Genomic DNA, 514,977 nt, shown 5'->3' on the forward strand with positions numbered 1-514,977 from the left:
CAAGAAATTGGATTGATACTGTTACTCGGATCGGATTAAGACCCCGAGATAACTTGGTTGAAAGTCAAATTAAACTTGCTTTTAGACGCTGAAGCACGTGGTGAATTAGACTTTGCGTTCTGCGCATGCTCGAGATTTTTTTCCCGGGGTTGGGAACCGTAAGTCGCCATCGGTTCCCTGTTGTAGTTGCCATCGGAAAGAAAAACACTGCGATTGCGAATGCGCCGTTGTGCATCGCATTTGTGCAATAAGCAGCTCATCACAAATTAAATATACGAAATATAGAGGGACGTAGCTTCATCTTGCTCTTCATTCACCATTTTCTCGAATTCCTGAGTTTGGTGTTGAAGGGGTCAACCGGAAGTGGCTCTATCGATTTTGGAAGTAAAACACTATATTGAACAATTATATAAAGTAACTGCTGAATACCTTACATTTACAGAGATTGCCTTGTGTTTTTCTTTCAAATTAAATTGTTAAACAGTTTTTGTTCAGTTTACTAAAATGATTGTTTAATACCATAAATTTACAGATATTATCTTTAAATACACATAATGTATTTTGATGTACAGTGTTTAAGTTTCCATTGTCCAATTCACTGAAATAACTAATACTGTAAATGTGCAGAAATTCCTATTTGATTAAAGATGCATATTTAGTTTATACATGTGTCATTGTTGTTTTACTTGGGGAAACCACATTTATGCAGCAAATCAGTGTAGATGGACAAGACGGTTTCATGAAATGACTACTAAATACCCTTAATTTACAGGGATTGGCCTTAAATACAGCTATCTTTGATGTATTTTTAATGTACTCTGCTTTTTTACCCACTGTCCAATGAACATTTTTAAATCTTGTAATTCTTTAAAGTTACAGAATAATACTGTAAATGGGCAAACGTTTATCGTTGGTTTAATGCATTTATAGCATTTTTATACATTATTTCTCAGTCATTGTACATGAAAGAACAATATTTAAACAGGAAATTACTCTAGATAGATGAGGCCATTCCATGAAAAAAATACTAAAATACCCTTAATTTACAGGGACTGACCTTAAATGTAGCTATTTTTTATGTATTTGTAATGTATTTAGCTTGTTTTTCCACTGCCTAATGGTTGTTTTTTAATATACTAATTCTCTAAAATGACAGATTAATACTGTAAATGGGCAGACATTTACCTTTAGTTTTATGAACCTAGTTCGTTTTTATATGTTAAAACTTTGTTATTGTACATGGAAAACATAGTATTTCAACATGAAATTACTGTAGATGGACTGGGCTGTTTCCTAAAATAAATGATGTATACCGCAAAATTACAGAGATTAATCTGAAAGTTATCTTATTTTAATGTTTTTTGACATAAAATGTATGTTATTTTACAGTATGATGGCATTCATCAACTATAATATACTGTATTTTAAGTCATTTTGACTAAAATTTATTCTGTATTTTTACAGTTATTGTCTGTAATTCTGTGATCCAGTTATTTACTGTAAATTTACGGTATCCGTTTGGAATCTTTGCTGCCAGTGCTTTTACCGTTTTTTTTACCGTTTTTTTTTTTACAGTGTACAGCTTTAAGAAAAGTAATAACAGCCCGACAATATTTGGTATAAAATAGATCTTTACCTTCAAACTGAAGAAGAAGAATTAAAATAAACTCCAGCAGAGCCATTCTGTGTCCTTCTGTGAATGTTTGGGGCTGTTCTCTGCTACTGATCTGTAGGAGTTGGTTCTTTTTTAACTCTGCGGTTTGCTTTCTGGATAAAAATGACTCAACAGAAGCAGCTACCACTCATCCTGTCATGTAGATGTCATCACACTCGGGTCTGTTCTTCTAAACAGACGGCGATCAATAACCAAACTCTAACCAACTTCAGTGGTGTCAAACTGAACATGACACTCACATTTCCTCTTATTACTTTTCTTTATTTGACTTTAATCAACTAAAAAGGGTTTTAAGTTTGCCTGAATGATCCATTTGGTGTCGTACAAAAACAAGTGTTGCAATTTCCTTTCTGTCGGTGATCTGATGAAAAAGGAAGTTTGGTGTTCACTAATGTTCTATAATCAGTCAACTGCAGCTCTGGCAGCTCTGAGGGATTCTCCACAGTGCTTCAAGTTAAACTTCTAATGAGTTAAGAGATTAAGATCAGATTTATTGGTCATGCATGCACACGAAATATGTCCTCCGCTTTTAACCCATCCAGGTTGGACACCTGTTGAACATGCACATGCACATGCACAGGGTCACACACTCATGGAGACAGATGCACACCTGGAGCGGTCAGCAGCTATTCACAGCTGCCCGGGAGCTTGGGGGTACGGTGCCTTGCTCAAGGGCACCTCAGCCGTGACAAGGAGGTGGACTGACACCCTCACCAATCTTTTTTAGTAGTCAGAGTGGGAATCGAACCGCCAACCTTCCAGTTATTAGACGACCGACTCTAATCACTGAGCCACAGCTGAAAAAACTTCTGCTTCCATAGAGGTGCTCACACCTACTGATGATCAATTAATCAGAGCATTGATCAGCAGCTCCTGGCTGCTACTTCCCCTTTAAATTCCTGTGGAAGCAGTAAGGGTTCACTTAGTTTTTCACACACTGTTTTATGTGTTTTGTCTTAGCTTTAGTTCCATAAATAATGACACAGTGTTGAATGTAATGCGCTGCTTTTCAACAGCCAATCATGATCAGATGACCTTTTTAAATGTTTCGATCCAGAAAATATTTGATATCTTCCAGGCGACTGTTTCTTCTGTTTCAGACTTTGCAAAGAGAGGTTCACAGGGACATCACAGGGTGCTTTTAGATGATGCACCAAGAAATGAACATGTGTGCAGACATGTCGTCAGATTAATGTGAGCATTTTTCTGGCTTTGAGGAGGACGGTGTTCTGGCTGCAGAACAGATCTGCAGGAAACCTCTCGAGCTGAAGGCCGACAGGTCAGCGTGGCGTTGTTGGGATGTAATCTAACTTCTTGTTTGAACGGCCAAGTCTTCAGCTGCTTTTTAAACACATCAAGAGGAGCAGGAGCGCCTGCCACAATCTGGGTGCCACTGTTTGAAAGAAGCAGTCCCCTCCTGTCTTAAAACAGGTGTGGGGAGCCACCTGCGACCTCTGACCTGATGACCTCAGACTTTCTGACTAAATTCTGAATGCTAGTCTGCACAAAAGGGCCTAAAGCACCAATATATTGCTTCATCTGAGGAGTAACGTGTTCAGGGGCAGTGGTCAGTACTTCTGTCTGGTCTGTGTTGAGCTGCAGATAGTTTTTGCTGTACACATAGATATCGCCAGCATAAAGATGATGGGAGATGTTATTAAACTGCTTCACTATCTGTCCTGGAGGAGGAATGTTTAAAAGGAACAGGAAAGGTCCCAGGACAGAACCCTGAGGTACACAACGGTACCCAGGCTCCGCCCTCGCAGTGATGCAACACCTTCGGCTCTGCTACACTTACTCAGGCAAACTGCTCATTCAGGTGGATTCGAGTTCCCGAAAAAATGGGAACTCCACCCACTTTGTCGGGAAGCAATCAACTTTGAGCAGCGCCAACGGCCCAGGGTAGAGGCGTGTTCAAGGTAGTGACGTGGTTGAACTGCCACTCAACCCATGGATTGTACACGGAAGCGCTTCATTCAATATCAACATGGAGCAGCGTCAAGCTTTTGACACTGCTGTAGATGCTGTAATGAAAGTGTTCGACGGGAGATTCTCGTTAAAAATCGAGCAAAGAACAGCTCTTGAATCATTTCTTGACAGGAAAGACGTTTTCGCCTTGCTCCCTACTGGCTTTGGTAAGAGTTTAATCTACCAGTTAGCCCCGCTGGTAGCTAAATCATACGTCAGAGGAAAGAGTGGTGTGATTGGCTTAAGCTTAGGCACAGCCTTTTCTGGCCACAACCAGTAGCAACCCGAGGGAGGCGGGTTGACCAGGCCATTTCGAATCGTATTCGTTATGGTCTTGGTCAGACCAGAATCTCGAAGAGATTTGAAAGTCTATGTTAATCAGGCTAACACAACGGGACAACCCGACAGTTTCAGGCAGGACCTGGTTCACAAATACACAGAAATGTCTTCCAGAAAGGTAAGAGGAGATCCATTCAGCACTGATACAGACAAGCCAATTTTACTTTATTATGACGTATTTATTTGTTTAATGTTTGTTTTTTTGTTTTTTTCACACAGATAGCGTTTCCGGCTGGTGTTAAATTATATTGCACTGAGCTCTTAAATTGCTCCGACTACTGGTGTGCATTCCTTCTCATACAGTAGATGAGTACAGCAGTTGAAATATTTAACTAGATATTGAGCAAGATTTTTCGGCGTTTTTACTGTAGGTTGTGGTGGTTTCTGAAGGCTTTTTAGGCTGGAAATCTCTGACTTTATCGGGCAACACTGCTGTAGCACAGCTCTGCAGTCTGATGTTATTCTCTGTTTCTCTTACAGTTACAGTTTTTCTCAGTCGCTTTTGGACAATTCTCAGATCAGAGTTGCAATTCTCAAAACTACGTGTTCAATTGTCACATCATTGTGTCACTTGTGCACATCAAACAAGCAGTTTCTCATTTCTTTCAGCAAGTTGCCAATGCTTTGGCACATCCATGCACATGATTATGTACAATTCTCTGCTGTTTCCCACATTATCAATTGCTTTTGTCATGTCGATCAAAATGTATTGTACAGGTCTCTGTTGAATAGTCTCACCCCCCACAACATTAAGGCATTAGTTCATCGTATAGGTCTTTACATGCAAAATGGTTGAACAAGTTGTCATAATATGTCAAGCATATTTCTATACATTTCCATTAGACTTTTGTTCAAAATCTGTCCTGAATTGGTAAATTGCTCCCAGGTGAATGTTGACTTTCTCTAACGACCAATCAACTGACAAATATATATATAGCTGGAGCACAACACAATGTTTCAATGTCTGACAATGGAAGGAATTAGACGGGGCCAACAACCACAGAGAAGAGGAAGAGGAAGAGGAAGAGGAAGAGGAGTGAGGTTGCGTGGCGGAGGAGTTGGGAGGCAGAACAGAGGAAGAGGCAGAAGAGGCCGAGGACATATGCGCGTTCCAGATGAGATCAGAGTCGCCCTTGTGGACCATGTTCTCAATCATGGGCTTACAATGGCAGAGGCTGGTCGAAGGGTGCAGCCAAATGTTGGCAGAACAACTGTGTCCTCAATCGTTCAGACTTTTCGTCGGAGAACAGGTATGTAATCCAACAATAGGCACTGTTCTGTAATGCTTCATACAATGTAACAGTATTCCACAGTACAATATAAGTAAGTATACTTCATACAGTGACATTTTATCTTACTCAATTTTGTGTTTTGCATTGCTATATTGTTTCCACATAGGACTGCAAGACAACTTCACAGGGGTGGCAGAGGGCCCCTTTTCACACCTGAACAGGAGGAGGCCATTTGCACCATGGTTATAGAGAACAATGCCATAAGACTTAGGGAGATCCAGAGTGCCATTATAGAGGACAACAACATCTTTGCAAACATCCAAACAGTCAGCATCTTAACAATTGACAGGGTACTGAAAAGACACCAAATGCATATGAAACAGCTGTACACTGTTCCCTTTGAAAGAAATGAAGAAAGAGTGAAGGAGCTGTGCTACCATTATGTACAGGTAAAACATGTATGAGCATACAGTAGCCGTACTTCACAGTAAACAGTACAACATTGCATAGTGATATACAGTACAGTAAGTGTGACCTTTACACATTTGCTATGGCTGTAGAAAAGAAGATGCAATATGTGCTGTATACATTTGATGTAACCTTATCAAAATGAAAATGCATGTAACTCATAAAACTAATTTTGTGTATTCTGGATATAGCGTATAATGGAACTGGAAGCAAGCGAGCCACCGCACAGCTTCATCTACATGGATGAGGCTGGCTTCAACCTCACAAAACGCAGAAGGCGTGGGCGAAATATCATCGGGCACAGAGCGACAGTTGATGTGCCAGGCCAACGGGGCGGGAACATAACAATGGGTGCTGCCATCTCAGAAAATGGTGTGCTAACGCATATTCCCCTTATTGGTCCATATAACACAGAGCGTCTAGTCACCTTTTTAGACGCTCTTTACAGGGATCTCATGCCTGAACATGAGAGGTCAGATTGGCGATGACTTGCCAAAGCATGTGGTAATTTGTGACAGTCAGCTTCCATCGCTCAAACATCGTCAGGCAATGGTTTGCAGCTCACAATAGGATGCTGATGGAGTTCCTCCCACCCTACTCCCCATTCCTTAACCCCATTGAAGAGTTTTTCTCTGCGCGGCGTTGGAAAGTGTATGATCGCCAGCCACATACACAAATTACCCTTCTGGCTGCCATGGATGCGGCGTGTGAGGACATCACAGCAGATGCCTGCAGAGGCTGGATAAGACACTCAAGATTCTTTCCACGCTGCATCGCAAGAGATAATATTCAATGTGACGTGGATGAGAATATGTGGCCCAACAGACAGGAACGTCAACAGGTCTAGGAAGACTGTCTGCACTGTAATTCCTACAGCACTGTATGTACAGTTTTCCCTTACTAGATTGTAGGTTCACATTTCTACTTTTTCTTTGTGCTATGCAGTGCTGTCTTTTCTTTTTGTACAAATTACAAACAGTAAAAGGGTAATTGTGAATCTTGTCTGTAATCAATCTCACACATACACTAAGGTGTAAATTACAATAATTGTCATCAAAACTTAGCCATAGTTTACATCAGAACATCCCTCCAGAGTACACTGTTATATTGACAACATGACTAAGCAATTTGACTGTCTTACCCGTACACAATGACACAAGGACTTGACATTCTGATGGCACTGACATGTTCATTGACACAGATATTTAGTTTTGAGAGATGAACTAAGGATTTTGAGCAAGAGAGTGGCTTTTGCAGGTCATCCATGGTGTTTTGCTATTTGTCCAAATAGTTTTGAGAAATGGCGTACTGTTTTGCAAATGGCGAGGATGATTTGAGAATTGTACCAAAGCGACTGAGAAAAACTGTAATAAATCATTTTAAAAGACCAAACCAGAAGCATTTCCTGTAACTTCCTTCCTCTGATATACTGCTTAAAGTTCACTGGTTCCGCATTAAGATCCGAATCTTTCAAATGTAGAACGATTATTATTTTCAAAAAGCCACAACAACATCACAAGACAGGTCCGAGTTTTAGTTTTTAGCAAAAGTTAGTGTAAGTTAACTAAAATGTAAGCTATATGAAACAGACAGTGAAGGTTTTAACTGTTGCAGTTCAGAGGAGGAACTGCTCTTCCCGGTGATGCATTCTTAACTCCACTGCCTTAAATGCAGAAACAACTCTCTATAGTTGTTTGATTACAAATGCTTTCTCATAAAAACAGAACCATTTAAATAAGAATATAAAATCAGAGTAATTACCTTTGATCTGAAGCATGAAAATCAGGATTATTATCAGTGGAGTCATTCTCTGTCTGAACTCTTTAAACCCACATATCTCTGGCAGCATAAAGAAAAGCGGAGGTCATTACATTTCCTCTTTGTGGTTGTGAGAGGCGTCACATTACATCAATTCTGTGAAAATATCCACACAGCACATGTGACATGCAATCTTTAAACACACCCCTGTCTTCAACAGCTATCCGATCGATGCTTTCAGGATATTTAAAAGATTACCAGCTACCTTCAAGGAAACATTTCCATGAATCCATCCATGCATCTATCATCTGCCACTAGGTCACTAATTTTCATAAAACACTTCCCCTTTGGTTCAAAATAGAGAAGACTTCATAGTTAAAGTGAGACACTGACTGGTAAAGTGAGACTGGTCTCAGACCACCTACAGATTTTATCTTTGTTGTTTCCCAGCAGCTCAAGTATTCTGTTGCTTCATTAACCGCTGAGTTTGGGTTGCTGCAAGAAACATCTGACAACACAATGTAGATTTCCTCAAATTACAGAGAATTTTGTCCCGGGCCCAGCCAAACCTGTCAGCGGCCCTGGGTGCGTCTCAATGGCGAATCCAAACAGCCAAATTCCAGGACCTTTCCGCCCGGTTCGAGCGATCTGCTTTCTCCCAGATTTATTCCATTTCTCTTCTGAGTCCAGGAACCTCAGCCAGCATGCGAACCTGTGTAAGGGTCGCATCCAGCTTCCGATTCTGCTCACGGAACATCTCAGTCTGAGTGTTGATTGCTCTGCCGACCCCCTCAAACGCTGCCCACGTTTTCTTAATTTCTTGATATGCCAGGTATCCTCCAACTCCAAACAGCAGGAAACCAGTAATCATAAATGCAAATGTGTATAAATGTTCAACACCCTCGACTGACAACATCGACAAACACACAATCCTCCACTTCCCACAGGAGTCCATTGAGTATCCAGCGAAGAATGTACCGCCAGGGCATGAGGGTTCTCCTTCTCCCAGTTTTGCATTAGAGAAAATTTGATCAATTGCATTGAGAGACCAGCTGACTAGATCCATAGTTCTTGAATTCGTACGATATGTAAAGAGAGGCTCCAAAAGATAAAACTCAGACACGCTGAAGCAGGGCAAAAAAAGGGAGGGTGGGGAGACCGAGAGAAATGTGTCCTCCTTCACCGAGAGCAAGAACATTAGCAATATTGTTTATGACCATTTTCTTACAAAATGGTTCTCCAGGAAAAAGTCAGACCTCACAATCGCTTGGTGCTATTTTCTCTCCCTTCATATCACTGTGTGCGATTGTGAGGTCTGACTTTTTCCTGGAGAACGATTTTGTGATGCAAATGTATTACTCTTTTGAACGCATATTGTTTTGAGAAGCAAAACGCTTTATTTTTTAAACCCCAGCCAACTAGCCGGACTACCTTCATCAACACCAAAACGAGGCTGGAACTCTGCTCACAGGACGCAGCAGGGGGTAAGAAGATGTTCAGAAATGATGTTGCTGATATGGGATGTTACACAGCTTCATGTCAAAAGAGGCGAACTATCCCTTTAAATGGCTTGATAGGCTGATTAAACAACAAAAACAATATAAGAAAATGTTATGGTAACCAATGCAGGATGAAATATAAGAAGTAATGAAATAATGAATAAGATAAAGAACAAAAGGACCTCTTTCAACACGAAAGGAGTAAGGATGAGGAGCATGCAGTACCGTGAAGATGAGAAAAAGAACGAAGTTTGTGGTTTATGTGCAGAGTAAACTTGCCTCAGAATGTGTCCTTTTCTCCGCTGCAGGCATCAGTGGAAGAAGAGACTTTCTCTACAAAAGATAGTTAACCCTAACCATCAGAGTGACAACAGAAGATTCACCTGCCAGTTTTGGGAGGGAAACAGTGTGAAGATAGATGCTCACTACACACCTGTCTTCCCAGGTAGGATGCCATGTAATCAGTCATTAAAGATGGAAAGATTGATCAAAGCTATTATTTTCAGATAAATCTCTCTTAATCAGGTGTTGTGTTGAAAATGTTTTGAAGCGAGAGTACTGAATATTATGTGATCGATGTGTTATTATATGTGTCTTACAGACGATAAGCCCTCTAACACCATCATCATCATCGGAGCAGCGGTCGGGGGGGTGGTGGTTCTGCTCTTCATCATCACTGCTGTTCTCGTTAAACACAGGAGGAGAGTCGGAGTGACAGAGGATCCGAAAATCACAACAAGTACAGAATGTGTTTCACTGTTAAAAACAACTTTATTTTTGAGAAAATGTTCGAATTTAAAAGGGAATTCAGTAAGAAAATAAACTCGACTTCATATAAAAACACCTTAAGATGATCTTTACATTTAAGCTTGGAATGAGGGTTAAAAGAAAATGCATTGCTGTACAAAAATAAATTATATCTGGATGACAGTCAACAAGCTGTCATGTAGAATTTAATGTTGTGGATGAAGTATTTTCAGATCATTCTGGAAAAAAGCAGCAGTTTTAAACTTTTTTAACCAGAGGTGTGTTATAACTAATAACATATAGAAGTATAATGTCTATAATGTTTAATATTCTTTACTAACTCGTGATATTTTATCTTTTTTTAAAGATGTTCTGAATCCAACAGACCACAATGTAAGTATTTTCAAATATATGTCCAATATTTTCTGATATCATGAATATATTATGTGTTTGTAACGTGTGAATGTGTTCATACAACATTTAGTGAACATCTGTAACAACATTTGATGCTGATCTATTGGAAAATGAGAATAAATGGGCTTCAACAGATTTTTGGGGGTTAAAATATATTCATATATTTAGAGTTTGGTTGCTCTGTTGCTTTAAAACTGATGCTGATGTGTTTCATGTTCCCAAAACTTTTGGTGAACACTTCCAGAAGAATTCAACTGAACCCAATTTATTACAGCACATTACGGTTCATGGAGCTCATAGCTGCCTCTGGTGGCCAAAGGCTGAACAGCAACAGTTTCAGTGCTCAGTTTGTCCATTTGTCTCCCCTGTCAGAGCATAAAGTTGTGCTTTAAAACACATGTGAAAACAGGTTCTGTGCACTTTCTTTTTGCTTCAGGATGAGCCGGAGAACAATGTGACCTATGCAGCCGTTGATCATTTTTACCCAGCGGGCTCTCCTAAAATAAAGGTGAGTGGCTCAGATGTGGTTTTAAACTTTAAACTGTTCTGATTTGAACCAGTTACTCTAGAACACTTTGGTATCCACAGGAGTTCATGGGGGACTCAATGGCTGCGAGGTGCCCAGGTCCTGTGGCTGCAGAACCAGCCCAGATCATCAGCCCTCCACCACCGTGCTTGACAGCTGGTGTGAGGTGTTTGTGCTGATGTGCTGTGTTTGGTTTCCTCCAAACGTGCTGCTGTGCATTATGAGCAAACATCTCCACTTTGGTCTGGTCTGTCCAAAGCACATTGTTCCAGAAGTCTTGTGGTTTGTTCAGATGCAGCTTTGCAAACCTAAGCTGTGCTGCCATGTTCTTTTTAGAGAGAAGAGGCTTTCTCCTGCAGCCCTTCCAAACAACAGTGTTCCATGCCCTTAAATCAGAAAGCTGAGAAGTGAATCCAAGTGCACTTCTACTTGTTTGTACTATGACTGTATACACAGCATATATAACATGTTTGACATACATTTATCAACCATTTCCTGTCATAATCATGTTAAAACTCTAATTTGTGTCATGCAGCTCACGCAGGAGGAAGATATGGTGACCTACTCCACCCTTAAGACCCAATCAAAGACGGAAGTGGACAACGATCCCAGCAGCTTCTACAGCTGTGTTAACCTCCCTAAATAAGTCGGAGGAAACGAGGCGTCTCACGGCATCAGTGTCTTCACTGAACTGTCACTCAGCTGGGCTTCAGCTCCAGTGTTATCGGATGCAGCTGTTCATCAGAAACAGCTGTTCCATTCATCTTAAAGAATACAACTTTTACCCGGATCGAAGCAGAGAGGCGCACACGTCACCGGTTCTCAGCCAGTTTCTAATGTTTTTAAGTAATTGAATCTATTATCAAAGGATTATTAAAGACTTATGAAGACTCATAAAGTAAGTCTCTGCTGATTATTTCACGTTAGAGCTCAGTTTTTCTGGGTATTTCTGAGAATATTCTCACTGAGACATCAAACATTCTTGCTGTAATAAGAAGCTTTGTTTTCTATTTCTTTTAAATTGATATGAATACATTTTGTTCTCAGTTTGGGATTTAGCTGCGTGCGGTTATCAAGTCGACTGTGTTTCTGTTGCTTTTGTTCATGTACAAATACTTTTATTGTTATACTTTTGTGTAATGTTGAACTCTCACTGCAAATGTGTGTAGATGCTGTTTCTCATTATGTGTGTTCTTAGCTCATCAAAGACGAAATAAAAGAGTAATTTTTTCACAGAGTGCTTTGTCTATGTTCTGATTTTCCTTCTCATTCATGTCTCCTCATTTCCTGTTTTATTTTGGATTCCATGGTAACAAACTCCCCCCTCGCGATCGCCAGCTTGGCTGTGTCAAAATTTCTAAATTTGATGTAGTTTTGCCACTTACTCATTCATTGTACTATAGTAGTATGCAGTGTGTACTATAGTAGTATGTAGTGTGTACTATAGTAGTATGTAGTGTGTACTATAGTAGTATGTTGCAATGAAATTGAGAAAACGTGATCTTTAACTTTATTGAAGGACAACGTCTCCACTGTCATGATGTCTGTGACATTAAAGCTGCAGCACATCTCCAAACTCACTGAGTCTTTATACAGTCACAGTTTTCTCTAAACATGTCATTTCACATAGAAAAATTCATACCAGCATAACGGTGACCCTGCAGTTGTACATTTTACTACTCAGCCACTCAGCTTTTAAGCAGTTTCCTTTCATTCATTTGGCTCAGACCTCTTATTGGGTCAAACCTGATCAGACTGCTGATGTTAAATGTTACAGAAAAGCACCCGGGTGCTCATTCAAACATGCTAAAGACGTGTTCAGCTGCCAGGAGTCTTTAGCATAATGATTATTAATGATCTTCATCTAACCTGTGGAGAACTCAGAGGAACCAAAGCTGGTCTGCTTCTTTAGTTTTTGTTGACACACAAATCAGCTGCGGAGGAAACTGATGTAAATCATCTCCGGGTTACTTTGAAAAAAAAATAAACTGGTGTTCGAAACAACAAGAAAAGACAGGAAGTGCACTTACCAGCTTTATTAACATTCATCGATCCAAATTCATAAAGAAGAAGTTTAAACAGAAATGATTGCTTATATTCACTTAAAGTCGTGTTGCTGAGCATAAACAGGTAGATCAGTCACAAAAGCATTCTTCTTCTTCTGGAATAAATCTAAAAACATCATGATAACTCATCACTACACACTCTTTTCCTATTAGATACAAAAATACACGATGAAACTGCTCAATAGAAAAGGTAACTTCTTTGATTGATGCTCGTTTCTTCCTTATTTGCAGGAATAGAACAAATCAGTCATATGAAATGGGTGTGGTTGAGTTGTATTTGTCTGGAATATCAAAAATTAAACCTTATTTTTCAATGAATAAAACATTTAAAGAGAGTTTTAAGAGCTTAAAAGGTTCAAATGAGAGAATTTAACATATTTAACATACAAAGAAAAGCAAGGTAAAGTTATTCGGTAGCATTTTTTACATGGATGCAGTTGATGTCTCTGAGTTCAGAGCTGTGAGGTAGCAGCAGAGCGGTCTCCATCATTTTCGTAGTTTACTGATTCATCATCACCAACGTTATGAAGCTGTAAGATACAACACAACAGAACAAACTGCAGGTCAAAGAGCCTCTCTGCTGCACAGATAAAGGTCAATAGACACAGTTTTATGATCATTCAACAGCCATCACACTGATGGAGATAACAGGGAGAAAATCTGTAAGACATCAGCTCTGAGTTTGTTCAGGACTGTTTTGGCCACACTTTGGCGGTGGGCAGCCAGTCTCCGCTTCACATCCACCTTAATGTCGGACCACTTCTTTTTCACTTCTGCTTGTGTGCGCTTTTCTGACCCCACAACATTGATAGCCTCACACACACTCTCCCACCACTCCTCTTGCGTTTGTTGCTTATGCCAGAGGACAGCGAGCCAAAGAGCGCATTTTTGCACGCCTCCACTTCAGAGAGTGGCTGAGATGCGGATAATTCCGTCCCACACACGGCTGGCATGGCTCGGCTCAGGGTCGACTGGCACAGTCCCATTCCGGTGGCCAGCTCCCTCTGGAATGCCCCGGTTGCTATCGACCCCAGTGTGGTCATCACCTGTGGGAACAGGCAGCGCATGGCTCTGCGCTGATCAGATGATCCAGATGTCATCATGTGCCCGCAAATCCTCTCTGTCTCTGAACACGCGCTCTCTTAAAATTGCATCATTAGCAAAGTCTTCTAATGCCGCTAAAGCTGCCATTGTTTTTAATTGTTTTTATCCATTAATGTAATTGCAGACACATAGGTGTGTTGATTGTTCATGTGTCTCAGATGTGCACATCACTCAGTCTGAGGACAAATTGTGTTCACATTTATTTATTATGACAGTTTCCCAACATCACCTCTAAGTGTCGCCAAAAACCCAACAGCTGAAGAAAAGTGCGTACGCCAGCAGCCATGAGGTTGGCGTGAGGCACCGCACATTTCCACGGTCATTTCACTCTTAAACATCTGAACTTTGCCGTGAAAAAGAGCGTACTTTTTTGGGCGTGCTTTGTACATGAGGCCCCAGGAACCAAAAGGACAGAAACGGTCCAACTGAATACCAACTAAGAACAGAAAACAGAGTGAATCAAAGACCTGAAAAATAACTGGACCACAGAAAAGACTAGAAATCAAAACACAAAAACCAGTGAAAAACCATATTCCTCATCCCTCAGGTTCCAACTTTCTTATAAAGACCAGCTTTGCAAAATACTGTGACTAGTTTTCTTTCTACAAAGTAAAACAGATGAACAAACATCCTTCAGGAGTGGTGATTCCATCATTTATACCAGAAGTTGGAGATCAGTTGTAGACAAACATATTTCCAGGAGACAGACTGGGATGAAGAGGTTTAAAAAACTCCACTATGATCAAATAAAGATTCTGGATGAAGCAAACTGACGACTGAAAATGTGAATAAATACGGCATCAACACCAAAATCATTGAGAGTTTATGTAGAAAAGGGCCATTTTAAAGTTCTTTTTTACTCACATCTGTGTCTTTAAGATGCTTTTTTCCTCCTGGAAGCAGAGAGAGACTAAAATGAATACATTTGAAATGTATGATGTATGATCTCTGGTTTGATTAGGATCTGAACAGCTTCACCTCTGCTTCTGATGAGGACAACAGTGATTCCAATCATCAGGATCAGTGCTGTGATGCGCAGAGTCAACATGATGTACCTCAGAGAAGACCGGTCTGTGGAACCTGCTGAGTCATCTGTGGATGATACGGTTCAGAAGATTTTATCTTTCTAACTTTTAGGTCAAAGTTCTGAAACTCCACCTCAGAAAGTGCAAGAAGAAAACAAATCCTTATTTATAGCAGTGGGACGGCTTGTATTAAGCTGGTTTCTAACAGAAATTAGATTTCTATTTCCTACCTGGGAAGACAGGTGGGTAGTGAGCATCTATCTTCAGACTGTTTCCCTCCCAAAACTGGCAGGTGCATCTTCTGTTGTCACTCTGATGGTTCACAGTCAGATTGGAAACACAGTTTTTCTGTCCTCTGAACTCGTAGCCGACACCTTTACCAAGCAGCTCAGTTCCGTTTTCATTCACCCAGCGAACGCTGTTCTGCTTACAAGGAACAAAGTCACTGTATCTCAACAGAGAGCACGTTAATGTGACTTCTCCATCCTTCTTCATATCAGCATCTGGTGGAGATGGAGAGACTAAGAGAAAACAAGTGATTCATGTTGTTTCAGCCTAAAAACTGTGGAATATTACACTTTAAAATAAGGAGATTTGACATGAGAACTCGTGTTTAGATATTATCTTAGTTTAACTTTCTGTGGAAACGTTACAGTTTTACGTTGACAGTAATAATGAAGGTGAAGAAAACTGAGATCAGGAAATCTGAAAGTTTGCCAGATTAATAACGATAAAAGCTTATCTTATTGAGAACTTGCAAATCAAATGTTCAGTTTGAACTTGAGGATTGAGCTTGACTATAGAAAGTAAAAAATACTCACTTGTCAAAGTACTTAGATACACAATTCCATCATATTTATCGTTCTGCACAAGTCGACAGATGTACAGACCGACATCCTCATCAGTGAAGTTGTTGATGACCAGAGAGCAGTCAGTGTTCACACTCAGCCTGTCAGCTGCAGCTGAGTCTGTAACAACTTTTCCCTGAAGAACCTTTATTTTAGTATTACTACGTACATCTCTGTTGTAAAGCCAGTCAACAATCTGACATGTGAAACTTGATGCATCACTGTTACAAGGCAGAACGACCTCATCTCCAGATCTTTTGTAGAGAAAGTCTCTTCTTCCACTGATGCCTGCAGCGGAGAAAAGGACACATTCTGAGGAAAGTTTCACTCTGCACATCAACCACAAACAAAACCATGAATATAGATTTAAATTAACAGTCAGAGACCACAGAACCGGAGTTTTTTAATCACTTATTTCCGCTTTATCTGATTAACTACAGTAAAATAGTCGGTTCCCTAAAATTCGGTTCGCAAAATTCTTTATTTTCTACTAAATCTTCTCTGTTCTTGTGCCAAGAGTATCAAGACTGGAAAACCCAAACACAGGAAACACAGACAGAGATGAGTTTACTATAAAACACAAGAAGACTCAAAGGAAAAAACGGTCAAAATGATGAAACATCACACACATCGTTCAACAATAACTCGAATAACTCTTCTTCATTAACCCTCGTCAATATGGCATCCATTAACAAGATGGTGACGCATCATTTATGGCTGGAACCAAGTAGTTTCGTTGCCCGAACACAACCAGGAAATCCATCCATCCATCCATCCATCCATCCATCCATCCATCCATCCATCCATCCATTATCTTCCGCTGGTCCGGGGATCGGGTCGCGGGGCAGCAGCCTAAGCAGAGAAACCCAGACGTCCCTGTCCCCGGCCACTTCCTCCAGCTCTTCTTGGGGGGACCCCGAGGCGTTCCCAGGCCAGCTGAGAGACATAGTCTCTCCAACGTGTCCTGGGTCTTCCCCGGGGCCTCCTCCCAGTGGGACGGGCCCGGAACCCCTCACCGGGGAGGCGTCCAGGAGGAATCCTAACCAGATGCCCGAGCCACCTCATCTGACTCCTCTCGATGCGGAGGAGCAGCGGTTCTACTCCGAGCCCCTCCCGGATGACCGAGCTTCAATCAATCAATCAATCAATTTTATCTATAAAGCACATTTTAAATAAACGCAAAGGTTACCAAAGTGCTGTACATTAAAATAAACACAATGAAAACATCATAAAACAAAACTGTGCACATAAAATAAACAACCTAGACAGTGGTAAAAGCCAAAGAAAAGAGGTGTGTTTTAAGACGACTTTTAAAACAGGACAAGGAAGGGGCCTGCCTAATGTGCAGCTGCAGCTCATTCCAGAGCCTAGGGGCAGCAACAGAAAATGCTCGGTCCCCCCTGAACTTCCGCCTTGTTTTAGGAACCCTCAGGAGAAGCTGATCAGCTTGACCTGAGGGATCGACTGGGTGCGTAGGGCTGCAGAAGCTCAGAGAGGTACACTGGTGCAAGGCCATTCATGGCTTTAAAAGCAAATAAAAGAATTTTAAAATTAATTCTAAAATGGACGGGAAGCCAATGGAGAGATGCTAAAATCGGCGTACTGTGCTCAAATTTCCTAGTGCCAGTTAAAAGTCGTGCAGCTGCGTTTTGTACCAGTTGAAGGCGTGCGAAGGAGGACCCACTAACCCCCATAAAAAGTGTATTGCAGTAATCAAGCCTAGTCGTTACAAAGGCGTGGATTACTGTTTCTAAGTGCTGTCTTGGAAGAAAGGGTTTTATTTTTGCCAACTGTCTCAACTGGAAGAAGCTCGTTTTAACCACACCTTTAATCTGGCTGTCAAACTTGAGGTACGCGTCCACTTTTACCCCCAGATCACTAACAGGTTTGGCGTACTGCGCCAAGGAACCGAGATCGATTGAGGGGGACTCGGAGGTGCCACCAAAGACCATCACTTCGGTCTTCTTCTAATTAAAATTTAAAAAGTTTAGAGCCATCCAAGCCTTGACTTCATCTAAACAATTTACCAGTGGCTTAAGGGAGAAGGAGTCAGCTTTTTTAAGGGGGACATAAATCTGAGTGTCATCAGCGTAACAGTGGAATGAAATACCATGTTTCCTGAGAATGGAACCCAGCGGGAGAAGATATAATGAAAACAAAAGAGGGCCGAGCACTGAACCCTGAGGGACCCCGTAAGAGAGAGGAGCAGTAGAGGACACAGAGTCACCAAGGCTGACACAGAACGTCCGCTGAGACAGGTAAAACCTGAGCCATGCCAGCGCCGGGCCCCTGATGCCCACCCAGTGCTCCAGGCGAGAGATCAGAATGTCGTGATCTACTGTGTCAAATGCTGCAGTTAAATCCAGCAGTACAAGAATAACACAGTGACCAGAGTCAGTGGCTAAAAAGATATCGTTAAAAACTCTTAAAAGCGCTGATTCAGTGCTGTGCAATGTTTTAAAACCAGATTGGAAAATTTCAAGCACATTGTGTTCATTTAGAAAGTCCATGAGCTGACAGTAAACAATCTTTTCTAAAACTTTAGAAAGGAAGGACAATTTGGAAATAGGCCTAAAATTGGCCATGACAGCAGGATCCAGACCAGGTTTTTTAATCAGTGGCTGTACCACTGCATGTTTAAAAAGTACAGGAACCACTCCCGAGGACAGGCTGCTATTGATGATGCTGTGTAGATAAGGCCCAACAGTGGTGAAAACCTCCCTAAAAAGTCGAGGGGGGACAGGATCATTGGGAGAGCCTGATGGTTTTAAGTCCTCCACAGTCTCCTGCACAAGAACCAGGGATACAGGCTCAAAGGAGTCAAACACAGCAGTACAGGGAACAGACACTGACGGGTCATAAGCAGGAGGTGAAATAAGTGCTCTGGTGGAAGTGACCTTAGCAGTGAAGAAATGCAAGAAGTTTTCACACACAGAAGGGCAGGGCTCAATTCCCACAGTCTGTGGTGCATTCAGAGCAGAGTTTAACACTTTAAACAACACACGAGGTTTGTGGGAATTTGAAGCAATAAGAGCAGAGAAGTATTTTCTTTTGGCCTCTTTCACAGAGGACTGATATCGACGCCAACAGTCACCCAATATTTGCAGAGACACTTCCAGTTTATCCTTATTCCACTTTCGCTCAGCTCTGCGACACACCTGTCTCGCAGTGCGAGTTGTTTCATTCAACCAGGGCTCTGGTTTAACTTTATGCTGCCTGCTTTTTAATGGAGCAGCAGAGTCGATGGCAATTTGACAGGTGTTAAAAAATTTCGAGATAAGATCCTCTATGTCATCGCACACAGGCTCCGGAGTGACACAGCGAGCGGCAGTGGAGGGGTTAATAACCCGGCATCTGCGAGCAGCCGCGGGAGGTTTAACTGAGTTAATACACACAGCAGCTTCAAAAAGTACGGGCATATGATCAAAGAAAAATGCTTCCCGGACCTCCATGTTACAAACAGGGAAACCATAAGATAGAACAAGATCAAGTGTGTGACCCTTTACATGTGTCGGGCCCACTACAGACTGAGCAAGATTAAATGAGTCGATAATATTTAGGAAATCCCTCGCCAGGGGTTTTTCTGGACAACACACATGAATATTAAAGTCACCGACGATCAGGGACCGCGAGGCAGGAACAAATCATCCAACCCGGCCACCGGCACCAGGCAAACGGCGACAGGATCCAGCCAACATTGGGAAACACAAAGGCGAGGCACCGCTCGACGTCCACCCCGATCAGGATCAGGATGCTCCAACGCAGCCTCCAGCTTCACCAGACGGCCGCCACGCTTACCCCGGTGACGTTTTCGCCGAGGGAGTGGCGCTGACGTGCGGCACAGGTACGCCGGGATATCCGAAAGGAAAGGAGGCAGATTTTGATGGCCATCGCTATCTGAATTGCTCCGATCTTTGGCGGAAATTCTCACTTCAAGCAACGTTTGGCGACTATACACCGTCAGGCAGTCAACATGATGTGCAACACATAGTACAAACAGTATAAAAACACACAAAAGTCGGAAAGGCTGACGGAGCGCCTCACACACTGGCGCCATGGGAGCTTCTTACCCTATCTCTAAGGGAGAGCCCAGAAACCCTGCGGAGGAAACTCATTTCAGCCGCTTGTATTCGCGATCTCGTTCTTTCGTTCACTACCCACAGCTCGTGACCATAGATGAGGGTAGGAACATAGATTGACCGGTAAATCGAGAGCTTCGCCCTCTGGCTCAGCTCCTTCTTCACCACGACGGGCCGGTGCAGAGCCTGCATCACTGCAGACGCCGCACCGATCCGTCTGTCAATCTCCTGCTCCATTCGTCCCTCACTCGTGAACAAGACCCCGAGATACTTGAACTCCTCCACTTGGGGAAGGATCTCATTCCCGACCCGGAGAGGGCATTCCACCCTTTTCCGGCCGAAGACCATGGTCTCAGATTTGGAGGTGCTGATTCTCATCCCAGCCGCTTCACACTCGGCTGCGAACCGCTCCAGTGAGAGCTGAAGGTCACGGCCTGACGACACCAACAGAACCACATCGTCCGCAAAAAGCAGAGACCCGATTCTGAGGTCGCCAAACCGGACCCCCTCAACGCCCTGGCTGCGCCTAGAAATTCTGTCCATAAAAATTATGAACAGAATCGGTGACAAAGGGCAGCCCTGACGGAGTCCAACCCTCACAGGAAACATGTCCGACTTACTGCCGGCAATGCGGACCAAACTCTGACACCGGTCATACAGAGACCGAACAGCCCATATCAAGGAGTCCGGCACTCCATACTCCCGGAGCACCCCCCACAAGAGTCCCCGAGGGACACGGTCGAACTCCTTCTCCAAGTCCACAAAACACATGTAGACCGGTTGGGCAAACTCCCATGCACCCTCCAGGATCCTGCCGAGGGTGTAGAGCTGGTCCACTGTTCCACGGCCAGGACGAAAACCACACTGCACCTCCTAAATCCAAGATTCGACTAGCCCCAAATATGGGAGGCCCCACGTCCGAGCTCCCCAACTGTGCTTCCTCATCGGAAGGCATGTCGGTAGGATTGAGGAGGCCCTCGAAGTATTCCCCCCACCGACTCACGACGTCCCTAGTTGAAGTCAGCAGAGCCCCGCCCTCACCATACACGGTGTTGACGGTGTACCGCTTTCCCCCCCTGAGCCGCCGGATGGTGGACCAGAATCTCCTCGAGGCCGTCCGGAAATCGTTCTCCATGGCCTCCCCGAACTCCTCCCAAGCCTGAGTTTTTGCCTCAGCAACCGCCGAGGCTGCGTTCCGCTTGGCCTGTCGGTACCCATCAGCTGCTTCCAGAGTCCCACTGGCCAAAAAGGCCCGATAGGACTCCTTCTTCAGCTTGACGGCTTCCCCCACCACTGGGGTCCACCAGCGGGTTCAGGGATTGCCGCCACGACAGGCACCGACCACCTTACGGCCACAGCTCCGGTCGGCCGCCTCAACAATGGAGGCACGGAACATGGCCCATTCGGGCTCAATGTGCCCCACCTCTCCCGGGACATGGTTGAAGCTCTGCAGGAGGTGGGAGTTGAAACTCCTCCTTACATGGTATGCCGCCAGCCGTTCCCAACAGACCCTCACAATACGTTTGGGCCTGCCAGGTCTGACCGGCTTCCTCCCCCACCAGCGGAGCCAACTCACCACCAGGTGGTGATCAGTTGACAGCTCCGCCCCTCTCTTCACCCGAGTGTCCAGGACATACGGCCGCAAGTCCGACGATACGACCACAAAGTCGATCATCAAACTGCGGTCTAGGGTGTCCTGGTGCCAAGTGATCATATGAACACCCTTATGCCTGAACATGGTGTTCGTTATGGACAGTCCGTGACGAGCACAGAAGTCCAACAACAAAACACCACTCTGATTCAGATCGGGGGGGGGCTGTTCCTCCCAATCACGCCACTCCAGGTCTCACTGTCATTGCCCACGTGAGCAGCAGGACGAGGGAGTCTCCCGGAGGAGCACTCTCCAGTGCCTCCTCCAGGGACTCCAAAAAGGGTGGGTACTCTGAACTGCCGTTTGGTGCATTAGCACAAACAACAGTCAGGACCCGTCCCCCCACCCTAAGGCGGAGGGAGGCTACCCTCTCGTCCACCAGGGTAAACCCCAATGTACAGGCGCACAGCCGGGGATCAATAAGTATGCCCACACCTGCTCTACGCCTCTCACCGCGGGCAACTCCAGAGTGGAAGAGAGTCCAACCCCTCTCGAGGAGGCTGGTTCCGGAGCCCAAGCCATGCGTCGAGGTGAGTCCGACTATATCTAGCCGGAACCGCTCAGCCTCGCGCACCAGCTCAGGCCCCTTCCCCAGCAGAGAGGTGACGTTCCACGTCCCAAGAGCCAGCTTCAGTAGCTGAGGATCAGACCGCCAAGGTCCTTGCCTTCGGCTGCCGCCCAGCTCACACTGCACCCGACCCCCATGGCCCCTCCCACGGGTGGTGAGCCCGTCAGAAGGGGGACCCGTGTAATTTCTTCGGGCTGTGCCCGACCGAGCCCCACGGGCACAGACCAGGCCACCAGGCGCTCGCGGCGGGCCCCACCCCTGGGCCTGGCTCCAGGGGGAGGCCCCCGGTGACCCGCGTCCGGGCAAGGCAACATGGTGTCCATTTTTCTTCATCATCAGGAAATGACGTAGTAAATGGCTTATTTTGGCATGATAAAACTGTGTCCGTGAGGATTTTAGTGATAGTTTTCACTGGATTTACTGTTGTGCAAATATCACACCTGTGGCTTAGAGTGTTATTATTCCCATTATCAAATATTTGAGTTCGGCAAAAACCTGTAGGTTCCTGTTAAAGATTTAACTCTTTATACTCTTTATGTAACAAAAAAAAAAAAAAGGATTCACAGCATGAGAAAACAGCCACATTTTGTAGTTTGAAGCAAATGTAAGCTGTGAGGTCGTCGATATTCAGTATAACAGAGTGGAGAGGGTTGTAGTTTTCCAGCTCAGAGCAGCGAGTTTCTCCTGTTGCTAATGATGAGCTCTATTTCAACAAGCAGAATTCAAATAGTTAAGCATGAGAACCCCAAAATCCTCAAGCACCAATCCTGATGAAGTGTTTTCATTTAACAAAACCATTTAACATCTAAATGAGGAAAGAAAAGTAGAGTAATTACCTTCAGCATGAAGAATACAAATGAAGATTATTACCAGTGAAGACATTCTCTGCCTGGACTGTTTGAACACTTGTTACCTCAAGCGCAAAAATATCTAAGTGGTTAAACTTCCTCTTTACGGCGAAGTATCTGAGCTATATGTGAAACAGCATCATTCACTTCCTTCTACAGAAAATGAAACAGAATATGTGGTGAAGTGTCTGTGTGCGCACATCCTACAGACAACGCCTCGTTTTCCCATCAAAGCAGCGGAATCGACCGAAAATGTTGAAGGACGGCCTCCTGCATCTGGAGGTGTGAATGTCCGTGGCGGTGGAGAGGCCTATTACCCAGAGTCCTTTGCGCCACCCGTGCCACACGGTGATGCAGGAGCAGAGGACGCTCTCCCCCGCACATCTGCAGAGCATCCTCTTGTAACAAAGAATGAGACAATAGGCTCATTCCCACTGTAGGAACCTTCGGCAGTTCCTAGAACCTTTTCAGGAACGGGGCCGTTTTTTCCCTCATTCGCACATACAGGAACTCGGGACCACGGCCCTCAGTTCCTGGAACCATTTCCGCTCCTTCTCCTCAGCTGGGTCTGTTCTGGTTTCCATAGGAACACATCTGACGGAGGTGTTTGGTGGTTGGTAGCTCCGCCCCCCGTCATGTTGTCACGGCTGCAATGTTTCCTCATACGACACGGACTCAATCGGCGCGTAATTAAAGGGATAGTTCGCCTCTTTTGACAACGCATATTGTTTTGAGAAGCAAGACGCTTTATTTTTTAAGCCCCAGCCAACTAGCCGGACTACTTTCGTCAACGCCAAAACGAGGCTGGAACTCTGTTCTCAGGACGCAGCAGGGGGTAAGAAGATGTTCATAAATGATGTTGCTAACATGGGATGTCATACAGCTTCATGTCAAAAGAGGCGAACTATCCCTTTAATAAGTTAAACCGACACGTGGTCTCCTTAGTCTGCGGCGCTCTGCTCTCCTTCCTTCATGAAACCAAGAAGTATGGCTTGCGCTCCATCCTTCGTCTCCTGACTCTCTCTGTGAGCTCTTCCAGCCTCCATGTTAGACGCCCGATGTGATCGTCCATGATTAATATCACCATCATGCAGACCATGAACACGGTGGCCTCCCCGCTCTCCATGTTGGCTTCTTTGTGGTGTTTTTTTCTTCTCTCCTTACTTTTACCGGGTTTTGTTTTGTTTTGTTTTGTTGTTGAATGTGGCGCTAAAGTAACACGTCGTTGTCGCAGACGGTTGCGTCGCATCAGTCTCCATCAGTCTCCATCAAGGTCCCGACTCATGTGGGAATGCAGACTGAAAAAAGTTCCCCTGGAGAAGGGCAGTTATCAGAACGGAATTCAAGAAGGACCGTTCTTAGAACTTCTCTGTCCGAATGTGGCTATTGATGCATTTTTCAGCTTTTTGTCAGTAACATTACATTACATTACATTACGGTCATTTTGCAGACGCTTTCAACCAAAGCGACTTACAATAATTACAAATTCTGTAAGTCACTGCAGATGATGCAGGTCAGTGGATTTAATCTTGAATGAAGACGAATCTAATATTCCCAGACCCTTTTTTTTCTTTATTTCAAACCAGATTTCCACTTGGTCTGCTCAGTGTTGGGCTGCTTTGATATGATGGGGCTGTAAAGAAGAGTTATTTTCAGCCACAACGCTCAGGAAGAGCAGTTTTGAGCTATTTATTTTGCACGTTTCTTTGCTCTGATTGGTTGTAGTCTATCCAGTTATATCTGGGGGGATTTTTCTCTGTGTCTGTGGACAATGACCTTTGGAAACAAAAGAAGTTAACTCATTTTAGCAGCAGAAAAATGCTCAAGCAGCTTCTGTCGGGCCTTTATTATTGTGATTATTATTATTATTGTCAGTGCAGTTTCGGGAAGATGTTGCTGAGGGACTGGATAGAATAGATAAATCAGAACTTCCAGGAAAGTTGAAGCTGTGGTGTCTGCAGTTTGGATTGTTTCCTAGGTTGATGTGGCCACTGTCTGTGTATGAGATTCCATTATCTGTTGTAGAAAAAATGGAAAGATTAGTTAGCTTTTATATTAGGAAGTGGCTAGGTGTTCCTAGATGCTTAAGTACTGTGGCACTGTATGGGAAAGGCATACTCCAGCTCCCAGTATCTAGTCTAGTAGAGGAGTTTAAATGTACTAAAGTTAGGACAGAGCTCCTGTTAGCTGGGAGTAAAGATGTGGTAGTCAGTAAGGTGGTTCCAAACCCAACCAAGGGGAGGAAGTGGAAACCAAGATTGGCAGCTCAGGAGGCAGAAGGAACTCTTAGACATACAGAGATTGTGGGTAATGTGCAAATAGGCCGGGGAGGCTTGGGGCTTGGCCCAGGCAAACCAGTTAGGGAGTAGAGCAGGTCCCAAGGAGAAGAGAAAGCTAGTTGTTGAGCAGGTTCGTAGACAGGAGGAAATGTTAAGGGGTGCAAAGGCAGTGGCTCAGGCTAAGCAGGGACGGTGGGTGAATTGGGAAGGTGTAGAAAAGAAAAAGCTTAGTTGGAAAGAACTGTGGAGTATGGAGGAAAGGAGTATTAGATTTTTGATAGGGGCAACATATGATGTATTGCCAACTCCCCAGAACCTAAAACTCTGGGTAAATGGAGACCCGTTATGTTCATTATGTTCAGGTACTGCAACTCTAAGGCATATTTTGTCAGGTTGTAAGGTTAGACTGTCACAAGGCCGGTATACATGGCGACATGACCAAGTATTGAGAAGCTTAGCTGCAGGTATTGAAGATAAACGAAGGCAGGTAAACTTAGGAGGGTCCAAGGTGAAGAGAGTTGCAATTCAGTTTGTTCAAGAGGGGGAGAAAGTTAAAAAGACGATAAGGAGGCACGGCAGCTTGGAGGATGCTTGTGATTGGGAGATGCAGGTAGATTTAGGAAATAAGCTTGTTGTTCCCCAAGAGATAGCCTCTACAAACCTAAGGCCTGATATAGTCTTGTGGTCTAGGAGTAGAATGAGAGTCTATTTCATAGAGCTGACTGTTCCTTGGGAGGAATTAGTAGCAGAAGCATATGAAAGGAAAAAGCTTAGATATGTGGAGTTGGGGGCAGAAGCAGAGCAGCGAGGATGGAAGGTTAGAATCTGTCCAGTGGAAGTAGGATGTAGAGGATTTGTTGCAAAGTCTGTTGTCTCATTGTTGAGGGAGCTGGGTGTAAGTGGACAGAGTGTGAGGAAAATAGTGCAGGAGGTTTCAGATAAAGCAGTATTTTGGAATTTGGAATAGAAGATGCAATAGCAGCTGGGGGCCCAGCAGGGGGGGCACTTAGGGTAAACAGACTTTTGAAAAAGCAAAGAAGAAGTTCAAGCTATTTAAGTGGAGGGTTTGGCACATGTGATCCTTTTGAAACCAGGCGGCCATTTTGGGTGAGTTGGTTTGGAGTGAGTTGTATGGATTTGTTTTTGCTGGCATTGTTAGTGATTATAGGATTGTTTAGGTGAGTTTGTCTACTGAATCTGCTAGTGTGTCTTGTCCTTCCTCCACCTCTGGCACCCTCTATATTTTCATTACCCCTACCCGAACCAGGGTTTACATCCCCACCCCGCTGTAACTGGTGTGCAGTTGGTGAGAGGCTGAGGTAGATTGTGGTTGTTGTGGTGTGAGGGGCAGTGTTGGCTGGCATTAGGGGGGTGACTCTGGGACGCCAGTGGTCATTGTCTAGCCTCCTGGAGGTGTCGTGGGCCCAACTAGACGAAACACTGATGAAAGGAGGTTCCCACCTGATGACCCCAATGATATGTTGGTCAGCACTGCTCACTGATCTATATAATACGGAGTGTAGGGAATTATTCACTGAGTCTGGTCCTTTATTTTATTTTATTTTATTTTATTTTTATTTTCTTTAGCACAAGTTTCTTGTGTTTATATTGAATTTGCTTTTTCTCGCTGTTTTTCATCATCAGGTGAAAAAACAGGCAGCAAGCGGGCAGGCGACGACATGAAAAAAACTTTTATTCACCAAATCAAAACTAAACCCGATGCCAGAGCAGAACACAATCAGACTCTGAGACTGGATTGGTGTGAAGTAAGCAGCAACAAGGATCTGGCAATGAAAGATAAAAAACCAACAAGTAAGAATAATGGGAGGGTGTTTAGTGGAGAAGATGCCGGTGAGAGATAAGTAGCAAGCAACAAGTGATGAAGAGACGAGATGAAGGTAACATGGACGAGAGTCAAGAAAGACAAACTAAACAAAGGAATAAAATTCATACAAACTGAAAGGGGACACAAGAACGAACCACTTAAAGCAGTAAGACGGACAGCAAAACTCAGAAAAATCTAGAACCAGATGAAAAATTGCTCCAAAACAGAACAAAATAACCAAAACCTTTGAACTAATATCGAACAGTAACAGTCGGATCAGTCCATAAAGACTGTGATCCATTTCCAGAATCATAGAGCTGAGTAAGGTACGGAAGCCCAGAGCGGACATGGTAAGTATAAACTTTTTTCTGATGGTTTTCTCGAGATAACGAGTTAATTTACAGATGGTTCTCGAGGCCGCTTTTTCTCCCCAGTCCACCCCTGTTTATATGTGTTTATGTATTTCTGGCAAAGGTTTTTACCCATTTTTACCCCCCTTTCATTGAAAACTGAATAAAGTAGTCTATGTGGAGCGTTTGTGTAACAATTCTGTTTGTGAAAATGCACAAAGCAAATCCCGCTGGTGTGACAAGCATTTTGTTTTCTCGAGATAACGAGTTATTTATCTCGAGGAAAAGTGGCCTCGAAAACCATCGGTAAATTAACTCGTTATTTTATTATCTCGTTATCACGAGAAAATGGAGGAAAATGATGTCGTTATCATGAGAAAACGGAGGAAAATTATGTCGTTAATGTTAATGAGTTGCAGTTCTACCCCCTACCACCTGATGGCTGCCGATATGATATAACCCCGGATGTGTGTCTGGGTGGGGGAAGTCATCAGTAGAAGAATAATAGACATATCACGTTGTAAATGTATCCTCCTGACTCGCTAGTTAATAAATAAGTTTAATAACGAACCCAAGTTTCTTCAATAATAGTAGAAACATTACATGGTACCAGGAGTGGTCCAACAGATGTCATGGAAAGTGTAAAGCCGCCTGAACCTCTGAATTGGACTGGAAATGTGGATTGTGAATGGCGAACGTTCAAGCAACGATTCAACTTGTACCTGCAAGCACTGGGACTGGACTCAAAGCCAGACGCGCGGAAAATAGCACTGCTTCTCACCGTCGCGGGACCTCAGGCTGAGGAGGTATTTAATACGTTCGTATTTGCTGAAAGGGATCACCAAGGAGAGTTCGACAAAGTCGTGGAAAAGTTTGATGCACACTGTTCACCAAAGAAGAACGAGACCTTCGAACGGTATGTGTTTCGATCTCGCATGCAATTGCAAACGGAAAGTTTTGATGCTTTTGTGACGGACTTGAAATTGAAAGCAAGAACATGTAATTTCGGAGAACTGAAAGACTCCCTGATTCGTGACCAAATAGTGTTCGGAGTGCACGACAAAAGGGTCAGAGAGTATGGAGAGAGATTAGTCTCAAAACTACTGACAAATGTGTAAATGACAATCCACCAGTTCCACATACATCACAAATACGTTTCATTATTTACAAATAAATATATTTAATTTTGTGTCTCACAGTCTGCGTTTTATACAAATACTGTTAAATTCATTAATACTCATTTTGGTTTTTATATATACATCATGATTTGGATGTGAAAGTGAACGCATTTGTTTCAAATTTTGTTGCATATATTTGTAAAATCAAAGTTACAACATTAGAATGTATTTATAAATTGGTGCATCTGCATTTGTGGATTAAGTCACAAGCCTGTTTTCTGTGCTGTATTTCTGTTCATTTTCTCTTGTTTTTTTTTGGATTTTGAGACTTTCCTTTCGCCTTTCTGCACCTGATCCACACACAAATGCAGCAGCCCATTCACAAATGTGCCAAGCAAGCGAACGAGCTGCCGCTAGGGGCCGCTGTTGCTAAGTTTCACTGTGGTTGTGGATGGCGGTGCTCCTAGCTTCCAGATAACAGCCCTGCTGCCAGCAACAACCAGGCATCGCTCCAGGAGAGCGGCATGGTGGGTCAACCGGCGTCATCTTCTAATGGAAATTCGTCTACAGTGAGTAAAAATATAAGAATCTGTGGTCATTAAAGTTGTGCCATAAACCACAGATTTGACCGTGAAAATTGTATAATATTTCAGTGAGTCTAATTGTTAGCTAACCCCATCGTTTAGCTAGCTAGTCATCACAGTGAAGACTACGACGCTGAAGTTGGCATCCGATTCACCAGCCTCCGATTCGCGGGGTGGGCATAAAGGGCCATTTCACTGCATTTTTTGCATTTTGATCGACCAAAACAAGGTCATGTATGGAAACTACAGTAGTTACACTGCTCAAATCTGGATGGAATTATTCTAAAGAGGCTGTAGATTCATTAAAACCTTGTTTACACAGAATTTTCATTAGAAGATGACGCCGGTTGACCCACCATGCCGCTCTCCTGGAGCGATGCCTGGTTGTTGCTGGCAGCAGGGCTGTTATCTGGAAGCTAGGAGCACCGCCATCCACAACCACAGTGAAACTTAGCAACAGCGGCCCCTAGCGGCAGCTCGTTCGCTTGCTTTGCACATTTGTGAATGGGCTGCTGCATTTGTGTGTGGATCAGGTGCAGAAAGGCGAAAGGAAAGTCTCAAAATCCAAAAAAAAACGAGAGAAAATGAACAGAAATACGGCACAGAAAACAGGCTTGTGACTTAATCCACAAATGCAGATGCACCAATTTATAAATACATTCTAATGTTGTAACTTTGATTTTACAAATATATGCAACAAAATTTGAAACAAATGCGTTCACTTTCACATCCAAATCATGACGTATATATAAAAACCAAAATGAGTATTAATGAATTTAACAGTATTTGTATAAAACGCAGACTGTGAGACACAAAATTAAATATATTTATTTGTAAATAATGAAACGTATTTGTGATGTATGTGGAACTGGTGGATTGTCATTTGTCAGTAGTTTTGAGACTAATCTCTCTCCATAAGAGAGAGGTTACTACGTGAGCCTGAACTCAAGTTGGATGAGGCTATTAGGACTGGCAACGCGAGTGAACTGTCTAAGCTGCATGCAAAAACATTCAGTGGGCAGAAGGATCAGGAGAGTGCAACGGTGCTCGTAGCTGCAGTAAATAAGCAAATGCAGAAACCGAAAAAACTGAGTGTTGAGTTGTAAATACATGTTATGTTAGTTATCCCATATATACTCTGTTTTTGTATTGATTAACACATTGACTCCCAAGTCACATAAAACTACGTTTTTACTGCCCATGCGTTGGCTCCCAAATGGTAAAAATACGTTTTTACGTTTTTTTTTTATGGATTCTGAATCTATACATTCTAATGCACATTCTGTGTGATTTTTGTAATTATGTGATGAACAGAACTGACATAGATGGCAGTCAAAAACTGGTGTCATCATCTGGACATTTTGATCATTACGTCCTATGATTGATGTCCCTAACCCTCATGGGGCTGCAGATGGGCAGCCTCATGAGCCGATAGTGCTGGTGTGTAGAACTTGCATTTTGGAGCAGGGACATAATAGAGGCAGAAGAGGTCGCAGAGGAAAAGGAGGGGGTCACAGGGGCAGGGGGGCAAGACAGGGGTTCTATAGGAATTCCTTCACTGGTTGTTGGAGATGTGGAAAAGGAGGGCATTTAGCCAGAGACTGTCCAAAGAAAGAGCTGAAATAGATTACTAGATGGCCCTGATTTTCAGTTGAATTACCAAGATTTGTTTCTGAATGGAGACATAAAACCAGAAATTCAGCTGATAGATGATAGAGATTATGATGGACAGATTGTTGTGAAAAGGACAAAGGAAATCAAGGCAGGAGATTTCTTTGTTCTTAAAGAAGCAGGATTACATTTATTATTACACATTAGATCTGCTGGACAAAGATCCAGCTAATAAAATAACAGCCACAGCCCTATTAACTGAAGGGAAGAATGCAGTTTCCAGATTACAAGATTATATGTTAGTAGAAGCCTTGCATGTTACTTTTTGGTATAAAAATGATGAACATTAGGAAAAACAATTAAAAAGAGTAACTCCAGACAAAATAAATAAATTAAAAAGAGAGTGGAGATCATTGCATGTCTCAATAAGCAAAGCAAAAAATCAGAAATGGGAGGATCTGGGTACAGGGAGAAATAGCTACAGACTAAAAAAAAAAAAAAAAAAAAAAAAAACATCAGTTAACTCGTGGTACAGAGCTGAGACAGGACTCCCTAGAAAAGCTTTGTTCTGGACTGTTCAGGTCCATCCAGGAGTCCATTTGGACTCACAATCCACATTACTTTAGTGACTCAGACAAAGCATTCCTGAGCAGACTCCCTCATAAATGATCTACTGATGTTGGACAGATAACAGAAAACTCTGCCTGTTCAGATGAGTGCTAAAACAGATATTAGACAGAATCCATTAAAACAGGATGCTCAAGATGGAATAAAACCAGTAATTGAAGATTTAATAAAAGCAGGTGTTATAGTTTTGTGTAATGATCCATCGGATGGAGGATGGTGCAAGATTTACAAGCTGTAAATCATGCTGAGAATACAAAGAGCTCCCTGTGTTTCCAGATCCTCACGCTTTGCTGAATGCACTCAGAGGGGAAGTTATGAGTGCAAGTAATGGCAAAGTTTGTTCCTCCAAAAGGCAGCCAAGTCCTGATAGATATAAGTAGATGCCATTTTACTGGTTTCACCAGATGAGGAAACATGCAAAATAGACACCCTAGCTCTGTTGAAACATTTAGCTGAAGAAGGTCACAAGGTGAGTAAAAATAAACTACAGCTGTGTAAAAGGGAAGTGAAGTATTTGGGACATAATTTGAGTGCAAAAGGGAGAACCATAGTAGAAAGCAGTGGCGGCTCCTGACATTTTTTTTAGGTAGTGCAATTTCCAGTCTGTGAAAGCTGCATCAGAGTGTGCTGTGCGAAGCTGAACCGATTGTACTGATGCAAACCTGTTATGTTCCCACGCAGGAAATAAAATGTCCAATCGTCCAGAAACTCCTTGTCTTCCTTAAATAAACACAACGCAGAGTCGAGGGGTTATTTGGTCTGCCAAATAACCCCTCTGCAATTTCCCCCGTTATGTCCATAAGTACCATAAAAGTCCATAGGACTGAGGTATATTTGTTTAGGTAGCATAATTTTTTGTAATCATTTTTAATCATTTTTTGTTATTTTTTGCATAATTTGCCAATCAGTTAATATTACACCTTAACCATTATTTATTTATTTTCCTCATATTGTTCCAGGATTCTATGAAATAAGTAAACACATAAGCTCTTAATGATAAGATTCATTCAATTTTCATTCTAAAGAATGTAATTAAAATGACAGCATATAAATCCAAGTCAAGTGTTTATTGAAGTTTTGGAAAATATGACTTAGAAAAGTATATTGGTGTTGGTGGAGCCCTGGGTTTCATCTTTGCCTCGCAAGGCGAGCCCGAAAATCCCGCAAAATTCTTCCAAACTTCCTTCTCCGCATTAGTACGACGACCAAAGGATACTTCTTTCAGAGACATTATTGCACTCGCCATCTCACCATCTTCTTCGTAGAATGTTTTTTTTTTTTTCTTTATTGAAAACCACAATGTTACAACAACAACGTAGAAAGTTCATGGTCCCGCGCAACAGACATATGACGAAAGCACGTTGTGCGTCGTTTGTGCGAGCACATAAACCCTCATAGAAAATGCATTGGGAGCAGGATTTTTTTTAAAAACTGACGTACCATTCATGTCAATGGGAGCTTCCTGGTGCAAATTCGACCCTGACAGAAATCGCCCCAAATGGGCGTGGCAACACCAGGCGCGACCTTAATCTGATTGGACAATGACATATACAACCAGTTTGCCTGCAGTAGATCAGTCCCGCCTTAGCAACTAGATTAAAAAAAAAAAAAAAACTCTGTATTTGGTAGTGCGGTCAGTGTACTCATCTCTTATATATATATTTTTTTTTACTTCTGCCTCGGGCTGACTTGGGGGCAGGGGCGTGGCTACGGGGGGGCTGGGTGGTGATTTTAAAAAAGCATATATCTGCAAAGTTTATAGCTTTATTTATTTTTGTTATCCTGTTTCCCCCCCTCCGTAACCTTAACCCCTTGCTACTGAAAAAAAAGGCGATTTTAACATTTTCTGATGTTTTTGTTGTATATAATGATCTGAAATGTAGACTTAATGAAGGTCATAAAAAGCTGGAGTTGGCTGGATGTCTTGCCCCAAGTATCTACTTGAATTTAAACATTCAATGGAGAATGTGGAGCATGTTAAACAAAAGCTATTGCATCCTAAAGTCCTGGTCTAAAAACCTCTCCAAAATAGGACATATTTGCATCATGGCGAAGGGGTTAAGGGGCAGAACAATCGTCAAAACTGCTTTCCAGTTGGTTCGTTTGAATGGGGGCGTGTCTGTCAGTCCTCCTCCATTCAAATAGCACAACGCTGTGCGGGACTTTACTTTAAGCCCATACAGTGCATGTGTGGGCAGCTTGAGCTTTCTCATCCAAATTTAAATACCTGACAACTTTGATTCCTGTTCCTATTTCGTTCTTCTCTGTCATCTTTTCACAAAGTAGTGGAAGTAGTTTTTGTTGAGTTGAGCTTGTTCGTTTCATTTACTTGTTGATTTGTGTCAGTGATTTTTAACCATAGGGCCGCGGCCCAAACTTGGGCCGCCAGCGCCACCTAGAGGGCCGCAAAAAACTTTCAGTTTTGCACCTGTGGGCCGCAAGGTCAGTGATACTCACTATTTTTTTCACAAGAGCCACATTGGCAGAGCAAAATCAAGGGAAGAGCCTCGACTTTCTTCATGTTGTATTTGTAGTTTGTTGTTGTAATCATAGTGAGACATTCAGGGTGAGCATGGTTTTTGTGCTGGTTTTTGCCCTTTTTTGATTAGAAACCGATCCATTGTGCCTGCATCTCGCGCTGGCTAAAGGAGCTAGCGTGCACTGCGGTCAAGTGTGAGGTGGTTTAAGCGGGCTGCGTTGCCAGGTTTAACAGAGCCCCCTTTAGGAGACACCATTAAGCCTTAATTAATACTTAATGAAAATACTTAATACTACAAAAACGCAAACTTAATAAAAATACCTAATACTGTGCAGTATTCGCTGTACTTTATTTGAAAAAAATTATTGTCCTTGTTACCATGTTGTTATAAGCTACTATGCGAGTGTGAGCCGCCAATTAAAGCTTGAGGAGCCGCGCTGTGAGTATCTCTGGCGTAGGTTATCAACTGAAGAAGAAGACTGCCATCGTCTCTACGCTAGCTGTCAGAGACGTTAAAATTATGGAGAAGTTTTTAAAACGGAAAAGTGACGAACATCGTGCCGACCCCCCACAAAAGACTAAATTTTTGCGTCGGTACAATCCTGATTACATGAAATACGGCTTTGTAAACGGAGGTACCGAGGCAGTGCCGAGAGCCCAGTGTGTGGAGTGTGGGCTATCGCTGTGAAATGAGGCACTAAAGCCCTCAAAACTAAAGCGGCATCTAAAGACCAAAAAAAACTTCATAAAAAAAATTCCACTGAGCCACAAACAAGATCTGACATAGGCCTACTCTGAATAGTTTATGAACAATTTAAAAGTATTCCAGATGGATGTGACTGTCTTGAAATTGCCTAGATGGAGTGGTAGTTGGGTTTCATCCTCTCTTACCTTAACCATGCCTCTGAGTGTTGAACACTTTGTCCTTCTGCTGGACAATGGATGTAGATTTTAGTTCTGGTATACAACAGGACTGCAGGGTAATAGTATTCTGGTACTCTCAGCTTTATTTCTTCTCTTTAGCAGTTACTTGGTGAACACATTTCTTGTGACCCTGATGGCGTTGTAATGGTGCGTTTGCATGCATCATACAAGTTCTACATTTCTTTATAAAAAAACAAAACAAAACAAAAAGAAATAACTTAATGAAGAAATTGCACACTGTTAACAAAATTGACGGTCATGATTTATGCTAGTGTGACCATATTTTCATTACCGAATTGAATTATTACTATTAATTACTATTATTATTATTATTATTATGCTTGGGGGGGGGGCCCTGGGTACCATGGAGGTGAACGGCTGCTCTGCCCATAATAGACATGTAGAAACAATGCTCCAGAAGTCCCTGACCCGACTGGGATGGGATAGTTTTCCTCATCTTATTGCCGTTTCTGTATTTGCACATTTTCAAAATCCTGTTTGTTCTCAAGCTGGTGACGATGTTTGATTGATTTGCTGATGTTCTCTTCATTTGCACATTAGAACAAGTTTCTGTGCTCACAGAGGCCCTGATGTGGGGTCCTAACCCAGAGAATAACCTTTGTAAAACAGCATCAGGAGGGCGTGCGGCTCCACCTCCGTAAGATCTTTGCATTTGTCACTTTAATGCAGGCGCTGCCTCTCTGTTAGAGTGAAATGACTGCAGTCACACTGAGTCTAAAAATGATCTTTATTTTCACTCTTTAATATGATCAGAGGTCATAGAGACAAACTTTAACTCTTAGATGAAGCACACATTTATTAGACATCATTTACAAACATTAAAAAGGTTTGGCTGAAGATCTTAACTCGTGCTGTAAAGAAAACGTGTTTTCCACAGGATTTAGATGCTGCTCTGCCACAGAAACACTTTAGAATAAACTCCACAGATATGTGCTAATTACAGAAGAACAAACGCATTATGATCTGAAATTAAACTCTTTGCTTCTCTAACAACTGTGAGTAGACAATGATCACAGCTAAGAACTGACCTGGAGACACAATATCAGAAGATTAATCATCATCTTTAATTCGATTCGACTCCGCTTTCTTCACGAGTGGAGCTGGATAAAATCTGAGGCTGATTTACTCCCAATTTCTTCAACATGAGTTACACTTAAGTACTCTGAAGTAAAATGAAGCCTCAGACTGAGTAGTTACTCAGTAGTTCCTCATTAAATCACGACTGATTCACCATTATCGCTCTTTTTTTACCGTATTTGTACTGAACTGTAAAGGGAAATATCGTACTGATGAATGACTCAGAAGTTCTGTTTTACTTCAGGAAATACCTCACAATTCATTACTGTGTCTGAATAAGGAAAAGTGTCTCAGGAGCAGTGGTTTAGAGCTAAGTATACAGGGGTGTACAGAGCATTCGCACTAAATGTTCAGTCAGCAGTGAGCTTACGGACCTCTAAGTTCCCTCTGATGTGCATCATCAGAAGAGCATCAGGGTCAGTGAACCAGCCCGGTGTTTGGATCTGTTCTTCACAGCTTAATTCATACATTCTCTTTTTCCATCGAAAAGCAAATTCAAGCATTTTGAACGTTTAAAGCGAAGCTAACCAGGCAAACCAAAGTGGAAGAAACAGATAACAGGTGAGCCTTTCCCCCTGATGACACACGTTTGCTTTTCTGTCCTCTTTGTGAAATGTTGCCCCGACAAACACATCAGCAACAAAACTCAATCACAGTGAGTCACAGCGAGCTATCTGATGCTAAAAGAGAGACAAAGAAGCTGGAATCACATCAAATATCCGTCCGTTAATACGAAAGTAAAAACTTATTCAACAATGAGGAGGAAAAGGTTAAAAGAAGAAAACATGTCTGGCCCGGTTGGAGAAGTGAGAGTTAAGATCCAGCTGCTGCGTTCTGAACAGACCGTGGGTCATTTTCATAGCTCCCCACTTCACCTTCATCATCATCGTCATCATCATTGCATCCCTGTGAAAACACAAAAACTCATCAGAACTGAGCTCTTTGTCTCTCATATCCCCCTTTCCATCTAAATGGAACGTATTCCAGCTTTTGTGTCTGATTGTGAGTGTTTCTTCATCATTCTTTCACAAAACATCACAACATTTTACCAATGAGTTCAAATTCCACAAACATTTGATGATTCGGTGGTGAAACTCACAGTTTGGCCGCAGTGTGCTTTGTAGCCTGAAAAGACAGAAGAGAAATTCAGCTTTAGTCTTCAGAACTTCTTGTTTCTGCCAGTTTTGAGCGTAAATGTCACCTTTTGGCCTCGTGCACACGCTGACGGACACAACTATGACTGAGAGTGCTGCTAAACCCACAGGAACATAGATGATCCTCCACCGACAACCTTTAAAGAGAGCAAAGCAGTCCGGCACACTGTGTTCAGAGTCATGAGGCTGAACGTGACTGAAACATGGCGTTGGTTCAGTGAAGCCTTTAAAAGTGTGGAGAGGCGGTCTTATGCACAGCTGTGCGATCTGAGAACATTCTAACTCGTTACGTATGGCTGCTGGTCTGCTGATTACATGCTGCAAATAACAGCTGCTGACTGCAATGACTAATATCTTCTTCTCCTGCACCGATGATGCCAAAACAGAGAGGTCAGTTTAGATGTAGTTTCACTGAAAACCTGAAACCAAAACATGGAAGTAAACATGCAAAATGCTCACTGACACTGAGTCACTGCTGCTCATTAATTCTGCTGTTTGGTGGAAGCTGCTGCTTCCACATGACAAACCTGTATCTGTAGCTGCTGTTAGGGGGGTTGTTGTTGCTGTTGCTGTTGCTGTTGCTGTTGCTGTTGTTGTTGCTGTTGCTGTTGCTGTTGCTGTTGCTGTTGCTGTTGCTGTTGGTGTTGTTGGTGTTGTTGTGTTCACTCCTGAAACATAACAGGAAACCACAGAGAAATGTGTCATATTTACTGAAATCAGCACATAAATAACAAACAGAGATGCCACCTTACATCTTTAAAACTCCAAACACTCCAGTTTTACATTTCACAGGAAGATGGGATCAACGCTCCCCGATGAGCTCAGTTCAAATGTTTCTCATGTTGTTTTCACACGATTCAAGCACTGAATCTATGTCTGTTTATATCTCAATGACTGAGATAGGATGAAACAAATATTTCATTGTTTCATTTTTTCATTGTTTTTATTTTTATTGTTCAAATCCATATTTCAGCCACCTCAGGATATGTTTACAGCCTCCATGTGTCCTCACAGAGCAACATGATGTGTCCACATCAGTGTCTTTACATGGAGCTTCTTCACTGGGATGTTTCAGAGTGTTATAATGAGAGAATTCAGGGTGAAAACAACATGATGTAAATACTCACTGTTAGAAACAGACAGTGTAACAGCAGAGCCTGTAACCTGTTGTCCTGATATGAACTGTCTGCAGGTGTAACCACCAGCATCCTCCCCTGTGACCTTCTTTATAACCAGAGAGCAGCTCGCTGTAACACTCAGTCTGTCTGATTTAGTTTGGGCATCTTTGTGAACCTTCCCATCTTCAAACAGTGTCACTGCTGCTGCTGCGCCTGGGGCAGTGAAGAGCCAGGTAATACTGTTACATTCATCATGAAACTCTTTAAAACCTTCACAAGGCAAAGTGACATCATCTCCAACAGTCACATTCTTGTTGGAGATTTGTTGAGTTAAAGCTGAAAATGAGAGAAAAAGAGAAAACAAACTTAGAGAAAGCTGCAGCTGTTATGTTCATACTTCATGTTTTATTTCAGAACAAACTAAACTCATCATGTTAGAACAGCCTGGTCTCATAAAACAGTTTATTAATAACACTCCACAGTAACGCAGTTTGCCATCACTTCATCAGGGTTCCCACTCTTTTCTTAGAATTATTTTCCAGGACTTTTTCAGGTTAATTCAACACTCATTAACCCCCCCTTCCTGCTTCTATATTTATTCCTCTTCTGTCCCCCCGACGTCTGATTGAGAAGATGTGCAGTTTAAGGCTATAACTTACTAATTATGCAGGATTTATCACAGAATAAGACAAACACACCTGCAGATTACAGGGTTGCACTTCAACAGTGTTTTCTCTTCTATTTTCTCTCCTGTACTTTATCCAAAAGTATTATTTATATATTCCATAAATCACCAAAAAACTATTTCCTTTCTTTTATATCAGGTTGCTGTACAACTCAGTCTGCTCTGCACATCTGGAACCTGCATTTCTCAAACAAAATATAAATCACTGCAAAAATAAACTGTCCAAAGCAACTAAAAGTTTAACCTGCAGTGCAAAAAGGTTCATATCAAACAAACTAATTGTTAGTTGCAGTTTTTTAGGAGCTTTTTCTGCAGCTTCCAGCTTTTCCTTTTTCTCTGTCACACTTTGACGCTTTGCATTTGATGAAGTCCTGTTTTTTCTGCTTTCACTGCCAGTTCGTCTGTTTCTTTCTGCATCATCTCGCTGCTTTTCATCGTTCTTCTTCTTTGCTTTAACATTTTCTCTTTCTTTTCTTCTCATTTGCAGTTTGCTCTTCGTTCTTTTTCTCATCTTCACGGTACTGCATGCTCCTCATCCTTACTCCTTTAGTGTTGAATCAGGTCCTTTTTGTTCTTTATCTTATTATTCATTATTTCATTACTTCTCATATTTCATCCTGCATTGGTTACCATAACATTTTATTTAGTTTAATCAGCCTGTCAAGCCTTTTAAAGGGATAGTTCGCCTCTTTTGACATGAAGCTGTATGACATCACATATCAGCAACATCATTTATGAACATCTTCTTACCCCCTGCTGCGTCCTGTGAGCAGAGTTCTAGCCTCGTTTTGGCGTTGCGTGCTGTGTAGAACAAAGTGCAGACCGAGCAGCAAACACCGTAACAGGCGCGGCTGTCGGCAGGCGGCAGCAGGCAGTGATACGAAGGGAGACAAAATAGGGCCAAGAGATTATGAGGTCTGACTTTTTCCTGGAGAACGATTTTGTGATGCAAATGTATTACTCTTTTGAACGCATATTGTTTTAAGTAGCAAAACGCTTTATTTTTTAAACCCCAGCCAACTAGCCGGACTACCTTCATCAACACCAAAACGAGGCTGGAACTCTGCTCACAGGACGCAGCAGGGGGTAAGAAAATGTTCAGAAATGATGTTGCTGATATGGGATGTCATACAGCTTCATGTCAAAAGAGGCGAACTATCCCTTTAAATTGCATTTAATTTGTTTAATTGAAAGAAAATAAAGTCAAATTGACAGCTAACTGTCGTAGTCTCCTTCGTCTCCATGACGTAGTTGCGTTGTACTGCCGTTACGCACCAGGAGCCCAGTACATCCGACTTGTAGTTTTCACTGCGTACTTCTCTCATCTCAGGCCCCTCTTCCTGTGGTCTGTGGGCTTCTCTTTTGATAACTACTTTAACTGAAAAGTAGTTCGTTTCAGACGATGTGAAAAGAATGTCTCTTAATTTATCTTACAGGACGTGTGGGAACCCTGCTCACATTTTGTGTTTCTTTATGCATGATTGCACATCAGGTGTTATAAAAAAGAATGACTCCCTGAACTGTTAATTTACTGTAAATTTAACTGTCAACATGTTAAAGTGAAGCTTTGTGTCATGGAAAGCTTAAATCGTGTGTAAAAGATACAGAAAATGAGCCGACGTGTGAAAACAACCCGGAAACTTCTTCCTCTTTTATGAATGTTAACGTTTAAACTCTCAATATTATAATCAATTAAGACTATTTGTCTCTTTTTGAACAGATTATATGTTTTCTTACCTGTAAATGGAAGCATCCATGTCAGGAACAGAGATAATGTAAATGGTTTGGATTCAATCATTCTGCTGTTTTCTCTGACTTGTTCTCTCGCTGTCGGCTCTCAGAGTGTCTGAAACTGAGCCTCTAACAGCCAGATGTGGCGTCTACTTCCTCTGATTAAAGTCTCCTCCTCACTCTGACCACAGAGGCTGTTTTATGTCAGCAGCTCAGACAAACTGCTCCGTTCATGCAAATATGTGAAGAAATATTTCAGTGTTTTATGAAAATTTGAGGAAATCTACATTGTGTTGTCAGATGTTTCTTGCAGCAACCCAAACTCAGCGGTTAATGAAGCAACAGAATACTTCAGCTGCTGGGAAACAACAAAGATAAAATCTGTAGGTGGTCTGACATCAGTCGGTGTCTCACTTTATCTCTGAAGTCTTCTCTATTTTGAACCAAAGGGGAAGTGTTTTTGTAAGAATGTGGGTGAAACAGCAGCATCATAGAAAAATGCGGTCAGCATACTTCTGATCATTTTAGTTGGCTTACGTTTGAAAATATGATTATTATTATTATTTTTACTATTAAGACCATTTTTTCCCTTTAAAGTGAAATGAAAATGCAGCTTTTGTTGTCCACTGCAGAAGAACGATTAAAGGCTCCACCTGGGCTGTGACTGACAGGTTTCTCAGAACATTTACACACTGAGGACGATAATTAAGAATGAACAAAGTGTTATTTTCTCGTTCAGTTAGATTTCACAACAGATGGTTGTGTCGGTATGATTCGAAGCTGCCATGTTTGGAACCCACCGGTTTCTCAACAACAGAGAGGGAAGTGCTCGGTGAGCTGCAGCTCTCCGTGTGAAACGCTGATCAGGTTGAGTCAACACAACAGATCCATCTTAGTTCTCTCAAACTCTACTTTATCCCTCCACTGTGACTGAAGTGCAAACCGGCCTTTTGCACATTAGATGCTTACTTTGCCTCTTTGGTAATAATATTGTGTGTTTCTTGTGAATCTAACAGATAAACACGTCTCATGTGTAATCGGTATTGACTGTGCATGCAAATAAAACTCCAATAAACGCTAAGAAGGGGTTGATAAGAGGATAAATCATTACTTTGATATCATGCCGTCCTCACTGAGTGAAGCTTAGAGGCGTGTGAGACAGAAAGTTGGGCGGTGACGGCTGCACTTTCTCATTTCTTCCTGTTTCAGGTCAAATACTGCCCCCAGTGGTGATAGTGCACAGATACCTCAGAGGGAACGACTTCTATGTTAAACACTGATGTTTCCACAGTGGTGGACAACGGACACAGCAAACACAGCAGCAGTGGCGGCTCCTCCATAGGGGCGATTTGTGCGATTTTAATTTTTTTATCTAGTTGCTAAGGCGGGACTGATCTACTGCAGGCAAACTGGTTGTATATGTCATTGTCCAATCAGATTAAGGTCGCGCCTGGTGTTGCCGCACCCATTTGGGGCAATTTCTGTCAGGGTCGAATTTGCACCAGGAAGCTCCTATTGACATGAATGGTACGTCAGTTTTTTTTTTTTTTCAAAAATCCTGCTCCCAATGCATTTTCTATGAGGGTTTATGTGCTCGCACAAAAGACGCACAACGTGCTTTCGTCATATGTCTGTTGCGCGGGACCATGAACATTCTACGTTGTTGTTGTAACATTGTGGTTTTCAATAAATAAATAAAAAAAAAAAAACATTCTACGAAGAAGATGGCGAGTGTCGAGTGCAACAACACGGTAGTGTTTCTGAAAGAAGTGCCCTTTAGTCGTCATACTAATGCGGAGAAGGAAGTTTGGAAGAATTTTGCAGGATTTTGGGGCTCGCCTTGCGAGGCAAAGATGAAACCCAGGGCTCCACCAACCCTGCTATTTTTCCAGGTAGTATTTGATGTAGCTAAATAACTTACCCTTTTGTGCTCAGTCATTGACTTGTAATGATTTAAATCTTTTATATAATGTTGACAATGATAGCAGAATGTATAATGACACATTCATTGTTAATGGTGCAGTATTATATTTAAAAAAGAGAGAAATCTCACATAAGTAAGCTGCACTTAACCATGTTTGACAACTGGTTATGCTTTTCTAAGTCATATTTTCCAAAACTTCAATAAACACTTGACTTGGATTTATATGCTGTCATTTTAATTACATTCTTTAGAATGAAAATTGAATGAATCTTATCATTAAGAGCTTATGTGTTTACTTATCTCATAGAATCCTGGAACAATATGAGGAAAATAAATAAATAATGGTTAAGGTGTAATATTAACTGATTGGCAAATTATGCAAAAAATAACAAAAAAAATTATTAAAAATTATTACAATAAATTATGCTACCTAAACAAATATACCTCAGTCCTATGGACTTTTATGGTACTTAAGGACATAACGGGGGGAAATTGCAGAGTCGAGGGGTTATTTGGCAGACCAAATAACCCCTCGACTCTGCGTTGTGTTTATTTAAGGAAGACAAGGAGTTTCTGGACGATTGGACATTTTATTTCCTGTGTGGGAACATAACAGGTTTGCATCAGTGCAATCGGTTCAGCTTCGCACAGCTCACTCTGATGCAGCTTTCACAGACTGGAAATTGCACTACCTAAAAAAAATGTCAGGAGCCGCCACTGGTGGAAACATCAGTAGCCCCTTTCACACTGCGACCCGCTACCTTAGCGGGTCCAAATTGCACCTTCGACCCGCGTCGAGCAATGTGAACGCTTGGCGTGTTGGTGACCCGCGTCGCCTGATGCCGAGTTCAGGGGGAGTTGCCTAGTGGCAGAGCGTCACACGAAACACATAAAATGCTGGGCGTGTACAATGACGTAGGCACAAGCCATGCGTCGGAGGTAGGGTGAAATACACCTGTCTGCATCAAATTTTTCAAACAAACGATGGCGGGACACCTTGAGAACTCATTTTTGCAATGCAGTTCATGGAGATGTTACTTTACGGTGCGTCTTGCTGCGTGGGAAACCGCGCTCTCCCATCTTTCTCGCCAGCCCTTCCAGCAGAGGTCCATCTTTCACCGTCCCCGAAATGTGGTGGTAAATAATGTCCTCTGCTCGGGGGCTGAGGAGCTCGCGGACCTCCTTGTCTCACCAGTTGGCCATATTAAAAAATGTCTCCAACTTGATGTAGGCTAAAACAGAGTAAAACTTGTCCTCACCTGTCGCTGTTGTTCTGAATCAGCTGTCCATTCTGTCTTTTAAACTCCTCACGTCACGCCCACGTCCGACCCGCGTCGATTGTGTTCACATCAAACTCGGCTCGGCAAAAAGACTAGGGTCCGACGCGGGTCGAAAGGCGAGTCGAGTTGACGCGGCAGCCCGGGTCGGCAGTGTGAACACAACAGCGGACACGCTAAATTCGCGAATTAAACGCGGGTTATTCGGCAGTGTGAAAGGGGCTACTGTTTAACATAAAAGTCGTTCCCTCTGAGGTATCTGTGCACTATTACCACTGGGGGCAGTATTTGACCTGAAACAGGAAGAAATGAGAAAGTGCAGCCGTCACCGCCCAACTTTCTGTCTCTAAGCTTCACTCAGTGAGGACGGCATGATATCAAAGTAATGATTTATCCTCTTATCAACCCCTTCTTAGCGTTTATTGGAGTTTTATTTGCATGCACAGTCAATACCGATTACACATGAGACGTGTTTATCTGTTAGATTCACAAGAAACACACAATATTATTACCAAAGAGGCAAAGTAAGCATCTAATGTGCAAAAGGCTGGTTTGCACTTCAGTCACAGTGGAGGGATAAAAGTAGAGTTTGAGAGAACTAAGATGGATCTATTGTGTTGACTCAACCTGATCAGCGTTTCACACGGAGAGCTGCAGCTCACCGAGCACTTCCCTCTCTGTTGTTGAGAAACCGCTGGGTTCCAAACATGGCAGCTTCGAATCATACCGACACAACCATCTGTTGTGAAATCTAACTGAACGAGAAAATAACACTTTGTTCATTCTTAATTATCGTCCTCAGTGTGTAAATGTTCTGAGAAACCTGTCAGTCACAGCCCAGGTGGAGCCTTTAATCGTTCTTCTGCAGTGGACAACAAAAGCTACATTTTCATTTCACTTTAAAGGGAAAAAATTGTCTTAAAAGTAGAAATAAGAATAATAATCATATTTTCAATCGTGAGCCAACTAAAATGATCAGAAGTATGTTGACCGCATTTTTCTATGATGCTGCTGTTTCACTCACATTCTCACAGAAACACTTCCCCTTTGGTTAAAAATAGAGAAGACTTCAGAGTTAAAGTGAGACACCGACTGGTCTCACACCACCTACAGATTTTATCTTTGTTGTTTCCCAGCAGCTGAAGTATTCTGTTGCTTCATTAACCGCTGAGTTTGGGCTGCTGCAAGAAACATCTGATAACACAATGTAGATTTCCTCAAATTTTCATAAAACACTGAAATATTTCTTCACACATTTGCATGAACGGAGCAGTTTGTCTGAGCTGCTGACATAAAAACAGCCTCTGTGGTCAGAGTGAGGAGGAGACTTTAATCAGAGGAAGTAGACGTCTCATCTGGCTGTTAGAGGCTCAGTTTCAGACACTCTGAGAGCCGACAGCGAGAGAACAAGTCAGAGAAAACAGCAGAATGATTGAATCCAAACCATTTAAATTTTCTCTGTTCCTGACATGGATGCTTCCATTTACAGGTAAGAAAACTTATAATCTGTTCAAAAAGAGACAAATACTCTTAATTGATTATAATACTGAGAGTTTAAACGGTAACATTCATAAAAGAGGAAGAAGTTTACAGGTTGTTTTCACACGTCGGCTCATTTTTTTGTATCTTTTACACACGATTTAAGCTTTCCATGACACAAAGCTTCACTTTAACATGTTGACAGTTAAATTTACAGTAAAATAACAGTTCAGGGGGTCATTCTTTTTTATAACACCTGATGTGCAATCATGCATAAAGAAACACAAAATGTGAGCAGGGTTCCCACACGTCCTGTAAGATAAATTAAGAGACATTCTTTTCACATCGTCTGAAACGAACTACTTTCCAGCTAAAGTAGTTATCAAAAGAGAAGCCCACAGACCACAGGAAGAGGGGCCTGAGATGAGAGAAGTACGCAGTGAAAACTACATGTTACATGTTCATTTGAGGAGCTGGTTCTTATTTCTAATGTCGGTAGCATAAATGAAAGGAATATAACATGGATGAATGAGCTTTCAGCTATCAGTCGGTGAATTTGGCTGCACGGTGGTGTGGTGGTTAGCAGCGTCGCTTCACTGCCAGGTTCAGTTCCCGGCTGGGGCCTCTCTGTGTGGAGCTTGCATGTTCTCCCCGTGTATGCGTGGGTTCTCTGCGGGCCAAAAGCATGCATGTTAGGAAGGAAAACCTCGGAGACACAAACCAGGGTAGGGGATGCTCTGCAGCCTTGGCTGGCAAGTCGCTTTCGAGAGGGAAAACTCGGACAAGAAAACACACGCTGAAGCCGGATGTACTGGGCTCCTGGTGCGTAACGGCAGTAAAACGCAACTACGTCATGGAGAAGAAGGAGACAATGACAGTTAGCTGTCAATTTGACTTTATTTTCTTACTAACAAATTAAATGCAATTTAAAGGGATAGTTTGCCTCTTTTGACATGAAGCTGTATGACATCCAATATTAGCAATATCGTTTATGAACATTTTCTTACAAACTCGTTCTGCAGGAAAAAGTCAAACCTCACAATCGCTTGGCCCTATTTTCTCTCTCTTCATATCACTGCCTGCTGCCACCCGCCGACAGCTGCACCTGTTACGGTGTTTGCTGCTCGGTCTGCACAGCAGGCAGTGATACGAAGGGAGAGAAAATAGGGCCAAGCGATTGTGAGGTCTGACTTTTTCCTGGAGAACCATTTTGTGATGCAAATGTATTACTCTGTTGAACGCATTTTGTTTTGAGAAGCAAAACGCTTTATTTTTTAAACCCCAGCAAACTAGCCGGACTACCTTCATCAACACCAAAACGAGGCTGGAACTCTGCTCACAGGACGCAGCAGGGGGTAAGAAGATGTTCAGAAATGATATTGCTAGTATGGGATGTTACACAGCTTCATGTCAAAAGAGGCGAACTATCCCTTTAAAAGGCTTGACAGGCTGATTAAACTAAATAAAATGTTATGGTAACCAATGCAGGATGAAATATGAGAAGTAATGAAATAATGAATAATAAGATAAAGAACAAAAGGACCTGATTCAACACTAAAGGAGTAAGGATGAGGAGCATGCAGTACCGTGAAGATGAGAAAAAGAACGAAGAGCAAACTGCAAATGAGAAGAAAAGAAAGAGAAAATGTTAAAGCAAAGAAGAAGAACGATGAAAAGCAGCGAGATGATGCAGAAAGAAACAGACGAACTGGCAGTGAAAGCAGAAAAAACAGGACTTCATCAAATGCAAAGCGTCAAAGTGTGACAGAGAAAAAGGAAAAGCTGGAAGCTGCAGAAAAAGCTCCTAAAAAACTGCAACTAACAATTACTTTGTTTGATATGAACCTTTTTGCACTGCAGGTTAAACTTTTAGTTGCTTTGGACAGTTTATTTTTGCAGTGATTTATATTTTGTTTGAGAAATGCAGGTTCCAGATGTGCAGAGCAGACTGAGTTGTACAGCAACCTGATATAAAAGAAAGGAAATAGTTTTTTTGGTGATTTATCGAATATATAAATAATACTTTTGAATAAAGTACAGGAGAGAAAATAGAAGAGAAAACACTGTTGAAGTGCCACCCTGTAATCTGTGGGTGTGTTTGTCTTATTCTGTGATAAATCCTGCATAATTAGTAAGTTATAGCCTTAAACTGCACATCTTCTCAATCAGACGTCGGGGGGACTGAAGAGGAATAAATATAGAAGCGGGAAGGGGGGGTTAATGAGTGTTGAATTAACCTGAAAATGTCCTGGAAAATAATTCTAAGAAAAGAGTGGGAACCCTGATGAAGTGATGCCAAACTGCGTTACTGTGGAGTGTTATTAATAAACTGTTTGATGAGACCAGGCTGTTCTAACACGATGAGTTTAGTTTGTTCTGAAATAAAACATGAAGTATGAACATAACAGCTGCAGCTTTCTTTAAGTTTGTTTTCTCTTTTTCTCTCATTTTCAGCATTAACTCAACAATTCCCCAACAAGGATGTGACTGTTGGAGATGATGTCACTTTGCCTTGTGAAGGTTTTAAAGAGTTTCATGATGAATGTAACAGTATTACCTGGATCTTCACTGCCCAAAGAGCAGCAGCAGCAGTGCCACTGTTTGAAGATGGGAAGTTTCACAGAGATGCCCAAACTAAATCAGACAGACTGAGTGTTACAGCGAGCTGCTCTCTGGTTATAAAGAAGGTCACAGGGGAGGATGCTGGTCGTTACGACTGCAGACAGTATGATGAATCAGGAAAAAAGTTTACAGACTCTGCTGTTAAACTGTCTGTTTCTAACAGTGAGTATTTACATCATGTTGTTTTCACCCTTAACTCTCTCATTATAACACTCTGAAACATCCCAGTGAAGAAGCTCCATGTAAAGACACTGATGTGGACACATCATGTTGCTCTGTGAGGACACATGGAGGCTGTAAACATATCCTGAGGTGGCTGAAATATGGATTTTAACTAGGGCTGGGCGAATTAACTCGTTATTATTTAACGCCGATAAATATTTTATCACGCATTAGCGCAGGTTTTATTATCTATTTTATTTTGTAAAAGTCTGTCGCTCACAGGCTTTTATTTTGTAAAAGTCTGTTGCTGTCTGCTGTGGAACAGGAAAAGAAAGTAATCGGCGGATCCACCAAACATGGAGAAGGGTACGGAACTTTTACTCGGCCATTTTCATGTTAAAGTTCTTCCAGACGGCGGAGTCGACAGAACCAAAGTCATCTGTAAACACTGCCAAGTTGAATTGTCTTCTCAGCGTAGTAGTTCCAGTCTAAAATATCACTTAAAGGCAAAACACACAACTGATAGCAGCAAGTCATTCAAGGAAACAGACAGTGGAGCGAGGCTTCTACATAAAAACTACAGAAAGATGCTGATGTTAAAAGTGTGTTTGCACAACAAATGTTATGGCACTTTCATTCATATGGCAGCACATTTAGAATAAAACTAAATGCTAAAAGCAAAAAAAATTTTTGGAATTTGCGTACAAATGTGATTAATCGTGATTAATCAGCAAAATCATGTCATTAATTAGATTAAACATTTTAATCGTTGCCCAGCCCTACTTTTAACAATTATAAAAGTCTGATGACAATATTTGTTTCATCCTATTTCAGTCATTGAGATATAAACAAACGTAGATTCAGTCATGGAATCGTGTGAAAACAACACGAGAAACATTTGAACTGAGCTCAGCGGGGAGCGTTGATCCCATCTTCCTGTGAAATGTAAAACCGGTGTGTTTGGAGTTTGAAAGATGTAAGGTGGCATCTCTGTTTGTTATTTATGTGCTGATTTCAGTAAATATGACACATTTCTCTGTGGTTTCCTGTTATGTTTCAGGAGTGGACACAACAACAACAGCAACAACAACAACAATAACCCCACTAACATCAGCTACAGCAGCACCTGCAGTTATAGATACAGATACAGGTTTGTCATGTAGAAGCAGCAGCTTCCACCAAACAGCAGAATTAATGACAACATTAAACATTTTATTCTTCCTCACTCTCGCTCCGTGCTTTGAATACAGACATAATCCTTTACAGCAGTGTGGCCGTCGGTGTGGCAGCACTCTTAGTAACTGTTTTGCTGATCATCAGATGGAAGAGAAATAAATGTGAGAACAAACACAGGATAAACTTTCAGAAACTTTCAGAGAGTTTTTTTAAACTTGGACATTCAATGTTGAGCCTAAATTTGACTTTTTTTCTTCTTTTCAGGCGACAGAACACAGATGGGTGACAAAGCTGTGAGTCCAATGTTCAGTTTCAGTTGTCGTGGCCGTAGGTACGCATCCATCGCTGTAAACAGAAAACTCTAACTGTACTTGTTTGTTCAGGAGCTCAGCTTACACCCTGTGATGGCTCAGTCTGATCCAGAAACCGGTCAGGACACGGTGAGGTCACACATGTGGAAACGTGTACTAATCATACATTTCACGTGTCTTTGTGTGAAGGTTTCCAGTGCTCAGTCTCACCTTTCAGTCTAATTTTCTTGTTTAAGGCGAGACGCTACAGGTGAATAGGGTAATAATAGATATCACCATGAAACTTCCTCAGTTGATTACTTATACAAGTATGAAAAAAAAATGTATTACAAGTTTGGGAAATTTGCATGTTTAATTGTGCAAATTTGGCATTATCTCATTAAATTTGCGCAAATTTGCAAATATTTCCAGAAGATAGATCTCAACATATGATAAAGCCAGGAGAAAAATTCCTTTTTTATTTTGTTTACGCACAAAATGAAAAGAAAATTACAGAGGGATTTCAGGATATCTGCTTCCATTTCCTAGGAAATCAAAATATTATACCCATAGCCTAAAAAACATCAATTTTTGCCATATTTTTTTTATTATAATGTCACATAAATCAGGCCAGGAATGATTTATCAACAAATCCTTCTGTAAATATCTTCAGAATACTGCTAAGTGTATAACTGGAAGGTTTGGTGTTAGTAGGTGCTCCATAGGCTGAGATATTGATACTGGAAAAATACAAAAAACTGATTTTGAGAAAACGGCACATTTAGAGATTTAAATAGGGGAATTTATTTTGGTAAATTTGGGCGAAACGCACTGCCGCGAGAAAACAAAATGTGATGAAATAAACATTTTAATTTATGTTTTCAACGTTTTCTTTATAGCAGGTTGAAAGAACACATATTGAAGGAGTAAACTGGCCCAAAATCTAAAAAATGACCCCTGCATGAAAAATCCCTGTTTTTGCCTGCCGTGTCTTGCCTTAAAACAGACAAAGGGCAAAGCTGATGTAGCTTCTGAAGAGCAGAACGGACTCGAGGAGTTTTTAATCAGATAAAAGACGTGCAAAGACGCTATTTAAAGACAACGCAGCTAGCACACAGAAGTGGTAAAAAAAAAACTGTGGATGTTCGAAAGTTAAAAAGAGGAAACAACAGGAAACCATGAAATGTGAAAAAGAAAGCAGAAGCTCTGCGTGGTCAGTCATTTTCTGTGTGATGATATCAGTCTTTCACGGCATTGTGGAGGAATTTTAGCCCACTCTTCTTTCCCAACCTCAGAACTTCTCAAACCTAAGCTGTGCTGCCATGTTCTCTTTAGAGAGAAGAGGCTTTCTCCTGCAGCCCTTCCACACAAGCCATACCTGTTCAGTCTGTTTCTAACTGTGCTGTCATGACCTTTAACCTTTAACATGCTGACTGAGGCCGGCAGAGTCTGAGATGTAGCTCTTGGGTTTCTGACCTTGGGGTGACCTTTAACCTTTAACATGCTGACTGAGGCCTGCAGAGTCTGAGATGTAGCTCTTGGGTTTCTGACCTTGGGGTGACCTTGCTGGGACGTCCACTCCTGGGAAGATTGACAGCTGTCCTGAATGTTTTCCACTTGTGAATAATCTTTCTCTCTGTAGAACGATGGACTCCAGATAGTTTGGAAACGGCCTTATAACCCCTCCCAGATCGGTGGGCAGCATCAGCTGCTGATGTCTTTCCTCCTTGGCATCGTGTTAACAAACACCTGAATGCTGACAAAGCTTCTGCTTCCCCTCTTAATTCCCGTAGAGGCAGGGAGGGTTGAGAGTCTTAGTTAAAGTTTTAGTTCAACAAATAATTTCTGAGGCTGTATCTACCTCATTTTAAGACTTGGTAAGTGTTCTAAAACCTCTGATTTAAATATACGGAGTGTTTTCTTTTTACCATGACTCAAAGAGGAACTAGAATCAAGAAACAGGAACGCCAAAAATACAAAGTGTCGCAAGAAACTTTGACTTGAAAGAGTTTTTAAAGACGCAGTAAAACTGGTCACCTACAGGTAAACGGACCAACTATATTCAAGCATTTAACACTGTATGAGGAGTGCAGGAAACCCTGTTTCAGGTTTTACTTTTCGGTTTCTGGCAGTTTTTGTCCTCATCTAAAGAAAAGAAAAAATGAGTTTGTCCGTACATGGTTTGATATTCCACCTGTGGCTGTCTTCTCTGTGCAGACTGAAGCTGCAGATGCTGTTGCGTACGCCTCCATCAACTACAACAACATCCCCAAAGCTGGGGGCAGGGTGAGCGGTCTCATCAGTTATTAGTGTTCACGTTTAATCTTGTATATGTGATAATGATGAAGTGTTTGTAACCAACACAAACTTATATGACGGGCCGTTAGGGACATTATTCAGAATTTGCTCTCACATACACTACTGAAACACTGAAATAATTTGGAGAAATTTCAGTAGTGTGTGAGAGTGTTTCAGTAGTGTGTGTGAGAGTGTTTCAGTAGAGTGTGTGAGAGTGTTTCAGTAGAGTGTGAGAGTGTTTCAGTAGAGTGTGAGAGTGTTTCAGTAGTGTGTGTGAGAGTATTTCAGTAGAGTGTGTGAGAGTGTTTCAGTAGAGTGTGTGAGAGTGTTTCAGTAGTGTGTGAGAGTGTTTCAGTAGTGTGTGAGAGTATTTCAGTAGTGTGTATGAGAGTGTTTCAGTAGTGTGAGAGTGTTTCAGTAGTGTGTGAGAGAGTGTTTCAGTAGAGTGTGTGAGAGTATTTCAGTAGTGTGTGTGAGAGTGTTTCAGTTGTGTGTGTGAGAGTGTTTCAGTAGTGTGTGTGAGAGTGTTTCAGTTGGTATGTGAGAGTGTTTCAGTAGTGTGTGAGAGAATGTTTCAGTAGTGTGTGTGAGAGTGTTTCAGTAGTGTGTGTGAGAGTGTTTCAGTAGAGTGAGAGTGTTTCAGCAGTGTGAGTGTTTCAGTAGTGTGTGTGAGAGTGTTTCAGTAGTGTTTCAGTAGAGTGTGAGAGAATGTTTCAGTAGTGTGTGAGAGTGTTTCAGTAGTGTGTGTGAGAGTGTTTCAGTAGTGTGTGTGAGAGAATGTTTCAGTAGGTGTGTGAGAGTGTTTCAGTAGTGTGTGTGAGAGAATGTTTCAGTAGTGTGTGTGAGAGAATGTTTCAGTAGGTGTGTGAGAGTGTTTCAGTAGTGTGTGTGAGAGTGTTTCAGTAGTGTGTGTGAGAGAATGTTTCAGTAGGTGTGTGAGAGTGTTTCAGTAGTGTTTCAGTAGAGTGTGAGAGAATGTTTCAGTAGTGTGTGTGAGAGTGTTTCAGTAGTGTGTGTGAGAGAATGTTTCAGTAGTGTGTGTGAGAGAATGTTTCAGTAGGTGTGTGAGAGTGTTTCAGTAGTGTTTCAGTAGAGTGTGAGAGAATGTTTCAGTAGTGTGTGTGAGAGTGTTTCAGTAGTGTGTGTGAGAGTGTTTCAGTAGTGTGTGTGAGAGTGTTTCAGTAATGTGTGTGAGAGTGTTTCAGTAGGTGTGTGAGAGTGTTTCAGTAATGTGTGTGAGAGTGTTTCAGTAGAGTGTGAGAGAATGTTTCAGTAGTGTGTGTGAGAGTGTTTCAGTAGAGTGTGTGAGAGAATGTTTCAGTAGTGTGTGTGAGAGTGTTTCAGTAGAGTGTGAGAGAATGTTTCAGTAGTGTGTGTGAGAGAATGTTTCAGTAGTGTGTGTGAGAGTGTTTCAGTAGAGTGTGTGAGAGTGTTTCAGTAGTGTGTGTGAGAGTTTTTCAGCAGTGTGTGAGAGAGTGTTTCAGTAGTGTGTGTGAGAGTGTTTCAGTAGTGTGTGAGAGTGTTTCAGTAGAGTTTGTGAGAGTGTTTCAGTAGTGTGTGTGTGAGTGTTTCAGTAGTGTGTGTGTGAGAGTGTTTCAGTAGAGTGTGTGAGAGTGTTTCAGTAGTGTGTGAGAGAGTGTTTCAGTAGTGTGTGAGAGAGTGTTTCAGTAGTGTGTGTGAGAGTGTTTCAGTAGTGTGTGAGAGAGTGTTTCAGTAGAGTGTGAGAGAGTGTTTCAGTAGTGTGTGAGAGAGTGTTTCAGTAGTGTGTGAGAGAGTGTTTCAGTAGTGTGTGTGAGAGTTTTTCAGCAGTGTGTGAGAGTGTTTCAGTAGAGTGTGTGAGAGTGTTTCAGTAGTGTGTGAGAGAGTGTTTCAGTAGTGTGTGTGAGTGTTTCAGTAGAGTGTGAGAGAGTGTTTCAGTAGTGTGTGAGAGAGTGTTTCAGTAGTGTGTGTGAGTGTTTCAGTAGTGTGTGTGAGAGTTTTTCAGCAGTGTGTGAGAGTGTTTCAGTAGTGTGTGAGAGTGTTTCAGTAGAGTTTGTGAGAGTGTTTCAGTAGAGTGTGTGAGAGTGTTTCAGTAGTGTGTGTGAGAGTGTTTCAGTAGTGTGTGTGTGAGAGAGTGTTTCAGTAGTGTGTGTGTGAGATCAAATTCAGAATAATGTTCCTAACGGCCCTTCGTAAACTTACCTGCAGATGTTTGTAGAAGAACTATAATGTTTTGTTTGTGGATTGTTTCTTTTCTTCGTCTTACAGGCTCAACATGAAGAAGACATGGTGACATACAGCACTGTTAAAGCTGCTTCTGCTGGAGCCTCCGATGATCCCAGCAACCTCTACGCTTCTACGGTCATATATTCTGTCACAAAACCTCCAAGCTATTTATAGTGGCCCTTTGTCCATAAAAAACAAACAGAACTTTAAACTATTCATAATCAGAAGGCCTCTGATGCACCATGGGGGATGCGGTTTAAAGCAGGCAAAAGAAGATGAATGTCCAAACTGAATTCTTGACTTTTTGTGACGATTTATTTCAAAATAATAAAACAAACAAAAGAACAAAGAAAACCATGGCTGCTGCTCTCTCCTTTTCCCTGGTAAAAAAAAAAAAAAAAAAAAAAACATCGGCCCACCCAGGTGCATGCTGGTACTCCAGGTGCCCAGTGTGACCCAATTACCAAAATATCCTAAACAAATAACTAACAAACAATATTAGCAAAAAATCTAATTTAAATAAAGCACTGAAATTAATCAAATAAAGTTACTCATAATTAGCTAATTAAATTTACAACTAGAACCAAAAAACTAACTTTACAAATAGCTCCTACACTATTTAAGGTATTTAAACCTATTAAAGTTCCTATGGCATGGAAATAAATGGAGGCTTTTATGTATTTTTATAGGCTTTAGTGGTCCCCTAATACTGTATCTGAGTTTTTTTCCCCAAAATTCTGCCTTGGTGCAGAAGTACAGCCAGTCACAAAAATGAGCTCTCCTTATGATCCCCAGAATGAGCTGTTTAGTGGGGGTGTGGCCTTACTTACGCCCGTTGTACCTTGCGCAAATGTTTTGTGAATCGCTATGGCACGTCGATGGCACGGCAGCCCTATGCCGTAAAACTAGCGAAACCTGTTGATATGAGCTTACTTTGACAATATGACAAACTAGTTACTGAACAACTCTCCTAACACAGTCAAACATCAAGCAAGTGCTACACAAGACACAGCAAAAAAGGGGTGCGTGAGGGGGAAAGCAGGAGTGAGGATTTTGACATTCTCAGCTGATTGCTCTGGTTTGCAAAGATGCACATAGCGAGAGTCATTTCAATCAGGGGAAAGGCAGACATCGTGCGCGCCATAACACCAACAGCAGGACGGCTATCAAAACAACAAATAAGTACACAACACTCTCGTTACAGTAAATGAGGTGTCCACTTGCATACCTCATGCTATTTACTGTTACATTAGCGACAGTGACCGAGCTATTAGCTGCAGAGCTAACGACACAGACAGACTGACCGTTTTGACTGGATGAAATGCACTGAATTTGCGGATTCATTCTTGTTCAGGAAGCTTGAAGTAGGGGGTTTTGGTCTAAAATGAGTGAACTAACCATCTCATGGGCATGCAAACACCTCCAACAGCCCAGTTGACAGAGATAAGAGCTTGCAGATGCTATTAGCTGCATAGCTAACCGTTAGCTAACGTTAGCTGCTAACGATACAAACCCTTTCCTGTGGTAACAAGCTATGTAACTATACTGTACATACAGGAAAGCAACACAATAATAGAGCGTTAAATTACTTACTCGGAATGAGATCCTTCCCCAAGTAAGGGGGCGAATGGAGCAGGAGATTGACAGGCGGATCAGTGCGGTGTCTGCAGTGGTCTCTGCATCGGCCCGTCCTGGTGAAAAATGAGCTGAGCCATAAGGCGAAGCTCTCGATTTACTGTCAATCTATGTTCCAACCCTCACCTATGGTCACGAGCTGTGGGTAGTGACCGAGAGAATGAGATCGCGAATACAAGCGGCTGAAATGAGTTTCCTCCGCAGGGTGTCTGGGCTCTCCCTTGGGCTCGGTATTAGCCCAAGTTCTGGAAACATTCGTCTGTGAAATATTTGGCACACACATACACAAATCTCTTCGGTTCTGTCGTCACTTTCCCAGGAAAAAACAACATCTGTCCACTGGCTCTTTAGAGGTTCTGATGCAGGAGCTCTAAACAGAATTTTTACATCCACGTACAGAGCAATGAGCTGGCCAAAGAGCTGTGGGCGGGCCGGGGAAAGGCAGTTTATTGGCTCTGGGTGGAAACAACCTCCACGTCATAAGAGGCGCCACGTCATAAGAGGCAGCTTTCCTGATCAGGCCATCTGCATGGTCACATTTCCAAAGGCGGAGAATAATTTCCAGTGCATGGTTTAGGTCCATTGTCATTTTTAGCCACTGGGGGACCGCAGGCAGGCTAGAGGAACTCATATTAATGTTAAACAACCTTAAAAAGTGAAAATTTCATGCCATGGGACCTTTAAACTAAGATTATTATCAGACCATTTAAAACCGGAAAACTGGAGACATTTGTCTTCTTTAGTTCTACAAATGATGATTTGACAGGTTGACAAAGGGCTTTAGAAATATCAATAAAACACAGAAAAACATATGCGTTCTACCTCCGTAGTTATTTACAGTTTCTTTAAAGTGATACTCCGGAGTAGATTCAACCTAGGGTCATTTGAACCGTGATATCCAGCCAAGTAGCCCACCCGCAGTTTTTTCGATATTGGCTGAACATCAGCTGAGTTACTGAGTTATCCTGAATAGCTTCGTACAATTGTTAATGGATCCTGGCAGTATCTCCGAAAATTACCACACTAAAATCACATGCCATGACACCAAACTTCTACAGTAGTACAAATATGGTCTGTACTCACAAAACGATGCATTTGGAAGTTTGAAAATAGTCCAGGAGTTTATTATTATCAACACAAGCCTGATAGCTTTTCTGCTGCTAAAGCTGCGTCGACGTCACTTCTGGGAGCTTCAAAGTAAGATGAGGGTTGATCTACTACTGTAGACAACAAAGCAAGGCTGCTCAATTTCTACATTGATAAAATAATTTCACAACTCACACAACATAAAAATTAATAAAAAAAAACATGTAGAATATAGCATATACTTTGTTGTCTACAGTAGTAGATCAACCCTCATCTTACTTTGAAGCTCCCAGCTCCCAGTGACGTCGACGCAGCTTTAGCTGCAGAGAAGCTATCAGGCTTGTGTTGATAATAATAAACTCCTGGACTATTTTCAAACTTCCAAATGCATCGTTTTGTGAGTACAGACCATATTTGTTTATTTATATATGTATAGTCTCTTCTTTTGTAAATATGGCTCTGTCGCTCATTCACTATGACCGACAAGCACTTTTGGCGATCCATTCACTACTGGATACGGACTTTTTAAACACTCCACAGTGCGCGAGCTGGGATCCCTTTGTCCTGCCGTTCCTACCTGGACGCCGGAGAAGAAGAAAGAAAAGAGGAAAACGGGCCGGTATCCTCTGCAGATCCCGATCGCACCGCAACAACCCGCCACTCCCGAGCATTTTGCTGGCCAATGTTCAATCCCTGGACAATAAATTGGATGAACTACACGCGAGGATCTCCTTTCAGCGTGATATTTCCAGCTGCTGTGTGCTGGCGTTCACAGAAACATGGCTGGATTCTTCGGTGCCGGATTGCGCCGTCTCCCCGACTGGATTTACTACCTTTCGTCAGGACAGGACGTCGGAATCAGGCAAAAGCAGAGGTGGGGGTGTGGGTATTATGGTTAATTCACGCTGGAGTACGGATGTAGCAGTTTTAACAACACACAGCTCACCAGATCTGGAGCTATTGTCTGTAAAAGCGCGCCCTTTCTACCTCCCACGAGAATTCAGCTGCGCCATCATAACAGCTGTTTACATACCCCCCCTGGCGGACAAAGGCAGCGCGCTTGAGGACCTGCATAGGATTATAACTGGACTTGAGAATGCTCATCCTGAGGCAGCTTTTATTGTGGTAGGCGACTACAATAGAGCTATGATGAGGAAAGTTTTGCCTAAATATCACCAGCACATTAACTTTCCAACTCGCGGTGACCAGACTCTCGACCATTGTTACTCCCTACTGCGGGGCAGCTACAAACCCCTCCCCCGCCCTGCCTTTGGAAAGTCAGACCACATTTCCATACTGCTTCTCCCCGCCTATAGAAAACGCCTCAAACAAGAGAAACCGGTTACTCGAGTAGTTCAACGCTGGAGTGAAGAATCGACCTCCATCCTCCAGGACTGCTTTGAGACTACAGACTGGCAGATGTTCTGTGATGCAGCCGATGGAGACATCGACGAATATACAGACTCTGTCTCTGCCTACATCTCCAAGTGCATTGATGATGTCGTTCCGAAGGTCACCGTCAGGTGTTTCCCCAACCAGAAACCCTGGGTAAACGGCAAAGTACGTGCCAAACTTCTGGCACGGTCGTCTGCCTACAGCTCAGGAGACCTGGAGGCCTTGAGGAGATCCAGATACGACCTCCAGAAGACCATCAGAGATGCCAAAAGAGCCTACAGGGACAAGCTGGAGTCTGTCTACCACAACCCTGACCCCAGACGCATGTGGAATGGACTACGCACCATCACAGGCTACAGAGGAAGGAATAGCAGTGATGCCCCGCCCGCCGCCTCTCTCCCAGACGAGCTCAACACCTTCTACGCTCGGTTTGAGGCGAGCAACGACACCCCTGCAGTGAGGCTAGCTGAGGACCAGGACGACCGCACTCTGACCCTGTCCACGACCGACGTGAGGAGAGCCTTCAAAAGAGTTAACCCACAGAAGGCAGCAGGGCCGGATGGCATCCCAGGCCGAGTCCTCAGAGCGTGCGCCGACCAGCTAGGGGGGGTATTCACCTCCATCTTCAACCTCTCCCTGAGTCTGTCTGTGGTTCCCACCAGCTTCAAACAGACCACCATTGTTCCTGTCCCCAAGCAACCCTCCATCTCCTGCCTGAATGACTACCGTCCTGTAGCACTGACCTCTACCATCATGAAGTGCTTCGAGCGGCTAGTCAGGACACACATCTGCTCCTCCCTCCCCGACACCCTGGACCCTCTTCAATTCGCCTACAGGCGAAACAGATCAACTGATGACGCCATCGCACTGACGGTGCACACCGCCCTCTCCCACTTGGATAAAGTGGGCACATACGTGAGGATGCTGTTTGTGGATTATAGCTCTGCATTCAACACGATTGTGCCTGCCAAGCTCGTCCCCAAGCTCAAGATCCTGGGTATTAACAACTCCATCTGCAACTGGATCCTGAACTTCCTGACGGGCAGGCCCCAAGTGGTGAGAATGGGGAACCTCACCTCCTCCGAACTTACCCTGAGCACTGGAGCCCCCCAAGGCTGTGTGCTCAGCCCCCTCCTCTACACCCTGTTCACACATGACTGTGTGGCCACTTTAAGCTCCAACGTCATCATCAAATTTGCTGATGACACCACCGTCCTGGGTCTCATCTCCAACAACGACGAGACTGCCTACAGGGAGGAGGTCAGTACCTTAGCTACCTGGTGCCAAGAGAACAACCTCTCTCTCAACGTCAGCAAGACGAAGGAGATGATTGTGGACTACAGGAAACAGCAGGAGGGGCACGCCCCAATTCACATCAACGGGGCTGAGGTGGAGAGGGTTTCCCACTTCAAATTCCTCGGTGTGCACATCAGCGATGACCTAACCTGGAGTAGACATACTGACATGACAGTGAAAACTGCCCAGAAGCGCCTTTATTTCCTGAGGAGACTCAAGAAGTTTGGCATGTCTACAAAAACCCTCACTGACTTTTATAGATGCACCATCGAGAGCATCCTCTCTGGCTGCATCACTGCATGGTTCGGCAGCTGCTCTGCTGAAAACCGTAAGGCCCTCCAGAGGGTGGTGAAGACAGCTGAGCGCATCACCAGCTCCTCCCTCCCCCCGTGCAAGGCATCTACCACACAAGATGCCTGAGAAAAGCACGGAAAATCACCAAGGACCATAGCCACCCCTCATATGGACTGTTCAACCTTCTGCCATCTGGTAGACGCTACCGGAGCATCCGGGCTCGGACTAGCAGACTAAAGAACAGTTTCTTCCCCCAGGCCATCAGGCTACTCAACCAGTAACTCATTGGCACTCAGCCACTTTAGTTATGTACATATTCTCACATGTGTATATATATATATAGTTGCACATTTCACTTTTTTTTTTTATGCACAGTTATACTTGTTTTGTCTTTTTTATGCACAATTTTTCTACTTATCTTTATTTAATGCTGTTGGCGACGCCTTGTCACCAAGAATTTCAATGCACAGCATGACCCAGTGTCTCTCTGTACAAATGACAATAAATCTTGAATCTTGAATCTTGAATCTTATTTGTACTACTGTAGAAGTTTGGTGTCATGGCATGTGATTTAGTGTGGTAATTTTGGAGATACTGCCAGGTTCCATTAGCGCTTGTACTAAGCTATTCGGGATAACTCAGTAACTCAGCTGATGTTCAGCCAATATCGGCAAAACTTCGGGTGGGCTACTTGGCTGGATATCACGGTTCAAATGACCCTAGGGTGAATCTACTCCGAACCATCACTTTAACTAGTGGATAACTAGACTAAGTAGTGGATAAAGGAAGTGATTCGTGACAGCTGCCTGCATTGAGCCTAGTGGGCAGCGAAGTGAACGCACAACCGGAAGTAGTCTTTTTTTTGTCCCCTGACAAAGGCTACGCTTTTATGAAATTTTATAAAATATATAGAGAACGAAAAACCGTTATTAACCGGTTTTGTGGATTTCAGAATAACGTTTCTGTTCCGGAACAGTTGAAGACCATTTCGTTTTCGGTTTTCGTTCCTTGAACCGGTTCGGAGCCCTGCTATACAAGTATAATGAGATTAAAAGCATCTCCTTTCTCAATGCAGACATGAGCATATAAAAAATATAAAAAATATAAAATATAACAATTTTAGACATAAAACAATAAAATATAGTACAAAAGGGGTAGTGGAGGGTAGGTGCACTGAGATATTACTATATATATAAATAAATATGCATTCAAGTGTGGGTTATTGCACATAACAGAATATTGCACATAACAGAATATGGGGGGGGGGGGGGTCACTATGTAGAGTCAGTGCATGTTTGAGTTCAGAGTTTTTATGGCATTTGGGAAAAAACTGTTATTGAGTCTGTTTCACACGGAGAGCTGCAGCTCACCGAGCACTTCCCTCTCTGTTGTTGAGAAACCGCTGGGTTCCAAACATGGCAGCTTCGAATCATACTGACACAAACTAAATAATGGTTAAGGTGTAATATTAACTGATTGGCAAATTATGCAAAAAAAAACCCAAAAATTATTAAAAATTATTACAATAAATTATGCTACCTAAACAAATATACCTCAGTCCTATAGACTTTTATGGTACTTATGGACATAACGGGGGAAATTGCAGTCACTTTGGTTATTTGGCAGACCAAATAACCCCTCGACTCTGCGTTGTGTTTATTTAAGGAAGACAAGGAGTTTCTGGACGATTGGACATTTTATTTCCTGTGTGGGAACATAACAGGTTTGCATCAGTGCAATCGGTTCAGCTTCGCACAGCTCACTCTGATGCAGCTTTCACAGACTGGAAATTGCACTACCTAAAAAAAATGTCAGGAGCCACCACTGGTGGAAACATCAGTGTTTAACATAGAAGTCGTTCCCTCTGAGGTATCTGTGCACTATCACCACTGGGGGCAGTATTTGACCTGAAACAGGAAGAAATGAGAAAGTGCAGCCGTCACCGCCCAACTTTCTGTCTCACACGCCTCTAAGCTTCACTCAGTGAGGACGGCATGATATCAAAGTAATGATTTATCCTCTTATCAACCCCTTCTTAGCATTTATTGGAGTTTTATTTGCATGCACAGTCAATACCGATTACACACATGAGACGTGTTTATCTGTTAGATTCACAAGAAACACACAATATTATTACCAAAGAGGCAAAGTAAGCATCTAATGTGCAAAAGGCCGGTTTGCACTTCAGTCACAGTGGAGGGATAAAAGTAGAGTTTGAGAGAACTAAGATGGATCTGTTGTGTTGACTCAACCTGATCAGCGTTTCACACGGAGAGCTGCAGCTCACCGAGCACTTCCCTCTCTGTTGTTGAGAAACCGCTGGGTTCCAAACATGGCAGCTTCGAATCATACCGACACAAAGATCTGTTGTGAAATCTAACTAAACGAGAAAATAACACTTAGTTCATTCTTAATTATCGTCCTCAGTGTGTAAATGTTCTGAGAAACCTGTCAGTCACAGCCCAGGTGGAGCCTTTAATCGTTCTTCTGCAGTGGACAACAAAAGCTGCATTTTCATTTCACTTTAAAGGGAAAAAATGGTCTTAATAGTAAAAATAATAATAATAATCATATTTTCAAACGTGAGCCAACTAATCACCCACATTCTCACAGAAACACTTCCCCTTTGGTTAAAAATAGAGAAGACAACCTACAGATTTTATCTTTGTTGTTTCCAAGCAGCTGAAGTATTCTGTTGCTTCATTAACCGCTGAGTTTGGGCTGCTGCAAGAAACATCTGATAACACAATGTAGATTTCCTCAAATTTTCATAAAACAGTGAAATATTTCTTCACACATTTGCATGAACGGAGCAGTTTGTCTGAGCTGCTGACATAAAAAAGCCTCTGTGGTCAGAGTGAGGAGGAGACTTTAATCAGAGGAAGTAGACGCCATATCTGGCTGTTAGAGGCTCAGTTTCAGACACTCTGAGAGCTGACAGCGAGAGAACAAGTCAGAGAAAACAGCAGAATGATTGAATCCAAATCATTTAAATTATCTCTGTTCCTGACATGGATGCTTCAACTTACAGGTAAGAAAACACATCATCTGTTCAAAAAGAGACAAATAGTCTTAATTGATAATAATATTGAGAGTTTAAACGGTAACATTCATAAAAGAGGAAGAAGTTTCCGGGTTGTTTTCACACGTCGGCTCATTTTCTGTATCTTTTACACACGATTTAAGCTTTCCATGACACAAAGCTTCACTTTAACATGTTGACAGTTAAATTAACAGTAAAATAACAGTTCAGGGGGTCATTCTTTTTTATAACACCTGATGTGCAATCATGCATAAAGAAACACCAAATGTGAGCAGGGTTCCCACACGTCCTGTAAGATAAATTAAGAGACATTCTTTTCACATCGTCGGAAACTAACTACTTTCCAGTTAAAGTAGTTATCAAAAGAGAAGCCCACCGACCACAGGAAGAGGGGCCTGAGATGAGAGAAGTACGCAGTGAAAACTACATGTTACATGTTCATTTGAGGAGCTGGTTCTTATTTCTAATGTCGGTAGCATAAATGAAAGGAATATAACATGGATGAATGAGCTTTCAGCTATCAGTCAGTGAATTTGGCTGCACGGTGGTGTGGTGGTTAGCAGCGTCGCTTCACAGCCAGGTTCAGTTCCCGGCTGGGGCCTCTCTGTGTGGAGCTTGCATGTTCTCCCCGTGTATGCGTGGGTTCTCTGCGGGTACTCCGGCTTCCTGCCACCGGCCAAAAGCATGCATGTTAGGAAGGAAAACCTCGGAGACACAAACCAGGGTAGGGGATGCTCTGCAGCCTTGGCTGGCAAGTCGCTTTCGAGAGGGAAAACTCGGACAAGAAAACACACGCTGAAGACGGATGTACTGGGCTCCTGGTGCGGAACGGCAGTACAACGCAACTACGTCATGGAGACGAAGGAGACAACGACAGTTAGCTGTCAATTTGACTTTATTTTCTTACTAACAAATTAAATGCAATTTAAAGGGATAGTTCGCCTCTTTTGACATGAAGCTGTATGACATCCAATATTAGCAATATCGTTTATGAACATTTTCTTACAAAATCGTTCTGCAGGAAAAAGTCAGACCTCACAATTGCTTGGCCCTATTTTCTCTCCCTTCGTATCACTGCGTTCAGCCACCTGCCGACAGCTGCACCTGTTACGGTGTTTGCTGCTCGGTCTGCACAGCAGGCAGTGATACGAAGGGAGAGAAAATAGGGCCAAGCGATTGTGAGGTCTGACTTTTTCCTGGAGAACGATTTTGTGATGCAAATGTATTTCTCTTTTGAACGCATATTGTTTTGAGAAGCAAAACGCTTTATTTTTTAAACCCCAGCCAACTAGCCGGACTACTTTCATCAACACCAAAACGAGGCTGGAACTCTGCTCACAGGACGCAGCAGGGGGTAAGAAGATGTTCAGAAATGATGTTGCTGATATGGGATGTTACACAGCTTCATGTAAAAAGAGGCGAACTATCCCTTTAAAAGGCTTGACAGGCTGATTAAACTAAATAAAATGTTATGGTAACCAATGCAGGATGAAATATGAGAAGTAATGAAATAATGAATAATAAGATAAAGAACAAAAGGACCTGATTCAACACTAAAGGAGTAAGGATGAGGAGCATGCAGTACCGTGAAGATGAGAAAAAGAACGAAGAGCAAACTGCAAATGAGAAGAAAAGAAAGAGAAAATGTTAAAGCAAAGAAGAAGAACGATGAAAAGCAGCGAGATGATGCAGAAAGAAACAGACGAACTGGCAGTGAAAGCAGAAAAAACAGGACTTCATCAAATGCAAAGCGTCAAAGTGTGACAGAGAAAAAGGAAAAGCTGGAAGCTGCAGAAAAAGCTCCTAAAAAACCTGCAACTAACTAACAATTACTTTGTTTGATATGAACCTTTTTGCACTGCAGGTTAAACTATTAGTTGCTTTGGACAGTTTATTTTTGCAGTGATTTATATTTTGTTTGAGAAATGCAGGTTCCAGATGTGCAGAGCAGACTGAGTTGTACAGCAACCTGATATAAAAGAAAGGAAATAGTTTTTTGGTGATTTATGGAATATATAAATAATACTTTTGGATAAAGTACAGGAGAGAAAATAGAAGAGAAAACACTGTTGAAGTGCCACCCTGTAATCTGTGGGTGTGTTTGTCTTATTCTGTGATAAATCCTGCATAATTAGTAAGTTATAGCCTTAAACTGCACATCTTCTCAATCAGACGTCGGGGGGACAGAAGAGGAATAAATATAGAAGCAGGAAGGGGGGGTTAATGAGTGTTGAATTAACCTGAAAATGTCCTGGAAAAGTCCTGGAAAATAGTTCCAAGAAAAGAGTGGGAACCCTGATGAAGTGATGCCAAACTGCGTTACTGTGGAGTGTTATTAATAAACTGTTTGATGAGACCAGGCTGTTCTAACACGATGAGTTTAGTTTGTTCTGAAATAAAACATGAAGTATGAACATAACAGCTGCAGCTTTCTTTAAGTTTGTTTTCTCTTTTTCTCTCATTTTCAGCTTTAACTCAACAATTTCCCAACAAGGATGTAACTGTTGGAGATGATGTCACTTTGCCTTGTGAAGGTTTTAAAGAGTTTCATGATGAATGTAACAGTACTACCTGGCTCTTCACTGTCCCAGGCGCAGCAGCAGCAGTGCAACTGTTTGAACATGGGAAGGTTCACAGTGCTGCCCAAACTAAAGCAGACAGACTGAATGTTACAGCGAGCTGCTCTCTGGTTATAAAGAAGGTCACAGGGGAGGATGCTGGTCATTACACCTGCAGACAGTTCAAATCAGGACAACAGGTTACAGACTCTACTGTTAAACTGTCTGTTTCTAACAGTGAGTATTTACATCATGTTGTTTTCACCCTGAACTCTCTCATTATAACACTCTGAAACATCCCAGTGAAGAAGCTCCATGTAAAGACACTGATGTGGACACATCATGTTGCTCTGTGAGGACACATGGAGGCTGTAAACATATCCTGAGGTGGCTGAAATATTTTAACTAGGGCTGGGCGAGTTAACTTGTTAATTATTTAACGCCGACAAATATTTTATCACGCATTAGCGCAGGTTTTATTATCTATTTTATTATTGTAAAAGTCTGTTGCTCACAGGCTTTTATTTTGTAAAAGTCTTTTGCTCACAGGCTTTTATTTTGTAAAAGTCTGTTGCTGTCTGCTGCGGAACCGGAAAAGAAAGTAATCGGCGGATCCACCAAACATGGAGAAGGGTACGGAACTTTTACTCGGCCATTTTCATGTTAAAGTTCTTCCAGACGGCAGAGTCGACAGAACCAAAGTCATCTGTAAACACTACCAAGTTGAATTGTCTTCTCAGCGTAGTAGTTCCAGTCTAAAATATCACTTAAAGGCAAAACACACAACTGATAGCAGCAAGTCATTCAAGGAAACAGACAGTGGAGCGAGGCTTCTACATAAAAACTACAGAAAGATGCTGATGTTAAAAGTGTGTTTGCACAACAAATGTTATGGCACTTTCATTCATATGGCAGCACATTTAAAATAAAAATAAATGCTAAAAGCTATACACTACTTTTGGATTCATTTTTGGAATTTGCGTACAAATGCGATTAATCGTGATTAATCAGGGAAATCATGTGATTAATTAGATTAAACATTTTAATCGTTGCCCAGCCCTACTTTTAACAATTATAAAAGTCTGATGACAATATTTGTTTCATCCTATTTCAGTCATTGAGATATAAACAGACGTAGATTCAGTACTGGAATCCTGTGAAAACAACATGAGAAACATTTGAACTGAGCTCATCGGGGAGCGTTGATCCCATCTTCCTGTGAAATGTAAAACTGGAGTGTTTGGAGTTTTAAAGATGTAAGGTGGCATCTCTGTTTGTTATTTATGTGCTGATTTCAGTAAATATGACACATTTCTCTGTGGTTTCCTGTTATGTTTCAGGAGTGGACACAACAACAACAGCAACAACAACAACAACAACAACAACAACATCAGTTCCAGATATAGGTTTGTCATGTAGAAGCAGCAGCTTCAACCAAAGAGCAGAATTAATGACAACATTAAACATTTTATTCTTCCTCACTCTCGCTCCGTGCTTTGATTACAGACGTAATCATTTACAGCAGTGTGGCCGTCGGTGTGGCAGCACTCTTAGTAACTGTCGTGCTGATCATCAGATGGAAGAGAAATAAATGTGAGAACAAACACAGGATAAACTTTCAGAAACTTTCGGAGAGTTTTTTTAAACTTGGACATTCAATGTTGAGCCTAAATTTGACTTTTTTTCTTCTTTTCAGGCGACAGAACACAGATGGGTGACAAAGCTGTGAGTCCAATGTTCAGTTTCAGTTGTCGTGGCCGTACGTACGCATCCATCGCTGTAAACAGAAAACTCTAACTGTACTTGTTTGTTCAGGAGCTCAGCTTACACCCTGTGATGGCTCAGTCTGATCCAGAAACCGGTCAGGACACGGTGAGGTCACACATGTGGAAACGTGTACTAATCATTTCACGTGTCTTTGTGTGAAGGTTTCCAATGCTCAGTCTCACCTTTCAGTCTAATTTTCTTGTTTAAGGCGAGACACTACAGGTGAATAGGGTAATATTTTAAAATAATAGACTTCCTCAGCTGATTACTTATACAAGTATGAAAAAAATATGTATTAGAAGTTTGGGAAATTTGCATGTTTAATTGTGCAAATTAGGCTTTATCTCATTAAATATGCGCACATTTGCATTTATTTCCGGAAGATAGATCTGAACATATGATAAAGCCAGGTGCAAAATTCTTTTTTCATTTTGTTTACACACAAAATGAAAAGAAAATTACAGAGGGATTTCAGGATATCTGCTTCCATTTCCTAGGAAATCAAAATAGTATGCCCATAGCCTAAAAAACAGCAATTTTTGCCATATTTGTTTTATTATAATGTCACATAAATCAGGCCAGGAATGATTTATCAACAAAAACTTCTGTAAATATCTTCAGAATACTGCTAAGTGTATAACTGGAAAGTTTGGGGTTAGTAGGTGCTCCGTAGGCTGAGATATTGATACTGGGAAAATACAAAAAACTGATTTTGAGAAAACGGTATTTAGAGATTTAAATTGGGGAATTCATTTTGGTAAATTTGGGCGAAACGTACTGCCGCGAGAAAACAAAATGTGATGAAATTAACATTTTAATTTATGTTTTTAACGATTTCTTTATAGCAGGCTGAAAGAACACATATTGAAGGAGTAGACTGGCCCAAAATCTAAAAAATTCCCACTCCATGAAAAATCCCTGTTTTTGCCTGCCGTGTCTGGCCTTAAAACAGACAAAGGGCAAAGCTGATGTAGCTTCTGCAGAGCAGAACGGACTCGAGGAGTTTTTAATCACATAAAAGACGTGCAAAGATGCTATTTAAAGACAGCGCAGCAGGCACACAGAAGTGGTAAAAAAAAACTGTGGATGTTCGAAAGTTAAAAAGAGGAAACAACAGGATACCATGAAATGTGAAAAAGAAAGCAGAAGCTCTGTGTGGTCAGTCATTTTCTGTGTGATGATATCAGTCTTTCATGGCATTGTGGAGGAACTTTAGCCCACTCTTCTTTCCGAACCTCAGAACTTCTCAAACCTAAGCTGTGCTGCCATGTTCTCTTTAGAGAGAAGAGGCTTTCTCCTGCAGCCCTTCCACACAAGCCATACCTGTTCAGTCTGTTTCTAACTGTGCTGTCATGACCTTTAACCTTTAACATGCTGACTGAGGCCCGCAGAGTCTGAGATGTAGCTCTTGGGTTTCTGACCTTGGGGTGACCTTGCTGGGACGTCCACTCCTGGGAAGATTGACAGCTGTCCTGAATGTTTTCCACTTGTGAATAATCTTTCTCTCTGTAGAACGATGGACTCCAGATAGTTTGGAAACGGCCTTATAACCCTTCCCAGATCGATGGGCAGCAACAGCTGCTTCTCTGAGATCGTTGCTGATGTCTTTCCTCCTTGGCATCGTGTTAACACACACCTGAATGCTGCAGAGCAACAAAGCTTCTGCTTCCCCTCTTAATTCCCGTGGAGGCAGTGAGGGTTGAGAGTCTTAGTTAAAGTTTTAGTTAAACAAATACTTTCTGAGGCTGTATCTACCTCATTTTAAGACTTGGTAAGTGTTCTAAAACCTCTGATTTAAATATACATGGTGTTTTCTTTTTACCATGACTCAAAGAGGAACTAGAATCAAGAAACAGGAACGCCAAAAATACAAAGTGTTGCAAGAAACTTTGACTTGAAAGAGTTTTTAAAGACGCAGTAAAACTGGTCACCTACAGGTAAACGGACCAACTATATTCAAGCATTTAACACTTTATGAGGAGTGCAGGAAACCCTGTTTCAGGTTTTACTTTTCGGTTTCTGGCAGTTTTTGTCCTCAACTAAAGAAAATAAAAAATGAGTTTGTCCGTACATGGTTTGATATTCCACCTCTGGCTGTCTTCTCTGTGCAGACTGAAGCTGCAGATGCTGTTGCGTACGCCTCCATCAACTACAACAACATCCCCAAAGCTGGGGGCAGGGTGAGCGGTCTCATCAGTTATTAGTGTTCACCTTTAATCTTGTGTATGTGATAATGATGAAGTGTTTGTAACCAACACAAACTTATCTGTTTGCAGAAGAACTATAATGTTTTGTTTGTGGATTTGTTGTTCCTTTTCGTCGTCTTACAGGCTCAACATGAAGAAGACATGGTGACATACAGCACTGTTAAAGCTGCTTCTGCTGGAGCCTCCGATGATCCCAGCAGCCTCTACGCTTCCATCCTAAAGAACAGATGAGAGGCCACAGCCTCGTTCCATCTAAAGCTGCTGTATCTATTTCACATGAATAACTAGCTTTTAGCTTTCTTTTTGTACAGAGCTTATAGAGAGTTTTATATTTTATTTATCTTACAGTTCCAGTGTGGAAGGTTGAGGGCGATCTATTGGAAAAAAAACATCTCCAAATATGTTTTCTTAGAAAGAATAACTTTATTGTCATTACCTTGGAGCCCAGAAAAGTGTGTGTGTGGGCCTTTCGGTACATGGGAAAACGAGACCTCCAGCGTACAGTTAGGTGGTTTGAAGCTGGGATGAAAATTAACAGCTACAATTCTGAGGCTGATGGATGAATGAATGAACAGAAATCTTCTGAGTGTTTTGAATTGGTGCTATATAAATAATGTGAATATATATACATTTAAATCTACAGGTGGAGCAGGATTTTCTTCCTGTAATCCGTCATGTTACACCACCAGGTTCAGAGTATGCACTTATTTACAATGTGAATGCACACGTGAGAGAAAGGGAAGCTTGAAACACGAAGAGAGGCATCTAAACCATCTTCTCTTACATTGCTGGAACATTTCATAGAACTATTTATATTTATCACAGCTTAAACATGGCCACTCTTCTTCCCATTCGTGTTAGTGGCTTTTCATGTCAAGGCATCTGTTAATGCCACTTATTAAGAGCAAAGCCAGTAAAGAGGGTAGTTTAGATAACTCCAGGCCCATTGCTCAGCCAGCATCCTGTCAAAAGTTTGGTTTTAAAGCACAGCATGGTGCTGATTTGTACATATATGCCCTTAAAGAAACTGTAAATAACTACGGAGGTAGAACGCATATGTTTTTCTGTGTTTTATTGATATTTCTAAAGCCAATGATCAATGTCTCACCCTAGTGTCTGACAAGGGGGATTTATCCCTGGTTCTTTGTCAACCTTTCAAATCATCATTTGTAGAACCAAAGAAGACAAATGTCTCCAGTTTTCCGGTTTTAAATTGTCTGATAATAATCTTAGTTTAATAGGTTTAAATACCTTAAATAGTGTAGGAGCTATTTGTAAAGTTAGTTTTTTGGTTCTAGTTGTAAATTCAATTAGCTAATTATGAGTAACTTTATTTGATTAATTTCAGTGCTTTATTTAGATTAGATTTTTTGCTAATATTCTTTGTTAGTTATTCGTTTAGAATATTTTGGTAATTGGGTCACACTGGGCACCTGGAGTACCAGCATGCACCTGGGTGGGCCAATGTTTGTTTTTTTTACCAGGGAAAAGGAGAGAGCAGCAGCCATGGTTTTCTTTGTTCTTTTGTTTGTTTTATTATTTTGAAATAAATCGTCACAAAAAGTCAAGAATTCAGTTTGGACATCCATCTTCTTTTTCCTGCGTTAAACCACATCCCCCATGGTGCATCAGTGGCCTTTTGATTATGTTTAGTTTAAAGTTTAGTTTGTTTTTTATGGACAAATGGCCACTATAAATAGCTTGGAGGTTTTATTACAGAATATATGACATTTACAGGCAATACTGAATGAGATCAATAGTCCATCCATCCATCATCTACCCCTTTGGATCAATAGTATCATACTGTAAAAAGCAGAAGTAACATTTTCTGTAGGCTATTTGCTGAATGTAAGTGATAAATGTGTTAGAATTCATAATGTTTAATTTTCTGTTTTGCTTCCTGACAGTAGTTCCTGTTAAAGCATCATTTTATCATTTGACATGTAATTAGTTGTTGATAATGTTCACAAGTGTTTTTTTTCCACAAGAAATTATTACTTATTTGAAAAATAAGCCATTTTTTAAAGTTTAATCTACCACAAACCAAAAGTGTTAAAGGGATAGTTCGCCTCTTTTGACATGAAGCTGTATGACATCCCATATTAGCAACATTATTTATGAACATGTTCTTACCCCCTGCTGCGTCCTGTGAGCCGAGTTCCGGCCTCGTTTTGGCGTTGATGAAGGTAGTCCGGCTAGTTGGCTGGGGTTTAAAAAATAAAGCGTTTTTCTTCTCAAAACAATATGCGTTCAAAAGAGTAATACATTTGCATCACAAAATCGTTCTCCAGGAAAAAGTCAGACCTCACAATCTCTTGGCCCTATTTTCTCTCCCTTCGTATCACTGCCTGCTGCCGACAGCCGCGCCTGTTACGGTGTTTACTGCTCGGTCTGCACTTCGGTCTGCACAGCAGGCAGTGATACGAAGGGAGAGAAAATAGGGCCAAGCGATTGTGAGGTCTGACTTTTTCCTGGAGAACGATTTTGTGATGCAAATGTATTACTCTTTTGAACGCATATTGTTTTGAGAAGAAAAACGCTTTATTTTTTCCGTGCAAAACACCGAATGTGTTTGTATCCAGTCAGCTCAACAGCAGCAGTCATATTAGATGCGTTGTCAGTGACAACCACTGGATCTTTCCCTGTAAGCTTCCACTCCACCGTAGCCTTCCGTGTGACTTCTGCTATGTTAGCACCGGTGTGAGACTCTGACATCACTCGAGTCTGGAGAACGTAGGACTGCAGTTCCCATTCATGAATAAAATGAGCAGTGATTGTCACAAAAGACTCTGTGGCCCTGGAAGTCCACGCATCGCACGCAAGTGCAACTCTCTCAGCAAGTGTGAGGGATGGGATGGGAATTGATAAGATTTTTACGATTCCAATTCCATTTTCGATTCTGCTTAACGATTCGGTTCTTTATCGATTCTCATGATTTCATCTAAATGTAATGCCTGAGAAGGCATTCATTTAACCTTAACCGTTACTAACAGCAGGTTTTACAATGAGGCAAATGGCGCTAACATGATAGGCAGTGTTTGTTAGTTAGTTAGTGACCTGCAGTGTTAGCCGAGGACATGCTAACGTTGCTGGGTTCAGATTCACCGACGTTAATCATTCATTCATAGTTATTGCATGTTGGTAGTAGGCTATTTCCTCCCTTTGGTGAAATATTCACTTTACAAGTTGCCCTGTTGTCGTCTATTTTAGGGATGTGTAATTAAACTTTCGAGCGTTTGTACCGCTTGGGCGCCATGTTTACTGTTGACTGCTGGCTGCACTGGACTCGCCACGCAACGTTGCGTGGTGACGTCACTGGAATCGATAAGGGAATCGTTTGCAAAATTGCCAAACGATTCCAAGGAATTGAAACACTGGGAACCGGTTCTCAACAAGAATCGGTTTTCGATTCCCATCCCTCGTGAAGTGCATTTTCCACTTTTGCTTTCGTCTCTGCATACAACGCAGGAATAGCTTTTTCAGTGAAGTATTTTCCACAGGGTATGTCATATCTTGGTTCCAGTGTATGTAGCAATCGTATGAAGCCTTCATTTTCGACTACACTATATGGTCGAAGATCTTTACAAATAAAGCAAGCAATGGACTTAGTAATACTCGCAGCCCTGGCCCCTAGCATTAGCGTTGTTAGCCGTCCAAGGACCAGGTGGCTATGCATGTTCATTGTGTTGCCCGTGTACTTGACCTTCGCGAGACAGTTCTTGCAGATTGCGAAGTCTTTATCAAGTGTTGTTCCATTCTCAGTACTGTAAAAGCCGAAGTGGGTCCAGACTTTCGATTTAAAATTTGACGGTTCATCTCACGTGTTTTCTCTCGTGTTTGCTAACCCTCCTTGCGCCACTCTGTAATTTTCTTTTTCCATTTTCTCCTTCTTCTTTTCTACCTCAGTCAACTTCACCCACTCTCATTCACGCTAAGCGCCATCATGTGGAGGCTTGAAGTAGTGATAATGTAAATCAAAATTGTGACAGGGTTTTGTGAGAGAATCTATTTAGAGCGGCAGTATGTTTTTTGTTTAAATATCGATATTTGGCGCCAGTGTATCGATAACGTCCCGCAAGACGAAATATCGCGATATATCTTAGTATCGATATGAGATGACGTGTTGAATTGGAGCTCTGTAAATAATCTGAAAGAAAAAGAATTAAGCTTTCCGTCTCCACTTATTTTCCTCTACCGGTATCTCAGAACTGATGCACACATTAGTCGCTGCAGATAAGCTCTCCAGCTTGGTCACAAAAGTAGAAATAGTGAGAGGATATTTTTTCTCTTTACCAATATGATCCATTTACATTAAAAAAAAAACTCTGAGGTCACAAAGAAACATTTTAACAGGACTTATATGATGAAAATATCTTCAACAGGCTCTACTTCAGACACTTTGAGAGCTGACAGAAGAGGAAGCAAAGCTTTCAGCAGTGGATTGGTCAGGTTTCAGAATGGCCTTTAGGGCCCCCTGTTGGTAAATGAGGGTACTGCACAGTGGTGTTTATTCTGACTTTATTGCTTCTGCTGGTGTCTGTGGTGCAAAATCATTGATTCTTTAAGGACACTTCCAAAGAAATGTATTTTAGTGGTTTCTGTCTGTACATTTGTGTGCATCACAGATGGAATGGGTCATCTGTTATGCCAGAAATATATTCTAGTTTTTAAACCTAACTAAACCCAGATATATGAAATATATTCACATTTTCAATAATGTATTGCTAACGTAACTAAGAAAAAAAGTGGAGTATACAGAAATATATGAGAAGTATGTTTTCATAACAACACTTTTGTAATGATCGACAGGTTTTTGTGGTTTTTCTATGAGCTGGTTTTGTTGGACTTTGGTTCGCTCGTGTTCTTTACTTACATACTTAGTTTAACATTCTTTTAGCTTTAGCTTTTAGGCCTTGTTCTGATCGGTTTCTCAGCTTACTCACCACAGATGTCCTCAGGTGTATCTCATCTCACAATTGATGTTAAGGCTGCAATAATAAATACGGTTCGTAGATATTTTGACTTTTGACACGAAAAAGAGATGGAACCTCAGAAATCATCATGAGACGTAGTAGTGGGGAATTTGTACGTTTATTGTAGAGATATTGATCAAATGCAGTCAGGATTATCTTTTTATTTTTGTATGACAGGCAAAGAAAATGACTTCCAACTCTGATTCTCCTACACAAGCACATGAAAAAAAGAGCATGTTTATTATTGGCCGGGTAAAAAATGGCCGAGTAAAAGTTCCGTACCCTTCTCCGTATTTGGTGGTTCTGCAGCAGAAAGCAACAGACTTTTACAATAATAAAACCTGCGTTAATGCGATAAAATATTTATCGGCGTTAAATAATTAACAAGTTAAAGCGATAATAACGAGTTAACTCGCCCAGCCCTAATAAATAAGCTTATTTTATTCCTGGTGTATATTCACTGTTGATGTGAAGTCGTTCCATTTGTTAAAATCAGGGGATGAAGAGAGACACACACACTTATTTTGTTGTTTAGTTTTGGCTTAATTTCTCCCTCTATCCAAATATAAACTGCATCACTTCCTTTCTGTTTGACCGTGGATGCTTTGAAACCAGAACATTCAGGTCAGACTGATGAGAGACATCAAAATAATTGGATTTATATGAAGTTTCCTAATAAACAGCCTTGTTCATCTTTGGCCTTAATGTCTATGTTGTGTTGGGAGATAACCTATTACACCCCCTTCTGGTTAGAGAGGATCTTACAATAAATAGCTTTGACTGAATTGCTGCAAAAAAACAAGAAAGTTGTAGGAAAAAGCTGGGTGTGATAAAGATAACATAGATGAATAAGTGCGCTTGGAAGATTTATCTTGCAGAATAATATCTAAAATATAGATTACACACACACAAGCAAGATATGCCGTGTTTTACACATTTTAGAAGAGAAAATATTGTGGATTTTTTACATCGCCTAGCTTTTGTCTCAGATAGTTACATGGCCTGCGGGTCATATTTTCCATAGCATGCACTCAAACTGCCATAGAAATCTTCTTTCTAACACTCATCTGCTTCCCGTGAAAATCCTTCATCCCAGCCTGAACCCTCTGAGACGAGCTTTCTGTCCTTTCTTTAAGGAGTCTTCAGGAATAGTTCTCCAGGCTTCTTGAAGGACATCCCAAAGCTCTTCTTTGGATGTGGGCTGCCTTTTGTTGCGTTCTCTGCCAACATGATCCCACACTGCTTCAGTAATGTTGAGCTCCGGGCTCTGGGGAGGATTCATCCCTCCATCAGACCTGCTGCCACTGATTTTCAGCCCACTTCTTGTGTCCTTTGGCACAGCTCAGCCTTTTCTCCCTGTTTCCCTTCCTTAAGAACGGCTTCCTGACAGCCACCCTTCCATGGAGCCCATTTCTGATGAGGCTTGGGCCAACAGCAGATGGATCAGCTGAAGGTCCAGATGCATCTCTCAGCTCCTGTGTCAGGTCTTTGCTGGATGTTTTCCTCTTTCTTAAGGACATCACTTTCAGATCCTGTTCATCTGCTGTAGATAGTTCTTTAGGCCTGACACTTCTTCTTCTGTCCTCCACTTGTCCAGTTTCCTCAAATGTTTTAAGGACACACTGCACACCATGCTGAGATATGCCAAGTTTTCAGCTAACAGCTCTTTGGGAATCACCTTGTTGCTGCAGAAATCCTGTTTTCTGTCTGTCAGACTGTGTTATCTTTGCTGTTTTGCACAGATGAAACTAAAGAAATGGGAACAGATGATGCATCTCTGTGACAGGCTGCTGGGAACAAAGTGCCTAAAGATCCAATTTAAAATGGCTTCTTTGCTAAGTTGTCTGTTATGTGTGGACACAACACTGATTCATCCCTTTAGTGAGAAGAATAAATAGGTCAGTGTTGAGTGGCAAACAAAAACATTCCTCTGAGAATACTCGGGTACAAGGACTGGATTAAAAACAATTGAAAAAGTAAAACTGTCCTCCCCCTAAGATGTTACATTTGTTTATGTAGTAAGATACTATGAATAACTGCATTCAATACTGCACAATTATTAGTTTTTAACTCTCACATCTAATTGAGTTATTTCCTAAACCAAATGAGGAGGTGGCGAAAGTGTAAAATGTGTTATCAGCAGAACAAATGTTGGTCTTTATCTCTGAGGCTCACATTCACCTGTATCCCAGTTAATAAAAAGTCTGCTCATGTTTTTTCCTCAGATGTTTTATTACAGGTGAATAAATGTGTTGCTGTAGCTGTGAATATTTAACCTCCTGTTTACTGACGTTGTGGGGAGGGGTTACTCTAGCGTGGCCCTTGCCTTACTGAACTGTAAAGGCATTGCGTCACTTGAGCTGTCGTATAACAGTGGAAGAGTTTATCTTCTCTTCCATTGTTGATGAGAAAAAAAATTAAATGTTGTTTGAAACATATAATTAATTCCCAGTAAACTTTATACTTCCACACGGCGGTCAGAGCACAGGCTCTTCTAAAAGGCAACACAATCATTAACTTAGGGTTTCAAACAGATAAAAATCCAAAATGTCTTCTTCACAGAAGACATTTTGGATACAATATCTAAATCTTTTATCCATTTCTTTTTTTTATCAGCATCATAAACCTTCATCCTGGTGCTAAAATTGTGCAGAGTTTCGTGAATTGTTGATCGTGAACATGGAGTTTAGTAGAACAGCAAGTATGCAATTAGGTCATTCTTTAAAAAAATGTTGTCAAAAAGTTAGAGAAATGAACAGTGAATGCTTTGAGATTAAGTGAAATTTCCAAATATTCCTTTTCATTTAAATGAAGCCGCACATCAACTCTGACACAGATCAAAGTGTCAGCTGTTAAAGCAATGATTTACTATCTTTTACAGATGAACTTTCCCACTGTTTGACCAAAGCTTGGCTGAGCTATATATATTCCACTAAAGGATAATAAACACACATATGCTCAAAGCACTTGCTCGCTGGGACACTTAGAAGACAGAAGCCATGGCGATTCTCGATGTTTTGCTCCAATCCTTCAGTGTGGCTTCTCTGCTGGGGGCTCTGGCAGTCCTTCTGCTCATCTATTTGATGTTCTCCAACTTCACTTCCCAAAGGGAGCCACCAGGACCCACGCCGCTTCCCCTGATTGGGAATTTATTGCAGATTGACCTGAAGAGACCGTACAAGACATTTCTGGAGGTGAGATATGTACTGAAGATGTTTCTTTAAGAGGTCATTTTATGCCACTTCACCTCACGCTCACAGCTGACATCATGGATTTTATCTTAAAAGAACTGTGTAAACATGTGTCAGGTTCATCAGAGCATGCAGTGTCCAAAAGCTTAACCCTATCACCCTATTCTTAGAATGTAAATGTAAATGTACTTTATTTATACAGCCCTTTACAGACAATCCTTACGGTGCACCAAAGTGCTTTACAGCAGGTAATAAATAAAGAGAAGAATAAGTAAAAACAAATAAAAACAATAAAAGAACAGTGAAAGCAATAAAATACAACAAAATCGAATAAGATAAAATAAGATAAAAGTGTCATCATACTACCGGGTATTAAAAGCCATCCTAAATAAGTAGGTTTTTAGCCTACATCTGAAGAGGCCCAGGTCAGAAATAAGACGCAGCTGGACGGGGGGCTTATTCCAGAGCCTGGGGGCAGCTTTGGGAAAAGGCTCGCTCACCCCAGGGTTTGTATTCTGACCTGGGCACTTCCAGCAGAAACGGATCTGTTGACCTCAGAGCTCTACCAGGACAGTTAAAAGCTCAGATAAATACGATGGGGCGAGGCTGTTAAGAGCTTTAAAAACAAGCATTAAAAGTTTAAAATCAGTTCTATAAAGGACAGGAAGCCGATGGAGGGGGTTAAGAACAGGAGTGATGGGCACACGTCTGTTGGTGTTGGTTAAAGACGGGCAGCAGCGTTCTGCAAAAGCTGAAGGCGACTGAGAGAAGACTGGGAGACGCCCACATAAAGAGCATTAAAATAGTCTGACCTTGAACTTATTAGGGCATGGATGGCTTTCTCAAGGCAGAGGTGTCAAGTAACGAAGTACAAATACTTCGTTACTGTACTTAAGTACACTTTTTAGGTATCTGTACTTTACTCCATTACTTATTTTTCTGCCTACTTCTGACTTCTACTCGTTACATTTTCACACAAGTATCTGTACTTTCTATTCCTTACATTTTCAAAACAAACAGCCTCGTTACTCTTGGCTTTAGTTTTTTTTTTTTTTAACTCTTGGCTTCAGTTTAATGTTTATGTATTTCACGTCATGTGCGCCATCCAATACAGATCAGTGGCGCCATCCACACCTAGTGAGAACGAGTGTAATTGGATGAATCGTATAACGCAAACACTCATCGGTTAGGCTATTCGTCAAATTTGTGCTGACACACAAGGAAATCGTCATTCGTCAGAAACAAGCAGGTGTTCTACAAACTGCAAACGCGAAGCTGCGCGAAGTGTGTGCCACGTCACAATGTCGGATTCAGAAAAAGATGGCGAAATGTCTGAAAGGTCGGACACAGGCGAGAGCGTATCGGGAGATGGAGACGGAGACCAACAAGACCTTCCTCATCCTTGGCCCTATCTCAAAGAATTTTTCGAAATAGTCGGGTGCAAAAATGACTCGTGGAAAATGCAATGCAAACTCTGCACACCCAAGACCCACGTGTAGAACTAATCAGTTTTCAAATTAAGCTTGCAATTCATATAGTGGCATCTACCTTTTTGTGTGTTTTTTTTATTTATTTATTTTTTTTTTTTATTTAAAGGTTACTTTATACTTTTATACTTTAAGTAGGTTTTGGAGCACATACTTTTTCACTTTTACTTGAGTAAAGAGGTCAAGTTGATACTTCAACTTTTACCACAGTGTTTTTAAACTGCAGTATCTATATTTCTACTTAAGTAACAAATGTGTGTACTTTTGACACCACTGTCTAAAGGTCATGACGACTTAAAAACATTTTAACTTTGGTCAGGAGACGCAACTGGAAAAAACTAGTCCTGACGACATTGTTAATTTGTTTGTCCAACATCAGATGACTGTCAAAGGTCACTCCCAGATATCTGACGGTTGAAATAAGCTTTGAAGACGAGGTGCCAAAACCAGCCGTCACAGTATCCCCAAACTCAATGCATTCAGTTTTGTCATCATTTAAATGAAGAAAATTTTGGGCCAACCACTGCTTAATATCAGCAATACAATTAAACAAAGAACATTGTGCACTGTTACTATTTGGCTTCAATGGTAGGTAAATTTGTAAATCGTCTGCATAACAGTGAAAAGAAAGGTTGTGCCTGGCTATAATTGACCCAAGTGGTAGCATGTACAATGGGAGGAGGATAGGGCCAAGAATAGATCCTTGAGGGACTCCACAGGAGAGAGGAGCACTGGAAGAGGAAAGCTCACCAACCATAAAAGGTTGGTTTCCAGTAGAAACGGTTATACTGGGCAAGTAAAGCCTCGTTTCCATTATGCAGTCCGGTACGGGTCGGTACGGGTCGGTACGGCTCGGGTCCGTACGGGAGTCGGTACGGGTCGGGTCGGGTCGCTTTGGGGTCAGCTTACGGCCCCACTGTACAAAGGGGACCCTCAGGGGTGGGCGGAGTGTGTGCCGAAGTGTAAATAGCAAATAACAGGAAATAACATCCATAATTTGGAACCACCTCCAAGCTTCTTCAGCTTAATGCCACACCGGCTCGCGGTCCGGTTGAAACCACTCTCTGCCATTTTTTGCGCCAATCAGCTGGAAAACTTTTTGGTTTGGCACAGCGCCATCGAGCTCCCGCTGCACAGCCTCCTCACCAACAACGGAGAGCAGAGCCTGGAACCGGTCCTGTGTGCTCGGTACCCCAAGCAGAAGGGTTACAGACATGGTAACGGGTTCCATGGGACCGGTACGCTTTGGTGGTCGTGGAGACACTGAAATAAGCGAACCGTTCTGAACCGACCCGTACCGGACTGCAGAGTGGAAACGAGGCTTTAGACACGAACCACTTCAATGCAGTGCCGTGGATGCCAACATAATTATGCTTGATCATAATTAATTATGATTATCATAATTAATTATGATCAAGCAGCACTAAGACAACAGGGCACTAGGCATCCACAGACAGAGCGATATCGTTGAGCACCTTTAACAGTGCCGACTCAGTGCTGTGACGAGACCTGAACCCAGATTGGAATTTCTCAAAAGCAGAGTTATCCTCAAGAAAGGACTGTAATTGTATAAAAACAACTTTTTCTAAAACCTTAGAAAGAAAGGGCAGATTGGAAACAGGTGTAAAATTTGAAAAACACTGAGGGGTCAAGATTAGGCTTTTTAAGAAGGGGCCTGATCACAGCATGTTTAAAGGCAGCTGGGACAGTTCCCAATCTCAGACAGGAGTTAATAAAAACCAGGAGACTGGGCCCCACAGTATTAAAAACCACTTTGAAAACTTTGGCAGGGACAATATCCAATGGGCAGTTTGTAGGTTTCAGAGATTTCACTACGTCTACTATCAAACGCAGCAGAATGAGGTGGGGCAACAGGTAGATCCTTATTTCTACTCATAATAACATTACTGGTATCTTTTCTGACAGAATTCACTTTGTCGACAAAATAATGGAAAAAAATTCTCACAAGTGGCTATTGATATAATAAATTAAAATAAATTATAAATAAATCCATGATGTGAGCTGGGAGTAAACTGGCATGGATCAGTCTTTTTATTGATCGTCTCCTCAGACAGTTCGTCACTTTGTCTAAGTTCTCTGATGTGTGTTCATCGAGAAAATACAGAATAATGATCGTCTTCTCTCCTCAGTATTCCAAGAAATATGGATCAGTTTTCAAAGTCCACTTTGGACCCAAAAAAGTAGTGATCCTGGCCGGATACAAGACAGTGAAGGAGGCACTTGTTAACCACGATGACGTGTTTGGAGGCAGAGATACACTGAAACTGTTAAATGATGTAAACAAAGGACACGGTATGTTAAGAAAAATGGAATTTCTCTAAATAACACTGCAAGTTCAGCAAATCTTCACATCAATCTGTCATAATCATTTCTCAGGGGTTTTATGGGCCAATGGCGACTCATGGAGAGAAATGCGTCGCTTTGCTTTGACAAACCTGAGAGACTTCGGGATGGGCAAGAAGGCATGCGAGAACAAGATCGTTGAGGAATGTCAGCAGCTGGCTGACACTTTCAAAGCATTCAAAGGTAAAATGAATTGGAATTGAATCAACCAGAAAATAAACCCAGTTTGCTTTTTACACCTCTGAGTTGTCCTGCCAACCCAACCAACCTAACAGAATTGAATCGGCCAGATTCATTATCTACTCTTCACATTTTGTGTGTCTCTCTCGTCACAGGAGAAGCTTTTGATGCAAACCTCATTGTGAACCGCGCAGTCTCTAATATTATCTGCTCCATGGTCTATGGCAACAGATTTGAATATGATGATCCAGTGTTTACAGCTTTGGTGGCTCAAACAAATAAAGCCATTCAACTCACTGGCTCTCCCTCCATCCTGGTATGATGGCTCACTGCAGTGAAGCTGATACACACAGCAACATTAAAGAAGTTCCATAAAACATTTACTGTGTTTACTGAACTTTTACTGGATTTGTTTTCTAACTTCTTAAACCTCTAAACATTTTTTTTTAAAGCTTTCCAACCTGATTCCATGGGTGTCCATGTTTACTTGGAAAAAAAAGGAGTTATTTGACATGATCTCTGACAGCAGGAAACACAACTTAGACCTCTTGAAAAATGTGAAAGAGACCCTGAACCCACAGATGTGCAGAGGCTTTGTTGATGCTTTTCTGCTTCGCAAGCAACAACAAGAGGTTGGAATTTAAATGATCTATAGAAATTACATTACAGTTTATCTTAGTGTGTATCTGTACATGTTTACCCTTGAAGTCAGTTGGTGAAAAAGAAGCAATGAAAAGGCTGAAAACCTCAAAGCTGTGTCAATTATTCCTTTTCAGAAAGATTTAAAGGGGAAGTTGTTGTTTTTTTTTTAAACCTGGACCTTATTTCTGGCATAAAATACGTTCATCTACTCACCGATAACAGTTTGGTGAAAGTCGGCGTCCTTTGGAAGATATTTAGATCACTCGAGATCGCCGTATATCCATATAACGGGAGAGAACAGGGCAGAGACAATACAGCCTCTAAATAAGGCATTATCTGTCTTTATTTCACCAATGAATGAACGTGTATTATTGCACTGTTAGCTCAGAGCTGCCGTGTTGTTGTTATCCGGGGCTATCGGGGATGACGTCATCAACGCACGCCGCTGCAGCACAGCTCATTCACTCCGGTGAGGACGTCCATCGTACTCAAAGTCGTCGTCCACGTCGCCAAAATCTGATAAATATCCCTCCATGTTGCACAAAACTAGCAGCAGCAAACTCCGTGTGAAGTTAGCCGACCGTCACAGAGCACGGAGTGAATGAGCTGTGCTGCAGCGTCAAATGAATTACTCACATCCACAGTAAGTCTTGCCAATGCCATTTTCTTTTTTCTTTTCCGCCATCCTCTGCAAAGGAAAAGGATGTTATTCGTTGTTATTCAATGATTATAGATCAGAAAAAAAACTTAAATTCACCTTCAGTGAGTGCTGTTTGAGGACTGAAAGCCTCCATCAGATATTTACATTGTTCCATGTCTCTGTGCAGGAATCTGGGGTTACCGACAGTCACTTCCATGAAGAAAACCTTTACGTGACAGTCGCAAATCTGTTTAATGCTGGAACTGAGACAACATCAACCACACTGAGATGGGGATTCTTGTTTATGGCCAAGTATCCAAAGATACAGGGTAAGAAGCCTGACTCATCCAAGCCTTCAGGGTCAGAAGAAAACAAATAAACAGAAAGCTATGACCCTGAATGTGGTTGAGAATGAAAATTATGTTAAATACTTATGTATTTAAATCACGATGACATAATGAGTAGCTTTCCTGTAATCCTGTATTGTTTCATCATGCAGACCAGGTCCAGGAGGAGATCAGAAGTGTCATAGGAGATCGTCAGGTGCAGGTCGCTGACAGGACAAACCTGCCCTTCACCAACGCTGTCATCCATGAGACCCAGAGACTGGGCAACATTGTCCCAAATTCAGTTCCTCACAGGACCAACAAAGACATCACTTTTCATGGCTACTTCATTAAGAAGGTTAGACTAAGGAAAACACACAAGAAACAGTGACACCGAATGTTTTGGATAATCTGGAATTACATTTTAGGAAAGCACAAAAACCAAGACAGTTGGACAAGCCCCGCCTTTTTGTTAGAAAAACAGTCTGAAACCAGCAGAAAAGAGACTTAAATATCTTCAATATTTACAGAGATGAAAGTAAATCCAGAAGAAGAACAGATGCTGTGCTTTCCTCCTCAATGTTTGATTCCAGTTAGAATAGCTACTTCTTCTACTGAATCAGAACCGCACCATCCACAGGCAACACTTTGCACTCTTGTTCGATTTTTAAACCCCGTTTTTTAAACATGTCTGATTTGCATTTCTTTTTGTGTGAGTTTTCAGCAGATTACTTCAGATTTGCTTTGCTAGTAGATGAAAACCCTACTGATGTTGTGTTCTGAGGTCAACTAGCTTCCTGCAAACAAACCACAGGCCTTCTCCTGTCAGCCTGTTAGCCACCACTCTGCTACCCAATCAGCTAGCCTCACATCTGCTGTCCTAAAGCTAAATCACCATCGGGCTAGCCCCAACAACCAGCCTGCTTCCTTTATTTTAGGACTTGCCTCTTTGATTTCAGAGAGTACATCTGTGCTAAAGCATAAAGAGTAAAGAGAACTCGAATAAAGACAAAGTGAGGGCAGGAGCAGTTTTGAAGTGGATCCAAGCAGATATCATGGTGAGACAAGTAAACATTATCAAGTTATCAGGGAAACCGTCTGAGGACAAGGAAAACACACCTAGCAATGTGTTAAAGAGTGAAACGGGTATGTTTACAGGGGAGTTGTACGTGTCATAGGTAGGTGACTGAAAGACTGAGGACCTCTGGTGCATGGAGAGGGGAATATATGGGAAACCTAATGGATCTTTCACTATTTGAATGGAATGATTGAGCCTTCAAAGTGCTTGATTTTGACACCTTAAACCATGGTCATGACTTCTGTATGTGGCTATTGGATCCTAAGAATTAGAACTAATTATAAGAATTAAGTCAGGGGCTTCTGTATTAATCTGTATTATGTGATAAGAACTTAGCTGCCATCTTTTTCAAAGATTTGTAATGAAAGTGATAAACTGATATGACCGTTCAACATAAAAACCCATTGAGTTTCCATCCTGTTGTTTGCAGGGAACCACAGTGTATCCTTTCTTGATGTCTGCCCTGCATGACCCCACTGAGTGGGAGAAGCCACACTCCTTTTATCCAGCTCACTTCCTGGACAAAGATGGAAATTTTATCAAACGAGATGCCTTCATACCGTTTTCAGCAGGTTTGTGAGAGTTCAGCCATCCCTGCTGAGGCAACATTTACAAACAGGATGTCTAAAGAGTTCCTGTTGTCTTCTCTTGCAGGTAGCAGGGCTTGTCTTGGAGAGAGTCTGGCCAAGATGGAGCTCTTCATCTTCTTCACCACCCTCCTGCAGCATTTCCGTTTCACTCCTCCACCTGGGGTTTCAGAGGAGGACTTAGATCTGACTCCATGTGGAGGCATTACTCTCGGCCCTATGCCTCAAAAGCTGTGCGCTGTTCCCTGTTTGTGAGAAAGAGGCAAATGTGTAATGAATGTGTAATGAATGAAGCTCTGTTGAATACTTTTCTCCCATGATTAAACTCATTTTGAAGAGCTAAATCTTTATGAACTACTTTGACTGAATTATCACGTATTAATATTGGTTTTGTAAATAAAATAATCATTAAACATATATATCTATCTATAGATAGATGGATAAAAAATGGACCAATATCTTTTCAATAAACTTTAAAATGTTGCACCGGTGTATCTCTGTTTCTGTCCCTTTTCATTTCTGCAAAAAGAGGAGGCTTCTGCTCAGATTAACAAGATTCATACCCTACAGCTAGAAACACTTTGGGTTGATAGTTTAATGTTCATCTATGGCTGCCTGTCAATAATCAACTTTTTCATCACCAGGGCCAATTTTAGCCTCTTCTTATGTAAACATCTGGGAGCTGAGGAGACTATCTGTTGGGCCTTTGGGAGAAGAACGTTGTCCCATTCTTGTTTGATACTCTTGTTGGATTCTAGTTACTCAACAGTCCCGAGTCTTCCGTGTCTTATTTTGTGTTTCAAACGTACAAATTCATGGGAAATCAAAGTTTAGCATGAGTGTGAATCAGTTTGGTCTTTGCTGCAGGGTGAAGTTAAAATACTCGTGTATTACCAGCTTGTGAAGTGATTAAATCACGTTATATCGTGATGAAACAACAGTGTGAGGTGTGTCAGGCAGAAATAAAAAGCAACTGGACCCATGCAGTCCACTCATGACTCTGGTCCTGCTGTGCAAGGCTGGATGGCGGCTGAAAAGACTACGCCAGGGGTTTAAAGGGCTATTCTTCAACTCTGCACTGTAGAACATGCTAGATGGACTCATATAGGAGATAGATGAGTTAAGATGGATGAAAAGGTTATGACATGCATTTTGAATGATCATAAAAATTAGATAAATGATTGTGGGAGATCTTAAAAAAGAACCTGTGTGTGAAACAAACAAATATTTATATATATAGATGTCTGTGTGTGTGCGTGTAAATATTAAATTAAGAATTAGGGCTGGACAACGATTAAAATTAATTAAAATTAATTAATCACATGATTTTCCTGATTAATCACGATTAATCCAATCCAAAAGTAGTGTATAGCTTTTAGCATTTAGCTTTATTGTAAATGTGCTGCCATATGAATGAAAGTGCCATAACATTTGTTGTGCAAACACACTTTTAACATCAGCATCTTTCTGTAGTTTTTATGTAGAAGCCTCGCTCCACTGTCTGTTTCCTTGAATGACTTGCTGCTATCAGTTGTGTGTTTTGCCTTTAAGTGATATTTTAGACTGGAACTACTACGCTGAGAAGACAATTCAACTTGGCAGTGTTTACAGATGACTTTGGTTCTGTCGACTCCGCCGTCTGGAAGAACTTTAAAATGAAAATGGCCGAGTAAAAGTTCCGTACCCTTCTCCGTGTTTGGTGAATCCGCCAATTACTTTCTTTTCCGGTTCCACAGCAGACAGCAGCAGACTTTTACAAAATAAAAGCCTGTGAGCAACAGACTTTTACAAAATAAAAGCCTGTGAGCAACAGACTTTTACAATAATAAAATAAATAATAAAACAGGGGTGGTCTGTGGCGTAGTGGGTACAGCAGGCGCCCCATGTACAGAGGCTATAGTCCTCGTTGCAGCTGGCCCCAGTTAGAGTGCCGCACGGTGGTGTGGTGGTTAGCACTGTTGCCTCACAGCAAGAAGGTTCCAGGTTCAACACCCAGCTGGGGCCTTTCTGTGTGGAGTTTGCATGTTCTCCCCGTGTATGCGTGGGTTCTCTCCGGGTACTCCGGCTTCCTCCCACTGTCCAAAAAAAAAATCATGCATGTTAGGTTGACCACCTGCTGGTGGTGGTCGGAGGGGCCGATGGTGCATGGCAGCCTCACCTCCGTCAGTGTGCCCCAGGGCAGCTGTGGCTACAATTCAGTAGTCTGCCACCATCAGCATAGCACTTTGAGATTCCGTATGAAATGAAAAGTGCTTTACAAATGTAATTGATTATTATTATCAGATGGCCCTGTGCTGCGTGTCGTTCCCCCTCTCTCTGCTTCCTGTCTCTCTGAACTTTCCTATCCATTAAAGGCACAAAAACCCTCAAAATTTTTTTTTTTTTTAAATTAAAATAAATAACAATAAAACATAGATAGAATATTTATCGGTGTTAAATAATTGACGCGATAATAACGAGTTAACTCACCCAGCCCTATTTAGAAAATATACAGTATTGCAGGTAGCAGAGACAGTTTATGCTTTCAAGTTATACTTTCAGAAAGGAAACTTATTCTTTGAATAACTATTAATTTGTAAACATTTGCTGGGTGAGAAGTAGTCTGAAGAATGTGGGTCAGCATTGCAAAACAATTTGAGCTTTTGGGGCATTATTGTTGTGGTTGTGGTAACGAAAAGGGAGAGAAACAGAGATACACCGGTGCAACATTTTAAAGTTTATTGAAAAGATATTGGTCCATTTTTTTATCCATCTATCTATAGATAGATATATATGTTTAATGATTATTTTATTTACAAAACCAATATTAATACGTGATAATTCAGTCAAATTAGCTCATAAAGATTTAGCTCTTCAAAATGAGTTTAATCATGGGAGAAAAGTATTCAACAGAGCTTCATTCATTACACATTCATTAGACATTTGCCTCTTTCTCACAAACAGGGAACAGCGCACAGCTTTTGAGGCATAGGGCCGAGAGTAATGCCTCCACATGGAGTCAGATCTAAGTCCTCCTCTGAAACCCCAGGTGGAGGAGTGAAACGGAAATGCTGCAGGAGGGTGGTGAAGAAGATGAAGAGCTCCATCTTGGCCAGACTCTCTCCAAGACAAGCCCTGCTACCTGCAAGAGAAGACAACAGGAACTCTTTAGACATCCTGTTTGTAAATGTTGCCTCAGCAGGGATGGCTGAACTCTCACAAACCTGTTGAAAACGGTATGAAGGCATCTCGTTTGATAAAATTTCCATCTTTGTCCAGGAAGTGAGCTGGATAAAAGGAGTGTGGCTTCTCCCACTCAGTGGGGTCATGCAGGGCAGACATCAAGAAAGGATACACTGTGGTTCCCTGCAAACAACAGGATGGAAACTCAATGGGTTTTTATGTTGAACGGTCATATTAGTTTATCACTTTCATTACAAATCTTTGAAAAAGATGCCAGCTGAGTTCTTATCACATAGTACAGATTAATACAGAAGCCCCTGACTTAATTCTTATAATTAGTTCTAATTCTTAGGATCCAATAGCCACATACAGAAGTCATGACCGTGTTTTAAGGTGTCAAAATCAAGCACTTTGAAGGCTCAATCATTCCATTGAAATAGTGAAAGATCCATTAGGTTTCCCATATATTCCCCTCTCCATGCACCAGAGGTCCTCAGTCTTTCAGTCACCTACCTAAGACATGTACAACTCCCCTGTAAACATACCCATTTCACTCTTTAACACATTGCTAGGTGTGTTTTCCTTGTCCTCAGACGGTTTCCCTGATAACATGAAAATGTTTATTTGTCTGACCATGATATCTGCTTTGATCCACTTCAAAACTGCTAATGCCCTCACTTTGTCTTTATTCGAGTTCTCTTTACTCTTTATGTTTTAGCACAGACATACTCTCTGAAATCAAAGAGGCAAGTCCTAAAAGGAAGAAAGCGGCTGTTTGTTGGGGCTAGCCCGATGGTGATTTAGCTTTTAGGACTGCATGCGAGAGGCTAGCTGATTGGGTAGCAGAGTGGTGGCTAACAGGCTGACAGGGGAAGGCCTGCGATTTGTTTGCAGGAAACTAGTTTACCTCAGAACACAACATCAGTAGGGTTTTCATCTACTAGCAAAGCAAATCTGAAGCAATCTGCTGAAAACTCGCAAAAAAGAAATGCAAATCAGACATGTTTAAAAAACGGGGTTTAAAAATCGAACAAGAGTGCAAAGTGTTGCCTGGGGATGGTGGTATGGTGCGGTTCTGATTCAGTAGAAGAAGTAGCAATCTTAACTGGAAGCAAACATTGAAGGGCAAAGCACAGCATCTGTTCTTCTTTTGGATTTACTTTCATCTCTGTAAATATTTAAGATATTTAAGTCTCTTTTCTGCTGGTTTCAGACAGTTTTTCAAACAAAAAGGCGGGGCTTGTCCAACTGTCTTGGTTTTTGTGTTTTCCTAAAATGTAATTCCAGATTATCCAAAACATTCGGTGTCACTGTTTCTTGTGTGATTTCCTCAGTCTAACCTTCTTAATGAAGTAGCCATGAAAAGTGATGTCTTTGTTGGTCTTGTGAGGAACTGAATTTGGGACAATGTTGCCCAGTCTCTGGGTCTCATGGATGACAGCGTTGGTGAAGGGCAGGTTTGTCCTGTCAGCGACCTGCACCTGACGATCTCCTATGACACTCCTGATCTCCTCCTGGACCTGGTCTGCATGATGAAACAATACAGGATTACAGGAAAGCTACTCATTATGTCATTGTGCTTTAATTACATAACTATTTAACATAATTTTCATTCTTAACCACATTCAGGGTCATAGCTTTCTGTTTATTTGTTTTCTTCTGACCCGAAGGCTTGGATGAGTCAGGCTTCTTACCCTGTATCTTTGGATACTTGGCCATAAACAAGAATCCCCATCTCAGTGTGGTTGATGTTGTCTCAGTTCCAGCATTAAACAGATTTGCGACTGTCACGTAAAGGTTTTCTTCATGGAAGTGACTGTCGGTAACCGCAGATTCCTGCACAGAGACATGGAACAATGTAAATATCTGATGGAGGCTTTCAGTCCTCAAACAGCACTCACTGAAGGTGAATTTAAGTTTTTTTTTCTGATCTATAATCATTGAATTACAATAACGAATAACATCCTCTTCCTTTGCAGAGGATGGCGGAAAAGAAAAAAGAAAATGGCGTTGGCAAGACTTAATGTGGATGTGAGTAATTCATTTGACGCTGCAGCACAGCTCATTCACTTCGTGCTCTGTGACGGTCGGCTAACTTCACATGGAGTTTGCTGCTGCTAGTTTTGTGCAACATGGCAGGATATTTATCAGATTTTGGCGACGTGGACGACGACTTTGAGTACGATGGACGTCCTCACAGGAGTGAATAAGCTGTGCTGCAGCGGCGCGCGTTGATGACGTCATCCCCACTAGACGAGTCTGTAGAAAACCCCCGATAGCCCCGGATAACAACAACATGGCAGCTCTGCGCTAACAGTGCAATAATACACGTTCATTCATTCATTGGTCTTAAAGTATTGGAGAAATAAAGACAGATAATGCCTTATTTAGAGGCTGTTTTGTCTCTGCCCTGTTCTCTCCTGTTATACAGATATATGCCGATCTCGAGTGATCTAAATATCTTCCGAAGGACGCTGACTTTCACCAAACTGTTATCGGTGAGTATTTTATGCCAGAAATAAGGTCCAGGTTCCCCTTTAAATCTAGCTGAAAAGGAATAATTGACACAGCTTTGAGGTTTTCAGCCATTTCATTGCTTCTTTTTCACCAACTGACTTCAATGGTAAACATGTACAGATACACACTAAGATAAACTGCAATATCATTTCTATAGATCATTTAAATTCCAACCTCTTGTTGTTGCTTGCGAAGCAGAAAAGCATCAACAAAGCCTCTGCACATCTGTGGGTTCAGGGTCTCTTTCAGATTTTTCAAGAGGTCTAAGTTGTGTTTCCTGCTGTCAGAGATCAGATCCAAGAACTCCTTTCTTTTTCCAGTAAACATGGACACCCATGGAATCAGGTTCGAAAGCTTTAAAAAAAATGTTTAGAGGTTTAAGAAGTTAGAAAACAAATCCAGTAAAAGTTCAGTAAACACAGTAAATGTTTTATGGAACTTCTTTAATGTTGCTGTGTGTATCAGCTTCACTACAGTGAGCCATCATACCAGGATGGAGGGAGAGCCAGTGAGTTGAATGGATTTATTTGTTTGAGCCACCAAAGCTGTAAACACTGGATCATCATATTCAAATCTGTTGCCATAGACCATGGAGCAGATAATATTAGAGACTGCGCGGTTCACAATGAGGTTTGCATCAAAAGCTTCTCCTGTGACGAGAGAGACACACAAAATGTGAAGAGTAGATAATGAATCTGGCCGATTCAATTCTGTTAGGTTGGTTGGGTTGGCAGGACAACTCAGAGGTGTAAAAAGCAAACTGGGTTTATTTTCTGGTTGATTCAATTCCAATTCATTTTACCTTTGAATGCTTTGAAAGTGTCAGCCAGCTGCTGACATTCCTCAACGATCTTGTTCTCGCATGCCTTCTTGCCCATCCCGAAGTCTCTCAGGTTTGTCAAAGCAAAGCGACGCATTTCTCTCCATGAGTCGCCATTGGCCCATAAAACCCCTGAGAAATGATTATGACAGATTGATGTAAAGATTTGCTGAACTTGCAGTGTTATTTAGAGGAATTCCATTTTTCTTAACATACCGTGTCCTTTGTTAACTTCATCTAACAGTTTCAGTGTATCTCTGCCTCCAAACACGTCATCGTGGTTAACGAGTGCCTCCTTCACTGTCTTGTATCCGGCCAGGATCACTATTTTTTTGGGTCCGAAGTGGACTTTGAAAACTGATCCATATTTCTTGGAATACTGAGGAGAGAAGATGATCCTTATTCTGTATTTTCTCGATGAACACACATCAGAGAACTTAGACAAAGTGACGAACTGTCTGAGGAGACGATCAATAAAAAGACTGATCCATGCCAGTTTACTCCCAGCTCACATCATGGATTTATTTATAATTTATTTTTATTTATTCAGAGAGCCGTATGTGAAGAAAAATCTCAGTATCTCTCTAATATTATTTCTAGCGGCAGTCATTGTCCCAAGGTGTTATTTGATACAATTAACGCTGTGGTTAACCCATGCACTTCTTCTGACTGATGTAACATTAGCCACTTGTGAGAATTTTTTTCATTATTTTGTCAACAAAGTGGATTCTGTCAGAAAAGATACCAGTAATGTTATTATGAGTAGAAATAAGGATCTACCTGTTGCCCCACCTCATTCTGCTGCGTTTGATAGTAGACGTAGTGAAATCTCTGAAACCTACAAACTGCCCATTGGATATTGTCCCTGCCAAAGTTTTCAAAGTGGTTTTTAATACTGTGGGGCCCAGTCTCCTGGTTTTTATTAACTCCTGTCTGAGATTAGGAATTGTCACAGCTGCCTTTAAACATGCTGTGATCAGGCCCCTTCTTAAAAAGGCTAATCTTGACCCCTCAGTGTTGTCAAATTTTAGACCTGTTTCCAATCTGCCCTTTCTTTCTAAGGTTTTAGAAAAAGTTGTTTTCATACAATTACAGTCCTTTCTTGAGGATAACTCTGCTTTTGAGAAATTCCAATCTGGGTTCAGGTCTCGTCACAGCACTGAGTCGGCACTGTTAAAGGTGCTCAACGATATTGCTCTGTCTGTGGATGCCAAGTGCCGTGTTGTCTTAGTGCAGCTTGATCTCACAGCAGAAGTAATTATGTTGGCATCCACAGCACTGCATTGAAGTGGTTCGTGTCTAAAGCCTCGTTTCCACTCTGCAGTCCGGTACGGGTCGGTTCAGAACGGTTCGCTTATTTCAGTGTTTCCACGACCACCAAAGCGTATCGGTCCCATGGAACCCGTTACCATGTCTGTAACCCTTCTGCTTGGGGTACCGAGCACACAGGACCGGTTCCAGGCTCTGCTCTCTGTTGTTGGTGAGGAGGCTGTGCAGCGGGAGCTCGATGGCGCTGTGCCAAACCAAAAAGTTTTCCATCTGATTGGGGCAAAAAATGGCAGAGTGGTTTCAACCGGACCGCGAGCCGGTGTGGCATTAAGCTGAAGAAGCTTGGAGGTGGTTCCAAATTATGGATGTTATTTCCTGTTATTTGCTATTTACACTTCGGCACGCACTCCGCCCACCCCTGAGGGTCCCCTTTGTACAGTTGGAACGCAAGCTGACCCCAAAGCGACCCGACCCGACCCGTACCGTTCCGAACCGACCCGTACCGACCCGTACCGACCCGTACCGACCCGTACCGACCCTTACCGACCCGTACTGGACTGCATAGTGGAAACGAGGCTTTACTTGTCCAGTAGAACCTTTTCTACTGGAAACCAACCTTTTATGGTTGGTGAGCTTTCCTCTTCCAGTGCTCCTCTCTCCTGTGGAGTCCCTCAAGGATCTATTCTTGGCCCTATCCTCCTCCCATTGTACATGCTACCACTTGGGTCAATTATAGCCAGGCACAACCTTTCTTTCCACTGTTATGCAGACGATTTACAAATTTATCTACTATTGAAGCCAAATAGTAACAGTGCACAATGTTCTTTGTTTAATTGTATTGCTGATATAAAGCAGTGGTTGGCCCAAAATTTTCTTCATTGAAATGATGACAAAACTGAATGCGTTGTGTTTGGGGATACTGTGACGGCTGGCTTTGGCACCTTGTCTTCAAAGCTTATTTCAACCGTCAGATATCTGGGAGTGACCTTTGACAGTCATCTGATGTTGGACAAACAAATTAACAATGTCGTCAGGACTAGTTTTTTCCAGTTACGTCTCCTGACCAAAGTTAAAATGTTTTTAAGTCATCATGACCTTGAGAAAGCCATCCATGCCCTAATAAGTTCAAGGTCAGACTATTTTAATGCGCTTTATGTCGGCGTCTCCCAGTCTTCTCTCAGCCGCCTTCAGCTGGTGCAGAACGCTGCTGCCCGTCTTTTAACCAACACCAACAGACGTGTGCACATCACTCATGTTCTTAACTCCCTCCATCGGCTTCCTGTCCTTTATAGAACTGATTTTAAACTTTTAATGTTTGTTTTTAAAGCTCTCAACAGCCTCGCCCCATCGTATTTATCTGAGCTTTTAACAGTCCTGGTAGAGCTCTGAGGTCAACAGATCAGTTTCTGCTGGAAGTGCCCAGGTCAGAATACAAACCCTGGGGTGAGCGAGCCTTTTCCCAAAGCTGCCCCCAGGCTCTGGAATAAGCCCCCCGTCCAGCTGCGTCTTATTTCTGACCTGGGCCTCTTCAGATCTAGGCTAAAAACCTACTTATTTAGGATTGCTTTTAATACCCAGTAGTATGATGACACTTTTATCTTATTTTATCTTAATTGATTTTGTTATGTTTTATTGCTTTCACTGTTCTTTTATTGTTTTTATTTGTTTTTACTTATTCCTCTCTTAATTTATTACCTGCTGTAAAGCACTTTGGTACACCGTAAGGATTGTCTGTAAAGGGCTGTATAAATAAAGTACATTTACATTCTAAGAATAGGGTGATAGGGTTAAGCTTTTGGACACTGCATGCTCTGATGAACCTGACACATGTTTACACAGTTCTTTTAAGAAAAAATCCATGATGTCAGCTGTGAGAGTGAGGTGAAGTGGCATAAAATGACCTCTTAAAGAAACATCTTCAGTACATATCTCACCTCCAGAAATGTCTTGTACGGTCTCTTCAGGTCAATCTGCAATAAATTCCCAATCAGGGGAAGCGGCGTGGGTCCTGGTGGCTCCCTTTGGGAAGTGAAGTTGGAGAACATCAAATAGATGAGCAGAAGGACTGCCAGAGCCCCCAGCAGAGAAGCCACACTGAAGGATTGGAGCAAAACATCAAGAATTGGCATGGCTTCTGTCTTCTAAGTGTCACAGCGAGCAAGTGCTTTGAGCATATGTGTGTTTATTATCCTTCAGTAGAATTTATAGCTCAGCCAAGCTTTGGTCAAACAGTGGGAAAGTTCATCTGTAAAAGATAGTAAATCATTGCTTTAACAGCTGACACTTTGCTCTGTGTCAGAGTTGATGTGCGGCTTCATTTAAATGAAAAGGAATATTTGGAAATTTCACTTAATCTCAAAGCATTCACTGTTCATTTCTCGAACTTTTTGACAACATTTTTTAAAGAATGACCTAATTGCATACTTGCTGTTCTACTAAACTCTGGTTCACGCTCAACAATTCATGAAACATTTGCACAATTTTAGCACCAGGATGAAGGTTTATGATACTGATAAAAAAAAAAAAAATAGATAGATAAAATATTTAGATATTGTATAAAATATCTGTGAAGAAGACATTTTGGATTTTTATCTGTTTGAAACCCTAAGTTAATGATTGTGTTGCCTTTTAGAAGAGCCTGTGCTCTGACCGCCGTGTGGAAGTATAAAGTTTGCTGGGAATTAATTATATGTTTCAGACAACATTTAATTTTTTTCTCATCATTAAAGGAAGAGAAGATAAACTCTTCCACTGTTATTCGACAGCTCAAGTGACGCAATGCCTTTACAGTTCAGTAAGGCAAGGGCCACGCTACAGTAAACCCCCCCACAACGTCAGTAAACAGGAGGTTAAATATTCACAGCTACAGTAACACGTTTATTCACCTGTAATAAAACATCTGAGGAAAAAAGATGAGCAGACTTTATTAACTGGGATACAGGTTAATGTGAGCCTCAGAGATAAAGACCGGCATTTGTTCTGCTGATAACACATTTTACACTTTCGTCACCTCCTCATTTGGTTTAGGAAATAACTCAATTAGATGTGAGTTAAAAACTAATAATTGTGCAGTATTGAATGCAGTTATTCATAGTATCTTACTACATAAACAAATGTAACATCTTAGGGGGAGGACAGTTTTACTTTTTCAATTGTTTTTAATCCAGTCCTTGTACCCGTATTCTCAGAGGAATGTTTTTGTTTGCCACTCAACACAGACCTATTTATTCTTCTTACTAAAGGGATGAACCAGTGTTGTGTCCACACATAACAGACAACTTAGCAAAGAAGCCATTTTAAATTGGATCTTTAGGCACTTTGTTCCCAGCAGCTTGTCACAGAGACACATCATTAGTTTCCATTTCTTTAGCTGCATGTGTGAAAAACAGCAAAGATAACACAGTCTGACAGACAGAAAACAGGATTTCTGCAGCAACAAGGTGATTCCCAAAGAGCTGTTAGCTGAAAACTTGGCATATCTCAGCATGGTGTGCAGTGTGTCCTTAAAACATTTGAGGAAACTGGACAAGTGGAGGACAGAAGAAGAAGTGTCAGGCCTAAAGAACTATCTACAGCAGATGAACAGGATCTGAAAGTGATGTCCTTAAGAAAGAGGAAAAACTCCAGCAAAGACCTGACACAGGAGCTGAGAGATGCATCTGGACCTTCAGCTGATCCATCTGCTGTTGGCCCAAGCCTCATCAGAAATGGGCTCCATGGAAGGGTGGCTGTCAGGAAGCCGTTCTTAAGGAAGGGAAACAGGGAGAAAAGGCTGAGCTGTGCCAAAGGACACAAGAAGTGGGCTGAAAATCAGTGGCAGCAGGTCTGATGGAGGGATGAATCCTCCCCAGAGCCCGGAGCTCAACATTACTGAAGCAGTGTGGGATCATGTTGGCAGAGAACGGAACAAAAGGCAGCCCACATCCAAAGAAGAGCTTTGGGATGTCCTTCAAGAAGCCTGGAGAACTATTCCTGAAGACTCCTTAAAGAAAGGACAGAAAGCTCGTCTGAGAGGGTTCAGGCTGTGTTGGAGAATTTTCACAGGAAGCAGATGAGTGTTAGAAAGAAGATTTCTATGGCAGTTTGAGCGCATGCTATGGAACATTTTGTGGAGTTTTACAACACGACCTGCAGGCCATGTAACTATCTGAGACAAAAGCATGGTGATGTAAAAAATCCACAATATTTTCTCTTCTAAAATGTGTAAAACACGGCATATCTTGCTTGTGTGTGTGTGTAATCAGAGATTATTCTGCAAGATAAATCTTCCAAGCGCACTTATTCATCCATGTTTGCTTTATCACACCCAGCTTTTTCCTACAACTTTCTTGTTTTTTTGCAGCAATTCAGTCAAAGCTATTTATTGTAAGATCCTCCCTAACCAGAAGGGGGTGTAATAGGTTAACTCCCAACACAACATAGACATTAAGGCCAAAGATGAACAAGGCTGTTTATTAGGAAACTTCATACAAATCCAATTATTTTGATGTCTCTCATCAGTCTGACCTGAATGTTCTGGTTTCAAAGTATCCACAGTCAAACAGAAAGGAAGTGATGCAGTTTATATTTGGATAGAGGGAGAAATTAAGCCAAAAAGCCAAAAATAAACAACAAAGTAAATGTGTGTGTCTCTTCATCCCCTTCTTTTAACAAATGGAACGACTTCACATCAACAGTGAATATACACCAGGAGTAAAATAAGCTTATTCATTGTTGCTGTGAAATGAAAAAAAGAGGAAAATCTTCACTATGAGGAACTTAGTCATCTAAGGAAGTTACACTGCTGTCACTCGGACAATTGCAACAGCTTCAGGCACAACCGAGAGAACAACAAAAGAAACACAATGATTGAATTCAGATGGATTTCTCTGATTCTGATGCTTCAGTTTGCAGGTAGAGGTGTGTTTTTCATTGCTCTACTCTTGTGTTTTTATGGCGTTTTTTTACTGCTTTCCTAAAGCTTAAAATATGTTGAATCTTGTGAAATTCTCTCACACTTCCTGCTATGTGAACACAGCTTCTTTTCTTTTGCTTCTTTGTCTTTTTTTCCACCCAGCCGTAACCGAACAACATCTCACCTCAGTTACTGTGAGAGAAGGAGATGAAGCCACTCTGTCCTGTGCAAACGAGGCCGATCAGGTTAAATGTAACCGCACCAGCTGGGCCTTCCATCATTCTTCTACGAGAGCAGCAGCAGATCTGGTTAAGCTCGGGCAGATTGTTAAAAATCAGATTTCCGGAGCTGAATTAGACGGAGTTAGTGTCTCAGTGAACTGTTCTCTGATGATTCAGAGCGTCACAGCTGACAATGTTGGGCGGTATTTCTGCATGCTGTTGAATTACTCAGGACAGGAACCAGTTCAAAACACACTGGATTTGTCACTTGTTAAGAGTGAGTTTGTATTCTCAAACTTTTTCAGACATAAATGGACAGATTTCAGTATAAATAAACTCACTGATAAACTCTTGTCTTTCTTTTCTTCCTCTAAGTTACTGAACAGAAGATGTCTGATCGGGTGGTGTTAAAATGTTCTGTTTCGACACACCAGACGTGCAGCCACAACGTGAAATGGCTTTTACAAGGCCAGGATATCGATGAGCATAACACAGATCTGGTGTTGAGAAAGTTACGTTGTTCCACCAGCATTACCTTTCTGAGGTCTCATTTTATTTACCAGTCAAAGAATTATCAGTCCCTGAAGTGTGAAGTGACCGATAACGACAGCAGAGCGCAGCAGTTTAACGTCAGATCTCGTGCCTCAGGTGAGATCACTTGTTGGAATCACTTGACATCTCTTCATATGAATGACATCAATGATAAGTTGCATGTGTTAAAGTAAAGTATTTTGTTTAATGTAGGAAAAGGAAAAGGAACATCAGGAAGCGATGACGCAGCCTCACAACCATCGTCTGGTACGTCTCTTAAAAGTCAAAAGTTGGAACTTCTAAGTGAATATATGACATACAACACTGTGCAAAAGGGGCAATGATTTATTAAAAGAAGTAAACACGTGAAGTCTATAATGTAAAACGTCTGAAACGTAAAACTTCTCCCCTAAGTTGTGGAGTGCTGCAAGGTTCTGTTTTAGGCCCCCTCCTCTTCTCATTATATATGTTTCCCTTGGGATCCATTTTTAGAAAGTACAACATCTCCTTTCATTGCTTTGCCGATGATGTACAAATCTATTTACCCCTAAAGACAAATGAGCGAGCCTCTGTTCAGGCTCTACTAGATTGCCTTAAAGATATCCAGACCTGGATGGAAGTAAACTTTCTGTCTTTGAACAAAGGCAAAACTGAAATAATTTTATTTGGTCAACAAAATCAGGAAGTGATGATGCAGCCTCACAACCATCGTCTGGTACGTCTCTTAAAAGTCAAAAGTTGGAACTTATAAGTGGATATATGACATACAACACTGTGCAAAAGATGTAGGGGCAATGATTTATTAAAAGAAGTAAACACATGAAGTCTATGATGTAAAACGTCTGAGCCCTTCCTGTCCTTTGTTTGGTCTTTTTGAATGATGGCCATGACATTTTTTTGGCTGTTTGTTTTGATCTTTGACTCTCAAAATCTTTTTTTTTTTATTATTTCTGTCACTCTAGTCCAGGTACTTCAGAAGCTGGCAGTAATGTACCTCTAAGCTAGTATGCCAGTCTATCTATTTTCCCTTAAGGTTGGCTGCCAACAGATAACCTTCCACTGAGACAAAAAGCACTCGCAGGGCAGTGTGGAAAATTTGGAACACTCAACAAGTAAAAACACTGAATTCAAAGACCAAAACTGGCCAAAGACAGGATAATCTGTTGCTTCCTGCTTGTAGATTTCACTCAGCTGTCCTATTTCATCTGCACTCTTCACTTTTAAATTAATTAATTAATGATTATTTTTAATGGGTTTTTTATTTCTTATTTCTTTTTAATGATTTTATTGCCTTCGTGTGATTTTATGTATCTGTAAAGCACTTTGAATTACCTTGTGTACGAATTGTGCTCTATAAATAAAATTGCCTTGCCTATTTTTAAGCTTTTGTTTAAGAGAGATTACAGATATTAAAGGACACAAAAATTGGCCAAAATAAATGATTAAGAAAAACATTTATTTTTTTATGGTTGGGGAAAATTACTCTGAGACACAGTTTTGGAGAATACCTGATGCAACCAAGCATGTACAGTGCTGTGCAAAAGTCGTGAGCTCCCCCTAATTCCCTCATACAGTATATTGTCATGAAAATGGGAATTACAGGAGATGCAGTGATTGATAATAAAATGTGCAGACCTAAATAAAAATACAGTATATAAGGCAAAAATAGAATTTGACCAATTCTAACATGCTTGAAAGTCAATATTTGTTAAGAGCACCTTCATATTCCAACTCAGCCTGAACCCTCTCAGACGAGCTTTCTGTCCTTTCTTTAAGGAGTCTTCAGGAATAGTTCTCCAGGCTTCTTGAAGGACATCCCAAAGCTCTTCTTTGGATGTGGGCTGCCTTTTGTTCCGTTCTCTGCCAACATGATCCCACACTGCTTCAGTAATGTTGAGCTCCGGGCTCTGGGGAGGATTCATCCCTCCATCAGACCTGCTGCCACTGATTTTCAGCCCACTTCTTGTGTCCTTTGGCACAGCTCAGCCTTTTCTCCCTGTTTCCCTTCCTTAAGAACGGCTTGTGTCCACGGAGACACACCTTCAAGGTTAATCTCTTGAGTTAGATTAGCGTTTTATGCTTAATTGAAAATGGTCAGCTACAAAAACTGGACTGAAAACGAGTGAAAATTGTATCAATGTTGAAAGAAACACTTTGACAGAGCTTCAGAAAGCCTGGAAAACTATTAATCAAGACCACTATAAAAGATTACAAGAAAGCCCGGCTGCTTGGAAGTAGAAAATAAGAAGGAAACTAATAGTTTTATTCTTTTTTATAGTAGGAGAAATTAGACTGTGAAAGAATGAAATCTGCTTATTTGGCTTTTCTTCTTTTCGTGTTGCTGAACAGAAAGCTGAAGCCGAACATCTTCTCGTCCTTTTTTAGGTTTGTGGTGGTTGTACATCATTGTGGCTGCGGGTTTGGCAGCTCTGTTAGCAGCTGTTGTGCTGCTCATAAGATGGAGGAAAAATAAGGGTGAGAACATTCCGCTGAAACTTTAAAACGTGCTGACCGAACAGAATTTTCTCAGTGGAAACTAGAGCAAACTTTCACTCTCTTTCGTCTTTCAGGAAAGAAAACGCGGACGGATGAAAAACTGGTGAGTTTGGAGAAAAATAACAAGCAAATTTGATAGTTTGTACCAATTATTATGAGAGTAATTCATCTTCAGGGGTTCACGCTACTATAGATGAAATCTTTCAAATAGTAGCCTCCTAATGAAATGTAACTTAATGGAGTTTCGAAAGACACTGAGCCATAAATTGACTATCAAGAGCTGTTAACATGCTTATACAGTATATCTAAAGTAATCCACATATTATTGAGCAGTCATTAAATCTATTTGACTGTGTAGACTGATCCTGACGATGGCGTTTCATACTCCACCATCATCCATACCAAGAGGACCAGTGATGAAGCTGAAGTATGTTCTCTTTGACTACAGATTCAGTGGTGAACACTAAATCATGATGTTGTTGTAATCATTTTGTGTTCTACTGTGTAATCTGTTTGCTGCGTAGGTTCGCCCCTGTGATCAAGCAGTGACCTACAGCACCGTCAGGGCTGGAGCGTGCACGGATCCCAGCAGCCTCTATGCTACCATTAATTAACCACACAAAAGGGAGACCATGACAAGAATGACACATTTATTGAAATGAATGGTTATTGAGTTTAAGAAGAAATAAGAATGTAAGGAGAAAACACCAATTTAACTTTGCTTTGGTTGTTTAACTTTGTGCGGTCTTAACATTGTGTTTACTCCCCTCAAAAATGAGCCGCCCTACCAAAGCCCCAAAATAAAGCAACTTAATTGAATTTTAAATCCAAAATCTATTTTGTTTGATGATGAAACCGCCTGTTATTTATCTATTCAACTCAATTCAATACATTTTTTATCATGTATTTTTTGTTACACAATACAAAAAGACAATCACCAGTTTTCAGGATTACACTTTTTTTTTTTAACCACAAACCAACAGTTTTCTTGTTTTCTCAGTTTTCTTTTACATAATAAAGGTTTATTATTGCTATTATATAAATGTGAAGTAATTACTTCTGAATTAATTATATTGAAAGGGAAAAAAAAACAGTGAACTTTTTTCTGGTGTTTAAATGTTTTTATAATTCACAGGTCCAAAATGACCCATAAGACAATCTTTGTACCCTAGTGGTGTACAGCCCACATGGAAACATAAACAAAAACTATGTATGACTTTTTCTAATGATGGGGTCCCTTTAGGAAAAGTCATAAAATTTTCTGTGCACTGTTGTACGGACATGTTTGCCCAGAAGGGGGAGTTATAAGTTAGGTTATGAACGTGTATGTGTATGTGCTGATTGCCACAAAAAACATGACTCATTTAGCATATTGAATTTACTGCCATACAGATTATTTTGCAAATACATGCAATGTTAAGTGGCGACTCAATTAAGAACGTTTTAACTTTGTGCTTTCTTATTCAAACTGTGTAGTCATTATTTTTGCATTTTACATTCTATAAAAATGTTGTGTAATGTGTTTGTAAGTAGAGAATTCCTATTGAATATTTGTTCTCATGTGTTCTAATGGTCACTAAACCTCTCAGGCACCTTTATAATGTGCCAAATCAACAGTTGTATCGTAAAAGGAAAAAATTATCCCATTTGTTGCAAATATATCACTTGTTGGCAGCCTCGAGCATGAGTATCAACCAATCAGGAAACGCCATCGTTCCGAATTTGGTAAAGAATACTTTAAGCCCCGCCCCTCTTTGTTAGATTGACCAATAAGAATCAGTTGAGCGTTGGCGACTGCTGTGATACGACGAGCAGGAGAGGGATACAGGAGAGCACCAGGTATCCGCTCCTGGAGCCGCATTATTCCCTATGTTTTAACCATGTGATGGATTCAAAAAGAATTTTCATCGTGATGGAGTTGGATTTTCTGAAAATGTAGCCGATACCGAGGCGCTTTGCAGACTGGTTGACTGAGAGGAATGCAGAGAGGAGGTAACATCTCCGGACTGGGTAGTGGGAGGCAACGGCCCCCGCAGTGCTCCGAGAACGAAGACAGAGCAACTGTGTCAGCTAACTAGCAAAGAAGTGCAACTTCCGGGTAAGACTTTCAAAACAAGACGGCTTTACAAGAGCTGGGTTCACTTAAGTGTAGATTGCACGAGTAAATTAGAGGGGTGCGCTCTTAAAGTCATTACAAGTCAAGTTTAGACAGAGTTATGAGTATTGTGTAACGTTGTTTCGGGGTTTCACCTTCGAATTCAGCGACACAGAAAAATACAACTTTTATTTTGAAGAGGACGACACCGGAAGTTTAGCCAATGACAATTAGCACTAGCTAACTTGATACATACGAGAAGGGGTGAAGTTACAAAGCCTCGAACCAAAACAAGACTTTATAGCCAGTAGTGGACAACGTAACATTCTTATGAATGGAACCTGCCTCGTCTCACTGAGTGTGTTTCGAGTCAAATGCCTTTTAAACCGGAGGGCCCGTCATTTATGTGAAACCGGAGTCCCCGTTGGAAGGAAAAAAAAAACGGTACGGTTGGATTAATAACGGTTGGAATATTTCAGTGGATGCACCCAAACCAAAAAGTCTTTTTTTTTTTTTTTTAAATGAACTTGCTGTGCTTTGTTACCTTTTACCTTACATATTAGCATTTTATGCCACTTTGATAGGAAATAGTACGTTCTTGTTCTCAATTTTATGGAGACTCAATTTCTCTGAGAGCTTTTTTTGTCGATTTTTTTATATGATGGTATTTTTAGGCTGTCGAGGCGACTGGTTTAAGGTGAAATTATTAGTGATTTTAGGCCTATTATTTCAATATAGAGTGCTTTGATTACAGATGCATCTCTAAAACAGGGTTTAGTCGTTGACTGTTGCTGTTTCGGAGAACATTTTCTCCCCTCTTGGCGTTTGGTACCGTCAGAGATTCCCAGTCTGCAGCAGCACTGCCATTCCTCTACCTAATTAGGAAGGGCACAGAGATACCTGGGAAGTATCTAAAAATCCCTGCTGTATCTCAGTGTCTAGATGTGGTCCTTCAGCACAGAAACAACAGAAATGATGTTTTTAGGGTTTGTATTTGGTTCTCCTGAGGTTGATCCGTTTATTTTTCTACCCTTGCCAGGTCTGCCTATGCATATCAACATGTACTGCCCAAGGCTAACTAACAAAAGGAAGTTTTTGTAGCTGGAGGAGGATTGCCTATCCGAACTCTTCCTCCTCCTCCTGGCCCTCTTGGGATCAATGACTGGACCCAACTCCCCGAGCCGGACCGGCACCTCCCCGACCAAGCTAAGCAGGCATGGCCGGTCCAAGAGCACCAGCTCGCACTGCCTCCTCCGCTACAGCACCCAGGAGGAGTCCTCTGCGTCCCACCCCAACAACAGTTCCCAGTCTCCGGAGGAGGAAGAGGAGAAGGATGGGGGGATTCTTTTCTATGTTAATCGGAACGGTTTTCCCATCGAAAGTGTCACCTGGGAGAGGATGTGGTCCCATGTGGCTGCTGTGCACCCCGAGGGCCAGGAGATGGTGGATAGGATACAAAACGCAGCATACCTTCCCAAAGTAAGTCATTTGGGATTATTTCTCATTCTCTCAAAGATTATCATTTGTATATTGGTACAAAGATAAATGATTGGTTCAGGAAAGTTGTTTTATTCTCCTCTGAATACATCAGATATTTCTGTTAAACCTTTGCTGGACTTTTGCGGTTTGTTGTCAAAGTTTTCTCTTTACAGGCAGACCAGTGAAAAGCCTTTTTTCCTGATTTCTAAACTCTCTCAGAGAGAATTTTGCAGCATTTTAACAAGGACTTTCTGCCTTTGGGAGTTCTGGTAGATGTCTTTTGGTATTACATGTGACCACAGAAAGATGACCTTTAAAGATTAGTTGCATTCAGAGTAACAGACTGATAGTTGATGTCCTGCTTTACGCTCTCATCGTCCTCTTTCTCTAACGCATCATACGGTACTTTTCCATTTCTACATTTTGAAGCCAAAGGTGTATTTTCTTTTTCTAAAATAACTTCACCGACTGAGTCGCCAGAGTTTGAAGCCTTAAAAGCCATAAAATCAGTTAATATGGCTGAGTGAAAGACTTAAAAAGCCAACACAATTTTGCATAGTGTGTGTTCACATGACAGCAGCAAGTTGTGGGGCATTCATGGAAGAATGTTCACTGTAAATGGACTCTTTATGGGGTTGGGGCTTTTTCTGTGGAGCCTTCTGGGGCTTTCTGTGGCTGCTTTTACTACCATGGAATTCAAATTCTGACACTCTTTTAAAAACACTGAGATCAATGCCGTTGTGCTCTTATAACAAGATGGGATGGATTATTATGCATATATAGTTGGCACTTGCTAAAAGATGGGACCTTTTTTCTCGTGTTGTTGACATGGGTGTGGAGTAGAAATGTTGTCACCCTTTGTTCTCCCTAAATTTAAGTGTTTTATCAGCTTTTTTGTCATCAGTTTGTCTTGGATTATTTTGCAGTATAAAACAAAAATGTGCCATTTGAATTTCCCATAATCCAGGGTAAGTTAATTTCAATACAAAATATTCTGTTTTACAAAGATATCAAAGTTAGAAAAGGACCAAATGTCCATAGTTTTTTTTTTTTTAAATCTATAAATCTTATAATCTTTAATCTTACATTTAATTATCACACAATACAATTACGTACTGATAGCTGAGTTTAGCTACAGTTAGAATCTGATTTTATTATGTCATTGCACCATCCTTGGCTGAATATAAATATGTGAGAGGAATCAAGTTATTGATGGAAGTATGTTCAGTGCTGCGATGCCATGAGATCATCGTACACCCCAGAACAGCTGATTTAACTGCTCAGACGTTGTCTTTGATTACGTTAACGGTGGTCTGTCAGATGAGGCTGCAGTTGGAAATTCTTTAAGGCAGGGGTCTCAGACTGATGCTTGAAAGGGCCGGTGTGGCTGCAGGTTTTTACTCCAACCCGGCAGCAGCACAGCTGACTTGTTTCATTCAATCAACTGAACTGGTTAAGACCTTCAGTGAAGACACCACTGCTTTGAAGGGATAGTTTGCCTCTTCTGACATGAAGCTGTATGACATCCCATATCAGCAACATCATTTCTGAACATCTTCTTACCCCCTGCTGCGTCCTGTGAGCAGAGTTCCAGCCGAGTTTTGGTGTTGATGAAGGTAGTCCGGCTAGTTGGCTGGGGTTTAAAAAATGGACAATATGCGTTCAAAAGAGTAATACATTTGCATCACAAAATCGTTCTCCAGGAAAAAGTCAGACCTCACAATCGCTTGGCGCTATTTTCTCTCCCTTCATATTACTGCGTGATATTTTTTAAACCCCAGCCAACTAGCTGGACTACCTTCGTCAACACCAAAACGAGGCTGGAACTCGGCTCAGAGGACGCAGCAGGGGGTAAGTCAAATTTGATAAATGATATTGCTAATATGGGATGTCATACAGCTTCATGTCAAAAAAGGCGAACTATCCCTTTAAGCGATTGCGAGTGGAGGCGAAGTCTTAAAGCCGTTTTTCAGTTGCAGTTTCTGACACTTTTAGCCGTCCGACTTTATTGGGAATTCAGTTGCCTTAATATGCACTTAACACTTTACTGTTTTTACAGAAAGATGGGATTCTTCTTATTGTTTTTGTTTACTGTCATGTAAACATGCTTATGTTGAAGGAATAGCTGTTTCTGAAAGTTTTATGCCGACACTCTTTTTTTTCTTTTTTCATGAAAACAGATAATGTGGTTGCAGTTTATCATCTTTAATCTACTGAGTGTCTGCAGTGTTCGACGCGCTACTGTAGCCATGAATAATATGATTATTTTAAGAGGTATTTGGATCCGCAGACCAACTGCTCCACAGCTGGTATTTTGCCCTGTTGTGAATACGTATTTATGATCGTATTATGACTCGATGCGTCACATGTGTCTCCTGTTCAGGGGCTTGAATGATTGCGGGGAAGCGTGTGCTTGTGCTCTCAGCTTAGGTGTCAATGTCAACCTGTTCTCATACTCTTTGCTCCACCAATGCACACTCTCAGGTGTGTACACACTCACAAATGCATCGCATTACCATGACAACAAGTGTGCTAAATTGGGGTGGCAGCCCTGTCAGGTGCAGTTGCATCAGGTTTTTGGATTTGTCAGTGTGCGTGAGGTGTCCCACCTGATTACAGCAGATACAGACTTCTTGTAATCTGAATCACAGTTAGAAAATGCTGCATGCGTGCCTCGTAAAGAACATTTAAAAGAATAAAAATGGCTTGAAGATTTTCTGACTGAAACGCAGTGACATTAAAACCGAAGCTGCTCACCGGGGATGTGCTTTCCAGCTGATCCTGACCTCTTCCTGCCTCAACACAAGATCAGAGAATTCACAACCCTTCAACCAACCAGTCACCTTTGATTAAAGGAAGGTTTACATTACATTTATTTCATTTTTTTCTCAAGGAACATTTTGAAATGACAACAAAGGTCAACAGCTCTGTCATACTTGATTATTTCACCGTTAAATCCTTAAAGCCAAGTCATGTCACTCATATGCTTATTCTGAAAGATTCAGTAGCAACAGTAATATTGCTTCGAATGTCTTTTTATTTGGTAATTTTCTTCTGTTTTTGAGTGTTGCAGAAGCCAGTGAAACTCACGGGGCTGCGATTCTGTCCCTTCAGCCTAAAAGTAACTCCACACTCATGATATTGATCTCTTTCTGTTTTGCCTGAAGCCCCACCGTCCACATCTTCCTCGTAGTTTTCCGTCGTGATTTACAAGAATGCTTGTTGTTTTTCAGGGAGAGGAGGAGGGAATCTGGTTGTTTGGCTCTGCTGATTGGCCATGTGGTCATTAGTGACCCGGTTGGCTGGCGGTGCCAAACTCCCACACTGTGTTTTGGACAGAGCGAAAGGAGAAATATGCACAGAAAGCACTGAAAACACCCCACACATTCCATGTTTATGTGACGTTTACAGAGGTGTATTATGCTTTTGGATATCACCAAAAAGTTAGAGCCCGCTGTACCTCTGGAGCCACCTGGATTCATTTCTAACTTAAAGGGACAGTTCGCCTCTTTTGACATGAAGCTGTATGACATCTCATACTTACAACATCATTTCTGAACATCTTCTTACCCCCTGCTGCGTCCTGTGAGCAGAGTTCCAGCCTCGTTTTGGTGTTGATGAAGGTAGTCCGGCTAGTTGGCTGGGGTTTAAAAAATAAAGCGTTTTGCTTCTCAAAACAACATGCGTTCAACAGAGTAATACATTTGCATCACAAAATCGTTCTCCAGGAAAAAGTCAGATCTCACAATCGCTTGGCCCTATTTTCTCTCCCTTCGTATCACTGCGTGCTGTGTAGACCGTGCAGACCGAGCAGTCCCATATGCATATTGTTTTGAGAAACAAGACGTATTATTTTTTAAACCCCAGCCAACTAGCCGGACTACCTTCGTCAACGCCAAAACGAGGCTGGAACTCTGCTCACAGGACGCAGCAGGGGGTAAGAAGATGTTCATAAATGATGTTGCTGATATGAGATGTCATACAGATTTATGTCAAAAGAGGCGAACTATCCCTTTAAGGGGTCAGCTGCTTCTGTATTTTTTTTTTTTTTTTGAATAGTTGGAGTTCACGCAGCATATACAATGGAAGTGGAGTTATGTTCACTAAATCGAGCTTGGCCGTTACTCTTTTGCAAACCCTGAACACAATTAAGGCGTTAGAGACGGGCCTGTGTGTACAGTTTATAGTTTCCCTAACAACTAAAGCGTCAGTTGGTGTGTTTTGACGTTTTGTTAATATGCAACCCGACTCTGCTTTTTTGTGTGCGTGTGTTTACCAAGTGTAAAGCAGGTGGTTGCCACGGATACAGATGCTGATACCCTGACCCACATGGGTTAACTCTGCCTTTTAAGCAGGAAAGAAAAGGGAGGGCGGATGAAGACAAAGACGCACAGTGTGACATGAGCATGAATACACAAGTGTTCAAATAGCTGGTATATAATTAGAATTTTGTAAGGTATGTTGGTCTGAGACAAAATAAGACCATTTGTGAGCTGAATATTATGAGCCATGAGTTCTGTTTTGTGAGGCAAAGGTGATGAATGACTTTGGGATACAAATAGGAATGCACCAAATGTCCCACAGGCTGCTTAAAAAAATGGGACATGTGGTCCATTCTGCAGGGGCCTGTCATTGTCAGCAACCCTGCTTTTATTCTCATGCCCTCATTCACTGAACAGAGGTCTTGGAACAGCAGCCAAATAATCCCTCTAATACACCCTGGGTAGTGGATAATCTCTGGATAGCAACTGGACGACATAAAGGGCATTTAATGGGAAACAAAACTCACTGGAACCCCAGAGATCATTGGAGAGTTCAACTTTTGCTCTCACCCCACACAGCTGCAGTTTATCTTTTAAAGCTGGGTTTTCTTTACCTTTTTGATTTGCATTTGGAAGATGTGAAAATAACACAAGTTTAAACACTAACACGAGGTGGTTTTTGCCTGTTTTTAACATTGGGGAATGTAGAAGCTTCTAATACATTTCTAACTGATAATCGTATCTGACCTGGCAAAGATTAAAATATACACAACCCACCAGCTGTTTCTGCTCTGAGCTCTAAACTAAAATCACATGGCTGACCAGTGTCTTCCCAGATAATTCCCAGAGATAAAGGTGATTCCTGAAGAAGAGCTCTCTGTATTTTTCTCAGGTGGATGTCCATCGCGGTTGTTGTTTCTGGTTCATACAGCTACTTACAACACTAACATCCACCCCTTAGTGACACCACTCAGCCGAGATTATTTGCTTCAAAGCAGTTTATAGAAACGCGTCTGATTCTTTTCTACAGATCACTTCAGATTTGCTTTGATGCGAGCAGAAGGGTTTGCATCCCTGGAAGTGGAAACGAGGGATGTTTCAAAAGCAAAGCACAATGGGTTTCAGTTGCTGCACCATGACTCTGTTGCATGTGGTTGTGTTTTGGCACTATTGGAAAGACATTTTTGGCGTTTTTCACAGTAGAAGAAGCTTAGCAACGTACAGTAGCACAAAATGCTGATTAATAAATACCACAACTTGACCCAAATGATCAAAATCGTTGACATTTTAATGAATGCAACCAGACACAACTCAGATTCCAGATTAAACCTCAGATTACAAGCATTGCATTCCAAGGGTCGATTCCAAACAATGCTTGCTTTTGGCTGGATGCGGAAACGAGGTGGGAACCTGCCAAGGCGGATTAGTGCAGGCAGATGTCCTCTGAGGCGGACAGTCAGACGGCAACGATCCTTAAGAAAGTGGTTTTAACGTGATTACTGAAGCCCTGCAGCAGACACAAGTCACATTTAAGTACTGCTAGCTGCACTGAAATGATTCAATTCCTCAGAAAAAGGAGCCTCATCACTTTTCATTTAACCAGCGGCCGTCTGAACACACACGCTTAGACCCAGAAACACACACACGGAGAGCGGCGTTCCCGGGGATGTCCCGCTCTAAAGATATCCCGACAACAGGAAATATGATCTTTCTCTCTTACTCATTCCATCCTGCTTGGTCATTAATCTTTAATGGCCACAGAGCAGACGTTCTGTACAGGTTATGGAGGACAACGATCTGTCGTGTGTTGTTACCTCAGTGGTACTCACACTAGGTACAAGGTAAAGATGAAAGATGGAAACGTTTTGGCTGAGCTGTTAGACAGTAATCCTAGGCTGTGTTCGAAACCGCCCACTACATACTGCATACTTCCATACTACATACTCATCGATCAGACGGTATGCAGAGCGTTTACCCACAATGCATTTCACTCCTGCCTGAGCCGAAATCAGCCGGCCTGAAGCTGATTTCCCTTAAGCTCTAAACTCTGTAAACTTTAGCAACATTTGAAACATTTTCAGGTGAGAAAGTAGTCGTTTAGATCCCCAACGTGTTGAAAACCTGACAAAATACCGGCTATTTACAATTTTGTTCCCACGAATTCGGCGCTACTAAAGCTAGCCGCAGTGAGCAACGCACTTCCGGTTATTTTCACAAAATAAAATACCCGTTGCCTTTTATCATAGGGAAAGCCATTACCATACAATTGGTGCTTTTGTTTTGAAAACAGGAAGTGAACCTACCCTCGTTGTAGCTAGCTTGAAACTGCCGTTTTGACAGGAAATGACGATCGGCGACGTCACGTTACGTTGCATCTTGGGTAGTTTGAGTATGAGTAGTAACCTCATGACGCATTCCCAACATTTCGGAGAATCTAGTATGCATTCGGGAAAAAAGTCAGTATGAGTAGCAGGAGTAGTAGGAGAAGTATGCGGTTTCGAACACGGCCCTGGAGTTAATGGTTAGATAGTGAACATATTTACACTTTTTCAGATCTTGTGCATCCAATCAAAAGCGGACCGCACTGATAACATGTTTGAACAGACTCAGGACTCACATTCAGAGGTAATTCAGGACCCTTCTGTCCACATCCATCTGATAATCTGAATGCAGTCTGTCCCGTGGACCTCCTGACCTGGCAGTACTGCACGCAAACATGGGAATTATCTGGAAAATTACATGAAAAAAGCAGCTTCAGAAGTCACAGGATGTATTATTGAGAGAAAATCTTTCTGCAGAGACAGCGACTGTAGCTCACAGTAACTGAGCCCACTGCTCCGTCACGTCACAGGTGCAAATGTGACTCAGGAGGATCTGAAGCGTGAATGTCTGCATAGTGACGACGTTACTTTACTGAATGTTTAATTGATTTTACAGCAGTTTGTTGCTCTGTTGACAGCTGATTGCCTGTTTGATGGAGGTTTAGCAGTCATTGCCAAACAGAGCTGGTAACTGACATCTGATAACAAATGGCCACGTATGTACGGACACATTTCGGTGCGAAGCTGTCCCCTTACGATCGGATCTCTCAGGACGCATTTAAGCAACAAATCTGAAGCTCTGAATCCCTCCAGCTTCAGAAATAACAGTCTAGAGGAAAGGACTTCCTCTGTGTTTAAGATGAACCTCTTTTTCAAATTTTCTTCCATTTATTTTACTTTTTTTTTTTTACTCTGAATAAGTCATTTGCTCTTTTTCCATCCAGCCTCTCCTGCCCATCCCCCCCTCCCTATTTCCTTTAAACAATGCATAATTCAAAACCCAGGAAGGTCATAACTTCCACCCTAACAAACATATGTCATCTGTGTGTGTCTCTGGTTTCAGTCCCTTTGTCTTTAGTGGCGGCTGCTGGGTGAGACGGCTTAATCCCGGAGGAGCAGAAGTTGTGCTGATATGAAACATTTTAGACTACCTTGTATGGTACAGCTTCACTCAAATATACTCATTGAGGTTTAAGCTATTTTTTCCCTACTTAGTTTTCTACTATGGAGTGCTTTAAATCAGGTAGCAGTTGCTGATTCTTATAGCTGTTCTGCAGAGGTCTGCAGGCTTTTCTCATCGAGTATGAGCTCAACTCCGGTACCAGGCTCTATGTTCAATGGAAAGCCAAAAAAAGAGCCAATAGAGTTGCATTGAGTCGCACTGTAAATGCAGTGGGACAGGATTTAGATGCAGTGGGTGTTTATGCACCGCACATCACACAGGAAAGGGTGGTGGAAAGGGGAGAGGGGATAAGAGGAGGGCAAAGCCTGGAAAGACGAGGAGAAAACTGTTTGAGGGGAGGTTTGAGATAATTATGATAATAATAAAGACGCAAATAGAAAGGGAGGAAAGGGAACAGAAGGACAGGAGAAGATTACAGAGCAGAGAAGAAAACAGGAAAGGAAGAAGAGACAGATTAATTACCCGTCCAAACGGGGGCTATAAGGTGATACTCCCCCAGCAGAACTCTGAATGCACAAAGAGAAGAGGCAGGCTGTTCCAGGCACAGAATTAATGAATTATTATTATTGGAAACTCTTAAGCCTGGTTTATAGTCGGTAACGCAAGACGCAAGCCGCAACGCAAGCCCTTGCGCGGTTGCAAGCCCCCCCTTGCGTGCTTGCGTGTGTCACCTCAATTTTCTAAACTTCACGCAAGACGCAAGCGCAAGCCACTGGCTGTGGTCGAAAACACAGTGCACTTCACTCCTGCCCGAGCCGAAATCAGCCGGCCTGAAAAGCTGATTTCCCTTAAGCTATAGGCTAAACTCTGTAAATATATAACTTTAGCAACATTTGAAACATTTTCAGGCGAGAAAGTAGTCGTTTAGACCCCCAAGGTGTTGAAAATCTGACAAAATACCCGCTATTTACAAGAAGAAGAAGAAGAAGCATGAATCTATGGAAGAGAGACTTGCCAAAGAGCTCCTGGCGGTGAATTTCCTTTCATCATAGTAGGCTTGTCATTGAAAAAACCCGCTACTCCACCTACTGTCCTGGCGGTGAATCGCCACGCAGCACACGCAACCACCGACAAAGCAAAATGAAGTATAAACGTCTCGAGCCATTAACATACGCGCAAGACCCAAGCGCAAGGGCAGTTAAAAGAAGTATAACTCAGCCTTAAGTTTCTACATGAAGTTGTTCATCCACTTTAGGCGTGTTTGTGTTGGCTCTGAAGCTGATGGAGGCAGCAGGGAAGTGACCTAAAAACAAGCTGCTGAAGTGACCGTTTAGCCTGTTCCAACTGTGGCTGCTGTTGATATTTTAATGGAAAATGAAACCGACCCATCAACACCAGTAAAGCTGACAGAATCTGTCACTTCATTGTACAACATGCAGTTCATGTCGGCTCTCCACCTGAAGTGATGTGGTTCTAACTGCAGCAATGACAACGATCAGGGGGGAAGGACTTCTCATTTTCTTCTCTGACCCAGCAGAGAGCAGCTGTAGAGTGAGTGTGTGAGTAGATGCAGCCAACGTATCACTCTGTTGTGAGGATTTCACTTGGATTATGTGGCTGCAAACACTGCTGTTTACTGGTCTTGGCTGGCAGACTGGTTTATGGCCTGGATGACTTGACTGGCCTGACACCCTGAAGAGAGGCCAGCTGGCAGATTGTTTCTCATCCTTTCAGCTCCTGACTGTCAGATTGGCTTGTTATTCTTATGTCTAATCTACTTACCTAAATTAAACGAGCGGTTAAGTGTCTGTTTGTGTTTTCACTGTTTATTTATGTAGTTGGGGCGTTGGTTATCTTACACAAACCTGTTCGGTTGCTCTCTGGGAGCCATTAGCATGCTACGAGAGAGCACATGTGTGGTCTGCTTCCTGTTCAGGGTCTGCAACTAATGTGGGTGACACACAGTCGGCTTCGGTTATTTCATGGAAGAATCTAGATGTGAAACCTAATAATAAGCCGATGCAGCTTGTTGAATCTGCATCAGGTCTGTCAGTGAGAGATTTCTCGTCTTCCACAATCAACAGGCCAAGTTTTTCTGCAGCAAACTAACCACATCCTCAAGCTACACCACAACTTGTATGGAGAGAACAACAAACTCTGCTTTAGTTTCAGTTTTTCATCTACGCAGTCTTCAGTTGAATATCGTAAACGGACCCAAACCCCGTCAGATTTCCCTTCATTCACCCAGAGCCTGCGACGCGTGGAGACCTTCTTATTGGTTCTGAACGTCACTTTGCAGAATCAAATCAAATTTATTTGTAGCACATTGCAAGTACGAAACCATTCAAAGTGCTTCACATAAAATAAAAGCATTGGATTGAGTGTAAGAATAATATAAAGAGAAACCAATAAAACAATTTAAATTAATTTAAAAACAAGCAACAGAAGAAGAGCCTTAGATGTGAATTTGAAAAGCGACTAAAGGAACAACTGAAATATCTTTCATGTAGGAAAATAACAACAGTGCACCTTTATGATTAGTTAAAGCACATGTACTCTGATCATGAGTTGGCAGCAGTCTCCAGTTTGAGCAGTTTTTAGCTTTATGTCCTCCAACATGAAACTTGATTCTTCAGAGGGGCTCCATGAGAGGAAAATGTAATATCTGTTCAGCCAAACGCTGCATCAGTTACTACATCTGTCACAGTAATCACAATTATTTTAGACGATCAGAATTGTCTCTTTTCACTTGGTGGAAAACAGATGTTTGAAGACGACAAAAATATTAAATTTCCACTTTGTTTTTCACTACTTAATTTAATAATGAATTTAACTAAGTCAACGGCCTTTTTTATGACATCATCTCTCTGCACGCCTGCTCTCTGCTGTGCACGTCATCAGGACTAGTTTTATTCAGGTTGTTGTATTCTTTTCCAGATGTGCCTTTCATTCTTTGGTTAATTGCACAAAAAAATTAAAAGATAATTATCTACTAAACTTCTATTTTTGAAGAATATATAAGGCAAGTTTATCTGTACAGCACAATTCAACAACAAGGTGATTCAAAGTGCTTTACAGAGACATTAAAACAGTAGCAATAAAAAGCATGATTTAAAATTTTAAACAAAAAAGAAAGAAATAAGAACAATAGATAAAATCAGTAGTTAAAATTTCAGATTTGCAGTTTTTATTCAAATGCAGCTGAAAATAGGTGTGTCTTCAACCTGGACTTAAACACATTGAGTGTTTCAGCTGATGTGCAACAGATAAATTCAGTTGTCTGTGTTTCTTGATAAATCTTATTTCCAAAGAGAGAAAAAGAGCTGTGCCACCGTGTTTGTCTGTAGCCTTTTGTCCTCCCTTCTCCTTCGATGCTGTAAATAGACTGCAGCAAAGATCCAGAGGAAATGATAGCTCTGGCGTCCTGCCCCCCCCCCCCCCCCCCCCCCCTCCTCCTCCACATGTACACAAATCCGCAGTTCATGAGCAGCCTTGTGTCAGAGGAAGTGTTGGTTTGGGTTTCACTCTGACTCATTGTCTGCTGGTGTGGTTTGGGGTTTTTGTTGTGCGTACTCACATGTGTGACCACTGACTTAATGGTTCCTGTTGAGGTGAAACATCTGCAAAACCAGCAGTGGGTTTTTCACCTTCACGGCAAACCACTTTTACCAATGTGGCTGAAATGGGGCACGCCACATGACTCTGTTCTGGGTTAGAGACATGCTTATGTGTTGGATCTTTATTGTTTCATTATCTGAGGGAATATACTGAGTTTACTTCCTTTTTTTGTTGCTTTAGTACTTCTGCTAAGTATTTGTGGTAGAGATGATAGCATTAGCAATAAACTTCCAGGCAGGTTCAATATTTTTTGGCGGTTTGGAAAGAGTGCATCGCTGACTTCTGTCACAGTCAGACGTGTTCGCATTAATTCAGGTCTGCAGAATCCGTGTTCTTTACTGTGAAATGTTAACATGAATAGTTGGCTGCCAGCGGTGGAGGAACATCAATGAGCACCAGCAGTGTGAGCTGGAATGAGTCATTAGGACATCAGGAAAGTTTAAAGATGGTTTCAGGACTGCTGGAAACGATGTGTAACAATCTGAAATTCTCTCTCTGTGTCTCAGCATCCAGTTCCCTCAATTCCAACCTTCAAACCATCCATGTCCGTCGCTGACTGGCTGGTGGCCGTCCAGAACTACATGAAGAATCTGCAGTATCCTTAAACACATGTTACCATTCATAAGGGCAGCTGTTATAATGTTATAATGTATCCGAAAGGTACGTAAAAATGCTGTGGTCCCTGACATTTCTATCAGATACAACCACACCGGAACCCAGTTCTTTGAAATCAAGAAGAGCCGTCCACTGTGTGGGTAAGTGGAGCTCAGCTTTGGAAAGTAAATATTTGATTTTACACTCTTTGTTTCAACACCTCGGGTCTGTTATTAAAGCAGAGTCTCATTGAATTGTAGTTTTTTTTAAACCATTAGACGTTTAGTCAAATATAAAGTGATACGTCCAGAGGAGCTCTGAGAATTCATCAACAGCAAATAAAGTACATTTTAGTAACTAAAGAGGCAGAAAACACTATGTTGTGGCTTCATCTGGTTACAATCTGGCACAGATGCACGAACACGCGGGTGAAAATAAAATGGTGACCCGAGGTATTCTGTTTTCGACTTGTTCATAAGTCTGAATGCACATCGCAGATCCATCGCTGGTTCATGACGTCTGGTTTTAAATGACATTTCAGTGGCTGCATCCATATTTATATCTTTTATCCTGAAACATAAATCCACACATAAAACTGCAGTTGCCTGAATGATCAGCAGGGGCCCAACTTTAAAGAACATTTACACTTTAGGTCAGTGACATCAGCATGAGTGGGGCTTTTTAATGTTAATCCTCAGATTGAATTGTATTAGTGCTTAAACTTGCCCAGTCAGTTGGCTGAATGTCCTTGTATTCAGTCACATTTATCTCTTGCATGTCACTTCTGGCCCCACAAAACCCAAAATGTGGATGGCCAAAGGTAAAACTTTAGGCCTCAAAAGTCCATGAACTCGACTTTTCTGTGCTAATTATTACAAACTGTCATGCAAAGGTCTGATCGGGTCAAGTTATGTTTAGTTTCCAGAGGGAAACTTTCTTCCTGCTCCACTTTCTTCACTTATTCCTCCACATCTTACCTTGCCTCCCCCTCTCCAGGTTAATGGAGACAGCGAGAGAGATGATCAGGGAGTCTTTGCCAATCAAATGCCTCGAAGCCGTCATCTTGGGAATGTATCCTTTCCTGCACACGCCATGCAAAGGGCGACAAGGTTATTTTGTTATCTGTGAGTAAAATCGATGAGACGCACTGCTCCAGTGTCCTTATGCCCCCCCACCCCACCCTTCCCAGCTCTTACTGTGTTGCTTGGCAACAGGCCCACATCAAAGTTTATCCCCCACCATCCACTCTCACAAGCTTAGTATCATCCAAAAGAGCTTAAATTTGAAAAATCAAGTGGTTTTTTTTATGCAACAGTTTCACCATTTAAACTAGAGAGAATCTTTTTTCCTCATGAGTTCTGTAATTAAATATTTAGTTGTTTAGTCAGTCACATGTTTAATTACCACTTCCCTCTGGCAGTTGGCTTCTAATAATAAGTGATGCAAACTGTGGATATGGGTGAGTCTCCACCTCTCCTCTGTTCAGGCTACGTGTATGTTGACTCGGAGTTGCATCCATTACCCGTTTGCATGAATTATAGGCTGATCACAGACATCTGCAGAGCACTTCACATGAGCACTTAGGCAAATGACAAAATTTATGGGAAAGTATATGGTTTAAAAAGGCTAATATAGGGTGTTTGGTGCAGTTTTTGGGGGAAACTTCTGCCTGTCAACACTAGAGATTTGTCAGTCTCAGAATGGCTGGTCCAGTTTTGCATGTGCTAGTTTCACAGTGGCTTTTCTCCAGGCTGCCAGGGTGGCAGCTGACAGTGACTCTAATTGAGACTGGCTTTAGACTCTAGATGAAAGGGGGCAAAGGCAAGTGGGGGATGGAGAGAGTGGCAATAGTTTTAAAGAGAAACGAAACGAGGATAAAGGATAAAAAAAAGGGGGGGGGGGGAAGTCAGAGGGAATGAGAGAGGGTGTGTGCCCTAGTATGAACCTGGTGGAAAAATTAGGCCCCAGTGAGAATTGAACTCACGACCCCTGGTTTACAAGACCAGTGCTCTAACCACTGAGCTATGAGGCCTCACCTGAACAGACAGGTAGGCGATTAAATATTTGAACCTGCTGTGGACACACCCAGGACCGGTCCTACCAGCTGGCACTGTCCTTGACCTTGTGTTTCCGTCCTGCTCTGAACTCATTTTTCAGTCAACAGCTACAGATGAAGAAGTCCAGTTGCTTTAGGAAAGTAGAGCTGCTCCCTTCAAAGACTTTTCATTTTAAATTCAGCACATTCGTATGTTAAAATGGCCGTCAGGAGATAACAAAGCCAGAGGAAAGCGCTGAAAAACATCTCGTGGCAGTTGGAGCTGTCTGTCTGTGGTATGTTCTCCAACGCTGCCTCCTTTTCCTCCATGATGACAGCGGTCTGAGTCCTCTCCAGGATATTCAGGGTTTATCTCGGGTCAAACCAGATGTCTGTGTGTGTGTTTACAGTCTGAGTGTGTGTGTGTGTTTTGTATTTGCCATCGCAGACTAGAATTTAGTTTCAGCTTCAGACTGAATGATTATTATAAAACTCATTTCTGAGAACTTTTGATAAAAAATTAACAGAATGCAACTGTTTGAGTTGGATAATCTGTCAATGCTGCAAGAAGCATTTATTTTCAGTTGCTTTTAAATTGTGAAAAGGCTCTTTGTAATCTGTTTCCACAAAGCTGGAAGTACCCTCTTTATTGGCCATGTTTCAGGATCATTTCCTAAACTGCTTCTGAGTCTCAGAGCCAGGAGTTTGCTCATGATGACGATTAAGGGAAGCACATGACTCTTGGTTTCTCTTTTTTAAAAGACAAACACGAAGAGGATTTTGTACCTTTTTCCTGTAGTTTCCTCACTTTAATCTTGCCTTGTTGAAATTTCGAGGAAAACAGAATGCAGAGAGAAAGGAATAACCATGAATAGAGTTTCTGGAAATGCTTTGGATTAGCTCGGATTCATATTCGGATGGGGCTTATTCTGAAAAAGAAAAAAAAACAGAATTGTAGTGTCTGAGTCATTTGATGTGGCACTGAAACTTGTCTTGGAGGCAGAACATGAAATCCTCTGAGGACGTGACCTTAACTTTCACATAACGGTTCAGTGTGATTTTGCATTTTGAATGAACTATGGATGAATGGAAGAGATGGTGATGAGTGTGCTCTGACTGAGCTCTGAACATCACCCGTCACCTAAGTATGCATGTGTTGTAAACCTTTCCTCAGCCAGGAACAGGGTTTGCTGTGTGTCTGCAGGCCCAGTTTTCATGTTTACGTTCACTCTGATGGATTAATAGTTTCAAAATGTGCTCCTTGGAGTCGAATGTAGGAGGATGAGAGGAGTCTTAGGTTCCTCTTAAACATAAACATTTGGTATCCAGACATCATCTTCTGTCTGCTGTGCTGCTCACAACTCATTTACTTCTTCCTTCTAGTTTGTCCTCTTTGTGAACTGTGTATCAGGATAGATTAAATAATAGAAATATCAGATATTTAAATAAATAAATACACTATGATGAATGTACATGCTGTAAATTGGCTCTTCTTGTTATTGTGTTACTGTAGTTTCAGTGTATGTCTTTACAAAATGTGTTTTAGTCAGCCTAGATGAGCAGAAAAGAGTCCACTAAACTCAGTTTATTATATTTTAACAGCAAGTGCAGATGTGACGGGTGTTATTGAGTGTAAAGCTTGTTGGGCCACTGGTCAAACAGCAGATCAGCCTCCGCTTCTCATTGTGTGTGCTGCTTTAAAGGAACAGTGTGCAGCAATTACTGACATCTGTTGGTCAAGTTGGAGACTACAGAGTCGGAAGAGACGATATTACTGTTGTAGTCCAGAAAAATACTAAATATAATGAAATGCAGCATTTGGACAGTATAACAGTTAATAAACTTCCAGATTCCTCCTTAACTGGTGCCGACCAGCTACCTGACCAACGGGCTGACGTCACTCGAGCGTTTCCCCATCAGCTTTAAGACCCAGTTTTCGGGTCACTGTTTTCACCATGTGGTTCTGGGCGTCTACTGCAATGGCCGCTACGGATCGCTTGGCATGAGCCGGCGCCAGGACCTGATGGACAAACCCCTGACTCACCGCACGCTGGGAGAACTGGTGGCCGAATTTGAGAGTTCTTACAAGAGATACCAGCACACTTTAAAGAAGGTCAGAGAGGACACGATGGCTGGAGAGAAAGAGAAAGTAAGAAGGGATGTTTTCACAGATTCTCTTCTTCCCTCAGGTAAAGATTGGCCTGTATGTACCTCATGACCCCCACGTCTTCCAACCAATTGAGTGGAAGCATTTAGTGCTGAATGCGGCCCGACTGGGAGCTCAAGAAATGAAGAAAGAGCTGGAGAAACACGGCCGGGACATGAGGATGAAGGTACTTTTTGCATATACGCATAGTGAATTTAAATGTGTATTTAAAATAATAATATTTAAAAGTAGGGCTGGGCGAGTTAACTCGTTATTATCGCGTTAACTCGCTAATTATTTAACGCAGATAAATATTTTATTGCGCATTAACGTAGTTTTTAATTAATTCATTCATTTTTAATTTTTTTATTTTATTATTGAAAAAGTCTGTCGCTCACAGGCTTTTATTTTGTAAAAGTCTGTTGCTGTCTGCTGTGGAACCGGAAAAGAAAGTAATCGGCGGATCCACCAAACATGGAGAAGGGTACGGAACTTTTACTCGGCCATTTTCATTTTAAAGTTCTTCCAGACAGCGGAGTCGACAGAACCAAAGTCATCTGTAAACACTGCCAAGTTGAATTGTCTTCTCAGCGTAGTAGTTCCAGTCTAAAATATCACTTAAAGGCAAAACACACAACTGATAGCAGCAAGTCATTCAAGGAAACAGACAGTGGAGCGAGGCTTCTACATAAAAACTACGGAAAGATGCTGATGTTAAAAGTGTGTTTGCACAACAAATGTTATGGCACTTTCATTCATATGGCAGCACATTTAAAATAAAACTAAATGCTAAAGGCTATACACTACTTTTGGATTCATTTTTGGATTTTGCGTACAAATGCGATTAATCGTGATTAATCAGGGAAATCATGTGATTAATTAGATTAAACATTTTAATCGTTGCCCAGCCCTATATTTAAAAGTAAAAAAAGGATAATTTTTTTCAAGAGAGCGAGCCCACATACTGCGGTAATAACACCTCAGAAGGGAATCAGATCAACTGAAAATCAGGAGGAAAGTTTAATGTTTCACTGTTTACATAAGTTGGATTTCTCTTCAGGGTTGTTAGTCTTTGTGTCCCTGGGGCCCGACTTTAATCTCAACAGACTTCAGGCTGAAGAACCAGCAGCAGGTTGTCTGTAGGACTGCAGCAGTTAAAGGCAGCGTCAGAAATAATAAAACCGAACCAGGAAACACCATAACTGTATTTTCTCCATGAGGATGTGGTTTCCTTTGGGATGAACATGGGATGGGATGGAAGCTTTGGAGAATTATTTAGGGCATGATGAGGAAGGAAGGAATGTGTGACTGTTGTTTGTGTGTGTGTGTGTGTGTGTGTGTGTGTGTGTGTGTGTTTGTGTGTGTGTGTGTGTGTGTGTGTGTCAGGGGAAGGTAGACGCAGTGCTGGGTTGTATGAGGTCTACGTTTTATGAGCTCCTTTCGGTTTTTATTTGTCTTTCTTTGGTTGATTTCTTGTTTTTTTCTTTGCACTTTTATGCAGAATTTGAAATCGCACGAAGGTGACGTGTGTGTGTGTGTGTGTGTGTGTGTGTGTGTGTGTGTGAGACGCTGGTGTTGTACCGTCATACCGTGTATGGGCAGCTCTGCATGTCAGCAGGATATGTAGGTCAGCGAGTCTGCAGCTGTCACACACACTAACACACATGCACATGAAGATGCAGCCACGGTTTGGTCAGCTGTGCTGTGGTTTGTGAGACTTATCTCTGCTAATATGAACGCATTAAAGGCAGCCTCAGTGTGTGTGTGTGTGTGTGTGTGTGTGTGTGTGTCATTTTATATTTAACCTGTGGATGTGTTTGGAACTTGAGGTCATTTAGTCTGAATTACTGGATTTTATGCCCTAAGTTTAGCACATGTGAGGGTTTAAATGAGATGCCATTTACCAAACAGTCAAAAAGACGCTGTGCAGCAGAAGTAGGATCATAGAAGCTGCTGCAACAATAAAAAGCTTTTATGAAAGAAAACAGTTAAAATAGATTAAATAATGAATGCACACACTGATCCATCCAGCAAACAGAGCCTCGTGACGAATGTGACCCGCTGTGGAATATGAGCCACAAACTGAACTTTTCATCCACGTTCACCCTGTTGTTTTCCTCTCCCGCTGAGATCTTAATGACGGCATCAAGTTGCTGTTTGATAAACTCATTAATAGACTCATTTGTAGCCTTGGACTGTATTGCCTTCACGATTCATCTGTCACTGCGACGTTTTCAGATTGAGAAAGATGAGAAGAAGTAGTGAGGGAATAGACAGAAAACACATGGCCACAGATTATTTTCGCCATGTCCCGTTCATCCAAACTGCTCCTTGGTTTGATGCTCCCACAGCTTCTGTGCGGTTCAGCACGGAGCAGGATGCAGCTCCTCCTCTGCTTTATTATACGTACAGAGGAGGAGAGCACCTGCTCAACATGTCCTACATCCACACTCCTCTTTACCGGTTAGTGTGAGCCAGAAGTTGTGTCTGCTGTGTGCTGCTGGTTCAGCAGAACCTGCTGCTGCATTAAAACCGCTCAACACCAAACTGAAAAACTAAAGCAATGAGCTGAAATAGGCCGAACATACACATTATGTGTATTTTATTTCAGTTTTCACATTATTAACCGAAACGGTGACACGGATCTGATCCATATGCATGTCCATACGAGACAAAATGCCGTTAATAGCAGTGATCTCGACTGTTTTATTGTATATGTGTGTTTTTATGTAGATCCTGAAATCATCGAGTGCCCAATCACCGATCAAGGAGCGCAGCCGAGGGAAGTCCTTATCACCACGGCGACGGCAGAGCAGCCCTCAGCGGCGGTTTGCACACCGCAGAGACAAATCGTAAGTGTTTGAGCCTCGGGCGAGGAAACTGGAAGCAGGCGGCGCGCGTGTTGTGTAATTCCTCCTCGGACCATTTCCCTGTTTCAGCAGCTAATGACATTCTTAAACCAGAGAAGGTTCAAGGTTCAAACTCAGCCGCCAGCACGGCCGGCTGCTGACGTTTAATCAGCCTCTGAGTGCTGCTTCATTCCTCCGATCAGGTCGAGGAGAGTCCACGCTTTGCTGCATGTGTGGCGCTCTAAGATCTGTCTCTACAGAGTTTATTGTACTGACAACTTTAGTTTAAACAATGGATGGTGTGTGTGTGCTCAGCATAATGTGGGAACAGCACCACGGACGCTAATCTGAAGCTAGGTGACACCCTGTCACTGACAGCTCAGCAGACGAGTGCTCGTTCTGTGGAGCCGACGCTGGGCGTCTTCCTGTCCAAGATGCAGGACTTACAGTAAGCTGCTGGAACATGAAGCTAAACTCCATGTCGAAAAGCTGAAATTCAGATTTGCTTCGCTCAGTGGGAACTGCACACATGTCGAAGTAAATATAGTCGTGTGTGTGTGTAGGAAGCATAAACAGATTCTAAAAAAAGAAAGTACACCCTGTGTCAATTCTACAGTTCAACAGGACATAATAAAATCCTAAAATGATGTAAATACAGCCTCAGACGAACAACAACATGTTACACTGAGTCATTATTTAATGAACAAAAACAGAGACAAAACACAGAAGCAGTGAGTGAGAAACTAAGTGAACCCCTGATCCAGCAGCTTGTAGCAGCAGTGAGGTGTAGTAATGGTTTCCTGTGGGACGTTCTCAGTCTCTCTCATGGTTGATGAGGAATCTCGACCCACTCTTTGGTATCCAGAGGAGTTCATGGTGGACTCAGTGGCTGCGAGGTGCCCAGGTCCTGTGGCTGCAGAACCAGCCCAGATCATCAGCCCTCCACCACCGTGCTTGACAGCTGGTGTGAGGTGTTTGTGCTGATATGCTGTGTTTGGTTTCCTCCAAACGTGCTGCTGTGCATTATGAGCAAACATCTCCACTTTGGTCTGGTCTGTCCAAAGGACATTGTTCCAGAAGTCTTGTGGTTTGTTCAGATGCAGCTTTGCAAACCTAAGCTGTGCTGCCATGTTCTTTTTAGAGAGAAGAGGCTTTCTCCTGCAGCCCTTCCACACAAGCCATACCTGTTCAGTCCGTTTCTAACTGTGCTGTCATGACCTTTAACCTTTAACATGCTGACTGAGGCCTGCAGAGTCTGAGATGTAGCTGACCTTGGGGTGACCTTGCTGGGATGATGAGCAGCTCCTGGCTGCTACTTACCAGGTCTGGACTTAGTTTTAAACAGACTGCATGTGTTTTGTCTCAATAAATAATGACAGTGTAGTCTGTCATGTGCTGAGCTCTTATTCATCTCATCTAAAAACCTTGCAAAGACCAGATGTTTTTATTCTTCTCTGAATTATGTCCTGATATGTAAAACCTTTAACTCAACAGAGGGTCTGTGCAGCTGATAAGAAAGTGTTCAAGGTTAGAATCCTCTTTCAAAACAGGCTGACTTCAAGGCGCTGGCAGGGAAACTGACTCGTGCACGCTCACATGCACACAGAGCACCCTGAGTGTGTTGGTGTTGTAGCGTGCTGTCAGCTGTGTGAGAGATGTAACCATATCTGACTCGAACAACAGCTGCAGCCCGACTCGCTGCAGAGTCACGCACACACACACGGACGCACACGCACACACGGACACACACACGCACACACGGACGCACACACACACGCACACACGGACGCACACACACACGCACACACACACGCACACACGGCACCAGAATTAGCGACTGCCCTGGAGGTGACATTTGACTTGGTGTGTGGGGAGCTTTAAAACACGAAGCTCAAACACGCGAGGGTCTGAAGTGTGTGTTTCATCCTCAGTTTAATTTATAAAGCACTTTACAACAACCTACAAGAATAAAAATACAAGAATAAATTAAAAGACATACAACAGCTATATAATTTAAAACAATAATAATACTAAAATAAATTAAAAAAATAATAATAATTATACATTCAACATCTCACATCGTGTCAAAAGCCAAGTTTAAAGTCGAATCATCTCTATAAAATGAATGGAACCAAACAGTCACCATATTACTTGATGGATAATTGTGGTTTACCTATAAAACTCAAACTTTAATACTCTCACAGACATTTACTTTCTTAACATTTCTGCAGATCTTGCATTAAAATGGGATGAACAGCTGTTTTACATTGGAGTACACCTGCATTTTCTGCTTTTAATTAGCTCTAATTGTTTCCTTAGAGCACTTTTACCTCCGTAGTTTCTTCTAACAGTGACATAAAGACTGTATTTTCATCATTATTTCTCAGATTCGAACTATTAGAATAGTTTTGGGAGACAGGATGGATTGAACTGCCCTTAAGGGACACTTAAAGTTAATTCCTTTGACTGTTAAAGGTTAAAGATAAAGACAGCAGCTATAAACTGTGCGTAATCTCCTGTGTGACGCAGAGCAGAGGTGCATATTTTTATGATGTTTAGTTGAACTTTATCCCAGTTCAGGAGCTGCAGATGCACAGAATCCAGATCTAAAGTAATAATGTGAAACTGTGTGAATCTACTTAGTTTTTCTCCTTCAGGGTTCCATTAAACTCAGTAGTTTAATCAGTCCTGCTGCAGCCAACAGAACAGGACATTACACCACTTCAATGTGATATTTAAACAGCTATTAGGGTTATCAACAGAGCTCTTAACAATATGTTTCCACTTCAGACCGATGACTTGGGCAGAGATGGTGTGATAATCTGCTGAGAGCGCTTCAGAGCAGATGCTTCGCTTCTCTGAGGCAAACTCCGAGAGCTGAAATAGATTCATAAAGTGCATTTCTGTAAGAAAGAATGTCCGATAAAAGATGATAAAGAAAATGTATAGAATAAGGTAAAGAGATGATAAAAAGGGAGAGGTGGAGAGACGCAGATAGGAAGAAGAGGCCTGGCACGAGCAGAAGGAAGGAGCAGAAAAAAGAGGTGAAGGAATAAAAAGGCTGTCAGCTCTCCAGATAAGATGAGAAGTAACACTTCTCCTCGATGTGGCAGACAGCTGGAGAGCTTCTTTCTGAGAAGAACTGATAAAGAAGGGAGACAGAAAGGAGGACATGACATTAGAAGAGCTCCTTCTGTGATGTGACCTTTTATTTTGTGTCCTTTAATATCTTCCCATCATGTCTTTCCTTTATAAGGTTTGCTGGGAAAATCTGGAGTAAATAAACGGCTCTGATGACCTCATAACATTCATACTTTATCTAGGAAACAACAATTTGACATGTAAAATGACCAAAAAACTAAGTAATATCTGTTTTAGATGTCAATATTTCCTGTAATATTAGCTTGTATGCCTATATGTGAGTCTGGAGGACTTCCAGTCATTAATTATATTGCATTAATTCACAATTATTGGATGTTTTCTGATCTGTGAGTTGGACAACGTACCTGGGACTGCAGCCCTCCTGGAGCTGAGCAGCATCAGAGGCCGGCTGCAGTTTGCAGACAGTTTGTTGTTGTTTAGCTGCACTGCCCAACATACGTGTGTCAGAGTGAAAGAAGCTTCAGTATGCATCAGCATCAGAGCTCAGCGTGATAATCTGCTCTCTTTCAGGCCCGCCTCAGTGGAGAGGAAACCTCCAGAGCTCAGCACGCTCAGCGACGGTTACCAGATCCGCATCTGATTCCCTCCACCCGCCCGGATCCAGCAGCCTCTCCCTGCCACCAGCGTGGGTGTGAGAGGGGACGCCACAGCTGCAGCTGCACGGTGGGGTTATCCTTACAGATGGGGGGATGTGTCCCAGAAACTTTACAGTAGCTGACAGTGTTGACAATGAGCTCATCATCAAACATGACCGGAGATGGTTTCCCTTTCCTTCATTTTTTTTTTGTTGTAGCTGAAACTCTTCTTCCGTCAGAAAGCAGGCGTAGAAGTGAATCAGCTTCACCGAGAAGTGACCGAGAGTTATTACAGCGCCTGCGAAGGGCCGAAGAAAAGAGAAAGGTGAAAACCCAAGAAAGAGACAAGTCGCCATGTTGGAAAAGCCACAGCAAGATCACAAACATATAGAAAGCCATGGACATCTGACCATGTGACGCGTCGTCATAGCAGCACAACTGTCCCATTAAGACTTTAGGAGGAGTGATTAGTCTGGGGCTAACTTCACACTTCTGTGTCCAGGAGTTACAGAGAGAATAATGTTCACCCATGCACAAGAAATTCTAATTATTGCTCGTAATGCTCTGCAAATAATCAAAGTGATTCATCACTCACCGCTGTGCAAACCCACCCAAAACACAACGGCCTTTTAAACATGGCGACTCGGCAGACTTTCACCTGCAGATCGCATCGATCGCTGCGGACGAGTTCGGAATAAAAAGAGCCCGTTCGATGGAGTGCGCGGGGAAAAATGAACGATGCAGTCAACGGAGAGAAGCGGGGGAGTGATGCAAAGAGAAAGAGGAATCACTGCAGAAGACAGAAGGATGAGGACAGCTCTGCAGCAGCATCCCTCCTCCTCCTCCTCCTCCTCCTCCTCCTCCTCAGCAGCTCTGCTTCCCTCAAAGCACCCTGAACATCAGAAACAAACACATCATGGAGAAAAAAGGGTCTCTTCTGGCTTTTTAGCTGAACCGTCGAGTAGTTTAAAGAAAAAATGAGACTTTTATTCCATCATCATCTGTTCGTCATCCTGCAGATTTTTCCAAAATGTTTCGTTCCACCAGTGAAATAGGAAATATTAGATGTGATAGAATCAACCTTCAGTCACAGAGAATTTAGCTGTTTATAGTTTGATGTGCAAACACTCAAAAACAAGATGCATCCTGCTCTGATCCTCCATGATGTTAGCAGTTAGCAGGATGTTAGCAGTTAGCAGGATGCTAACACGGTGAAGCAGCTTAGTTTTGGCTGCTTCTGTCACAGCTGGAAGTTTGTCCGAAGCAACAGAAGCCAAACAAAAAGGGACGTAGCAGTCCGTCAGCCGAGCCGTGAGGCTGGGTCGGGACATCTCCACATATTTAGTCACTAAATTAGAGTAACTACACGGTAAAAGTTGAGGTTTGCAATGTTAATGTGAAGATAAGTGCCTTTTTATGGTTTGATACCCTTCATTTATTGATCTGAAGGACAGCAGAAGGGAGGGAGGGAGTTCTCCGAGCACCTTGCTGAGGTGCGTTTTCAGTCCTTCACACTCGTATGTGTGAGACATGGTCCAGCGTGTCCACTTAGGTTTAACCCCACTGGGTTTTTGGCCTTTGATGAATCGCAGCCAAGGAGCCTGAAATCTGTCCTCGCGCATATGAAGTATTATTTCTGTTGTTGGGATACAGATGCCTGAAACCAATAAATAACGTGCAAATGGTAGAATATCCCACATGGGAGCCGCAGATTAAACTGTACTCGGCTCATTTACATCCACACTGTGTACTGTACACGTCTACGTCGTAAAAGTGAGACAGTTAGCCTCTGACCCCAGACCCATACTTTACAATCAGGCTGTCACCATTTTGTGTTTTTACCAATAAACAAATGCAGAACCAACAAGGACCTGCCTGATAATTAACCTCTCCTAAAATCCCTCCCTCCAGATTCAGATGCTAGATAAGGATTACTGGCTGGGACTCTTAGTGACTCTATAGGTAATGAGTTCTGGGCTTTTTTTTCCTGATTAATTCTGATCCAATCGGGAGAAGCCCACATAAAGGGCTCACATCAACACGCAGGAAATGGTTTACACGAGTTTATGCATCGCCTCAAATATGTGAACGTGAGCAGCTTTTTGGGGAATTTAGCTGGTTTGACACAAAGATGGAGCTTTGCATGGATGAATTACAGAGACTCCCGGCTCTCAGTCCGGCTCTCAGTCCGGCTCTCAGAGCTTCGATTTGATTGATTCTGGTCAGACTAAAATGTCTGAACGCATCTGAACATCAGTTTTGTGTGTGACCTCTTCAGTTCTGTGTTACTTAAGGTCTGGATTGGAAGTTATTGGTTGAGCAAGGCACCGACGAACAGGCGGCTCCTCGTTCAGTCTTCAGTTGTTTTTTAAATTCGACCTTCAGGATGTTTGAGAACAGGTCAGCTGATTTCTGTAGTTTTCATCTGGAACTAAAAATGATTAACTGAGGAAGATCACCTCATATTTAAGCTGAAGAGTTGACACCAAAGGAAGTTCCTCTGAGGCAGCTCCAGCGTTGTTGTTCTTTACCTCGTGACATCATCATGAAACACACATGCAACATGCTTGCTTGGTGGTGAGTTCAGCATATGCAGCTGCCTTTGCTAAATGGATGTTTTCAGACAGATGGGGACAAAAGAGAGGATATTAAAGATGCTTTAAATTGTTTGTGACTCCAGGAGGCGACGAGGAATAAATCAGAGGAAGCAGAATCCCACATTTAAAACAATTAGTTAAATTGAACTTGCATTTAAAGAAGCAAAGCAGATTTTAAATACCTTTAAAACTTCACGTCACGTCAGTCATCTGGTTGTTTTCTCACTTTTCTTTGAGTGTTTCGTGCGTTTCGTTGCCAACTGAAAACATTTCACCGTAGCTTTTTGCTTCAACAATCAGCTATGCACACGCTGTGTTACCAAACAGAGCAAATCCAAGTCTTCCTCACTCTAAATGTTGGAGGAACAAGGTGTTTGTGGCTCAACCTAAACCCAAACTCCACAGCTCTCTGTGTGTGTGTTGACCCGGCCGAGCCACGACCACAGATTCAAGGTGCTGCCCACAACCAGCAGAGCCCGACACACCTGGAACCAACCAGCTGCACGCGCTCATATTTCTGTTGATACTTTCTAACGGCTTCAAGTGTGTTAGCATACAGAAGAAGCACAAAGCTGGCTTTTAGAGCAAAGCAACGATGCATTTTCTCACTGAAGAAACGACATATCTCAGAGTGCATGTTGCAAACCGACCGAAGGAAGGAAGGAGGGCTGGGATTCTTCTTGGTGCCCATGCAGGCCCGTGTGGAGCCACAAATGCTGCAAATCAACCTGAAACGGTGACCCGTAGCAACCGGGATGAGCTTACGCTGAATGTTTTCCTTTGTTTTTCTAAGAGTTTGACTTAAATCTGTGTTCTCAAACATTTGGGCTTGGTTTATTGATTGTAATCTTTGATTTTGAATGAGGCGTGTTTGTTAAGAAGTGAACAAAACAAAACGGCAAACTTTTGAGCTTATTCAACAGAGCATCTGTCCAAATCCACTGTGGTGGCTGTAAAATGTGCTGTAGTATGTTACCCAGCTCAGCTTTTCATGAGGCAACTTTTAGGACACACATGTAACAGTTTAAGGTTACAGAAACGTATCATAGGAGTTCTGTTTGGAGGCCGACAGATAACCAAACGAGAGGGTGAAGCGTGTAAAAACAAAGACAAGATGAATACATGTGGGTTCATTCAACAGAAAAAGCCAAATTTAGAGGAGCGTAACATTAGAATAATCTCCAGTGCCTCAGTGTCGAACCATTCGAATATCTTTTACGTGTCTTTGCTGTGTGTTCGAGTGTTTGTTTCCCTTTTCCTCGCTGCTGAGAACAAAGTGAGAGCCGGCCTTCCATAAACATGAGAATAACGAGCAAAGCCACAGCCGCTGTTACGCTGTTCAGTTTGGTTCTGAATGCGGCCGGGCCGACCGGAGCCCGATGAACACGGCCTCGGTCCGTGCACGCTTCCCTCGTCTGTGCACACACTCGATATGGTTTTGTATTCTTAAAGATCAATAGGATTAAATGTGATCCCCGTAATAATTATTATTATTGTTACTCTCCAGCTGTCTGACAGCAGCTGTTTTTATCAACAACTGTAGCAGCATGTGTTCTTTTATTAAATAATCTATGTTTTTAAGCCCGTGTTCTGTCATTTGTCCCACTGGGAGAAGAACATCCAGGTTTCTCTTTGTCCTTCTTACAATAAACAGAAAATAAAGTGAGCAAAACAACTTGTAAGCTTTGAAAATCGAAAAGCTTTTTTGTAAATCTGAACCTGAAAAATGTAGCATCTGAGACTTTCTGTAATCTAAAGGGGTCTTTGAATAGTTCTCAAGGTCCTTGTACCATTTTCAGAGAAATGTTTCAATCATTCAGGCAGGAAAAAGGCTCCTAACTCAAGGGATGAACCAGTGTTGTGTCCACACAGAACAGACAACTTAACAAAGAAGCCGTTTTAAACTGGATCTTTAGGCACTTTGTTCCCAGCAGCCTGTCACAGAGACACATCATTTGTTCCCGTTTCTTTAGCTGCATCTGTGAAAAAAGGCTGTCTGAGAGGCTTCAGGCTGTGTTGGAGGAGAAAGGAGCTCAGAGCAGATACTCATGTGTTTCTGTGTCCCTCTCAAAGAGATATTCATGTTTAATTTTCTACTTTTTGTAACATAAAATTGTGCTTTGAAGGTTTGTTTAATCCGGCACCATTTCCAGAAATACTTTTTCTTGCATTAAAAGTTATTTTTTCCTGGCATATGCTCGAGGTAAAAGCTGAACAGTAGACTGGTTAACCAGCCGACTCGGTAAGAAGATGAATGAGTTTGAATAATGAAGGAACGGGAAGTATTAAACAGCACCTCAGTGTCAGCAGCCAAAGCACTGAGAGTGCAGCAACACTCAGCCTGAAGAAGAGAGTGAACCCCCCACAGTTCATGTGAGGCTGAATGTGAGGAAGCTGCAGGGAAAGGACGAGCCGCCGTTCCTCTTTAGGTGACAGTCCTGTGCTCACTCTGCACCACAGCCTGGCTTCTGATTATATAATCTGCTTATGCTCCACTGCCCGTGTTTCAGGCTGCAGATTTATGGAAATAATCCTCCACTTCTCATCTGTGCTGCAGCCTGATTGGACGATGTTCACCTCGCTGTGTGTCCGTAGATTAACAGGATATGTGTGTGTGTGTGTGTGTGTGAGACAGATTCAGTCTCTTTGCTGCTTCCTGATTCTTGTGCATTACAGCATGTTGCACAGGGCTGGGGAGGGACTCACATTATATCCCCTGCTGGGCTGTCTGGAGTCAGAACTCAATGATGAGCGATGAGTTTTAAATGGATCATAAGTCTCCCTCACATTTACACAACTCCTTCCACACCCAAAATTACATTTACATGTACTAAATTGGTTCAAAACATAGTTGGAGAACAGGAAGTACTTTGTGTCAATAGGTAACTTACACTTACGTACATCTGAGCAGACAAGAATCACATGGGGAGTTCCCCAAGGTTCCATCCTGGGACCTCTTCTGTTTAACATCTACATTATCCCACTGGCACAGATTATTAAAAAAAAATAATAATAAACTACCATAGCTATGCAGATGACACGCAGATATACATTACAATGTCACCAGGAGACCGAGGCCCTGTACACAACTTTCTACAGCTAAACAAAAACAAAACTGAGGTAATTGTCTTTGGAGCCAAAGAGAAACGATGTACATGTAGGTGGATGTTGGAGTTCTGGAGAGACGGATGCTGCCAACGAGGTGGCGTCTTTTCCCAGGAGCTCTGTGGTTATTTCAGCAGGAAGACGCCAGACCTCATCCTGCACGACTTGTGACTGAAACAGAACAACTTCTGCTCACTGATCCTCGCTGAGGCCAAAACAGAGTGGCAGAATTCAGTAAAAAGTAAAATGGTTCAATTAAGCTTCTCATATAAGTTTCTCAAGCTTAGATCCCATCAACTATCAACACTCTTTATTCTGAGTAAAGTGCACTTAAAGCTTCTCAAGGTCACAATTTCCTCTCTAAGAGGCTGAAATATATTGACTTTCTGCATAAACAACTGAGCAATACATTCTGATAGTGTTCGGCTTCCCCTGCTGTGGCGTCATCACGCCTGGACGGCCCCGAAAATCAGTTCCTGTGCCTCTGTCACTTCAATTTAATGACAGAGAGGAATCATTTGGCCATTTTAAACTACGTTTATGAGCAGAGTTGAGACAAATGATACAAAACTCTGTCATGAGCATTGTGCTTGTGTAGGGATGTTTTATGCTTTTGGGGGGTTAAAATCTTCAGGAAATCCTCACGCAGCACAAACAATGGTTTAAAGCTGCAGTCTGCAACTCTTTTTCAAGCATAATGCCTGGAACTGTCCGGGGATTCTGAAAGTAGTACATTAAATACCCCAATACAAAAAAAATGAGTTCTCTAGGTCCCCTATATGTCCCGCTAGGTCCCTCCAAAGCCAGCAGGTTTGTTTACAAAATTGCAGACCGGACCGGTAAAAGGTAACCAATCAGGTTACGAGCTGGGCTCTGCTGCCTGTCAATCACCGATTGTGCACGCGCGATACAAGGTAGGCTCGTCCCCACGCTTATTTATCTGGACTATTGAACTTCATTACGGGCTAGTCTACTTACTGTGTCTTCCATGATCGCAAATGACAGGTGAGTTGATGAATGAGGAGTCGTGTACGCGCATCTGGCGTGCACGTAGACGTGCAGGAGTTCTCGTGTGTTTTGATGGGGCGGGACAGGAAGTTGAATAACTTTTTATTTTTCGGTTAAAAAATAAGCATTTCTTGCATTTTGCGACTACGGAGGTCACCAACTTCAAGCGTTCTGATAGATCATGTAAACTCTTAAAATGCCAAAAAGTAGGACTTTACGTATGACAACAACAAATCCTGCAGACTGCAGCTTTAAGTGCTCCACCACCGGTCCACTGCTGCCATCTAGTGGCTGTAAATCACACCTGAGACGCTGGTTCCTCTGAGGATGACGCAGAGAAATCTGGAGAACACAAGTTTCAGGTGCAGCAATCAGCCGTCAGCTTTGAGCCATCTGATGCCAGACTGAGGATGAGGAGCTTTAATGAAGGTCTTCACTGAGAAAACTCGAGTAAATTTTGTGTTTTTAGTCTCTGAGCGGGAGAGAGTTAGAGTTATTTTAAATCCACACAGCGGGTAAAACAGCCTGGATTAATGGAGCTCTTCCTCTGTCCCATCAGTGTGATCATCATGGACATCATTTCAAATTCAAAACCTATTCCCGGAAGCAAGATGTCCAGAAACTGCCTGGTCGACCTTCCTCGCCGCCTCCGGACCTGAGTGGAAGCTTTCCGGCCAGCGTTACCCTCTGCAGTGTTCAGAGGACGCCCGGTTAGATCCACTCCAGCGCTCTGCTGCAGTGCAGAGTGACGCAGGGAATACCAAGAGGCCTGAAACCTGAGCATGCAGTGTTCATGAGCAGAGCCGAGGCAGATTATGCTGCCGCCTGTCATCATCACACGAACACTGGAGAGGCAGAAGAACAGAGACTCACCCTGTGCTTAATCCTCTTTATATCTTCCTTCATTTACAGCCAAATGGACGAACCAGCAGGGGTGCATCACGCATGAACATCAGAATCAAAACATCTCTTCTTCATCAGCCTGAGGAACACAAGCTGCAGCAGAATCCCTGAAGAACAAATACACACAGAACAGCTGCGTCCTTGTCAGAAGTGAAATTCTTTCAGGGCAATTAAAAGGAAAAAAAGCAAACTTTTTGTTGCATATGAGCAAGAAAATCAACAATCTGTCAAACAACAGTGAGGAAAGTGCAGGCTCTCTCAGTTCTAAAGTTTTATGACATAATAAACATTTGGTCCTGATGAGATTTAAAGTTAAATAGAAGCTCAGAGGCAGAGCAACACGTGACAGATTACACGTTTGTTTAAGAAAACCCAAACCAGAAAACAGAAGCAGTGTGAAAGTCCATCCTCACTGCTTAAAGGGGAATTACCTTCACTATCTGATCATCAGTCAGTGTGAGCAGTTCTATAAAAGCTGAAGTTTTCAGGTGTGTGTTAACACGATGCCAAGGAGGAAAGACATCAGCAACGAGCTCAGAGAAGCAGCTGTTGCTGCCCATCGACCTGGGAAGGGTTATAAGGCCGTTTCCAAACTATTTGGAGTCCATCGTTCTACAGAGAGAAAGATTATTCACAAGTGGAAAACATTCAGGACAGCTGACAATCTTCCCAGGAGTGGACGTCCCAGCAAGGTCACCCCAAGGTCAGAAACCCAAGAGCTACATCTCAGACTCTGCAGGCCTCAGTTAGAACATGGTAGCACAGCTTAGGTTTGCAAAGCTGCATCTGAACAAACCACAAGACTTCTGGAACAATGTCCTTTGGACAGAGCAGAGCAAAGTGGAGATGTTTGCTCATGATGCACAGCAGCACGTTTGGAGGAAACCAAACACAGCATATCAGCACAAACACCTCACACCAGCTGTCAAGCACGGTGGTGGAGGGCTGATGATCTGGGCTGGTTCTGCAGCCACAGGACCTGGGCACCTCGCAGCCATTGAGTCCAGACTGATAACGTCCCACAGGAAACCATTACTTCACCTTCCTGCTGCTACAAGCTGCTGGATCAGGGGTTCACTTAGTTTTTCACTCACTGCTTCTGTGTTTTTCTTCAGTAAATAATGACTCAGTGTAACATGTTGTGTTGTTGTCCATCTGAGGTTTTTACTTCATTTTGGGACAGAAACGAAGAACCAGATGTTTCACGCAGTGAAACTGGAGGTGAGAAACAAACCAAAGCTTCCATCAAGCTGCAGACGGCTGACAGTTTAAAAGAAGGTCATTCCTCTTTCAAAAAGCAGAAATCTCAGGCGACATCCTCATTAAACAAACCGCAGCCACGTCTGAAAATAAAGATAATTTATTTACAAACCATAAACATCCAGGCTTTTTTCTTTTTGTGACCATGAACAAGATTCCTCACTGATGAAGGTGAATCATGAATCGTTTAATACAGTTTTAATCAAAACAAGCAGCTGTGAGCGGGACCGAGGTGTGCGTACGTTGGATGTGCGTACGTTGGAGCATGCGCTGGAAACCGTAGTTGCACAGCTCTGCCCACACGCACGATACCCTCTGCGTACGTACGAGCACACAATAACCCCAATGCGGAGGGGTTTTTGAAAATTTCTAGGGGGCGCCACTGAGCCATTTTGATCCGTCCACAGACGATACCCTTTACATACGTACGAGGTCGTCAGGGTGGACGTGTGTGCCAAGTTTCATGACTTTGTGATGATGATAAGGCTTTCAAATCGGAAACGCCATCACACGATTGTCACCGCCTGGCCACGCCCACACCATTCAGAGATTTGAAAAGTTTCTCAAGACTTTTCTTCCCCCATGTCTTAAGAGTAACCTGGCCCAGTTTGGAGCGGTTACCATTAAATCTGTAGGAGTTTGATAAAATGCGAGTTGTAAAAAAAAAAAAAAGACGTTTCCAACCACCAGCAGGTGGCGCTGTAGGTGGATGTCACTATGTTATATGTGCGTGTTCAGGATCCAGCATTCACCGTATGAAGTTTGGGACAGATTGGATAATGTATGTGGGAGTTATAAGCGACTTCATTTTTTATGGCGAGTCATAAATTTGAGGCGTCGCCACGGCCACACCCTTTAAGTTTTGAAAAAGTTTCTCCATGATTTTTTCCCTCCATGTCTTAAGAGTAACTTGGCCAAGTTTGAAGTGTGTAGCATCAAATCTGTAGGACGAGTTCGATCTTATGCAAGGCGTGGAATCAGCTAAAAACTGACTTTCCATCCAAAATGGCCGCCTTCCTGTGTACGTGGGACCATGGCGACCCCAGACTTTTTTGTGCGTCTGGGCATGATGAAGGAGTGTACCGAATTTCGTCATCCCACGCGAAACTATTTATTGAGGGGACCGTTTTTAAGCATCGTAGGGGGCGCTACAGAGTCAATGAGCAACTCCCAAATATATAAAGTTTAGATTCTTTCATGTCGTCGACTGGCAGGTGGCGCTCGCAAAATTTCCTGAGTTTTCGCATACCTTTTGCAAAGAATAAGAATACGGAAGAATAATAATAATCCTTACAGATACAATAGGGTCCTTGCAGTTTCACTGCTGGGTCCCTAATAAAATCTTTCTCCAGTGCATATACAGCCTGTTTGGGAAATGTAAGGAATTATAAATCATCTTTTTAATGATAAAACTAACTCAGATGTGATGAGAATCAAACACTGTACAGAACTTATGGGGATTTAGGGAGTGTTGGCACCACAAAGTGTATTTTTAGGGCAAAACTAACTGTATTTTCCCCACTTTATCAGAGCAAAGTCACCGTTTTACAGCAGCGTCAAAGCTCAGGTTAAAAACAAGACTGATATAAAAATTCATCCCTTAAAAGATTCAAACCCTGCAACAATAAATTAAATGTTCACCCCCGAATCTTAAAGATTCTACATGTTTATGATGCTTATTCATCAAAAAATATCCTCTGAAGAGTGTCTGCCTCCTTCAGAACCATCTTTGGATCCACAAACCCTTTAATTACTTCTGTATTTATCAGGTGAGCACCATTTCTGCCCATTTTCTGAGGAAACTGAAAAGAGCAGATCATTGAGTCCCAAGTCTGAGCAGAGCACCACATGACGGGTCGTACCATCGCCTGCAGCAGACTGAAAAGAAGCTGAGTCATCCTTTCAAGTAGCAGGAGGAGAAGAAGAGCCGACTGTGATCCTGGAAGCAGAAAGTTTCCCGTTGTGTTTCTAAAGCAGTTCACTGGCTGCATCTCTTCCAACACCTCCATCTGTTCCCACTCAAGCTGCCACAGGAGCTCTTCTGATTGGCTGCCCCACGCCAACAGGCCGAGCCCGGGTCAGCGGCGGAGGCGGAAGCCCGCCAGGAGAGGAAGATGGTCCGACGAGTGGCGCCGATTGGGCAGGCCGTTGACTTCCTCCAGCTCCGATTGGCCGACTAATGACAGCCTGCCCAGCAGCTGGAGGCCCCGCCCACCAGGAGGCGGCGTGGAATCTTTGGAGAGAAGAGAAGGAAACAGAAGCTGTGACTGATGAAGGATAAGGGGGGAGCAGCAGGAGATCAGAGGGGTGTCTTCACTGGAATACGTTTCACATCTCATCATGATCAAAATATTCAACTGTGAGGGAAATCCAGAGGGAACGATGTGGCCTAAAAGGACCTAAAAAGGAACGATATGGCCTAAAAGGGAAACGATATGGCCTAAAAGGGAAACGATATGGCCTAAAAGGGCCTAAAAGGGAAACGATATGGCCTAAAAGGACCTAAAAGGAAACGATATGGCCTAAAAGGACCTAAAAGGAAACGATATGGCCTAAAAGGGAACGATATGGCCTAAAAGGGAAACAATATGGCCTAAAAGGGAACGATATGGCCTAAAAGGGAAACGATATGGCCTAAAAGGGCCTAAAAGGGAAACGATATGGCCTAAAAGGACCTAAAAGGAAACGATATGGCCTAAAAGGGAAACGATATGGCCTAAAAGGACCTAAAAGGGAAGCGATATGGCCTAAAAGGAAACGATATGGCCTAAAAGGGAAACGATATGGCCTAAAAGGACCTAAAAGGGAAGCGATATGGCCTAAAAGGAAACGATATGGCCTAAAAGGGAAACGATATGGCCTAAAAGGGAAACGATATGGCCTAAAAGGGAACGATATGGCCTAAAAGGGAAACGATATGGCCTAAAAGGACCTAAAAGGGAAACGATATGGCCTAAAAGGGAAACGATATGGCCTAAAAGGACCTAAAAGGGAAACGATATGGCCTAAAAGGACCTAAAAGGGAAACGATATGGCCTAAAAGGGAAACGATATGGCCTAAAAGGAAACGATATGGCCTAAAAGGAAACGATATGGCCTAAAAGGGAAACGATATGGCCTAAAAGGGAAACGATATGGCCTAAAAGGAAACGATATGGCCTAAAAGGGAAACGATATGGCCTAAAAGGAAACGATATGGCCTAAAAGGGAAACGATATGGCCTGAAAGGAAACGATATGGCCTAAAAGGGAAACGATATGGCCTAAAAGGGAAACGATATGGCCTAAAAGGGAACGATATGGCCTAAAAGGGAAACGATATGGCCTAAAAGGAAACGATATGGCCTAAAAGGGAAACGATATGGCCTAAAAGGAAACGATATGGCCTAAAAGGGAAACGATATGGCCTGAAAGGAAACGATATGGCCTAAAAGGGAACGATATGGCCTAAAAGGGAAACGATATGGCCTAAAAGGGAAACGATATGGCCTAAAAGGGAAACGATATGGCCTAAAAGGGAACGATATGGCCTAAAAGGACCTAAAAGGGAAACGATATGGCCTAAAAGGACCTAAAAGGGAAACGATATGACCTAAAAGGGAAACGATATGGCCTAAAAGGACCTAAAAGGGAAACGATATGGCCTAAAAGGACCTAAAAGGGAAGCGATATGGCCTAAAAGGAAACGATATGGCCTAAAAGGAAACGATATGGCCTAAAAGGGAAACGATATGGCCTAAAAGGAAACGATATGGCCTAAAAGGAAACGATATGGCCTAAAAGGACCTAAAAGGGAAACGATATGGCCTAAAAGGGAACGATATGGCCTAAAAGGGAAACGATACGGCCTAAAAGGGAAACGATATGGCCTAAAAGGAAACGATATGGCCTAAAAGGAAACGATATGGCCTAAAAGGGAAACGATATGGCCTGAAAGGAAACGATATGGCCTAAAAGGGAAACGATATGGCCTGAAAGGAAACGATATGGCCTAAAAGGGAAACGATATGGCCTAAAAGGAAACGATATGGCCTAAAAGGGAAACGATATGGCCTAAAAGGGAAACGATATGGCCTAAAAGGGAAACGATATGGCCTAAAAGGAAACGATATGGCCTAAAAGGGAAACGATACGGCCTAAAAGGGAAACGATAGGGCCTAAAAGGGAAACGATATGGCCTAAAAGGAAACGATATGGCCTAAAAGGGAAACGATACGGCCTAAAAGGGAAACGATATGGCCTAAAAGGGAAACGATATGGCCTAAAAGGGAACGATATGGCCTAAAAGGGAAACGATATGGCCTAAAAGGGAACGATATGGCCTAAAAGGGAAACGATATGGCCTAAAAGGGAACGATATGGCCTAAAAGGGAAACGATATGGCCTAAAAGGGAAACGATATGGCCTAAAAGGACCTAAAAGGGAAACGATATGGCCTAAAAGGACCTAAAAGGGAAGCGATATGGCCTAAAAGGGAACCGATATGGCCTAAAAGGACCTAAAAGGGAAGCGATATGGTCTAAAAGGGAACCGATATGGCCTAAAAGGACCTAAAAGGGAAGCGATATGGTCTAAAAGGGAACCGATATGGCCTAAAAGGACCTAAAAGGGAAGCGATATGGCCTAAAAGGACCTAAAAGGGAAACGATATGGTCTAAAAGGGAACAATATGGTCTAAAAGGACCTAAAAGGGAAACGATATGGCCTAAAAGGGAAACCATATGGACTAAAATGGCCTCAAACGATTCATGACTGAATCCTATTTAGTTTGCAGATCTTTGCAGCAGATAAGAGGAAGCCTACACTTAATCAGACGATGTAACCTGGACCCAGATAAGCAGCAGAAAGAGTATCACTACTTCTGGTTTATGCAGGAGGTGTAACAGGTAAGTGCTCTGAAGAAGCTGCAGTCACTGAGCAGGGGAGAAGGAAAAAGAAATGAGGAGTTTTTCATTTGTTTTCCTGGAAACGCCTGATGTTGGACAGATATAGAACAGCTGCTGCCGTCCCGTTTAGATTAGAGGAAACGTTGGCTGCAGCAGTAAATAAGATGAGGCTGTTCAGCACCAACATGGTCCCTGCGTCCTGTTCTTCTGTATGTACTGTGGTACTTTGACCAAATCATGTCAAACATTTCAGCAAAACCTCAGAAAACTGTGTCAACCTGTACGAAACCAGAAAGGTGATCCTTCAACCTTATAAATCCCACCTTTAACTGTCTGTGATCATATATTATTGAGTTTTCTGAAGGTAGATTTTACCCGGACGAGTCAAACGGAGGGCAAATGTAACACCGCTGCAGACAGGTTGAAACCTTTTAACGTCTTTTAAATAAACTTTTAAATAAAGACAGAAAAAGGGAGAAAGATGGTTACAGAAAAGAGGAAACCGAGGAACACTTTTTTATAGTTTCATTTACTGAAAACAGGCATTTAACTCTCACTATGGACGTCTGAGAAGGAGGTGCGTGCTGCACAGATGAGATATAATATAGATTTAATAAATAAGAATGAGCTTATTTAATAAAAGAAGCTGAGAAACGTGTGTGTGTGTGGGTACCGGGGCTGTACAGGATGTAATCCACCGTCAGGGCCGTGCGTGAGTGACACGTGGTGATCTCAGGCCTGCCGTCAGCCACCAGGTGGTGCTGATAGGACGACTGCAGCTTCAGGCGGTGCTCGATCTTCGTGCTGCGCAGACACACAAAAACACAAACACACACGGTCAGAGACTGATCTGAGGGATTTATTCCACATGATGTTCAGCTCTGTACTTAAAGCTCTGATGCCCACTAACGCCGCACCGCCGGCAGCTTTATCAGCTGATTCAGAGCCTGACTGAGTTACAATTTAACTGAACCTCTCATCGGGGAAGAGCCGTTTCTGTGCTTTTAGAAAGGAAAAGCGCCGTTCCAGGTAATAAAAACAGGAACACAACAATGTCTTTTTAGATCACGGTCGGGTTCAATCACCTGAAACTTAGAGGCAAGCTTCTCTTTCATTTCCCACATTCCTAGCTGAGTCTGTAGTTTCCAGCTACAGGGTTTACAAACTGCTCCTCCTGCCCAGTAAACAACGCTTAGCCTTAAATGTGTCTTTTACACTTTTCTGACCTCACTAAAGGAATAACTGTTCCTGGTGGAGCCGGTTAGGCTGAAGATCAGCAGATTTCCATAAGCGAAGACATTAATTTCACCTTTTTTAACCTGAACATGTGACTCAGTGATCGTTTTCAAAGCATCTCGTGGAGAAAGAGAGCGGGAGGTCACCTGTGAACGTCAGCGGCGGCTCTGGTGGCGAGATCCTCCACAGTCAGATTAGAGATGGCTCCTTCAACAGCTGACAGACACACGGTGGTTAGTTCACTGATCGATAACACAAACAGAAGGACGGAACAACTGATCTGTCGTAACAAAACTGAATTATCTCCTTCGGTTCTGCTCTGAGTAAATCTTCAGCTGGCAGTAACGCTCACCTGTGGGGCTGGTGGGGGGGGGCTGCCTCTCATACTGACACTGAAGATTGATTCCCAGTCTGTGAGACCAGAGCGGCGGTGTGAGACAGCGCTGACCTCTGGGACTGCTTTCCTGACCCGACACCTGCGCAGATGCACGGAAAAAACATAATCAGCCTTTGAGTTTCAAAGCACCGAAACAGAACAGATGTTAAAGGGATAGTTCGCCTCTTTTGACATGAAGCTGTACACTGGAAAAAATGCCCCTCCAAAAATAAGTAAAAAAAACAACAAATAAAAGACGTTTTTGCTTGAAATAAGCAAAAAAATCTGCCAATGGAACTAGTGAAAATCAGCTTGTCCAGATTTCTTGAAATAAGATGTGATATTTGGGACTTTTGAGTTAAAAGTGATCTTGAAATTAGATTAAAAACCTCTTCAACTGAAAAAAAGCTTGTTTCATGTGAAATATGACTCAAAACAATTTGTTTTCAAGACTTTTTCATTTAACAAGATATTCCAGATGTATTGTATGAAAACAAGTCCCTATATCTGGCTGAAATGGTACTTGTTAGGCAGTTGTGTCTTATATTAAGTGTAATGAGATACTCAATGAGACAATTATACTTGGTAAGATTTAGATTTTTTCCAGTGTATGACATCCCATATGAGCAACATCATTTATGAACATCTTCTTACCCCCTGCTGCGTCCTGTGAGCCGAGTTCGCTTGGCGATATTTTCTCAGTGTGCGGCTGTCGGCAGCAGGCAGTGATATGAAGGGAGAGAAAATAGGGCCAAGCGATTGTGAGGTCTGACTTTTTCCTGGAGAACGATTTTGTGATGCAAATGTATTACTCTGTTGAACGCATATTGTTTTGAGAAGCAAAACGCTTTATTTTTTAAACCCCAGAGAACTAGCCGGACTACCTTCATCAACACCAAAACAAGGCTGGAACTCTGCTCACAGGACGCAGCAGGGGGTAAGAAGATGTTCAGAAATGATGTTGCTGATATGGGATGTCATACAGCTTCATGTCAAAAGAGGCGAACTATCCCTTTAAAAGTGTGAAACCTTTACTGAGCTTCTGACTGATGAATGAGCAGCTGTGTACATCTCACCATGCCGACCTGCAGTCCTCGGTAGTCCAGGCAGCCCGTGGTCAGGAAGCTGTACAGAGGACTCTGGGGAGCCGAGTTAAAGTCCCCACAGAGCACCACCGGGTTTTTGGAGCCGTCAGAGAGCCGGTTTATCTCAGCCAGCAGGATGGCCAGCTGAGCCAGCTTGATGTCCCCCCGGCGAGGGTTGTAGAGGAGGTGAGTGTTGGCGACGCAGACGAACGAGGAGGGATCCGACCGGCTGACGCCGTCGTTGGGCTGCAGCAGCACAACCAAACCCACGTTGTCCCGGTCCAGGAGGGCGTCGCCATGCCGGAAGAACTCGACCGGAGTGGAGGAGAGGAGGGAGAAGCGGGAGGTTTTGAAGGAGAGGGCACAACCGTCTGGTTTCCTTCCTGTGCGCTTCTTAAACTCACACTGGTATCCTGACACACACAAAGAATGGGAATAAAAAGTTTACAGGGCGTAGGTCTGGGCTTTGTGTGTGTGTGTGTGTGGGGGGGGGGGGTGGGGGGGGTGGCTCCACCTTAACACCTCTGACTGCCACCTTTCTACTGACTTTGACGTTTTTTACCACCTCAGAAACATCAAACAGACCAGGAGAAACTCATCCATGCATTCATCTCCAGTAGACTCGATTACTGTAACGCTCTTTTAACTGGACTTCCCAAAAGGAGCATTAAACATCTGCAGCTCATCCAGATAAACGTACACACAGAGACACAAACAGGAGTCCGTACCTAGTGCCTGTAGAGCAGGTTTAATCTGGTTCTCATAGTGGTCCTCCTGCACTTCCTGAAGACACACGATCTGGAAAAGAGGAATTTTTTGTTCATTTGTGTTAAAAATATCCAAAACTATGTGTTTTTTTTACTTCTGATTTGTCCCCGTTACAGCTGGAGCACACAGTGATACAGAGTGTCTCCAGCTCTGTGTTAAGTGTAGTTTATGTTTCATTAGAACAATCTCCTGCTGGAATGAGGTTGGTCCAGATTAGACCCAACAGCCCACACTGGGTCAGAACATCAGCATCTCAGTTACTGACAGTTTGAAATCCCCGTCACGGTCAGAAATGAACGGTTTGGGTGGGATTAAAGACTTCGAATCTGAAAAGTTTAATCATAGAGGGAGGCCTCTCCTGACAGCAGAGTGACGGGAAACTAAAGTTTTAAATCCCAAATACAGATGAACACTTTTGTTTCTGACCGTGAACGGGGATTTCACCTGACGTTTTCACCCAGTGCCACCATCAGAGGTCCTGAGGAGGTCCTCCTGACTCCTGAGAGTCCAGCAGAGTTTAACTCTGATCCCACTCACATCAGCGTTGTGCTGCTGGATCTCGGCCAGCAGGTTGGGCAGCCGGTAGTCCCAGGACAGCACGCCGGGCTCACAGTGCCGGTACAGATAGGAGTTGTCGTGCAGCAGCTCCTGAGACAGGATGTTGTAGGACATCACCGAGAAGTCGAACGCTGTGCTGACACCCGGTGGCTGGGGTTCAGTACTGCACAGCTCCCACCGCCTGCGGAGAGCTGAAGGGAGAACATGGAAGAAAAATGCCTTTTTATAAATAATCCAGTGAGCAGTTTGTTGGTTTTTTAAGGAGGTCTAACAAAATGACTGAGTGAGTTATGAATTTAAGATCTTTTTAAAATCCTTCCCGTCACGATCCAATAAAAAAGGTGGAATTCAGGTTTCAAATTGACCAATTTCAGACAGAATTTTAGCACAAACAGTTAGCTAGTTAGCTTTAGCATCCTGTGAGCTGGTTTCAGGCAGTCTCACAGAAAATGAAAATAATTTAGACTTGTTTAATCTTCACAGAGAAGATTTAGCAGAACTGACTGCAGACTTGTTGCTTCCAAAGAGCATCCTTTGAAATGAGCCGAGTCTTTTTAAAACTGGGAGGTGTAAAGTCAAACCTACATTTGCCCGGCAGCGAGGTCGCAGCTGGAGGAGTTGGTCCGTTTGCTCCGACCGACTGCCACGGGTCTGCAGGGTGAGATGGGCTGGAAGACTCGGAGAGAAGCCCCGTCCACTTCCCCCCATCCTGCTGTTGTTCCGCCTGCCCCGCTGTGTCCCCGCGGAGCCCCCCCGGCGCTTCAGAGCCCCGGCCTTTGAACCAGGCATTGGGTTGCGAGGGTTGTTTTGGAGTTCCATCTCTGCTGTCTTTTCTCTGCCTGTCGTGATTTCCAGTTTTAGTCCTTTCTACATGTCTGTCTCTGCTGTTTTCCCAGCTGCCGACTCTCTCGGGACCGTTTTTTTTGTCTCGACTCGCATCCTTGAAGCGGTCACTTGGTCGAAGGCTGCCGTCCTTTCTGAAATCCTGATGATGGTGCTTCCACTTGGACTGTCCGTCCTTGGCTTTGCCTCCTGTTTCCTTTGGTTCTCCTCCTCTGTGCGACTCCTTTTCATCTCCACTTTTCTTACGTTTGTTCGGGGGTTCTCTGTCCCGACGCTCCATCGTGCAGCCTGCAGAGGTGTGGAAGGAACACCAACCACCGCCGATGTTAGAGAAGTTCCGAGGGTGCAAAGCGAAGCTCTGATGGGCTGGTAGGTGGGAGTGGGGGGGTCGAGGAGGCCAGGGTGGAAACCCCTGAACAGACCACCATGGATGATGGGAGGGGACTAACTGGGGGAGGAAGGAGGAGGCAGCGCTGCTCCTGAAGCCGGCCTGGCGGAGAGCAGGATGGCCTCGGGAAGAGAAGGAGGAACCGAGGGAGCTCAGCCGGTGAAGGAACATGGAGCGGCTGGAGGCAGAGATTTAAAGGTTTACCACAAAGATCAACATGTAAAGCATGAAGAAACATTTTGAAAAACATAAAAATACTAAATATCATCCGGTTTAAGCTTCCAGCTTTTTGAGAATATGATGATTTCTGTATATTTTGGTGCAGATAACTTTTATTAAAACTGCTCTCTCATCACTTTGGATAAGAGGAGCTGAGAGATGCATCTGGACCTTCAGCTGATCCATCTGCTGTTGGCCCAAGCCTCATCAGAAATGGGCTCCATGGAAGGGTGGCTGTCAAGAAGCCGTTCTTAAGGAAGGGAAACAGGGAGAAAAGGCTGAGCTGTGCCAAAGGACACAAGAAGTGGGCTGAAAATCAGTGGCAGCAGGTCTGATGGAGGGATGAATCCTCCCCAGAGCCCGGAGCTCAACATTACTGAAGCAGTGTTTGGTGGGATGGCTCAAGACTTTTGAACTGTAGTACTTTGGTACTGTATATGCAAAAATATACATGTTTAAATGACTCGTTAATCTGTCAACGATCTTACCGACTGACCAAATTCTTAATCAATCTATCAAAATGTAATTTAAAGTTCCTCGAGCTTAAAGTTTTATAATAATTGCTTTGAGACCAACCATCCAAAATCTCTCAGATATTCACTCCACATCTATATCGATTATTTATTTTTTTAAATCAGGCAGTTAAAGGGAGGCAGAACTGATGAAAGGATAAATAATTTTTTTTTTTTTAATTAACCAAGTAGCCAAATTAACCCTTGTGTTTACTCCCCTTGTCCTATGGGTCAAAAATGACCCGCCCTACCAAAGCCCCAAAATAAAGCAACTAAATTTAATTATAACTCAACTCAAACCAAACTTTATTTATAGAGCACATTTAAAAAACAACCGAGGTTGACCAAAGTGCTGTACAGGATAAAAGCTGCATTAAAGGTAAAAGTGACTCAGATAAAGCTACCGTTCCAAGCAGTTAAAATCAATAGATACTAAAACACAGTGCAATAAAATAGAATAAAATAAGTTCAAATAAAATACATTAAAATAAATATAATAAAGATATAAAACAAATCAAGGTTATCAGCCAAGAGTTTAAATCCCAAATCTATTTTGTATGATGAAACCACCTGTTATGTATCTATTAAACTCAATTCAATACATTTTTATCATGTATTTTTTGTTACACAATACAAAAATCACCAGTTTTCAGGATTACACTTTTTTTTTATTTTATTTTTTTAACCACAAACCAACTGTCAGTTGGACCAACAAGTTTTCTTGTTTTCTCAGTTTTCTTTTACATAATATTGCTATTATATAAATGTGAAGTAATTATATAAATGTGAAGTAATTACTTCTGAATTAATTATATTGAAAGGGAAAAAAACAGTGAACTTTTTTCTGGTTTTTAAATGTTTTTATAATTCACGGGTCAAAAATGACCCAAAAGACAATCTTTGTACCCTAGTGGTGTACAGCCCACATGGAAACATAAACAAAAATAAAGTCTGACTTTTTCTAATGATGGGGTCCCTTTAGGAAAATTCATAAAATTTCAAGTTGGAAAAAGATAGTTTAAGGTATTTTTTCTACAGCTAAACATGGTAGTGGGTCACTTTTGACCCGCAAGACAACAGGAGGGTTAAACTTTCGCTTTTGATAACTTACTGGAAGGAAAAATTTTATTATTATCTTTGTATTACACGTTTTCGTAAAAAAATATTTTTCTTTGAATATGCAAATGAGAGCATTAAATACAGTATATATGAGGAACTTAACGTTAACGACAGAGTTCAACTCCTCTTTCAGGGAACAAAACGAACATGAACGTTAAGGTTTCGGTATTAACGACCTCCAGCAGCTAGCTCACATCCACTTACTTCTCCTCACGGCTGGAAGACACATCTTTTATGTTTCGACTTGGACGCATGTGTATGAAATATGAGTGGTGAGTATTATTGAGGTTTTTTTCAAACCAAAATCCAAAACAAACCGCACTCGGTGTCCCCAGAATATGACGTAACGTTACGTAGAAATTAAGCGCCGAATCCGGTGGTACATTCATTTACTTCAGCGGTTTTTCTAATTTGTTAAATAAAAAACAATCTATTGCTTTCATTTCAAGTCTGATAATTGCATACATTCTGTGGTCCAGTACAAATAAATAAACAAAGATTAAGTGCAATTTACGACCAGTCAAACAGTCATTTACCACCGCTATAATATGTTAAACCCTAAATTTACAGAATGTTACACAGATATTTGAGAATCTGACAATATTTTTTCTCCAAAGTCCCAAATTTTATTCAGTGGTTTTATAAAGTAAAAATAACCAGATAAAGGACCCTTGAAAAGACACCTTACCGTTAAAATTACGATCCTCCGATTGCGCTTTTACGTTAATATTAGAATTTCCGAGGGTTCCCAAAGTTACCACCCGGTCTCGCGTTTTCCGCTTCTTCTTATGGTGGGGAATGTAGTTTCGTATTCCGTTGCCTAAATTAGAATTAGCAGCTAACATCAAAATAAGAACTACAACTTCTCGGTGTGACAAATAAATAGGTCCGACTGAAAACCCCAACTGGCCTTGATAAATTCATACATTTCGATTTTGAGTGCGTCGACCGTAAATGTAAAAGATTTATAATTCAGCGACGATCAGAGGTAAATACTGGACAAACTTAATAATACGCCACATTTTGTCAGGCATTAAAAACGAACAAATTTTCGTAATGTCATCGTTTGTAAAGAGATAATGGAGGAACGAAAAGGTCATTGTACTTACATAAAAGCGAGTCTTCTCTGGAAAACAGCTGTGTCGTAAAAAAAAAAAATATTCCTAAAGATATAATGTCAGCTTTTACCGTGTGACATTTTCTGCTCTTCGGCGTCGTTAAAGTCTGGACTGAAGCTGTCAGAGGGGGATTAATGTTTGGCCGGGCGGGTGAAGATGACGAGCAGACGGGTAAAACAGGGGTTTGGGTACATAATGTACTCTGTGTGCCTCTGAGTGTGTGTGAACACACTCCGCCGCGCATCACTCAATTGTGCATGAACTTGAATGAGAGCAAAAACAAAACAAAACAAACGCGCGTTACTGAGTTTAGAGTTCCCAGGCATATGACTTGTTATTTCTTAATGTCTTTTTTTTAGAGGTTAGGGATAAATAATTTACCAGTGGAAATAAAGAAAAGGTTTTAGGGTAAGTGGACTCCTCAACAACCATTAAAGCACCAAACAAGATCCAGTATCAGTGTTTAGGATAAGAATTTCTGCTAATAAAACCGCACAGGTGCAATATAGATGACATCTGTTCCAAAGAATAATATAATATACAAATGTAAAATAATTAAATAATTAGGGCTGGGCAATGATTAAAATTTTTAATCTAATTAATCACATGATTTCCATGATTAATCACGATTAATCGCATTTGTACGCAAAATCCAGAAATGAATCCAAAAGTAGTGTATAGCTTTTAGCATTTAGCTTTATTTTAAATGTGCTGCCATATGAATGAAAGTGCCATAACATTTGTTGTGCAAACACACTTTTAACATCAGCATCTTTCTGTAGTTTTTATGTAGAAGCCTCGCTCCACTGTCTGTTTCCTTGAATGACTTGCTGCTATCAGTTGTGTGTTTTGCCTTTAAGTGATATTTTAGACTGGAACTACTACGCTGAGAAGACAATTCAACTTGGCAGTGTTTACAGATGACTTTGGTTCTGTCGACTCCGCCGTCTGGAAGAACTTTAAAATGAAAATGGCCGAGTAAAAGTTCCGTACCCTTCTCCATGTTTGGTGGATCCACCGATTACTTTCTTTTCCTGTTCCACAGCAGACAGCAACAGACTTTTACAAAATAAAAGCCTGTGAGCAACAGACCTTTACAAAATAAAAGCCTGTGAGCAACAGACCTTTACAAAATAAAAGCCTGTGAGCAACAGACTTTTACAAACTGTCTCTCTGAACTTTCCTATCAATCAAAGGCACATAAGCCCCCCCAATTTTTTTTTTAAATAAATAAAAAATAAACCTGCTTTAATGTGCGATAAAATATTTATATTTATCAACACATGAAAAGTTATAAAAGTTATAATACAATAAAAGCTGTCTCATGTTTTACGTGAAAAACACCTGAAAATCTCGTTTTCAGACTCAACTTTATTCATATATCACCTTTTAAATACACGCCTAACCCAGAGTGCTTAATAAAATAAAATACGATAAAATAAGACAAAACAGCCAAGATAAAAAGACAATTTAGGAAGTTTGTTCCCAACATGATAATGCAGACTCTAAGCATTTAACTTCCACCACATTTTTTAATCATTACCAGAAATGTTAGTAAGAAATTCTTCGGTTCCTTTTGCTTGTAAAATACCTGGTGCCAGTCTTTTCAAACTTTAAATGTAACTTGGAGATTTAAGGTGTTAATATTAGGGGAATTAGTGATTCTAAACTGACCCCAGGAGTGAGTTTGAGTGTGCACAGTTGTTGTCTCCATTGGCAGCAGGACTGAATATACACGGTTGTTTGTTTCTGTTGGCCCTGTGATGAACTGGCAACCCATCCAGGGCGTAGCCTGCCTCTCCTCCAATAGAATGCAGTCAGAAGAATTCATAGTTTTCATCTAAGACAACAAAGTACTCCCTTAATCCCTAAATTGTATGGTTGAAAGCTTACTGTGGGGCATTGTTCATCAGAAGAGATACGATGTGCAGTGGAGTGAAGTAATGATGCCATCCATCCATCCATTTTCTATAGCCGCCTAATCCAACTGGGAGGGTGGGGGGGACTGGAGCCTATCCCTGCTGACATCGGGCGAGAGGCGGGGTGCACCCTGGACAGAATGCCAGTCCAACACAGAGAAAAACAACCATGCACGCTCAAACTCACTCCCAGGGTCACTTTACGGACACCAACTCACCTGAAATGCATGTTTGAGGATGGCGGGAGGAAGCCGGAGAGGACCCACACATACACGGGGAGAACATGTAGAGCCCACACAGAACATTCCCAGCTGGGAATTGAACCAGAACCACCTGTGTTCTGAGTCCCGGTGTCATATGGGGTTCCACAGGGTTCAATTTTATATGGAGTTAAATTTGTCTCAATAATATTTGTATATACGCAGAAGGGGATCCACAAATATGTCTTGATTTGCATGTGTGTTTTGATATCTACAAATAAAAAAATCATATTTGTAACTCGTATATTGATTTTTACAAATATATATTTGCATTTGTAAATAAAATGCCATTTGTAAAACCAAAAAAATCATTTGTGAAATGTGATTCTGCATTTGTGAATCACCAGCACACACATTCTTCGCTTTCCACAGTTACCTGTTTTTGAGACGTTCTTCGCATGAAAGTCGCACAAATCCACACGTAAATATTTCTTGACTTGCATTCCTGTTTTGATATCCACAAATAAAAAAAACATATTTGTAACTTGTAAATTGGTTTTCACAATTGCAGATGTGTATTTGTAAATGGGATGGCATTTGTAAAACTGAAAATTGCCTTTGTGATATCTAATTTTGCATTTGTGCATTAACAGCACACGAAGGTTTCGTTTTCGCATTTGTGAATCAGCACAATCAGCGCACGTATTTTTGAGACAATCTTTGCGGCAGAGGAAGCCACCCAGATTCACAAATAGCCTACCTCTACTTCCTAATCAAGTAGGTGTTGTTCTATAAAGCTCATAACGGCTATGCTTCACTTGACTTTCATCGAATTTTTCAATTCATTCAAATTCAACCATGGCCGAACAACGTGGGCATGATGAGCAGCTACCGCCAACTTCAGTAGGCCCAAAGTACAATTCCCTCGCCCCAAATTATGATAGTTATGATAGTAAAATGTAAATGTAAATAGTTCAGAGACTCTCTAATTTTCATATGTTTTGTTTTTTCTGACAGTATTCAGAGTGAGAGCAATATGGTAACACGCAATAGATTGAGCAACACTGCCATCTAGTTGATTAGGAAGTACAGGTAGGCTATTTGTGAATCTGGGTGGCTTCCTCTGCTGCAAAGATTGTCTCAAAAATACGTGCGCTGATTGTGCAGATTCACAAATGCGAAAACGAAACCTACGCGTGCTGTTAATGCACAAATGCAAAATTAGATATCACAAAGGCAATTTTCAGTTTTACAAATGCCATTTCATTTACAAATACACCGATACAATTGTGAAAACCAATTTACAAGTTACAAATATATATTTTTTTTATTTGTGGATATCAAAACACGAATGCAAGTCAAGAAATATTTACGTGTGGATTTGTGCGACTTTCATGCGAAGAACGTCTCAAAAACACTTAACTGTGGAAAGCGAAAAATGTGTGTGCTGGTGATTCACAAATGCAGAATCACATTTCACAATAATTTTTTTGGTTTTACAAATGGCATTTTATTTACAAATGCAAATATATATTTGTAAAAATCAATATACGAGTTACAAATATGATTTTTTTATTTGTAGATATCAAAACACACATGCAAATCAAGACATATTTGTGGATCCCCTTCTGCGTATATACAAATATTATTCAGACAAATTTAACTCCATAATTTTAGGGCCCCTGCTTTTTTCACTGTACTTTCTGCCCCTGGGTTCCATCCTGAGAAAGTGTGGTATCTCTTTCCATTGTTATGCTGATGACAGCCAAATCTATGAGCCCCTAAGGGAGAAGGAAGCTTTCTCTCTGAAACCACTTCTGGTGTGTCTTGAAGACATTAAAGCCTGGATGTCCTTAAACTTTTTAAAATTCAACGAAAATAAGACAGAAGTGATGGTGATTGGTCCCAGTGGCTCCTGTGAATCCCCTCCTGTTGACTCGCCCTGCCTTACCTTACTATGAGCTGCTCCATCCTTATGCTCCTGCCCGGTGCCTCAGGTCAGCTGATCAGCTGCTCCTGGAGGTACCGAGGGCCAAACGGAGGCTCAGAGGAGCCGGAGCCTTTTCCGCTGCCGGTCCTAAACTGTGGAACGACCTCCCATTTCACATCAGACTTCACTGCCCATTTTTAAAACTCGTCTTAAAACCCATTTTTATGGGTTTCTCTGGCTTTTAACCCAGCATGAGACTCTGTTTCTGTTATTGTTTTTATTGTTTTAATATTGTTATTGTTTATTATTGTTTTTACATTGTTCTTATGTTTTATGCCTTATATTTCGTGTTGTTATTCATGTACAGCACTTTGTTTCAGCCCCGGCTGTTTTAAAGGGCTTTATAAATAAAGTTGAGTTGAGTTGAGTTTAGTGAGACCACGGTGCTAACCACCACACCACCGTGCAGCCCGTAAAGATGACGTTTTGAGAGATATTATGAGATATAGTTGACTGATAAGAGTTTGATCGATCCTTTTCGAGCTGTGGGATTATTGTTTCTTTTTTTATTTTCTAATTTTAGTTTTAGCAGCCATGGATCGGATTACAGGGCCTCCGTAAGGCCACAAAGTACCAGACCCTTACGGCGGGCGGGTCTTAGAGGTCGTGGGTCCACAGGAGGTCCACCCCAGGTCTGGAACAACGAGCCTCCCCCCGAGGCCCGGCTCCACAGTGAGAACCCTAATCCTGCGAGGTAACTGTGCTCCAGGAACTTGACTTCATATGTTTTTATGTCTTGTTCTCGTGAATATTTATAATTTATATTTTTAAACAGTTTTTTAAATTGTTTTTTAAATTCTTAGATGGTTTTTGTTGGAACTATTTGTTATTTTGAATATTTGGCTCACTTATTATTTAGTTATCTTTTGGGGGTTTAGTTTGGGGAATACACCTTTTTTTGGTTGTTTATGATGTTTAGTATTGTTTGAGTTAATTTGGGTATTTAATTATGCTTTTATTTTGAAAGCACGGGTTAGCTGGGGCGCACTGGGAGAGTTTATTTAGGTGAGCAGGCACCTGGGAGTGCTAATAGTTTTTTTTACCAGGGCAAGAGAGGCGGCAAAGGCCCATTGTTCTTTGTTTGTTTGCTTGTGGTTAGAGAAATAAATCTAAAGAAACCTAATTTTTTGCCTGGGCAATGGACTTATTTTACCTGCGTAAATTCACTCCCCAGGTGCCTCAGTGGCCGTTTGATTTCATTTAGTTTATTATGGTTTTGACATTTTTTTAGTTTTGATTATTGACACAATAGCCACTACAGTTTTTAAAGTGTTTATAATTGCATAAACATTTTTATTGCTTTATTATGTCTTGCTACTGGATGCTTGAATTTCCTTCGGGATCAATAAAGTATCTATCTATCTATCTATCTATCTATCTGTCTGTGCAGTGTGTAATCCTGCAACTGGCCTTAATAATGATGCGTTTTTGTGTTTTTTGGGTGAATGTTGTACGCATAGAGTGTCAGCTGTGCAACCACTTGCACATCTGGGGTCATAAAAATGACTTTGAACCACGAGCACCCACATAGTAATGACAGCTGTTTTTATTTACAAATAGTTTTTATTAAGTTGATAGCATAGTGTGTGTGTGTGTGTTAGTGGGCAAAATAAAACAAAAACAGCCATTATAAAATGTTTATTGTCCAATCAGACAAACTATCAAAATGACACGTTGTAACACACACTGAAGTGGGACAGCGAACGCAGAAGATTCCAGCGTTCGTAGGTTGGTGGAACTTTACTCGTGTTTAGAACAGGAAATGGAAAAGCAAAGAAAAATGTCACATGACACGAGGGTCATGTGGGACCCTGTGTTTCTGTTAGTGTGCTCAAAATTAAATTAAAAACCACCTTAACAAAAGATCTGCTTACATCTCAGAGTCTATAATAGCACAAGAGAGGAAAAGTCTTTGTGGAAATGAAGCCCAAAAATACCAAACTGTGTTTCTGAATCCAAAAAAACCCGACGTGCTGCAGCAGCTGCTTCCTGGAAGCAGCACAAACACCGACCAAGTCCGATCGGCCACCAGAAGAGCAGACGTGACGTGCTGAATTCATGCTGTTCACTTTTTTACACATTTCTTCTCTTTTACAGCCTTTTTAACTCTGTATTTTTGCTCCTTCTTTAGCTTAAAAACACATCCTGGCAGCCTTTGCATCTGTTCTCGGCCAGCTCTGAAATCCAGGTTTCGGGAGCCCTTTCTGGGGCTTTTTCCTTCTTTGGTCTCACACTTTACAGAGAAACTTTACAGAAAGTAAGAAAAGTAAACGTTCGTTTTGAATTTGATTCCAGAATCACATTTCCAGAAAAATCGGGACATTTTCTACAAAGCAACAAACGCAGAATCTGAAGAGAAACTAGACTTGAATCTAGAATCTGATGCAGAGTTGTGGTCCTTCGGCTTCATTTTCTATTCGTTTGGGAACTGAGGACACTAACTGTTGCTGTTTTTCAGAGGAATCTGACAGTTTCAGATTACACTGAGATGTGGCTGTATTGATCATGGTGGCGTGACGGCTTCTCATGCAGCGCTGCCTGAAAAGTGGAGGCTCATGGTTGATGCTCCTTTTATACCAAATCCTGACACCCTCACACGTCACCAGTTTTTCTGCAGATTCCAGAATCTGGAAATACGTCCGTTTTCCTTCGTCTCTCCACCAACTTTTCAGTGAAGAAAATGATATCTTTTGACTAGGGCTGGGCAAGTTAACCTACTACGCCACAAACTACCCCGTTTTATTATTTATTTTATTATTGTAAAAGTCTGTTGCTTACAGGCTTTTATTTTGTAAAAGTCAGCTGCTGTCTGCTGTGGAACAGGAAAAGAAAGTAATCGGCGGATCCACCAAACATGGAGAAGGGTACGGAACTTTTACTTTTTTACTTTTTAAAACTAAATGCTAAAAGCTATACACTACTTTTGGATTCATTTTTGGATTTTGCGTACAAATGCGATTAATTGTGATTAATCAGGGAAATCATGTGATTAATTAGATTAAACAGTTGCCCAGCCTTACTTTTGACTTGTGTCGGTTAAATGAAAGTTTTTGTAGCATTTTAGAAGACTCCAGCTGTTCTGGAAATAAGGGAAGTAGTTAAGTAATGAGAAGCAAAACACTGGAACATTTCACAGCTAATTATGTGAACACGTCAGAAACAAGATGAGTTTTGCGGATGTGTAGACGCAGAGAAACGTTGCTGTTCTCTCTGGGCTGATGAAGCAACATCTGGATGCCGTGCACTCAGCAACCATTCAGCTCTCATCCTTACGCAGTTCAAACAGCTGCATTTGGATTGCACGTGGGTGTATTAGTGCACATGGCATCAGTAGCCTGGACATCTGTAAGAGAACCATGAATGTTGAATTATACATGCAGGTTTTGAGGAAAGATGTTTTCATCCAGATGTTTTCTTCTTAGGATCCTGCTTATTTCAGCAAGACAAACCACATTCTGCGTGTATTACGGCAGAGTCGAGGTGCAAAACCAGCCTGCCTTTAGTCAAGAAATTCAAGAAATTAGGCGAAAACCTGCTAAGCAGCTTAAGTCTACATGCAAAGAGACGGGTAAAACCTTTCACTTGGAAAATGACGGCGTTGGTCGCCTCAGTTCCCAAACGCTCGCAGCGGGCGCTTCTCAAAGTGAAGAACAGTTGTGCTGCCTCATCAGATGTAGTTTAAGGGAATGTTCTGATGTCAGAGAACCTTTGAAGGACATTTTAGGGACGCTCCCGTCCACAGATTTATCCACAGAAGGCTTAAACTGTAAGTAGAAACAGCTGATGGGAAGCCAGATAACATTAAGCAGCTATTTAACAGCCATGGAAGTTTGATTATGCGTTTTCCAGACTTTACTTCCGGATATCACTGGAATCAAATTCAAAATCTCAGTTTTTCTGGGTTTAAATCATTTGAAAGCCATTGCACTTGTAAGGAAATGGGGTTGTGTGTCGGTTGCTTGATAATCGGCATGTGAATCACAACTTTGTGCTGTTTATTAACCCAGACGGGCTGACTCCGGTGGGCTCGGGGTCATTCTTTTAGCCCAGCCTGGATCCCATCGGGTCACTGCGGTGAAGACAGGGACAGGATTCTGACTAAAAGTAGGAATTGTGCTTGGTTTTAATTTTCTGATTCTTGAACAGCTTTAAAAGCAGATTACAGGACATTATGCAAAGATCGGGGTTTTAAGGTGCACTTGGTTTTCACTCTGAACCAAAACTTAACACGTTTTTCATGCATCTCTCCTGCAGCAGTATTTCAATCCAGCTCGACTCTTTTACACCTGACAAACTGCTGAATTTCCGCTCCGTCGTTACGCTAAAGAGCGCCGAAAACATCGAGCAGACTTCAGCAGCTTCCTGTTGAAACATCCCGGACACACACAGCGCCGTCAGCCGACTCAAACGTCTTCAGTCTGTGCGAGCGGTCTCTGTCCAGCTCTGAGGCGGAGAGCCGGCGTCCCAGAGCAGGTTTGTGGTGGAGAAAGGTCACGGGGTCAGGAGAAGGGGACCTCCCATCTCTGTGTGTATGCACTCAGTTCACAGGGGCTGATGACCAACATCCGGGACGAGTCCATCCCATCCAGAGCCATCTCTGAGTCCAGGCAGAACCGAGACACCAGATGCTCCAGGTGAGTCCCCGACTTCTGCCACCGCTGCAGTAAAAAACAGAAACAAAAACTATTTTAACCAAAATCAACGATTTCATGCAATTTAATGTAATTTATACACACTAAGCTCCATTTAGCCAGCGTTTAACCAACGATGAGCCTTTTGTTTTCATCTTCTATTCGTTCTCATTGCTGTTATGCAGCGAAAAGAGGATTTCATGAAACCTGCAGCCAAACAAGACATCTTAGGAAAAGTGTTTGGTCGTATGGCCGGGTGTGTCTGTATGACTGAGCAGCAAACCTGCATCCCACCCACAAATACATATGCAAACAACTCGAGCTCCCCTCTCCAAAGCCCCCCATTCATTTTCCAAACTATCACTATCAACACATGAAAAGTTATAAAAGTTATAAAACAATAAAAGCTGTCCCGTGTTTTGCGTGACAAACGTCTGAAAATCACATTTTCAGACTCAACTTTATTCATATATCACCTTTTAAATGCACGCGTAACCCAGAGTGCTTGGTGAATTAAAATAAGATAATATAAAATAAGACAAAACAGCCAAGATAAAAAGACAATTTAGGAAGTTTGTTCTCAACATCATAATGCAGACTCTAAGCATTTAACTTCCTCCACATTTTTTAATCATTACCAGAAATATTAGTAAGTAAATTCTTCGGTTCCTTTTGCTTGAAAAATACCTACTGAAGGAAAAATCCTCACAGAGTATTAAATATACAGAATATGCTGCTTGGTATGCCACACTGGTTAAAAAAACGGTGCACGCACACATAAAATACAAAGAAAATAACAGGAAAGACAGAAATGTGTTTTTATTCTATATTTCAGGGGGTTCTGATAGAGAATGATGTGTGAGGTAGAACCAAACATGAATTTCTGTAATCAAAACAAACTTTAAGCTTATGCCCAATGATCTCTGAAGCAGTCTAAAGAGTCTTCACTGCCAATCAGCAGGTTTATTAGAAAAAAAACACACGTAAACATGCTATTTCAGTGAGTTAGTTCCATTAATTTGACTAAATTTAGCGTTGCTGAACTCAAATAACACCAGCAGATGTTACAAAGTGAGAACTAACTGGTATGTAGCAGAGGTCATCACAGTTTGTTCAAAGAGACAAGCTCCTAAGAAGAGATGATGGGTGCCAAACACCAAAAAAGATGGACGGAAACTGCTCCATCCTCAGAAAATGGGTCTAATTCATTTGGCAGAAGTGGGTTGTGGTTGCAGGTCAGTAGAAGGTGCAGCTTTGTTGTTTGCAGTGCACACTTTGTGCTGGAAGGCTTTATCTTCAGGGATTGTAATTAGATCTAAGGACTTAATGCATCAAATAAATTGGGAGACCTGTATTAGTCACATCGTTTGTTGTTCTCTGCTGATCCAAGTCCCCAAACTTTGATGATTAACAAACTCCAACTTCGCCAACTGTACCACATGTTAGCTCTACAGAGCCACAGCCAATAATCTCATTAAGTTTACGGACTAATAGTAGTAATAATTACAATAATTATAATCAGTAATAGCAGTGATAAAAGTTTTGACTACTTTAAATTGATAAAGGATCACTTGTGCTTCTCCTGAGTGACCACTAGATGGAGCCCTCTTTTAAATATTTCCTTGATACAGCAGTTTTTCGACCAAAACAGATGGTTTGTGTGTGTGTGTGTGTGTGTGTGTGTGTGTGTGTGTGTGTGTGTGTGTGTGTGTGTGTGTGTGTGTGTGTGTGTGTGAATATGTGGTACTACTAGGTATTAATCATGTTGTGGGGATACATCTGTTTACAGGGGGTGTGTCCTCATTAGGGCAAGAGGCAGAGGCCCCATACTGTAAATCATGAGATGAAAGTCAGGCTTTTTTAAGGTTAGTGTGTGGACAGGGGTTGGGTAGGTCTCCAGGAAATGAATATAAGTCGGTGTAATGTCCTCCGTAGGCATGAACAGATGACGTGTATGTGTTTTTTGTTTTTTTTTGTGTGTGTGCATTATTCAGAGTCGGATTCTTCAGCTAGAAAACAAGGCAGCAGATATGATCAGACCTGAAGAGAAGCTTTTATCTGGCAGTGGGTCTGAAACCCAATCAAACACAAGAGCAAACTGACAGATGGAGAAAAAGGGAGAAAATTTGAAATGAAGAAGGCACAACATCTCTATTTCTGTCTTATTTTGTCAGTAGTTTGAGGACGCACGTGGATTTCTGTGTTTGTCTGCCAGCTGCATGCGCCGAGCCTCTGAGGCATATCTCCGTCTCATACTGTTGTCTCATGAGGCCTTATGACAAAAAAAACATGCAGGCTTTGTTCTGTAAAATCACACTGTGGGTCTGCTGCGGCGGCGGCGGGATGACACGCTCGTCACGGCGCAGCGACAGGCCGCAGAGCTTTTTAATTGGAAAAAGAAGAGAGAGGGATAATTAAAAGTAAATCAATTAGTATTCACCTCATTAAGGCTGCTGCAGGACTGCTGACATCGGAAATGAGAGTTAACACGTCGCATCGCTCCCTCTTTAAAGAAGTGTACATACATAAAAGATCATCCCTTTCAGGAGCATATCCCATCATGCCCTGGGATCAGGCCCAGGTTATCGCAGAGTCCTGAAACCCCTTCCTTTGAGGACATAACAATTTCAGGACTACTTCTTTTGATTTCTTACTCGAGGGGAATTCTCTGAGCCTTAAATTTTCTTTTTTTAGACTGTCAGATATAAAAGTTATGAAGCTAATTCTGTAAAAGTCATTGAATATACAGTAAGGGTGCTTTAAAAATGCTGTCATACACAATGTGTAACAAAGAGAGACGTTACTCGTCTGATTATTAGACTTAAACACGTGTTTCCATCTGTTTTTTAGTGGATAAGTGAATAAGTTGATAGAAAAGGCAAAAATAAAAAATACATTCTTGATCCGGCCTTTATGTCGTTGCATTTTACTTCCTAAAAAACTGAGAATTTCTTGGTTTTCAGCAATAGTTCTCCAGCTTTCTGAAGGTCTTTCAAAGTTTTTCTTTGAACATTTTCTGCTTTTTCACTCATTTGTAATTCAGTCCTTGTACCTCACCGTGTTCAGAGGAATGTGCTTTTCTTGTAAATCTCTCACCACTGACCTTCAGAATCATTTGAGTATAAAAAAAGGCCAGAGAACCAGTTATAAACTGTTTGCATTACTTTAAAAAACAGCAAAGATAACACAGTCTGACAGACAGAAAACAGGATTTCTGCAGCAACAAGGTGATTCTCAATTAATTTGAAGTTGAGAAAATTCAAATCAGGTTCAAGAACCTCGAACTCATTGTCATGAAGCTGAAATGCATGCTCTAATTTGCAGTTTCCAATAGGCAGAGGGTAAAAAATGTTAATCTGATGGAGTCTTTTTCTCTTATCTGTGCACAGTACTCTTCTAAAAGTCTTGATTCAGCCCTCATTTCTTTATATTTAAGCAGCCAGACTTTGTTGTAATCTTTTAAAGTGGTCTTGAGCAATAGTTCCCCAGGCTCTCTGAAGGTCTTTCAAAGTTTTTCTTTGGACATTGGCTGCTTTTTCACTCATTTTCAGTCAACTCCTTGTAGATCATTTTCAAAGGAATGTGTGTGTTTTTTAACTCTGACCTATGAATCATTCCAGTATAAAAAAGGCTCCTAACTCAAGTGTTGTATGCACACATAACAGACAACTTTGCAAAGCACCTATTTTAAATTGGATCTTTCAGCATTTTTACTGGCAACCTGTTGCAAAGACACATCATTTGTTAGTGTTTATTCTGAAAAACAGCAAAGATAACACAGTCTGACAGACAGAAAACAGGATTTCTGCAGCAACAAGGTGATTCCCAAAGAGCTGTTAGCTGAAAACTTGGCATATCTCAGCATGGTGTGCAGTGTGTCCTTAAAACATTTGAGGAAACTGGACAAGTGGAGGACAGAAGAAGAAGTGTCAGGCCTAAAGAACTATCTACAGCAGATGAACAGGATCTGAAAGGGATGTCCTTAAGAAAGAGGAAAACATCCAGCAAAGACCTGACACAGGAGCTGAGAGATGCATCTGGACCTTCAGCTGATCCATCTGCTGTTGGCCCAAGCCTCATCAGAAATGGGCTCCATGGAAGGGTGGCTGTCAGGAAGCCGTTCTTAAGGAAGGGAAACAGGGAGAAAAGGCTGAGCTGTGCCAAAGGACACAAGAAGTGGGCTGAAAATCAGTGGCAGCAGGTCTGATGGAGGGATGAATCCTCCCCAGAGCCCGGAGCTCAACGTTACTGAAGCAGGGTGGGATCATGTTGGCAGAGAACGGAACAAAAGGCAGCCCACATCCAAAGAAGAGCTTTGGGATGTCCTTCAAGAAGCCTGGAGAACTATTCCTGCAGACTCCTTAAAGAAAGGACAGAAAGCTCGTCTGAGAGGGCTCTAAATTGGGGCTCCAAAGTGAAAACAGCACAAGCACAATATTTAGAAGCACCACATGGGTCAAATTTCAGTCAAATATCAACACTTATATATTTATTTTTCATCTTGACTGCATTAGAGATTGATGAAGGATTTGGTTAAAAGGTTAAAAACAGACAATTTACATATTTTCTCTTTTCTTTTGTAATACAGAGACAAAATTAATTATCACTCCTCAAATTTTTACAAATATTGGTGTTTCTGTGGGATAAAATGTTCATTAAACACCAAAACATTTATCATAAATGCTTTTAAGATTGAATAAATATTAATGTGTTGAGTTGCATGTTGACTGCACACATGCTGCAGTTTATGTGCACAGGTTTGGTCTTTTTCTTTAAATGTATCTTTATTTAACTTTTATTCAAACACATTTACATTGACGGCCTGGCATTGTACACTGAAAAAAATGCCCCTACAAAACTAAGTAAAAAAACAATAAATACAACGCGTTTTTGCTTGAAATAAGCAAAAGAAATCTGCCAATGGAACTAGTGAAAATCGGCTTGTCAAGATTTCTTGAAATAAGATGTGATATTTGGGACTTTTGAGATAAAAGTGATCTTGAAATTAACTTAAAAACCTCTTCAAATGTAAAAAAAAAAGCTTGTTTCATATGAAATCCGACTCAAAACAATTTGTTTTCAAGACTTTTTCATTTAACAAGATATTCCAGATGTATTGTATTAAAACAAGTCCCTATATCTGGCTGAAATAGCACTTGTTAGGCAGTTGTGTCTTATATTAAGTGTAATGAGATATTTTGAATAGAAATTAGACAAATATACTTGGTAAGACTTTGATTTTTTCCAGTGTAAATAAGAATTTGTTTGGCCCCCCGCAGCACAGAGCGGTGCATCAAACGCACAGCGGTCTACCTCGGAGCAGATGTAGCTCAGGAGGAAGAGCAGGCGTCTGCCAGTCTGAAGGTCAGTCGTCTGCAGTTCAAAGTGTCCTTGGGAAAGACCCTGAACCCCACTTTGCTGCCGATAAGCTGAACAGTCATATTTACCTCTTACTCTCTGGCTTGTTTAGCTGCATCTCTGTTTTTTTGCATCCATCCTGTCCTTAACAATCTTTATTATAAGCCCACTCCGCCTCTCTTCCTCGCTGTGTCTTTACCTGTCAGTTCTGGACTGTTTCTCTGGTGGATTTCTGTTATAATTAGCTATCATCGCCCTACTTCCTGCCTACACACAGACACACACTCAACCAGGACATGCAACAGTGCAGACTGTGTGTCAGTACAAAGGTTTACAAGTTTCAGCTACATGACAGAGATGCGCCTCAGTGGCTCAATGTGCAAACACAAATAAATAAAACGTACACACAGATGCTGGTGTGGTTGTTTTTTTAGTCCTCTTATTCAAGTGTGATATCTGAGCTAAATCTCCCCCAGGTGTGTAACACCTGCCTGTTTGAGCTGTGCGTGCGTGTTGTGTTCAACAGAATTGGAAAAAAACAATACCAATGAATATATATTAAAGACACCCTGTGTACTACGCAGCTGAGATATACAACTGTGAATCTTCGGGGTAATACTACTTTGCACCACTAGGTGGGACGTGAGTCACCGTAGTGTTTAGTCTGCCCTGAGCCAACAGAAGAAGAGTAACAGTAAGAGTAAGGCTGTGTTCCAAACCGCATACTACATACTACATATCAGCCAGCCTGAAGCTGATCTCCCTTAAGCTCTAAACTCTGTAAACTTTAGTAACATTTTAAACATTTTCAGGTGAGAAAGTAGTCGTTTAGATCCCCAACGTGTTGAAAACCTGACAAAATACCGGCTATTTACAATTTTAGTTCCGACGAATTCGGCGCTACTAAAGCTAGACTACTAAATGCACTTGCGTTTATTTTCACAAAATAAAACACCCGTTGCCTTTTATCATAGGGAAAGCCATTACGATACAATTGGTGCTTTTGTTTTGAAAACAGGAAGTGAACCTACCCTCGTTGTAGCTAGCTTGAAACTGCCGTTTTGACAGGAAATGACGATCGGCGACGTCACGTTACGTTGCATCTTGGGTAGTTTGAGTATGAGTAGTAACCTCATGATGCATACCCAACATTTCGGCGAATCTAGTATGCATCCGGGAACTTCTTGCTTACTCAAACTCGCTTACTAACTCAAAAAGTTAGTATGAGTAGTAGGAGAAGTATGCGGTTTCGAATACAGTCTAAAAGTAGCGAAAACAACTCACAAAGCATAGAGATGTCAAATAATGTCCAGAAAGTGAAAAGCTTGTATTGTTAGCACTATGTTGTAGCGCTATCTTTTCACAGCTGATTCCAAGATGTCGGCTTGTTGTGTGTTTATGATGATCAGCGGAAAGATCTTCAGGGAACAGCTAGCTAAAACTGCCGTAGCCCAGCCAACATGTGACAAATACGTGGACAAGTTTTCAGCATCAATTTGGAATAAGATTAAAAGGCAATAAGTCGATGGGAAATTGAAAAAAAAAGAATGAATGAAATACTTTTAAATAGTTATGTAAGCATAGACCTCATCTGGGAAATCTCTGCCCCCTAGTGGTGAGAACTTTTCCAAAATCCACCTTTAAGTACACATAAAACACACACAGTACAGAACACCGAATGTCTCTAAATTAGAGCATGTGCTGAAACAGAATAAACCACTTTCCTAATTAGCAGCTTCGGTTTTCACATCTAGGAACCTGTTCTCAGTCAAAACTTGAGGAAAACAACAACTTTCCCCCTGATTCTCGCCCTTGGCTGGAACATATCGACTGTACCTCAACTTCCTTTCATCTTGCTGCCACAGGGGAGCTTATTGTTGAGGTGTAAAAATATTCAGACTTCTGGAAGATGCAGTCTCACGATGATGAAGCAATAAACAGGAATGCGGTGTTTGGAGGCTTAAAGCCTGCTTTTTTCTTTTAACATTTTTCTTGTTTTCAGATCCTCCTCCTTTCAAGTCCTTGACCTTTAAAATCTCTGTTTACCTTACATTTTCAGTCTTAATTTCCTCCTTTTCTTCACACCAAGCATGTTGATATGACAATAGAATAAACAAATAAACCAGACCTTTAAAATGCACGTGAACATGTTAGTCCAGCTGAAATCATTTAAAATCTTCTTAAAACTGGACTAACACACCTAAATAATGAGGTTGGGACGAATCAATCCTGCTTGTATCCCTCAGCTGGACTCACATGGATCTCGGCAGTCTGCCAAACATGTCAGAAACTGAAAATCACAAAATAAGACGACGTGTCAACTCTTCCAGACTGAAGCTCAGCTCTAATAAAATCCTGATTTCAGCATCCTCAGATAAAAATGGTTCCAGGCAGTTCCAGGCACCACCATGACATAACAGAGAATAAAAGCTAAATGAAAGCATGTAAAAACATGCACGTGGTTTTTCACGTCTGATCAAATCCACAAATCGAGTTGATTTGTTTCAGATGACGAGGATCCAGACGGGATTAACACAAACACAGACTGGACCAGTTGGTGAAGGTGCAATTAGAAGCTTTTCTATCGTCTTTCTTATTTTCCACACTTCCTCTCACCCCCCCCCCTCTTCTTTCTTGTCTTGCTTCATCTCCCCTCCTGCTTTCCCGCCTCCCCCCACTTGTTCTTCCTCTCCTCTCTCAGGTGATTTATTGGTTGTCAGGTTGTTCTCTGCTGCAGGGGCTTCTGGGACGCCGTCAAGGTGCCCAGTGGTCATGTAATGACAAGCGCGAATGTGTACGAGTGCATGTGCGAGCTAAGAGTATTCAAAGATGTCTGTTGGAAAAAAAAAGGAGTCAAGCATCCACCCCTGCACTGCGTGTAGACGTGTGTGTACAGCAATCATCTTTAGATAAATCTATCTTTAGATTAATTAACATTTAGATGGATTTATCAGCCATATGACTCGCCTGCAGCTGCACACCACCTGTGTGCTTCAACTCTACGCATGTGTGTGTGTTACAGACCTGCTTGCCGTCCGCCATGTTGCAGGGTAGCAGAAGGACCTGCGAGGCAGGGAAGGTGGTGGACAGAGACAGACAGTGCTGCTGCTGACGGATCTGCTGCCCGTGAGTGTACACCCACTCCTGCAGAGAAAAAGACAGAGTTCATCCTTTTTTTTATAGCTTTTATGTGTTTGTCTGGCTGGGTTTAGAGAGCTGACATTTCCCAGCGCTGCTTTAGTTTTGCTTCTATTAAAATAAAGTGATTAAAGTGATAAAGATGTGGAGACAGGCACGAAACTAACACTAAATTATGATAAAAAATACAATATATGGCTAAAAGCATGTGGAAACCAGAACATTATAACAACAGATGAACTGCCAGATGTGCAGAAGGACAAATTTACACTTTTTATACAACATTTTGGTGGGAAACTAGCACTAGTTATGCTCTTAGCTGTTTGGTTTTGGAAGGAAATGCACTTATGATTTCTTGTGACCTGAAATTCTTTTGCGTACCGATGTTGAACACACTTATTGTAAGTCGCTTTGGATAAAAGCGTCTGCAAAATGGCCGTAATGTAATGTAAATGTAATGGAAAAAAATCTATCTTTGCACGATTTATGTAAATGTATTTTATTTATACAGCCCTTTACAGACAATCCTTACGGTGTACCAAAGTGCTTTAGAGCAGGTAATAAATAAAGAGAAGAATAAGTAAAAACAAATAAAAACAATAAAAGAACAGTGAAAGCAATAAAATACAACAAAATCAAATAAGATAAAATAAGATAAAAGTGTCATCATACAACTGGGTATTAAAATGTATTTAATACCACAGATTTACTCTATATTCTTTTTAAATCTTTGCACACAAAACACAAGCCGGGCTTTGGTTCACCAGGGAAGCAAATCTGAAGCAATCTTTAGAGAAAGCAGCCAAAAAGACTTTTTTTTTAAAGTTAATTACCCAGGTTGTGTAGTTTCACCAGAAGGTGGCAGTACAGGCTACGTTCTCAGTGGTTGTAATTCAGTAGAGGAAGTATCTGACCTAACCAGAAACAAACCTCAAGGAGGAAAAACAACAACTGCGGTGGACATCCACGAGACTCAGAGAGCTCTTCATCAGGAATCCCTTTAATCTCTGGGATTATCTGGTAGATTATATCCCATCAGGCCACGTAATCCTAATCTTTGCCATCAGATGTAATTCACAAAATGGTTTCCATGCCTTCTAATGTGCATCATATCTCAGTTAAAACAGGCAAAGACCACCCAAAGCAAACATATACACTTTTCTGAGCATCAGTTCAAGTTGTATTAGCTTTATTATTCACATTTACTAAATGCGAATAATAAAAGAAACAGCAATGGACACCCAGAATCTGTTCAAAGATAAATTGACAAAAAGAAACAACAGACTTAATTTTCAAAAGGAGAAAATCAAATTTGGCTCCCTCTCTAAGGTTGGTTGAACCATCCTTTCTCTGCCTGTGCTTTCACAAGCATTAAATCCCCAATAAATACACCCAATAAAAAAAAAATGTTTTTTCCAGTTCATGTCACGTCTAAAGAAAAAACCACAACAAAATATCTGCTTTTCTTTGAATAAAAGCTGATGATTGGAGCTAAATTGAATCATTTTTGCAGTTTTATTTAGCAATTTAACAGCTGTGGTTTAGTGTTTTAAAGTCGTCAATAACCATGAATGATTTTTACTCAAGCAAAGCGTCTGACTGTCTTTCTATTTTACACTGGATGGTGACACATTTAGACAAAGAAAGATGATAGAAAAAGCAACATGAAGAGAAGTAATCAAAGAAAACACCACACATTTTAACCAAAAATATACAATAAGCCACTGTTTACCATTCAGGACCTATTTGATCCTGTTTTCATAGCACTTCTCAAGAAGGAAAACAACAATAAAGACATAAAAATAAGATTTTTTTGCATCTTTTACCACCTTCAAACTAACACTCGCACAGTGTTGTGGAACCGCAGCGTGCAGACACTGACACTCCTTTGCTGCGAGTCTGGATGTGTGATTATGGGAGGCTGAGAGCTCGAAAACAATTATGTGAAGCCATCTTCTTTTTCAGGCAGGAGACGGGTCAGGATCGGTCACTGTCCAAAGTAACAGTGACCCGGCGTATTAGAGAAAGAAAGTAAGAGCTCAGCGGAGAGACAGGCACACACGGAGAATGTGTAACAAAGTAAGGGTCACAGTAAGGGTCACAAAGGTCCAACGTTAACACACTGTCTGATGTGTGTGTGTGTGTTTTAAAGCCTTTACCAACCCTCAAGGGACAGACAGCAGAAAAGATACACCTGACAAAGTCTATCTATCTATCTATCTATCTATCTATCTATCTATCTATCTATCTATCTATCCATCCATCTATCTATCCATCCATCTATTTATCCATCTATCCATCTATTTATCCATCCATCTATCCATCTATCAATCCATCTATCCATCCATCTATCCATCCATCTATCCATGTATCTATCCATCCATCTATCCATCTATCCATCTATTTATCCATCCATCTATTTATCCATCTATTTATCCATCCATCTATCCATCCATCTATTTATCCATCTATTTATCCATCCATCTATCCATCCATCTATTTATCCATGTATTTATCCATCTATTTATCCATCCATCTATCCATGTATATATCCATCTATCCATCTATTTATCCATCCATCTATCCATCCATCTATCCATCTATTTATCCATCTATCCATCAATCTATCCATCTATCCATCTATTTATCCATCTATCCATCAATCTATCATCTATCCATCTATTTATCCATCTATCCATCCATCTATCCATCCATCTATCCATCCATCTATCTATCCATCCATCTATCCATCTATTTATCCATCTATCCATCCATCTATTTATCCATCCATCTATCTATCCATCTATCTATCCATCTATCCATCCATCTATTTATCCATCCATCTATCCATCCATTTATCCATCCATCTATCTATCCATCTATCCATCCATCTATTTATCCATCCATCTATCCATCCATTTATCCATCCATCTATCTATCCATCTATCCATCCATCTATTTATCCATCCATCTATCCATCCATTTATCCATCCATCTATCCATCTATCTATCCATCCATCTATCCATCCATCTATTTATCCATCCATCTATCCATCTATCCATCTATCCATTATCTATTCTTAGTTTGTGTTATTTTTGTTTTCACTACTTCATTAATCTATTTTGATTGTTACTGTTTTGTTTTATGCTATCTTGTCATAATTTCCATGCAATGGTCCAGTCAGAGTCCAGACCTCAGCCTGACTGAGATGCTGTGCTGGGACCTTCAGAGAGCTGTGCAAAAACCAGAGCTGCAAACCTCAATGAGCTGAAGCAGCGCTGGAGAGAACAGTGGACCATGGACATGTTTACCTTACAAAGAGTGAGAAACAGCAGCTCCATTATGTGTCTTCTGTGTTAACCAAAACAAACGCACATTTCAGCAGAAACTCAACATCTAACTTGAGGAAACATGTAGCGGTAAGTTTCCTAAACTCGTTTTTCCCCCATGGATAGGTGAATGTTTGTTTTTTAGGTTACATATGGGTTAAATATGTTTTAAACATTTCCTAAGTCTCTTTTATTTTTTATTGAAGTTCTTGAATTTACCTGGATTATTTTAATTTAAGCTATTTTGTAATTAAATACTTCATTTTAATTTATTTTATCAATTGGATGAACTCTAATTTGCCTAAAGATGATTATTTAGTATTTTTGTCTGTCTGATTGAATGCTTGTGTTAACAAATAAATCAGACGTTACTCAACAGTTACTCAGTACTGGAGTAGTTTTTTCACCGAGCACTTTTTTACTCTTACTCAAGTAATTATTTGGATGACTACTTTTTACTTTTGCTTGAGTCATATTATTCTGAAGTAACAGTACTTTTACTTGAGTACAGTTTTTGGCTACTCTATCCACCTCTAGCTAAATATATGACATTTTAACTCGATGAATCACTTAATATTGAAGGAGCTGGTTGAGGAATAAAGAATCCTGACATTGGCCACAGTCTGCGGTTGCTGTACTGGACTGTTTTAGTGAAAGAGGAGCTAAGACAGAATGCTCTCACCTACAGTTGTGGGTAATGAGGGGTATAAGTGGCTCAAATTAATTTTCTTTGGAGGGAGGTGGGCCTCAATTCGCATGACAGGAGCTCATCCATCTGGAAGAAGCTTAGAGTGAGGTAGACTTTTGTAATCCTGGTCCTGGGGACTCCCTGTTCCCTGCATGTTTTAGATGTTTCTCCGCCCCAAACACCTGATCCAAACGAATGCATCACCTCATCATATAGTCTGGCTGGGACCCTCTAATGATCCTTTCATAGGAATCTGGGGCCGAACAGGGAAAATGAGTAAAACCTGTGAAATAAGGGCGACCCTAGGATCAGGACTGGGATGCCAGCTGTGAAAACAGTAGTAGCCATATCTAAATTATCTAAATAAAAGTGGGCTTTCCCCAACTGTTGCAGGTGGATTTGAGTTGGTTTCCAGCCAATCAGGATTAAAGGCTGTGAGTGCCTCCTGGCCACTTGCTGTTTGAGGTCTACACTGGAAAAAATGCCTATCCAAAAATAAGTAAAAAAACAACAAATACAAGACGTTTTTGCTTGAAATAAGCAAAAAATCTGCTAATGGAACTAGTGAAAATCGGCTTGTCAAGATTTCCTGAAATAAGATGTGATATTTAGGACTTTTGAGATAAAAGTGATCTTGAAATTAGCTTAAAAACTTCTTCAAATGTAAAAAAAAACTTGTTTCATGTGAAATATGACTCAAAACAATTTGTTTTCAAGACTTCTTCACTTAACAAGATATTCAAGATGTATTGTATTAAAACAAGTCCCTATATCTGGCTGAAATGGTACTTGTTAGGCAGTTGTGTCTTATATTAAGTGTAATGAGATACTCAATGAGACAAATATACTTGGTAAGATTTAGATTTTTTACAGTGTACCAGGAAAAATAGAAGAGAGAACACCCGAAAGTTGCCTCAACAATTCAACCTTATGACAAAACATGTAATAATTACGTTGGTCCAGACAGCAAAACGAGGAATTACCAGTTACCACATTTTTCTGACATATTACCCAACTGTGATGCAGGTTTGTCATGCTGCTAGCATGCTTTCTGCATGTGCACAAATGTTCACACTGTTCATATTACATATTCAATATTTATTTTAAAACTCATCGCCAGCTTCTCCGGCTTCCCTTTTTCCCATCATGACTGATTGGGCTCAGCAGTTTAAGATATAAAAAAAAAAATTAATTAATGAATAACTTAATGGAAATATCTATTAATTAATTTCATGTTTAGCCAAAATATAAATCAATTTGGTTCAGAGTGATTTAGAGGTTCTTTTAGTGGCTCATTTTTAAAGTGAAAAATGATTGTATCTTTGCAACTTATTAGCATAACCCTCCTGCTGACTGGCTGATACACTTCTATAAAGTACTGCAGGGTGAGACACAGTTGAGAGGACAGTTGGAGGTCTTTTCATACCAGCTCTGTATGACGTTTTATCTTGAACATCTCAGCGCTGCAGGGTTTATTTCACTGTATGATTGATTTATTGAAGTGCTGCAAATAGAATGACATTAGAGGTTAATTGGTCCTGTAGCTCGATATATCTTCTCTCTGCTGGAGCTACCCAGAGCTCGGTCAGTGCATTTATACACACATTTAAGGTCCAGTCTTTGCACAGTCGAGCCAGGAACCTCACTGCTCAAGCTGTCACGTAACTGAGTCATCTGTTTATCAAGCCAAGCTAATGTGAGCGTTTATTGCTTACTTCTTTTATATTTAAAATCTGTCTGGGTTTTTATTTCTAGTTGCTATAATTATTACTGCACAATGTCCTAGAGACTATTCATATTTCAGGCAAGCGTGGTTTGCTATGGAATATCTATTATTTGTGTGAACATGAATTGGGGAACTGCACATTAGCACATGTTGTGCACCCTTGTAGCTTCCCCCGTTGGCCTTTGTCGGAAAGAGCAGAACAATAAGTTCCAAACAACACAAATGAATCCGAGGTTTTTGCCGGTAACACTGCACTTTAAACAGATTTCTCCCCGTTTACAGAGTTAGAAGTTGCAGGTAAACAAACTCACTGGTTGTTCGGTTAAACACGAAGCAGGTCAGTGCAGAGCCAAAGTCTGCGTGCTCAGCAGAAATGCTCCCCAGATGAATAAAAGGTTAAAAGCAAAGTGCACTTGGGCTCAAAATAATGATGACACCTGCAGCTTTGTGTGCAAAGCTGTAAGTTGAAGCTCCATTTCTCTTGTTTTGAAGAGTTGCCTGTTCCGCCCTCTGTTGCCGCACACATCCACGGCTTGTTTACTCATTACATCTGGAGCCACTAAAGCTCAGAACGATAGTTTTCTGCCTCGGTGAGTCACACGTTGTGCTGTGTGATATACAGCTGTCCATCTTCCCATTAATTCGACTGTTTAATACATTCGTGTCCCAAATGACTGACACTGCAAGCTTTCTCTGCTGCTGCAGGATTTCAAATTGGTCTCTTTGCCTCCTCTATCGATTTTTCCCAGCGTGAGAAATGCATTGTCAGTTTCTGAGGGGATGGAGCTGGAATCTTCATGTTTACAGTGGATAATGCTGCTCATGTACCCAAGCTAGCTCACAGGTTCCTACGCAGTTCTGGAATGAATGGAAAAGCATGTGCTTTGTTTTTAGCATTCCTCAGGTCTTGACAAGTATGGAAAGACCATTTCAGACCTTTTTCTCTTTTCTCATTTCTCTTTCGGTGTGCTTATGGTTGAGTTTATATTTTTATTTTTCCCTCTTCTTTGATTGCTTTTAACTGTGTTTTAAATGTTATTCTATTTTTTTATTCTCTTTAAATTGCTTGTTTTTCTGCTCTTTTAATGCCTTGTCTTTATGTAAAGTACATTGAGTTGCCTGTGGTATGAAATGCGCTATATAGATAAAGATGCCTTGCCTTGCCTTTTCAAGTGTAATCCTGAAAACTGGTGATTGTCTTTTTGTATTGTGTAACAAAAAATACATGATAAAAAAATGTATTGAATTGAGTTGAATAGATAAATAACAGGTGGTTTCATCATACAAAATATATTTTGGGGCTTTGGTAGGGCGGGTCATGACCCATAGGACAAAGGGAGTAAACAGAATGTTAAAGTCAAATAGCTCGGTTAAGTTCACTTAACCTACTGATTCTAAATACAGCTGATTAGGAATGATAACTAAAAGCATTCCCAATGTGAAACTTCTTAAACTGAGAGTAGAGTTAAGTGAATTAATGAATGAATTCTTTAAGTTAAAAGATATTTCCACCTGGGAGCCACCAGTTCAAACGAGACATACGAACATGAACAGACAGGGATTACCATCCCTCCTTCAGGGCTGTCTCTACAGTGTTTGGTACGAAAGAGCTTCTCATTCACGCACGAGCTCAGGGAGTTGAACCGACGACCTTCCGGTCACAAGCCAGTCTCTCAAGCCTTTAGGCATTTCAGCTGCTGACACGTTGGCTTTCTGGGAGCTGGCTTGTTAGCACGAATCACAGCCTCCACACTCGCTCTAAACATGGAATAATGAGAATCCTATGGGTATTAATTATAGCCGAGAGAAGAGCGAACACACCCACACACACGTGCACGCCACCGTAGACTCTTTGGTGTGTTGCTGTGCTCAGTTAGCAAGAAGCAAACACAGCGACTGGTTAGGCACGTGCACAAAAACAGGAGTAGAAACACAAATGCGGTAGCCTACACAAACACATGCACAGCACAACCATCTGGACCAAAGCTGGGAATATGCTTGCTTTTAATTAGGTGCACGTCTGTTTGGGATGGCTACTTTGCACATCCTTTTTTCAGTGTCTGCCGTGCAAGTTCTCAGAAGTTAATGCTACGCTTATACAAGTTGCCATATGAGCCAGTCCTGTGTTGGACAAATATGAGCATACATCCAACTTTGATGATTCAGTGGCCTCAGATACCATTTACAAGTTCCTCGTTTACATCACACAAATCCTAAAGTCCTGAACGGTCCGAGTTCTCTCATGTGCCTCGTTGTGAAACCCTCCAGAACACAGATAACTATGTGAACAATTACCCTAAAACCCAGACGTTTACCTGATTTAGTGACACAAACAAATCCCTCTTATGTTGCTGCATGTAAAAAAAATAGGGCTGGGCGAGTTAACTCGTTATTATCGCGTTAACTTGTTAATTATTTAACGCCGATAAATATGTTATCGCGCATTAACGCAGGTTTTATTATTGTAAAAGTCTGTTGCTGTCTGCTGCGGAACCAGAAAAGAAAGTAATCGGCGGATCCACCAAACATGGAGAAGGGTACGGAACTTTTACTCGGCCATTTTCATTTTAAAGTTGGACATCACTGCTACAGGTGCTCCTCGGTCTCTGGCTGTGTTCGAAACCGCATACTTCTCCTACTACTCCTACTGCTCCTACTAACTTTAACTTTTTTAAAGTTCCCGGATGCATACTAGATTCGCCAAAATGTTGGGTATGCATCATGAGGTTACTACTCATATTTAAACTACCCAAGATGCAACATAACATGACGTCGCAGATCGTCATTTCCTGTCAAAACGGCAGTTTCAAGCTAGCTACAACGAGGGTAGGTTCACTTCCTGTTTTCAAAACAAAAGCACCAATTGTATCGTAATGGCTTTCCCTATGATAAAAGGCAACGGGTATTTTATTTTGTGAAAATAACCGGAAGTGCGTTGCTCACTGCGGCTAGCTTGAGTAGCGCCGAATTCGTGGGAACAAAATTGTAAATAGCCGGTATTTTGTCAGATTTTCAACACGTTGGGGATCTAAACGACTACTTTCTCACCTGAAAATGTTTCAAATGTTGCTAAAGTTTACAGAGTTTAGAGCTTAAGAGAAATCAGCTTCAGGCCGGCTGATTTCGGCTCGGGCAGGAGTGAAATGCATTGTGGGTAAACGCTCTGCATACTGTCTGATCGATCAGTATGCCGTTTGCAAGTATGTAGTATGCGGTTTCGAACACAGCCTTTGTGAAGCTCACAGAGCTAACTGACGCAACTTTCTGTTTTACTTGTTTCAACATAAAAGCACGTATTTCAAAATAAATTTAAAAAAAACTCCTGCATTTACAGCCAAGTTGAATTGTCTTCTCAGCGTAGTAGTTCCAGTCTAAAATATCACTTAAAGGCAAAACACACAACTGATAGCAGCAAGTCATTCAAGGAAACAGACAGTGGAGCGAGGCTTCTACATAAAAACTACAGAAAGATGCTGATGTTAAAAGTGTGTTTGCACAACAAATGTTATGGCACTTTCATTCATATGGCAGCACATTTAAAATAAAGCTAAATGCTAAAAGCTATACGCTACTTTTGGATTCATTTTTGGATTTTGCGTACAAATTCGATTAATCGTGATTAATCAGGGAAATCATGTGATTAATTAGATTATACATTTTAATCGTTGCACAGCCCTAAAAAAACAAACGATATTGTATCACATGTTTACAAAACAAATGAACCACACACAACTGTTACCTTTAGAAATTAGATCTATAGGTACACCACCACCTCTTGCTAATCCAAGTTAGAAAAACAAAGGACAGATATCATCTTTCTGAATATGTCATCAAAAACTGAAAACTGTTGTTGTATTTTACTGCCAACATAGTAACAGCAGTCAGAGCACCAAATCAATAACTTTTGCCAATTAAAATGACACATTATCTTTTAGACTGCTGCCCCTACAGGCGACACGAGGGAAACACAGCTCATTGGAGCATTTCCGCATATTTCCAGCACAAAGTCCTCTTAAGGAGGACAGAATTCAACCCCCAGATTGCACCATCGTCACCTCAATGGACGCCATTTTTCTCCGTCACATGCAATCACTCTTATAACCTTAGAGCTCCCATTTGGGAGGATGGCAGTCTCTAACAATCACCTAATAGGTGATGAAACACATAACAAAAACTATATCAAGTCAAGTGATTTATTTACATCTCTATAGATCTATTCTGGTGTTATACACAAGCCCAGTTTGGCTGAGGGATAGTGAAAGCTGCAGGAGAAATGATTATTTTAGAGATAGATAGATAGATAGATAGATAGATAGATAGATAGATAGATAGATAGATAGATACTTTATTCATCCCAATTTGGGAAATTATTGTGTTGCAACAGCGTACAGTATAAAAGATATGTAACCAATTAAAGGAAAAACAAGCAAATGGAATAGAATAAAAATAGAGGATAAACATTAGCTATATACAAATCTACAGTATGAAGAGTAGGGTAAATAATAATAATAGTAATAATAATAAACATCAGTAAACTAAATAAAAACAGATTTGTATATTTAACAATAAAGGTAAAAATAAATTTAACTGAGCAGACTGAACCAATAAGAAATATGGGGTATATGGATAGAAAATGGTAGAAAATGTTTTATGGACATTGTTTTTTTACTTTTGTTGAAAATCCATTCTTTGGTTTTCATGGATGTTCAGCGTAAATATTCACAAAAATACCAACTGTAGAGGGGCCAAACTTAAAAATGTACAAGATGAGTGATTATTTGGAACGAAAGCAACATCCAGTGAACTTAAATAAATATAATACGATCTTGACCTTGATAAAATATGCATAACCAGAATTGATTATTAGTGTTTTCCTGTGTTTCCCACCAGTTTCCACCTGTTTTTCACAGCGTTGCACTTTGTTTCTAACTGCTCATTGACCTACCTGATTGATGGCGGGGACCCCCTCTCTTCCCAGGCAAGGAGCCAGCGTGAGGCTGGGCACGTCCTGGCCCTCCATCCTGCGAGACTCCAGGCAGTTCTGCCTCTGTTTGATCACCCCAGACTGGGAATCAGAGTCGTCTGGGACCCTGATGAAGAAAACGGGAACTTCGCTTTAGTTAAGGAGGTCATCGAGCTTGATGTGGAAATAAAGGGAGTAAAACTTCTGGCAAAAAAATATGAAATCACCAATCGTGCAGGATATGTTTTCAGCTGTTTTATTTAGATTTTTTTTTAAAAAGTGTATGACACAAAAGTCTTATTTAACACACTGGAAAAAAATCAAAGTCTTACCAAGTATATTTGTCAAAATATCTCATTACACTTAATATAAGACACAACTGCCTAACAAGTACCATTTCAGCCAGATATAGGGACTTGTTTGAAGACAATACATCTGGAATATCTTTTTAAATGAAAAAGTCTTGAAAACAAATTGTTTTGAGTCACATATCATATGAAACAAGCTTTTTTTTTTACATTTGAAGAGGTTTTTAAGCTAATTTGAAGATCACTTTTAACTCAAAAGTCCTAAATATCACATCTTATTTCAAGAAATCTTGACAAGCCGATTTTCACTAGTTCCATTGGCAGATTTTTTTTTTGCTTATTTCAAGCAAAAACCTCTTGTATTTGTTGTTTTTCTTACTTATTTTTGGAGGGGCATTTTTTTCCAGTGCAGTTGAACAAGTTGGATAAGTTCCAACTTTCTTGGATGGAGCTTCTTCATCGACCGTATTTTTTTTCCACCAGATATTTTCTCAGATTCGATTGAGTTTAGATGTGGACCGTTCGCTGGTCAGTGTCCACCTGTGCATCTACCATAGAGGTAATGGCTGCCATCTCCTCTGGTCCTTTCCCAGATCATCGATGATGGTGGAAATGTGCTTATTCTCTTCCATGTTTCATTGGACCAAACTAAAGCTCCAGCATCATCTCCTTGTCCTAAACAGACTGCTGATCCATCTCTGAATCTCACTTTCATCCAACCATCCACAGTCTGCGGCTGCTTCTCTTCAGCCCACTTTAACCTTGTTTTCTTCTCTTTAGCTGTTATTGATGGTTTATGTTTGCCTTTTCTGGATGGAAATCCCATTTCCTTCAGCTGCTTTCTTATAGTTGGCTCACAAAGATTGACTCCTTTTCCTATATTTTGTTCATCATTTTATGTTTTCAGGCATATTAAAACTTTAATTCGTGCCTTCATTACAGCTCGGCTGGATTCCTGTAACGCTCTTTACTTTGGAGTCAGCCGGTCTTCCCTCAGGCGTCTCCAGTTGGTCCAGAACGCTGCTGCTCTGCTTTTAACCGGAGTTGGGAAGAGGGAGCACATCACCCCTATCCTGGCTTCTCTTCACCGGCTGCCGTGGCATTTTAGGGTTCATTTTAACCCTCCTGTTGTCTTGCGGGTCAAAAGTGACCCACTACCATGTTTAGCTGTAGAAAAAATACCTTAAACTATCTTTTTCCAACTTGAAATGTTATGACTTTTCCTAAAGGGACCCCATCATTAGAAAAAGTCAGACTTTATTTTTGTTTATGTTTCCATGTGGGCTGTACAACACTAGGGTACAAAGATTGTCTTATGGGTCATTTTGGACCCGTGAAAAAAAGTTCACCGTTTTTTTCCCTTTCAATATAATTAATTCAGAAGTAATTACTTCACATTTATATAATAGCAATAATAAACCTTTATTATTTAAAAGAAAACTGAGAAAACAAGAAAACTGTTGGTCCAACTGACAGTTGGTTTGTGGTTTAAAAAAAAGAAAAGAAAAAAGTGTAATCCTGAAAACTGGTGATTGTCTTTTTGTATTGTGTAACAAAAAATACATGATAAAAAATTTATTGAATTGAGTTGAATAGATAAATAACAGGCGGTTTCATCATACAAAATATATTTTGGATTTAAAATTCAATTTAGTTGCTTTATTTTGGGGCTTTGGTAGGGCGGCTCATTTTTGACCCATAGGACAACACAATGTTAAGACCTCACAAGGGTTAAGATTCTTTTATTTGTTTTTAAAAGTTTACATGGTCTTGCCCAATCTTACCTCTCTGCTTAACCCATATTCTCCCATTCGTTGCCTCCTGGAGGTACCGAGGTCTACACTAAAGCTCAGAGGAGACGGAGCTTTTAGCGTTTAGCTCCCAAACTATGGAACGATCTGCCGTTACATATCAGAACTGCCCCTTTATTGTCCACTTTTAAAACTCCTATTAGGACACATTTTTATTCTTTGGCTTTTAACACATGTTGAGACTTTTGCTCTTACTTCTGTTATCATGTTTTATTGTTTGTTGTCTTTTCCATATTTTGCATGTTTATTGATTTTTGTCTGTACAGCACTTTGTCGCAGCTGCTGTTGTTTTAAAGTGCTTCATAAATAAAGAAGTAGTAGATGGGGACTCGAGTCACTGTGACTTGGACTTGAGTTGACTCGAGTCGCTGTTTTGATGACTTGTGACTTGACAAAAAATAAAAGACTTGAGACCCGACTCGGACTTGGAAGTTAAAGACTCGGCACTTGACTTGACTTGAGACACGATGACTTGAATGACTTGTGTGTTAAGCATCTAGCATAACTTCAAACTTTGTTCGTCTGTTGAAGATCCATTCTGACCAGTAAGTGCTGTCAAATTAGCTAATATTATCCTGTTAGCCTATTCAGTAGTTAGCTAACGTTAGCTTGATATGATACGGGTTGGACAGGTTGGACACAATGGCCAATGATGTTTACTGACAGTTACTTATATCTTTGTGTTTTCACTTTATTAAGATCAGATTCTGCAGGTAAAATTGCAATAATAAAGTGACTTGACTTTGACTTACCCAAGAAAACATTACTTGAGACTTACTTGAGACTTGAAAGCTAAGACTTGGGACTTACTTGGGACTTGAAAGCTAAGACTTGGGACTTACTTGGGACTTGAAAGCTAAGACTTGGGACTTACTTAAGACTTGAAAGCTAAGACTTGAGACTCGACTCGGACTTGGAAGTTAAAGACTCGGCACTTGACTTGACTTGAGACACGATGACTTGAATGACTTGTGTGTTAAGCATCTAGCATAACTTCCAACTTTGTTCGTCATTTGAAGATCCATTCTGACCAGTAAGTGCTCGTCAAATTAGCTAATATTATCCTGTTAGCCTAGTCAGTAGTTAGCTAACGTTAGCTTGATATGATACGGGGTGGACAGGTTGGACACATTGGCCAATGATGTTTACTGACAGTTACTTATATCTTTGTGTTTTCACTTTATTAAGATCAGATTCTGCAGGTAAAATTGCAATAATAAGGTGACTTGACTTTGACTTACCCAAGAAAACATTACTTGAGACTTACTTGAGACTTGAAAGCTAAGACTTGGGACTTACTTAAGACTTGAAAGCCAAGACTTGGGACTTACTTGGGACTTGAAAGCTAAGACTTGGGACTTACTTGAGACCTGAAAGCTAAGACTTGGGATTTACTTGGGACTTGAAAGCTAAGACTTGGGACTTACTTGGGACTTGAAAGCTAAGACTTGAGACTTACTTAAGACTTGAAAGCTAAGACTTGAGGACTTACTTGAGACTTGAAAGCTAACACTTGAGACTTACTTGAGGCTTGAAAGCTAAGACTTGAGGACTTACTTGAGACTTGAAAGCTAACACTTGAGAGTTACTTGAGACTTGAAAGCTAAGACTTGAGAGTTACTTGGGACTTGAAAGCTAAGACTTGAGGACTTACTTGAGACTTGAAAGCTAACACTTGAGACTTACTTGAGACTTGAAAGCTAAGACTTGGGACTTACTTGAGACTTGAAAGCTAAGACTTGGGACTTACTTGAGACTTGAAAGCTAAGACTTGGGACTTACTTGAGACGTGAAAGCTAAGACTTGGGACTTACTTGAGACTTGAAAGCTAAGACTTGGGACTTACTTGAGACTTGAAAGCTAAGACTTGGGACTTACTTGAGATGTGAAAGCTAAGACTTGGGACTTACTTGAGACTTGAAAGCTAAGACTTGAGACTTACTTAAGACTTGAAAGCTAAGACTTGGGACTTACTTGGGACTTGAAAGCTAAGACTTGGGACTTACTTGAGACTTACATATGTGTGACTTGGTCCCATCTCTGGTAGAAGTAGTATATTGCTTTTAGTTTTCTGTCATCATGCTTTCACATCTTCAACCTTCCTGCATCGTTTGCATTTAACAAACAAACAGCTGACTGGGAAAAACCAACACCTTTGGTCCCACTGAATTGAATTAACTACCTTCTAGAAGGAATTTTTAAACCCTTTCCATTGTTTCCACCAACAACCATCTTATGGTGCCTGCTAATCAGCTCATTCAGATTGCAATTACGGTCTCATTATCTACATAAAGATATTACTGTTATTCTGTCAGCGATTTATCAGCAGTTGGGAGAAATGACAACCTGCACCTTTAATAAAAAAAAAAGCTCAAGGCCATGATTCTCTTAACTCATTACTTGACACAATTTCTTCGTGGTCTTCCTCTTTGATAAACTTTCAGCCATGCCATAAACTCAGGCTCAAGTCCTGCAGCGTTAATTCAATCTGCTATCTCTCTGCTTTAATAACCCGTTAAAGGTTATTCTGCGTTTGAAGGGTCGGGTCTGTTGTCCCCGAGGAGCAAGTCTGTTAATTCCATTCTGGGGGATTAACACCAGCCTCCAGTGGATGGATGGGTAATTAAGAGATTGTGTATGTGGAAGCAAGAGGAGGCCTTTATATGGGAGTGTTTATGTGTTTAAAAGGTATTTGCATTGGCAGATTTGTTTGCTTGCACATAGAGTGTGTGTTTTGTCTACATATGAAAGAGACAGTGCCTTGGCTTTATGTCATGAACTGTGTTTGTGTGCGAGTGTGTGTGCTGTGTGTAGATAGGACAGAGTGTGAGGTGCCAGCAACCCTGGGGAGCTCAGCTAATCAGGATGGAGGGAGAGATTTCACACAGAAAGGCAGTGAATGAGACAAAAATGGACCTGCGAATGTGTGAGGCTGGAAGTTGGCACACACTTACTGTTAACATGAATTTAGATACTCTATTTAAATGTGTGCCGTGTTTGGTTTCCTCCAGACGTGCTGCTGTGCATTCTGAGCAAACATCTCCACTTTGGTCTGCTCTGTCCAAAGGACATTGTTCCAGAAGTCTTGTGGTTTGTTCAGATGCAGCTTTGCAAACCTAAGCTGTTCTGCCATGTTCTTTTTAGAGAGAAGAGGCTTTCTCCTGCAGCCCTTCCACACAAGCCATACTTGTTCAGTCTGTTTCTAACTGTGCTGTCATGACCTTTAACCTTTAACATGCTAACTGAGGCCTGCAGAGTCTGAGATGTAGCTCTTGGGTTTCTGACCTTGGGGTGACCTTGCTGGGACGTCCACTCCTGGGAAGATTGTCAGCTGTCCTGAATGTTTTCCACTTGTGAATAATCTTTCTCTCTGTAGAACAGGGGTGGCCAACCGGTCAGAGACTAAGAGCCGCATTTTTTACTGTGTGACCACAAAGCGCCACATTATTTTTGAAAAATGACCGAATTCTCTCCGTTACATCCGTCTGTTCTTGACTCTTAACTCTCGTCTCGGTCACGTGATGCATCAACGCTGATATTAAACCCACGAACCGAGCAAAATGAGTCAAAAACAGGCGTGTTTGGAAAGCTTCTTCTCAGCGAGGAGACAGAAGAAGAGGCTGTGACCACCAAGAAAAAAGAAAGCTGCATTTTGAAGGCATGTTTAAGCGTTACCATAGCGACCAGAGAGCGACCAGAGAGCGACCAGAGAGCGACCAGAGAGCGACCAGAGAGCGTCAGAGAGTCGTTATGTCTGGAGGACGCTGCTTATACAGTTACATACAAGTAAACAGTGGATTCAAGTTTATTATTATATTTACCAAATACCACAGTGTCTGTGTTGGTCGTATTGTTTTATTTTGTAGTATTTATCCGCCACACCGTGAAAATATTGTCTGACATTAAACCGATCCATGAGGCAAAAAGGTTGGAGACCGCTGCCGTATTGAACTCAAACGAAGCGAACACGCACATTAAAAAAACCGCACAAACACAAATGTTGATATGAACGTAAGAGCCGCATGAAACCAGACAAAGAGCCGCATGCGGCTCAGGAGCCGCAGGTTGTTTTCCACTTGTGAATAGTCTTTCTCTCTGTAGAACGATGGACTCCAGATAGTTTGGAACCGGCCTTATAACCCTTCCCAGATTGATCTCTGAGATCGTTGCTGATGTCTTTCCTCCTTGGCATCTCCAGACCAGAAAACTGACAAAAGCTCTGCTTTTTATAGAGGTTCTCACACTTACTGATGAAATAATAAAGTGCATTTGAATAGCAGCACCTGGCTGCTACTGACCCGACTTAATTAACTTTTTCAAATAAATGACACAGACATGAATAAAGCCAGCTTTGACATGAGCTTGAAAATGTCTCCTTTGAGTCAGCAGACGACTGAAGAGTCCAGAGATGCAAACAGACAAAGACACACACAGAGTTATCCTCACTTGAGTTCGGGGTAGACGTTGTCCAAGTACCACTTGAAGGATTTGCATTTCAGCTTTTTCCGAAGTTCTACTCTGCTTTGAATACTGGTGACAAACAAAACAAAAGACACAGAAGAAGGCAGATAAACAGCACATCAGATGCCCAGAGCCAGTTTCAACTAATGCCCAGGAAAGGAGAGGCAGTAAAAATAACCAATAACAGTTGGCAAAAGTGACACAAACAACGAAAAAGTAATGCGTAGCCCGAGAAATAATAAGGTCTATGATGTGGAAATGTCAGCATTCACACATGTCTGACAGATAAGCTGACATTTAAACACGGGTGTGTGTTTTTGAGTCAGTTCCTGCTCCAAGTGGGAGTGTGTGAAACAATCTGGATTACTGAGACTTGTATCACACTTGGGATCAAAACATAGGTCCAAGATGAAGCATTAACTTTAGGAGTAAGGCTTAAAAGTAACACACAAGGCTTAAAGCATAAGTGGGAATATGGTGTGTGTGTGTGTGTGTGTGTGTGTGTGTGTGTGTGTGTGTGTGTTCTTACTCTCCAAAGGATTTGCCTCGTGCTGCCGGGCGAGCCGAGTAGTAAAAGAGACGGAAGTCATCCATCCACACCTCAGCTGTGCGACGCGTGTTCCTGTTATCACACAAAAACCATTTTAGAATACTGTAAATCTATCTTAGTGTCCTGTAATGTTTCCTTATACATTACATTACATTACGGTCATTTTCCAGACGCTTTTATCTACACTGGAAAAGATGCCACTCCAAAAATAAGTAAGAAAAACAACAAATACGAGATGTTTTTGCTTGAAATAAGCAAAAAATCTGCCAATGGAACTAGTGAAAATCGACTTGTCAAGATTTCTTTAAATAAGATGTGATATTTAGAACTTTTGAGATAAAAGTGATCTTGAAATTAGCTTAAAAACCTCTTCAAATGTAAAAAAAAAAAGCTTGTTTCATATGATATGCGACTCAAAAAACAATTTGTTTTCAAGATTTTTTCATTTAACAAGATATTCCAGATGTATTGTCTTCAAACAAGTCCCTATATCTGGCTGAAATAGTACTTGTTAGGCAGTTGTGTCTTATATTAAGTGTAATGAGATATTTTGACTAGAAATGAGACAAATATACTTGGTAAGACTTTGATTTTTTTCCAGTGCAAAGCGACTTACAATAAGTGTGTTCCACATCAGTAGGCAAAAGAATTTCAGGTCATAAGAAATCATAAGTGCATTTCCTTCCAAAACCAAACAGCTAAGAGCATAACTAGTGCTAGAGTAAGTGCGGTAAGTTAGGTACCTAGACAATTGGGAAGACAATTTAGAAAACAAAGACAATTTAGGAAACAAATAAGTGCGTAAGAAGCTGGGACGAAACAGGTGATGTCCTAAGAGGGCCATGTTTGAAATAACACACGGTGAGCACTTCTCATAAAGGCCACGGTGAAACCTTCTGCTGAAAACCAGCACCATGCCTTCTGGGAAATATATGGCATGATGCAGAGTATGGCGAAATGATCCCATAGCAACAACCGAGTACCTCAGAACTTACGGCTTCAAAGTTGGAGACGTTTGAATCTTTGAAGACGTCAAAATGTGACTCCAGAAACCTCAAACTTCCATTCCCTTCATACAGTATACCATCTTACATACAGGATAATGCTTAAATGTTCGTAACAGGACGCGGTATACGTGGAAGATCAGCCTTTCTGGACTTTGTTTCTGTCCCAGCTGGTATTTTAACCAAAGTGAAAGGACGTGAGAGACTGCAGGAGTGTCACGCCCATGGGATTTTCCCCATGTTTTTATGTTTTATCACGTTTTAGGTTGTTTTATGTCTTGGTTTTTGAGTTCATGTCTTGTTTACCATTGGCTGTGTTCGAAACCGCCTACTTCTCCTACTACTCCCACTACTCATACTAACTTTAACTTTTCTTAAGTTCCCGGATGCATACTAGATTCTCTGAAATGTTGGGTATGCATCATGAGGTTACTACTCACACTCAAACTACCCAAGATGCAACGTAACGTGACGTCGCCGATCGTCATTTCCTGTCAAAACGGCAGTTTCAAGCTAGCTACAACGAGGGTAGGTTCACTTCCTGTTTTCAAAACAAAAGCACCAATTGTATGGTAATGGCTTTCCCTATGATAAAAGGCAACGGGTATTTTATTTTGTGAAAATAACCGGAAGTGCGTTACTCACTGCGGCTAGCTTTAGTAGCACCGAACAAAATTGTAAACAGCCGGTATTTTGTCAGGTTTTCAACACGTTGGGGATCTAAACGACTACTTTCTCGCCTGAAAATGTTTCAAATGTTGCTAAAGTTTACAGAGTTTTGAGCTTAAGCGAAATCAGCTTCAGGCCAGCTGATTTCGGCTCGGGCAGGAGCGAAATGCATTGTGGGTAAACGCTCTGCATACTGTCTGATCGATGAGTATGCTGTATGAAAGTATGTAGTATGTAGTATGCAGTTTCGAACACAGCCGTTGTCTTCCCCACAACCTAAAGTCAAGTGTTTTTCCATGCCATGCCAAGTCGTTTGATTTGTTTTTGTCATAGTCTAAGTCTTGTTATCCGGCTCAGCCGCGCTTTTTGTGTCATCTCAACTTGTAAATAAACCAAGCTTGCTTTTCTCACTTCTGGAGTCTGCATCTGTGTCCTGTCGTCCACCACCCTGACAAGGAGGAAGGACAGATGGGGAAACAAATGAAAGGCATCGGCAGGCTCCTGCAGAAGCGATGAGGCCGGTACGATTCTGATCACACTCAGTTCTGCATGAATTTGCACGTGCCTTCCCCTACGCCGTCCCTTACCCAGATAGGCTGTGCAGACATAGATCACATGAGGTGTAAATGGAGTCACAACATGAGCCAGAACACCTCCAGATGTAATCTGGCTGACACCTGATCCTTCACTGATTCTGATGTTTCATGCATTTGCATGAAGGCATAAGACGACTTTCTTTTTCAGAAGGGATTTTAAAGGTACGGAAGCCTGCTGTAAATCTACTGCTGTCGCATCGGTTCATTTCTATTCAACTCACTGCACTTTATTCGCCCACACTGCTCTAACAGTGAAGCACATCTTCTCTGCCTCTCATCCCCATTTACCCATTTTGGTCTCATTCTCTTTTTCATCTCCGTTCTTCTCTGCAGTAATTAGCTATTAGCTGAGTTTCTGTGAGCTGTGAACGATCTCATTGAAATGACAGAAACCCTCCATTATAGGCATTACACACATCGGCTGAGGCAGTTTAATGAAAGGGAAAGAGATGGAGGACATGCAGTACTTGCGGGTGTATAAACATAAATATGTCTCACATGTAGGCTTACAATTAGAACCTATTACTGCACACACCCAAGGTCACAGCATCAGGGGGAAACGGCGTAATCTTTATAATCAAATTAAGCAGAGCTTTTGTTTTTGGTGAGCGTACTCATAATGCTGACTGCCAACAAAGAAGCATCACCGGTTAACTGGCAAAGCGAAACATGAGCAGACAGCAGCAGCTTTGTTTGCTGATCACAAACATCAGGCCATCTTAATACCAACGGAAGTCCTCCTCATCCTCCTCCTCGCAGAACAGATGCTGCCCCAGTAACAGGCAGCAGGGAGAGAAATGAGCAACGCAAGAGTCGAGCTAGAGAAAAAAAAAATCTAAGCATTGGTGTGAGTTAGCCGGCTGACACGAAACAATAAGTTTTTATGAGCCCTTTGGCCAAAGCTGTGCTCCAAAGTGCCGCTCAGCAGCAGGAGAGCTTGTTTTAGGATCTGAACCTCCGAGCTGGCATCTTTAGGGCTTTGCTCTGCCAATTAAGCCACAGAGAGAAGTGCTAATGCCTTGCTTGCATACAGAGGTTAATGAATTACTGAGGCGTTAAAGGAATAATCTGTCAAATGAATCATCTGTCTGTGGCATTTAGTGGACAGCAGGAGTGATGACATGATGGAGTGCTGCAATTAAATTGTCGGTAAACTCACGCTCCCTCTTTCCTGCTTCAGCTCGTCATGAACGGTGATTCCCAGGATGCATTTCCAAACGGGCCTAGACTTTAGTTTGGCCTTAAACGTGTAAATGAAGCTGAATATTTCCTACACTGGGAATTATATAGGGACTTGTTTGAAGACAATACATCTGGAATATCTTATTAAATGAAAAAGTCTTAAAAACAAATTGTTTTGAGTCGGATTTCATATGAAACAAGCTTTTTTTTTTTACATTTGAAGAGGTTTTTAAGCTAGTTTCAAGATCACTTTTATCTGAAAAGTCACAAATATCACATCTTATTTCAAGAAATCTTGACAATCTGATTTTCACTAGTTCAATTGGCAGATTTTTTTGCTTATTTCAAGCAATTTGTTGTTTTTCTCACTTATTTTTGGAGGGGCATTTTTTCCAGTGTAATAAGTCACAGTTTTTCTTTGTTCTTACTGTGACACTACAAGAAACACATAATAAATGTCGTAATATTGACTTGGCTTTGAATATTTAATCTGGTTGGAACATGAAATCTTATTAAGGGCTTGATTAATCTATTCATACACGATCAGTTTACACTTGTTCTGAGCACATTAGTCCTGTTAATGGATTACTGGACTGCCTGTAAACACATCTCTGTTTAAACGGTCTGAAAGGGGCAGATAACACAATACAGCTTATGCTAATGGGATAATATTGTAGTCGCAGCTCAGAGGCTCCCAGGCAGCTGTAAATCCACTTTAACAATGATGTGAACAGCGTTTGGTGGCTGCAGCACACAGCTTAAAGTGGAAACTGTTTGCTCTGCGTGCATCCAGTCAGCCAGTGATTCAATAAGAGCTAAAGTTTTTAGTTAGGCAGGTAGGTAAGCACGCACTGAATGATCATTGTAATGAATTCACAGAGAAGTCACACAAGCTGTTTAATTCAGCTGGAAGTTCAGTGCTATCTGCAACCACTGGCAGCCCATTCATAACTTATTTCCCACCACAACATATAATATTTTACTTTATTATCATCAGCTAAGCACAGGACAGAATGTGCATTCACTGTTTTTATGCTACAACGTTGATTAAAAACCCCAGAAATCGTTCAAAAACCTCCTTTCATCAGATCTCTCCCCTGCTTCTGGCTCCATTTACTGTAAAAACAACACAACGTCAGCCATTTTTCAAAAGTTACAAACAAAGAGACTGTTTTACAATGCTACAAAAAGAGGCGGCAGCGTCCGTTGTGCTTCAATTCCGTTGCATCAAATTCAATTAATTTGCAGTTGAGAATATTCAAATCAGGTTCAAGAACCTCGAACTCATTGTCATGAAGCTGAAATTCATGCTCTAATTTGCAGTTTCCAATAGGCAGAGGGTAAAAAATGTGAATCTGATGGAGTCTTTTTCTCTTATCTGTGCACAGTACTCTTCTAAAAGTCTTGATTCAGCCCTCATTTCTTTATATTTAAGCAGCCAGACTTTCTTGTAATCTTTTAAAGTGGTCTTGAGCAATAGTTCCCCAGGCTCTCTGAAGGTCTTTCAAAGTTTTTCTTTGGACATTGGCTGCTTTTTCACTCATTTTCAGTCAACTCCTTGTAGATCATTTTCAAAGGAATGTGTGTGTTTTTTTTTTAACTCTGACCTATGAATCATCACAGTATAAAAAAGGCTCCTAACTCAAGTGTTGTATGCACACATAACAGACAACTTTGCAAAGCACCTATTTTAAATTGGATCTTTAAGCATTTTTACTGGCAACCTGTTGCAAAGACACATCATTTGTTAGCGTTTATTCTGAAAAACAGCAAAGATAACACAGTCTGACAGACAGAAAATAGGATTTCTGCAGCAACAAGGTGATTCCCAAAGAGCTTTGAGCTGAAAACTTGGCATATCTCAGCATGGTGTGCAGTGTGTCCTTAAAACATTTGAGGAAACTGGACAAGTGGAGGACAGAAGAAGAAGTGTCAGGCCTAAAGAACTATCTCCAGCAGATGAACAGGATCTGAAAGTGATGTCCTTTTGCTTAATATACTGTACTTAAAGGGATAGTTCGCCTCTTTTGACATGTAGCTGTATGACATCCCATATTAGCAACATCATTCATGAACATCTTCTTACCCCCTGCTGCGTCCTGTGAGCAGAGTTCCAGCCGCGTTTTGGTGTTGATGAAGGTAGTCCGGCTAGTTGGCTGGGGTTTAAAAAATAAAGCGTTTTGCTTCTCAAAACAATATGCGTTCAACAGAGTAATACATTTGCATCACAAAATCGTTCTCCAGGAAAAAGTCAGACCTCACAATCGCTTGGCACTATTTTGCGTGCTGTGTAGACCGAAGTGCAGACCAAGCAGCAAACACCGTAAGAGGCCCGGCTGGCGGCTGGCGGCAGGCGGCAGTGATACGAAGGGAGAGAAAATAGGGCCAAGCGATTGTGAGGTCTGACTTTTTCCTGGAGAACCATTTTGTGATGCAAATGTATTACTCTGTTGAACACATATTGTTTTGAGAAGCAAAACGCTTAATTTTTTAAACCCCAGCCAACTAGCCGGATTACCTTCATCAACACCAAAACGAGGCTGGAACTCTGCTCACAGGACGCAGCAGGGGGTAAGAAGATGTTCAGAAATGATGTTGCTAATATGGGATGTCATACAGCTTCATGTCAAAAGAGACGAACTATCCCTTTAAATGTACGAAATCTCAGAGAGAAAATCAAGAAAAAATGGAAGGAAAGTGAACTCACCATCTTACCAGTGTCACATGAACACGCTTCATCTATCAAATCAATCATGAAACCCCAGTAATCAGGTTATCTGACATGTAAAATAAGTGTATAAATGATTTGAAGTCATTCAAACACTCACTTGATGTACGTGTTGGCGTTGCCCTCAGGAAAGACGTACGGGTGTTTCTTCCTGAAGACGTGACCCACTCTGCTGCAGGGCAGGATCTCCAGGCTGCCGCCACACTGCCACACCCGGAAGGAGATCTCTGCACACACCACATGCACGCCGTCATGTTTCAGGCCGTTTTTAAATACCCGATATAACCTGCACGTCTTTGATAAATAACAGTTAATATAGTTGTTTTTATCAAATTAGGCAAGCCAAGTTTATTTGTACGGCACAATTCAACAACAAGGTGATTCAAAGTGCTTTACAGAGACATTAAAACAGTAGAAATAAAAAGCACGATTTAAATTTTAAACAAAAAAGAAAGAAATAAGAACAATAGATCAAATCAGGAGTTAAAATGTGATTAAGTTTTGAAACTCAAGCTTCAGATTTGGAGCTTTATTCAAACGCAGCTGACAATAGGTGTGTCTTCAACCTGGACTTAAATGGAGCATCGTGTTAGTTCTGGCAGACCACGTAGTCAACGCGCCCTTTGCCTATTGGCTGACGCCGACCCAACCCTTATGGCTCCGCAACCAGCTGTGCTCAATTGGGTAATCAGCTGATGCTCGCAATTGGACGCTGGCATTTGGGGCACTTCATTTAAACTTGGTTTGCTGTCACTGTTTTTTTTTTTTTTTGCTCTCTGCTTGCACCCACCACCTCCCCTGCTCCACCGACTTCTCATTGCAAACAATGTCATACTGTTGTTCATTGTTGCTTGCTCTGTTCTAGGGGGTTTGTTGCCTTTACAGCAAATGGAAGGCACTCCACCTGAGGATGCTGCTGTTCCCTGTCTTGGCTTCCATGGAGCTCATGGAAAAGTCGGGAACTTCCTCCGAACAGAGCCATACCGCCAAATATAAATTGTATGCATTCAGAATAAGCTTCTGAAATTCATCTCTGTTTCTCGTCTCATTTTGACGAGAGTGGTTCTGACAGAAATACATTCATTCAAAGAAGGATACTTCAATTCAAATTCAAAAATACTTTATTTATCCCAGAGGGAAATTAAATGTTGATGTAGCTCAATTAAATCAATGAGTTATTATAGATGCTGATGGCTGTGGGCAGGAAAGATTTCCTGTAGCGGTCCGTTTTGCATCCAAACTGAAGAAGCCTTTGACTGAAGAGACTCTGTTTTCCGATAACAGTCTCATGGAGAGGATGTTCAGGGTTGTCCATAATTCTCTTGATTTTATGCAAAATCCTTCTTTGCATTATTGTCTCCAGAGGTTCCACAGCCGTCCCCAGAACAGAACCAGCCTTCCTTATCAGGTTGTTGAGTCTTTTTAGGTCCCTGGTTCTGATGCTGCTGCCCCAACAGATGACGCAAGAGGAAATGACGCTCTCAACAACAGACTTGTAGAAGATCTGCAACATCTTGTTGCAAACCTTGAAGGACCTTAGCTTCCTCAAGAAGTACAGTCTGCTCTGTCCTTTCTTGTAGATGGCTTCACTGTTGTGTCTCCAGTCCAGTCTGTTGTCCACATGAACACCAAGGTATTTATATTCCTCAACCACCTCCACTTCTTCTCCCATGATGGAAACAGGGTTTGATCTGACCCTGTTTCTCCTGAAATCTACAATCATCTCCTTTGTTTTGTTAACATTCAAGATGAGATGATTGTTCCCACACCATGCCACAAAGCGGTCCACCAGCTCTCTGTACTCGGCTTCTTGTCCATCTCCGACAACTTGAATAATCATTTAATCTGACTACTGAACGCAGCGTTTGGTGCTGTTTTTGCACCAGTGTGAAAAAAAGGCTCAAGCAGCTGAAAGTTTCTTGAACTTGTCTTGAAAATATCTTGAAATATGAAGCTATTCTGTTGTGTTTTATTGCTCTGAAGTCTCACCCTTACTGCACGACGTCAGAGGTGGGGTCCGGACTGTAAAATATTCAAGTTATCAGACTATTTTAGAACAAAAATAAATATTTCAGCATTAGTTGCGTCTGAAATCACTATGTAGTGACCTATAAAATGAATCAACCATTATGTGCCTTACGTAGTGTGCTCAGTGTATCCCACCGTGAAAAGCACCGACAGTCACAACAAGGTCGACCTGCAGCAGCTCCACAACCTTGCTGTCGCATGAGAATAATGTGCCAGCTTTAAAATAACTGATGGGACCAAATCACTGCACAAATGACTAATTTTTAAAGCATTTTGTATACATTTACACAGGGAAAAGGTTCAGATATGCATACTGGGATCAGCTTTGTGTGTTAAATTGTGAAACAGCCATGCCTGGTTGAAAGTTATGGGTAAATATTTCATATTAGTCATACTACCATCACAGAATATCACAAAAAAGCATCAGGGGGGTAGTTTTCAGCAGATTAATGGAAAGCAGTGCATGTCTACAAAGGGCTTCAGTGTAAGAAGACTTATTTACACAAATGCTTTTGTCTCTGTGGTGGTTTTCCATTCTGTGCATGGTGGCTACGGCCAAACTTCCCTGAATATTTGATAACCGGATGACGAACTCTGATTGTTAATTCAGTGTGTGCATCATTCCACATGCACTGTGTGTCTTTCTATGACTGTTGTAAACACAGCAATGCACACTAACTTCACTCGAGTTCACTTTGGTGTTTGAGTGTGTGTGTTAATCCGCAGAGTGGCTGTCTGTGAGTTCAGAGGAGGGGGGGAAAGGGAGAAGTAACGGAGTTCCCCCTGAAGGCGAGACACGGCAGGCAAAAACAGGGATTTTTCATGCAGGGGCCAATATTTAGATAATGTGCCAGTTTACTCCTTCAATATGTGTTATTTCAACCTGCTATAAAGAAAACGTTGAAAACATAAATTAAAATGTTTATTTCATCACGTTTACAGTTTCCAAAATAAATTCCCCTATTTAAATCTCAATTTTTTTTCTCAAAATCAGTTTTTTGTATTTTTTCAGTATCAATATCTCAGACTATGGATCACCTACTAACACCAAACTTTCCAGTTATACACTTAGCAGTATTCTGAAGATATTTACAGAAGGATTTGTTGATAAATCATTCCTGGCCTGATTTATGTGACATTATAATAAAAAAATATGGCGAAAATTTATGTTTTCTTAGGCTATGGACAGTATATTTTGATTTCCTAGGAAATGAAAGCAGATATCCTGAAATCCCTCTGTAATTTTCTTTTCATTTTGTGTGCACTGGAAAAAATGCCCCTCGAAAAATAAAAAAACAACAAATACAAGACGTTTTTGCTTGAAATAAGCAAAAGAAATCTGCCAATGGAACTAGTGAAAATCGGCTTGTCAAGATTTCTTGAAATAAGATGTGATATTTGGGACTTTTGAGTTAAAAGTGATCTTGAAATTAGATTAAAAACCTCTTCAAATGTAAAAAAAAAGCTTGTTTCAGATGATTTGTGACTCAAAACAATTTGTTTTCAAGACTTTTTCATTTAACAAGATATTCCAGATGTATTGTATTAAAACAAGTCCCTATATCTGGCTGAAATGGTGCTTATTAGGCAGTTGTGTCTTATATTAAGTGTAATGAGATATTTTGACTAGAAATGAGACAAATATACTTGGTAAGACTTTGATTTTTTCCAGTGTGTAAACAAAATGAAAAAGAATGTGCGCATATTTAATGAGATAATGAATAATTTGCACAATTAAACATACAAATTTCTAAAACTTGTAATAATTTTTTTTCATACTTGTATAAGTAATCAACTGAGGAAGTTTCATGGTGATATCTATTATTTTAAAATATTACCCTATTCACCTGTAGTGTCTCGCCTTAAGAAAGAAAGCTGAGAACTTCACAAAGTTTTTACTCCCAAGAAGTGAAGAAGTAAGAGAAGAGCAGCAGAGGAAGTGAAAATTAGAGCGTGGACCGAGTTTGATGAGGAGGAGGGAAGGATGGAAGTGAAGATGAAACACCATGGCTGAACAAAGGAGAACAAGAGGAGTCAGCAAGATGGGGAGATACTGACAGAGAGCCTGTGAGACTGAGAGAGCAAACGAGTGTTTCAGGGAGGGAGGAAAAACAGGCCGACTGCGTTTCACTGATCTGAGAGAAGCTGCCGACTCCAGCAGTCAGATGACTGCAGGCGGGCAGCAGCAGGAGAGCCAGATGTTGATGCTGGAGAAATTTCAGCACGTAGACTTGAGTCTGCTGAAGGGAATATTCACCTTCAATCAGCTGATATTAAAGGACGTTTTCATTCCTTTCACCGAATTACCCATCTTAATCACTCCTCCCTCCCGCAATCATCTCAGGTGTTTAACACAGCGAACACCAGACTGTGTTGGACTGCCGGTGTGTTTCCATCACTGCGCCTTAGAAAGTTGATGGAGCGCCCCTCCCATTTCTCTAAAGAAGTTTTTAGGGTCGTCCGGGGTGCCTTTTTGCATTTTTCACAAAAGATGGAAGCATTTTACTCAATGAGCTGCACACATAGGAAGCCATTTTGAGTCAGACTTTCACCTGTACCCTGCTGACAGGGGAAACCATGGAGGAGGAAAGTTTGGACACAAGTGTTAAATCACAATAATTCACACGTGACAAACAAATGACTTTATATGGAAAATATGATTCTAAACAAATGATTCTAGACAAAAGAACTAGGGCTGGGCAACTATTAAAAGTTTTAATCTAATTAATCACATGATTTCCCTGATTAATCACGATTAATCGCATTTGTACGCAAAATCCAAAAATTAATCCAAAAGTAGTGTGTAGCTTTTAGCATTTAGCTTTATTTTAAATGTGCTGCCATATGAATGAAAGTGCCATAACATTTGTTGTGCAAACACACTTTTAACATCAGCATCTTTCTGTAGTTTTTATGTAGAAGCCTCGCTCCACTGTCTGTTTCCTTGAATGACTTGCTGCTATCAGTTGTGTGTTTTGCCTTTAAGTGATATTTTAGACTGGAACTACTACGCTGAGAAGACAATTCAACTTGGCAGTGTTTACAGATGACTTTGGTTCTGTCGACTCCGCCGTCTGTTCCGTACCCTTCTCCATGTTTGGTGGATCCGCCGATTACTTTCTTTTCCGGTTCCACAGCAGACAGCAGCAGACTTTTACAAAATAAAAGCCTGTGAGCAACAGACTTTTACAAAATAAAAGCCTGTGAGCGACAGACTTTTACAAAGTAAAAGCCTGTGAGCAACAGACTTTTACAACAATAAAATAAATAATAAAACAGGGGCGGTCCGTGGCGTAGTGGGTTGAACTTAGTCCCGTATCGGACGGCCCTGTGCTTCCTGTCTCTGAACTTTCCTATCCATTAAAGGCACATAAGCCCCCCCCCCTCCAAAAAAAGAAAAAAACCTGCGTTAATGCGCAATAAAATAGTTATCGGCGTTTAATAACTAACGAGTTAACTCGCCCAGCCCTAAAAAGAACTGAAAAAAGGGAAAAAGGTCAATTGTAAAAAATCTAAATCTTACCAAGTATATTTGTCTCATTGAGTATCTCATGACACTTAATATAAGACACAACTGCCTAACAAGTACCATTTCAGCCAGATATAGGGACTTGTTTTAATACAATACATCTGGAATATCTTGTTAAATGAAAAAGTCTTGAAAACATCTTGTTTTGAGTCATATTTCATATGAAACAAGCTTTTTTTTTTTCATTTGAAGAGGTTTTTAAGCTAAAATCAAAAGATCTCTTTTATCTCAAAAGTCCTAAATATCACATTTTATTTCAAGAAATCTTGACAAGCCGATTTTCACTAGTTCCATTGGCAGATTTCTTGCTTATTTAAGCAGAAACGTCTTGTATTTGTAGTTTTTTACTTATTTTTGGAGGGGCATTTTTTCCAGTGTAGTGTTTTATGTAGAGAAGACAAACATTTTATTCCTTAACTGCACACATGTTGACAGCACGTATACATGCATAAACGTCCTTCTCTGAGGGAAGGACTCGTTGCACAGCTGGTGTCTTATATGTAAAACATGTTAGTTTCTATATAATGGCATGACATCGTTTTATCTCACCGAAGTTCTCGCCGCCCCAGATGTCCATGGCGGTGTCGTATTTGCCGAGATGATTAAACCAGGACCTGTCGATCACAAAGAGCCCGCCTGCGATAATGGGGGTCCTGTCAGAGAGTCAACAGAAGAAGGAGTGAGGAAGAATATTTGTCTCCACGTCAGTCTGATCTGAACTAAAAAATGAGTCAAGCAAAGATGTAGATTTACTAAATTCAAGCTTCATCAAGACCACATTTCCAAAAAAAGGGTTGTGATGAGACTCCATGAAAGACAGAAATGGGAATAAGTTGAACAATTGTGCTTTAATTTCTCCCTAATCTCATCTGATCTACTCAAGAAGACAATTTGTGGTGGGTTTTTTTGGACATAAGCCTGTTTGTTTGCTGTTTACACACACATGAGCCCATTTGACAATCAGGCAGAAACAGCCTGAATCACGCACTGGAAAAATTCTAAATCTTACCAAGTATATTTTTCTCATTGAGTATCTCATTACACTTGATATAAGACACAACTGCCTAACAAGTACCATGTCAGCCAGATATAGGGACTTGTTTTAATACAATACATCTGGAATATCTTGTTAAGTGAAAAAGTCTTAAACAAATTGTTTTGAGTCACATATCACATGAAACAAGCTTTTTTTTTTAATTTGAAGAGGTTTTTAAGCTAATTTCAAGATCACTTTTATCTCAAAAGTCCTAAATAACATATTTTATTTTAAGAAATCTTGACAAGCCGATTTTCACTAGTTCCATTGGCATATTTTTATGCTTATTTCAAGCAAAAACGTCTTATATTTGTTGTTTTTTTACTTATTTTTGGAGGGGCATTTTTTTCCAGTGCGATGTGGACGGAGGGAAGAGCTGAAGGCCAAGAAGCGCCATCACGTCCGTCCTGCTTATCAATAACAATCATCCTGCAGAGAGCACTCAGTGTGTGTCTTAGTGCGTCTGTATTTGGGGAAAATGACATGAAACCCTTTTACAAGCTCAATTTATCCTTGTATATTTAAAAAGAATGTGAAATTGTATGAAGAAAGCGGCTGAATAAACAGCGTTAAATAACTCAGCAAATAAATTAAATGAGACAAGACTGATACATATTTGTGTGTCTGTGAGCTCTCCGTCTTTGTGAGGACTGATCTGCTGGAGATGTGTTACATCAAGGCTTTCAAAGATGATTAGACGGCGTAATAGGGCACAGCAGTTATGAAGCGATATTAGGAATTTTTTTGTGTTAAACCCGTTTTAAAGAAAAATAAAGTGATCGTGATGAGAAAAGAGAAAATCTTGATTTTTACCAAAGACTCTACAGACAAACAGGGATTGGGAAATGCCCTTTAACCCTAATCCCTGATAGGGGACATTTTTGTCCACTTGGGGTGTACTTTCTCCTCTAATTTCACACTGTAGATAGTGATACTCATCATATTTGGTCCAGTTGTGCATTTTTGCCTATTTTTTGCAATTTCAAACACACATCATATACAATGCAATTTTTCATGTGTAGAAAAAAATCTCCTTAATTTCTGAAAAGGGACATTTTTGTCCCCTTTTAAAACAACCTAAAAACATCATTTATTAATATAATTGAATAATTGAAAACTTGGTTGTTACGATCAGAACTGAAGTGGAATAAAAGATTTATGGAAAAAAAAGTGGAGAAAAATATTAATATATGATGTTTTTAGGTTGTTTTAAAAAGGGGACAAAAATGTCCCTTTTCAGAAATTAAGGAGATTTTTTTTTTTTTTTTTAAATCAGACATAGCAAAAAAATTAAAAATCCCTAAAAATCAATGTTGTTGCTGATCATTGACATATCCCAGACCATAATTATCCCCGCTCAACAATTCCACTTTGCATTCTATATATTAAAAATATAGCAGTTTTGTGTTTTTTTTTTAACAGAAATTGGTGTTTACATCATATAAACCAGTATTTAAAGGGTTAAATTTTTGAAAATAATTGAAAACTTGGTAGTTATGATCAGAACTGAAGTGGAAATAAAAGATTTATAGAAAAAAAAAAGTGGAAAAAAATATTAACATATGCTCTTTTTAGTAGATCTGTTGATCTACTACTGTAGACAACAAAGCAAGGCTGCTCAATTTCTCCATTGATAAAAAAAATTCACAACTCTACAACATAAAAATTCATGTAGAATATAGCATATACTTTGTTGTCTACAGTAGTAGATCAACCCTCATCTTACTTTGAAGTTCCCAGATCAAGGAAGTGACGTCGACGCAGCTTTAGCTGCAGAGAAGCTATCAGGCTTGTGTTGATAATAATAAACTCCTGGACTATGTACAAACTTCCAAATGCATCGTTTTGTGAGTACAGACCATATTTGTACTACTGTAGAAGTTTGGTGTCATGGCATGTGATTTTAGTGTGGTAATTTTTGAGATACTGCCAGGGTCCGTTAGCGCTTGTACTAAGCTATTCGGGATAACTCAGTAACTCAGCTGATGTTCAGCTAATATCGAAAAAACTTCGGGTGGGCTACTTGGCTGGATGTCACGGTTCAAATGACCCCAGGTTGAATCTACTCTGAACTATCACTTTAATATAAGACACAACTGCCTAACAAGTACCATTTCAGCCAGATATAGGAACTTGTTTGAAGACAATACATCTTGAATATCTTGTTGAATGAAAAATCTTGAAAACAAATTGTTTTGAGTCACATATCATATGAAACAAGCTTTTTGACATTTGAAGAGGTTTTTAAGCTAATTTCAAGATCACTTTTATCTCAAAAGTCCCAAATATCACATCTTATTTCAAGAAATCTTGATAAGCAGATTTTCACTAGTTCCATTGGCAGATTTTTTTGCTTATTTCAAGCAAAAACGTCTTGTATTTGTTGTTTTTCTTACTTATTTTTGGAGGGGCATTTTTACCAGTGTATAGGATGCAGCCATGGTCGCTAAGAAGCAAGTGTCAGGATCAAAGATTTACCTTCCACTTAACTTTCTAAAGTCTGATGAGTATATCCTTATTCCTGAACCTCAAGGTATACGATAAGTGTCATTTAATGTGGTCGTCCTCATCCTAAAACCTACTATTTTACTGCTTTCCCCCCCTTTTTTCTCTGCTTAAATCAACAAAATTGCAAGTTTTTTTAAATCAGAATATTACCCCCTCTACCTTTTATTGATTTAATTTGATTTTAACCTATAATTCTATTCACAGTGACAATAATTAGGGAATTCAGACTGAGCAAAAGTCAAGAGAAGAATTATGCTGTTTATACCCCACAATAATCTGTGGATTTATCTCTTTATTTTCCATTTTTGTTGATCTTGGAGGTAAAAAAAAAACTCGTAACTGGATGCTTGTTGATAGCTATAGGGCATAAGACGTCATGGCTATTGTTAGAAGCTACGTGAAAGACTGTCTTCACCAGAATAGACATGGTGACTCAGTCCAGCCTTGGCAGGTTGACGTGACACAGATAGACATCCAGGTGGACACAGACTGTCACAGAGAAGCAGAAGCAGACTCTGCTTTAAGAGTAAATCTGGGTTCTGGACATCAATCTGACTCACCAAAAAGGAAAAGTTCCAAAGTTTAGAAATAGAAATAGAAATAGAAAAATACTTTATTTATCCCCCAATGGGGGAAATTTAAATTAGTCAAGTAGCTCAAAAAAATTATAAATGTTTACAATGATTGTATATTAACAACAACAATAATAATACCAATTCTAGTAAAAATACTACTACTAACTAATAAAGCTTTATTATATTTATTGTTTATTATTAATAAATGTGTGTGTTTGTGCTTCGGTCCCTTTTTCTGTCTTTTTTTTTCTTTTTTTGCTCAAATCTCCAGAGCAAATCGTGTGTCAGGCATCAATGATTAGGCACTGTGTAATTTTTCAGCAGATTAAGCTTTCCAACACCCTGCAGAGGTCACTCCAGCAATAATAGGTCAAAGCGGGGCGGCGCATTTGTTACTGATTGCTGCAGAAAGGACATGCATCATTTTTCATTTTGGCAGCACTGGGCCACCTCGGCGCACCAATTTGATTTTGCAGATGCATAAATCATCTTTCGAGTCTTTCAACAGTCTTTGATTGTGTGTCCCTTCTGCCATATTCGGATGTTTATGAAACACGAGTTTCAGAGCTTTGGATTTTAAATGGACACACTGTAAAGGCTCGTTGGGGAGCGTCGTGACTGTGTGGGCTGAAGTTAACTGTTAGAGTTAAACTAACACAGACAGTTTTTCATTAACTTTGATCTATCAGCACAAAACCTATAACGTTTGATTGATTAAGATCCCTGTTGGGATGCAAACGAGTGCAAGTTAAAAGGTAAAAAACCTGCTCAACAACGACACATTTTCCCTTCATCTAAATAAGGAAATGTGACTTGCATTTGATAAGCTGCTGTTTATCTCTTAACAATCTCTTTGTACTCCTCTGTGGTCACTGGTGCTTGGCGTGCACGCTCACACCGTGCACGCTCACACCGTGCACGCTCACACCGTGCACGCTCACACCGTGCTGGTTTGTGTGTTCTGCTGTTTTGCATTTTCAGCCCTGCTCTCTTGTCACCATCTTGCACCCGAGTGAATGCACAGCTTGTGTGATGGTGCTTTTATTAGTCTGGATACTAACATCTGTTGCCCCACCCCCACAGACACGAGCCACTTCTTGTTTTGGTAATTACTAAATTGCACTACCAGACTGTGACTTCTGTTAACTTTAGAGCTGGAATAGGTCAAAAGTCCTCATCAGCTATTATGTAAATAATCTTTCTCTTCTGTCGCCTTTTTTACTATCAGCAGTATCATTGATGACGGTGACATCGTTTTCTTCTCAACTTTCATCGTTGCAGAGTAGTAACGGAGTAGTACGGAGCACACTGGAAAAAATGCCCCTCCAAAAATAAGTTTAAAAAAACAACAAATACAAGACGCTTTTGCTTGAAATAAAATGTGATATTTAGGACTTTTGAGTTAAAAGTGATCTTGAAATTAGCTTAAAAACCTCTTCAAATGTAAAACAAAGCTTGTTTCATATGATATTTGACTCAAAACAATTTGTTTTCAAGTTTTTTTCATTTAACAAGATATTCCAGATGTATTGTCTTCAAACAAGTCCCTATATCTGGCTGAAATGGTACTTGTTAGGCAGTTTTGTCTTATATTAAGTGTAATGAGATATTTGGACTAGAAATTAGACAAATATACTTGGTAAGACTTTGATTTTTTCCAGTGCAGCGACACCTCTGTGACGGAGAAGATTGCAACTACTGGCGTAATGACTATCGCCACTATAAATAGCCGCCACGAAATCGTGACGTCATCAACACTGCTCGCGCGAGCCAACGCGGCAACCATGCTAGAGGCTTTACTTACAAGAACTCATCCTCCACAATCCTCCACAATCCTCCACCAGCACCCTCAGATCTGCAGGCAGCTCTCCACCACGGCAGACCGAGATTTCTGCTCCTCGCCTATGGAACAGTCTCCCAGAGTCTGGACTCTTTTAAAGCCTTTTAATATATAAAAGGCCTTCGATGGCTGATTATTATTTTTCTTTATTGTGCTTTTAACTTGTTGCTCTAACCTCTGAGATCCCTGATGAAGAGTGCACCATCAATAAAATGTATTAATTAATAATGAAACTCTGTGGTTGCTCTCCTCAGTTTATATACCAACACTACTGCTTCATTTTATATAGGAGTCTTGCAGTCCCCGTTCGCTTTGATTTAGGCTTGGTAAAATATTTATTTGTTCCCCATCCTGTCTCTGAGCCTCCGTTTTGTCACTCATTCGCGGATTATAACTGAATTTAATTACTTTTGTTGACAAAACTCTATTTTTGGTGGCGATTCTGCTCATTCTGGAAGTGAAATACTTTTAATTCCCAGCAGAGACTCCTGAGTAAAACTTGTGTACACACACACATTTATGCCCACTTGCACACATTAACAGTCCACATTTAGAAGTAATTAAAACTCTCCACTCAAGCTTGAAAATGGGACTTGAAGATCAGGGTTAAATGCCCACAACAACATTCACCAGCACATTTTTCAAGTATTTACTTATTTAAATGTTGAATATGTTCCATATTTGGTGAATGGTTGGACAAATAGAGCATTTAGATGTTATGAACCAACTCCAGCTTGAAATCAGTGTAAAACTGTTATCACTTTGTCACTTCCTTCATCCATCGACCCGGTTTCTGCCACTTATCCTGGACTGAATCAGGGGGGAAAACAGTGTAAGCTGAGAGCTTTAGCCCCATTTTCAACAACAGGATATCTATTTGTCTTTGTATTCCTATTGTACCGTGTGCTCATGCTGTCTTTTCTGGAGGATGCACAAGTCTTAAATATGTAGGTGTTCGTGTGTTTCGACTGCATTACTTGATCGGCTGCGTTGGGTCGGTTCGGCGAGCTCTCTGTTCGGACGACAACTGCTCCCACTTAAAATGAAGACTCCAATCAAAACCTGGGGAAGCAACACAGAACAGCATAAGCATTCTTTACCTTTTCTCTTATAAACTGCAAACTATATATCAGGATAAATAGAGTTGCATTATATGTTGTTTGTGTTTGCAATGTCAAGTAGGACTAATTCATTTTAGCTCGCACCATCTGCCTGCATTGCTTAATCCTGGGTTGGAAATACAGAAAATCCTCTTTAACACAGAAAACAACTTCCTTCAACCAGCTCACGTTACATGTGGCGTACCGCAGAGCTCATTCCTCGACCCCTTTCAGTTCTTTTATTCAAGACTTGACGACACTGCTGTATATGCCAGTAAAACACACATGTACCAGCAGTCTTGCTCATTTCCCAGCTTATCTTTCTGTATTTCTAAGCAGTTAGTTTCAAGGCCTCTTGAAAATTAGCCTTTCAAAGGCTAATATGTCATTCTGCCACTTTTTTAGCACATTTACTTGACGCGAAAGGATGATATTTGGGGGATCAGACAAAGCGTCTGACCTCTGAAGTGAATCTAGGCAAAGAAAATCTATTCACAAAGCACAGTTCAAAGAGGAAAAAAAAAAGGAAAATTTAAGGAAATAAGTTGCAGAAATGACCTAAATCCCTCTATAAAATAATCATATGGAAATGTGTTTTTATAATATAGTCAAATATTGGGTGAACCTAATAAACATGCAAGTAAAAAAAGCGTTTGAACTGTGTGTTGGCTGGTGTAAGTGTGTGTGTGCTTGCAAAGGAATTGCTGCCATAGCACTCACTTTTGTGTATGTGCACGTGAGAATGTCTGTGCACGTTTCAAAGGGTGTGTGTAGATCTGTCACTGTGTCTCAAACGTGAGCGTCGGATGAATGAAAGTCCATCTAATAAGCATCTTTTTTCTGTTACCAGTGACCGTTTCATCTATAATTACAATGCCTTTATGCAACTGTCATAGATTCCCTTTGAGTGTGTTTGAGGGTAAATTTGCGGCTGGGATGGACAGAGCTATTATCGGCATCGACTGGCATTGATCGCCGTTACCAAGTGAAGAAGACGGGGATAAGGCAGGCTAATGGAATGAGAGAGGAGCTATGAAGCTCTTAGGAGAGATTGGCTTCAGAAAAATTGAGTGATGACAGAAGGAGATGAGACAAAACACAGATGTGTGTTGTTCGGAATCATTTTCAGGCCATTAAGTCTCAACTCAGCTGTAACTATGGAATATTGTCAAGCTGAGAAGAAGAGTTGCTCCCAGAGTTACTGTTCTGCATGATTATTAGTGATGCTCAGTGCACTCATGGACAGTTATGGAGTCATCTGAGCATGATCCTACTCTCAACATGTCACAAACCATAAGGGCAGTTGGACTTTAATGCATCGAATACATTTTGGCAGCTTTTTTCCTGTAACTTAAGCCAAATCCTCACCTTTTTCTACCCAAACCAAGCAGCTGTTGTATGTAAACTCTTAAGTTTTGGTACTTTAGTAACCAGGTTAGTATTTTTTGTGCTTATGTTGTGTCTCGTGGGCCACGGTGTATTCAGAGCCGGTCCGATAACCACTCACATCCCTACTACCTTCCAGGGGACAAGCTTGCATCTACAACAACACGAAAGGAAGCTGTTACAGATGAGATAATCAGGCTGGTTTGTCATTAATGACTGGGCTGTGGATACAGCAGGACTGAGAATCCATCAATCTTCTCTCTTTATTTCCACAAGTTGTTGCCGTTAGCTTCAGAACCTCCATATGAGCCATTACAGCTAATGAAAATACGTTTCTGTGAGCCCACTATTGTAGCCCCAACTGCAGCCCCCTTATTGGAAATTTGCGTGGTTATCCAGGTGTTATGTTCTCATCAGGGCCGATAACTAGAGATCTCAAGCAGGGAAGGTTGCAAAAATGCTGCAAAACGTTTCCGAGCATTGCTGTTGTCCTGGAAGTAAAATATAACTGAGCTAAACAGATTTGGCTGTGGAAAACAAATGTTTTTACTTAACATGCAAGAAAACTCACTAAAAGATCTGGATTTTGTACAACAATATATGGAAAACCAGTTGGTTTCCTATAATAGATATCTGGGCCACAACAGCAGGGATGTATTGCCATAGAATTGCATATTTATAGATATATAAATATCTATATATATATGTATCTGTGAACTCCTTGAAGACTGTTGGAACATTCCAATTGAATTCCTCATTAAAGCTGTAAAAATGCAAACAGTATGTCTTATTTCACATGGTGTGGAGGTCTTTAGTATCGTTCCAAAATATCGAAAATAGTTGAAATATAGAAAAATACAATCATTTGTAGGCGAGTTTAAACTCTCGACTGGAAGTGTATGTTCCAAAGATAAGATCATACTCAAGGAAATAAACTATTCAGGCACCCCCAGGCATCCAGCGAGAGGTAATAAGAACCTTGAGAGTGTTAGAAAGCGAGAAGAGAGATATTTCAAAGGCGTTTGAACTTCACAGCAGAGAGAGCGGGTTCATGAACTCCTCATGATGGGCCTCCACATAAATCAGACACCCTCTGGGTTTCTCGCCGTCATCAGATGATACCCCAAAGGCGCCTCGGAGGCATCTCTATCTGTCTTAGGGCAGGTGGATGGAAGCGTTTCCATACCTCCACGGAGATCAGCAGAGGCTGCTACGTAGGCGAAGGTGTCCATGTTGATGATGTCGATGACAGGGCTGACTACACAAGTTGGGTCCTGGACACATGAAAAAAAAAGAAGAAAACACACATTAATGAAAGGTTTAAGGGTTTAAAGGAGATAAAATAGCTGAAAAACACATGAAAAAAACGGTAGGAAAAGAAATAAAGAAGAAAAAGAGCAGAACGTGCTCCTACAGATCATCCAATTCTCTGCCAATAAATGAGCTTTTCAGTCCAGTGTGTGTTCATCTGTGTGTGAAACTGACTGCATATTCCAAGGTCATTATGCTGCACTACAGTAAAAAGGAATCCCAGCCATTCAGCAGCAATCATGCAAACAGCACATTTTAGTGAGGTGAGAGTGACCACTATCTCTGTTCTCTTCCATTCCACCACATTATATTCATTTTACTGGCATTAACGTCCGACTGCTGGGCCGCGAGGAATCAAGACGTAACAGAGAAAAAATGAGGATGACAGCAAAGGTTGATGAACATGGAACAAAATGAAATGAAAAGCTATTTTTTTTTATCATTTCATCAGGTTTTTAACTCTGTTTTTAGATGTTAATTCAACAAAAAAAAACATCCACGGGCAGAATGTGTTCCATCCGTTGGGATTTTATTTGGGAAAGTAGAATGAAGGATGAGATGTAATGAGATTATTTTAAGAGCTTGGAGTCACTTTGACCTGCACACTATGAAACATCATCCTAATGGTTCCACTACACATGTGTCGAGGGGTCAAACACATCAAAGAAAAGATTGAATTAAGACACAATTCCTTGGATAGGATACAAGGGTAAAAGCTTGGCTTGTGATAGCAGGGAAGTTTAAAAAAACTGTAGAACTTCACTCCGAAATAACATTAAAAAGACAACAAAAGAAGTGCAGCTGTGAAACAGAGCAGCACTGTTGTCTTAATTACCACACCGAACAAAGAAAGCATAAAAATATCAAATCTTAAGAGAACAATTTCCGATATCTCCCAGTCTTGTGTTATCATCCATTGAGCCATACAACTCCTCGGGATTTAGCTTAGTTATTGCCCCCTTAACCCTTACACAGAATCCTAAATCCTTTTAAAGGCAGAGCTGCCACAACGTCTGTACTCGATTACCCTCATATTTCCACCTTTGATGGCACCATTTGCTCTTTACAAGGATAAAAGTACAAAATCTTTCCCACGTACACACACACTAAAACTGCCCGAGTTGAGCTGCTTGTTAAATCATGGAGTGTCCCTCTATTAGTTTGGTCAAACGGCTGGATGCGCCCTCAGCCGGTGATATTACAGAGCAGGTGGAGCGGTTCTGGACCATTAGCTGCAGGGTCAGTGCAAGGGGATGCGGGCTGCATCCCCCGACAGCTCCAGCAAAGCACTGTGCTTGCTTTAATAGCTGTTAGGGTAATGACACTGTGCAGCAGTCAGGGTGAAGCATGCGCGACACCGCTGATGTAATTGGTTGAACGTTATTTTCAAATCACTCCCGGAGCAGCTTCTTAATTTGATCCATTTCTTTTCCTCCTAACCTGAAATGAAAACTTGGTGACGGAGGTGCAACAGCAAACCGACAACAGAAACACTCAGCATCACCCTCTGTCAGTTCTAAGGATGTACGTATGGGGACAGAAAGGAAATCAATACAGTCCCATGTGTGCAAAGGATAGATTTAGAATGTGTTCATCCTTTAAAGTGAGCCGTACTATTGGAAACAAGTAGTCATGTGATAAAGAAAGTACACCCTGTGTCAGTTCTAAATGTGTACGTCTCAGGATTGTAGCCCCACTCTGCTTTCCGGCGCTGCTTCAGCTCATACACTTTGGTATCCAGAGGAGTTCATGGTGGACTCAGTGGCTGCGAGGTGCCCAGGTCCTGTGGCTGCAGAACCAGCCCAGATCATCAGCCCTCCACCACCGTGCTTGACAGCTGGTGTGAGGTGTTTGTGCTGATATGCTGTGTTTGGTTTCCTCCAAACGTGCTGCTGTACATTATGAGCAAAAATCTCCACTTTGGTCTGCTCTGTCCAAAGGACATTGTTCCAGAAGTCTTGTGGTTTGTTCAGATGCAGCTTTGCAAACCTAAGCTGTGCTGCCATGTTCTTTTTAGAGAGAAGAGGCTTTCTCCTGCAGCCCTTCCACACAAGCCACACCTGTTCAGTCTGTTTCTAACTGTGCTGTCATGACCTTTAACCTTTAACATGCTGACTGAGGCCTGCAGAGTCTGAGATGACAAATAGCTTTTAAGAGAAATCAGAGATCGATAGATACAACTACAACGACTAGTAAGAATTGGCGATTTCATAAAGAGAAACCAAAATGTTTACCATGAGACTCACTTGCAGCATGAATCATTTTTCCTTTTTTAAAACTGCTTTTAAACTTATCACACAATGCAAATGCAACAAGCAATTAAGCAGAGCTGCTAAACAAACGCCGGTTACCTTCATCTATTTGGTATGCAGTGGAAAATATATTAATTCTAAACAGAACGTCGTTAGCTGCTGAGTGATTACACACATTTGTTGTCCAGGTGCTGTGAGGAAGGCATGAAAAACCATTTAATAAAATGGCTGAACTCAACGCTGCGGAGAGTCAGTGAGCGGTGAAAAAAACTTATTTAAATGAGAACGCTGTTCGTTTTTCCATTCTTACAATAATATTGCAATAAAATCGGTTTTTTTGGGTAAAGAATGATTAAATTTGTCTTTCAGCATCCAACTGCAACAGAGCACATATGTCCACTCAGCATTAAATATTTTCTGCTCCTGAATATGGACATGACAGAAAAGTTTGAGAATTATTGGCTTAAATTAAAACATAAAAGTTTATGGTCAAACATAATAAAGCATCAAAACAATAAGAATAGAACTAAATCTAAACGTTTGGCAGGACATCAGCTCTCTAAGACAGACAATTATGTGCAGGGTGATGTGATTTTAAGGTGTGTGTGTGTATTAACCTCAATCAATACCACATACATTTAAATCTAAATATATGACTATACAGTAACGAGACAGACAGTGATGGATGACCCTTATGCATGAGAACACACACACGGACCGTGACAATGAATATGTATGATGCTGGTGTTGCAGCAGAAACAGATTAGACTCTCTGGTGGATTTACTTATTGATTTCTTCTTTGCAGACTGAGATCAAAGGTCTTTAATACCAGCAAAAGATCTGTTGACTTGATGAATTGATGTAGTGGAGGACAGATGTGGAAAAAAAAGATTAGGAACAGAGAGGAGGAAGGGTGTGGGAAGAGTGAGGAGATGAAAAGAGGTCCAAAAATTGTGATAAAAATGGGTATAAAAGCATGCTGGAGAGGAGGGGAATGGGTGCTGGGGAGGAGAAAGTGGGAGGACAGAGACAAGGGGAAGATGAAAGAAGACGCGTGGGGAAGAAAAAAAGATAAAAATGTGGAAATAAGCAGTTTATTGTCAGGGGGGGAATAAGAAGCGGTTAGATTAGAGTAAAGAGTAAGAGGCAAAAATGTGTGAAGCTGTGGAGACGAAGGGTAGGGGGGGGTTAGTCGAGCAAGGTGACAAAAGAACAAGAAAGAAAAGTGGATGAAGTGGCAACAAGTGACAGAAGAGGACAAAGCAGGAGACAATGGAGGAGACGTCAAGATTTCATAAAACAGAGGAAAAGAGGATGTGGAGCCATCACACCAACAGCTAGTTTCTCTCATGGTGCCATTTCACTTTGGCCACCGAAGTCGTCACAGACAAATTAACGCTAAAAAGGTTTTTCTATTGCAGAGAAGATGGCAGCCATCACCTCCGCAGTAAATGCACAGGAGGGCATTCTGGCTACTTTCAATCTGAATGAGGTTTGGAGATGCTGCGTGTTAAAGGGATAGTTCGCCTCTTTTGACATGAAGCTGTATGACATCCCATATCAGCAACATCATTTATGAACATTTTCTTACCCCCTGCTGCGTCCTGTGAGCAGAGTTCCAGCCTCATTTTGGTGTTGATGAAGGTAGTCCGGCTAGTTGGCTGGGGTTTAAAAAATAAAGCGTTTTGCTTCTCAAAACAATATGTGTTCAACAGAGTAATACATTTGCATCACAAATGGTTCTCCAGGAAAAAGTCAGACCTCACAATCTCTTGGCCCTATTTTCTCTCCCTTCATATCACTGCCTGCTGTGCAGACCGAACAGCAAACAACGTAACAGGTGCGGCTGTCGGCAGGTGGCTGAACGCATTGATATGGGAGGCAAAAATAGGGCCAAGCGATTGTAAGGTCTGACTTTTTCCTGGAGAACGATTTTGTGATGCAAATGTATTACTCTTTTGAACGCATATTGTTTTAAGAAGCAAAACGCTTTATTTTTTAAACCGCAGCCAACTAGCTGGACTACCTTCATCAACACCAAAACGAGGCTGGAACTCTGCTCACAGGACGCAGCAGGGGGTAAGAAGATGTTCATAAATGATGTTGCTAATATGGGATGTCATTCAGCATCATGTCAAAAGAGGCGAACTATCCCTTTAACATCACATCTCTCCAAAGAACAAAGGCTGTCCAAACTTTTCTCCTGGAAACATCAACTCAGTTACATGCTCTCAGATCTCAATCTGACTCAACTTTTATTTCCTCTACTTCATCTGATAAAAACAAATGAACAAACAGTCAAAATGAAAAAAAAGTCTAACATTTATGGGATTTTTTCCAGAATTCATCTTCAAATTAGAGCAAAGTGAGCTGATTCTCTTCTCTACCTTGTTAGATATGCATTGATGTGGTCTACCTGTTTGATCCTCTGCAGCAGGGGGGGCAGCCAGTCTTTGTTCACCTCACAGTGGCTGTCCAGGAAGGTCAGGACTCTGGCCCTCGCAGCGTCAGCACCTCGCACTCTGGACCTGATCAGGCCTGAACACAAACACAAACCAGCTGCTTTTTAGAGTGCTTCATAACCTCTAATCTCACCCGTGTTTACACGTGTAAACGGCTCAAAAATGTACCACATTTGACAGAATTTTAAGACCAAAAGGCTGCATAAAAAAGATTAAAAAAGATTTAAAAAACTTCACCACAGCACGGCGTTCACATGACGTGATGACAAATCCTTTTTACATATATAATGCTTCATCTTAAATTGCTTTTTCATGACAAAAACAGCCTCAAAACAGAAAATTCAAGACAAACACACAAGATTTGGACTGCCTTTTCTCCACATGACCACATTCCTCTCAACATTATTTCTTCTAGGATAAATCTTTTTTGTCAAAATGTTCTGTATTGTGCAATTTCTATCCATCCATCTTGTTTTGTAGATGATGCCTCGCATCAGCTTGTAATTTCTTTTACACACGCCAACGAGGTTAGAATATATTCTCCTCAGGACTCGTTTACAGTTTGACTGTGAAAGAAGAGGCGATGCTGCACAGTAGTAAACACGGTCCATCTTTTCAGAGGTCTGTTGCTCCCATCAAATTCAACATGAGCTAATATTTGAATGAAATACGATAAATGTCTAGCTTTTTGAGTTTGAATGAGCAAATTATTGGATTCTATCTTAATTAACACTTTACATCCCAAATTTTTGAAACTGAGATCATAATAACTGTACAATGACCAAAACATACGTCAAAGGTGGCTATTTTAGATGTATGTAATGGAATTTAACTAACACACGCTTCTACACTTAAACATATCCTTTACAACAACAAAAAGCATCTAAATAATGTATAATTGATAGATTTAGATTTTATTGATAGAGTCTTATTTTCAAACATATATAAAAAATAAAATGTATGTAACTATTTGTACATACAAAAGAAAGAAAAAGAGAAATAAAAAAAATAAAAAATAAAATTCAATCACCTAAAGTGCTTATACATAACAAAACACCGCAGATTGTTGGAAAAAGGAATGGGAAGAAGTACAATACTTTTTTAGTTTCCCACCCCTTTTTAACTACTCTTCAGTTTGTAAATATCCTAACTACAACACACCTATATAAATATATGCCATATATACACTTCCTAAATATCTAAATACATTTATAATCACAAAAATAAATACATACTACACACCTATCCTTGTAAATATAAATGTAAAAATGAATTCAGTCAGTAAAAACCTTTACTGTTGCATCTACTCAAATACGAGGAAAAATAGTACAGTTACAAGTTGAATCCCACCTCTGACGAGCAGTTTTGATTCTTTGCAACTTCCCTGGTGACTATTTTTTCATGCATTCAAATGTTATACACTGCATGCAGTTTGATACATTTCATCGTAAATATGAAGCCACGGAGCCGACGGATCATTTTTTCAACTAAACTGAAATCCTCCTCTTTGTGTGCTGAAAAGGATTCTTTTCAGGGCAACAGATCAGATAAGACGGTGTATTTATTCAAGTTTCACACTCCCCATCTGTGACGATCAGTTAAACACACAACCTTCGGCGCCCCCCCTATAAATACCCACACTCTCTCATTCAAAGCTGCAGAAGCACGAGGATGGAGCAGAGGTGGGTGGAGCAGCCAAAAACTGTACTCAAGTAAAAGTACTGTTAGTAAAAAGTAAAAAGTAGTCATCCCAATAATTACTTGAGTAAATTAAAAAAGTGCTTGGTGAAAAAACTACTCAAGAACTGAGTAACTGTTGAGTAACGTCTGATTTATTTGTTAACACAAGCATTCAATCAGACAGACAAAAATACTAAATAATCATCTTTAGGCAAATTAAAGTTCATCCAATTGATAAAATAAATTAAAATTAATTAATTAATTGATTACAAAATAGCTTAAATTAAAATAATCCAGGTAAATTCAAGTATTCCAATAAAAAAATAAAAGAGACTTAGGAAATGTTTAAAACATATGTAACCCATATGTAACCTAAAAAACAAACATTCACCTATCCATGGGGGAAAAAACGAGTTTAGGAAACTTAGCGCTACATGTTTCCTCAAGTTAGATGTTGAGTTTCTGCTGAAATGTGCGTTTGTTTTGGTTGACACAGAAGACACATAATGTAGCTGCTGTTTCTCACTCTTTGTAAGGTAAACATGCTTTCAGTATGAGGCCTCGTCTGCGTCTTCATTTCCCACCGTTGGTTCTGACATTTTTCATCTGTTTCTTTGTTTGTTTGCTACGACTGCTAATGCTAAAGCTAACCCGTCCCGCCGCTGAGATTGAGTACGGTCACGTGACCAGACTGCACGGCTGCGTCTGATTGGTGGAACACAGTCAGGTGGTAGAGCCTTTGGGGGAAGTCTCTCTCTCTGTCAGAATAAAACATTAAAATGAGGCGTACGGGATAAAAATAATGAGGCGTAGAATACCAAAGAGGTAAGAAGAAAAGTAACCAGCTCATTGTAGCCTAATGTAGCGGAGTAAGAGGACAGTTTCTGCTGCACACATCTACTCAAGGAAAAGGAAAAAGTATAGGGATTTAAAACTACTCCTAGAAGTATAATTTTTTCAAAAATATACTCAAGTAAATGTAACTCGTTACTAACCACCTCTGGGAAGGAGAAGAATATTCCTGCAGAGGTGGGATTGGAACCCTTCATATTACACTGGAAAAAATCTGAATCTTACCAAGTATATTTGTCTCATTGAGTATCTCATTACACTTAATATAAGACACAACTGCCTAACAAGTACCATTTCAGCCAGATATAGGGACTTGTTTTAATACATTACATCTTGAATATCTTGTTAAATGAAAAAGTCTTGAAAACATCTTGTTTTGAGTCATATTTCACATGAAACAAGCTTTTTTTTCCCATTTGAAGAGGTTTTTAAGTTAATTTCAAGATCACTTTTAACTCAAAAATTAAAAAATCTTATTTCAAGAAATCTTGACAAGCCGATTTTCACTAGTTCCATTGGCAGATTTTTTTGTTCATTTCAAGCAAAAACGTCTTGTATTTGTTGTTTTTTTACTTAGTTTTGGAGGGGCATTTTTTCCAGTGTAGTGCCTTGCTGTATTAGCTGACCTCCGATCTCGCACCCTCTAGGCGTGGCTTTGCTTCCTCGCTGTCATAGACGGTGAGATCACAGGGGAAATCGATGCAGGGCTCTTAGAGGCCCTGTCAGACATGGACGCAACCTTTTAACAGCCTCATCACAGTCTGCATGTGCGTGTGGAGGAGGAGAGGTTCGTCCATGCATTTTTAACGGGATGGAAAAAGCAAAGGAGGGTTGCATCAGGGAGAGTAAGCGTATGTGTCGGCTGTTGCTGATGTGTTTTGTGTGTGTAAATGAGCCTGTTAGGGAGGTCTCCCTGATGAGGGCCAATGTTCTCTTCTATTTGGACTAAATGGTCTAATCAATACTCCCTGACATGGAGATGCAGCCCGTGTGAATGTGTGACTTCTTCAGTACGTGTGTGCACGTGCGAGGGAGAGTGCGCGGGTGTCGGCGGCATTGTACAAGAGGCCGTGAGGTTCCACGTGGCGCCGTTAGGCTGAGGCTCAGCCAATTAAAAATCCCATTTCATCCTCAATAAGGCTTTATTTTCTGGATGAATGGACACACACACCCACACACATAAGCTGGCCCGACATACGAGCGTGCGCACACACTGATGGAGGAACACGGTGACCGGAGCGGACAGCCATTTACTTAGATGCACACAAACATGCAGAGCGGGCCGACTTTGTACTGAGGACAGTGTTAATCTCCATCTATAGCTCTCAACTGTCTTCAGTTTTCACAGATCTTTGCATGCGTGTGTCCCTCTGAGTAAATAGAGACAAATTAAGGTTGGACACTATTGTAGTGGGCACGTGTTTGGGAAAAAATTCGGGGAAATTCTGCCCCGTTGTTTCAGTGTCAAAGGGATGTTTGAAAGTTAGGTTTAATTTGAACTCCCCCAACACATAAAGTCCTGCATAAACATCAAAGACTTCACCAAACAAATTAAAATGCACCTACTATTAAAACGGACATGATCCCACTGATAATTGTTTTTTTTGTTGTTGTTTTTTTTAATCAGGCTTCTTAAAGACTTTTTTAAATAAAATATTAATCAAAATGTATAATTCGGAAATGAACAAATTAGAATGATTAAAATAGACCCACTGGTAATTAGGTTGTTTTTTTAAATAAAGAAAGGAAAAAAATGATAATAATTGTACTCCTTACCCCATCCCCCTTTAAGGACTACGGATGGAAAATAGCACTTCTGCTAAATCTGATGTAACCATCTTGTTGTTGTTGTTCATGAAATGGCAATGATTTATGGTATTGCATGCTGTCCTTTGAATAAACTCATTCATTCATTCATTCATTATTCATGATCAAGACTAAGATAAGGGGTTTAGTCATCAGCCTATGGGCAGATACCTGTTGTATCCAGAAGGATTTTGGAAGGTCAGCCGTGTCTCCCACTGGCTTCTCTCCTCAGCTCTTTACTAACCTGGGACAATGGCCGGCCTGAAGCCATGTGACTACGCACACAACCCACTTCTTTAACTCCTTAATGAGGTTGAAATATGCTGGTAAAGACAGTTGTTGTATACCTACAGTTGCAATTTTTTTCTCCTCCACATGCACCTTGGATGTCGTGTAAAGCTGCTGCAGAAAGACTGTATTCCTCTAATTTTGCTTGATGGCATCCTACCTGCCATTTCTTCATGCTTTGTTCACAAATAGGTTTAATTAGGGACTGAGCAGTGAAACTGCAAGGACTCTATTTTATCTGTAGGAGTTCTTCTCTATTATTCTTATTCTTTGCAAAAGGTGCTCGAAAACTCTTGAAATTTTGCGAGCGCCACCTGCCAGTCGACGATATGAAAAGATCAGAACTTTATATTTTTGGGAGTCGCTCATTGACTCTGTAGCGCCCCCATTCGATATTTAAAAATGGTCCCCGCATTGGGGTTAGTTTCGCGTGGGATGACAAAATTCGGTACACTCATTCATCATGCCCAGACGCACAAAAAAGTCTCAAGCCGCCATGGTCCCACGTCCACAGGAAGGCGGCCATTTTAGATGGAAGGTGCGTTTTGGTGCCATTTTTGCCCGATTCCACACCTTGCATATGATCGAACTCATCCTACAGATTTAATGCTACAGACTTTAAACTTGGCCAGCTTACTCTTAAGACATGGGGGGAAAAAATAATGGAGAACCTTTGCGACGATGGCCAGCTTGGCGACGAATTCCATGTTTTGTTTCAGTGTAGAAATACAGATATTGTACAACTTAGAGAAAAATATCTCCCCAAATATTATGTCAGTCACCCATCCATGTTTAAACTAATTTCGTTACTACAGTCAGATAAGACAAGAGTTATTCATAAGTTAGGTGCCTACCTGAAGTGTGTCCTCCCTTTGTTTAAGTGAGACTTTATTATATGGGTTATTTATTTATTTATTTGTTTGTCTGCATTTCTGTTTTGCTTTGTTGTGTTTTGTTCTATTTTGTCATATTTGTTCTACGACATGAGTATGTAGCCTACAGCCCCGCTGCTTGCTGCGTTTGCTTGTTAATGTTGTTTGATATGTGTTTGTGCTCCATACCACGTATGTGGTCGTGAGAAAAATAAAAAGTGAAAGTTAAAGAAACCTTTCCAAACTCTGAACGATGTGGCCGTGGCCAGGAAAGCCTTATCATCATCGCTAGGTTGAGCGATCGAGCTTTTGCAGCGGTTGCCCCTAAACTTTGGAATGGGTTACTGCTGCATATTCGTTCATCAGAAACTCTTGAAATTTTTAAAACATCTCTTAAAACCCACCTTTTCTCCCAGGCTTTCAGACTTGGGTGAAACAAATGTTGTCTGTGTGTGTAAATTGATTTTATCTCTTGCTGAATTTCTTTGTTAAATGTATCTGTTGAATTTTATTGTTATTTATTCATGTAAAGCACCTTGGTCAACCCAGGTTGTTATAAGGTGGTATATAAATATAAAAAATAAATAAACGTGACCTTGGATGTCGTGTAAAGCTGCTGCAGAAAGACTGTATTCCTCTAATTTTGCATGCTGGCATCCTACCTGCTATTTCTTCATGCTTTGTTCACAAATATGTCTAATTTGATTTGATTTTGTGTCAATATTACTTGCATTATTGCACCTTTAATCTGGAACAACCTGAACATTGGGCCTTAGATTCATTTTGGGGCAGAAGGCTAAGAACTGCATTATTTCAATAAGTTTCCTCACAAGTACAAAAACATCTGCCTGTATTTGTCGAGGAGACACGCAGAGCCGAGCTGGTGTGTTTTTATGAGCATTAAAAAGACAATCCACTCGGAAAGCCCGAAGCCATGGACTATTAACGTGTCGCACTGATGGACCCTGCCTGTGTGAGAGAGATCAGCGTGACTGGGCTATAATGAAACCCTTCAGTGACACCATGTAGGACAAGTGTTCCTGTTGTTTACGGGGAGACGGAGTGGTGACGAGGAACAAGTGCTGTGTGGAAGGACAGGAAACCGACAGAGAGAGAGCAGAAGAATGGGGAAAAGGTGCAGAAAAGGGCAGAAAGTCTTCAGTGAAGACTCTTATTGTAGCATAGTGATGTGTGTTCAAATGTCACCGCTTTACTGAGGCTCTGACGCGCATTTTAGAATTGGTTTCTGAGTATTTTCTACTTGAGTTTTTCTCTGTGAGAAGCTTTTTGACCTCAAGCAGCAAAGAGATTTCTGAAAACCTCTATCACGTTGCAGCGAAACCGCACTGAGGTTAAATTATAATGAGAAGGTAAGATGAATCCTCCAAAGACCACAGTTTTAATCTTCTCCATTCCTGCGGCATATATTAGTTACAGGAAGACTATGAGCAGGTAAAACTTTCATTCTTTTGGGACTTTCTTTATCTCTCTTGTTTATTCATGAATACGGTTCCAGCTTCCACAAAAAAAAATAAGAAATAGTCGGTTTTTTTAATTTAAAATTACACGTTGTTACAGTTTGTATGAACAATGAATGAAGGCTAAATGTAACTGCAGCAATGCTACTACTTTGTATTTTCGAAACCGCATACTTCTCCTACTACTCATACTAACTTTTTGAGTTAGTAAGCGAGTTTGAGTAAGCAGAAGTTCCCCGGATGCATACTTCATTCTCTGAAATGTTGGGTATGCATCATGAGGTTACTACTCATACTCAAACTACCCAAGATGCAACGTAACGTGACGTCGCCGATCGTCATTTCCTGTCAAAACGGCAGTTTCAAGCTAGCTACAACGAGGGTAGGTTCACTTCCTGTTTTCAAAACAAAAGCACCAATTGTATGGTAATGGCTTTCCCTATGATAAAAGGCAACGGGTATTTTATTTTGTGAAAATAACCGGAAGTGCGTTGCTCACTGCGGCTAGCTTTAGTAGCGCTGAATTCGTGGGAACAAAATTGTAAACAGCCGGTATTTTGTCAGGTTTTCAACACGTTGGGGATCTAAACGACTACTTTCTCTCCTGAAAATGTTTCAAATGTTGCTAAAGTTTACAGAGTTTAGAGCTTAAGAGAAATCAGCTTCAGGCCGGCTGATTTCGGCTCGGGCAGGAGCGAAATGCATTGTGGGTAAACGCTCTGCATACTGTCTGATCGATGAATATGCAGTATGGAAGTATGTAGTATGTAGTATGTAGAATGCGGTTTCGAACACAGCCATTTACTGCAGCGCTAAGGAAGCATGAATAACAAATAACAACATGGCAGAGGCGGGGAGCTTGGCGGAGAGTACGATGGAAAACACGATGGAAACAGAACCCAGGGAGGAATTAGTGCCGCAAAGAGGGAAGCGGAATTTCATCGTGTGGTTTTGGTTTGGATTTAAAAAGTCAGACTCCGACCAGACAACGGTAATCTGCAAAACCTGCCAAACAAGTTCAAACGAAGAAAAGAAACACACCAAACGAGCCTGAACGAATCGTTGACCAAAGGCATCCCCTATGACCAGCAGTCCTGCAGAAACCAGAGACCACAGGACACCCCCAGACATCAGTTTAACACTGCGACTGTTTGACGTACATTTCAGGGAACAAATAACACCCAGAGAGTTGGACGTGGTTGTATTGGGTGACATAGAAGACATAGAAGGCTGATGACACATAGTCCTCAGCTGGGATGTTTCCACAAGAACCGACATGACACATTTGTTTGTGCCATGCTGTTCTCAAGTTTCACACGCTTTACCATCATCATCTTGGCGTTCTTGAAACAGGAAGTGACCATATTTGGACTTGTGGGTGAAGTATGAGAGTCGCTGCTGTAAACTGATCTGACAACAAAGCAGGTCGTAACTTCGAGGACTGGAGAGGACCATCAGGAGGGGCGGATCTAGCTGATGACACCACAATGACTTATTTATACTTATTTTATCAGTATTTCATGAGACGCTGGCACTCTTTGAATGGAGATGAGTCAGAGATGATTTGAGGCAGCCGTCAAAGAGACTTTTGCATCAGCTTAATGTCTGACAGGTAGATGACCTCAACCATCATTTCATAAAGTTATAAAAGTTAACAGTTTTACTCTTATGCAGCACCCAAAGCGAGAGTTACGGATGTAACTGAGCCATTGGACTGCTTCAGTGACATGTACCCAGCTTACACACCGTGTAAAAAGGCTGCTTAGTTAGATTTTAGTCATCTTTTCAGCTTGTATGCTGAATGAAACCGCATTGTTTGATGTTGTTTATTAGTAAAGAAAAACACTTTTTCATCTCCTATGTGAGGTTTTACTCGTGCACAGCTGATCAGTGCTTGGTCTGGTGATCAGTGTTTCTTTTCAGAAAATGGCCACAAAAGCAGAAAAGATACTAATATTCCATCCCCTGACCTACATGTTCACATTAGCCTTTTTGAGAAACCAGTTTATAAAAGTTCTTTCAGAACACGTCGCTTGCGCTGCAGTTCCAAAGAAAAATGAACTCTTCTACAGGCCCTGAGCCTTTAGTAGAAGCAGCTTCAACACCAAGAACCTGGTCTGCATACACCCAGAATCATCTGCAGTGGGATTAAATGTGTATTTTCAAACCTCTTCTGGCCCTTCACCGTGTTTTAAGCTGCCAGAATGTTTATGACTCCATCACACTGTCAAGCTGTCCTGTTAATTTGTGCATTGCTTTCATTTGTTTTCTATATTTAAGAGCACAGAAGCAGCTCCAAATGGATTTTACAGAAAGATGACGAGCATAGCCATGACGCATGACTATATTAACCAGAAAAATGAGAAATAACATCCATATTTAGCGTGACTGCATTAACTCAACACCGGTTGTCATTTGGGATTTTGGCTGCTTAAATGCTGCTTATTTTGGGCATGTTACGAAAGATAAATGACAAAATAAATAAATAGAAATGAAAGAAGACGTGGGGCTCGACATATAAAACAACTGTTAACGCAAAGGTTCTCCTACAGAAACGAGCCATACGGATTATTAATAAGGTTGATTACTATGCACATACTCCCCCACTGTTTATGAAATCACATGTTATGAAATTCAATGATCTGGTATATTACAAAATAATGCAAATAATGTATAGAGCTAAATCAAAGTTACTCCCAGTCAGCATACAAAGGTTTTGCTCATCTCTAGAAACAAAGTATAATGTAAGAGACATATGCAAATGTACTGTAGCTAAGGCCAAAAAAGAAATGAAAAGGAGATCTGTTGTTGGGGTTTCACTATGGAATGATGCTAATATAAATGTAAGAAATTGTAGAACATTTTTGGTTTTCAAAAGGATGGTTTCTAAAGCAATTTCCGAGGGCTACAAGTATTTATAATTCGTGAAGGATTTTGTGTTTATTTATGATTTTGCTTCATTATTCTTCTATTTTTTACTTTATTGGATGCAATTCTGTTTTTTTTGTCTTCTCTCTTTTTACTATTATTTTTCTTCTTACTTTAGTATTTGTAAAAATATAGGTTGATGGGTAGCTTCATTTTGTTCAACAGGACAGGCTTAAATATACGCATTACGCTTCAGCCTGTAGGCCTTTTCAGTCCCTTAAAAAATGCTATGATTGTACTGAACACATTTGTTGTATACTGTGTGACTGAATAAAACAAACAAACAAACATCATATTTTGATGTTTGGTGTTGCTTTTGAATTTGTGGTATATTTGGTTTGGGATTGTGGAAGATCGGAAAAAGACCACACTGGAAAAAATCAAAGTCTTACCAAGTATATTTGTCTCATTTCTAGTCAAAATATCTCATTACACTTAATATAAGACACAACTGCCTAACAAGTACTATTTCAGCCAGATATAGGGACTTGTTTGAAGACAATACATCTGGAATATCTTGTTAAATGAAAAAGTCTTGAAAACAAATTGTTTTGAGTCACATATTATATGAAACAAGCTTTTTTTTTTTTTCAATAGTTCCATTGGCAGATTTTTTTTGCTTATTTCAAGCAAAAACATCTTTTATTTGTTGTTTTTTTACTTATTTTTTGAGGGGCATTTTTTCCAGTGCATCATTTCCCTTCAGGTCACTTCAGTGCTGCCGTTCTATATGAATCAGTTTCACTTCACTCAGTTTCTGTTTATATAGTGGAATGAAAGGCCAGAGGGCTTCTTATTAAAACCAGGTAAATATATTCATATTCTTTACACACCTACATTTAAAAAGCATTTTCAAAACACACAGAGCTGCACATGCTGACTAAGGACTAACTCCAACGGCAGTATAGATCATTAAAAATGCTAATTTATACACACGAACGTGTTAAAAATGCTAATGTGGAACTCTCACACAGACAAACACACACACATCTGTTGCCGTACCTTCTCTCTTGCTGTTGCGGAGACATTTGACTTTGGGCAGTTTGATCAGAAGCAGGCAGTCGCTTTCTGGAAAAAAAAGAAGAAGACAAAAATCAGCGTGTGCACCGAAAATAAATAATATATCAGAACATAACACTGCGGGCCGTGTAATATGGGTTTGATAAGTCCTCCACAATTTAAAGCTTCCAGTTTGACAAGTCAGACATTCGTCTGGTTGCTGTTCAGCCGGCTGTGCGCTCCCCACCGGATCTTTGATAAAATATCTATAACAAAACTGTCTGCTGGAAAGAAAGCTCAAAAATACTCTGGCGGAAAAGTGTCACAATGAGAAGAAGAAAATGAAGGAAACAGAATCCCTGGGCCGCAACTCGTTCACAGAAGTGGAAATAATTCTAAACACATGTTGGAGCAAACTGGTGATATCTGAAAAACAATGCCTGTTATTTACACTATAAAGCAGACTCAACACGATTTATTTAGAAAAGTACACTGGAAAAAATGACCCTCCAAAAATAAGTAAAAAAACAACAAATACAAGACGTTTTTGCTTGAATTAAGCAAAAAAAATCTGCCAATGGAACTAGTGAAAATCGCCTTGTCAAGATTTCTTGAAATAAGATGTGATATTTAGGACTTTTGAGTTAAAGTGATCTTAAAATTAGCTTAAAAACCTCTTCAAATGAAAAAAAAAAGCTTGTTTCATATGAAATCCGACTCAAAACAATTTGAACAAGACTTTTTTCATTTAACAAGATATTCCAGATGTATTGTATTCAAACAAGTCCCTATATCTGGCTGAAATAGTGCTTGTTAGGCAGTTGTGTCTTATATTAAGTGTAATGAGATATTTTGACTAGAAATGAGACAAATATACTTGGTAAGACTTAGATTTTTTCCCAGTGTACAACTTTTTACTACAATTAAACACACTCTTTCATTGTATTATAAAGGAATTAGATGAATTAGTTTTTTAGCCATCCAATATGACAACTGAATATTCTTTTACTCAGGTTATTAAAGGAGGGCTCATTTTAAGATGATGCCGGTATATATTTGGTTATTTGAAATCTCCGGCCCCTAAAACCTGCTGCTATGAACAGGGCTGTTTTATTGCATATTTGTGGCATTTTGGCCTTATAGAGGCATCTTTTACCGTATTATTAGAAGAACTAAAAAGAAGAACATGTTGTCATTTTTGAGAGGGGAGGGTTGGGGTCTCATGGACCGTGTGAAAGTCGTTGGCGTGGAATGACTGGTAACCTCCATCAAATCCCTTTGACCCAGAAGACACGCTCGGTTGCTCTCATCGACTGAACTTGAAACAGGAAAATCTGAAACTGCTCAATCTATGTGAACAAGGTCCAAATGACTTTGACCCAGACACAAATGTTTTTGACCCATTTTGTGGACTGAAACTTTTATTATTATATTTTCCACATGGAATTTAAAAGAACTACACACAAAACTCTCCCACGAGGCTTCTGGGCATCACATAGTTTATTTTATGTGTATTCTTTTGTATTTTTTTTGCAATCATTTGGCAGTTTCACCTCTTGGGCGGTCTCATCACAACTCGACAGCTTTGAGAGCATCACAATAATTCACAAACCAACTAATTTGCTGCATTTTTTTTTATTATCACAGCAGTCCAATAGATCTAAAAACAGCCAAATGAACGGCCAGTAATAGCTGGACAAACTAAGAGTTAGATCTGTTAGATCTGAGATCCATCTGATCTTAAAGATCTCATTATAAGGTATTTTCCCAAAAGAGAACTTTGCTCTCAGGCTGCAGGTTTCCTTGAGGTTTTCCAGAGTTTTTAAAAGTAGAATGGGAGGCAGAGCCTTCAGTTATCAGTTAATATGTACATGTGACATTATTGTGGTCATTAACTGGTGTTTCCCTGTTCCAACAGGTATCTTTTGAATGGTGTTACAGTGTTTTTTTCCCCTCTTTTCTGTCTTCTCAAACCCCAGCTGGTCGAGGCGGATGGCCACCCTTCCTGGTTCTGGTTCTGATGGCCACCCTTCCTGGTTCTGGTTCTGCCAGAGGTTTCTTCCTGTTAAAAGGGAGTCGTTCCTCTCCACAGTCGCCTCAGGCACGCTCAGGACGGGAGATTGGACTGAAGACAAGTTTCTGTGCAATCTGTTGGTTTCCTTAGCTAGGAAACTGTTTTTGAAATGGCTCTATATGAATGAATTGGATCATTTTGAAAATAATTATGATTACAATGAATTGGACTCCAATTGGCTTGAATTGGAAAATACCATTTAAGTGCCTTGAGATTACATTTTGTTGTAATTTGGCGCTTTATAAATAAACTGAAACTGAATTGATGTACGACAGTCCTTCAGTTTACCCCAGAACACGTTTGAATCCACAAAGCTCACGTCACGTCTGTCTTATTCAAGAGATAAAATGACATGAGAACACGAGCTCAGTGTTCCTCTCACTATCCCAGTTTAACGTTTTAATATCACCAGTTTGTGAGCACATAGAGAAACATTCACAGCTTCTGCTTAAACTATATTTAGAAAGTTTCTCACCAGCTACATTTATCATTATGCAATGATATTTATGCATTATTTATCAGGAGGTGAGCAGTGTATCAATCCTGTTTGCAGCACCATTCATAATGTTCATGTGGCAGAGCATCTATACAGAAACTGACCTTGTTTGGCAGTATAGTTGGAGAGTAACCGTAAATGCATGTGCAGACATGTAAAAAGTCTTATTCACAAGGTCAGAATCTACTATTTCCACAGATTAAGTACATATTACACTCATCCATGATCCTAAAAGTTAAACCCACATGCGAGTCTGAACCAATGATTGTATGATAAGCGTGTGCAACAAATTATTATCTGTGCAGTTACAAGCTGGTAAGCCGAGCTCATCCACTTATACAAAACACTGTCCATGCCTGTATAATTTTGTATTTGGGAGTAAAATAAACATACAAATATGAATGGCGTCCCAGAGTCACTCCCCTAACGCCAGCCATCACAACAACCATCTTTTCTTCCACCAGCAGCATTATTATCAGCTACCCCAGCCTCTCACTAACTGCACACCAGTCACAGCAGGGTGGGGATTCAAACCCTGGTTCGGGTAGGGCGCAAAGAAAGTATAGAGGGTGCCAGAAGTGGAGGCAGGACAAGACACACCAGCAGATTCAGCAGATAAACTCACCTAAACAGTCCTACAGGCACTAAGAATGCCAGCAAACACAAGGCCATACAGGACAACTCACCTAAAATGGCCGCCTGGTTTCAAAATAGTTATGGGTCATGGGCAGAAGCATCGGCTCTGAGAGTCGGATCTTTGTAGTGAATCAGAAGAGCCGGCTCCCAGTTTTTTTTCCATTTGGTGCTTAGGTTTCATTTCAGTGCCATTTTCAGTCCCAGCTCTGGTTATGACAGAGCTTTGTTATGATTGGTCAGCATGGCGACCAGCATGGCGACCAGCATGGCGACCAGCATGGCGACCAGCATGGCGACCAGCATGGCGACCAGCATGGCGACCAGCATGGCGACCAGCATGGCGACCAGCATGGCGACCAGCATGGCGACCAGCATGCGGTATTCACGTGAGAATTAAGGAGTTTGGTTTTGGTTTTGGTTCTGTGGATTTGTTTGAAATGTTTTTTGTTCATTTGTCCAATAAAAAAAGTTTAATTGAGGACATTATTAATGTTATCTTGAGTTTGGTTCTGTTCTGTGGATTTGTTTGAAGTTTATTGTTCATTTGTGCGATAAAAAAAGTTTAATTGAGGACATTATTAATGTTATCTTGAGTTTGGTTCTGTTCTGTGGATTTGTTTGAAGTTTATTGTTCATTTGTGCGATAAAAAAAGTTTAATTGAAATAAACAAATGTGAGAGCGGTTTTGTCACAGAATAAATGCACAGAATTAGGCAATTATAAGGTCTCTCATAAAAACACTGAAAGCAAAAGGCTTTTCAACGTATAAACCATGATTTTTTTTTTGCAAAGTTAAGTTAAAATATAGGCTACAAAAGATCCTAAATAAAGAGCCGTTCGGGAGTCAAACTTCCCATCACTATTTCAAAAGGCTCAAACAGGCCACACCCTCCACTTAAACACATGCTGGATTTCTTCTTTGCTTCTTCCAGAAGTCTGTTTAACCTAAGTGCTTCCCCTGCTGGGCCCCAGCTGCTATTGCTTCTTCTAATCCAAATCCACTGATTGGACTTTACTGCCTCATTTGACACTTCCTTCACTACTTTCCTCACACTCTGTCCACTTACACCCAGCTCCCTCAACAATGAGACAACAGACATACTGTGATAGACTTTTGATCAGACTATAAAAAAAGAAGAAAAACCTTTCATGAGCCTGAAAGAACACTTTAGATCAGTAACGCTCGACAGCTTTTCAGCCACCATCACGAGGCAACAAGAGGGAGAATGGTCTGTTTGAACTGGAAACACAAAGAATCTGCAGATTTTGCACAACTGAGTAGGGGGAAAGGAAAGGTTTCCCAAGTTTAATGAGTTGTTCTCTGCACATTCAGTTGTAGGGCGACATGTTTCGAGTACATACATTGAATACCTACCACTGTTTGTCCTCATTTGCACATATTCAATCTTTTTGCTGTTTACTTCAGCCTCCAGTGCTGATTACATCTATCTCGCCGCCTCATCCGTCTTGATCATTTCTCCACAGTCTAAATGTGGCACTTTTTAACCTCCATCACTTGGATTCTCACTTCTGTGACTGCGCTCATTGCTCCATCCATCCCGACCGGCTGTCAGGTTGATGACTGAGGAGATGGGGAATGTGAGAAATGATGGTGCAGAATCATCAGCTGATATATAGCAGCCAGCAGCGGCACAGTGCATCTTGTGCAAAGTTGTTTTTTCCTCCTGCAATACGCAGTGTTCATGTGTCACGCTGTAAGACAAATTGAGTTTTATGTTTCTCTCTGATTCCAGTTCTCACTTACAGTTTGCCTCCTTGATTCATCAAGCGCAAAGCAATCCCACTGGAGGAGAAAGTAACACAGCATTTAGGAACTCCTATTTCTGATCAGTCTTACAAACCTGAGACACACAACTGTCAGGAAGAACTAATAAAAGGCAGTTTTACTGTGTGTTAGTAGGAGAGTGTCCCCTCTCTGGGAGAGTAAAAAGTATTGGTATGCACTGGAAAAAATTCCCCTCCAAAAATAAGTAAAAAAAACAACAAATACAAGACGTTTTTGCTTGAAATAAGCAAAAAAATCTGCCAATGGAACTAGTGAAAATCGGCTTGTCAAGATTTCTTGAAATAAGATGTGATATTTAGGACTTTTGAGATAAAAGTGATCTTGAAATTAGCTTAAAAACCTCTTCAAATGTCAAAAAAAGCTTGTTTCATATGAAATATGACTCAAAACTATGTGACTAAATGTGACTAAATGTGACTTTTGGAGCGTTGCAAGCGGACAAAGTTGCTACAAATCATTAGTTTCGGGATCAGACTCTGAAGCTGAATCTCCTCACCGCAAAGAAGACAAAAATGTGCAAACTACATCTGTAAACCACTTGGCTACGCAGAAGGGAGCAGCAGAGTGCACATTGTTTAGCAACCAAACCCAGAAGACCATTTATAAACTGCAAATATCTTAGAAGGCCTTCAGTTGGGCATGTTTTCATGTCTCCAGAAAACCCCCCCAAAAAAAAGCTTGTGTATAAGTTTAAACTAAAAATATATTATTTTGTTCATTTGTGCTTTTACGAAGCCTTTGAGCTAGCTCGGGCTGAGTTAAAAGAATGTGTGGCAGAAAGTTTGGAGCCTGATAAAAATCGTTTACCTGACCAAAAATCGACATTAAAACTGGAAATCGAGCCGAATTACAACCTTCTGAACTGTTTTTGAATTGATTCAGGAAATCAGCCTTCGTTTGAACTTCGTGAACAAAAACTAGGGCTGGGCAACAATTACAATTTTTAATCTAATTAATCACATGATTTCCCGGATTAATCATGATTAATCGCATTTATACGCAAAATCCAAAAATGAATCCAAAAGTAGTGTATAGCTTTTAGCATTTAGTTTTATTTTAAATGTGCTGCCATATGAATGAAAGTGCCATAACATTTGTTGTGCAAACACACTTTTAACATCAGCATCTTTCTGTAGTTTTTATGTAGAAGCCTCGCTCCACTGTCTGTTTCCTTGAATGACTTGCTGCTATCAGTTGTGTGTTTTGCCTTTAAGGGATATTTTAGACTGGAACTACTACGCTGAGAAGACAATTCAACTTGGCAGTGTTTACAGATGACTTTGGTTCTGTCGACTCCGCCGTCTGGAAGAACTTTAAAATGAAAATGGCCGAGTAAAAGTTCCGTACCCTTCTCCATGTTTGGTGGATCCGCCGATTCCTTTCTTTTCCTGTTCCACAGCAGACAGCAACAGACTTTTACAGAATAAAAGCCTGTGAGCAACAGACTTTTACAAAATGAAAGCCTGTGACCAACAGACTTTTACAAAATAAAAGCCTGTGAGCAACAGACTTTTACAGAATAAAATAAATAATAATAATAAAACCTGCGCTAATGCGCGATAAAATATTTGTCGGCGTTAAATAATTATAGAGTTATAATAACGAGTTAACTCGCCCGGCCCTAGTAAAAATGCAATGTTAACATGACATAAACTTATAGAGCTTATTCCCTGCACTGCACAGCTAGTCAGAGGGATCTCTCTCACCTGATTTAACAAGTTGAATTGGTTGGAAAAGAAAATCTTTCAGAGCAGAGAGTTCGGACACATTAACAGATGTTCACTGATGTTCTTTACAGCCAAACTCTGGCTCGGAGCGTCACTGCTTTTACTTGATGAAGCCAATCTTCCGGATTCTGGATTGGAAAGAGATCTCAGGGTTTACAAAGCTGGTCTGACGCCTTCATCTCTGTCGTCTCATTGTCCCGCTTGGGGAGGCGCTCTTGCAATTCTTCCAAGAAACTGAACTCCATGTATAATAAAGATCTTTCTCTGACTCATCTTTCTATGAATAAGTCAGTCTTAAATCCATTGATTAATATGGCTGCTGCTAGAGGAAGATTACGTTCATGCATCAGGATGATTACAATAGATCTGATAATGATGCATGTCATCTATTATTCCAATTCTGTCATCGTTTCTGCCTTACACACACTATAAATAAGGATATATATATATATATATATATATATATATATATATATATATATATATAAAACAAAGGATACTTTCCGAGAACAGCTTTAGTCATTTTGTGTTTGGGGAAGAATCTCTTGATGATTGATCCTCTTAAAGGGGATTCATAAGATGAATTAAAATCATTGCAATTGCCACAGCTTGATCTTGAAAGTCCCATGCACATCAGCATATTACAACACTCTGTAGGTGTTGAAGCATATCAATTACTGACTAAATCAGGCATGTTTTTCCTTAACTTAGAACTAAGAAGGATGCGAACTTAGACAAAGCTCCTGGAACGCATTCAAATTTCATCCTCAGTCTGTTTCGTCTGAGGCTGATTTTCCATCGAGCTCCTTTGTCTGTATCTGCTCGTCTTTTCTATGACCGCCGTACTCGCCGGCCATAAAATTCAAATTACAGAGACATTAATCGAGACAGTTTTAAAGTCAACTCAGCAGATAGGGAGAAGAACTATTTTTCTTCCAGTCACGGAGACAAAAAAAATGGAAGAACAACCAATAAGAAAAACACTTCTGTGAGAGTTCAGGCCTTTTAAATTAGAACCCAGTGTCCCTGTATAACAGCATGTATGTGGGATTGTTATAACAGATGCAGGAAATTATATGTTATTATCAGTGCTGTATTTGTTATCTTAACAAATATGACTCACTTTGGATGACTTTTGGGTCTAATTAACTCCATTGTGGCTGGTTTCAACATTAGCTTTCCTCTCCCAAACACACCAGGAGAAACTCATCCATGCATTCATCTCCAGCAGACTCCATCACTGTAATGCTCTTTTAACTGGACTTCCCACAAAGAGCATTAAACATCTGCAGCTCATCCAGAACGCTGCTGCTGGAGTTTTAACCCGGACTAAGAGATCTGAACACATCACAGCAGCTTTAAAATCTTTACTCTGGCTTCCACTCAGTCACAGAATAGATTTTAAAAGCCTGCTGATGGTTTGCAATCTGTGATCTGTTCAGAGAATATAAAGCCAGCAGAGCTCTTAGATCCAAGGACTCAGGTCAGCTGGTCCAGTCCAGAGTCCAGACTAAACATGGAGAAGCAGCATTTAGCTGTTATGCTGCAAACAAGTGGAACAAACTGCCAGTGGAGATTAAACTTTCACCAAATGGAGACATTTTTAAATCCAGGTTAAAAACATTTCTTTTCTCATGTGTCTATGCATGAAATCTGCACGATATCTTTGAATTTATCTGGACTGTTGCTTGTTTTTAAATTCATTTAAATGATTTTATTTGTTTCTCTTTATATTCTTTTATGTATTTTTAATGCTTCTTTCACTCCCTGCTGCAATGCTTTTATTTTATGTGAAGCAATTTGAATTGTTTTGTACATGAAATTTGCTATAAATAAATTTGATTTGATTAAAATGATGGTTACGCATTCGTTTGAGAGTAAAATTGATCCAAAGATTAATCACTCCCTCTGAAGGAGATTAACGTTTAAAGCAATATTATGTAACATTTCTACCTTAAAATAACAGCTTGAAAAAAATTGTGCGGCTAGAATGAGTTTTAATATTACGATTGGCCTGTCTCCTATGCCCTTCGGGGGTCTGAGTTGGAAAAACTGCCCTATGTAACTTTGCTGGACCGGCCCGGGAGCTGAGCGGAAGTACTTCGACTTGCTTTCTGGCACACCTACCGCAAAAACAAATAGACCCCTCTCACGCTCCCAGGTACATTTGATCACTCTTACCTTCTCGGTCGACATAGCTTGCACCTTCTGACTCCTCGCCGGTTCGTCAACAAACGTGAAACGTGAAAGCGAAAGGGTGTTGTATTTACGACAGTGTAACCGTACATTACCTCCAAGCCTGTAGGGGGAGCTCCAGAGTGGGCTTTTTGAAAAGTTACTTTGAATTGCTTTAAAGAATACATGTTTTTTTTATAAAAAAGCTGACCCATTTTCCTGAGGGCTTCATGAAATATCTGACACGCTCCAGTCAAAACAACACAGAAAATCTCTAATCACATTGATCTCTTTTTTTTTTTTTTAATGGGGAGCAGTTCCCCCCCTTTCCTCCTCAGGGTCTGACACAATTGAGATTGGTGTTACTTTTTACCATATTTTACTCCCATTGCTTAATCCCATTGCTCTTGTCTGTAGTTTGACTGTGGACTGTTCGTTCGATCCTTGTTTTAAGCTCTGCCATCAGCTTAAAACTCGAGTCAAAAATCATAATCCAGCCGCCACATAACAGCTCAGTAAAACCTGGAAAGACTGTCGGTCCATTCCTCACAGCTAACGTTATGAACTCCTGCGTGTACGGGAAAAGTTTATCCAATGATTATTTTTTTTGTAACTGTTGCATTCATGACCAATTAGGATTTAGAATTTCAGACTGGGGAAAAAATGTCAAGATTTTCAAGTTGAGCTATATAACATTTAAACAAAGTGCTGGTTGAGCAGTAGCATCAATTTTTTCCTTAAGTTAAGGGAACTATAAACCTGCTGAAGAGAATTTAATGTACATAGCAAAGTAAAACAGTTGTGATCTCCTACTTAATCTGAGCTGCAGCGAATGCAGCATGATTCGAGTTTGAAGTTGGGTGGTGATGAATAAATATGATGTAGGAATCCAGTTCAAATCTGGTGGTCCCAAACCTTTTAGAGGTCCCAACCGACGAGCTTGTGTTGTGTTATTTCTGAGTTTTACATGTTAATGTCTGTTCAGACGCCCAAATTTATGATTCCAAGGACAGAAAAGGTTAATTTTCCTCACAATGTGCACAATTTAAAAGTTAAAAAAAGAAAAGGTCCCACACGTATACGTTTATATCGTCACTGTTAATTAAACATCCTGAACAGATTTACAGAACTAAGCTAAATTAAAGCCAAAATATTCAACCCTAACCCTTCCAAAGACCTTGCTGGAGTAAGTAACAGCGTTACTTTTATCATTTCACCTAAACTGAGTTTGATTTGCAGGACAGCATTATATTTTTGTGCTACTCTTGATTTTACAGCAGTAGGTTAACCACAGCAAACAAATTCCAGTAAAAAGGCCAAAACCAACAAGGAGTTTAAGTCTGTTTATCAGATCTTTCATCACAAGCCATAAACTATATACGTGCACTTTTTTAAAGATCATTTTCCTGCTTGTAGTTGTATATCTATACTGGTGTTCCAGGGAGTATTTTGGGGCAGCAGGCACACTGGAAAAAATCAAAGTCTTACCAAGTATATTTGTCTCATTTCACTTAATATAAGACACAACTGCCTAAAAAGTACCATTTCAGCCAGATATAGGGACTTGTTTTAATACAATACATCTGGAATATCTTGTTAAATGAAAAAGTCTTGAAAACATCTTGTTTTGAGTCATATTTCACATGAAACAAGCTTTTTTTTTTCATTTGAAGAGGTTTTTAAGCTAATTTCAAGATCACTTTTATCTCAAAAGTCCTAAATATCACATCTTATTTCAAGAAATCTTGACAAGCCGATTTTCACTAGTTCCATTGGCAGATTTTTTTTGCTTATTTCAAGCAAAAAAGTCTTTTATTTGTTGTTTTTTACTCATTTTTGGAAGGGCATTTTTTCCAGTGCAGGCGTATGAGAGTCAAATTTAAACATGATAAGGAAGGACACCTCAGCCTCAGCGACGGTGTGCAGCACAGATGTGTTTCTTCTTAACTGCAGAAGGTTTCGTGCACACACAGACCGCTTTTTGTTGCTTTTTCACTGAGTTTTCTGACAGTAGTTTGAAGGTTTAGCCACCCTTCGTCCTTCATTGGGCGTTTCGTTGATGCTCTTTGAATGGTTGCAGCTCTGACTGGAGGGTGAGCACAACCAGCCTTTTCATCTCCATTTAAGCACTTTCACAAATTGCAAAACTGTTTCAAATAAATTAACATATTTCGCATTGAATTTGAGAGTTCGGTGAAAAAAAAAAAAAGATAAGGGCAACATTTGTGTGGAGCTGAAGAGAACTGCTTGCATGGCCTCATTAGGAGGAATCTGAGTACCAACACTATTATTTCCAGGTCACTTTGGACTGCGGCTCTCTGGAGGTGGACTGAACACAGCTGCAGATGAGATAATGACTCTTCTGTTTGACCTACAATGGCTTTTTCCCACTCTTCATCTCCACTTTAATCCCCAGACTGTGGGCCCAGCTGCGGTGGACACATTCCCCCCTCTGACCTGCTATGTAGGTCTCATCTCCGTTATCTCTGACCTGGAATGTGTGTCTCTGCAGTTGTATGAGTGTGCGTGCGAGCAGCTGCTTCTCACCTTCGTCGCTGAAGTCATCGACCAGAATGATCTCATGGATGAGATGCACCGGAGTCCGGTTTAAAACACTGGAAAGACGGACAAAAACAGAGAATTAGTCAAACATGAAAGAGTGGAACGTGCACATGTGGAAGCAGTGCAGGAAACAAAATGTCAACCTGCACCCACATGCATATGCACACACTCCCAGGTGCTGATTAGGTATGCATGGCACACTGTATGAAACAACATATTGAAAATGTCAGCTCAAATTCCTGCTATGAAAATGTATGATGTCTCGCATCTAAAAAAACTATTTCATTAAAGCCGAAGATTGAAACATAAAAAATTCATAACTTTTACAGGAAGAAAATGAGGAAAATGTGTATTGTTCTGGGTGGGTTTCTGCTCCTTTTTATTTCATTATTTCTACTGTTCAATAACCTCTGTTCATCATCCCTTCTGGGCACGACTGAGGAGGGAGGAAAGAAGGAGGGACGGAGGGGATTAAATGGAGGAGTAATGGGCGGAGTGAGAAACGGGAAGAAAAAAAGGAGCGGTGAGGGAATAGATATGATGGGGGAGAAGAATGCAGAAAAAAATCTAATAAATGAGTGTAAAAGTGGATTAGACGGTGGAGAAGAGAGTGAAGGAAAGGGGAGGAGGAGAAGAAGAGGAGGATGAAATATTAAAAGAGAAATAAGGACACAAAATGTGAAGAAGGAGACAGAAAGTTGGGATAAATGTGAAGGAAATGAAAAAAAATAAGTAAGATCACAAAGAGTCATGAGGAAGATAAGAAGGGAGAGAGGAAGGTAATGTGAAGAGGAGGAAACAAGAAGGAAGAAAATGAAGAAACGGAAAGCTGAAAAGAAAAAATGGAAGAGAATAGTGAGGGGAAGGGAGGGGAGGAGGAGAAAAAGGATGATAAGAGAGGAGACCAAACACAGAGGATCAGACTAATAAGGAAGGAGAGACAATGGGAGAACAGAACAAAAGGGAGAGTGGATGGAAATTAAGAAGGGAACGTGGGATAGGTAGATAGAGGGAGCATAGTTTGATAATGTAGGAGGAGGAAGTGGTGTGAAGCCAACCCGAGTCTCCGAGGCCCTGGCCCCCGACAGGAGGAGAGAGATGGATGCCTGGAGGAAGGGGTTTAGGAGAGGTGGAGCAAGATTAAAGAGTGAGGATAATAAGGAGAGGAGAAGGAGAGAAGGAGAGAGGGGGTGACAGGCAGGTAAGGGAGACAAATAACCCCGATTGTAACTCCATTTCTCTGTGGAGCTGAGGCCCGATCAGGAGAGATGGATGAACGGACTGATGGATGGGACGGAGCGCAGCAGGGAGGAGGAAAGGTGTAGGGCAAGCAAATAAATGAAAAAAGGAGGGAAGGGTGGACTCGAGATGGAGAGAAATAAAGATAGGATAAAGATGGAGCGATGAGGTGATAAAGTAAAAAGAAAGAAAATCCATCTGTCCTGGTCTTAATCCCAACATGTCACTGGTTTCAGGCCCTCCTGGCATCACACTCTGAAACTCAGTATTTCACACTGTTTTCTACAGCTGAGCAGGTAGCTGGGTGACTCAAAACCTGGTAAAAAGTCAAACCTGAGTAAAAGGAATTTCAACAGATTGTGGTAGGGTTAGGGTTACATAATTGGCAACTTAACAACCAATTTCCAATCAATTTTAAAGTGTAACTTCAGGCACTTTGTTCCCAGCAGCCTGTGATGTCCTAATAAAAGAGGAACTGAACATGAACTATGTGACCTGTTCTTTATTTGGTGTAAAGTGTTGCATCTTACTAATAATAAACATGCACTTTTTTATCCTTTTTATCAACTTAAGAGTCAGTTTGTGACAAACACAATGATCTATGGAGCATTATCTGAGTTCCATGCAGCAATAGAAATATATGATCATAGAAAAAATTAGACTGACTCTGATTGGTAAGGCTGTCTCTTCTGAGAAGTCCTGGAGTCCCTTCCTGATCACAAGATGTCTGATCACTGTGAACCAAGTACTGCAATGCTGAACTTGTGTTTTTATTTTTTTCCTTTTAATTATCATTTATTTATTTTTTATTTCTATTAATTCATTTATTTGTAATTATATATTTTTATTACCTGCCGATTTAAATATTTTTCCTTTTTTAATGAACTTATTAATATATTTATGCATTTATTCATTTTAAGTATTATTATCTATTTAATCTATTCTTTAATTTATTTATTTATTTGTTTATTCATTTATTTGTATTATTATTATTATTTTTATTTAATCTATTATTTTATTAATTTATTTATATTTATTAATTTTTTGTATTATTATTATTTATCTAATATATTCTTTTATTAATTCATTAATTCATTTGTTTATTTATTTTTATTATTAATATTTGTTTAATCTATTCTTGTATTAATTAATTAGTTTATTTATTTATCCTTTTTCTCTCTTCCTCTATCAGCCCATCTTTTTTATTTTTCTTTATTTTTACTCTATATGTGCCCACCTGTTGGGGCTTGGTGCTGGATGGTGGGGGGTTGGGGGGCTGGTATCTGTTCTGTGGTATGTTGAATTTACATCTGTAATTACTATTGTTTGTTTGTTTTCTAACTATGTAAAATTTAATAAACAGATTGTTAAAAATGACTCTCTTCCAGGAACCCATACTCAGAGTTGGAAAACCTGGGTGGATTCATAAAGCCGACAACTAGAATTAAAGTTCAGGAACAAAACTGAGCTGCTTGGTCAGTTTAGGTAAGCATGTGCTCAGGTTTTATGCTGCATATAACTTCACAATGTCAAAGCAGTGTCTTTGATAAAAACACAGAAACTTATTCTAAAGCTTCTCGCTGCATTCATTCGTTAGATTTCCATCTATGCTACAGTAATACAGCCGTGAACTAATGGTCACGATCTCTTTTCTTTCTCTCTGGATCCTTTTATTATTTCCCACACACACACTCAGGAGTTCCCATTCTCTGGTTCACAGGCCACTAGCTATGAGGCTTAACCTCCCCTCAGGCGTGCTGAGGGAGAAGCTATCTTCAGCTCACAGAAAATATTATCACCACTGACAATACTGCAGTTGGCTGCCACGGAATAGCAGCTCTATATCTGCGCCGCTCATTTCCAGCACTCTATATATCAATTTTAGGGAGGGAATTTTTTGAAAAATTTTCATTACCTACAGCTGCCATTTGGAGAGGGCTTTCATCCAAAGTGCCTTGAGAGTGAGCACTTTTAGAGCCGCGCGGGCGTGTGGCCCTGGTGGGAATTTAACCTCGCTCTCCGGCAGTGAAAGTGTTGCAGATGCTAAATGGGTGCTGCTGTACGGCTGCCAGGGCGACGGGTTCAAATCCCACGGGAGCCCCCTCTGCTCTGCTCGGTGCACTCAGACTTTGGGATTTGGATGAGGGTGATAAAAAGCTGCTAAAAGAACCAACTGTTTGGCTGGTTATTTTTACGATCCCTACAAATGGTGTAAAATTAGGTGGGAAAGGGTTAGGACTTCAACCTGGAATGGACAGTGTTTAAGAAGAGCTGCAAACTTCAGCTTCATTGGTCTGTGTGCTCTATATACAGGATGCACTTTCCCCTATGGTGTGGAATGACTCACACACTTCACACACTGGAAAAAATGCCCCTCCAAAAATAAGTAAAAAAAACAACAAATAAAAGATGTTTTTGCTTGAAATGAGCAAAAAAATCTGCCAATGGAACTAGTGAAAATCGGCTTGTCAAGATTTCTTGAAATAAAATGTGATATTTAGGACTTTTGAGTTAAAAGTGATCTTGAAATTAGCTTAAAAAAAGCTTGTTTCATATGATATGTGACTCAAAATAATTTGTTTTCAAGACTTTTTCATTTAACAAGATATTCCAGATGTATTGTCTTCAAACAAGTCCCTATATCTGGCTGAAATAGTGCTTGTTAGGCAGTTGTGTCTTATATTAAGTGTAATGAGATATTTTGACTAGAAATGAGACAAATATACTTGGTAAGACTTTGATTTTTTCCAGTGCAAAGACACTTTGTGTAATTTTCAGCATCTCCAAGGCCTTTTCTACCTCCAGTGTTCAACCTTTGTGGACTGAAAGCTCTGCAGTGTCCCTCCGTGAGGGCAGCAGATGTGTTTTCCGAACATGTGGCACAGCTACACAACCCCTATTACAGGTTTCAGATTATCTTGGCTCTCTGCTGCCCCGGATTTATGGATTTATTTACACCTGAGAAGTGGTGCTTTCAGCTGTGGGGAGCTCGATTTCTTCTGCTCAGTTAGCGACTACAAAAACACATTCTCTGCCACTCTGTTCTTTTCCAAAAGGGTGTTTGTAGCCATAAATCAGCTGCAGAATTGTTTCTACCGCGAGGAGATTTCTTTCTTCTATTCATGCCGTAGCAGATTATAAGAAGAGCAAACTTTCTCTCTAAAGCAGCCCCAGCTCGGTTTCCTCCCTCTTCTTCTTTTCTCTGCCTGATTGGTCAGCTGACAGCCAGTTCTTCCATCCTCTACCTTGCTGAAGTAATTCATCATTCGTTCCATTCGTCCACATCCCGCTTCTCCTCGGCTTATTTCTCTGTCAAGATATCTGACAGCAGACGAGACAATTTCTGTTCAAAAATGTTTTTTTATATTTTGAAACTGTAAACTTGCCTTTTTCACTGCATCTTAAATCAGTCCCGCCCTGACAGAAAGCCTTTTCAGGCAGATCTATAGCAGCTGTTCTTGGAAAGAAATCCTGATTCAGCCACTCAATACGTTCTGTTCTGTCTGACCGCCAGTGATGCATTATGTTATACATCAGCACCCAGTAAATACTGTCTCATCATTGCTGATCCACCGAGCCGTACATCTAAATTGATCATTCTGCGTCTGGAATCGAAGGGCTTGTTTGTTCACGCTAAATTAAGCCTCGTCCCTGTTAACCTGCAGAGATCTACATATTTTTCACTGATTAGGAGAACGCTGTATATACGAGCTCATCAGGGTTTATCTGTGCTGCATGAAAGAAATGAATGGCATGAAAAAGTCTCAGCACTGATCCTAAATGCTGCATGTCAGCATTCTGACCAGATTCTGACTGCTTTAGACACATCTGGAATCCAAGCTGATGGATAATTCATGGATTTGGTGTTAAATGCCATCTGATGACGGAACAGAATACGATACAGTTGTCCACTAAACATAAAAAGATATAGACTGGTATGGAATTTGAGCAGACGTACGTGGCCTTTATCAAACTTACAGAAGAAAGCAAAGACTATAAATCTACCTCCTCCTCTTTGTTCCAATAAATCCTGAGTGATTAGTCCTGAAGGAAGTGATCTGGACTCTTTACTGTGCGTTTTTAGGACCACTGAATCAGAAAGTGCTGAGCTGGTGCTGACCTAGAAGCGGCATTTCTACCCCCCCGATGAACGCTGACTGCTGGATTACAAAGTGTCCGCTGGACCCGGTGGGTAATGAGATGGCTGACTTTACTTTCTGAGCTCTCCTTTCAATCATTAAGCTCAAAATTAAAACAACTGAACAGGCCAATCTTTCACCTATTACTTATAAGATCGGGATTAATCCAAGAGACTATCCTCCTCCCAAAAAAGACCCGACGGGCCATTTGTTTATCAAGGCAACATTTAGCCATAAATATAATAAAAGAGCATGTTAGCTTTAGTGGTCATGACTGGAAATGGCATCCATTAAGGTGGCAGTAGCATTGTACGAGGACTATTTCTAACCAAGTAACTTTGGAATATTATAAAATAAAATAAATAAATAAAAAATAATAACATTTTATAGTCCTAATTAATTGATATAATTGTCTAAACCCAACCGGGAAATGACAAAGTTTTGTTGTAACTTGTGTTGTTGACATGCCGCAGACGAAACCAACAAGATGAAGCTGCTGGTGTTGAGTCCTGAGTTTAGTCCCAGGATGGAGGACGTTTTCTCTGATGTGGAAACATTTATTTATCTCATATTTCTGCCACAGATAGGAGAGAATTTATGAGTATGAACAAACTACCTGCTTGGTCTTTCTGATTGCAGGATATGTTACAATTAAAACAGCAATTTTCTGATTATGCTAAAAATGGTTCTTGCATTACGATATATTTGTACAGTAACTCATTGACTCATTGAGACTCGTTGGTTTAACGAGGACACTGAATTCAACCCAGTTCACGCCGAACTCGGGACCACGGCCCTCAGTTCCTGGAACCATTTCAGCTCCTTCTCCTCAGCTGGGTCTGTTCTGGTTTCCATAGGAACACATCTGACGGAGGTGTGTGGTGGTTGGTAGCTCCGCCCCTTGTCATGTTGTCAGGCTGAAATGTTTCCTCATACGACACGGACACAACCTTGGCGTGTTTAATAAGTTAAACCTCCACGTGGTCTCCTTTGTCTGCGGCGCTCTGCTCTCCTTCCTTCATGAAACCAAGAAGTATGGCCTGCTCTCGATCCTTCGTCTCCTGACTCTCTCTGTGAGCTCTTCCAGCCTCCATGTTAGACGCCCGATGTGATCGTCCATGATTAATATCACCATCATGCAGACCATGAACACGGTGGCCTCCCCGCTCTCGGTAACCTTCACGTAGCAGCCTTTGAAGGGATAGTTCGCCTCTTTTGACATGAAGCTGTATGACATCCCATATTAGCAATATCATTTATGAACATCTTCTTACTCCCTGCTGTGTCCTGTGAGAGAAAATAGCGCCAAGCGATTGTGAGGTCTGACTTTTTCTGGATGAACGATTTTGTGATGCACAAATGTATTACTCTTTTGAACATATATTGTTTTGAGAAGCAAAACGCTTTATTTTTTAAACCCCAGCCAACTGCCGGACTACCTTCATCAACGCAAAAACGAGGCTGGAACTCTGCTCACAGGACGCAGCAGGGGGTAAGAAAATGTTCATAAATGATATTGCTGATATGGGATGTCATACAGCTTCATGTCAAAAGAGGCGAACTATCCCTTCAACACCCCGTCCTGACTGAACGCGACCGATTAATAAAAAGTGATTAGAATGCGTACTTTTCAATCAGACTGTCCTGACATGCCGCGATTGTTCAGCGATGACGCCGACCCCTTAAAAAAATAAATAAATAAATCGCCTGCGCTGTCCCATTTGGACGACATTTCGTGGCGGCGTCCCGCCCCTAAACACTTCTTATTGGTTGAAATGAACACGCTGCTTCCTGTTGACAAGCCAGTTAGCAACAGGTCAGCATCACGGACGAGCAGAAGCTGATCTTTACCGTGGAACAGCACCCAATGGTTTATGACCCCAAACACCTGTACCACAAAGATCTGAACCCAAGGGAGCCAGAGAACTCAGTGTTTCAAGTGAACCAATAGAATCAGTCGCAACAAAATCGTCACACTGCATATGAGGACACGAAATTTCGTCGTAGTTTCGCTCGCTTTCAGTCAGGACGGGGTGTAAGAGCACAAAGTTACCCTGTATGTTACCCTCTCCAGCCAGATGAGCATTTACAGGACTCTTCCCATCACATTACCCATTTTCTCTTTTTACTTTGGGCTGGTTGTGGCTCAGGGGAGTAAAGCATGTTGTCTTTTAATCTGAAGGCGGTTCGATCCTCAGGAACTGCACAAATGCTCCAATGTGCTCAACTGCATGTGAAGGCGTGTATGAAAGATGTGTAAAAGGGTGAATTTGGCTCAAGGTAAAAATGGTTTTTGAGTGTTCAAAAAGACCAAAACAATGTCATATAAATGCTGTCCAAAAAAACCAAAAGCAGAATATTTTCCTAGCATGCGTTCGCTGCCTGGCACGGATTTTGCTTTATTTGTCATTGTGCTTGGAAAGCTCACACAGAGAGGAAAAATGAGCCCATTCAGCAGCTAATGAATGCATGTCCACAGCAGCAGATAATACGTGCAGGTTATTATCACACTCAGATGTTTAATCACACTTTTCTGCAGTCAACATGCCTTCACTGCCTTTATTGTGCATGTAACCCAACAAGATAAACAGGAAAATACATCAGAATGGATACACTTTAACCGATCCAATATATATATATATCTATAAATTGGACGATAATGACTAAAAATGATCAACTAGGCAGCTTTGATGCTTTGATCTGATAAGATTTGTTACACTCCTAAGCTTTCCTTTTTCCCCACTGATGCTCCTGTGTCTGTAAATAATGGAAATTTACACGAACAGATAAAAAGCTTAACAAATTAAACCCATAAAAAACCAAATATGTTCTCCAAAGCTCCAGATCTCGGCTCGCTCTCATCCTCTCGGTCTGTCTCTTACCCGGAGGAGTCAGAGAAGATGAGATCAATTTCTGGATCAAACCTTGATTAAATATCGACGGGAACAGGCTGTCCTTCAGAAAGAAACTCTTTGATCACCAGATGAAAAGATTTCAAAGTGCCCATCATTGTCTCAGAAATCCAGCTTATTAGACTAAAGTTCGGCCTGGATGATGCACAAAACTCCCAAATTATACCCTTTTATAATGTAATTGTAGGCATTCTTCGGTATTACCTCGAGCTAAACATGACTGCAGAGGCTGAAAAGAAAACCTGTCTCTATTATCTGTCAATTTAAGTTTTCTTTTTTCAGCTTACGCTTGGAATCAGATCGCAAATTTGTGCTTTTTTCAAGTTTTAAGTCTTCTGTCAACTTTGAAAGTGTCCTAGAGAGCTGGTTTTAGAGCTAGTTAAACATCCTATAATAACAGGTACAATCATACAGTCATTTCTTCTTTCATAAAACTGACTCAAGTGTAACTGAAGCAGAAATTCACATTAATATATCTATATAACCCTCCTCCGACCTGGAAAAGTTCTTATCCATAAGCAAGGTTAAACAAATAAATGATTTGCCTACACAACTAGTTGTGTATTTAGACTACAAACAGGGAGAATGGTTTCCACGCCAACCGAGAAGGACCCTGCAGAGTTATTTTTGGGTCAGCTGTGGCCAAACTTATCATGCATGGCCATGAAATGTCTCAACATGACTTTATAGAAGTCTGCTCAAAGTTCTGCTCCTCAACTTGTTTTTACTGGTGGGTTATTTTCCTAAATGGGGAATAATGAATGCACGCGCACAGTCAGCACATTTGGTTAATGAAGTTATTCAAGCTGCACATGTTCAGCCACAGAAGGACCCAGCGGACCCTCGCCGACCGTGCAGATAAAAGCAATTTTAGTTGCCATGAAATGACTATCTGCTCTCTTATGCCTGGTTCGAGTTTCTTGTATGAGGGAAAAACACCAACAGATACGTCATCAATTATACCCTATAGCGTTCCACTTTGTTCCTGGTTTGAGCTGGTAATCATTTTAAGTAGGGCTGGGCGAGTTAACTTGTTATTATCGCGTTAACTTCTTAATTATTTAACGCCGTATAAATATTTTATCGCGCATTAACGCAGGTTTTATTATTTATTTTATTATTGTAAAAGTGTGTTGCTGTCTGTAACATCACCGCTACAGGTGCTCCTCGGTCTCTGTGTGAAGCTCACGGAGCTAACCGGCACTACTTCCTGTTTTACTTGTTTCAACATAAAAGCACGTATTTCAAAATAAATTTTAAAAAAAAAACTGCATTTACAGCCAAGTTGAATTGTCTTCTCAGCGTAGTAGTTCCAGTCTAAAATATCCCTTAAAGGCAAAACACACAACTGATAGCAGCAAGTCATTCAAGGAAACAGACAGTGGAGCGAGGCTTCTACATAAAAACTACAGAAAGATGCTGATGTTAAAAGTGTGTTTGCACAACAAATGTTATGGCACTTTCATTCATATGGCAGCACATTTAAAATAAAACTAAATGCTAAAAGCTATACACTACTTTTGGATTCATTTTTGGATTCTGCGTACAAATGCGATTAATCGCGATTAATCAGGGAAATCATGTGATTAATTAGATTAAACATTTTAATCGTTGCCCAGCCCTAATTTTAAGATTAAGTTCAAGTAAAATCAAAGAACATCTTTCATAAATAAAGACTTTGGTGACATATTTATTTGATGTTGGAGTGTCAGGTGCAAACATAGGTGTTGGAAACTGGTCGAGGATGTCAGCAAATGAGGGCAGATAAAGAACGCCGAGCATCTACATCTCTGAGACCACCATGTTTATCACAGCTGAGCCACAGTTAGCCTCATCCAACAGAGTCCAAATAGAGACTGAGATTCATTTAAAGCTGAGTTTTCATTCTTCTCATGTATTCAATCACTGAACTCTTTACTTTGTCAGTTGGTGAGTATGAATGTTGCCCCTTTAAGTTGGTTAATCAGGGGTATGATGGGGTATGATCCGACTAAGCAGGACTAAAGGGTACACATTCAGGCCACATGTTCTGCTAAATGTCCCAACTCAAAGCCAGTAATATATTCAAAGCTTCCAGGAGTTTTTTTGGAGTGACTGGGAACACATTACCCTCCTCTAAATTAAATATATGTTGACCAACAGCAAAGCCAGCTGTCTCAAAAGATTTCATCGAGAAGTAGATCTTTGAAATCCACATTATTTGATAATAAAGTTGCCCACTGCTGCTGCTACTACCACAACCAGATCAATTCAGATACTAGTTATAGTTCAAAAAGGAGATATTTTCAACTTTTACTCACTTTCTTTAATCTATTTGCAGAAAACAACATGTTAATTTAAATATTTAAACATATATAATCCTAGTTAAATTCATGATTGCTAACTAGATATAGATTTCTTAGCTCTTTCACTTATGTTTTAGTTTTTTAAATCCTCTTTAATGTAGTTTTAAATAGTTTCTATTTTATCATTCGGATCCAAACATGTAAAATGATGTTTTAGCTTTATTAAAGTTCTAATTATTAACTCGTTTAATTTTTATGGTCCAGACTTTGGGGCATTACGTGAAACTACTGAACTTACATGAAGAAAATTGTTCAACATGTTGGATGATACATAAATACATTACACACAGTTTATGGTTAATGAGCCAAAACTTGCAAAACCAGACTGCACACTGGAAAAAATCTAAATCTTACCAAGTATATTTGTCTCATTGAGTATCTCATTACACTTGATATAAGACACAATTGCCTAACAAGTACCATTTCAGCCAGATATAGGGACTTGTTTTAATACAATACATCTGGAATATCTTGTTATCAAATCATCAAATCAAATCAAATCTATTTGTATAGCACATTTCATGTACAAACAATTCAAAGTGCTTTACATAAAATAAAAGCATTGCAGCAGGGAATATTAAGTGAAAAAGTCTTGAAAACAAATTGTTTTGAGTCATATTTCACATGAAACAAGCTTTTTTTTGTAAGCTTAAGAGGTTTTTAAGCTAATTTCAAGATCACTTTTAACTCAAAAGTCCTAAATATCACATTTTATTTCAAGAAATCTGGACAAGCCGATTTTCACTAGTTCCATTGGCAGATTTTTTGCTTATTTCAAGCAAAAACGTCTTGTATTTGTTGTTTTTTTACTTATTTTTGGAGGGGCATTTTTCTAGTGCGGTCTGTTAAAAGCCAGTAACTGGCGAGCTCAGCAGACTCTAAAGCTGCCTGCTAACCTGTATCGTACAACAAAACAGAGAAAAAAAGCCCAATTGTACCGGCTGTTTCATCACTTCTTTATCTGTTGTCAGCCGCTCTGACTCATACAAAGATTATAAATGTCAAGTGATCTCTTGTAGCACCCTCAACTTTTCTCAGCTTCAGCAAAACACTTCAGGGTCCTTTCAAAGGCACCATGTGAAGCCCTTCTGTTGAAGTGGCCACTTTCCGTGATGCAGCCGCTTCAAACAGCAAATGGCAGCTTAAAAACTTTCTCGTGTTGTGCACGAGGACGATGGCAAAAAGTCTTTTATCCCACTTTTACACCTCTTTATGCAATTAATTGTTTAACTCCACTCTGATGACAAGATTTTCTATTTTGCTGATTTGTCTAAGTGTGATCAAAGCATATCTCGTATGGCGTGACTAATACAGCTGACAAAAGCAATCAAGGTCAATTATTACCCTTTGATTTATGCTATTTAATATAATAAAATATCTCCAGCTGAGTAACAGTCCAGTGGGTTTACAGAGAAAAAATATTTCACTGACTAAACCACAAACTTAGAATTCAAATGACTTTTAAGCATCGGTGGAGTTTGCGGGAGGGCAGGGAGGGCATTGCCCTGGTGAAAATAATTAATTACTGTGTTCCCAAATTAATTCGAAACACCGGCTCACCGGAACTGGACAATTGAAGGTTGGAAAAACGCTGCCTGGTCTGACGAGTCTCAATTTCAGTCGCAGTCGAATTAGCGGCGGAACGGAAAAATTACATTTCCGTTCGTTCCGCTAAAGGGTTAAATTAAATTTTCCTGGTAGTGCAGCTACCTGTGGGGTCTCAAAATCAAACAAAATTAACCTTCAATTTACCCTTTTTACGCAAAAAGAGCTTTGCAAGTGCGTAGCGCTAATTGTTGAGGATGTGCACAAGGGATGCTCCAAGCAAAGAGGCAGCCGGGGTAAACACGTGTATCCATAATCAAAATAAAGTATATTTCTGGCCAAAGAATGAATGAATAAAATCCTTGGACAACAAGCAACACTTTGCAGTCCTTTTTCTGGATTTACATGAAGCTTGAGGTATGAAAACAGCATGATGCTTGTTGGAACACATTCAGCGTTCAAACTGCAGCATTTCTGGGGCACAAATCCACTAACCGGCCTGGAGAAGAGGCTTTGTGAGTCAAGCTTCTGTTCTTTACTTTCATTGGTCCAGTTGTACCACATTTTACATTCATCTTTCATAGTTTGATTCTTTAGAAAAAGAAAAACAACAGCAACAAGTGGGCATCTTATCGGATGAAACACAGATGTGTCAATCGGCTCAAATCACCGTGCAACACATTCATATCTGTTAAAGTAGGATTGATTCATTTAGGCTTTTGATGAAGTCTTTTCTCTTTACAAACCAAGCGTTAATCCACAACACTGTTAAGATGACAAAGATAAACCTTTTGGAAAAAGGTGCTCAGTCGTAGGAGGATAAGCTGCAGCAGCAAGAAGGGTAAAGGAGTGACCTATATCCTGTACGCTTTCACAGGCAATTAAGACCACCTAAAGACTCTGTTACCGCAAGGTCGGGCGGGGGGGGATGCAGGAGACTGTCCTTCAAAAACGACTGCACGGGTCAGCTGTTCATTCAGCCAATAACAGCTTTTAAAAATGCTCAAAGGATGTGAGAAACTTCTACAAACTGGTATAGATTCGTATTTTTACATTTCTAACGCTAAGCAGTTATTCTATAAACCCAACCAGGAAGTGGTAGAAGTCTTGTACACTGGAAAAAATCAAAGTCTTACCAAGTATATTTGTCTTATTTCTAGTCCAACTATCTCATTACACTTAATATAAGACACAACTGCCTAACAAGTACCATTTCAGCCAGATATAGGGACTTGTTTTAAGACAATACATCTGGAATATCTTGTTAAATGAAAAAGTCTTGAAAACAAATTGTTTTGAGTCAGATTTCATATGAAACAAGCTTTTTTTTACATTTGAAGAGGTTTTTAAGCTAATTTCAAGATCACTTTTAACTCAAAAGCCCTAAATATCACATCTTATTTCAAGAAATCTTGACAAACCGATTTTCACTAGTTCCATTGGCAGATTTTTTTGCTTATTTCAAGCAAAAACATCTTGTATTTGTTGTTTTTCTTACTTATTTTTGGAGGGGCATTTTTTCCAGGGTACTGTTCTCCTGTTGTCTGTTAAGCAGATGCTCCTAAAGGTTGGGTGTAAGTATGGAACAATCAGCAGCTGATCTGGGTTGGACTTTAAATTCTTCATCGTTTATTATGAGATCTGTTCGACTCAGAATGACTTCAGACTACAGTTTTGGAGAAATAACAACCAATATGTGTCTTTTCCTTTAGTTTACTATCCATCAAACACATCTTTCTGTGATTATAAGAGCTGATGGTTATTATCTTTTCTGCAGCATCAGCTACATGAAAGCGCAATAAACCTTAAAATGAAACATTCATAAAATATATTACACTAAATATCTTTTTTTTTATCCATCTAAAAAGAATTGAAGTGGTGCACAGTCCTCCGAGGGCATATCGCACACTGTTGGAAGAAAATGTTCCAAATTCACATATTAAAAATAAGAGGCAGCTAAACTACTTCTAGCTCCAATTCACCATCAGCAAGCAAACACACAAACAGAGCCAAAGCCAAAGGGAGCAAGAGGGTCCAGGGAGACAGATTGTCTTTTAATTGGTTGAAAACTGCAGAGCTTTGAGAAGGGCTGAAGGGGAGGACACACATGCACACCCACCCACACACACAGTGTCCTCTGTGATAGTAAGGAGACGTAGCCAGTCCCTGCTGACTGACTGCAATAATGAGCTGAACCTTTGCCAACACAGGCAGGTGCCTGTCTCTTTTTTTTGTTGTTTGGTGCTGAATGTGAGCTCGGAAACCTGCTGATTACATCAAAGTGAAAGAGACTGACGGCTAAAAACTGAGGGTTCAGGTCGGAGAGGGGGGGTGAACTGTTCTTAACAGATCTACTGAACAAAAGTTTGACTGAGACGGATGATGGAATAATTTAATAAAAGATATCAACAGCAACTTAAAGGGATAGTTCACCTCTTTTGACATGAAGCTGTATGACATCCCATATTAGCAATATCATTTATGAACATTTTCTTACCCCCTGCTGCGTCCTGTGAGCCACAAAAATAAAGCCTTAGCAAGACGCTTTATTTTTTAAACCCCAGCCAACTAGCCGGACTTTCTTCGTCAATGCCAAAACTCGGCTGGAACTCTGCTCACAGGACGCAGCAGTATGGAAGTTTTTCTGTGCCATCAGAGTTTGAATACAAATTTCTAATATTGAATTTTTACAGCATCAAAATCAGACTTTGAATTTGAAAAACCAGCAGTGTAAAAAAAAAAAAAAAAAAAAATCAACGTCTAAAAAAATTCTGTGGAAAAAGAACCAGACTCAACAGGGAGAAGCAATCGATCCCTGTCTCAATTCATCCAACGGCAGCCAATCAGGTTACGCTCCATTGGACAGATCAGCCATGTCCACCAACGCGGGTGATGGTGCTTCGGTGAGTGAGTTTACTTTATTTGCCATTTGTGTTAGTAACATTGAGTAATAGATATTACTCATATCTATTTAGCCGATCTGTCCAATGGAGCGTAACTTGATTGGCTGCCGTTGGATGAATTGAGCCAGGGATCGATTGCTTCTCCCTGTTTACCCGGATGTTGAGTCTGGTTCTTTTTCCACAGAATTTTTTTTTTTTAGATGATGAATTTTTTTTCCACTGAATTTTTTTTTTTTAGATGATGAATTTTTTTTCCACTGAATTTTTTTTTTTTAGATGATGAATTTTTTTTCCACTGAATTTCTTTTTTTTTAGATGATGAATTTTTTTCCACTGAATTTTTTTTTAGATGTTGAATTTTTTTTACACAGATTTTTGTTTTTAGAAATTGATTTTTTTTACACTGTTGGTTTTTCAGTCTGATTTTGATGCTGTAAAAATTCAATATTAGAAATTCGTATTCAAACTCTGATGGCACAGAAAAACTTCCATAAAAGAGGGGGTAAGTCAAATTTAAATGATGTTGCTAACATGGGATGTCACACAGCTTCATGTTAAAAGAGGCAAACTATCCCTTTAAATGATAGGGTTCGACGACAAAAACACAAAAAAGTCTGCCTGCGTTACCTTTTGATGGTGCGGAGCAGCGTGGATCTGGCCTCGTTGTGGAAGGTGATGATGATGGAGGTCGAAGGCAGATCAGCGTCGTAGTGAAGAGTGGTGCACCTGCCAAGAGACGGCATCACCATGTTAGATGTTGCAGAGGTAAAAAGCCAAATAAACAAGAGTATTTATTACTCGTTACAGTGAGAACACAAGAGGAAATAGTTAACTGCACGTTGAACACAGCTGAATACAACTTTAATGAGATTTAAGACACTTTAACACCATTTAAACTGCAGCAAACCAGCTGTTATTATCATTTATAACTGGGGGTATATTCTAGAAACTGATAAGAATGAGATTATTTCTCCATTTAGGTGGGATTACTTTGTGTTATGAGACACTTCACTGCTTCACACACACACACACACACACACACACACAGAGACCTGTTGAAAATGAATTATAGATGACCCCCAAGAGGCTCATTAAAATACGCTGCATAGCAGTGTGTGTGTGTGTGAGCCATCTCCTTCTGGAAGAGCAAAGACACACACACAGTGTAATGAGAGAGCTGGCCTTTACCTTTCAGACTGATGGATTGGTGACATTTTGAAACAGAAGCAGTCTGCTTGGTCTATTCCGGCCATCAGTTTTCTTTTAAAGCCCGACTTTTTCAGATATGAGTAAAACTCAACATCATAGCAGCTGAACAAGCTAAAAGACAATTCTGCTGCTTACCTCATCAGCCTGTTTTACAGCTATTTACATGTGTAATTATGTCATTCATCGAGGTTCTGTAGTTGGAATATTTGAATAAAAACACAGAGGAGAAATTTAATTAAAGCATTTTGACTGGTTTTTCCCACTTACGAATAAATCGGTAAAATAATGAGGAAATAAATTAGGGATTATGCACAGAAATACATGAATAAATATGGTTATTTCAAGTAAAATAAGAGAATAAAGGGACGAAACATAAAAGAGCGGTTGAAAGCATTTTAATTAATTTTCACATTTATTTGTGAAAGTGTATATTTATCTTTATAAATTAAAATACTGACGGAATATCAGAGAAAAGAAGAAAATAAATTAAAACATAAATAAATGAGGTTCTTTTTTTCTCTTTTCATTTATTTTTACACTTTCACATTATTTCATTGATTGGTTATTTTATTCTTTCACATTTTCTTCTCCAACCATCAGCTAAAGCTTAAGTTTGTGGAATATGATGGATAAATCATGAAAAAACTATCCATACAACTAAAAACACCACATAGTTCCTCTTTTCGTTCACATTTCTAAAAACATTTCCATTCTTTGAGCGTTCCTCCTCAAACTCTGGGACTCCTTTGCTGTATTTTTGTAAAATAACTCAACATGATTTCAGAGGCTCGGGACTGGAGTCTTGCTGGAATAATGAAGTCGTTTGAAGGGGAGAAAATGTTGCTTCAGAACTTTTATCATTAAAGGTACCGTCACGATGCTCGGAGATGTTCTTCAGATGGTTTTCAAACGAGTTGCATCAACCAGGACATCAAACAGAGCGGTTTGTCAAAGCCCCAGACGTCTCGAAGATACGCGTCACAACACAATAATGCAGAATGAAGGAAGGAGGGAGAAGCCCAAAGGACAGAAACATGAGTGCAGCAGTGTAAGACCGCATCCCGGCAGCTTTGTTTCACTTCATTCATTCATTTGATTTAACCTGCTGATTGGTTTAGATACGATACAACTCTCTGCCGTCTGTCACAGAGCGAAGAACTAAGTCCAACTCGACTCTGAAACACTTCTCTGGGATGCTCTTTATACCAAATCCTGTTCCAGGCCTGGAAAATACTTTTGTAATCCCCTATGGGCCAAGAGTTTCCACTAAAAAGCCATTGTAGAATTATTTGAATTCATGGATAAACAACAATGAACATTGTTGAACAAAGGCCGACCCGATTAACACCAGCCACGCGTTATGAAACTGGCTGGAATAATTGTTTTTTTAATTATATAATTGTCTTTTGTTTCTTCATTTTCTTTCTTTTTTTCTTGAATTTAAATCACAGGCTTCGTCATTGACACACGGGCAGAAACGCGTTCCTCTTTAGGACCCTGGGGAGTGACGGTCGTCCCTTTGGTGCGTTCATTAACAGAGAAACTCGGAACAATGTGACCCCAAAGTTGAGCACTCCCAGCTCATCTCTATGGAAGCCCGTTTCTGCCACTTAATAAAAGTAAATTTAGAAATACTATCTCATAATTATGAGATACTAAATCGAAATTATGAGATACTAAGTCGACATTATGAGATACTATCTCAGAATTATGAAATACTAAGTTAAAATGATGAGATACGAATTCATAATTATGAGATGCTAAGTCAAATTTATTAGATACTAAATCGAAATTATGAGATTTTCACACATGCTTAATTTCGATCAGGGACTATTTCATTTGTTGTAAAGCCACGTTTAAAGTAGTCCTCAATGTACTCACAATCCATTTCTGTGTCAATCTTCCCAACCAAACAGCTGCTACTTGAACTGCTGTGTGAAAATATCTCAGAATTTTGTCTTAGTATCTCATAATTATGAGTTAGTATTTCTACATTTATTTTTATTAAATGGCGGAAACGGGCTTCCATACTACTTTATTTGAAACAGATTTCTAAAGAAAATGCATCATTTATCAAAATCCCAAAACGTTCGCCAAGAAGAAAGAAGCTCGTCTCTGTGGCTGCTCATCTTTGAAGTAAAGAAAGATAAGATGTGCTTTCCTCAGAAAATATTTGCTTGTGCAGCTCTGAGGAAACATGCTGACTAACTGTGATCAACCTGAGGCTCTGAAGTCCGATCAGTGCAATTTGTGTGTCAACCGGCCTGAAAGCAACTTTTCTGTTTCTTCTTTTTATTTTCACCAGGATGTCGGCTCCGTTGGGTCACGTGGAAAAAGTTGAATTAGTCGTGGATTTGACGTTGTGTCCTTGAGCCCCGGAGCCCCTCCTGAGGTTTGCTGCGGGTTAGAACACCAGCTGAACCCCTAATTTGTTGTATTAACAGGTCGGCACGCAGCATCAGTCACTGCACGCAACAATCCAGCTGTGAAATAATATATCGGCACCTCATTAACTCGCAATTTAATTTTCTTTTTTCATTTTTAGTTTGGGGGCACAGTGAGTAAGTGAGGAAACAACACTTCCAGAGCCGGTTGCACAATGTTAAACTTCCAGAGACAAGCCTATGAGTCATAGTTTTTTATGATCCGAGTCATTTCCTCTGCCTTCCTTCTATCATTCACATCTATTTTTCTCCTATATTTAATCCATTATGTCATCCGGTAATGTTCTTGCTGTGTTGTTGTACTTCCCCGTCTTCTTCTGGCATCAAAACACTTTAAATTGGCGACGTCTATTTCTCAATAATATGTTAATTTCTAAAAAATTTCCTCACAAATGTGCCACATCAGCCATGAATGTGCAGATTTCACACAGATACACTGGAAAAAATCTAAATCTTACCAAGTATATTTGTCTCATTGAGTGTCTCATTACACTTAATATAAGACACAACTGCCTAACAAGCACCATTTCAGCCAGATATAGGGACTTGTTTTAATACAATACATCTTGAATATTGAATAAGTGAAAAAGTCTTGAAAACATCTTGTTTTGAGTCATATTTCACATGAAACAAGCTTTTTTTTTCATTTGAAGAGGTTTTTAAGCTAATTTCAAGATCACTTTTATCTCAAAAGTCCTAAATATCACATTTTATTTCAAGAAATCTTGACAAACCGATTTTCACTAGTTCCATTGGCAGATTTTTTTTGCTTATTTCAAGCAAAAACGTCTTTTATTTGTTGTTTTTCTTACTTATTTTTGGAGGGGCATTTTTTCCAGTGTATGCATTCAGTTGCCATATTTTTACTATTTTACTAAAACTCTCAAGCTTTTCCAAACTCTTTAAACAAATGAAATGAAATTATGCTGCAATCTCCAAAAGGTCTGCACACACATCCATAACTCCAGGTCACACTCTTCATTTCAAACCATGCAAGCTTGATGGCAAAAACCCAAAACACACGTAAAAATGTTCTCTTAGGCAAAACACAGAGCAATGACCAGTGTTACCTCTGATTTCAACCCATAATAAGAATCATGTTTATATGATAAACACAGTAAAAGAAATAAAAGCTTATGTTCTACACCTAAAGGCACAACTTCCAAATGACTGGAACGTATAAATTAATAAATAAATGAATAAACCCGTCCAGCACAGCATCTCTTCTTCTTGGCTTTGGCCTTTCTCTCCCTCCTGCCCCTCCCCTGTTGCATCTTTCCTGCCCCATTCTTCCAAAGCAAACTGATCGAAGCCCTTTTATCCATCTATCGATGGTTCTGATTGATGTGTGAGCATTTTAGCATTTCCTCCTGGATAATTGTGTGTTATTTGGCTTTCTGGTTTGCTGATTTAAGTTAACAACATAGACTGTTAGTAGTCTCTAAATGAACATCAGGGCTGTGTTCAAAACCGCATACTTCTCCTACTACTCATACTGACTTTAACTTTTTTTAAGTTCCCGGATGCATACTAGATTCTCTGAAATGTTGGGTATGCATCATGAGGTTACTACTCATACTCAAACTACCCAAGATGCAACGTAACGTGACGTCGCCGATCGTCATTTCCTGTCAAAACGGCAGTTTCAAGCTAGCTACAACGAGGGTAGGTTCACTTCCTGTTTTCAAAACAAAAGCACCAGTTGTATGGTAATGGCTTTCCCTATGATAAAAGGCAACGGGTATTTTATTTTGTGAAAATAACCGGAAGTGCGTTGCTCACTGCGGCTAGCTTTAGTAGCGCAGAATTCGTGGGAACAAAATTGTAAACAGCCGGTATTTTGTCAGGTTTTCAACACGTTGGGGATCTAAACGACTACTTTCTCGCCTGAAAATGTTTTAAATGTTGCTAAAGTTTACAGAGTTTAGAGCTTAAGCGAAGTCAGCTTCAGGCCGGCTGATTTAAGGCTCGAGCAGGAGCGAAATGCATTGTGGGTAAACGCTCTGCATACTGTCTGATCGATCAGTATGCAGAATGGAAGTATGTAGTATGTGGTATGCGGTTTTAAACACAGCCCTGGTGTAGGCCATGAAGTATGAAGGGATTGAGTTGAGTTTTCCACAAACAGGTCAAATCTGAATAATCCATCAAATAAGGTAAGCAGTTTTAGCTCATCGGCCTGGCAAGAATAAGCATGGCAGTCCAAGAGAAAGAAAGACATATTTTAGCTTAAAAGTTGTAGAAACCTTTAGATAAATAAGTAGTTTGGCTGTGAATTACTTCCTGGTTTTCTTCCACCTGCCTCTCTGCTCTCTGAGTCTTTTGTAATGTTTGAGTCATGAGCCGGATGATCCTCCAGTCATTTCTTTATATTTTGCTTCCAAGCAGCCAGACTCTTTTAAAAGTGGTCTGGAGCAATACGTTTCCAGTTTTTCTTTAGAGATCTGCTGATTTTTCACTCATTTGCAGTCCAGTCCTTGTATCCGACCATTTTCCTTTTGTTTCTTTTCAGTAAGCCACTTAACTCTGACCTATGAATCATTCAAGCATTAAAAAAAGATACAGAAAGGACGGAACCAGACACATAACAGACAACTTAGCATAGAAGCCATTTTAAATTGGATCTTTAGGCACTTTGTTCCCAGCAGCCTGTCACAGAGACACATCATCTGTTCCCATTTCTTTAGCTGCATCTATGAAAAACAGCTTCATAGTTTCAACTTTTTTGTACATTTACGTTTAAAACTGCTTTCAGTTACCAAAAGAGTCAAATTTATATAAGAAATTCAGTTTAAAAAAAATCCTAATCCCAAAATAATTATTGTTATCACGTCTAAAAGTAGAAAAGTAGGAAAAAACGGACAATAATAAGAATTATATGTTGAACAACATCAAGAAAAAGTAAATAAGATTCAATTTAAAGCTTAAAAAAGGAATATAAAATATAATCTAATGACTAATTATGGAACAATTCATATAAATTAAATGATTAAACTGTTTTCTGCCACCAGAAATTAATAATCTAGAAGCTCTTTGTGGGTTTTAGACTGGAATTAAGATTTGTTCCCATTTCTTTAGCTGCATGTGTGAAAAACAGCAAAGATAACACAGTGTGACAGACAGAAAACAGGATTTCTGCAGCAACAAGGTGATTCCCAAAGAGCTGTTAGTTGAAAACTTGGCATATCTCAGCATGGTGTGCAGTGTGTCCTTAAAACATGAGGAAACTGGACAAGTGGAGGACAAAAGAAGAAGTGTCAGGCCTAAAGAACTATCTACAGCAGATGAACAGGATCTGAAAGTGATGTCCTTAAGAAAGAGGAAAAAATGCTCATGTTTAAGGTTTCAATAATTCTCAGTTTATTTCTGGATGTGTAAAGAAAGGAGGGCTGACTGAAGACTTCTGTGTTTTAAAAATGTAAACAAGGGATAAAGAGATGTTTTTAAACTAAATATAAATAAAATGTAAACACAAAATAATGACAGAAAACCTAATATGAAACAAATGATTTAAGAAACTTGCCTTTAACCGTTGCTTATGACCTAATTAGCGAGTTTTTAACATTTGTTCAGAAACCAGCGTCTCTGCCGTCCTTCCTTTATAAAAAACACAAGATGTGTGCCATGTTTTTGTCATATTGCATCCCATGATGCACCTCTCTGCCTCCTCATCCCTCTAACTCCCCGTCTCCGCCTCTGTTTTTTCCTGCAGTTGATTTCTTCAGCAGCTCTAGCAGAGAGGAACGATAAGAAGATAAAGACGGGCTGCTTCTGAGGGAACGAGTGGGTTGAAAAAAAGAATGAGAGACTAAGCGAAGGAAAGAAAGAAAATGGAGGAAGAGAGACACGGTGAAAGACTGGCAGAGAGAGAGAGAGAGGGATGAAAAGATAAAAGTTGTGCTGACGGATGACTGATGTTGGAGCAGATAAGAACAAGCTTCCTTACTCCCAAAGCGTGTGTTTACGCGTGAGGATGCATCCAAGTGTGTGCGAAACACACACTCACAGTGAAAAGGGATACATGAGAAGGGTCCAGAGGGGAGGAATAAATGAGAGGAATGGAGGAGGGCGATACGAGGAAGATGATGCTGAACAGGAGGCATGGAAAGGAAAGATATGATGTGGTGAGACGAGAAAGCCAAAAAAAGAGGACAGTCATCAAGGAGAGAGGATGCTAAGTGAACAGAAAAAAAGAGGAGGATTAAAAGAAAAAAAGACTAAATATGGCAGGGGTGAAGGGAAGAAGGACAGATGGTGATGGAGGAGAGTAAGGAGAGGGGGGTGAGAGGAAAGGGTGTAAAGAAAAGATGCAAAGTAAAGAGAGCTATAGGTTAAAAGGAATGAAAGACAGAGGAAAAAGAAGAAGAGAGAAAACAGGACGACTGGAAAAAATCTAAATCTTACCAAGTACATTTGTCTTATTGAGTATCTCATTACACTTAAAACAATACTATGTAACATTTCTACCTTAAAATAACAGCTTGAAAAAAATTGTGCGGCTCGAATGAGTTTTAATATTACGATTGGCCTGTCTCCTATGCCCTTCAGAGGTCTGAGTTGGAAAAACTGCGCTATGTAACTTTGCTGGAGCGGCCCGGGAGCTGAGCGGAAGTACTTCGACTTGCTTTCTGGCACACCTACCAAAAAAAACAAATAGACCCGTCTCACGCTCTCAGGTACATTTGATCACTCTTACCTTCTCGGTCGACATAGCTTGCACCTTCTGACTCCTCGCCGGTTCATCAACAAACGTGAAACGTGAAAGTGAAAGGGTGTTGTATTTACGACAGTGTAACCGTACATTACCTCCAAGCCTCTAGGGGGAGCTCCAGAGTGGGCTTTTTGAGAAGTTACTTTGTATTGCTTTAATATCAGACACAATTGCCTAAAAGTTAACAATTGGTAACTTTCACATTCAGGAAGCAACGCACGGGCCTCCTGATCAAGCGAAAGCATTGTGACAGGAGAGGAATGAGAATGCGTTGACACTGCTGCAGAGCTCTTTCAGTGGCATGAATTAGATCTGCATAATTCAATGTTGTGATCCGTGCCATCTCCGTTCTGTTCACTGCTGGATGGCAGGCAAATGAGAAGGAGACAGGACGAAAGTGAGGGGGAAAGAGTGATAAAAAGAGACCGAATTAAAGAACAGGAGAGGGGATTGAGAAGGGAAAAAGAGGGTTCTGATGTTCAGATGCTCTGTAAATCCTTCTTATTTAACGATGAGTGGGTGGTGTTCAGGTTCTGTGTAGTTCAGATCATCAGAGTTCAGCTGGAGGTGAGATAAACACATCATTGGAGGACAAAAGCATCCACACACACACTTCCACACACGAGTTCTGTGTCTCTCTGCGGGCAGTGGCGGCTGACCTGTCAAAGTGTGTGTTCGTGCTGCAAAATACTAATAGCCCCTGATGTAGCCCTGAGATACTGTCAGAGCAGCTTACACACACACCTCCACCTGCAGCTCCTGATTAACACCTCCAACACTCCTCTGTCTCTCTGTCCTTCACTTGTTCTGCCTCACAGCCTTTTTTCTCTCTGCGTGGCCTCCACCTGCTCCGTCCTGACCGTCCCTCCACCTGCTCGTGTGTCATGTCCAGCTCCGTCTCACTAGCTGAAAAATCACAAACCTGCAGACTTCTTTTGTGGCTAAATTATGCCAAAAATGCTTCTGCGTGCTTCTCCCTGTGTAATGCATGCACTGATTTTCAGCCCACTTCTTGTGTCCTTTGGCACAGCTCAGCCTTTTCTCCCTGTTTCCCTTCCTTAAGAACGGCTTCTTGACAGCCACCCTTCCATGGAGCCCATTTCTGATGAGGCTTGGGCCAACAGCAGAATGAATAAACTAATTAATTAATTAATGAAAGAATAGATTAAATAAATAAATAATAATAATACTAAAAAATTTAAAAAATAACTGAATAAACAAATAAATGAATTAATAAAAGAATAGATTAAATAAATAATAATACTTAAAATAAATAAATGCATAAATATATAAATAAGTTCAATAAAAAAGAAAAATATCTATATCGGCAGGTAACACAAATATATAATTAAAAAGAAATAAATTAATAGAAATAAAAAAGAAATAAATGATAATTAAAAGGAAATAAAACGAAACACAAGTTCAGCATTGCAGTACTTGGTTCAAAGTGATCAGATATCTTGTGCGAATGACACATAAGAGACAGCCTTACCAATCAGAGTCAGTCTAATTTTTTCTATGATCATATGTTTCTATTGCTGCATGTAACTCAGATAATGCTCCATAGGTCATTGTGTTTGTCACAACCAGATTCTTAAGTTGATAAAAAGGATAAAAAGTGCATGTTTATTATTACTAAGATGCAACACTTTACACCAAATAAAGAACAGGTCACATAGTTCATGTTGAGTTCCTCTTTCTTAAGGACATCACTTTCAGATCCTGTTCATCTGCTGTAGATAGTTCTTTAGGCCTGACACTTCTTCTTCTGTCCTCCACTTGTCCAGTTTCCTCAAATGTTTTAAGGACACACTGCACACCATGCTGAGATATGCCAAGTTTTCAGCTAACAGCTCTTTGGGAATCACCTTGTTGCTGCAGAAATCCTGTTTTCTGTCTGTCAGACTGTGTTATCTTTGCTGTTTTTCACACATGCAGCTAAATAAATGGGAACTAATGATGTGTCTCTGTGACAGGCTGCTGGGAACAAAGTGCCTGAAGATCCAATTTAAAATGGCTTCTTTGCTAATTTGTCTGTTATGTGTCTGGTTCCGTCCTTTCTGTATCTTTTTTTAATGCTTGTGAATGATTCATAGGTCAGAGTTAAGTGGCTTAACGAAAACAAACAAAATAAAAATGGTCAGCACAAGGACTGGACTGCAAATGAGTGGAAAGTAGCCGATCTCAAAAGATAAACTGTGAAAGACCTTTCAAAAGCCTCAAAGATCCAATTTAAAATGGCTTCTTTGCTAAGTTGTCTGTTGTGTGTGGATGAACACTGGTTCATCCCTTGAGTTAGGAGCCTTTTTTCTGCCTGAATGATTCATCTGAAAATGTTCAGGTACAAAGACTGGACAGAAAATGAGTGAAAAAGCAGAAAATAATGTAAGAAAAACTCTAAAAGACCTTCACAAAGCCTGGAGAACTGTTGCCGAAGACCACTTTAAAAGATTCCAAGAAAGTCTGGCTGCTTGGAGGTAAAACAAAAAGCAAAGAGGAGTGGCTAAAGATTTTCAGTCAGCTCTGCGTGTTATTGTTTTTGTTCTTACGTGGGCGGTGTAATATGGAACAAAGTCAGTTTAATCTGTGTAAAGAAGCAGCAAACCTGCTGGAGTGAGATATTTCATTAAGCTTTTCACCTCTGCCCACTATCTCCCTCTCACTTTTATTCAGGTGCTCACAGAGGAGACGATGGCCTAGTTTTGGCTAGTTTGGCAGAAGCCATTTCCATATTTATGCACAAAGATCCACGCGCACACATGTTGGTGGTGAATGGGGAAGCAAGGGATTTCTCTTCTGCTGAATGAGAGAAAGCAAGGCAAAGAAAGAGGAATCATCAAGGGACAGTTAATAATGGCTCATTTCTTCTTTTACTGGAAAATTCCATTAGGAAACTTTCCAAGTCAATGACTCCAATGAATGAATAGCTTAAATGAATAGTTTTTGTGGATTCAACTGTTTTAATTGAAGCAGGTTTAATCCCTGAAAAGCGTTAAGGGGTTTATGTCCCTTCCAAAGAAAAAAGGTTGGAGTTATTGGAGCAAATTTCTGTCATTTATGCTTTTAGAAAGAAACTAAGTTAATCAAGTGACAATGTAAACAGATAAAAATCACCAGATGTACCAAAAACCTTATAGTCAAACACACATTAAGACCTATATAAATGCATTAAGATAAATCTCCAGTTCAATTTTTATGGAATCCAAATACAATAAACATACTGAGAACGGTGCAGAGTTTCTGGATTAAATCTGAATGAATGCACAAGTATTCCTCTTCATGAAGCCATATATACATGTGGTGTTTTTATATGCTAATTAATTATGAAACTATAGGTACAACCACAGAATATTCGAATGGGTGCAGAGTAATTTAGATAATAAACACCACAACTCAACAAGGCTCAGTAATAGAAGCAGCAGCTAAGAAGAAGTGCAAAGTTATCTAATGTGAAACCAAGATAAAGGAAATTAAATCGGTTTTATTTGGCTGTTTTACTTGTGGAATCATCTAAAATAGCAGAAATGCTCGGCTCCAAGTTCAAAACAGAGGAGCCTGCAGAGGTCAAATAAGAAGTGGTTGCATTACATACGAGAGTCCAAAAAGCGTGACAGCTTCCACCGGGCAGCATGGTGCGTACGGTCAGGGCGAGACACAGATCTGCAGATGGAGCGCTGTGTGCGTTGGCTGTTTCCTCAGATATCGGATTTCTACTGCGGCATATGGGCCAACTTTCATCTGCTGCCAGAAACACAGAAGCATCCCTAAATATTTCTTGTCTTCTCAAAGTCACGCCGGCAACGTCTTCCAACAACCACAGAGCCAGAGTTATCTATAATGACCCAAAAACTGGTGATATGAAACAAAATCAGCCTTTTTCCCACAAACTCTTTCCCACATCAGGTTTTAATGCATCTGAAAGATGAGACGAGAAGCCTTTTCCTTTATAAATAGCAGTTTGTGGGCAGGAAAAGGCTGAAACGTCACATTAGTGTCAGCATCCTTTATGGATCTGGACCCTGGGACGGGTAACTTCTTAAAGCCTCTCAGCCTGTACGTTAACCCAGTTTGATCTGATGCATTCATTCCTTTGTTTGAGCCTGGAGCGAAGGAATACAATATTCTAAATATTATCAATAAATATCAGGGCAAAGTCCGTCATTTAGAATGAAAGCTTTAAAAGTTTACCTCTCATTTCTCTGTTTACAGGACAGTTTTGGGGTTGTTTTCAGCTGTTTTATTCTTTTTAAGGAGTTTTAAATAAGTCTGAAGTCTGAATGTTTAAAGGAGAAACATATCATTTTCAGAAGATGTTTTGGACCATTTACTATGGCTGAACGATATGGACAAAATTTCATATCTCGATATTCCTGTCAGATATCTCGATATCGATACGATATGACTCTGGGTTCAGTGAAAACTAAGCATTTTTCTGAAAAATAAAAAAACATCATAATGCAAAAGAAGCACGTCTGCAGACATCGGGTTTTTGTTGTTATAAAATGTTATAAAATGTTAAACTGATGTAAGGTTCAGTCGTCCGGCTCGACCACAGCTCCGTGGTTAAACATTCATTTTACATTCGTTATAAATTTTTGGAATGGCCACTTAATTAAAATATGTTTGTAGCGTTTGTCCAGCGTCCGAACCATTTTCTGGGCACCACGTCGATTGCAATCTAGATTGGTCGGCTAGCAACATCATTTCCGGAATCACTTTTCCGGTTTAGCTCCTTCCTCTCAGAACAACAGCACCGCCATTTCTGAAAGAGTTTACTGTGTGCCGGTCAACATTTGGTCAAAATTATTTGCATTTCAAAATCAACAAGCTCCAACTCCAACAACAGTCTTTCTCTCTCGGTCGCCATCGTTCGCCTTGAGGATCCAACATCCCGACGGAGAATTCGAAAGGTTTAGTGACCACAGAGTCGGATTGACGGATAGCGACGGAGAAGTATACCGAGGCCTTTACCCCGTCGCAATTTTTGCCAAGCACGCCCTGCACAACACCTCGCTCTGGTTCACATCCTCTTTTCTGAATCCAAAACACCTCCAAATAATGGAGAATGACTTATTTTTTGCCACTAAATCCGTCGAATGTTCTGCACCGGCCTCATGATGTTTCTCTTTTCAATTTCCCCGCTGTGAATGTAGTGCGTCTCCGTCTCCCTCGGATGTTTGTCATTGGCTGGCTTCAGCTGTACATGAGGGCGAGCGTAAAAACGATGCATATGCGGGGGAAATCTATATCGTTGAATTTGCGATATTAATATCTTGAATGTTCATATCTAGATATTGATACGATAACGATATATATCGTTCAGCCTTGGACCATTAACTGATTTCTATTGATTTATTTACGAGGCTTTTGTTCATGTTCAGTAGTTCGGATCTGCTTTCAGCTGGTGTCAAACTCACCATCACTATTCTTGTCTAATGATTTTCAGGCCTGCGAGCCGATCCGACGCTGCTCTCATCCCTCATATGTGTTGCCGTTACGTTTCCTCTCAGGCCATGTGTCACCAGACTGACTTTAACTCTCATTTCAGACACCGTTCTGCTTCATCTGGCAAGGTATATATGAAAGTCAGCCTCATGTACGCGCATGCATTTGATGTTTTACCTTCAAAGTTTCTTCTTGTTGATAGAATTGATCTATTTTCACATTCACTCATTGCGTGCCTGACACAGGTGAGTTTGCTGTTATTTCACCACATCCTCTCTACTCCCAAATCAATTCCTTATCAGAAAGGCAGCTGCTTTGTCAACTTGTTTGCACATTTTCCCTAATAAGCAACCTCTTTGTACCCTTTCTGTCACTGTTGTCTCTCAGCAGAGGAGACAGAAGACGGCTGTGATGTTAACTAAAATCATCACTTTTAGCTTTTAGCTGCCACAGCCATGAAGGCATCAACAAATCTGAAAGCTAACAACTGATCTGAAACTCCCTACAAAGAGAAAGCAGCTTTAAATTAAACTTTTCTATAAAAATGTAACATTTGCTGAATGAAAATACAGAAAAAAACTACGTTAAATCTTATTAGAATATTACAAATGGAATGAAAGGAAAAGAAGACAGTAAAACAAATGCATACATGCATCAGTGCAAGTTACAGCTTGCTCTTATCATTCTGCATGATGCATGTGCATCATTTGGGGATCCAAGAGCATTGTTGAAATGCACAAATCAGCCAGTTTCAGTTTCTGATGCCCAAGTTAAAGGCAGAGAATATTTGCTGTCAGGTCTGAAATACAGAATGTGCTTTAATTCTTACATGATGCAGCCTGATAGAGCTCCTCTGTGTGATCCCAAGCTGGTCTGACAGCTAAGTACATGACATAATACCTAGAAAACTGCTGTAAAAGCATACCATCCCCTTTGTTTCTTTGTCTCGGGCTGTCCAGTCACACAAACTACTAAATCTCGTTGGTGTGTTTCAGAAGCACAACAGTGAAATCGAGCTGGCTGTCAGAGTCCATCAGAACGCGGATGCTACATCAGGGACTCCTTTTATCTGCTGGAAAAACGAGAAGACTTTTGGGTTTCTGTGCAGCTCAGCTCAGGTCTGTGGACAGATGTTCAAGTTGTCAGACATCAGAAGAGTCTAAGTTTGAGCTAACATGCTCCAGTATCATCACTCTGCAACTGTTCTGCTGTAGTATCCAAGCGGGAGAATATTCCCCCCCCATCTGTGCTAAACTGAGCCACGTAAACAGCAACATTTTCACCCACTGGGTTAGTTTGGAAGATATTGCAGTCATTTCATTTTGTTCAAATAACTGAAATGAAGAAAATGAAGAAAATGGTTAAAATATTACTCCCACTGATCTTTTTGACTCTTTGTTTGGTTTTGAAACTCTGCCATGCAACAACTAAATTTAGGGGAGATGGGGGCGAGGTTGTTACACATACCGCCAATCCTGGCAAGGATTACAACAGGAGACCATCTTCCAAGCAAACTTCAGCACCCACATCAGAAGTGAGAATGTTGCCATCCAGGGGAGCTCCATTTAGCCTCCGAGAGAGGTGGGGAAAAAAGCTGAAAACTAATGAGAAGGCACACGTTGGCTTGAGAAAGAAAAGAAAAGGGGAAACGGGTGTGGGAGACTACGGAAGAGTATTGCATTCACTTAAAAAAAAAAACAGTTTTTCCTGTCTAATTTATTTTTTGGTTTGTTTTTTTGGGGTAATTTTTTCTGTTTTTCTGGCTATTTTTTCTGTTTTTCGGGGCAATTTTTTTTTTTTTAGTTTAGAAAGCGACAATCAACGCATTCATTCCTTTATGAGGGCTCGATTTAATGGAAACAAACATGACTGGTTTGTTTAGTTTAATCAAGTTTTACTTTGACCTGGGTTTAAGACACTGGGAGATAGTCCTGTCTTTAAGTCATGTAGATGGTAGAACTATTAGTTTGTCGACTTTACGCAGGCACCTGAAGACTTTGCGGTTGTTCAGAAGGAAAGCCCGTTCAGATCTCCTAGACATAGCAATGTTTCAAAGTGTTCAAGATGGGGCATGTATGGGCGGGGCCAGGAGTCACCTTAGGTCCACCGGAGTCACTTGCAGGCTGGATAATCTCGCGGGATTTCAAAGTATCTCGATATTTACGAGGGAGAAAAAATTTGCCAGAAAAACAGAAAAAATTACCCCGAAAAACAAATAAAAAATAAATTAGACAGAAAAACAGAAAAAATTACCCCGAAAAACAAACCCAAAAACAAATTAGAAAGAAAAACCAGGTTTTTTTTTTTAGGTTTTTTTAAGTGAATGCAATATGCTTCCGTAGGAGACAGAAGAAGATGATGCTTTTTTCTTTTTTTTTTTAAACAAAAAAATAATTATTTTAAACACTCACTGGGCTCCTCTGATTCCTTGTTAGAGCTTCTGCAATCCCCCGGCGGAGAGGAGAGACTCGTGTTTTCCAGAGTTTTTTGACTGTTTGAAAAACATGAGGCTGGAGCTGCTGGGAGAGATGCTGCGTCCCCGTGCTGCTTATATATTCATCCTTTCCAGCTCCACAGCTCTGTGTGCAGCAGCCTGAGTTGATGCAGAGGCTTTCTCCGCTTGTGTGGAAACATTGTCTTTGAATTTCAGCTAGTGCAAAAGTTCATCCAGTGTGCGCTTTGCCTGCGTTTTAATGGGAGTGCAACGCACACGTGAACATATATGGACATACGTGGAAATTTGTTTGCATAATTGATGTAACAAAGATGCTCAATTTAGTAAATTATGAAGCTGAAACAACAGAAAATGTAATATTTTGAGCTGTTGCACAACTCAACACATGCTTGTTGTTTCCAGACATTTAATTGGTAGAAAATAAGCACACATTAAACTGGCCTGTCTTATTTTTTCTTTAACCTCTTGAGTAAGGCAGGGATCCAGTTAGCCGTCTCTCTTTTCCTCAGCTTCACATTGTTATGAAGTAAACCTCTTTGAAGAAACTTAGCAGACAAACTGCGCACATGAGTGGGTTTCTGTGTCATGACAGGAGAAGCCTCACGAGGATTTTCTTTACTGGGAGGGAAGCTGGTACGATGCAGAGCCAGGCTGCTAATTTGAAATAAATTGGGACATTCTGTCTGATCTCATGACAAACTGTGGAAAAGCAACGTTGGTTCACAGCAGTTTCACAGTAAATGCTGCAGGATTGTACAATGTGGTGCAAAATCCAATATCGTTTAATACAATTGTTTAATATTTTCAGCTTCATCTGTGTTAGGAGTCTGGTTGCACGACGGACACTGAGAACCAAGACATGTTTGGAAGGCCCGGCACGGTCTGTGAGGAGCGGGAAGAGATGACAGGAGCAGCAGCTCTGACAGCAGCGCCGTCATGCCCGAAGGCAGATGTGTGGCAGCCATTTTTACCCAGAGAGGCTCGACAAAAGCAAAGCGAAATGTTTTAATAATGTACCAAAAAGTGGAAATTGAATTGAATCACAACGTTCTGAGTTGGACTTGAATCGTTTTAGGAAATCAGTCCGAATGTTTTCCTTTTTCTATTAGTTTTGACTTGATGACAGAGTTCATCCACTTCGCCACAAATGCTTAAATGAGGATGAAGATGTACTCTCACCCGGGAATGTTTAAGTGTTAAAAGTACTTCCATTCATTTTCTATACCCACTTGATTCAATTAGGGTCATGAGGGGCTGAAAGCCTATCCAGTCACGATCATGCTTGGCTTTTGTTGCTGTTTGGTTTCTGGCTGTGTTCGAAGCCGCATACTTCTCCTGCTACTCATACTGACTTTTTTCCCGGATGCATACTAGATTCTCCGAAATGTTGGGTACGCATCATGAGGTTACTACTCATACTCAAACTACCCAAGATGCAACGTAACGTGACGTCGCCGATCGTCATTTCCTGTCAAAACGGCAGTTTCAAGCTAGCTACAACGAGGGTAGGTTCACTTCCTGTTTTCAAAACAAAAGCACCAATTGTATCGTAATGGCTTTCCCTATGATAAAAGGCAATGGGTATTTTATTTTGTGAAAATAACCGGAAGTGCGTTGCTCACTGCGGCTAGCTTTAGTAGCTAGCCGCAAAATTGTAGCGTTTACCCACAATGCATTTCGCTCCTGCACGAGCCGAAATCAGCCGGCCTGAAGCTGATTTCCCTTAAACTCTAAACTCTGTAAACTTTAGCAACATTTGAAACATTTTCAGGTGAGAAAGTAGTCGTTTAGATCCCCAACGTGTTGAAAACCTGACAAAATACCGGCTGTTTACAATTTTGTTCCCACGAATTCGGCGCTACTAAAGCTAGCCGCAGTGAGCAACGCACTTCTGGGTATTTTCACAAAATAAAATACCCGTTGCCTTTTATCATCCATTACGATACAATTGGTGCTTTTGTTTTGAAAACAGGAAGTGAACCTACCCTCGTTGTAGCTAGCTTGAAACTGCCGTTTTGACAGGAAATGACGATCGGCGACGTCACGTTACGTTGCATCTTGGATAGTTTGAGTATGAGTAGTAACCTCATGATGCCCAAAATTTCGGAGAATCTAGTATGCATCCGGGAACTTCTCGCTTACTCAAACTCGCATACTAACTCAAACAGTTAGTATGAGTAGTAGGAGAAGTATGCGGTTTCGCCTTTTTTCTGATGTTCGGTGGAGAAAGGTTGAGGAAAATAAAGACCTTAGAAAGAGTAGAATAAAAATTAAAGACCTCCATTCGTACAAGCCTTAACACAACGCAGAGGTTTCACACCGATTACACATGCAAACTCCATACATTACGGCCCCAAGTGGGGGATCGAACACTCTTAGGTGACAGTACTAACCACCACAGCACTGTGCACCCCTGTGACGAACAACCACGGAAAGATATGAAAAACAGGGCTCTGAGCTCCGTTCATCTATATCAAACAAGCTTTGGAAAAAACATTTAACTTTCAAAACTGTAGCTGGTAAAAGTTGTCTCCTCAGTTCCCAAAGTCTTCAGAGTGTTGTTTGCAACAGAGGTGATGCAACACAGTGGTAAAATGTCCCTGAGATCAAATGCTCACCCACCCTCCAACCCACAGCATCCTCTGAAAACGTCTGTTTTTGGCAGCTTGGGAAGAAGCTGCATTAAAATGGGACGGTGATTTATGGAGGCTGACAGATTTAAGATGTGCGCCAGATATTTGAAGGATAAAAGAAGAGAATGACATGTACTGTATGTCATACTTAAAAATATATCTACAATAGTTTTTGGAAGCCTGGCTCAGATTCTGATTCAGATATTTTATTTACTTAGTAAAACTAAGGGTTTCTAAAGTTTCTGAACGCTCCCTGAAGCTGTGAGACCCTGCAGGTTCGACATGGTTGCAGCTAAAATGAACAGAAATCTACACATTTAACTTTAAGCTTTCTGCTTTGAATTTAAATTAAATGAGATACTCCATATGACATTAAATTTATTTGTTACATCTTTTAGATTTGGTGTATTTTTAATAGCATGAAATAATGTCGTTTATGTATATAAATGATTGAGATTCCTTAAATTTCATTGCACATCTTTGCAATGTGAGTATTTACAGACAATTCTAGCCTTTGTGATCATTTCTGCCACAGTGCCTGTGGTTCCTGGAGATATAGCCCCCCCACATACAAGCCCTTTTCATTCATTCTGTCTAAAGATTCAGGTCAAACTTTCTCAGTGGTTGCCTTTTAGCGCATGCGCTGAGTGTGCTCTCACAACTGGAAATACTCCAGAGAGACACCTCAGCTTAGTGAGAAATCTGGCTTTGGGAATAACAGCATGATGATGAGTATTCTGCTTGTGTTTGGGTGTACCATAATATTAATGAGGGGGTGGAAAGCAATATGAAAGCCAGTAGAAGCAGATGAAGCAGCAATGTTATCAGCAAACACATTGCTGTAAACGCTCCTGGGTAATCGCTCCTGCTGTAATCGCACATCATCTCACTCTGTTACTTTGGGAGCTTTGTGGGTAAACATTCCAAGAGGTCCGAAGCGAATGTTGCTGATATTTGCGTAGCCGTTCTGAAACCTGCCTCGAGTGTGGGAAGACGGATGAAGAGCTACACATCCAGAAATTGATTCTCAGCATCTAAAAATCATTATTCAAAATGAGAAAACACTTATTTCATCGCACATGAGCCTGGATCAACCACAGTGATAGCAGATCCATCTGTTAGCCTCTCTTTGCTAACAGTCTGACGCAAAACATGTGCAGAGGAAAAAAGTGTTGTTGTCTTTGTTGCCTCATGTAAGAGAATTCAGATCAACTTCATTTTCTCTAGCCTCCTGGAGGTGTCGTGGGTCCAACTAGATGAAACACTGATGAAAGGAGGTTCCCACCTGATGACCCCAATGACATGTTGGTCAGCACTGCTCACTGGTCTATATCATAGGGAATTATTCACTGAGGGTCTTTGTTTTCTAAATTGTCTTCCCATTTGTTTTGGTACCTAACTTACTGCACTTACTCTAGCACTAGTTATGCTCTTAGCTGTTTGGTTTTGGAAGGAAATGCACTTGTGATTTCTTGTGACCTGAAATTCTTTTGCCTACCGATGTGGAACACACTTATTGTAAGTCGCTTTGGATAAAAGTGTCTGCAGAATGACCGTACTGCAGAGATGGGGACTCAAGTCACTGTGACTTGGACACGAGTCGACTGGAGTTGCTGTTTTGATGACTTGAGTTGACAAAAAATAAAAGACTTGAGACTCGACTCGGACTTGGAAGTTAAAGACTCGGCACTTGACTTGAGACACGATGACTTGAATGACTTGAGTGTTAAGCATCTAGCATAACTTCGAACTTTGTTCGTCATTTGAAGATCCATTCTGACCAGTAAGTGCTCGTCAAATTAGCTAATATTATCCTGTTAGCCTAGCCGGTAGTTAGCTAACGTTAGCTTGATATGATACGGGGTGGACAGGTTGGACACATTGGCCAATGATGTTTACTGACAGTTACTTATATCTTTGTGTTTTCACTTTATTAAGATCAGATTCTGCAGGTAAAATTGCAATAATAAGGTGACTTGACTTGCCCGAGAAAAAATTACTTGAGACTTGCACATGCGTGACTTGGTCCCATCTCTGCCGTAATGTAATGTAATGTAATGTAATGACCGTAATGAGTCTGGTCCATTTTTTCTTTAGCACAAGTTTCTTGTGTTTACCTTAAATCATAAAAGTTGCCAAGTACAAGGAACAACTATGGGCGGCCGTGGCTCAGTGGTTAGTGGATCCAATAACCGGAAGGTTGGCGGTTTGATTCCCACTCTCGCCACTCAAAGAGAATGGTGGACTGACACCTGGAGGGGTGGCAGTCCGAGGTGCCCTTGAGCAAGGCACTGCCCAGATGCTCCAGTGTATATGGCATCTGGTTCCATGAGTGTGTGACCCCGTGCACGTGCATGTTCAACAGGTGCCAACCTGGACAGGTCAAATTTCGTGTGACTACATGACGATAAAGTAATCTTAAACTACGAGTAGAGTTTAATGTTTTTATGAAACATTGCATGATTATGGTGGTTAATTTGCTGCTTTATCAATTTGTTGTATTTCCATTGTTTGCATATACAGCAGTTTCTGAAAAAGGCAGAATTAGTTTTAAAAAAAAGATGCAAAAGGAAACACTCGGATCTAAAAAGAGTCCCGGCAACAAGGTAGAATCTTTCCATGCATGACTGGAGCAAATGTAATTAGAAAATTTCATAGCACACGACCCCATTCTTCGTGGAATCAATAAAGTGCGATTGGTTATTGCTTTTGTTTAATTCCACGCCTTTGTGAGACACTGGTGTAAACAGAGAAAAGGTAGAAGAGTTTCACGAAGAAAATAAGTGGCTGGATTAATGCAATTACAGCCAACAATAACCTGACTCGTCCTTTATCTTTCTGGACCTCCTTCTCTGCATTTGGCTTTAAGTCCACAGCTCTCCTTTAACAGTCACATCGGAGCAGAGAGAAATCAGGATCTAGAATAAGACGAGGCCTTGAACAATGAAAGATGAAAGATCCACACCCCTGTCTATTTCTACCTCTACCCGCTCGATGAACTTCAGAGAGAAGGAGGGCACGGAAAGTGGGTGAAGGGAGAGGAAGAGTGAGGATGACAACTAAAAGGAGAACATACTGTACAAGAAGATGAGACGCCGTCAAAGGAACAGAGAGAGAAAGGGTGGGCTAACAAACTGAGAGGCTTTAATATGGGGTAACAAGGCGGGAGCAGCGGGGGGGGGAAGAGAAGAAGAAGAAGAAGAAGAAGAAGAAGAAAAAGCCATCAGACAAGCAAAAAAAGAAACAACTCGGGCTCTTCATCATGTCATTTTGAATTCCCAGCTTTTAAACCGCACAGCGGGACACCAGCGAATTAATTGGTGGTTTTAAGAAGGTTTAAGAAACTCTGAGAAGCACTTTTGAATAATACAAACAAGATAAAGAGGCAGCTGAGAAAAGAAAATCTCTATCCATGTCCACAATCATCTCAAATCCTCACCATCATTAACTGAGTGTAATTTCAGTGATTATATGCCATGTGCTTACCAACTTCTCAACTTGTAATTTGCCTGGGTGCCACTGAGCTTTTACTTTAAAACTACAATACAGCCGTCTGAAACGTTAAGTTGCAGCTTTCAAGGCCAATAAAGTGATCAGAAGTAATGTAGAAAGTCCATCTCATCTCTATTCTAAGGTTTTATATATCAGTACATCAATAAAGAAACTCTCTGCTCCTTACCAGGTCTTAAAACATTGTGCATACAACCTCACATGGACAACACATATTACACCGTGTCATTATTCTGCAGGCCTCAGTTAGCATGTTAAAGGTTAAAGGTCATGGCAGCACAGTTAGAAACAGACTGAACAGGTATGGCTTGTGTGGAAGGGCTGCAGGAGAAAGCCTCTTCTCTCTAAAAAGAACATGGCAGCACAGCTTAGGTTTGCAAAGCTGCATCTGAACAAACCACAAGACTTCTGGAACAATGTCCTTTGGACAGACCAGACCAAAGTGGAGATGTTTGCTCATAATGCACAGCAGCACATTTGGAGGAAACCAAACACAGCACATCAGCACAAACACCTCACACCAGCTGTCAAGCACGGTGGTGGAGGGCTGATGATCTGGGCTGGTTCTGCAGCCACAGGACCTGGGCACCTCGCAGCCATTGAGTCCACCATGAACTCCTCTGGATAATGTAGTAATATATCATGTTGCTATTTATCTGAGACTGCATGTACCTAATTTTGAGAATTAGTAAAGATGAGATGTTTTTTTCTTGTCTTCTGATGTGTAAAAGTTCATGGCAAATGGAACCTGACACAAAGCAGCAGCCTGGAGATTTAGTAGTGTGAGCAGTCTTTTTAAGCAGAGGAGCGCGTGGGGAAATAAAGCTAGAATCTCAGAGTGCACAGACATCGGAGGTGTTGTGTTTTCTGCAGAGAGAGCCAAAGGAAAACTGTGAAGCACAAACTGTAACGTGCACACAAGGTGTACGGTTTATTCTTTACATGCTTTTTACTGCAGAAACATTTGCATACCTGTGCTGGAGACGTGTTGCCTTTCAGTCTCAGCTTGTTGCCGCTGAGCCGAGTGCATTAAAGGGTAAACATGCAAAATACTGAGAGAGAAACTAAGCTCACTCACTACCTTATGTGGGAGAGGGAGAAGTGTGGCTCCATATTTACAGCTGGTAATAAAAACAGAAGAACTGGACAATGCAGAGTGCATTCTCTGCCAAAACTAATGTCCTATTCCTATTTTAAAGGTTTGGATCTGCACAGATGCTCCACCTCTCCAACAACTTTAATGAAATTCAGCGAGCTCACTTGTGCTTAATGTTGCTCATCATCTAAAACAGAGATTAAAGTGATAAAAGTCGGACTGGTTCACAAAAAAAGTGTGTGTTTATTTATCTAAATCTATATCTAACAAATCCAGGTCTTAAACTGTACAGAGAAAATACAGAAATATCTGATAAATGTGGCTTTTTCAAGAGAGAAAATGGTATTTGCAGTCCCTTATTTATGATTGGTAATATGGTTCCAACACTGAGCTATGAATCATTCAAGCACAAAAAGGCTCTGAACTCAAGGGATGAACCAGAGTTGTGTCGACACATAACAGACAAAGAACCTAACAAGGAACCAATTTTAAATTGGATCTCCAGGCACTTTGTTACCAGCAGCCTGTCACACAGACACATAATTTCTGCCAATTTCTTTAGTTGCATCCATGAAAAACAGCAAAGATAACACAGTGTGACAGACAGAAAACAGGATTTCTGCAGCAACAAGGTGATTCCTAAAGAGCTGTTAGCTGAAAACTTGGCATATCTCAGCATGGTGTGCAGCGTGTCCTTAAAACATTTGAGGAAACTGGACAAGTGGAGGACAAAAGAAGAAGTGTCAGGCCTAAAGAACTATCTACAGCAGATGAACAGGATCTGAAAGTGATGTCCTTAAGAAAGAGGAAAACATCCAGCAAAGACCTGACACAGGAGCTGAGAGATCATCTGGACCTTCAGCTGATCCATCTGCTGTTGGCCCAAGCCTCATCAGAAATGGGCTCCATGGAAGGGTGGCTGTCAGGAAGCCGTTCTTAAGGAAGGGAAACAGGGAGAAAAGGCTGAGCTGTGCCAAAGGACACAAGAAGTGGGCTGAAAATCAGTGGCAGCAGGTCTGATGGAGGGATGAATCCTCCCCAGAGCCCGGAGCTCAACATTACTGAAGCAGTGTGGGATCATGTTGGCAGAGAACGCAACAAAAGGCAGCTTACATCCAAAGAAGAGCTTTGGGATGTCCTTCAAGAAGCCTGGAGAACTATTCCTGAAGACTCCTTAAAGAAAGGACAGAAAGCTGTCTGAGAGGGTTCAGGCTGTGCTGGAGGAGAAAGGAGCTCAGAGCAGATACTGACTTTAAAGCTTGTTGGAATTATACAAGCTATTAATTGATTAACTGTGAATGAAACACATCTCAATAAATCACAGCACCTATTTGGCATTTTCCTTTCACAGCAGATACAGCAGCATAGTGTGTGTGTCTCCGTTAGGCCTGACATACAGTAGCTGAAACTCCCCAAATTAGTGTGCGTCGCACAAGCAGAAAACCATCATTCACTCTATAGCCCCCATCAGACACGTGCACACGCACGTGCACACGCAGCGTGGTAGATGAATGTTTGGTGGCAGGCAGAGAGCGGGTTTTCCACATGGAGGAGTCTGTACAATGGATTTGTGGTCATTCTCCATCACCAACACACACTGTTCACACATAAAATGCATGAGGAGGCACGTGCACGGTATACCAACGTAAGAAAAACACACACATGCACACAGTGATGACACTTGGTGAGGGTTCAGCTGGGTGATGAATGAAGCAATATTTCAGTCTAAACCAGCATCCCACCACAGATGGTGGCATAGAGAAATGCTTATGCACACACACACACACACACACACACACACACACACACACACACACACCTATTCCCCCATCTCTCTCATACTCACACAAAATATATGAAAACCCCATCTGTCAGAGTGCGACAGGGTCTGCAGCACAGAAGAATTACCTGTCTCCGTGCACACACACACACACACACACACACACAAGTGCAAACACATGTAAATCCCCCTCACAACCATGGAGAAAACACACAGACATGATCACATGCAGACAGTCGCACTCATTAAACCCAGCAGTGTTGTTTCATTGTGTTTGGCTGAAACCCAGGGGCAACAGGCTCAGTGCGAGGGAAGCATTAGCAGCACCTCAAACACACACACTGATAAACACGGGCATACAAGCTAAGACTCACATGAGAACAGGATCACAGACGTGATTTGGATTCACACACTGCCAGTCATGTATAAATCCTAGGGCTGGGCGAGTTAACTCGTTATTGTTTTAAAATTGTTGTTGTTTATTGTTGTTTTTGCATTGTTCTTGTGTTTTATGCCTCGTGTTGTTCTCATGTACAGCACTTTGTTCAGCCACAGCTGTGTTAAAGGGCTTTATAAATAAAGTTGAGTTGAGTTATTATCGTGTTAACTCGCTAATTATTTAACGCCGATAAATATTTTATCGCGCATTAACGCATTTTTATTTATTTTATTTATTTTATTTATTTATTTTATTTATTTTATTTATTTTATTTATTTTATTTATTTTATTTATTTTATTTATTTATTTTATTTTTTAAATTTATTTTATTTTGTAAAAGTCTGTTGCTCACAGGCTTTTATTTTGTAAAAGTCTGTTGCTGTCTGCTGTGGAACAGGAAAAGAAAGTAATCGGCGGATCCACCAAACATGGAGAAGGGTACGGAACTTTTACTCGGCCATTTTCATTTTAAAGTTCTTCCAGACGGCGGAGTCGACAGAACCAAAGTCATCTGTAAACACAGCCAAGTTGAATTGTCTTCTCAGCGTAGTAGTTCCAGTCTAAAATATCACTTAAAGGCAAAACACACAACTGATAGCAGCAAGTCATTCAAGGAAACAGACAGTGGAGCGAGGCTTCTACATAAAAACTACAGAAAGATGCTGATGTTAAAAGTGTGTTTGCACGACAAATGTTATGGCACTTTCATTAATATGGCAGCACATTTAAAATAAAACTAAATGCTAAAAGCTATACACTACTTTTGAATTCATTTTTGGATTTTGCATACAAATGCGATTAATCGTGATTAATCAGGGAAATCATGTGATTAATTAGATTCAATTTTAATCGTTGCCCAGCCCTATAAATACACTAAAACACCACAACCTTCACACACACACTGATGTGCTTGGTGGCTTGTTTGATGCCAGGTTGCCGGCAGCTCTAACAGCAAACCCTCCGCCGTCCAAGTCTCTGACGCTCCACGAACACAGTGAGGACTGACAGGAGAGACGAGCAGATGAGGAGGCAGGAACAAAATACGAGGATGTTCGTGTTGATTAATTAATCTCAATGCAGTTTATTTTTGATAAACTGTGCAACGGAACCAAAGCTCTACGATCAACACAATTCAAATCTGATTAAAGTCACTGAATTACCAAACACACCGAAGCACTGAACCCTATGGAGGCCCATTTCCGCCATGAAAGAAAAAATAAAAGACCAACAGGAAGTCATAATTTCGACTTTCAGTCATAATTATGAGATACAAAGTCGAAATTATGATTTTGAATCTCATAACTATGACTTTGAAAGTCAAAATTATGACTTCCTGTTGGTCTTTTATTTTTTCTATCAATGGCGATAATGGGCTTCCATAGAACCTGACCTGGGAAGGTTTCAGAAAGTTAATAACCAACTTCTGATTGTACCAAAGGTCATTTAGCCAAGATCCCTTCTCACATGTGAACAGCAGCTGACCTCTTAGCACATTGAAAATGATGAATCAATTATTTTATCGGTAACAAGACAACGTAAGCTAACGTAATATCAAAAGTGTTTGCAGTTAAGACAAAGTTTCAGTGGGTAGTCCTAAAACATGCATGTTAGGCTAACTGATGGCTCCAAAGCGACTGTGTGGCCCTATGATGGCTGCACCCTGCTTCTCGCCCAATGGCAGCTTGGATGGGCTCGTGCATCCCTACACACTGGAAAAAATCTAAATCTTACCAAGTATATTTGTCTCGTTGAGACAAATACTAGTACCATTTCAGCCAGATATAGGGACTTGTTTTAATACAATACATCTTGAATATCTTGTTAAGTGAAAAAGTCTTGAAAACATCTTGTTTTGAGTCATATTTCACATGAAACAAGCTTCTTTTTTTTGACATTTGAAGAGGTTTTTAAGTTAATTTCAAGATCACTTTTAACTCAAAAGTCCTAAATATCACATTTTATTTAAAAAAAATCTTGACAAGCCGATTTTCACTAGTTCCATTGGCAGATTTTTTTTGCTTATTTCAAGCAAAAACGTCTTTTATTTGTTGCTTTTTTACTTATTTTTGGAGGGGCATTTTTTTCCAGTGCAACCCTGAATGAGATGAAGCGGTTATGCAAAATGAATGAAAACATTCATTGGCCAAATCTGAAATTAGCAGATTAACTTCTAAAACAATAACATAATAATAATGATAAATCCAAGATAAAGACTTCGGACTGAGTGGCCCATGTGTTAAAAACCGGTCTGAATCCGAATGTTACCCATCAGACACACACTGATAAATACAAGCTAAGACTCACATGAGAGCAGCATCATCAGGATTCACACACTCCAAATCATACATGAAGACACTAAAGATAACGTGCACAGGATGGGCGGATCATATCTGAATCCGGTCACTCTTTGTTTCTTACATAAAAATTAATTTTCTCTGCAATGCTGCTGCTTTTTCCTGATATTTCAAACTTAAACTCACCAAGGAAAACGTGTAGTTTGCATAAGCATGACAAAAACATTCATTTTAACTCTGCTCTTCATAGTAAATTAGATTTTTCAATTAAGCGGCAATGCAGGAGCTGTGAAGTGTGCCTTTTTTTCTATTTAGACAACAGATGGAATTCTGTTACCTTATAAAAGCTTCTCACTGTTTTCAAACCGAGGTCTGCGACTCCTGAATTTATCTTTTAAAGTCTTTGGAGTTATTTGTCCAGCTCTTTCTGAGACAAGCGGGTTTATTGTAGTTCAGACTTGCAGATCATCATAGATACATTTTTTCATCCATCAAATACCTGCTGCGGTAGTTAGGGATGGGAATTATTAAGAATTTAGCATTTCCGGTTCCTTATTGGTTTTCTTATCGATTCTCATCCAGTTATAGTACAAATCGCTATGGTTACAGTAACACTTTAATTTAAAGTATGCACCAACAATTTAGCTATTTTTGCCTCTATTTGCTTTTCCCTACCTCGATGAAAGGGGGAGCTGCAGATCCTGCATCACTCTTGCAGTTCTCGTCAACTAAATGTTAATTTCAGATGGAATTTATTAATGCAGCATGTCGCTAACAATATTACAATCAACAGGACCTGGAAGTGTTAGGTTACCTGGGACTTTTGAGACGGAAGACGCTGTGCCACAAGCTCCCACGTGAGAGATGCTGCCATCGCTTAGCAGCATGTTAAAGGGATAGTTCGCCTCATTTGACATGAAGCTGTATGACATCCCATATTAGCAACATCATTTAAAGACTTTACATTCATGCAAAGTAACTGCATGCTGTGTGGTCGAATGTTTCAGCATGTTGGAGGTATTTCCCCCCTTGATGTGATCACAGCTCTGCACGCGTTGCAACTAGCCCTAGTTTAGTCCTTTTTGGTGAAATATAACCAAACTTTGGAGCGTTTCTGCCTCGACGCCATGTTGGAAATATTCTGAGCCAAAATATGACGCGCATGACGTCATCAACGATTCCACGGAATCGAACGACTGGGAACCGGTTCTCTTAGAGAACTCGATTCCCATCTCTAGTAGTAGTTTCACATTACACAGCTGTAATTTGAGAGACGGTAACACATTGCTTGGTTTCATGTGGCATGACAAAAACTGTTACATGACCATAAAAATGTAGAATATTAACCCTAGCCATGTACTTTTAATGCCTAACTCTAACCATTCACAGGTGAGAGCTATTTCCCTGACACAACATCGGTTAAAGATTAAAGAGGACCTGTTTATAGTTCTATACAACAGTTTGAATTCATTTTCATATCCAAAGTCCCATTAAAGTGACTTCATCTGGCCATTGAAAGAACTGAACTTGATACTCTATTTAGAATTTAACTCCACGATACTAAAACAGGTTTGCTTGTTAAATCTCAGGAGAACAACAACATACGTGAGAGCTATCTGAAGACTCCGGTGGTGATATTTAGAAGAGAAACTCTACAAGTTGCTTTTAGAAATCTAACTAATTCAGCCTCTTGGGACACTTAATTTGACCCAGTTTGATTGAAAAATTCCAGAGAAAAATATCTTGTAAAAACCAATTAAAAAAAAACTTTTAAATAAAAATGCGAGTGTCACATTGTATTAATTTAGAAATAATATTCAGCATCCACTGAGCCGTGCCCTTTATCAGAAAAAGCTATTATTCATTTTCACTCGGTTACACACTTTTACTCCCGAGAGCTGCTCCTGATGACATTAATATCTCCCCGACTACGCCGCAGAGGCCGCAGTCCACGTCGCAGTCTCAGGAGCACTTCTGCTGTAGTTCAAAGAGAAGAAGATGAAGTAGAAATAAAAAAAATAAAAAAACCTTTTCCTTTCAAATTAGATTTCAAAACGAAAATCTGTCAAAAAAAATGTGCGTCTATCAACTATGGTCAGCACCAAACTTTTGCCAAAAGATGTTCTTCATTCATTCCAACAATTTACAAAAGTGACACTTTTTGTGTAAAAATGCCTCAAAAAGTTATTGAATTTTGGCATTTAGGAATTTTTCACATAAGAATGCTACAGCAGTCCAACCTTTTGTCTGTGCTGAGCAAAATAAATGAACAAAATGATTGAAAAAAAAGTTGGGATGCTGTTTTTAATCTAAATACAAACAGAATCAGATTAACTAACATTTTATTCACAACAGAACATGGAAAATGTATCAAATATTGAAAATAAGACGTTTTAAGAGCTCATCATTTAAAAAATGTTTCCCAATTTGTAGCATCCCCTCCTCATTTAACATCAGACTGTTAACATCTGGAACTGAGGCGTCCAGTTGTTGTCCCATTCTCGTATGATAGAGGATCACAGCTCATTTTCTGAGTCTTCTTTGTTGTATTTTGTGCTTCATGATGCTCCAAATGTTTTCAGTCGGTGAAACATCTGGACTGGAGGCAGGTCAGTCAGTCCAGCACCCGGACTATTCTACTACGACGTTGTAATAAATGCAATATGTGGTTTAACATTGTCTTGCTGAAATATGCAAGGCCTTGCCTGAAATAAACATCTGGATGGGAGCAGATGTTGCTCTGAAACCTGTTTACACCCTCAGCATTGATGGAGCCTTTCCAGATGTGCAGGTTTCCAGTTTCCTCGGGGCACTAACGCACCCCTCCATACCATCAGAGATGCAGAAAATCAGATGCTCCCAATTCTCTTTAATGTGGAGGTTGTGATGTCTGTGATTTTCAAAAATAATGGGACAGATTTAATTAGTTTTAAAGGACTTTGTCCAGAGAAGACGGCAGTGTTTCTGCATCCTGTTCTCGTAGGACTTATTCTGTACTTATTACTGTAACATCATCAAATAATACATGAAAAATTAGACGTATTTGAAAGTGGTGGGTCACACAGTTGGATGTGACAGGGTGCTTTCTAATATGGCCTCCTATCTGGGATTCAGGTCTCGTCTTGTGATGCCTTGAGGCTGTATGTTGCAGGAAGTGATGCTGAAAAAGAGTTGTGTTTCTCCCTGTGGCCATCTCCTCCTTTCATCTGTTTCACTGCCCCCCCAAGACGCACACAGACCTGCACTGGTGGATTTGTGGGGACAGTGTGTTGACAGCATCAATGATTCTGGAGCCAGCAGGAGAGAACTAATGATGTGATACAGTTCATACGCACATATGAGGGCATGCACTTCATGTGTCCTCGACTTAAATTAAGTCTTTCACATTAAATTAGAATTTTTATAAGGATGAATAATTCTACATAATGAATATGATTAAAGGTCACGTAAAAATAGAAAATAGCAGAAAACGTGGGTTAAGTTGCAACACACACACAAAGTTAGCTGAGAGAGGAAGTGGTGTGTTAATGAGGGTCTGACCGGGCCACAGAGCTAAAAGTGGAGCATCCCTGACACTGATCTATGACTAACTCTACAGATGACTCAGAAAAAAGGATCCTAATAAGAGTTAATTATTTTCAGAGCCCTTAACATTACCCTGGACTCTTCTCTTTGCCTTAAGATGTGACTTCTGATTACTTAAGAAACAATTCTGACCCAGCATGGTGAATACATAATGGGTTACTACTTTCATCTGATATTGTCTTACACCCATTAAAATAATAAAAGCCAGAGTTAGCTTATCGACTATAAGGACAAGAAAAGCTAGAAGAACCATTTTTATCACTTAAAATGCTTCTGCAACAAACCGCGTGACAAAACAAACTAGTTCCTGCATAATTCAACATTAATAATATGTTTTTGGGTCTGAAAATATCTGGATATAAGCACAAAGTTTTGTTATTTGAGCAAGTTACCAAAACATATTCACATTTTAGCTATATAATAAATACTGGGTTAAGGTGCAGAGTGCCAGTGTAGGAGCTATTTGTAAAGTTAGTTTTTGTTTTTTGGTTCTAGTTGTATATTCAATTAGCTAATTATGAGTAACTCTATTTGATTAATTTCAGTGCTTTATTTAAATTAGATTTTTTTTGCTAATATTCTTTGTTAGTTATTTGTTTAGAATATTTTGGTAATTGGGTCACACTGGGCACCTGGAGTACCAGCATGCACCTGGGTGGATTCTTTTATGTATTTTTAATGCTTCTTCCACTCCCCGCTGCAATGCTTTTATTTTATGTGAAGCACTTTGAATTGTTTTGTACATGAAATGTGCTATACAAATAAATTTGATTTGATTTGATATTATTTTGAAATAAATCATCAGAAAACGCAAGAATTCATCTTGGACATTGATCTTCTTTTGCCTGCGTTAAACCACATCCCCCATGGTGCATCAGTGGCCTTTTGATTTTGTTTGGTTTAAGTTTAATTTATTTTTATGGACAAATGGCCACTACAGCCAGCTTTAAGTATTCTCCTCCAACATTGGAGGAAAAGTGTAAAGACTGCAGGACTTTAACATGTAGGCAGAGGTACACATAAGTGATGCGCAGGTGCTCATACGCTGCCGAAACAAAAAATGTGCGCCATATTTGGGGATAGATAGCAGAGATGGGGACTCGAGTCACTGTGACTTGGACTAGAGTCAACTCGAGTTGCTGTTTTGATGACTTGTGACTTGACTTGACATAAAATAAAAGACTCGACACTCGACTTGGACTTGGAAGTTAAAGATTCGGCACTTTAATTGACTTGAGACACGATGACTTGAAATACTTGAGTGTTATTCAGTTCATGTTTTCAGTTTGAATATAAAATTAATAAATAAAAATAACATTGATTACCCGGTAGGAGCGCAGGTTGAGAATGGCGCCATGATTGGATCCCTACCCTGTCAATCAGTCATGCCCTCTCTGCATACCTTACGTGTTTATTGGAGAGAATAAACTCATATCAGATATGCATCAAAATGTCAGTGGGAGGGGGACCGAGAGTCGTTGTCTTCGGCTTTCGTAATCACCATTTTGACAGCAAAAGACGAACAGCACAGTGCAAGACATGCGGCATCAACATCTCAGACATCCAGAGGACAACTTCCAACTTTGTTCGTCATTTGAAGATCCATTCTGACCAGTAAGTGCTCGTCAAATTAGCTAATATTATCCTGTTAGCCTAGTCGGTAGTTAGCTAACGTTAGCTTGATATGATACGAGGTGGACAGGTTGGACACATTGGCCAATGATGTTTACTGACAGTTACTTATATCTTGTCTTTTCACTTTATTAAGATCAGATTCTGCAGGTAAAATTGCAATAATAAGGTGACTTGACTTTGACTTGACTTGCCCAAGAAAACATTACTTGGGACTTACTTGAGACTTGAAAGCTAAGACTTGAGACTTGCACATGTGTGACTTGGTCCCATCTCTAATAGAGAGTTGCGCAATCTGTAGCGCAGGATAGACCTATATGAGCCGCTGTTTCAGAACGTCAAAAATGTCAAAGAAGCAATAACTTCCATTTAGCGATTACTTTGGTGTTCCTCCACCTCCAAAGAAATGTCCGACTGAACCGAACCCCAAAAGAAGCACGTGTTACCAGAAAAATGGCTGCAGGAGGTCACCTGGCTTCAAACGAATGATGAACGCACAGAGATTCGGTGCAGAATATACTGTATGCCGGCGCCTTTTATTCAGGTACCAAAACCTTTAGTCATCCAACTTTTGATAAGCATGCTGATAGCAGAGAGCAGCAGAAAGTAGTTTAAGCAACTGGTAATGAAAACAGACCCAGAAACACAGTCAAGAGAAAAAATTACAAGCGTTTTGTTGTGCCGCTTCTCTTCGTTTTCAGTTGAAATTAAAGTACACATTATCCACGGATCCCTCTATTTAGTTCCTCCCGTGAGGTGGGTTAAAGAAAAAAAAGCATTTAAAATGTGAGGACCAAACAACAACCAGGTTCTCCCCTGAGAACAAGACCAAAATCTGTGCACCCCGGCATATAGAGCCTTCTTTTGAAGGAAGTCCGACTGACTCAAAATCTTTATTGGACAGGTGGGTGCTATTCCTTATGTCTCCATCGATTAAGCATTTAAGTGTGCACTTTAAACCCATAAAATGCACTCAAATGAGCTCTGCAAAAACACACAAATCCATAAGAGAGGCAGCTTTAATGTCACCAGCAGTGAGTTCAGAAACATGAGCGGACCTGGACGTCCACAGAGAAGAAACATGGTGGGACGGGTCACATCATCCAGCACTCTCAGAAAAATGTTGGCATATCAATCTCATCTCATTTCAATTATTTCCTCCTCCTCATTCCTCTGTCCCCCAGCTTGTGACCCAGAAAACATTGACAGCTGAATATTGTGAAGGATGGAGGTTAGAGATGAGAACTGAGAAAACAAGAACAAACTCTCAAGAAGTTATTTTGGCACATTTGGGGGGCGCATGCCAGGCTAATCCTACACTTTAAATTGAATTAAAAGTACATTTCTACTTGGTCACAACCAGACTTAATTGGGCATATTTAGTTTACAGCTGTTTAAAATACTGCCCTGTGTATTAAACGCCACATTTAAATCACATTCCTTGTTGGACGGACAAAGAAACAAATAGACGAGTCAAGTGGAGGACTCAAGAAGGCACCAACTGGGAAATGTGATAAGAGAAAGTTTCCAAAGAAGAGAAAACGTAGCACAAGGTGAAAAACCATTCACGAGTCTCAAGTGTAGACGCACCAGATTAGACGTTGTAGTCTTTTGTTCAGAGCGGATTTTTTTCTGTTCTTTCTGGTCCTCTGTTTCTCTTATTATCTCCAGGTTGCCATTCACCACCTGTTCCTTGCTTCTCATCACCACACACGTATCCCCTTATCTCATTACTCTGCACAGCATCCATACTTCCTGCTCTCAACATTGATCTGCCAGTACTCATCATGACAGTGCATCTTGTATATCCTCCTGTCTCTGCTTTGTTCTGAGAGCTATTTCAACATCAGTTTAGGGGTTTCCTGTCCCTGTAGTGCTGGTGTCTTTTCTTTTTTTTTTTCTTTTGGCTGCAATTTAGCTCCTCTAATTCAACATGGCAGCTCAAGTCGTTCAAGGAAACAGACAGTGGAGCGAGGCTTCTACATAAAAACTACAGAAAGATGCTGATGTTAAAAGTGTGTTTGCACAACAAATGTTATGGCACCTTCATTCATATGGCAGCACATTTAAAATAAAACTAAATGCTAAAGGCTATACGCTACTTTTGAATTCATTTTTGGATTTTGCGTACAAATGCGATTAATCGTGATTAAACATTTTAATCGTTTCCCAGCCCTAATATACATGTATATATAATATAATATAATGCATCAAAGCTGATTGAAACAACCCTGCTGAAGCAAACAAGGAATATTTTGCAGTGGTGAAGTCAGTCATGTAATCAAAGGACTGTAATTCCTAAATAAGGAATTAAAAGTGAACACCCACAAATGAAAATAACAGAAATGGTGGATCTATTTGCTTTCCTGAGCTTGCCCTTTGAAGCCATGTTTACGGGGTTAAAATACAGCTGAGGCTGACAAAAACTGCTCGACCTGATGAAGTCTGAACTCCACTTGTGACACCGACTGAAGCGTCTAATGTACATGTAGGTGTTTAGATGCTCTGGACAGCATGGCTGCAGCACACAGCCGATTCCTGCAGGTTTTCACAACATCTGAGCAAAAACGGAGGAAAGACTTTGATCTGACATCCACACCTGTGTGTGTCCGTGCGTGTTCATGCGTGCTGTCCAGAATCCAAGTGGGTCATTTGGCTTTTTTTGTGCAGCCAGTGCACATATACCACACACACACACACACACACACGTCTTCAGTTCTCTTTCAGCCAGCAGTAAGATGACCTTCTCTTCAAAGTGCTGATGTCCTCTTTCCTCTAAAGCCTTCAACATTTAACCAGCCGAGCTCTGCAGAGGAGCTGCTGCCACTCCTGCTGTTGCTATGAAACAAATGGAAAATCTGTCAGGGGAGCAATCCCTGCTCTGCCCCTTTCAACAGAGAAAAGGGGTTGTGTGTTGTAAGATAAGCCCTGTTTTGTCTGATAGAAGGTTCACAACAACCAAAAGGTTAATATTTTCTGGTTTTTAAATTTGATCACAAATGTTTATTTCAAGCTTTTCAACTTTTCTCTAATTTTTATGATCATTTCTTAATATTTTCGGTCTTAACTTTCATTACGAACCTTTTCAATCACGAAGAACTGACAGAAATGCAGTGAAAATACTTTCTGTGCTTCCATCTCATCCCTGCAATATTCTTGAGCTGCAAGAATGCACAGAGAGCAAAGTGGGAACAGCATCCCGGCAGGCTGTAACGCTGGCAAACTAAAGTACCTCTGCGTAGCTTTGAAGTGGCAAAGACGGGGTGAAGTCCACTGGCCCGTCCAACAGGAGCTCTGGAGCCACCTGGAATTGAAGCTGACTAACCAGATGCTGGAGCAGCCTCCCTCTGCTGCTGTGCAGTGTGAGCGCTGAGCCAACAGCCAGAGAGATTAACCACAAGGACACAGACTTCTACTTATCACAGCTCAAAGGATAACAGACTGAGGAGCTCTTTAACATGACATTAGATTTGTAAAAATTTAAAGTCAGGCTGTGTTAAAACTGCATTGGAAATGTAGTATTAAGTGGCTTGCTTTTATTTAGAATTCACATTTCCTGTTGGTTATTTGTCTGTAGTTAGGGCTGGGCGAGTTAACTTGTTAATTATTTAACGGCGATAAATATTTTTATCGGCGTTAACGCAGGTTTAATTATTGTAAAAGTCTGTTGCTGTCTGCTGAGGAACCACCAAACATTTTACTCGACCAAACTTTTACTCGGCCATTTTCATTTTAAAGTTGGACATCACCGTTACAGGTGCTCCTCGGTCTCAGGCTGTGTTCGAAACCGCCTACTACTCCTACTACTCATACTGACTTTTTCCCAGATGCATACTAGATTCTCTGAAATGTTGGGTATGCATCATGAGGTTACTACTCGTATTCAAACTACCCAAGATGCAACATAACGTGACGTCGCCGATCGTCATTTCCTCTCAAAACGGCAGTTTCAAGCTAGCTACAACGAGGGTAGGTTCACTTCCTGTTTTCAAAACAAAAGCACCAATTGTATGGTAATGGCTTTCCCTGTGATAAAAGGCAACGGGTATTTTATTTTGTGAAAATAACCGGAAGAGCGTTGCTCACTGCGGCTAGCTTTAGTAGCGCCGAATTCGTCGGAACAAAATTGTAAACAGCCGGTATTTTGTCAGGTTTTCAACACGTTGGGGATCTAAACGACTACTTTCTCGCCTGAAAATGTTTCAAATGTTGCTAAAGTTTACAGAGTTTAGAGTTTAAGGGAAATCAGCTTCAAGCCAGCTGATTTCGGCTCGGGCAGGAGTGAAATGCATTGTGGGTAAACGCTCTGCATACTGTCTGACCGATGAGTATGCAGTATGGAAGTATGTAGTATGCGGTTTCGAACACAGCCTCTGTGTGAAGCTAACGGAGCTAACCGGCGCTACTTCCTGTTTTACTTGTTTCACCATAAAAGCACATATTTCAAAATAAATTTAAAGAAAACTCCTGCATTTACAGCCAAGTTGAATTGTCTTCTCAGCGTAGTAGTTCCAGTCTAAAATATCACTTAAAGGCAAAACACACAACTGATAGCAGCAAGTCATTCAAGGAAACAGACAGTGGAGCGAGGCTTCTACATAAAAACTACAGAAAGATGCTGATGTTAAAAGTGTGTTTGCACAACAAATGTTATGGCACTTTCATTCATATGGCAGCACATTTAAAATAAAACTAAATGCTAAAAGCTATACACTACTTTTGGATTTATTTTTGGATTTTGCGTACAAATGCGATTAATCGTGATTAATCAGGGAAATCATGTGATTAATTAGATTAAAAATTGTAATCGTTGCTCAGCCCTATCTGTAATAGATGTAAAACTGCAGCAGCTTTTTTTATTCTACATTATCCTGCTTTATCTTTCATCTCCAGACTCTTGTACACCAAAGAATATTCGCCCTGCTTTGTCTCACGAGGCATCACGAGCAGCTGGGCCCACAAACAACACATCCAAGGACGTAACATCTATGCCTGCAAGAAGACGTGACTCTGCCGTGCAGAGGAGGACAGCAGTCTATTTGTGATATTGAACGTGGGAAACTGGAAGACCATGTCAATAAGAATGTAAGCAAAGCAATATTTCCTTATCATCACACCCCTGTTGTTGGGGTTTGTGAGAACCGTGCTGCAGGAATGGTGTTGGGAGCACTTGGGCTGTGGGTTGTGGAAGAAGATAAGAAGAGACAGAACGAAAATACAGAGAAACCATCATAAGTGCATGAAATCATGGACTCTACAGCTGCAGTGAACAGCCAATTAGAAAGATCTCTCACACTGACAGACTGCTGCAACTTTAAATAATGTAACACTTCCTTTTTCATGCAAAATCTCTGTCCCAAAGTAAATGTACTTCATTTATACAGCCCTTTACAGAAAATCCTTACGGTGTACCAAAGTGCTTTACAGCAGGTAATAAATAAAGAGAAGAATAAGTAAAAACAAATAAAAACAATAAAAGAACAGTGAAAGCAATAAAATACAACAAAATCAAATAAGATAAATTAAGATAAAAGCGCCATCATACTACTGGGTATTAAAATCAATCCTAAATAAGTAGGTTTTTAGCCTAGATTTGAAGAACAAAGTAACACATGAAACAAAAAAATAGCTAATTCAGTTCAGTAATCCCATGTGCACACATTGCTTTAACAACAGATTTAGTTTAATTAAATCCATCAAACATTAAGTTGATGTTATCACAGCGCACACAACAGCCGGATCACCTGGGGTAAGGGGCTGCTGAACCTGTCACCTTCAAGGTTTAGGACAATTTCAGGAGGCACATAGCCATCTGGCTGCCATTTTATAGAGCAAAATGAGGCTATCAGAGCTAACTCTCACTCTCACACAAACACAGTCGGTTAGTTGGTCAGGCAGCCTGTCAGTCAGTGTTCTCTGGTTCTTCACAACTCTGGAAAAATCACACCAAGCCCTGTTTCCATCACCTTGGAGGATATTACATTCCTTAGATTCCTTTCATTGCTCCAACCTTAAATGTCAAACTACACTAGACTATCTTTTCCCTCCCAAAAATAAAGGCTCCCCCCTCAAAATGTGACTGTGTAAACATCCAGAGTATGTCCCCACAAAATGTGTAATATATGCACATGCAAACTCTCATAAATCTCACATGACTCCACCTGAGTGTCATCCAAAGATGGTCTAATCGAATGTGATTGGGAGAGAAAGTGAGTGACAGAGTGTTAATGCGCGCGTGTGTTAATGTGTGTGTGGTCCTCCAAATTTAGTGGGAGCTATCTGTGGTAAACAGCTGGTGATTGGAGGGGGTATGTCCTATTTTGGAGAGCTTCCCAGACTCTGAGCCATTCGCACACCGACACACACACAAAAACAGATGCACAAATATTCAGTAACGGTGGGAAAAGATACACACACGCATAAAAAAAGATGAAAAAAACATACCTCATCTCTTCCTTAAACACACAAATACAACTCAAATCACAACTGTTGACACAGCCTTCAACAATTACACAGGATCAACAAAGACACTCAAAAATAACAGGCCGCCAGGGTCCGCTGTGGCTGTTTACACTCAGTCTGTACTGTAGTGTCCTCGAAAGCAATATTTATCCTCAAAGGCTATTAATGAAGTTCAAAATAATCACCTGACATACCAAACATACCAAATCAAACTATAAAACAGTATATGTTTAAAAAGAGAGCCTCGATCACTGATATTTAAAGCCAAACTTCACCAAAAGGATGTTACACTGGAAAAAAACAAGTATATTTGTCTCATTTCTAGTCAAAATATCTCATTACACTTAATATAAGACACAACTGCCTAACAAGTACCATTTCAGCCAGATATAGGGACTTGTTTGAAGATAATACATCTTGAATATCTTGTTAAATGAAAAAATCTTGAAACCAAATTGTTTTGAGTCACATATCATATGAAACAAGCTTTTTTTGACATTTGAAGAGGTTTTTAAGCTAATTTCAAGATCACTTTTATCTCAAAAGTCCTAAATATCACATCTTATTTAAAGAAATCTCGACAAGCCGATTTTCACTAGTTCCATTGGCAGATTTTTTTTGCTTATTTCAAGCAAAAACGTCTTTTATTTGCTGTTTTTTTTACTTATTTTTGGAGATACAGATGTGCTGCTCAGTCTGCATACAGGCAGAGAGCTGAAACTTCTACAGAGCATTTTCACGAAGCTCAGTCGACCTGCAGGTCCAAACCTGGAGCTGCAAATGATTTATAGAGCCAAAAATATACATCACTAATATGCAAATGTCTCACCGTGTTGTTAATCTTTGTGATAAATGCTCCTTTCCTGTGAAGTAATGAATGCTTGCAGCCGCTAGGCTTCCGGCCTTTATTATGCTAATAAAAAAAAAAAAAAATTCAGAATTTGGTTTCAAAGATTTGTGCAGCCACTTTGTGAAATACCTCATCCGCTTGTGATTAAATTGGTCATTAAGCCACTCAGGCTTCTTTCTAAATCGAGAACAAACAGGAAATAAAAAAAACTAACAACATCCTCCATTTGTGCTGCTGCTGTGCTGCACAAAACACAGAGCAATGCACTCAGCTTTAACTTAGCTGTTTCCTTCGTGTTTGTGATAGAAATGAAAAAGAAACAGCAACATGAACAGAGAGAAGGAACTGTAGTTTCATGGAAGCATTAAAAATGGGTAATATTGCTCTCACTGCAACGGGAAATTGTCAGTAAATGAGAGTCAGGGTTCATATTGCAGCCAATAAGGCATGCTGATGATATTTACATCATAATTATACCAGAATGCACTGCTACCTCCTGCTTCCATTGACGGTCCTTTTTAACTAGTACCTACTCAGATCGACTTTTAGGGTTTCCCATTAGGTAGCACCACCTGGTACCAGGTACATTTTCAGCAAATGTGACGTCTACAGACTGCAGGCCACTGGTTAGCCAGGGAATGAAGTCACTGGATGAGTCATAAAAGCCACCCCACCGTGTTTAAAAAGCCCGGCAACAGCGACCGTGACGTTTTATCATTTCTGTTATTGTCAACGAGGTAAACAGCCTCCGAGCGAAGCCATAGACCGAGCTGCAGGTACACCATCCCCCGAGTGCCTCCTTAACGTTTGTACCTTCGTTTTTACTGTTATTTTTCCACGATATTAAGAAACTAAGGTGTCAGAATGCTCAGTGGAAACTATAATTCAACACATTTACGATGCAGCACCTGTCACCAACATCAGAAACTTTGAAATTAAACTGGGAGTTGCTGGAGGAAGATGAGAGAATTTTCACATTGGACATCGTTGTTGTTTTGAGTGGATTGATTTGGCCACAAATTGAACTTTAATAAGACATCTTGTCCAAAAAGTTTTCTGCTCACTGCACAAACAAGCAGAAGAAGAGAGATTAAGCAACAAAGTAGAGCCATTTTGTTTTCTTTGTGCACAACCATCAACAACATGATGACCATGTAATATACATTATATCAGGCACTGATCTGTCAGTAGCAGATTGTTTAAGTCCTGTAAATTCTGAGGCCTTGAGGAATCAGACCTGATTGTTCATGATTCACATTCTGTGATTGTTCAATTAAGATTTGGAGAGATCGGAGACCAATTTAGAAGCTCGGAAATGTTTATGTGCTTCTTTGAACCGTCCTTGAACCATTTTTGGAGTGTCCCTGGGTGCATTATCCTGCTGAGAGAGGCAACTTTCATCAGACTATTCCTATTCCATGAAAGGCTGTAGCTGGTCAGCAACACTGTAAACATGTTACACTGTAAGCATGTTTGTGTGACCGCAACTATAATCAGATATTGTGAAAATCAGCCCAGAAAAACAACGTGTCAGCGGGTCATTTAAAGCTTCTCCAGACTACATCTGTGCAGTGAGTTCAGCTAGGATTTAAGGTTTCTGAGCAGAATATTAAAGCTTCAAACTGCCCCTACCAACTTGCCTTCTTCCCATTGTTCATCCTGGTGTCATATCTTTTCAGGTAAGCAATGCATTTAGACCCAGCCCATGACATGATATAAAATAAGATATGATTCATCACACCAGGCCCACTTTGTCCATCTGTCCATGGTTCAGTTTTGATGCTCATTCGCTCACTTTAGCCGCTGCATAGCCGCCTAAATATGCAACAAACTGCAAAGCATTGTGCGTTCCAACATCTTTCTGACAGCATCAGTAGCTCTTCTGTTGGAGTGGACAATAAGGACCAGCTTTCAATCACCACGTGCACTTAATCTGCAGACCTACAGAAAATGGGGTCACAGTGGGGCTCAGACTGGGAACATCCCATAAAAGCTGCAGTTATGCACTGGAAAAAATGCCCCTCCAAAAATAAGTTAAAAAAAACAACAAATACAAGACGTTTTTGCTTGAAATAAGCAAAATAAATCTGCCAATGGAACTAGTGAAAATCGGCTTGTCAAGATTTCTTGAAATAAAATCTGATATTTGGGACTTTTGAGATAAAAGTGATCTTGAAATTAGCTTAAAAACCTCTTCAAATGTCAAAAAAAGCTTGTTTCACATGATATGTGACTCAAAACAATTTGTTTTCAAGACTTTTTCACTTAACAAGATATTCCAGATGTATTGTATTAAAACAAGTCCCTATATCTGGCTGAAATGGTACTTGTTAGGCAGTTGTGTCTGATATTAAGTGTAATGAGATATTTTGACTAGAAATGAGAAAAATATACTTGGTAAGACTTTGATTTTTCCAGTGTGGAGGTGGTTTGACCCAGCCATCAGGCTCAAACCCTTACACCTGACCATTCGGTGTTCCTTACGTCACAATGTTATGGCTGATTACAGTTTTACACCTTAAATTTGTGAGATCACTTTTATGCTCGTGACCCTTCCTGTGACACAGTTTTTTGGGGAAAAAGAGGTCCAGAGATGGATTTGAAACCTTCTGAAAATGTTAAAGGGCGAGCGGCAGGGTCAATCTTTTTTTGACTTGCATTATCAGAAATATAAGAACAGCCAGGCAGTGAACAGGGAAGCCATTAAGCTGGTAAATTCACCACTCAGTAAATGAGTTCATTAGTCAGTTAGTCTGCAGTCACTGTCATAGCAGAAATGGCTGTTCTGTTGTTAAGGAGCATGCTCGTTGGGTATTAAATACATGCTCACAAAAAGAAGCTGCAGTCTCCGTGGAGCCATTACTGCAGCTTTGTGTCATCTATCTGAGCTTAAATTCTCTATTGTTTCTGATGCAACACACACACACACACACACACACACACACTTAGAAATGTTGAGACACAATTATCCAGCCACCCCCTCGACACGTATATAAGACACAGCGGCACCTGTCAGTGGCTCCAGGGAGCTATACTAGTGTCTGGAAGCAGCCGTTTCAGAAGTTTACAGGCTAATTAAAACACACACACACACACACGCCAACATACATGATATCAGACAATGCTTAAGAGGAAGAGAGAGGTTGTGTGGAAGCTGCAAAACCCAAAGAAATGCAGAAGGAACAGAACGAAGGTGCTTGCATTGAGCCGTGTGTCTGTTTGTGTTGGTACAGGAGAGGTGAACCAAGTGAGACGGCAGTAGGTGGCTGAGGGCCATGGCAGGTGGGGGATGTGCCTGCTTGCTTAAATCACAACATGTTGATGTGTGTGTGTGTGTCTGCGTGGGCATGTGTGCATGGCAGATGGTGCGTGACGACTGCATAGCTCTCAGCAGCACAGCTGTCGGAGGCGATTCTGGACACACACCTCTTCATCAAGTTAAATTACGGCATGTGCACACACTCACGTGGAGAAAGCAAACGCACCCCGGCCTGTTGATGATTTGATTTTTAGTTGAGGTTGAATCCATATGTCTGGATATTGGCATGCACTTGTGACCTTTACAGCGTAGTATGTAAGTGCCCATAAAAGTAACATTTTAAACCAAAATAACATCTTCTCGATAAAACTGCTGCGATCAGAAAATGGATCATTTTTTAAATTATAAAATGTTTAATCTAATTAATCACATGATTTCCCTGATTAATCACAATTAATCGCATTTGTACGCAAAATCCAAAAATGAATCCAAAAGTAGTGTATAGCTTTTAGCATTTAGTTTTATTTTAAATGTGCTGCCATATGAATGAAAGTGCCATAACATTTGTTGTGCAAACACACTTTTAACATCAGCATCTTTCTGTAGTTTTTATGTAGAAGCCTCGCTCCACTGTCTGTTTCCTTGAATGACTTGCTGCTATCAGTTGTGTGTTTTGCCTTTAAGTGATATTTTAGACTGGAACTACTACGCTGAGAAGACAATTCAACTTGGCAGTGTTTACAGATGACTTTGGTTCTGTCGACTTCTGTCGAAAGCCTGTGAGCAGCAGACTTTTACAAAATAAAATAAATAAAAATAAAAAATAATAATAATAATAAAATAAAACCTGCGTTAATGCGCGATAAAATATTTATCGGTGTTAAATAACTGACGAGTTAACGCGATAATAACGAGTTAACTCGCCCAGCCCTATTCATCATACATTGAAGTTATAGGTTCTAAGTTAACACAACGTGTAAGGCTGTCACAATGGCAAAGTATGAAATAAAGAGGTTAATCATTCAGCTTTTTACTCACTTTTATCACTCATGTTTCTACAAATATCTACAAATTAAAAAAGTGCGTCTTATAAATGAATGTTTGTACCACTCCAGGTTTGAAAGGTTAAACTATGCACATGCGTGATGAGTTCAAAGAGCATAAATCCAGTAATTTTTCTTACTTACTGAATGAAGATGATTATGAGGATTATGCAGCTATGGTCACGTTTACAGGCCTAAAGTTTCACTATGAGAATCAAAATATAATATGTAAGAGCTACCGGTGGAGAAATCATTCACTTAAAACACGACTCTCATTCTACTGAGGAATCAGACCAGGTTTTACAGTCTTTATAACTTCCAAAATGAAATATCTGTGTATTTTAAATACATTTTATGAAGTGGAGCCTGAAGATGATCAAGAAGGAGACACAGATGTGCATACGGAACATGGTAAGTGTGTGGTTTTCTAACAACTATGCAAACCTATAGCAGATTATAAGAAATCTCTTAATATTTGTTCTCTTTTTATTGACCCATAAGCAAGGACTTTTACAGCAATTATGCAAGACCGTGATGACTGGCTGCAGTTATTTATAGCCCCTATATTTAAATATGAATGAGTTAGCATGTGAAAAACAACGATAAGAAACTAAGTCACCATCATTATAATTAAGTTCTGTGAAATTGTCTTTTTTTATTTTAAAGTGACCCTCTTTCCCCTTTTTTGGTTTCCACTTTTAATCAGTCACATTGCATTGAAAAGGCTTGTGTTGTTCATGGTCTGAGGAATGCGTTCTCTCTTTACAAATACCAGTTGGTGTGAGGAAACTGTTGTTTATGCATCCTGCAGCAGGTGTACAAAGCGGTCAGAGCCTCTTAGTTTGAAGAATCAGGGGAGATCCAGCTAACTGCTAATCAGTTCCAGCTGTAAAAACGTAGCGACAAAGTAAAAATCGTGCAAAGAAGCGTGATAAATAGTAGCCTGAGAAGCAAAATCCAGCCTGTAATGAGACAACTTCTCTTGCTGCCTGTTGTTGAGCTCACTGCCATGAATAATGCTCATGATAAAAAGTAAACAGAGGAGAGAAATAAAGGATTTTTTAAAAGTAAGAGCAACATGACCCGCCCTCTCCCCTCCTGATGACATCATGGTAAATCCCTAACAGGTGAGTATATACAGAGTATATATCAGAGCCGAGGTTGACAGACTGATACAGCAGCCGACAATGACTGAATTCATCTTATTAAGTGAGAGGCAAACAGTGCTAACACTATTAAGAGGGATTATTTACTTGCACAGCAAATATAAGTGATTTGTTGGAAAGGCAGGAGGAAGGAAATTGCTTGATACACACACACAATGAACACATTATACATTTCATACTGACGCACAACAAATAAATACATCAGAAGATAAGAAAAAATCCAACAATCTTGCTGCAGAGGTTGGTGGATTAGAGGAGGAAGGAAACAAAACAATTATACACACACAAGCTGATATGCCTGATTGGAAGTTTGGTGTTTTATTAAAGGAAAGTATTGCAGTAAATGAGAAAGGGTCAGCAGGGACAAGCTTTAGAGTAATTAGACTCTGTTTTAGGCTACATAAGCATTCCCTTTGGCTGACACATCCCTTATAAAGAAGCTTCTATGTCTTTGACTCAGAATTGGACAGAGACTCCCTCACAATTAACGCAGCGATGTCCTTTTAATTTAATAATTGTCTGAGAGCAGGTTAGGTTGCACCGCAGTAAGAAGTGAACCATGGTTGTGCTAGTTAGAAACGAGGACTTTGTACTTTTCTACCTGCTTCCCACCGATTCCTTACGTTTTTACTGCTCTCTCACCCCAGAAAAAACAGTTAGCAGTTATAATTAATGTACATATTTAGGTCTCCATGTTATAAAAGAGACTTCACCTTCAGATTTGTGTTAATATAGAAATTGACGCTCTTTATATTTTGTCATTCATCACACAAGACAGCATATGGTCCAATAAATATATCACTTTATAGTTATATTCAATCTCAGACATTGTTCAGATCTGTCAAGTTCATAAAAGTAAGCTATTTTTACACCAGATGCTAAAAAATGATGCAATTTGAATGAGTTAACAATACAGTATCAAACCATATTGTATATCCAAACCTATGGAAAGTGCACAGTGTACAGTGCAGCCAGCAGAAGTATTCTTGGTGAAGCTGTTGCTCAACATTCAGCCGAACACCAAAACCATTATTTCAACATGCAGCAAAAAGGCTGAACAACTGATTAAACCGATGCAATTAACAAGCCAAGAAGAAAACAAGCACAAATGTAGCTGAACTGGGGTGAAATATCGTTGGAATGCACCTCCCGTTGAGAAAATCTAATTTCTATTTAGACGTAAATGGAGTCAAAACTAATCTAATTTAACCTCGACTATTCTACACTTCCCCAGATGTCTCCCCTCTGCTTCTCTCCCTCCTTTCACATCCTCCCTTTTTATCTCCTCTCAACTCTTCACCTCTCTCTCCTCTGCTTTCATCTCCCTCCCCTAACCCTTCCACTTCTTTCCTCTACTTCTCATCCTTCCCTCTTCTAGCTCTGCCTCCATCGGGGTTTATTAATGAGGCAGAGGTTTCCGTACAGACTGAGAGAGGGGGAAGTAGAGAAACAGATGAAAAAAATAGCAAGTAAAGCTAAGAGAGGGATAAAAAATGAGACAGGGAGGCAGAGAGAGGTAGGAAGTGAGTAAGGCAGATGGAGAGGTGGCCGTTGGGTTTTTTATAATTGGCTGTCTGTGACTCAGAAAGGGTGAGTACAGTATCCCTTTGCCTCCACACACACCCTCAAAGAGATCACATTTCCTCTTCTCGCCTCCCCTAACATGACACGAAACCAGCTTCTGAAGCCTCGGGCCTCTGAACATTTAAATTATCTCCCATCTCCTCGGCTCACTGTGGGCTAAAGATCACAGATTCAGCTTCAGAGCAGCGGCGCCGGCTGTCATTTCCTTCTGATTCGCCTAATTAGCATCGCTAACGACATTCTCCGTACATTGTCCCGATTTTAACCTGCGTGTTAACCCATACAACAATATTGTGGGCAGTGGTTACTCTGTGTGATGGAGAAGTGCCATCTTTGTGGGCCGTGAGTTGCATATCTGGAGGGGTTTTAAACAGTATTTTTCTGTGTATGAAACATTTAGAACTCAGGTATTCAGGTACATAATAAAACAATCATGCTTGTCAAATGAGAGCACTCTCTATTAATAATCAATACTCCATCCATCCATCCCCCTGCTGCTTCCCCGGGGGTCGGGTCGCGGGGGCAGCAGTTTGAGCCCAGACGTCCCTGACCTCGGCCACTTCCTCCAGCTCTTCTGGGGGGACCCCGAGGCGTTCCAGCTGAGAAACATTAGCCGCATTCCCACTGTAGGAACCTTCTGCAGTTCCTGTAACCTTTGCAGGAACAGGGCCGTTTTTTCCTGCATTCGCACATACAGGAACTCGGGACCAAGGCCCTCAGTTCCTGGAACCATTTCAGCTCCTTCTCCTCAGCTGGGTCTGTTCTGGTTTCCATAGGAACACATCTGACCGAGGTGTTTGGTGGTTGGTAGCTCCGCCCCTTGTCATGTTGTCAGGGTGAAATGTTTCCTCATACGACACGGACACAACCTTGGCGTGTTTAATAAGTTAAACCTCCACGTGGTCTCCTTTGTCTGCGGCGCTCTGCTCTCCTTCCTTCATGAAACCAAGAAGTATGGCCTGCGCTCCATCCTTCGTCTCCTGACTCTCTCTGTGTGCTTTTCCAGCCTCAATGTTAGACGCCCGATGTGATCGTCCATGATTAATATCACCTTCATGCAGACCATGAACACGGTGGCCTCCCCGCTCTCCATGTTAGCTTCTTGGTGGTGTTTTTTTCTTCTCTCCTTACTTTTCGCCGGTTTTGTTTTGTTTTGTTTTGTTGTCGAATGTGGCGCTAAAGTAACACGTCGCAGCCTGTCACAGACGGCTGCGTCCCATCAGTCTCCATCAGGTCCCGACTCATGTCCGAATGCAAACTGAAACAGTTCCCCTGGAGAAGGGCAGCTATTAGAACAAAATTCAAGGAGGACCGTTCTTAGAGCTGCTCTGTCCGAATGCGGCTATAGTCTCTCCAACGTATCCTGGGTCTTCCCCGGGGCCTCCTCCCAGTGGGACGGGCCCGGAACACCTCACCGGGGAGGCGTCCAGGAGGCATCCTAACCAGATGCCCGAGCCACCTCATCTGGCTCCTCCCGGATGACCGAGCTTCTCACCCTATCTCTAAGGGAGAGCCCAGACACCCTGCAGAGGAAGCCCATTTCGGTCGCTTGAATCCGCAATCTCGTTCTTATGGTCCCTACCCACAGCTCGTGACCATAGGTGAGGGTAGGAACATAGATTGAGCGGTAAACCGAGAGCTTGGCATTCTTGCTCAGCTCCTTCTTCACCACGACGGGCCGGTGCAGAGCCCGCATCACTGCAGACGCCGCACCGATCCGCCTGTCAATCTCCTGCTCCATTCGTCCCTCACTCGTGAACAAGACCCCGAGATACTTGAACTCCTCCACTTGGGGAAGGATGTCACCCCCAACCTGGAGAGGGCGTTCCACCCTTTTCCGGCTGAGGACCATGGTCTCGGATTTGGAGGTGCCGATTCCAACACGCTAACAGAACCACATCATCTGCAAAAAAGCAGAGACCTGATTCTGCCTGATTGAGGGGGTCCGTTTTGGCGACCTCAGAATCAGAAAAATTAATACTATTTTAATTAACTCATATGCCACTTTTACACCAAGCATGTTTAAACAGGTTCTTTAAATGGGGGTTCACCCTGTAAATCAAGCCAGATAAACCCTCCCCAGCGCAAGTACAAAACCACCCCTGACTCTGAGGAGACAAGCCCGTAACTATGACAACATGAAGGATGGGCATTACCCAGAATCCCGCAGGCAGGCCGGTCACAAGTAGCAGAAGGCCCATGCATGAATCACACAACTTGGAGTTTGGTGCAATGGGGTGGTTTCCAACCACTGATCACGACTGTCAAAATTATATTTGCACAAATACAAAATCATTATGTTCACAAAACTGTGTGTGAGGACGAAGTCACACACATCACAGAGGAACTGAATGCCAATTAAACTCTCACAGATTTTACAGAGAAGGCAGATGTTAACTAGCTTCTTGGCCAGTGTAAAAAATAATAAGGAGTAATAGCACGAGTGGCAAAGGCTGAAAAGCAACAATTTGAAATTGACATGAAGGCCGGGGCCGTGAACAAAACTAACAAATAAAGGGCAGTCTGAGTGAGGGGGCAGTCTGTGTTCGAAACCGCATACTACATACATACTTCCATACGGCATACTCATCGATCAGACAGTATGCAGAGCGTTTACCCACAATGCATTTCGCTCCTGCCAGAGCCGAAATCAGCACGAAGCTGATTTCACTTAAGCTCTAAACTCTGTAAACTTTAGCAACATTTGAAACATTTTCAGGTGAGAAAGTAGTCGTTTAGATCCCCAACGTGTTGAAAACCTGACAAAATACCGGCTGTTTACAATTTTGTTCCCACGAATTCGGCGCTACTAAAGCTAGCCGCAGTGAGCAACGCACTTCCGGTTATTTTCACAAAATAAAATACCCGTTGCCTTTTATCATAGGGAAAGCTATTACCATACAATTGGTGCTTTTGTTTTGAAAACAGGAAGTGAACCTAACCTCGTTGTAGCTAGCTTGAAACTGCCGTTTTGACAGGAAATGACGATCGGCGACGTCACGTTACGTTGCATCTTGGGTAGTTTGAGTATGAGTAGTAACCTCATGATGCTTACCCAACATTTCGGAGAATCTAGTATGCATCCGGGAACTTCTCGCTTACTCAAACTCGCACACTAACTCAAAAAGTTAGTAGGAGTAGTAGGAGAAGTATGCGGTTTCGAACACAGCCACAGTCTGTGTAAGGGCAGCAACATTACGCTTAGCTGTGGTGTTTATTTGGTTTCTCGGGGGTTTAGGAGGGGTTGAGCAGGTTTTCCAGGAAGCTCGGGGCGGAGTCTGGATAGCTCCTGCTGTCACACCTGTTCCTCATCTGCCCTCATCAAGACGCCCTCTTAAGGATCTGCAGGAGCAACCAGTCTTTGCCAGATTGTCTCACTGTATTTACATCTGCCTTCCTGTGCTCCCAGTGCTCCCAGTGCTCCCAGTGCTGCTTCCTTCATTTCTCACCTCACTCTGCATCGGATACTAGCTCAGGATCTAGCACTCTGCTGTGGACTCAGTAAGAAGAAATCCACAATCTTTCCTGGATAAATCTCTCTCCCTAATCATCATTAACCATCTTCCTCTCCTCTCAGAGTTTCCCGTCCCTCTGGATCCTCCCTCTGGTTCGTCTCCTGCCTTTAAATAAACCTCGTCTGCTCTTGGGTCCTTTTTGTGAGTCAGCTCGGCATTAGCTGTGACTGTAAGACTGTAAATAAGCATTCAGCTGATTAATTCAGCCCTTCTTCAAACAGTTTTTAACTTCTAAAAACAACAGCTTTGAATAGAATTAAATTAACACGGTATTTGAGTTTAAAAATCCTGTTTTTAATACTTTTAATACAGATATGAAAACTATTTTTTGTATTCCACATCTTGTAGAGAAAACGTACACATTGGCATGAGCTAATTGTTTCTTAAAAGGATAAAAAAAAAATCAATGTTGTTGTGTCTGTCAGAGTTAATGATGTACAAGGAAACCTGCAGGTCTACAGGGAGAGACAGACTGGCGGAAAAAGGAGCAGCAGAAAAACTTGAGCTGCTGTTTAATGAAACATCCTCCATACATCACCGTCAGATGCGGTCTGCTGGGTGGCTGCTCCTTAATATTCCCGAGGTTTTCTCAGGTGGAAGTAAAACTGGCTTTCCTCATAATGAACCCTGGGCAAAAGCATGGAGCACCTACAAGGTCTAATTAAAGAAGACACCCTGCCTTCTGTTCAGGACTTAGGGAGCCATGTGAAAGTGATTCTCAGGAGAAGTTTGTGTCTTTGTTACGGATTCTACTGGACAAAATCATCTCGTTTCTCTTTGTATCTTCAGCTGAGATTACTATTGATCTTTCTGTAATCCTCATTTACTGTCTTGCAATAACAAAAGTCACCAATAAAACGGAGAGAAACTAACAAAAACTGTATACCTTGAAACCCAGCAGGCAGAGTTTTGACAGGGTGGAGCTGCTGTAGCTCTGTGGTCTGACAGAAATGCAGAGATGCTGGCCTCCTGGCCTCTGTGGGTGGAGCGCATACTGTGGCCACTGTGCTCTATAATAAAACTGACCAGCTCAGCCTGCCTAACGATCCAAAGCACAGCTCTCACACTTCTTAAAACTTGTTGAAAATATAGAATTGTAAACAAGATCGTATTAAAATCGTTTTCCTCTGTCTGCGGCTGATCTGTTCCTGTAAAACAAAAAGCAGTTTTTGTCATATTTCATGGTCTACCAGTTTATTTCCTTCCCGATTCAAAAACAAAACTGTGTTTTAACCAAATTTGCAACGCAAATCCGGACAATTAGCTCTTGTTTCAGCTGAAATGTAATGACTCACAACGCTGTGAAGCCAGAGGAGCCTTCAAGATGTCATTAATAATTCACACTGCAGTCTTCTTGACCCAGAGGAAGAGGGAGAGAAACCTAACAGATGTGAAACTGACTCACAAAAGACTTGCTGTATATATGGAGAGAGGATTGCTGAAATCGGGGAGATATGGTGACTAATTTGTGAAAGAATGTTATAGAAATCCCTAAAGGGAGAGTGAGGAGAACTGAACCAAAGTGAAACGGTTGCTTTCTAGTTTTTCTGCTCATCAGATAACAGGAAGAACCACCAGCCTGAACAGTTTGGCTGTAATCTGCATACAATCTGCAAATCCTCAGCACCGTTAATGCATCCCAGCGTTTGTGAGGAGGCTTTTAATGAGTCTCAGTGTGTTACATCTGGTTTTTGTTTTCCTGTTTAAACTTTAGTCTCTTCTCTCCCCACAAACCCGCTGTGATCTAATGCCTCTGCCAAAGTGACAGGGAGATGCTATAAATGGACAGCAGCGGAGGCAGCCAGCGACAGTCGATGACTTTTCTCAGATCTTCAGATACAGCAGCAGCACATAGTTCAGCAGGTGACCAAAGTTGTCCTGGAGAGCAACAACTCATCAGAAGAAAAACTCAGAAAAACATCACAGTGGAATGTGTGTTCAATCTATTTAGTTAAACTGCAGATTTCAGTGCCAGGCTGTGTTATGAGGCTTTGTGTTGGGCTACATGTTATAGAGACACACTGAATTTCTTGTTCTGTGTGCTGAGTCTTGTTTGTTTTTGTGCTGTAGGTTGAAATTTCTTTTCATTTTTCACTTTTGGCATGTTAAAGGGATAGTTCGCCTCTTTTGACATGAAGCTGTATGACATCCCATATCAGCAACATCATTTATGAACATCTTCTTACCCCCTGCTGCGTCCTGTGAGCAGAGTTCCAGCCTCGTTTTGGCGTTGAAGAAAGTAGTCCGGCTAGTTGGCTGGGGTTTAAAAAATAAAGCATCTTGCTCCTCAAAACAATATGCGTTCAAAAGAGTAATACATTTGCATCGCTCACAGGACGCAGCAGGGGGTAAGAAAATGTTCATAAATTATATTGCTAGTATGGGATGTCATACAGCTTCATGTAAAAAGAGGCGAACTATCCCTTTAAGCCACAAAAACCAGCACAGTATAATAACTCAGTCCCTGAACTACCTGAAGCTGAAAAACAAAACGTTCGGGGAAAAGGGCAAATTAGCCATTACTAGAAGTTCATTGTTTTTATTTATTGTCCCTGTCATATTAATTTAAAATTAAATGGGACTATAAAAAAATAACAAAATCATGTAATGAAGGACTGTGCAATAAGCTTCAATAAATAAGAAATGACCCTAATGAATCAGACTTTGGTGGTAATATCTGAGCAGGATATTAAAGCACTTTGCCTGATGTTTTCAGCCACTTTATGGGGTTTCTGTGTAATGTTCGGTGATGCTTCACCACTCAGAACAAGTCAAGAGCAAAAGTGAAAGCCTGAGATCAACTTTCTTTGCCCGTTATCAAGACTACACCAAGTTCCACGAGAGATGGTGGAGAGTGGGAGCACACAGGCAAAGGAGAAACACATCGACTTTGACCTTGGCAGAGGTCAGAAGTGATTGCAATCACTTTTCCTTTATCGATGTCTTTCTTTCCGTGAGCCAACAGGGAATTTTGGATCTGGACGGTTTGTGTAGAAATACTTTGGTGCAAAACTGTCACAAGAAATGCAAATGTGTAACATTCTGGGTGCCGCTGCGCCAACAGCAGGAGACAATATGATAGGTGAGAATCATTCATTCTAACAGGCGAAAAATATTATGGACAAGAAGCCGTTCCATCAGGGATGGAAAAGAGAATAAAACACAGAGAGTCTCAGCACCATCGACCATCATGTTAACAGCAAATGCAAGTTTCTTAGTAGTCAATCCTGTCTTGTGATTAAAGAATGATCTTTCTTGTTGGAGCCTGAGTATATTAAGTCAAAGATGTTGAACAGCCTGGACTTTTGTTCATGGCATCCTGAGGCTGCCTGGGCCTGGGCACGTTTCCCACGTCTGGCACAGCTGTCCACCTGATCACCACATTCCTGCGCAGTCATCATGTTACCCACCCACAGAAACCTCAACCTCAAGGTGGTTTGGCAGCTTGGCCGAGTTTTAAAAATAATTCAGCTATCTAATGGTGAGATCTTTACCACTGCAGTCCATCAAAGACAGGAAGCCTAATATGATACTTATTAAAAAAAAAGGGGACCACCTGATCCGTCTACCTACAAATTATCAGAGATGGGACCAAGTCACACATGTGCAAGTCTCAAGTAATTTTTTCTTGGGCAAGTCAAGTCACCTTATTATTGCAATTTAACCTGCAGAATCTGATCTTAATAAAGGGAAAACACAAAGATATAAGTAAATGTCGCTAAACATCATTGGCCAATGTGTCCAACCTGTCCACCCCGTATCATATCAAGCTAACGTTAGCTAACTACCGGCTAGGCTAACAGGATAATATTAGCTAATTTGATGAGCACTTACTGGTCAGAATGGATCTTCAAATGACGAACAAAGTTGGAAGATATGCTAGATGCTTAACACTCAAGTCATTCAAGGCATCGTGTCTCAAGTCAAGTCAAGTGCCGAGTCTTTAACTTCCAAGTCCGAGTCGAGTCTCAAGTCTTTTATTTTATGTCAAGTCAAGTCACAAGTCATCAAAACAGCGACTCGAGACAACTCGAGTCCAAGTCACAGTGACTTGAGTCCCCATCTCTGCAAATTATAAAGAATTTTTTTTAATCTCCAAGATTCACACAATTCTAGAGCTGTTTCCAAGTGTAGGGAAACACCTTTAGTCAAACTCAAAGTGTTGGCAGTGCAGGCAACACCTCCTCACATGTTTTCTAATGATGTAGGTCTGTAGGTGAGTGTGAAGCTTACACACAATGATTAGAAACATGCATCTAATGCATGGAAGCATTTTCATTTGCAGTTTCCACCTCAGTTTTTTACCCACTGCTGAATGTGAGATGTGAAAAAAAAAATGAGTTATCGTTAGCATTGAGATGCTAACTATGTCTCAACACCCTCGGGAGTGCCGTTAGATCAGCCGATGTTGCAAATGTTTCATTACCAAAGGGAAATAAACAGTAAATAGCAAAACTGACTCATTTAACCACAGCTTAAATGTTTTCAGAGCTCCAAAAATAAATTAGCTTCCATTTAAACTGTCCTCAGTGGGAAAGCTTTGTTGCACAGTCCGGCACAACTTTAAAGAGCTATAATCAAAAATACAAGATCCCAGCCAATGTTAAGTCTCTTTCTAACATAACATGGGTTATATCCTCTCATGCAGCAGAGTGTTACATGTAAATTTCAGCCTACAGTCCGTGCTCCAGTCTGTTTACCTTCCACCATCTCTCTGCACAGTCAAAACTCTGGCCTACGGCGATCGCTGCAGTTGATCCCCACACCGGAATAAATGACACACATCTATAATGTAGTCATCCCTGTGTGCCCCCGAGCAGGAGAAATAATGTGATGCCACACACACACTCATACGCACTCAGTGAGAGTTGAGAAATAATATCTTCCTGTCCCGAGGACAAGATATTGATTGTGGCACACCGAGCTCAGAGTTTCGATTTACACATTTAGAGTTTGACGGCAGCCGTGTCGACCATTTGGCTGTCGTTAACGGCAAAATGCTCATAACTTACAGCGTAAATGGCTCAACTGGAAACATAAAACGTGCAATGTAAGCGATGAGAGAGAGAGACAATGAGAATGTCTTTTTGAGTGCAGATTAATCCGCTTAAAATGCGTTTCCGTCGCTGAGAAAAACGCTGTTATGAGCAGACTTTTTGCTCACTTTCACAGCAGTTTGAAAGCTGTCGAATAAAACTGGTGAAAGACGAGGGTCATCTGTTCTTGTGTGGGCTGTTCTTCCCTGTTTTCAGCTCTGAAGCTGCTGCAGGTGAGCGTATGTGGGAGCTGCGGTTGGGAGAAATACAGAACACACTCTTTCAATCCAAGGGTTTCACATATTAGTATTATTATTCTTCTCCTCATCGGGTCTTAAAATGAGGTAAATACAACATCAGATGAAACTGTCCACCCTCAGAGCTTCCACAGGGATTTAAAGGGTGAGAAGCATCCAGGTGCTGCTAATTAACTGATCATCAGTAAGTGTGAGCTCCTCTATAAAAGCAGAAGTTTTCAGGTGTGTGTTAACACGATGCCAAGGAGGAAAGACATCAGCAATGATGTTGCTGGGTTATAAGGCCGTTTCCAAACTATCTGGTGTCCATCGTTCTACAGAGAGAAAGATTATTCACAAGTGTTAGTTCTAACGTTTAACTTACTGGGACATTGAAAAGAATAAAACATCTGGTCTTTAGCAGGTCTGAAAATTAAACATCAGCAACGATCTTTAGAGAAGTAATTGTTGCTGCCCATCAACCTGGGAAGGGTTATAAGGCCGTGTCCAAACTATCTGGAGTGCATCGTTCTACAGAGAGAAAGATTTTTCACAAGTGGAAAACATTCAGGACAGCTGTCAATCTTCCCAGGAGTGGACGTCCCAGCAAGGTCACCCCAAGGTCAGAAACCCAAGAGCTACATCTCAGACTCTGCAGGCCTCAGTCAGCATGTTAAAGGTTAAAAGTCATGACAGCACAGTTAGAAACAGGCTGAACAGGTATGGCTTGTGTGGAAGGGCTGCAGGAGAAAGCCTCTTCTCTCTAAAAAGAACATGGCAGCACAGCTTAGGTTTGCAAAGCTGCATCTGAACAAACCACAAGACTTCTGGAACAATGTCCTTTGGACAGACCAGAGCAAAGTGGAGATGTTTGCTCATGATGCACAGCAGCACGTTTGGAGGAAACCAAACACAGCATATCAGCACAAACACCTCACACCAGCTGTCAAGCACGGTGGTGGAGGGCTGATGATCTGGGCTGGTTCTGCAGCCACAGGACCTGGGCACCTCGCAGCCATTGAGTCCAGACTGATAACGTCCCACAGGAAACCATTACTTCACCTTCCTGCTGCTGGATCAGGGGTTCACTTAGTTTTTCCCACACTGCTCAACTCTCATGACCAAATTTGATTTAAGGTGCTGTTAGACACATAGAAGTGAAGGTGGCAGTTAACAGTAAAATAATGAAAAGTTACTGCATTAACTCTTTATAAGCCCACCATCGCTTCTAAATCACTTGGAGACCAATTTCATACCAAAAGGGGCGAGAAGTGAGAAGAGGCCTGGATTGAAGAAATTGATTAAAAAATAGGGTAAAATGAAAGGATTTCTCCTGAAATGGCTCAGAGGAGAGGTTCAGAAAGAAAAACAGAAGAGTGGATTAAGGAAGGTCAGCTCTATAAAAACAGGTGTATTAAAACCTGTCCTTCATGCAAAACTGCTCAAAAGTCTTTAGCTACTCCTAATTCTCTTACATTTTGCTTCCAACTAACCTCACTTTCTTTCTACTCCTGAAGACTGCTGATGATAATAAAATAAGCGCCTGCACAGACGATTTTAAGTAAACCTCACCTGAAAGCTCTGAGCTCTTTTTCACTGTCCATCCACTTCAACTTCTTGATAAAAGCGGGAAAGTAAAACAAGAGTCAAATGCTCCAAGATCTGATGGATTAAATCATACATTGATCAGGAAACGAGCTTGCCTGACTTCATGTAAACTCTCCGGTAAGTCAGGCTGTTAAACAAGCGTAGAAGCATTCTGTAGGCGCTCAGGTGAACGTACATGTGGGGGTTGGAAGCACGGCTGAGTGGCTGGAGTACAGTGTTGTTGATACTGAGAGAAATGTTTAATTCATGGATGAATTTAGTCATTTGCAGTTGGAATATCCATCAATTTGTTCCAGGTGGGAGGATAGTGTGAGTTTGATGCGTCTGCAGCTTGGTGCAGGAGAGCAGGTTGCACATTTAAAAGGGTTTCACGGGTTCAGTGTCGTCTCAATAAAGCAGAACAAAAACAGCACGGGCAATGTTTAACAGTGCGTATTCTGACCAAGCCAACACACGACTTATGTCTGATGTAGTGCCAATTTTCTTCAAGCAGTATAGCAATACGAGTTGGTTCGTTTACATGTTTAAAACATTCATATATCTGTGCTGTCACACGTGACACTTGATCTGGTTCCTTTGGCGTTATGTTGCAATGCACTTGGTCTCCTTTAGCAAAATGTCTTATTATCCACAGTTGATGATTTCTTCCTCACCCAAACCAGGTAGTTCGGTTGCCTAAATGCAACCAAAACTAGTCTGTGATGAAACAGTGGTTGACGAAAGTAGTCCGGCTAGTTGGCTGGGGTTTAAAAAATAAAGCGTTTTGCTTCTCAAAACAATATGCGTTCAAAAGAGTAATACATTTGCATCACAAAATCGTTCTCCAGGAAAAAGTCAGACCTCACAATGGCTTGGACCTATTTTCTCTCGCTTCGTATTTTTGAGAAGCAAAACGCTTTATTTTTTAAACCCCACACTGGAAAAAAAATCTAAGTTTTACCAAGTATATTTGTCTCATTTCTAGTCAAAATATCTCATTACACTTAATATAAGACACAACTGCCTAACAAGTACCATTTCAGCCAGATATAGGGACTTGTTTGAAGACAATACACCTGGAATATCTTGTTAAATGAAAAAGTCTTGAAAACAAATTGTTTTGAGTCGCATATCATATGAAACAAGCTTTTTTTGACATTTGAAGAGGTTTTCAAGCTAATTTCAAGATCACTTTTAACTCAAAAGTCCTAAATATCACATTTTATTTCAAGAAATCTTGACAAGCCAATTTTCACTAGTTCCATTGGCAGATTTTTTGGCTTATTTCAAGCAAAAACGTCTTGTATTTGTTGTTTTTTTACTTATTTTTGGAGGGGCATTTTTCCAGTGCAGCCAACTAGCCGGACTACTTTTCGTCAACGCCAAAACGAGGCTGGAACTCTGCTCACAGGACACAGCAGGGGGTAAGTCGATGTTCGTAAACGATATTGCTAGTATTGGATGTCATACAGCTTCATGTCAAAAGAGGCGAACTATCCCTTTAAGTGAAGGTCGAACCTGAGTCTCCAAAAGGATCGTCCTGTGTGTTACACAGATTCTCAGACCTCGTTATCTGTACTTTGTCAGAGCATTTGCTCTCTGAGTCAAACAACTGCCAAATGAATCAAGGCAAAGACTCAAACGTGTCTGAGACACCAGCGGCTCTGAAAAAAATGGCAGCGTTTAATTCCCCGGAAGGACAAAACAACGTTAGATAACATTGGGTTTGGGGGTGTAGCTTTCACCGTATGTGTTATTGTTGATAGTGATATCCTGAACCAACGAGGTAAAATTAGATATATTTCATCTTTTTAAATGATACACATTTACATTCAAACCCCATCTTAAGGTGAAATAGTAGCGTGATATGGATCTATAATATGCGTTGTGACAACATAATCAATCAAAAAGCGTCTCTCTGCCTTTTTTGCCCATTTTATTCACCCACAATTTTGTTTCATTATCATTTAACAACTGTTTGAAAATCAAAGCACACCACTTTCAAGGTCATTTCGTCTCTTATTTCTATGCCTTTCATGCTTTCTGCGTTACGTGCCATTTTGTTTGGTGTAAAATAAAAAACTTGCAGATCCCCTAAATGCAAAAGAGGAGTTTTGATCCCCGTCTCTGGCCTGTTCAGATGGCGGCATTGTCCTCTTATGAGACAGCCATTTTGGATTAGCATAAGGTCCCAGAGGACCCCAAATAACGCAGTTTATCCTTTGGATATTCTCCCGTTAAGCTAACTGGCAAAACAGAAAGAGAAAGCTTGAGTATTGTTTTGTTACACTGAGCTGAATTGCCAGCCTATAACGCTCGTTTTGGTGCAAACATCTACTTTAAATGTGGTAACTGGTTGATTTAAGGTAAAAAACGTCCAATAAAAACAGCTGATGACATAGCTGAGCAAGGCAAAAGACTATTTCACCAACATATACGTACAGAGACAGAACCACAGGCCGGAAACAGCTTGGAATAGAGCTTGTATTACTCTGCAGGCAGAGCCAATGGAGAACCTCCTGGGAGGCTATTAGCTTCAGGACTATTCAGCGCTCCATTTGGATTAGGCTGCACCGGGACGGGGATTAAACCAAGTCTGCTGCCACATTACAACTGATTCTGCTACCCTCACTGTAACATCAGGTCACTTTTGTCATAACCGTCTTTTGAAGACAGACTGATACAATGGATACTTCTGAGCAGCATTTTTGGGGGCGTTTTGAATTTGCAGTTGAGTGAATGTATTACTGCTTAATTCAGTGTTGAAGCCCTTACAGTGAGGGACTGATACAAAGTCTAACAGTGTGGCTGAGCTGCAGCACCGAACCACCCATAATCACAGCAAAGGACATCCTGAGGAGCATTAAGGTTTCTTTATTCAGCAGCTACAGATGCGTGTGTGCTGACTGAACCATTTTCTTTACAGTTCTGTGCATACATTATGGCAGGGTCACTCAGAGCTGCTCAAATCTGAGAAGGTCATTTATTCAAGAACTACGGGAGAGTAGAGCTTTAGACGGCATTTGCATTTAGAGTATTTCAAGGCTCAGGTGAGTTTGTTTGTCTTCCCAGAGTGTTGCAACGTATGGATTTAAATATATAACTGTGGTATTTTTTTTTTTTTGTTGCAAGGAAGAATGATCACACAAAAGATGATTTATGATAAAGACAAAGAAAAAAAGAACTGAAATTGCAATGTTCCTACTTCAGCCGCGTCTTTTTATCTGAGCTGCACCAATCACTTTGCCTATCAGGTCATCTGCCCAGCAGTCAACACCAGCTCTCTGCATCTACATCCCTTTATCTGCCTGCTGAGAGTGCCACAGAGAATACAAAATGAGATATAAAGGAGTGAATGTGGGAGAGAAACAATAAAGAGAATGAGAGAGCAGTGAGGATGAAAAGCTAATGTCGCTTGGAATCAAAGCAGACGATCAGAGGCTTACTCCTCATTTCCTGTAGCAGCTTCAGAAGGTTGAGTCAAACAGAGGAAGCGAGCATCGTTAGCATGGAAAGTCCCATTTCCTCTGCTCTGACAGCTACGTGGGGGTCCGCTTCGCTTCATGTCCTGTCATCTACACTTTTGAGAAAACACCATAATTCAGCCCGAAGGCACCAGGCAGCAAGAAACGTGTGATTATCAAAGCACACAGCACTGACAGAAGGGCTTCTTTTGCAAAGAAAAGGTGAGATTCTCATCAAAAACCTTTGATCAAATATTAATCACACATTAAGCGTTTAACCTCCAGCTGATCCAATTATAGTACAAGAGCACTTAGGAAGCACAACCTCCACCGAGGCCAAAGCTGCATCCATCGCTTTTAACAGAAATGATCTCAGTTCACTCTAAAAAGAGATGCTTTCTTCCTTTATTGCTGTATATATAGTACTATACAGTTTTTAGGGGGGAGTTGGTTGTTTATCTTTTGCTAAATCTACTCAACAAACAATGTTTGCACTGGAAAAAATGTCCCTCCAAAATAAGTACGAAAAACAACAAATACAAGACGTTTTTGCTTGAATTAAGCAAAAAAAATCTGCCAATGTAACTAGAAAAAATCGGCTTGTCAAGATTTCTTGAAATAAGATGTGATATTTGGGACTTTTGAGATAAAAGTGATCTTGAAATTAGCTTAAAAACTTGTTTCATGTGAAAACCGATTTTTTCATTTAACAAGATATTCAAGATGTATTGTCTTCAAACAAGTCCCTATATCTGGCTGAAATAGTACTTGTTAGGCAGTTGGGTCTTATATTAAGTGTAATGAGATATTTTGACTAGAAATGAGACAAATATACTTGGTACGACTTTGATTTTTTCCAGTGTGCCCCGGGAGAGGAAAAAAAACCTCATTTTTATGGACTACCACAAAGCCAATCTATATCTAAACAGCCACTAAAGTCTAGCCTGATAAACCAGCCTAAATGGATTGGATGTCTAATTTAGTCTGGCACCGATCAATGGATACAACGGAACATTGTTGATGAGCACAACCCGTTGTCTTTCAAACCGCGTCTGTGCCTATAGGCCAACGCTCTGACCAATCAGCGCAACTGACTGTGACGTAGTAAGCGCGACAGAAAGCTTTGGTGGGAGGGGACTCTTCCAAAACTGATGCCAAGCACAGATTCTATAATAGGACAGATACGCCACTCACGGTGCATTTCCGGTTTCCAACGAGGCGATTTTGGTTGCAGTTCCACCCTTTTTCCACGTGGGGCGCCCAATTTTGGAGACCAGAATGAATGGAGTCCTATGGAGCTATTCGCCCTTTCGTGCCCTTATCTCAAGATATAATTTTTTCTCTAGTAATTCGAATGTTGTTTTCGAAAGAGGGTGTTTAGAAAATACCCATGGCTGAGTTTTAGATTTTTAGAGCCACTCATTTGTTTAAAAAAAGGATTTGAAGTGTATATGACGTCATACATAGCTGGTCGACCAGCTGTCATTAGCACAATGCTAGCGCGTTGTGGACAACAAGAAGCCAACCAGTATGAAATCAAAGGGATATATGTACTCGTTCAGTAGATTTTTTACTTGAAACCCATGTTGAGCTCTCAGAAACTACATTCAAATCTGAGCGCTCTTGAGGAGACTTAGGTGAAACTGACCATTTGTAGCATCTAGCTCCATTGGGCCCCATTCATTCTGGTCTCCACCGACGCTCCCAGTGGAATTCTGGTGGAACTGCAGCCAAAAAGCCGGTACAATGGGGCTTAATACAGAGTGGCAAGGCTGTTCGTTATAATGGCTGTGTGCCAAGGCTGAATCAAACGAGCACTGTTCCATTGCCGCCGCCATCTTTCTTGTTGTGCTTTCGCTTGTCTATGTTCGCTTCCACTGCCCAACGTCGCACTGCTCTGTCGTCACTCCCTCAAAACCCCGCACCAGAACCCTCTGGCCCGCCCGCGTTGATTCAAAACACATCTCTGCGTTGTGATTGGTTTAGTTGCCATCTGCCAGATTCAGGGCAGTATTTTCAAAATGACAAGTGGATCGAGGCCAGACCCAACCGCAGGCAAAACATTTTGCCGTCCAGCAGTTGGCGCTGGTTTTCCAGGCTAACTAAAGTCACTAAAACCTTTGCAACCAAAACCTTATTAGGTATTTTTCCAAGTTACTTCAGTTACTGTTGAGTGAGTAAATTAGTATCCAAAGTGGCCCAGCAGTCAGAAGCAGAAACATCTGGTTTTACTTTGTTAAATAAAATAACACGCTTTCTTAAGTGTTAAAAGGTATTTTGATTCAGTGAGTGAAACGGTTAAAATGCACATTCATCCTTCTCATGACCATCTGCTGCAAAACTAAATAACCAAAAAACATAAATGAAATACATATTTAGACCCAGATTTTCCCTAAAAGATTATTTAATCCTGTGTCACAATTCTATAACCATCCATATGGGCTCGTCACCTGCATGTAATTATGAACAAATGTTGCAAAAGCTGTTTGGAAAACAAAGCAGTGGAGTATCGTGTTTCAGAGTACTTTTATTTTACATCTATACATCAGGACATGTTCAGGGCCAAAAAAATAATCAGCTTATTGCAATAAAACTAGGGCTGGACGAGTTAACTCGTTAGTATTTAACGCAGATAAATATTTTATTGCGCATTAACGCAGGTTTTATTATTGTAAAAGTCTGTTGTTCACAGGCTCACAGGCTTTTATTTTGTAAAAGTCTGTTGCTCACAGGCTTTTATTTTGTAAAAGTCTGTTGCTGTCTGCTGTGGAACCGGAAAAGAAAGTAATCGGCGGATCCACCAAACATGGAGAAGGGTACGGAACTTTTACTCGGCCATTTTCATGTTAAAGTTCTTCCAGACGGCGGAGTCGACAGAACCAAAGTCATCTGTAAACACTGCCAAGTTGAATTGTCTTCTCAGCGTAGTAGTTCCAGTCTAAAATATCACTTAAAGGCAAAACACACAACTGATAGCAGCAAGTCATTCAAGGAAACAGACAGTGGAGCGAGGCTTCTACATAAAAACTACAGAAAGATGCTGATGTTAGAAGTGTGTTTGCACAACAAATGTTATGGCACTTTCATTCATATGGCAGCACATTTAAAATAAAACTAAATGCTAAAAGCTATACACTACTTTTGGATTCATTTTTGGATTCTGTCAGGGTGATTAATTAGATTAAACATTTTAATCGTTGCCCAGGTCAAAATAAAACCAAAGCAATCCTCTAAGAGCAGCCATGTTATCTAAACTAAGGATGCACATTTTCATGTGAGACCAGCTAATCCCGGGTAAATGGGAAATGGAGGAAAGAAACATGACCAAAACAAAGTGTCGACTTGTAGTTTGTAACTGCGTCATTAATGTGGTTGGGCCCCTGTTCATCTGTGATTTCCTGCAGGAAAATAAAGCCTCCCTCTGCTAACATATTAACATGTTAACATACTCATATGTTCAAGTGTTACAGGCAAACGCCGCCGTCGACACAATGGCTAAAGATATCTGCAGAGCATCTCCTTCAGCCTCAGAAAGACGAGGTCAAACGCCCCAAAGGTTCTACATAGACTACTTGGGGGAACTGTAACAGCTGAGCGGATAGCAAATTATAGAAGAAGCTAACGCAGGCAAGATGGAAAACCGAGCTGTTTCATTCTTTCCTCTCACTGCTAAAATGGCAAAAAAATGCTTAAAAACGCGGCTGATTCTGTAAGCATTCATGTCTCATCCAAAGATGTTAAGCTACTGCTCCTGAATTATGTTGAATTATGTTATTTAAACCAATTTGCCTCACGTACATAGGTCACGTGAGGCAAATTTGACCTATACACTGGAAAAAATCTAAATCTTACCAAGTATATTTGTCTCATTGAGTATCTCATTACACTTAAAGGATAAGACCGTTTTTTTGACATTGGGCCCTTGATTTCACATTATAACATGATGTTCTACTCACCCCTGCTTGTTGTTGAACATTTGGAGCTGTTCCGAAGATATTCGCGAGGCGTCTGGCTGCTCTCTTGAGATATTCGGCCATGAAACGGTTTCCTATGGGCAAGCTTATACAGGTACAAACTATGCTGTTTATAATTTATTAATTACTCTACACCAGCACTGATAACGTGGAGGTGCGTCACTTACTTAAAAAAATCCGGGTTACTAATTTTGAATTTTAGCCGAATGAATAAACAGGCAGCAGGTCTGTGGGCTGCCTGTGGCAGTAGCACGACGATGACGTCAGTAACACCCACTTTACGACAAAAAAATCAAAATTACAATAACCCGGATTTTTTTAAGTAAGCGACGCACCTCCACGTTATCAGTGCTAGTGTAGAGTAATTAATAAATTATAAACAGCATAGTTTGTGCCTGTATGAGCTTGCCCATAGGAAACCGTTTCATGGCCGAATATCTCAAGAGAGCAGCCAGACGCCTCTCGAATATCTTCGGAACAGCTCCAAATGACAAACAACAAGCAGGGGTGAGTAGAACATCATGCTATAATGTGAAATCAAGGGCCCAATGTCAAAAAACCGGTCTTATCCTTTAATATAAGACACAACTGCCTAACAAGTACCATTTCAGCCAGATATAGGGACTTGTTTGAAGACAATACATCTGGAATATCTTGTTAAGTGAAAAAGTCTTGAAAACATCTTGTTTTGAGTCATATTTCACATGAAACAAGCTTCTTTTTGTTTTACATTTGAAGAGGTTTTTAAGCTAATTTCAAGATCACTTTTATCTCAAAAGTCCTAAATATCACATCTTATTTCAAGAAATCTTGACAAGCCGATTTTCACTAGTTCCATTGGCAGATTTATTTTGCTTATTTCAAGCAAAAACGTCTTGTATTTGTTGTTTTTTGACTTATTTTTGGAGGGGAATTTTTTCCAGTGTAGACAGCTTGGTTTTAATCAAATCAAATCAGAAAGTGCGACGCTGTTCCAACCGTTTACCTGAGATATACGGCCATTCCTGAGTGTTTTCTCCTAAGACACCGTGGCAGATATCCTTTCGTGGCCGCCGGTTCTGAATGACCAAAATAAAGTGACACAGAGCAGCGTCTTCCCCTGGAGAGACAGCTCTCAAGTGGGCGGTGACTACTGGGCTTTCCACTAAGCTTAATGCTATTCCAGCCATTTATCTGGGGGACATCACAAGTATGAGAGGTCATGTTGGTAAAGTCACGTTTTTTCTATCATTTTCTATCATTAGAAATTCATGCCACACAGGAACAGACCCCCCAGTAACATCACCAGCAGCCCAGCTGCCACCCAGCTGGATTTCCAGTCCGCCTTTTCCCAGGAAAACAAACGGTGTCTGTGGCACATGGTTCAAAAAGCAAACAGGGAAGCAGACTCTTCTCTGGGAGACGGCTGCAGATCCTGTCACACAGTCATAGGCAGACTGCCTGATGTGTATAATATGTAAAAATATACGTTGCAATTCAAATATTCTGATTAGTACGCAATATTTCATTGTTGAGACAAGGCAATGTAGTAAAAAGTTAGAGAGAACATGTCGTTAAAATGTATTTTAAATGTACTTACAAATATTTAGAACATGATTCTTAAAGAGCATGTTTTATACTCACTGGAATGATTGTAAAAACTTTGCTTGTCAAATAATTTTGTATCAAAATCAGTGTTTGGTAATGACATTTTGCTCTGACAACTTTGAAAAAAGCATCATAATGTCAAAATTATCATGAACTACAATCAAAGCTATCCCAAGATCTTTGTTCCAGACCAATTGATAAACCTTTTGAAATAGAAAAAACAGAGATTAAAGAAGTCAAAAGTGCCCCGAATTGAAGAATCCCCCATTTACAGTATGAGCGCAGCCCAGTTTTACAGAGTCGGAGACAGAGATGCAGGTGGAGCTCATTTACATATTCATAGTCCCCCACTCACTCCATGAGGATGGAGTACGAGAGTCATAACACATGAAATATTGAAGCAAAAATGTAAAAGTATACAATTGTCAGGAACTGCTGGAGTGGTGGTTTGATGATAACAGGTCTTGACAAGATGTCCTGATAACACCTTCCAGTGGCATTCTATCTCTGTCTTTAGTGGAGAAATGTTCTCCCCTCGAACTCACGCTCTCTGTCCTCTGCAGCACCTCAATGCAGCAGCTCCAAGAATCCTGTTCAACACAAAGTAAACATGCCGTCTTCAGCAGCACTGGAAAAAATGCCCCTCCAAAAATAAGTAAAAAAACAACAAATACGAGATGTTTTTGCTTGAAATAAGCAAAAAATCTGCCAATGGAACTAGTGAAAATCGGCTTGCCAAGATATCTTGAAATAAGATGTGATATTTAGGACTTGTGAGATAAAAGTGATCTTGAAATTAGCTTAAAAACCTCTTCAAATTAAAAAAAAAGCTTGTTTCATGTGAAATATGACTCAAAACAATTTGTTTACAAGACTTTTTCACTTAACAAGATAATCCAGATGTATTGTATTAAAACAAGTCCCTATATCTGGCTGAAATAGTACTTGTTAGGCAGTTGTGTCTTATATTAAGTGTAATGAGATACTCAATCAGACAAATATACTTGGTAAGATTTAGATTTTTTCCAGTGAGTGAATTATCTCCCATAAAATACCACCCAAAAGGATCTGAATGAGAAATCTATCAATACAAATGCAACATATTCAGTTGCTGACTCTTGGTAAATCCTAAAAGCAGCTTTTTAACAGGTTTGTGACTCACACGTACGTAGCTTCTATTATCAGGAGATTTGTAAAAGCTCCATTTGAAGTATTTCCAGCATTAAATATTTGGGTAAATCTGAATGACTTAGCATGAAAGCGGTCCAATTAAGAGATATTTTGTGCAGATATATATATATTTAACAATTATCTGGTCCTCTGTTAACCGAGAAGCAGCATTTGCTTTGGCTAAAAATGTTCTCAACTCTTCTAAAAGGCTGAAAATGGCAGAGGACTCACACACCCACTCAATCACACCCACTGTATTACAGCAGTGAACTTGATTAGAAGGACTTAGTGATGTGTAGCCCTGAGCTGGAGGAGGTTGAAGCCTCCGTCAGCGGAGGGCAGATCGATGTGCTGTTAGGTACTGTCAGCGCAGCCTGTTAACAGCTAACTCCTCCTCTGCCCCGCTACACTGAGGTAAGCTGCCCCGCTGTGTAGTTTTAAAGGTTCAAGGCCACGACCGGGGTGATTATTTGGACCAGGAACTGAAAACATATTCACAGTTGCTTATAAATTAGGTTCTCTGACAGGGTTAAAGATGGGTGCTTCAATCCATCTGTCCTCGAGCACAATAAAGGTCAGGGTTTTACTGTGCACTGGAAAAATCAAAGTCTTACCAGGTATATTTGTCTCATTACTAGTCAAAATATCTCATTACACTTAATATAAGACAACTGCTTAACAAGTACCATTTCAGCCAGATATAGGGACTTGTTTTAACCCATTGACGCCGGATGTTGCGTAGCGCAACATGGTCCCTAACGCCGGTTGTTGCGTAGCGCAACATTGTTCATTTATCATTATTTTCAAGGCGCATGTAATGCACAATGATTGGTATTTGTTTGGAGAGGATGAGGACGAGGACGAGGAATTTTTTGGCTTTCAAGTAGACTGGCAGTCCGCTGGATTTCGCCCCCGACGTCAACAAAAGTTTACTCGTACACCGGGGCTGAAGGTGCCAATATCTGAAGATGCAAGTCCTTTAGATGTTATCTCGCATATTTTCACTGATGAAGTTTGGGATATGTTGGTGACACAGACAAACTTATATGCGGATCAGGCGCGCGGCCACACACCATCCAAGTGGAGCCCCGTGTCAAAGCAGGAGATGAAATCTTTCATCGGTCTCTGCCTAACTTTTGGAATAATCAAACTACCAACTCGCCGGGATTACTGGAGGCAGAGCAAGTGGCTGTATCAGACAAATGTAGCCCGAGTGATGGCACGAGATCGTTTTGACATGATCTGGAGGTAATTATTTATTCTTGCGCTTCATTCTGACGACTTCTCATTCTTATTTGAGTGGCGTTGCCCTTATGTAAAAAAAAAAAAGAGAGAGCCCGGTGCGAATTACTGCAGTATAACTATGATGTTTTAGAAGTCGTGTCACTGAAGTTTACAGTATAACTGCACAATGCAAGATATATTGCAGTTTCTTTTTATCATTCATTATTATTGCTGATATTATAATTTTGCAATGATGTCTCTATCATGGCCAGAAATGTAGCTGAAGTGGTGCCTACATTTACTACTAATACTACTAATAGTAATGATGATTAGTTATAGTATAGTAATAGTAGTTTAATAAATAGCAGCATTGGGTATTATCCTGAATCATGTGTGTGTCTGTGTGTGTGTTTGTGTGTGTATTGACTCATCTTTTTCATTTTTTTTTAATGAAAATGTGTTGGTGTTAATGCTGAATGAACATGACGGAATAAAAGCAGAGAATTTAACCTTTAAAATGCAACTTATTTCATGTCTTTATGTGTTTCAGAGGCTGAGACTATTGAATTGTTCTTAAGTGTTTTCAATTAATTGTTTTTAGTTAAAAAAAACCTCAGGCATTGGGGACCTTTTCTAAAAACTGGCTTAGGCATTGAGCAGCTTTTTTTGCAGGTGCTTTAGGCGCCAATGGGTTAATACAATACATCTGGAATATCTTGTTAAGTGAAAAAGTCTTGAAAACAAATTTTTTTCGAGTCGGATTTCACATGAAACAAGCTTTTTTTGACATTTGAAGAGGTTTTTAAGCTAATTTCAAGATCACTTTTATCTCAAAAGTCCTAAATATCACATCTTATTTCAAGAAATCTTGACAAGCCGATTTTCACTAGTTCCATTGGCAGATTTTTTTTGCTTATTTCAAGCAAAAACGTCTTTTATTTGTTGTTTTTTTTTACTTATTTTTGGAGGGGCATTTTTTCCAGTGAAGTGAAATGAGATGTAGAGAATTCTCTCTTGTTTAACATAGTTGGATACAAATGAGCTCAAGATTTAGTCAAATGGGAAACAAGAGAGGGAGAGCTTCGAGTTGAGTAGAAAGTCAGACTGGATCTCGTTCCACCGGCAGAGAAAACAGCTTCTCGTCTTACCAGAGAACATGCTCTCACACCCCTGTTATAGATCCAACACACGCATACCCACACATGACAGAAAGCATGACGCATCCTAAAATAGTCTGCAGCCACAGACTGCTCTGGGAGGCAGGTGCATGCAGGACATTCACAGACTGATGGACAGCTGCACTCAGGGTTCAGCAGGTGTTCAGTGTAGATATTCACACATGAATTTATCTCTGTCAAATTATGCCCAACATGTTGGTGCAGCAGTAAAGCCTCTCCTCATACGTTTCTGTTGAGGCTTGGTGGTGCACAGGAACAGAGAAGCTAATAATCACATCAGGGAGTATCATTTTTATCTGCTTCGATGAGATGGCGTCAACACAGTAAACCCTGACCTTTATTGTGCTCGAGGACAGATGGATTGAAGCACCCATCTTTAACCCTGTCAGAGAACCTAATTCATAAGCAACTGTGAATATGTTTTCAGTTCCTGGTCCAAATAATCACCCCGGTCGTGGCCTTGAGCCTTTAAAACTACACAGCAGGGCAGCATACCTCAAGCTGGAAAAAAAATCAAAGTCTTACCAAGTATATTTGTCTCATTACTAGTCAAAATATCTCATTACACTTAATATAAGACACAACTGCCTAACAAGTACTATTTCAGCCAGATATAGGGACTTGTTTGAAGACAATACATCTGGAATATCTTGTTAAATGACAAATAATAAATAACAAATAGTTTTGAGTCAAAATATCATCTAAAACAAGCTTTTTTGTACATTTGAAGAGGTCCTAAATATCACATCTTATTTCAAGAAATCTTGACAAGCCGATTTTCACTAGTTCCATTGCCAGATTGTTTTGCTTATTTTAAGCAAAAACATCTTGTATGTGTTGTTTTTCTTACTTTTTTTTGGAGGGGCATTTTTTCCAGTGCAGATTAACAGAGGACACAGACCCTAAACACACCAAGGTTACAGTCCTCTACTTTAAAGTGATTAAACATTTTAAAGACACACAGACTCAGACCAGAGATTATTAATGCTTTCGGTAATGGGCCTCGAGGGTGTCAGCATAGTCACGTCTGATTTGGAGTTATTCAGCTGCAGCAAATTTTGGGAAATCCAGCTTATCAGTGAAAATGAACATTTATGGCATGTCTGATAAACAGTGCCTGGGTACCTGAGAGGAGGAGGCATCTCTGAACAAACTGAAAAGCAGCTGTTGGACAGATATGAAATGAACCACGAAGAAGCAGCAGCACAGCTGCACTTTTTGGGGCTGCTGAACCAAAATGTCAGAAACGCCAGATACGAGACTCAATTTGCACCTCAAATTGGAAAAAAACCTGATAACATTTTAATCTATCAGCATGTTTACATGACACAACAAAACAAATTATTGTTAGCCCCACAAAACCAGACTTTTAAAATGGATGTAAACATGTGAACAAGTCTAAGCTTCTCTAAACCAGAATAACACGTCCAGATAATGTGGTTGGGGGCTGAAAAACTCCCTACTCACTAAGGCAAGGCAATTTTATTTGTAGAGCACAATTCGTACACAAGGTAATTCAAAGTGCTTTACAGCTACATAAAATCACAAGAAGGCAATAAAATCATTCCAAAAAACTTAAAAAATAATCATTAATTAATTAATTTAAAGGCAAAGAGTGCAGATAAAATACTTTCAGGTGTCATATGCACAGCTAAACAGAACTGTTTTCAGCCTGGATTTAAACATTGTCAGAGTTGAGGCCTGTCTCACATTTTCTGGAAGACTGTTCCAGATGTTAGGAGCATAAAACTGAAACGCAGCCTCACCTTGTTTAGTCCTGACTCTGGGCACCAGCAGGAGACCCCTCCCTGAGGTTCTCAGAGCCCGAGTTGGTTCATATGGCTCTAACATGTCAGAGATGTACTTTGGTGCTGGACCATGAAGAGACTTGAGCTGTTTTAAAGTCTATTCTCTGAGCGACAGGAAGCCAGTGCAGAGACCTGAGCACTGGAGTAATATGGTCATATTTCCTGGTTCTAGTCAGGACTCGAGCAGCAGCGTTCTGGATGTACTGCAGCTGTCTTACAGCCCGTTTAGAGCCCAGTGAGCAGGCCGTTACAGTAGTCTAACCTGCTGGAGACAAACGCATGGATCAGTCTCTCTAAGTCTGCTTTAGACACTATTCCTTTGATTCTGGCAATGTTTTTTAGATGGTAAAAAGCTGCTGATGTTACAGATTTAATGTGGCTGTTAAAGTTCAGGTCTGAGTCCAATTATTACCCCGAGATTTCTAACTTGATAGTTAGGTTTTAGAGAGAGAGTCTCAAGGTGACTGATAACACTTTCTCTTTGTTTCTGTGGGCCACAGACAATGATTTCAGGTTTGTCTGAGTTTAGCTGGAGGAAACAGTTTTGCATCCACACACTGATCTGTTCGATGCAGTGACACAATGTATCTACAGGCCCGTGTTCTCCTGCCGTCAGTGACACGTAGATCTGAGTGTCATCTGTGTATTAGCTGGGCTGATGGAAGCATGTACAGATTGAACAATAGGGGTCCCAGGTTTGACCCACTAATCCTGCTCTTAGACTGTAACCTGCAGTGTTTTTAATCTGTCAACGTGTTTTTATCCTTTAATGTTTTAATGTTATTGTCTTACTGGTGTGTACAATGTGTGAATGTGTATTGAGCGTTGATGAGAATGGAGAACGGTATCTCGCTTCCATATATGCTGAAGGTATGTAAGGAAAGGGACAATAAAGCCTCTGAACTGAACTGAACTAGTTTCAAACGGGCCAAGGTGATCTGTACACTGGAAAAAATGCCCCTCCAAAAATAAGTAAAAAAAAAAACAAATACAAGATGTTTTTGCTTGAAATAAGCAAAAAAAATCTGCCAATGGAACTAGTGAAAATCGGCTTGTCAAGATTTCTTGAAAGAAAATGTGATATTTGCTTGTTTCATGTGAAATCCGACTCAAAACAAGATGTTTTCAAGACTTTTTCACTTAACAAGATATTCAAGATGTATTGTATTAAAACAAGTCCCTATATCTGGCTGAAATAGTACTTGTTAGGCAGTTGTGTCTAATATCAAGTGTAATGAGATACTCAATGAGACAAATATACTTGGGAAGACTTAGATGTTTTTCCAGTGTACATGCTCTACAGATCTCGCCCCATCCACAAAAGAAATAGAAGCTGGTAATCGCAAAGAATAAGCACAAGGAATAAGCAAAGTATATATTAATACGGCTCATTCATTCACATATGTTTTTTGTTTCTTTTGTCAGACGGCTAAAAGCGTTTCCATAGTCACGGAAACTTGACTATGTTTCCGTGTGCGTCATTTAAAGTGTTTCCAGCCATTTTAGAACCACAGAGTGAATCGGCTCCACTCACATCTACAACTATCTCCCACAGAGAAAGTTATCTTGAATGTTTTCTCGCACAGTCCACAGCGTGAGACGCCCGGCATATTTCCGTTAATAACTCACTGCCCCTCCAGTGCAAATAATTCAGCGGCGAGGTCAAACTCTAACAGTATTGCGACTCTGCGCGTGTGAGTTTACTGTACGTTTCAGGGTGTAACATTTCTGCTTTCTTCAACAAGAGCTGGGGAAAGATTCCAACCTGAATTCATAGAAGTCATTTTTATGATGACAGTAAGTGCCTCTGCAACAATATATTAAGAAGCTACAGCAGGTGCAGAGCCTGTGTCAACTCGTGAATATTTATCATAGGTTCCACACATTACACATGCCATGTTGAGCAGGATACTAGCAAGTCGACAGCGCTAGATAAAAGAAGCCATTTAGAAGTATGGTCAGCGTTTTTCAGGTAGGTAACAGTCTCCTCGACTCCTCCTTTATAGGATCGTCCTTTCAGTCACATTCAAAAGAAAACCGTCTGTCAGGTTGAGCTTACACTGGAAAAAATCAAAGTCTTACCAAGTATATTTGTCTCATTTCTAGTCAAAATATCTCATTACACTTAATATAAGACACAACTGCCTAACAAGTTCTATTTCAGCCAGATATAGGGACTTGTTTTAATACAATACATCTAGAATATCTTGTTAAATGAAAAAGTCTTGAAAACAAATTGTTTTGAGTCACATATCATATGAAACAAGCTTTTTTGACATTTGAAGAGGTTTTTAAGCTAATTTCAAGATCACTTTTATCTCAAAAGTCCCAAATATCACATCTTATTTCAAGAAATCTTGACAAGCCGATTTTCACTAGTTCCATTGGCAGATTTTTTTTGCTTATTTCAAGCAAAAACGTCTTGTATTTGTTGTTTTTCTTACTTTTTTTTTTTCCAGTGTACTCATACAGACTCTCACTTAATTTCCATACAGCTTAGAATAATATACTAAGATTTAAATTATCCTTAAGATACAGAGTTGATCTACATCTTTGTGAGGTGGAGCCCAAGCAGAGTTCTTGTTTTATGGTTAAAATGTTCACCAACATGTAGAATACCTGCATTTGCTCCTCATCACTTAGTTTTGCAGGTATGACATCATATAGCAAAGAAAGCAGCACGTTCCGATTTTAAAGCTAAAAGGTGTTTTAAACAGAAACTGAAATACTGAAATGAAGAATAGCTGTGTTTTCATTGCCGCAGAAGGAAAAAAAATAAAAATCAATATCCAAAGGTGCCACGGGTCGCCTCCACACCTCTCCTCTGTGTTACTACAGTAGCCCTGAAGGGACAAACTAAACTAGAGCAGGCCATTGACCCCCTTTCCCATTTAGTTTTTCCTCCACAGCCACCATTGTTTTTCCCACCGTGCATGAATAAAGTTGGTTGCAGTCTGCAGTTTATGCTGCTGGATGTCACAGCCTTGAACTCAGTCGGCCTGATTGTGGCAGGAAAAAACACTCAGAGAATTGGGTATTAGAATTTCTCATTAAAGAGCCATAAATGTCAGAAGAAAATTCCATGACAGATATTCAGGTCTGAACTGAAGTTAATGTTTTTATTTCTTTCACCACAGTCAAACGACACTATTTTGCAGGGATTGTGTGCTCGTGACTGCAGCTGAGACGTTTTACCGCTTATTCCATTTAACAGCCATTCCTTACCAAATGATATATACTTGTCTTAACCACAACTAGCATGAAGAGAAGGTTTTCTTAGGGCCGAAGTTTATTTTTAGAATAAATCCAGACTGATGTGGAAGCAGCTGCAGCAGCAGTGCAACACGCCTGCTGATCGGAGGAGCTCAGGAGCGGCTGGCGTTATCTATACTCCACCCCTCCTCTCCTCTCCTCTCCTCTCTCCTGTCCTTCACTCTATTAACCCAAGCAATTTGCATGGACTGTTCTATTAGTTTGTTGGACAGCAGAACAGATGAGACCAGACTGAGAGGAGAAGATGGACAGCAGCACAAAGCCTCCAGACACAACATCTACATCTTTCTTTTTCTGACTTTCCCCCTATTCTGCATTAATCCACCTTTAGTGTCATTCTGAAAACTACAAGCTATGAATTTATTGAACAATGAGATTGAATCCTACTCTAAATTATGAACATTAACTCAAGCTATTATTATTTTAAAGAAGAACATGTTCGTGTTTGTGTGTTCAAGCATGAACTTTAGCTTTAGCTAACGTTAGCTTAGATGCTAGCTGTGATGTTATATCCTCATTTGTAAGTTGCTGTGGATAACAGCGTCTGCTAAATGCAGAAACTTAAACATAAACATAACATTCAAGCAGAAAAAGAGAAGTTTGTGAACCTTTAAACAATTCAGTTCAGTCTTATTCTATGTAGTGCTAAATCACATCGTTTTGCTTTATGATCGTTTGACATCATCGTGGACTGTTGATGGCGTCTTTGTGGACTCTTCAACATGAAAACACATTCATGTGTATGGCTGTACGTGTGCACGGCTCCTGAGGATTTGCTTTTATGACAATGGTGTTAAATCCCGCAACTGTAGGTGGAGCCACGGAGCATGTTAAAGCAAGAAAACATCTAAAACATGCAGGGTCGTAGCCCCCTATGACACAAATACCCCAAAAAGAGTTCAAGTTAACTCACATCACTCTAATCTGACCCGACTGAATATGAGATAAATAGTGATGCAGTGATTTCAGCTTTTAATCCAGACTAAAAAAACTAAAAAATGGTGCTAATCACTGTCAAACCAAATGGGATTGAGCTATGCTACAGTTTAGTGGATTGGGATTAGTGTTATGTAAGAATATTACTGATGTAACTGTGCATGCAGGACATCTGTCATCGAGCTGAAAAATCTCGTGTTTTAAACAACTTCCTGCAGATTTGGAATGATACCTTTTTCTGTGCACAAATTTAACACTTTAGTCTTGCTGATTTAAATGCATGAATAATTCTGAGGTGCAGTTTTGTCAGATGAATTAAGTTATGGATCATTTTACTTGGTATAATTTCAAGAATGTAAGGGAAGTACAAAATGTATAAAAGCTGCTACTCCTATGAAAACGGTGTACCGTCTGTGGTGCTCTGCAGTCAAATCGTGTATTCATTGTCTGAACAGATCAAACAGGAGGTGGCCAGACATGTGTCAGAAGCAGTGTGAGCCAGTTCTCCTCTCTGCCTGCCAAACTGTCCTGACCTGCCTGCCTCCGACTGAAAATGATCAGCGCCTGATTGGCTGCCGTTGTCATCTGAAAGCTCCTCTGAGATGATTCAGAGTAAAGACCAAGGCCTCAAATTTCAGCTTGTGCTACTGCACACTTCGGTTTATTTCATCACAAGAGCAAAATGACTCTTTTTAACACTAATCCTGGTTTAACCAAGGATAAAAAAAAGATGACTACGGGCTTCAATAGCCAGTTTAATTCTCGAACACACGTTTATGTCAGCTTCATTTGATAGTACACTGGAAAAAATCTAAGTCTTACCAAGTATATTTGTCTCATTTCTAGTTAAAATATCTCATTACACTTAATATAAGACACAACTGCCTAACAAGAACTATTTCAGTCTGTACAGCTGGAATATCTTGTTAAATGAAAAAGTCTTGAAAACAAATTGTTTTGAGTCGGATTTCATATGAAACAAGCTTTTTTTTACATTTGAAGAGGTTTTTAAGCTAATTTCAAGATCACTTTTATCTCAAAAGTCCTAAATATCACATCTTATTTCAAGAAATCTTGACAAGCCGATTTTCACTAGTTCCATTGGCAGATTTTTTTTGCTTATTTCAAGCAAAAACGTCTTTTATTTGCTGTTTTTCTTACTTATATTTGAGGGGCTTTTTTTCCAGTGTATAAATCCATTAGGAGAATGTTTATTGTGATAACATTAATCCGTCTTTATTGCTTGGTCACACCCCCACCAGCCAATTAAAAGTTTAAAGCCAGAAAGAAGCAAATTCAGAGAAACATGTATTAGAGTCGCTGCTTAAATTGAAAGGAATCTGATCCAATCCACAGATCTAATGTTGTGCTTATTGTCATCTGTTTCAGCACACTGCAGCCCAGCTGATGAAGACACGATCATAACAAACAATTCTTTTGAGAGTTGAAAGGCTTCGAAGGCTTCGAAGGCTTTGATAGCGTCTTTTCCCTCGTCTCTAATGCTTTGGAAATCTAATTAGTTCATTGTTTCCAGCATCAAGGCTCCGTCTCTCTCACCTGAGTTAATTTTCTCTCTTGTTCACTTCCTGACTTGCTTGTTCATTTGTTAATTATTCATCAGATCTCGTTAATCAGTTTATGTAATTATTTACTTCTTCAATCTCTAACTCAATCATTAGTTCAGACATGTATGTAATACACGTGTTTAAACTGCCGATCTGCATCCTTTTCTTTTCCATTTCTCCTGAAAGTAATTAGTGAACTCTGCATGCTGCTTGCAGAGCAGACACCCAGCAGCTCCAAACGGCAATAAAACTCCTTCTCTCCTCGAGTGCGTCGGAGTTCAGCAATGTGTGTGTAGGTAGGTGTTTACTGCAGTGTTTTACTTGTAATTATCAACAGCTCAGCAGGGGAAATGGTGCTTTTGTGTGCGATTGTGTACAAGGTTTGGATTTCGTGTGTGTTTGTCTGTCCTTTAACGAAGAGCTTCAGAGTGAAGTTACAACCAGCTGCTTGTAGGATCATCAACCGTAACCCTGCACTGTGTGGGTTCAGAGAGGCAGAATGTCTTCTTCCACTAAAGACAAGTTCCCAGCCATCCTGAGACACTGTCACATTTTAAGTTGGGGTATATTACACATACACACCCTGCTAGTAAAAGGTTGGACCCCCTTTTGCCTTCAGAACTGCCTTAATTCTTCTTTGCATACTTTCAACAAGGTGTTGGAAACATTCCTCAGAGGTTTTGCTCCATATTGACATGACAGCATCAGATAGCTGCTGCAGATCTGTCGGCTGCACATCTATGATGAGAATCTCCCGTTCCACCACATCCCAAAGCTGCTCTGTTGGACTGAGATCTGGTGACTGTGGAGGCCATTGGAGTGCAGGGAACTCTTTTTTCATGTTCAGGAAACCAGTTTGAGATGATTTGAGCTTAGTGAGATAGTGCATTATCCTGCTGGAAGGAGCCATCTGAAGATGGAACACTGTGCTCATAAAGGGATGGATACATCTATATATATATGTATTTATATATATATATATATATATAGGCTATATATACAAGGGCTGTCAAAATTAATTAATTAATTGTAAGTATAGGCCTATATACACACATATATCCCTGAACGCGTTTATACATGTGCACTTATAGAACGTGCAAAAGTTAATTTAGCCCAAAAAGCTAATTTTGCGTTAAAATGTTAAATTTCAGTTAACTTAAATCAACCAGGTACTAGCGGGATGGACACATCCTCTCTCTCTCTCTCTTTATATCTATCTATATATACATAGGCTGTCAAAATGAACGCGTTCAATTTGACATATTTATAGAACGCGCGCACGTTAATCATGTGTAAAAAGCTCATTTTGCGTAAAAAGGGTAAATTTCAGTTAATTTGTTTTAAGTTTGAGTCCTCCACTAATAGGTCTAAATAACTTTTAACATTGTAGGATTCACTGCGTCACAAGCTTCATGTAAACCTAGAAAAAGGGCTGCAAAGTGTTGCTTGTTGTCCAAGGATTCTGTTCATTCATTCCTAGGCCTGAAATATACTTCTTTTTCAACATGGATACACGTGTTTATCCCGGCTGCCTCTTTTGTATCTTTTGTTTTGATCGCATCGATTTGGGTCTTGACGAAAACCGGAAGTGATGCAGTTAAGAAAATAAAAACCGGATGAAACGGAAACTTCTTTGCTGTCATTAAAAGAAGCATACCAGCTACATGAAACTGAAGAATACTTTCACTTACATTCTGATACATTGCCCAACGTGGTAAGTTTCTTTTTTGAACGTTGCAAACTATCGGGAAATATGTTTTTTCTGCATGGGTTGTTTGGCAGATTAGCATTATGCTATTGAAATATACTAGATGTTTATAAGGGTTCTGTACGTTAGCGGCTAGTTAGCGAAATGCTAGCACTTGTTTAGTGCATTAAACAGATTGAGGGTGATGTGTTCAAAGGGGAATTATATATGGCTTATAATTTTGTAAAATGTGAGTTAAAGCTGCGGTCGGCAACTTTTTTTTTGTCATATTAGCTTGAACTGTCATGGGATTCTGGAAGTAGAATATTAAATAGGCTGTTTAGGAAAAATAACGTGCACTCACGTGCACAAGCTCGTCCACAGAGGGGGAGGGGTTTGGGGGGCGATTCGGAGCTTGTTAGAGGTTGGGGGAGGGACCTGAAAGTTGTATCAGTTCGAATTTTCCGACTTTAAACTCGGAATTTTGAAAACCTGCCGACTGCAGCTTTAAAGCTAGCTCACCTTTGGCTGTGATATGATCATATGTTTTACTGCACTGGAAAAATCAAAGTCTTACCAAGTATTTTTGTCTCATTGAGTATCTCATTACACTTAATATAAGACACAACTGCCTAACAAGTACTATTTCAGCCAGATATAGGGACTTGTTTGAAGACAATACATCTGGAATATCTTGTTAAATGAAAAAGTCTTAAACAAATTGTTTTGAGTCACATATCATATGAAACAAGCTTTTTTTTCAAGAAATCTTAAAAAGCCGATTTTCACTCGTTCCATTGGCAGATTTTTTTTGCTTATTTCAAGCAAAAACATCTTGTATTTGCTGTTTTTTTTACTTATTTTTGGAGGGGCATTTTTTCCAGTGCATGCTATGTTCAAAGTCACTTGAATCCCCTTTCTTCCCCATTCTGATGCTCCGTTTGAACTTCAGCAGGTGGTCTTGACCACCTCCACATGCCTAAATGCATCGAGTTGCTGCCATGCGATTGGCTGATTAGCTGTTTGTGTTAACGAGCAATTAAACAAGTGTACCTAATAAAGTTTTTCCTATGGATCACTTCATGCATTCACACATTTTGTAGGCAAAAAAAAGTAATGAAACCTCAACTTATTTGTATCACTGCTGAGATTTCAGTCTTTTCTATCTTATTTATCTCTTTTTTCTATCAATTAGAACACACACACACATTCATGCAAACATTAAACATGCAGCTGCAGGTATCAAGCAGTATCGACTGTTTTCTGGGTGAGGTTCAGCTTAAATATGGCCCTGAAGCAGAACTGAGACAACCTGCAGAAGAGTGTCAAACAGGCGCAGAAGATGTAAGAGGAGGAGGAAGAGCAGATGGAACAAGCAAAGCAAAGACGGAATATAAAATAGAAAAAGTAACACGCGCACAGAGAGTAAGGCAAGAATGTAACAGCAATCTTTCTTGTGAAGAGCAGCACTGACAGGATGGTTGACAGGCACTTACAGCAGCCAATCGATAGAGACAGATCAATAAGGGACTAGACCATTCAATGGCTTCCACAACACACAAACTGTATATGAGCAACACACAGCTCAATTCAAACCATATAAAGAAAGATACAAGCATACAAATGACAAATAATCACGTCAAAGAGTATTTTAATCACGATATCTTCCATTCTGCAGGGATTCAGTTGAAGAATCAAAGACCTTGTTGTGATGATATTCACGCACTTTCTTTGTTGTGATGCAACCTTTCTTCCGTTTGTTTTGGTCTGCTTCTTCTGATAGACATGAAACCCAAAACAGCATAACAAGATGGAGCAGTGCTTTAAGTTTCACTGTCCATGCCTGAAGAATACAAGGGTTTAATCTTTAATCCGCCTCCTCCCCGGCTCGCCCTCACAACTGAAAGTGGATTTAAGAGGTGAAATCAATGAGAGATCGGAGCTTCACTCCAATCCACTGTCTCAGTCTATTTCAGGGATCGACTCCGCCTCATGTTTCAAACATTCTGCATTTTCACTGGAAGAAATGCCCCTCCAAAAACAAGTAAGAAAACAACAAATATGAGACGTTTTTGCTTGAAATAAGCAAAAAAATCTGCCAATGGAACTAGTGAAAATCGGCTTGTCAAGATTTCTTGACATAAAATGTGATATTTGGGACTTTTGAGATAAAAGTGATCTTGAAATTAGCTTAAAAACATCTTCAAGTGAAAATAAAGCTTGTTTCATGTGACATATGACTCAAAACAAGATGTTTTCAAGACTTTTTCATTTAACAAGATATTCAAGATGTATTGTATTAAAACAAGTCCCTATATCTGGCTGAAATGGTACTTGTTAGGCAGTTGTGTCTTATATTAAGTGTAATGAGATACTCAATTAGACAAATATGCTTGGTAAGATTTAGATTTTTTCCAGTGTTCTCACTGAAAAAAATCTAAATCTTACCAAGCATATTTGTCTAATTTCTAGTCAAAATATCTCATTACACTTAAGTGTATTTGTTGTTTTTCTTACTTATTTTTGGAGGGACATTTTTTCCAGTGCAAACATTGTTTGTTGAGTAGATTTAGCTAAAAACAAACAACCAACTCCCCCCTAAAAACCGTATAGTACGATATACATTTTTTCCAGTGAGCTCATTATGTAATTTCTGCTCTCAACAACAAGAAAGGTTGTAGAAGCGCAGGGGGAAATATGAGAAGCGAGCAGAGTGAAGCAGCACTGATGCAGAGCAAGTGTTAAACAAATCTAATCAGGTGTCGGCGCAGGAGCAGTTGTAACGTCTTCTGCTCGGTGATTGTTTCAGCATGCGGTCGTCTCAGAGGCAGAGCAGGCCGGTTAGCTGCAGCGCTAGCTGTGGTAAAGCCGCTTAGCATCACTGTCACTCCACGCTGTTGTAGAGCACCGGGGTGCTTCAGAGCTCAGGTTCCACATCAGCAGATTACCCACAATACACCAAGGGGATTTCCTCGCCTCACAGAGAGCTCTCCGCCATAACTTGTGCCATTTGCTGGATTCAATATGCACTGTGGCAAATGTTGCAGGAGTCATGAGCTTTCTGGCAAAGGAACATGATGAACTGGAGAGAAAAAGTTCTGGATCAAACTGAGGAGACAAGATGACATTAAATTCTGTCTTTAAAGTCTTCCGTATAATCAGAAGTGTTTCAAACTGTGACGGAATCTGTTAAAGTTTCTAAATATCCAACCACCCACGTCTTGTTCTGAGTCTCTTATATGGAAGTGAAAGTGTGACGGCTAAATAAATCCCTTCCATTGTTTCAAAAATACATTCTTTGAGCTTATTGGAGTATGGCTTTAATGTGAGTGAAGAAGACAAAACAAATAATCCACTTCTCATGTCTTTATACTTTCCTTTCAAACAGTCTTTTCTAATGTGTTGCTGAGCAATACTTCTCCTGGATTTCTTTCTAAGTTTTTCTGCTTTTTCACTCATTTTTAAAGTTATTGTACCTGTACATCATCAGAGAATGTTTTTAAGTCACCCATCACTGACATGAATCATTCAAACATGAAAAAAGGCTTTTAATTAAAGGGATAAACCAATTTAAAGTGTATGTTAGGCCCAAGCCTCATCAGAAATGGGCTCCATGGAAGGGTGGCTGTCAGGAAGCCGTTCTTAAGGAAGGGAAACAGGGAGAAAAGGCTGAGCTGTGCCAAAGGACACAAGAAGTGGGCTGAAAATCAGTGGCAGCAGGTCTGATGGAGGGATGAATCCTCCCCAGAGCCCGGAGCTCAACATTACTGAAGCAGTGTGGGATCATGTTGGCAGAGAACGCAACAAAAGGCAGCCCACATCCAAAGAAGAGCTTTGGGATGTCCTTCAAGAAGCCTGGAGAACTATTCCTGAAGACTCCTTAAAGAAAGGACAGAAAGCTGGACCAAAATCAGGGAACAGGTCTTATGAATCCACAGAATTTCTATAAATCACTGCAAGTACAGGACTAACTTTTTGCACTGGTGCGCCAGCACAAAAGTTAGGTGCACCCAAATTTTCAACCGCATTGCATTTAACACCGCAGTTTTACAGGTTCACTTATTTATTTATTTATTTTATTTAAATCGGTGTCCATATAGGGAATATTGACTTGTAAATGATTAACTATCAATCTGGTCAAAAGAAAGTTCTTTATTTGATGCACAAATACAAACTTACTGAAACGTACTGAAAAAGTGTTGGTGCTTAAAGTGCTTCACTGACCTGAAATTTAAACTTAAAACATCTCAAGTTAAATGAAATAAAAAAGAAAATCTAAATTAAAATTGCAAGTGTTTTAAGAGCTTCAAACTGAACATCTCATGGTTCAATGTCTTATGGACTATCCTCCATCGCAGTCACATGCCCCTCGGATGATTGGTTTAGACCACGATATGGGTCTAACGTGTGTCTGTTGTTGAAACACATTGTTGAGTCGTGTAGACTTTTTTTTCCGTTTGTTTTTCCTCGAACGGGTGGTTTCACCGGTGCGACCTCAGATTTTTTTTAGTCGCACCTTGGAGAAAATAGGTCGCACTCTAGAGCCCTGAAATATCTCCAGTTTTCCTGGAAATACATTTTAAAAAATTAGGGGTGGCTCAGACTTTGGCATACGATCATCTAGAAAATGTTTCATTTAATGAATCTTTTCTATTCTTAACTTCTGTGCATCCGCTGAGTAGCATGTAATAAGGTGTATGTTGCGGTGAGGAAACAGACAGAGGAATGGATGGTGTTTAAACTCAAGCAGGCCAAATATGTGCTTCCACATTCTCAATTATTTCTGTTCAAAGTGAATCCGACCCCTTCGTGTTTGTTCCATCTGCTTTTGGTACCAGACTCTGATCAAGCCAGTGTAGCAGGTAATGAAATTAATAAGCTTAACAGGGAAAAAAAAACACATTTTTCCGGAGTCAGAGTTGAGAGAGTGTCGACTTTCTCTTGTTTTTTCAGGGCTTGTGATCCGAGTGTTTGCGTGGGAGCCACCTAATCTGATACCGCGATTAATGTTTAGCTGCATGTTGTGATTCATGGAAATATGACTAAATGGTTGACTGAGTGTGAAAGGACTCTGATGCCAGCGAGCACATGCACACACACATGCACACACACACACACACACACACACAGCGGAGGTTACCGAGTGACTGCGTGAAATAGTTAGTGATAAGTGTTCCGGGATCACCGGGTCAAAATTAAACGATTTCTAACCAACTGTGTGGACTGTTGTTGTTTTTTTTAGTCTCAAGCACCGTCTCTGTTTGCAAGAATGATGACTCCATTTTAGAGCAGTGACAACAAAACACCAGAGCGTTATCTCATCTCCCACATTGGAAAAACAAAGAGGATGACAAATGTGTGCAGGGTGCCTTGTTTTTCGGCTCTGCTTCAGAGGAGAAAAAGGATGATAATATTATACTCTTAATGTCCCAGTTTCAAAGCGATGACATTTCTCTCACAACCAGATGCCTTTTGAATCTTCTTAAAATTCTCGTTTACCCCCTCCTGCAGCTAGCTCTGCCAAAAGTTGTGGTTTTTATTTCCAGAATGGAGGAAACGTGCACCAAAAACACCTCCTGTGAACACGTGAAGAGCTACAAATTTAAAGCCACTTTCAGTAATATGACAGCAACCGAATGTGCATGAACGGGTCTGCTTTCTGTAACCATTTACAGCAGCAATCTTACCAATTACACCGGAAAAAATCAGTCTTACCAAGTATATTTGTCTCATTTCTAGTCGAAATATTTCATTACACTTAATATCAGACACAACTGCCTAACATGTACCATTTCAGCCAGATATAGGGACTTGTTTGAAGACAATACATCTGGAATATCTTGTTAAATGAAAAAGTCTTGAAAACAAATTGTTTTGAGTCGGATTTCACATGAAACAAGCTTTTTTTGACATTTGAAGAGGTTTTTAAGCTAATTTCAAGATCACTTTTATCTCAAAAGTCCTAAATATCACATTTATTTCAAGAAATCTTGACAAGCCGATTTTCACTCATTCCATTGGCAGATTTATTTTTGCTTATTTCAAGCAAAAACGTCTTGTATTTATTGTTTTTCTTATTTATTTTTTGAGGGGCATTTTTTCCAGTGTAAGACCTGGAGGCATTTAAACATCACATCAACACGGGACAAGTCCAACTGCAGCCACACTGACAGAAAGACCATCTGCCATATTTTTACCAACAGATCAGGTTATTAAAGCGATAAATAAGAGTGCTGTCCGAATGTTACGACTCCATGGTTTCTATCGCTGTTGTTTAGTGCAGCAGCTTTTCACACTGCATGAGCAAAACTGAGCTGAAAGTTCACCATTTTCTCACAAGAGCACAGAAGAGACATCAATGTTCTCAGCTATGCAATATATCCTGGAAGTATCAACCAAAGACCACATTAAGAGAATAAATCACACTTTTATTTGTTTGTCAGTACTGTCGCGTAAGGTGAGTCTTCCGTTTCCCATTAGGAACAAATCTTTGTCCAATGATACGTGATTAATTCAAACAGCTAGCATCAACTGATGGAAAACACATCAATCTGAAAGTTCAGCTTTTACTTATTCTGGCAGAATGTAGTCGTCTCCACTCCGACGAACAGATTTCTACCCATCCTTGTTTGAGTCATCTAACACGACGGTTTATCTTATATTGGACATTCGATTAGCCCTTTTAGCACAGCAGCCTCGGCTGCTTGGCACAAAAACGTACTCGTTAAGCCACTGCTGCCCGTTTTAATTTAGACCAAACAAAGGATGACTCAACACCACATCACTTATGGTCGCATGCACAGTTGATCCAAACGATGGTGACGGCTTCACTTGCCCATTTAACTGGAACATATACGTGCACGAGGGAAATCGTGTGACTGAGGAATGTCTGTGGCTGTGTTCGAAACCGCATACTACATACTTCCATACTTCCATACGGCATACTCATCGATCAGACAGTATGCAGAGCGTTTACCCACACTGCATTTCTCTACTGCCCTAGCTGAAATCAGCCGGCCTGAAGCTGATTTCGCTTAAACTCTAAACTCTGTAAACTTTAGCAACATTTGGAACATTTTCAGGCGAGAAAGTAGTCGTTTAGATCCCCAACGTGTTGAACACCTGACAAAATACCGGCTATTTACAGTTTTGGTCCAACGAATTCGGCGCTACTAAAGTTAGCCGCAGTGAGCAACGCACTTCCGGTTATTTTCACAAAATAAAACACTTGTTGCCTTTTATCATAGGGAAAGCCATTACGATACAATTGGTGCTTTTGTTTTGAAAACAGGAAGTGAACCTACCCTCGTTGTAGCAAGCTTAAAACTGCCGTTTTGACAGGAAATGACGATCGGCGACCTCACGTTACGTTGCATCTTGGGTAGTTTGAGTATGAGTAGTAACCTCATGATGCATACCCAACATTTAGGAGAATCTAGTATATCATCCGGGAACTTCTCGCTCACTCAAACTTGCTTACTAACTCAAAAAGTTAGCATGAGTAGTAGGAGAAGTATGCGGTTTGGAACACAGCCTGTGTGAGGGAACATTCAAGACTTTCCACCACTTCTAACTTTCTCAGTGGGAGATAATCTTAAAGAAATCCCTGCACCAACGTCGTCTTCAAGTCACTGCAGGGAAGTCCAAAATCAGTCCTGAAAGTCTGATGAAATGGATCTCTTCAAAAGATTGTTAAGTTCTGCACAAGCCTGCTAATGATGCATTGATCTGAATCAGCTGTGCTGAAGCAGGGAAACATCTAAAACCTGGAGGACCGGATGTGGACATCCTCGAGTAACTGGAGTTACACCTTTGGTGTAAAAGGAGTTTATTAGAGCAGAGCGGCAGTGTGGAAATGCTTTGAGTGGCCGTGAGTTGACGATGAAAATCTCTGACTCATTTAGCTGCCTGTTTAAGTAACAGAAAATTATGTGAACAAATGGAGCTTTATTAGGAACTGGACTGTAGTTATGTAGACTTGTTTCTTAATGTTTTTACAAAGAGATGGACATTCATGTTGAGCACCTCAGCCTATTTGGGTCTAGTTGAGTGATTTGAGTCCCAAACCATTTATCTGGATGTGTGATGCGTTAGCCTGATTTTAACAAGCTTGTTTTTTGTACGATTTTGGTCAAACTAACATGTTTATGTGTATTTTAAAATCAGGTTTTGGTTGGTCAAACACAGTACAGTGGCTTGGGTAGCGTGTGCTTCCACACAGCAAGCCAGCGTTGCAGAAATATGAGAATGCAACAAAAAGAAAGTGCCAGAAAGCGTCGCACTTTTACTAGTTTTGGACCTTCGTTGTCAAGCTGCTGCTTGTTGCGCTGTGGATAAATGCAGCTAATGTACATTCTGTGTTGTTGTAGGCCTATCCGGTGGCTTCCTGTGGCATCTGTATTTCTGTCTGGCATCGCAAAGCTAATAATCTGGAGCTGAATCGAAAGAATTACTCACAACCTACCTGCAACTTAAAAACATCCAGTAGAAAGCCGATTTTATCTTGTTTATCTTGTGGAGGCCCATGGGAGCTGGAGCCTGTCCCAGCCATTGGAATACAGACAACGAACTCCCCTGAAATCCACCCTCTGGTCATCACTCCATAACAGGGCTCTTATATAAAGAGCAAACTTCCTCAGGCTGATAAGACAAAAGCAAGGGCAGACTTTAAAATAGTTCAACAAAAGCAGGCCAGAGAACCTGCATCTCTGAGTGGACGATGCTTTTCTTTCGTCCCCCCTCTCGTCTTCGATTGACAGAAGTATTGCACAGTGCTTGTTGCCATATCAACCCACAGTGAAGTACTGTAGGACATCCTTCCTCCCTGCACCGTTTCAGCCCATTGTCTTCTTCTTGGATCTAATCCCTGTAGCGAAGCTGCTGTTGGGCTTATAGACAGCCAGAGTGCAGACGGAGGGAGGTTCCCCTGTTCACTGAGATAATAGCAGTGCAGTGAAGTGGAGTGGTTTATCCACACACACGAACACACACACACAGCCTCTCAAGCTCTGCATGTGGCAATTATCTCTCCTCTCAGCAGCTTCTGGCACCCCCCCCCCCCTCCATCTCCTATCCTCTCCTCCACCTCTCATCCTCTCATTTTCCTAATTTCTTCTTGACTTTCCTCCCTCCACCTTTTCTCTTCCATCTCCCTATCGCGCGACATTTGCAGCCCTCCTCTCATCTTTTTTTTCTTCCCCTCGCCGACTCTCTGCTGTTCCTCCTTCAGCACAGATAGTGACAAAGCCCTCCTCCGATACACAGTAAAACCTGGACAATCTGCCTCCATTCCAAAAGTACAAAAACATTAAACACTGCCTCTCACATCTTTGATGCCCCTTCCCACCCAAAACATTTCATCGCTTTCTTTTTGCACAACATATCGACTCCGAAGGCACACTTTCACTGGAAAAAATGCCCCTCCAAATATAAGTTAAAAAAACAACAATATCTTAAGGATAATTTAAATCTTAGTATATTATTCTAAGCTGTATGGAAATTAAGTGAGAGTCTGTATGAGTACACTGGAAAAAAAAAAAGTTAAAAAAACAACAAATACAAGACATTTTTGCTTGAAATAAGCAAAAAAATCTGCCAATGGAACTAGTGAAAATCGGCTTGTCAAGATTTCTTGAAATAAGATGTGATATTTAGGACTTTTGAGATAAAAGTGATCTTGAAATTAGCTTAAAAACATCTTCAAATGTAAAGTTCAAACAGTTCAAACAGTTCAACTTCTGTTCCTTGAAGTGGAGGTTGAGTTCCTGTCAACGGCTGCCTCATTAATCTTATTCAGATGCTTAGATTTTATTAATCAGGGTGTGTTTGAGGCGCTTAAGTGCGGCACTTTTGATGGGGTGTTCTCAAAGTTTAAAAAGTGCTTGGATTTTACATACAATGCCTGAAATTGCCTGAAGCTGTAATTACAGGGCTTTCTTAATAAATAGCTGTCTGATCTAATAGCCTGCTGGATGATGAAAAAGAACAGAGCTAAATTCTCCTGCCTCCAGCGAAACAGCTATATCCATCCAGTACAACCAGGCATCAGTTGGCTTTTCATTGCTGTTTTGACTTTTTTTTTTTCAAATTAGAAGATGTGAATAAGAGGGGAAATTTACACCGATGCACAAAAATGTTCATGTAATCACCTGAGGGTTGTTTTTGCCTGTTTGGAATAGCACAATATTCCCATTTGGGTCAATGGTAAAACTATTTCAAGTGGTTTAAGATGGCCGGAAAGTCTTGCATCTTACGAGATATGAAGGAATATCCAAGATATTCCCAGAGACTAAACTAATTCCTGAAGGAGATGCCGGTCCATCTTCTTGTTTATTTTTAGTGGAGCAGCTACTTCTTCTACTGAACGACAACCTGCCACTCTCTGGAGACACTAAACTGGTTTATTTACTTAAAGCGGCACTATGCAACTTTTTCATGGTCATAAAATTGCATGGCAATCATCAGATAGCTTGGCTGACCTGTTCTGATGAAAAATGTGACATTTCCATCTCCATCTGGTGGCCCTAGCCCGAAACAGCGCTTGCAACTTTGCCTGTGGCGCCGCGTGCTTTGTTTACCTCTGGAAGTCTCGCGACACACGAGAGCCGAGAACTACTGCTTCACGGCAGGTCTAAAGGGCTCTGAGCCGAGCCAGGGAGCCTGATAAGACACACCTCTCTCCATTAGCTGTCGACGGCTAAATTGAATGTGGTTAGCTTCTAGAGTAGTAATATATAATATGGCTAGACTGTCGCCTTATTTTCTACGGAGCTCCCCCTACAGCTTTGGGGTGTGTATTGCATGGTAAACAAACCCCGTATTACTGAAAGTTGCATAGTGCCGCTTTAAAACCAGTTAACGGAAACATGTCTGATCCAATTTTTTTACCTTTTTGATCCTTTTCCAAAGATTGCTCCAGATTTGCTTCAATAGTAAATTGAAACCTGATCCTCTTTGCCACTTTGGTAGTTTCATTGTCAGAACAATCATTGCAGTGGAAAAAATCTAAATCTTACCAAGTATATTTGTCTCATTGGGTATCTCATTACACTTAATATAAGACACAACTGCCTAACAAGTACCATTTCAGCCAGATATAGGGACTTGTTTAATACAATACATCTGGAATATCTTGTTAAATGAAAAAGTCTTGAAAACAAATTGTTTTGAGTCTGATTTCACATGAAACAAGCTTTTTTTTTACATTTGAAGAGGTTTTTAAGCTAATTTCAAGATCACTTTTAACTCAAAAGTCCTAAATATCACATCTTATTTCAAGAAATCTTGACAAGCCGATTTTCACTAGTTCCATTGGCAGATTTTTTGCTTATTTCAAGCAAAAAGGTCTTTTATTTGTTGTTTTTTTTACTTATTTTTGAGGGGCATTTTTTTCCAGTGTGATAGACATTAATGGGTGGTCCATGCTGTGTGTTTGATGGTTTGTGGAGCAGTAGGCAGTAAAAGGATGGTAATATGTTTTATTTTAAACAATGAACAGCTCATATCTCAACTCTTATGTCAAGCTGATGGGTTTTGAATCGGATGAGCTGACGGACTTTATTCCTAAAAGACTAATCTTCTCATATATCTTACATTTTGAATAAAGTCTTTATTAAAATGGAAATGATTTAGGTTATTTAAATCACAACATCTGATTTTATCTGATGAGAATATATGGTTTAAGCATAAGTCGTTTATCATTCCATCAAGGTGCTGGAAAACCTTGAAAATTCACCTTGAAAATGTTTGAAAAGTCCTTGAATTTGACCTTAAGAAAGTCGGATGAACCCTGATTTATCCACCAACATATATGAAGTCGTCCCAATACTGTTTCCTCCAGAAAATATTCAATGTGATAAATATGCCCAGAAAATGTGAAAACCATCCGGAGCAACCAGTGTGTCAGCAGGTAAAAGCAGAATTCTTCCAGGCATCTTCAGGGGAAAAGTCTCCTCTAATCTTTAGGTTGTTGTTGCCCAACTGAGAAAATAACCGACCAAGAGCTTCTTCTCTAAACCTGCTGTGCTTTCTCTACTGGTGCTTTCTGTCAGAGTGGTATTCTGGAAGTTTGTGCCTTTATTTCCAGCTTTTAAGGCTAAATGCTCATGTACTTTATCCAGGGATCACATGAGTTTGGCACATCATCACAACACACCTTACAGTATGTTTATTGTAAAGAAGATCTTAAAAAGCTCAAATGTTTAGTAATTACAACTCATGTGAAACAGAATTTCTTGGCATTGGTTGGGAATAAAAATTTGACTTTAACATGTCAACATGGAATTACAATGTTTCCTTGACTTATCAGTTGTCTCTTTTTGCTCTTTTGTGGCATTTCTGCTCAAACCACAGTTAATTTAATCATATGCTTCCTTTGAGGAATCTAGCCAAAGTGTCTGAAGCACCTCTGCGACTCTGAAGTGGAAACAAAGGTGTTTCTAAGATCAAAATGTGCTTTTTTTTCTTCCTTTTTTAATGCTAACAGAGCATCGGGTGCTATCATTTTCCCTGAGATCCACAGCTTCTCTAAAGATAATCACATAAAAGCCAAACCCCCCAATCTACACACACAGACACGCACATTATCGCTGTTCTATACGAGATAAATGAGCACTATCAGCATCCCACCTCCCTCAGTAAAGATGATGGTGTAAGTGTATCCCTGACTTCCTCCTCCTGCACGTATTTCCCACTTCTCTAACGTACACACTCACACAGAGACACACATTCTCGGTGCCTTATGTCAGCTCAACAGTGAATTTTTCCTCCGTTAGCGCAGCAGATGATGCGGACCATCAACACGATGCGCGCTGACGCAGATTAGGGAGCACATATGGACATGTAAAACTGTTCACACTTACGCACAAACACAGTGTCAGAGGCAGCAGACACGCCAAGACTTAGTTCGACATCATGAGATGCATCATCTCAGGGGTACATGCTGATGGAGGTGACAGATTTACGTTGTGCAGCAGCAAACATCCTAAATCTAAGCCAATAAAACACATGAAGCCTTCTATATGAGGGTTGGGTCACCATGAGCTGGCCAGAAATCTATAAAAAGGGTCAATTTAAGTTTATTTGTTTTAAGTGTGAGAACCCCCTGTGGTCCCAGCATTGAGCCCTCAGACAGTCCTCCACTAATAGTTCCAGGCGCGTCATTTCCGCCAGGGACGCGTCCCCGGCACTTTGTCTGACGAGCAGATTTGTCCCCACCACTTTAAAAAAGTAGAGAAAGTGCAAACGCGGCTTTTGCTAAAAACTATCATTTTATATCATGGCATTCTCCTAACCAAAGACTATTGATCGGCTCTGCTTTCACTCTCCTTGTATGAATGCGCTTGCGATCAGCCCCCATTGCTGAATAGCAACTATGTTGAATCCGCTCCGCTCCCACACACTGCGCTTGCGGTCTGCAGTCTGTTACAGTGTAACAAGCGATGAAAGACGTCGCTGGTGTTGCAGGTGAAGATTCGTCAGTGTTTATGATGCACATCAGGCGAGATAGACAATGAATGAAAACTTATTTCACAGAGGGGTTGCTGCTCGTTCACTCTTGCCCGTCGTTTCATAGCCTGGCAATGTTTGAAAACTTTGTCAGGGCGAGGGCTGTTTGTAGCCAGGCTAGGTCTCCTGATGCGCTCTTGCTTGGTCGAGGTTTGTCTGAGATTTGTTGGAAATCGTGTCTTGTACTAAAATGCGGATTTTGAAATACGAATAGGGCCTACTCCTAAGTTTGTCCCAACCCAGGATGTTTTCGACGGCCTAAACAAGACTGCGCAGATGGCTTTTAACTTTTCAAAGTGTTACTTGTTGTCCAAGGATTCTATTCATTCATTCTTAGGCCAGAAATATACTTGCTTTTTGATTATGGATACACGCGTTTATCCCGGCTGCCTCTTTGGCTGTGTTCGAAACCACATACTACATACTTCCATACTGAATACTCATCGATCAGACAGTATGCAGAGCATTTACCCACAATGCATTTCGCTCCTGCCCGAGCCGAAATCAGCCGGCTTGAAGCTGATTTCGCTTAAGCTCTAAACTCTGTAAACTTTAGCAACATTTGAAACATTTTCAGGCGAGAAAGTAGTCGTTTAGATCCCCAACGTGTTGAAAACCTGTCAAAATACCGGCTATTTACAATTTTATTCCCACGAATTCGGCGCTACTAAAGCTAGCCGCAGTGAGCAACGCACTTCCGGTTATTTTCACAAAATAAAATACCCGTTGCCTTTTATCATAGGGAAAGCCATTACGATACAATTGGTGCTTTTGTTTTGAAAACAGGAAGTGAACCTACCCTCGTTGTAGCTAGCTTGAAACTGCCGTTTTGACAGGAAATGACAATCGGCGACGTCACGTTACGTTGCATCTTGGGTAGTTTGAGTATGAGTAGTAACCTCATGATGCATACCCAACATTTAGGAGAATCTAGTATGCATCCAGGAAAAAAGTCAGTATGAGTAGTAGGAGTAGTAGTAGAAGTATGCGGTTTCGAACACAGCCTTTGTTTCGAGCATCCCTTGTGCACATCCCCAACAATTAGCGCTACGCGCTTGCAAAGCTCATTTTGCGTAAAAAGGGTTAAAAAAAAGGGTGTAAATTTCAGTTATTTTGTCTCACAATGAAACAAATTAACACGGTAGCTGCATCTACCCAAAATTTAATTTAACCCGTTAGCGGAACTAGCGGAAATGTCATTTTTCCGTTCCGCCACTAAATCGACTGCGAGACCAGGCAGCGTTTTTCCAGTCTTCTATTGTCCATTTCTTTTCAAAAGCTGAGCAGTGGTGAAAAAGAAAAAGTTTTGAGATGATATGAGCTTTGTGACATGGTGCTGGAACTGAATTATCCTGTGCTCATAAAGGGATGGACATCTCTCTCTCTCTTTATATCTATATATACATAGGCTGTCAAAATGAACGTGTTCAATTTTACATATTTATAGAACGTGCGCACATTAATCATGTGTTTTTTACACACATTTTGCTTAATCACAACAAACCCGTTCGTGTTAATGCATGTAAGCGGATGGTCCAACTTCTTTCTCTTTAGCATTAAGCTGTCTTCTCTACAGCCTTGTAACTAAATTAAATAGCCAGTCAAATCATCTTTAAATATCAATAATTTTGAAGAAAAAGAAGAGTCGCATTGAATGCTGATGTGTGCACTAAAACTGAAAACTGTAAAGTAAATAACACTGAATTCTAAGTTACACCATTAAACAAAGAGTAAAAATACATTATGCATCCTGGCATTCACCCTGGATGTTACCCTGACTCTCTTCCAACAGTGCTCCCCTGCAGTTAGCAGCTTCTGCCAGCAGAGGCAAACACTGCTGAGGAAGAGCTGAAAGAACACAAACTCCAAACTCTCCATTAACAATCTGATGGGATCTGTGGGAAGCAAGAAGACCGGATCAGATGTTCGGTGTGACGCAGTAGTGCTGAAGGCTGTCTCAGAAAGGAATGTAGCGCTTCATGGAAGAGTAACCTGGAGATGCTTTGACAGTTTGAGTGCAACAGCCCAAAACCTTTTGTTTGCATTCACCTGGAAATATTGCTTCGACACCGAGTTAACTTGAAGGTGCATGGAAAATGTAGAGGTCCAACACTAGTGATTCCTTTGATAAGCAACACGGGTAAAATGAGACTTAGTTTGCTCCAAAACCATGTTCATATTCCAAGTAAATCAGTTTGCAAAGCAGAGCTTAAACATGCACACATGGTGCTGCTGGACTGCTTCGTTTCCTGTGGATATTTGAGTTTGAAATCTCAGAAACTCTGCACTGGAGTTTGCATATTGAGCGTCTCTTTGTACTACATGTTGTTGGTCTCGCCATAAAGAGAACGCGTCCGTGATTCATGCCATGCAGTGATACTCACTATTGTTTACACAAGAGCCACATTGGCAGCAAAATCAAGGGAAGAGCCACTTTTACGACAACATACTAAAGTCCCCTTTTTGCAAATATGCATTTCTACATATAAAACATCCCACAAAAAAAGAAACAACACAGCCAATACATTTTCAATTAAGACCACATTTCTCTTAATACTGGGAAGAGCATGTTGTATTTGTAGTTTGTTGTTGTAATCATAGTGAGACATTCAGGGTGAGCATGGTTTTTGTGCTGGTTTTTGCCCTTTTTTAATTAAAAACCGATCCATTGTGCCTGCATCTCGCGCTGGCTAAAGGAGCTAGCGTGCACTGCGATCAAGTGTGAGGTGGTTTAAGCGGGCTGCGTTGCCAGGTTTAACAGTCCCCCCTTTAGGAAACACCATTAAGCCTTAATTAATACTTAATAAAAATACTTAATACTACAAAAACACAAAATTAATAAAAAATACCAAATACTGTGCAGTATTCGCTGTGTGTTATTTGAAAAAAATTATTGTTATATTGTTACCATATTGTTTTAAGCTACTATGCGAGTGCGAGCCACCAGTTAAAGCTTGAGGAGCCGCACAATGAGTATCTCTGACTTAGACGATCCAGTCCACGGCCTGTGATCTGGCATCTCCCCCAACGGAGGCAGAGACCCAAGCTCGGCATCTTCTTCTTGAGGTGTCTGATACTCAGTGGAGAAAATGGAGAAGGGCCTTCTTGTGGGTTCACTGAGTACATATCCGCTGGGCGCGTCCCCGTACCAGCCACGGAGTGCACGTGTTTCAAGTAAGAAGATAACATATAGCCAAATAAGGAGATTTGAAGGAAAAATACATTCCAAAAGGCCTGTATTGCATTGTCTCTTGGCCAGATGCCTGGAGAAGAAAGGACTTTGAAAACTTCCCTTTAAATAAAGTGTTCCCCCCCTGAAAGAGCAGAGGGTCTTCCATCTGCTAATTGAGACGCACTCTCTCCAGACTTGATGCATCTTTTCTGTAAATTCGAGACGGACCTGATGACTGAAATAAAGATTTCTATGTTCGACTAAGTCCGTGTCAGCAGAGTTCTTCATCACTCATCTCCACATCGGCTCGGCGACCATCCCTCATATTTACTACATTTACATGCTCTAAACCAGGGGCGTGGCTACGGGGGGCACTTGTCCCCCCCAGGAACAAGTCCTGCCCCCCTGAGAAATGCCCTGTCCATCCAAAGAGAACTGGCCAGAAAAAAGGCCACGACTTATTATCTCCGTTTGTGTCTTGTATTGATAGAATAAATGCAGGTGGTGATTTTAAAAAAGCACATATCTGCAAAGTTTATAGCTTTATTTATTTTTTGTTATCCTGTTTCCCCCCCTCCGTAACCTTAACCCCTTGCTGCTGAAAAAAAAAAGCCGATTTTCACATTTTCGGATGTCTTTGTTGTATATAATGATCTGAAATGTAGACTTAATGAAGGTCATAAAAAGCTGGAGTTGGCTGGATGTCTTGCCCCAAGTATCTACTTGAATTTAAACAATCAATGGAGAATGTGGAGCATGTTAAACAAAAGCTATTGCATCCTAAAGTCCTGGTCTAAAAACCTCTCCAAAATAGGACATATTTGCATCATGGCGAAGGGGTTAAGGGGCAGAACAATCGTCAAAACTGCTTTCCAGTTGGTTCGTTTGAATAGGGGGCGTGTCTGTCAGTCCTCCTCCATTCACATAGCAACCACAAGTTGTAGTAGTGGTTTTCCACCGATTTTGTCAGGTATAGTTTTCTACCACCCCAGATGAGCTAACTGCCCACCCACACATGCCATTCTGGTCACACCGTCACTGCCAACAGCAGGAGGGAAATACGCCTCGTGTGAACGTTTCCTTAAACAAGCCACAGAATCCTCAGAATAAAGGAGGCGCAATTTAACGAATGTTTTTCACTCTAACATGACAACACTTTACTAAAAAAAAGCTTTGTCACGTCCTGGTAATCACTTTAAGATGCATTCATTGCACTACAACACCGTCTGGTGATGGAGAAACAATAGAAAGCAAACTCATAAGTCACGATACGAAACATCGAAGAAAGTTGCAGAGAGCATTTTTTGTTGAAATTAGAATGGAAACAGAAGGCAAAGGTGTTTGCGTGCCTTGGGAACTCAGGCTGCCTGCCTCTGAACGCTGCTGCAGAGAAGAAGAACTTTATCTCTTGAAATGTAAGTAAGCGGATGGCGTCAAAGTAACAAGCTCTTTATCTTCCCGCTGAGCGTCTTTCCAACAGACGGAGCGCGGTCGCTCCGCTAAGAGGATTTCTATTTTGATTTAATTTCTTAGCGGACTGACGGCTGGTAAATTGCTGGTTTCTGTATGGAAACATGTTTGGTTCCATAATCTAAATTTGTTTTAGAACAGAATAATTATGAACTACAGGAGATGCTGCTTCTCTGTGTGTGTGTGTGTGTGTGTGTGTGTGTGTGTGTGTGTGTGTGTGTGTGTGTGTGTGTGTGTGTGTGTGTGTGTGTGTTCACATACCTGCGACACACAGCTGATCTGCAGGGCTGTGTGTTTTCTGATTTGTTTATTTATGCCTGCAGGCTGCTGGAGTTTGTTTGCCGTGTGTACTGATAAGCACTTTCCTTGTGCAGTAGACTCTTGACAGATTCATACATCAAACTGTAGAGTTTGAGTGTAATAACATCCACCCAGAGGTCCGGCTGAACATGGAGGACTGCTGTGTTACTCAGGCTGTGCAGATTAGGTTCACCTCGCAGGATGTGTACGTTCTGCTTGTCTTGACATTTCACACGTTTACACGTTTGTTTGGACATACTGTAAGTTTTCTGTGTGTCGTGTGTTTTTATTTTTTATGTTTATGGACTGTGTTGTACACCCTCTGTGGTTCATACATCGCAGACATAAAGAAAATCCAGGTCTTAAAATGATGAACATCAGCACGTGACATATTACATTGCGTCATTATTTATTTATCTTAAAACTAAGATCCAACAGCTCTCTGTTCCTGTGGCTGCAGAACCAGCCCAGATCATCAGCCCTCCACCACCGTGCTTGACAGCTGGTGTGAGGTGTTTGTGCTGATATGCTGTGTTTGGTTTCCTCCACACAAGCCATACCTGTTCAGTCTGTTTCTAACTGTGCTGTCATGACCTTTAACCTTTAACATGCTAACTGAGGCCTGCAGAGTCTGAGATGTAGCTCTTGGGTTTCTGACCTTGGGGTGACCTTGCTGGGACGTCCACTCCTGGGAAGATTGACAGCTGTCCTGAATGTTTTCCACCTGTGAATAATCTTTCTCTCTGTAGAACGATGGACAAATAGTTTGGAAACGGCCTTATAACCCTTCCCAGATCGATGGGCAGCAACAGCTGCTTCTCTAAGATCGTTGCTGATGTCTTTCCTCCTTGGCATCGTGTTAACACACACCTGAATGCTGCAGAGGTGCTCACACTGACTGATGATCAGTTAATTAGCAGCACCTGAATGCCACTTACCCTCTTAATCCCTGTGGAAGCAGTAAAGGTGAACTTTCTCACACTGCTTTTACATTTTGGATCCATTCTTATGAAATAAATAATGACACAGCGTAAGATGGCACGTTTTATTGTTCATCTGAGATTGTATTTACCTCATTTAAAGACCTGGGAAGTAGCTGATGACATTTTATTATGTCCTGATATGTAAAAACCTGTAAACTAACTATGTTATCACATGACCGTGTTTCCAGAGTGTATGCATTTTGCATTTCTTTCAGGGTGTGCGTACTTGTAGTGGCGTGTGTCTCTCAGGGCTCGGTTGCTGGGGATGCGTTCGCTCTCTCTCTGGTTGAAGGCGTAGAGCGTGTACGGGTCATCACCGGGCTTCCAGCGCCGAGCGTTCAGGTAGCTCCGTTCATCGAAACCCTCCAGCATGTCCTCCCACTCTGCATCCGAGATCTGCAAATCCAGCCAGCCAATTAGAACAAGAGCCCGAAGATATCCAGGTTAAGTTAACCGTCATATTTAAGAAGCTTTAACAGAAGGAGTTTGATATTTGTTACGTTGTTGTTCCTGTGTCTTTATCACTTCATATCAATACCACACTATCAGAAATAGGGCTACAGTACGAGTCCTTTTTTGTCCCCTGAGGTACAATCTATACTAATGTACCCCCTAGAGTTAATTATTGGACCTAAAGGTACCTATATGTACCTTTTTGAGGGTCCAAAAGGTATATATATGTGCTCAAGTGGTAAAAGGTACATGTACAAAAATAAATGTAAAAGGTACATATATGTGTACATATATGTACCTTTTTGAGGGTCCAAAAGGTACATATATGTGTACATATATTATAGGCTTTCCTTTTTAAATCATTATGTGAAGCTACTGTGAAGGCTGAAATGGTTCAGATGAATCAGAAAGTCAGTCACTAAACGTCCCAATGAATCAACACATCGATATATCATTGAAGAAGGGACCGAAATAACATTTGGATCATGTAAAAGTGTAAAAAACAACTTGAATATGTGAGGAATATTTAGCTGATGACTGCCGACTTCTTTGTATCACCAGTCGTGGAGGAAAAATGGAAGTGAGACTGAGTCATAAATGTCACATTCTGAGTGTCAGATCGTGTGTGCGTCTGCTGTCCTCAGCGAGAAGCCTTTTCTAAAAGCTTTTAGAGGTTATTTCACTTAAGGAAGGCTCGAAATGAAGTGGTTTTTACTTCTTGCTCTTTGGTATTTAACAAAATGGATGGGGAACTTCAGCTTTTTATCCTGTTTGCTTCCTCAGTGCTTTGTGACTAACTACAGCACTTTGTCTCTTTGTTGTGCTTTACCAGAGACTGGCCGTGCAGTAGTACAGTTATTTTTCTGCCTTAAAGTCCCAGTTGTTGAATTTCTCATCATACACATCTAAGCTGTTTGTATAAATATGTAAAACTGAAGAGTGACTGAACATTTTTCCTCCTGCATTCACAGACACTTGCCAATCCTGATCACAGGGAGCACGTACATGTTGCTGCACGGTTGCACCTGTAAAGAGGTTGCTTAAGTTTTCAAGTTGATATGGAAATGGTTATTCAGTGAGTCATCGAACATTGGATGCTTAGAAAATACACGGATATTCAATCTTGTGTTGTTGGGGAAAACAAATTCAGCCTGAATCCAAATTACACATAAAGTACATTACCGCAAAATAAGAGTTTCACTAAAAATCATCTCGATAAACAAGATGATGCCTTAGAAGCAGTGCTACCGGTTAGAATTTATATTAACTTCCGGTCTCATTTATGGGCACAGTTCAAGTCACTTCGGACTGACCAACAAAACCATTCAAACATATTGGTACCGAACTCAAGTGATAAACCGGTGTTGTGTCTCCAGGCACTTTGTTACCAGCAGCCTGTCACGCAGACATAATTTCTGCCAATTTCTTTAGTTGCATCCATGAAAAGTGCCAAAGATAACACAGTTTGACAGACAGAAAATAGGATTTTTCATATCAAAAAGGTGATTCACAAAGTGTTACTAGCTGAAAACTTGGCATGTGGCAGCATGGTGTGCAGTGTTTCCTTTTTAGGCTGCCCTAAAAATAATAATAAAAAAAAAGGATTTACAGCAGATGAACAGGATCTGAAAGTGATGTCCTTAAGAAAGAGGAAAGAATCCAGCAAAGACCTGACACAGGAGCTGAGAGATGCATCTGGACCTTCAGCTGATCCATCTGCTGTTGGCCCAAGCCTCATCAGAAATGGGCTCCATGGAAGGGTGGCTGTCAAGAAGCCGTTCTTAAGGAAGGGAAACAGGGAGAAAAGGCTGAGCTGTGCCAAAGGACACAAGAAGTGGGCTGAAAATCAGTGGCAGCAGGTCTGATGGAGGGATGAATCTTCCCCAGAGCCCGGAGCTCAACATTACTGAAGCAGTGTGGGATCATGTTGGCAGAGAACGCAACAAAAGGCAGCCCACATCCAAAGAAGAGCTTTGGGATGTCCTTCAAGAAGCCTGGAGAACTATTCCTGGAAGAAATGACACTTAGAAATGAGGGATGTCTGACAGTAAAATGAGGTCATATGTTTACATTTTTCTTTGCTGTATTGCCACATTTTGCAGGACTTTGATGCTGAGACACAGACAGGAAACTGTAAAGATGGGAGGCTTGTGCAAAATGTGAATTAATAAGAATCAGACGTCAGTAGCATAAACAATGCAATAAATGTCGAACTTTGCATATTAAGTTCAGGTTAAACAGAGAGAATGGAATACACATGTTGAGTCGTGGTTCTGCTATATTTTCATTTAGTTATCATGGATCAAGTTCTATTTTTAAGCAAAAGTCACAGTATTTCTGCTTATGCATCAACCTATAAGTCCAACAGAATGGAGAACCACACCAGCTCCTAAATGATTCATGTGGGTTTAGAAACTTAAAATAAGAATTTAAGCTGCTTAATTTTCTCTTTAAAAAAGCCACAGGCTTCAGTTCATTTCAGTTATGTATGAAAAGCACAAGCAGAAAGTGAAAGAAATAGCTGGAGGTACATTAGGTCATTCACATGGCCTTGTCACTTACCAGTAAGTGGTAACGAACATGCATTCAATTCAATCTGACATCTCGGGCTGGCTGCACTGCATTTATGACTTCTGTGCTGAAAAATTAACCTAAAGACATAATAGGCATACCTGGAAGTCACAAAGGATAAAGAGAATATGGTCCTTTCTACTATTGTAATGTCTCATTTCTCCCTTCAGGTGAAAGGGTAACCTTGAACGGATAATTAGATTATCAGAGGAGCTTGAATTGCTGCCTGGAAGGATTTAGATCCACATTAAAACCTGGAAAATAGACACCAATGATAAAAAAAAAAAACATATACAGTTAGTTGTTATTAGGATAAACCAGCAATATGGCCCTTTTAAAATGCTAATTAGAAGCTAAGTGTTAGCCACACTAGAAGTCACACTGGAAAAAATCTAAGTCTTACCAAGTATATTTGTCTCATTTCTAGTCAAAATATGTCATTACACTTAATATAAGACACAACTGCCTAACAAGCACCATTTCAGCCAGATATAGGGACTTGTTTGAAGACAATACATCTGGAATATCTTGTTAAATGAAAAAGTCTTGAAAACAAATTGTTTTGAGTCACATATCACATAAAACAAGCTTTTTTAGACATTTGCAGAGGTTTTTAAGCTAATTTCAAGATCACTTTTATCTCAAAAGTCCTAAATATCACATTTTATTTCAAGAAATCTTGACAAGCCGATTTTCACTAGTTCCATTGGCAGATTTATTTTGCTTATTTCAAGCAAAAACGTCTTTTATTTGCTGTTTTTTTACTTATATTTGGAGGGGCATTTTTTCCAGTGCAGTCCTGCCGTGTTGCAGATGTACCACAGAGAAGCCGTTTCCAGAAGAAACATCCAAATAAAATATGAAACGTTAAAGCAACATAAATCCTGTTTAGCTCCCAACAGCTGGTGGTGAAAACACGAGGTGACAATGACTTAAAAAAAAAAAGCTAGAGCTGCCCTTTTTTGTCTGTGTGTGTAGTTTAAAAGAGAGTATATATCATTTATTAGATGGTGCAGAAGCCTGTTTGCATGCAGAAGAGAGACAGAGTGTGAGTCTGCAGGCGTAATTGTGTTCCTGTACATCAGTGACGTGCACGTGTGTGTGCACTGAATCATTTTGAGAGGCTGCGGAGTGTGTTTTACTTGATGGAGAGGAAGTGTACGTTTCAGTGTGTATTTGTGAAACGCACAAGAGAGCCAATGTTTCTTAGAGGGTGAAGGATATAAAAAAAAAACAAAAAAAACCAACATTCTCTCTCTTGCTTGCCGCATCATAAACACTACACAGGAGCTTCAGTAAACCCCCGGAGGCCATATTTCTCCCCAACAATCACACACAGTGGCGTTTGGAGGAGATGAATGGATACACACTCGCTGTCCGACACATCCAGGGTCATAGTTTCCATGGCGAGTGTTTACGGGGAGGCAGCTGTTCGGATGGAGGGATAAAGAAAATTACTTTCACTCATCTTCTTCTGCTCCGGTCCTGCTCCTCCTCTTCTTCTTCTTCTCCTCTCATTATTTAGGCATACAACTTGCTGATGCGACACATTGTCTAAATGGGGCCATTAGAGGGATGGGAGGCAGAGTCTGTGTGTTAATGCGTTAGCCTGTGTTGGTAGGTCTTACCCTGGTGGCTGCAACAACAAAGCATGAAGAACAAGAGGAAAAAAAGAGGGCAGGACAGCGGGACAGAGAGAAAAGGTGAAATGTAGGAGGATGAAAAGATAAAGAAGTACAAAGAAGCAGGAAAACAGAAGCGGCTGAAGGCTGAAAATGATGGCATGTTCGCTATCTGAGCCACATTTTTCAATTCCAACTCGGGAACAATTCCAATACGACAGTTCACAATAATAACTACAAGTGTCTGCATCTGATTCACTGAAATGGTGCTCTGTGCATTGGATACCTTTTTCCATCCATCATTTGCATCAACTACAGCAGAAAATAACATATTTGTGAGACCGTTAAGGGGATCAAACTGAAACACACTATTTTGAAAGCAACCTCGAGCTCAAGAACTCTGCAAACATCTGTGCAGTTGCAAATGAAAATAGTCAGAGCAAGAAAGATGGCTAGCTTTTGCTTCTTTTGTTTTAGCAGATGGAGGAGGAGGAGGAAGAAGAGGAATGGAGTGCTGAGAGAGAAAAATAAAAAGCTGAGATAGTGTAAAGGAAACTGGGCAGGAAGGAGGAAGAAAAATAAGAAGTTACGGAAAAGCAGGGAGCAATTAAAAGATACAGATGGTCAGGAAATATAAAAGAAAGCTAAAACAGGAAAGACCAAATAGATGCCCCGCATTTCGTGTCCACTTCTTCTGTGATTAAGAATGGGAAGTTGGAGATGAAGCATGAGTAAAAAGAGAGGACAGCAGACACAGAGGCAGGAGAACATGCAGAGCCACCAAGATGGAGAAAACACAGGAGGATGAACACTGGATAGAAAGTAAAAAGAAAAGATAGAAAGAAAGAGGAAATGAAGGTACAGAAAAAGAGAGGTAGAAGCGTGAGGATCGAGAATAAATTAAACTGAAGACAGATGAGGATTAGATGAGATAAATTGAGAGGGAAAGAAGGATGCAAATGAAAAATCTGAACTTTACATGAAGGCAAAAAGGTGTTATACAAGAGGAGGAGTAAAACAAATAAGGATAAGAAAAAGGACAGAAAGATGTGGATAATGTAAGCCAAGACTTTCACACACAGGAGCACACACACCCGCCGCGGCCTCCTCGCCTCAACGCTTTGTTGGCGTCTCGTCCTTGTAGGAGCTCAGGAGAATCTGCATTCAAGGTCCTCTGGATTCCATCCTATTTACAACACACGCACACACACACACACACACACACACACACACACACACACACACACACACAGGGCTCGTCTTCCTAATGCACCGTGGCATCCTCTCAATGCTTCTCATGGCTGCTTACATGAACACAGACATTCAATTAACAAACCTGAGGCATGAACCACTGGACAAATGGTGTGGGGCTGCATGTGTGTGTGTGTGTGTGTGTGTGTGTGTGTGTGTGTGTGTGTGTGTGTTGAGCCACCAAGGAAACCTATTAATTCCTCCAGGCGAGACAGACCGATACATTTAGAATCATAATGAGAACGCTGAAGCCTTCACACATTCGCATCCCAGGTGTCACGGTCACTGCAGATATTCTGACAGCTCACAGTGGAGAAGCCAGACAGAGACAGAAGAAGGATACAAACCAGCGTACTAACCGTTACTCATCAGCTTAATGTAAGCGGTTCTGTAGCACAACAAACCTGTTGTCTGTTATCCTCGAATATAAAGGACGTTAGCAGCAGAAAACTGATGTTGCAGGTGTCTGCGTTTGTGTCGGGTCTAGAGAAACGCACATCTCCAGCCAGCAGTCAACTTTACAGCAGGCATGAAGTCAAAATCTAAGCTTCAGACACACCGCATCAGTGGCTCCAGCATTGCTCTGGCTTTATCTACAGTGCTGGAATTAACAAATGGAACATTATAGAATGGCTTTACGGCACAAGCGTGAAGCTAGTTGAGCCAGAAACACTCACCCGCTCACCCGTGACCTCAAGCTCTCTTCATTCCTTCTACAGTGATTTCTCTAACTCGCATGTGATTATGTAAGTTCAATTAATTATGTAAATGTGGATAGTTTGTTTGCTTTGTTGCTATAAATAGCAGTGCATTTATGAAGGCTGCGTTGGGATAGGGCAAGTTTATTTGTACTCAATTCAACTACAAGGTGATTCAAAGGGCTTTACAGCTACATTAAAACAGTAGAAATAAAAAAGCATGATTTAAATTTTAAACAAAAAAGAAAGAAATAAGAACAATAGATAAAATCAGGAGTTAAAATGTGATTAAGTTTTGAAACTCAAGCTTCAGATTTGGAGCTGAAACGCAGCTGAAAATAGGTGTGTCTTAAACACACTGAGTGTTTCAGCTGATCTGAGGCTTTCTGGGAGTTTGTTCCAGACATGTGGAGCATAGAAGCTGAACGCAGCTCCTCCATGTCTGGTTCTGACTCTGGGAACTGATAGAAGACCGGATCCAGATGAGCTGAGGGGTCTGGAAGGTTCATACTGGGTCAGGACGTCACTGATGCATTCTGGTCCTGGACCATTCAGAACAGGATGAGACACAAATCTCAAGTTAGCTGCTTCAATTTCTACGATGACAATTAGCACAAACGTCAGAATGATATGACGAGCATCCATCTTTGCCATGATAATACACCTAATCCCAAAAAAAAAAAAAAACATTTCCACTGCACAGTGTTGACAAGGACCAGGCTGCAGATCACTCTGTCCTCTTTAAACCACGGTTAACTGCAACGAAACACCTGCACTCATCACTGCTTTGCATTAAAACGCGCTTCACAAGCGAGGATATTAATGGCTCGTCAGGTTGCAACCAAAGTAACTATTTAATGGATCATCAAGAACTTCAAGGAGAGAGGTTCATTTGTTGTGAAGACTTCAGGTTCCCTCCAGAAGGAGCCAGGCCCCACCAGTGCAGAGCTCGCTCAGGAATGGCAGCATGCAGGTGAGAGTGCATCTGCATGCACAGTGAGGCGAAGACTTTTGGAGGGTGGCCTGGTGTCAAGAAGGGCAGCGAATAAGCCACTTTTCTCCAAGAAAAACATCAGGGAACACAGCCATGAAAAAGGAACCAAAACATCCTCCGAGAGCAACTTTCAAGAGCAGTTTGGTGAAGAACAATGCCTTTTCCAGCATGATGAAGCACTGTGCCGTGGGGGAAAAGTGATAACTAAGAGGCTCGAGAAACAAAACATCGAGATTCTGGGTCCATTACCATAAAACTCCCAAGAACTTAAAGGGATAGTTCGACTCTTTTGACATGAAGCTGTATGACATCCCATATTAGCAACATCATTTATGAACATCTTCTTACCCCCTGCTGCGTCCTGTGAGCAGAGTTCCAGCCTCGTTTTGGTGTTGATGAAGGTAGTCCGGCTAGTTGGCTGGGGTTTAAAAAATAAAGCGTCTTGCTTCTCAAAACAATATGCGTTCAAAAGAGTAATACATTTGCATCACAAAATCGTCCCTCCAGAAAAAGTCAGACCTCACAATCGCTTGGCCCTATTTTCTCTCTCTTCGTATCACTGCCTGCTGTGTAAACTGTGCAGACCGAAGAGCAGACCGAGCAGCAAACACCGTAACAGGCGCGGCTGTCGATAGGTGGCTGAACGCATTGATATCAAGGGAGGCAATGAGATATTTTGATATTTTGATATTTTGACTAGAAATTAGACAAATATACTTGGTAAGACTTTGATTTTTTCCAGTGTAATCTTCAGGCTCTCAGGTAGAACTGCAAAAACGACTCATTTCTGTTCAGGAGACGCCTGCACGGCTTCAGCAACACTCTCTGAATCCAAGTTAAAACTGCTGTGCCACTGACTGAAGCTTATTTAAAATGAACTGAAGCAAAGTGGAGCTCAGCAGGGTTTTCACGCCCATTATAGTGGAGTGCATGAATGTTTTCTCACAGTAAACGAGACCATTCGATTACATTTCGCTGGTGTTGTCAATATAAAATACTTTTTATGCTTCGATTCCAATGTCTGAGTATCGTTGAGAATTTGTCCCAATGAGGCGTCAACAGGCTCAGCGTTAATACGTTCAGCAGCTCGTATCAGAGCTGAAGAATTAAAGAGGAAAGAGAGACATCAGCCTCTGCGTGCAGGACTGCTGCTAATGAGAACATTACTGCTGGAACTCGTGCTCGTTAGCGAGTAAAGATAAAAGAGAACTCAACACAACCCAGCCCAACAAGGTAAAGGAAACAGAACACAGAGGGTGACAACAGTGCATTGCCAGTAAAACAGATGTTACAAATCAAGCTTTCAGATGACTCTTTGTGCCGTTTCTACTAATTTACAGCTACTCCTGTTTCTGATCATCCACATCCCACAAACCTTCCTAACCTTCTGTTTCTCCACTTTAAATTGTGCACCAGCCAGATGATGAATTACTTTGTGTAGCCAAGGCATAAATCATGCGTGTGTCTTTATTATTTCCCCTGTTGGGTTGCACTGCACACACATAAACACACACATTAATTCCTCTATTATATTGTGATGCATGACTTTTGTAGCGGCTGTAATAACACATCAAAACAAGTGATATTTCCATTAAATTTATTTTCTATTTGCTTAAAGGCAAATTAAACTCAGACAGATGGTGGTCATCAGTGGCATTACCACAGAGGTAAGAGGAATATCATCCTTCATGTCCTCTCAAATTAAAATGACCCGAGCTTTATCCAAGCTTTTGTGCTCCGTCTGCATTTATATGACTGCTTTTTTTTTTACAGGGTTATATAGAATGATCCCAACTTGTTTTCCTTGACCAAAAATAATTAAACGGAATAGAAAATACATGGTGGAGGTGCTAATGATGTTTTTAGGCTTTGGTTAATAGAATAGAAATAGAATAGAAAAATACTTTATTCATCCCCCAATGGGGGAATTTCAAATTAGTCAAGTAGCTAAAAAATTTTTTAAAATATTTACAATAATTGTATTAACAACAACAATAATAATACCAATTCTAGTAAAAATACTACTACTAACTAATAATAATAATAAATGACTAAATAAACAAATAAATCAAATAAAAAAAAATCAATCAATTTGAGAAGAACTCAGCATTCACTGTCAAAAAGCCTTATGGCTGTGGGATAAAAGTTGGTTGTGCCCAACAGATGAAAAAAAAAATCAACTTCAGAAATGAAGCACAGGCTTGAATATGGATTTTCAGCAGCAGATTAAGTATTAAAGGGATAGTTCGCCTCTTTTGACATGAAGCTGTATGACATCCCATATCAGCAACATCATTTATGAACATCTTCTTACCCCCTGCTGCGTCCTGTGAGCAGAGTTCCAGCCTCGTTTTGGTGTTGACAAAAGTAGTCCGGCTAGTTGGCTGGGGTTTAAAAAATAAAGCGTTTTGCTTCTCAAAACAATATGCGTTCAACAGAGTAATACATTTGCATCACAAAATGGTTCTCCAGGAAAAAGTCAGACCTCACAATCGCTTGGTGCTATTTTCTCTCCCTTCGTATCACTGCCTGCTGTGTAGACCGAAGTGCAAACTGAGCAGTAAACACCGTGAAACAGGCGCGGCTGTCGGCAGCAGGCAGTAATACGAAGGGAGAGAAAGTAGTGCCAAGCGATTGTGAGGTCTGACTTTTTCCTGCACAACGATTTTGTGATGCAAATGTATTACTCTGTTGAACGCATATTGTTTTGAGAAGCAAAACGCTTTATTTTTTAAACCCCAGCCAACTAGCCGGACTACCTTCATCAACACCAAAACGAGGCTGGAACTCTGCTCACAGGACGCAGCAGGGGGTAAGAAGATGTTCAGAAATGATATTGCTAATATGGGATGTCATACAGCTTCATGTCAAAAGAGGCGAACTATCCCTTTAAGGTGGCACAGGCTGGCAGTGAAATCTGTATTTCAAACACTTCAGAGAGATAGGCATCGACACAGATTATACAGAGTAAAGACACTAACAAAACAAAGCAGAAATGGGTGAGATTGGTCACACCCCAAACAGGTCAGACGCCTCAGAAAACAACCCCTGCTTGTACCAACTCAGCCTGACAGAGATAATTTACAGAGACTTAGTTTGTTATCCCGAGATCTGAACTTGGCAGATTAGTTTTCATGCTGTAACGAGGTATCAAAGTTTTGCAATCTACAGGTTCCAAACTATCTTGTTATCCCAGGAAACTGCAAGATTGCGACTTTAGATCTTTAGATCAGCTCCGGAGCGACTGGTGGGTGCCGTGGCACTTTGTAGTCTGGCTCTCTGAGGAGCAGCACAGCAGCTGAGACACAGCGAGTGGAAACGATGGATCAGCTCCTCGCGTTCTGCTTTAATCAGAGTGGAGGAGGCAGAACAGAGTTTCAATGAAGAGATAAAACTCTTACAGCTCAAATAACAGACTTCAAACGCTGCTGTTTTGAGATAACAAGATTATTAAAACCTTAATATTGAGAGGTAGAAGCCTGGCAATCAGTGATAGTCATAATTCATGAAAATGCATAAAACTATCACAGTACAAGTAAAAACGAAGGAATCCGAGGCCAAGTTTTGTGTTTTCATGTTCTTCTAAATGAACTGGAATAATGTTATATAACAATACACAATGAAAACTGAGCATACCCCTGAGTAATATTGCCAAGATATGAAAGGATAAAGTTTTACAAGCCAAGCTCTCTATTCTATCTCCAGGAATCTTTACCTAAACACAGTTCAGATACCCGACTAATGGACTGTTTCCATGTGTGTACAAAGGTCTGCTCACACTGTTAGCACACAGAGATATATTCACTTTAACCCGTCTTTGGTATTTTCTTTGCAAGTCTTTATATTTATGACAGATCTGATCCTCTTTGGTATGGATATGATGTAATGCAGAGCAAGTTCAACACAGTCGGGCTTAATTGTGTTAACCTAAACATTCAGAAATAACACGCACCGTGACGGTGGTTCTGATACCAAAAACTGCTTGTTTGGACGGTTAATACTCTCATAAAGTGGGCTTAATGTCCAACAATGTGATGGTACAAACAAGGAAAACGGTGGTGAGAAATGAATTGAAACAGTCTAAAGTTTGGGATCATTTAAAACTAAAGAAAAGTGAAAATATTTCACTGGAAAGTCGATGATTTTGCATAGTAGCATGAAGCAGTTAGTCTTATTTATGTTCACATCTCGGCCACAGTAATGCTTCACGTTAGCCTTGTAATGTAAATCAGTGTGACCGCCGTCTGAGAAGTACACCAGTAAATAATGTGCAGGAAAGTCACAGTCTTAAAATTTATTCAAACGGGATATAAAATCAGACAGAACCATCTAAACTGATACAATCTGATGCAATCTGCTCACCCTATAGCGCTGCTTTTTTTAACAGTAACATATAAATAAAAGGCTCTGTCAGGAGTTCAGTTGGGTGGAAATACAGTCGATGAGAGCAGAGGAAGCACAGAAGCAGACAGATGTTACCTGCTTGACAGAAGCTAGCATGAAAATGGTCATTTAGCTCTAGAAGATATTCATAAACACAGTTCTTTGAACATCTGTGTGCAGTTTAACTATTAAACAGGCTGCATTTTCTGAAAAGGAAACCAATGAATGATGTGAATTCTTCTTATTTAATGATCTGATTAATTGATTGAATAATTGATGGAATACTTAATTACCAAAATAATGTAATTACTGAAGCCCGAGCCACATTACCTCCAGCTGTACCGGCAGACCAGGTTGGCCTGGCCAGCTGTTCTGAGGCTTCTTACACACCCGAACACACTGTAGCTCATCTGAGAATAAAAGTCAAAGCCCTGGTATCATCACCAATGGAAAAAAGCATCTTTTTTTCCTCCTGTCCTGTTATTTGTGGCTTTACCTTCTCCCCTCATCTGTCCTCTTTCATCTTTCCTTTCTGCTTCTGAAGTCTCCCCATCACTACTTCTTCTCCTCTCATTCTAGATTGCCCGAGTCCTGCTTATTTATCGTCTTCCATCCTTTGTCCTTCATTTATTTTTACCTCCTTGTTTTTCCTCCCTCCTGTGTGAAATGGTTGCTGTTTGTTTGAAGTCAGGGCTTATTGAGCTCCGGTGTGAAGAAAGCGCCATCAATACTACACACAGACACACACACAGAGACAAACACTTTCTCATCCGCTTTCTCTCAACGTCGTCTCACCCACAACAACAAGGGAGAACACAAGCACGCACACACACACTGTTCAGTCATCAATTAAGGATGCCTATAGATCTCTCCCCGCAGCAGCACTGCTTGTTTGGTTTCTACATTGTTTTCTGTTCCAGCTCATACATCTCTGTCCATGACCCCAGCGCGCACACACACACACAGAAACACACATACCGGCATATTGTTGGCTTTTTCGCATGCAGGATGTCATTTCTGTTTATCACTTTGAAAGTCTGCAACTTTATCCGACTTCTAGCTGCAGGGATGAAGTGCTGGGGTTGGTTTTCAAACCCCCGAAAAAGCTCCTTCTCCCAATAAATCTAAGCTCACGTAATGAGGCTAAGTCACAGTCTAATAAGACCGTGACCCACCAAGCTGAAGGGGGGCTGGCGGGGTGTCAGTGACTGTTTGTCACCCTTATTTTCTGCACTTTTTTCCATGCATGAAGATCAGATGCTTGATTAAAGCATTCATTTACAAAACAATCAATTTGATTTGCATTTGGATAGTCTACACATATTAAAACATGCCTAACTCAGCTAAACATATGATGGATACTTTAATCTGAACTGCAGAACGTCATGCAGAAATTGCTTATTTTACCCAGTGCTGCATTTGAGAGTTATGTCCTATTGTGCAGGTACGGATGAACTGTTTGCTCAACACAACGCGGGATCCTTTCCTTTATTCACTTCTGGTTCCTCATGTCAGTTTATTATAATAGAAATGAGTTGTTTTTACCACCATATAAATATATATATATATATGGCTGGGCGAGTTAACTCGTTATTATCGCGTTAACGCATTAAATATTTGACGCATGTTTTATTTTTTAGAAAAAACTATTTTTTTAAATAAAAAAAATACAATTTAAAAAAAATTTGGGCTTTTGTGGCTTTAATGGATAGGAAAATTTAGAGAGACAGGAAGCAGGGGGCAGAGAGAGGGGGCAGAGAGAGAGGGGGAACGACACGCAGCACAGGGCCGTTCGATGCGAGACTCGAACCGGGTCCAGCTGCAGCGAGGACTATAGCCTCTGTACATGGGGCGCCTGCTCAACCCACTACGCCACAAACCACCCCTGTTTTATTATTTATTTTATTATTGTAAAAGTCTGTTGCTGTCTGCTGTGGAACCAGAAAAGAAAACATGGAGAAGGGTACGGAACTTTTACTCGGCCATTTTCATTTTAAAGTTCTTCCAGACGGCGGAGTCGACAGAACCAAAGTCATCTGTAAACACTGCCAAGTTGAATTGTCTTCTCAGCGTAGTAGTTCCAGTCTAAAATATCACTTAAAGGCAAAACACACAACTGATAGCAGCAAGTCATTCAAGGAAACAGACAGTGGAGCGAGGCTTCTACATAAAAACTACAGAAAGATGCTGATGTTAAAAGTGTGTTTGCACAACAAATGTTATGGCACTTTCATTCATATGGCAGCACATTTAAAATAAAACCAAATGCTAAAAGCTATACACTACTTTTGGATTCATTTTTGGATTTTGAGTACAAATGCGATTAATCGTGATTAATCAGGGAAATCATGTGATTAATTAGATTAAACATTTTAATCGTTGCCCAGCCCTAGTATATACATATATATATATAGGCCAGCCATATTACTGCAACACAAGGCAGCATGTGTAGAAGATGAATACTTGTCAGAGGGAGACTAAGAAGAAGAAAATGAAGGAATCAGTGGTTGAGTTTGCTGCTGCGACAAGTTTGAGGTATTTATTTAAAAAATAAAGAATTGTGAATATTTTGTGATGCAAGAACAGGCAACAGCACGGGAATCAACCCCGTCAAAGAAGAGAAAAACACGACGAGGCGAAGCACTATGGGGACAGGCAAAGGAAGAGAACTGATGTTGGGTTTTTTTTCCATCGTTAATTAAGACCAAAGGTTTGTGGAGGGATGCTGAAGCTGCTCCTTTACATGTAGTTCAGCCTTCAGGTATAGATGCAGTATGTTGTGAGATGGTATGTGAACCGCATTTTCCAAATGATCAAAGCAAAAACTTGTTATTGGTCAGGATCGCACAACAAAAGCCGTTTCACAAAAAAAACAGACAGCTACTGTTTCCCCACAGCGATGCAGCTTGGGTCACTCGTGAGAAGCCGAGCTTGTAAGTTTATTTTTCGAATATAATTTTCTCAAGATCACAAGTTAATTATCTCATTATCTCAAGATATCAAAGTTAATTTTGTAGTGATGAGGGGTTAATTATGTCATTATCTTGAGATGACTATTCTATTTTCTGCTCGTGATAAAGGGTAAATGTATGTGGGTATCACAAGATAACAGGGTTTGTCACCGCAAACAGGGGGACTCTCTGAAGGGCAGCGACTGGCTGAAGCTGGTTAAACCTGTGCAGACATTTACTAAACAGAATTACAAATGCATGCCTTGACTTCCTGTTACAGATCCTCCCTGACTGAAATGAAATAAGTTCGACATGATCGCCTGATGATGTTGGAAAACTAGGGCTGGGCAAGTTAACTCGTTATTATCGCGTTAACGCATTGATTATTTAACGCTGATACTTATTTTATCGCGCATTAACGTATGTTTTTTTGGGGTGTTTTTTATTTAAAAAAAAAATGGGGGGGGGGGGGGGGGCTTTTGTGCCTTTAATGGATAGGAAAGTTCAGAGAGACAGGAAGCAGAGAGAGGGGGAACGACCTGCAGCACAGGGCTGTCCAATGCGGGACTTGAACCGGGGCCAGCTGCAGCGAGGACTATAGCCTCTGTACATGGGGCGCCTGCTCAACCCACCACGCCACAGACCACCCCTGTTTTATTATTTTTAAAATAGGCTTTTATTTTGTAAAAGTCTGTTGCTCACAGGCTTTTATTTTGTAAAAGTCTGCTGCTGTCTGCTTTGGAACCGGAAAAAAAAAGTAATCGGCGGATCCACCAAACATGGAGAAGGGTACGGAACTTTTACTCGGCCATTTTCATTTTAAAGTTCTTCCAGACGGCGGAGTCGACAGAACCAAAGTCATCTGTAAACACTGCCAAGTTGAATTGTCTTCTCAGCGTAGTAGTTCCAGTCTAAAATATCACTTAAAGGCAAAACACACAACTGATAGCAGCAAGTCATTCAAGGAAACAGACAGTGGAGCGAGGCTTCTACATAAAAACTACAGAAAGATGCTGATGTTAAAAGTGTGTTTGCACAACAAATGTTATGGCACTTTCATTCATAGTGAAAATGAAGCAGCACATTTAAAATAAAACTAAATGCTGAAAGCTATACACTACTTTTGGATTCATTTTTGGATTTTACGTACAAATGCGAATAAAGGTGGGGTCTGAGATCTTGGAAAAACGGTTCCTGCAAGCTATATTTTGGAAAATACACAACCTTGCCTCTCCCTTCAGCCCACCCCTAGAAACCACGCCTTCAAAACACATGAACGAGTCACAAGTCTGTGATTAATCAGGGAAATCATGGGATTAATTAGATTAAACATTTTAATCGTTGCCCAGCCCTATGGGAAACCAAAGCTTTATAACACGTTGTGACCTCAAGAACAACAAAAGGCCAAATTCTTGGAAGAAAAAGCGATAAATTGAGCTATAAACATGTGAAAATCGAGCTTCGTCATCTCAAAATAACACAACAATCAAATACATAACTGCCGCTCTGCTTCCTCACATGTCAACTCATAAAGATGTTAAACATAGAAACATGACAACGCTGAATCGATGCCGACTTCCACTAAAGCACCTGTTCAACCTGCACCTCGGTTTCAACCCTCTTCTACTTCCCCTTACACTCATGATCCTAAATGCATGCTCAGCGTTTAAAAGTACTGACACATTTTAACACTCATGGGTTGTGGTTTCTGTCTTGTGAAGCCGACACTGATCAATACAAAACAACAGCCTGGGGTTGCATTGCAATCTGTGATGATGCATTTTTCACATGCAGACAAATGGTACTGGTTGCCATATCCAGCTTGACCACTAGATGTCCGTGGGCGTAACACACGGTTTCTTTGTGGGTGACCAGGGACGTAGCCAGGCATACAGCTGTACGGGGGCATAGCCCCCCAGCCAGAACCCCACCACCAACACTGCCTTACTGTATACAGAAAATGAGCCTGAACTGGATGTATAAGAACATTTATTCAAATTTGCATGAACCTCAACAGGTTTAACAGAGCTACAGGCTATCTAAGCAAATAAAAACACTTTTGAGTTCAGCCATTTAGCTTTTCAATTTCTCCTTCTGTAGCAGCTCATCAAACATAATCAAGTCAGCCTTTTACAAGAAGCAATATTACTAAAAAAAACACAGTATTCACAGTATTACAATTTTCAACAGATACAAAATAATGAACAATATTTCAGTCCAGGTACTGAACATTTTTTTATCTTACTGCAGCACAGTCAATAAATATTTCTACAAGAGGGAATATTGCAAAATAAAAAGTCAAAGGCTGTGTTCGAAACCGCCTACTACTTACTACATACTTGCAAACGGTATACTCATCGATCAGACAGTATGCAGAACGTTTACCCACAATGCATTTCGCTCCTGCCCGAGCCGAAATCAGCCGGCCTGAAGCTGATTTCACTTAAACTCTAAACTCTGTAAATATATCACTTTAGCAACATTTGAAACATTTTCAGGTGAGAAAGTAGTCGTTTAGACCCCCAACGTGTTGAAAACCTGACAAATTACAATTTTGTTCCCACGAATTCGGCGCTACTAAAGCTAGCCGCAGTGAGCAACGCACTTCCGGTTATTTTCACAAAATAAAATACCCGTTGCCTTTTATCATAGGGAAAGCCGTTACCATACAATTGGTGCTTTTGTTTTGAAAACAGGAAGTGAACCTACCCTCGTTGTAGCTAGCTTGAAACTGCCGTTTTGACAGGAAATGACGATCGGCGACATCACGTTACGTTGCATCTTGGGTAGTTTAAGTATGAGTAGTAACCTCATGATGCATACCCAACATTTCGGAGAATCTAGTATGCATCCGGGAACTTAAAAAAAGTTAAAGTTAGTTGGAGTAGTAGGAGAAGTAGGCGGTTTCGAACACAGCCAAGATCTTAAATTAAGAGTATCTGATATGGTCTGATAAGTTATTCCCCTGATTGAGTAGCCTTTTAAACTAGCCTACCCACATTTTACCCATTTATAATGCCTAAGATAGTTTAGTAAATAGGCTATAATAGGCAGAATAGGATATTGTCTCGCATTAATTCATCTGCCATGGAACCAGACACTGTTTAAGCCTAAATGCAAACGTTGTGTATTTGCTGTAAGAAATGACAGAGGCCTATAGGGCCTCTCACCTCCCTCCACTTCATTCTCAGTTCTCCTGGTTACTTCTGACTCTCCTTTGTGAGAATTTCTTTATGTCCATGACCACAATGACGGCAATCCATCAATGCTTAGTGATTCATATCGCCTACTTCGCTTCGATTGGCACAATGTGTGGGCTACCATCCGCTGATAAAAGACGTTCGGGTCGCAGTATCTTGCGTTCCAACTCTGATTTTGCACCCAATGCCTGCGAATAAAACCTCTTTACTTCACTCTTTGGTAGACCTGTGCAGGCTAAAGCAGGTTAAATTGTTGAAATAGGAAACATCATGTCAATGTTATTCTTCCTTGGCACATCAGTCTTAGCGTAGTCTGAAGGATGTTTATGGGAATGTTTACAGGGGCACAAAACATGTTTACAGGGGCACGTGCTCCGGTAAAAAGTCTGTGGTGAAGCTGCTCTGCTGAGACGGTGAACACCGGTGGAAAAACAACAAAAAAGCAACGTTAATGAGAGCACATTAAGCCAAATATAATGTGAAGCTACAATCAATGCCTGCTATCCAACTTAAAACAAGTCACGTTTTCTGATAGATTCATTTCTATTAAGATGGCGGCGTAAATGTTTTCTTTTGTTCACATTTTCAATGCAGAGCTCAAATCAATGACTCGGCTGAAAGGAGACTCGAGATGTTCATCTTAACACCCGCCCAGCAGCCACTTAAAACATTTCAATCACACCTTCAGAGAATTACAAAAAAACAAGATGAGGCCTGTGCATCAGATGTAGTCATTACTGGTCTGATCTGCCTAATCTAAATGGTTCTTGAGGAGTCGTGAAAATCAAACACAAACGTGCCGAACAAGCATTTATGTCCTGATGAGCTCAGCTGCTGACAGTCCTGGAAATTATCTGGTGAAAACAGACAGCAAACACGCCCACAGACACGTGCACTCATACCCATAACTTTATCTCACCAGACAGACAGAAATACGTCTGAACATACGAATGAGCGATCTCTGTCTCTATGTTTAAATGTAGAGAAAATTCATTCAATTGCACTATAGAAATTAATCAAATCAAATGAATACAGCCAAGACGAATAAAAGAAGCAGCATAAGTTTATAAAAATCAATTAAATTTGCCCTAAGTTTTGTATTTTAACACCAAAACCTTCATTTGCATTAAAATAGCGATAAATACTATCATCAAACATCTTTTAAAACTGAAACCTGCCTCTTCTTCAGCTAAAAGAGTTCAGCTGAAGTGCTGCGAGAGGAAAAGCACAGCATCTGTACGAGCTCCAGGTTGTGTGCGCTCCACAGCCGAGCCCGACCTCTGACCTCTGACCTTCCTGTGTAGGCAGCAGAGACGAGATGAGGCAGTGTGTCCCCACAGGGATCAGGAGGATCACATTGCATATTCATGACACAGTAACGAGGCAGGGATAAAACCATCCACTACAGAGCCTAAAGAGAAGGAGGGGGGAGTGGTAGGAACAAAAAAAAAAAAAAAAAACAGGTTTGTAGGTGTTTACATCTAAAATTTGCTTCGACTTTAAAGCATTTAGAGCCCTGCGAGGCTTTTCTGTCTCTGTTCAGTTCGATTCATAGCTGCAGAAAAACAACCCGGACTGATCCTCTGTGCGTGTGTTTGAGCTCTGCATTCATATGTATGAGGTGACAGATGGGAAGTAGTTTAAACGGTACCTTGTGCAGATGCACATTGTAAGATTTATATGAGAAGCCTCAGCAGGAAGACTTCTTGTCATTCACAACTGTTTTATCGTCAACTACAAAAGTTATCCAGTGAAATATTTACCTTTGGACCCAAAGGCAACGCCAATCAGTTGTTCATATGGTGGCACAGGGACTACTTTTTCAGCATGTGCATGACATCCATTCCACTCACAAAAGTGAACGCCATGCTTCAGTTCACCTTAATGTTGCTGACTTTACAGTTTTGTAGTTAGATTTAGCAACTTTTCAAACCACTTTATCAGCTTTTTTTTCCCTGAGATTTGCATATTTTTGGGCAATCGGTCACCAGCAGTGCCACGTGCTGCAGGCACATCTCTTCCACGCTGTTGCTCTGGCAATTTGTTATCCTGATGGAGCGTTTGCAAGAAAAATAAATAAGAAGACAGTAAATGTCCTTCTGTAAGCCGGCATCTCAGCAAAAGTCTTGCAGTCAGTGAACCTTCATGTCCTTCACAATGAGTGGGGTCACATGGCACCGAAAGGATCGGATTATTGGCTAAATTACAATAAGAATGAGTTGAGCAAGGGTAATTCTCCTTGGATATCTGGCGGTGAATGAATGGGATCAGAGGCACAAAGCGTGTCATACCCCGGTATGATAGGTGGCGCTGTACCCATTCCAGCTGTTGCTAATAGAGCCACTTCCTGTTGACCTCTTCACCACCAACAACAACAACAAACTCAGGCATTGGAGAAAGATGGAGAACGCAGAGCCAGATGAAGCTACGTCCCTCTACATTTGGTCTGTGATGAGCTGCTTGTTGCACAAACTCGATGCCCAACGGAGCCCTCCATCGCGTTGGTTGTTTCTTTCTGACGGCGACAACAACAGGAATATCGTCTCCTTTGACTTCCGGGTCACGACCCCGGGAAAACATCTGGAGCATGCGCAGAACGCAAAGTCTGATTCACCACGTGCTTCAGCGTCTACAAACACGTTTAATTTGACTTTCAACCGAGTTATCTCAGGGTCTTAATTCGATCCGATCCAATTTCTTGTCAGATTAAGGTGTCTACATGAACTTAATAACTCAATCTGATTGTAATTTAGCCAATAATCCGATCCTTTCAGTGCCATGTGACCCTACCGAGTGTTTACAGCACGTTACAAATCTCCATTTACAGGATTTCCACCTTAACACCTCAAAACACAGCAATCTCCTGATGTCATTTGTTTAATACGACACTGGGAAGGACACCATGAGCCAATAAGAGTCAAGCTCAATCACGACTTCAAACTTCCATCCATCCATTTTCTATACCAACTATAACACTAATCCAACTCGGGGGAGTCGGAGCTGGAGCCTATCCCAGCTGTCATTGGGCGAGAGGCGGGGTACACCCTGGACAGGTCGTCAGTCCATCACAGGACCCTACAGAGACAAACAACTTTCCACGCCAACACTCACTCCCAGGGTCAATTTAGAGTCACCAATCAACCTGATGCATGTTTTTGGGCAGAGGGAGGAAGCCGGAGTACCTGGAACCCATGCAAACTCCACACAGAAAGGCCCCAGCCGGGATTCGAACCAGAAAACCTCCTGCTGTGAGGTGACAAACCCAACACAGAGTAAATTATCCACGACTTCCACGGCTGGGACCACTGCTAATGAATCACACTGGAAAAAATGCCCCTCCAAAAATAAGTAAAAAAACAACAAATACAAGACGTTTTTGCTTGAAATAAGCAAAAAAATCTGCCAATGGAACTAGTGAAAATCGGCTTGTCAAGATTTCTTGAAATAAGTTTAACTTATTTCATAACTTTTGAGATAAAAGTGATCTTGAAATTAGCTTAAAAACCTCTTCAAATGAAAAAAAAAAGCTTGTTTCATATGAAATGTGACTCAAAACTATTTGTTTTCAAGACTTTTTCATTTAACAAGATATTCCAGATGTATTGTATTAAAACAAGTCCCTATATCTGGCTGAAATAGTACTTGTTAGGCAGTTGTGTCTTATATTAAGTGTAATGAGATATTTTGACTAGAAATGAGACAAATATACTTGGTAAGACTTTGATTTTTTTCCAGTGCAGTGTTATCAAAGTGCAGCATTTCCACTCAGCCAGGTTACATTTTTCAATGTAAATAAAACTATTACAGACTCCTTGAAAACCAGGATGTTTCCCTCCTGTTCTGCAAGATAACAGCATCTACCACTCAGGCGCTGCTGTTGCCACAGATGTTGCTGCTCTCCCGTCTCTCTAATCCATACATACATCCCAGTGGATGGCAGTCTGGGAAACTGTTTATCCAATCACAGCGGTTCAAATTCCTCACCTTCTTCCACGAGATCTCCCACACTGGTGGGTGTGTCCAGGACTGTGAATGTGTTGGGAGCTGGTTTGCAGTCTGCCAGCAGAGCAATAATTCAACATGAATAAAAACAAACTTAAGAAATACAAAACACCTTTGTGCCTCTCCTTCCATTTCTCAGTCACCTGCTTTCTCACACACATCTAGTTTTTCATTAAGCCTCCCTCAAAGAAATAATACGTCTGGCATTTTTGAATACAATGAAATGAAATATGATGTTGACACAGAAATGACAAAGCAAACACGGGGTATTGGTTATCGAACGACAAACACGAGAAGTAATAAAAACTAATAACAGAACGGCCTGAGCTTTGTATTGACTCCAGCTGTATGGATGTGTTTGTTAGTGGTGTGTAGAGCTCTCAATTTAATCAGCTTTTTTGGCCCTAAGGAGTGGGGTCAATCTAGAAAAACACATCAATATATATATATATATGTATGTGTGCGTGTTTATGCGTCTTTGCTGTAGAGAACAAATAAAAAGAATTTAATGTTGTGGAGAAGTGAGGAGGAGAAGGAGGTGGGAAAGAGAAGCTCGCCCTTAAATCCTCCCAGTAACGTTGCTTTATTCCCAACCAAGGCAAGGAGATTAAGAGCTAATGGAAAGGATGTATCTTTTCTGAGCCCCTGCATCAATAAGTATGACAACACTGACAGCTTAGAGGTGCACTGGTGAGGATGACAGCGACAACAACATCATTACATACAGCAGACACGAAACTCTGTTTTATATCTGGGCACCACAGCTGACAGTTTTGAGACAAAATGCACAAAAGAAATTAGAATCTGAACAGAGATTACAGGCGGAGAAGGAGACGGGAAGTAAGAAAAACAATCTAAAAGAAAACTGAAAAGAAACCTGTGTTAAAAGTGTTTTTAAGTGTTCAAACATCAGTAACCCATGAGAACAAAAAAAAAAGACAGTCTGTGGTATAGACAGGCGTGTTGCTGATCTGGATCGCCAGCGTCTAATCCCAATGATGCACTTGTGTTGCAGTGGGAACTAGCAAATGTCTCGCTCTCAGCGTGGAGAATCAAGAACGAAATCTGATAGACAAGCAAATTCAGTCGTGACTCCAAAACAAACCAACAAGCAAATTCAGTCGTGACTCCAAAACAAACCAACAAGCTAATTTTAGCATAAAGAAACAACTGCCATCTGGAAAAGTCCTCTGACACTTTTTGCATCGGACAGTCTGCAATTTTGTCTATATTTTCTTATCCAAAGAACATTCCTGTTACTTGCTGATCTATAAATCATACCTGAACCAAACCACCTGCCTTTAACTCTGCTTTAGTGACTTTGCAGTTTCAAAGATCTGAGGATTCAATTATTTTTAGAACTGGAATAATGCACGAAAAAAAATTAATACAGTCAAGACGTGTTTCTTTCATTTGTATTTTCTGTTCAGATATTAAATCAAATCAAATCAAATTTATTTGTAGCACATTTCATGTACAAAACAATTCAAAGTGCTTTACATAAAATAAAAGCATTGCAGCAGGGAGTGGAAGAAGAATTAAAAATACATAAAATAAAATAAAATAAAATAAAATAAAATAAAATAAAATAAAATAAAATAAAATAAAATAAAATAAATTAATAAATAAATTAATAAATAAAATAAAATAATTTAAATTAATTTAAAAATAAGCAACAGTAACAGTAACATAAGTTCAAAGATATCGTGCAGATTTCATGCATAGACACATGAGAACAGAAATGTTTTTAACCTGGATTTAAAAATGTCTCCATTTGGTGAAAGTTTAATGTCCACTGGCAGTTTGTTCCACTTGTTTGCAGCATAACAGCTAAATGCTGCTTCTCCATGTTTAGTCTGGACTCTGGACTGGACCAGCTGACCTGATTCCTTGGATCTTGGATATCAGATGATATTCAGTACAGTCGTGTGTATTTTGGCTCCGGCAGGCAGATCCGGTGTCTGCGCTGCTATCTTAGCGTCACTGGAAATTATACCAGGATACTGCAGCACCACCTTCATAGAATACATCTGAAAGGTTGGAGATTCAAGCTAGAGAATGATGTCTAGAGGTTTCTTCCACATTTTCCCCTCATGTTTTAGCTTGCCTGACAGTGTAGTGGGAGTATTGTTACCAGCTTGTGTTAAAACAGAAGCAGTGATGGGAGAAGCTGGCTGTGACTGGCACCGAATGGAGAGATGACACATGGAGCACAAATGACTGGCGACAGCGAAAACAGCTTGTATTCGGTCTGCTTTAAAGTAGTTCATTTGCACCCTGTCAACTCACTCTTGCTCTTCTAGTTGTGTGTGTGTGCTGGATTTCTAAATATTTTAAGCTGCACTTCTCAGGTCTCCATCTGCCACCTTTTTATACTTATTCTGACTACTTTTCTTCTGTTCACGCCTTCCTTTTCTTTCTTTAAATCTCTCCCTGTTGTCTTTATTCTCTACTTTTCGTGCTCATTTTTACCCTCCACTCCCTATAAACTAGATTGATAGCTCAATTCTACAAGCATCAAGGTGAGAATTATAATTTTCGCACCAGCGCACAGGTGCACGTATGCACACCCACAAATGTCAGAAGACAATTACCGTGCTTTTCACAAAACCTTTGCCTTCAGCTCCCACGCAGGCACCATCATTTCTTCTCTCAGACCATTTTGACATTTACAAAATAACCTGGTTACTGGTGGAAATCAGGTGTCGGCGAGGATAACGACATGAAACTGACCAGGAATCGGACATCTTCCAAATATAAAGTTTAATGGAGACATTTACAGCCTGAAGCATTTAATTTATTTTCCTTTTTGATTTGTATCTAATAGTAAAATTAAAATTCCTTCTTTACATCTCGGTGTCTGCAGTCTTTATCGTGCACTAACCCCAACTCACGGGGGAATACTAGCTAATGGGCGATTCGTGTTAAAGTATCGGTGAAATGAAGGAGTTTAGAGGCTGCATTGGCTTTGCACCGTTCACTCCCGTTCTCGCTCTTCAAGGAGCTAAGTAGCGTCCAAACGACTCCGAGTGACACCAAAATGTTATCAATGAGTAAACGAACAGCTAGAAATAAGGTCCAGGTTTAAAAAAAAAAAACAGAACTTTCCCTTTAAGCCCTGATATAAACACCTTTAGCTGTGATAACCAGCTGTCACTTACTCCCAAAACCAATCTGAGGGAACCAGATTTCTTGTTTACATGATACTTGATGATGAGTCATCCATCCACATGGGGTCGCGGTGGAAATATAGAGAAGCCCAGACATCCCTGTTCCCCTGCTACTTCCTCCAGCTCATCCTGGGTGACCGCGAGGCGTTCCCAGGCCAATCGAGAGACACAGAATGTGTTCGAAACCGCATACTACTCCTACTACTCATACTAACTTTTTGAGTTAGTATGCAAGTTTGAGTAAGCGAGAAGTTCCCGGATGCATACTAGATTCTCTGAAATGTTGGGTATGCATCATGAGGTTACTACTCGTACTCAAACTACCCAAGATGCAACGTAACGTGACGTCGCCGATCGTCATTTCCTGTCAAAACGGCAGTTTCAAGCTAGCTACAACGAGGGTAGGTTCACTTCCTGTTTTCAAAACAAAAGCACCAATTGTATCGTAATGGCTTTCCCTATGATAAAAGGCAACGGGTATTTTATTTTGGTGAAAATAACCGGAAGTGCGTTGCTCACTGCGGCTAGCTTTAGTAGCGCCGAATTCATGGGAACAAAATTGTAAACAGCCGGTATTTTGTCAGGTTTTCAACACGTTGGGGATCTAAACGACTACTTTCTCACCTGAAAATGTTTCAAATGTTGCTAAAGTTTACAGAGTTTAGAGCTTAAGGGAAATCAGCTTCAGGCCGGCTGATTTCAGCTCGGGCAGGAGCGAAATGCATTGTGGGTAAACGCTCTGCATACTGTCTGATCGATGAGTATGCAGTATGGAAGTATGTAGTATGCGGTTTCGAACACAGCCACAGTGTGGCTCAAGTAGACACTTATATGACACATATAATATATATATATATATATATAGATAAATACATATAAATAAAATCACCATGAGTGGGATTTCAGCACGAGTTGATTTACTGACATTGTCCCGCTAAGCCTGTACGACACTATAACGAACACCAGAGTTATCACCTTCTTTCCATCTTTCCTGCCCGTGTTTATCTGGCTGTATAAGAGACAAACACACACACGGCATACTTGGATAATTTTGCTGTCAAAGATGCTTGATTGTGCCGCATCCCCAACCTCGAAAAATCCCATTTATGCTGATTCTTGCTGGTTGTTTTTCTGTGTCATTTATAATAGAGGAAGGAAGGAGGAAGCAAACAAATAAAATGAAAAAAAGCAACACCCTCTCTTTCTTGTGCTTTTCTCAGAACATCCTTGTTTGTGCAGGAAGGACATAGTGATAGCAAATTGGCTGCCTGTGTGTATTATCAGAGCAACTGTTCATTTAGCAGAAATCACTGCCTTTCAAAAACACCTCGCCAACTTATCTGTAATTCCCTAAATGCAGACTTCTCTTCCAACATTTAAGCGTACCTACTGTGGTAGTCTTTGACCCCTGACCCTCAAATTGCCCTGAACTCCTGCACTACACCTCTATGGAGACCAGAAATTAATAATAAACGGCAAGGAACACTGCGGAAAACCTTTCAAAAGTGATATTTTTGAGAAAAATACAAAGTTGGTCGGCTGGAAAGTTAGTTGCTTCATTACAGACTAAAATCAGGCGAGTATATGTCCTCAAGGTGAGTAATGAGTGATGTCAAACAGGAGTGTGTAGCGGGGACAGAACGGAGGTGATCAATTAAACACAAAACAGGCGAGCAGGAAACACAGCGAGCGAGAGATAAAAAAAACAACCCAAACTGAATGATAAGACAGTTTTAGACTAAACTAAACCAGGACAGTTTGAATGTGTCAGCTCGTTATGCAGCAAGGCATCAATCAGCTGTTTATTACACTGACTGTACAAAATACTTAAACATGTAGAAAAAGGGGAAAATTCTGCCCAAATACCGACGTTTAATATAATAATTTTAGGCCTGGGCGAGTTAACTCGTTATTATCGTGTTAACTTGTTCATTATTTAACGCAGATAAATATTTTATCGCGCATTAACGCAGGTTTTATTATTGTAAAAGTGTGTTGCTAACAGGCTTTTATTTTGTAAAAGTCTGTTGCTCACAGGCTTTTATTTTGTAAAAGTCTGTTGCTGTCTGGTGTGGAACCGGAAAAGAAAGTAATCGGCGGATCCACCAAACATGGAGAAGGGTACGGAACTTTTACTCGGCCATTTTCATGTTAAAGTTCTTCCAGACGGCGGAGTCGACAGAACCAAAGTCATCTGTAAACACTGCCAAGTTGAATTGTCTTCTCAGCGTAGTAGTTCCAGTCTAAAATATCACTTAAAGGCAAAACACACAACTGATAGCAGCAAGTCATTCAAGGAAACAGACAGTGGAGCGAGGCTTCTACATAAAAACTACAGAAAGATGCTGATGTTAAAAGTGTGTTTGCACAACAAATGTTATGGCACTTTCATTCATATGGCAGCACATTTAAAATAAAGCTAAATGCTAAAAGCTATACACTACTTTTGGATTCATTTTTGGATTTTGCGTACAAATGCGATTAATCGTGATTAATCAGGGAAATCGTGATTAATTAGATTAAAACTTTTAATCATTGCACAGCCCTAAATAATTTAAATTAAAGGGAAAATCATTTCTAAAAACATGGAAATCTACATTAGTTTTAAAACAACAGTTTCTAATAAAAAAAAGCCTTTGTGTGAAGAAATAACGGATTAAAAAGACTTTTAGCCTGTTAAACAATTATCAACTCGATGATTTTTCAGTGCAACAAAGCTGTGTTGTGTGCAAAAATTCCTTGCTTTTTCAGAGCAAAGTCAGTGCAACTCCCATCAGCTGCTGTTATCCTGACTCCAACAAGCTGAATATCAGATTATAAGCAGCTAAATCTTGTAGAAACACAGTATCTTCAGCCCATCTTATCCTCCAGGTCCATGTATACACAGTGCAGTTGTTATGCTGTTATAAGGAAACTCTAAAAACTTTGGTGTTATGCCTCACTTCATGCACTGTGTCTGACTGAAGCCAGCAGGATCAGTAATAACCACCGTCTGAATGACTCGACTGAACGCCGTCGCTCTAATAGTAATAAAGCCGTTAATGTTACACCTCACGCGCCGCCTCGCTCATGCGGACATTAAAAACCGGGGAAATGTCGCCCCTTTAAAATGACCTGATGATAACGATTTAACCCCAAATAAAACGACAGAGTTAAACACAAGAAGGTCGTAACGGGATTGATAGAAAAAGAATGATAAAATGGTTGCATCTGGCAGCTTATTGGTCATTTCTCTGGTTGCATGAAGAGCCAAACTGTCAGGTGACTCCTGCCATTTAACAGCAGCTTAGGTTTGTTTCCCCACATGATGAGGCTCCTGGTGCTACAGGCCAGTTTAGTTAGCCAACCTGTGGGCCCCACTGCTCTGAGAGCCTCATATAAAACATTATTGCTATTATTCCCTCCCTGGGAGCTGGTTACAGCTGCTCTGAAAACTCATTTCCCTCTTCTCTTGTCCATGTGAATACCTCCTGATAGGGAGAGGAAAGGAGAAAGGAACAATAACCGCATTTCATATGGGGAAATGAATAATTTCAACTGCGTGTGTGCATCCAGTTTGTGTATGCGTGTAATTTAGTGCAGCGCAGGACAGCGTGTGTGTGCATTGTGTCATTGTGGAGGGAATGGGCATTGTGACAAACAAGGCCAGTGCCGTGATTGGAGCATCGATCTTGTTTCCATTCAAAACGACAGAGAAAGACTGAGACACGAGTCAGAAACGGAAAACATTCTGTTTGCAGTTAAGAAAAAGATCGTTCAGGGAAGTTTAGGGGCGAATATTTAGCAGAATTCATCTGACTTCATCTGTATTAAAGAGCGCAGCTCATATGTGACATTTTCAAAGGGTTTTTGGCCTGTTTTTATTTTAACTTGACAAGATTTTCTCCATTTTTGTCTGTTGATTTGCTCAAAAAGCTAGAAAAGAAAAGGCATTTCTCTGCTGAATCTTCTCTTTATTGAGATTATATGTTGTACAGCAGCGAATATTGATTACTTTCCATGACTTTTTTTTTTTTATAAAGTCAGCTTTTTGTGTGGTGATTCCAAACAGAATTGGACTTTTTTTCCCCCATTGCGACAAACAGGAAGGAAAAGAATAATAAAATTAAATAATAATTAGGCCCAGTTTGGAGAGTTTCTGCATTTTAATTGCAAAAAAAAAAATTTATGCATTTTGATTTAAGATATTTCACATAAAACGTACTAATAAAGTTAATGTAAAAATGCAAAATGACCAACATTATAAGACAGAATACACGTAAATCTGCTTGAATATAATAAAAAGATAATTTTAGGCACCGAAAGCTCAACTGAATTTAAACATAGAGACCTTTAAGTTTGTTTTGAGTGCTGTTGGTGCTGATTGTTCGCACATGTGGTCACTGCAACATGACACTTATCATTTATTTATGCTTCTTTACTTCCCTCAAATCAAATATGTTACATAATTGAGCTTATTGGGATGTTTGTAAATAATTACGCAACAAAAGCGCCTCGGGAGAAACTGAAAGATGTCTGAGCAGCTAACTTTGACAAAGGCTGTGTGTCACCCAGAGGTGCCAGAGTGTGTTAGTTAAACAGCGCACAGATAAACCAAACCAACACCGGAGCGGTTTGGTGTCAGCTGTCACATACACTGGAATAAATCAAAGTCTTATCAAGTATATTTGTCTCATTTCTAGTCAAAATATCTCATTACACTTAATATAAGACACAGCTACCTAACAAGTACCATTTCAGCCAGATATAGGGACTTGTTTTAAGACAATACATCTGGAATATCTTGTTAAATGAAAAAGTCTTGAAAACAAATTGTTTTGAGTCACATATCATATGAAACAAGCTTTTTTTTTACATTTGAAGAGGTTTTTAAGCTAATTTCAAGATCACTTTTATCTCAAAAGTCCTAAATATCACATTTTATTTCAAGAAATTTTGACAAGCTGATTTTCACTAGTTCCATTGGCAGATTTTTTTTGCTTATTTCAAGCAAAAACGTCTTGTATTTGTTGTTTTTTTACTTAGTTTTGGAGGGGCATTTTTTTCCAGTGTAAGGCGACAGCACTAACAATCTGTGTGGATGGTTTCAGTGGTAATTGTCTCATCATTTAAAGAGAGCATCTCCCACAAAATGGCCCACAGAAAGGCAGAGTATCCTTCAGTGTGCAACCAACAAACACCGTTTCCTCTCATGTTTGGACTTCAGAAGGTAAAATCTCAATGAAGACCCCCTGCCAACCTGCCTGAGACCACTTCAAAGGCTTTCCAAAAACAAAGTGTGTGCATCTGTATGCGTGTGTGTGTGTGTGTGTGTGTGTGTGTGTGCCATCCTGCTTCTGTGCAAGACACGCCATTTTCCTTGTGTACACATGCAGATGAGGATGTGATCATGCATACTGCATAAACATTTCTGGGTGTGTAGGTGTGTGTGTGTGTGTGTGTGTGTGTGTGTGTGTAGGCAAATACAACAGGAGTAACCCTCCTCGTACATGAAGGAGTCATGCTAGGTAAACATGAGTGCCGGTTAAAACAGTGAGGACTGCATTAACATTTGGAGCTCTGCTGACAGAAGCGACGTACACCCTCCGTCCTGCGTTACATTCACACATCAATACGCCGCAGACATTCAAAGCCGAGGCAAAACAGGAGCTCGCTGAATGTTTCAGAGAATAAACCTGAGGATGGTTTAGCCTCAGGAGGCTTCTGACCCTCCGTGCATTTACACACCTCCACACAGCCACACATTACATTTACATGCACACCCCAAATTACCATGAAATCAGACCACTAACGTGCGAAAGAGCCCAGGTGAACAGCTTTTAATTACATGCAAACATGGAATAAATAACACGGTTCTCCACTTTCTTTTAGCCAAGATGCAAATACGATTCATTATCCCAAATGTAAAAGTTTTTCCTGTGTTTCAACTCCCTGAACTTTGCTTTGTGTTTGATTTTCCTGTCATAGTGCCAAAAACCCAGAAGCTCCTGCTTCAGGGGGGAAGTTCCCATAAATCAGGAAATATCACGGTGACGTTTCCAGGGCTGAACGTAAAGCCAGAGGTCTGACGAGTCAGAACCAAGCTGCAATACTGCTGAACCTTTGAAAAAGTAACCAAGATGCCAAAAGTTATTTTTATTTCGAGGATGAGAAGGAAATCTATTGGTCGTTAATGCCATTTTAAAGAGATCAGAGTGTCAACAAAACAATTTTTGTCCATTAATTCCAACAAGCAAACCTACAAACCACTCAGTGTCGAGTATAAGGAGGTGTTTTACGGTTCTTTGCTGTGAAACTAAACCTTACGGCATCAGAACCTCTGTTTGGACCTTCAGTGTGAAAACACTGAGGAAAAACTACAAAGAGACATCAAATTATTCCAAGCCTCTAAGATTAGATCTGAGATTTTAGCCCTTTTTCATTTAAAAAAAATGTGCTCCAATTGCACATTTTTTTGGGCCAATCTAAAATTTTTGATGGTTCTAAAGACACGACTGGCTGATTCCAATTATTTTTGTTTTAATATGTGCTTCTGGATAGACTGGATGCCCCCATATATGCCCAACAGTACAACTCCTTAATCTTTTTCTCATTTTTTCCTCCTGTCAAAATATAAAAGTGCATCAAAGAAGTGCTTTATTTCTACTTTTTGGTAATTAAAAACTTAGGTTGCAGGTAATAAAAATAGAGGAATGCAACAAGTTCCCTTCAGTGTTGTTGTTAATGAATGTACGCAGGTCCAGTTCAGTCACAGTAAATATTAAATTGCACAAACAAAAGCATCTCATCTCATTACTTTTGTTTTCATACATTTGATGGGAAATGATTTTAATTGTTGTACTTCTTTCTAACATCTAGTTCAACCAAAATCCAGTCCATTAGATTGTGACAGTCATAACAAGATGTGATGATGAAACATAACTAAATAAATCCTAAGTAAATACAAACATGGGTTAAAATGAAACAGACAGTGCAGACGGAGCGGGTTCAGAGCAGCGAGTTATTCTGTTTCAAGGTGTCGGCTGTGAGAACAAATCTTGGTGAACAGCATTCATAGATTTGCATTAAAACAGCTGGTGAATTTGTCCTTTAAAGTTTTACTTTTGTACTTAAAGTATGTGTTTACGTTTTAAAAAGTTTAAATCAGAGGTTCTATTTCAATCCAAGTCGTTTCTTTATGTTGTGGGCTGCATGTGGACAATTTACCTGCTGACACACTGTAAAGTTTTCAGGTTTCAGACCGACGCCCCTTTGTTAAACTGAGTTCAGCAGATTTTCTGTTAGTAAGACGTTACCGCTTTCATGGTCATCCTGTTCAACTTGTGTTTGGATAGTAAACAGTCTTATCTCAGGCAGACTGCTCACGGTGATGTTCATGCAAGACCGTCTGTACCTGCTAACAAATCCAGCAGGTTTACACCGGGGATTAAGTATCTGGCATGAGTATTAACTGGGATGCATGAAAGCATGTGTCCTGACTTGAAAATGATGCATCCAGTTCCAAGACAAGCCCACACAGGGCCCTGGTTTTCTTCCTCTCCTACTCTTCATAGGTTAAATTGCTTGAATCCGTCTCTATCTCTTCAACTGAACTAGTTTAACTATTTAATATTTCATATTAGATCCTAAAACACAGAAAAACAAGGAAGCACATAAGATGTCCGAGATGAAAAGTGCAGTCAGGTTTCTATTCACCAGAGGCGCAAAGCTCGAGTGAGAATCTGTGAATCCGACACGTTTCCTTTGACTGCTTGGAAGGAAATAAACCGGATGAATTTGTTTCCAGTGGTTCCAGTGGCAGAGAGACCGGGAATGACTTCAATCTTTAGAAGGTCTGGATCAGTCCCGTGAGTTCAACTGGAAGCTCAGACCAGACACAGAGGCGAGGCGCGTCATTTTAATCTTTTCCAGTTCGATGGTGATTACCAAAGTGGCTTCCAGCACATGAAATCTTCTTCAAAGCAGGGAAAAACTATGGTGTTGTTCTATGGTGTTATTTTCATTTCAAGTCGCACACAAAATTCAAATGTGTGTCTCCAGAAACAAATCAAGAGTTAAAGTGTTCCTGTCAGTTTTAAGTTGTGCCATCAGAGTCGGTCTTTTGGTTAATTTATTCTGAACGTTCTCCACCCCAACCTTAACCTCTGCTCTTAGCTAAATGTTAGCTAAATTTTAGCTAAATGCTAACAATTCAGATCCGACTCCACACACAATTCCTATCGAGCTTCAATCTGAGACGGTTCACCAACTTTGTCTGATGAACCGTTGCTTTTCTACACAAAACAAAACAATTTCCCACCAAAGTGTCGTCATCTCACCGCCTGAATTGTGAAACTACTATGCGTTGATCGTGTGGACGGATGTTTCAATTCCACCATTTCCAGTAAGAATGGGCTGGATGTGTTGTAAAAATGTTCCATGTTGCCACTGTGGGACATTCTGCTAAAAGAAGAGGACTGTTAACTACAGATGAACCACTGGCTTCCATTGGGCGTCGGTGGTACACTGGAAAAAATCTAAATCTTACCAAGTATATTTGTCTCATTGAGTATCTCATTACACTTAATATAAGACACAACTGCCTAACAAGCACCATTTCAGCCAGATATAGGGACTTGTTTGAAGACAATACATCTGGAATATCTTGTTAAGTGAAAAAGTCTTGAAAACATCTTGTTTTGAGTCATATTTCACATGAAACAAGCTTTTTTTTTTACATTTGAAGAGGTTTTTAAGTTAATTTCAAGATCACTTTTAACTCAAAAGTCCTAAATATCACATCTTCTTTCAAGAAATCTTGACAAGCCGATTTGCACTAGTTCCATTGGCAGATTTTTTTGCTTATTTCAAGCAAAAACGTCTTGTATTTGTTGATCTTTTACTTATTTTTGGAGGGGCATTTTTTCCAGTGTACAGTTGACAGTGTAAAGCAGGACAGTAGTGGAGCTTTAGAGCTCAGGATATTAAATGTAATTACATTTTTTTTATGAAGGATTAATCCCAAAGGGAAATTAATAATTCATTCATTTCATATATGAGATATCAAAACGCAGATTATTCTGAAACATCTCTAGCTTCAGCTCCAAAACCACTGCAATGCAATACGTCACACATATTTTCACCCAGATGCACGGGTATAAACACACCCTGCTGCTACAGAAAACACACATCTGCGTACCGAAAGCTTCCGCTCACTGCCTGGTGTGCATTTACAGCTCGCTCATGGAACCAATACTCATATCAAGCCAGAAGAAGCGCAATGTCACTTCCTATTCTGCTCGCTTTCCCCCGCCGCCATCAGCGAGGACCTGGGGAGGTCAGAGGTCACAGTCAGCTGGTCATTACAGAACGTAAATAGATATAAATGAGGGTTTCAGGAGACTACAGGAAACGCACGGAGCTGATAAGAGTCACAGATTACACGCAGCTCTCTGCAGCCGTGGTGCGTTTCTGTTGCATCTGCTAAAACACTTTTTACTCAGACACAGACTGCAGAGGCTCTGCGTGCGCTGCATCTTCCACACGGAAAAGTGCATTCATCATTAAAATGGTCTCATCTAAAAAAAAAAATCTAAAAAAATAAAAATCCTCCCTCTGAGTTCCCTGGAATTGCTCATTAAATCCATGCCTGGAAAGTACAGTGAACTGAATATAGAGCACAGCACCTCATAAATAAAGCATTCCTGATCTGAGTGCAAATATTTTCATCTTTTAAATTAGCGGCAACATAACGCACAAGTGACTTATCCCCGAGCTTCATTTCCACAGTAACACCGAGATTAAAGTCTTCAGAATGACCAAAAGAAGAAAAGATTAAAGTCTTCAGAATGACCAAAAGAAGAAAAGAAAAACAGATACAGCTTCTTTACGTCAGCACCAAACAATCACAGTGTATCAACATCTGGAACATCAAAATCAACGCTTTTGTATTCACCTTATATTCACTCAAGTCCTCTTCGCTCAATATTCTCTCAGATATTTCTTAAAAACGTAGGCACAGAATATCGACGCTGTGTGAATGCGTGTGCGGGTGTGTCAGTATAACACAATAAAGAGAGGCAGGATCAATACATTTATCCCACCGGCCACAGTGAACACACTGCGGGTGTTTTGCATAACAGACTTCCTGCAGTGCACGGACATGAAGTGTCCAACTCAAAAAGGAACCGTCACAACTCGATCATTAACTTTAACGGTGATAAGAGCCCTGATTGTTGGACTTTGGAGTATTTCTTGAGCCAAAGTATAAGAACTGAATGTTGTATTGCACCCGATTGTTGTAGCAAAAAGTCCTGAGCCACTCCTCATTTCTGTATCTCCAGGAAAACATTCAGGAACATCAATAAAGATGCAGATTATTAGAGAAAAACAGAGTTAGTTCAGTTCTGAGCAGCTTTAAAGTGAATATCTGCTCTGAGCTCCTTTCTCCTCCAGCACAGCCTGAACCCTCTCAGACGAGCTTTCTGTCCTTTCTTTAAGGAGTCTTCAGGAATAGTTCTCCAGGCTTCTTGAAGGACATCCCAAAGCTCTTCTTTGGATGTGGGCTGCCTTTTGTTGCGTTCTCTGCCAACATGATCCCACACTGCTTCAGTAATGTTGAGCTCCGGGCTCTGGGGAGGATTCATCCCTCCATCAGACCTGCTGCCACTGATTTTCAGCCCACTTCTTGTGTCCTTTGGCACAGCTCAGCCTTTTCTCCCTGTTTCCCTTCCTTAAGAACGGCTTCCTGACAGCCACCCTTCCATGGAGCCCATTTCTGATGAGGCTTGGGCCAACAGCAGATGGATCAGCTGAAGGTCCAGATGCATCTCTCAGCTCCTGTGTCAGGTCTTTGCTGGATGTTTTCCTCTTTCTTAAGGACATCACTTTCAGATCCTGTTCATCTGCTGTAGATAGTTCTTTAGGCCTGACACTTCTTCTTCTGTCCTCCACTTGTCCAGTTTCCTCAAATGTTTTAAGGACACACTGCACACCATGCTGAGATATGCCAAGTTTTCAGCTAACAGCTCTTTGGGAATCACCTTGTTGCTGCAGAAATCCTGTTTTCTGTCTGTCACACTGTGTTATCTTTGCTGTTTTTCACACATGCAGCTAAAGAAATGGGAACAAATGATGTGTCTCTGTGACAGGCTGCTGGGAACAAAGTAAATATGAAATTTTAAACAGCTTATTTGAGCTCAGTTGTCTGTTAGGTGTAGACACAACACTGTTTCATCTCTTGAGTAAAGTGCTTCTTTTATACTCGGATGATTCATAGGTCAGAGTTAAGTGGTTTAAAAAGATTCCTCTAAAAAATGGTCAGGCACAGGGACTGGACAGAAACATTAAGGAAAAAGCAGCGACTGTCAAAACTAAGCGAAACCTTCAGAAAGCCTGAATAACTATTGCTGAAGATCCCTTTAAAAGATTACGAGAAAGTCTGGAGGAAAATAAAAAGATATGAAGGAGAGGGTCGAGATGTTTTCTCTTTCATGCTCAATGATACTGAAGATAAAACCGAACTAAATGAAGCCTTTATGTTACCACAGTGTAAATAGCCTCAATGTTTATTTGAGTTGTCTGAAAGTAACACATGAAGCAGAAATCTGGCACTTATTGTGATGTCTGGTTAAATATGATGCTTAAATTTACGTGAACGCATTTTTTTTTACACATTTTCAGCTCTTTACCGTAAAGAATTCCCCATAATCTAACAGAACAGATGGTCTCCAATCATTTCAACTCATTATTAGTTACACCTGGGCAATAAAATACACGCAACCTTGCATCAACTTTCCCGTTACTGAACTTTATTAAGTCAAATATACCAATTTACTTGCATTTAATCAAATTAAATGCCCGTTTCTATCTGGTTCAGGAGATATCTACAAGAATATGCCATCCAAGCAATATTCCAAGTGTTAATTGGGGAGGAAACTGTGTGAGACTCCTGTGAACTCCACGGACACAGTGGAAGTGTTCAGGGATATTTCACAGGTTTCCCTTTCAGACTGTTGTTATTTAAAGTCTGTCTCACACAGCAGATGTGGTGCTGTCACTTCACCTGGTTGTTCGCCGGCTCTCCGCCTCCCGCTGCGCCTCCACCACCTCCTCCAGCTCCGGTCCCGAGCTCCGGGAACTTCCTGCGGCTCAGCACCAGCAGGTAAACCAGCGCTCCCAGCCACACCAGGACCGCCACGGCCACCGCCAGCCTCCGACAGAGACGCTTCATTTTCCGGTCAGGAGGAGCCGGCGGCGCCCGCAGCCCCGGTGCTGTCAGAATCCCATTTTTTATGGACGCGAGAAAGCAAACACAACAACCTGACTAACACAAGTCCGTCCGGTCCCGCTGACTGTGAGACACCGACAGCGGAGCGCGCGCTCTCCCGTGCGCTCTCAACTCTCAGGCTCGAGCGCGTCTGAGACACGCCTGACAGCCGTGAAGCGCGTGTGCACCAAGTGTGTGCGCCAGTATGTGAGCGAGAGTCGGTGTGTTTCGCTGAGGTAGTCCTGGACCCTCCTGAAGGTTTGAATGGGAGAGTGTGCAGCTCCACCTGCCGACATCCACAACTACTCCAACTCCAACCGGAAAACTGCACAGAAACCGGGCAGAAACAGGGCAGAAACCGGGCAGAAACAGGGCAGAAACCGGGCAGAAACCGGGCAGAAACAGGGCAGAAACCGGGCAGAAACAGGGCAGAAACAGGGCAGAAACCGGGCAGAAAGAAACCGGGCAGAAACAGGGCAGAAACCGGGCAGAAACAGGGCAGAAACCGGGCAGAAACCTGGCAGAAACAGGGCAGAAACCGGGCAGAAACCGGGCAGAAACATGGCAGAAACCGGGCAGAAACCGGGCAGAAACCGGGCAGAAACAGGGCAGAAACCGGGCAGAAACCGGGCAGAAACAGGGCAGAAACAGGGCAGAAACCGGGCAGAAACAGGGCAGAAACCGGGCAGAAACCTGGCAGAAACCGGGCAGAAACCTGGCAGAAACAGGGCAGAAACCTGGCAGAAACCGGGCAGAAAGAAACCGGGCAGAAACAGGGCAGAAACCTGGCAGAAACAGGGCAGAAACCTGGCAGAAACAGGGCAGAAACAGGGCAGAAACCGGGCAGAAACCGGGCAGAAACAGGGCAGAAACAGGGCAGAAACAGGGCAGAAACCGAGCAGAAACATGGCAGAAACAGGGCAGAAACCGGGCAGAAACCGAGCAGAAACATGGCAGAAACAGGGCAGAAACAGGGCAGAAACCGGGCAGAAACAGGGCAGAAACCGAGCAGAAACATGGCAGAAACAGGGCAGAAACCGGGCAGAAACCGAGCAGAAACATGGCAGAAACAGGGCAGAAACCGGGCAGAAACCGAGCAGAAACATGGCAGAAACAGGGCAGAAACAGGGCAGAAACCGGGCAGAAACATGGCAGAAACAGGGCAGAAACCGGGCAGAAACCAGGCAGAAACCGGGCAGAAACCAAACAATAAAACAAACAAAAGAACAATAACAAACAACAATAACAAACAAAAGAACAAAGAAAACCTGCTACTCTCTCCTTTTTTTCCCTATTAAAAAACCATCGGCCCACCCAGGTGCATGCTGGTACTCCAGGTGCCCAGTGTGACCCAATTACCAAAAATATTCTAAACAAATAACTAACAAAGAATATTAGCAAAAAATCTAATCTAAATAAAGCACTGAAATTAATCAAATAAAGTTACTCATAATTACCAAATTCAATTTACAACTAGAACCAAAAACAAAAACTAACTTTACAAATAGCTCCTACAAAGACGGAAGTTAAATATAAAGTGACCAGTGAAGTTCAGAAGTGCCATCACTGAGAGCTGTTGTACAGCCTGAGGAACTAAAGAGTTTTTGAGTCTGTTGGTGGAGCAGGATTGAGACAGCAGTCTGCCACTGAACAAACCTGACTCCGAATATTATGGGGAAGCCATCACCATGAAAAAAAAATCAAGAAAAACATCAGCAGATTATCCAAAAATCCGTGCAATCCTTTGCTGAAGGCACCAACATTTTTTGACAAAAAGTTAAATATCAGCTGTGAGCACAACTGAAATAAAGTACCACAATGATACAATGGATGTTAAATCAAGAGTTAATTTTCAGTCAAGTTGTACTTGATGTTCAAAGAAGTGCTTTTTACCTGTTAAGCCACTTAACACTGGCCTATTATTGGTTCAAGCATGAAAATGTCACATAAATTATGAATCAACCAATTGAGAACCAATTCTAAATCATATATTTAGGCACTTTGGAACCAGCAGCCTTTTCACAATGTAATTTGTTCCCATTTCTTTAGTTGCATCTATGAAAAAAACACCATAGAAAATAGGATTTTAGCTCCAACAAGGTGATTCCCAAAGAGCTGTTAGCTGAAAACTTGGCATATCTCAGCATGGTGTGCAGCGTGTCCTTGAAACATCCATCCATCCATTTTCTATACATGCTTAATCCGTCGGCTGGGTCGCGGGGGGTCTGGAGCCTATCCCATCAGGTGAGAGTCCTTAAAACATTTGAGTAAAATAAGAAGTTGAAGACCTAAAAAGTATCTACAACATCCAAAGAAGAGCTTTGGGATGTCCTTCAAGAAGCCTGGAGAACTATTCCTGAAGACTCCTTAAAGAAAGGACAGAAAGCTCGTCTGAGAGGGTTCAGGCTGTGCTGGAGGAGAAAGGAGCTCAGAGCAGATATTCCCTTTAAAGCTCGTTAGAATTGTTCAAACTCTGTTTTTTCCTTATATTCTGGATTGATTGCCCATTATTTAATAAATCAGGTCACATATTTCTCTTTCTCCTGGTTATATATAAAGAAAATAATGGTTTACACACAGAAAGGTAACTTTAGTCAGTAGCCACTGGTTTCTATTCAGTTTAACATCAATATCACAGAAGAATGGGATGGATGTGAGGTCACAGCGAGCGTTAACTTTAACTTTAACTTTAACTTTTTTGTTGTGAGAATGAGCCTCGGAAACACAGCGAAGAGCAGAGGTGGAGAAAAGATGTGAGAAGAAAAGAGGGAGCAACACCACCAGCTCAACACCAGCGAGGCCTTATGACTGCAGGGTTGTGACACCACAGTATTAGCGTCTGTTCCCAGAAATCCACGGCGGCAGATTTCTAAACATGGTGACACAAATACACAAGCAGAGGAGGTGAGGAAGTTAGGAATGAATAAAAAGAGTGACTGAAGGTGAGATATGAGGAATAAGCTGTGGAGAGAACAGGAAGCGTTTCATCTCTTATTGCAGTCACAAGTTGACAAAAAAAAAACCTAATCCCACATTTTATTTAAATAAATTATCAGAGATCCCACTTGGCACATAGTTCCATCTTAGATGCCATGAATAAAACATGTGGAACAAAAATAAAAATGATCTCAGTTATGTCAGACGTGAACCCAAGGAGAAAGCACATCTTTACTATCTTGTTGCACCATCTAGTGTTTGTGTCGAGCACCCGTTTCTGGTGTTTGTAATCCCAGGAAAAACCTGTAAAACCGGCTGAAACAGAACAAACACGTCATGGCACTGACCTGATAAATGGAAACTAAATTAAATTAACTGTATAAAATTCACACAGTCTCCCGTTTTTATACCAAAAGTAGTGTTTTTGATGTTTTTTCATGCAGGACCACCCATAAAGCACATCAAATCCAAGTGTTTTTACGCTCTGTGCTCTGATAGAGCTGGAGTTACATCCATTAACTGCTCGAGCCTGTAACTACAGCAACATTCATGGATGGCATTACTCTGTTTCCCTCTGGCTGTGTTGGACAACGCTTTCCAATTAGCATTTTTAAGATAATTAGGCGAGTGTGTACACAGGGGGGTTGAGAGTGAGCTGCCAACTGGCTTTGCAGACAGTTAAAATCCTGTTTTTTGCTGTTCGTCTCAGAGCCAGCTGGTGAAACATTACAGTCAAACGCTTGTTTCAATAAAGAAAATGTGAGCCGTGTCCACTCTTACGGCTCCGAGTGCAGCATCCTCAGAGAACAAGCCTCGATGTCGAGTTCCCATCGATGCCGACTGGAGCTGGAGTCGATTATAGCTGCGACTGCTTCTTTGTTATTTGTGGGGAGACCGAATGTGGGTTAGTTTGGAATCAAATTTGGGCAAAAAAAAAGGAAAAAGAGGCGACGAAAAAGTCATTTCAAGTGAAAATTATGACGGTCATGACAACAAAAGGTAAAAATCAACAGAAGCCAGATGTTAACAGGTATTAGCTGCTTTTTTTCACCAGTATAAAAAGGGTGTCTTTGAAACTTTAAACAAATCAAGGCTGCAAAGGCTGGTAACTATCAGTATTAGTTCTAATTCAGACATTTTGTCCAGTTTGATTCAGATGAGTGGCTCATCGAACACATGTTTTCTGAAGGTCTGACCACAGATTCGGCAACAGGTGGATGTAGAAAATCCCCAGTCAGTGTATTTTCCCCCTCAAATCATTTTGGTGTCGTTACCTTCATTTATAAATTTGCTCCTTTTGATAAATGTGCCGTCTCAGTCGATGATGACTTGGTTTAGATACTCATCTTCAAAGATGTGTACTTTTGTTCAGTTTCTTTTCCTCGTATCACTACAGTTCAGACTTCCTGTCCAACGGTGGCTCCAAAAAGATGGAGATGGCAACAGTGAAACTGGAAATTAAAATATACATCATCAAGTATTCTAACTGGTGGAGAACACTTGGATCCCAACTCTGCATATCAGAGATGTTGCGGTTCTGTTGGCTTCTGAAAGTCAGCTCTTCCTAATCCGAGGCCATCGCTGTTCCATCTGGGTCAGAGATGAGTCTCAAGCAGAGGAGTTAGAGTAACCTCGGGATCTTGTTCACAAGCAATGGCAAGTTGGAGCGAGGGATGGACCACGGATTGGGGCTTCGTCGACAGTGATGAGGGTCGCTGCTCCGGTCCGTTGTGGTGCTTGGTTGATTGCTTGCTTGGTTGATTGCTTGGTTACTTGCTTGCTTGGTTGGTTGCTTGCTTGGTTGGTTGCTTGCTTGCTTGGTTGCTTGCTTGGTTGGTGGGTTGCTTGCTTGCTTGGTGGGTTGCTTGGTTGCTTGCTTGCTTGGTTGCTTGCTTGGTTGGTGGGTTGCTTGGTTGCTTGCTTGCTTGGTTGATTGCTTGGTTACTTGCTTGCTTGGTTGCTTGCTTGCTTGGTTGCTTGCTTGCTTGCTTGGTTGCTTGCTTGGTTGGTGGGTTGCTTGCTTGCTTGCTTGGTTGGTTGGTTGGTTACTTGGTTGGTTGCTTGGTTGGTTGCTTGCTTGCTTGGTGGGTTGCTTGCTTGGTTGGTTGGTTGCTTGGTTGCTTGCTTGCTTGGTTGGTGGGTTGCTTGCTTGCTTGCTTGCTTGCTTGGTTGGTTACTTGGTTGGTTACTTGGTTGGTTACTTGGTTGGTTGCTTGGTTGGTTGGTTGGTGGGTTGCTTGGTTGGTTGGTTGCTTGCTTGGTTGGTGGGTTGCTTGCTTGCTAGGTTTGTTACTTGATTGGTTACTTGGTTGGTTGCTTGGTTGGTTGGTGGGTTGCTTGCTTGCTAGGTTTGTTACTTGGTTGGTTACTTGGTTGGTTGCTTGGTTGGTTGGTTGGTGGGTTGCTTGCTTGGTTGGTTGCTTGCTTGGTTGGTGGGTTGCTTGCTTGCTAGGTTTGTTACTTGGTTGGTTGCTTGGTTGGTTGGTGGGTTGCTTGCTTGCTAGGTTTGTTACTTGGTTGCTTGGTGGGTTGCGTGCTTGCTAGGTTTGTTACTTGGTTGGTTGCTTGGTTGGTTGGTGGGTTGTTTGCTTGCTAGGTTTGTTACTTGGTTGGTTGCTTGGTTGGTTACTTGCTTGGTTGCTTGCTTGGTTGCTTGCTTGCTAGGTTTCTTACTTGGTTGCTTGCTTGGATTAACCTTAGTTTGGGGTCCGGCTGGAAAAAATGACAAGTTTACATGAAAAGCTGCAGCTTTAATAAGGAATGGACTCATCATGCCAGCCTTTACTGACCTAAACCAGTCTGCCTCACATGTAATGAAATATTACTGGTTTAGAAGAATACAATCTCCTGTGTTATCATTACAGAAAACAGACTTTTTTCAAAGAGTCATACCCTGAACATTCAGAGACCCGTTGCAGCAAACTTGCAGCCTTAAAGACCGAATATTCCCCCACCAGAGCCACGATTAATCAAACTCAAAGTGAACTAGAGAGAACAGCAGGTGCATCTCTTCAGGCTGTTAGGAGTCTCACAAAATACAAAAAAAAGCCTACCTCACTCATAGATAAGCACTGTGTGCGAGGTAAGTTTGTTACATCTTTTCCCTTCCTACGCTGTGTGAATTCCTTCAGATTTTGGGGGCTGGATGCTAGTTGATGATCAGGGATCTACAGTAAGAAAATGTGCTGACAGGACAAGAAGTGTTTGAATATTTGTAAAGTGAACACTGATTTCTAAAACCAATCAGCTCTGATGACTCAGCTGAACAGTCCAACTGATGGAGGTAAGTGGATAAATCCCCACAGTGGCAACGATGTATGAAAAGAATAAATGTATTTGTAAGATTCTGTTGTCACTCCAGCTGTACGTACTGTAAACCTAGCTGGTTTAGACTCACTAATAATGCATGTTTTTGGATTGTGGGACAAAAAGCTGGAAGAAACATGCAAACTCCACTCAGAAAGAACCCGACTGAGAATGGAACTGGGATTCTTCTTCTTTTTCTTGTGAGGAAACAGCAAAAAACTAAATGAACAATCAAGGAAGTGAAAGATTTTCACTATTTTACTCTGATTAAATAACCAAACTCGCCGTAGAATAAGTTATTTTCTGCCAACAGAAGTTTCATAAAGCTCTGAGAAATCTGTAGGCCTGTAGCTTTAACGTTATCAAGTTTATACAAGTGATGATATCTGTGTGTGCAGTAATGCAAACAGGCAGCATCAGTTCCCACAGGAGAATTTAAAAGCCCGTTTCAAGCTTCTGTCTCTCCTTCGGATTGTTTTTGTGATTAAATTCTTAAAATACTTTCTTTTTTAAAAAGGTTAGGCCAAGTTATCATGCATTTAAATGGAGTCCATCTCTAAATGCAAACTTAATTTAGCTAATTAAGTTGCCCATTTGACCCGACCATCAATAAGAAGCTCGACTGCTTGTTGCCATGGAACTGTGGAGGTTTTCTAACTATTCTATGCTTCTAACTTTAGTAAAGTTTCCAAGTTGATTTAAAGATTAAAAAAAAGAAAAGAATAAAACAATTCAAACACGTACCTGACCTCAAATCAATCCCATTAAAACTGCATATTTTAATGACTTTGTTAGAGTCAGTTTATAACGATAAATAGTCTGGAAATTCTGGATGTTTCCCCTGTGAGACAGTTCATTACCAAACTGTATATCCAGACGCTTAAGAGGTTAGTATTCATGCTTTAGAAGGTGCATTAGTTCCTTTGGAACTGACATGTTTAACATCTGGAAAGGAACCATCAATGCTGTACAGGTTTTAGAGTAACATCTGCTCTTTATCAGGAAGCTTAACAAGACACTCAGTGGGGTCACATGGCACTGAAAGGATTGGATTAAGGGCTAAATTACAATAAGATTGAGTTAAGTGCATGTAGACACCTTAATCTGACAAGAAATTTGATCAGATCGAGTTACTTGCAATCAGATTAAGACCCCGAGATAACTCTGTTGAAAGTCAAATTAAACCTGCTTGTAGACGCTGAGGCACGTGGTGAATTAGACTTTGCTCGAGATTTTTTTTCTGGTGGTCGTGACCACCAAGTCAAAGGAGACGATATTCCTGTTGTTGTCGAAAGAAACAAACAACGCGATGGAGAATGCTCCGTTGGCCATCGAGTTTGTGCAACAAGCAGCTCATCACAGCCCAAATGTAGAGGGACGTAGCTTCATCTGGCTCTGCGTTCTCCATCTTTCTCCAATGCCTGAGTTTGTTGTTGTTGTTGGTGGTGAAGAGGTCAACAGGAAGTGGCTCTATTAGCAACAGCTGGAATGGGTACAGCGCCACCTATCATACCGGGGTATGACACGCTTTGTGCCTCTGATCCCATTCATTCACCGCCATATATCCAAGGAGAATTACCCTCGCTCAGCTCATTCTGATTGTAATTTAGCTAATAATCCGATCCTTTCGGTGCCATGTGACCCCACTGAGTGTTAAACCACATACTGCATCTATACCAGCAGCATGGCTTCATAGCAGGAGTCCGGGTGCTGGACTGATCTGCCTCCAGATGTTTCACCAGCTGAAAACATTTGTAGCATCATGAAACACAAAATGCAACAAACCCAGGAGCAGCTCGAATTCTATTTCAGACAAAAACGGGACAACATTCCTCTCCCAAAGGTCCAGCAGCTGGTCTCCTCAGTCCCAGATGTTTACAGATGTTGTTAAAAGGAGAGGGGGGAACATGGACCCTTCCTAAAATGTGAAATACTGGTTTATGCATAACGTTTTTACATAGATCATAATATAAAGCTCATGATTAGAAATATTTTCTACCCCTGTATCCCATCAAATTCTGATAAACAAACACGCAAACACACACGTCACGTCCTCTAATCCAGTTTATTTTCCTCGGCAGAAAATGGAACACGATAAAATGAAAAGAAAACAAAAAAAAGGGACAGAATTATGTTCTTGCTTTATACATTTAACTAAATATGCCACTCTATGCTAGGGTGTAAGTAACTCAAACTGATATAAGGTTAAATAATTTTTTCTTTAAAAGGTACAGAAAGATATTCATTTTTTGTTTCTCATTAGCACTCAAAAAAAAAAAAAAAAAAAAAGAAACATGTGAAAATAGGAACCAGCCACGACGCTTCTCCGAACTCGGCTCAGGCTTCGCTGTGTTCTCACTGGAGAAGCCGGGAGGAGTGAAGGAGAGAAGAAACAATAACCTGTGCATGAGGATTAGCATAGTAAAGTGGTGTTCTACAGGCTTTCAACCCAAATCAACTTTTAATCAAGTTCCTTTGCAAAAGAAGACGCTCTGCGAGGAAGTCTAGTGCTTCGCATTTCTCACTTCTCCAAATTGAAAAACAGTTCAGCATCATTCAGTCGCACTTCCTTTAGTGCTGCCAAGTACATTTTTAAAGGAGATTCTGCACCTGTTTTCAACAGATCAAAACTTCTAATTCGAATGTGTGCACGTGTGCCGAATGCCCAAATTAAGTAATGAGAAAAATGTCAACTTCTGCAATGTCACAAAGAAAAACGCTGGTAGAACAGAGGAGAAGAGATGCTGAGGAGTAACTGAACGACACGCACGGCACAAAGTCCAAAGCAGTCAGACTGAAGGCTGAGTCGGGCGGGGTCGGAAAGCACGGCCACGAAACGGAGCCATGAAGGGGGGGTCATTTCTGCAGCCGAAACCAGAGCGCGGAGGCAGTTTGAATCTGTGATGCCAACAGGTAAACTAATCTGCTCGGGTCTGAGCTTACGCCTAAACAAACCTCAAAAAGGTTATTCTCAAGGCAACCAATCACGGTTGGTTACTCTGCTAAAGTGGCATGGACCTGATTGCACTTCCGCCGTTAAATGTTAACCAGCTTCAGGTAAATTCTTCTATCGTTAAAGCGAATCCTCTCGCGATGACATCACAGATTTAAACTAAAACTCTCTGATTCAGTGAAAGCTGACGAGCCAAAAAAAGTGGCATCCTGTGAGGCGACAATCAGAAACGGTTATCATATTCCAAGAAGAGCAAACTCAAATTTTCAAAAAAATAAGGGAAAGGAAATAAATTATAGAACCGTTTAAAGGGTCGTTAGATTTTTACCGACTCACAACTGATGAACTTCAGGTTTTAACTGATACATGATGTTTTGGCGAAGAACTCTTCAGCTGTTTTCCCCCCCTTGATGCATTAAGAACAACAGTACCACTCAATAAACTGAAAAAGGGGGAGGGACAGTGGGAGAAGAGGATCTGCTACACAGAGGATTTATCCGAGTGTCCGTTAGTGTTTCTTTCTTTTTTTGTTTTTCGATCATCGCTTCGTCAAACAGTCCGTGTGGGCAGAGGCAGGGATTTGCTGTATTGTCCTCCACGACACCGTGGTTAAGCAGTAAAAACGGAGCTAAATCACCATGATGGGCACTCGAAAAAAAGAAAAGGACAAAGAAAATTAACTGTGACAGCGTCTTTGGACTGCCTCGCATTAACCAGATGACATGCTGAAACCTGCACAGGTACGCTGCTGCTGGAACCATGCGGAGGCGGCACACCGTCAGGGATGCTGCGCACGGAGCCAAACGATGGTGGAAGATAAAAGAAGAAGAGGAAGGTGGGGTTACAGGTTTGATACTCCAACCCCGTGATGGCGACCTGAGGAGTGGCCGTGGGATAGAGCTGGACCCCTCACCCGTGACCAAGTAATGAAAAAAACCCAAAAACAAAAAAGAAAGAAGAACAAAACAACTCTCTGTCAAACAAGTTCAGCTGAACGCTCAAACAGTTCATCATCCATAACTTCCTGTGATGAAACAACCAAAAGAACCGTGAGCGAAGAGGAGGAAACCATGGCGAGATACAGCAGAGCTGTGCGTGATTTTATGCCTGACTGGATCCGTCTCTGCGTCCTTCCTCTGAAAATGGCGGTGGGGTTAAGGCTGTGTGTGAACATGCGATACTGAATGTGGCTCCACAGAACAGCCACCGGCCCCCGGCGGCCCCGAGGGGCCTCGTCCAGAGCAGAGTCCAAACAGATGCTCCAGGCAACAAATCAGGACCTCAACAGGGTGGCGTCTCGCTCAGATCCAGAATCGTTAGGTCAGATGTAGGATGTTACAACCACACCCCCTCCCCTCCTCCTCTTTTTTTTTTTTTTTACTCCCCCTCCCTCCCCCCTCCCACCCATCACCCCATTTGTCACTTCTCCTTGCTCTCCTTCCTCCTCCTCCTCTTTGTAAGCGCCTCATCTCCACATGGATGGCTGGTTGGTGGTGCTGTGGCCAATCAGGAGCATTCCTCCCCGATGCGTTGGCACGAGCGGCCCACCTTGCGGTCCAGCTTCACCATCTTGAGGACAGCCTCCTCGCGCCCACGGCCCAGATGGTCAAACAGACAGTCGTGCTGCTCGGGGAGACGATGAAGCATGCAGAACACATAGCCTGGAAGGAAAACAGAAAGAGGCCATGAGGGAGGGAGCGACCCCAAACCTGGTGCTTTCTGCTCTGTGGACAAATTATTACACCAACTGTGAACTAAAAAGACTTTTAACTTCAACAAATGTGCATTTATAGCAATGGAAATAATTAGGGCTGGGCAAGTTAACTCGTTATTATCGCGTTAACGCATTAATTGTTTAACGCCGATAGATATTTTATAGCCGGTATTTTGTCAGGTTTTCAACACGTTGGGGATCTAAACGACTACTTTCTCTCCTGAAAATGTTTCAAATGTTGCTAAAGTTTACAGAGTTTAGAGCTTAAGAGAAATCAGCTTCAGGCCGGCTGATTTCGGCTCGGGCAGGAGCGAAATGCATTGTGGGTAATCGCTCTGCATACTGAGTATGTAGTATGTAGTAGGCGGTTTCGAACACAGCCACGGAGAAGGGTACGGAACTTTTACTCGGCCATTTTCATGTTAAAGTTCTTCCAGACGGCGGAGTCGACAGAACCAAAGTCATCTGTAAACACTGCCAAGTTGAATTGTCTTCTCAGCGTAGTAGTTCCAGTCTAAAATATCACTTAAAGGCAAAACACACAACTGATAGCAGCAAGTCATTCAAGGAAACAGACAGTGGAGCGAGGCTTCTACATAAAAACTACAGAAAGATGCTGATGTTAAAAGTGTGTTTGCACAACAAATGTTATGGCACTTTCATTCATATGGCAGCACATTTAAAATAAAACTAAAAGCTAAAAGCTATACACTACTTTTGGATTCATTTTTGGATTCTGCGTACAAATGCGATTAATTGTGATTAATCAGGGAAATTTTAATCGTTGGCCAGCCCTAGAAATAATAAATAAGAAGCAATTATATTGACTAAAGTAAAGTTTGGTGCATCTTTCTACAGCCAAACTGGTGAAGTTAAAAGCAGTGGCATCTTTACGACACCGACCACAGCGACAGGAGCCCAGTTCCTGCTGCACCAACTCCAGTTTGGTTTGGCAGCGATAGCAGCGCCGGCGGTTCTTCTGTTTGGGCGTCCCGCGGGCCTCGTTGCCGCCGCCCTCCTCCTCTTCCGTCCGTGGTCGTTTCTCCGGCGTCGCCTCGCTGTCTGAGCCTGCGGCTGGAAACAAAACGGCAGGGTTAAGAGTCGGGGCTTAAACGCAGAGCTGCTGGCGTCAGGAGGAGGCTGGCCGTACCCGATTCCCGTGGACGTTTCGTGGGTGTGCAGAGTGTGCCTTTGGCTGTTTCTGTGGATGACACGCCTGCAGATGGAGAAACACAGGATGAGTGGTGCATGAGGTGAAATGACCTCCTTTCCTTGACATTAATCCATGATGAGGGGGGGAAAAAGAAAACATGGAAATGAGCAGACCACTACAGTTACTGGCAGTATTGTGCACCATGCTTAAAGTAACATCACTTGTGTCAATTTTGCGTTATCAAAAGCAGAATATATTACCTTTAGAGCTCTGAGGAGTCTTGTTGGATATGAGTTTTCCATATTACTTTAACTTGAGAGTGAAGCAGGGATTGTCAGAAATGTCAAAGCTACTATTACTTAAATTACTCAAGAGTATTCCGATGCAACTTAACCTTCCAGAAACCCCATGAAAGATCCTATTTGTAGGATGTAATGTCACCTCACCCTCCCCTACCAAGCATGTAGGGGGAACTAAAATGCACAAAAAGGTCAAACCGGTTCGGTCTAAAATAATGATTCTTGTTGTCACAGGATCCAACACAAAGGAAAATATAGTTAGGAATCACATACTGCACTTCTGCCATTAGATTAATGCAAATGTAGAGAAAAATAAGAATAAAATACGCATTTAAACACTCATTAGAGCAGCTGTAACAAAAAAGAAAAAATGAAAACAAGCCGAGAATATGAAGAAGCTCCCTTTGCTCAGTTTGACTTTTTGTGAATGGTTCTGATGTTCAGTCTGTAAAGTCGGTAGTTAAACACATGATTCTGAGACAAATGCTGCCCGGTTCCCTTCATGTTCTGTCAAACCTCCACCTGGCCCGACCAGGCTGGGGTTCGATCACAATATTCATCTGAAAAAAGGGGATTTGATACGATCTGAGCAGCACAAGTAGAATAATTCGTTCCTCTGATTGGTTCGCAGCGTCCAACTGCGCCCAGTTTGCAGTTTGGTCTGCATCTCCTGATAAAGAAAAACTGCTGATTATTTTCTGGTGATGCCTTGCAATAAGGTTCTTTGGTTCATCCTCATTGCTTTCACAGATATTTTTAGCAGCAGTTTTAAGAGGCTACGCTCTAAAAACACAGCGTATGTTACCCATCAGCACCAGGGCTGCAGACCAACTCTCTGCTGCTCTGCTGCACTCAGCTTGGTGTCTCATGGAACGGCCCCAGACCTTCTCCTGGGGCTCCTGTGTTTATTTTTTTTGTGGCAAGTCCCTCAGTGATGTGTGCTGATGGCAACCGGTTATTTATATGAGGTGCACCTTTCCCTGGGAGCTCCTACTTATATTTCTTTGTAGGACGCATTCATACCAAAGTTGCTCAATGCTTTTTGTTACGCGATTAACATTTTATGAATAAAAATAAAAAATAAAAATCTGTTTGGCACGTGTCTTTGTGGCAGGTTAACAAGGACTTTCTTTGCTTTTTTTTTGCCAATAATCCACAACATATATGTGAAATGGGTTAAGGATGAGGAATAAAGACGCAGGTAAATGTTTTGTCTTTATTTATTTATATCAATAAAGTTATTTATTGATATAAATATCCCTATATTATATATTTATTTATTTTATATATTTTTATTTAATCAAACAACCCTATTACATATGTATTTATTTTTATTTAATCAAATAACCCTACATTATATATTTATTTATTTTATTCAACCAAATAACCCAAAATACATATTTATTTATTTTATATATTTTTATTTAATCAAACAACCCTATTACATATGTATTTATTTTTATTTAATCAAATAACCCTATATTATATATTTATTTATTTTATTCAACCAAATAACCCAAAATATATATTTATTTATTTTATTTAATCACGGTACAAGCAAAATTTCTGAAAAAAAAAAAAAAAAAGTCATTAATTTGGGGGTTAGCAGTATTTCATGAATTTTTCAGGAGCTTTTAGTTTTAAAACAGCCAGCTATGCTATCAGCAAATCATTTTGGACTTTTTATTGCACCCGAGCAACAAAAACTGGTCTCTGAAATTCATAAATTTTGGCCTTTTTTTATTTTCTGTCGGCTCAGAGTCTGACGCTACTTCCGACAGTCAGCCAGGGTAATCGTTTGCCCCGCTGATGTTTGTAAGGTCTCAGCTTTGAGCTTTCAGGGCCGAGATATGCGTTACAGGCAGCATGGCCTTTTTTCTAAATGAATAATAAACTATCAATATCTCTCTTTATCTACAGTTCTAGAAGCTAGCATGCATCACTCTCAAAGAGCAGCCTATGGGTCAGTTTAAAAGCACAGACATCAGCCTAGTCAGAGGTGACGATCGACCCCTTCTGTCCCTTTGATTGGTTCTGACCACGATGTTCTTCTGTGACTTGAAAACACACACACAGATATACATTTGGAGAAAAAAAAGGAGGGGAGAGGGGGAGGGACAGACCTACGACATGTTAAGAGCACCCCTACGGCCATGAAAATAAGTCGGTCGCACTCCACAGACTCTTGGATGATGCGTTGTATGTTTTGAAGCCCTAAGGACCAAACAGCAGTTTTAACATAATAAAATGTTTATCAGCTAAAGATTTAGATCATTCCCTGACGGAGAGATTCGAGGAGGGGGAAAAAAAAGACACAAAAAAGTGGCAAAAAGAGATAATTTGGAAAGTTTTGGATCACAAAAAATAAAGACAGAATGGCCATTCGGATTTAAAACTGGATGATTTCACAGAGAAAAAGTTTATTTGTGAGGTGCTGTTTGTCCGTTTGAAAGTTACTATTGTTGCTGTGCGTCAGGAGAAAAATGCACGGACCGATCCCTTTATCTTAACTGTAATCCAACCACTGAACCATTTTAAAGATAGAAGGCTGCACACGGTCATTTGTGCTTGGACACACTGTACGAACCATAAACACATCATACTACAGCTATCTATGAGGAGCCACCGCCGATGTAGCATTGAGATCTACATCGGCCGTGAGGATCACTGCATGAAATGACGTCCTGAGCTATACAATATACTTCACATTAAACTGTGCTTCCTTGGTGTGAGCGGTTGAACATGTCAGTGCCCCATCGGCTTGTGACTGAATCCGGTCAGAGCTTTATATCCTAGGTCAGCCATGCTCTATATCTCTGTACCTTCCCACTGGATATAAGAGAAAAAGCACAGACAGGCCAGTCTTTCTTCAACATGTGGCAGACAAATAAGGTTCACGTATCAATTCTGTCACCAACACTTGCTCTTAATATCTTGCCAAATCTTTAAAAGTAATGCCAAGTTTCACCAACCCCTTATGATGTTTTTTTTTTTAGTTTTTTTTACCCCATATGCCATAAACAAAGCCCATGGCGAGGGTAAACACGGGCATATCGATCTTACCTTCCCTCATGCTGGAAAACATAGGCGAGGGTTCTTCGACTGGCGGCTGCTCAGTGTTAGAGGGCAACGACAACGATAGGGATTGGCTACTGTTACTGCTCGTCTCGCTACTGAAAACAGATGATTGGCTACTTCCAGTGCTTTGGATTGGCTTGGAGGTGCAGTTCTCCTCTGGCGGCTTATTCTGGACATCTGTGGAAAAGGACAGCAAGAAAGGGAGTAGAGAAGAAGGTGTAAATACGGCCGGGGGGTAGCGCAGATTCAAAGAGAGAAGGAAGAAATAAAGGAAAGAGAGATGACGTAAACGGCGTGCAAACACTGAAATCTGGACGAAAACACCTATTTAAGACTTATTTCTTCTCATTTATGAAGCTTAAAGCCTGCAGAGTGTTTAAACATTGGCTGTTTTTAACCTGTGTGCAGTTTCCCAAAATAACATCCCTGGGTTCCTTATGGCCATCTCCGTCCAGTACTTTGTTCATGTTTAGCAGACCTTAAACTTGCTGAAAAGGTAACTACTGAATTTGGTTAAAAGCCCTTTTCACACTGCCTGTTAACGGTGTGACTAATGCAACTTTTTAAAAAAAAAATATCGTATCCTCTGCGTAATTGCTTAGGCAGATGGGTAGAGCCCAAGGATGATGAGCCACTGATACACCTCTGAAATGGCAAGAGAAGGAGTCACAGAGCCAAGATGGCGAGTGTTTCGTAAAGGTGTGATCAGACCAAAGGCGAGCCTGCATGGGCGGAGTAATTACATATGATGTCAATGAAAAGACACTGACAAGCTAGCTGGCACAGTGGAACGTAGCATTCTTAGCAACATTGCTGAATGCAAGCACACACTGATACAGCGCTGAATATCCTCAGCGATCAGTTTCTTAATTAATTTTTTATTAGGGGTGGACAATGATTCAAAGTTTTAATCTAATTAATCACATGATTTCCCTGATTAATCACGATTAATCGCATTTGTACGCAGAATCCAAAAATGAATCCAAAAGTAGTGTATAGCTTTTAGCATTTAGTTTTATTTTAAATGTGCTGCCATATGAATGAAAGTGCCATAACATTTGCTGTGCAAACACACTTTTAACATCAGCATCTTTCTGTAGTTTTTATGTAGAAGCCTCGCTCCACTGTCTGTTTCCTTGAATGACTTGCTGCTATCAGTTGTGTGTTTTGCCTTTAAGTGATATTTTAGACTGGAACTACTACGCTGAGAAGACAATTCAACTTGGCAGTGTTTACAGATGACTTTGGTTCTGTCGACTCCGCCATCTGGAAGAACTTTAAAATGAAAATGGCCGAGTAAAAGTTCCGTACCCTTCTCCATGTTTGGTGGATCCGCCGATTACTTTCTTTTCCAGCAACAGATTTTTACAAAATAAAAGCCTGTGAGCAACAGGCGCCCCATGTACAGAGGCTATAGTTCTCGCTGCAGCTATCCCCGGTTTGAGTCCTGCATCAGACAGCCCTGTGCTGCGTGTCGTTCCCCCTCTCTCAGCCCTCTGCTTCCTGTCTCTCTGAACTTTCCTATCCATTAAATGTACAAAAGCCCTAAAAATGTTTTCGTTTTTAAATTAAATATCTTTTTTTTTTTAAATAAAAAAATAAAATAAAACCTGCATTAATGCGCAAAAAATATTTATCAGCGTTAAATAATTAATGCGTTGACACGATAATAATGAGTTAACTTGCCCAGCCCTATTTTTTATTAAATGACCGGGTCACTGAGTACACTTCAATGTTGATCCGTTTCATGTCAGTCCCGAAAGTGGAGCTCAATGTAAGTTAATTAGCATGTTTATAATTAGCATATCAACACACACAGCAATCACAGTAGCCATGTCTTAACTCTGTAGCTATATTTATGCAATTCAAGGCCCACACGGCACATATTACAGTCACGTGTTCCAGTGAGGAAGATGATGCTAGCTACAACACGCTGCGTTATATATTATGCACTTAAGGTTTTAAATGTCACAGTTTTGCTTCTCCAGTGTTACAGTAAATATAATAATGAATGTCTAGAATTAAAACATCTTTATCTTGTCCATCCATCCAGCCATTATCTTCCACTTATTCAAAGTCGGGCTGCAGAGGCAACAGGTCGAGGAGGGAAATTTAGTTTATTATTTTGTTTTAAAAAATGCTCTAGTGTCTGAATGTGCCTCTTTTAAAAGAACATCATAAGTAAAGACCTTTAACACACTTCCTGTGTGTAGACTGAAACTGTGGGCTTTAGGAAAATCAAAGTATCAGACTGGGATGTCCCTCGTTTGCATTATGAGGATGACCAAAGGACAGCAGTAGCTTTCCAAGGATGCTTTCTTTGCAGTGATACGGTGTGAGCACTGTGAGAAGAAGGGTTCATGTAACCTCAAATTAGGAGCATTCAGATCAAAATCAAACCATCCAAAGTCAAAATACACGACACCATACACACCTTTTCTTTTCCGTCAGTTTAAAGAAAATGAATTGACATGTTTGGAGAAAAATTCTATAAGAATTTCTAGATCCAGCTTGCAGTAATAATTATCATTGGATTTAGAAAATTAGGTTTATAATGACAATATTAAGATGTCCTACTGTTTTTTTTTCTATTTTAAAAAGACCCAACAGTTTAAACCTATAGATTAATCAGTAAAAGTAACCACTGTTTGCATCAACTCCATGCCCATTCCTTCATTTATTCTGCATTATAAACACTAACCCTCTATCCTATTAGATACCTCTAAACATGCTTAAAACCAGAGGATTTTTTTTGGATTGTAAACTACTCAAAACTGCATTAGCACATGTTTGTGCTGGCTTTAACAACTAGAGCATGAGATAGCGAGAGAAAGGCAAGATCACCTTGGACAACTGGGCTGCACTTTGGACTTTTCTATCTCAGAATTTATGGAACCGTGCAGATATGGTCTTCATACTTTCCCCTGAAGCGAGGGTGAGGGAGGTCAGCCTAGATTGTTCACATGTGGGCTAACCCACTTCTGCTCAGCCTCCGTGCTCCTGTGCATCGAGTCTATTCTCAGCACAACTGTTGTCTCTGATGCTCGACTCAGAGCCGGGGCCCTTAGGTCCTCGCTGTCTGCCGCACTCAGTGGTTGCCATGGCCACCGACAGGTCTGCAGTGCACCTTCAACACATCCACCTGAAGCAGCCTGGAGGAGTCGCTGGGAAAACTTCTACATCGCTTCACACTTCAGACTTTAATTGGGTGTTTTTTTTTCTTGGAGATGCACTTTCGTACAGCTGAAAAACAAACCTGTGGACATCTGAGAGCTTTCCACACAGACAAAAATAAATGCATTTTCTGCATCCACAGCCGAGTCTGGCCTTTAAACGCACTTTCACATGAGTTTTTACGCAAGCCTCCATCTGTTTACTCCACGGTTTGACACATTGTATTACTGTTATACTCCAAAACTAACTTCTTAGCATCTTTAGCATTCGTAAGTGAAATCAGCTGGAAAACGTTGCCTCAACCTGCTGCTGGCTGTCAGAGAGAATGATTCTGCATGCCAAGAAGCAACTTAGAATAAAAACAAACGTGCAACCATTTCACCCACTGATGCGAGACCCAACCAGCTGCATGCAAACCTGACGCAGACACAGGGGACCCGAATTGCACCCGTGCGTGCATGTATTTGAGTCGCTGTAGTAAAATCCTTCGACTTTGTAGCTAAGCAACAGCTGTGCAGAACCACTGGAGACCGGTGATGTACAGATTTGCTGAAATTTTAAATGCATACAAGAGAAATCGGCTTGCTTTTCAGTTGGCGGGTCTTAATAACGAGGGACCTGAAAGTCACGGCATTCTCTTTCAAGAAAATATGAGCATTCAAGAACAGGGACAACTGGCAACCTGCCAAAGCAAACAGTTAGTTTCCCAATGACAGTATCAGCTGGGCTAAAGGGAGCTAAAGACGAGTCTGCCGTGTGATCCAGGGAGAGTTTGCCACCATCAAAAATATATCATTAAAGATTCAGACTCAGGGAATACAGTGACACTGTGTCATCCATTTTATTACTTCTTTTTTAAAGAGATGAGAGTCATCAAGTTCCTCAAAATGAAGTCCTTTTTCCATTTTAGAAACCAAGTATTGAGGAAAACAAAACGACTTACCAGCAAAACATTTGGAGCATAGGTTCCTGGTTTTACTGGACCTGAGAAAATAGGAGAAATGTAAGTGTTACTAAGCACTCCTAACATCAAGAAGCTCTGATCATCACAACAACGTCCATGAAAAACAGAATTCCAACTCTCTGATTTCGGGCTTGCTGCCACTGATTTCATCACAACCAGTTTCATGCAGTTAGAGACAAAAAACGTCATCCGTCAAGCAAAAGCAATCTATCCGTTATATTACATATAACATCTTTCCGCAGGTAAAAAGCTCGTTATCGCGTCATATCTGGCTGTGGGCTCAGGTTCAGCAGCGAGGACACGTCTCAGCGAGGTAACATCAGGTTCAACCGGGGTTTTTCTGCTCCGCAAGCTTAGGTTTCAAGATAAGAGATCAGCACGTGGACAGCGTCTTGCATGTCCCCGAGTCAGAGAACGTCTTAACCGTTTCACTGGGGAGTGAGAGATGTCTCAGCAACGGAACGTGCTTATGTTCCCGTTGACTTTTAAAGATTAAGAACTCCTTCTAAAAATCCTGACCATAAAAGTCTTCCTTACGGTTTTCCTCAAACTGCTGAGTGAGCAAACAGCTCATCGATGTTCACATCTCACAAACTAATCTTTTTTTTTTTTTTTTTAAACCGATTTAAAGCCTGGAAAGCAGAAAATTAACTTGCACATTCACAACAAGCCCACAGACCAGATCGTCTTCATGTTTCTTCTTTATTTGCTGCAAAGAGCATGAAAGAAACAACAGTTTTGTCTCAGACATAAGACACAAACTTCCTGACCCGCCACAGCACGATACATCTGTGGCAACTTCATCTAAAATTATAAAATGCATCTCATAGAGTGCACACCATAAATCAACAGATCTATTTGTGCCTCAATGACTGGTCAGAATATTATTTTACACATTCACAACGTCTGAATTCTTTCTTGCTTTGACTACAGCGACTGTGATCAGTGCTCAGGATTGTCCACCCGATGCCAGTCGTGCCCTTTGGTAGTTAGTTAAACCAGAAGATAACCATGGTACAGAACCATGACTGCATGCCTGCGTACCATCACCTTTAAATATGCAAAGATTTGTCCACAATAGGTACAAATTCTCATCTGAAGCGGTTGTGCTGTGAGGATTTAACCAAATGTGCTGACAGAGGGCAAAGCATGGGTGTCTAAAGGTTCGGGTTTCACAGGTCAGAACTCCGTCCTATGCAATCCTTCTGTCTGTCACCAGTTTCATCAGTGCATAGTAGCACAGCCCACTCAGACAGCTGAAGAAAAACAGATTAAGCTACCAGCTTTGTGATTAACAGAAATAAAACCTCCTCACACAGCTTCATGCGTGTCCCCCCCCCAATGAAAAAGATTGGTTCGTCTCATCATTTTAACGCCATTTTTAGTCATTAAAGTTTCAAACTGGGAGAAATATTTAAACCGACCGAAACTGTAAATCCACCGCGTGTCTCCGGGTTTTCTCTGTGGACGGTGGGGCATTTGCTTCAGGCCCATCTTTCGCTCAACTTCTGGGCCCCTCTACAACTACAATATGTCAGACTGAACCATTCCTGTCAGCTGTAAGTCCTCTCAATAGTCCACCAGCTGGAAGTTGGTAGGGTTTTCCAATCATTCTTCAAACAGGAGCTGTTGGTACACAGACGCTTTTAGGCTTCAGGAAGGGAGCGAATGTTTGTCACCTGTTCAAGTCACTGTATTTGTGAGTCATCCATAAATATTTCAGAGGATATGTCACCAAGGATGCTTGCAATGGAAGATAGATTTTCATAAAAACATAAGAAAATTCAAAAATTCCCTTTTAGAAGCGATAATAAACAGAGCAGAGGTCACTGACCAGAAATTTCCAAGCATATTTAGTCCAAGTTTACTCTTAAAGTCAGTCCTCCTGTCCTAATGCACTACAAGTGCACAGGCAAGCTTTTAGCCTTTTCCATCAACATTTCCCTGTGAGCAACTTTAAAATGGACCTGAAAAGACATTAACAGAAACAAGTGAGCTAAAATTACCCGTTTTAGTCTCTGTTTGACAGAAACATCTCAATATTACAGGACAAATCAGGAAAAATCTCACAAGAAACATGCAACAGCTGTTCCATCACAAGTCAAAAGTAGAGAATGAACAGTAAAAATAAATGACGCTGTCAAAGCTGAGCTTAAAGAGAGTGTGGCTGTGTGTGGTGCTTATGGGCAGTCGATGTCTTACCTGCTTTAAACAGCAGTCGGAGCGCTCAGTTTCAAATCTGAGAGCTAAAGAGAACCTTCTGATAATCCAAACAGAGAGAGTGCCCCGACTGCCATTTAAGAGGCTTGTTTGCATGACACTAGAATTTAAAAAATTCATTATTGTGTAATTCAGACTCAAACTGGCTCAGAAGCTCTGCCGGTGCCAAACAGAAGACGCTGGTACAGAGAAAAAGCAGAAGCCCAAAACAAGAACAACCACATGGGATAAGGGGAAAAACAGCAGAAGAAACATCCAGCTCATCACTTCACATGACGCCGATTTGTCATCAGGTGAACTGTTAGTTTTGCTCCATTACGAAACAAACAGCTGGACAAACTTTGATCAAAATAAATAAATGAATAAATAAAACTGATTCCCTTCCACACAAATATACAACTGGAATATCCCTTTAAAACAGCCTTAATATTTCAGTCACAAAGATTTGTTTAAACCAAGTTAGACAGTTTTGGGAAGCTGTACTGCACAATAACGAGTTAAACTTCTCTGAAGAGGTTTCCGAGAGGCCTTGACTTTCAGTGACATGTGTCAGGGGCAGCAAGCCGCCCCAGGCAGGTGTTATTCTGAGGGCAGGTGTTATTCTGAGGGCAGGCATGCTGAGCCATTAACACGCCACCATTCATGTCACCTGACATTGACAGGTGGACCCTGGTGTCCAACTGGACACCACAAAAAGAGGGCAATTGGGGGCTAAAGCAGAAGGAGGCTTGCTTTGGTTATCAAATGGCAAGTCACATGACAAGGTTGTCCTGATAATAACAGCGGTGTTATCTTCCTGCAGGTTTCCACCCTAAAACCATCATTACCAAGAGGGAGTTGTGGTGTTTCTGAGAGGCAGAATGCTGAAATATTACATGTCATCGTCTCCCGCAATGATGTAATTTGCAGAACAAGCGATTAGTTATGTGTATTTGTCAAATCTTACACAAATGTGGCATGTTTTTTTTTTTTTTTTTCCCCGATGGGGTAATATAGAAGAGATCAGTGAATCACATCCGGTATGCAACACACATCCACCACTTTGACAAGCCCGAATGTAAAGGGGCGTAGAAATAAGTTAAAACAGCTTTTTACCCACCTATCATTCAGAGGAATAAAACAAAAGTACGAGCCGGTGTTCTACATTTGCTTTATTTTCGATAGGAATCTGGAGCACGTTTAAAAAGGAACCTGCTTAGCAATAAATCATTTTCTCTCTCGGGTACGTCATCTCCTGGGTTCACAAATTGCCTTAAAACACGATGTAGCGTGTCTAAAAATAAAAGCCACGTCCTGTGGGGGGCTTCGTTTGGGTTTATAATTCAAACAATTCGAGGAAATTTAGCTACATTTCCAAGAAAGAAGGTTTATTTAATAGTTAAATTCCCAACCCCCCACCCGTCGGCCTACACGATAGAACAACAACAATGGGTTTGAACCCGCTGAGTACATTTCGTCCGGATTTCAGTTGAACATAATCAGGTTTAAACTAGTTTATATCGGGGTTTAACACTTACCCCCAAAATCCACAGGGACACCTGGGGGGTAGAGTCGAAGATTTGCTTCGTTCACTTGTGTCTCCCATGACTTCCAACACAAAAAAAAAAAAAAAAAAAAAAGCCGATATGGAAACGCGAGGCTGGGGGATGAGTCCGGGGCCTGCTCCTTCAATGGGGAAAACGATCCAACGTTCAAGTTACAAAACGCCTACAATGTCCTTTTTTTCCCTTCGGAGTCCTCAAGCTGGCGAAGAAGGGTGGCGAAGTCGATCCGTTTGGGCCAGAAACCCTCCGTTTCAGTGAAATAAAATGTCAGGAAACAGGAAAAAATTGAACGGTAGTCAAAGCAATCAGCTGGACGCTCGGACGTTACGAACGACGAACGGAAAGAGGGGGGCGTCCCAGCGTTTTACTGAGCAGTAAAACCCTTAAAATGACCACCGGCTGTCTGTTAATACAGATAAAACACTATTAGGGCGACGTTAAATACGTGGGAGGGTGCGATAAAAAAGAAAAAATAAATAAATTAAGGCCTTCCCCCTTTCAACAGTTTCAGCACCACCCCTATTCACACGTTGCTGGTATGAAGTAGGCTGAGCCGGAAACGCGTCCATCAAACCAGAAATGTCAATATTGCCCAACGAAAGAAAAGTCCGAACAGTGCAACAAACTGACACGATAGCAAACATTTACATGTACACACAGAGAGAAGCATTTTTTCATTTTGTTGGATTTATTTATGAAGGTATAAAGCGAGAATGTGGGAGTTTTAGCCCGACTTTGATGATTGGATTCAGTGTAATCTGTTTAACTGATTACAGTGGAGACAAACCAAGAGAGAAGCCTTTCATCAACAAAAGACAGACAACTTGATTGGGACTGCATGCCATTCTCTATCAGTTTGAATAGAAAGCTGATATATTTTGCTTCCAAGCAGCCAGACGTTACTGTGATCTTCTAAAGTGGGCTGAAGTAATATTTTCTCCAGGCTTTCTAAAACTATTTCAAAGTTTTTAGCTGCTTTTTCACCAATTTTCAGTCTAGTCTTTGCACCTGATACTTTTTAGAGGGATAGGATTTGTCTTTGTTAGGCCCCTTGATGCTGACTAATGACTCATATAAGCATAAAAAGGTATCCAACTCATAACAGACAGCTTAGCAAGGAGCTTTGTTATTAACAGCTTGTTACAAAGATACTTAATATGTTTCCATTTCTTTAGCTGCATCTTTAAAAAAACAAAAAATACCAAAGAAGAAATAAAATAACAGAACCTGAGATTTTCCATCTGTTTTTTGTTTAGTTACCAATTAAAATAAGTTGATAGAAATGGTAAAAATAAAATTACATTCTTGATCCGGCCTTCATGTCGTTGCATTTTACTTCCTAAAAAAACAGAGATTTTTTTGCAATCCTTTGAAATGGTTTTCAGCAATAGTTCTCCAGCTTTCTGAAGGTCTTTCAAAGTTTTTCTTTGAACATTTTCTGCTTTTTCACTCATTTTTAATTCAGTCCTTGTACCTCACCTTCAGAGGAATGTGCTTTTCTTGTAAATCTCTCACCACTGACCTTAGAATCATTTGAGTATAAAAAAGGCCAGAGAACCAGTTATAAACTGTTTGCATTACTTTAGTGAAAACAGCAAAGATAACACAGTGTGACAGACAGAAAACAGGATTTCTGCAGCAACAAGGTGATTCCCAAAGAGCTGTTAGCTGAAAACTTGGCATATCTCAGCATGGTGTGCAGTGTGTCCTTAAAACATTTGAGGAAACTGGACAAGTGGAGGACAGAAGAAGAAGTGTCAGGCCTAAAGAACTATCTCCAGCAGATGAACAGGATCTGAAAGTGATGTCCTTAAGAAAGAGGAAAACATCCAGCAAAGACCTGACACAGGAGCTGAGAGATGCATCTGGACCTTCAGCTGATCCATCTGCTGTTGGCCCAAGCCTCATCAGAAATGGGCTTCATGGAAGGGTGGCTGTCAGGAAGCCGTTCTTAAGGAAGGGAAACAGGGAGAAAAGGCTGAGCTGTGCCAAAGGACACAAGAAGTGGGCTGAAAATCAGTGGCAGCAGGTCTGATGGAGGGATGAATCCTCCCCAGAGCCCGGAGCTCAACATTACTGAAACAGTGTGGGATCATGTTGGCAGAGAACGCAACAAAAGGCAGCCCACATCCAAAGAAGAGCTTTGGGATGATCCTTCAAGAAGCCTGGAGAACTATTCCTGAAGACTCCTTAAAGAAAGGACAGAAAGCTCGTCTGAGAGGGTTCAGGCTGTGCTGGAGGATAAAGGAGCTCAGAGCAGATATTCACTTTAAAGCTGCTTAGAACTGAACATCGTTTTTGCCTTGTCGTCTGTACCTGCATTTATGTTTACACCTATTCCTATAAATACATACAATATGTAGTATAGGGTCTTAAAACTTCTCCACAGTACTCTATGTGGTTTCCACACGATCCTGATGAAAGAAATACAAAAAACGATGCAGATCTGGAGGTCAATACAGTCAGTAAACCAAGACAGTGAGCTAGATGAACACTAATAAGCAGAGAGGAGCAGCATCTTATCTGAAATCTAATATCAAATACTGGCATCAACGCCACACTGGAAAAAATGCCCCTCCAAAAATAAGTAAAAAAAACAACAAATATAAGACGTTTTTGCTTGAAATAAGCAAAATAATCTGCCAATGGAACTAGTGAAAATCGGCTTGTCAAGATTTCTTGAAATAAAATGTGATATTTAGGACTTTTGAGATAAAAGTGATCTTGAAATTAGCTTAAAAACATCTTCAAATGAAAAAAAAAGCTTGTTTCATATGATATGTGACTCAAAACAATTTGTTTTCAAGATTTTTTCATTTAACAAGATATTCCAGATGTATTGTCTTCAAACAAGTCCCTATATCTGGCTGAAATGGTGCTTGTTAGGCAGTTGTGTCTTATATTAAGTGTAATGAGATATTTTAACTAGTAATGAGACAAATATACTTGGTAAGACTTTGATTTTTTCCAGTGCACTGCTTGTTTTAAAAATATTGATTAAAGCACATGTATAATGTGATGTTGAACACTTAAAGTAGAAATACTTTATGTACCTTACTGAGAGTCTCCAGCCAGAGTAATGCATTTTAAATTGAACCTTTTACATTGTGTTTTAACTGGGAATCCCTCAGTTAACAACAAACACCCCATAATGAACCCATGAAGCGGCCTGCAACACTTGAGAATCTCTTCCGAGTGCCAGAAATTAGACAAATATCCGATTTGAGTTTCAAAAGTTCCACATTTTTTTCAAAAGTTTAATTACAGCTGCTCATCGGGTAGCATCAACAATGCTCATTGAGCTAACAGGGCACTAGTGCCTGGAGTATAATGAATACATAATAACTGATCACTTAGCAATGTTTGTTCTGCAACAGAAAAGAAAAGAGGTCACTATTGCTTGTATTAAAGACCTTCACTTGGTTTACAGCAGCGATTCAGGCAAGCAGATAAGTGAATATCAAACAATGTCAGTCTTTTTTTCAAAAATAACACATTTGAGAGGCAATATGTTGAACAAGTGAACCACAATCACACATCAATGGTTGAAAACAATATATATTAAGTCAAACTATGCTCATACATAGTTCTATGAGATATGCCCTCTCTACAATACAACATCCTGAACAAAGCCCTATTTTTATATAATAATTAAGGAAGACTTTATCCAGCTAACAGGTAATCATCTATAATGTGGATGGTATGCCTAAAGAAACAAACATCACCAAGGCTAGTTATGCATGTTCAAGGTTATGTAACATCAAACCAAAGGATTCCAATAAGGTGTTTTTAAAACAACTCAAAAGTGCAACATCTGGACACAGAAACAAACAGAACAAAACAAAAAAAAAATAAAATAAAAAAATCACAGCACACAAAAGACTAATCGAGCCTAAAACATCCAGGAGCCACGAAGAGTTTAAATTAGCTAAACATACAAAACAGCAACAAACCAAATCCAGCACACCAGTACTGTACTTCAGTCAGAAGACCCAAGCTGCAACCTTTATTTCTGCGTACTAAAATAAAGTGCCGATGGCAGCTGCTCATCTCTCTACCGTATATAAACTCCAGCTTCGGCAGTCCTAGTGCATACATAACTTGGTCTGAGCCTCAAAGCCCCACTTTTCAACAAGCTGATTAATTTCCCCAATTATCTGTGCTAAGCTATTCAAACTGCTTTAAAATACTCAATTAAGACACTTTGTTCCATGTCAGTTATCTTTAGTAAGGTTTTCGTTGAGGTATTAACTATCAAAAAGTCATCGTCATCACACGTTTTGGTTTTGGGTGTGAAAGCCCGTTATTCAAATACTCAACAGCTATTACTTAATATATATAATTGGATTAAGTGCTCTTTGCATACAAAAAGCCGCAGGACGCATCAGCTCTACAGCTTTGGCAAACTTTTGACTGAGATTCTAAACTTTGAAAAAAATGACCGCTACTCCGTTAGCTTGATGGTATGAAAAGTGAGTAGAGTCTTCGTAAGACAGTTTCTTAAAAAAATAGCTTCTCGATAAGGATAAAGTCCCTATTTCTTATTTAAAATTATTACTATGAACGCTTTAAATTCAAATAGCTGCCCCAAACCACACCCTGGTCTCACTGCTCTTTAGTAAAACAGTATCACAAAATGTCAGTGTGTGCCTCATCTTTGGAGACAAAGATTAAACCTTCATTATTTTATTTTATTTTTTTTTTTAAAAGGACAAAACTTGAGTCTTAGTAGCTATAAAGTACCTTCATAAAAATGTACAAGCCAGCAGATGTAGAAACTACTTTTCAATCTCTAAACTGGAACGATGGGAGCCATAAATGCTGCTGCTAAAGGTACGCCAGTGTCTACTGCTGCACGTGTGACAGAGGGACCATGGACAAGAAGAACAAAACAATCGCCTTAGCCGCGTCGTAGCAGTGCAGTCTGGATGAGGAAAGCTGTGCAAAAATGGCATTCTGAGGTCTCGTTTTCCTCTCGACCCTCCGACAAAGGGGCGAGGGCCCTGCTCTTAGTGGTGGGACGGAGAGGAAGACGATGATGACGACGAGAAGGGCTGGGTCGGCTGCAGGCTGTGCGTGCGTGATGGTCGTTGGGGGCGCTGCTGCAGGGGGGCAGCCCCAGAATCAGACGAATCCAAACCCGGACTACTTTCAGTGACCTCTATGTCCAGCTGGGCCGGACACTCGAAGTGAACACAGTGGAACACCTGCAGAGAGATCAGAGTGGATTCAAAGTCAGGTGAGGCTCGAGTACTTGAGTATGTTTTTGAAAAAAATAAAATAAAATTATACTTCTATGAGTAGTTTTAAATCTCTATACTTTTTACTTTTACTTGAGTAGATGTGTGCAGCAGAAACTGTCCTCTTACTCCGCTACATTAGGCTACAATGAGCTGGTTACTTTTCTTCTTACCTCTTTGGTATTCTACGCCTCATTATTTTTATCCCCCCGCATACGCCTCATTTTAATGTTTTATTCTGACAGAGAGAGACTGTGTTCGAAACCACCTACTTCTCATACTAACTTTAACTTTTTTTAAGTTCCCGGATGCATACTAGATTCTCTGAAATGTTGGGTATGCATCATGAGGTTACAACTCATACTCAAACTACCCAAGATGCAACGTAACGTGACATCGCCGATCGTCATTTCCTGTCAAAACGGCAGTTTCAAGCTAGCTACACCACAGCCATTATATCTAACAGCCTTGCCACTCTCTATTAAGCCCCATTGTACCGGCTTTTTGGCTGCAGTTCCACCAGAATTCCACTGGGGGCGTCGGTGGAGACCAGAATGAATGGGGCCCAATGGAGCTAGATGCTACAAATGGTCAGTTTCACCTAAGTCTCCTCAAGAGCGCTCAGATTTGAATGTAGTTTCTGAGAGCTCAACATGGGTTTCAAGTCAAAAATCTACTGGACGAGTACATATATCCCTTTGATTTCTTACAGGTTGGCTTCTTGTTGTCCACCACGCGCTAGCATTGTGCTAATGACAGCGCTCGACCAGAATTACGACCAGAGGCACCGCTTGACGGCTGGCTCCATACCAAGCGACAACAGAATTAAGATGGACTTTTTCCGCTTATGTTACCACAGCCTAAGAATCTGTGATGTTACCACACATTCTCTCTTACTACAGCTCTTCCTTGAAAACGCTGCTGCCTTTGAGACCAACAACAAGCAGGATTGTTGCCGTAAAGCGGCATCTCCGGTCGTAAGCTATGTATGACGTCATATACACTTCAAATCCTTTTTTTAAGCAAATGAGTGGCTCTAAAAATCTAAAACTCAGCCATGGGTATTTTCTAAACATCCTCTTTCGAAAACAACATTCGAATTACTAGAGAAAAAATTATATCTTGAGATAAGGGCACGCTAGGGCGTATAGCTCCATAGGACTCCATTCATTCTGGTCTCCAAAATTGAGCGCCCCACGTGGAAAAAGGGTGGAACTGCAACCAAAATCGCCTCGTTGGAAACCGGAAATGCACCGTGAGTGGCGTATCTGTACTATTATAGAATCTGTGGCTACACCACAGCCCTTTTACAGACAGCCGTTCCACTTCCTATTCGCCCCATTATAAAAAATTTGGCTGCAGTTCAGTTGATTTTCTCTGGGGGCGCTGGCGAGCGAGTGCAGAATGACCATTTTCCATAGGGCTGGCGCTAACAACTTAAAAAATGTCCCCGCTAGCGGCTGAAACCTGAAAATAATACTGTGATTTCTGACAGAGGGATGTGGATTTATATCGAAAGTACAATAACCTGGGAGTTATAGCTTTCTGTTTTCTTACAGGTCTGGCATTTGCGAGTCAGTATCCGCTAGCATCTAGCTAACGGAATCTGAAGAACGCACGGCTGATTACGACCGGCTGCTTTACGGCACTCGTCCACTGTGCCAGAGTGCTAACCTGGTGCCGCTAACAACAACCAAAGCTAAACCAGAGGCTAGTCAGAGAGTATGTAAAAGGGCTGTGCTGAAATCTGTAACTATTTGAGCTAACCCCTCTTTGCTAGCTCAGCGCTAGGACTGACCATGCCGTAAAGTGATGCCACATGCGTGACGTCACTCGGGATGCAATACTGACAATAAATGTGTATTTTAAACAAATCTAGTGAGTCTAAAAAATCAAACCAAGTGCCGTTTGAAAGGATAATTTATCCTGCCTTTAGGAAAATTAAAATGAAAAAATATAAAAAATTATATCCAAAGCAATGGCTGGATCTAAGGTGGATTTCATAGTACCACCATAGAGTTCGGCGTGCTCTGCACTGCTTCGTTGGCGCCCCCTAGAATGCAGTACCACCCAGAAATAGCCGCCAGTTTTCCCTCTCCTCATAATAGAGACTCTCTGGCTACACCGAGGGTAGGTTCACTTCCTGTTTTCAAAATAAAAGCACCAATTGTATCGTAATGGCTTTCCCTATGATAAAAGGCAACGGGTATTTTATTTTGTGAAAATAACCGGAAGTGCGTTGCTCACTGCGGCTAGCTTTAGGAGCGCCGAATTCGTGGGAACAAAATTGTAAATAGCCGGTATTTTGTCAGATTTTCAACACGTTGGGGATCTAAACGACTACTTTCGCCTGAAAATGTTTCAAATGTTGCTAAAGTTTACAGAGCTTAGAGCTTAAGTGAAATCAGCTTCAGGCCGGCTGATTTCTGCTCGGGCAGGAGCGAAATGCATTGTGGGTAAACGCTCTGCATACTGTCTGATCGATGAGTATGTAGTATGTAGTATGCGGTTTTGAACACAGCCACAGACTCAACATCTAACTTGAGGAAACATGTAGCGGTAAGTTTCCTAAACTCGTTTTTTCCCCCATGGATAGGTGTTTGTTTTTTAGGTTACATATGGGTTACATGTTTTAAACATTTCCTAAGTCTCTTATTTTTTAATTGAAGTACTTGAATTTACCTGGATTATTTTAATTTAAGCTATTTTGTAATTAATTAAAATTTATTTGATCAATTGGATGAACTCTAATTTGCCTAAAGATGATTGTTTAGTATTTTTGTCTGTCTGATTGAATGCTTGTGTTAACAAATAAATCAGACGTTACTCAACATTTACTCAGTACTTGAGTAGTTTTTTCACTAAACACTTTTTAACTCTTACTCAAGTAATTATTTGACTACTTTTTACTTTTACTTGAGTCATATTATTCTGAAGTAACAGTACTTTTACTTGAGTACATTTTTTGGCTGCTCTACCCACCTCTGGCTACGCATGACGGCAACAACTACCAGGATTACTCAGATAATAATCGAGCTCGATGTTGAAACAGATAAGTTAAAAAGTGATATTTTTTTAATAGATGGTGAGAGTAAGCTTGGTTTTTACCTCATTAGCAGTGTTGTGAGTCCCAACAATACGGATAAAGGAAGCAGGCTGCTTATCGAACTTCAACGTTTGCCACGATCTGTAAGAGAAACGGATTAAAACCAAATCATGAAACATTTCGATCCATTCTGATCCCATCGATTTCTCCCACCTGGGCAAATATACCAAAGGCACCTCAGCATAGTGGTTCAACTCAGAGCCAACACCAAAAGACCGTCTCTTAAAAGGGATCTTAAACATCTTTAGGAGGAAGCTAATTTCAGCCAACGACAAGGACCCTAAATAACTCTAAAACCAGGCTTGGCCCCGTGCGGACCTCCCACCTACAGGGGGCGCCAAAGCATCCTGGGCACTGCAGCCAGCAGTTGAAGGCAGCAACTTGGTGGTCTGATCTGACTGTGAAAACTGATTTCCAAGTTTTGTTGACTAGATTCACACCAAGCAAAGAAAAGCAGCTGCTATTTCAGCATCCAAATGTAAACCCAGTTAAGAGTAAACAGATTTCACCTGCAGAAGGCTGCAATTTAGAGATGTTTGCAAGCTTATTTAATCAGTTCATATGAATCCTTTAAAAAGAAAAACGTAAAGGTGCAGGTCTGACAAACTCTTTGATTTAATATATATTTTATGTGTAATGAGAGTCTGTTTGGACCCAGTTTCATTACTGTTTAACATGCTCTTAAAAGGCATCCTAAAGCTGTGGGAGAAACTGGAATAATGGGAATAAATGCGCTCCTCACCGACACGACACCCTGGTGCGGTCCACCACCTTCGTCCACTGCTGCTGGTTGGTGGAGACTTCAATGTAATAACTGTAGGAGCGCTCATCACAGTCCCAGAGCAGCAGCCTGGACACACAGAGGAAGGGAAGCGTCACAAACACTGTTGTTTCGAAGGGTAATCTTGTTGGTGAAGGTTTGATTTACAGCGACGCTGTGCCGACCTTAAGGATCCGATGGAGTAGGGCTGTGCGAGCTGGATGACGATGGCTCCAGAGCCCAGCTGATGACAAGTGTATCCAGAGTCCCAGTCGTAATTACGCGTGTCACCATTGAGCAAAGCATTTCTGCTGCGACTCACACCCTCGATGACACTGGCACAGGACACAATAGTTGCTACATTCTCACTGGGCACTGTGGACGGTAGGGGCGGGATAAAGGGACCGTTTGAGCTTGAGAAGTTTATTTACAGTCCTAAACCACGGCACCAAATAATATCAAAGATGTGGGACACAAACAATGAATGCAACATGAGAGAAGTACTTTCAGTGTGACTGAAACACAAACTACACACATTTCAACTTACCCACAAGGCCATTCTCCAGGGTAAATGAGTGGTGGGTGAACATGCATTCAAAGGCCACGAGGTGGAAGACCTTGTTGACCGTATTGTGAGTTCCCACAATTCGAACATACCTGAGAAACCAAAAAAAAAAGTTGACATGAAGGTATAAGAAATACCTCACAGAAACGTGACCGCCGCTCAAAGCCCAGTTACACCATGTTGATATACGAGAGTCAAAGCTTTAGGGGTCTTCAAAGCTTAGTTCAACTGTCAGAAATCTGGGAGTGACCTTTGACCTTTGAACTGAGGTCGGAAAAACAAATGAACAATGTCGTCAGGACTAGTTTTTTCCAGTTGCGTCTCCTGACCAAAGTTAAAATGTTTTTAAGTGGTCATGACCTTGAGAAAGCCATCCATGCCCTAATAAGTTCAAGGTCAGACTGTTTTAATGCTCTTTATGTCGGCGTCTCCCGGTCTTCTCTCAGCCGCCTTCAGCTGGTGCAGAACGCTGCTGCCCGTCTTTTAACCAACACCAACAGACGTGTGCACATCACTCCTGTTCTTAACTCCCTCCATCGGCTTCCTGTCCTTTATAGAACTGATTTTAAACTTTTAATGTTGGTTTTTAAAGCTCTTAACGGCCTCGCCCCATCGTATTTATCTGAGCTTTTAACAGTCCTGGTAGAGCTCAGAGGTCAACAGATCAGTTTCTGCTGGAAGTGCCCAGGTCAGAATACAAACCCTGGGGTGAGCGAGCCTTTTCCCAAAGCTGCCCCCAGGCTCTGGAATAAGCCCCCCGTCCAGCTGCCTCTTATTTCTGACCTGGGCCTCTTCAGATCTGGGCTAAAAACCTACTTATTTAGGATGGCTTTAATACCCAGTAGTATGATGGCACTTTTATCTTATTCGATTTTGTTGCATTTTATTGCTTTCACTGTTCTTTTATCGTTTTTATTTATTCTTACTTATTCTTCTCTTAATTTATTACCTGCTGTAAAGCACTTTGGTACACCGTAGGGATTGTCTGTAAAGGGCTGTATAAATAAAGTACATATACATTTTATTCAATCATTTAAAAAACATCAAACAAACAGACAGCATATGAAGAAGAAAGGGCTTTATAACACTGAAAGGTAACACCATGAAACCATTTACTTAAAGCACACACACATACATACATAATTCATGTGTGTATTTCACATCCTGAACACTCGGGCTGAATGTGGGGAAATACCAAACATCAGAAACCTGCTCGGATTAAAAGAATAAGACGGATCATAGGCTGAATAAATGGATGCAACGAGACCGTCATCCAGCAGAGGGCAGTGTAGCATCGTTGAAGTAATGCATGCGCTGGTAACGGCTCAAGAGAAGCTTACGGTGTTGCTAAGTTACTAAAAATATGGAGGACGCTATTGAGCAAAGGATTTTACACAGTAAAACAAACAAAGATGAGGCCATATTCAAGACTTTTTGTCATCAAAGTGAGGCAGCGTCAACATTTGAATACAGTGGAAGACTTTTCTAATGAGTCTGAACAGTCTCACTGTACCCCTGCTGTTTTCAGTCATTCTTGTAAATATTAACTACAGTTAACAACGTCCATAAAAAACGTGGATACTTGATGGCTGATAACAAGCTGCATGCCGCTCGTAACTGCGGCCCTTTTTTCTGCTGACATTACACAGAGGAAGACCTCCTTTAAAGAAAACCTTCAGCCTCTGACAGTACGTTCAAACAAAGATACTGGTCCCACAAAATAATTCACTTAGATCAAATATCAGTGGATTAGAAATGAGATAAAACTTAAATGAACTTGTGATCCATCTTTATTAACTTTACAGTCGATTAAAGCATCAGTTTTCAGGCTGACTTTCTGTTTTAGTTACTCCTCGTATCCTGAATAAATGATGGTGAGACACAACCTCAAAGCACGCTGGATGTTAACCACGTTGGAGAAATCTATTCCACACACGAGTCCTTTGTACTCAGATTTGTTTGGATTAGTCATCCTGTCCTGAGACAAGGTCAACTTTTCCCCCAACCGGTCGACCACGAGGCATAAAACTGAGTCTAACTGAGCTGGGAGATATATACGGTTTGGTTTTGCTTACCTGCAAACACGTGGAGTGAAGTAAAGATTTTGCCACGAGCGGCAGAGAAACTTTGAGTGGTCAATGACACGGACCCAGTCCAGCTCATCCATGGATACCTCGATGTAGTAGGAGTAGGACCTGAGATAACCAAAAAGCCAAAAAGTTCAATATCAGAAGGAAATCTGCAGCAAAGAGATTCTTTTCTACCAAGTCTGCTGAGACTCGTTGGTCAGGATGAGACGAACGAGTGTTACCGGCTGTCTCTGTCCCAGAGCAGCAGGCGGATGTGGTTGATGATGGACGGTTGGCCCAGTTTGACCTCGATGCCGGCCCTGCCGTCCTCTTCGATGGGATGTCTGGAGAAGCCGTGGTCCAGGTCGTAGTTCTGCGTGTCTCCGTCCAGCAGCGCCGACTTCAGCTCTCCTTTTACCACCTGAGCGCCATATTTCATGGTGGCGATGTTCTCCTCCGGGACTAAAAATCCACGAAAGATACAGCTCTCATGAATGTGTTAAACAACAGATACACTGCAAAACTGCTGCCGACAGCCGCGCCTGTTACGGTGTTTGCTGCTCAGTCTACACAGCGGGCAGTGATACGAAGGGAGAGAAAATAGGGCCAAGCGATGTGAGGTCTGACTTTTTCCTGGAGAACGATTTTGTGATGCAAATGTATTACTCTGTTGAACGCATATTGTTTTGAGAAGCAAAATGCTTTATTTTTTAAACCCCAGCCAACTAGCCGGACTACCTTCATCGACGCCAAAACGAGGCTGAAACTCGGCTCACAGGACGCAGCAGGGGGTAAGTCAAATTCAATAAATGACATTTCTAGTATGGGATGTCATACAGCTTCATGTCAAAAGAGGTGAACTATCCCTTTAAAATGTATCATATCTTTGAGCTCCCGTGTTTGATAACGGCAGTAAAGTAAGACACAAAGAGAACTCACTGAGCATCCCCCGGTAGTTCAGGTCCATGTTGCGGCTCTCTGAGCGGGTCTTAATGGCGTCCAGCAGGTCGTCTGGGCTCAGAAGACCAGACGGTCTCACCACGTTCAGCATCTCCGTCAGAGTCATGAGCGGCAGCCGCACCGCCAGCATCACCTCCTGGGTGTCGGCTCCGTCCTCGTGCTGCCGGCACCAGCGGCACAACGCCTGGAAGATCTCCTTCTCACTGGCAGCAAAAGAGTCGCGTCTGACCACCGTTAGCAGAGCAGTCTGTGGGCACACACACACACACACACACACACACACACACACACACACACACACACACACACACACACACACACGTATTTCATTAGTTCATGTACAGTAGAAAAACAAGCCACTGTGAGCTGCTAAAGTTAGCTGCATCCGCTACCAAACTGCATCATGTAACATTTTGGGTTTGCCGTACTAAAGCTTCCCATGCATGTGGTCGTTCTACAGTCCTTGCAGTTAAACAACCAGGCTCCTCGTCTCCTTTGTTTATTCCTGAATGTGACATGGATCCAAATGCATGTGTAGTCTGCACGACTCCACATTTTTGGGATGCAGGGAGTCAGCAGGAGAGGGACTCGCAGACTGGTACAGATGTCATAATTTATGTCACATAGGACGAGGATACAAGCGGACCAAGTACCCATGAAATGTCCTTAAATGGCAGAAATGCGGAGTATAGATTAACCACTTAAACTATTTAACTGACTTTGCTTAATCTAATCTTTTTCTACACAATTCATCCACCCCTAACAAGTCAGACTAAACTCCAGCCGGCGATTATGTAACGTTTAAAACCTCAAGAAACCTATTAGTGCATATAGGACGAGAGCCTCGACTCAGTGGGGAAATATTTCCCCCCGAAAAACAGTCCTGCAGCCTTCAGATTGGGGCTTAAAAAGCAGGACATTTTTCACTTCTAATGTTTTATTCCAACAAGACTGTGACACATTTTCAACAATGTTCTAAGACTGTGCTACCAAACTTTTAACTAGGTCTTTATCTGTATGTTAGCATGTATCCATCAAGCATAAATATCTTACACGGCTCAGAAGGGAAATGTAATGCGTATTTCATGCACTGTTTTCTGAACAGGCAACCACCACATGAAGAGGAATCAAGCTTGCCGGCTCATCCTGAAAGTTTAAACATGTGACATTGATGGAACTGCTGAAGTTAATAAATAAATATACTGCCTACTGTCTGCAAAAGGCAACGGAGCGAGAACACAGTTCAGTACATTCCATCTCAGTGTGAATGAACATCTGCCATGGGTCAGATTTAGGCCTCTCTGTTCACAGAAACAGAGCTGCAGGGAATTACACAGTTCATGCTCAGCTGTACTGATGTGTCACCCAGTTAAATCCACACGTAGCTAATGCCACACGTTAAAATGCATCAGAGAAAAATGTTTTGCAATTAATTGACAATTTACAGAAATAATAAACTAAAGTACAGTTTATTCTGTGAGATTTTTCCATTTAAACTTAAAAGGAAGTTTGGCATAAGAACTGTTTTTTTTTAACGAAGGCGTCTTCAGAAATAAATTTAAGATGGAAAAAAACACAAGTTAATTTAGGAGGTGCTCCTAAATTTGCTCCATAAATTATCAATGAAGAGCATCAGAGCTACTCGAGGAAAAGTTTAGTCTGCAGCCCTTTTCCATGCACTAAAAGTCACAGGTACTTTTGGTCATAGTGTCTCATTTAAATGAAACAGCACATCAATCACTGTGCAATGATTTACTATGTTTTACAGATGAACGTTCCCACTGTTTAACCAAAGCTCGGGGCCTTTACAAGGTACATAACAGGCATTAGAAGTCCCCTACATTTCAGGTTAATACCAAATATAATCAAGAATGAGTAAAATAAAGGCTAATCTAGAATTCAAGAATTAGCTATTAGACTCTTAACTTATATACGATGTCCTATAAAAGTCCGTCATCCCGACTCTTACCTTGGATATAGTGAGAAAACCATCAGAGTTCAACACTTCTGGCGCGTGTCTGTCCATGTAGGCGCAGCAGGCTGCACTGAGCGTGCTCAGTGAGTAGAGGCTCGCGACATCAAAAACCAGGCAGACGTTGTTGGTGTGCAGGATGGTGCGGAGGAACTCTGAGGTGGAGTCCTCCAGAGGCTGGAGGCCGTAGCGGTGAGCCAATCCAAGAAAATCCAGCAGCACCTCTTCTCGGGCAGAGCTCAGGCTGGCCCGGCCCGTGTACAAGTAGTTTAGCAGCATGGAGAAGGCTTCAGCCCGTGTCTCTTCCAAACACACCTCCGCCTGGGGTTGGGACTCTTTCATCCCACCATACAGCAGGGCCCTGAAGAAGCCAGGGTACACAACGAGGGTTAGTGTCGGTACTTTTCTGAGAAGCTGGAAAAGGTCTAATTAATGTAGCTTTTTAAATGATGAGCAGCAACAGTTCTCCAGGCTTTATGAAGATCTTTCAGAGTTTTTCCTTTGGATATTTTCTGCTTTTTCACTAATTTTCAGGCCAGTCTGTGTACCTGATCATTTTCAGATGAGCCATTCAAGCAGAAAAAAGGGATGAACCAGAGTTGTGTCGACACAGAACAGACAACTTGGCAAAGAAGCCGTTTTAAATAGGATCTTTAGGCACTGTGTTCCCAGCAGCCTGTCACAGAGACACATCATTTGTTCCCATTTCTTTAGTTGCATCTGTGAAAAACAGCAAAGATAACACAGTCTGACAGACAGAAAACAGGATTTCTGCAGCAACAAGGTGATTCCCAAAGAGCTGTTAGCTGAAAACTTGGCATATCTCAGCATGGTGTGCAGTGTGTCCTTAAAACATTTGAGGAAACTGGACAAGTGGAGGACAAAAGAAGAAGTGTCAGGCCTAAAGAACTATCTCCAGCAGATGAACAGGATCTGAAAGTGATGTCCTTAAGAAAGAGGAAAACATCCAGCAAAGACCTGACACAGGAGCTGAGAGATGCATCTGGACCTTCAGCTGATCCATCTGCTGTTGGCCCAAGCCTCATCAGAAATGGGCTCCATGGAAGGGTGGCTGTCAGGAAGCCGTTCTTAAGGAAGGGAAACAGGGAGAAAAGGCTGAGCTGTGCCAAAGGACACAAGAAGTGGGCTGAAAATCAGTGGCAGCGGGTCTGATGGAGGGATGAATCCTCCCCAGAGCCCGGAGCTCAACATTACTGAAGCAGTGTGGGATCATGTTGGCAGAGAACGCAACAAAAGGCAGCCCACATCCAAAGAAGAGCTTTGGGATGTCCTTCAAGAAGCCTGGAGAACTATTCCTGAAGACTCCTTAAAGAAAGGACAGAGAGCTCGTCTGAGAGGGTTCAGGCTGTGTTGGAGAATAAAGTTCATGCTCGTTACACTAACAAATCGGCAATCGCTGCACCTATGTCTCGTTTTTAAGGCAATATAGAAAGAAGTGAGGGTGGCTGAAGACTTTAGCGCGGTATTGTATGTTTTTAAGCATGTGAAATACCTGAAATAGTGACAGCGAGCTGCCAGGATGACCCGGTGCGCCGGGAAGCGCTTCCCCTCCACGATGAAGGTGACATCGCTGTACTCCTCGCCCAGCACCAGCGCTCCCAGCTGCTCGGACAGCAGGTGGATGTGGTCGATCTCTGACACGGAGGCAAGTGGACGCAGAGGGTGACTGTTGCTCATGGTCGACGGCACCCACAGTCACATCTGTAAACCACAACAGTAAACATGTGAAGAGTTTTCCAGAAGAATCTACCGTTAGCTAATGCTAAATGCTAAGCAAAAAAAACTCAAGAGAAATAACGGCGCGCCACACAAATTTCAGACAAACATGAGCGAATATTTTCACACTGTTTTAAACTACCTAATGAGAATAAAGTAGATAGGAAAGAGAATAAAAGTGCCGCAGAGCTTTCTGAGCGGTCTCGTCTTCCCGGACATTTAGCACAGAAACAGCTACCGGCTCAGTTCCGCCTCCTTCTAACTCCATTTTGTGTTCACAACTTACCGGAAAGCTACCATTCACCTCCGTGTTCAGATAAAGTTTGTTTGAATTTACAGCTGCGATTAATCTTCCAATGTTGAGGAAAAATCAGCAACAAATTACCAACTGTTTCAACATCACACCAATGGACACTTATGCTGGGCCACAAACAATAACTTCCGGTCCTTCGTCCTCTGGTCAATGGCACATTAGCGCCACCTGCTGGACTGGAGTGAGGGTGACACCGGCTACTGAGTTTGTAAAATATATATCCTGCCTCCTGCCTCCAGTACATGAATTGCGTTTCATATCCAATGTCAGTGGCGTGCACAGACTTTTTAAAAGAAAAAAAAGGGCACATATAGCGCGTCCTCACTACTGTTGAGGCCATTTTAACACATTTTTTGGCCCCCAAGAGGGCACTTTAGCATGCGACCGCCCGCGACTGCTGAGACACTGTTTTTTGCCTTATACATTGTATTTATATTGACATTAGAACATGCTTCAGTAAATCAGTGGACCTATTTCTTGTTTTCCTGGAAATATAAAGAAATGTGAGGTGGCTCAAGACTGTAGCACAGTACTTTATTCATTGATTATATAACCTATTGTTGCTTTTATCCCAATGACTCACTCAAGTCTAAACATGCTTTGTGAAATGCAGCACTGTAGAGAAAGCTGGGCAATCACATTGTTTGCTGACACTGTAGATATTTGGATATGTTGATGCGGTCATGCTGTTTTCCCAGGAATTAATATTATCTGTTATAACCCTTCCCAGATTGATGGGCAGCAACAATTGCTTCTCTAAGATCATTGCTGATGTGTTTCCTCCTTGGCATTGTGTTAACAACCAACGAATGCTCCAAACCAGACTAAATAAATAATGCTGTAATAGCATTCATTTCAGGCTGTAATTATTCAATTTTAAGACCTGGTAAGGATGGGATTATTACGTGTTCGTTCTTTTTTAAATCAATCTTTTAACAGCCAGGCCCACTTTTTTGTTCTTATTGTAACCTGCATCATCAATCTGTAGGACAAGAAGAAACAAAGCATAAATAGTATTGAAACTAACATTTAATTTGGAGGACAGGCTAAAACCAAAATGTTAGCTTTTTAAGTGTCCTTGAACATTTTAATTTAATTAAAATACAAGAAATTATCATTTTCTGAGCAGTGACAGCAAGAAAACAGGTTTTGGTCCAGCGTCACTCTTAATAAAAGACATACAGACTATTTTGTTGAATCTCTGACTTGATGTGAATCTCCATTTCTGGGTCTGGCGTGGTGCCTTCAGGTCAGGTGGGCGTCTTCAGCTCCGATCAGAGTCCACAAGCGAGGAAAGGGGGCACATCTAATGGTGTTCTTGCATTTCAAGCAAAAATACTCTCTTAAAGGGCCTAAAAGATGCAGGAGACTTACTAATAATCTCCTTAGTGGCTCGTGTTAGAGGAAAAAAAGGACTCTGGTTAAACATCTAACGATAAAGTGTCAGGTTTTAGAATTGTGCACCTGAGTTTGTTTGCAAATGAGAGATTAAATCTGACAAATAGGATGGAAAATAACAGCAGAACATGTCTTACAGAAGAAAAATGGTTTCCTGACATGTCAGTGGTCTGCTATGAATGACAGTAGTCAAAATTCCAATGTACTGATCCTCAAAATGGACCCTGAATGTGCACTGTGGTGGAGCACAAAACTAGATACTCAGACAGATCATATTCTATTACAGTCAATTTATTTGATTTGTTATAAATGACCAAAAACATTTCATCTTTTTTTTGAGTGCTTAAATTATGCTGTTACAATGCATTTCTCATTTACAAACCATGTACTTGTACAAAACATTTACATTGGCAGGAGGAAGATGGATCATAATCGGACAAGATGGAGGTGATTTAAAAAAAAAAAAAAGAGAAATAACACCAGTATTCAGAAATAAATGCACATATACCACCAAAGCAGTTTTTTTCTGCTTTATAAATCCTAATTTACACAACGTTTTGACAACCTAAACAACGTAAAGTCTTTAGATGAACTAGATCTTTTAGATTTAGAGGGGTGGAAAACATGAAAGATGATAGTTTGAGTGAAACCATGAAACGTGACCGTTGATCTGGCAGTGTGCGGCTGGGCGAGGTCACGGTTCCTCACAATGTCTTCCCAAAGCATCTTTTTTTGTTCTAGTTCTTATGTTTCAGAAAAGAGGAAACATGAGCAGTAATGACGCTTCTCTGCAGCACATCGCACATTTTTCAAGCTGTAAGCACACGGTTTTACTTTGAGGATATTTTGCAGACTGTAAACCTCTTTTAACCTGAAACCCTTGGCAGTCAACCACATTATCAGTACGTAGCCATTTAGCTTATATACTGAACACACTGATGAGGGCAATATACAAATGAAAATAAGTGCATAACTCAACATATCTATATACTTCATAGAGTGAAATTAATTATTATTATCTATCACTTTTATAAATTAAATATCTAATAACGGCATGGCATGCTTTCTCCCAGCACTATATGTTAAATCGGTAAAACTATGTCACATTCATGGGTGGGTAAGTGTCGGGTAAGAGGACATGCCGTACGAGCATTCTTACAAAAGCACATCTACACAGGAGTGACTGTAATATGAATCATTTTCAATAGGATTTAATTTTTGTAACATACACAAAATATTCGTCTTAAGAAGAGGAAAATATGTAGCCTAATTTAACCCGATACCCTGCCTTTCTAAATCTCTGCGACACTGAATCTGAGCGCCTTCATTTCTTCCAGTCGTATCAGTGACATGTCAACACAGCATGCAGAAACGTGACCCCAAATCACCTCAACTCTCTCAGGGGGCAAAGAAGGTCACATGACGGGTGTTTCACTTTGCCTGCTGGGCTGAAAATGATCCCTGGTTAGGGTAAAGTCAGCCTCAGGGCAGGTTTCTCCTCTGGTGTGGGAGGTGGGTGGGAGGAGGGTCAGAGCTGAGCAGCCACTTGATGCTAATGTAGCCCTTAGGTTGAAGCTGGCAGTCTGAAACACATCAGGAGGAAAGTCCCCTTTGGTAGATGATTGGATGCTTGTTTTCTGGGTTGGAGGAACCTGGTCTAAATCCTGGTTTTTACACTAATCCTGCATTCATATCACAAGAAACGGGTTCAAAGTAAGGGTCAGCGGACAGCACTGAAGGGAAAAAGTAGATTATATACAGTAATTTCTATTTGTATCGGTCTTGATTTATTGGTACGATCATTGAACCTGCACCAGAATCAATCGTCTGTGGAACTTTGTGTTGATTCAGTGGATTTGTCGGCTTCAGGAATAACATTCAAAATGCAACGAAAACCAAAACCAAGTGGAAATAAATGGTTTTCAGTGTCTTCACTGATAAATATAAATTAATCTAGAAACTGAAGCAGCAACACACTCGGTAAAAGTTGTTCCAGAGTTTCCCATCGTGTTCCATCAGCTTCCTTATAATGACACTTTTTAATGCTTTGGGAACTGAGGACACTGATTGGATACATATAGCAGCATCTGTCTCTCCAGAACTCCAACATCCAGCTCTGCATCAGTGGCACCTTCACACAGATGAAGCCATCCCTGCCATGGACCCTGATGCCCCCCCACACCATCACAGACGCTGGCTTTAAACCTTTCTCTGATCACAGCCTGGATGCTCTTTCTCAGCAGTTTTTCCCAGAAGCAGCTGAAATGTGGACTCATCTGCCCACAGAACACGTGTCCACTGTCCTTCTGTCCATCTGAGCTGAGCTGGAGTCCAGAGAACTGGGCGGCATGGACGGTTTCTCATGCAGAGCAGCCTGAGAGCTCCCAGCTCATCCAGCAGAGGTTTCTGTCCATGGAGATTTCCCCAGACTCCCTGGCTGTGTTCGAAACCGCATACTTCTCCTACTACTCCTACTAACTTTTTGAGTTAGTATGCGAGTTTGAGTATGCGAGAAGTTCCCGGATGCATACTAGATTCGCCGAAATGTTGGGTATGCATCATGAGGTTACTACTCATACTCAAACTACCCAAGATGCAACGTAACGTGACGTCGCCGATCGTCATTTCCTGTCAAAACGGCAGTTTCAATAGCTACAATAGATATTTTGTCAGGTTTTCAACACGTTGGGGATCTAAACGACTACTTTCTCACCTGAAAATGTTTCAAATGTTGCTAAAGTTTACAGAGTTTAGAGCTTAAGAGAAATCAGCTTCAGGCCGGCTCATTTTGGCTCGGGCAGGAGTGAAATGCATTGTGGGTAAACGCTCTGCATACTGTCTGATCGATGAGTATGCTGTATGGAAGTATGTAGTATGCGGTTTCGAACACAGCCTCTGAATCTTTTCACAACGCTCTGCTCTGTAGATGCTGAAAGACCAAAGTTCTTTACAATCTTACATTTAGAAATATTTTTATGGGACTTATGGAGGATTCTCTGACACAGTTTGGTATAGAATCATTCGTCCTTGATGGAAAGACTCAGCCTTTGGTGGAGGCTCCTTTTACACCCAATCCTGACACCCTCACCTGTCACCAGTTAATCTGCTGGTTGTAGAAACTTCCTCCAGTACAACTACTTTAATTTTCTGTCCCAAATTTTCTTTTCTCAGTGTGCTGCTGCAACAAATTCTTAATTCTTAATGGTTTATATTTTCTAAATAAAATGAAGTTGGTGAGTGAAGACATTGAAAATAATTTCTTTGGTCTTGTGTCTGTTAAGCAAATGTTCAAATTAAGTATAAAAAATATTGATTTAGCTTTTCTGGAAGTGGGTTTTAGGTTTTATATCATGACATTTTAGCATTGTTTTAGGTGTCTAACAGAAAAAAAGCCATAAAATGTTCTTAGATGCTAACATTTGGTGCTAAGTAGCTACCTGCTCGCGCCTTGTAAGCAGCAAATATTTGATAATGATGATGTATAATGAAATCTTTCATAATTTAAACTAAAGTGAGAGAAATCCTGACGTGTTCTTAAAAAGTCAGTGACCGAAGGTGTTAAAACAGCTGGCCAATGTTGCATCAACATGATTTCTTAAATGCCATAAATCATGTCCCTCGATGCACAGACAATAAAAACAATACACTATTTACAATATCATTCCCGATAGTTTGTAAACTTGTTCATGCGTAATATCACACGTCACAATCATTGCTCACATGTCAGTATTTACAGTTTGTCAGTCTAATAACGGCTCTCTCACACTCAGCAGGAAATAGAAAAACTTCAGATGTAGCACAGCCCAACGTTAAACACCCTTCGATAGATTTAAAAACAAACTTCTTCTTCTACTTTCTAACGTTTGATAAAACATACGTGGACATTTTGTAATTGACTCGTGTTACAGAAACATCTTATGGCCTTTAAGTCACAGTGGTCTGGTTGAAGCTACCGTCCTCTCCAGTCCCTGATGAGAAATGTAGCAGCAGATGCAGCTTTACCTGATGTGACTTCTGAAGATCACTCTCAGTGCGACACATTTAAGACGCCTGAAAGCGTCTGAGATTCTACGGAGAGACTGAGAGGATGAAATTATCATGTGAAACCCACGCTTTTCTCATCCAACTTCGATGCACTAAAATAGCTGTTGGTCTTTTAGAACAAAAATAAAAAAAGGGAGAAAAGTTTGGCTCATTTCCACTTAATTTCAGGGTTTTTTTTTTAGAATAACAGCTCAACGTGAAGACTTTTCTTTCAGTCTGCAGAGCCTGTGAGCGGCTGCAGTAAGACGTGCAGCAGGCAAAATCAGCCCAATTCCCTTCAGCAGGTCTAAGAACAGACTTTATTTCTATTGAAGACATGAAGTTTTTGGGGTGGAATATTTTTCATTCCACCACAAATGCATCTCAAATTTAAATGTGATCGAATTAATATCTTCTCAAAAGAAAATTAAGGCCAAGCACCTCGAAAAAAATTAGAATTTTTCCAATAATGTCAGACTTTTTCCTAAATGAGGGCATTTAAATGAAGTCAGGCTTTGCAGACTTCAGGCGGTCGTCACCTTCAAACTCAAAGATGAGAAATCTTTATTCTGTTGAATTAATGAAGCAGGAAAACAAACACAGCAGTGCAGCCTGAGCCACAACTGGGAGAAAAACAAGCAGGGAACGTTTAGCTTTTGAATGTTTCATGAGGGAAACATGTGGTGCCACAGCAAAACAACTCCAGCAAATAAGTCCTCGTCTAGTTTTAATTTGCAGGCTGAAAACTTTCCTGAGAGGCAGAGCGACGATAAGCATCACCGAATCCTTTCTCTCCCATTTTTCTTTACACCCTAAAAGCACCATGTTGCTGTCAGTCATTCTGCATATGACCGAATTTAACTGCACACTGAGAATGTCTTCAGACAGAATGATTTCTTAGTCGTTTTAAAATATTTGGAACAGCAGAAGCTGGAATGACAACAACACAAATATTCTTATGGCAACAAGAAGGATGAAAAAGGTACAGTAATCCATAAAAGCTCCAGTCATCTCTGCAGTCAATAAGAACTTTGATTTATTCCTTCATCAGAAACTTTGTGGAGTATCCAAGACTAAGTACACCTTGAGAAGAATGGGAAGGGGATAAATCCCATCTGGCATTTCTGGAAAGGATCCATGTGGGAGTAAACCGAGGCTGCATTTTACATTGTTGGTTTGTGTCCAGGACACGCTCGGGGAAACAGGGAGGAGCTCTTACTGTTTGATATTCTTTGGCACATCGAGGCCCGTCACTAAGGTCACCTGAAGTGGAGAAACAGAGAAAAACACTCAGTGACATCGTACACATAAAAACGAAGCTGGATCCGATAAACACGGAGCTAATTTTTCTGAATTTTACTTCCAGGAGGACTTCCAGAATTCACTCGACAGAGCTTGTAGGAGATTGAAGGAAAACCGTCAAGCAGTTTTATAACTGTGTGTGCATATTGTGACACATCCCCTGCATTTAACTCCTCCTTCAACAAACTTGTTATCTGTGATTAAAATCAATTTGACCAGTTAAGGATGTTCTAAGTTGTCACAGTTCTGCAGAAATAACGACGTGCATTCTGTTTTTACGAGCCAAATGCAAGCATACAAGCAAATTACTTTTTTAGGGCTGGGCGAGTTAACTCGTTATTATCGCGTTAACTTAAAGGGATGGTTCGCCTTTTTTGACATGAAGCTGTATGACATCCCATATAGCAATATCATTTATGAACATTTACTTACCCCCCGCTGCGTCCTGTGAGCCGAATCCCAGCTGAGTTTTGCGTTCCACGAAGGTAGTCCGGCTAGTTGGCTGGGGTCAAAAAAATAAAGCGTTTTGCTTCTCAAAAAAATATCCGTTCAAAAGAGTAATACATTTGCATCACAAAATGTTGTCCAGGAAAAAGTCAGACCTCGCTTCGCTTGGCGCTATTTTTGCCTCCCTTGATATCAATGCGTCCAATGTAAAACAGTGCAGACCGAAGAGCAAACCGAGCACTCCCTAGCCACCTAGCGATAGCCGCACCTGTTACGGTGTTTACTGCTCGGAAGCAGGGGACTGCTGGGTCTGCTCTTCGGTCTGCACAGTTTTACATTGGACGCATTGATATCAAGGGAGGCAAAAATAGCGCCAAGCGAAGCGAGGTCTGACTTTTTCCTAGACAACATTTTGTGATGCAAATGTATTACTCTTTTGAACGGATATTTTTTTGAGAAGCAAAACGCTTTATTTTTTTGACCCCAGCCAACTAGCCGGACTACCTTCGTGGAACGCAAAACTCAGCTGGGATTCGGCTCACAGGACGCAGCGGGGGTAAGTCAATGTTCATAAATGATATTGCTATATGGGATGTCATACAGTTTCATGTCAAAAGAGGCGAACTATCCCTTTAACAATTATTTAACGCAGATAAATATATATATATTTTTTTTAATTGTTTTTTGGGGCTTTTGTGCCTTTAATGGATAGGAAAGAGAGAGAGGGGGAACAACGCGCAGCACAGGGTCGTCCGAAGTGGGACTTGAACCAGGGCCAGCTGCAGCGAGGACTATAGCCTCTGTACATGGGGCGCCTGCTCAACCCACTACACCATAAACCACCCCCGTTTTATTATTTATTTTATTATTGTAAAAGTCTGTTGCTCACAGGCTTTTATTTTGTAAAAGTCTGCTACTGTCTGCTGTGGAACAGGAAAAGAAAGTAATCGGCGGATCCACCAAACATGGAGAAGGGTACGGAACTTTTACTCGGCCGAGTCGACAGAACCAAAGTCATCTGTAAACACTGCCAAGTTGAATTGTCTTCTCAGCGTAGTAGTTCCAGTCTAAAATATCACTTAAAGGCAAAACACACAACTGATAGCAGCAAGTCATTCAAGGAAACAGACAGTGGAGCGAGGCTTCTACATAAAAACTACAGAAAGATGCTGATGTTAAAAGTGTGTTTGCACAACAAATGTTATGGCACTTTCATTCATATGGCAGCACATTTAAAATAAAACTAAATGCTAAAAGCTATACACTACTTTTGGATTCATTTTTGGATTTTGCGTATAAATGCGATTAATCGTGATTAATCAGGGAAATCATGTGATTAATTAGATTAAACATTTTAATCGTTGCCCAGCCCTAGACTTTTTGCATTTATATGGACTCAACTAGACACGAGGAACGTGCACTTTAGTATCTTGGAAATTGGAGACATCTACAGGGCGTAAATACAGAATGCATCCATTTCTGTCGCCGAATATATCACAACATAACACTGACTTAATGTCCAGTGTTGGCAGCAAAAAGTCCCATTTCTAAGTTCATATTTTACTCAAGTTTTACTCTTCTTTAATACGCACACACACGGACACCAACCTGCACGTTTCTGTTGAGGCTGACAGCAGGCACGAAGACCCCGTCCAGGTTCTCAAAGGCAGTTGGTCCATGCTGCTCCTTGTTGATGTAGAAAGTCAGTGTGCGTTTGGTCAGATCCAGCAGGACGCCCACAGTCGAGCTCTTTGTAATTCCTCCCTCTGCCCTGTGCACACATGTAAATACGTACGCGTGAAAACAGGAAAAGCAGGACAGACGATAGCCAGTATTTAATATACCCAACACCTGGTAAGCTGCAGGATAAATGGACGCATGTACACAAGTACATCGATTTAGTTGTTGATTATTTCATTTGTTTCCTTGCAGATCAGTACAATCTGTTAGTGCTTCACTCAGAGGGCCATCTACCGTTTTTGTGGACAGTTGAAATTAAATTAATTCTGTTATTGGTTGAAGAATTGTTAAAGTCAGAGTCAAATTTATTTATATCGCACATTTAATGCACAAAACAATTCAAGGTGCTTTACATCAAATAAAAGCATTGCAGCAGGGAATGGAAGAAGCATTAAAAATACATAAAATAATATAAAGAGAAACAAATAAAATAATTTAAATTAATTTAAAAACAAGCAACAGTCCAGATAAGTTCAAAGATATCGTGCAGATTTCATGCATAGACACATGAGAACAGAAATGTCTTTAACCTGGATTTAAAAATGTCTCCATTTGGTGAAAGTTTAATCTCCACTGGCAGTTTGTTCCACTTGTTTGCAGCATAACAGCTAAATGCTGCTTCTCCAGGTTTAGTCTGGACTCTGGACTGGACCAGCTGACCTGAGTCCTTGGATCTAAGGGCTCTACTGGGTTTATATTCTCTGAACAGATCACAGATTGTAAACCATCAGCAGGCTTTTAAAATCTATTCTGTGACTCTTTTCTATGGTATGCATCTAAACCTTTTCCAACCTGGAGGTAACATTCTCTGTTCTGGTCCGTGTAGGTCTTGTACCTATAGCCCTGCTCATGCACCATTCCAGCCAGTGGTTTGGTTCTACGCTAGGATTCAAACCAACGATTCTCCGAGGACGTCCTGAACACAGTAGCAGGTTTTAACATGCAGGCAGGTATGGAGCGCCTTAACCAAATGGCTGGAATAGAGTTCAGGAACACCTGTGCAAACGTACGAGTTGGAAGTCCCCAAGTCTCACTGTCTAGTCAAAAAAAATAATAAAAATGACCTGGAGTTGCTTTAGTTGGTCGGGTTCAGGTTCAGAAACTTTATGTTTAGGTCATCCGACTACTGTTACTTTTGTTACTTTCCCAAGATCAACATGAGATTAATAAAAATACGACACTCAGACACTCAGGTAGGGCTCTGAATTGTTTGATGATTCCACTCTCCTCCTGGAGAGAACAGACATTTTCTTGTAAATTAATGTTTAATAAGCTATTTGATGTGTTTTTTTCCTGGTGCAGGGACCTGTTTGATGTCACCTGCAGCCTGCAGTCGTCTGTCACTGCTCCCCGGTGTGTTTGATAGTCTTGTATGTGCGTCTTTGATGTGCGAGATTTATCACAGAAGACGTAATGATGAATGGATGCAGAGAGGTACACCTTATAAAACACTAACAATGACAGATTTGGGGTTAGCTGGCAGCAAAATGACCATTTTGTAGGAAAAAATCCTTAATTTCCGCACGAAGGTTTAGGTTCCACCTGCTCGAACAAATGACATCTTAATTATTCTACCGTCCCCTCCTGGGCTTAATTCCACTTAGTTTTCTTTTAATTAATGACTAAACCGCAAACCTGAGCAAACCTATTATGTTAGTAAATTATTAATGAGGACTTGTGAGTTTCTGCTTTTATACTTCACCATCAGCTCTGCAGGTAGACACACTAACGCCATGAATACGTTTAAACTATTATCTATTATCTACGTCTCCTTTCACAAAGAGGTCAGACAGTCTGTCTCCGGCATGTTTTTAACAAAAGTGTCAACGAACGTGCTTTTACAGGTGACTTTTTACAAATAAAGCATCAATAGATTGAGTCTTAATGCTCAAGCTTGATCTTTTTAGGTGAAAAAGGCTGCTACCTGCAACTGGATGTTGTTTTCCACAAGATTTCCAGCGAACAGTTACCCCAGTATTGGAGGTAAATGCTATTTAATGCACACTATCTATAACTTGCATGAAGAACACATTTAAAACCTGTTGAGAAAATAAACTGAACAGCTTTTTCTGTTCCTGTGACATGGAAATATTGTGGCATGTCAGGAGTCGCAGAGGCGTTAATGAGGAACAGGAGGAGAGTTTTTATTTCTCCAGAGAGTGATGGTGAATGCAAACTGAATAAGTCAATTATCTTGCATAAATGACCTGTGTATGATGTGTAATTAAGGTGATATAGTGCAGGCAATTAGCTGTGACCTATAAGGATGCATAAACATGATGGCGCAGGCTCCATAAATGATGTCTGTACTTGTGCAGTTGGAGGATAATGCACATGTCAGAGTGCAGAGAGAGCGTGTGTTTTACACAGATTTACTGCCCCATGATGAAAACTTCGGCTCATGAGCCGGTTCAGTTTATGGAGAGCTACTCTCTCCTGGTTTTTTGGAAGCAGTATCAGTAAAACTGCCTGTTTGTGCCATGAATTTTGGCTTTCTTGTGCCTCCTTCTGAGGCAGCCACAGTCTGCTGATACACAATCACCGTCTTCCAGAGATGGGGACTCAAGTCACGGGGTGTGTTCGAAACCGCCTACTACATACTTCCATACTACATACTTCCATACTACATACTTGCAAACGGCTTACTCATTCGATCAGACAGTATGCAGAGCGTTTACCCACAATGCATTTCGCTCCTGCCCGAGCCGAAATCAGCCGGCCTGAAGCTGATTTCCCTTAAGCTCTAAACTCTGTAAACTTTAGCAACATTTGAAACATTTTCAGGTGAGAAAGTAGTCGTTTAGATCCCCAACGTGTTGAAAACCTGACAAAATACCGGCTATTTACTATTTTGTTCCCACGAATTCGGCGCTACTAAAGCTCGCCGTAGTGAGCAACGCACTTCCAGTTATTTTCACAAAATAAAATACCCGTTGTTTTTTATCATAGGGAAAGCCATTACGATACAATTGGTGCTTTTGTTTTGAAAACAGGAAGTGAACCTACCCTCGTTGTAGCTAGCTTGAAACTGTCGTTTTGACAGGAAATGACGATCGGCGACGTCACGTTACGTTGCATCTTAGGTAGTTTGAATATGAGTAGTAACCTCATGATGCATACCCAACATTTCGGAGAATCTAGTATGCATCTGGGAACTTAAAAAAAGTTAAAGTTAGTGTGAGTAGTGGGAGAAGTAGGCGGTTTCGAACACAGCCACTGTGACTTGGACTCGAGTCGCTGTTTTGATGACTTGTGACTTGACAAAAAATAAAAGACTCGATACTCGACTCGGACTTGGAAGTTAAAGACTCGGCACTTGACTTGAGACACGATAACTTGAAGGACTTGAGTGTTATTCAGTTCATGTTTTCAGATATAAAATTAATAAATTAATTAAAAAAATAACATCGATTACCCGGTAGGAGAATGGCGCCATGATTGGATCCCTACCCTGTGAATCAGCCATGCCCTCTCTACATACCTTAGTGTTTATTGGAGAGAATAAACTCATATCAGATACGCATCATCATGTCAGCGGGACCGAGAGTCGTTGTCTTCGGCTTCCGTAATTACCATTTTGATGGCTAAAGACGAACAGCACAGAGCAAGACATGCGGCATCAACATCTCAGACAGCCAGACGACAACTTCCAACTTTGTTCGTCATTTGAAGATCCATTCTGACCAGTAAGTGCTCGTCAAATTAGCTAATATTATCCTGTTAGCCTAGTCAGTAGTTAGCTAACGTTAGCTTGATATGATACGGGGTGGACAGGTTGGACACATTGGCCAATGATGTTTACTGACAGTTACTTATATCTTTGTGTTTTCACTTTATTAAGATCAGATTCTGCAGGTAAAATTGCAATAATAAGGTGACTTGACCAAGAAAACATTACTTGGGACTTACTTAAGACTTGAAAGCTAAGACTTGGGACTTACTTGAGACTTGAAAGCTAAGACTTGAGAGTTGAGACTTGAAAGCTAAGAATTGGGACTTACTTGAGACTTGAAAGCTAAGACTTGAGATTTATTTGAGACTTGAAAGCTAACACTTGAGAGTTGAGACTTGAAAGCTAAGACTTGGGACTTACTTGAGACTTGAAAGCTAACACTTGAGACTTACTTGAGACTTGAAAGCTAACACTTGAGAGTTGAGACTTGAAAGCTAAGACTTGGGACTTGAAAGCTAAGACTTGAGACTTAATTGAGACTTGAAAGGTAATACTTGAGACTTACTTGAGACTTGAAAGCTAAGACTTGGGACTTATTGAGACTTGAAAGCTAAGACTTGAGACTTACTTGAGACTTGAAAGCTAACACTTGAGAGTTGAGACTTGAAAGCTAAGACTTGGGACTTGAAAGCTAAGACTTGAGACTTACTTGAGACTTGAAAGCTAAGACTTGAGGACTTACTTGAGACTTGAAAGCTAACACTTGAGAGTTGAGACTTGAAAGCTAAGACTTGGGACTTGAAAGCTAAGACTTGAGACTTACTTGAGACTTGAAAGCTAACACTTGAGAGTTGAGACTTGAAAGCTAAGACTTGGGACTTACTTGAGACTTGAAAGCTAACACTTGAGAGTTGAGACTTGAAAGCTAAGACTTGGGACTTACTTGAGACTTGAAAGCTAACACTTGAGACTTACTTGAGACTTGAAAGCTAACACTTGAGAGTTGAGACTTGAAAGCTAAGACTTGGGACTTGAAAGCTAAGACTTGAGACTTAATTGAGACTTGAAAGGTAATACTTGAGACTTACTTGAGACTTGAAAGCTAAGACTTGGGACTTATTGAGACTTGAAAGCTAAGACTTGAGACTTACTTGAGACTTGAAAGCTAACACTTGAGAGTTGGGACTTGAAAGCTAAGACTTGAGACTTACTTGAGACTTGAAAGCTAAGACTTGAGGACTTACTTGAGACTTGAAAGCTAACACTTGAGAGTTGAGACTTGAAAGCTAAGACTTGGGACTTGAAAGCTAAGACTTGAGACTTACTTGAGACTTGAAAGCTAACACTTGAGAGTTGAGACTTGAAAGCTAAGACTTGGGACTTACTTGAGACTTGAAAGCTAACACTTGAGAGTTGAGACTTGAAAGCTAAGACTTGGGACTTACTTGAGACTTGAAAGCTAACACTTGGGACTTACTTGAGACTTGAAAGCTAAGACTTGAGACTTACTTGAGACTTGAAAGCTAAGACTTGAGACTTGCACATGTGTGACTTGGTCCCATCTCTGCCCTCTTCTCTCCATCAACTACTGGACTTTGTGTCTCTGTGAGCAGCATTAACTGTCAGGGTGACCCTCAGCCCTTCAGTTGGTCACTTATGGAAGAAACTAAGGTGGGGTGATGTGCTGATTATTTGAGATTTTCTTTTTAATTTGAGAATTTTGAGATGTTGAATAAAGTGTGAACAGCTACCTGTTGGTGTGGGAGTTGTTGTGCATGAACCAGGACCGGTTGTTGTCCACGTACATGGCCCAGGCTTTGTCGTCTTTCCCCAGCATCATGTCCTTCATGGTGTTGATCCTCGCCACTCCAAACGCAGGGTCTGGGTGGTTGTCGTAGCGATCAATGCTGACCTCCCAATAGTGAATGCCCTGAGTTGTGAAGAGATGCGATAGCTTTTAATCTCTGGTGTGAACGAGCCACCGACATCACTCCTTGAGGGAGAGAGGACAGACACCTCACCTTGGAGAAAGCAGCCGTCCCCAGCACCACGCGGTCATCATAGCTGTTACAGGAGACCGTGTGGTTTTCATTGGACAGGACGATGTCCCGGTGGGCTGAGCTGGGGTCGAAGGTGAAAAACGCCACTGCAGGAACAAGCCGAAAGTCATACTCAAAACTGTCGATGTATTCCTGTTAAAAATCGGTTCATAATATCCGTTTATTCTTCAACTTCTGCATCAGATTATATCAGAAAACAACATGTGATTCACATCTGCCTGTTGAATCTGCTAAAGGTTTGCATGTCAGAGAAAATAAAATGAAAATACTCCGATACAGTCTTATACAGGGTTTAAATCAACTGATCCCTACCAGGTCTTAAAAGGAGTTAAACACAAACTCATGTGAGACACAGCAACCATTCATTTAATGAAACTGGATGATTTTTTAGAAGCGAACGCTGTGTGGTTGCAGTATAAATGAATAAGGACAAATAACTAAATCAATGAAAAACCAACTAAAAAATGAGGTATGTTAACATTAAATGAGATAAAATGTTAAAGTTTTAAGAAACAAGATGAATTTCTTTTTAGGGCTGGGCAACGATTAAAATTTTTAATCTAATTAATCACATGATTTCCCTGATTAATCACGATTAATCGCATTTGTACGCAAAATCCAAAAATGAATTCAAAAGTAGTGTACAGCTTTCGGAAGAACTTTGAAATGAAAATGGCCGAGTAAAAGTTACTTTTACGCCAATTACTTTCTTTTCTGGTTAAAATAAATAATAAAACCTGCGTTAATGCCGCTAAAATATTTATCAGCGTTAAATAATTAACGAGTTAATGCGATAATAATGAGTTAACGTGCCCAGCCCTAATTTTTTTGTAATAGTAGCATAAACTCACCGTCATATTATCTACATTTTCAAGAACAAATAAAAACTCTTTAAAGGATGAACAACAGACGTTTGATCTTTCATTCGAACACTGAAAACACTTCATGCACAGCTGGTTCCTTCGGGGCAGATTTATCTGTGTTTCACCATTTTATACAAAGTTAGTGAATCACTGAGTGGGTTCAGCTATGAGGGGAAAACACACAAATGCACAAACAACAGCATTTATCGTGCAGCCCGAGGGAAAGATGCAAACATATGCAGCGTTTACACACACAGACTATGTGCTTTTGTAGGATTGTTTGTTTAGGAGCCAAATGAACAACAGACGGATTCCGTCACGACTGTCAGCGTGTAGCTGTGCACTTATGAAAGAAAAGAGGGAGAGGACGCAGGAGGATATAATTAAATAAAGAGAGGATAGGAGGGATAAGCGGTTATCAGCCAGAAAGCAGACTGTACGGTCTATTGTCATCACGGCTGGCAAAGAGAAAGTGTCAGTGTTTAGGGATGTGGCGTTTTCAAGTGACTCCACCTTGTGAAGGAGGATTTAGTCTTTTTGCCATCCTCCCTTTTGTCTCTCTTCTTCTATATTTTTTCCTGCTTTCTTTTTCCTTCCTTTGAACTGCTTTTATGACCTCCTCTTGCCAATTTTGTCGTCCTTTCTGTTTTCTTTAGATATTGACTGTCTCTACAAACCTACATTTTCAAATATAAATAAAAGCAGAACGCTCTTAAATCGAAGTTTTATTCACAATAGAACGGGGATGCCCACATCCGGTCCTCCAGGGTCGCCGTCCTGCAGGTTTTCGATGTTTCCCTGCTTCAACACACCTAATTCAGATTAAACGGATCGCTTCAACAAATTGTTAAGTTCTGCACAAGCCTGCTGATGATGCATTGATCTGAATCAGGTGTGCTGAAGCAGGTAAACACCTAAAACCTGCAGGACAGCGGCCCTGGATGACCGGATGTGGACATCCCCGCAATAGAACATAGAAAATACATATAAAATGTTGAAGGTGAGACATTTCCCAAATTATCTGGAAATACCGCTTACTTTCAGTCATCTTCTCTTCCCTTCTCACACACATACCATCAGAGGTTTTGAGCACCACCGTCTTGCTGTAGGGTCCCACGCCAACAGCATTGTAGGCTTTTACCCTGGCGTTGTAGGAGCTGTTAAAGTGCAGCCCGTCCACCGTGCACATCGTCTCCTTCCCCACATACACTTCCTGAGGGAGAACACATTTTAGCATAATTACAAATGCAGCTCATGTATAAACACTCAAACTTTAACTCCCTGGATAATGCACGATATAGATGCAAGCATTACTCAAGCACCTTTGATGCGTGTTCACTCACGACATCATTGATTACACACACACAAATTTCCATCTGTGGAGAAGTACATGTATTATTAATAACAAGGGTTGGAAGATGTGGAATTAGATGATGATCAGACGGCTTTATTCTGATGTCTGCTGTACATTCCTAACACCGTTGATCTGTAGAGCTTTTGATACAATAGATCATGGCATCCCAGTTAACAGACTGGAAAATTGTAGGTGTGGAATGGTATTGCACATGACTGGTTTAGCTTCCATTCTGTTTTTATAGAGGACTCTAGCTCCAGTTTGGTATAAATCCCTAATGGTGTTCCTCAAGGGTCTATTCTGGGCCCTCTGCTATTTTTTATGTACATTTTACCACTTGCTCGGGTCACTGGCAAATCAAGACTGCCAGTAAATTCACTCACAACTTGCCTCGAAGACATAAAATCTTTGCACTTTTGCAATTTCTCAATGTTAAACTTATGGGGCAAAAGAATCCACGAATACTGTTTGATTCCAACGATGACCCTTCAAAACCTTTCAGTGACATTTTCCAAACTGCATCGATCGAAATCTACAATCAGAACAATCAGTTTGGGAAATTCTGCAAACACGTCTCCGTATTTTAGCCTGGCTGCCCACCAGTCGCATTTAGAATTGATTTTAAAATCATATTGCTCTATTAGAAGTCATCGACTGGCCATGCATCATCCCACATTACTGTCCTTTTCACCCCTCAGAGCCCTGCTCGAGCTCCCAGGACTGCAGATGAGATGTGGGTTATTGTGTCCAGGGTGAGGATGTAGGTAGAACATTTGCTATAAGAGTTGCACAACAGTTATAAAAGCTACTTCTATGTCAAACTTACTCTTTAAAGATATCTTTTTATTAGGGCTGGGCGAGTTAACTCGTTATTATCGCGTTAACTCGTTAATTATTTAACGCAGATAAATATTTTATCGCGCATTAACGCAGGTTTTATTATTGTAAAAGTCTGTTGCTGTCTAACATCACCTCTACAGGTGCTCCTCGGTCTCTGTGTGAAGCTCACGGAGTTAACCGGCGCTACTTCCTGTTTTACTTGTTTCAACATAAAAGCACGTATTTCAAAATAAATTTTAAAAAAAACTCCTGCATTTACAGCCAAGTTGAATTGTCTTCTCAGCGTAGTAGTTCCAGTCTAAAATATCCCTTAAAGGCAACACACACAACTGATAGCAGCAAGTCATTCAAGGAAACAGACAGTGGAGCGAGGCTTCTACATAAAAACTACAGAAAGATGCTGATGTTAAAAGTGTGTTTGCACAACAAATGTTATGGCACTTTCATTCATATGGCAGCACATTTAAAATAAAACTAAATACTAAAAGCTATACGCTACTTTTGGATTCATTTTTGGATTTTGCGTACAAATGCGATTAATCGTGATTAATCAGGGAAATCATGTGATTAATTAGGTTAAACATTTTAATCGTTGCCCAGCCTTACTTTTTATTAGTGGATTCTTGTATTTTGCTGTTTTTTTTAATGGAATTTATGCTCTTATGACGGTGAAGCACTTTGTAAATGTGTGTTTAAATGTATGTTTCACACAAAGTATGTGCTGTAAACCAACCCTGTACTGTCCTCCATTGCCGTCATCCAGCTCCAGGATGTAGCCCTCGATGGGGTTGCCTGCAGGCAGAATGACCCTCCAGGCCAGGGTGACGCTGTTGTTCCTGGTGCAGCATTTCTCCAGCTGCAGGAGGGGAGCTGCTGGCACCAAAGATCCAGACTCCACTGCGGGAAGAGGTGTGAGACATTATATTTCAGAGACGCATGGGTGATGATGGAGAAGAAATTTAGAGGGAGGGAAAGGTGAACATTGAATGACGAGAAAGGGAGGGCAATCGGGGGAAATCATCATCTGTGACCGGTGGCATTCACAAAGGCTGAAGGGAGAGAAACAGCAGCTTTAATGAGAGTCTAGTGTGAGATTAAAGAAACGCCTTATGGGCGAAAGTACTCCAGGTTCAGTTCGAGGGCAACAGCTGGGAATCAGTAGAGGCTTAAACTAAGTCACGTGTGGACAGTTAACGCTCTAATGGGAGGAAGTGCATAGAGGTGCATCGGGTCAGGCTGATTCGAGCTGTGAGGACCGACTGGGAAAACTGAAATCAGTCGATTAAGGTGAGGAAGGGATGTGAGACTAAAGGTGAATGTCTTCAATGACTTTAAAAATGATAGGAATGATTCTCTGGTAGATAAGAAGGTTGAGAGAGGCGGAAATCTGCGTAAAATCAGACGACTCAAAAGCAGACCCCTCTGCTGGGTGAAAAATCAGTTGCAGCCACGGCTGAAAGAGACACTCATGTCAAAAAACAGGGCAAAAATAACCTCTGAGCAGACGTGTGTTGGTGTGAGCGTTACGCATTCATCTGATAAACAGAGGGAAAGGCAGCACTGATGATAGAAGGAAGCTTATTCCATAACATTTCATTCAAATTCATCAGTTTAAACACTGAAAATCACTTCTGTACGACTTGTGCTTTTGTACAATATTTAAATCTGTTTTAACTTTTATCTATACTATGTGAAGCAGGGGGTTCTTCTCCTGTTTCCTGTGTATTCTTTGACACATGCCATTCATTTTAAGTGAGATTTCAACTGAGCACCATGCTGGATTTCATGTGGCCCTCTGTGGTCTCTTTTCAACCGGCTATAATGCATCAGTTTGACAAAAAGTGTTCATACGCTTTTAGTACACTGGCAAAAATGCCCCTCCAAAAATAAGTTAAAAAAAAAAAAAAACAAATACGAGACGTTTTTGCTTGAAATGAGCAAAAAAATCTGCCAATGGAACTAGTGAAAATCGGCTTGTCAAGATTTCTTGAAATAAGATGTGATATTTAGGACTTTTCGGACAAAAGTGATCTTGAAATTAGCTTAAAAACCTCTTCAAATGTAAAATAAAAAAAAAAGCTTGTTTCATATGATATGTGACAATTTGTTTTCAAGACTTTTTCATTTAACAAGATATTCCAGATGTATTGTCTTCAAACAAGTCCCTATATCTGGCTGAAATGGTACTTGTTAGGCAGTTGTGTCTTATATTAAGTGTAATGAGATATTTTGACTAGAAATGAGACAAATATACTTGGTAAGACTTTGATTTTTTCCAGTGTACTTGATCATAGTTTGTTTGAAATGATAAATCTGTGTGGAGGTATTTCTTTGATGTCATATTACACTGGGAGGCGAACTCAGCCTAAACTGTGGGTGAAAACAATTTGAATTTACCTAAAAGACTACAGTGTTAGCGTTATTTCTCGGTGCTTTACCACTCTGATGCACTGTCATGTCTTTCCAACTGCATTCAAAGAAGCTCGGTTAGAAAACCTCTCCTCAAAAAGCACTCTGAACTCGGGTCAAGTTGAAAAATATCACCAGTTTTGCCTCTTCCATTCCAGTTTATCCACCACCCTCCAAGAATTTCTTGTTGCACTGAAGCTTGCATGTTGTTCCTCACTCATAAATCCCTCTAAATGACACCAACCCACTGTGCTAGCTCTATTATTTCACCCCATTCTAACCATTAGAGTTTACCACAGTTCCTGAGTATATTTGCATCCAGTGTTTTGCATTAAATGCAGATTAGAACAACAGAAATCTTTCACAGTTATCTGTGTGCAGCAAAGTCCTGGAAAACAACAACCATGCAAAGGGAAAAAGAGGATGCTGTGGAACAAAAAGATCTGTGAGTTTCTAATCGGGACGACAGTGAGGGCGACCAGGGCTCAGGGGTGAGGAAGGAGGGACAAAATACATATAAGGAAGAGTGACAGAGGTTTACTGAGAGAAGTAGGGTCTCTGAAATACCTCCCGGGTTCTCTGTCTCCAGCTCAGCCTCACCACTGTCTGCTGCCTGCATGTGTTTCAATAACGGTATCTCCTGAACATCTGGAAATATGACGTTGATATGGGTGTTTTAATACAACAGCACACTGACGAAAAATGGCAGCAAAGAGCGAAAACCAGTGAAGAGTTTAGATCGGGATCGTTACTCTGAAACCAACCAGGTGGCCCCAATGAAACAGCACAGAAATGATGTGAATGTCAATTCAATTCAAGTACATGGAAGAGGAAGTATGTTAACGGAGGACGATGAGGGATAAATATATGAATAGAATAGGGTTAATTGTTACATTGTAATTTAATTAGTATATATTTATTTATGGGGATAGTTATATATATTCAATTTACATTTATATTTACAAGGATATGTGTGTAGTATATATGTATTTTTGTGATTATATATTTATTTAGATATTTAGGAAGTGTATATATGGCATATATTTATATAGGTGTATTGTAGTTAGCATATTTACAAACTGAAGAGTTAAAAAAGGGTGGGAAACTAAAAAAGTACTTCTTCCCATTCCTTTTTAGAACAATGTGCAGTGTTTTGTTATGTATTAGCACTTTGTGATTGAATTTTTCTTTCTCTTTTTCTTTCTTTTGTATGTACAAATAGCTACATACATTTTCTTTTTTATACATGTTTGAAAATAAAAATCTATCAATCAATCAACGTTTTCACCTCGTGATATCAGTCTAAAGGTCAGATTTTTGCAGTTTATATCAGTGAATCTTCTGTTATATTTCATCCTTCATCAGTGTGAAACACAATTAGTTAAATAACAGAGAAAGAGAAGATCTCAGACCTTAGTAAAAAACTACATCTGAAACAGAATTTAACAGTTGTTTTCTTTAACCTTGGTCTTTTTCATAGAAATTGTATTTTTCTTGCTCTGGAATGCCTTCCATATTGTCCATATATGACTGTTGGAATTGTTCAACTTTAGATTCTCATGTTAATCATTAACATCTTGCATTTCTGATGCAGGGTAGAAGGTTAAAATGAAGACACAGTGGTGAAGAATGAACTCCTGCACTGTGTGTCGTTGCTCTGGATTTCAGAGACCGCGACTCAAGGATGTGAAACACGACTGTCGATCTTTAAACTCTGCTGCTTTGCTCCGGATGATCGGTGAGATGTCAGGGTGGGGAAACTCGCTAATAAGTTTCACGTCACCAGCCGGAAAGAACAAACGAGGACAGATCAAAGCCTCTCTGCTTCCCAACAACTCTGACTGGAGCTCAAATTAGAGAAAGTCTCCTTCAAGTGTGACTGAACCTGAGCCATGACCTGTAGATGTTTGTTTGAAGGCATGAAGGAATTCAACAGTACCCAATTATTTAAAGGGTATTTTGTTTCCTTCTATAAAAATGTGAATGAGTTGCACAGCCTTATGAATACCTCATAAGTATAAAATAATACATAACAACAGAGATGAATGAGCATTATTAAGGAGCCATGTTCCCCCCGCATCCTTAGAAAAAACACTTTATTTACCGCCTCAGTGGAGCAGCATACAGATGAAATATGCATAATGTTGATCACATATTTTATGCACCGATACATTTGGGTAACTCTGGGAATGAATCTACACACCAAACTGCTTGCTGTGTCGTAACAGCCAGTGAATAGAAAATTACATGTTTATGTTTGAAATACCACATAAAGGAGTGCATTGTGTTGTAGATCAGTGTTGTTTGCGTGTCAAGATGGTTAATTTACAATCATGTATAAAAGATCCCTCTTTCAGTTCCAAGGTTTTCATATGAGGACATATAAAGATACTTAAAGATAAACAATAAACACAAGATAAAACAATGTTTTATCTGTGGCTTTTATCTTTTATCTTTTGCCAGGTCCTGTGGCTGCAGAACCAGCCCAGATCATCAGCCCTCCACCACCGTGCTTGACAGCTGGTGTGAGGTGTTTGTGCTGATATGCTGTGTTTGGTTTCCTCCAAACGTGCTGCTGTGCATTCTGAGCAAACATCTCCACTTTGCTCTGGTCTGTCCAGAGGACATTGTTCCAGAAGTCTTGTGGTTTGTTCAGATGCAGCTTTGCAAACCTAAGCTGTGCTGCCATGTTCTTTTTAGAGAGAAGAGGCTTTCTCCTGCAGCCCTTCCACACAAGCCATACCTGTTCAGTCTGTTTCTAACTGTGCTGTCACGACCTTTAACCTTTAACATGCTGACTGAGGCCCGCAGAGTCTGAGATGTAGCTCTTGGGTTTCTGACCTTGGGGTGACCTTGCTGGGACGTCCACTCCTGGGAAGATTGACAGCTGTCCTGAATGTTTTCCACGTGTTGATAATCTTTCTCTCTGTAGAACAATGGACTCCAGATAGTTTAGAAACGGCCTTATAACCCTTCCCAGATCGATGGGCAGCAACAATTACTTCTCTAAAGATCGTTGCTGATGTTTAAGTTTCGGACCCGCTAAAGACCAGATGTTTTATTCTTTTTAATGTCCCAGTAAGTTAAACCTTAGAACTAAAAGAAGCTGTACTTTTCCTCAAGTTTACCTCCGAGCGTCACTTTTTGTTTGTCATGAATAGATAGACTTGTCTCTTGACTTTTCATCATCTCAACAGAAAATCTGCGGCACAAACTGGGACAAGAGCAACATTTCAACCAGTGGAGATCTGGATCTGCGTCTTTGTTGTGAAAACAGATTAAAGAGAAAACTGTGCTCGCCTTTGCCCTGGCTGAAGTCCAACTGAAGGATGGTCTGAAGGAGCGAGTCGGTGCTGAGAGTGAGGTCAAAGTCGGGGCCCACCTTCGGCTCCAGGGCCCCCTTCACCCACTGGTCCTGAGATGATGTCACTCGCTTGATCAGGGCGTCTGAGATCTGCACAGAAAGGTTAAAGCATCAGAAGAATGGAATAAAAAAAATACTTTATTCATCCCCCAATGGGGAATTCAAATTAGTCAAGTAGCTCAAAAAATTATTAATATTTTCAATGATTATATATTAACAACAACAATAATAATACCAATTCTAATAAAAAAATACTACTACCAACTAAAAATAATAATAATAATAATAATAATGATAATAATAATAAATGACTGAATAAATAAATAATAAATAAATCAGGTGCGTGTTTACACGTTCGCAGTCGTTGAATATTTTCTAATATACTTGTATTTGTCTGTTAACCTGCCAGCCTCTTTCTGCTGGGATGCCTTCCAGTGGCCTCGCTCTATTACTTTGCATCTCATGAGTGAACATCATTAGAATTAGATCGCTGTCCGCAGCAGGAGCTTCGCTGCCCCGGGAGAGGGAAGCTAAATGAATATATTACACTTAACAGCACTCAACTGCAAAGAATGCGACTGCCGATTTTTTTTTTCCGAGGCGCGACGTGAGCCAAGGATTTCGAAATCCATCCCTAAGCTTTCGCTTCGTTTAACGTAATTTTCTGTGTCAGATTAGTATAAACTGCTGAGAATTTACAGTTGCTCCTCAGCTTGCATCTGGCGCTGAATCCAGCTTTAATTCTTTAAAAGCCTCTATTTAGAATGTAGACACTGCCGACAACAAGTAAGCATATAATCAATACATTATGAAATATTCAGAAGAAATGGAAGCAGAGGGATCTGTGTGTGGGGGGTTTGAGTTCCTGAAAAGCAGCCTTGATCTCCATTACTCCTTCCTCTTTCTCCTCTTCACTAATGCCGTCTTTCTCCAGCAAGAGAATTCATTTCTAACAATAGGCCGAGACTCTCCTATTTATTCTCACATCATTTAACAAATACATTTGTTTATTTGAAGCAAAAAGCCCAACACGTGTTGCTGTGTTTGATTAAATCATAATACAAGCTTAGCTTTGTTTCTTGGCTTTGTTTATCTGTCTTCTGTGGGTTTTTTTGCATTTTGGATTCCTTCACATGAAGCCGGGCCATTGAAGCAGCAGATACTCATGTCATCTTTGGAGAAAATTATATTAACACACTTGTAAGGCAGTTTGATGATTCATTTAACATTAATTTCGCCTTTTTTTCCCTCATTTGATGTCATATTTCAATGCTTTCCGTCTGTTGCACGCTTGCAAACTGTGAAATGTGTCATTCCTCTTCCTGCCATGTGGGTTCAATGTTGCTTGGTTGTTCATCTGTTCAACATTTTTAAGATAATAATGAGGTGAGGTACACTCGCTGTTTCATTGTGTCTTCAGGGATACAATCTGTATCTTTGAATACTCCCAAACAAGCTTAGAACTTATCACTGTATTCTCTCTTCATCCTTCTGCTTAATCACTTGTGAGAGACCACGTTAAGAAAGTTGTAATGATCAAAATCTCACGAGCTAAAAGACACTGCTGTCAGATACCTGCAGGAAACCGCTGGGATCGTTTTCTTTGAGGACCTCGAGGCAGTACTCCATCATGCCGGTGGTCTGACGCAGCTTCATGGTGCAGTGGGTGATCTGGTCACGCACGACCTTTAAAACAAGCACAGACCAGACAAATTAGCTGCTGCAAGTAGCAATGCACATATATATTTACACACAAATATATATATATATATATATATCTGACAGTGCACACTTCTTGAGATGTCGCTACACGTAGGTAGAATGCTGATTGTCTGAAAGTTGGCTCGTGTGGGAAGAGGGCGACAACAACTGGATTCATTACAAAGACGACAAAACACCAAACCTGATGAACAATAACGAAGCAGTGCAGATAACAGCTGTGCCAGACTGATCAGAAATGAACCACAAAAATAACTTAACATGGAGTTTGGCTCTTGAGAAACTGACCTATATTGACCTTAATCACATTTTAACTACTGATTTCATCAGATTTTATCTATTGTTCTTATTTCTTTCTTTTTTGTCTAAAATTTAAATCATGCTTTTTATTTGTACTGTTTTAATGTATCTGTAAAGCACTTTGAATTGTGCTATACAAATAAACTTGCCTTGCCTATATTGTTAGAAAGAGGGCTTCTGAATTTTATGATATTTGGAGGATATTTCTGGAACTGTTGAGGGAGGGAGAATGAGATAATGAAAATGATTTAATTTGTTGTTAGGAGTGCAAGCTGTATTATCATCATTATTTATACATGTGTTTATTTACTTATTTAATTTTATCATTTTCATTATTTCATATTCATTGCACAGTAATTTGCTGTCTAATTGCTGCGGTTTATTGTATCTTTTTTAATAATTTAATTATTATTTTCTTTACTGCCATATGTTTTGGAAGTTTAAATTGTTGGATGTTGTTATATTAACATGAAAAACCAATAAATGTATGTTTAAAAAAAAAAAAAAAGAAATTAACCACTGAAAAAAAAAAGAAAACTGTCGACCTGGTTGGTCTCACCCAGTTAGCCTGTCCTGTCCCTTTAAGGGGGTCCGTACCCCATCCCTCTGCTGGGAAGGCGTGCAAACACACACAGATATAAACGTACTCAGATACTACATGAATATAACGTGATGGAACTGATAAACGTAGCCTTTGATTGATGTAGTCTTGTATCTTCTTAATGTGTTGTGTCTCTAAACTGAACCTGAAGCTGCCGTCCAGCATCAGGCCTCCAGTATTCTGTTCTCAGGGACCGGGTTCTGGCTTCTGGCTCTTGTATGAACCTGGTTTCACTTGTTGTTGTGGGTTTTTAGACTTCTTTTGGATCTCGTCTTTAGCCTGTTTTTTTTTAGGGAATTCCTCCCTGTAAAATAGTTAATAGACTTCAGACTGTATTGTTTTCAGGCTCTGCAACATTCGGGAAGAAGGAAACACCTTTTCAGTGGATTTGGAAGTGGCAGAAGCAGGTGAGTGCGTGGCCGGCAGGTAAAAGGCAGGAGAAAAACTGACTGGCAGCATAATATTGTACTTCCGCGATTGGGAAAACAGCTGCCAAAATCCCATCATCAGCGGTATGGCTCCAGGTGAAAGAGGGAAAAGAACAAGGTGAGGGAAATGAGATATGAAGGGTTGTTGGAGTCAGTCATTCGAGGCCAACTGCAACCAGACAAACCGTCTCCTCTTTAAAAGCCTTTTGTTCACATCTAATCAGAACCGAACCACATTTTAACCCATCTGCAGTCTTTAATCGTCTCCATTATACACGTATAAAGGAAATATATCAGATTCGAAGCGTTATGTTAGAGATTAGATAGAAAACGTCTTGTGACTTCAGTGAATCCGAGACAATTAATTACAGCGTTAACCAACAGACGCCTGAATGAATCAAAGAGTTAATTAGATGGAGTCTTGGTGATTAGTCTCCTCATTCGTTTGATGGTTAATGAGATCACAGTTAATTACTCACCTGTCAACCGCAGTTTAAATTGAAAAATGAAAACCGTGAGAGAACCCCTCCAACCGTTTTGGGCTTTTTCCTCCGCATCCTATTTTCATTTATTAACTGCAACTATATCTCCTGCTGCACGCTCGAAAATATCTGATTTAAATGTCAGTTTAGATCTGCATGTGTGAATACACACGATAACTATTTACCACAAAAAAAGTTCACCGTTCAGTTCACGTTATCTCCTTTGCAAACATCATGAAGGATGAGGCGAGACGCCTGAGTAAATTTCACATTTATTACAATTTCTTTCCTCCCTGCTGACACTTTCTGTCAGATCTGGATGAAGGACTTTTCCAATATGTTCCACATGCATGTGAAATTAATTTAAAAGTGGGGGTGGAATCCTGAAGCATGTTAATGCAAGCCCCTTATTTGGATACCAGACATGTCGCTAATGATTCACAACCTCTTCCACACACTCTGAGCCACATTTGAGTTCAGGTTTTTGGGCTGATACAGTAAAGAAAAGCAGTGATTCAGGACTTTATGAACAGTTCAGATGCAGAATTAAGTGGAGAAAAGAGGACATGACTTTAGAATATTCGTAAAAACCTTCTGATGCCTCTGTTTTTCCAATGTGGTAAAAATTTAATCGTTTATTTATGTGCAAAGATGTAAAAAGTGCTGTTTACAATGTCAACACAGGCTTCATCTTGCTGACGCCTCCCGTTGCCATGTCAACAGTGGGGAATTAACTGCACAGGCTGACATTGTAAGTCACAAAACATGTTTTTTTTTTTAGTCCACACATAAATGTTGCAGTAAGAGTCAGAGGAAATCTTGTGTTTAGTTTCAGTACAGATACAAACACACTTCAAAATCTGCAGTTATCAAAACACACTGGAGGTCTTAAAGGCAACATCTGTGCTGTGAATTCAGCTTTACTTACATTTACCATAATAATCCACAGAGAGAGTTAGAGGGGGCAGAATATCTTAAACATTTTCATTAAACAGTCCACAGTGTCGGACGTGCTGTTATCGATGACTTAATTCCCCTCCTGTGCATCTAAATTGTTACAAGGACGGGGATCCAGTTCATTTGACCATGCTGAGTGAGCATTTCTGAAATGTTTTGTGTCCTTGACTGATCTAGAACTGAAGCCAATCTTATTATCAAAAATCAAGTGCACGATTCATCAGTTTGTGCAGGATTTGTGCAGAACATTTCATGCTCTGCTCCCCAAACTATTCTGTCGCTTTCCTGCTTCTCCTTCATCAACTTCTCTTACAGTCATTCGATTTTTTTCTGGTTCGAGCTGTATTCATAGAGGCTTATTAAAAAGCTTATATCTCTGTTTTGCAAATACAGATTAATGCACATTAATTAAAGCCACCGTTCACAACACCCAAATTTCTGACTGAATCGTTCTGCGCTTAAAATCTTACATGTAAGATTAACACACGACATGCTAATCTTCTCCAATTGCTGTGCCTATAAATGTTTAATGATGTTGCAGGACTGCTGATAATTTAGTGGAAAACCAGCTCCACATGTTCTGAGTGAACAATTTGCAACATGTCAAATACATTAAATAACATCTCCATGAATAGAAAAAATAATCCCGTTGGCAAACGTTTCATTTAAAACATCTGCTGTTCCAAATTAACTCCATATAAATGTGAAGCAGTCATGCCGTTGCCTATACGAAAAGTAGCCTCAAGTCAAATCTTTACATCAATTTCTGGTCCACGTTTGCCAAATGAGTTTTCAGGATTTGGAGTTTGGTTGATGAGCCGTCTCTTCCGCTCGTCTCCCAGCTTCCTCGTACCCTGCGGCTCTTTGCCCTCTAACTAAAGCTCAATCCCCAGTCAGCAGATAATGACAACAGCTGTCCTTGGGGCTTCCATCCAAACACCCTCCCTTTCCTCATCTCCCTTCCCCCGCCATGAGCCAGACGGTCAGTCGGTCGGCGGGCACGTTGAAGCTGGGCAGGCATCCATGTGATACGCTGGCATATAGGGAACCCCCAGCAGTGGATATACAGACGAAAACCATTAAGCGGCGAGACAGAAAATGTTGTGGTTTAAGAGCCGATGCCAAAAATAAGTACTAAAAATCCCTGAAAATGATAGTGGTTGTTTTAGTGCAACTAAGGATGTTTATTTCTGATTTGATGGTTTATATTTAAACGTTAAAGCTTTTTAGAAAATAAGTGAATATGACTGAAAGTAAAAGTAGATAAAAACAGAGAAAAAGATCAAATATGCATGCTGCATGCATAAAGCTGAATACACATTGTGCAACCCCTGCAAGTCCAAAAGAGACACTTTGTATTAGGGATGCACCGATCCGCTGTTTTTCACCTCCGATACCGATATCTGAGGTTCAGTATCGGCCGATACCGATACAGAAAAACCGCACGGAATCATGGTAACAAGCGGTAAGTTTCATTGTGTGGAAAAGACTGGGATCATTCTTTTGAGAAAAAATACAATAGTTTCACTAGCTTGGTTGGTAGACTTTCAAAATAAATAGCAAACAGCTCTATATACAGTTTAGTGTAAATGTTCAGAAAGCATCTGAACAAAACAATAGCTTCTCTAGCTTGGTAAAAACATAAAAAACCACTAGAGGGGGCAGAAGGCCCTTGGATGAATGCTAATACTGGACAGGACAGGGATCGGCCCATTGTCACGATACCCGATTTCGAATTTTCTTCGATACCGGTAAAGATATCCGATCCAAATATCGGATCAGTGCATCCCTACTTTGAATAGTTAAGTTTTGCATCCACACCTAACTCAGCAGGCTGCTGACCAAAGCATCGGTACACGACGTGTTGGAAGTGAGAATGGGTTGAATCTTGTGATCCAAGGCCTCTTATATCCAAAACCAACATCAGGGATAAGTGGTAATACGACCCAAACGGCGCCTCCTCAGGTCACTGGTGTCCGAACAAATAAATTAGAACTAGAACACACCGCAAAGGCAAATTCTTTAGTCTTTAGTTGGTCTTCAGTTTCTTCTCTCCTCCTAATGTTTATATTTCGGAGAAAAGAGTTGCTTGTTTGGAGAAATTAAGAAGACAAATGAGAGTGAGACAAGGGCCCAAAAAGGCAGCCTGGAGCAAAATTCTTATGGAGTCAGAAATTCAGATCATCCCACAGAGTAATTACTGCTAAGACCGACATCTACAAAGCTGCAGCATGAGAAGATGCACTGAGCCAGGCGACACTGGCAGAACTGTGAGAAAAGCTAAGCTAACTAAGCTTAAATCTGGTTGATATGTGCTTTTTGTATTTGTGTGACACATCTGTTCAGGCTGCACCAAGTAGAGCGTAGCATGACTGCAGCCTTTGATGGGCTATAAACATAAACTTTTATGATGACACCCTATTTATTAGGTTCATTTCACACACTGTGACCTGCACTCAACTGATAAGGTTGCTGAGACCTCAGTCTGCAGGCGACTTTGCATCGAGAGGAAAGGAAAGAAGATGAAAGAGCTCTTGCTACATATCATTTCTTTCTGAATGTTTGTGAACGTCAAACAATAAAAAGAAGATTAAAAAGAAAAAGTATTGTCATAGGTTGAAAGGTTCACAGCAAAGTATTGGTTCAGTGCAATTCCCGAGAAAAGTCCCACATGTTTTCAGATTAAACTGGGTTCCAAACATTCATCTGGATCCAGATAATGACCCACTGCTGGTTTATAATCGGTGGAGTGATCCACTGGAAGGTTGGATGGACAGAGATCAACCAGTTTCACCTTTAGTTTGTACTCCTTCTCCTTGGTGACTTTGGTGAGCAGTTTGGCTTTCTGCCGGGTCAGCGCCTCGATCAGAGAGTCACACTGCGCCACGAGGCAAGCTTCAAACTCCACGCCATTCTCCTGAAATGGAAACAACAGACAGTCAGAAGAAACATTCACTAATAATGTACCTGTTCCTGAATCTAAAAGAGTTTTATCAACCACATCCAATGCAGCAGTTGGAGGTGTTTTTATCGGCTCCAGCTCTGATCAGCATTGATGGGAACTAGGGTGTGGTTATGGCAACAAGAGTGGGCACAGCTTACTTTTTCTCCACAGAAACACACGTTTACTGACAATAACGTCTCACATGGAGGCTCTGAAACTGACAGCACCAACTCGAGGACAGAAAGAAACAAGATTGACCGATTTTACGATCTGTTAGAAAGCTGGAAGCTCGCTTTCAGTTCTGCTATGTAGGTCCAGCAGAGGTGGGTAGTAACGAGTTACATTTACTTGAGTATGTTTTTGAAAACATTACACTTCTAGGAGTAGTTTTAAATCTCTCTACTTTCTACTTTTACTTGAGTATATGTGTGCAGCAGAAACTGTCCTCTTACTCCGCTACATTAGGCTACAATGAGCTGGTTACTTTTCTTCTTACCTCTTTGGTATTCTACGCCTCATTATTTTTATCCCCCCGCGTACGCCTCATTTTAATGTTTTATTCTGACAGAGAGAGAGACTTCCGCCAAAGGCTCTACCACCTGACTGTGTTCCACCAATCAGACGCAGCCGTGCAGTCTGGTCACGTGACCATACTCAATCTCAGCGGCGGGACGGGTTAGCTTTAGCATTAGCAGTCGTAGCAAACGGACAAAGAAACAGATGAAAAATGTCAGAACCAACGGTGGGAAATGAAGACGCAGACGAGGCCTCATACTGAAAGCATGTTTACCTTACAAAGAGTGAGAAACAGCAGCTACATTATGTGTCTTCTGTGTCAACCAAAACAAACGCACATTTCAGCAGAAACTCAACATCTAACTTGAGGAAACATGTAGCGCTAAGTTTCCTAAACTCGTTTTTCCCCCCATGGATAGGTGAATGTTTGTTTTTTAGGTTACATATGGGTTACATATGTTTTAAACATTTCCTAAGTCTCTTTTATTTTTAATTGACCTGGATTATTTTAATTTAAGCTATTTTGAAATTAATTAATTCATTTTAATTTATTTGATCAGTTGGATGAACTCTAATAAAAAAGATGATTATTTAGTAATTTTGTCTGTCTGATTGAGTGCTTGTGTTAACAAATAAATCAGACGTTACTCAACAGTTACTCAGTACTTGAGTAGTTTTTTCACCGAGCACTTTTTTACTCTTACCCAAGTAATTATTTGGATGACTAATTTTTACTTTTACTTGAATCATATTATTCTGAAGTAACAGTACTTTTACTTGAGTACAATTTTTGGCTACTTTACCCACCTCTGAGGTCCAGTCAAAAACAATTTAAAAAAAAAAAGGTTAATTAATCAGAGACTGTATCCAAACAGCATGCATGATACGATTCAATGCCAGCCCTTCGTGCTGTAGTGACGTTGTGACAGGTTTTAAAGGCACGGCAGCTCTGAGAGTAAACACACCGCTGCTGGGAATAGTAAAGGATTTAATCTCTTTGTTCTAGTACTTAAAAAAAAAAAAAAAAACTGTTTAAACAACACTAACTTTGGTGTAAAAATGGCATAAAACAACTCTCTTTGAAATTGCGCGACATCTCATCTGTTGGAATGAAGCCTCTTGAAGGTGAGAAACAAAAATAGATCTGTTGGTGGGTTTTTTTCCTTCATTCAGCAGCAAAAGGCAGCCGTTTATTACTGATGTGGTAATTCATCCACCACATTTTGTTCCATTTCTGCCTCAGCGGCACAAAGATTGAATATAGAGTGTTAATTATTTCAGCAGACTGCACACGCAAGCAAATTTTTTCATCACAGTTACTGTCTGTTTGTACAGCTGCCATTTTCCATCAAGATGCAATATATGAAAATACCATCCTGTCAGTTGTAGTTGTAGCTTTGAGCTGTGATTAATCAACGTGCGCTGACAGTAAGCAGCTTTTTGTTTGAGTCAGGGCGTCACACACGACACTACATGCAGCTGACGACATCTTTAGCTGGAAGGCATCACAAACTTACTCCAACTCACTTGTTTAGACACAGATTTCACAAACAAAGCAGCTTTTATACACATTTATTCCTTGAAATGTATACTTTTTAAACCTCTCCCTTTCTCATGTTAGTACAAGGAGTGCAGATATGTGTCACTAAGTTTGAGAAAGACAAAGCAGAGACTGGTGCTAAATTAGTGAATAAATACAAAAGAGTGGTTTACTTCTCATTATCTAAGCTGAGCCATAAATCTTCAATCCAAATGCTGAAGCTGGGGTCTCGTCCCCCAGACTAAAGATCAGGAATCACCAGATGTAAAGAAAACATTAACCCCCCCCCCTTTTTTTTTAAACAAGGAAATCTATTATATTTTAGATTTCCTCAGATTTTTCTTATGAATTCTCTTAACAAATAAGCCAATGAAAGATTATAAGCATACAAGATGACTTGGTAACTTTAAATGTTATTTTCCATTGCTTCTTCTTTGGTGTTTTTTTTAAGCACTCTTTTGCTTTTGCACTCTTTACATCAGGGATATCCACCCGCTGTCCTGCAGATTTTAGACGTTTCCCTGCTTCAACACACCTGATTCAGATCAATGCACCATTAGCAGGCTTGTGCAGAACTTAACAATCTTTTGAAGGGATCCATTTCATCTGATTCAGGTGTGTTGAAGCAGGGAAACATCTAAAACCTGCAGGATATACGATTGTTGCTTGAAAGGAAAGTGGTCAGAGACAGAGAGAGAAAAGAGGATGAGCAGCAAAGGTGCTCCTAAATGCTCCTTTATTTTCATTTTTTACTCAACATGTCAGTTGTTTCATCCAGCTAAAGCACGAACACCATCATCAATATTAAGTTTTTATAACCGGAGCCAAAACCAAACAGCAGCTGAGCTCTGCTGGCTGGATTCAAGTCAAGTATGCACGAACACAGCGTTATTAAAAATTCAGCAATCCCCCCCTGTGTTTCTTTGAAAAGAATCATGTCAACACAGCACGGTTTACAAAATAAACCTGTTGATATAGACACACCACAGTAACAGCTGACTGCATATATACAGGGTACGAGTGCTAACTCGCTCTAATTACTGTCCCAACTGTTGCGCGTTATCTCCACTCACTGACTGAATAATTCAGCATAATTCCAGTTGCTCTGACAACTAGAAGTCGGATGAGCTAAAAACCTGCTTATTTAGGATGTCATTAATACCCAGAAGTATGATGACACTTTTATCTTATTCGATTTTGTTGTATTTTATTGCTTTCACTGTTCTTTTAGTGTTTTTATTTGTTTTTACTTGTTCTTCTCTTTATTTATTACCTGCTGTAAAGCACTTTGGTTCAATGAAAGGATTTTCTGTAAAGGTCTGTATAGATAAAGTATTTTTACAAAAACCATGAGTCTCTGTTTGATGAACCCCACAGTGCATTCTGATGCCTCCATTCTTTGATATAGTGGAGGAGAAACTGCACATTTTTGTGCAAACGTGTAAAAAGTGCTGCTAATAAGGTGAGTCTCCTATTGTCCCTGTGAACCAAAAGGAATTTGGTGCATTTTCTGTGGTTAAACCAATTAGATAACACATCAAAATATGATGTTCCAGTCCACACAAAGGCTACAGATTTAGAGCCAAAAACTGTTTGCATGTGGACGACAGGCCCCAAACACACTACAATTCAGCAGGCACCATCATCGGACAGTCTGCACACATAAAACACATCGTGGCACGTTCATCGGACCCAACTGATGCAGAGTGTGTCGCTGCCTTTGGATTTTGATGATTTCCAATCAAGCTTCCTCCCCTCAGGGATACAGTAAGAGGATGAGAGCTCCTCAATCAAACCCGTTCTCTGTCTTTATCCGGCAATCTCTTCCCCTGCTCTCCGACTTTCCCAGCAAAGTAAAGCTGAGGGTTTTTGTTTTTTCTGTCTCTTCCTTAAACACAATCCCCTTCTTTTAGTTTAAAGACCCTTAATGCCGGCACGTGCTGCTGTGAGATATATCAGCGTGACTGTGGGCGGGTTTTTGTCTGCGTGACGGGCAGATGCCTCAAGAAGAGATCAGCCGTCTGCAGGGAAAAAACAAACAGTGCACGCTCCACACGTTTGGAGTGTATTGTTTGCTCTCTAGTTCACTGATTCAGTGGATTTTCCTCCCTGCTGCTGCATGTGGAGTCCAAATGTTTCTCTGCCTGATTTTTTTTTTGGAGCTTATGGTCCATTACCATTAGATTCCCCAAAGGAAGACATATTTAACAGCAGCCTTTGCCTCCGGAAGATGCACCTTTGTCATAGTTTCATGCCAAATAATCTACCTGCCATCTGTTGCTGTTCTCCAGCCACATGATGACATAAGTGAGGCTTTTCTTTATCTTTGTCTACTGAGAGGATAAAACAGGATGGGATGAATTGTGGTCATCACTGCCAAAGTCAGACATTTAGCTTGTTCAGTCACACTCGAACACTTCCTGTCATAAAGGCTTTGCAGCTACAGAACAACTTCACACTACTTCTGCTTGTGAAAGGTCATTTTAAGCTTTTGAACACACATGCTGGGATTTCTGGTGGAAACGGCTCAGACATAGAACAGTAGACAGATCAGCACTGGAATATATCAAAGTCTTATCAAGTATATTTGTCGCATTTCTAGTTAAAATATCTCATTACACTATAAGACACAACTGCCTAACAAGTACTATTTCAGCCAGATATAGGGACTTGTTTGAAGACAATACATCTAGAATATCTTGTTAAATGAAAAAGTCTTGAAAACAAATTGTTTTGAGTCACATATCATATGAAACAAGCTTTTTTTTGCATTTGAAGAGGTTTTTAAGCTAATTTCAAGATCACTTTTATATGAAAAGTCCCAAATATCACATCTTATTTCAAGAAATCTTGACAAGCCGATTTTCATTAGTTCCATTGGCAGATTTTTTTGCTTATTTCAAGCAAAAACGTCTTGTATTTGTTTGTTTTTTTGTTGAGGGGCTTTTTTTCCCAGTGAGGACTCTCCCTTTCAGACCATGAAACAGAACATTTCATTCAATTTGTTCGTCTCATTTCTAAAACAATTTGTTCTCGTGTTTGATGTATTTATTAGTTCAAACGCTCATCATTTTTTAGCTACGAAGCAGGATAAATGTCAGGATAGATGCTGAAGCGGGAGACGTAGGACGCAAATGCAGGATGTACAGATGAGAGGGCGAGATAAGCAGGGAACTAAATCACTGACAGACTGAACAAGCAGAAGACATGACTGAACTGGCAGCGAGCAAAGCAAGACGGGGAGGATAGTTAACATGAGGCAGGTGGTGATAATTAGCCACTCAGGTGTACAGGGGCAGCAGCATGCAGGACAGACCAAGAACATTTATCAAACCAAGGAAATATAACAAGAATATGGGACATGAAACAAAGAGCCCACACGAACTGAATCACAGAAAGCTTGGAGTCACTAATCCAATGTAAGACAATCACAACCAAAAACACAAGATTAACCCTCAGACCCTGACAGAATAGAAATAATCTACCAGATCCTGTTGGCAAGATGAAAAATATCAACTATGAAATTCCATTCCATTAAGCATTATTTGCATTAAATGCATCATTATCTGTACTCCATATATAAGGGTGCCTGAAGTCACGGCCAAGCCTGTCATTTTGTTCAGAGCTGCTGTACTGTAACACACATATATCCAACCTCTGCACCATTATCTCCACTCAGCTTCAACTTCAAATCATGCTGCATCATTACAATGAATTGGACTCTAATTGGCTTGAATTAGATATATATGATCACATGAGTATTCTCCTGCTGGTGACTACAGGCGGCATTTGGAGGACACCCGTATTTAAAAAAAAAAAAACAATCTATTTGGTCACTTGCTGCAATCCAAGCGGTGAAAAAGGAAGTCTGTCACCAGTTGGTTATAAAGCTCAACGACATTTAAGGTAGAAAATCAATTCTGAGGTCATTTATTAATAGGTTGAGTTGCTTCAGCTGTTCTTAAAGTAAAGTATTAAGCTGGCATGTTATACATTTACTTAACATTTCCAGAGAAAACACTCTACATGTTACTTTTGTCTAATGCTGTTCCACTAATATTGTACTGTAATACCGCTGTACACTTCAAATAAAGTAGCCTGTCATCAGTTAAAGGCGCTCTCTGCAGGGAAAGTCTTTTTGTTTGCTCTGATCACAGCAGGCTGCAGTCTCAGCTGAACACAAACTCATAAAACCACAGCTAGAAACAGCTACAGATGGGATTAATGAGAGCATCTTTCGCTTTTACCTGTATCTGCTGAAGCATGTTCTTGAGTAGAATCAGGAATTCCTTTGCATCTTTAGCTTTGTCGGAGACGCCGTTCAGAGCCTGGGAGAGCTGGCACTGCGGACACACAAACAGGGCACCCGTTAGATTAAAAACCATAGCAGAGAGGAGGGCTGTTCAGGCTGCTTTTCTCACACTGGAAAAAATGCCTCTCCAAAAAAAAAGTAAGAAAAACAACAAATACGAGACGTTTTTGTTTGAAATAAGCAAAAAAATCTGCCAATGGAACTAGTGAAAATCGGCTTGTCAAGATTTCTTTAAATAAGATGTGATATTTGGGACTTTTGAGTTAAAAGTGATCTTGAAATTAGCTTAAAAACCTCTTCAAATGTCAAAAAAAGCTTGTTTCATGTGAAATATGACTCAAAACAATTTGTTTTCAAGACCTTTTCATTCAACAAGATATTCCAGATGTATTGTCTTCAAACAAGTCCCTATATCTGGCTGAAATGGTACTTATTAGGCAGTTGTGTCTGATATTAAATGTAATGAGATATTTTGACTAGTGCCCTTTTGTGTACTGTGAAGATTTACCAACAACCAACCACAAACAAAGTTTTAAATTATTTCTCACACTCAAACAATTATGTCCCAGATCGAGTCCTGTTTCACACCTTAATTGGTGAAGGAAATATGGAAAACTGAAATGTTTTCAGCTTCCCACACAGCCTTAAATAACTACCTGACGTCAGACTGACGTGCTGTGATCATTTAATATAAAATGTGTGGCTCCTTTCACCTGAAAACAAACCAAATGTGATGCAATAAGGCTCTTTTTATTAAAGGTTTTTTATTATCTAATCAGAGCATTCTCCATGGAGGCTCAGATTACTCCTGATCCTGGCCTAAAGTGTACAGGGAACCCCTTCAGGCTCAGACACTGCATTGTCTTAATAGGGATTAACTTCACAATCTTGATGAGATCATCATCTGTTGAGAAAACAGTGGAGAAAATCTATTAAGACACTGTCATTTCGTCGCAGATTAAGGCCGAAACAAAACAAAGATTTGAATAAATTACCAGAAAAATTACCTTTGTTTCAACTAATTCTCCAATGCATGTTGGCATTATCCCTCTAAACATAAAATAATGTGCATGTGCAGGCATTGAGAGTCTTTAAACTAAAAGAAAACGATTGTGTGCAAGTTAAAAAGCCAAAAAAAACCTCTTAGCTTTACTTTGCTCTAAAAGCCAGAGAGCAGGGAGAGAAATTGATGGATAAAGAGAAAGAATGTATGTGATTGATTTCAAAGAAAACCCCCTAAAACATTACATATTGGAAAAAAGAGTTTAGTTTAAACTAAATACATTATCAGACAAGAATATGCTGCCTAATTTTCCTCAATGTTACATAATGTAAATGTATTTTATTTATACAGCCCATTACAAACAATCATTACGGTGTACCAAAGTGCTTTACAGTAATAAATAAAGAGAAGAATAAGTAAAAACAAATAAAAACAATAAAAGAACAGTGAAAGCGAATAAGATAAAAGTGTCATCATAATACTACACGCATATAATATAATACTACAGATGTAATGGTTGTAGGTGTAGCACTATACATAAAGGAGAAAACTTTGATTAGCACACATAGTTTGATGATGGTGAAGGCGCAGATGTGGCTCTAAACAAAAGAATAATTGAAGAATTTATACTGAGAGAGATAATTACAAACAAGGAGCAGGTGAGTTCATCAGTAACTGAAAACCTGGGGTGACACATGAAGGCAGAAGAGATAAAACAGGAAAGAAGGTAACTCAAGCTAAACGAGAACAACGTTTAAGATCCCAAGAAAACAAAAGACGAAAGTCGAAACCACAGGATACAAAAACTGAGACGCTAATAAACTGTCAGACTGCCTGAAAAAGCTCAAACCAAACCTAGAAGTTGGACAAAAATGCTCAATATTCTCCAAATATTTCTGCAAAGCCGAACTGAAAACGTCAGTGAAAAAGCTGCTGATGGAGCCTCATATCTGAGTCCAGCAGCTGCTGGCCCAGATGAAATATTGATGGCTGCAGTTACAACTGCGCAACCTATAAATATGGGTTAATTAATAGCTTTGGCCCCTGCTGTCCTGCTGCTCCTCTGCTTTATTTCATTTAAGAGCTGAGATGCTATGGCTCACAGAAGCGTACAATCTTTTTAATCTGTTGAAATGTATAAAAATAATCCCACCAAACCATCGGACTTTGAGCAACAGCAGCCTGAAAGTCCTACCAACACATCCCGTTAGGGGTGAGGACTCCAAATAAAATGGTTTTAAAGTAAAAGTCCCTGTGACCACCCTCTGTACTATAAAACCACAGGCTTGTATTGATTATTGGCGGGGCAATGGGGTGATCGTTAGGCACAGTGATAGTCCAGAGACCCATAAAAAAAAAATCATTGTCATGTGACACATGATTTAAAATTATTCAATTCTATTTAGACACTTACATCTATAAGACTTATTAAAATATTATTAAATCAGTGTAGTAAAAAAAGAGGGAAAGAGACACTTTTTTTCATTAATTGATCAGTTTTTGCTGGTTTGTGCAACCACGTTGCTATTTTTGCTGCTATGCATTTTATTTTATCATCTTTCGGTATTTTGAAGATTCAAAGTAGGCTATAATCTTTTTAGTATTCCCTCAGACACTTGAAACATTCTTGTTTCTTTGTTCCAAGACTTTTGACAGAAGTTGGATGTTGGCCATTTGAAGCTGAAGCTCCTGCAGATGGCATAACCTTCACTTTTTTTGGGATATATGACCCCTTTGTGTTGCTTTAAATCTATTTTATTTCCACATCTTAAAACAACCTGTTCATGTGTTTGGTCCTGAGATCATTTTGTAGACTTACTATGTTAGATGAGGATGAGATGTCACATCTCAGGGGGTGTACCCTAACAATAGATTAAATTAAAAGTAGAGATATTAAAGGGTTTTTGGGAGGAGAACACAAAGTCTTTGCCCTGTTTTAACAGAGCCTTCTGAGGCAAAAAAGACCATCTAATCAGACGAAAACACAAAATACTTCAAGCACACTCAATGCAGTTTTGGAAGAGGTTCAGCGTTTGTTTGTGTGTGTGTATGTGTGCGCTCATCCGTCATTGGTAAATAAGAAAAGACAAGACAAAGGAGGCACACACTGATACGATCATGCCAAGCTGTGATGGATCTGCTTCTCTGATGCCTCACCCACCTGCTTCCCTCTCCTGGACTGTGGTGGTCTCATGAATGCTCTCAAACACTCAGAGAGAGATCCAGAAGTCGATATGAGGAGGGTGGACGTTCCTTTTTTATTACTTTAAATCATAAATACCAGCTGCATTTGCTAAAAGGAGCAAAGGTCAGAATCGTTTCATGTTGCCATTCTATGTCAGCTGGGATGCTGATTTAAAACGCGTGGATTTAAGGGATTAGCAGAAGATCAACCACAGATATCTGGAAAGCAAAGAGTTCTGTCTTAAAACTGAAAAATATGAGATGTGCTAGATATATCTATCTATCTATCTATCTATCTATCTCAACGTCTCAGACTTATTTAAAGTGAATCTAACAACAGTTTGTTTCATTCATTCAGTCCCGTGTTTCCCACTGAAATTAAATCTCTTCCCATCTCCACAACAAGCCACACCACCCCCACACAGAGGGATCTCATGGCTGTCCACCCCTCTTTGATGTACGTGCTGCGTGGAGTCAGAAGGGGGGACGCGTGGATGTTGGGGTCCGCAAGTCAACCCAAACCCTCAGTGGAGCTTCTCACTGCTCCACACCAAGAGGCCATCTGGCCCAGCAAGCTGTGTAGCCTCTCTGTGTGTGTGTGTGTGTGTGTGTGTGTGTGTGTTTGTGTGTGTTTGCGTGCCAAGATGCTAACAAGGGGATGACGGATGTGCCATGTGAGGGCTGGTCTGGCACATCCCCTCCTCTCCTATTTGTCCCGTCTGGTTAGTCATTTGTTCAACTGCAGTGTTTCTCATTAGGTCAAAATTCAGTGCGACTTCCTCCCACCGGCCCGTCAGCTCCCTCATTCACCGCTGCAAGCATGATTTATTCATTAATTGATTTTCTTCATTCTTCACTGGCTCCTTTACTCGACTTATGTGGAGCTGGAATAAATCCCAGCATGCATTGTTTCGAAGGCAAAGCAACACAAAGAAGCAGGACGTTTATTCAACCAGGTAAAGGCTCAGTTACACTGAAAAAAGTCACTTTTTGACTTTTTTAAACTCTATTAGAGTAACGGTCATAATTTCTACCTTGTATTTTTAAGATTCAGTAAGAACTAGAGCTTCTTAAGTAAAATTAAACATTTTATTAACGTAATACATGAATTATGGGGGAAGAGTAAGTTTTACTTAGGTTTCCTCATACAATTTAAATGTTTAATAGTTGTAAGTACATAAACCTAGAAATACTACATAAACTTTACGCTGAAAGTGGATCGTTAAAATCTACTAAGTTACTTCATAACAGCAAATACTACAGATATATAAAATTTACTTAAAATTTTGAGTAAAATGATGTTCCTGCCTATGAAAAACAAGTAGACTTTACTTAATTTGTTTAAATAAATACAACTTAAAACTTAGATGTAATTAAGTAAATGTTACTTAATATCTTCAAAACTGTTATGTTTTATGGTAAGTAAAATTTACTTGATACTTAATACTATTGCAGCATTAAATGTTACTTAAATCATTTGAGTGCAAATACTTACAAAGGGTTTTTTAAGTAAATCTTATGAGTTGTTTTTTTCAGTGTATTTTCCCTCCAGTGAAAACAGAGTTTTTATCCGTCTGCAAGCCTCCCAGCCCCCTCCAGAAAACTAATAACTCACGGGCTCCAGAGATGATGCTACGTGCTGATAAAACGCTGACTGGTTGAAAGTTGAAAGCTCCAAAAACTATGAATAACAAAGAAACACGTGAAAAACACAGACAACAATCACTGGACAATCTTAATCTACTTTGTTTTCTGTCATTTCCACGTCAGAGCGAAGCTAAAGCGCAAACACAACTGCAAGCAGCTTCCAGCTCAGATTGCTCCACATATTTACAGAACATTCAAAGAGGCTTTAAAACACTGAAACATGTGGACGTGGGGTTTGCGTGACACCGAAGGAGAGCGTCCTGAAAACTATGTTCAGACAAACTGCACCACGAGAGAGCCAAATTAATTCCACCTGGAGACAAACTTCCCTTTAACAGCTAAACAAACACTCTTTAATACTCTTAATCTTCGGACAAAGAGGAACATTTTCCACATCCTTTCACTGACTTAAACACAACAAGAAAAATTGTGATAGCTACGGAATATTACTTTTAAAATAAAGGCTTTAGATTTTCACAATCACTATGTTTTCATTGCACACAGAAACAGCTACAAACTAACAGGATCACATATACGTTTAGCTAGCGTTTACTTAGCCACGAACAGGTGTAAGGAGGGGTGGAGGCGCTAATTAATGAGCCTTTGAGCACATTTAATGCAGGAGATCCCTGGTTTGAGACCTCTCTTGCACAGTTATAGTTTTCTGATTAAAACCACATGTCAGGAGGTAGAATTAATGTATTTGGTTTGGTCTACATGTTGTAAAATAGATGGTTGAACAGTTTATACAGTTTATACATTTCATGTGTCATGATTCCCATCATGTCGTGTGAATGCGATGCCTTACAATCTTACATTTTGCAACCACTGTGTAAAATGGATTGTGAAACCACTCTAAATTGGGATAAAGTGGATAAAAGAACTGGAAGCCTTCTGGTGAGACTCGGCTGGCAGTAATCACCTCTGACTGAGGAGCAGATTGAGTCAAGTAGGGTGGGTAATGGAGGGGTATTTCCATTAAAATACCCAGTGGCAAGTGTCATTATCTGCCCCATTCACACATGGCCTCATTTCCTGCCCTTTTTACCAGGGAGTCCAGACAACATCTGCTCTGATGGACACATATTTTTGCTCCTAAAACCTTTAAATAGTTTAAAGTTTTGGATGCAAGTAGATAAAAAAGCTGGCAATAAATCAAAGTATTCTCAAATGAGCATGTGTTGCTGTTTGGCAAATAACTAGTTGATCTTATTATCACATCTGCGTCCTTCTAAGTTCTGAATTGGCTCTGTAAGGCTTTCTGGTTGCACTGAAGCTTGAAAAGTGCTGTGAAATAAAGCTGAATTGAGTTGGGAAGATAAAAAAGTTGGTCTGAATGAATAAAGTCAGAGATGGAGAGAAAGAGTGACCATCACAGAATCTGGTATGGCATTATAATTATCCAAAGACCTCCTGATAACTGTGTGGAAACGCCCTGGTTTGAGTGGTGTCTTATGGTTATTTTCTGATTATTTGAATTAAATCTTCGCCCCATCGCTCATCAGAGGTCATAGAAACTGAACAACCATCATTTCTCTTTAAAGAAATTCAATTTAAACTCTTCTCAGACGGATTTAGGAACAAAGACAACTGTTACTGTGCTATTAAGATCATGTTAGTGTTAGTTTGAAACCCAGAAACTTTGAACATGCTCAATCTTTCCATGATAAATGTTCAGGTACCTGATGCGAGAGGTTTTAAAACGTTTTCTGAGCAGAAATGTGCAGAATCACCTGGCTTTTCATAGAATTTGTCTATTTATCCATCAACTTCAGCTGGTTTAACTTCTCCATCTCTATTGTAATTTTAGTCTTATTTTATTTTCTAATTCAGTTTTATTCCAGTGTTTAACTAACTGGATTATTTGCTCATTTTAAGTGGAATGCATCCTGTAAATTTAATGTATTCTTGGTTTTATTCCATTCCATCTTTCTTTATTTTGGTTTATGGTCCAGTAGCAGTTTTTAGTGTTTCCTCATCTTAAAAATATAAGATTTTTATATGATATTATTTTCTCAGTTCTATCGCCTTGTACACTGAGTTTTCATTGGTTTTCAGAACAGTCACCCCTTTATTGTGGATTGCAATCGTGTGCAGCATTAAATTCTGTTTGCATGAACAGATATGAGTGAGTAGAAGATTAAAATACTAAAAGGACACACAATTGCAACTATTATGGCTCTAAGAATATCCTTCCAGCAGGATTTCTCTCACAGGGATGTGCTCTGGAATAAGTGGTGTCCTCAGCAAACAATACGGCTGTTGTTTTCCACTCAGCCTGAATATTCTGTCATCACATGATCCGGGACTAAATTTGGCTCTGGTCCTGACGTGTCAGCCGACAGCAAAGTTAAACTGTTCGTTGGTGTTTCAGTGTGACCTGCTGAAGAGCTTTGGAACCAAAGCAAAACACAGAAACTTTGAGAAGCGTTACCAGAAATAACAAAAGCTGATAAGCAACAGATTTTATCACTGCAAAAAAATGGCACATCTGCAGAGCAGAAATCCATTTTCCTCCTCGCTTTGTTTCTTTTGTTCTCCTCCCCTCGACCCTTTTTCATCCTTTATTGCTCCTCCAAAGAGGAATGTCATTTTTCTTTTTCACAGTGTCAGCACCCCTCAGCAATGCTCTCAGAGACCAGCGCTATTACCTTATCAAGTTGTTACATGAGTAATGCGGGACTATTTATGCAGTCTGTGACATTCAGAGGGGCTGCTGACATTTGTGGAAGCACAGCTGTGTTGGTTCACTGATGTTGTTCAGCTCCACAAAAAGCAGAATGTAGAGAAAGATTCAAGCAACTGTAAATGAAAGAAACTGACTGAAAAAATTAGGCTATTGCAGTTATTGTTGCATAGCTAAACTGTTTTAAATGTTTTGTTTCAAGGATAAGACGAATCAAATACTGAAAAAAGAGCAATATCCTGTAAATATTGCATTCGGGAAGCGATACTGTAGTTTGTAGCTGGAATATTTCATAAGACAAAACTGCAAAAACCGTATGTCAGATAGTACGATGGCTTTATGCATTCCTAAACGTGCTTTTTTTCCCTCTATGGTGCCACATCAAAGTAGTTAAAGTAATCAAAGGACCACTCATTGTACACGTGAATAGAAGCATGAGCAGATTCGTCATCAGGCGAAGCCTTGTTCAGTTTACAAGCTTGTCTGACAGCATGTGGGTATTTTGGTAACACTTTATAATAACTATCCGTTATAACTGGTTAATAGACCATTAATAAACTGTTAATTAATGAGTTATTAATGACTTGTTAAGTGTTTACAAACAGTTAATACATGAGTAATAGTTGCAACTTTAGAATAACGTCCCAATTACACATAAAAAACTATTAACAGATACTTAACAAGTCATTTATAACTCATTAACTAGCAGTTTACTAATGATCTATTAACTAGTTGTAACGGATAGTTATTATAAAGTGTTACCAGTATCTTAACACTAACCTGACCCTCAGCACAGCTCCAGCTGTCCTCATCTGCATCAGGAATAAAGTTATTGACTCAGGTTTGCCCCTCGGATGCCGTGAAGCGTGAGATCATTGTTCCTGTAAATCTGGAACAGATGTTGTCTTTGAGTTACTTTAACCCTGATTTTATCAGATGAAACTTTGGTTATAAAATCAGGATTTTATTAGAGCAGAGCGACAGTCTGGAAGCCGAGGTGAGATGAATTTTAGCCCGATCTAAATGTAGACGGCACTCTCTGATGAATGGCAGTTTTACTGTGTTTTAAAGGACATCGTGCTTTTGGCCCTTGGGCTGCATTTTGCTGTTTCCCCAGAGTGATCACACCATCAGAAACATTTAGGGACCAGTTTCAGATTGAAATAGCAGTTAAAGCCATCAATTTAAACTATGTAGGTACATAAACATGCTTTATTCCCAGATTTTCTTTATGTATTTGCAACCTATTTAAACTGTACCCAAATGATAGATTTTTAGATGTAAATATATATGTTTGTTTAAAAGCTCCGGAGGCTGCAGACAGCGGTGAGAGATCAGCGTGCTTCAGAGTAACTGTGGTTAAATGTTGCTCATCGTGTTCAGCGTCGCAGGAGTGGAAATAAAGACGAAGCATCCCTACTCCTGACTGAGCTGCTAACAAGACACACCACAGTCAGGTTTGTGAACATTTTAACTGGGAAACCGCTGTTGGATGACCAGAGGCCGACGTGTTGTTGGGTTTGACCGTGAAGCTTCTGATGCTGACTCGGCTGAACATTCATTAAAGTCTCCGCTGCTTGTTTAATGTGACACGGACCGGTTAATACATGTTGGAGAAACTAATAAAGATAAGTGCAGCTTTATATTTTACTCCCATGTCTGAAGCTCACCTCTAACACATGTCAACACTCATGATGGGGGCCAGAGCAGCTATATTGAGTTCACAGCCAGAAAGACCCCGGCTTAGAGTTTCACAAAGCTTAACAGATTAATTTCCTTATGCAGAGTCAGGTTAAGTTAGCTGATGTCTAACCCCAAAGCCAGAATTTATAATGTAACAACAGTGATTCTCTTTTAATCTGGAAAATATAGTGTAATTATCAGAGATATTATACAATAAATACAATGAATTAACAAAAACTAAAGAGGTTCCCGCACATCCTTCATTATGAGTGTCATGTTTAAAGAACTATTATGTTTGAAATAAAGAGCATTTTATTACTGTTATACTTCTTTCAGCATCTCAAAGTCTTGCATTTGCCAGAAGCTCTTCAAAGCCATCTGTGACCTGCAGGCGCTCTGTCCATTTTCTGCAGAAGAGGAGTCAAATGCATCATAAAACTGCCTCTTTTATGGGAGTGTCCGCAAAGCCCGAAGAACAAAGCCTGGACAAAGAAAGTCTGCCTCCACTGTAGTACCCGTTACCTCTGCTTGGAGTGTTTTGAGCCATCTAACGCACAGAAAGCAGAGCTATTCACTGGCTTGCCCTGTCGAGGAATCTCCACTGTGTGGATATTACATGTCCTTGTTTGTTTGTTTGAGCTGTATGCTCGGTCAAATTCTCATATTAAAGACTCACAGCGCTGCAGAGCAACAGCAGTAAGAACAATGCACCGCAGAACAATAGGCAGCTCTTGTGTGTTTGGTTGTCAGCTGGTTGATTGCAGAGCTGACCTTGTCACAACTAATAACCAGAGGACACAGAGAGCAGCAAAAGGAGGGCCGAACCTCTCTTTTTAACCTTCCCACCTCCTCCTTCATTTCCTCTCATTTGCATTCATAAGCTTGTACATGCTGCGTATCGCCTGCTGTGTTCTTTAAACCTTTTAAATGCCAAAAAAGAAACTCTCCCACATGCGTAAAAAGGGATGTACTTTAGTGAATGATTTGATAAGTCATACATGGAATAATTGCCAAACAAACAGCCTCTTTAAGCCTCCACTTAAAAAGATCTACCACATGATGTTCTGAGAAATGTCTCAGCTTCTTCCAAAAGAACAGATTTCATCGTACAAAAATCACCAAACACGAATAGACCACCTTAAGATAAACACCCCATTTGGGCACCATGTTGCTCTGCCCTTTGGAGCTCCATTGTTCAGCGAAAAGAGAAAAGGAAAGGAAACGGAGGCAGACTGCAGGGACAGTCTGTCGGCAGCCCACAGTTCCTGATACATTTCAGAGGAAGCAGCCGCCTCCACGCTGTGCGTCACAGTTCCCACACAACGTTCTGCGTTGCATCGCAGTGATTGAGAAGAAATATAGATTTTTCAATGATTTTACAGCTTCAGAGAGTGCTGCAAACATCAAAAATAGCAAAGAAATGGCTCATAATAACGGCAGCACCACAGCAAATACAGCTCAGTCCAAGGTGATAGAAAAATCTGGGAGTGCCGAACGTGAAACTGAATAAGATCTTAATTTAATGATCAAAAGATTTACAGTTTAGTTGTGTTAAAGCATGCCAAAGCGGACTGAAAATCCCACTGACTATGGGCCATGTGTGGTGACCTGAGCTCGAGTAAAATTCAGACTGGTTTAGTCTCAGAACCCCGACTTGAGCCAGTGTTTTTCAGCCATTTCTGAGCCAAAATATCCTCTGGCAGATTTTTGCCTTCGGGGAACATAATCCTTTTGGCTGAGAAGCTGCGGGCAGAAGTGAGGGAAGGACCAGATGTTAACTGCATCTTGCAAAGTTGGTTCTTCTCCAAACATCAAACACTTGAAGTCAGATTAAAGCAAATTCAGATAGTAGATCGTTACTTAAAACAACTTTAAAGACCAAGAACCACGTTGTACTGAACAGTAGATTTGGGCTGTTGATTAGTTTTCTGTTCAGGATTTTAAGGATGGGTCTGAAATCAGTGAACTCCTGAATTAAAGCACACTCTTAAACTCTTAAAATGAGAAGGAATGAGAAGGAAAATCAGATAAATTCAGTGAAAAATGGAGCTGAAACACAGCACTGCAGGGGCTGCAAACAGCTTAAATAAATCAGATTTATGCTCCGTGGATCGAAAGGACAAGTTAACGATTCTGTTTCGAAGCTTATTAAAGACCGAATGTGCAAGTACTTAATGGAGTTACACACCAAGGATTAATTTAGTAAAGAGCCAGTAGCGCAGGTCAGAATCCTGTAGATTTATTCAGTAAACCGGAGGTTCAGGTCAGTGGACGCTCACAGTGACAGAGAGCTGAGGATCACTGCCAACACCTGCTTGGTTTTTACCTGCCGGGACGACAAACTTCTACCAGAAACAGCTCAAATTTAAAGGAAATATAGGGATATAACTGCCATGAGAATCTGAGTTGCACAATTCAACAACGTCAATAAGTTGGTGCATACCTGGAAGGGGACTGAAATGTTTAATACCCACACTGTGACCTTGTGATTTAGCTTGGCTGTCTGCTCAGCGGTGTGTTTCATTTGAGCAGATCTGAGACCTGTACGAGTCCTCAGTCTAAGTTTCAGTGTCGAGTACAGAGAGCAGTGCTCAACTATCATCATTTTAAACCTTTTCAGCTGCTTTGTGGTCATTTAAAACATTCATGTTTGACTGGGTGGTTAAAAACACATTTTTATGCGGTGTGATAAACTCATTAAGAGTTCTCTCAGATGCCCAACATTAAATATTAGTCACCATTCATGTGTTTCTGTAACGATGAAGATCTGCAGAGAGTCAGTGCAATGCCAACCAGCAGCCTTTGACATGTAAATTACTGTCTGGACAACACAGTAATTTCCATGAAATCTTATAGTTTTACCCACAATACAAAGCTCTGCAGCAGCAGAAGAATCAGTGATGTGATGGAGGTCAAAACCAATCTGTTTTCCCCTTTCTCCTCTTCATCCTTCCATCTCACGTCGTCCAGCCGCCCAATCCTCTGCTGCTCAGCTGCACAGCCGTTTTAAGGCTAATGCACAGCTTCAGGCATGCACCATATAATAAATGCTAAATGAGCGAGTGAAAACAATAATTTATCAGATAAAAACATTTTGAAAATCCCAAAAAAGAAGCCAAAGATTTCCAGAGTCGGCATTTCTGGTAGATTTTTAAAGACACATTTTAATTTGACCTCGAAGCAGCTGATAGTTAAACATGTTTTTGCACAGAGTGAGGCCCAAAACATCCCAACAGAGGCTGTAAATGACTATTATTACAGTAATTTCCGATTTATTTGACATTATAAATTATCTTATCCACAGAACAGCATTAATACTAAACGCGTTATAATTAACAGCTTCGGTCGACTGCAGAGGGAGTTAATGACAGGTTTACATCCATGAAGCTTTGCTGAGGGACATCCAAGTTTGAGTCAATGTTTGTTGGTGGGGTTACGGAGCAGGAAAAACACAAGAGGAACTGAGGTCTGAGCCCCATCTGGGATTGTTGGTTCTTTTCATCTTCATAGCTGTCCAATTATCAGCTTCAGGGACTAAAACTCCTCAATATTGGGTCAAAACGGCTCTTTACAGGTGTAATCCAAGCATCGAGTCATCCAAACGTCCTGGCTGAACAGTTAGGTGATCTCTAATCCTCGATCCTTTAAATAAAAAGGGGTATTCACTGTATTTATGTAAAATAGAGCTAAAGTGAAAGGTGGAATGGTGATTTGGCCAGAGCTATCTTTTGATATGTCAGCATTCAAAATTTGCAAAAAAAAAACTAGTGAATACAGACGATTAGGACGTGATTAGCTTTACAGGTATTTACACAAAACACCTGCTGTAATCCAAATTGTAGATGCAAAGTGTAAAGTTATGTCTTAAATCGGACTCAAACCTCAGCTTCCTGAGTAATCCTCCATCACTTCCCCAAACCATAAATGAGAACTCAAATCCAGACTGTTCCTTTTGTTTTAGAAAGCACCACTAATTGGCTAAATTACAATCAGAATGATCTGAGCAAGGGTAATTCTCCTTGGATATATGGCGGTGAATGAATGGGATCAGAGGCACAAAGCGTGTCATACCCCGGTATGATAGGTGGCGCTGTACCCATTCCAGCTGTTGCTAATAGAGCCACTTCCTGTTGACCTCTTCACCACCAACAACAACAACAAACTCAGGCATTGGAGAAAGATGGAGAACGCAGAGCCAGATGAAGCTACGTCCCTCTACATTTGCTCTGTGATGAGCTGCTTGTTGCACAAACTCGATGCCCAACGGAGCATTCTCCATCGCGTTGTTTGTTTCTTTCTGACGGCGACAACAACAGGAATATCGTCTCCTTTGACTTCCGGGTCACGACCCCGGGAAAACATCTGGAGCATGCGCAGAACGCAAAGTCTGATTCACCACGAGCTTCAGCGTCTACAAGCAGGTTTAGAGTGACTTTCAACCCAGTTATCTCGGGGTCTTAATCCGATCCGATCCAATTCTTAGTCAGATTAAGGTGTCTACATGCACTTAATAACTCAGTCTGATTGTAATTTAGCCAATATTCCGATCCATTCAACGCCATGTAACCCCACTGACTGTATCAGTGTGTATTGGACTAAGACACTTAATCTACTAGGTCTACTGCCGTAGGTTTGAAATGGCACTTTGGAATAATTTGAAATAATTTTATTATTCATTCATGTGAATATTGGGCATGTTTATGCTTTACATGCAGACATCTGATCAGTAATTTCAGTAAAATGCTTTCTATATAAGAACTTGCCTGCAGAGTTGTTTCCACTCCTCACTGTGCAATCAAATTCTTTTCTTTGTAAAAATAAGTTTTTGCCTTTTCCACCAACCTTATCTGATGCACAGCTTGAAAATACACCCAAATTTACCCAAAATTGAGGACAATCTATCCAGAGGTTGTTGTTCTGTCTGGACTAAAATGCTCGACGAACTGCTGTCATCCAACTGAGGCACAAACAACTCAACTGGAGCCACAGTTATGCTGCAAACTGAACAGAAAATCACATTAAGCTTGCCTCGTGCGGCTCTCTAAAGCTAAATCATGAAAAATCTGTCCGAACTGCTGATGCAGGCGTGGCTTCATCTCCATAAGTCAGCATCTATTACATATTCATAAACATTTATGTATAACTAATGTATGAGCAAAAGGTAAAGTTCAAATTCAATGCCAAGCAAATTATTTATTGATAAAGCAGAGACTTATAATGTGTCCCACCCAACCAGTGCCCAACGACTCAATGAGGAATGCCTGAGACTGAGAATCGTCAGCAGGGATCAGTGGTAAAGGACAGAGCCAGCTTCTGAGGAGAGAGGGCAAAGGCAACAAATGTGCTGCAGAGAAAAGAAGAACAGCCCCTCCAATCAATAATTAATCCAAGCATATTCCATATGAATAAATGCAGGGGGTAGGTATATCTTGCTGGGGGCATAATTATCATAAAATGAGTTCATATGAGGTTTTTAGGGATAACATCTCCATTAAAGACTGTTGTAGGACCACTGCACAATTTCCTTTGTGAAACGCTCAGATATCCATTCACGACACGAGCTGACAAGCTCATACATGGTTCCATATACACAAAAGACCTTGTATGAGTTTAATCTGGTGAATGAGCAGACACTTACACTGTAACCATGGTAACAATGCTGTAGGATGTCCGTTCTCTCCTCAGAAGTTGGGCATCAGCACTCGCACTGTTACCTAAAATAGATCCCAGGAACTCACACACATGATGATGATGCACTCTGGGCTTACAGCAGTTACGCACGCAGCAAACTCTCCAGAGGATGTTTCAGCCAAAGGAGAGGAAGTGCTGTAAAGTGTGCATTAACCTACATTTGTTGCAGGAGTCCTGCAGCGCAGCCTGTAGTCACTCTGTGTCATGCTGTGTGCGTGCCTTTGTTTTGTACTCGTGAGATTGTGGGGACAGAAATCTATGTTACGAGGACTGAGTCCTCACATGAGAATAGATGTAAAGTCCAGGTTTAGTGTTTGCTTTGTTTTAGGATTGGTTTTACATGTAAGGTAATACACAGAGGAGGGTAGAGCAGCCAAAAATTGTACTCAAGTAAAAGTAAAAAGTAGTCATCCAAATAATTACTTGAGTAAGAGTAAAAAAGCTCTCTGTGGAAAAAACTACTCAAGTACTGAGTAACTGTTGAGTAACGTCTGATTTATTTGTTAACACAAGCATTCAATCAGACAGACAAAAATACTAAATAATCATCTTTAGGCAAATTAGAGTTCATCCAATTGATAAAATAAATTAAAATGAATTAATTAATTACAAAATAGCTTAAATTAAAATAATCCAGGTAAATTCAAGTACTTCAATAAAAATAAAACATAAAACATATGTAACCCATATGTAACCTAAAAAACAAACATTCATCTATCTATGGGGAGATAAAAACTAATTTAGGAAACTTACCGCTACATGTTTCCTCAAGTGAGATGTTGAGTTTCTGCTGAAATGTGCGTTTGTTTTGGTTGCCACAGAAGACACATAATGTAGCTGCTGTTTCTCCCTCTTTGTAAGGTAAACATGCTTTCAGTATGAGGCCTCGTCTGCGTCTTCATTTCCCACCGTTGGTTCTGACATTTATCATCTGTTTCTTTGTTTGTTTGCTACGACTGCTAATGCTAAAGCTAACCCGTCCCGCCGCTGAGATCGAGTATTGTCACGTGACCAGACTGCACGGCTGCGTCTGATTGGTGGAACACAGTCAGGTGGTAGAGACTTTGGCGGAAGTCTCTCTCTCTGTCAGAATAAAACATTAAAATGAGGCGTACGCGGGGGGATAAAAATAATGAGGCGTAGAATACCAAAGAGGTAAGAAGAGAAGTAACCAGCTCATGTCTCAAGCCAGATTTTAATGTTGATTTTAATGTTGATTGTTGTTGATGTTGCTCATGTTGGGGGTGGTGGGGGGGTAGTATGTGTGCAGTGTGGTTGTCGGTGTGATGTTGTGTGTGAGTTTATGAATTGAATTGATTTTATTACTGATTTTATTATGTAAAGCACTTTGTGTTGCTTTTTTCTTTAGTATGAAAGGTGCTATATAAATAAAGTTTGATTTGATTTGATTTGATTGTAGCCTAATGTAGCGGAGTAAGAGGACAGTTTCTGCTGCACACATCTATGCAAGTAAAAGTAAAAAGTATAGAGATTTAAAACTACTCCCAGAAGTACAATTTTTTCAAAAACTTACTCAAGTAAATGTAACTCGTTACTACCCACCTCTGGTAATAGATTATATCACCCGTCCAACATCCACCTAGAGAGGAACTCCAATCTGTGATTAAACTTCAATAAAATGACGAGATCCGTCTGGGAAAATTGTCCGTTTTACCGAACGGATCCTTCTCTCTTCTCAAAACCTGGCACCTACAGTACCCACAATGCAATGTGCAGCCATGTGAAAAGGGATTGTTGTGCATATCAGGACATTACAGAATAATTTACTGTAGAAAAATGTGTCCAGAGGTAAGTAGTTTCCTCTATTTTCTATAAACAGGCTGTAATACAACCCAAGTAGTTCCCCTTAGAAAGTAAATGCATCCAGGACCTTTACTCATGATACCTCCATAAAAACTCAATCAGAATTATTTTATTCTGCAGAGAAATGCTTCCTGTTTTACTGTAAAATCAATCATTTCATTCCCTCATCACTATGAGTTTGGAATATTTTGATTGTAGGTGCTATACCCGACATGATAGGCAGTTTTAATCTAAAGCCATGTATCATATCTTTGTATTCCAGCTTGCATTTGTAGGAAGTTTGAGAGTAAATGCGAGTAAATGGAGCACAGCTTTAGTTCAGGACGAGGCGGCCACGGCTTCCTGCCTCTGCTCCTTGGCCACCAGATGACAATTAACGACCAATCACATTCATCACGGGTATCATTATAGCCTGACGCCTGTCACTATGACTCTGCTAATAACACAGAGCTGCTGCAGCAGCTTGCAACCTCCTCTTCCTCCTCATGTGATATGTTGGTGTTATTAATTCAATAAGGACTTTAATGTTCGCATTTGTTTGAGAGGATTATTGTGTGAAAAACATCCCTGACGTCGGACTTCATCTGTGCATAGCAACAAGACGGAAACGTTCTGAGAGCTCCTGTGTGGAGGAGAAGCTTTAAATTAATAACTTGGCCGGTTGGTTGTGTGTTTGAGCAGCGACCGAGGAAAAAGTTGTGCGTTTGTGTTGCTGGGCCCGAGGTTATGGGCCAAACAAGGCCGACCTGATGTGCTAAAATGAGGTTAGTCGGTTAGTCAAGCACGGCCAGTTAGCTCAATAACATCTCTGAGGGATGACTACAATTATTTATGTTTATGTTGTTCTAGTAATACTTCTGAGGCTGGATGGAAGGAACTCTTTAGCACAGACTACTTTACATTGCATGACGAAAGCTTTGCTGTTTATCTCAGCATCCACAAGTTTTTATCTCCGTCCCCCTGTTCAAACCTGGTGCTAACATGCATCCTTTGATCAGCTCACAAGTGGACTGCGATAAATAATAAGTGTGAACGCACAAAGGACGATTGACGATCAAAAGATGTGTTTAACTTTTGGAGGGACTGTGAACTCCTTGATTCATCCAGAATAAGCAAGTAAAATTTTTCTAAGCGGCTGTGATCACAGCCCTGAAGTTTCTGATCTGTTCTATCGATTCTGGGAGTCCATTTCTATCAAGTCTGGCCCCAAAGAAACTATACACTGCACAGCAGGGGAGGCCCACACACTATCAGCACACCATCAGCATGTGAAGTAGTTATAGTGGCTGTTGCATCACATTTAAGAAGCAAAGAGTATGCATTTGGAGGTGGGAGTGGATAGAGGATGGCCCTACACAGCAGTCTGACAACTGGGAGAGTCTAGAGCTAATCCCATCTTGACCACTCGTGCCCTAAAGTAACTAAAATGCTATTTTTTTATTCAGTTGCTGTTTTTTTCACTCAGTTTCTTTGGTGTTTCACACGTTACAAGCTACTTGTTCAATGTTAGGTAGTAAAAACTAGATGGTTATGGTTAGGAAAACACCTTAGCTAGCATCAACTCTGCCCCTGTTGTAACAACGCCTTGGCAAAGCACAAAAAAGGGGCTAAATGCACGAACCAAACAACCATTGAAATGCATTAAAGTCGTACTGGATTGCACACAACATTAAATACAATTACGGTCAATAAAATAAAGAACATAGTTTGCTGTTGCATGACTTTTCGTCTTTGAGACCGTATAACACCATACACAGAGATGTCAGTCCCTAGCTCTGAAAGCTAACAACACGATCTATATTCTTAAATTTCAAACCAAACTTAAGAGAGAATATTTGAAAAGATGTGGGCAAGTCGCTGGCCAATTTTAAGAGATGAAACAGCAGTCTGTGGGAATATACTGAAGCAACAATCCTTACAACCAGCTGAAATCTTGGGAAAAAGGGAAGATATCAAACAGTGTATTCAACAAGTGGCTTTATAGGTGAGTTAGCTGCTATGGTAACCGCACTGTAAAATGATTTATATCAATTAAATCACAAGAATATTAGCTTTCCATTGATATGTTGCACTTATCTACACACAGCAGAGGAGTGCTGACACTGAACTTATTTTGTATCACATCTGTAAGATAACTGAGCATCTGATTGTGATCGGATCACTCAGGCAAAAAAAAGGCTCCTAAAGGAGCAGTGACGAGTTGAAATACTGCGACTCTGTGATGCATGCATGCATGCATTAGATCAGGCAAATATTCAACACTCGAGTGCAGAATCACGATAAACCTCACAAAAATATATCACTTATTAAATAAATAGGCGGCTCAGATCGTGAAAAGCTTGTCAAAATGTTTTGTCAGCGTCCCGGTGGATGAGAAACAAGCAAGACAAAGTGGCTCCTGTCAGTATCCAACATCAGAGGAAGAGGCATCTCAGAGGAGATGAAAAATTGAGTCTCCATACGTATTCAGGGCTTGCATTCTAATTCTGGCAGTAAATGTGGACGTCTGTCTTAATATAATCCAGAAACATCCCACATGTTCATGCCAGAGTGGAAAGAGGATGAACAACCTGCTCTTAACCTTCATCCTCCATCACCTTACCCCACGACTGATGGCAGATTCGTGTCACAAATCCCAAGTCAGTGAGTGTGATGCGTGTCAGTAAAACACTCAGCTCTCCTGCAGTCGGCAGATAAACGACACGGCTTCCACATAAGAGGGTCATCACGTGATGGTATGAACCCAGAGAATGTGTTGATTTATGGAAAACAGCTTCAGACACAGACCTGCACATGTTTAGGAGGAGCAGCATGTGTGTTTGCTCAGACAAACAATGGCAGCTGTGTTGATGTCAGACACCATAGCAGAATAAATCTAAATCATCTGCACTCAACCTCACACCCACAGCCTTTCTCTCACAGCCGCACACTTTGTGACGCCACAATGGACTTAAAGATCGATTCAATCTTCTGATACAGCTCCTCTTTGTACAGTACTTTTTCCTCCATTTTCTGGGACAGTTTGGATCGAGCACGTGTTACTAAATAAACATCTAATCGTACACAACACATTAAAGAGTCACATACTAGCATCACAGTCCTGGTAAAAATCTGAAAGTCAAGCTCTACTGTTTGGGATTCAATCCATCTAATTCTTTTAACTTTCTGCTTTTATTACCCATTTTCATTAGGCATATTGTGAAAAAAAAGACTCAATGAGTCATTAGTTTTGATTTCCAACCTTTCTAATTAGGTTATGTGACTGCCTAAACCTAACCGTGACAAAGTGCCAGCAGAAAAACGATGTAAATTACAGTCAAAGTGACGCAGTGAGAAAATACTCGAGAACGTGGTTAGTTCTGTTGTGGAAACACTCAGAAGTCATATTTTCCTCCCGAAGCCAGCAGGAGGTAGTTCAGAGGATTCTGCTCTGCTATTGGTCAGATTTAAACTAGGGCTGGGCAACGATTAAAATGTTTAATCTAATTAATCTCATGATTTCCCTGATTAATCACGATTAATCGCATTTGTATGCAAATTCCAAAAATGAATCCAAAAGTAGTGTATAGCTTTTAGCATTTAGTTTTATTTTAAATGTGCTGCCATATGAATGAAAGTGCCATAACATTTGTTGTGCAAACACACTTTTAACATCAGCATCTTTCTGTAGTTTTTATGTAGAAGCCTCGCTCCACTGTCTGTTTCCTTGAATGACTTGCTGCTATCAGTTGTGTGTTTTGCCTTTAAGTGATATTTTAGACTGGAACTACTACGCTGAGAAGACAATTCAACTTGGCAGTGTTTACAGATGACTTTGGTTCTGTCGACTCCGCCGTCTGGAAGAACTTTAAAATGAAAATGGCCGAGTAAAAGTTCCGTACCCTTCTCCATGTTTGGTGGATCCGCCGATTACTTTCTTTTCCGGTTCCGCAGCAGACAGCAGCAGACTTTTACAAAATAAAAGCCTGTGAGCAACAGACTTCTACAAAATAAAAGCCTATAAAACAGGGGTGGTCCGTGGCGTAGTGGGTTGAGCAGGCGCCCCATGTACAGAGGCTATAGTCCTCGCACCGGTTCAAGTCCCATATCGGACGGCCCTGTGCTGCATGTCGTTCCCCCTCTCTCTGCCCCCTGCTTCCTGTCTCGCTGAACTTTACATCCATTTTTTTTTTTTATAAAAAAAATGCGTTAATGCGCGATAAAATAATTACCGGCGTTAAATAATCAATGCGTTAACACGATAATAACGAGTTAACTCGCCCAGCCCTAATTTAAAGGTATGAACAAACACACAGTTTGGTTGTGTTGATTGGAGGACTTGCTGAGAATATATTTGGCCTCCAAAAGAAAGTGGAATGGCATTATCTGATAACATAAACTTCGTATTTACCTGAATTCTTCTTGTCATAATAACTAAAATGATGCAATTGAGTACTGCAGTCTCCCTTTACGGTGTTATTTTCCCCCACACAACCATCTGGTGTTGCCTATAATTGGGTCACAAGCTCCAGGTTGAGAATCACTGCCCGATATTAATCAACAGCCCAGAAAATATGTTGCCATGCGCAATTTTCAGCGATGGACAGGTGGTGCGTTTTGCACAGTCTGAAGAGTTTAAAGCCGGGCATCCTCACACAGCTCTCACTCTCATCATGCAGGATCCTCACACCGCGGAATCTGCCCTGTGCCCAAGCAAATCCTCTGGGGAACAGACAGATTCAATTTAGCAAATCTGCTTCCTCAAAATTACAGGACTCTTTTTTTTCTGCAGACAGACGTAAACCTGAACTCTGGGCAGTCCATCAAAGTATTAAAGCTTAGCTTATTCTGCAGCAGACTGCAGTATAAGTCAGCATAGAAAATCGTTTATTCATGCTTTGGTGGAAACATGACAAGATTTAAAGGTTGCATATACACATTGTTGTCTGTCTGTCACTACACATACATTTGATGCAAATGTGTCCTGTTATTCTTCATCACACTTTATCTTTCTCTGCAGGTGCAATTTAAGTGAGTTTGAAACCAAATATTAATTCAAATATACACAATAGGTTTGAGGCTCCCCTTGGAAAAGTACAGCAGTGATTAATGTGTTTCAGCTGCCGACAAGATATTTAACCCTTACTGGTAGTAGTGTCTTATTCCTTAAACAACCATGTGTGAAAGTCATCCTGTGGTTGCAGAAAAGAAATGTTACCACGTTACAGAAAGGTGAAACTATTGATCTGCGTTATGCAAACAAAACAACAAAGAAGAAGACCGATGAATCTACTGAAACTGGGCGAAGAACTGCTGCACCATTAAAACCTGAGAGGAGGGTGGGGAACATCATCTTCAGGGAAAACATCTGGGGTTGCTTCAGTCGAACAGGTCGAGGTTCAGAAATGTTCAGAAATCAGCTGATTACTTGAGGTTTTTCCATCAATAGATTTTTTTCTCCCCTGATGACACAAGCATATTCCAAGGTGACATCGTCAGGATTCATCGAGCTCAGTCCGTGAAGGAGTGGGTCAGGGAGAATGGGACATCTTTTTCACACACGGATTGACCACCACAGGGTCCAGACCTTAAAGGGATAGTTTGCCTCTTTTGACATGAAGCTGTAGGACATCCCATATTAGCAAAATCGTTTATGAACATTTTCTCACCCCCTGCTGCGTCCTGTGAGCAGAGTTCCAGCCTCGTTTTGGCGTTGATGAAGGTAGTCCGGCTAGTTGGCTGGGGTTTCTCTCCCTTCGTATCACTGCACTTCGGTCTGCACAGCAGGCAGTGATACGAAGGGAGAGAAAATAGCGCCAAGCGATTGTGAGGTCTGACTTTTTCCTGGAGAATGATTTTGTGATGCAAATGTATTACTCTTTTGAACGCATATTGTTTTGAGAAGAAAATCGCTTTATTTTTTAAACCCCAGCCAACTAGCCGGACTACCTTCATCAACACCAAAACGAGGCTGGAACTCTGCTCACAGGACGCAGCAGGGGGTAAGAAGATGTTCAGAAATGATGTTGCTGACATGGGATGTCATACAGCTTCATGTCAAAAGAGGCGAACTATCCCTTTAACCCCATCCAGAGTCTCTGGGATGTGAGAAGACTTCACAAAGTGGTCCAACTTTCCCATCATCAGTACAAAAGCAATGCATCTTTAGGCAGAAATTAATGTTGTGACACAGCAATTGCCTTCATTAAAGCTAAAAGGTGATTCAACACAATATCGGAGTCCGTGACTATTTTGGGCCAAGTAGTGAAAATAAACCATCTTAAAAAATGAGGCGGTGATGTAAAAGCGATAAATGCTGCTCTGTAGTATAATCATTTCTTAATGTTGTGTCATTACAAAAAGCAGCGTGGAGTAAAAAAGATTCAACCTGACCCTGAGTGGAGTGCTTTTCTATTATCGAAGGAATATTCGGAGGATTCTTTTCTTATTTCTACAGAGGTTTTTATTTTAACAAGTCATGGCACAAAATGCATGTGAAATGACCCATTTGAAATCTAAAATAGTCTGTAGACAGTGAAATATACACACAGCAGGAGAAGCAGAAACTCTGCATTTCTGGCTTTTAATATTTAAGTGCAGTGCCACAGCTTCAGCTGGGTCACACACACACACACACACACACACACATAACTGCACATATGTGCGCATGCTTTGAATGCACGCCGAGTTTCTGCTCGACTGATCAGAGGAAACTGGATCAGTGTATCTTCCTCTGTGCTCCCTCACCAAAAGTTCATCCGCTTCACTTATGCATATTCATGCCCTGTGAAAGTGTGTCGATGTGAGCGTGTCAGTGGGGCTGTAACCCCCCCGAGGGCCCCTCCATACAGAACCAAGTGTTAGACGGTAATGATCCTGTTGTTTTTTCCTTGGTATTTCTCCGCCCAATATTTAAGAAAGCAAAAGATGCACACAAATGCATCCCAAATAGATAAAAACACAAATATTTAAAGCACAAGTTGATTCCCAAAAGGCTTTGGTTGTTTAAGCCACATCAGACATGCATACACTCACCATAAATGAAAGCTATTGTGTCCACATCTAAGAGGATTATGATGTAACCACATAACCGTACAGTCATGGTCAGAACTGTTGGTACCTCTCGAGTATCTTCAGAAATAAATTCAAATGAAGCAGGGTCTGTTTTAACAACCGAATATCTTACAAGATATCCAAGGTTACTGAATAATAAGTCATCTCAGCCTTTTCCTCTGGGCTCTTTTTTCTGACGCTGGGTAACAAAATATCTTGGTCAGGTTTTATTCTCATCATTCCTCTCTGTTATGTCATTACATTTTCACATTTTGAAACTTTTATCATTAAGCTCCACCCCCAAACATCTGTGAAAAAAAGTTGAATTGATTCTGATTTATTCTAATTGCCCAGAGAAAATGAGAAATTTAAACAAACACTTTTCTATTATCTCAGTGAGGACGTTTAAGGGTTAAAGTGAGCTAAGGCTGATCTTGAACTCCGGATTTGCTTTCATAAGCAACTACAAAGGTTTTTAACCTGTAGCTAATTGATTTCTTAATTATTAAATGTAGTCCAATAATTTATAGGTCATTTACTGCTTAAAACAGATTAATTTTTCCTCACTGTTTGCTGGTAATCTATCATCAAACTCATTTGGTTCCAATCGCCACAACCCAGATTTTCCTGTAGATAAAAGTCCTACTCTTCCAATCGTCCAATCCAAATCTCAGTTATTAGTGGTTTAAAACTGATGAATGATTGATGCATTATTTGATTAAGTATTTTCTTTGTTTTAAACTCAACAAAGGGTGAATTACAGAAAGCATATGTCCTTTATCCTTCTAAAGAGGATGTTTTTAGAGGAATTTTTAGATGTTTAAATCGTACAAAGCACCAGGGAACACGACATTATACCATCAATTAATCAATCAAGCAGTTTGCTTGCAACAGATTCATAAAGCACCTTTTATCCGCTCGTATTTTAAGGTACATTTTTCCAGTTCGCAGGAAGGGAAGCATGGTGCTTTGAAGACACAACAGAGGAGCAGTGGGGAGGGGGAAGCATTATAAAGCTACACCCACTGAAGCAGAGAGGAAAAATACATACAATTATTGACCGAAATGAGCAACACTTCAAAAACTGAACAACCGTCTCAGCTATGCAGCAAAGATGAAGTCATCCATCTCTTCCAACAGCAAGGACACCGTATCAACTAAGTGGTGTCCATCTCTTATTCATACACTGCTTATTACTTATCAACGCCCGCTCACTCCTGTACACTGATGGGATTTTCACGGCCCATTTATGGGACAGGGCGAAAAAGGGAAAAGGATGGAGGAAGGGCAGGAGAAAGGAAAGGAAGGGGAGGGGAGGGTGTAAATAAGAGACAGACATGTAGAAAAGGTGTGCGGTGAGCGAGAACAAGGAGGCATGTGAGATGTGTGAGGGATGAACGATGGATGGGAGGACTGGAGGCTTCCAATCTCCCGAAAAATAAGAGACAGACTGAGAGATTAGTGACCCACTTAGCATCAGGCAGGCAACAAAAAAAAAAATCTAATTTGCACAAATGATGTCTGGGTGTGAGGATGACGGCCTTGTGAAATGCCCCGTTATTAACAGGAAGTAACCTGAAATCATCTAAAGCCAGACAGAGGTTTGCTCAACAAACCTTTATTCTTCAACGCATGTACTGGTAGTATTTAATTTCCTTTCAATCCTTTTGCTTCCAGCCCCCGATGCTTTTCTACATACCCACATTAGATTATCATAGTTGGTAAAGTAATTATACAATTAAAATTTAAATCGATGTAACGTTCATGCTACCCTTAGTGTGGTCAGTTGTATCAGAGGTGCTGAAAGTTAATATCTGATATGGGAAACAGGATTTGGGGTCCACAGCATCCCCCTGAAGTGTTCAACAAAGCAGCCCCCATGACCTTTGGAGCCTCTTGGAGTTATACCATCAATCCAACAAGAAATCAGTCATACAGATACAGCTCTTTGTGTCCATTTGCAGGCATCGCCCTGTAACAAAATCCCCCACTGGGAATTAATCCCATTGAAAGAGAATTTGAAGATGCATCATGCCGTGTTGCATGTTGGGACAAGAGTGTCATCTTGTAATACGTTGTCTCCCTTTATCTATGCTTGCTACAATCACCGCTTGTAGTTTGACTTAAAAACGGTGTAAAATGGGTCAAATCTCGGGGAGATGGGAAAACAGAGGGACAAAAGGACCTTATAGAGAGAAAAAGGACCTGATAGAAAGAAAATGGACCTATCAGAGAGAAAATGGACCTATCAGAGAGAAAATTGACCTTATAGAGAGAAAAAGGACCTTATAGGGAGAAAAGGGACCATATAGGGAGAAAAATAACCTTCCAGAGAGAAAATGGACCTGATAGAGAGAAAAGGGACCTTACAGAGAGAAAAAGGACCTTAGAGAGAGAAAAAGGACCTTATAGAGAGAAAAGGGACCTTATAGACAGAAAAGGGACCTTACAGAGAGAAAAAGGACCTTATAGAGAGAAAAAGGGACCTTATAGAGAGAAAAAGGACCTTACACAGAGAAAAAGGACCTTATGAGAGAGAAAATGGACCTTTCAGAGAGATAATAGACCTGATAGAGACAAAATGGACCTTACAGAGAGAAAATGGACCTTACAGGGAGATAATTAACCTTCCAGAGAGAAAAGGGACCTTACACAGAGAAAAAGGACCTTATAGAGAGAAAATGGACCTTACAGAGAGAAAAAGGACCTTATAGAGAGAAAATGGACCTTACAGAGAGAAAATGGACCTTACAGGGAGAAAAAGGACCATATAGGGAGAAAATGGACCTTATAGAGATAAAAAGGACTTTTCAGAGAGATAATGGACCTGATAGAGAGAAAATGGACCTTATAGAGAGAAAAGGGACCTTACACAGAGAAAAAGGACCTTATAGAGAGAAAAAGGACCTTATAGAGAGAAAATGGACCTTACAGAGAGAAAATGGACCTTACAGGGAGATAATTAACCTTCCAGAGAGAAAATGGACCTTACACAGAGAAAATGGACCTTACAGAGAGATAATTAACCTTCCAGAGAGAAAAGGGACCTTACACAGAGAAAAACGACCTTATAGAGAGAAAAAGGACCTTATAGAGAGATAATTAACCTTCCAGAGAGAAAAGGGACCTTACACAGAGAAAAGGGACCTTATAGAGAGAAAAAGGACCTTATAGAGAGAAAAGGGACCTTACACAGAGAAAAAGGACCTTATAGAGAGAAAAAAGGACCTGAAAGAGAGAAAATGGACCTTACAGAGAGAAAAGGGACCTTATAGAGAGAAAAGGGACCTTACACAGAGAAAAAGGACCTTATAGAGAGAAAAAAGGACATGAAAGAGAGAAAATGGACCTTACAGAGAGAAAAGGGACCTTACACAGAGAAAAAGGACCTTATAGAGAGAAAAAAGGACCTGAAAGAGAGAAAATGGACCTTACAGAGAGAAAAGGGACCTTACACAGAGAAAAAGGACCTTATAGAGAGAAAAAAGGACCTGAAAGAGAGAAAAATGACATTATAGAGAGAAAAGGGACCTTACACAGAGAAAAATGACCTTATAGAGAGAAAAAGGACCTTACACAGAGAAAAAGGACCTTATGAGAGAGAAAATGGACCTTTCAGAGAGATAATAGACCTGATAGAGACAAAATGGACCTGATAGAGAGAAAAGGGACCTGATAGAGACAAAAGGGACCTTACAGGGAGAAAATTAACCTTCCAGAGAGAAAATGGACCTGATAGAAAGAAAAGGGACCTTACAGAGAGAAAAAGGACCTTAGAGAGAGAAAATGGACCTTACACAGAGAAAAAGGACCTTATAGAGAGAAAAGGGACCTGAAAGAGAGAAAATGGACCTTACAGAGAGAAAAAGGACCTTACAGAGAGAAAAGGGACCTTATAGAGAGAAAAAGGACCTTATAGAGAGAAAAGGGACCTTACAGAGAGAAAAAGGACCTGAAAGAGAGAAAATGGACCTTCCAGAGAGAAAAAGGACCTTATAGAGAGAAAAAGGACCTTATAGAGAGAAAAAGGACCTTATAGAGAGAAAAGGGACCTTACAGAGAGAAAAAGGACCTTACACAGAGAAAAGGGACCTTATAGAGAGAAAAGGGACCTTATAGAGATAAAAGAGACCTAATAGAGAGAAAAAGGACCTTATAGAGAGAAAATGGACCTAATAGAGAGAAAAGGGACCTTATAGAGACAAAAAAGGACCTTAGAGAGAGAAAAAGGACCTTACACAGAGAAAAAGGACTTTATGAGAGAGAAAATTAACCTTCCAGAGAGAAAAGGGACCTTATAGAGAGAAAAGGGACCTTACAGAGAGAAAAAGGACCTTACAGAGAGAAAAAGGACCTTATAGAGAGAAAAGGGACCTTATAGAGAGAAAATGGACCTTCCAGAGAGAAAAAGGACCTTACAGAGAGAAAAAGGACCTTACACAGAGAAAAGGGACCTTATAGAGAGAAAAAGGACCTTACACAGAGAAAAATGACCTTATAGAGAGAAAAAGGACCTTACACAGAGAAAAAGGACCTGAAAGAGAGAAAATGGACCTTCCAGAGAGAAAAAGGACCTTATAGAGAGAAAAAGGACCTTATAGAGAGAAAAGGGACCTTACAGAGAGAAAAAGGACCTTACACAGAGAAAAGGGACCTTATAGAGAGAAAAGGGACCTTATAGAGATAAAATGGACCTTATAGAGACAAAAAAGGACCTTAGAGAGAGAAAAAGGACCTTACACAGAGAAAAAGGACTTTATGAGAGAGAAAATTAACCTTCCAGAGAGAAAAGGGACCTTATAGAGAGAAAAGGGACCTTACAGAGAGAAAAAGGACCTTACAGAGAGAAAAGGGACCTTATAGAGAGAAAAGGGACCTTACAGAGAGAAAAAGGACCTTACAGAGAGAAAAAGGACCTTACAGAGAGAAAAAGGACCTTATAGAGAGAAAAGGGACCTTACACAGAGAAAAGGGACCTTACAGAGAGAAAAGAGACCTAATAGAGAGAAAAAGGACCTTATAGAGAGAAAATGGACCTAATAGAGACAAAATGGACCCTATAGAGAGAAAATGGACCTTCCAGAGAGAAAATGGACCTTATAGAGACAAAAAAGGACCTTATAGAGACAAAATGGACCTTATAGAGAGAAAATGGACCTGATAGAGAGAAAAGGGACCTTCCAGAGAGAAAAGGGACCTTCCAGAGAGAAAATGGACCTGATAGAGAGAAAAAGGACCTTACACAGAGAAAAAAAGGACCTTAGAGAGAGAAAAAGGACCTTATAGAGAGAAAAGGGATCTGATAGAGACAAAATGGACCTGATAGAGACAAAATGGACCTTATAGAGACAAAATGGACCTTATAGAGAGAAAAGGACCTTTCAGAGAGATAATGGTCCTGATAGAGAGAAAATGGACCTGATAGAGACAAAATGGACCTTCCATAGAGATAATGGTCCTGATAGAGAGAAAATGGACCTGATAGAGACAAAATGGACCTTCCATAGAGATAATGGACCTAATAGAGACAAAATGGACCTAATAGAGACAAAATGGACCTTATAGAAAGAAAAGGGACCTTTCAGAGAGATAATGGTCCTGATAGAGAGAAAATGGACCTGATAGAGACAAAAAGGACCTTATAGAGAGAAAAAGGACCTTACAGAGAGAAAAAGGACCTTACAGAGAGATATTGAATCTTGCTGCTAAGGAACAATATAAATGACAGACTGGATTACAGATCCTTTCACAGTACCTTTGCTCAGATTCCCACTAGGATGTTTTTTTTCGACAAAGTGAATTCACAGCTTAAAACTCACAAATCCCAAGAAACTCGCAGTCTTGTTTACGTTTTGCAAATTCACAAGCCAGTTTTGTTCCAAAATGTTATGCATGCAGAAACGGAGTTATTACCCAAAGTATCCAAGCACCACCACTAACCCCTAACACAAGACATTCTGCTGCTCCTAACTCCCTCTGTGGGAGATCGACAAGTTCAGCAGGATTCACTGCACAGACGCTGCAGGCGCTGTCTTTAATTACTTGAATGTTGATTTTGTCTGATGACGCTGTGGTTATAAAATCAGGATTTTATTAGAGCAGAGCAACAATCTATAATGCTTGAAGTGAGTGGACACGTAGGCAGATTTAGCCGCCTGACAAAGGAAAAATATGTGAATGAGAGCAGCTTTAATGGGAAGTTGGCTGTATTAATGCACACCTTTGTGATGTTACATTTAAATTCTTTAGAGATTTTTCCTTTTCAAAGCGGTGGCAGAGCTCTGATAATGCTATAACTCAACTAGACGTTGTCAAATCTCCAAACGTCCTATTAGCTCATAAATACATTTAAGGAGCTGAAGGGAATTCAGCTTTATGTGACAGTGAAATTTACAGGATTTGTTCTTAAACTGACAAACTGCAGCATGATTTATAATTACTGGGTTCCAATTTGCACAGGTGATCTGCGATATATACACACATTTATAAATAACTCTGTTATATATATCCAGGCAGACCGCAGGCCCAAAGATATTTACACGTTCATGATGAAACTCCTTCACTGTTGCGAGTCCCAGCATGTCTGAAGGTGTGAGGATCAGCTTGTAAGTGTTGAAATATTATGTTCTGCACTCAGACCTGCTATTATGAAAAAAAACACAATCCTGGGGCCAAATCTAGATTTTCTTCTGTGTAAGAATAGTTATAAGTGACAAATAAGATTCTATACAGAGAGTTTTATCAAAATTCAGCAAAGTTAGGTCATATAATAGCCTGAGAAGAATGAACTTCAGTTGACCCCAAACCCTGGAGCAGACTCATCTTTAAAATTAATGAAAGAGTCGTTTAAAAAATGAATTAGATCATAAATCACTTTAATCTTTTTTTAATTAAATTGGTGAGTCCATATTTATCTTTTTTTGGCAGGCAAAGGGGAAGAGCATTGAGAAAGGATGATTTTGGATAGAAAGACAGAATACCATCCAACGTTTGCCAAATCTCTTCCCTGTAATCTGCAGAATGGATGAATGGAAGGTTTACTTATGCATCATAAACACAACTATTTTCCACTTTAATATAAGCGAGAGTCTGTGTGCTGCATAAACACATCTCCTTCAAAGATCCTAAACCTAAACAGCTGTCTGTACAACACATTATTTATTCAATATTTGCATCTGAGTCTGTAATTTGTGCTTTTTGAGGAAAAGTTAGCACAAAAAAACCTTTTATAAGCTATATTGTAATCTATACAGTAGATTTGTTTGTTTGTTTTTCATTTTATGTCACATCCTTACAGCAAATATGGGCCCCAACTGCTCCTATAGCTAATCTCTTTACGTTAACAGTTTGGTTACATCAACAACCTACAGAAGTAGACCAGGAGTAGACAGATGTGAGAAAGCTTAACTTTAGACATGTATGTAAACACAGACACAGACACAGTCCAGTCACAGATGTCAGAAAAAATATCGAGAAACAACTGATTTTTGCAGTTAATCTTATTAAAAACCACGAGAACCAATATTGACCCATTCCTCCTCCTACAAATAAGAATCAACAATCCCATCATATGCACCCACTTACAGTACAGATGTGGGCCAGCAGCTAATACCCTGCTATGACTCATCCACTAACACGCACACACTGGGCTTTCATGCCCACAGCAATCATCTTATTATGAGTTCATTCCGATGAATCAGTTTTATTTCTGCCCCACATACAATGAAGTCAGCACAGGATCAGAGTGATCTTTTCCTAACCTCATACTCTAATCTGCTCTGATTTAACTGTGATAACACTTGAAACCAGGCAAAGCAGAGGACCAATACAGATGAGACATGAGTGTTTAAGGTAAGGAAGCATTCCCAATGAGTGAAATGTATGATTATAAGCAGGGAAAACTGCTCAAACCGCCATCATTACAGAAAAGGTGGAGAAGAAATCAGGTGGAGGTAGGCTGAGTGCACTCACTTTGTGCTGCTTCCACATCACTGACAGCGGCTTGACGTCGTGCTTGGCGTGCTTCCCCTCCTCCAGACACTTCATGCACACCGGAGCCCTGCAGCCGCAGCAGTACATGTTGAAGTTTTCCGCTTCGTGGTCCACGCATGTCGCGGGTTTCCGCGCGGTAACCGGCGGCTGCTGACCGCCGCTGCCGCCGCCGCCGCTCGCCGCTCCTCCCGCCGCTCGGTTCGGCGGCTGCACCAGGCGGTGCTTGGCGAGCGGACCGCGGGACGGGTGGCACCGCTGCTGGCAGGCGTTACAGTAGTAGACGTCGCACTGCTCGCACATCACCGTGGCGTCCACCGGGTTGCGGTCGCACAGCTGACACTTCACCGCGGTGGAAGACGCAGAGGAAGCGGCGGAGGCGGCGGCGGCGCGGTTCTGCTGGTACCGCGCCACGATGGCTTCCAGCAGCCGGTTCCGTGGGAAACCGCGGAGCCCCCGCTCATCCAGGGAGACGCTCCGGTGGCACAGCGGGCAGGTGAGGGAGCAGTGTCGGTGGGGGATGACCGGCGGAAACACCCGCACCCCGTTGGGGGACTTGAGCTGGCACGGCGTGTAGGATCCGTAGCCGCTGTCCGTCTCGCTGTACAGGCTCATCTTGTCCATGTCCATGTAGTCGTAGTCAGAGCTGCCCGAGGCTCGGCTCTGCACCGGGGTCTCTCCGTCCGGCGTCTGCACGGTGATGTTCCGGGCGCACGCCAGGCAGACATTGTGGGAGCACGGCAGCAGGATGGGGTCCTTGAAGAGAGAACCGCACACGGGGCATTTCAACTCTTCCTCCATCGCTGTCGTGTGTGTCAGTGCGGCGGAGGGTGAAGCGGTTTGAGGGAAAACGCTCCAGCACCGACTGACACGGACAGCTCCCCACCGCCAGTCTGCGCATGCGCAAACAGGGGCGGGGATTGTGCTTCGTTGATTGATCTGGCTAATTTCATGGCTTTGAAACACCACAAATCTTAGATTATCTTAGATTATCACGACTTTTGATCAGGGTTGGAGCCAGGATTAATTCTACTTTTTCCTCTTTCACTTTCATAGATTTGAGTAAGCTAAAAATGGCCATTTATTGTCTTTAAATATTTAGTTTTCAATGATATTATTGTGAATAGAAAGGTCTATTAAGTCTGCAGTTATATGAGTAAGAGTGTCAGCAGGTTCCCCTTTGGGAAGAACAATTTCAGCCAAAATTATATTTTATAAACTTTTTTCAGCTACTGTAAATATTTTATGGCTATTTGTTTCTCCATATGCGAGTTTACTTTTATGAAACTATGCGTCTGTGCAGATGCATGTACAGCACAAATGGGGGGTACTTAAAAACAATAAAACACTTACTGAAGTCCTTTTTCCAACACTTTTAACACACTTAACCTGCAGCTGAACAGAAGGAAATATTATACCAGTCTTGACTGATATTTTTAATCACTGTTTGAGTTATTTTCCACTGTTTTGTCAGATGTGTTACTTGGCTTCATGTTCTCTTTCTCTACTAATTTGTCGTCCTTTTTTGCTTGTTGTTTTGCTTCTTAACAGCCTTATATTAAGTCAGTGTTTACATCATTGTGCCTTTTAATTTATTCTTGTATTTTATTCTTTTAATTTTCCTTTTTTTTTCTTTTTTTTGTACAGCACTTTGGTCAACTAAGGTTGTTGTAAAGTGCTTTATAAATAAAATTGGATTGGATTGGATAATTGAATTAATTTAGTAAGAGACTTATTTCTTGTGTGTTTTGTTTAGTTAGAAACTATTTATCTTAGTCCATAATCTTACCTGTCATAGTCATTAGATGTCTTCAGTTATCTTCTTTTGTTCTCCATCTTGCCATCTCACCACCTGCTCCCTGTTTCTAATTAGCTCTCCTGCATTCACCTCTCCCAGTGCATATTCTCTCTGGTTTTCTTTGTTTAATGCCAGGTCCTTTTCAGGGCCACTCTTCTGTTCCTGGCTGGCTTGTTGTGGTTTGTTTCTTTCTTTTATTCAAAATAAAATCACTCCAGTTCCTTCATCTTCCTCATTTCCCCTGCGTTTTGAGTCTCACATCCAAGTAGAAATCATGATATTATTGAAGGACTGATGTGTGCAGAAAGCACGTTCTGTCCCTGTAAATACAGAGTAAACTTCAATGGAAGTAATGAAGGAATTTTATTCTACTTAAATCAAAAGGATCCTTAAAAGTTGTCTAACTTTTATCTTGTTACTGTCTGTACGAGGAACAGAGAGGCTTTAAGCGACATCATTCTGTCAACAGTAATGGTGGCCATGATAATGATGATCGTTTGCTGTGACTGCCTTAAACTCTGCGTTTGTTCCGCCTGTCGGTCTGAGACGGATGAAACGTGATCACAGTGGTGAAAGCATATTCTGCACCACCTAACAATCAGATGGATCCCAGCAGAGAACTTTCAGACTCGTGATAAATGAGGGAACATCTGAAGCTAGTTCGATCCAGTAACCTTTGTGTAAACCAAACATTTAACAGAGCAGACAGCAGTGACTGAGGTCCCTCGGGGAGCCGCATTAATCCCATCCACTGGCACAGATTTTCCATTTATCAGTGCTGTGAGCATCCCACTACCCGGCTTTCAGATTTTATTTTGTGGAGCATCTGCACACGCACATAGTAGCATGAATATGGCAAACAGCTCCTCAGACATTACGCTTGCAGGCTGCTTACCTCCAAGTTTTATTCCTCAAACTGACCTTTAGCCGTTGACTGCAGAGAGATTTATTGACTTTCTGTCATTCATGATGAGGACATGCAGCAGGAAGTCCAAATGGCTTTTAAAGCAGTAGCAAACTTTAATGAAATGCTTCCAAAAAAAGGCAAAAAAGAAGTTGCTGACGTGTTGTCCTATCAAAACAGCAGCAAAGGAAGAGCCATTCTGGCTTGTTTCAAGGCTACATTTAATAAAATAACAATAGTATACCTCAGTTTCCTTCATTTTGAAACAAAAGTACATTTCATATTGCATTATAGGAAATAAGATATCAAAATTATTGGGCCAGAAGCTGACCACCAGGCAGTCACCGACAAGCCTCTGCTGCATGGCTGAAGCCTCGGTTTCCTTTACCCAGGAGAGGTATGTGTGCTCCATGCTACATCCATCAAAAGGGTTATTAAATCACTGCTCCTGATAAACTACCTCACAGGATCACTGGGGCATCCAAACCCCTTCACCATGAAAAGTTTGCAATCTATGAAGGGGCAAGTTAAGGTGTTTCAGGACTCTGGTCGGGGTGCCTTCTGGGTATCCCTGGGGGAGGTTTTATGGGTAAGTCTCAGCAGAAGGAGGCAGACCTGGGACCCACCAGAGAAATGAGTTATCCCGCCTCGGTGTCAACCAGAAGAGGTCGGGGAGAGGGAGGTCTGGGGATCTCTTTTAGGATTATTGCCCCTGTGATCCAGCCCGAAAAAAGCAGTAGAAAATCCTACTGTTTTCATAAGTTTACAACATCCTCAGATTAAATGATAGTTCTCAGCCCCCATGATGATGAAATTAACTATTTAAGTACAGCCCCTCTATGTTTTTACCCAGAGATGCCGTGTGCAACATTAGAAACACTGTGCTTATGTGCTGCTGTGTGAATTGTCCCTCAGGGTGTTGACTGAATGAATTCCTCTCAAACAGCCCCACCAGCCTGATGCTTGTTCTCTGGGAATACGCTGATAACTTTACCCGAGGCGTTCCTCGAGCCCACAGTCACATCGGTGATTATAATGAGATGAGCTGTGAAGCAGAAAGAACAATCGTGGGTCTAAGAATATCCGCCTCTGACATCGTGACACGGCTCAAACTGGCCGGACTGGGGTTTCACTGCAGGAGCCACACCAGTCCGTGGGTTTTAAGGTGTTTTAAACACAGTTTTACATCGTACTTAATGGACAACATCATAGTCATGACAAAAATCAACCTTGATTTCTTACAGTTCCACATTCAAAGCAGCCACAAGAGGGCAATAAAACCAACAGAATAATAAAACCAGGAAATATAATGAAGTCTTTTCTCATCATTTGAATTTCAGCTCCAGATCATTGCATCAGACCAGCAAACCTCTGCTTTTATAGCTTATTAACACACTTACTGATGATGAATTAATCAGGTTTATTTCATCAGCAGCACCTGGCTGCTACTCAATCTCTTGATTGTTGTGGAAGCAGTGAGGCTGGACAGCTTTTCACACCTTTTCTGTATTTTGTCTTAAGATTTGTTCAATAAATAATGATGTGGTGTAACATGTCATGTGTTGTTGTCCATCTGAGGCTGTATTAACTTCATTTTAAGACTTTTTCATATGCATCAGGTCTGAATGCGTGCAGCAAAGATGAGACATATGTCAGAAATATCACTTATTCAGCTTCATATTAGAAACAGAAAGCTTCTAATTGTCTTCTAGCTTTCCGATAACAAAATAGACACTTCACTTGTGCACAATTATCTTTATTAATTTTAATATGTAACAATCAAACAGGAATTCAAGCATTTTGACTAACAGAGAACATTTGAGTGCATTTTCTTTTCAGTCTTCCCTTTCAATCAGTCCTCATACTGGAATATGTTAGAGTCTAATCACAGTACAGTTGCCTGAAAATCAAACATCATATTAAAGTTTTGAAGCAGCATAAACATCCATACTGATGAGTAAAGAAAGAGCAGATGTTTGTAATCAGCTGTGTAAAGAAACCTCTGAGTAAACAGGGTCCTACGTGCACGTTACTGTTGGACCGGGCAGAAGCTTCACACTTTACACCGTTTGTATGTTCAGCACACATCTCGAGTGCTTCTTATCTACACAGAGGACTAAAGGAACTTCCCCAGCTGAGAAACACTGAATGCAGTCAGATGCATTTCTGAAACCAACATTAACTGATTTCCCATCATTAGCTGATTTCAATAAACTTTTTAGTGGAGAAAAACGGGTGCAAAAATCACTTTTAACGCGTGCCAGATCTCTGTGAAACCAACAGTCATTTCATGACCGGCAGCATTAAAACAACCGACAGCTAGTGTTGTGGTTGGCTCTAAAATGTTTTGAGGCCACTGTCCTTTATTGTAATTGGTAAAGGAGCCACAGAAGTTCCTCCCGGTGTCAGACCAAGGACGTAGTGCTCTCGGGGTTGATCCGCACCGGCCTCGTGCTCTTCCTCAGGTCCTGCAGCTGTTTGGCCGGCTTGCCCACGCCCTCCTCAAACCTGCGCTCAACCACCGGCAGCACGGTGTCATGAAGGAAGGAGGCGTTCTGCAGGATGAAGGACTTCTTCTCGGGGTCCTGCTCACAGCGGAGGCTGTAGTCCACGTGCTGCACGGCCACCAGGATTATCTCCCTCAGGCTCTCCAGCAGCACCATGTGCAGCTCGGGGAAGTAGAGCTTCAAGCCTTCCTCCAAGAAGTTCATCATCTGCTTCGTGAAGGCTACGATGGTGTAGCTCAGGTTCACCCAACAGTCGTCGCCTGTGTACTGCTGGAAGCTGATGCTGCAGCTGCGCATCTCGTCCTGAAAGAGATCAGTTTGTTGACTGGTGTCATGAAACATACAGATCACATGCATTATAATAAAGCAAATATTACACAACCAACAGGAAGGGTGATATTCCAAGAAAGAAGGAAACATTTCAGAGATTTAAGTCATAGGCTGTGTTCGAAACCGCATACTTCTCCTACTACTCCTACTACTCATACTAACTTTATGAGTTAGTATGCGAGTTTGAGTAAGCAAGAAGTTCCCGGATGCATACTAAATTCGCCGAAATGTTGGGTATGCATCATGAGGTTACTACTCATACTCAAACTACCCAAGATGCAACGTAACGTGACGTCGCCGATCGTCATTTCCTGTCAAAACGGCAGTTTCAAGCTAGCTACAACGAGGGTAGGTTCACTTCCTGTTCAAAACAAAAGCACCAATTGTATGGTAATGGCTTTCCCTATGATAAAAGGCAACGGGTATTTTATTTTGTGAAAATAACAGGAAGTGCGTTGCTCACTGCGGCTAGCTTTAGTAGCGCCGAATTCGTGGAAACTAAATTGTAAACAGCCGGTATTTTGTCAGGTTTTCAACACGTTGGGGATCTAAACGACTACTTTCTCGCCTGAAAATGTTTCAAATGTTGCTAAAGTTTACAGAGTTTAGAGCTTAAGAGAAATCAGCTTCAGGCCGGCTGATTTCGGCTCGGACAGGAGCGAAATGCATTGTGGGTAAACGCTCTGCATACTGTCTGATCGATGAGTATGCAGTATGCAGTATGGAAGTATGTAGTTTCGAACACAGCCATAGATTTACAAAGTATGACCTCAGGAAATGTGTGGTTTCCTGTCACTTCCAAGAGTCCAAAGCTAAAAACAAGACAGAAGTCAACTCCACCTTGAGCTTCACCAGAGCCTCGGGGGTCATCAGGTTCATCCTCCTCCACATCTCCTCAGAGTTGCGGTGTTTGGTGGCTTCGATGATAATGTCCTTGTAGCTCTGAAGGCCTGCTTTGATGTCTTTGACCAGCAGCGACTGCAGGGTGAAGGTCAGGTCCAGGCCGATCTCAGTCAGCTGCTGGCAGTGTTCTTTAGCCACTTTAACACACTCTGCTGCGGTGGACAGGCTCTCCTTGCTGTCAAACACCTGGGAAAGAGAAACACCTCCTTTAACCTCTTTAATATCATTTCAGCTGGACGCACCGTAAGGAGTCAGAACTCCTCTTCCTCTTCCAGATTTTGCATTTCATTTTTTGTTTGTCGTGCTGATTTTATACCCAAAGAGCCAAACTAAATAACAGCTCCATGGCCAAAGAAAAGCCCAGAAATGAGAGACAAACGGTGTGTTATTTATCCGAGTGTCTGAGTCTGCCTACCTGTTTGCTGAAAGCATCCACAAACATGCTCATGGCTGATCTGGACCAGACCACGAAGGCAGAGTAGCAGCCTGTGTTTCCCGCAAAGTCCATCTCAAATTCCTTGGCGGTCTCCAGCAAGCTGGTAAAGAAGATGTTGCAGAGTTTGTGGATGTAGAGCAGCGTGGCTCCTTCGATGCGAAGCTGCCGTATGGCTGTCTGGACCGCGGCGGCGCGATTCTTCAGGAACAGCTCGCAGGCTTTGGTGGACTGACCTGAAACCAACACGGTCCATGCAAAGAGAAACAGAGTTGGTGTGAAGCATCATATTATCGGAGAACTTTGTGTCAGGAGACATTTTTAAATCCAGGTTAAAAACATTTCTGTTCTCATGTGTCTATGCATGAAATCTGCACGATATCTTTGAACTTGTCTGGACTGTTGCTTGTTTTTAAATTCATTTAAATAATTTTATTTGTTTCTCTTTATATTCTTTTATGTATTTTTAATGCTTCTTACACTCCCTGCTGCAATGCTTTTATTTTATGTAAAGCACTTTGAACTGTTTTGTACATGAAATGTGCTATACAAATAAATTTGATTTGATTTGATTTGAGTTCTTATTCATCTAGGTGGGCCAAAGAAAAGGGTAGGAACAGTGGAAAAGAAGAGGTTACAATGGCTCCTTTGCGAAGTTGTCTGGTTCATCCCTTGAGTTAGGAGCCTTTTCTCTGCTGGAATGATTCATAGCTCGGAGTTAACAGAGCTTAACAAAGAAAAAACATTCCTCAGGTCCAAGAACTGGACTGAAAATGAGTGAAAAAGCAGCAAATGTCCAAAGAAAAACTTGTGAAATGTGTAAATCTTCCCTTTCCTTTTATATATTTAGTGTTGATGGCAGTGTAGTAATGTTTAGTTATAGTCAAGTGTTAAAAAAATGTAAGGTTTGAGTAATTAGCATCAGCATCATTAGATCTTTAGACAGCTAGGGGCCTCTTGTGAGACTTGTGAGATGTTGTTGAGGGCAAAGAAAGGAACCAAAGAAAGACCTAGTCTGATGAGCTGGGAGACGGCCCTCCGAGTGGCTTTAGGTCCACCGCGGAGCGACCGATCTGGAGACAACTCAAACACCAGGACCTCTGTCAGCTGCCGCACGCGCTCCTCCACCTTGGCCCGGAGCTCCTTCACCCTCTGGGTGACCGGCTGGTCTTTGAGATATTCGTTGAGCTTGTCCAGCAGGTCGACGGCCCCCTCGAAGTCTCTCTGGGCGATGCACACATCCAGATCCTCCGGCAGCTCCTGGATCCACTCGAGGCCGAGGTCCACGCTTTCCTCAGCACCTGGCGGCTCCTCATCCTCCACGTCGAAAGGGTTGGTGGACACCTCAGCCCGGATGGGAGACGTCGGGGGCTCCTCCTCCTTCTTGTGTTTTTCCTTGGACACCTTGTTCTTCTTGGTTTCGTCCAGGATCTCCAGCCACTCCTTCTTGACTTTGCTGTTCTCCGCCTGGAAGATGCGGCTGTCTGGGAACATGAGGATCTTGAACATGTCCTTCATGGGAGGGTTGTCCTTCACGTTGACCACGGCGAAGCTCTCCAGGTCATACAGGGCGTTGTATTTATACTTCACCGTGCCTCTGCGGTTGGGCAGCCAGGTGGCAATCAACACACAGTCATTCATCAAGAAAGCGTGCACCTTCTGGATGGGGGACATGTTGTCCGCGTCAAACTCCACAAGGTCCCCGTTGTAGACGAGGTGCCTCCCTGGGGAGTCCATGATGTTCTTCGCCCCTTCTACTTTCTCCAGCAGGGAGGTCAGCGTCCTCTGCTTCAGCTCCTCCGTCTCCTTGGGGAAAGCAGCCTGCATCTCTTTGGAGGTCTCGTCCTTGTCTGTTGACAGTAAGGACTGCGTGATGCTCTCCATGATGCTCTTCTGCTCGGTCAGGATGTGGCTCAGCTGGTACATCTCACTCTCCAGGTACGAAATCTCTTTTGCCGTCTCGATAAACTGTCTGTAATTCTTATACACGTTTTTCTTGAGGTTCTGGGCGGTTTCGTCGGCCAGGTTTTGTATTTTCTGACGATGCTCCTGCAAATCTCTGTCGCCATCGGAGTGCTGCGAAAGCTGCTTGACGTAGTTTTGCGGCTCGAAGTTGGGCGATTCGAGAAGTTTCCGCAGTCGGTTTCCGGTTTCCGACATCTTTGGTCGTGTGTTTGTTTATCTATTAAAACAAAAATGTCGATCAAATAGGGAGGAATTGAGGCAAAGGGAGAGTTCACAGATGCTCCTTCATATCCGCTTCAACACAAACAGGAAGCTGGAAACTGGTTGACACCCGGGTCGGGAACCTCAAGAAAAGAGATGGCCAACCAATCGTATACGAACAAATAACAAACGTTATATATTCACATAATTTCACTCTAAAAAGTGAAAATACTTTAACCGAATGCGCAAAAAATATTAATAAGGTATATTTTGGGCTGATTCATCTCATTTTCTAACTTAATAACCAAAACATTTAAGTTTTTATTGGCCAACCAACCGAACCAAACAAATGACTACATATCCCAGAATCCTCTAGTAAAGGGTTTCCTGAAGCCTACATTTGTCAAGTTTGCGAAAATCTCTCAAGGGAGTAACGGAAATCAAAGTGATAGTTTGGGAAATATTACGAATATTGAACAATAAATATTAATATATGCTACAGAAAAGAAGATTGCTGTGATCTGATGATATATTGGAAATGAAGAAATACACATACTGAAGCCACAACTTATTTTAAACGGCCGTTGAACTCTTGTTTTGAAATTTTTACCGGAAATAGCTTCTACCGTGAGAACCTTGACATATAATGTGTTGGCGCTAGCTTTGGACTGACAGAAAATACGATCGGCTAATAAGAAAATGTGACCGGTTTTCCCGAAATTATGACACAAATGAAAGTTTTGGTGGACTCAGTTGGTTTTAAGGACTGTTATGATGATCTGGCCGAAGCTGCCATTTGTCTGAGAAGCCTTAACTGGCTACGTTAGCTCGTTATTGTCCACGTAAACAAAGCCACGTAGCTAGCTAGCTAGCTGCCCTGGCTAACAGCTGTTCTCCGCTGCTGTTATGGATGAGGACTTTCTGCTCGCTATTCAACTGCAGGAGCAGTTTAACAACGAATACGAGACTTCAGTGTTCTCATCAAACAGCTTTGAGGATAATGACCTCGGACAAAGCAGTAAGAAACGGAAAGTGGAGGTAGCTGGAGGTGGCAGCGCTGTTATCCCCCTCTGGAAGCCGACTCCCCAGCCCGAGCGGCCCCTGAGCATCGTGGATGAGTCCTGGGAGATGCTGGACCCCAGCCCAGATGCCAGAGCCATGTTTCTGGAGTTTAACGACATGTTCTTCTGGGGTAAACTTAGCGGAGTGGAGGTCAAGTGGAGCCCAAGGATGACACTGCAAGTCACTTATTATTTTCTATGATTTTGTGTTTTCTGTAATTTCCCTCTGAATCAAAGGTGCAGAATACAAGATAATGTGACAAAAAACACCACACCATGTTAGAAAACTACACAGTAAAACATCAAATAAAACAAAACAAGGAAACAACCCAAGATTTCAGGAAACAAATGAACATTTTGGAAGATAAAACATTAAAACAGAAAACGACATAATGACAGATATCATGTCTCAGAACACGATGACAAAATATCATTTTGATAAACACAATGATTGAAGGAAATAATTCCAGAAAACACCCTGAAAACCACTATTTTAAGAAATGCTGCAGGCAGCATAATCTCACCAAACCGAACAGGAATACAGAAAACAGGACATTTCAAAACACGTTTAGTTTGTTTTTTTATGTGAAATTCAGTCATTTATGTTTCGTAGCTTTCTGAAGTGTTTTAAGTGTTATCGTGTTCTTGTTTTTGTCCAGTGTCGCTGATCTGAAAACATAATAATATGTTCATAAATGGGTTTCATGCGTCTAACGTCTCCACCGGCTTTTCCCGGTAGGTGCGCTGGTGTGTGTTCTTATGAAGGTCGAGGTGGGCTGTGTTCCATCCGACTCAGCGAGCCGCTGCTGAAGCTCAGACCAAGAAAGGACCTGGTGCAGGTGAGTTAAGTCACCTTGTTGATATTTATACAGTCTGCGATATGCAATGCATTTATGTTTTCCTAAAACAGTAAATTCAGTATTTCTGAATGTCGGACCTTTTATTTTTAACTCTCAGTCAGACCTCAGCTTTGTTGGTGTCAGCGTGTGAAACTGAAGCTTGAGGTGCTGAAAAGGACCAAAAACTCCAAAAGCTATTTCATTTTCTTTTCTTGTTTTCTGCAGACCCTCCTCCACGAAATGATTCACGCGCTCCTGTTTGTGACCCAGAATAACCGAGACAGAGACGGCCACGGACCTGAGTTCTGCAAACACATGAACAGGATCAACAAGGCCAGCGGGACGAGTATAACGGTCGGTTCGTTTTCTCCAACACGTCTTGTCAGGAGCTACAAAACAGTGGAAAAACTGAAACCTTTCTCTCCCCTCCGTCCTCTCCTCAGATCTACCACACCTTCCATGATGAGGTTGATGCGTACCGGCAGCACTGGTGGCGATGCGACGGGCCCTGCCAGAGCCGCAAGCCTTACTTCGGTTACGTGAAGAGGGCCATGAACCGGGCTCCGTCCTCTCTGGACCCTTGGTGGGAGGATCACCGGAGGAGGTGTGGTGGGACTTACACCAAGGTCAAGGAGCCTGAAGGATATGGCAAAAAAGGCAAGAAGGAAGGGAAGAAAGCCTCCGGAAGTAACAAGCCTTCAACTACAGCTGCAGGTAACACACCTGTGCCCCTTCCAGAGCGCTCAGCTAGAGCAGGAAGTGCCAACAGCACACTGTTTACAGACTTAGATCTGTAATGGATTACTGAGTTTAATATATGTTATAATCTATACTGTTATGCTTCTCAGGTTCTGGATCACAGGATATAAGGAACATCATCCCATTTAGTGGGAAAGGCTTCCTCCTGGGTGGAGTTCCAGCTCAGTCCCAGAGCTCCATGTCTCACCCAACACCAGTGGCTGTTGGGAAACCGCCTTTATCCAACCCCGGCTCCTCTCCCAAGAAGCTCTTCACCCCCGCCTCTCCGGCCAGAAGTCTCACCTCCTCTGTTCGCTCCAGATTCTCTGAGCAAACCAAAGGGACCTCGATCAGAGCGCCTGCCTCCGAGGGGGAAAGGCAGAGGTCTGTGGGGAACACGAGAGTTTTTGCCAACATCAACGGCTCGCCCGTGAAAATCCAGAAAACCAAGAGCAGCCGTGGCGTCCCAGGAGCAAGTGAGACCAAACAGAAGTCCATTCAGGACCTCTTCAACAACACGAGCCTCAGGAAAGCGGGAGCTCAGTCCTCCAGCTCAGAGACTACAAGAGACGCGCCGCCATCGCCAAAGAGTTCCACAACCACTTCCTCCTCCATCTTCACAAAGCGCGGGACTTCCTCTCCCAGTACATCTCAGCCTAGTTTTAAGAATTCACCGTCAGCATCCCAAGGGACAACCGCTGAACCGGCTCGGTCCAAGTATTTCGGCGGTGTCACTCCATCAGAGGCTGCGGGCGGAGGTCAGAGCTCGAGGAAGAGGCCGTGGGACGGCCGCAGCAGCTCCGCCAGCATCTCTGATTTCTTCCAAAAGACGCTGGGCAGCGACTCAGCAACATCAAGGGAGTCCATAAAGACGAAATCACCTGCAATGCAGCAAAGAACTGCAACCACCTCCACCTCTTCATCTCTTCAGTCCTCCGCTGGCCCGGACAGCGGCGCCTCCACCTCCTCCACCCCTGCTGTGATGGTCAGCTGTCCCGTGTGCCAAGCAAAAGTGCAGGAGTCAAAGATCAATGAGCACCTGGACTCCTGCCTCTCCTGAAGAAGTTTTTAAAGCTGTTTTAAGGTTTAAATTCTTTTTAACTGTGAGATCTTGGACATTTAGTCAAATTATACCCCCACTGATTTAATGATGGAGGACAGATGGAGCTCGCCCTGGTTTCACTACCCGAAACGGTTTATTTTTCACGATTAACCTTGTTATTGTTCTGTTATAATGAACATTCTTGTTTCCTGAGTGCCTCCAGCCCAACAGAACTGCAGCGTTTTACAGATTTTACATAAACAACACTGAACGTTACTTGAATTCTAAGGTTTTACCTACAGTTTTAACAGAACTCTTTCTTAGCCGACAGCCGTGGTAGAAAGCTGTTACAGCTCATCGTTGATCGGTGTGATTGGAACACGTTGCTGTTTAAATCCAGAAGCTGTTGTGTCGTGTGTCTGTTCGGCTTATTTCGGCCTCTTCTGAAGGTGACTGGGTTGAGATGTGGCTCTTGTAATCTGATGTTTACGCCTCCTGATTACTGCTGATGTGCTGGAATCGGATTTCACACTCGCTGGCTGTTTATTTCTCCACGTCTTCACATTTGCTCTGCACTCAGCTGCAGGGTCACACAGTGCAAGGTTGTTCGACTGTGCACTGATATCACAGGCGTTTCCTCTCCAGTGACACCTCCAGCAGAGGAAACGAGGATGTTTCACATGTTTTGGGTGACTATTTTACATTTTTATATGTACGTTGTAAAGGAAGTTATGTTATGTTTGCTTTGTTAGGATTTTCTATTGTCAAATAAACCAGTTTTATTGTTCCATTTGTCTGAGAGTTTTCTTTTTAAGTTCAGCATCTGCGATCCTGGAGACTGAGGAGTCTCACAGAGTGGGTTGAAAGTTTTTTGTCGCACTCAACAAAGAGGAGGGCAGACAGGCAGTGGGTGTGGCTGTGCTGGTGGGGGAACAGAATGAGGAAGAGGAGGGTGAGGGCAGAGGTCAGAGGTCAGACAGCATGAAGCCAGCTGCTGATCAGGAGCACGCCCTGCAGAACAGAGCCCAGCAGGGCCAGAGCAGTCAGAAGCGTGTACCCGTTGCATTGCATTTACCACGGTCTGCTGCAGCAGCTTTAACAGCCATATGGCTGCACATACATTAACCCCCTGAGTGATCCATCTGAAGATGCTCATCACTTATCAAATCAAATCAAATTTATTTGTGTAGCACATTTCATGTACAAAACAATTCAAAGTGCTTTACATAAAATAAAAGCATTGCAGCAGGGAGTGGAAGAAGCATTAAAATACATAAAAGAATATAAACTTATGTATTTGGACCACTTACAGCCTGTATATAAAGAGCAACGGAGCCATCAGACCAGAACAATTAAGCCAATGAAGAAGTGCAACACCACTGATGGTCGTTATGGGCTGAGTCCAGCACTCGTTTTTTTTATGTTTTTCTTCTAGTTGTCTTGAGAAATAGTTCTTCAGTGGAGTCATTGTACCCAATCACTTTTAGAGGAATGTGTTGTTTTGTTTCTCAAGTCACTGATTGAAGCAGAAAAAGGGCTCCTAACTCAAGGATTGAACCAGTGTTGTGTCCACACAGAACAGACAACTTAGCAAAGAAGCCATTTTAAACTGGATCTTTAGGCACTTTGTTCCCATTTCTTTAGCTGCATCTGTGAAAAACAGCTTCATAGTTTCAACTTTGTTGTACATTTACGTTTAAAACTGCTTTCAGTTACCAAAAGAGTCAAATTAATATAAGAAATTCAGTTTAAAAAAAATCCTAATCCCAAAAAATTAACGTTATCATATCTAAAAGTAGGGGAAAAAAAGACAATAATGAGAATTATATGTTAAACAACATCAAGAAAAAGTCAATAAGATTCAATTTAAAGCTTAAAAAGGAATATAAGATATAATCTAATGACTAATTATGGAAAAATTCATATAAATTAAATGATTAAACTGTTTTATGCCACCAGAAATGAATAATCTAGAAGCTCTTTGTGGGTTTTAGACTGGAATTAAGATTTGTTCCCATTTCTTTAGCTGCATCTGTGAAAAACAGCAAAGATAACACAGTGTGACAGACAGAAAACAGGATTTCTGCAGCAACAAGGTGATTCCCAAAGAGCTGTTAGCTGAAAACTTGGCATATCTCAGCATGGTGTGCAGTGTGTCCTTCAAACATTTGAGGAAACTGGACAAGTGGAGGACAAAAGAAGAAGAAGAGTCAGGCCTAAAGAACTATCTACAGCAGATGAACAGGATCTGAAAGTGATGTCCTTAAGAAAGAGGAAAACATCCAGCAAAGACCTGACACAGGAGCTGAGAGATCATCTGGACCTTCAGCTGATCCATCTGCTGTTGGCCCAAGCCTCATCAGAAATGGGCTCCATGGAAGGGTGGCTGTCAAGAAGCCGTTCTTAAGGAAGGGAAACAGGGAGAAAAGGCTGAGCTGTGCCAAAGGACACAAGAAGTGGGCTGAAAATCAGTGGCAGCAGGTCTGATGGAGGGATGAATCCTCCCCAGAGCCTAATATGGTCACTTCTGGTTCGGCCGAACACTGAACTCAAGGTTTACGAACTCACATCCGCTCCAATCATCATCATCGGACCTTCAGATGCAACGTGGCAGATCCCTTTCCTGTTTGACTCCAGGAAGCTGCCACCCGCATCCTTGTGTACAGAAACTCATGTCACTTACAACAGCTGTTCATTTAAGCCACTCCTCCTTCCTGACCCGCTGAACATCGACTCATTAGAGGAAGTTGACCCCCTTTGCGCTCGGCCTCCCTCCTTCCTCTCAGACCAATTGTCTCTCCCTGATGGTGACACTCCAAGTTCAACGCAGTGTGCCTCTGTCAGCTGTTGTAGTCCTTAAGTGGAACTTGAGCACACTCTGGTAGAGGTGGCAGGTGTTTCCCTTCCCAGATGTCCTAAACAAATCTATCTTTTAAAGTGTATATCATATGTGTCTATGTATTTCTAAACCAACACTTCAGTTCACAACAACCAGCACTACATGCAGGAAACCCCTGTTTTTCAGCCACAAAAATGCTGAAAATAAGAGGATTTGGATGCTGGAAAATTCAACAATCATTATCTGTTCATCTTTTTCTCCGTTTACGTTCTTTTTAATTAGTCTATAAATCACTGATTCAGAAAACGTGTGCAAAAAGCATTCCATCATGATTTTCCACAGCCCATCTACACGTATCTTATTCATCTGAACAGAACTTTTTAATCTAATTAATCACGTGATTTCCCTGATTAATCACGATTAATCCAATCCAAAAGTAGTGTGTAGCTTTTAGCATTTAGCTTTATTTTAAATGTGCTGCCATATGAATGAAAGTGCCATAACATTTGTTGTGCAAACACACTTTTAACATCAGCATCTTTCTGTAGTTTTTATGTAGAAGCCTCGCTCCACTGTCTGTTTCCTTGAATGACTTGCTGCTATCAGTTGTGTGTTTTGCCTTTAAGTGATATTTTAGACTGGAACTACTACGCTGAGAAGACAATTCAACTTGGCAGTGTTTACAGATGACTTTGGTTCTGTCGACTCCGCCGTCTGGAAGAACTTTAAAATGAAAATGGCCGAGTAAAAGTTCCGTACCCTTCTCCATGTTTGGTGGATCCGCCGATTACTTTCTTTTCCGGTTCCACAGCAGACAGCAACAGACTTTTACAAAATAAAAGCCTGTGAGCAACAGACTTTTACAATAATAACTTTTACCTATCCATTAAAGGCACAAAAGCCCCCCCCAATTTTTTTTTTGAATTTAAAAAAATATATAAATAAAATAAAACCTGTGTTAACGCGCGATAAAAAATTTATCGGCGTTAAATAATTAATGAGTTAACACGATAATAACGAGTTAACTCGCCCGGCCCTAGTATTTCCTTCGTAAATTACTGACAATGTAAAGATTAAAAAACAAACGTGTGTATCTGGTAGAAAATGCCCCAGACACATTGAGCTTTTCGCGGTGCAGATTAACACCACCGTGCTGCAGTTACATGCCTCTCCAGGGTGTGCCATCATATGTCTAATCCTTTGATCTCAAGGGCCAGTGATGGCGATGATTGTAGGGGTGAGGGCTTCTAAAAGGGTCCCTCTGCTTCTAAAACCCCTGGAAAAAACAGATTGTCCTTGATCGGCCTCTTTAAACTGCAGCTGTGGACCGTCAGCTGGTGGCCAATTGTCCGGATTAAAGGGTTGGGATGCTTTCCAAGGGCAAATCTGCTGTTGTGCAGCAGCTCAATGTTAAACAATCACCTTAAAAAAGAATCACTGCAGCTGAGTTTAATGTTATAAGTGGATGAATTTGGATGTCGGTTCAAATCTGGACCAGCAACGATGGTGCTTTGTCATAGAATTCAGTGTTTAAACTTTAAATTTAAAGCGGACTTGTGCATGAAAACACCAACTGAGCAGCACCAACCTCTGTGACAGCTGACTTTCAGTCATTAAACTGCAAAAGTTGTTATATTTTCATAATGCCGTGTTGCTAAAGCATCTATAACCAGGACTCTTTCACAGAGAGAAATTCTCTGCTGTAGATGTGCTCTCACTGTTGGGTGAAGTGCAGGACACGATGCAAGACATACACCGTGAAAATGGTTCTGTTTTGTTCACGAATACCTCGTATAAGTTTGGAAGTGTCAACATTGGTGAAGAGCGAGTGGAAAGCAACACACTCAAATTCAAACTGGCCTCGTTTTCTGTTCTTCTTTCTGGGCAGCCGGCCAGACTGGGAGCAAAAACAAGGTCGGGAGCGACTGTTGCAATGTTTGTGTGTTCACATGCGGCCCCTCCAGAACATGTGGTGAACATCTCAGTGCATGTGTGGAAACTGCTTTAGGGAAGGCAGCTAACTTTTTTATATCTTATTGTGTCATAATGTCTTGTTTTGTGAGCTTTCGGGGGTTTTTGGTTTGTTTTTTCTTCTGATTCCTGCATCTGACGCCCACAGTTTCCCTTCTTCTTGCAGGCGCTTCCACCTGTTGACCCTCACTCACCTGCGTCCCCTTTCATCATCATCCTGCCCTGCATATCTGTCTCTTCGGCAAGGCAAGTTTATTTGTACAGCACAATTCAACTACAGGTCGATTCAAAGTGCTTTACAGATACATTAAAACAGTAGAAATAAAAAGCTTGATTTAAATTTTAAACAAAAAAGAAAGAAATAAGAACAATACATTAAATCAGATAAAATCAGTAGTTAAAATGTGTCAAGTAAACTTTTTTGTCAATGCTGCCATATGTGCACAGAATTGAAATAGTGTTTCCCTCTTATCCCTGGTGCAAAACAGCAATAAACATGAAGTAAAATATAATATATATAAAGTAGGAGGTAAAAAAAAGAAAAAATATTAAATATATATATATAGGCAAGCCAAGGCAATTTTATTTGTAGAGCACAATTCGTACAAAAGGCAATTCAAAGTGCTTTACAGCTACGTAAAATCACAAGAAGGCTAATAAAATAATTCCAAAAAACATCAAAAATAATCATTCATTAATTAGATTACATTATACAAGCTAAAAGATGTATAAAAACAGCAGTGACTGCATTCACGTGTCAGTTCAAAGATGTTCTTCTGTCAGCTTTGCCAGTTTTCACTGTGAGAGAGTCATTTTAATTTAGCCTCTTTGTTCTTTTACTCTTGTTTTATCCACACGTACCTTTAGTTTAGTTTTCCATAAAGCCTTTGCTCATCTTCATCGCCTCCTCAGTCCTGCTTTTGGGTCCAATCCCAAAATGTATCCTGATACGCTGCAGACGACATGAACCCAAGATATTTCCTGTTTTGGCTCGTCAACATTTGTTGATATGTATTTATTCCTCCATTTCAGGCTTGCAACACATTTCAAAGGAAGTTTTATGACTTTTTAATGTTTGCATTCCTTCTCACAACACAATACAGATGTTCTGTCGTTGAGGAGTGATGAAGCATTTCAGGAGTTAAATTTCCTTTCTTCCTTGTACAAGCGTCATCAGATTTTTGGGGAATTCTCCAACATCCTCTTTTTGGGGACAGGTCAGGGCTGCAGGCAGGTCAGTCCTGTACCTCTGGAATGTGGTTTTACATGGTCTGCTTGAACAATGCATGGACGTCCCTTGGAAAGACGTTTTCTTAAAGGCCGCATATGTTGCTCTAACATCTCAGTGAACTTTTCTGCATTAATGCTGCCATCGGAGAAGTGGAAATGCACGGATACAACCCCATACCGTCACAGAGCCTCATATCATGCTCTGTAGAGGAAGAAAAATGCTAATTCCAACAGTTCGGGGGGTTTTTCCTCACAACTTCGCTGACAAACCACATTCCTCTGCCCATTTTTACTTTACAAAAACTCAGCCTTTCATGGATTTTTCATGCTTACAGTCACTTGTTGACATAAACTGTGTGAAAAAACATTTTTCATACATCCTTAGTTGCCCTTAATTGGGATTTTTTTAAGGCTGAAAGGCAAAAACTGAGGCATATTAACAAATCAAATAAAGCAGATGAGGCTAAACTTGAAATATTTTGGTTTCTTACTGTCTGAAATTAAAATGGATGCCTCAGTAAATCAAAGATTCTCTGTCTTTTCCACGTTTTAATGTGATATTAAGAGGCACACGAACAGTAAAAGGAAATTAGTCCAATGTAACTAATTTCACGACAGCGATTAGAAATGCCGGGCTTCAGGCCTGATCCATCTGTCTTGATGGGCGTGTGTGTGTCTGTGTGTGGTACAGCACATGCTCCATGTTCTGAAAAACGTGTGATGCTTTTGTGTTGTTTCAAGGTTCTTGTTGTGTCATTGTTGTGATCGTGCTTCGGGCTCGGGGGGTTGAATACAGCCCACCATCTGTCCTTTGTTGTCACACAATTACACCCCCTCCCTCACACACACACACACTCCTGTCATGACCTCAAACCCTCCGTGTACACTTAGGTGTCATCTGGTGAAAATCTATCAATTTGTTTCATCGTAAGCTCTCAAATGGAAAACAAATCTCCCAATACAGTGCACACAATAGAGTTTAATTCTCACAGATATTAGTCAATACTTTCATGTGCAATATTTGCATTATACTTGCTTTTTCATTGACTTTATTTATTTTTTTTTTTGTACTGATGATAATCGAAACAGAGCCAACAAACAAACAGATTTTTATCTTAAAAGCCTGAAACACTTTGTAGGGAAACGCCCAGCAGACACTGTGTTAAAAGGACAGGAAGCCGATTGTACGACTCCGACAAAATCCAGTGTTTAGGCAATTTACAACAATCAGTCATGTCATGGCCAGAACGTAAATTCAAAATAAAATCCATGTATTTTTAAAGGTTGATACTACTGGAACCTGTGTAAAGATCTTTATGTAATTAACCTATAATTTGTACAATTATGAACAGAGGCAGGGATGGTGTATTATTATTATTATTATTATTATTATTATTATTATTATTATTATTATTATTATTATTATTATTATTATTATTATTATTATTTAATCTGGAGTAATAAGATTATATTTTCATGTATTTTCCCATCTGATATTTTAAATATTTCAGCTTCAGTTATTGCATATCTCATGTGTGGAGAAGTCTGACGATGTACTGATGATATGATGGGTAGAGGTTTTCTGTTTAATCCTTCGGTGGAGAAGGTATTGGCCTCTGGTGTGGTGCGTCTTTTAAATCAAACTTTAAGACTTTTGTGTTTACCACTGTATTTAAATAACTCATCTAATTGAACTAAATGACCTTGATAATAACTTTTACTGTGCTGTATCCCCCTGTTTGAATCTTTTTAACTGTAAATGTAGTTTTAAATATTTTTATCCATGTTGTTGAACCAGGCCATTGGATTACATTTGCTTTTCTCTCAGATCTATAAGTATGTATGTATACATAGACTGTGTCTTAAAGATGGATGCCTATAGGATGGCCCTATAACCTGCAACATTATTAACGGTAGCAAGATGCTAGCACACAAACATCTCTGGCTCTACACGAATCGAGATGTTTGTATCATCAAATTTTCTAATAAAATCCTAATTCCATTAAGAATTAAAAATCCCATTATTTCAATTCAATTCAATTCAGTTTTATTTAAATAGCGCCAAAGTACAACAAATATAATTTCAAGGCACTTAAATAGTATAGTCCAATTCAAGCCAATTGGAGTTCAATTCATTGTAATCATAATTATTAATTATCTAAATTAATTATTTAGATTAATTATTTTTTCACCAGTGTGATAGTGGCCATATTTAAAACAATTCAATACTAAAACATATGTACATCTGTCCAATCAGCTTTCAGTAAGAACCCTGCAGCTCCGCCCTCTTTACCAAATATGGTAATGACTCATTTTAAGTGTTGAAAAAGGCAGCTCAAAGAATATTAGCTTGAGTTACGGTGGCTACATTTATAAAATAAAAAAAAATCTATTGTTGGAAAGGTGGTTTTGGAGCTTGGTATTGTTTTGTTTAACATGTAATAGAAAAACTTTAAACTTGTAGTGAAAAAAAAAATACTGTAGATTTACGGAGCCCTTAAAATGACATGGGAGAGTAAAATAAAACCCAAGGGTTTCTCGTGCACACGAGAAACTTTGTCGTGCCCACGCGAAACTTTTCTTGTGGGCACGACAAAGTTTCGCAGGCCCACGAGAAACTACGAGAAACTTACACTTTATTGTAAAACAGTGTAGGTTAGGCAGCAGGACGGGCAGAGAATCGTCACGTAGGTCTAATGTCAGACGCAGGTCAACTTTCTATAGACATCAAACACTGCAGTCTGACTAGACAGTTTCAAATGTGCGCGTGCCATAAACTTTCTGGTGCGCACCAGAAAGTTTCACGTTCCCACCAGAAAAGTTTCAGGTGCGCACCAGAAAGTTTCGCGTGGGCACGAG

General features: G+C 40.8%; 15 protein-coding genes, 1 long non-coding RNA gene and 1 other non-coding gene across 23 annotated transcripts in view; 6 read left to right on the plus strand and 11 right to left on the minus strand.

Moving 5' to 3' along the window:
- Window positions 1–7,563, minus strand: part of LOC142375081 (uncharacterized) — a 14,287-nt gene extending 6,724 nt beyond the window's left edge. Inside the window, exon 1 of the mRNA XM_075459002.1 lies at window positions 7,444–7,563. Within this exon, the coding sequence (XP_075315117.1) occupies window positions 7,444–7,531 (88 nt within the window). The 5' untranslated portion in view covers window positions 7,532–7,563. The remainder of the gene's footprint in view (window positions 1–7,443) is intronic.
- A 27,840-nt stretch (window positions 7,564–35,403) lies between these two features.
- LOC142375106 (uncharacterized) lies at window positions 35,404–40,494 on the minus strand. Its single transcript, XM_075459029.1, has 6 exons — window positions 40,405–40,494; window positions 37,992–38,318; window positions 37,392–37,532; window positions 36,912–37,001; window positions 36,810–36,835; window positions 35,404–36,616 (listed from the first exon to the last, which is right to left on the minus strand). Exons 1-6 carry the CDS (start codon window positions 40,463–40,465, stop codon window positions 36,524–36,526), a joined length of 738 nt encoding a protein of 245 aa, XP_075315144.1. The 5' UTR covers window positions 40,466–40,494; the 3' UTR covers window positions 35,404–36,523.
- Window positions 40,495–44,994: 4,500 nt separating this feature from the next.
- Window positions 44,995–54,163, plus strand: LOC142375259 (uncharacterized). Its single transcript, XM_075459230.1, has 8 exons — window positions 44,995–45,088; window positions 47,533–47,862; window positions 48,923–49,012; window positions 49,113–49,199; window positions 49,303–49,331; window positions 49,422–49,478; window positions 51,546–51,614; window positions 53,874–54,163. Exons 1-8 carry the CDS (start codon window positions 45,028–45,030, stop codon window positions 54,003–54,005), a joined length of 855 nt encoding a protein of 284 aa, XP_075315345.1. The 5' UTR covers window positions 44,995–45,027; the 3' UTR covers window positions 54,006–54,163.
- An 8,292-nt stretch (window positions 54,164–62,455) lies between these two features.
- Window positions 62,456–70,616, plus strand: LOC142375102 (uncharacterized). The gene is made up of 8 exons (XM_075459026.1): window positions 62,456–62,568; window positions 65,049–65,375; window positions 66,479–66,544; window positions 66,645–66,731; window positions 66,835–66,863; window positions 66,954–67,010; window positions 69,017–69,085; window positions 69,236–70,616. Exons 1-8 carry the CDS (start codon window positions 62,508–62,510, stop codon window positions 69,341–69,343), a joined length of 804 nt encoding a protein of 267 aa, XP_075315141.1. The 5' UTR covers window positions 62,456–62,507; the 3' UTR covers window positions 69,344–70,616.
- Window positions 70,617–77,084: 6,468 nt separating this feature from the next.
- LOC142375618 (cytochrome P450 2K1-like) lies at window positions 77,085–84,835 on the plus strand. Its single transcript, XM_075459758.1, has 9 exons — window positions 77,085–77,279; window positions 80,914–81,076; window positions 81,161–81,310; window positions 81,463–81,623; window positions 81,760–81,939; window positions 82,777–82,918; window positions 83,089–83,273; window positions 84,424–84,565; window positions 84,648–84,835. The coding sequence occupies exons 1-9, from the start codon at window positions 77,085–77,087 to the stop codon at window positions 84,833–84,835; spliced, it is 1,506 nt and encodes a 501-aa protein (XP_075315873.1).
- Window positions 84,836–87,513: 2,678 nt separating this feature from the next.
- Window positions 87,514–94,477, minus strand: LOC142375034 (cytochrome P450 2K1-like). Its single transcript, XM_075458950.1, has 9 exons — window positions 94,283–94,477; window positions 91,296–91,458; window positions 91,062–91,211; window positions 90,749–90,909; window positions 90,434–90,613; window positions 89,437–89,578; window positions 89,083–89,267; window positions 87,784–87,925; window positions 87,514–87,701 (listed from the first exon to the last, which is right to left on the minus strand). The coding sequence occupies exons 1-9, from the start codon at window positions 94,475–94,477 to the stop codon at window positions 87,514–87,516; spliced, it is 1,506 nt and encodes a 501-aa protein (XP_075315065.1).
- Window positions 94,478–97,158: 2,681 nt separating this feature from the next.
- Window positions 97,159–101,521, plus strand: LOC142375035 (uncharacterized). Its single transcript, XM_075458951.1, has 8 exons — window positions 97,159–97,241; window positions 97,405–97,740; window positions 97,839–98,111; window positions 98,208–98,261; window positions 100,380–100,469; window positions 100,565–100,593; window positions 100,849–100,917; window positions 101,015–101,521. The coding sequence occupies exons 1-8, from the start codon at window positions 97,193–97,195 to the stop codon at window positions 101,102–101,104; spliced, it is 990 nt and encodes a 329-aa protein (XP_075315066.1). The 5' UTR covers window positions 97,159–97,192; the 3' UTR covers window positions 101,105–101,521.
- A 774-nt stretch (window positions 101,522–102,295) lies between these two features.
- Window positions 102,296–130,911, plus strand: vash2 (vasohibin 2). Of its 3 annotated transcripts, none has more exons than XM_075459225.1 (10): window positions 102,296–102,588; window positions 103,625–104,064; window positions 115,895–115,983; window positions 116,087–116,143; window positions 116,979–117,053; window positions 119,893–120,130; window positions 120,207–120,350; window positions 121,665–121,683; window positions 122,897–123,015; window positions 126,685–130,911. In XM_075459225.1, exons 2-10 carry the CDS (start codon window positions 103,744–103,746, stop codon window positions 126,886–126,888), a joined length of 1,266 nt encoding a protein of 421 aa, XP_075315340.1. In that variant the 5' UTR covers window positions 102,296–102,588; window positions 103,625–103,743; the 3' UTR covers window positions 126,889–130,911. The 3 variants fall into 3 exon arrangements, with proteins under 3 accessions (XP_075315340.1, XP_075315342.1, XP_075315341.1); XM_075459226.1 differs by lacking the exon at window positions 102,296–102,588 and adding an exon at window positions 102,876–103,029; XM_075459227.1 differs by lacking the exon at window positions 121,665–121,683 and having other exon boundaries at window positions 126,685–126,842.
- On the minus strand, window positions 117,942–118,014 carry trnat-ugu (transfer RNA threonine (anticodon UGU)). Its single transcript has one exon. It is a non-coding gene; the product is annotated as a tRNA-Thr (tRNA).
- LOC142375255 (uncharacterized) lies at window positions 125,020–127,906 on the minus strand. Of its 2 annotated transcripts, none has more exons than XR_012768910.1 (3): window positions 127,345–127,906; window positions 126,519–127,047; window positions 125,020–126,129 (listed from the first exon to the last, which is right to left on the minus strand). It is a non-coding gene; the product is annotated as an uncharacterized LOC142375255 (long non-coding RNA). The 2 variants fall into 2 exon arrangements; XR_012768911.1 differs by having other exon boundaries at window positions 125,020–126,144.
- Window positions 130,912–135,706: 4,795 nt separating the features above from the next.
- On the minus strand, window positions 135,707–148,963 carry angel2 (angel homolog 2 (Drosophila)). 2 transcript variants are annotated; one of them, XM_075459404.1, is made up of 9 exons: window positions 148,721–148,963; window positions 145,116–145,939; window positions 144,510–144,721; window positions 143,933–144,002; window positions 143,196–143,617; window positions 142,096–142,219; window positions 141,890–141,959; window positions 141,181–141,311; window positions 135,707–137,855 (listed from the first exon to the last, which is right to left on the minus strand). In XM_075459404.1, exons 2-9 carry the CDS (start codon window positions 145,930–145,932, stop codon window positions 137,701–137,703), a joined length of 2,001 nt encoding a protein of 666 aa, XP_075315519.1. In that variant the 5' UTR covers window positions 145,933–145,939; window positions 148,721–148,963; the 3' UTR covers window positions 135,707–137,700. The 2 variants fall into 2 exon arrangements, with proteins under 2 accessions (XP_075315519.1, XP_075315518.1); XM_075459403.1 differs by lacking the exon at window positions 148,721–148,963 and adding an exon at window positions 147,816–147,940.
- Window positions 148,964–154,419: 5,456 nt separating this feature from the next.
- Window positions 154,420–384,474, minus strand: galnt14 (UDP-N-acetyl-alpha-D-galactosamine:polypeptide N-acetylgalactosaminyltransferase 14 (GalNAc-T14)). The gene is made up of 15 exons (XM_075459231.1): window positions 384,079–384,474; window positions 346,967–347,136; window positions 248,100–248,198; window positions 232,375–232,442; window positions 220,916–220,981; window positions 209,964–210,085; window positions 205,170–205,257; window positions 202,475–202,559; window positions 196,088–196,191; window positions 190,082–190,208; window positions 183,782–183,874; window positions 183,238–183,321; window positions 176,655–176,799; window positions 165,852–165,971; window positions 154,420–157,496 (listed from the first exon to the last, which is right to left on the minus strand). The coding sequence occupies exons 1-15, from the start codon at window positions 384,244–384,246 to the stop codon at window positions 157,338–157,340; spliced, it is 1,698 nt and encodes a 565-aa protein (XP_075315346.1). The 5' UTR covers window positions 384,247–384,474; the 3' UTR covers window positions 154,420–157,337.
- Window positions 384,475–394,887: 10,413 nt separating this feature from the next.
- On the minus strand, window positions 394,888–408,131 carry LOC142375000 (AN1-type zinc finger protein 3 homolog). The gene is made up of 6 exons (XM_075458907.1): window positions 407,598–408,131; window positions 403,840–403,880; window positions 399,708–399,899; window positions 396,343–396,408; window positions 396,096–396,266; window positions 394,888–395,139 (listed from the first exon to the last, which is right to left on the minus strand). The coding sequence occupies exons 1-6, from the start codon at window positions 407,663–407,665 to the stop codon at window positions 394,985–394,987; spliced, it is 693 nt and encodes a 230-aa protein (XP_075315022.1). The 5' UTR covers window positions 407,666–408,131; the 3' UTR covers window positions 394,888–394,984.
- Window positions 408,132–410,845: 2,714 nt separating this feature from the next.
- Window positions 410,846–424,476, minus strand: btbd9 (BTB (POZ) domain containing 9). The gene is made up of 11 exons (XM_075459426.1): window positions 424,320–424,476; window positions 423,810–424,018; window positions 422,294–422,657; window positions 420,304–420,571; window positions 419,607–419,826; window positions 419,371–419,490; window positions 417,278–417,387; window positions 416,916–417,105; window positions 416,713–416,820; window positions 415,973–416,051; window positions 410,846–412,831 (listed from the first exon to the last, which is right to left on the minus strand). Exons 2-11 carry the CDS (start codon window positions 423,992–423,994, stop codon window positions 412,634–412,636), a joined length of 1,842 nt encoding a protein of 613 aa, XP_075315541.1. The 5' UTR covers window positions 423,995–424,018; window positions 424,320–424,476; the 3' UTR covers window positions 410,846–412,633.
- Window positions 424,477–426,019: 1,543 nt separating this feature from the next.
- Window positions 426,020–494,235, minus strand: trim67 (tripartite motif containing 67). 3 transcript variants are annotated; one of them, XM_075459125.1, is made up of 12 exons: window positions 493,340–494,235; window positions 461,554–461,649; window positions 455,101–455,223; window positions 449,395–449,505; window positions 447,756–447,909; window positions 445,023–445,103; window positions 442,780–442,943; window positions 440,891–441,065; window positions 438,951–439,075; window positions 438,681–438,859; window positions 433,125–433,287; window positions 426,020–431,030 (listed from the first exon to the last, which is right to left on the minus strand). In XM_075459125.1, the coding sequence occupies exons 1-12, from the start codon at window positions 494,156–494,158 to the stop codon at window positions 430,983–430,985; spliced, it is 2,238 nt and encodes a 745-aa protein (XP_075315240.1). In that variant the 5' UTR covers window positions 494,159–494,235; the 3' UTR covers window positions 426,020–430,982. The 3 variants fall into 3 exon arrangements, with proteins under 3 accessions (XP_075315240.1, XP_075315239.1, XP_075315238.1); XM_075459124.1 differs by lacking the exon at window positions 445,023–445,103 and having other exon boundaries at window positions 440,927–441,065; XM_075459123.1 differs by lacking the exon at window positions 445,023–445,103.
- Window positions 494,236–497,799: 3,564 nt separating this feature from the next.
- Window positions 497,800–502,506, minus strand: exoc8 (exocyst complex component 8). The gene is made up of 4 exons (XM_075459401.1): window positions 501,243–502,506; window positions 500,215–500,468; window positions 499,737–499,985; window positions 497,800–498,869 (listed from the first exon to the last, which is right to left on the minus strand). Exons 1-4 carry the CDS (start codon window positions 502,390–502,392, stop codon window positions 498,465–498,467), a joined length of 2,058 nt encoding a protein of 685 aa, XP_075315516.1. The 5' UTR covers window positions 502,393–502,506; the 3' UTR covers window positions 497,800–498,464.
- Window positions 502,507–503,077: 571 nt separating this feature from the next.
- Window positions 503,078–506,849, plus strand: sprtn (SprT-like N-terminal domain). Its single transcript, XM_075458830.1, has 5 exons — window positions 503,078–503,636; window positions 504,199–504,298; window positions 504,524–504,652; window positions 504,742–505,012; window positions 505,147–506,849. The coding sequence occupies exons 1-5, from the start codon at window positions 503,305–503,307 to the stop codon at window positions 506,094–506,096; spliced, it is 1,782 nt and encodes a 593-aa protein (XP_075314945.1). The 5' UTR covers window positions 503,078–503,304; the 3' UTR covers window positions 506,097–506,849.
- Window positions 506,850–514,977: the final 8,128 nt, after the last annotated feature.

This window comes from Odontesthes bonariensis, chromosome 24, assembly GCF_027942865.1.
Source record: "Odontesthes bonariensis isolate fOdoBon6 chromosome 24, fOdoBon6.hap1, whole genome shotgun sequence".
In the NCBI taxonomy this organism is placed as follows: Eukaryota; Metazoa; Chordata; class Actinopteri; order Atheriniformes; family Atherinopsidae; genus Odontesthes; species Odontesthes bonariensis.

Coding starts and splice junctions, on each gene's coding strand:
- LOC142375106 (XM_075459029.1), bottom strand. CDS start 40,465: ATGATTGAATCCAAACCATTTACATTATCTCTGTTCCTGACATGGATG. Junction 38,319..40,404: donor ATGGATGCTTCCATTTACAG/GTAAGAAAACAT, acceptor TCTCATTTTCAG/CTTTAACTCAACAAATCTCC. Junction 37,002..37,391: donor AACAGCAGCTACAGATACAG/GTTTGTCATGTG, acceptor CTCTCTTTAAAG/GTTGTCGGTGGAGGATCATC.
- LOC142375259 (XM_075459230.1), top strand. CDS start 45,028: ATGATTGAATCCAAACCATTTAAATTTTCTCTGTTCCTGACATGGATG. Junction 49,013..49,112: donor AGTTATAGATACAGATACAG/GTTTGTCATGTA, acceptor CTTTGAATACAG/ACATAATCCTTTACAGCAGT. Junction 51,615..53,873: donor TCCCCAAAGCTGGGGGCAGG/GTGAGCGGTCTC, acceptor TTCGTCTTACAG/GCTCAACATGAAGAAGACAT.
- LOC142375102 (XM_075459026.1), top strand. CDS start 62,508: ATGATTGAATCCAAATCATTTAAATTATCTCTGTTCCTGACATGGATG. Junction 66,864..66,953: donor CACAGATGGGTGACAAAGCT/GTGAGTCCAATG, acceptor TTGTTTGTTCAG/GAGCTCAGCTTACACCCTGT. Junction 69,086..69,235: donor TCCCCAAAGCTGGGGGCAGG/GTGAGCGGTCTC, acceptor GTCGTCTTACAG/GCTCAACATGAAGAAGACAT.
- LOC142375618 (XM_075459758.1), top strand. CDS start 77,085: ATGGCGATTCTCGATGTTTTGCTCCAATCCTTCAGTGTGGCTTCTCTG. Junction 77,280..80,913: donor CGTACAAGACATTTCTGGAG/GTGAGATATGTA, acceptor TTCTCTCCTCAG/TATTCCAAGAAATATGGATC. Junction 81,077..81,160: donor TGATGTAAACAAAGGACACG/GTATGTTAAGAA, acceptor ATCATTTCTCAG/GGGTTTTATGGGCCAATGGC.
- LOC142375034 (XM_075458950.1), bottom strand. CDS start 94,477: ATGCCAATTCTTGATGTTTTGCTCCAATCCTTCAGTGTGGCTTCTCTG. Junction 91,212..91,295: donor TGAAGTTAACAAAGGACACG/GTATGTTAAGAA, acceptor ATCATTTCTCAG/GGGTTTTATGGGCCAATGGC. Junction 89,579..90,433: donor TTCGCAAGCAACAACAAGAG/GTTGGAATTTAA, acceptor GTCTCTGTGCAG/GAATCTGCGGTTACCGACAG.
- LOC142375035 (XM_075458951.1), top strand. CDS start 97,193: ATGATTGAATTCAGATGGATTTCTCTGATTCTGATGCTTCAGTTTGCA. Junction 97,741..97,838: donor GGATTTGTCACTTGTTAAGA/GTGAGTTTGTAT, acceptor TCTTCCTCTAAG/TTACTGAACAGAAGATGTCT. Junction 100,470..100,564: donor AAGATGGAGGAAAAATAAGG/GTGAGAACATTC, acceptor TTCGTCTTTCAG/GAAAGAAAACGCGGACGGAT.
- vash2 (XM_075459225.1), top strand. CDS start 103,744: ATGACTGGACCCAACTCCCCGAGCCGGACCGGCACCTCCCCGACCAAG. Junction 115,984..116,086: donor AACTACATGAAGAATCTGCA/GTATCCTTAAAC, acceptor CATTTCTATCAG/ATACAACCACACCGGAACCC. Junction 117,054..119,892: donor GAAGCCGTCATCTTGGGAAT/GTATCCTTTCCT, acceptor GGTGCCGACCAG/CTACCTGACCAACGGGCTGA.
- angel2 (XM_075459403.1), bottom strand. CDS start 147,865: ATGCGTCCAAGTCGAAACATAAAAGATGTGTCTTCCAGCCGTGAGGAG. Junction 145,940..147,815: donor TCTTCCAGCCGTGAGGAGAA/GTAAGTGGATGT, acceptor CTCTGCCTCCAG/CCGCTCCATGTTCCTTCACC. Junction 141,960..142,095: donor CCCCCCCACCAGCCCCACAG/GTGAGCGTTACT, acceptor TGTGTCTGTCAG/CTGTTGAAGGAGCCATCTCT.
- galnt14 (XM_075459231.1), bottom strand. CDS start 384,246: ATGAAGCGTCTCTGTCGGAGGCTGGCGGTGGCCGTGGCGGTCCTGGTG. Junction 248,199..346,966: donor AGAGACACACGCCACTACAA/GTACGCACACCC, acceptor GTCTCTTGGCAG/GTGCACCACTCTTCACTACG. Junction 232,443..248,099: donor CTGCTCCGCACCATCAAAAG/GTAACGCAGGCA, acceptor CCGTCTTTCCAG/TGTTTTAAACCGGACTCCGG.
- LOC142375000 (XM_075458907.1), bottom strand. CDS start 407,665: ATGGGAGACACAAGTGAACGAAGCAAATCTTCGACTCTACCCCCCAGG. Junction 396,409..399,707: donor GTTTTCCAGCATGAGGGAAG/GTAAGATCGATA, acceptor CTCCATCTGCAG/GCGTGTCATCCACAGAAACA. Junction 396,267..396,342: donor GAAACGTCCACGGGAATCGG/GTACGGCCAGCC, acceptor TTTTGTTTCCAG/CCGCAGGCTCAGACAGCGAG.
- btbd9 (XM_075459426.1), bottom strand. CDS start 423,994: ATGAGCAACAGTCACCCTCTGCGTCCACTTGCCTCCGTGTCAGAGATC. Junction 420,572..422,293: donor GTTTTCTCACTATATCCAAG/GTAAGAGTCGGG, acceptor GTGTGCCCACAG/ACTGCTCTGCTAACGGTGGT. Junction 419,827..420,303: donor GAACTACCGGGGGATGCTCA/GTGAGTTCTCTT, acceptor GTGGATTTTTAG/TCCCGGAGGAGAACATCGCC.
- trim67 (XM_075459125.1), bottom strand. CDS start 494,158: ATGGAGGAAGAGTTGAAATGCCCCGTGTGCGGTTCTCTCTTCAAGGAC. Junction 442,944..445,022: donor GGAGACAGAGAACCCGGGAG/GTATTTCAGAGA, acceptor CTCTTCCCGCAG/TGGAGTCTGGATCTTTGGTG. Junction 441,066..442,779: donor GCAATGGAGGACAGTACAGG/GTTGGTTTACAG, acceptor GTTCTCCCTCAG/GAAGTGTATGTGGGGAAGGA.
- exoc8 (XM_075459401.1), bottom strand. CDS start 502,392: ATGTCGGAAACCGGAAACCGACTGCGGAAACTTCTCGAATCGCCCAAC. Junction 499,986..500,214: donor TGGATGCTTTCAGCAAACAG/GTAGGCAGACTC, acceptor TCTCTTTCCCAG/GTGTTTGACAGCAAGGAGAG. Junction 498,870..499,736: donor AGGCTCTGGTGAAGCTCAAG/GTGGAGTTGACT, acceptor GATCTCTTTCAG/GACGAGATGCGCAGCTGCAG.
- sprtn (XM_075458830.1), top strand. CDS start 503,305: ATGGATGAGGACTTTCTGCTCGCTATTCAACTGCAGGAGCAGTTTAAC. Junction 503,637..504,198: donor TGGAGCCCAAGGATGACACT/GCAAGTCACTTA, acceptor TTTTCCCGGTAG/GTGCGCTGGTGTGTGTTCTT. Junction 504,299..504,523: donor CAAGAAAGGACCTGGTGCAG/GTGAGTTAAGTC, acceptor TGTTTTCTGCAG/ACCCTCCTCCACGAAATGAT.